This window comes from Eupeodes corollae, chromosome 2, assembly GCF_945859685.1.
Source record: "Eupeodes corollae chromosome 2, idEupCoro1.1, whole genome shotgun sequence".
Taxonomy (NCBI): domain Eukaryota; kingdom Metazoa; phylum Arthropoda; class Insecta; order Diptera; family Syrphidae; genus Eupeodes; species Eupeodes corollae.
Genome location: NC_079148.1, coordinates 105508603 through 106085318, shown reverse-complemented (window position 1 = coordinate 106085318; position 576716 = coordinate 105508603). Strand labels below are relative to the sequence as shown.

Genomic DNA, 576716 nt, shown 5'->3' with positions numbered 1-576716 from the left:
TCTTCCCTTTATAGCTTAGCATTAAAATCGCCCAGGACCATTTTAATATCGTAGCTAGGACACTGCTCATATGTCTAGGAGCTCGAAGAACATATCTTTGGTGTTGTCGTCTTTCTCTTCTGTGGGGGCATGCGCACATATCAGGCTAATGTTGCCGACATTAGCCTTGATGCGTATGGTCATGAGGCGCTCTTTGATGCACCTATAGCTCAAGACTTCTTGCCTAAGTCTGGCTCCAATAACGAAGCCGCATCCAAATAAGCGCTATTGATTTTCGTGGTAGCAGTCACCATAGTAAATATCGCAGTTTTTCATCCTCTTTTTGCCCGGCCCATCCCATCGTATTTCCTGGATGGCGGTGATATCTGCTTTATATCGGTCTAGGGCCTCCGCTAATTCTTCGGCCGCACGTGGTCTGTTAAGGGACCTAACATTACACGTACAGATCCGAAGTTCGTTGTCCTTTATTCGTTTGCGTTGGTTGTCAACAGTAAATCCGTCCGTATCCGAAGCTTGTTGGTGCTTCGCAACTATGAAACCTTTTACGTGGCCAGGAAGTCACCCCGACGGCACAGTCTCCAACCTGGAGGGCCAGATCCTTAGTATAACTCCAAGGACGGGGAGCATGATAAACCCACTCCTTACAGGCGTGGGCTCCGAATATGTCGAAGAAGCACTATAAGGTGTTCACTAAATAGTTTAACCTTACTGGAACTGTAGACGCCACCGTTGATTCCATCTCGAGAATTCGTCCGCTGTTGTCTGGATAGGGAGAGGTGCCTTTGTGGAAACACCTCCCCCCCTCTCTCATTTGCTGCCCCCAACAGCTTTCCACTGGAGTTAGAATCCAAACTCCAGTTGAGGTACTAGGCACCCGAAGTTCACCGCGGGGAGGTTAGAGTAGGAGTTGGTAGACAGAGGTGGGTTTTGAGAAAAACCTGTGGACTCTTGTGTCCTCTTGAATGCACATGTCTACCATTTGAACATCGAAAATCACAATAACAATTTCTTAAAATTTGGTAAGAAGGTGAAAGGGGAAACTATCTTTTTTCAATCTTACCTAATATTTAATAATAAACATCCCTAATATTTTTTTTCAAAAAACACTAACATTAATCTGCTGTACGACTTTTTGGATATAGATCGTAAAACCACCACTTTGTTGAGCTAATCTTTGGTGATAGAATCATCTCAATAAAACGAATTGGAAGTGGATGAAGAGCCAAGTCGTTTGCGTGATTTGATACCTTTATTGGACTGCCTTTTGTAGGAGAAACGTAAAATATTTAAATTAAAGCCAACATTTGACAAGCTTGACGAAATGAGACCGGTTATGCAGGTTGGACCTGCAGGATAGCGTTCAATTTATTAGACTTTGTTTATAAAACCTTTAAATGTCATGAAATTCTTGAGCTAATAAAGCAAAAATTTGTGTCTTTCTTTTGAATTTGTTGCGATTAAAATCAAAACCCAATACGAATAAGAGTACAAGTAAATCATTCCTTAAATCTATGTATTTACATATCTATTAGTAAAGGCGTGTTTAATATATTTTGGAGATGTCACAAAGTGTCAAAGATAAGGTTTACGTCCATCGAGTTATGTAAATTAACTGTCGATAAAACTAGGCGTGTCATTATTATTATGATTTATCCAACTAATAAATCTATCCTGTATGATTTTTTGACATAAATTAAAATATTTCGATTGGCATTCATACTTATTACTTGACTTTTTCATAATATTAAATGTTCGATGAACCTATGTATATAGAATGTACAACTCTTTTTTATGTATATTTGCTTGTATATGTATTTAAATGGTATTTCATCATTTCATTTTGAAAACTGACTAAAATAAAATCACAAGTGTTGGGTCATATTCACTACTTATATAGTTTGTCACTTTTTTTGTATTATTTTGATGTTCCATTTCATTGCACGAAACTTACTCTCCTGAAAGGTATTGACTTATTCATCAAGTAATTAGCATTTGAAAAGAGTTCGATTTAAAGGCCCGTTCACATGAAGATAGGCTTTAATATAAGTGATATATTTTAGTTTGAAGAAAACATAGAGCTTTAAAAATATGGCCTTTTTGATTTACTTACAGAACTAAGTAAAAACTTTTATAAATGCAAAACAAAAATCACAATATTTATAATTTTTTTAAAAACTTTGTAGGAGTAAATAATTAAAAAATAAAGTTAAAACATTTTAAAATTACTCAAATTGATATAAGAAAAAAAAGACGTATGGTTTTCAATCTGGCAATTCTTTTTGTGCGTTGGTCTTTTTAACAGTTGATTTTTGATCAGTTTGGTTTTCTATTTCGTAATGAATTGACTTAAGCATCTTGCACATGAACTACGAACTGCGAACTGTGGATGTTCGCATATTTAGACTTTTCTTTCACTAGAGCTTTATTTCTATTCGCAGACAGCAACGAATTGTCAATTTATAATTACCTTTTTGAACAAACAAATCAAGAGTGGTATAATTTTGAAGTTAAGTTCAGCGCGAATAATTTATTCGTTGCAGTGTGGATGGTATGTGGAACGCGAATAGAGTTTGACAGTTCGTAGCAACCACACTGCAATTCGTTACTACCGAATTGTTTTTACAAAATTGTCTTGGTTTAGACATCAAAATGCGAATATTGGGTTCATATAATTTAAATGTTTTTTTTGGTTTGAAATTGACTTTTTGAAATGTGTTAAATCACGTTTGTTCTTCCATTCGTTCATTCGTTGTTCACTCTCTTTGCACAACGTTTCCTGCAAACTTATTACAAAACATTGACGTAAAATAACAATAAATATTGAAGAAATCTTTTGATAAGCTCAATATATCAAGTCGGCGTGTAGTGGACCTGGACCTCCAATCCAAAAACTGTGGAAAATTGGCCCACTTAAGCACTATTCACATGAGCACGACCAACAATTGAACGAATATTCGTCGATTTTGACATTTCTTTCACATGAGAGTTTTTAATTCGTAGCGAATGAAGTTTGACTTTGACAATTATTGTGCCACAGCCGAACACCATTCACCATTGAAACCAAAACAGGAATGATTTGTTTAGGTTAAGTAAGCGATTATTTTATTCGTTGCGAGTGTGAATAATGTGGAAAGGTCAAGGTCTCGAGAGGTCTTGAAAGGTCAAGGTCTAGAGAAGTCAACGTTAGAGGTCTTGAAATGTCAAGGTCTAGAGAAGTCTTCAAAGGTTAAGGTCTTGAAAGGTCAAGGTCTAGAAGTCTTGAAAGGTCAGGGTCTAGAAAGGTTTTGAAAGGTCAAGGTCTAGAGAGGTCTTCAAAGGGCAAATTCTAGAAAGGTCTTGAAATGTCAATTACTTGGAAGATCAAGATCTAGAAAGGTCTTAAAAGGTCAAGATCTAGAGGTTAGAAAGGTCTGAAAGGTCTTGAACTATCAAGGGAGATCTAGAGAGGTCTTAAAATGTCAAGGTATAGGAATGTCTGTAAGTTTCAAGTGAAAAATCAAGGCAGGTCTAAAATATAAAATATCAAAGAAGGTCTGGAAAATCGAGGCAGGTCTGTACATTTCAAGGGAGGTCTAGAAAAATCAAGGGAGTTCTGGAAATATCAATGGAGTTCTAGAAATATCAAAAGGGGTCTAGAAAAATTAATGAAGGTATGTAAATATGAAGGGACGTCTGGAGATTTCAATGGAGGTCTGGAAATATCAAGGGAGGTCTGAAGATCTAAAATAAGTACAAATTTTATTTTAATTTTAGAGAAATTCTTAATTTTGAATTTAACTATCATTTTTTTTTCATTAAATCAAGTTAAGTCTAAAAGGAAACATTAATTTTAATTTTTTTTTCCTTGAAAAGGATTTTTTTTACAATCCCCTTTTCCCTAAAAACACAAAAAGCTATAACACTATCTTTAGCCATTTGTCCGTTTTTTTAAACAATGAATATGAGGGTGGGGAGGATTGTAGGTTCTTACATTTTTTTTACTTTTTTGGTTTAATACATTAATTTTACAAAATGAAAATAACGTTGTCTTAAATAACCATTATTTTGTCAAATCGTGTGATAGTCAACGTTTTAAGTACTGACGCTGTGAAATTTGACGGTGCGTTGACATAGAAAGTTTAATTTTTGTATAACGTCAGAGAGTCAATGCGTTGGCCCTTTAAGTTGACCATTTAATTCTAGCTTAAGTCATGGCTTAACTGGAATGATACAACGACTTAAGTCCTTACAATTCTGATTAATACATACCAACCTACCCTCATTAATACTTACTTTTCTACATACCCACCCACTACCAACTTTACAACGGCCCGGATGACTGTCACTCTCAGCGCTGATGAGCTACAACTCAATCGAATTAAAGAATTGATGGTGGAAATGACTTAACTAACCTTTTTTGAATATCGGAGGGATCTGTTAAAACTAATTTTTAAAATTTCAAAATATCGTGACCATTTGGCTAAAAACTCAACATACACTGTCATATAGTTTCGCAACCACATTATATGTGATTCTGGGCTTCTGGCTATTCGATAAACTTAAGGCGCCATTTTGAATTGATAGAGGAGATAGATAACGAAACGAAGAGCGAATAAAATGCCATGTTTTGAACATTGGAAATAGTGTCCATCAGGGAGGCTATTTATCGGATTTTTAAATATTTGTTAGGGTTGGCTCTAAGATCAAAACGTAAGATCTTCATTACAGCTGGCTCCACGCTTCAAATAGTGTCAAAAATATCAGAAAAGTCGAGCAACGACTTTTTTCTCTTCATCTCTACATCATAATCAAAAAATGTTCTTCGTAGAACTCAAAACTAATTTCAATATTTAGATGTGTATTCTGTTCACTTAAAAAAAGAAAAGCAAAGGTCATGGTATAGAGCTTCATTTATGTCTTCTCAACACTTTCTAAAAAGTACCAGAAGTTTTTAACGGAGCAAAATATTAAGGGTGAATGATGGAATTTAAAAAAAAAACTTCTGGGTGGTTCATGAAAATTACCATTTTGTATATTATTAATAAACGGTGTTTTTTTAAGAGCTTGAGAACTTTTAAAAAAAAAAAAACGCATAAAATTTACAAAATCTCATCGATTCTTTATTTGAAACGTTAGATTGGTCCATGACATTTACTTTTTAAAGATAATTTCATTTAAATGTTGACCGCGGCTGCGTCTTAGGTGGTCCATTCGGAAAGTCCAATTTTGGGTACCTTTTTCGAGCATTTCGGCCGGAATAGCCCGAATTTCTTCGGAAATGTTGTCTTCCAAAGCTGGAATAGTTGCTGGCTTATTTGTGTAGACTTTAGACTTGACGTAGCCCCACAAAAAATAGTCTAAAGGTCCTTGAGATGAATTGTTCTCCGAAGTTTTCCCTCAAAATGGCCATAGAATCGCGAGCTGTGTGGCATGTAGCGCCATCTTGTTGAAACCACATGTCAACCAAGTTCAGTTCTTCAATTTTTGGCAACAAAAAGTTTGTTAGCATTGAACGATAGCGATCGCCATTCACCGTAACGTTGCGTACAAACCACACCAAACAGTGCATTTTTCGGGATGCATGGGCAGTTCTTGAACGGCTTCTGGTTGCTCTTCACTCCAAGTGCGGCAATTTTGCTTATTTACGTAGCCATTCAACCAGAAATGAGCCTCATCGCTGAACAAAATTTGTCGATAAAAAAGCGGATTTTCTGCCAACTTTTCTAGGGCCCATTCACTGAAAATTCGACGTTGTGGCAGATCGTTCGGCTTCAGTTCTTGCACGAGCTGTATTTTATACGGTTTTACACCAAGATCTTTGCGTAAAATCTTCCATGTGGTCGAATAACACAAACCCAATTGCTGCGAACGGCGACGAATCGACATTTCACGGTCTTCAGCAACACTCTCAGAAACAGACGCAATATTCTCTTCTGTACGCACTGTACGCATTCGTGTGGTTGGTTTAATGTCCAATAAAGTAAACTGAGTGCGAAACTTGGTCACAATCGCATTAATTGTTTGCTCACTTGGTCGATTATGTAGACCATAAGTCGGACGTAAAGCGCGAAACACATTTCGAACCGAACACTGATTTTGGTAATAAAATTCAATGATTTGCAAGCGTTGCTCGTTAGTAAGTCTATTCATGATTAAATGTCAAAGCATACTGAGCATCTTTCTCTGTGACACCATGTCTGAAATCCCGCGTGATCTGTCAAATACTAATGCATGAAAATCCTAACCTCAAAAAAATCACCCTTTACCTTCGGCATTTTCAGCTTTTAGTAAATGACCAAAGAAAGCATTTCTTGTATGACGATATAATGGAATGGAAATGGAGATTATATCAAACGATTTTGTAGTATTTTGCTTCCGAGAAGTTATTTTTTGTATAAATATAACTTAAAACTACTAGTGAACAACATCGTTATTATTAATGCCTTTAAAAAAGCTCATGTAAGAAAACTTTTTTAAAATCAGTTCTGAATTTTCTATACCCATTGAATTTGTTCCCTCGCTGTTCGTTTATCCTCGTGTGTACGATGCTTTAGTCTGAATTGATTATTTCCAAATTTTCATTTTGTGACTTCACTCCAGAAATGATTTCTTTTTCGATTTTGTTTTATCTGATGAATACAAAATTGCATACAAAATTTGTCTCCTCGAGATGAAATCTCGAACCTCTAACAATTGACTTTTTGCAATACAGAAGCGCAGTGGCTTTGGCAAGAAGTTGATTTACATGGCGCTACTCTACAATTATTTCAGTGACTATCCCTTTGTTGCATCTTGTACCTCTCTATTGGGTGTTTCAAAGTTAAAAATGTTGCAATTTCGTTTAACGAATTGTATTTGAAGTAGGTACATACGTTGCATTGTGTATGCAATTCTAAAAGAAATTATAAACATTTACAAATAAAATATCCTTTTAACCGTCTTATAGTTAAACAATTGCGCACGTGTGAAGGCCATTAAAAACATTAAAGTCAAATTCTCTTTATTATAACGATTAAATATTCCTAATGCACTTTGATTTAAACTGAAACAAAAAAAAATAAATTTTAAATCATTTTGAACCTCTTTATTCAGCACAGATATCTGATGTTCTTATTTAGTGCAATAAAAACGATATAAAGCAAATCAGCAAATCAATCTTTTGTGCAAAACGTTAGTTTAAATTATTTGTTTTTTTTTAATAAAATTTATTTGCTGTGAATTAATCGAGGTATTTTATAAAAAAGAAAAAAACTGTACCTTTCAATGATTTATTCAATGTTTTGATTAATCTGAGAAAATAATAATTCACATAAATAAGTATCACGCAGATATGTGCCTAAGTATTTTTTAACGGCGAAGCATATTTGCAAGTCTAAAACTCTACTAAGCTACAAGTGTTTTCAAAAACAAAACAACAACTCTATAAAACAAAAATAAATTTGTAGTAATATAAACTATAGAACATTCCAATATGTTCTTCTAGGTGCATTAGGGAGGTTCAAATAAATTTTACAATATTAAATCGATGAACCCGAAAGAGATTGTTTTAACGCATGCAGACATATTTAATTAGTAGAACCCGTGGAATGATAGTTAGTGTGTTGTACTGCCATCCGAGTAGTGTTGGCTTCGTTCCCCGCCTGTGCCGCCTTAAAAGTTTTTTTTCACGGGTACTGCCTCTTGCGAGCAATTGACAAATACTCCAAGAGTAACTCTTGTCATGAAAAAGTGCTTTCTCAAATAAGCCGTTCGGATTCGGCGTAAAACTGTAGGTCCCCTCCAACCCTGATAGCATTACTCGCACACAGGAATGGTTGAGAGTCACTAGGCCCTAGTTCTCAACGTTTTTTTTTTTGTTTTTTTTAGAGATATTTTATTAGAATAATAATAATATTGGTTCTTCTTTTTATAACAAGTCTATCGAAAATGCTGACTTAGCATATCTCGATCACGAAAATCCACGTCATCCAATTGCTCAATGCTCATCATATTTCAAGGTAAACATGAGCTTTCCCGCTTTCATCTCCCATAAAATATGTAAAGGTATTCAATTGTTTGTATCAATTTAAGTACATTGTTATCCACTTTAAGTCATGGGGGCATTCAGCCCAGGGACACAAAACCAGACTTTATTTTAGGCCTTATGTGTCGATTGAGTGGGGCATACAGGTTGTCGTTTGGGTTTTAAGACCCACAGAAATTAGACCCTTGTGTGAGGTTGCAAAGTTTTGTTTTGGGTGTTATGTCCCATTTTTATTAACAAAATATCGAATAAATACAAATTTGGGCAAAAGTGCTTACTTACTTAAGGTGGCGTTACAGTCCGGTGTGAACTAGGGCCTCACCTAACAAACTTCTCCATCCAGCTCGGTCCCTAGCTAGATGTCTCCAGTTTCGCTGCTCCAAGTTGGGTGAGGTCACTTTCCACTTGTGCGTGCCACCTGATCCGCAGTCTTTCTCTACTGCGCTGTCCTGTGGGTGTGGATTCGAAGACTCCGGGCTCGAGCATTGGTTTCAATGCGCTCTACGTGACCCAGCCATCTTAGTCGTTGGACTTTTACCCTTCTGGCTAAATCTACGTCGCTGTACAGCCCGTACAGCTCATCTAAGAACTTTTCTCTCAAACTGACCCAAGGTGCTTTCATCCGCTTTTGTCATAGTCCATGTATAGCAGGATGGGGAAGATAGGGGTCTTATATAGCGACACTTTGGTCCCTCGAGAGAGGACTTTACCACTCATTTGCTTTCTTAGCAACAAGAAACAGCGGTTAGCAAGAGTTATTTTTCGTTTGATATCAGCTAGTGTTGTTTTCTGCGTTCGTAGCGGAGCCTAGGTAGACAAAGTCCTTGACTACGTCAAACTTACGTTTGTCAATGGTGACATTTTGACCAAGAAGTCGGTGTTGTATGTCCTTTCTTGACGACAGCATATGTACTGTTTTTTGACTTCATTAACCGTTAAACCCATTTTTGCCGCCTCTGCCTCAATACTCACAAAAGACATCACGCTGAGTTCTTCTGATTATGTCAATGTCATCAGCTAGTAATTGGACAGACTTTTGAAAGATAGTGCCTCTAGTGTTGACGTGTGAGCTCGTACTATTCAAGCACAATATTAAAAAAATCGCATGATAGCGCATCACCTTGTCTAAAACCTTTTTTGACATCGAAAAGTTCTGTTAAGTTGTTTCCAACCTTTATGGAGCAGCGTGAATTCTCCATGGTTATCCTGCACAAATGGACGAGTTTGGCAGGGATGCATATACAGCTATACAGCTCGTCCCTGTAGATGCTGTCATATGCGGTCTTGAAATTGATTAAAAGATGGTGGGTGTCGATTTGGTGTTCTTGAGTTTTTTCCAGGATCTGCCGTAATATGAATATTTGATCGACTGTGGACTTTCCTGGTCTAAAACCACACTTATAAGGACCTATCAGGTTGTTGACGATGGGCTTTGGACGTTCACATACTACGGCAGAGAAGATTTTTTACTCGATGTTAAGTAGACTGATTCCTCAATAGTTGGTGCAGTTTAGAGGGTATCCTTTTTTTAGGATCGGGCAAAGAATACTGAGGTTCCATTCATCGGGCATGCTTTCTTCCGACCTTATCTTACAGATAAGTTGTAGCATGCTTCTAACCAATACCAACTTTTTTCCAGCTGCTTTAAAGAGCTCGGCTTTCAAGCCATTCGCTCCAGCGCCTTTATTAGACTTTAGCGTAGATATTGCAATCTTTACTTCGTCTAAGTCGAAAGAACGGGATTGTTGGCTTTCGGCGTCTATGTTGAATGGAGCATCATCCTGCCTGACAGCGGAATATCCTCAGCATTGACTGCAGTTCCACTATGATGTTTCTTTCGTCTTTGCAGCCTTCTGTTCTAGGTTTATGTACCTGAATTTCGTTTCACCTGTTCATAAAACTTTCGAACTTCATTCCTGTTTTGTAACCTCTTAACATCTTCGACCACACGCTTCTCATGCCCTCTCTTTTTCCTTCTGAGAAGTTGGTGTTCCTCTCGCCTCTTCTGCTCATGTTGTTTGGCTGCATTTGCCTGTCGACATTCCTCATTAAACCAGGGGTTCTTTGTTGGTGGTTTCTTGAAACCCAGCACATCACAGGCGGCTTCTCTGATTGCATCTTGGCACTGTTGCCACTGGTTTTCGATACATTGTGTTGGCGGCAGAGAACTTGGAGAGAGGTTAGTTGTAACTCGGTCGGAAAAGGATTTGGCGATCTCTGGTGATTGTAGCCGTTCGACGTTGTACCTTCTCCCAGTACCTCCCTGTTTTACCTTGGCTCTGGAAACCTGAAGTGCTAACTTGGCTACAACGAAGTAGTTGTCCGAATCGATGTTAGCTCCTCGAAAAGTTGATGCTGTAAGCGTGTCTAGCGTCGATTACAATATGGTCAATCTAGTATACGGTATATTAATCTGGAGAACTCCAAGTTCCTATGTGTATGTTGAGGTGTGGAAAACGCGTACTGGCTACCATGACGTTTCACCCCGTAGCAAAATCTATGAGCCTGAATCCGTTGTCAGAAGTGTTCTCGTGCAGGCTGTTTTTCCCGATTATTCCACCAAAGATGTCTTCCCTTCCAAGCTTGGTATTAAAATCGCCCAGAACAATTTTAATATCGTAGCTAGGACACTGCTCGTATGTTTTGTCTAAGAGCTCAAAGAACATATCTTTGGTGTTGTCAACTTTCTCTTCTGTGGGGAGTGCACGCATATCAGGCTAATGTTGTCGAATTTAGCCTTGATGCGTATGGTCATGAGGCGCTCATTGATGCACCTATAGCTCAAGTCTTCTTGCCTAAGTCTGGCTCCAATGACGACGCCGCATCCAAATAAGCGCTGTTGGTTTTCGTGGTAGCAGTCACCATAGTAAATATCACAGTTTTTCATCCTCTTTTTGCCCGGCCCATCCCATCATATTTTCTGGATGGCGGTGATGTCTGCCTTATAGTAGTCTAGGGCCTCCGCTAATTCTTCGGCCGCACGTGGTCTGTTAAGGGACCTAACATTCCACGTGCATATCCGAAGTTCGTTGTCCTCAATTCGTTTGCGTAGGTTGTCAACAGTAAATCTGTTCCTATCCGAGGCTTATTGGTGATTCACAACTATGAAGTTTTTACGTGGCCAGGAAGTCACCCCGACGCGACGGCACAACCTCCCAACCTTGAGGGCCAGATCCTAAGTATAACTCTAAGGATGAGGAGCCGGATAAAGGTCTGGGCTCCGAATAATTCGAAGAAGCAAGGTGTTCACTAAGTAGTTCAACTTTTACTGGAACTGTAGACGCCACCGTTGATTCCATCTCGGGAATTCCTTCATTGCCGTCTGGATAAGGAGAGGTGCCTTAGTCGAAAGCGAAACTCCTCTCCAACCTCTCTCTCTCTCTCTCTCTCTCTCTCTCTCTGTCTCTCTCTCTCTCTATCACGTGGAGGTGAAAGTAGGAGTTTATAGAAAGAGATGGGTTTTGAGAAAAAACTGTGGACGCTTGTGTGCTATTGAATGCACATGTCTACCATTTGATCATCAATTTGGGCGTCCGTAATATTTTATGTTAAACTATACATATATTGTGTAGTACCCGTGGCATGAAGGTTAGTGCGTTGGACTGTCATGCAAGGGGTCTAGGGTTCAATCCCTGCCTGTGCCACCTTAATTTAAAAAAATTAATTTTCGTGGGTACTGCCTCTTGCGAGGAATTGACAAATCCTTCAAGAGTAATTCTTGTCATGAAAAAGTGCTTTCTCAAACTAGCCGTTCGGATTCGGCCTTAAATTGTAGGTCCCTTCCATTCCTGACAACAGTACTCGCACACAGGAATGGTTGAGAGTTGTAAGTCACTATGCCCTGGTTCGCAACGGACTGTTGCGCCACCCCATTTGATTTGATACATATATTGTCTTACCTTTCAAACATTCAAATAAAATTTCAATATCAGCTCTAACAATTTAATCCACAAGTACAACATGTGATAACACAACGAAAAACAGCTTCTCCGAAAGTTTATGCATATTTCTATTCCTTAAAGACATTACATTTAGAAATATTGTTCCGAATTTGCATTTTAATTTCATAAAGGTAAAAATACTGCGGAATTTTTCAAGGAAGAAAATATTTCAAAAAAAATAAATAAGTTCTGAAAGCATTTCAATTGTTAAAAATACACAACAGCGAAGGCTACTTGGGATAGAAAAACGAATCCATCTTATGCCTTTTTTTGAATAACTTTGTATAAACAATAATTGATTTTAATGAAATCAATTATGTTGTCGTATTTGCAACTGTTACTGCAATATTAGATAAAACCACTCAAATACAAATTACTACAAACGTAGAATTTTAGGAAACACGAGATAACTATTTTTTTGTTTTAGAATACACACATAATGTATCTTATTAAAAACTTAATAAAAAACTATTGTAAGTAAATCACATTAAATAAATACATAATTCTAATTCATTCCTTAAAGACATATTACAGTCTGTCAAGTAAGAGCGTGGTCGTGTTAATTTATAAAAAAAAAATATTTTATGAAACTTTCATATTTATATATACATTGTACACATTACAAACAATGATGCAATTTCTTCAATAATGTTTCCAGTCACCACCGACGGGGTCATTAATTGCCAGGCATCTCCGAGGCATGTTTTCTACTAATTTGACGGCGTATTGTAGTTTCAAGGATCTCCAGATCCGACGAATGGCGTAAGACAACTGCTTCAAAATGTTTGTCACATGTTTTTCAGTCAACAGAGGCTTCTTAATTGTGTTGCGCCATGGCGTATAACGTTTTCATTCAAAAGATCAACGACAACTGAACCTTTGTTGATAATACATCAACGACAAAGCTTCCCTCTATCGGCTCGCTAAGGAATTAGTGCGAAATCTTTCATTTACTGTGGGTAACGCTCTTACTTGACAGACTGTAAATAAAGTAAAACGTAAAATAAATAAACTCTCACATTCCAAAAACAATTAAAAAAGTAGTAAACACATCTACAAAAATAAAATCACACCTCATTTTAGCAACGAGCTTTAGCATTTAGGACTTTCCCTAAAGGAATTTTTTCGCTCTCAAGAAGTATGGATTCGTGTCTCGCAACCTCCATTATTGTAGGACGGACGGGATTTTGTTGAAGGTTTCGTGTGTGCTGCTTTTGATGTTGACCTAGAGATGATCTAGATTAAAATTTGGTTTGGGACTGCATTTCCAGAATTTTAAAGGCGCTGATGGCTCAAATGTCGAACAATTTTCGACCTGGGCTTCTTCATCATAGATCTGGCACATTAATTTAAAATAGGGTCATGTCATGCGTCCTCAGCTACATGGAATCAAATTTCAAAGAAACCAACATTGTTGAACAAGTTTGTTTTTCTCAAAAATTTGAATGTGCGGGTGTGATCCCTCTTTATAAAAAAGAACATAAAACAAATATGGTGTAATGAGTGAGGCTCGATATCTAAAATATGGAGTACCTCAGGGCTCCGTACTCGGCCCGTTGTTTTTTTCTAGTTTATATGTACTCTCTCTTTAGGTTATATTTGAATGGCCTTCCTACGGCTTTTGCGGATGATATATAGTTTACCTACCAGTCAAACTCAAAACATAATTGTAACATTCAAGTTGAAGAAGATCTTGAAATTATAAGAACGTGGTTCTCTGTTGATAAGTTAATCCTTAGTGAAAAAAAAACTAAAATAATGTCTTGCTCTTTTTCCGATTCTTGTTTCAAAGTTGATTCAGTGTACAATTTTAAATATCTAGGAGTTACTATTCATTTTAACCTTAACTCAAAAGTTCATATTTGCATTATAAAAAATTATTTGATGCCCATTACTAGAAAAAAGTACCTGTTAAAACCATTTTGCTCAAAAAGAGTAGAGCTGCACACTCTAAAACAAAATAAACAAGATGTTTTATCTAACTGGGGTAGTTTATATGCTAGTACTTAAAGACCCTTGTTGATTGGTTAAACAAATCTTATTAGAATCATTTGCAACTCAAATTGTTCAACTGAAAGTTGGTCCTTATTCAAGGATTTGGGAATTCTACCTTTGAGACCCCTTTACATTTTTAAAGTACTGAAAGAATTTGTCAAAAAAAGTGGTAAAGCACAGATAATATGCATCTTGTCAATATACCCACTGCTCATAAAACTCATTTCTCTAACTATACTGTCGTAGTACTCAAGTCACTAAATAACTTACCAACATCTATCGGAACATCTCAAAACTTAAACTTTCTTTTTTGAAAAAGTAAAAGACTGACTTTTCACAATTGACCTAAATTGTACTGAGTATCTACTTTTGATCATATTTCCTTTTCTCTTAATTTATAAGTAAATGTTCTAATTCTAATTCTTTTTCTTTTTTGTATGTAATCTTTTAAATAAAAAAAGTAACTTATTTGATCACTTGGCTTAAACAATTTAGTATTTTTACAGCACTGATTGTCACCCCACATCAGTTTTTAATTCATGTATATATTTAAATTTGCCAAGTATCATCGTCCTATCCTCGCACTGAAATCGTTGTTACGGGCGATTTCAATGTACACAATTCTTCATGGCTTCGAAATTCGGGCCAGTCAACACCAGAAGGAGTGTGTGCTGAGATATTCGCTCAGTTAAACCACCTTACTCATCTGGTCAACGAGCCCACTCGAATATCGGACGTGGTAGGTCCAGCAGAAAACACTCTTGACTTGTTTCTTAATTCTGAGCCTGGTAAGTAGACTCTTAGTGTTCTATCTCCTCTAGGCACATCTGACCATTGTGTCATATCAGCAAATTTCTCGTGTAAAAACTCTCCAGGTAAAGAAAGAGCTCCTAAGAGAACCGTTTGGCAATACGAGAAAGCCAACTGGGACGGTCTCAATAATTATTTTAGGATCTTTAACTGGTCACTATGCTTCCTCGATAGTGAAGTTGACGCCAGCGCTGATATGATCACAAGTTTGATTCTCCTGGGAATGAGAACTTTTATCCCGAATAGGGTTAAAAGCATCAGAGGTTATTAGGGTCAAGAAGGTAAGTTTCCGTTGTTTTAAAGCCAATCCAACTGAGGAAAACCGGAATAAGTTCAAGCAAGCCAGGAAGGCCTGCAACGCCCATATTCGACGGACCAAATTTTTACATGACCAAAAATTAAGGCAAAAATACTGCAATGTCCCAAAGGCAGTACAAAATTTTGGTCATTTGTAAAAAATATGAGGAATTCTTCCTCTTCCTCGGTTCCACGCTCGTTGTGAATGGCACTCCATTTGTTAGCTCTTTAGATAAAGCAAAACTCTTTGCTAGGCAGTTCGCCGCCAATTCAACGCTGCCAGTGAGTGTTATGACTCCGCCTGTACTTGAGCGAGTTAATGAATCTATGGGGCAAATCTTTTTTTGCACTCGTGCATACATAATTTTGCTGGTCCGGATGGAATCCCCGCTATTGTTCTGAAGAGGTGTTCTTCAACGCTGGCGAAACCACTGCGTAAGCTTTTTCATCTTTCCTACTCCTCAGGTCTAGTTCCGAGCGGATGGAGAACTGCATTTGTCCAGCCTATTCCCAAAAAAGGCGAATCTTCCTCACCCTCTAATTACCGACCGATTGCACTTACGTTCCTCCTTTCCAAGGTCATGGAAACGCTGATTAATTATCAGCTCAAGAAATATCTCGAAGATCGAAAGCTTCTTAATGACCGACAATACGGCTTTTGTAGCAATAGGTCCATTAGTGATCTCATGGTTCATCTCAACGAACAGTGGAACAAATCTTTACATAGTTTTGGAGAAAGTAAGATTATTGCACTTGATATTTCAAAAGCATTTGATAGGGTTTGGCATCAGGCTCTCTTATCGAAAATGCGTGCTTTCGGTTTTCATGAATCCCTCCTTCATTGGATTAGTAATTACCTTTCGAATCTTTCAAAAGAAGTGGTATTGGATGGATTCAAGTCTGAAAACCATAAAATAAATGCTGGTGGGCCCCAGAGCTCTGTTTTATTTCCAACACTCTTTCTCATTTTTATTATTTATTATTCTCGTTTTCAGATTCACACCCCTCTTCTTCGGATGTGGAACTGCAACGACAAATTATGATAAGGTCATTAAATTCCGACCTAAACAGCATTGTACAATTGGGAATAAGAAACCGCGTGGAATTTAATGCTTCGAAAACGCAATGCTGTCTTGTATCGTTAAAGCGAAGCATACCCCCCTTGCCATTATTCATAAATGGCACTTGCCTCGAGGAAGCTGAACATCTCGATATTCTCGGTATGTGTATCACCGACCACCTTTTGTGGAACGATCACATACGCGATGTCGCCAAAAATGCCGCAAGATGTTTGGGTTTTCTTAAGCGATGCAAACATTTTTTTCCCCTTCTGATCTGGCTGTTACAAGATTTATATACGTCCAAAGCTTGAGTATAACTCCCTTATCTCGGCTTATGCTCCCGCAACTTACTTAAGCCTATTGGATAGTATTGAACGTAGAGCATTTAGATTGATTGCGGTGATATTACCATCATAAGATCATTTACGTAACTTGAACATCGTCGAAATGTTTCTTTTTTCACCCTCTTTTACCGTTATTTTAATAGTTTATGCTCTAGAAAAATAGCCAGCTGCATTCCTCCCCTTAAACAGTTCAATCGTAATACTCGTGCTTCTAGGAATGCTCATCAGTATACCCTCGAGCCCAGCTTCGGTCGTACTGTCAAGTACAGAGATTCGTTCTTTAGCCGTACTATGCGAATGTGGAATGCCTTGACATTGCGAATGTGGAATGTCTTTCCCAGCTATTTCAATATTCAGGAATTCAAAACCAATGTGCACCGACACCTCCTTTCAACCCCTCTCTCCCTTTCCTAGTGCTCACACTGTGTCTACATAATAAGGGTAATTATCCCTTTGAGTGTGCGCTTATTATAAAAAAAATCATTTAACACCAGCTTTACAGCTTTATTTATTGTAAAATTTTAATAAACATTTCTAAATTGAAAATGAATGATAAAATGTATTTCTAAATTCTAATTCTAATTCTAAACAATCCAATCGGACATTTTTCGTAGTTACCAATACTTTTGAACAAATTTTCTGGCCTACTTTCCGTTGTATCATCTTGTCCAATAAGACAATTTAATTAGACATTTTTATAAATTAATCTTATTCTACTTATATTACCAGAACAGTTTTCGTTACCAAAAAGTTTCTGCTCAATATTGTTTTTTGCAAGTTCCGGGTCTGTAAGAGAAGGACAAGTTTGGTAATAAATTAAATGATTCTTCTATTCACACAAATATTTTACCATATTCAAAATACGTTCATATATTTTTCCTGTATCAACAATGTCATATAAAATACAACCGTAATTAATTAAAAAATACAATTTTTAAAATAAATTATTTTATCACCTACAAATAACTTGTAAAGGATTTCCGTGAAATGATGTCTTAAAATTTTCGACGAGGATTACAAGGTCAATGATTCATTGATGATTTTTAGTCAATATTTATACCTACATATATCACTGTTAAATCTTGGAGTTATGACGAAGTTCATTGGGGACGTTCAAATTCAATTGTTGTGTCAGAAGCAATTGCTGCTGTGCAAGATCGGGTAATTTTGTTTTCGACTTGTACGAGTGATTTATAGAACTCTAGTGCAATAATATTTCTATGATGTATTTAGCACTACCCGAAGGGGTGATGGTTACTGCCACATGTCTTGGGTTCGATCTCCTGCAGTTTCATCTAAAGTTTTTTCACGGGTTCTGCCACTTGCGAGGAATTGACAAATCCTCAAAGAGTAATTCATGTCATAAAAACTGAAAGTTGCAGGTCACTAGACCCTAGATCTCAACGGGCTGTTGAGCCGCCTAATTTATTTATTTTATGTTTATTTAGCACTACCACAGGCTCTTCACGAGAAGATTTGGAAAAATTCTAATATTGTTCAAAATCGCTACTGACGAACGTTCAGAATATTATTATTAAGAAACTATGAAAAGTTCCCAAAAATACCAAATGAGATCATAAAGTTTTTCAATTTATTCTGTTATTTCTTTGAAGTTCTCAAGATTAAAATTTTAAATTTGTAAACTCTAGAAATCCATCGAACTAAAAAAATCAATAAGTATTAAAGTTAAACTTTTTAATATCGAAACTTGGTGTTCGGACTAAATAGTGACAAATAGAGGAAATATTGCAAAATCCAGAAAACTCGTATTTGGAAATGTTTCTATTATGAAATAGAAACTAATTCTTTTGAAAAGAAATTTCTTATTACCACAAACCACATGTTAACTTTATTTCGAAAATTTCATCATGTAAAAACAGTGAGAAAATAAACTTTTTTTGGGTTTTAACAAAATTTGATAAAAACGAATACTATTCAAATCAGTATAAATAAAAAAAACCGTACATTTTTTTAAATAAATATGAACTAAAACAACTACCCAGACGAAATTTCTATGACGAAAATAATTAAGAAGTTGTAAGCGAAAAAAATTCAATTTTCGAAATCATGAAACAACATTTTTAAACTGAAATGCTTTTAGAAACAAACTAGCCTAGACACAATAATAGAAAAACCTGTATTTTTGAAACTTTAATGTTTAACCGCTGTAAATTTTAACGCTTTTACTTGTAGAAAAATAGTTCTCAAAAGTTTTTGTAATATAATAATCTATAAAGTCAAAAGTTACAGCCTAAAACAGATATTGTCGAAAAAAATAACTTAATAACTTTTGATAATTTGATAATTAGACACTGTGTGGTCCTTCGAGCAGATTTGCAGATTTGCAGATTTCCCATGTTAGGGACAGACAACAGACTAATGCTGGGCAGAGACAGAGGCCCGTATAAGCATTTACGAGTCAGGGTTTCAGTTTATGAGGGGCTGGATAAGTTCCTCCTCTAGAATGACAGACAATGAGACATATTTAGGCACTGAAATAAAGCTCACATGGGATTTTTGTCACTTTTTAATAACAATGTCTTCGTGTCTATACTAATTTTCATCAATTTTTCGAACTATTCATATGTTTGGACTAGACTAGACTTGTCAAATTTCTTTAAATTTTAAAAACAACGCTTTAAAACGCTCTATTTTATCCAGAATTTTGTATTTATTTGTTTTTTGCATACATTTGAGTGGCAAAGAAAAAACTAGAATGTTGAATTCTTATTTATTAAACGATCTTCTAAACACGAACACTACTTCTGTGATAATCTCTTAAATTATTTATAATCGGTGTTCAGTACAGCGCATGCTTTTTATTCCAATTTTTTTATTCTCATAGTGAAATCTATGATGAATCGTTGGTTCTCTTAAGTAAATATAAAAACGATCCTAACCTATGCACCATTCATACATTCAGTGTTGCTGATGTTGTACTCTAAATTAAAACACTGTATTGATAAGAACAAATCAAAAGACTTGCAAAGAAACCAACTAGAAAAGAATTGTTTTAAATGAATTTAAATAATATAGAACCTAGATGTAATAAATTGTTATTATTTATTTAAGAAAAAAATGGTATCAACTGAAGAATTTTTAATCTTAAAAACAACTTTTCTTGGATAAAAGCTACGTTCATTTATGTTAAGATTAAGAATTAAAACAGGAATATGCTACTGTTCAAACTACATACATCTATGATTCCTTTTCATATACAAAATAAATCGAAAAAAGTGGATAACATTTAATTCGATTTTATTTTTTGTATACTAATGAAAACTTTACTTCAATCATTTGGGGAATTTAAAAAAAATCAATCAATGTCTTAAACATTAAAATCATGGGTGAGTTCAAAAATGCAACTAGTTGCACAAGGCATGCCGACAAAATTCATGCAATGCATTTATGAACAGAAAAACTTCTGCAAGAATGCGGCAGATATACAATATTTAAAACCAGTTCATAAATGTCATCAAAGTAGCCGCCTATAAAAAAAGTGTGCCAAAAATAATTAAGTTTTTTCTTTGAGTTACGCTGGTTTTTGTTTTTGTGTGACTTAGCAAAATTCTTCAAAATGTCCAATAAAAATGTTTTATTAAGACTTATTTTAAATGTTTTGAATGGAACATTCATTCATTCATTTTAATGAAGTATAAATATTATATTTCAACTTATTAATAACAAATCATTTTTGTTTTTTGCCAAAAATTTAATAAACATTGAATTATTTTACCTACTCAACTTGTTCTGAAATTTTCCTGCAGAGCGGAAATAGAAAGAAAATGACTGCAGTTTTGATCGCATTTCAGCTGTCAGACTTTTTTTTGAACAGAATTACCGACTGCAGTAATGCAGTGTATTTACAGTTATGAACGCAAATCTTGCATTACTGCTGCATTTTTACATTAATGAACTTACCCCATGTGTACTCACTTTCCAAATTCGATTTCTAGAACAATTGGTTAGCTTATAGAGCTAATACGAGAATACTCAGAAAGAATGATTGCCCTTCTCCATTCTTTTTCTTCAATAAAATATCGAGGCCATGTTTTGAAAATGAAAACAAATAAAAAAATTAAAACTGTTTTTTGAAAAACATTGAACTGTATTTCAAATTTAAAGACGTCCTTATTTGTCTAAAGTCAACAAAAAATTTAATTAAAACTTATGTTGTACATATATTACAAAAATACACTCGGGCGCATACGCACTATTCCTATATCACTAAATGTTCTAAGCAATTTTCATTTATTTTTTGTAAACGTTTCTTCAATTATGCATTCTAATTTATCCAGTTTTAATTGAAGTCCAAAGATATTTACTTTTCCCATTTGGAACCGATTGGCAGTCTTTAAATAAATTATTACTGTCGAAAGATGATATGAAAAATTCAAGACTTCAAACTACTATTCATGTAACGGGTTATCCATTTTGGGGTTTGAAAAGTATAGGGCTGGAATTTGACAAACCAAGTTAAACCCTACTACAAAATTTGTGGTTCTGCCACAGCGACATATCGTGCTGAGGAGGTTATGGTTTACTCAATCGTTCAAATACGTAAGCAGTTGGCAAAATTGTGAAGAAAATTGGAGAGACTGGATTGGTTAGAGATATTGTAAGGCCTGTGCATAATCTTTTCGCTCGTAACACTAAAAATAACCCGAATGTGTCGATTCAGGAATTAAGACTGTCTTACGGCACATTATTGCGTATTTTGCATTTGGATCTACACCTACATCCATAACAAGTCCAGCTCACACAACAACTGACCATTTACAACGTAGTAGATATGTACGTCGAATGGGTGCTTGAACAACAGGCGGTGGAAGGCAATTTTTGGGCTAAATTTTCTTCAGCGTAAGTAAAGCAAGTAAATGAAGAGAGGCCATTACAACCACAAAAAGCCACTGTTTCGTATAATCTTTGGTCCGGTTCTCTTTGGTTCGCGGTGAACAATAAACAATATAAAACATTTAATATTAATTAAACTTGTTTTAGCCTGATATTCGGCACCGACTCCCGTTGCAATGTCCTTATTTTTCTTCGTAAACTCGATGAGAGCTTAAAATTGATCTCGATTGTTTTTATCATTCCTTGAATGAATTTTAAAATTTTAAATTTTACTATGCATTGTGGATATATTATAAGAAAATTAAAATAAAGCTAGCTCACATTTTTACATAATTCCAATAAAGAAAGAATCCACGAAATCAAACAATCAATAATACAGTGAATACTCTTTCGACTGTCAATCCGCCAAAAAAAATCTGTCGGATTTCAACTCACCACCATACTTTATGGCATTTTAAATTCGCCTTCGAATTTTTTAATTGGTCGAATTCAAAACGAAAAAGGCGGGAGGCCAAAAACAATAATTGAAAAATGGCAAACTCGCTAGCAAAACGATTCGCCGCGAATCCCATAGTCAGGCCCCTTAGTTTTTCGAAAACGACCATGAAACGACTGTCACCGTCAATTCGAAACGTTATGGTATCCGATAACCGACTTTTTTTGCCTGCTATTGAAGAATACGACTTGGACAATATGTGGTTTCAACAAGACAAGACAAGACACATCTCCTGGCCGCGGAATATCTCTTCGTTGCAATATCAACTGGCCACGAAGATCATGCGACTTGACACCGCTGGACATTTTTTGTGTGAATAAACCTTTAACTCTTGAGCACTTTAAAACCAACATTCGTCAAGTTATGGCTGAAATACCGCCCAATGTGTGTCAAAAAGTAGTCTAAAATTACCTCAAAAGAATCGATGCTTGCAACAATTCGCATGGTGGCCATTTAAGTGATAATTTCAATGTTGAAACTTTATAACAAAAAAGAAATATCATAAAAAATATTTAATATTTGTTTTATTTACGTTTACTTTTGAAACCTCGAAATGGATAACCCTGTATTGTGGCGGAAATGGGTGATTTACAATTTCATGTAAAAAAAGTACCCACTTATCATCACATTTCTTATAATCTATTAAAATCGTACCTCTCCAAAAATTAATCATCTACACTGCTTGAAAAGTATGTCATTCATTTCCCTTTCCTACAATAATAATAACAATTGTTTTTAGTACTTCTACACTATGGCAATACTTTACCGGCAAATTATATATTTTTTTGTTTCAAGGTCACTTAAATCAGCACCTCACTCTCTTCTTTATTTTTAATTCAAAAATAGTTAATCGATAGTATTAGTCGAAGTGTGCAGTGAATTAGTACAAACTGTCATTCTTCTTATTTATTAAAACTGCTTTTGGTTTTATTTTTATATGATAATTAATTAGTGTAATTTACAATAAAATGAAAATGAACTCATCTTTAATAATTGTAAACAAAATGCATCAGATGTCTGTGCGCGGTTTTAACCCAATTCGATGTTTATCGACTTCGAAAGTTCTTCCACAAAAAGAAGAGTATGTTTATTTTAAGTTAGAAGAATTACTACAAACATTACATGATGTTTTATAATGTTGTGCAGTTGACATTTTAATTTTTACTTAGTCTGGTTAAATAATTGTATTTCATGTGATTTTGTATGTTTTTTTATTGTTTGTATTTATTTAACCTACTAATAGAAATTATAAAATTGCAATATGTTTATCTCTAAGAAATTCCTAGAAATTTGACTTTTGTTCAGCAAATATTTATCGTTATCAATGCAGTGTTGCCGCGGCATAGCAACTCCTATCGAAATTCCTACGTTATAACTTTTGTTTTGAAACTGAATATATACAAGCAATCTATACTAAGACTTCGGATACCTAAAGATACAAATTCCTTGTAATCATTGCTGGCATTTAAATCAAAAATAAACAAAAAGTTGTGTTGTTTCTTTTAAATAAACTAAAACTTAAATGTTTATTGTTATCTTTTAAGGTGCAAAGTACTAGTTGTAGGCGCTGGTAGTGGAGGTTGTGCCATGGCGGCAAAACTGTCTTCAAAGTTGGAAAAAGGGAAAGTGTTCGTACTTGAACCAGCGGATGTAAACAAAAATTATATCAAACTTAAAAGCCAAAACTAAAAAAACTTTTATATTTAGAAACACTACTATCAACCTATGTTTACTTTGATCGGAGGTGGCATGAAACGTTTAGAACAGTCCTATCGTTCGATGTGTGATGTCCTTCCAAAGAATGCTAAATGGATTAAGGAAAAGGCGATAGAATTCGATCCTAATTCAAATTCGGTAACAACATCATCTGGACGAAAAATCACCTACGATGTATTAATTGTAGGAACTGGCTTACAATTGAACTACAATAAGGTTTGTTATAACTATAAGTTGAAGAGATTTTTACACAGATGGGTAAAAAACAAAAGAAGGGGTTGGTGGAGGTGTGTACTCTGAACGACTGAAATTAAGTCTCTTATTCCGCCTTTCCAATCATTGTAGCGTGTTCCAGGCGGAACTTTTGGCGATTAATGAAGTCTTGTCTTGGCTCAAAGAAAACGTGATATCAACATCTGATATCCGTATTTTCTCTGATAGCCAGGACGCTATCAAATCTCTGGACTCTGTCTCTACAAACTCTATAACAGTCCATAACTGTCGATCATCTCTAATGGAGATAGCGCAACAGTTAAATATTCACCTTTGCTGAGTGCCAGGCCATAGAGACATTACAGTTGTAAGGCAGATGAACTCGCCAGGAAAGGTACAGTACAGCCCATGCTACCACGTTTGGCAAGTACTGGCATACCAATCGCTACTTGTAAACTGCTGCTAATGCAAGACGCTGTGAGGAGGGCAGGCACCAGATGGAACAACATCACCACGTGTCAAGTCACAAAAAACATCTGGCCAACACTGGATTTAAAACGTTCAAGGTGCATGCTCTCCCTAAGCAGATCGCATATAAGCTCGATAATAGGTGTCATAACCGGACACTGTCTAATAGGAAAGCACGCCACGAGACTAGGCGTATTCTCAAATGTCTTTTGCAGAAGCTGTATGGACGAGGAAGAGGAAGAAACGGTTCTTCATCTTCTCTGCACATGCCCTGCTCTAGCTCGAAAACGTAAGAATTACCTAGGAGAATACTTCTTTAACGATCTAAACGATCTAAATCATATCGGTATAATCACTCAAGCTGGTTCCATTGAGCTTAGGAGGAAGCCTCAAGATTCATGTGGTATCACAATGGGCCATTAAGCTGGCCTAAGTGTGTCCGCTTCCATCTTGGACAGCCACTATAACCTTACCTTACCATAAGTTGAAGAACTTAATTTAGAACAAAATTCTATTTAAAAATTATTATTCTATGTAGATTCCTGGCCTCGAAGAAGCTCTTTCAATACCAGATGGAAATGTTTGTTCTATATACTCACCAAAGTACGTAGATAAAACTTACGAAGCCCTACAGAGAATAGAAGACGGCAATGCAATTTTCACATTTCCAGCATCGCCTGTTAAATGTCCTGGAGCGCCGCAAAAGATAGTTTACATAGCAGAGCATTACTTTAGAAGGGTAAGTTTGTTTTGTAAGAAGTCGATGAAAGCCTACAAGTTGTGTTGATGACTCCGTCGATAAATGTCTCAAATTGATTTAATTTATTTACTATGTTCTCCTTCGATGGATGGGGGGCTTCATTTTTTTTTGCATCACCACTTTCAGGCAAATAAACGAAACAAAATCAATGTCATTTACAATACTGCCTTGCCAGTACTGTTTGGAGTGAAGTACTATGCTGACGCATTGTGGCCAATTTGTAAGGAACGCAATATCAATGTGAATCTTTGTAGAAACCTCATTGAGGTGCGTCCTAAGGAAAATGTTGCAGTTTTTCAAAACTTAGAAAAACCTGAAGAAATCTTTGAGGAAAAGGTAACACTCAACCAATATTCCTATTTCAAACTATATAAATATGAACTTTCAGTATTCTATGCTTCATGCCGTACCGCCCATGAGTGCTCCTGACGAGTTGGCAGCATGTTCCGAATTGGTAAACGAAGCTGGTTTTGTAAACGTTGATAAGAACACAATGCAGCATGTTAAACATAAGAATGTATTTGCTATTGGAGATAGCTCAGCATCTCCGAATTCCAAGACAGCTGCAGCTGCAGGTACACAAACATTTTTAAATATAATACAAAAATAGAGTAATTTTTTGATTTTCTTAGCTGCTCAATCACCCGTTGTGTATGAAAATGTATTAGCTTATCTAAATGGTAAGGAACTGAAGGGTTCTTATGATGGTTACGCATCCTGCCCTCTTGTGACTGGCTATAATCGAGCTATCTTGGCCGAGTTTGACTATAATTTAAATCCCTTGGAAACGTTCCCAGTTCCTCAAAACAAAGAACGCTATACAATGTTTTTCATGAAGAAGGAATTGATGCCTTCGCTCTATTGGCATATGATGCTTAAAGGCTATTGGAATGGACCAGCTTTAATGAGGAACGCATTATCTGTTTTTAAATTCGGGACAAAATAGATCGATCGTGAACTTTTATCAAAGCAGTATAAATATAATTTTAGGATCTAACTTTGTTGACGCCAGTTTTTAAAAAAAATCAAACAAAAAAACTTCAATTTTAACATAAACTTTTTTTTATAATTCAGGTCATGTGGTTCTTATAATTATTAACATATTCAATTCATTAAAAAAAATATATATGTATCGAGGAGGAAACGTAAATTATTAATTAAGTTAGTAAAAAAAAAAAACAGAATAGAATTTTACGGTAAGTTAATAGTCCGTTCACCAGAGGTTCCATCTTAAAATACTGTAATACAATTACATGATACGCCAAAAAGAAGAACAGACATAAGATATAAAAGATCAATAAATTATAGGGATTATACGAAAAACATCTCATATCTTGGATCGCTTACTGGTGTGCCCCTCGATGCCGACTGTGCATCGCGATGAAACTTCGTGTGGTTGCATACTGGTTTCGGCGGCCAGATTGCTTGGTCTCTTCCTATGGGGTGATGGTATCGGGGATTTTTGCTTTAGGCACTCCACGTCGTCAAACACAACCTGTGCTCCTCCGGCACAAGTTGGAATCACATTACCCTTATAGAGTTTCGTTTCGACTTCCCCATCGGTATCGGCTTGTTGCGAAACAAGGCAATATTTTGTCGGCTTGCCAGTGAGGTCCTTCACATCGGGAAGCTTATTGATCGATTTGCGGTTTGGTAAGTACGGTTGCAGAATTGTGCCCAGAGGCACTGGATTAGCGGCTCGATGCTCTAGCCATTTTTCACCAGCCGAACGGGATCGGCGATGTCGATTGTTAGCCACTGGAACACCCTGAAACGATCAAATTCAAGTTGGACTTTTGTCTCACTCGAACAAAAAAAAAATAAAAGGACCAACAACATACCTTGAAAGTTTTTGGAGTAGCATTTGTCTCCACACTCCTAGTTGAAATTGTCGGTGCTTGAGACCGTTGCGGTGGCACTGAATTGACTTCACTTAAATTCTCCGAACTATGAGAACGTATCAGGCCAGGAATGTCATCAGATTTGATAATATTCGATACCAATCGCAGTTTCTCATCCTTGATACGCATTCGCTCTTGAAGTTTTTGGCGCTGTTCTCGCAACTTAATCTCTAATTCGCGATTTTTCTTATCCGCTTCGACAGCCATTTTTGAATTGAATTTCTTTTTTTGTTTTTCCTTCTCTTGCTCTTTTTGCGAGAGAAGATTTTGATTTTCTGAAAGTTTTCTTTGTAACTCATCGAGCTGACGTTCTCGATTGCTTAATTTATTATTAAGAATATCGATAGAACTTTCATGGACACGAAGTTTATTCTCGAGTGCTACAACACGCTCACGTTCGCTATTGTAGACCGCTTTGATTGATGCCAATTCTGTTTTCAAAGAGAGATTTTCCTTCTCAACTTGCACCAAATTTATTCTGAAGTTATCACCTAAAATATTGAGAGATTTTTGTGTCTTTTTTAATTTGAAATAATGTTTTTTTAAAGTCAATTAAGCAATGCAAATATGTATGTGCTGGGTTTACTTAAATGTTGTGAAGTTAGCATATACTCTTTTTTATAATTTTCGAAAAGAAAAACTAAATGATAATAACGTCTTTTTTAATGGCACAAGCTTTTATTCGGGAGGTTAAGTGACGCTGGTTATTGATGAACATCGGGGATAAAATTTAGGACTCAAGCATTCAGTTAAGTGTGCAGAGCCAATTTATATGATTTTTAAATATAATGTGCAATGGGGTTTTGAGTAATAATAATACAATTTTAAATGGAGGTTTAATGCGGCAGTTTACATCTGTTATTAATGCAGGGGTAATTGGTTTACTATACCTATTATGTTGTATGCCTTCGGTTTTATTCTTAAACATCTCTCTTCTGGAACAAACTGCAGATGTTTCAATAATTTCTTTTTTTAAATAACCTATCAGATAGTGTTAAAAATATTGTTTTATTGTAATAAATTAAATTCCTCTTATTAGTTTTATTTACATATTTATTGATTTATTAACCATCAGTGTTTATTTTACATTAATAATTTCCCTTTTAGAAGTCAAGAACTAAATAAATATAAAACCAGTTTCTATTCCATGCTATTCCAGCTACTTTTTACTAATACGAGGCTTGTTCTTTATATTTTTAAAGGCTTACAATGATAAGACAATTGTATGACATCCTAAGTAACAATTTTTCCAAATTTTTACCTTAAGCTTCCCTCGATTTTAAAAAAGCCTTAGCTACTTCGCATGAGAGACCTCTAAATGTACGGATTAGATTAGATTTTTAATTCTTTATGTCGGGTTAATACTAAGAAACAACCATCATATTTCCATTATTAAAAAGAATTAACGTTAGTACTCTTTGAAAGAGTGTTAAAATATATGGCTTCAAACGTGAACGTACCTATTTACATATAAATACTAATACAATAATAAATTTGTTAATATTTAAGGTAGCCCGTATATTTCGGTATTGACGTCCATGAACATTGTTGTCGCATCGGTGCTATAAAATTGGGTTTGAGAACCAAACGTTCATTCAAACTTGTCAATGCATTCTTGATCTTTGCTTAGTTCTATTTGTCTATTTTTTCAACTTTTTGTACGCAAAATAAATCGAAAACCAAAACAAGTTATTGTATCGTCGTTGATGATTTCTATTTACGTCTCTGTTCCTCTCTCTCCTTCCTCCTAATACTATACTATTTATATTTTGACAAAATGAAAACTTGTCTTATCTCTTAACCGAAGCGATTCTATCAGTTAAATAATTCAAAAAGAAAATCCAATGGTTTTCCATCTATCTCCAATTAAAAAAAAAAACTTCATCTGCTGAACCCGGAGTAAATGTTAAAACCTTTGAAGACTTTTTTTAAGTCGGTTTTATAGCAAATCTGTTTGTGATCTTCGTTGAGAATATTTTTAGTATTTGTCAGGTAGTCCACAAACTTCGTTTGTTAGGCTTGATATTTTTGTTTCGTCGTTCAGGGGAAAGACGACTTAAAGATCTCTTTCTTCCTGGTCCTGTCGGCATTCAAGTTATTTATCAAAAAAAATGTGCTAAGGCCCTACTAACGCGAGCCTCTTATAATTCTGTCTAAACACTCTCTTTCGCAAGCAGTTTTTCCTAGTTTATAGAAAAACTATTTTATTTTCCCCAATTCAAAACGGGCAATAAGGACGAAATCTATAACTATCATTCTTCCACTCTATTAACCTAACTTAATTTGATTCAATAACTCTTCATGCTTTCGATAAGATCTTTTAGCAAATTACACTACCGGTCAGACAGACGGCAACGCCATTGTCTTATTATTATTTTATTTTATTAATGTCGTTGAAACTTATATTGTAAGAACTAATTTATTATAAATAAAATATTTGAATCTTGAATCACTACCGGTCAAAAGTTTGAGACCACCTTCAAAGGGTTGCTTTATTTTTACCTGCATTTTTAACTTAGACCATTCATAAAAGGTTCAAATGAAAAAACCCCAGATATTAATCCTTTTCTGTAAATTATGAGGAATTTTGTGAAAAAACGTAAAAAATAACCAGTATTGGGTTTTTGACTTCTATTTGGATTTCCCATAGTTTTTTTATTTTTACGACTTTTTACATTCAATTATTTTATGACTGGGGTAATATTAAAGAGTAAAAACATGTAAAATTTGAATACCTACATATTCAGGATTTTGTATATAATGTTCGGTTTGATCCAATTTAAAATGTATTCGAGACTGTGATCTTCTCCAGTAAACAAAGTGCGCATCATGGGAAACGTTAAGGAATTAACTATTGAAACTCGATCTACGATTATGACTCTTATTGAAGAAGGCTATTCGCAAAGAGAAATCACCACAAAACTAAAGATATCCAAAGGAGCAGTTCACAGGACCATACAGCGTTACTATAGTACCGGCGGTTTTAAGGATAAACCGAGGTCAGGACGACCTAGAGTTACGACGAAAACCGAAGATCTGCATATCATCATAGGAATAAAACAGCACCAGAAATACGCGCCGAGATCAATGAAATCCGGGAAGAACCATTATCTGTATCACCGATACAACGAAGGCTAAGGCATGTTGGACTTTTTGCGTTGCAGTGCAGAAACTATTTCTACGACCCCAAAACTAGATCAAACGGTTGGATTGGGCCAAAACCCATAAGGATTGGACAGATGAAGACTTCAACAGAGTCTTATGGAGCGATGAGTCCAAGTTTGAGATATTTGGCTCAAATCGCATAGTGTACGTCAGGCGAAGTGCTGAACAGATGATGCTACCAGACTGTTTGGTCCCAACTGTTAAGCATGGAGACGGTTCAGTAATAGTGTGGGGATGTTTTTCCTTCGATGGAGAAGGAGATCTAACACGTGTGATCGTAAGAATGGATAAAGAAGTCTATAAAACGATATTGGAAGACCACGTTTTGGTATCTGGACTCCGATTAATCGGTGAAGGTTTTGTATTCCAGCAAGACAATGACCCGAAACACAATTCAAAACTTTGCCGGAGATATATGAAACAAAAAGAAGATGAGGAAATTCTAAAAGTAATGGTATGGTCACCGCAGTCTCGATATTAACCCCATTGAGCTCTTATCGGAAGACATTGACAGAAATGTCCGGAATCACCACATAAAATCGGAATCTGCTCTTTGGGAAACTCTACAAAATTGCTGGAATAATATTCCACAAGAAAAAATACAAAACCTTGTAAGAAGATTGCCCAGAATTGTAAAAAAAATTATTGAATTTAAAGGAGGGTTTCTTAATAAAAACTCAATTTAGAGCTTTTATTGGTTTTTTAAATAAATAATTTATATTTAGTACAAAACTAGTTTATATTTTTCTATCATTTACAACTAGACATGCTCTTCACTTTTTTCACGTATTAACTTGTTTCCTAAAACTTCAGTTTAGGGGTTAAAACTCGATATTTCTCAATTTTCAGAGGGGGTCTCAAACTTTTGACCGGTAGTGTATTTATATTAAACTACTAACAATAGATGGGGCCCTATTTATAATCTAATTATGTACATCTATGCCACCTCAGGTCTTCCTCGCAGCAGTCAACTGTGGCCTCTTTTGATTTTCCGTTCCATTAAAGATGTTGAAAGCATTATTTATTTCTTTAAACTATACCGATGACATGAAATTATGAAACTTATATCTACTCCAATTAATTCTTACCTACTTCCAAAACACTTAAATTTTGTTTACAAGAAAAATTTCGTCGAACACAATGTCTCTAAATGTCAGCACGCAAACTTTGTCACTAAATCGCCTGCTCTGACTCTCTCGTAATTCTTACTCTTGCAAAGTTCCTGTCCCTCTAATTTTTTGATTTTATTCTTTCTTAGGTTTTACTAAGTTCTGCTTCTCCTATTTCAGTTTTATGTTATAGAATACTTTCACTAGTTGGTTTGAGTTTAAGCTATCTCATTATTGTTATTATTATTCATGAACTGAGCAAAATAAATAAATTAAAAAGAGGGTGGGATGCGACCCACATGATTACTCTCCATCCCGTCTGTCGATTTGTATTTCTTAAAATTTGGTAGGTTTTCGTGTTTTGTTGATGTCATGTTTCGATGGTATGGCATGCTAGTGCTGTCTGTTCCGGTTTTTTTAGGCGAATGTCTGATTTATGGTTAGCCATTCTTTGTCGAAGTTGTTTAGTTGTGCCAATGTAACAGAGATTGCATGGTTCGTCCGGTTTTCCTTTGCAGTTTATTTTGTAAACTACGTCTGAGCGGCGATCTTTGTCCGTTTTCGTCTTTAGAAAGCTATTGTCAATGAGTATTTGTGTGACTTTTTTCTCATTGGCGGAGTGGTATTTTGGGTCACTCAACGCAAAGACTTTATTTATAAGATTGGATGCTGTGTTCTAACCATAAATCAAACATTCGGCTAAAAAACCCGGAAAAGACAGCACTAACATGCCACACCATCGAAACAGGACATCAACCAGATTTTGAAGGAGTCCAAATTCTTGCAACGGAGAAACATACATCCAAACGCTATACATTAGAAACACTTCACATGATAAATAACAAAAAAAATATGAACCGCAAACAAGACACTGAAAACATATCCGCCGTTTACTGTTCCTTAGTTTCAGACACAAATACTTCAACAGTTTACATTTAACAGTTGACAAGTCTTCAAATCGGAAGCGCTTTAAATGTTATTTGTTTTAATTGTTTAAATTGTTTTTTAATGTTTTTGTAATATTCCAATCAATGTAAATTATACTTGTACGCTTTACATAATATTCGTATGTATTAAATTTATCATTTTTGTGAATAATGACATCCACTAAAGAAGACGGCAATCACCGTCGAAACGTTGGGAAAAATCAGATGAAAACTTTTTTCATTTAATCATCAAAAAGATCAACAAAGCCGATGAGTATCACCACTTCAATAGTTCTCAAATCAAACATAAACATCACATTGGCTAAAATTATAAATCATTGAAATTAATTTGAGAGATATCGAGAACCTAACATCAATTTTTACCAAATTTGCGTACAATTTTTTGTATATTTTATTTTTTTTTAATAAAAAACCGGACTGTTGGATTTTTATAAAAAAAATTACTGAATATCGAAAACAATATATGTATAATTTAAAATTTAATTCAAGTCTCTAGCGTCATTGATTCGTGAGATATTTAGGTTTAACCTAAATTTTCACCTTTTTTTAAACTGCTATGGTAAAAAAACCACCACGCAATTTCTTGAGAGCCCTTTCTACATCTTTCTGCAATATTATTTGTACAACTAAATTTAATTGATGTTAACATCTCTTCTGGTTTTTGAGCTATGGACAACGAAAAAAACGTCGCGAACGTACGAACGACGCTAGCGACATTCAAGGTCGAGAAATGTCAAAATTTTCAATTCGACAAATCGGACCCATTACAATAACTTCCTATGGGAAGTTAATAAATAAATAGCTCCTGTAATTTTGATTTTTCCACAGGGTGGGACATCTAGCTGTTTCTTTTTAAAGCATATTTTTTTACACTAATAGCTTTTACCGCGGAACGAAATGAGTCGCTTTGCGCTTAAATAACGTTTAAAAAAAATATTGCAAAATTATTACCGTTAACCGTAAACCGTTAGCTACAGCCAGAAACCATCAACAAGGTCTTGAAAAATTTGAATGACAGAATGAGCTACTGCGAAGCCATCTGAGGCAGCCACTTGAACCACAATCACCCTTATTGTATTAGGCGTTTTATTTGAATGACAAATTGGTATTGCGAAAGGCGTTATAGTAGCGTTATGCTACTTGATATTTGGCATTAAGTGGAGTCTAAATTTTTGATCGACAAATGTCACTCTCATCGCTATTGTGGCTGTAGTTTTATTTTCCTTTTATGACTAGAAAAACGCCTCTTTCTTTCGACGGTAAATTTTCAAACGCCTTGTGAAAAATTAAATAAAAGGGCAAGTTTTTCCAATGTTTGAATGTTAATTATTTTCTTTTTACTAAAGGGTGAAAGTAACGAATTTAGAACAAATGAAATAATGGAATTAAATCATTCTTTGGCAACAAACTTTAGAAGAGGCGCACCCTTAACAACAAAAAAAACGGGATCTGTTGCAAATGCCCTCATTTTAATGGAGCCACAGGTTAGAACGGTAAAGGAGTGGCGAAAAGTATGGTTCGATGCCAAGTTTAACGTAAAACTATGTTTCGTTCAAACCAAAATATTTAATAGAAACCGACAACATTATATCCGGTCTCAGTTGAATGACATTGTTGACCCGGAGGGTAACGTTTTTGGGGGTTCTAGACTAAATCCATCTTTGGTAACGATATGCACACCCACCAAAATAGAAACTCCTCAAACACTTGTCATATCAATTTAGGAACTGATAACTATATCTGTACAAAGTACATTACAAATCTGGAAATATAACAAAATAGAATGATTTGTCCAATGAATCATCCTACTCGTATGTATGTATATACTTGAAGGTATTTTCAACGAATTTGGTAAACGCAAAGGATTTAATATCGATCTTATTCTTATTCTTTCTCTGAATGAGTTTAGTGTGTTTACTATCGTCTAATCTATCCTCCTCATAGCTCACGTTAGAGGCGTTATTCAACAAAATAAACAGTCCAATGCTATTTATTTGTGCCTTTTTTTATAATTTCACTAAAAAATGTATTTAAATTTAAAAATTGAATTTATTCTCTCGACTATCAATCTCTCATAATCAGCTGTTTATGTGGAATTTGTGTGTATTGCAAATAATAGGGTTTAAGCAACGCAATACCAACTCTTAAACGCCAAGAAAGTGGTTCGACTCAAAAGGTGACAATTGTGGTTTAAGAAAAACGCCTAATACAGTAAGTGTGATTGTTCCATAGCAATTTTTGCTTGTAGAACAAAAACTATGTTAAACTACTCTCTAAATTATTCTTTAATATTTGTATTGTACTTAAGGCAACCAAAAATTGATGCCATGGAAATGGAAATGGTTATTTTGAATTTAAAAAAAAAAACAACATTTCAATAAACTTACATCGATTCTCCAGATCCGCACATAGAATCTTTCTTTTCTCAATACGGTGCATAAGATATTGCATAAGTTCTTGAACAGCTGAATCACCTTCGGGACTATCAATTTTATAATCGGGAAATCCCGGTCCTAGGGTGTAGACTAAGCCAAGATCAATTTCAAGTTTCTTTGCATCTGTATGACCCAAGTCATTCAGATTATTAACTGCAATCTTAAATATCTTATTAGCCTTCCTGCGACCGGGTGTCAGTCCATAATCCGGTTTCATCGGAATGGCTCTGGCTATTTGAACTTCTTGTGTCATTTCAGCGAATTTCATTACTTGCTATGGTTATTTAAACGGTTAATTAATAAAAATAGTTTTCATTAGAAAAAGTACAACTTACTGAATTCTCATCAAAGTCCTCTGCTCGTGGATTGACACAAACAATCATACACACTTGACCTTCGCCATCAAAGTAATTCTTAAATAGATGAGTTATTTTTGAATCTCTGTATGGAATTTTCTTCTGATTGGAGGTAGTTTGGTTTTCTCTCAAGTATTCTAAGCATGTCCTTAGAGTCATGAGGGAGTTATTTATGTTTCCTGCCTCTCGCAAGCGTTGTCCTGTGTTTTTAGTGCGCGACGATCGCTCGCTTCCAGCCAAATCGACCAACGACAGCTGACTCACGGTGATTGTTCGCTTGTCCTGGATCACAGTTTCACCTTGACTATCTGTAGGTGCCTGCACCAATCTAACATTGAATACCGAATGACTCCGACTGGACTCGGCATTGAGGACTGTATGTCCCATGCGTTTGCGCTTTTGGCCAGTCTGGAAGGCTTCGATTGCTTCATCAACGGACTTTATTTCTATTTCTGTTACTCCATGCACAAACATATTATGATTGGCATCCTCACGGATTATTTTACTTTGTAATGTTCTAAAAAAAGAAAAAAATTGCATTAAAAGAAAAAGAAATAAATTAAGAAGGATGAGAAGAAGTTTGTATAAAATCGGTTAAATCGTACTTTTGAATTCCGCCTTCATCTAGCAAATCGTAGACGCTGTTGTTGTACACCTCGATATAGGTGACAAAGACAGCAAACATGTTGTCCTCATCGAGGCCATTGAGTGGTCTCGGCTCTGTAGAGGCTTGTGATGCAATTTCCGGATCAGAATCCTTGCGTTTTCCCTTGGCAAACCGCATATTCATCTCGGCGGCCCTCTCCAGCATAGCGTCGGCATCGGAGAGAATTTCAAAGCCATTCAGCCGGTCCGGCTTGAAGATGTATTTCTTGGCTTGAAAGTCCGATATGGTACGGAATAGTGTATCCAAGCACCGTGGCATTATTCCTCGTTGACGAGTGTCACCGGTCATTGTGTATGTTTTCCCGCTTCCCGTCACACCGTATGTGAACAACAAACTATTCTTACCACGAATCAAGTTCTCCACCAGCGGCTGAGCAACCCCTGAGAAGACATCGCGCTGAGATGACGTTGGCTCGAATACGTGTTTGAATATGTACTGGGTCTCCTTTTGGGTGGTTTGTTTGTGGTTCAATGTGAATTCGGGCGGCGTTAGGACGATTGTGGTGGGATTTTTCACGCGGATGCATGAAAGATCTGCGTCCGATTGGAGTGGTCGAACTCTGCAAAATACATTTACTGGGTCCTTTTGTTTTTCCGAAGAATGCGGTCGGATTTGTGGCGTTCTTGGTACTCGAACTGGTGTCCTTGCTCTAGAAAGTAAGATATTAGTAGAAGTAAAAGGAATTTAGGTGCAGTTTTTTAACTCACGTATTTCTCATCATTTTGTTTAAATGTGCAATAAGTTTAAGGACAAAGGTAAAGAAATATTAAGGGAAATCTTTTTAGTTTATATTTTAATGCATTTAGTTTGTGCTGCAGTGCTCAATATCAATTCAGTTATTTTGAAATTACGAATTTTCGAATAGCCAATTCGAGTTTGACATACCGCCATTTTCGAATTTGTAGTTTTCTTACAGTAGAAGTTCACAAAAGGTTAATGTTTAAGGGTCTGTATATACTGTTGTTTTTTTCCATTTTCCAGCTTAAAAGCGTTGTTAAACAGAATTATACATTATTAAGAAAAAATTGTTGCAATTTGTTAAATAAATATTAGATATGAACAAAATTATTAGAGAAAGTGATAAGTTTGCATTTGAAGGCCAAGTCAATTTATTACTGAAACTGAGTTAAATTCCGATACTATTTTCGATATTCTGTAAACTTTAAACTTTATGTTGTCTTAAAGAAGAGTATATCTCAATTAAAAGTTTTATTTTGATATTAAAGAAACGAGTCATATTAAAAATAAATTGATAGATTTTTATTTCATTGCAAGCTGAAAATATGTGGTACCAGCGGCGTGATGGTTAGTACGTAGGAAACCATATTTCCTTTATGGTGTATAGCGTGCCGTCTACTAAAAAATAAACGTTGTGCACATCAATATCTTCTTATTCCTTTCATGCAAAATCTGTAGCGCAATAATTGCACCTTAATAGTTCCACAAAACTCATTTTTAATAGTTAAGGTCCAATCACATCATCGAAATCTTAAGGATGGAGATGATTTAAAATAACTATTCTTGGATTTTCCGATCCTCAAATGTAACGATACAAGTATGTTATGCATCCATATTAACGAAGCTAAGTAGTTACTGAACTTTTTCTATTTTTAGAAACGTCGTAGCTTTTCTTTTCAAAAACGTGAGCTTCGAAAGTGACACATGTCCAAATAGGGGCTTTTAAGTGAATGGATGTAATGCGAAAAAGTGTAGAAAATTTTGAAAAAAAGTATTTTTTGATGAATTTCAACTTCCCAATTTTTTGTTGAGGCCTTTTTTGGGAGTGTTAAGGACCTATAAATAAAGTTCCTTAATATTTTTCCTGAACTATATACATAGGTAGCACTAGATACGTAGAATTAATATCTAACCTCATCTTTTATTTTATAATAATGACCAATATTTTATCAGATATTTAAATATTGCAAAATAAGAGTGTATTTATAAGTTCAATTACCCTCATCTGTTATTTACAAAAATCGGATATAAACATAATGATGGACCATGGCGAAAGGAAAGGGTCTGAGAAAGGTTATTAAATTCTAATTCGTATAATATAGGGTTGCCTAATTACATCTTGACAAAGCTCAGGGTTACTTACTTACTTACTTAGGTCCTCAGAACTGTTAAGTCCGTTTGGAACCCCTTAAGGGGAATAGGGCCTCTACTACGCCATCGTATACGGTTTCCGGATATGTGTTTCAGCTTCCTCCAACTCTTACCTAGTGACGCTGATTCAGCCTCGACTATCGTGCGCCATGTGCTTCCACTGCATTGCTTGGCCTGCAATTCAGTCGTTACCTTTTCGAAGCGTATGTATGTCTAACACATTGCAACTTACGTCTTCGTATTATAGATTCTATAGGTTCCTGACCTGTCCTTCTATGAAGGACCCCATTTGAAATATGGTTTGGCCAGAAAATCCTTAGGATATTACAAAGATATCTATTGACGAAGGTTTGCAGCTTTCTTGTTATGGCTGAAGTAACCTTCCAAGTGCTGCACCCATAAAGAAGCACAGATTCGAGATTTGTGCGAAACAGTCGTAGCTTTGTTCTTAAGCTGATAGAGTTATTCCTCCAAATTTTTGACAGCATACCGAACGCCGCTTTTGCTTTGCCGATGCAGCAGATGACGTCTTGTTCGGTTCCGCCTTTGATGGAAACGATGCTTCCAAGATATTGAAAGCTGTCCACTTTTTCCACCGGTTGCGAGAAAATATTTATTTGAGAGGATGGTCGGGTTCCGAGGCTGATCATTTTTGTTTTTCCGGAATTCATCTTTCATTCGATCTCATCTTTACTGGAAGGTGCGGTGCGGACTCGGAGATTAGTTTCTTCAAGCGCTTCAGAAGGCATCGGCTGCACTTTGTCTGCAAACACTCGGTTTAAAACCGAAGAAAAGTGTTCTTTCCACCCATTGACTTGCTCATCCACCGAACTTATCACAGTAACTTCTTTCACCAGGTGGCTCATCCTTCGAACTTATCACAGTAACATCTTTCACTTGGTGTTACTTTGAACTGTGTGTACCGGTCAGCTCTTTAGTTGTTCTGTAAACGGTCCTGCTGTCGCACCTGTTTGCAGCATCTTCTGCTTTTCATGCGATACAAGGACTCCAAAACGTTTCTTTCTTCCTCTTGTGCAGCAGTTATTCGAGCCCTTAACTGTTTGCGTTCGTTGATCCTTGCCCAAGATTCTTCTGAAAGCCAATTGTTGTTGCTTAATTTTTTCCGACCGACTATTCTGTCAGCACCTGAAATGAAAACAATTTTCACATCATTTCAATGGTGTTCGATGTCGTCATGGCGTTGTAGAAGTCAATGAACCTCTCACCATTATCATTGCAATTGCCGACTCCGTGAGCACCCATCACATGCCTTAGCCCGTTCTTGTTACTGCCAACCTTAGCATTGAGGTCTACCATAACGAAAATTATATCTCCGCGGGGAGTGTTGTTGTAGGCAGATCCTAGTTGACTAAAAAAGCATTCTTTTTCTTCATCAGATGCGAGCTCCATCGGTGCTTATAATGGTGACGGGTCGTACTTTACTCTGAAACCTAGCTTTGATAAGCCTTTTCTCCAAGGGGCTCCCACGAAATAAGGCTTCTGGTTGTCGTTTTTGTAAGGAGTAACCGAACTCCAGCTTCTCGATCGTTTCCTAAATCATGACCAGAGTAGAGCAGTACAGTGTTACGTGTCGGTGACTTGTATTTGCCCGATATCACTTCGCTGAACCCTAAGATATCTATCCTGTACCGCATAAATTCTGTCTAATTGGAGGAATCTGGCATTGTGCGGACCTTCACTTCCGTCGTCCAGAAAATCTTGCAATTTTTGCTGACTTATGTATATTGGGATACACAAATCATTGGCCGGTTGCAACCACGAGGAGGTAAAGCAAGAACTTCGACATGGTAAAAAAGTTGCATTGCTGGCCTAAACCAAGTTTAGGAAATCACCAACTACTCGATCTGCCATGCAGCAGGCACCCAAAACTCAGGGTTGCCTGCATTTAAAGTTTCAAGTCTTTGGAAAATGTAGAAAATTGATGTCTTTTGTTATTTAGTCAGTTAATGGTTTAAATAAAAGGTTATTATACAAAAGAAAAAGTTGGCTCAACCCAGGGGCCTGCTTATGAGGTTAGCGGCGGATTATTTTCAATTTGACCCTTCAAATTCGACTCGAGTCGTATTTCCTTATTAACGAATTCGCGGCGAACCGAAGATAGTTATTCCTACATTCCAGTGATTTGACACATTTTGTTTGACTTTTACTTCCTTTATTCCAGTGATTTGACACATGCATGCATTTAAGATGTAAAGCCTTTGGTAAGGCTCAATTAGTTAACTTTATCTGTTAAGTCGGTTTTGGATTCATATGAAAGGGTATTGAATTCTCTTTTCAAACGTAGGTATAGACATTGGTCAATGTCAAAGAAGAGCTAAGGGTAGATATTCATTCTGCGTATCTTAGTCTAAAAGTAGTGATTCTGGAATATTGAAGAAGTACTCCGAAAGAAAATAATGTGCCCTATAAATGCACGTAAAGATGTTTAATAAAGGGTGTCCCAAAATTAACGCAAACTTTGAATTTGCCGCCATTTGTGCAGTGAACTGTTGGCAACCCTGAAAAAAAGCATATGGTCGGAATAGTGTTTTAACGGCTCAACTTTCCATTACCGCAGCACGAATTTCGACTCGCGGTTTTTTTTATTCGATAGATATGTGCAAATAAATAATAACTATAGCAATTTTAGAGCGAGGAAACATTTATTTCTATTTTTAATTAATTTTTAAAGTTCACTTTTTTCCGTACAAAACACTCAAAAATGGTTGATTTTGACATTTCTTCCCTGTTTTTTGTTCAGTGTTGCCATACTTGTTTTTTTTTTCTTGGTAATTTCTTTTATTTTAGTGCTCAAATGGAAAAGTACTTTGCATATACCCAAACTCGCACCCACCCCAAATCCTATAGTGACCCCAAGCAGGGGGGTTGCAGCATGCCCCCCCTTACATACCTAGCTGTTAGTACGCCGTGCTATCAATTAAAAAAAGCTTGTTTTAGGCTCAAAAAATGCAATACAAAAAAAGTAGGGTTAAGTCCGAAAAAGAAAATATTTTTTTTTATGACTTTAAGTTGTTTCCTCGCCCTAATATTTAAAACATGTTCTATTGAGACCCCTATCTAACTGTAAAAAAAATCAGAAGGAAATTCGTGCTGCGGTAATGGAAAGTTGCCCCGTTTTAACTTCGTCAACTGTGAAGAGATTAATTGAAAAATTCATGGAGACAGGATCCGTTGGAGACGCCAAACACACTGTTCGTCCAAAAACAAGCCGTTCAAATGTGATTGTCGAAAAAAAAATGCATCCACAACGCGTGACTGTATGGTGTGGATTTTGGGCTGGAGGCATAATTGGGCCATATTTTTTTTGAAAATGATGCTGGTCAAGCAGTGACTGTTACTGGTGCTCGATATCGCGACATGATTACACAGTTCTTTCTGCCAAAATTGGATGATATTGATGTGTCCAATATGTGGTTTCAACAAGACAGTGCCACATGCTATACAGCGCGTGAAACAATTCAATTACTGCATGAGACATTTCCAGGTCGTGTACTCTCTCGTTTCGGTGATCGAAATTGGCCTCCTAGATCGTGTGATTTAACACCATTAGACTTCTTTTTATGGGGTTATTTGAAATCACAAGTCTATGTCAACAAGCCCACAACCACCCGTGCATTAAAGGAGGAGATTCAACGCTGCATCAACGAAATTCAGCCACATTTATGCAGAATGGTCATGGAAAATTTCAACAAAAGAGTGCGCATGTGCATGCAAAGCCGTGGAAGCCATTTGTCAGATGTGTTATTCCATACATAACCCTATCCTATGTACTTTACGAGTCAATAAAAATATAACTATTAAAAGACTAAAAACGGCGTTTTCTATTTAATTAAAATCTTGCGTTAATTTTGGGACACCCTTTATTATAATAAATACCCGATCTGTTTTATGAATTTAAAGATTCCGTTTGGTGGATTTTTTTTTCTTCCAATACCCTCAAATTCTGGGGGAAACTTTAGCATTACCAGTTTTCCTGTATTAATCCGACAAAAGCCTTTTCTTAAAATCGATTATTTCAACCAATCAGTGACTTACTTACATTAAATGGAGCTAAAAATTCTTTTTATTTCAAAAGAAGACAAACATTTAAAAATATGATATTTTGTTTTGTATTTGTTTATTACTCATTACTTGAAATTTGTTGTGTTGTTATTTTAGTTTTTAAAATTGTATTAAAAGAAATTTAATTGTTAATAATTATTTTCTTTCCATATTTTGTTTTTGTTGTTTATTTATAATTTGTTTGTTTTCATTTTTTTTTTTTCATTTATAAATTCTCTTTTATTTATTTTTTTTTTTGGCCAACTATAAAATTCAATTAAAAACATTTTTTAAGACTAAACAAAACGAAATAAAATGAATAATGTGTGAAAATTGTTAAAACATAAAATATTAAAATAAAGTGTTCCTAAAAACACAAATAACTAAAACAAAAATGTATTTCATTTATTTAATTTATGGAAATAAAAGTGTGTTGTTTTATGTAGTAATATTACAATGATTTTTGTTTTTTTGTTTGTTTACTTTTAATTGACTAACCATGAAATTAAAAAATAAAGTTGATTTTCTCATTTTATCAAACATCCTTTCCATAAGTTTTGTTTTTGTTTTATAATTATTTAATTTTATAATATGAAGGTGTATTGTTATTTTGTTTTTGTTTTTTTTTTATATAATTATGTTATGAAATAACCTAAAACTGATAATAATTAAAATAGTTACTATCAAATCAGTCTATAATTAAATATTAGAATTATCATATTTATATTTTACATTACTAAAAATTAATGCGAATCTTTTATTTTATATGTATACTTTTTTTTGTATTTTGTTAAGTTATGTTTTTTCATGTTTTTCTTTTTTCTTTTAATTTTTTTCCATGGCAATTCTGTGGCATATTATGTTTATACTTTCTTATGCATTTATATATTTTAATAACAATATATATGTTTATATTTTTACCAGCGGTTTTTTTTTTTGTTGTATTTTTATGTTTGTAGTTTTATTATAATTACTTTCTAATACTAGTGAAAAGATTAAAAAAAGACTCGGATTAACAGTATTATGTTTTGTTTATTTGTTGTTTTGCTATACACTTTGTGTTTTTTTAATGAAACAAAATATAGAATATAGGCGAATTAACCAAAAAATTAAACCACAAAATATAAACAAAAACCTGCATTTTGATCAAATAAATAAAAAGAAATATATTAATATTTGATCAACAAATTAAATATAACAAATATAAATTAACAGATTTTTTTTCTTTTTTTCTTTTGTAAAGTTTGGAAAAAAGAGTATCATCTAACGAAAACGAACGAAGGGAGGAAGCGCCACCAATTAAAATTTAATAACATAACAATTGTTTCTTTTTTTTCTTATTTGTGTAAATTAAATATATAAGGAAAATATATTTCAATTTTTCCATTTAAAAAGAAATGAAATAATATAGTTTGGGTTTAAGTGACCATTCTTTATGTAATCATAATTTTATTCTAGAAAAAAAAACTTTAAAAAATTATCTAAGAAAACAATAATATCGTTTTTCATTTGTTTGTTTGTTTCGTGGAAAAAAAAAAAAAAGTAAGGGGTTCTTTTCTTCGATGTATGTACCACAAAATTATAATAAACTATGAGTAGAAAGAAGTTTTATTGTTTGTACTTGATTCAGAGTTTTGTAAGACAAATAAAATTTGCATAGCATTGATTTCATTTTCTTTTAATTCAATTTTATGTCTGTTATACTCTTTTGTTACCCACTTGGTTATGATAAAGTCGAGAGGTTGCAATTTGTTTAGCTTTTCAATAAGAAATAAACAATTAAAATTCGTTTCGTCTATTTAAGATAATAGAGACTAAACATGAGTAAAGGAATAGGACTACAAAAAATAGGTTAAGTTAAACTGAATGTTGTGAACCTGTTAAAGAAAAACGGTTCCATACGGTTAGCAACTTTAGTTATATTTTTTTTTAATTTTTCTGTGTCTAAAAACAAAGCGAATTGCTAGTAAATATTGCCAACAGTCATCACAAACAATAAAGTAAAGTTTAAAATTGTTTAAATAACTGAAACACCACAACGGTGTTGAAACGAATAGTACTAAAGCTTAAAAACTGTGTAATTGAATGGAAGCCTTTCTTTTGATTATTTTAAACATCAAATGACAAAAAACAACAAACGATTGTTAAGAGCATTCTTTTAATAGGCTTTCCGCAAAATCCTTGTTTAAAAACACGCATACTCTAACTTAATCAAACATGAGCTAAAGTTTTATTTCTGAGTTAATTAAATTGTAATAAATTTACTTTAACCAAACTAAAATTAATATTTGATGTTTTTAAATTAATAAAATAGGTAAATAAATTCCCGGAAAAACTTATTAAAACCAATTATTCTTTGCACTTTGTATTGTTTATTTAATTCGAAGTTATCATAGACTCAGTGTGGCAGTACTTGTATATATGTTTTACAGACAAAAACAAAACAAACAATTTTCAATCCAATCAATCCGGAAAATCCTGAATTAAAATACATATTTGTTTAGGGACACAAACTACATCACAAGTCGCTTCTCTTCTTTAACCCACACTCACATTTTGTTTCTCTAACACATTTCAAAAACGATATTAAGTAACAAATTCAATTCGATTACAATAAAATTATGATTAATTAAAAAAATATACATACACATTATAATAGAAACAAAGATAATTTAATAGAACAAAAAAAAAGTTAATTACAAAAAGGAAACCTACAAATAAGTGTGAAACTTAATTAAGAGTTTTTTTTTGTTTTAAAGTAATATTAATAATAATTATAAAGCTTTGATGCGATCTGTGTGTAATTTTCTACAAACAAAATTTAATTAAATACGAAATTAAAAAAAAGATGGTTCTAAGCACTAGACAGACATACGGTTTTGTGTTTGTTTGATTTTGTTTTTTTTTTTTTTTGTATATTATAAAAACAAGTAAGGACTTTAGTAACTAGAGTTCTACTGGGAGGCTGTCAACGAACCAACAAATGAACGTAACAAATATAAAATAAAAAAATACGCATTACATTTTCACGTTGCTGCTGCTGCTACTACCGCCGACCGCCGCCCTAATAAAGCATTAGATACCAGTTCTACCGTATTTTTGTTTGTTTGTTTTTGTTATTGTGTTTGTTTGCATAATTTAAGGTTTGTTTTCTTTTCATTTTTTTTACAACACAGGTATACAATAATAATTAAGTCTCAATTTGTTACGTTCTTGAATAATTTTAGTTTGTTATGTTACTTTTTTGCTGTTTGCCTTTTGCGAACTTTAAAAAAAAAACACATTCTTTTTGCAAAAGAACTGCTGTGCGGTATTGGATTATATGCGCGACATTACTTTTACTTAACACTCTTATGAACATTTTACGCAGGCACCTTCAACATCAAAATCTAAGACCATTAACTTGGTTTCCTCTGTGCCATTGCGTGAGCCAACTGCACAAATTAATTTCGTATCATTTGCTCTGAAAAAAAAGGAATAATAAAGTTTAAAAATTAGTTTTTAGGTTCGATTTTTGTGAAAGTAAATAATGTTTGTAACTTACCGTATACGCCACACAACACCACCAGATCCGCCAGAGTCTAATGCAACGAGATTTCTTATGAATTCACCAGTTTTGACATCCCATAGTTTTACAGTGCCATCATCTGAACTTGTGATCACAAATCTTGAATTGAATTGAAGACAAGTCACTGCCGACTGATGTTTATTTGGACCTGTTTAAACAGAAAATAAATACAAAATTTATATTTAATGAAGGTTTCAAGTGTTTAGATAGTAATTTTAATAAAGAAAATTGAACTTTTTTTTGAAAGAAACACTCACAGACAAAATAACCCAACCGTCTGCATTTAAGGCACCCTATCTCTTAAGATTCACTATGATTTCTGACTATTTGTTGTTTTGTAAATTCTAAAACATTTAAAACTGTGTCAATAAACTTAGCAGGCTCTTTATAACTATTAGGCGATTCTCGGAAAAAAAAAGCCGTCGCGTCGATGGATTTCAACTCCAAATGATCGCTTTGTAGTCGGGAACATACCTGGTTCTCAAGCTGAAACATGTCTTTTGGTTCTCAAACTGAAGCATGTCTTTTTGAGGTGAGCAATGTTAGTCTGAGTGATCCCATCAACATCAGAAGCAGGTTTGCATAATTAAATATCAGAGCTTTCCGACCAGTTAGAGATATCGCCACAAAATGGCTCCACAAACAAATACATTGTTTATCTTGGAGAGTCAATAATAGTTTGGAGAGGCATTAGCTATAGAGAGAGATAGAGGCAGTGGGAATGGTGAGATATGTGTACGTAGAAAACGTTTGCCAAAATCATGTGATAAAATTATCACCATTTTTTATTAATCCACACCACCACTACAAAATTTTTGTAACTACTTTACTGAGGTCACAATTGCAGTTTTGCCATTGCCTTCACGCTCTATTGAGCATATTGGACACAAAAATTTGGAGAACATATGCCCTTCCACTTTAGGAGAGCTTAAGACAGTTCCAAGAGAAGAGTGGTAAAATATCTTTTAGTAAGATTTTTAGGGCATAAACTGACGGATTTTCAATGCGATTGGATTCGTTTTAATCATTTAACTAAATTTCTAATAACAAACAGTTAAATAAAAAGTTATCAAAATTTTTTTTTTTGTGTTAATTCTTTAACGAATATCAAATTTTGCTTTCAACATTATTTACACGTAATGTGGTCTAAACTACTTGGCTTCTTTAAATTTACAGAAATACGAAGTGGCCAGTTAAACGCGCCTGCGAGTTTATTTTGTGTGTAGTTTATTGTTATGAAATTTTTTATGGAATGACCATGGATCGTCAAGCCAAAAATCGCCTTTTTTTCTGTTGCTACTGTGTTTTTGGCGTTTGCTTTAAAAACTCATAAATGTCCTTAAAAATTTAATCTTTTAAAATAATTATTTTTTAATGTCTTGAATCATTCACATCCCTCACTATGTTTTTTACTCAAAAAGATCAGGACGTAAGCTCTTGGGATTAACGAAAACAAGAAGCGAGCACACGACATATTTTATTTGACCTTCACCAGATTAGAACGCTTGAGCTCAAAAACCACAATAAAACAATTTTTTTAAATTTACCTGAAAGTGTCTGCAAACATTGGCCATTAGTGATATCCCAGACTTTGACTGTTGAATCGGCATTACCCGATACAAGGATATTCTGTCGCAACTCCATGCCGGATGTTAGACTTTGATGTCCCATAAGCGTATGTTTACAATTGCCAGTTTCTACATCCCATACGCGAATCGATGTGTCCAAAGATCCAGATACAACATGAATTCCATCAAACTATACAAAAAATAACACAAAATAAAGAATTTATAAATAAATTTAAAAAAAAAAAAAAAAAACAATTATAAACTTACTTGTAACGAATATACGCGGTTCGTATGACCTTGTAACGTATGAAGACATTCCTGACGTTCTGGGTGCCAAATTTTCACCATATAATCATAGGCACCGGAAACAATAAGTTTCCCATCATATTGCACACATCGAACAGCGGCTAAATGTCCAACTAGAACATGCAAACAATTGCCACGTTCAATGTCCCAAACACGTAGTGTTGCATCCCGTGAGCCACTTACAACTCTAAAAAAATAAAAGAAATTTATTAATTATACGAATACGGTTTGGTAATTAGTTTTTTTTTTCTTACTTTTTGCCATGTAGATGCATACACCGCACAGTTGAGGTGTGTCCCAACAGTGTGTGCACACACTCTCCCGTTTCCATATCCCAAACCTTCAACGTTCTGTCCGTACTGCCAGAAATAATTATATTGCCAGACATTTGGGATGACCAAACTCCTCCGGTGTGACCCACCAATGTGCGCAGACACTGTTTCGAAAAGAAAGAAAATCAATCAAACACAAGTCAAGAATAAAATTGCATTCATTTTCTTACCCTTCCGGTGACAGCAGACCAAACTTTAAGTGTATTATCATCTGATCCAGAGACAATTCGATTTCCTGAGAATTGCAAGCAAGTTATGACGTGATCGTCGTGACCTTTCAGAACTTTGGGTTCTCGAATGGGACGCGAACGCCAATTCATTTCGATGATGTGTTGGCGCATGTAGGCCGCCTTCCATGGCGATGCAATTGGAGGCATGTTGCCAGCGCGGCCACGTTTCGGGCGATCTGTCTTCGGCTCAATCAGTATTTGTGCTTTGCGACATTTTTCCTTCCACAAAAGGTTATCATCGCACAGGAATCTCCAGCTGCGACACGTCTGCGCTGCTCTAAGCAGATCCGTTGGATCTAAATAGGCTAGAACTTGCAGCGCTAGTTCGCGTGGCAGCAGAGAAATGAAGTCTCTCTGGAATTGCGGTTCGATAACTTTCATCATATGACGAACTTGTGTCGGCTCGCAATGTTCAATCAGTCTATCGACGGCTAGTAGCCGCTCAGCGTGCGACCATCGCTGGAATTGCACTAGCCAATCTTGAAGCTCTGGCGGGGGATTATCTCTTGTGGGAATCAAAGACCTAGGAGTACGTCGTCCCAATGGGGTTGAGGGACTCGGAATCAGCATGAGTGTTTGCGAGCTGCGAGGCGTTGAAGAATAATCATATGCAATACGCTTCCGTCCGCTGTCGCTCAAAAAGTGATCAGCATCTAGAAGACGACTTTCGTTGAATTTCCGTTTTCGTTGAAGGCCCGTGAATTCAGGGGACATGCTATGCTCATGCGAAAGAGTGTCCTCAGAAATCGAAACCATCTGTATGTAGCTCGAGAGCTCAACATCCTTCGACAGGGCATCCTCCGAAAGCAAGTCAGACGTATCGCGCTTTTCTCGCTGATTGGAAAAACTATCCTTATGGCATGTGCACACCTCGTCGTCGGATCCCTCATCGCAATCGGCCCAAGTTTCCTCATCGAATTCGTTATCCAATGGCAAAGCATGATCAAGATACGGAAACTCTGTCACTCGCCGTCCTTCGTGGTTCAGTTGCTGGTTGGATTCTTCTTGTTGGAAATTTGAATGACTGTTGCTGTTTATGGCGAAAAGAGGTGAAGCTGCAGGTACCAATTTATCCTCGACTGCTGCATTTCCAGAACCAGACACAGATACCGTTGCAAGATCGTCGCATTGCAAATTACTCGTGTTATCTTTTCTCAGAGAATTGCGTAGATATTTTAAGGCCGAGTACTGACAACGTGCTGAGGAGGATGTGGTTGCAATATCATCTTCATTTATACACTCGCCACCAAGCTTCTGCTGCAGCGTATTGATTGTTTCAATAGCTTTCTTGAGGATCTCTTCTTCAGAACTAAGGCATACTATTGGTTGTGTCTGTTTGGATGCACGCGACAGGGAATGACTGGATGAGGTATTGAACGAATGCTCGGACAAGCTTTCATTTGAATTTGGATTCGATAAGATCTCAACAAGCTTCTTGGCGGGATTATCATGGAGTGTTGTTCGCAAATTTAGCGGCGATGAGGACGAATCGGTGCCTGCTGACGAAGCTGATTCCGGACCAGGGTTGCATGATTCTGGATCATGTTGGTGTTGTACTTTATGGTGATAATTATCATTTGTCGTTGAACTATTGTTGCAGCTTTCTGACTGATCCTTGCTTTCAGTTGGATTCTGTTCTTGACTCTCTTCTTCTCCATTTGTAACCGTGCTTTCTGGATGATTTAGGCTAGTGGTAAGATTTATCTTGGCAGTTGATTTGGTTAATCTGCTTTTGTAATGCCTGCTACTGGTCGGTGTTGTTGAATGGTCTTTGTAGGTGCACTAAAAACATTATAAATTACAACACATTAATGTTATGTTTAAACTTATTTAAATTAAACTAAAAAAGAGACAGCAGAAAACACTTACCTTACTATCTGATGAAACTACTCGCTGTTGCTGGTTATTAGCATTTTGCGCATTTAGTTGAACTAATTCTAATTTAAGTCTATCATTCTTTGCTAACGAACTAGATTTTAAAATAATTCCACCGGTGAGTCTTTGTTCATCCTCAAAGTCTCGACGTTCAATGGCGTCCATTGATTGCACATCATTGTCCGCGACATCTGCTCCAATCCCAACTTCAACCCCCACCCCAACATCATTTATTTCATTCTTAACTTTATTACCAAATGGATGGTAGTCAATGCTGATGTTTTTGAAACGTAGTGCCATACTTCCACTTGCGGCTGGATGCGCATCCATATTATCAACATTGCCACCTTCATACTGAGATTCACCATAGAAATCGCACAATCCGCCTCCGACTCCAATTCCTACTGTACTTCTGCCACTTTTCGAATTACCCGCATCATCGTCATCATCGATGATACCATCGGCATTCATGACAGATTTCAGCAAGTCATTGAGTATTCCTTCCTTTTTTAAAATTCCACTAATATTGCTGCTATTATTACTACTTAAACATTCTGCGGTCTTACTAATGCTAATATTTCTATGGATTGCTAGAGGGTTACTATCGTTGCTGCTGTTAGTACTGCTGGTGCTGTTGTTCCGCTCGTCATCGCAGCAATCCTCTGAAGACATGAGGAACTCATCGCTAAGTCTTTTTGGTTTGGCCTTTTCGTAATCATGACTGTTAACGCTAACTATTTGCTCATCGATAACTGGCGTCTCGAGGTAAATGCCCACCACTCCAACTCCACCAGTGCTCGCTGTCATCGTTGTATCTTGGCATAATCGCCGATTATGATCTTGTATCACTTGGACTACATTCGTAGATGATGGTGGCGCGACGACGGTTTTATCGTCATCGTTTTTGCTGTTGCGGTTGTGGCGCTGCAAATCAACAATGGGTGTGGTTATATCATCACTTGAACCCGATCGGCTATCATCTTCGTCTTTGAACAGCGCCATATTCTCAGCGGCAGGAGTCGACATAGATATGCTGCAACCTCGACCTTCACCATCTTCGGTTAGATTTTCATAGCTTTTGTAGATTTTCTTATCACTTAATTTGTTATTGTGTTTTGTCTGCAGCTGAAGCTGTAAATCTTTGGACGACATTTGCGGCGATCTTGAGTTAGAAGAGAGCGCCCCAATTGTTTTGGATTTATCCGCCAATATATTTTCTGGTAATGGTGATGGTACTGATGGTGATGGGGATGCTGCCGTCAGTGAATTGATGATCCTCGAATGGCAAGCAGTTGACTCAATATCAGCAGACTGAACACATGTTTTTTCCATAATATACGTAAAAGGAGAGGTGTGTGTTTAAATCTGTAACCAAAAATCAAAGCAATGACGGTTACTTTTTGTTTGTAAAAATACGAGTTTTTTGCTTTTAGTTTTTTTTTTCTTATTTTTGCAAACAAAAGGAGGAATTTTTCAAACCTCCTGCTGCTGCTGTTGTAAGTTGGTGTCCCACACAAGAAACACGACTGACTAGAGAAGAGATAACTCCTCTTGCAGGCCGATTTTCTTTTTTACTTTAAAAAGAAGACGATACAGTATTGTAATTTGATACTGAGTGTGCACAAAGGAGTTTACGCAAAAAACAAATACGAAGAAGTTACTGAGGAGCAGAGACTACCACTACAGGAAATTGTATATATTCTCTCTACCTACCTACCTACCACCAACCAGCACCACTGGATTGTCGGTAAGAATCTGTGGCTCACAAAACATTCACACATAAATCTTCTTGTCATTATTGCCTCTCTACTTCATGCTTCCCTTTCCTCCTCTTCTAGATAGATAATGAATAGTTGCCGAAACCATAATGTAAAGAATATATACATCTCAAAAAAAAAAAAAAAAGATTCAACACTCTCTCATCTCATCGAACATCTTTTGGTTTTTAACCCCTGAAGTCATTCCCTTCTACCTGGGAATTTTCAAAAAGATCATCCCTCCTTCTTACAAGTTCATTTCGTCTGGCCTGGCCTGCTCTGGTCTGGGTTCGCTGAGCTGCGATGCGATGCGCTGGCTGAGCTGATGCGCATACTTACACTATGACTTCACTATATACCTATAAAATCTTTGCCTGAGAAACCAACTAACCGATCGATCCAACGAACGACCCAAACCCGACACAGCCACACACAGGAAAGTGAAAAGAAATGCAAAAAAAATTATCATTCTTCATGGGGTCATTCATTTGCAGGTAATTGATTTGATCGAAAATTTTCAAAAATGCATTAGCATTTGTCGAGAGAGACCCTCTTTATGTTTTTTTTTTTTTTTAACTTTTTATTTGATGAAGTGGCAAATTTTTTCAATAGATACGAGAAATTAGGGGCAACAAACGTTTGCGATGCATTTTCCCATGAAATTTAGTGGAACCTTTAGTGTGCTGTGCTGGATGGATGGTAAAATTCCAAAGTCGTAGGTCTCTTGGGAAATTTGATTTAAATGCATTGGTATTTGTAATCCGATTTGTGATCAGGTGCACGGAAGAAGGAGTGAGAGAAGAGGATTTACATGATGTCATGAGAAACCGGGTTTTTTTTTTGAATGTTTTGAGCGCATTGTAATAGTTTAGTGGGCGTAAGAATAATTAAGTGAACTATACTCGTGACAGGTAGGTAAAGTGTTGAAGAAGGTGTTTAATGACTTACTGATTTTTGCAATACCTTTAAGTATTTCCAAGTACCTATTTATTTTAATCAAGCCTCTTCAATCGGTTTCAGTCATAAAATTTTAAATTATAAACTCTAAAAAAAACTTAAACATTTTTTATAATCACAGCATGAGATTAAAACTGGTTTGGAAATGTATTGGTGTAGCTGAATAAGCTAGACAAGCACAACAATGTCTAATATTAGGTAAATTTAATGCCAAATTCACCAAAGACACAGATATCGGGGACATTAACTATTAGAAAATAAAACTAAGTAAGTCTCTCAATGCAACTAGTTTAAAGGGCACCTTTTGAATAAGTATTTTTATCTAGTCTTTTAGGGGGCGTTACTTCAGTACAATAAAAATCTGTAAAGTCGGTCTTTCGTAAAGGATTTTTAACTTGCTTTTGATGATTTTCTGAATATTTTTTTCTGGTTGCTTAGTATAAACCTCAACATTTATTCACCTATTTCTAAGTTACGTATTTCAGACATCCATTTATTCTCTCTTGAAACAAAAGTAGTTTAATGATCAAGATAAACATTATAAGTCTTAAAAAAAAAAACTATGAGAAAGAGCAGAAAGAGATACGCTTGACGCTACAATATTAAAAAAGAGGGTCCGATACAATACTTTTTCTTTTAAATTAATTTTCTCTGTGGCATAAGGCTACGCAGTTTTCAGTTTTAAACATTATTATTTTTCTTGGCACAATTTTGAACCATAATTTCTAACTTTAGAGTACATGAATGCGTTCAGTCAGATATACTGTAATTTTCTGTTTCTTTCTTTCTACTCAAAACTTGAACCTTCAATACTCGAACAACTTTACGCCTTTTTTCAATACTGATCGTTACCATCTGATACTCACACGATACGTACACACAAGTGAAAGAGAAACAAAACAAAAAAAATATCTTAACAGGTGAACCACCGACCGGAAATTACAATTAAAGTGTATTGACTGTTGGTATCCGCATCAAATTTGTCACGATGTTCTTCTACGTGACATTCACATCGATTTTAGAATGAAATGAATAACAACAAAACAAAAAATCGATTTCAAAATTTAATGGTAAGGGTCTAAAAATAAGTTTAACTCATGCGTAATACAACAAACCAAGGAGTTTCTTGTTTTATGATCAAGTAGCGCATATCCGCACCGCGTGCATTGCAACGCTTTGAATACGTTGCATGAGATTTATATTGGTAAAAATATGGATGGTGCGATCTATATATTGCCCTTTAGAGCCGTACATGATTGACCTTGTAGTCAATCCCAGTAAGAATATGAAAATATGTAAAATAATAGAAAGTCAATTCAGGTTCTAATAAAACACAAGATTTTAAAATGCTGGGTTCTAACTATGATATGGTACCTTAGAATAATTATCTCAACATCCTTTCAAACCAAACATCTCTCAGTATTTGGAAAGAGGAAAGGTTTCTGATCATTACCTTTTTTTTGGTTTTGCATAATGTTAAGTGATTTCATATCGTGTTGCTTAATTCAATAACCCTTTTAAGAAAAAGTAATTGCTAGATATTACGGAAGGGGGAAGACGGAAATTTTGTTTTAATGTCATTCTCGATGCAAGTTTGATGGGTCCTACAGATTTTCACACGGCGCATGAATAGATTTGAACTGTCATAACTTAGTTTTCAAAGGCTGTAGATTATAAAATGGATGTCAATTTCACAGTGACAACACTATTTTATTGAATTAAGGAAGATGGAGTGTTTTTTTATTATTTTAATGTCACTTGAACTTTTGTAAGGAATTGAAGTACTGGATATAAGTTCACGTTGATACGCAGGCGTCTAAGGAATTTCTTTGCTCCAGAAAACAAATCGAAAACATCTACCGTGAGCCCTTCATGTTACATAACGAAGTTAGGGAATTTTAATTCTTGGTATCAGAAGGTTGGGGCTACAAAGCATTTTACGGTTTGGCTTCCTGAAATGACACATTATCAAGATCAAGCATTTTCTTTTCTAGCAATCCCTCCAGGACTCTGCAGACCCTCATTTCAAGTATGATAATCCACAACTTAGGAGCAAATGTAGTAATGCTGCAATGAGTTTATAAAAACTTTAAAAAAAAAGTCAGGAAATAAGATATAAATTTAAATCTTATTGAGTTTTTAGATCTATACATTTGGCTTTATGTGTCAAAAAAGAAGTACAAACTAAGGGTGATTTTTTAGCTATTATCTTTTTGGCAACACTGGTTTAAACAGCTGATGCACGTTTCGTGTTTTGTTTCACTGTCAAACATCTTTAGTTTGGTCTATAAATTAACCATGAATCGTCTTACAAAATGCGTGCACTGTTAAGAAAGTTCATCCCTTTTTCCATTGTATGGTCAGTTTAATCGACCCAATGAAGCGGCTATTAGGGGCTATTGTGACTAAATTTCGCACCAAATTTACATTGTTGGACATAAAACCATCAACACGCTTACGTAGAGTGCGTATGGAGTGAGTACTGAAGCAAATATTGCAGTTGTATCGGCAGGGTTAAAGATGACCATCAATTATCGATTCGCAGCAATTGGGCCTCTGTTACTCAACAACGTAAACAAATTTGCGGAAGGATTTAAGTGTGATGCCTTTCAAAATACAGCTGGTGCCAGAATTAAAGCCGAACGACTTACTGCAAAGTACATTTTTGGTAAATGAGCTCTTGGAAAGTTGGCTTAAGATCCACGTTTTTACCGAAAATTGTGTTCAACGACGAAGCTCATTTTTGTCTCAATTTGTACGTAAATAAGCAAAGTTGTCGATTTTGGAGTGAACATCAGTCAGAAGCATTGTAAGAGCTACCAATGCATCTAAAACAAGTCACAGTTTGGTGCGGTTTATGGGCTGGTGGCATCATTGGACCGTACTTCTTCAAAGATGATGCGATTCGTAACGTAACTGTGAATGGTGAGCGCTACCGTGAGATGATATCCAACTTTTTCTGCCCAAAATGCAAGAGCTTGACTTGCATGACAAGTGGTTTCAACTAGACTGTGTCACATCCCACACAGCATGCGCCACAATGGACTCATTGAGAGGCAAGTCCGGTGAACATTTTATTTCACGTTCGGGACCGGTCAATTGGCCACCTAGATTGTGCGATTTAACGCCTTTGGACTATTTTCTGTGGGGCTATGTTAAAGCTCATGTCTATGCTTCCAAGCCCGTTTCAATTGACGTATTTGAAGACAACATTTAAGCATTTATTCGTGAGATACCGGCCGAAATGTTTAAAAGAGTGTGAGAAAATTCGACTAAGCTGATGTGTTTTTATGTGTTTTTTTTTTAAACTTTCCTATAGCTTTTAAAAAATAACCCTCTAAATGTCCGTGGATGGATAATGCGATGGATTAAACTTAATTATGCCCTTGAGCGCATTTCGACTTTTAGATATTAGCTGGGGACATAGCGGAGCAATTGAGCACTGAACTGGTTTTAATGTTGTTTCTTTTTTTGTTAAATAAAATGTTATCCATGAGCAAGTTAGGAACTTAAGAGCTCATGGCTCGGCAAACAAACAAAGCAACAAAGTTGCTTTTTGATAACAACTTTTTTCAATGCGGCTAAAAGACAAATTGCATTTGATTACTTATGCCATTTTTTAAACAAAGAAGATTTGTCATTGGAAAAGTTACCAATGTGGAGAATTATTTATAATTGCAATTATTCTCCAATAAAAACAATTCAAAAACATAATAAACAAATTAAAAAAAAAAAAAACAGATGTAAAAAATCAATAATTGGTAAGCATTTTCCTAAAATAAAACATTAAGATTTTAATTAAGTAAAATAGATTTATTTTTATTTATGGCAACGCTCCGAAATCCCCAACCGGGCATCTTAAAACCAAGCAGCAAGGTGTAGTCAGTAAAAACTGAAAATTCTCTTTTACGGATGGGTCCAAAACCTCAGAGAATATAACCTTAGCAATCACAAATGAAGACGAAACCTTTTGGATTACTTCCTAAAAACCGCATCAATTTTACCTGCTGAAGCCTTTTTCATTTTTACTGAAATTCAAGAGGCTTTAAAAGAATGAAATAAGCAGATTATATGTACAGATAGTCTCTCTGCGATCAAAGCTGTCAAAATGCACAACATCCGCTCCTTATTGGTAGATTCAAACCATCACATAAAACTAATGTGGACCCCTGGACACCTTGGCATCGGTTGCAATGAGCTTGCGGATAAAGCCGCCAGGCTTGTAAGCAAGTCACCAAACTACCTCTATAATATTTACACCAAGAATGGCAAACAAGAAAAAGAATGGAGAATATACAATAACTACTATGCGCGGGTGGATCCAACGATCCCTACAAACGACTCCGACTTGGCCATACGTCTGCCACCCACCTCCACCTCCTCAAAAAAGAACCTCCTCCTATTTGTCCTACCTACAATACTACATCTGACCTCCAACACCTGCTCCAAAACTGCAACAGAACAAGGCCAATCAAAGAAATATTCTAAATGGAAACGAATTCATCCAAACGCTGAGATACCCAAGTTTGCCAAATATAATTAAGATCAATGATATTCTCTTAGGCGGTAGGCCTTTGCAGCCAGAAGCTCAATAATTTTATATTAGCATGTAATTTATTACTTGTTTAATAAATATATAATAATAATAAAATCCTACATCTACCCAAAAATATTGCTCAATGAGACATTTGGCGCAAACTTTCAGTAGGTATTTGCAAATATTCACCATCCTTGTCTTAGGAAACATTTTTCAAGTTCCCTATATTGCAATGGAGTTAGTAAAAAGAGAAGTACAAGTAAGTATCTTTTCTATATAAAACACATTCAACCCTTAATTCTTTCATTTTAGTCTAATCGCTATAATAGAATATAAAGGGGAGGTTTGAATTCTTTACTATAGCCAAAAATGGGGTCTTTTAGAAAGTATGAACACCAAGGAAAAGACTATTTTACTCGGATACAAAGAAGCTCAACCCTTAAGTTATAGATCTTAACTATGTGAGCAGAAAAATCGCTTATTTTTTAAGCATTTCATTTAAGTTTAATACTGTAGCAACATTTCAAACAAAGTTTGTCTTGTGGTTTAGAAAGTTTGAATGCGTGGAAAGAATTATTTCTTTTTTTTCTGGGTTTAGTAAAAGATCTAGACACGGGTGGCTCTATGAAGTACAATCTTAGTTCTTAGTTCTTCAAACTTTCGTCAGTAGTTTGAATTCAAATTGTATACAAATTGTCCTTGGCTGTGAATATTACTTTGTTGTTTCACAAAAACAAAAGAATCAATATGAAATGTTTGTTTTTGTAACTTTGAACAAACCTAACTCGAGCATCTCGAATGACTTTTGTTTTTGTGATGATTTAAATTATACAATCAATAAAAATACAACAAATCCATTTGGATTTACACGTACCTACTTAGTATATCGAAAAATTATTTAATAACAACGAGTCATCCGAAACAAATAATAGACAATAAAGAATATATTTTTTCAATTCAACAGAAAGAAATCAAACTCGAAGTGTTCACAAAATAACAAACAAATAAAATAGGTACACCTTTGCCCTTGGTGTGCAGTGTTCACTTTCCATTGCAACGAAAAATGTTTAGATGTACAAACAACAACAAAATTCTGTCTGTCGCATTGATTCCATATCCAAACCGAACCCACGTTCGTCATGGACAAAATTCAATTAAAAAATAGCAGAGGTGGTTAGGTGGGTCCTCGTGTTTTCTTGTTGTATTTTTGTCACTGGCCTGACCGTGAGATCTTGATTAAAGTTCTCGCTTCGTCGTATTTTTTTTCTTGTACCCTATCTCACTTATTAAACCTCGATTGTGCCAAAATTTATGTAACTTTTGGGTACACAATACAACAACAAATTGAAAAAAACACACTTTTTAGATAAGGAAAAAAACAATACGGTCACTTTGTTTAGCTAGTGGAGCTCCAGAACTCAATGGACAACAGATGTTGCCTTCGTCTTATATTCTTCGTTCTTGAGGATCAAAAACTATATAAAAAAAATTACAAAGAAATAGAAATTTTCTTTTCTTCTGAAAATGAAAAGGTTAAGCACGCGATTTTTTTTTTCTTTTTTTTTAGATTGAGGTGTGCTGCGCCCACTTAAACGCTAAATGGATGATGAACAGAACTGAAGACGGAGAAGAAAACACTTGCCCAGCTAAAAAACTATACAAACGTTGAACGTAGGATGCAGTATATTCTCGGTGGATTCGTCTAATAATTAAATTACACATTGGAATAAAACTTAAACCAATTATACACGAATATTGTATATAATTTAATTACAAATTAAACTTTTCGCCTCGTTGATGATAGAAAGAAAAATTATGCACACACAGCACAACACACATGATTTTCATTCAGATTCAGAGGAATGCAGCAGCAGCAGCAGAAGTAGAAGCAGAAGCAGAAGCACAAGGCACAAGTAGCACCAATAGAAGAGCTTTGGTTGGTAAAATTTTAAGTTTTCGTTTTCACTTAATTTAATTTTTGATTTGTTGCAATGCTTAAGATAAAATGCACTTTGTAAAATTTCCAAATTTACAACAAATGCTATGAAGTTGCATTTGCAAGGAACGTTTTCTTTTTCTTTTCTTTTTTTTCATTTTTGAAGAATTCTTCTTTTGTTAATTCTCTGGTAATGCCTTCCCTTTCTTATGAAAAGCAGAAGCAAGAACTTTTATTTTATATTGTAACCTCGACGGCAATTTTTTTTTTTGGGAGATTCTCAAGTTAATTTTGTGGATTTACCTTTTTCGTTTTTGAATTATTGAATGGTTTATTGTTCAATCATGACAATGTGGTTTATGTTTTTGTAAAATTTTGTTAACTTACACTCGCGTGATTGAAATTAATTGAGTTTAAATATTTTTCTTTATCAACGCAACCGAACGAGATGTAAAATATATTTAACCAGCCATTTACAAAAAAAACCAGAGCCAGACAGTAGGTAGTAGGAGATGGAAACTTGTTTTTTGGTTTTAGTACACACAACAATGGTGGGTATGTCATTGCCATGAAGTTTTCAGTTGGTTTTTTAATTGTCTTAAGGGTGTACGTGCATTTTGACGTGCTGAAGTGATTTATTTGTCGGTAATGCAGTTTTAAGTAATTTGGGTGCTGTTTATGCTGGATGCGCATGTGGCTGTGTTTTGTTTCTGCAAAAGGTAAACGATTTATATGTTTTAGTAAAATATAGAAAATAAAAATATGATATGAAGACCGTCACATGTTTAATTGTTTAGCATTTGGCAAAAAATACATCAGAAAATTGAAGGGAGATAGTACCAACACTCGATTTTATTTTTCTTAAAAATTGGAGGTTTATGTTATATAATTTTTATAAGCACATACAGCCAAATTAATACAAAAAAAACCTTTATTCTGCGAGTTTACTAAACCAGGGAATAAGAGTTAAGCTGCGAGTTGAAATGTTCAATAAATTAAACCAAAATGTCCGATGAAAAGTAAAGTGACGTTTATCAAAAATCCCTTAAGAAAATCTACTACAATAAATACGATTCCTGTTGGGTTGTTTGAAATTTCACAAAGTTAGGTAGACTTGGATTTTTTCGAATAGATTTTGACAGAAAATTATGATAATTAGTAAACGCATCTGGGAATTGTCTTGATTATTTGTTTTTGTCAAGATTATTATAATTTTTTAATTGTTTGTATTGTGTCTCTGTTTTCTGGTTCGCTTTTATTTATTTAAATGAATAATAAAAAGGAATATGTCCATCTCTTGTGTCCCCATATAGGTCATCTTCAACAACCGCAATAAATTGTCTTATATTTTCTTTTACAAACTTTGCACTGGACATACCTTGTTTAATATTTTTCTTTTTCGGTTGATGGCTGATTATCCAATAAGTTGAAATAGTTTAAAAACTTGTCAAACCAAACACATGTTTACAAAATTAAATAAGCAATATTAATTTTTTTTTATTTCGAATACAAATGACATATTTGGATCTAATACACCTTCTTTGGTGGTTTAACTTAGTAAACGTCACTTAGTGGGAATTTTTTTTATTCATAACATTTTGAATTTAGTTCATGGAGTAAGACCAAACCCTTCACTATTGGACGTTTATTATTTTGGCTGTAAGACTTTAGTTATGACTTTTTGTGTTTTATTATAATAAGATAAAATCATTTACATTATCCCATCAATTTAACTCACTTTCTCTCATCAAAAACGAAGTTTCTCCTTCCTCTCCTTTTATTTAAAAACATATCAGATATCACCAAAAAAACAACACATTACGAATAGCAAAATGCTTGTAAATGTTCTCTAGCAGGCGATTTATGTAGTAAAACTGCAAAATTTTGAAAATCTCTAGGTCATTCATCAACTTACTAAAATTGCATGTTCCACTCGATTATTAAACATATCACCAGCATGGTGATTTGTTGAAGCCAATTACTTATGACGATGTAGATCCAAGAAATAAAATTTCATAAAGCTATCTCTATTTTTTTTATGTTAGTTTACTTTTCAAACATTTTCCTCCACTTGTCTTAAAACTACATATCACACTTCCTTACCATTAACCATACAAAAAAGCCATCTATCCAGCAGAATAAAACTAAATGTTGGGTTTTAAAACTTAGCCAGATTAAAGCCGGGAACCCAAATTATTGGGTTGTTATGTGTTAGAAGAAAACACATATGGATCATTTTTCATAATAAAACACAGCTATTATATACAATGTGATGTTTTTCGTTTTCGGTGAGTACATAGTCTAAATGTGATATAACATAAATTAATCACTACTTACTGGATTCATTTGATTTCGAAAACAGTTTGGCTTCACTTTTTTAGAACAACCCAATTAAACTACGTTATTCCTACGTTACATTACTACCTGTCAAAAATGTCATTACGTTTTTCGTCTATTTTGGTTGGTCTTTTAATAGTATTCCGTTGGTAAGATGCAGAATAGATAAAGCTACCACAAATTGAAAACCACCAACCAACCGTTTATCTTGGCTCTGATTCAATTGTCTAGTGTATTTCTATAGGTAGTTGTTTAAATTATTGTCGTAGAACCACAGTAAAATACAAAATTTTCGTAAGTATAAATTTAGCATCGGCCCGGGTATATAGAGGTTAATAATCCTATTGTGCGTAAGTCCCTCTTAATCATCAAAAATACATAACTAGCTGCACAGAAAAGAAGTGAAGAATAATAATGGAAATATTAGATGATTATTTTGAAAAAGGATTCGTCCTTGTCGTTGCTGATCTTCTCAGTATGATAACAGTAGCTTCTTGTTTGTTTATCAAAGTTCCTCAAATCAAAACAATCAATGAAAACAAATCATCTCAAGGTAAGATTTTTGTATACCTAGTTTTAAACTGTCATTAAGTTCTTCCTTATTCATTATCCATCATGATAACAATTATCTACATAAACATAACAGTATAAAACATTATGAAATCTTACAGGAATCAGTGTATTCGGATTATGCCTTGAATTGTATAGCTACTCTGTGATGATGGCATACAATTATAGAAGTGGCTATGATTTCCTCTCTTATATGGAATACCCGATCTTGTTACTCCAGGAATATGTCCTTGTCTATTATGTTTTCAAGTATCAAAATCTTTTAGGAAGAAAAACACTTATTGTCACTGTTCTCTACTCGATATTAGCTTACTTAGTTTATTTGAAATTAATGCCGTTGGTGGTGTTGGCCTTTTTGGTGGTAAGTTTGTATCTACTGTGCTTTAACACAAAAACCAATTTTATTTTCTATACCATGTCAAATATTTACACAGTTTGTCATTTATTCGTCAGTTATTTTTGTTCATTACACATTCTATCGCCTATCTGTATTTTTGGGAAGTAATCGAATTGTGTTGGCTTAACGGTAGCTTTGTTCTATGTCTCATAAATCATTGTCTATCACTGCTATCTTTGTGCTTATCTAATAATTTACTTCAAATGCAATTGAGTTTTGTTTTGTTTTTGTAGATATGTCTATCAAGTTATAAACTAAATTAAGACGGCTTATTCAAGTTTTTTGTTAGAACGTATATTAGCTTCATACTTTAAGAATATGTTTTTAAATGTTTAAATTTCAATACCTATGCTTTATTATAAAATTGCTTTTCATATTCACAGTTTCTAAAACATTTCCATATTTTTCTTCAAATTCTCAAACACATCTCATTTGAATCCATTGTGCTACAAGTGATTATCGCTATTTCCAATACTCATTATAGAGCTACTATAGGAAAATCACACGAGTTATACAAAAAGTGATACACATTTTTTTTATTCAGTGTAGTTTTTTAACATTTAATATTATTAATTTATATACAACATACAAAAATGGCAAGAACTTTTAAATAAAACAAAATAAATTAGTTTTTATTCACTGAGTAGTGGGCATTGCCTCCCCTAACATCTATCAAAGCTTTAATTCGCCTCGGCATACCTTGAAAAAGGTTTCTAACGATCGCGTCGTTCGAATTATCCCACTCCTCAATCTGACCACTTAGTGTTTTGGGAAGAGCAGGGCGCTTCCTTATCACTTTTTCGAGCAGATTACAAATATGTTCGATGGTATTCACGTCCGGGATCATTGAAAGGCCAAGCCATCACATCGATCTCGTGATATTTTCACTAATAAATGGTGCGAAAGAAACCACACATTCTTCTATAATGTTAGCGATTTAATAATTGGAGTTCATAGATCATTCCACTGCCTACAACATGACGTAACCTCCTCAGAAATTTACCGCTGGGTAACTGTTGTCGAATTGTATCTCCTTCCTTTTACTTCCATCTGGTGAGCATAGACAAAACCTGGACTTATCAATGAAGAGAGCTATACCCTTATCGACCTCGGTTCAATCTTGTTGAAGGTCCCATCATTTAGTGTTCATTCGGACCAAGTTAATGGCCCAAACATAATGAAGTGCAATGTAAAGTAACAAATTAATAAGTCAGTGTTTAACTTTGAGCTCAAAAGTTTGGAGTTTAAAAAAACATACTTGTAAAAGAACACTGGGCGCATTCAAAAAGCTAGTGACTACGTAGTCAAAATTGAACTAGCTTTGTGAATGCAACATTGCAATACAAAGCTAGCCATTCCGAAACTGTCATATTAATGACAAATAGAAATATATAAAATACGAACAATTTGTGTTTTCAGAACTATATATTGCTTTTTTTTATTTTTAAATTCAATAAAACTAAATGGGATATGGGAGATATAATAAGATAGATTTAAATATCGAAAGATTCATTTCATTTTGAATTCTTGTGCCCTAACCGAGCAGCTGATGTGAAACGTCAAAACCAGTAGCCGAAATTTGTACACTACGTCGGAATGGATGCAGGCCAAGGCAAGACATAGCCAGGATTGTTGCGGTTTGTACCGCACATTGGCCTATAGGAGTTCATGCAGAGAAGTTGGGTATCTCTTACAACACCTTTTGCCGTAGTTGTAGTGACCGAAGAGAAAGTGAAACGATAATCCATTTCCTCTGCAAATTTCCTGCTTTGGCAAACACTAGAATAAAATACTCTGGAAAAACATTCTTTCACGAACTTGATGAGCTATCTGAGCAAAGATTAGAGACCTAATCTTTTTTCTCAATGCGACGAAATGACTCTAACATAATGGCTCTATAAATCTATCCCTTTCAATCAAAGGTCAAACGAGTTTTTAGTATCAAAACGGCGCACTACGGCGCTAATTGGATCTCAGGCTAGGTTGCCTTTAAATCGCCATTTCTACCTACCTACCTACGTCGGAATGGAAATTTCAACTACTTTTGTAGTAAGATTTATCCAATCAGACTCCCTTGACTACGTAGCCACGAGGTTTGTGAATGCGACCACTGCATCGTCTTGATTTTTTGATTGAGGTTGCCGGAATTTTAAACAGATCTTGTCAGTTAATTTTTGTTCGTTTATTAAAATATTTTTAAAAATGTTCAGAATACGCAACGATAAAATAATCTTCTCCAAAAATATTCATCCAATAATTTCGCATTTTAATTCATCACTAATTTCTTCCTTTTCTTTCAGTTTCTATTAAGCTTATCTTGTAACACTAAATTCAATGTATGTAAAAGTTTAACAATCGATCCTTGTATAAAAAGTTTTAAAAATAAAAGTAAAATTTTCTTACATTTTCTAATATTCGTCTTCAGAATCAAAAGCGTTTCTGGATGCATTTTTTTTTACTAACAAACCTTTTTAGTAATGGATTTCTTGAAGTTCTTCAGACATTATGTATTCCTAGTAAAATGTTTATGTACAAGCTTTGTTGTCATTTTAAAAGTGAAAATAAGGAACAATGAATTGTGTAGCATTTTCAACAGAAAGTATGGCGACAATTTTAGGTAAAAAGAGAAAGAACATTGTGGAGATGACCTTCTGATATAGTGTGTTTTTTAGACGTGTGGATCGGAGTTGGTCTTTTTAACAGCTTAAACTTGATTTATGCTCAATCTGGATTACCACTTAATAATAAATAGACTAAGGTCTCAACAAGGTTTGCAAAATATGTAAACATGGGTCGTGCCACGCATCAATTTATTATCATTATCTTACTTCGTCGTAGACCTGTGACGTGGCCTTAAACATCTGGTGAACTATTTTGTGTGGGGTCATGTGAAATCACTTGTCTACGTATATAATCCCGAGACAATTCAAGCCTTGAAAGAAATAATAAATAAATAAATTGGGTGGCGCAACAGTCCGTTGTGAACCAGGGCCTAGTGAATTACAACTCTCAACCATTCCTGTGTGCGAGTACTGTTGTCAGGAATGTAAGGGACCTACAGTTTTAGGCCGAATCCGAACGGCTAGTTTGAGAAAGCACCTTTCATGACAAGAATTACTCTTGAAGGAAAATTATTTTTTTTTTTAAATTAAGGTGGCACGGCAGGGATTGAACCCAAGACCCCTTGCATGACAGTCCAACGCACTAACCATCATACCACGGGTACTACTACCTTGAAAGAAATACTGCTTCAAAATGACCAGCAAAACAGCAAAAAAGTAGTCGAAAATGCCCGGTGGCCACTTGGTCACTTATTTTTATAATGAAGGTTAATTCTTGGCTAAAAAAAACACCTTTTACAATGGCCGCATTCAAGTGCTGGATAGTATGTCCTGTATAAGTAAGTTTTTAGATTCCGTATTGAACGAGTTGAGAGATTTTGAATTTAATCCCGTTCAAGCTCGTTTGCTTTTCTTTCTATCTTCTGGGATTGAACACAACCAATGCTTTTAATGCATTACCAAAATGAATGTCCTCTAATTCAGAAACCATCAGATCAAACTGTTTGTTATACTAATTTAGACCATAGCGAACCAACATTCACATCAAAAGGGTAGATGTCGAAATGATATACTTAAAAGTGACATATGTCGAAATAAAAAAATGTCAAACTGACAGACTTTGACACTGACTTTTAGTTAAGAAATCCTGTCATTCTCTTCAATAACATTGGGCAGGTTCAGGCATTATAAGGGACTTCATTTGCAGTCAACTTCATTCTTTGAACGTAAATTTTGACCAAGGCAACTAGTTAGTTTTTCAAGTGTCATTAATTTTAAATTCAGAACTTTACTTCCCAAACTTAAGTTCATACTACAAAAAGTACCAACAAAATTATTGTCTTTAAAGCACTCCTCAGGCAAGCTACAAATCCATCACGATTTATATTTTGTATTGTAAGGAAATATTAGTAATTTGTTTTCCAAATTGAGAAGGAACCCTTTTACAAAAACCATGAAATGGAATGGAGTTCTACAGAAAATAAATAAATCGTAGAGTAATAAAGTTCAGTTTTCAGTTGATTGAAAAAACATGATCAACTGTCATTTTATTACAAATAGACTTGACTTAACATTTAAGGATATTTTTCCTGACTAACTTTATATTGACGTTGCCTTAATGTAATGTAATGTTATTTTTTTTGGCAGCTTGCCTAGCAGATACTAGAAACTTGCCTAACTTTCAAGTCCCTTATGTCGTCTGAACCTACCCATTAACTTTTATGGTTTTATGATTCAAATTGCTTAACCTCAAGTTGGCACCAAAAACTACATGCATAGCTAAACTAACAAAAACTTTTTTTCTAAAATAAATTATTAAATTGTTGTTTTTTTTTTTGTATTTAGAAAATCCCGATTTTTCAAATTTTTTTCTCAAAATTAATGAATTTCCTTTTGCACGGCTGAGCTTATTTTGCACAACAACAATTGATAAGAAGATAACGACACTTTTATCAATTTGTAATTCAAAAATTAAATAATTTTCCACTTTCTTTTAGCCCTTCTGTACTCCGATTGGAGCCACCAGTAAAGTCTTACAACTAGTGGCTATATTAAGATCAAAAGATTCACGATCGGTTAGTTTGACAACGTGGGGGCTTTCGGCATTCACTAATCTGAGTAAGTTACCTACTGTCTCTGAACCCATAAGACTTCAATTTAATGTCATTTTCTGTTCCAGCTCGAGTGTATACGGTGTTTGTCCAATCGGCCGATCCCATGTTGCTAGCTAACTTCATGATATCAGTGTTTTTGAGCTCCTCAGTATTTGTGGCAGCTTACGTTTACAAAAAGCCAAAAACAACTTAAACACAAGAATTAGGCGAAAAAATTCTATTCCTTCGAAATAATTTTTTAATTTATTTAACTTAATTTATTTTCGCATGCAAAAGTTGTTTACATAGAAAAAAAGCTCAAATATGTTTTCGATGTTTATAGTAATTGTTAAATACTAATTTAAAAACTAAAAAAAGACAAATTTTAATTCTATTTTATTCTTATAAATAAAAATAAAAGATTAGCACTGCAGCTACTACAATAGCAGCTGCACTGCCAATCAGCAATTTCATTTGATTGTTGTTTGTTTTTACTTCTTGTGCAATAACTTTACGTTCTCTTGGTTTTCGTTTACCAAATCTCTTTTCAAATTGTTCCAATTCAATGCGATTGCGTTCCTCTTCGGCAAGTCTTTGTTTTTCTGCTTCTTCGCGTTTGATTTTTTCCGATTCGGCTTTGATGACTTGACACACATCATCACACGGTATGAAAGTGTCTTTCGATCGGGATTTCTCACATGTGACTTCCATTTTGATGCGCCTGCATTCGCAATAGATTTTCACCTTCTTACGACAACTTTGTGGATTTGGACAGGGCCCTGAATGACATTCAGCTGAACAACGATGATCACATGGGTACTTAAAATAGAGTAAATTATAAGACTTTGGGAAGATACACTTGTTAAGGTAAAGAGTTTTACATTTTTAATGCAACGATTTCCACAACTCTTCAATTTTTCTTGACGTTCTTCAATGTCCATGGTAGTTGAATAATATTCAGAACACTTATAATAAACCTGCGTTAGGCCACAATGACAGTTTGCTTTGATTTGTGCAAGACATGGGTCGCATGGGGGTGGATGACAAGATTTCTTGCAACGATGAACACATCCTGGAGGTCGTTTAACTTCACATCCTTCTATGCATGATCCACAGCTTTCTTGCTCCTAATCAAACAAATAAACAAAATTGGTAATATTAAAAGTTTATTACTCTCATTATGAGTTTGATTGAACTTTGATACTTACGTTTTTATCATCGGGATCGGTTACATTGTGACAAACGAGTGCGCACTTATGGTTGCCACATTTCAAATTGCGACCACAAAGACGTTGACATGATGTTGGCTTAGAATTCCAACATGGCCATTCGGCTATCTCATGGCCACCAATACAGGCAACCATAACCTTCTTCTCACATTTTGGATGTGGCATTTGTTTAATTTCATACTGCCAGACAAAAAAAACAATAATTTTGCGTTTAAATCAATACAAAATAAAAACTTACATTATCGAATTTATACTCAAATATATTGTTAGGGTTATTTTTGAGAGGAATCTTAACAGCAGCATGACAACGAGCTGAACACAAGTGTTCACAATTGGTGGTGTCATTCTTCAATCCACACACTTGACTGCATGATGGACAATCACCTTTGTGACATTTATGTTTATTTTGGTGATGACATTTAGAAGGAACTCTAAATAAGAAAAAAGAAATTTAAATAAAATTGAATTGGAGGCAACATTACTTTACCTGCAAGGTTCCATACAATTAGGACGAGCTCTACGCTCTCTACCACAGGGCACCGTAATGCAAGTACTTCCACATCTACATTTAACTTGAGATTGTAACTTACAAGGATAACACGGACCATCGTGACAAACTGAACTGCATTTGTGCTTTTTACAAGACAACAATTTTCCGCATACCTTATCACACGGTGGACATTGATCATCACAGCACTAAGTTGTTTAAATTCAGCTTATAACTCAATGAAAAATATTTAAACAAAAAGTAAACCAACCTTTTTATTACAAGCATGTTTTCCACAGTCTCGGATCTTCTTGCATTTTGTTTCACAACTGAATGCCTTCCAACAAGGTAACTCTTTTTCGTGCATACCACAGCGACATGTTTTTTTCGTCACAATTAAGCACTGAAATAAAAATTCAAATTTTTTAAGAATTCAATTTTTAAAAAATTAATAAAAAGTTCGAATATATTAAGTTTTTCTTCTAGGGTTGTTAAAAATATGCGACTGCTTACTTAAATGTAGCGACCCTATATTTAAGTTTTTAGAAAGTATTTTTCATTCAATACCAATGTTAACCCTGAACTCTATAAGCTAAATTGTGATCGAGAAATTGTTGCAGAAATGGTTTTTGTTTCCCTTGAAAACTTGTTAGGATTTTTTTTTATTGAGGAGCAAAGGATCTTTTAGTCTTCCCTTGGGGTTGTTTTGCTTGGTTTTCACAGCTGTGTTTTTGGCTCTCTTGCAATCAACTTGAGAGATCTGCTTATTATTCTGGCTTTTTCCCTCAAAGATTTTCCATCACATCGTAGACTAAAATGACAACTTTCTTTTGTAGGGAACAATGCTTACCTAATTTTACTTCCTAAATTGAAGTGTTTTTTAAAAGTTAAAAAAATATTAAAAACTACTAAGGTCTGCGGCGACATTCTGTATCGCACACGCGAAGAATCGTTTTCGTGTGTGCGAAAGATTTAATGTAACTTAAAAAACGAAAGTTTTTGTTCGCACATGCGAAACGAAATAAACTATAGCGTATTCTTTTACATTTCTCTTCTTATATGGTTAAGTTTCAATTTTGTTCTTTCAAAAAAGATTTTAATAAATTAAAAAATTAGACGATACGCGGATATTTTGCACTTTTACCCGACATTGAAGAAGAACATAAGGATTCGGAGTTACTGAACTTGCAGAGTTTAAAAATAAATCTGAGAGATAGTTATTTTATACTCATTTATACTTTGTCAGATCAATGGTATATTTTAATTACGAGTATATTGAAAATTATAGATTTATTTAACGATTTCGGTTAGAGAATATACCCATAAAAATAAGGGTCGAGAGTCACATATTTTTATGCTTTGCTCTACTTTATAGGTATCAAGCGAGTTCTTAACATCGCTGGAAAACTAAATTTTCACGTAATAGATGAAATGGGGGATCATGACGAAATCTAGAATGTCAAAAATCTCGAATGCCGAAAATCTCGAAAATAAAAAAAAATTATCTAGAACGCAAAAATCTCGAATCCACAAAAATCCAGAATTAACAAAAATCTCGAAAGACTCTATCTAGAAAAAAATCTCGAAAAAAAATATAAATTCGAGATTTTTTTTTTGTATTTTTAACAGTTAAAAGTCAATAAAACACAAACACATCAGTTTACCCAATATTTTATTTTCTGAGCAAGAAAAAAAATTTTTGCAAACAATAACAAAAGTGCATTTGTGTAGCAATGTGCAATTATATGATTAATAACTTTACTTGTCAACTTTAAGTTTGTTAAGAAGCAGTAAGTTATCCAGAATGTATGTTCGAATTTTTGAGGCAATGTTTAAAATTCGCGCGAATTTTGAACATTGCCTCAAAAATTCAAACATACATTCTGGATTTTTGCATTCGAGATTTTTTTTTTTTCTAGATTTTGGCATTTAGAGATTTTATTTTCTAGATTTTTGTTTTCGAGATTTTTTCCATTCTAGATTTTTGTTTTCGAGATTTTCATATTCGAGATTTTTACTTTCTAGATAATTAATTTCTAGATATCGTGGTAGACCCATGAAATGGTCATCGAAACAAAAGAAAAATTTATTTATTTTCATAACCATAAATAATACGTTATATTTAAAATACATATAAAAGTCAAAATGGTATTGTATCAAAAAACGAACTACGGGCTAAATCATATTCTTAAGGCTCATTGTTTTTTATAGCAACTTTAAGTTCGTGATCTCTAATAAATAGTTTTCTTTTTTTTGATGAGTATGGCTGTCTGAAGCTTACTTAGAAGAAAATAAATTATTTTGTAAAATTGAAAACACACATTTCTTTCAAAACAAATAATTCTAATACAATCCGTCACAATAATAGTGATGAGTCTTTTTAATTTATTAAATTTTACTCCTGTCGGAAATGAATGGTTTCTTAATATTTATGTTGTTTTACTAAACAATCACCGAAATTTAAGTTAAAATTCTTATCAAATAACCAAAGTGCCTTTTATCTTAGTTTGTCCTCATTTTTTATCTTAAATCACCTACTCGCTTACTTAATTTTTATCGGTTTGCTCAAGTTCCACTATGATGTTTCCACTTTCGTCTTTGCAGCCTTCGATTCTAGGTTTATGTATCTGAATTTCATTTCACCTGTTCATACAACTCTCGAACTTCATTCCTGTTTTTAACCTCTTAACATGTTCGACCGCTCGCTTCTCATGCCCTTTCTTTTTCCTTCTGAGAAGTCGTTGTTCTTCTTGCCTCTTCTGCTCATAGAGCTCATGAGAAGCTCTCGTCCTATTATGCATTTCCGCTTTGCGTGCCTGTTGTTTGGCTGCATTTGCCTGTCTCATTCCTCATCAAACCAGACGTTCCTTGTTGGTGGTTTCTTGAAACCCAGTACATCAGAGGCGGCTTCTCTGATTGCATCTTGGCAATGTTGCCACTGGTTTTCGATACATTGTGTTGACGGAAGAGAACTTCGAGAGAGGTTACTTGTAACTCGGGAGGAAAAGGTTTTAACGATCTCCTGCGATTGTAGCCGTTCGACGTTGTACCTTCTGCCAGCATATCCCTGTTTTGCCTTGGGCCTGGAAACCCGAAGTGCTACGTTGGCTAGAAAGAGGTAGTGGTCCGAATCGATGTTAGCTTCTCGGAAAGTTCGGACATCCATGATTATGGAAGCGTGTCTGGCGTCGATCGCAATATGGTCAATCTGGTTGACGGTAGATTGATCTGGAGAACTCTAAGTTCCTTTGTGGATGTTGATGTGTCGAAAATGTGTACTGGCTACCATTACATTGCAAAATCTATGAGCCTGAAGCCGTTGTCGGGATTGTTGTCGTGCAGGCTTTTTTTTCCGATTATTCCACCAAAGATGTCTTCCCATACTGTCTTGGCATTAAAATTGCCCAGGACAATTTTAATATCGTAGCTAAGACACTGCTGGCTCCAATGAAAAAGCCGCATCCAAATAAGCGCTGTTGGTTTTCGCGGTAGCAAGCACCAAAGTAAATGTCGCAGTTTTTTATCCTCTTTTTGCCAGATGCTTAGTATAACTCCAAGGACGGGGAGCCAGATAAAACCGCTCCCTTTAGGCCTGGGCTACAAATAAGTCGTAGAAGCCCTATAAGGTATTCACTAAGTAGTTCAAACTTTTGATTCCATCTCGGGAATTCCTCCGCTTCCGTCTGGATAAGGAGAGGTGCCTAAGTGGAAACACCTCTACCCCTATCTCTTTTTTCTAGGAATGTCCATCAATTTCCTTGAAGCATAAGAAATCGTGCTGTGAAGACCATCTATTCGTTCTTAAGCGGTACTTCGCGAATGTGAAATGTCTTTCCCTTTCATTGCAATATTCAACAACCAATGTACACCCTTAACTCCTTTAAAATATGTCCCTCTTTTATAAAATAAAAATAGGATCTTCGACACTATGTACACATAAACAACTGCTAAAGTTAACGGTTAAAACAAATAATAGCTTACCAAGCTGCAATCGCCTTTATGACAACGTTGGGTACAATAGTGTTTTCCACACGAGAGCAACTTGTAGCAAGTGTCTTCACAAGTATCGATGGGTTCGTTGCAAGGTGCTGTTTTCCTCTAGAATAAATTAAAAAATACCTTTCATCTAGAAAACATTAACTTACTTTATATCTTTAGCTAGAACTTACAGTTTTTCCACATGGACAAGATCTTGGAAGGCTAAGTGGACAATCGCCGCATGGTCCATCATGGCAGACTTGTTTACAACTATGAATACCGCAACTATATTTTTTGTTGCACACCTTAACGAAACAAATATCGCAATTATTATTTCTGTATTTCTAAAATAAAAAGTAAATCTTTACCTTCTTACATTGCCAGATTCTCTGGGAGCAGTTTTTCGTGGCTTCTTCATTGCCGCAAACGCATTTCTGACGACTAGACTTGCTGCAAGGGGGACATTGTTTAGCCGAATGACAAACTTGATCACATTTGTGTTTGCCACAAGGAAGAACCTGCAAACATTTCCGATCGCATGTCCAGGTTTTTTGGAAGCAACGAAGTGTTTTCGGTGGGGATTTTCCACATTTGCAACTTGAAAATATACTCTGAGCACAGGGAGGACATGGACCTTAAATTCAAAATTGAAAATAAATAATTTATAAATTCATCTTCCCCTGAAAAGAAAGAACTAAAAAAGACTCACCAGGATGACAGAGAAGCATACACATGTGACCGCATTCAGGTTGTAATGGTTTGCCACAAGTCTCTCCACAAGAATGTGGAACTATCCATTCTTGATTCACAGGATTAACTTCTTTTCCACAAAAGCACTCATATTGAGTTGGTCTATCTTGGGGTTGATAGTCCCGTCGACACTGTGGACAACACCACTTCACAGCTTTTACCTTTTTCGGAATGAATTCACCCAAATTATTGTAATATCCTTGCTCTTCGGTGCCCTTGTCTTTAAGTAATGCAATACTATCGTTTGCCCATCGCTTTACGCAATTCAAATGGAACACACAATAGCAAAACTTGCAAGACCAAATTGCATCCATTCTCTTCACCGAACCAATGCAAATTAGGCATATTGCAGATCCTGATTGTAAAACATTTTCCAAAAAAGCTGCAGTCTTTTGCAGTTGATCATTACCACCAGTATAGTTTTTGTATAATTTTTCTATAAAGCAAACACATTGAGTTAGAAATGCTGCTGGGATCAGAACGAGATTGGTACCTACCCAAGATTTTTCCACCATCGAGTTCTTCTTCATCAGAACTGGACTCATAGTTTTCTGTAATTTTCTTAGCCATTTCCATATTTTTATTTTGAATATCTTTGAATTTTTTTGATTGTTGTTGAGACTTATTGGAGTTTTCTGGTTTTCTATTATTTGTGCTGGAAGGGACATTTTTTGGTTTGTTTGCTTTGGAAATGTTAGAAGCCATTATGTTAGTATTTTAACTATTGCTGTTATTTGTTGGAGCAATTTTCTTTTAATAAAGAAAAATAATATTTTTGTTTATATTTTTTTTAAGAAAGAACAAAAATTCTCTAAAGACACCGGGCCGCGGGACTGTGCTAAAATTTGTTACGTGTATTTGACGTTGACAACTCACACTTTCGTTTCGTAGCATGCTGTTGTAATAAGTGATGCCAAAAAGATGTTTCTTTTTTATGGGTGCATTGTTTTCCTTTATTTTAATACCACCTGGGTATATTAAATTTTAAGTATAAGGTTTTTCAATTAGGGCGGGTGGAGTTGAAATGCAATGGAATGGCGTTTGCTGTGTGGCATGAAGCGCCGTCCTGCTGGAACCACATGTCTTCCAGGTCAAATTTGGTTCAATGTGGGCCATTAGAAATTAGTTATCATTGTTATGCTCGATGTTGGCGGTGACAACGTCGTTTTAAATAAAGTACAGACCAATCATGCTGAGGGCCCTAAAATCCACACCAAACGGTAACTTTTCAAGGGTGCATTATCAGCTGGTGAACCTCGCGCAGGTTAGTGTCGTCTCATTTACGACAATTTCGATCGATAAAACTAAAGATGATTTTTCGGCCAAAATTGGGGTTCTCTTCCAAACGATTCGAAGTCCAGTCAGCGAACAAACGGCGTTGCTATGGTTATGAACTTTGAGCTTCTGGATCAGTTGGATCGTGTAAGGGTGTAAGTCCAAGTCCCGGATGCAAAATTCGCCAAGTTAAAGTCTGAGAAAGGCCGAGTTCTTGTGCACGTCGAGGAATAGACTGCCTTGGGTTCTGCTTTACACTTTTACGGACCGGCTTTACAATTTAACGGGTGTTGGCTGATTGTTTACTGAACTGGTCGTCTCAAATTTGGCCACCAAACATTGAAGAGTCGACTGTGAAGGTCCACATCGTCTACAGTAAAATAGGTGCAATGCGTGCAACAATTGCGATAACGACCACTCATTTTGATAATAAAGTTTTATCATTTGAAGGTGCAGTTCAATCGTGTAACTTGCCATGATGATTTGGCAAAAGCAACTGAATAATAAACAAAAAGATTTGACTGATGTCACGAAAAGAAAAAAAACCTTTATTATTGTGGAACAGTTCTTTTTTAAAATTTTAAAATACGCCACCGTAGGAGCAAAGGGGCAATGGGTGTTTTATAAAAAAAGGTAAAGTCAAGAAACTGCACTAGATAATGAAAAGGTGTCGCTCACGTAGAGTCCCATAATTATACTTTTATAGGTTTTATTGCTGGCAATAGCTAATTTGGGAAAGAGGAAAAGAGCTGGCTGAAGACTTATGTTGTTCAGGGTCCATATCCATCCCTTATTATTCAACGTTTAGGAAACCATATTTAAATAAGATTTTGGATCCCATGCAGTTAGTATATATATTTTTGGGGAAAGTTAAAATGTTCAAACATCCGATAAAAAGCCATTGACATGCTAAATATGAATTTCTCGTCGATTCCATCCTTTTTAAAAGTGAATCTACCTTTTAAGCTATGCTTCCCTATTGTAGCATTGGTGGAGAAAGTAATCTTTGATTTAAAATGCCATCTATTGTTTCTAGGTCTCATCAAGTTTTTTTTTTCAAAGAAAGTAAGGTCATCTATTATAACACAGTTAAATAAAAATAAAAATAAATAAACAAAATACAGTAGCGTTAATGGAAAGGAGACATCCGTTTACCCACTAAATATGGAGTACTAGTGGCCAATTTCACGTTGGTGTCATCTATTTCCTACCGCTAGTAGTCCTTTTGTAGGTTCCAATAACATAAAACCCTTAGAATTGTTTTATTTGCATTTTATAGTTTAACATTTTTATTCTACAAAATTAATCTAGCCAAATCACTCAATGTAAGCATTCCCTTACTTTGTTTACTATTTCGTTTCTTCGAACTCGGCCCGCTGAATTGCAGTTTTAATTCATAGCGATAATGCAGTGCTGTCAAAATCAATTTCTGACAGTCAATGTCATTTGTTTTTGGAAAAGGGAAAGCAAAAAATAGATAGGTGCCGTAGAAGTGAAGGTTGGTGTGGTGGTTTGCTGCGAAAGATCGAACATAAAAATAAATACATTTTTCAGAGAAAAACAATTTTAACAAAATCTTCTGCACACAAAACTGACACAAAATGACTATTTTACGTTATATTTTTGCACCTAAACTGTTCATGGAATATGGAATGGGTTCACTTCAGGTATTTCTTTGCACAAAATACAAATTCATTGGCAAATTTCCTTAGAAAAATTCTTATTAATTTTCATAGAAAATGTACGAACCTGGTGGCTTGGAAAAGTTCGGAGATCAAATTCTATCTACCGTAAGTATTTCCTATCGATTGGCTCAATATTTAAATCGCATTTGTATAAATATCTTTGTGTTTCGTAATATTTAGTATTTTTTGTATGTCTTATACTAATCGTGCACGCACAATTTCACATCTTAAATTAGCTATCCATGATGTGGAATATTGGATATTATTCATCACCACTTATCGTCACATTCCTATATCGACGCGGCTACCTTGTCGCCGATTCGATTTCTTCTCTGGCTAAGTTCACAACTAGTATTGGTATCATTGTAGTTTTGTCCATGTGCATGCGCGGCATTGGAAGGTCACAATCACGATCGTACAATAAACTTGTCAAGGCACTAGAACAAGCAAGATCTTCAAATAATTCGGAAGAAGCTAAAAAGTCATTGAGGCTATTTGATTTTGACTTTAAATACTGGAGCGTTGATTTTGATGTTCTTAATCTTCAATAGTATGCTTAAGATATTCTATATTTTCATCTATTTGGTAATCACTTATGTTTTTTATACTGCAGTGAAGATGGAAAGAAAATTTCACCAACGTCGTCTTCAAAGAGAACTCCTCGTCAGAAGCCTTTTTGGTTCTCGTCGTTGCCATGTGAAATTGCTGCTTATATTGCGATTCATACATTTGGCATCAGGATGATATATCCTGGTTCAGTTAAACTTCTGCAAAGCTATTTGAGTAAGGATCTTCTTAAATTGTGATTGAAAATTGTTTTAAATAGTTCAAATGTATTTTTTTTAGGGCCAATGTTAGTTGCTGGTCGTGCAAAGCTTATCGAGGAAGAACATGGAATGCGTTATAAAGTTAAAACCGTGGATAGAAACGACATTGATACAGTGTTCGTGGATAACCGTAATAAGAGTATCAATGGAAAAACAATTGTGATATGCTCAGAAGGTAGGTAAAGTCGGTCAAAGGTCTCAGCTTAAAGTTCTTTTTAAAAAAAATAGCATGGTTTAAAAAGACACTTGCAACATAAATCTGCATTTAATTCCTTTATTACCCTTCCCCTTCCCAATTTCTGACTGTATCCTTGAAAGGACAATGCATCCATAAGGATCCGATTGAGTAGTTTTCTACTATTGCTGATGCATCACCCATATTGTTGAAAAGATTTCTTTTTATATTGTGCGCACACTAAAGGGGTTATGAATACCCTTATAATGATTGAACACAGTGCGAGCAATTAGGAAAGAAGGATAGGATAAGGAAGGAGAAATCGATGCACACTAGTTTTGAATGTCTGCACATTGTAATGAGTGGGAAATATTGAGCCTGGTAAAGCATTCCACGTTCGAGCAGTGCGGCTAAAGAAAGAATCTCTGTACTTAACAGTAGGTTTCAAATTGGGCTCAAAGGTAAACTGATGGGCATTGCTAGCAGTAAGGGTATTACGGTTGAATTGTTAAAGAAGAGGAATGCAACTGGCTATTTCGCTAGAGCATTGTTTATAAAAATAACGATAAAACAATGACAGGCATGAGACCTTGCCACGGTGTTCAAGAGAAGCAAATGTCTCGGTAAGAGAACGATCTCCAATCATTTTTAGAGCCCTTTTTTCAATTCTATCCAGAAGACTCAAGTACGTTATTAGAGCACCAGCCCAAATATGAGAGTTATACTCAAGTTTTGGACGAATAAAAGCTTTGTAAATTATAGCCAGATCAGAAGGGGTAAAAAACTTCTTGCATCGTCGGAGAAAACCTAAACACTTAGAAGCACTTTTAGCGCTGTCAAATATGTGATCACTTCACGACATGTGGTTTGTTGTTCAGTCTCCTCGATGCAAGTACCACTCATGGAAAGTGGCATTGGGGGAGGGTTACGCTTTTGCGACAGTAGACAGCATTGAGTTTTCGAAGCATTAAATTCTACACTGTTTTTGTTTCCCCATTGAACAATGCTGTCAAGATCAGAATTTAATGAGCTTATCATAAGCTGCCGTTGGTAGTTCACATCCGAAAAACAAGGATGAGAATCTAGATACGAATATCAAAAACTGAGCGAAACAATTTAGTCCGTTTGAAGTTTCAAACAAAATATCATTTATAAAAATAAGGAAGGGCGTCGGAGACAAAACAGAGCCCTGGGGCACACCAGCGTTTATTTTATGAATATCAGATTTGAACCCGTGCAATACTACTTGAATTGAACGGTCCGAAAGGTAATTTCTAATCCAACAAAGAAGAGATTTATCGATACCAAAATCACGCATTTTCGATAATCAAGTGCAATAATCTTACTTTCTCCAAAACGATGTAAGGATTTGTTCCACTGTTCGGTGAGATAAACTATGAGATCACCAGTGGACCTATTGCAACGAAAACCATACTGCCGGTCATTAAGAAGCTTCCGTTCTTCAAGATATTTCTTAAGCTGAAGATTTTCTAATGCCAAAAATTCTATTATTTATATAAATTTATTTTTAGGAAACGCTGGGTTCTATGAAATTGGTATAATGTCAACACCATTGTCACTCAAATACTCAGTTTTGGGATGGAATCATCCTGGCTTTGAAGGCAGTACTGTATGTTGAGATTAAAACAACAAATATAACTATTCAGTTATTGAAAATTTTGCTGTGTATTTTCTAGGGCCAACCTTTTCCTGATCAAGACAAAAACGCAATTGATGCTGTTGTTCAATTTGCTATCCATAAATTAGGATTCGCTGTTGAAAATATACTATTTTTTGGCTGGAGTATTGGTGGATATAGTTCAATTTACGCTGCATCCCAATATCCTGAGATTAAAGGAATTGTAAGTATACAGAATGAAGTTAAAGTTTCCTAAACGTGGATATTTAAAAAGTGAACAATTTTATGAACATCAACATCATTTGTAAAGATTTTAGATGCTACTTTTGATGATGTGCTACATCTAGCAACACCACGTATGCCTGCTAGTCTTTCGGGTATTGTAAGACTTGCCATTCGAGAATATGTTAATTTGCACAACTCCGAAATGCTAATGGACTACGGAGGCCCAGTTTTACTTATTCGTCGAACTGAAGATGAAATAATTGCTGAGTAAGTATAATTATTTATAATGTATGGAAAAAAAAATTAAATAAAATATTTTATTTTTAGAGACAACCGTATCGAAACAAATCGGGGAAATTATTTGCTTCTCAATTTATTAAAATATCGCTATCCCAACATATTTCAATCCCTACAAATAACCAGAATAAAGAATTTACTCACAAAACCCATTGATTCAAATGCCAATGGTTTGTATTTTATAATTTAATTGATTGTTATTGTATTTATGTATTTTTTTTTTTGAATTTTTTAGCAAGTAATGATGATCTTTGCATGAGTCGTTTAATAACCTATGCTTCTGATAAGGGAAAAACTTTCCCTATGGCCATTGGTGAAGATTACAATGCTGAAGTCCGTACACAAATGGCTGAGTTTTTGGTAAGTCTGCGACTATTTTATTTTATAAACTTTTTTTATAATGTTTCTTTTGATTTTTAAGTTAAAAAAGCATTTCCGAGATTACAAATCAACACATTGTACTCCTCTTCCTGATGATTACTTTACCATTCCATGGGACATACCTACTGAAAATGGGTTTGTCTTTACTTAAACTGTATGCTGTCCAAAAAAAAAAACAACAACAACAAACAAAACATATTGAACTTACAAAATTAAAATTTAAATGGGCTGGATAAAAATATATAAAAAAAAGTGTTACTTTGAGCACTTTACAAAAATGATTATTTATTTAGATATACAAACATACATATATAGAACAAAAAAAAAACAACCTGAAATAAAACAAAATAATTATTAAAAAAATCAAATGTATGCCTTTTGTTTATGAATCATTTGTAGGCAACATGAAACCGCTTATATATTTTATTATAATTCATGGTGCAATAGGAAGTGCTTATAGTTTTATTGATTTATCATACTTCAGTACGTATGTTTCTAATTTAGTCGATGACAAAGGTGATGACTGGCCAGAATCTGTAAGTACCTAATACGTAAAATAGTTTTAATGTCATCTTACTTTTTTTTCTCAATACCATGAACATTGTTAGAGGATTCCAAAAGAAATGTGTGATGAAAATCAAATTATGCTGCAGCTTGCTAAAATTTATATTATTAGTCCTGAACGAGTTCTTATACTTTTAACCAGTGATTCTTTGCAAGAGACTTGTAAGGATATATCTAAAGCAATGGTAAAAATCAACAAAACCCAATCAGGATGCATACCATTGAGTTCAGAAAATTTGTACATGAAACTTTTGAAAACACTTAAATTCTTCGATGCAAGCTTTTGTCAGAGCGATAGTCGTTTGAAAAAAAGTAAAAAGTTTTTAATTTAATTTTTATCATACTCGTTATATGAGAAACATTTTTATTATTTTTGTTAGAAATAAACCAGATTGGAGATTGTCTATCAGAACTACGTGAAGAATTTCTTGATTGTGAGGGATCACCGGACTGGTATGAAAATATGAATGATACGATTCGTTGTCAGTAAGTATTCCAGCAGGCCATATTTCCCTCATGCCACTGTTGACACCTTTGATATCTGATCCCATATTACGAATAAAGAAACGAGAGGCAAAAATCAAATCCAACGAGAATGCATACACACATTTTTTGGCGATTAACAGACTTAAAACAATAAAGTTCCAAACACATTTGTAAAAAGAGGCTGGGATGGGACCCACACTGATAATTTCCCTTCCCGTCTGTCGATTTGTCTTCCTTAAAAGTTTGTAGGTTTTCGTGTTGGGTTTAAAAAGCTTCAATTATTCTTAAAAATTTCAAAATTACCAACAAAATTTTACATATAAGGAAATGGTTTAGTTTGAAAATCTAGTTTGTTAAATAGATTTTTAGTCGAAAACAAGTTTTTTAACCATTTTTAGTAGCATTTCTTTAATTTTTATAAATTGGATAAATGAAATTTATTTGAGAAATATGAAGAACCGAACGTCAATTTTTACCAAATTTGAGTACTATTTTTGTAGATTTTATTTTTTTATGAAGAAACGGACTGTTGGATTTTTATAAAAAAAAACTACTGATTATCGAAGACAATATTTTCTGTGAAATGAAAAAAAGTTTCAAGACAATATTTTAAATTTTTGAAAAGCTATTTGAGTCGAAAGGAAATTTTTACCAAGTTTTAGTATTGTTTTTTTTTGTTAGATTTTTCTCAAAATTTTAATGAATGTTGACAACAATATTTTTTAAAAGATAAAAGTTGTTTAAAACCAATATCTTAAAGTCATGCCTTTTTTTAAACTGCTATGGTACAAAAAAACATCCACGCAATTTTCTTGATAGCCCTTTCTGCATTATTATTTGAAGTCGATATCTCTACTGGTTCTTGAGCTATGGACGACGAAAAAACGTCGCGAAGGTATGGGAGTGCGGGCATACGAACGTACTTACCCACGCACACACAGACATCTTTCTAAAAATCTTTTATTTCGACTCTAGGGACCTTGAAACGTCGAGAAATGTCAAAATGTTCAATTTGACAAATCAGACCCATTACAATAACTTCCTATGGAAAGTTAAAAATATATCAATATCGTAAAACGTAAACGAAACGAGAGATAATTGACTTTTGTTTCGACAACAAATTACGAATGGATTTTTTGTACCTATGGTAATATTAACAAAAGTTAATAAGTAAGTAATTCATTTATTTACAATAATTTACAAAATTGAATACAATTTTTTGAATTTAGATGCTATAGCTAAGCCGTCAGCCAGGTTGACAAAAAAAAATAAGAATATTTAAATTTATGTATGTTTTGAATTTAATAGTATTCTGTTATTAATAACTACTTGTAATATCTTTCAAAAATGTACTTAATATTTTCCAATCATGCTCGTCAAGGATGTTTATGGTCTCTTGTAGGGTCAAGGACATCCATTTAGTTGAGAACTTCATATCTTGCTTTTAAGATTAGGAATATTTCTTCATAACTCAGTGAATCCTTGAAATAAAGCTGAGCTGACTGTAGATTAATCTACTGAATGAAGCATGAGCTTCTTCTATCAGTGAATGCCTCATTATATCCTAATTTTTCTCTATGATGCTGTATATTTGTACTTTCACATGGTTTACATTGCTGAAATCATCATCCAATCTTACTCGACCCTCATTGCCAACAGATTGCCATCTTGCAAACCACCAGTCCTTGTTTCTCAGCTCATATAAAAGAAGTTTTTTCGAAAGCCTTGTGCTCTGATAGTTGCTGGACAATTTGGTGATGTAGTCAGCTTGAGACTTCAGAGTGCTTGTTAGAAGTTTTGGAAGTCCTGTTTCCAAATATATGGCATAACTAGGCGTATTCAGAGGTAGGTTGTAATGTTTCTCTAAAAAATTTTTCGATTTCTTCATATTCTTCTGATCCTCAAACCTGAGCAGCATTCAAGAGAGTAGATTTTACTACTGAATTAAATATTTTGTATTTTGTTGATAAATTAATTTGTTTGTTACAGAAGATATTTTTCCATGTTAAATTTATCAAACTTTGTGGGCTTTGCGCTTTCTCCGATAAATTAATTTTAAAATTTAATGTTAGATTCAATTTGAAGCACAGAGATTTTATCTCTTTTGCTCCAGTTGCGACCCATTATATTTCCAGCTTCTTCTATTATAAGCGCTTTGTGTACGGGCAAATACCATAATTGTGTTGTCTTGATAGAAAGTCCCCATCTGTTACAATATGCATATAACCGATTGATCATCAATTGTAAACCTTCGGGTGATTCAAAGTATAACGAGGTCATCGGCGTATAGTAGGTGGAGCTAGCTATTATCCCCCTGGAAGTTCATCCGCAACATCATTTATAAATAACGAGAACAAAAGAGCGCTAAGTGGACATCCTTGTTTGACTCCTGTGCTAGGGCTAAACCATTCTGAAAAGCTCATTCCATCCCAAACAGCAGCCTTCGTACCCGTGTACATCTCTCTAATCACTTTCATGAACTTTGTAGATATACCAATTTGTGTTAGCTTATAAATAAGAGCATTCCTATTGATTAGGTCAAATGCAGCTTTAAAGTCGACGAAAAATGCGAAGACCTTTTTGTTACGTGCTTGAAACGCTTTTACTATAGATGATAGTGCAGATCAGATAAAATATTGTTCTGTTCGATCCATATTTCTATCCTTACAACTAGTATACTGCAAAATATTTTTGCAATAACATTCATGAATGAAATTTTTCTGTAATTTTCGGGAGAGTCTGAGTGAGCCTTTTTTAGGTATAGGGAAAATGACGGATTTTTTGAACGATGAAGGCATTTCAGCATTCATAAAGTTTATATTGAAAGTAACTTTTAAATGGAGTACCCGTGGCATGATGGTTAGTGCGTTGGACTGTCATGCAATGGGTCTTGGGTTCAATCCCTGCCTGTGCCACCTTAATTTAAAAAAAATAATTTTCGCGGGTACTGCCTCTTGCGAGGAATTGACAATTCCTTCAAGAGTAATTCTTGTCATGAAAAAGTGCTTTCTCAAACTAGCCGTTCGGATTCGGCATAAAATTGTAGGTCCCCTCCATTCCTGACAACATTACTCGCACACAGGAATGGTTGAGAGTTGTAAGTCACTAGGCCCTGGTTCACAACGGACTGTTGCGCCACCCCATTTGATTTGAACTTTTAAATGGTTGAAACATTTTTGAAAAATTCGTAAGGAATTCCATCTTCACCAGGTGCTTTGCTGTTTTTTTGCTTTGTTTAATGCAGCTCCAATTTCAATGTATTTATCTAATATTTGGTCAGTGATTAAAGGATCAGCAGTGAAAGTTGTAAAGCTGGAATCGTTGGAGAGAAGAAGCTTAAAGTGAGTGGAAAGGGTTTCTGTAGAAATACCCGCACCTATTATATAGTTGGCCCCGTTTTCTTTCGCTATTTTCCCGAAGTCTTTTGGGTTGAAAAATTAATAACATTACTCTGTATTTGTATTCTACTGGAAGACCCACATGGACACAAAATGTATATGGTTTCTTAATTAAAGCGAAGAGTTGTTTTTGCAACAACATCCATTAAGATTCATTCCGAAACAAGAAGTCTCTTACCCCGTCTGACCTGGCTTTCATATCTGGCCAGATGTTCCAGCAAACCACTTGAGTTTTTTGGACAGAATTCGAAAGAAAGCATTAAAAATGCAATATTTCATATCTAAACATAAGTAAAATATCTTATACCTAACGAACTTCATGAGACTGGAGATTCTGTTCGTTATATTTGGCGCATCGTTGTAACCAATTTTCAATTTTTTGGGAAGGGAAATGATCATTTTAAATCTATGAATTTTTTTAACTTCGTTAAAAACGATGTATTGAAAATTATCTAAGTAAAACAGTTCGTTTTAAATAATATGTACTTTTAAATATATATACTTGAGTCCATTTTCAGATGTTTTGTAAAGTGCTGGGATTCTTTCTTTAGAAAGACAACACAAATGCAGATAGCATAACCCAGCATTGCAATGAGCAGACATCCAAACTAAAGTGTGTCGGTATAATTCTAACCCAATCCTCGCACTCTGTTAAATCATTATAAATTATAATGCTTCTTTTAAGCCCTCATAAGTGCGTGCAAATTTTGTTGTTTCTTCGTTTTAGCTTACAGAATGTCACCCCAGCTTCCCACCAATGGATTATCTTTACTTATATGCTCTCCTGCTTATTCAATAATCTTTTCGTATCATTTTCCTTTCAAGCTATGTTAATATTTTTTACCAAATTTGTTTGAAAAAGAAACCGTTTCTCATCTAATGTATGTCCTTCCTAATCACATCTAGCGTTCTTAACGATATTACCAACTGCATCTATGTGAGAACTGCAATGTTATGTGGTTTAGAGCCAGCTGCTGTAATTCGAGGATTCACCAGTGAACTTTTACAGCAAGCCTTCCCGTATAAAGTGAAGCTAATAATTTTGTTCTTAATTTTATGATTTAATTTATTTTATTTTTTAAATTTATAGGCAAAGTGTAAGGTATCAAGATCGTTACCCAAGGTTCAGGATCCCATGCTAGCGTCATCCGGCCGAAACCAACTAAATTTAATTATTAGTTGTACGCTATTTATTCTTAGCATTAAAAAGATATTAAATATGTTTTTTTGGCTTTAATTTTAAAATCTGTGTTTTAACCATTTTCATTTTTCCTAATCTAATTTTAATAATCATATATTTATAATAAATGTATTTGAACAAAGAACATACTTTTGTTTGTTTTGTTTTATATATTTTTTTTGGATCCTCCAAAGCCAGAGAAACCCATAATGGCAGCAATATCACCTGGCATATCTGCACTGAAGTCTTCTTCAGCTTTTCGTTTTCTATCTTTTCTCTTCTCTTTTTTGTGTTCCTTGTAGCGTTCTTCTTCTTCTTTGGCTTCTCGCAATCTTTTCTCGAGTTCGTAATCTTTTTTCTTTTCTTCCATTTTTTTCTTATTTTGCTGAAAACGCTCCTTAACCTGATCAACTGTGCTGCGTTCGACCTTCATCGACATTCCCAAATTACGTTGATGTTTTTTGCCATTGATGTGATCCAAGAAATTGATGGAATCCTTAACAACACAGTCACAAACATTGCAATAATAACCACCTGATTGGGAGGTTGGTGTGTTCTTGTTGATAACAACGCTCTTGCCCAATTTACTATCTAAATCGACTTTGTAGTCACGTCGCTTGAGATTCTCCCTCTGTACAGGTTCTGAAAATTACCAAGATAGTTTATATTGCAGTTTGTTGTATTTTGGAGTCGTTTTTATAATTACCTTCTTCGCTGGGGTCTTTTACTGTTTTTAAGCGTTCCTGGGCTAGTTTTTGATACTCGGCCTTGTCCCATTTTCGCCTATGGTCATCTGGGCGCAGTGACATTGTGTAAGACTTATTTATGCTACAGAATCAGATTGATTACAGAAATAAGAACAAAAACTTGGTATTAATTCAAAGTAAAATGGAATATGCATTAATTTTTGTCACAACAGAATAATTTCTTTTTGTTTTCTATCTGAAAATCTCTCCTAAGAAGGACAAGCAGAAGTGTCATTAGTGAATTGTTTTTTTGACAGATGCATTGAAGCTTCAGAAATAGAGTTGCCTTCATTTAATTCTCGAAAAAGGTGCGTTTGTTTAATTTACTAATTAATTGACCTTAAGGTTGTTACAGAAGAATTTTGTTAGAATCTTTGATTGGTTGGTACTGTAGTGTATTTTTAAAATGTGCGGCGTTGGATTTATAATCTTAGAATAAAAATATTAAGACAACGTGTCAAATCTGAAGATTTGGTAATTAATATTAAGACTTTTTATTGAAATTTTTCTGAATCTAGTTAGTTTAGTTAGTTTTAATTGACTCTTTATTTCATTTTAAGTACAAAGTAACAATTTGTTATATATTCAACAAAAGCTTATCTTAAGTCACAATGGTTTGGCTTATGGCCGTCTACCAGACTGACATTTTGAAATATACAAACAATATTTATAGTGGCAATGGTTAAAACAAAATTATAGCAAATAACAATGTTAGGTATCTAGAAATCTTCGTTTACTATACAATTTCTATATCGAAGCGCAGCAACAACATACGAGTAAAGTGCATCCCATCCAACGGATCCGTTTAGTATGTCAAGCAGCTCAGTATCATTCACACTTTGTTTACCGAAGTGTCTGATCCTAAACTCATTTAAAATTGGACAAATTGCGATGAAATGCTTTATGTCTTCACGTTCGTTGCGATTGCACAGAATGCAGAGTATTTGCAGGTCAGGACGGTGGAGAATAAAATTGGGAGGGAGAAGTTCTCCTCGTGTTTTGAAGATAATACTAATCTTATGTAATTGGTTCGAGTTGAGGAAATATGTATTGAGTCTATTGTCAAAAATCAACCGACTGTAGTAGCTTCTAAAGGTTGACTCTCGTGCCTCGGATAAGTATCTGTCATAGAGCGCTTTTCCAAATCGTTCTAATAATGCTTTGAACTTTTCCTGGAGCAAAACGAGTTGTTCATTTTGATTTACCGTTAGCGTTGAGTTACGGAAAGCCGCAAGATTTCTCCACTCTGTTGGCATACTTCCTGATGTTCTAATGGTGTTTTTCAGTATGATTTTTGGCAATCTCTCATCTGACATTTCGAAAATTTTAACGATGTAGTTAAAATGTAGGTATAATGTTTCCATAAACATTGGAGCGACTCCTGTCTCAAGATACAGCATGTAGTTTGGTGTATTATTTGGAAGACAAAATATTCTTTTGATGAAGTATCGGAGGCATTTTTCAACTAGTTCGAAAGAGTTGTATCCCCATACCTGGGAGCCATATAGAAGGATAGCTGACGCTGTAGATCGAAAAAGTTTTTGCTTAGCACTATGCTCAATACATCTATTTTTGAAACAGCGTTCCCAAACTGCTGAAATTCCACGCTTTGCTTATTTCAATTTTCCTTCTAGATGTTTTTTCATGTTAAGATTCGAAGTAAATAAAACCCCGAGGTATTTATATTCTCGCACTATTTCTACCGTTTCCCCATTATAAGACCACTTTTCATTTCTAGCATTTCTGCCACCACCACCTCTGAATATCATTACCTTCGATTTCGATAAGTTGACTTGTAGGTTCCAACATTTGCAGTAGTCCTTCAATTTGTTCATCATAAGTTGCAAGCCATCTACTCTTTCCGAGAAGAAAACTATATCATCTGCATACATTAGGGCTGGTATTTTGATTCCTCCAAACGAGATACCACCGCCAACAGCATCTGTTATGTCGTTTATATATAAGACAAAAAGCAAAGCACTTAGGATACATCCTTGTTTGAGTCCCATTTCTGTTCTAAATTCATCGGAGATAGATTTTCCGTCCCAAACATAAGCTGTGTTGTTGGTGTACAGTGCTCTTAGCGTATTTATTATTTTGCTTGACAAACCAATCGTGGATAACTTATAGAAGAGGTGATCACGGGTGACGGAGTCAAAGGCTGCACGGAAATCAACGAAAAACACATACAGTTTTTTCTTGTTCTGAAGATAATAGTCAACTATGTTGTATAGTGAAAATATATGGTCGATCGTTGAGTAGCTCCTCCTGAAGCCGGCCTGGAACTCTGACAAAATTCTTTTTCTTCGAACCCAATCCGACAATCTATTTTCAATAATCCCAGCAAACAGTTTTGCGATGGTGTTTAAGAAAGCAATTCCCCTATAATTAGCTGGATCTTCAGCGTTTCCTTTCTTGAAGAGTGGGAAAATAATGGACTTCTTGAATTCATCAGGAATTATTGAGTTTTGGAAGATTCGGTTAAATTCATTTGTTAGTAGGGCAATGTACTCATCAGTGGCATTTTTGTAGAATTCATACGGAATTCGGTCATCTCCTGGTGCTTTGTTTGATTTGCAGTTTTCAATGATATTTTTAATTTCAGGTATCGAAAAAGGTGCATCATGGAAGTCGTCTATCACAAGTGGGGCCGCGTACAGGAACAGAGGAGAAAATAATGTTGTATTAAGGAGGGACTTAAAGTGATCCTGAAGACTTTGTGCATCCAAATTAAGAGAGATGATATTCGTTGATTCATTTAATGTTTTAACAGCTTTCCAGAACTGAACAGAGTTGCTAGCTTTATTTATAGCCATTACTGCCTTTTGTTCAAAAGATGATTTTTTGGCGCGACAAATTCTTTTGTATTGGGTGTTTGCATCAGCATAGAGTTTTCTGAAGATCGGTAGGTTGTGAGATCGGAAGAGCTTCAGGAAACTGAAAGACGTCTCCCTAGCTTTTGTGCACTCCGAGTCGAACCACTTCTGAATCTTAACTCTTTTCAAAGTATTCACTTGGGAAACAATGACAGCTACGATTCTAAACAAAGAAAACATTTTTTCTATTAAATCAAAATCTCATACATTGACGGGTTTGACGACAGTTATCGATGGAAGACTATGAAAATAGATTCTTAGGGGCTATAGTAAAATTCATCAGTAAACAGAAACAATAGGAATATCAAATGTTTTACTGGTGAGAGTTTATAGCATTAACTGTTAATTAACGTCATTAAATTTTACGTACCAAGTAACTTTGAGCTTTGGGCCTCCTTTTTGCTGTTGATTTTCATCGGTCATTGTTTTACTGATGTCAACGTAACAGTAAAAATTGGAACATGCAACTTTTAGTTTCGAAACTGTTTAGTTTCTAATCAACTGTTTTCATTTTTAATCAAAGGGAAACACCGTCAAATATCGATTCATAAATTTGTCCAGGTCGATTTTAATAATAGCTATAACTAGCCCCTACGGTGCCAGTTATAGCTATAATAACTTAATATCGAAAACAAACATTGGAATTTTTTAACAAGATGTTTATAGCTATCCTTAAAAATGTCGGTCATTTTAAGAAAATGTTCTGATAGAAATCCACCGACAATTTTTTACTGAGAGAAATCTGTCATTGGAATTGTGTGAAATTGGAACACAAATCAGTGGAATGATTCGTTTCACTTTTAAACATAAAGATATCAGCTTATCAGGAAAATACATTTCCGTCCGGAAAATAGAAAAATATATTTTTAAAGAAAATGCGCAATTAAACCTTTTTTCACAAAAACAATTCTTTGTGTGATTTCCGATCGATCAGTGTATAATTTTCATTTTTAATCAAAGCAAAAAACCTTCAAATATTGATTCTAAAATTTGTCCGGATCTTCATCAGTGAACGAACAAACAAGACGAATTTGAAATGTTGTACTGATGAGTGTTAATAGCAATCGGTTAACTTACGTCATTAAATTGTATGTACCCAGTAACCTGGAGCTTTTCGCGTTTTTGAAATCAAAGGACAAAATTGTACTGACAGAGATCTGTCATTGAAACTTATCAAAAGGAAACACAGTCAAACATCCATTCAAAAAATTTTCCGGATTGATTTCAATGATAGTTATAACTGGCCCCTTAAAGGAATAAAATTATGCTGGCATTTAATCAGCTAGCTGTCATCGCTAAAATTCTTAAGACATATTTATGAAATAAATAGGCAGGATCAAACAACTTAAGGGACTTCATTTGCAGATAACTTAATTCTTTAAATGAACGATTTGACCAAAGCAACTTGTTAGTTTTTCAAGTGTCATGAATTTCAAATTCAAAGTAAAACTACAAAAAACTTTATTTTCTACAAAACACTCCTTTCAGCAAGCTACAAGTCCATCATGATTTGTATTTCGTATTGTAAGGAAATATTACTTATTTCTTTTTCAAATTGACTATGAACCCTTCTACAAAAAATTTTAAATGGAGTTTTGCAGGAAATAAAAAAATCATAGGGTAATAAAGTTCAGCTTTCAGTTGAATGAAATAATATGATCAACTGTCATTTTGACAGAAGTAGAATTGACTTAATAGCTTTCCATTAAAGTTGCCTTAATTGGAAGGTAATTTTTTGGCAGCTGGCCAATGAGATATTAGAAACTTGCCTTACTTTCAAGTCCCTTATGTCGTCTGAACCTGCCCATACATACAATCTTTAGTACTCTTAGGGAATATTTGTTTTTAGAAGATTGAATTACAAATCAAAAACAAATTGAAACTATAACAGTGTTTATGCAATTACGATATCGTTCGAAAAATAATGATTTTCAAATATATAAATAAATTGCAAGCAAACCACAAAAAGGGAAAAATCAACATTTTGGTGGATACATTTAAACACATATATGTACAAGTACATAGATACCAGATGGACCAGAGCAGCTAGATTTATGTTAAACTGTGCTACCGCGACTAATACTATCGTTTCTCGATTCTAAAACTAACTGAAAATTTAATTTAAATTTCGTACATGTAAAAAGATCTTTCATGTTTTAATACATTCTGAAAATTATGTCCCTATGCTAATAATCCTTTAATTAACAAAGTCGTAAAAATGCTGAAGAATACTTCCCCATGTAAAATATTTGCATCATGGAAATTAACAGTTAGCGTATAATTGTCTAGGCTTTTAACGTATCTTAATTAACTTTGCTTTTTTTTAGTATAACCTTTATTTGTCATAAGAATATATTGTTTATAAAAAAATTTATTGTAAATAATGCGGCCCTGGAGTTGGAACATTCTTCAATGGAGAATCGAAATCAGCTTCAGGTGGTTCGACAACCGGTGTTTCCAACATTGTACTTCCGATCCGTTCTTGTAGCGACTCATACAATTTGTGTACGTTTTCATTATGGGCTGTGGTCGGCTGCATAGCTTTCACTAAAGTAGCCAGGCGGCCTGCAGGCAACTTGCTGTGGATGTACCTAAAGTTTAAAAAAAAAATTTAATTATTAGACTTTATACGATATATTCTATAATCTGATTCCTTACCAAAGTAACTTAAGCATATGTCTGGTAACGTTATCTCTAGTCAGACCAGCGAAAAGAAACTCATCGAAAAGTGTTGTGCAAAAGTCTTCAGTTGTGAACTCTTCCGACATCGGAACCAAAAGTGCAATCTGAAAATAAAAATAATTAATTCTTTATCAAATCGTCCTGGATTAACGAAACCAATAAAACACTTACCAATGAATGTAAAAATGGGTCTTCATAGGCTCTATCATCTTTGCACGCCGACAAAATAGCTAACACCCGCAAAACGCCCATTCGATCTTTCTGCCGTGCTGTGTGTAGCGTATAATACATAGCTAATATTGCTGCTACTGAGCTTTCTTGTATATAAGCCTCAACAGCATCTGGAGCTGGGCCGGAATGTTCGATTGTAGTCAATGCGCTCTCTCTTTCATCTGGTGGGAGTTTAGCATGCAAGCTACGACATTGATCATCCACCATTAGAGACATCAGCGCCGGCAGAAACTTAGTCACAACTTGACTGTCAAGTTTGGGTTCCTTGAAATCCTGGGAGTCGATCATAACCCAGGCACTCAAACCAAGTGCTAACATACGCAAAAGTAAAATAAGAATAGTGTTGTCTCGCGGAAGGCCTTCATTGTTGATGAGGTGTTGCAGGATCTTAATAGCAGATGTTGCAAGGAAGTTAATTGCATATGGATCGCAGAGGGTCATTGAAAGATCACCCAAAACTTGTTCTTGACCGCGTTTTATATTGTCCAGAAATCCTTGTAGTTCCCGCGAACGTTTAATGTCTACGTTTTTCTCTCGAATGCAAGCATCCAAACACCACGTAAACTTATGACATGGATCTACAGATATTATATCTTGGACCTCTAGATCATGCAGAGCCATCAACAGCTCAGCGCGAAGCGTACAATAATGAACATTGCGAGTACGCAGAAAAAGAGTTCGAAGAAACTGCAGGACCATATCGTACAGTTTTACACTAGTTCCTATCATATTGGCTAGTTTCTGGACAACTTCTCCTTGCCGTCGTAGTTTTGGTGATGGATGGAAGAATAGGTTATTAAGATTTGTGTGATCGAAAAGTACGTGTTCTTTTTCTCGTATGTATTGCGAAAGAAGCGGCGAGACTTCGTCACCAAACAACGACTGGTTATCTCTCCAAATTTGCCGTTTAACCTCTGTGTCTGTGTCCGAGTACAGCTCTCGGTCACGAACTAAAATTCTCAAATACTTATCATCGATATGAGTTGTGTTCCTTAGAATTGACATAACCACGGGACGCAGAGCTTTGACCCGTACTACAGGAAAACTCTTAACAAGCAATTCTTTAAGTTTTTTGTCCCTTTCGCGGGAATCTTTTTGTCCGAGTTCATTGATTCGTCCGATAAGTTTTTCTCGTAGTTCCTAAAAGCAAAACTTATTTTAAAGAAAAAGAAAAAAAACAAAAAGGGTTCTTACCTCCATGAGAGACGTGTGGAAGTCAAGTCGGCGGACACCGTGCAAATCGAGAAGAGGCAGCATTGGCCGTAATGAGGGCAGCAGTACACCATTTTCTAACTAAAATACATGAGAATTGAAAGGTTCTTAATCAAAGAATAGAATTTCATGTGATTTTGAAGTTAAAATTGGAATTATTATGGTTTCACCGCCGTGAAATAAAAACTTTCCTAAACTCTTACCTGGAAACTTTCTATTGCTTTCAAAGGATCTGTGCAGGATGTTAGAGCTTCACGTAGAAACGCCTGGCCTGGTATATTGACCTCTTCCAATCCTGTTCCAGGAAATTTTGGTGGAGTAGTCATATTTAAGAATTCTTTACAGAATATTAAACGAATTAAAGTATTTGCTTCACGTTTTGTTTTTAGTTATTTTTATTTGTAATTTGTATATTTTCTGTTTTTACTTGCTAGCTAATCAAAAACTTATAAACGTCAAACAAAATGAAGCCGAAAAAAGAAAACAAAAATTAAGCTGAACACACAATGAACGAGGTTTTAAATAGACGTAGACCGTTTTTTTTTTTTTTTCAAATTCATTTTTATTTATTCAATCTTAAACCTATCTTAAAGCTAGACAAAAATTCATAAAACTAGCCTAATTATCCATAACTTACAACTAACTTAATGGTCCCATACGGACACTCTAAGCTAAACTATAACACTAATTACTAATGCCTTTCGGCCTTAAGACGTAGACCGTACAACTATATTATATTCACTTTTTAGGCCGGATTAATTGCTGGCACATTTTTGACTAGGAAGAAAAACACTTACGTTACCATATTAGTGACATTTGGTTTTATATTATAATTGATGTATGTATCAATTATTTTAGAAAGGCTAGGCGCGCACATGCAACTTATACGAGAGTCCGCGCACATGCAGAAACCATTCGGTCGCCCATTCGAGCATCTTTTTAGTTTGTGTTTTAACACAAACTAAACGATCACCTCAAACCAATTAATTAGTTTGTGTCACAAGGAATTATAGGTAACTGCGCGCACATTCAACTAAATCGTTGAATAATTTTCTTTAAGTGCAAGAGAGAAAAAAATGTAGTCAATGTTTTCCTTTCACAAAAAATTCTGAGGAGTTTTCTCTTTCATACATTGATTGTGAAAATGTATTAGTTGCTTAAACCCATACAAAATGTCTGTATCCTACTATGATACACGCAACTGCGCGCACATGCAACTAAATAGTTTCTTTGGTATGCATGTATTAGTGCATTTTAGTCCAATGATTCTTTAAAGTGCGACGAGGTTAGTATAATACTTCCAAACGCGCAGAATAATATATCCTTCTCGTAAGTTTGTTTTTATTATTCAATTTGCTACTTTTTAAACGTCAAATGTATTTATGTACTGAAAGGTGGTGGTTATTATTATTTGTAACTCAAAACAAAACATATTTTTTATTTTTTTTTATTTTCAGATTATTATGTACTTCAATCATATCGAAGTGCGTCATCGTAGGAATAAATGGAATAAAGCACAATTATTTCAAATAAAATTTCGCTTCTCACAAATGGGAATGTCAAGAGTAAAACAACACTGTCGCCGTCGAATGCTATTAACCAGACTGCAAGTGGAAATGTATAAAATAAAGAGTAACATAAACTGCAACGGAAAAGTAGCCACAAGAGCTGCAGTATCAGGAAGAGGAGGATTCTATGATAATCTTAATCGGAGCAAATCTTCATTCGAAGAGGATTTAAAAAATTGAATTGGGTCCGTTCTAGTTCAAAAAGTTTAAGGCTGTAACAACTAACCGCTTAAGCAAAATGAGAAGTCTGCACAATCTCTCTGAAATAAAGTTAAACCATATGCTTGTATCTCTTATTTAAACCTTATGTCATTTAGTGGCAACTGTATTTTCAATTCAAAACAAAATAGTGGGCGTAACTGTCATTCAAAAAAGAAAAACACTAAAAAAAACTTGCCTTTATTTGAAATACAGCCTGAAGCATTTACAAGAATCAAAAGTTGAGAGACATTTTCTGACTGCAAATGTAGCCTTAAAATGAAGTATTATCTTTGACTGACCAACAATCAGCAGTTGCAGCTACACCATTCTGTTAAGCAATTAATCCATTTTTCGAAAAAATCGAACAAACCGCAAACATATGTTTACCTGTGTCAAAAATCCAAAGTCAAACAATTTGATTTTGAACGTTTCGAGTGAAATTTTTGCGGGAATTCAAATCCTGTTGCTGTTTTATTTATTCCTATCATCTATCCTATTTGTTCGTTTGTTCTAATATGTCTTCACAAATCTCTCGACTTGAAATAGAATATAAAGACCATTCTGAAAAGTTCCTTATAACAACACAAAACTATCAGAAGCAATTCTCGCATCTCTACGCCTACCGGCTGAATGAATGCACTAAACTTCTAACACCAAAGGTTCTAGCAAAATGGGGCACAGAGTATCCTATTAAGAAACTCTGTGAACTTCGCGAGGATGTCTCCGAAAAATGCATCTTAATCGGTACTTTGTTTAAGCACCAAGCATTCAAGCCTAGTATTTTGAGAGAAATTTCGGAGGAGAATCAACTGGCACCACAACCTCAGCGGCAACACTACGCGAATGCAGAAGATAAACTTATTTTGGAAGATGAACTGCAAAGAGTTCGTCTATTTGGAGAAATTGATGTGCGTTTCATGGCCACTGGAGTGGTTTGTGCAGTTCTCGGCACAATTGAAGACGATGGAAAGTTTGTGGTGGACGAAACAATATTTCTAGAAAGTGGACCCCAGCGTACTTTGGGTGCACTTCCTAAACCAGCCAGTATTGTGCTTATATCAGGCTTGAATCAGATCCATTGTCACGAGTTCAGTGATTCGCTTAATATGTTCCAGCAATGGCTAGCCGGAAACATCGACCCAAGGACAAAGCATTGTGTTCGTCTGATAATAGCCGGGAACTCAGTGCGCTCTTGTGCGGAAAAGAAACAATTTGGTTTGCAAATGAAGTCCAGTGAGTCAAATGATACAGTTCTTGCTGTAAAGAACTTGGATAAATACTTCGCCAGCTGGTCACAATCTATTTACATCGATCTGATGCCAGGAGAGTTCGATCCTGCTACATTCATGCTGCCGCAGCAACCCTTCCATCGATGCATGTTCGCCGAAGCTGCTAGGAACTCATCTTTTCACAGTGTCTCCAACCCGTATGCCTGTGAGATTGGTGATCGTTTGGTGGTTGGTACTTCAGGCCAAAACGTAAGAGATCTATTGCGAAATACAAACCTTGACGACCCACTGGAAGCCCTACGTTCCACTTTGCGATGGGGCCACATTTCACCCACATCACCAGACACCTTGGCATGCTATCCTTTCGTTGAAAACGATCCATTTATCATAACCGAGTGCCCGTCAGTGTATTTTGTGGCTAATTGCGATGAGTTCAAGACCGACATGCATACTGGAAGCGATGGCCAGAAGACCCGCTTAGTATGTGTCCCGGAATTTTCAAAAACCCAAAGCGTAGCTGTTGTCGATTTGAATTCGTTGGATTGTAGAAGTGTTTCCTTTAAAGTTATCGAATAAAAATGCTTAAATTTTCTGTTGTATAGATATATTTTTTTATTTTATAATGGCGGGTTAAATAAATGCTAGTGGATTACTGGACCCAGGGGCTCACCCCTTATGGTACTGAAATCCAGTCTCGAGTCAATTGCTTCATCTATTTGTCCGATCACTGCAATGTTATCGCCTCGAATAATGTGCAGGCCCAAGACAATTTGTTCGATGCCGGCTGTTGTTGAGAAGACACGTTCATGGGAATCATCTAAAATTATATTAATTGTCTGATCAAATCCTTTGAGTGTTCCTATAAAGTTCCTTCCATCTGCAGTAATTATCGATACTGTATGATTAACGTAAGCTTCCAAACCTGAAGCCATTATTTTGTTTTGAAAAACGTTTACTGGTGTTTCAAGTTAAAAGATTAATTATTTTTGGCACAACATTTGTGTCTTGTTTGACACTTGGGGGGAAAAACAGTGACAGAAAAATTCACTGGTTATGGGAATTTTATTGGAAGTACTTCTAAAGATCTGTTTGTTTGATAGTGATTGTAAGAGATCTAATGGAATGACAAACAATTTTGTTTTCTTCAAATTAATTTTTATTGCAAGAGATTCATAAAGACTCTAACTGGCTGAACAGAATGGTGTAGCTGTAGCTGTTTCCTGTAGCACTGTCAAAGTTAAAAGATACGAAAATACTATACATCGACACAATGAGAAGCTGTAGCTGTAGCTGCAGTGCAAGTTGACTCAACTTTAACTTTTGGCGGCGGTACAAGCTACTTTTGAGATGACAGATGGGGAAAACCCATTTCATTCTTTGACTTTTCACTTTTTTTTGGGAGCGTTCAATGCATTTGAGAATTTTGTCTGGTTTGGAACTTTCATACAAATTCAAGTCAAACATAAATTTTATATGCGTTGAACATGCCCGAATAAATTTCCTGCGCTACACCATTGTGGGCGACCTTTGCTACATTAGTGAGCGTTTTTATTGACAGCTTATACTACAGCGATTTTTTTAGCTACAGCTGCATCTCATTCTGTTCAAGGTGTAAGGCTAGGAGCGCACATGCAACTTTTGGTTTCGAAACTGTTTGGTTTCTACGCTGAGCGCTATAGACTTATACGAGAATCCGTGCACATGCAGAAACCAATCTGTCGCCCATTCGATCAACTTTTTAGTTTGTGATTTAACACGAACTTAGTTTGTGTCACAATGAATAATAGGTAACTACGCGGAAATTCAACTTAATCGTTGAATAATTTTCTTTAAGTGCAAGAGAGAAAAAGTTCAGTCAATTTTTTTCTGAGAGAAGAGAACCACCGTACATCTCATTTTCACTTGTTCTTTTTTTCATACATTGATTGCGAAAATTTATTAGTTGCTTAAACCCATACAAAATGTCTGTATCCTTCTATGATAGACGTAACTGCACCCACATTCAACTAAATAGTTTCTTTGGTATGCATGGATTAATGCATTTCAGCCGAATGATTTTTAAAGTGTGAAGAGGTTAGTAGGATACTGCCAGATGCGCAGAATAACATATCTTTCTCATAAGTTTGTTTTCATAATTCAATTTGGTACTTTTTAAACTTCAAAAAGCGGTGGTAAATCTCATTTGTATCTCATAACAAAACATATTTTTTAATTTTTTTTTATTTTCAGATTATTATGTACTTCAATGATATCGAAGTGCGTCATCATTTAAAAAAATGTAATACAGCCTAATTTTGCCTCTCACAAATGGGAATGTCAAGAGTAAAACAAAGCTGTCACCGTCGCTGTCGAATGCTATTACCAAGACTTCAAATGGAAATATATACAATAAAGAGTAGCATAAACAACACTTCAACGGAAAAACAGCCACAGGAGCAGCAGTATCAGGAGCAAATAGTCATTCGAAGAGGTTCCTCTGCACACAGCCTGAATGATATCTTGGCTTTTACCTGCTCATGATATTGGTCTGCATCAATCAGTTGATGTGTGCCCCAAAAGTAGCTAAAGAAATAATTTGAGAGGTAAGATGACGATTTGAATCGATTTGAAATCCACGAACTGACTGAAATTCGATTTGTTTTCAGGGCTATGTTACGCCTTACGATCCCTTCGAGAGCTTCTATTCACTGAAATGAGAGGCAATAGGTAGGTTAACAAGAAAGGGATTTAGGATTTAGGATTGAGGATAGGTTAGGACGATTCAATGGCCACCCCATACGGGTATAGGAGTTGGGATAGAATGTCCACTACGAAGGCGATGGCATTCTCGCGATGCTCGGCTAAGTTCGCCGGATGAGGGGGGATCTTAGCTTCATAGATGGACCTCACCTCTTTCCAAAACTAAAATTTCATGCAATTACTAAAAAAACTTAAACTATCCCAAAACATAACAATACCAAATAAATCTAAAAAAACGAAAACTTATACGACTTGCACACTACAACCAAAACACGACTTCAAAACTAGCACTACAAGTAAAGAACACCAAACACAGGATAACCTACACACCGCCACCAGACACAGAACTATCGACACACTAATCAGTTTTAGTTTTGACATTACTGCCATGATAAACATGTCAGGCTTGAATTAGACTGCAAAACCAATATGAATATAATTTTTTGAATTTTAAACATATTTTCTATTTATAACAAAAACTTTTAAGGGTCATCCTTTAGTCTCTTACTACACTATCGACTTTCCACTGCACTACTTTCAAACGATTCATTTAATTGGAAAACTGGAAGCCACGTACGGTTGCCAGTCATTGTGTTCATTTTGCACAAATGTCAATATCGAAATTTTAATTTTGTCGGTGTCTGCTGCAACATTTTTCCTTTAAAAAATAAAAGAAAGAAATTCCAATTAAGCATTTTCCTTAGATTTTTTTGTATAAACAAGAAGTTAATTTAAAACAAGAAAACAATTCAATAATGGCTGTTCGTGTTATAAATGATGAAACTCATTTCCAAGCTGAGCTAGCTGCTGCAGGAATTCGTTTAGTTGTAGTCGATTTCACTGCAAGTTGGTAGGAAAGAATGAAACAAAAGAATTTTTGATTGAGAAATCTTTGTAAACATTATTCCGATTATTTCTTAAGGTGTGGACCATGTCAGACAATTGCTCCATTATTCGAACAATTGCCTACAAAATACCCCAAAGCCATATTCCTAAAGGTCGATGTAGACAAGTGTCAAGATACCGCTGCCGCCCAGGGAGTTTCTGCCATGCCAACCTTCATCTTCTACAGAAATCGAGTAAGTTCGCCTTTCCATATGAATTTAAAAATGCGTGACTCAGTAAGGAATTTTAAATTGTAGACAAAAATCGATAGAATGCAAGGTGCTGATATCAACGGACTAGAGGCCAAAATTTTTCAGCACATCGGATCTGGGTCTGCAGATGATGCTGGTGAAGATTATGGCCAGGGCTTGGTAAGCTTAAAAAGACTTTCTTATTTTCCTTGATCTGGTATTTAATCTTCATTGTACTTAGATGGAACTGAACACTTTTATATCGAAGCAACAATGTGAATGTCTCAACGAATCCGACGACCATCCAATGCTACATTGCTTTGAGACAAGCGGTGGCTACCTGCAGTCGGACTGCGATGAACAGTTGATTATTTCGGTGACGTTCAATCAGGTGGTTAAAATTCATTCCTTGAAATTCAAAGCGCCACCTCATTTGGGTCCGAAGGAGATCAAACTCTTCATCAACCAACCTCGCACTGTGGACTTTGATATGGCTGAATCTTGTTCTTCGGTTCAGGATCTAACGTAAGCTGGAAGTGTTAGTTGTAATTTCTCAAACGAACATCAACTCTTCCTCTCTCCCATAGATTGAGTCCTAAGGACCTGGAAGGAACGCCGGTCAATCTACGATATGTGAAGTTCCAAAACGTTCAGAACATTCAAATCTTTGTGCGCAACAACCAATCTGGTGGAGAAATCACTCAAATCGATTCGCTGGGCTTCATTGGCTCACCTCTGATGACAACAAAGATGAGCGACTTCAAACGTGTTATCGGCAAGAAGGGAGAAAGTCATTAAAACTACCAGTTGCATTGTCCCACATCTCGGGTTGCACCCAATTATTTATTTGTATTGTTCAAACCTCTTTTTTTATATATATAAAAAAAAACAAAAGCAAAGCAAATGAAACTAAACTAATTGACAAATCAAAATTTACGCCTTTGTCTGCTTCAATTCGGTTGTTATCATTGTCCAGGCCTTCTCTGCTTGTTTCTGGGTATAATCGGGACTCCATTCGGATGAAAATACTACATTTGATTTCTTGACCACAGTGTGGTTGTCTACCTGATTGGCTATCCGCTTGCGGGCCTCTTCTTCTGATAAATTATTTCGTTCGACAACACGGCGAACTGCCTCCTCCGGGGAGACGATCATCGACCAGACTTCATGACATTCAGTGTCCCAACCGGCTTTCAAGAGAATTGCAGCTTCCACTACTACAATCTTTGTGCCGCTACTTTCATAAGCCAACTTTATGCGTCGTTTAACTTCGACTAGAAGTTCTGGCCAAACAATTGAATTCAATTTTTCCAACTCATCCGGATGCGAAAAAACTATTGAACCAAGTTTGACACGATCTATTGTTTTGTCGTTGGCGATAATTTCATTTCCAAAGTGCTCGACTATCTTCTCATAGCACAGCTGCCCAGGTTCGTAGATTTCGTGGGCGATTTTATCACAATCCATAACGTAAGCGCCGAGTGCGTGTAAGCGTTGAGCCATTTTGCTCTTACCCGAAGCAATTCCACCAGTTAGACCAATGATGTACGGTTCACGCGGAAGATGTTCCCTTGGCTAAAAATACAATTGAAAGATTTTATAGATCAGTTTTAAGAGTTAAATTTTTGTAGTGCTGAAATCGTAACTCAATCTCTATTTTGAAAAGGAGGATTGTGGAAGTTAGCTGGAAATCTTGTCCATAATATGCAATTACCTACTTCTTACCTTCTTTGGTTTGATTCTGGTTCCAAGAAGATCTATTCTCGTATTACTTGAGCTGATTTTAAGTTCCTTCACTCCATCATCGCTGTAATCCTCGACCATATCAATGCAGAATATATCCAATTTCTTGAGACCCTTTTCTGCCCGAAGTTCATTGACCTTATGCCCACCACGAAGTGTTTCTGCACTAACCACAATCATATCCATATCGGGATCACTTTTTGTCGGGCCAAATGGATCGGATATGGGAACAATATCGTATTGTAGTGTCGAATCGATTTCGAGAAGGAAGTTTTTCAAATCCTCGATCCTCTTCTCGACTGGGAGTATTAGTTCTGGAAGTCTTTTTGCTAATAACACCGAATGATAAAGTCGAGTCAAGTTTAAAACAGTTTAGGTACACTTACTCTTGAGCATATTTTCATCAGTTACTCCAATCACCAATCTCTTGCATGCCCTTAAAACTGCTGCTGTCAAGAATATCTTATGTCCGACGTGTATTCGGTCGAATGTTCCGCCCAAAACTACGGTATCGTACATCTTAGTCTCTTTGTCGTGATTTTGTTGTTCGGCAACATCCGAGGCTGACTCTTCGGTTAGGAATATCGTTTCGCTTGGAATGCTAAAATTTGCCCTCACAGAATCGCATATTTCTGGGAATCTTCCGTCGGAGAATAACATGTCGATCTTTTGTTTTCCAATGTTGGTTAGCTGGGTTTTAAGAGGAGTTATCAAGATTTTTAAATTAATTTGTGGTGTGCCAGTAAGACCCTCGGAATAGATGCGAGAGATAATTTTGGTCCATGACGGAACAGGTTGTATTTTGCTTGATGGGATGTTAAGATGAATGTATAAATTGTTAACGTATTTTTGAATTGCATTCAATGACTTCTGAATGCGTTTGACATTGGAAACAATTAGAAGTCCGGTCGAAGTCATAGTTTTTTTAATTGCTATTTGTTATCAAATATTTTTACAACATTACTCTGCACTTTAGCAAAAATCGGACTTTGAAGAATGCACTTGAAGTTACATGGGTGACAGAGAGTGACGTTTGTTATCAGAGGAACGGATGTGTTCATTGATTCGAATTTAAGGTGATGGGGTAAGAATTATGCATTAAACGCAATGGTGGGAAACTCTCGTCACAGGCAATGGTTAAAGTTTCGCCGAAAGTTTCCTAAGTATTTGGTTTACCTTTTGGAAATTGAAGATTTCAGCAAATTGATGTGGTATTCATGCCGCGTTAAAAACCATGGGTATTGTAGAAAAAAACAAGTCCTACAGAATTTGTTAAAAATTAATCTCTTTCAATTTGTAAGCTTATGTTTCATTGGTCGTACTCACAAAACTAGTGGCTTCGTAGTTAAGGGATTCTGATTGGCTAAATATAACTACAAAAGTAGTTGAAATTTCTCCCTCCAGCTCCAAGGTTAGTGCACTCTGGTTCTGACGTTTTACAATCAGCTACTCGGTAAGGACACAAGAATTTAAAATGAAATTAATTTTTCGATATTTAAATACAAAAATGAATCAATTATTTTATGTCTTCTATTTGATTTAATTGAATTTAAAAAGAAAAAAAAAGTATTTAAAGTTCAGAAAACACAATTGTTTCTTATTTTATAAATTTGTATTTGTCATTAATATGACAGTTTCGGATTGACTAGCTTTGTAGTGCAATATTGCATTCACAAAGCTAGTTAAATTTTGACTACGTAGTCACTAGCTTTGTGAATGCGCCCATTAGTAAATTACAATGCCTCTAAGCACTATTAAGAAACTTTTGGAGAAATTTGATTATTTTCAGAATTTGGAGAAGATTAGATTAGATTATAAAAACCCTTATTCATTTACTACATTCTAAAGATTTACAATTTTGGTATTAACCTATAAGCCTCGGTAAAAAATCATTAACAATTAAAGGTTTGACGTATGTCAACAAAAAGTTTTCTCCAAATTCGGAGAATAGTTTTCGGTATGGGCAAATTAATAAGGAAATTCGGACAAAATTTTCAGAATTTGGAAAAGTACAAATAAAAAGTAATTACCAATTAAAGTTCAGTTGACTTGGGAAGTTCTTTCTTGAAATGTCGATATTTCAAAATCTAGGCAGCTTCAAATTTGGACAATGTTTATAGGTTTAGATAAATTATTGAGAAAATACGGAATTTAATTTTGAAGAGCACCGATAAGAATTTATGAATAATGTAGCTGATAATTTAAACAAATTATAACATTAAAAAATCTACAAATGCAAACAGTACTTGTTTACTTAATATTATGTAATAACATAATAAAACAAATTTAAAAACATCTGTCCCAATTTTCAATTACGAACCTTCTTCAAATTGTGAAAATGGTTATCAGAATTTCTCCAAATATTTTCCAAGTTATTTACATCAAAATAAATTGACATTCCCGACTTAGTGCTACTTACCTAATGACAGTTGTAATGTCTGTTATTTCTTGGCCAACGTTAATGAACATTCAGACCGAGATTGAGACAACTAAATTGTCTATCAACAATTCGAATCTCTACAAAAATGTCCGAAATCTGCAGAAAAGTTTTGAAGTTTAAGATATAAATAGAACCCTTTCCCAAAATATTGAGTGGGTAGTTTTGTATGCCTGATTGGAACTTTTTTTTGAGAATCAAAGTTACGTGAACATCAAAACGAATGAATTCTAGCAAAGCATAGCATTCCGTAGTGAAATATAAATAATCATATGCGGAGGTCTAAAAGTTTAATTATTTGATTTTTTAAAAGACAGTTTTTACAAATTTGGTAGTGCAGGATAATAGTTGTTCTGAGTTGAAGTTAAATTTTACATCGAAAAAATGTGTGTAAAAAAGCTTCATGAGTATGCCAAAATTCAAAATTCAAGTTTGTTTTCATTCTACTGATAGGACCAGCTTTTCTTTGAAAATATTTTCAAAATTGCTCACAAAAGATGTTTGAAATATCTAAGAATAAAACTAGTACCAATTGAGGTTTACGAATTATTCCCATCAATTTGGTAAAATTGAAAATTAACGAAAAATTTTAAATAATAATTTTTTGTTACACATATCGTTGAAATTTATCACTCATAGATATTTTTTCAGAAACTAATTACAACATTAAAGGTCGTTAAAAATAAATATTATTCTAGCCTTTTAATTTTTAAAATAAACTTCTTTTTATGGAACAAACTTCATCATTGTATACAAAACCTACAGTTCTTTCATCGGGAGACTCCATAAGCCAGCATCTAGTGGCTACGATGACATTTTAGCTCGAACAGTTTTTTTTAACTTAACCTTGCTTAAGTAGTATAAAACCCAAAATGTCGCTATCGTGCTAATACTAAAAGTTTTAGTACAAATACGTCATTTTAAGATTTTTACTTAACAGCGTGATTACATTGATTTTGAGATTCTAAAAAAAATCCAAAATTTGTCCCTAATTCAATTTTAAAACGTTAATTGGTGCGTGATGAGATGTCAAAATCAGTCAGATTAAGAGTCCAATGTGTACATCGTCGAGTTGTTAAAATCAATTGCAATACTTCTATAGGCTTTTCACACCAAACCTAACATTGACACGTTTTCATTTGACATTTAAATTTGTTTAACACCGGTTGTCAAATTATTTGTGAAAATAACATTAATTCTAATTGATTCAAATTGATTTTAACGTAACACTATCTCGGCTAGAAAAAAGAGTTTCAACTGAAGTTCTGGAAACGGGTGGAATGGGCTCACGACAGGAACCAACAAGAACTACAAGCTCACTTGGCTGCAGCTATCCTCTTAGTTTACTTCAACCGTCCAAACAATTCACTAAGGAGAAGCTAATTCTGTAGAAAATATATTATAGAATCAACAACAAACTAAACTGTTACAATAAAAATAAATTTTATTTAAATCATTATCTTCTTCTTTCACAACAAATTCAACCTAAAATGCTGAGCTTATGGCTACTGCTTCTGTTGGCCAAATGTACGTTCAGAATCGCCATATATTGTGGTCATACGAGCAACTTGTAGGCGGGGTTGAGAATATTCTGAACGATTTCGTGTAGGTCCTTATGGCCGGAGCAGAAAAGATCAAATCCTAGTCCCAGACTCGTACCAAAATCAAATTCATCCAGAGCGATCGCTGAAGCTTGTCCAAAGGACTGATGATCTTCTTGATGTTGGGATCACTGTTCATCTAGGGGCGATAGCTCAATGTTGTGGTTTTATTTACTGGAACAACGATTCCCACATTGTGGGATGTTTTGGAGGAAATTTTCCTTGTCTGCTGCTACATAGCCTCCACCAGAGATTTTCTTTCATACTTATTCTCCTCCACAAATGAACTGATCGCCTTTCTCATATCTCCCAAACCCTTGTAATTGAACGGAGTTACCGGAAAGTCTTTTTCCAGGTAGTAACCTAAAGCGTCCAACATATTTGTGGCGACGAGTTCGAAGAGGCATCCCTTGGAAACGTTATTACAAGCTATGTGCAAGTCTTCCTCGTCCTTGGGCTCGTCACGCCAGTGGGATTATTGAATTCCGGTTCCTCGCTTAACAATGAGCGTTTGAAACTCTGGACGATCGTAAAAGAACCGCCATAGTCACCGGGCTTTTTCTTATTCTATACTTTTTTTGTTGCCACTCATCTCCCCCAAAGTTTTCTTTTTTCTCTCTTTCATATTCTGTAAATTAAAAAAAGCAATAATTCTTATTTTGTAAGTAAATTGTATACATAAACCAAATTTATTTCAAAATGAAATATTTGTTTTGACAGCAGTCATCAGCTGTTTTGTTTACATTAATTTTAGCGCTGAATGTTTCGAAAGGTTTGTTTGTTTAGTTTAATTTGAATGAATTGCTACTAGTTTTCGAGAGGTTTTATATAAAACTTGTGGTTTACCAAAAATTTATTGGAAAAATTAAGTTTTCGATGTAGGTTTTCGGCCAAAACCGATAATTTCGCGAAAACCGAGTTTTGGACTTGATGTGAAAGCCTAGTACATATCTTTTTATACAAAATTAAGTTCTGACATCGATTCTAAAAGCAATTTTCCACCAATTGTGACATTATTCAAAATAATAAAATTACTTAATTTAATAGGGCTCTTACTTTTTTAGGGAATAATTTACTGAAGTGTATAGTCAAGAAGTTAATTTGTGAATTTATTAATCAATTGCAATTATTACAGTGACACACTCGCAACATAACTAATTAATATGTTTAGCTTTTGTGATCTATTCTTATCCGAACGTCTGTGAGATTAAATTAGATGAATCTAGACTGATACAAGAATCTAAAATCATAACTAACTTAAACTAACGCAATTTAAATATTTCTGCATTCTAATTAACGAAATAAAAAACAAAAAAAACATTTTTTACTTATCTTATGAAAAGAAATGTTTGCGAAAAATTAAACCGAATCCACACAAATTCTTTACATTCAATTGGACAGAAGTATAAATATTTAACACCTGGCAAATAATTAGTATAGTTAAAACTTAAGGGTGTGTACATTTTAAGGTTTGGTATATTCCCAAAACTTTGTATGCTCCCTTTTTAAGTGTTTACAATTGATTTATGGCATCAAGACACGAACCTGCAACATGAAATTCATTATAGCAACTTTATTCAAAACAACCACAAGAGTGTTCCTAGTTCCTATACTTCAACTTACTCCAGAACCCAATATAAAAGTCTATCTGGGCTTGAGTACGCATGCTTCATTGGGCAATCCCTTAAAATGAATTTCCTGAAAACAAAAATTAAAAAAAAAAAAAACAACATGCACTCGAACTCGAATTCTATATTAAAATGGAAAAATGTGGTTTCGCTTTCGCGCACCATAGCGCTCTGTTATCATCGTCTTCGAAATTCTCATTCGGCAAAATTCGTATAAATAATACTCAAAAAACACCGAAACGAACAATAAAACAATTAATCCAAGTAAAGGGGAAACCGCGCAATTTACTTCCTCGCGGTGAGCAATTCTTCGGCATGATGTGCCCCTAAATACAATTCTCTATAGTCTATAAGGCTATACCTCCCTCTGTTTTTACAATTTCATGTACAAGTACCTTTCAGCTCTCGCTCGGAAGTCAATACAAGATACAACATAGGTAGGTACGTGAACGTGATATCGAGCTGGGAACCTGTGAGCTGAATGGAGAAGACAGAAGTCAGAAGAGAGCGAGCATAAAAGTTTATTCCCTTCTTCGAGAACGCATATGAGGTACAGAACAAGAACACAACGGCCACAACGGTAAATGTATGTATTTCGAAACGAATCAAATTCAGTTCATTCGTGGATTTTCGAAAAAATACATTCGGCGAAATGGTGCGGTGGTTCGCTTTTGTTTTTTACAGTCAGACAATTCAATTTCGGGGTTGAATTTTTCGATGTCTTGATGTCTTTATTGCTGCCTAGCCTATTCAAAGCATTTAAGAAAAAAGAAAACAAAATAATAAAAAAAGAAAAGAAAACAATCTCAAGTGAATGGAATTATAGAGTTGTCTTTCATGTCTCGCACAATTTGCGACCGGAAGTTGCTCATACGCAAAGAGTGTAGTACCTCTACTATTTAACTTAATTTACGCGCAGTTTTTTTCTTTGCAGACGATGGGTCGTCCTCGTCTTCGTCCGTCATCGTCATCGTCGTAGTCGTTGTCGTCCTCGTCCTAGTCGTCGTCGTCAGCTGCAAATCGTCTCACAAAAAAACAAGTCGGTTTAAAGAAATTTACCATAATACATCCATTCGGGAAAAAAGAAAATAAATAACGTTCGATTGATTTTATATATCGTAGGAGTGCGCATAAAATAGCAACTTCGCATAAATAAAGTTTGTAATCGCATCGGGATTTGCGTCAACACTTTGATTGCAAATACAACAAAATTAAGTTCGGAGTAAATACACCTAAACGAATAAGGTACATCATATTGACTCGGAGGGTCTATTTCTCGGTTGGGTTGGTTATAGTGGGGTCTGGCTCTGGGGGTTGTTATAGGATAAAGTGGTGAATTGAGTGAATGTCTGGGCTCTGTGGTCTCTAGGCTCTGGATGCCTCAAGTTAAATGTTTAATTTAAATAAAATAAAATAAATTGCATACTTTTTGGATTACTCATCACAAACATTTTGATAGAGGATATTTTACGATTGAGATTAAAATTTTGCATCATTCTTTCACGTAGGTACGTATCTTAAAGATTGATTAAAGAATTTTTATTTTTTCCGTTTTGAATATGTTTTTTTTTTCTCTTATTACCCCCTAAACCCAACAACTCCGTGATGTGATGTATTTAGATATCACCCTTGTTTCTGCAAGGACATGCGTAGCGTATGCACGGAATGAAATAAAGTGTATACAATCATCTCTTTTCAACTGCTATTGGCGTATATAGTGCTTATCTTTTTCACACAGTCTATTTGTTTGCGCAATAACCAACTCTTACAACAGCAATAACAACAATATAGAAATCCTTTGCACCTTCTTCTCTTCGGCGCTTCTTCCCTTCAGGATAATTCTTTATTTCTGGTTTAGATACTTTGATAGACTTCGTATTATTTATAAGTATTCATCTTCTTTTTTATCGGAGCTGAGGGGTTGATAGATAAAAGTCGGTATACTTTTTTTTTTTGGAAATTCTTAAGAAACAAGGATGAAGGATTACTTGCCTTAGGGGGCTATACATACCAATCTATTCAATGAATCTAAGGTCTAGCTATACTATCAAGGGTGAGGTCACAGGATGTTATTATAAATTATAATAAATTTGTCCCATTAAAAAACCTGAATTCAAATATTGTACCAAATAATTAAGTGAGCAAAATGAGAAGAGTGTTTAATGTTATTTAACAATGCCATTAGTCAGCACAAACAATATCAAGAAATAGACATAAACATTAAACAATGTGGAAATATAAAAATAAAGGAAAGTCGATCGATGTAAAAAGGTTTGAAAACACTACATTAACAAGGTGGTGGAATTAGAATTGGAATGGCGTTGGACATGGACACAGTGAAGAAATTATTAAAGCCATGTTGGTGTTGTTTTTGTTAGAGACATCAGGAGGCAAAAGGCAGAAAGGGCTGATGTAAAAGAGTGTAGAGACATGCGACGACTCGCAACGTGACGGATTGGGCATTTTGGTGAATGGAAATGGAAATGGATATATTATACATATATTTGTTTGGCTGTATGTGTTTCTGTGACTTAGCTTAAAAAGTCAGAGCATTGGAATGCAAAAGGAATTCTGCACTAACAGGTTGGTGGCATCATGAAAAAGGAAGAAATTATGAATGTTTCTATAGAAGAAAGTAAATCAACATAACGTTAGACTGAACGCATTTAAGAGCTTGGTTCTTCTTGGCAGTTACTGTTATCCACCTACCACGACGATTTCTGGGCAACATTCCAAAAAAGTTTAAATAAAAACCCCAAATCGCTATATCTGAGAAAATTTACAGTCTGTTCTGGTGTTTTCCTGCAGTCAATATCGATTGGATAATATATAAAATGTGGAAAAGGGTACTTTTTATCGGTGGATACATATATACAGAGTCGTATAAAATAAATGTGTACCTATATATATTATCTACTTAAGTTTGTTGCTTTAATTAGAAGAGATGTCCTTCAAACCACTTGTTTTATGAATTCTTACAAGTTGTTTGCCTAAGGCCAAGTCCAATTCGTTACTTTTTGTAGTGTCATTAAATTGCAGAGATGTTGCTTTTACAAATAAACCAACAAGTAATTAAATACGTAATTGAATTAAAGTTTAAATAAATAATTGTTTATATATCTTTAATGGGTGTGGATAATTATTTTCGCATAACTGACACCGATATTAAAATAAATGACTTACTCTTTGACGAATTTAATTGAAGTATATGAAGTCATAAATCTGACGGCTATTTGAGCGAAGCTCTTTTTTAAAAGGAAATTTTATTAGAAAAAAGTGTGTTGAAGCATCCTTAAGCAAAATGCTAATAGTGTTTGACTTGAAAAGAAGAAGGAGAAGCGATTCAATAAAAGGCGAGATGAATAAAGATCTCAAATATTATCTTGACACTTTCTAAATATGTCAATTTTGATGGATTCACGATTTAGTTAATATAAAGTTTCTTCAGAAGTTTGGTTTCTCACTAAAAAAATTAATTAAGAAAAAGCGTTAAACAATTAATAACAATTAATGGACTTAATGCTGCGTTAGAAAGTTAAATTTTGTTGAACTGATCAATTATCTTCTAATAGATGACTTATAAAAGCTGACAGAGCTCAACTTTCAATCTTCAATCCTGAGTCCTATTGACTTTCGTTTAACTCTGGATAATAAATTATCTTTCAATGAAATTTTAAAGTGGATGTCACAACATTAATGAGGTTCGTAAATGTTACCAAAAGGTAAAAAAAACCTCCCAAGGGTACCAGCAACGAATCGAAACCTGTAAAGACGATCAGGGGAACATCGTAGTAAGACCGCAGTCTATGCTGAGAATATGGAAAGATCACTTCTCCAAATTATATAACGGCGATGACGAACCGAATTCCGCTGTAAGGGAGATAGAACCACTCAACCTCGGCGACGCAGGTCAACAATTCCGCCTACCCGACCTTGACGAAGTGAAGATAGCTATATCTAAACTTAAGTCAAACAGAGCTGCTCGAGCTGAAGGCATCGCTGCCGAACTATTCAAAGCAGCAGACGATGACATGGTACGGAACATGCACCAGCTCATCTGCAAAATATGGTCGGAAGAAAGCATGCCCGATGAGTAGAATCTCAGCATAGTGTGCCCGATACATAAGAAAGGAGACCCTCTCAACTGCGCCAACTACAGAGGCATCCGTCTCCTTAACATTGCGTATAAGATCCTCTCTGCCGTATTATGTGAATGTCTGAAGCCATTCGTCAACAACCTAATTGGTCCTTATCAGTGTGGCTTCAGACCAGGAAAGTCCACTATCGACCAAATATTCACACTACGGCAGATCTTGGAAAAAACCCAGGAGCTTCAAATCGATACCCACCACCTCTTTATCGATTTTAAAGCCGCGTATGACAGCATCTATAGGGAAGAGCTCTACAGAGCAATGTCTAGTTTTGGCATCCCTGTCAAACTTATCAGTTTGTGCAGAATGACGATGGAGAATGCACGCTGCTCTATCAAGGTCGGAAAAGATCTTACCGATGCATTTGATGTCAAAAAAGGTTTTAGACAAGGCGATGCACTGTCATGCAACTTCTTCAACATCGTTCTGGAAAGAATTGTGCAAAACTCAACCGTCAACACTAGAGGCACAATCTTCCAAAGATCCATCCAATTACTCGGATACGCAGATGATATTGACATAATTGGAAGATCAAAGCGTGATGTCAGTGGAGCGTTTTTGACCATTGCGACGGAAGCGAAGAAGATGGGTTTAGTGGTCAATGAGGGCACTGAACGACGACGTCTTGGACAAAACGTCACCATGAACAGCTATAACTTTGTGGTAGTTAAGGACTTTGTCTACCTAAGCACCGCTATTAATGCAGACAACGACACCAGCGCTGAAATAAAACGAAGAATAACTCTTGCAAATCGCTGCTTCTTTGGACTTAGAAGGCAATTGAGAAATAAAGTTCTCTGTCGAGCATGTAAAATCACCATCTATAAGACACTCATCATCCCGGTTCTCATTTATGGTGCTGAGGCCTGGACCCTGCCAAAGAAAGATGAGAGCCTGGACCCTGTCAAAGAAAGATGAGAGCGTCTTAGGATGCTTCGAGAGAAAAATTCTTTGGGTGATTTTTGGTCCCGTACGCATAGGTGGAGAATGGAGGAGAAGATATAACGACGAACTGTACGGGCTGTACAGCAACACTGACCTAGTTAGGAGAAATAAAATCGAACGGCTTAGATGGCTAGGTCATGTAGAGCGGATGGACATCAACGCTCCAGCCCAGAAGGTCTTCGAATCCAATCCCGAGGGACGGCGCAGTAGAGGAAGATGGCGACTCAGGTGGCGCACGCAGGTGGGAGAGGACCTCAACCAACTTGGCGTGCGAAACTGGAGACAGCTAGCTAGGGACCGAGCTGGCTGGAGACGCTTGTTGGTTGAGGCCCAGGTCTGCCCGGACTGTAGCGCAACCTTAAGTAAGTAAGTAAGTTAAAAAAAGATAAACATTTTGGTTAACCCTAAATATCTCACGAAGCAATTACGCTAGAGACTTGAATTAAATTTAATATTAAATATTGTAACGTGATACCAAACCAGTATATTTTTTGATAAAAATCCAATTAATTTATAAATCAAAAAAACTGACAAAAATGTGTCATCTCGAAAACCTTACGAATGAAAAATGATCTTATCTCGAAAACAATTTTGTGCAACGAAAAATAACGTTTTTAACATCTGGTAAAATTTTGAGAAAAATCGAATTGCCATTTTTTTATAAAAAATAAAAACCAAAAAAAAACATTACTCAAAGTTGGCAGAAATTGAATTTCAACTCAAATATTTGTTTAAAAACTTAAGATCATGGCTTCAAACTTAGTTTTTCTTTCAAGAAATATTGTTTTTAACGTTCGGTAGAATTTTGAGAAGCATCAAATTGACATTTTTTTTTACAAAAAATAACAACTTTAAAGAAAATTTAACAAAAGTTAGTAAAAATTGATTATCGGCTCAAATATCATTTCAAAAATTTGAGATATTGACTTTAATCTACTTTTATATTTTAACAAATACTGTTGTCAACATTTAGTAAAATTTTGAGAAAAATCGAATTGATAGTTTTGTTATAAAAACTTAAAAGAAAATTTTATAAAAGTTGGTAAAAATTGATTTTCGACTCAAATATCTTTTCAAAACTTTTAACGTTTAAAAAATATTGTTGTTAACATTCAGTAAAATTTTGAGAAAAATCGAACAAAATTTACAAAAAACTAAAAACCTAAACAAAATTTTACAGAAGTTGGTAAAAATTGATTTTCGACTCAAATATCTTTTTCAAAAATTTGAGTTATGGCTTCCAACTGATTTTAACTAAGAAGAAATTATGTTTTCAACATTCGGAAAAAATTTGAAAACAATCAAATTGACAATTTTCTTACAAAAAATTAAAGTTGGTAAAAATTGATTTTCGACTTAAATATCTTTTCAGAACTTTGCGATATTGGCTTAAAAATCCTTTTGTCTTTTAAAAAATATTGTTGTGAACATTTAGTAAAATTTTTAAAGAATCTAATTGACAGTTTTTTTACAAAAAATAAAACCTAAAAAGAAAACAATACTAAAACTTGCTAAAAATTTACTTTCGACACAAATAGCTTTAAAAAATTTAAAAATATTGTCTTCAAACTTTGTTTATTTCACAGAAAATATTGTTTTAGATATTCAGTAGTTTTTTTATACAAATCCAACAGTCCGTCTTTTCTTAAAAAAATAAAACCTACAAAAAAACAGTACGCAAATTTGGTAAAAATTGCTGTTCAGTTCTTAAACATCAAATTAATTTCTTTTATCCAATTTGTAAAAATTTAAGAAATGCTACTCGAAAATTTGTTTTCGATTAAAAATCTATTTTAAAAAACTGGATTTTGAAACTAAACTGTTTTTTGATATGAAAAATATTGTTGGTAATTTTAAAATTTTAAAGAATAATTCAACTAACAGCTTACATATATACTTTAAGGTTTTTGTAGTATGGAATTTTGGTTGGAATTTGTTGTCATCTTAAGCTCGGACAATTTCTTATGTGTAAATGCTATAAAAATATGTTCGTGCAGCAATGGCTTTTTTAACGTATAGTAAGTAAGGGGTTTGAGTTTAAACCTAATTTTAGGTAAAATTCATTCCATCTAGGAACACACCCGTGAGATTAAATAAAAAAGCAATCTTGCTATAACGCTCTATAATATATCCGAAGACATTATGGCATTTTTATATTCGATGATATATTTTGTAAAGCTATAGCTTAAATACATGACACCAATGATTTATATTATTGTATTACTTTCTTAAATAAAACAAATAATAATAAACATAAGAATAAGACGTTCTTCTTTTTCTTCTAACTAATTATATGAACTCATGCAATTATACGTTCCACACAACATGATTTATTAAGAATTCGTATTATATTACTTTATAGATATCCTGATAAAAATAAAAAAATACTCTGTTTGAATAATATCCAAAGTATATCTGAATCTATATTAAATAAACGTGTACAAAAACACAAAAGCCCAATGTTTGATTTTGTTGAGAGATTGATTTTTTATTATTGTAAGGGAACATTTATTCTTCCACATAATAATTATCGTGAACAAAAATATAGTGATAAAATATATATTTGTCACTATACCACACCCAAAGTGTGGTAATGTGTTTATCTATTTATTCAATGTGCGAAAAAAGTGATTGATAAATATATGTATGTATAATGATGGTGCAAGGAGGTATCATTCAATAAAAAGATAAATTGATTAATCATTTATCATCAGTTAGAGTGATTATGTTTTATCAATGGGGATCATATTATAGAATGGAGCTGTTATTGAGTTGTTACATTTCATTTAACTGTTGATTTCTTACACTTGATTTGTTTTTATTATAATTTGTAATAAAACATAATATAAAAACACGAATAAACAATATAAAACATACCTATTTGATATCATCAGATGTGTTTTAGTGGTCTATTATAGAGTTTACATACTCTTGTCTTGTCTTTTAAAATCTTATTCAATGAAAACTAAGAAGACAAAACAAATCCAAGTCTTCAGTCTTAAGTTAGGAGGAAAAATACACTTTTTTTTAAATCCAGTCTAAAAATCGATTGTAAAAATATACTTAAATCCTTCTTTTGATTACATTGGAAATTAAGCGTTTCAATACTGAAACATAAGTCTTATTCTTGCCAAGATTCTTAGATACGGAGTTCTTTTCTTAATAACACAAACAAAAGAAAACAATTTTTTGATTTAGCCTTATAATCTGTTTAAAAAGTCAGTATGGGTATCATTTAGGTTAGGTAAGGTTAAAGTGGCTGTCCATGGCCAGCTTATAATGGCCCTTTGTGATACCACATGAATCTTGAGGCTTTTCCTAAGCTCAATGAAATCAGTTTGAGTCCCTTATGAAACGTGAGAGGCTGATTATACCGATATGATTTAGATCGTTAAAGAAGAATTCTCCTAGGTAATTCTTGCGTTTTTGAGCCAGACCAGGGCAAGTACAGAGAAAGGGAATAACTGTTTCCTCCTCTTCTTCGTCCATACAGCTTCTGCAAAAATGATTTGGGAATACTCAAAGTCGCAGTGTCGGGTTATGACTTCTACTGATCATCTCCGCGATACCAGCAGGTTCAATTGGAATCCAAATGGGGGCTCTAGGTCTGCTAGGAACGTCTTCCATAGCGACAACCTCGAGCTTTGCACCTGGCCAAACTTCACCTAACCAGCTGACAGCGAGCTTGTATAAGTCACAAGACCTCTGGTCGCCACAAACCATAAGTTGGACATGGCCTTGATGCCAACCTCCATCGCTTATGAAAGGAAGTGGTTCTGGAAGCTCCCTCAAAATGTTTAAAAAGCCACCCGAGAGCTTAACCTTGACCAACTGCAAACGATTAGCCGATATTGTGCCATCATCATCGCTCCTGTCAATGACCGCAATCACGACTTTGCCCTTCGCGACGTCACTGAAACTGGATTGTTTCTTGATGAGATTGAGGGGAGTGCTGGTGTTGTGCACCCGATGCAGTTTTGGTGTCAGCCCCCTCAAGAGAACTTTCTCTTTTAGACGTAGAGTCCTTACTGGTCTTAGCCCATTCGACGCTAGCGGTTTGCTGCGGTGTCCCTTCAGCCCCCGATGATGCACCAGAGGCTTTTAGGATTTTCGCCGCTTGCCGCCTTTGTCTATAAATACTTTTTGAGAGTTTCCCTTTCCATTTCTGGATGTACTCTCATTAGTAGTGGTAGGGCCATTTTTCCCAACCCCGCCAGTACTGAAATTAGGTATCGCTACCTTCATATTCTCGTTGCTACCAACAGCAGAGGAGAGTCCATGGTTAGCCACTGCTCCCTTCTCGGTGTTGGCCGCAGGAGATACGGCAACAGGCTTTGACGCCAAACTGCCACCCGGTCCTGAAGAGATACCGGTCTCATCGTTTTTTTTCATTTTTGTTTTTTTTTTGTTTTTGTACATCTTTGGTCCCACGAGATGCTTAGAAAAGAGGTCTGTCTGAACAGAGATTCGCGTGTACAGATAGGGCTAGTTAATCCGGAGGTCGCACAGGTATCCAGATACTCCGTTAGAGACTAGGCTATTTTTGAATTGGTCCCCCAGCCAGGCTGATCATCGGCACGGGTCGTTTAACACCTTAAATCCAGCCCAATAAAGATGAGAAGTGGTTGGAGAGGAAGAGATAGGGTGAGGAGTCAGTTGATGTTAAATCATCATTCGGATATGTAAGGAAAAGATTAGGATTCGGTAACAGCAATTCAGCTATGTTACCTAGAGTGAGAAGGAGCATAGGAGATAGGAGCGCTGCTAGCTTTTTCGCCATTAAAACGTGGGAGGTGGGATGGGAGTTGGTAACATAAACGTAGGCTGGTATGCCTTGTTTATGTGGGAATGGGTGATGATTCTGGGAAGGTAGAGGGTTAAGAACGTCCTTTAGTATAAGGACTCATCTGGAGAAAATTCTCGAGAATCATTGTCCTTACTCACCTTCTACAATTTGACAAGTTCGACGTTCGGAGTAGAACTATTTGAGAAAATACGGATATCAGATGTTGATATCAGGACAAGACTTTTTTCATCGCCAAAACTTCCACTTAGAACACGCAACAATGGTTATCAACTAAAATAACAAACACTGCACTGGTGTGCTAGCTTTTCTAGGACGGTTTTCTTAGTTTCAAAATTTCTCAATACTGCCCATAACTATTTTTATTAAACTTTGTATCTATAGAGCAATTCACAAAAGGCTTCTTCTGAGGGTTTTGTCATAGAAATCCAAAAATAGAAAAAGAGCTTTGGTTTATTTTTGACTCATTCATTTTAGTGCCGTTGCCTTCGTGTATGAAGGTTTATTTCACCCGAGTTATTATCTTCGTTTTTATATAGTTGTTGTTGCTTTACTTGGCTATCTGATAATGAAGTAGCATAAAGATCGTCAGGTAATAAGACATTAAATACTTTGCCAAATTATAAAGCACAGCGAGAAATGACAAAGTGTTGCAACATTATTTTTTGTATGCAGGCACAAAAACCTATGCGTTAATTGGCCAAAACATTTCTATATAATAATGCGCTCTTTTTACAGAAATTACCAGTGTTTTGTTGACATTCTATAAATAGTATAGTATAAAATTCCCAAAAAATCCATCGGCAGTAGCCAGATTTTTGTATTTAAAAATTGGTACAACTGAAACAAGACCTGTTAGAATAATAAAAATAAAAAAACACAAATAGGAGAAAGTTTTGTGAAAATCAAAAGTTAAAATTTTACTTCAGCAATTTCCAAATCCCTCTTAAATCTTAAATCTTCTTGTGCAGTGAAAGAATCTAAAAGATTTATTTAATTTAAACTGAGATAAACCTTTCGTGGAAACATTACTTTGTTTTCTCTTACAAAATAAGTCCAGTAGGTCCATTTTCATTAATAAAACTTAATAACATCAACAGTAACAGATTGATTTTTTCCCCAATGGAAAACACGAGATTCCAAATGCACAACTACTCAACGAACACAGCCATCGAGATACAAATGCAATATCAATCGTACCAACATTTAAGAACGAAATCACATAAGGTCCATTAGAGACTCGTATAAATGTTAAAAACCCATCCGTAGTAAGATTCTGCTTTAACTTTTATCGGTAGTATTCATACTGCGGATATTGTTTTTGTTATTCGTGTAAAATCTTACTATACTATACCAACAAAACACGGGTATTGGTAGATTTTCCAACAAAAGACGGGTATTATCATTGAATTTTTCTTCTGCATGTGTTATACTCTATTCAGAATCTCCAAAAATGACATCATTGATTTCCTTCATTTCTGCTGATTAATGAAGATATATATTGTTGATCTGGAAGACCTGCGAGATATGAAAAAAGCCTGGTGACGTGTAATTTTTGGCCAATTTTGCATTTCTGGTTTGATTTTCCAAGACTAGACTAGATGAAATCTTACATAAATATCTACCTTTTTCATGGCCATTTGCTTAATGGTTTTATATACTGTGCTTTCAACTCCAACATCTTGTGCTACACCGAACTAAAATCCAGGTTTACTCAGCTATCCGAGTTCAGTGCACCTTCTCTAAGCTTTATTGATACCTCTTAAGAAAATAATAAGCAAGGCACTGTACATTTTCTCTCATATCTTTATATTTTTGTTGCTTCAACTATAACATTCTAAAGAGCGATTTTTTAGCTATTATCTTTTTGTCAACACTGCTGACGCACGTTTCGTGCTTTGTTTCACTGTCAAACATTTTCAGTTTGGTCCATGAATCGTCTTACAAACGAACAACGCTTGCAAATTATTGAATTTTATTATCAAAATGCGTACTCTGTTAAGAAAGTTCATCGCGCGCTTCTTCCATTTTATGGTCAGTTTAATCGACTCACTGACGCGGCTATAGTAAATAAATTTCGCACCAAATTTACATTGTTGGACATTAAACCACCAACACGCTTACGTAGAGTGCGAACTGAAGAAAATATCGCCGAACGACCTACTGCAACGTAAAATTTTTGGATGAATGGGGTCTTGGAAAGTTGGCCAAAGATCCACTTTTTACCGATTTCAGCGACGAAGCTCATTTTTGTCTCTAAATACGAAAATAATTAGAATTATCGATTTTGGTGTGAATATCAGCCAGAAGCATTGCAAGAGCTACCAATGCATCCAGAAAACAGGGCTGGTGGCATCATTGGACCGTACTTCTTCAAAGATGATGCGAATCTTTACGTAACTGTGAATTGTGTGAGCGCTACCGTGAGATGATATCCAACTTTTTTGTTGCCCAAAATGAAAGAGCACATGTGGTTTCAACTAGACGGTGCCACATGCCACACAACACGCGCAACAATGCTGTTCGATGAGTTCGGTGAACAATTTATTTCACGTTCGTGATTGGTCGCCTTGATCGTTCGATTTAATGCCTTTAGACTATTTTTTGTGAGGCTATGTTAAAGCTTTTGTCTATACAGACAAGCCCGCTTCAATTGACGTATTGAAAGACAACATTGTAGCATTTATTTGTACCATACCGGACAAAATGTTGGAAAGGAAATGCTAAAATTGGACTAGGCGGATAGACCATTTGAGGCGCAGTCAAGGTCAAAATTTGCATGAAATAATCTTCAAAGATAATATTATTATATTAATTATATGGACCGTTCTATCGATTCGAATAAAGATTTCACGCATTTTTGTGAATGTTATGTGTTTTTTTTTGAAAAAAATTTCTATAGTTTTGAAAACATCACCCTTTAGCTTAAGCTATTATTAATCAGCTTAAGCTGGAAAATAAGCTAAAGTCAAATGAAGCCAGCTTAAGCCATTTTCAAATAGCTTTTACTAGAATATATATTTTTAGTTTCAAGCTCAAACTTGTTTTTGATCACACAAAACCTAGTTTGAAATTAAAAGTCCAAGTTATATTTTAAGCTTTTTTTAATTCTCAAGATCCATTGTAAAGCAGTTTTTTATTTTACAACTTAAAATAAGATTAATTAATAACAACGATTTTTTTTAATAAAATAAGATATTGACAATATTTAACTCAGAATTAAAATTACAAAAGAGTATAATATGCATAATGGCTCTTTCGATACCTTTAAAACCTGATTTGATTTAGTGATTCAAAATTGGTAGTAATGCATTTGTTGCCGTCAAGAATACACCGAAAAACAATAAAAACATTTTAAATTAAACTGTTCTTTTATCAAATTTATCTCCATGCTATAAAAAATTTTTAAACAACTCTTATACCGACGTGTTTATGAAAACACCCATTAAAGAATCTGAGTGAAAGTGGTTACTTTAACCAAATCAAGTTTTTAAAATTACCTCAAGGGTCATACCAAGAATTATTCGGAATTAATTGTCATTGAGTTATTTAAATTGTTCCTTATTGGTGCGTCCACATGGAACAATTTTCAGGTAAGGTTTTTGTTACCAATAAAATTTCATATTTATACTAAAATTAAAAATGGTGTTCTGGGCGTATACGTACTTTTTTCTTTTATTAATTTCTGTAACGAGATTTCTCATTTTTGTTTTAAATTTCTTCCGTTTCCACACCAGTTAATAATGTTAAATGAATTGGATATACTATTTCGGAAAAAAGTATTGGCATCTTTTTTAAAAGTCTTACTTCGAATGATAAAAAGTTTATTTTATTTTGGACACCAAAAACTGGTTCAATAGTGTTTTTTTTTAATATCTCATATAATTAAAAACTTTTGGCAAATGTTTTTACCCTAGAAAGATTAAGTCTTGGGCACATATTCAAAGAAATTGGATTATTTCTCATCTGCTACCTCGCTTTCTCACCCTTCTGGTTATATTATTGTCTATTATTTTATGTGCATAGATAGAGCCAAATCGCTCTAAATACAATGGGGACATGGAAGTAAGAAAAAAAAGAAACGTTCCTGATTCCAGGCAAGTTCCATTTTTTATGGATAACATTTTGTTTCTAGTTGGACTTGGATAGGGTTGGATAGCTGCACAGAGGCACACATAACATAATGCAATACACTGTAGCTCTCTTCTCGGTTCATTTAAGCGTGCCTGTGGTTGAAAATGCTTAGGGCTGCATTAGCCTTTATACGAGTCTATATGGTACAGATGGATTGGGGTTGATTGCACTTGCAAATGAAACAGACAACCGACCCAACACGAACTGGGTGATGATGTGGAGAAATAGCAAAGAAAATCAAACAAAAAGAAAACAAAATAAAAAAAGAACATGCCTGAATTGTGGTCGGGGGAAGAACGTGTAAGGTTTCACCTTGTCTGACAGCAGCCGGTGCACACTTCATAGTGTTGTGTCAAGTGGCAAGTGGATGTATTTCTCTGCATACTATATCAATTGGATGGCCTGCTGAATATTGTTCTCGTGATTGCGGTATTGTTCTTCGAGATGCTGCAACAGTAGTTAATGTAGTTTATACTCCTAGAAGAAGATCAAAGCATGCGTGATAATTTAATAACATATATGGCCCCATAGCTAGTTCGAGGGTTGGGGTGTGTGTATAGATTGTCGTCAAAATCATTGACCCAGGAACTGACAGTTCAAAAGTCTCCACGGTTAGGCTGCTTGCCACTGCTTGTAATATTGAATTTCAAAAATCGAATTAAATCACCACTCGATGGATGGATGATGTCTTCCTCTTTATAAACTTATTCTGGTGTAAAATCGCCTTTATATGTACAACAGACTTGGGTCACCTTATATTATTAACGAGCCCTAAGTACAATGAACTCAATGGTTGACAGTTGGCATGACTGCTTTTGCCTCTTCCTTTGCTACTACCACTGACACTCCTGCCACCCGTGCCACTGCCACTGCCACTCTTTCATACTTTATTTCTTGCTGATGCATTCGATTACGTAAGAATAAAAAATGGGGTTTTGCGTGCCAACCCCTCCTAGGTCGTCAAGTACATACATTATAACGGCAACGGAACAAGCTACAGACCCATCTCCATTTCCATCTCCAGTGACTAAGTGCATAAGAAGACTTAACCATTGGAGCAGTCTTTTATAGGTGTACCGTGCACCGTGCACCGAACACCATCATGCACACGACAATTGCTAAAGAAAAGTAAACAGGAAAGAAGGAGAATCTGTTTGTACTGCGAGTTCCGTGACATGCAAATATGTATCAGCCGTTGAGCAAATACACAGGATTTCAAAGGATAGTCAAGACGAGTGGATGTACAGATTAATGATTTGTTCTTTAGATGGCTTGCGATGATGGTTATGGTGACGGCGATGGCGATGGTGAGGGGCTTGATGTGCTTTGCGTGTTATCCTTTCATATATGTATATTTTAGAGCAGGATAGGTTGTAGTTAATATATGTACAAATGTATGACTGCTGATGGACAGGACAACACACCATATCAGTAGCAACACCTGTTGTAGAAGTGAACTTTGCAGGAGTAAAGCGTAAATTATGTAAAATGCTGTGTGTCGGTATAGTTATCAGTAACTTTGTATATGAATGAATTGCGTGGCTAATCTACGCAAAGTTGTGTATTTGTGTTAAGAGCTTTAATTGAAAGAATACCTTCAAATAGAAATTTTAATTTAAAAATAACTTGAAACGTATACATTTTTTATTACACATCATGTTACAAAGGTATTACCTTTTTTCGAAATTAATCGAGTGTGGAAGTGAGATCATTTATTTTTGCTCTTGATATTTTTGAATTTCAAGAAAGTCGTATTCTAGAATTTGTCTTTAGTCTGCAGGATAGGACTCACGATTCAAATGTTACTCAACTGTTTGAGATCCTAAAACAGTACGTGGCTGTATGGTAGAATTTTTAAAAAAAACCCTGTTTATCTTTTTTAAGTCTTTATTGACTAAGAGAAGTATATGAAATATTTCAAACATGGGATCAGTAGCTGTCTAATTCCAATGTTTTTAACACTTGAATTTTTAGAAAACTTCAAAAAATAAGACTGACGTGATCAAATTACACAATATCGGAGGACGGTTTACATAAACTCTTAAATAAATTGACCATGTCCTTAAATAGCACGTAAATATAAATTCATTCAATTCAAACTAAATAAAGTTTGTAATAATCAATTTATTGCGCTCACTGTTGATGGTTGTGGTGCCGTTCTCAAAGAAATATGAACCTACGACCAAGGGCGGATCCAGACTTTTATTCAGAGGGGGAGGGGGGTCGTGCATCCAAAGCAAATTCAAAAGTATTTGATATTTATTTATTTCATACATATTTATTATATTATTTATTTCGTACATATGTCAACTGTACATCAAGTTAAACTTATAAATGGTTTAGGATATAAAAAGTGTGAGAACAACATTAAAAACTATACATTAAAAATGGACTAAAATTAAGAATTACAAATATTAGAACGCAAAAAAAAACAAAACACATGTTAATTAAAAGTTATCTAAATCAAGACGCAAGGAAAATAAAATTGAAAATGATTAATTTAAAAGTATGTTCAGTTCAAACTCGAGAACTATTCAAAACAAATTCCTTGAAACTTTCTGTTTTCGATTCTAGACCACATGTGACTGGGAAGTTTGTTCCACAGTCTAACAGCATGAACGAAAAATTGCCTGCTCGATGTCATACACGTAAAGGTGGAGGAGCGCAACAAAATGAAACGGCTAGGAACACAAAAATTAAGTCTGTTACATAGATAACTTGGAGTCTTTTTAACAATCAATTTGAAAAGTAAAATACAACAACGATATTTGAAGAAAGGTACCAGATCGCAATTTAAAAGCTGACGAGCTTCAAATGAGACATGATGGAACCTACGTAGGTTATAAACAAACCGAGCTATTGCATTAAATGCAACCATTAGTTTGTGAGCTGATTGAGAATCAAACCTCATAAAAACTAATATATAATTGGACATCATCTTCATAGATATAAAAACTGACAGGAAGACAAAACAGAGGGGAGATCATTAATGAACAATGAAAACAGTAAAGGTCCAAGGATTGATCCTTTAGGAACACCATTATTAACAGGGAGGAACGGGGACATTCTACCATTATTGGACACGACTTGCATACGATTGGTCAAATATGAGTAAATAAGTTTTTTAGTTGTGTCCGAGAAGCTAAATAGGGTCATCAATTTATCACAGAGAAGAATATGGTTTACACAAAAGAATATGATTTAAAAAGTCAAGTAAGGGTATCACAGTTGTAAATTTATTGTGTAAAGCATGTCTTATGTCATCAGATACGTTGAGTAAAGCAACTATGTCCAGACCGAAATCCAGGTTGCAAAGGATTCAATAATTGCTTGTCTTCAGAAAGATAGGATAGTTATCGGTCTATATTCCTTCTTCTTTCCTTATTTTAGGATGGGGATGATTTTCGATGTCTTCCATAGGATAGGATATGTAGATGTCATTATAATGATGTTGAATATGTGCGTTATGTGGGGAAGTTATGTGGAGAAGGCGGTAGTAGTATTATTCTCTGCCCGTCTAGAAGACATTTCACTGAATCAGGTTTGTGTAGTAGAGAATTTGACATTCAAATATTCTAAATCAATATTATCATTACAAGATTGAACATCTTTTCTCAAACCAATTTTCTTAACTTCCTTCCAAAAAAACTTTGATCCGATCGAGGAGCATTTCTGAACAACAAAATCGTTTCCAACGTTGATATGAGACATCTCTGGCCTTACTAGCATTAAGTATATCCGCAGAGAACCAAGGACAACTTCGAGACTTCCTTTCAAAAAAACTTTGATCCGATCGAGGAGCATTTTTGAACAACAAAACCGTCTCCAACGTCGATATGAGACATCTCTGGCCTTACTAGCATTAAGTATATCCGCAGAGAGCCAATGACAACTTCGAGATTTCATATGACACGTTTTTAATGTAACATGTTTGTTAAAAAGATCTTTAATCACTGATGTAAAGTATTCAATTTGGTAGTTTACGTTAGATGTGGTGTAAATTGAATGAAAATCTATCGACATACATTCGTTAAATAAGTTTTCAACATTAATATTACGAAAATCACGATGCTGGAAAGAATGGTGCGATTTTTTGTATCGAAATTTAAGTCAAGTGTTGAAAGTATAAGGTCATGATATGTAAACATTTAACAACAATTTAGATTTATTTAATTTTTTGGGATCTTTCGTATTCAACAGAAAATCAATTTTAAAGACTGGATCGTCAGAACTTGAAATTTTTTTTTCATAAAGCCAGTTTAAAAATATTTCCTATATTTTAAGATTTAAAAATATACCTGCAAAATAAGTTTTTCTCAAGACCATTTAATTTCTCAAAAACTCCAGATTAACTTTTTTTTCGAAAATCATTTTAATTTTTAAATTTAGTCTTAAAAATATTTTTGGTAAGCTCTAAATAAAGTGGTTATAAATATGCAGTTAAATTTCGTTAGCAAAATATTGACTCTTTTCTGAGTTATCGAGTTTTCTAAACAAAATTAATATTAATCATCATCAATTTGATGATCATGGAAAAGAACTTGCACAAAAAGAAATCGGTCCATTAGTTCTTGAGAAAACTTAAAAACAAAATAAAGGTTATGAGGGGTACCCTTTTGGGACAATGCCAAAATATGTTTTTCTTGTAGATAGAATTAAGAATACAAAATCGGCTGAAAACCTAATTTCAGTCAACACAATTGTTTGTGCTGTAGGGGCCACGACATATAGACAGGTGAACGGAATCGGGGTATCCAGTTTTTTGACTTCTCTACCATTGTAATGTGAAGATTGATTAAAAGTTCTAATTCGAAATTGTTTACTAATGCAAAACTTTCTATACAGTTCGTATATGTCGCAAGTAAAAATCACTTCAATGATCCCTATGTGTGTCAAAAAATTTAATATTAAAATGAAGGCTAGTTTTATGAATTTAAAGGCAACTTAATATCAAATTGACGATCTTTTATACAAGGATTCTTCCCAAGAACCTGAATATTTTTTTTTTCTTGAAAACAAATTGTATGAAAATAATTTAAAGCATTGTTAAAGCTTCTTAAAATTCTTAATTTTAGCTGTTTTTGACAGCAAACCACTTCTTGGTGAATGTCATTAGATGGTTAACAAATTTTGAGATAAAATCTTTACTTACACTATATAATTATATCATTGAATAATGACTCAATGCTTCTTTACTTAATTAACTCTATGACCCACCTCCCATCCTCCATTGCCTGTGACGAAGCTAACCCAAAATCTAACTCTAACATTATTTTTTTTCGAAAAGAATTAGACGCATTAGGATCCAGTATTATTGCAAATTCAATATATCAATAATATCACTGAAAATAGTTATTTGTTAATATTGGTACATAAGATGAATCATCCTCTTCTAAAGTTTTTTAACCTTCTGCAAGATCAAAAAAAGGTCATAAATTTCTTCTTTCAAAGGATTTATCAACAAGGTTAAAAAAGAAAAATAATTTGTGGACAGAAATAAAAGTGATAAATATCTAAAAGCATTTAAGTCGACTTAAGAGTCTTTTTCCTTTGACCACAGAAATATTAGTGTCAGTTTTCAACTGCTCTAACAATCACATTTCGGCACCTTTGTTCAGTTTTGTTGGTTTAGATTTGTTTGGAAAACGGAAACAAGTTGACTGTGTCTTCACAGACTTCAGAAAGGCCTTTGATAAATTGTGCCATACAAAATTTACTTCCAAACTTAAATCCCAAGGCTTTAACGATAAATTTGTTAGTTGGGTTTCGTTGTACTTATATAATAGATCATACAGCGTAGTTTTTAGAAATAAGCGATCATCATATTTTTATACCAACTCTAGTGTACCACAAGGTAGCCACTTAGGATCTTTACTGTTTATTTTGTACGTTAACGATTACCTTCTATTATAAAACACTCATCTGTTTTAATTTACGCTGATCACATTAAAATTTTCAAACGTATGGCTCATTTGAAAACTGTTTACTCCTAAAAGATGATCTAAATAGTTTTCGCGAATGGTGTTTTATAAATAAGCTTTTACTAAACATAGACAAAAGTAAATAAATGTGTTTTACACGCAAACAAAATGGTTTGACTTTCAATTATCAATTAGACTCTTCTTACTTGACTAAACTCTCTACTTTCTCTGACCTAGGTATTATTCTTGACTCAAAATGAACTTTTACAAATCATTATGACAATATCATTAAAAAGCAAATAAGACACTAGGAAATAAAACATGATTTTCGCGACCCTTATATTCTTAAACTTCTTTATATAACATTTGTAAGACCAATATTGGAATATGGCTGCATAACAGAATAGAAGAAGTACAAAGAAGATTCATGCGATTCTGCCTCCGTTTCTTTCCATGGACCAAAAGGCTCGAACTTCCACCGTACAATCATGGGCTCGCGCTCATAAATCTTAAATCGTTTTCTAAACACAGAGAATAATATATATTATATAAAATTAATCAATGGGTCAGTTATATCACCATCAATTTTGGAACAAATAAACTTTATTTATAGCCGTACAAGTATTAGAAGACAAGTTCCTTTAAGTCCTATATCAACCAGATCGAACTATGGTAAAAACAGTCTTACTTTTTATGATGATGATGTTAAAAGTAAAACATCTAAAGTAATTTTTTTCAATACTTCAGTTTAGAATTTTTGCAAATTGCTTGAAGCATTGTAAAACTATAAATCTAAGAATAAATGTAATATTAGTCTATAATTCTAACGTTAGTTTGTTTAACGAATTCAATAAACCAAACCAAACCAGACTTTAATATGATCGTTAACCTTAAGCTTCAGGGTCAGTCGAATTTCATACTCTTAAAACTGTCGTCTGCAAAATGACAGGTTTTTCTAACTCGAATTCAGCTGGAAATACTCACTCATAGAAAAGTACATATTATCCGTCCTTAGTGATTTGAAAAAAAGGACAACTAATCTGACAACTGTAGTCTTTCAAAGTTCAGAAATTCCAGTTTAAATACCTTTAACTACTAGGTTCCTAAACGGTTGTTGTTGTTTTTAATGTCTTATTTTATCTCAAAAAGTTCAACTATATCAAAAGCTTATTAAAGCTTACCACACAGAACAATTGAACTAAGGTAAGGACGACTTTTTACCTGAAGCAATTTTATTTTCAAATTATGAACTGATGGATGCCATCAAAATGTCATTCGTTTTGGCTTTACAATACTAAATGTCTAGGTTTTTCTGCTATCTTTGATGCTTAATTTATTCAAAAAGCAATCCAAACTTATTTTGTTTTTCATTCTTTCTAGGCTGATGCTGTTACAACTGCTAATGCTACCACGTGGATATTGTGGGGGCAAAACAACAAGAAGATACGTTTTTAATATCCGGTGCCAAAGTACACATAAATGTTAGGTGCACAAATAAAAATGTTTATATTTGTAAAGAAGAAAAAATCAACCTTTAAGCTTTTAGCTAAAAAATTCTAAAGTAAAATCGATTTTTGTTTTGTAATAAATTGTTTTTTTAAACAAAAAGTCCATAACAAAAAAAAAACAGTCGCAAGACATTCGGTTACATTCCATTTAACAAAATTCAAAGTAAGAAATCTTAAAAAAAAAAAAAACTAAACTAAAAACTAAAAGAAAACATCACACATAATTTAAAATAATATCATTATGGGCTGTGGACAAAGTAAAATACATCTTTACCCAAGAAAATCGAAGAGCAAGGCAAATGGAAAGAAAAGTGGCCACGGTAAGTACCCCTATAAAAAGTATAGTTTACGTCTGGCGTCTTGTGCATACATTTAATAGAGTTAAAATTCTAAGTCTTTCAACAATTAAATTGTGTTGGCGAACCAAGAAGCCATGTATAAAACATATTTAAATTTTGTTGTTGAAAAATGTATCAAAACAAAATAAGTTAATAATCAGCAATACGAGTATAATGGTGATTTCTTTTACGTATTTTAATTTTTGCATCGTTATCGTTTTTTGTTTATATTATATTTTTTATCGAAAGTTAAATTAAAATTAACTGCGAATGATTGATTTTGTGTGTTTGATGGGAATTGAGCTATGGGCAGGCTTTATGACCAACAGGCCATTGCCGCCACTGCCAACAAATAACAATGACTTATATTATTTATAGAAAAACCAAATTGCTACATAATTTTGATTTATTGCTTCAAAAATTGATTGCTGGCTGGCGGGTGTATGATTTTGAAAACGATTTCGGTTCTTTTGTGTATTCGAGTTTGAATTTGTTCTGGAAAATAAAAAAATTGTTAAATAAATGGAAAAATCAACAAAAACTTCAAGACTTATATTTTGAATATAGGAGTTTCTGGCTTTATTTAAATAAGGGTTTCTTGTTATTTTAAGAATATTCTACAAAGTATATATTTAGTAAGCTAGTTATGGCTATCATTGGCTTTATCATTAAAAATTTTGTTTGAAATTTGAAAGTGATTAAGAGAGTCAAATTTGTAGTGTTTGGTTTCAACATGAAGCTGATCAGTTGCAGCTTTTTTCCACTGAAAAAATACATTATTTTTTTTACACTTCAGAATTTTCAGAAAGTAGTAAGCTTATAGCAAGCGTCAAACTACGATCAGAGGCTCATAATAAGTGCATGTGTTAGTACAATTATAGCCTAACACACGCACAAAATACGAAACAAAATTAGCATTTAACTATTACAGAACAAAAAATAAAATGAGAACGTTTACGATAGTTGAGCACTGGTTCTAAACAATGATTTTAATCCCACCTTATTTAAATTTAAATCTATCGATGAACAGTTTAAGTTATATAAAATGCTCATTCGACTTAAGGCTTCATTCTTCCCATAGTTAGTTCTATGGAAGTCGATTTGTATAAAATCAAATGTGCGCAGGTGATAAGTTCAGCCCGGTAATTCAATTGTATACAAGTTAGCAAATAAGGTGCATCAATTTCACCATTAATGAGTTGATGAAAAAATACTAAGTCATTATTAACACGCCTTTGATGGAGAGATTGGAGGCAGATCGCAAAGCGAATGAAATTATGTTGAATTGATTCAATACGTTTTCTATGAATTTCGTAATAGGGAGTCCATACCTGCGAAGCATATTCAAGATGAGGACGAACATGGCAATTATACAAAGAAAGGGTAACATAGGGATCATTGAACTCCTTTGCCCAGCGTTTTATAAAACCAAGCATAGAACTTGCCTTATTAACAATAACATTAATGTGATGTGTAAACTCTAAGTTGGAACAGAAATGTACACCTAAATCTTTAAATGTGGAGACACGACAGAGTTTTTACTGTGATATACAGCAGTCAAATACGTTACTGATTAGTTTTTTAGTGAAAATTATCGTCTGGCATTTTAAAGGGTTGAGTGACAGGCTATTTTTCCAACACCAAAATGTAAAACTATCGGCTTGTAAAAGAATATGATCATGGGTTTACTTTATTATTTTGAATATCGTATATATCGTCAGCAAAAATGAGAAGTTCACTTGAGCGTAGACATGACGACACATCGTTAATAGACAGGATGAACAGAAAAGGGCCAAGATGGCTTCCCTGGGGAACACCAGATTGAGCAACAAAAGGTTCAGAATGACAATTTCTAAATTTTACCTGGTAGAATCTGTTTTCAAGGTATTAATTCAAGAAAAATGGTGGAAAACCAAGAGCCTTAAGCTCAAATAAAATAATTCCGTGGCTAAGTTGGTCAAAAGCTTTAGAAAAGTCTGTATATACACAATCAACTTCATTACCTTGTTCTAAAGCGTTTGAATATATGTTTGAGAATGTGAGGAGATTAGTAACGGTCGATCTTTTTTTCACAAAACTGTTATTTTTACTAAAATATGCTACACTTTCACAAACAACTTGTTCAAATACTTTAGGAATGCAAGAAAGGTTTGCAATGGGCCTGTAGTTGCTTATATCCGACTTGTTACTTTTCTTGAAAATTGGTGTTAGAAATGACTTCTTTCATATGCTGGGAAATTTGTCTGTTTTTAGAGAAAGTTTGAATAAGAACGTAAGGGGTTCAACTAAATCATTACTGCACTTTTTTAGTATTATCGGGGGAATACCATCGGGACCGGCTGAGCAGTCATCACTCAACGCGGATAAAAGATTAAGGTCCGTATTCTGAAGCTACAGCTAGTTTGCGAAAAGGAGTGAAGATTATGAAAATATACTTCATCAACTTCTTCAGGGATATTAACAAAAGACTCACGGAAATTTGTTGCGAAAGCGTTACAGATATAAACAGTTTTATCTAACGAAAGGTTCTTGTAAGTGAAGTTAACTGAAAAGCCATCTGATTTTTTCTTTGAGTTTACAAAATTCCAAAATTGTTTAGGATTCTCTTTCAAAGAGGTCCCATATCAGTTACATAACAAGCATATAGAAAATTAGAAAGAGACTTAAATTGGTTAAAGAGTTCAACATAAAAAGAACTCTTTCAGTTAATTCTTAATTTTTCAATGATGAAATCGTCTTCAATAAACGCCTGATTGATGATTTCACATTTTTGAACAAAATCGTTCCATTTTATTTGCATTTCCACCTGTCAGTTTTACTTTCAATGATCAACTTTAATCTCAAATGCTTGATTCCAATCATGAAATGTCAATGAAGGCTATAACAAATCTTTCCAACAATTTCAATGACTTGTTTGAATAATAAAAACCAATGGTAGCTTCAGGTAAAGTTAGAAGTTATCTCTGTTTTTCCTTATGTTTTTTTTTAGTGGTCTAAACCTGTGTTATTTTAAAACTATTTTAGATACTTTAAACGTAAAAAAGTCCAGTGGTGTCAAATCCCATGATCTTGGTGGCCAGTTGATATCGCCATGACTAGAAATTATACACGGACAGAAATGTCTCTTGCAATAAAACCATATTTGCTCGAGTTGTGTGGCATGTGGCACCGTCTTGTTGAAACCCCATATTCTTTAAGTCAATAACAATAACGTTATGAATTGACGGTGACGGTCGTTCCATTGTCGATTTCGAAGAAGTTAAGTCCAATCACATCTCCCAAACAGTGACTTTTTTGGAGGTAATGGCTTCTCTTCAATTACTTGATGATTCTCAGAGCCCCAAATATGACAATTTTGTTTATTAACATAACCACCGGGTAGGAAATGTGCTTTGTCGTTGAAGAAAATTTTGTTCGAAAAATCGCCGTCCAACGCCTGTTGTTTAAACATCCATTCGACGTATCTACGACGTTTTGAATGGTCAGCTGGCTTCAGTTGTTGTGTGAGCTTGACTTGCTATGAAAGAAGGTTTAGATCCAAATGCAAAATACGCCTTAATGTACATAATTCCTCAGAACGAAGAGGAATCGACACATTCGGGTCTTTGGCAACACTTTCACTTACAGCAGAGAAATTTTCAGTGGTACAAGCGGAACGAGGATGCACAGGCCTATGAATATCTGTAACCAATTCAGTCTCTTCAAATTTCTTCACAATTTTGCCAATTGCTTGTGTAGTTGGACGATTATGTAAACCATAATCTTCTCTTAAAGTGCGATATGTGGCTGTGGCAGAATTACTATTTTTGTAGTAAGTTTTAACAATTTTGTGCGTTGTGCGATAATTAAGCGATCCATTTTCGTAACAAAATGTCAGACTTTTAAGTGACAACAAAATTGGTTTAACAACTTAGTTTAACAGATTTCGAATTCCAGCCCTATACTTTTTAAGCCGCAAAATGGACAACTCGTTACAATTTGTATATCAAAATAAGCTTTCCGGACATAATAGTAGCAATTTTGAAATTGTTGAGACATAGAGGCCGGGCATTATTTTCATTGCTTAAGTTGACTTAATGCAAAACGTAACTTTAATAGGGAACACTTTTGAAATCACCCTGAATATATTAGTATGAACATCATACGAACTTATAATATTCCTGTAGAATAGTTGAGTCTTTCAATTTTTACACAAAAATAATAAAAGAGTTTTCTCAAGATTTTAGGATTTATTTCACAGTTCAGTGATTTTTGTAATGATGTGTGAAAAAAATGAATGCAAGAGGAAGGAAAATTGAAGACCCACAAGTCATTAAGTTTTTCACCCAATTAATAATTGTCATAAAATTTAAAACTCAAAAGAGTAAATAAGTCGGGAAATTAAAAAAAAGACACAATTTAACACTCAATGTGATTTTAAATGTTGACCGAAAGGTTAATCACCTTATCGCGACAGTTAAGTGGCTCTCATATGAGCTGTGAAATCTCTTCTAGCAAATAAAAAAGTGTTTACAAGTACGTACTTACGTGTGTGTTGAGTTTTCGGCACATTTAAAAATAATAAAGGGTTCTACATAAACTTACAAACACTGCCTTAGATTTGTTTAAAAATGGCAATGTTATGTATATAGGGTTTTCCAATAAGAGGTTTAAATTTCATAACAAAACACGAATATTTTTTAAGGAGATGTCAATGGATGTTTATTTCATTGCAAAGGGGAAGGTATGCCATCAACAATGACAAATATCCCCTTCATTAAAATTTCTTTGACTAGTTTGCTTTTTACATGTTTCTTGGGGTATAGAATACCATTTCCTCTGAACAGCATCTCACAGTTGGTTCCCATTTGTAAAATATCGGCCTTCTGATTTTCTCTTAAGCTCATTCCACAAGTTCTCAATCGGGTTGAGTTCTGGGGATTGACTTGGTCATGAAACAATAGAGACCTCTTTCTCTCGACACCAATCTCGCACAAGACCCGCCGTATGTTTCGGATCATTATCTTGCTGAAATTTCGATCGGAGAGGCATATTCTCTTCGGCTAATGGGAGCATAACATCTTTTAAAATATCCCTATACACCCGTATTTGGCCTGGATGTTATTGATAAAGAATATAGGCCCCACACCATACCAGCCTCAAACCATAATATTACCTCCAAAGTGTTTAATAGTTTTTTTGGTATAGCGTGGGTGATAGTCCTTTCCATTTATTTGTCGGACATTACGCCCCGAATCCGATGAGAATAAATTAATTTTTGTTCCGTCACTCCAGAGTATATTACGCCATTTCTTAGCTCCTCCAGGTGCACTCTAACTTCTATGGCTTTAGGCAAATTCTTTCCGTGACCTTATATTATTCGCTCTTAGTAAGGGGACTTTTCTGGCTAATCTTTCTAGTAGATTGAAGTTCTGAAGTTTTCTGCGAATTGTGCGTGCACTGACTTCGTTATTTATTTTAGCGCCTATAGTCCTTGATGAAGCAAAAGAGTTTGATTTTGCTAAAAAGATCAGTAGTTGTTCATGTTTTCTTCTGCTTTCCCCGATTTTCGCGCAATGATATGGCCTTGAGAACATTTGTTACGAAACTCTGAGATCTTTCTAGGGCTCCTCTATAAATTTATACGTTTTACCTTCATTCCTTAATTGCAAAACTATTCTTTTTTCTTCCTGTGCAAGTTTCTGCCCATATTAAAACTCTTATACATACATATATAAAAAACTTATGTGTATAGATAAAAAAATAGTTTTAAACAAGTTACCTTAAAAGTTAGTACCCTCTTTGAAATAAATAAGATATGAAGTTTGAATTAATTTGATGGGCACCTATTTTCATGGCCAACTTCTTAAACTCTCCAAATCTTAATGCAGAAAAATTAAAAGAATAGACCATCATACCACAAACAGAATGCAATTTGCTCAACGTCAATGTAAAGAGAATAATCGTTTTTTCTTAAAACAAAACTTTTTGTAATGTTAGCGATAAAAAATAAAATGCACGACTGGGTCGCACGAACTTGCTCCTGTATACAAAAAGTCTGTTTAAAAAAGTACTTATATAAGATTTTAAAATATACCTGTAAAATAAGTTTGTCTTCAAAGATATTAATGCGATTTGATTTGTCAAAAAAACCCGCAATTCATCCCAAGACACAACTTATCGTAGGACATTTCATCCCGTAAGTGAAATATACTTGTAAGCGTACTTAACGAAAACAATTGTTTATGTATTCAACTATTTCGTTCAATTGGATAGCATTATTTTAATTTCATATTAGAAGAACCAGGATGGAAAGTAAATTATCTGAAGATAAGAAAGAGGAAGAATATGTATGTTTGTAAAGCGATCACCTATTGGTTGTGTAGTTAGGTAGTTGTCTAAAACGAAAATAGAATAGTTCACTTGGCGTGCTCAGCTTTATGCAGATAGATAGATAGTGACATGTTTATGATGATAGTGAAAGAATGTTATTGGTAGGTAGAAGGTACCTACTACAATCTAATCACATTCTTTCTTTCCTACAAATTTTCAGCGCAAACATGGAGTTATTACGTTTATTTCATTTTATTTTGTTCGTTGAAGTACAAGAAATTGCTATTCATGTTTTGGTTACAGTCAGGCTCTTATAGGTTTTGGATTTTAGTTATGAAGTGACACGTAAGCAGTAGTTGTAGAGGTTGTACGTTTCTTTAACTAGTACTAAGTATTTATTCTTTTATATAGGCGGGAGCAACTAAAATATGTGTTAAACAAAGTTATTCTTAAAGAATAATATTTTAAAATCATATATACAAAAGTACCAAGACACTAATTCTTTATAGCCACTTTTAAATAGATATGTTAATAAACATATCATATTCGTTAATCCGATGCAGTGGCGCTACATGGCCATAGTTGGTATTTACAATAGTTAAACATACATAAATATGTACCAAATACATTAATTTGGATAAAAGATAGGAATGTAATTAAAATTTTGTCAAAATAATTTACTTTAAATATAGTTAAAATAATAAAAAAAATATATTTCAAGATTCAAAATTTTACCTGAAAAATAAGTTTGTCTTTATTTTTAAAATTTGTTTTTTGAAAATCGTTAGAGTGTTTTTTTTTATATTAATATTTTATATATACAATTTTTCAATTTTGTTCTAAAAATATTTTTGATATGCAGTTGTTTAGTGATTGTAAATGTACGCTTTACATTTGAATTTTGAAAAAACTGTTGACCCGTTTTTGAGATATCGAATTTTGAAAAAAAAAAATATTTTTTTAAAAATCCAAACAAATACAAATTTCACTTTTGATAATCAAATATTGTTAAGGCAATATAAAAGCTTATCCAGAAAGAAAATTATTTAAATCGATTTATAAATTGCTGAGAAAATTAAAAAAACAAAATAACGGTTGTATGAACGGTACCATTCCTGAGCAATACAAAAATAAAAAATAAATTTTCAGAGTAAATTAAAAAAAATCTATCGGTTTGTTTTTGAGAAAATTTGAATTTTCGTTTTTTGACCAAAAAAATGTATGGGGCCCACTGTTAGTTTTGATCTTAAAAAAAATGAAAAAACGCTTAAAGCGAATCTGCTCAAAACCTTAACTTCCAAGTTTGAACTCAATCGACCCAATGATTTAGGCTGTAGGAGTGTGGACAGACAGACAAAATCGACCGGACGGAATCGCGGGACCCACTTTTTTCGACTTCTCTAACATCGTAATATCATGTTTGATTAAAATCTCGAGTTTTAAATTTTGCACGAATGCAAAACTTGACCTATAGTTCCTATATGTCGCAAGTAAAAACTGTTATTTTACAGCAAAGTCAACAGTGGTGACAGTTTTTGACCAGCTGTGTATATTTTATAGGTTCCCAATATAATCAGTCTTTTAAACTATATTTTAATTCCCATGGGAGGTTACTGTAATGGGTTCGATTTTACGAACTGAACATTTTGACATTTTTCGACGTTTCAAGGTGAATAGAATCGAAATAAAAGATTTTTAGAGAGATGTCTGTGCGGGCGTGTGTACGTACGTTCGTACGACCGTACGTTAGCGACATTTTTTGTCGCCCATAGCTCAAGAACTAGATTTCAAATAAATTTTGTTTTACAGATAATAATGCAGAATGATGCGAAAAGTGCTCTCACAGTTTAAAAAAAGGTGAACATGTTGGTTAACCCTAAATATCTCACGAACCAATAATGCTAGAGACTTGAATTAAATTTACTATTATATATTGTAGCGTGATATCAAACAAGTATATTTTTCGAAAATTTTACGAATAAAAAATGATTTTATAACCAACATAATTTTTTACAACAAAAGTAACGTTTTTAACATCCGGTAAAATTTTAAGAAAAATTGAATTAATAGTTTTTTTTTCTACAAAAATAAAAAACCTAAAAAAACATTAAAAATTGTATTTGGACTCAAATATCTCTTCAAAAATTTGGCATTATGGCTTCCAACTTATTTTACCTTATAAGAAATATTGTTTTCAACATTCCGTAAAATTTTAGAAAAATGAAATTGACAGTTATTTTACAAAAAATAAAAACCTACAAAAAATTAATAAAAGTTAGTAAAAACTGATTTACTCTTAAATAACTTTTCAAAACTTTGAGACGTTTAAATTAATTTTATTTAAAAAAAATTGTTTACAATATTTAGTAACATTGTTAGAAAAATTGAATTTACAATTTTTTTACAAAAAATAAAAACCAAAAACAATTAATAAAATTTCGTAAAAATTGATTTTCGACTCAAATAAGAGTAATTTGTTTATACAAATCTAACAATCAGTTTTTTCACAAAAAAATAAATTCTACAAGAATAATAGTACGCAAAATTTGTAAAAATTGATTTTCGGTTCTCGATAGTATAATTTATCTTATTTGTAATTGTTTATATAAGAAATAAAAACCTTTAAGAAATGCTACTAAAATTGGTTAACGACTAAAAATCTCCTTAACAAAATAGATTTTGAAATCAAACTATTTCATCAAATGCAAAATATTGTTGGCTATTTTAAAATTTTTAAAAATAATGCAACTGACAATTTGTTTAACCCAACACGAAAACCTACAAACTTTTATCAGTGTGTGTCGCATCCCAGTCTCTTTTTAAATTTAAATATTCAAACTCCTGACTTTTTTATTTTCTGTCAATTTAACTGTTTGTTTCAATTTTTTAGGGCAGACAACACTTTTTTCATTAATTTTAGGACACCTTTTAACTGTATATAGATACTATGTTTAGATTTTTGGACACCTTTTAGTTATAGAACGATACTCTCTATAGATATACTCCTGAGAGCAAAAATAGAAAAAATCAATACTTTCAACCCCACCTCTTGGTTGCAAATGCAATGTAATTTTGTGCAAAGTGTGTTTAGTGCAATTTTGAGTTGACAACATATTTTATGCATATAGTATGTATGTGTTTTTAACTGCGGTATTTTGATAAAATTTCTCTTGAAATACCACAAGTTACACTGTTAATATGAAAAAGGTATGACGTAGGTGTGTGTGTGTGTAGGTCTATCCATTTACAAAGCCCTTGAGGTTGTTTTCAGAAAGTGATTAATTTGCCAGGTGGTCAATGCCTAAAGTCTAAGATATTTTTAACTATATATTTTAATACTCATACACATATGTCTATAGATATGTATATACTAAAAACGAAAACATTTTGTTATGATTCACATTTTGTCTGTCCCTTTTTTTTACATTTAATTAAGAAAATGAACGCCATTAAATCCATTCTGAAAGTCTCTCTCACTAATCATCGTCATCATCATCATGAAAAAAGCGAAGAAAACATTTCTTTTTTTATTGAATTCGAAGTGCGTATCGTAGATGAATAATTTGAAACAAAATTGTCTTTGACTCCCTCATTTCTCATAATTTTAAGCTCTAAAAATAAGTACTTCCTTGTTTCGATTTTATACTTTTCATACATAAATTGAGTACGAGTATACTTAAACTCATATAATTTACTTTGTACTCCGTCCTACCTACAGGTTAAGTGTATCCCGAAATAGATCTGAAAATATACACTGTCCTTTTAACCAGAAATATATACGAGTTTCTAAAAATAGATTTTTTATTTAACTTAATTTAAAATATACTCCTAGGTGGCGAATTTGTTATGACTTGTGAATAATTTGATTTGTGTAAATGTAGGTATGGAATATATCTAAATTTATAACAACAACTTTCTCTCAATTTTTGCAAGGGAAAAAGATTAATGTTTAGTAAACATGAATATATGTATAGACAGGTGTACCTTTCCTGTAAAGGTAGGCATAATAATAAGCATCAATGATAACGTCTCTGTATACCTACATATTCTATATTCTGATGTATACATGCCTATTTCTCACTGGTGGTGATCCACCCTTATCTACTGTAAATCAATTTGCTAGAGCAATTAATTTAAACAGGTAATATCTTATATCTACTCGTACGTACGAGTATATCTATTTATCTTTCTATGTAGGTCGCGAGATTGAATCGAATGAATAAGGGTTAGTAGCTATGCATTAGCTTGTGCGGTGACTATTTCAATCTAATAAATTAAGCCCGTTCCTTAAAGTTAAAATATCCATTTAGAATAGCATGTTGATTTCAAAGTTTATTTCTAGCCCATTCACTTGCCATTTAAACTTATTGGTTGTGTTTGCGCATGTTATTATGGAAAGGTTAAAATATTTAATTTCGTTAGCCATTAAAGCAAAAAAAAGGACTTTTGGATTATTTCATTCTCCAGACTTTGTTCACCTTTTAATTTACTTTTGTAATTGATTTTTCCTCGATTACTGTAGGCTTGATATAAATGAACATGAACATGATTTTCGATAATTTTTAACCTTGGAAAGTATTATTAATTAGATTGCGATCAAATCAACAAATCATTACGATTGATGGTGAAATTGAAAAATTGGGAAAATGTATGACGTACAAACAATAAGTTAAATCTTAATGGAGAAAATGGTTTATAGACTTCTTAAGCTTTTTTAAAGATTTATTGAAGTAATTTTTTTTTAAATTTTTGTAAAATAACAGTTCCTCGTCACCATAATATGGTCATATTGCGACTGAAACTTGCTAAGGAGTATTTTGACTCTTACCATGAAAAGTGTACCCCAAAATGTGTGCTTTCTAAATAAGATACAAAATTAGAAATCCCTTCTCTATTCCTACCAAAAACATATCGTATTTTAGTTATTTATTTATATTAATAGATACATGGATTTATTAATTATTTCCTGTTTTATGTATACATTGGTTTTTGACATAGATCTTAAAGAAATGACTTCGCCGTGTGCCAGATTGACATCTGGCTCGAATAAATTTCAGCCGAGAGACCCAATTTTCAACCAGTTTTTATTGAATGGAGTGACTTTTAAGCCGTATGTCAGCAATAAAGCACCGAATATTCTATTTCAAGGAGTCAATTGTCTCATGCATATATGCTTAGACAAGTGACTTCACAAATAATCTAGCTACATAAATAATCTAGCAGTAGTAAGTCGAACGATCTTGGAGGCCTAGCCACCGGCCCACAACGCGAGATAATAGCTAAAAGTGTCTTTCAGTAAATTGATGCTGCACGCGAACTGAACCTTTTTTGGTTATACATTTTCCAGATTTGAAAACGATATTAAGTCGCACGGTTATTCATTATAAACTGGCAAACCAAACTGAGCATAATGGCTGAAACACAAACACGCTTCAGCTTCGGCTTCTAGAATGGCACTTCTGTCATAAGCAGCTGTTATTTTTTCCCAAAATAAAAAAATATTAGTTTTGAAATCGCGGAAGAGGCTTACACAGCCTATAATAACAAATGGGAATTTTGTTTGTTGAATTTTACAGCAAATTTTAACTAGAGCTTCCCTTTGGAGTCACATTACCTAAAATTACGTTATGTCCTTACAATTATCAAATGAAACGTAAGATCGAAGCTTCATTTTGATAGCATGCATTGAATTCCTATGGCTGAACTCGTAAACGTCAGGCGAAGCAGAGGCTGAAGCGTGTTTGTGTTTCAGCTATAAACCAAGTGACAGCTGTCACAAAGACCAACTCAGAAAAAAGTATTGTACACTTTTACAAAAACACCCATTATGTGATGTACAAAGTGTATTGGTAAATCAAATTTGATAAGCCTGCGTCTATAATGTTAATTCTGTAGATTGACGGTTTTTAAAATATTTTCAAAAACAATTTTTTCAGATCCTCTTGAAAAATTGGACATCTTACGCCTTTTTTTATTAAAAACAGATTTGGACTAATAGTGCATCCTTGTCTTAATCCTATTTTCAAACGAGCCCGAAGCGTAACTATAACTTCTGTTTCCTAAACAAATGCTATATAAATACAGAACCTTTCGAGTTTTAAGACTCAATCGAGCGTTATGAAGCTTTAAAATATATATTTGTATTGGGAAGTCGAATGATTTTCTAAGTTCTTCAAGAGCTTTTTAAGACTTTCCATACCATTTGCAGACCAAATATTCTGACTAAATTAAGACGATATTAACTGTTTTAAAGAACAAAAGTGTTATAAGAGCCAGTTAGATCTCTTTTTCGTCACTTGGGCACATGTTTTTCTACAATATTTAACTTTTTTTCTGGCGAATCACGTCTTTCATTATATTCTGTGCAGCTTATGTATGTAATATGAAATTTGGAAATATCTCGTAGAAGTTTTATTCTAAACAATATATATGTAATATATATATAAATATACATATGTACTGTACATGTGTGGCTTTCAAATATAAATTAATGTAACCGGGACTTATGATACGGAGTTTTTGGGTCACTATACACTACAGTATACATATGTATATGTTAAAATTTCTCGCTAGCGAAAAATAATTTAGAAGAAACCTTTTTCACCTCAAAATTTAATCTAAACTGTAATAAAATATAAATGTTACTCTTAATATTTGTAGTCTTTTTATTTATTTATGTATTCGTCTTTAAAGTTACACACTCCATTTAGACTAATAATTATGACACATAGTATAGAAATAAAATACATATGATACAAACAAAATACATAATTTACTTATAGCATAATAACAAATTTACAAATTTATGTTTCAAAACATTTCTATTAATATTAAAATCAATTGCAAATTCATATTCATTAAAACCCATACAAGCTTTTGTAATAAGATTATACCTAGCCTAGCTAGTACTCTGGTAAGGAACATTTTAAAAAAAACACAGTCACGAGATAACAAAACTGGACAGTCATTATTAAAATTCAAGACATCAAAAGCAAAAAAGTATAGAGTTTAATTATTATCTTCTCTGAGCAGAGGTTTTAGATCAATTTAAATACACCTCGTTTCATAAGATGGAACATTTGAATAACCAAATATTTTTCGTAAGGCCAACTTTGTAAAACTTTTTTGAACTTTTTCTATACGTATAGGGGTCTTCGATATCTTTTGAATTTCGAAAAACAAACCCTAGTATAGAGTTTGCTTTTGATATCGCATTGTCTATGTGATCTGAGAAATTCATTTTCTTATGGCTATCAAGTCTTTGTAAAATGTCGTTTTTAAGTTTATAATTATAATATAATTGACTGTGATTTCTAGAAAATGTCACAACGCTACATTTCTTATTGTAAAAATATAGCCCATTGATAAAACACCATTTATGTGAATTTATGGAACTGAATATTTTCAAATCGTTAGCAAATAGAAGACATTTAGAAAAAGTAAGATGCAATGGTAAGTCGTTAATAAAAATGATAAAAAGAAGTGGTCCAAGGTGACTACCTTGAGGAACACCAGAAAAATTTACAATTTCCTTAGACAAGGTATTATCAATTTTACCACCTGTTTTTACCTACTAAATAGCTCTTTAGCCACATTAGTAGCCAAGAGTGAAATCTTTATATATATCCCTAGTTCCTTTTTTATTGAACACTATGTTCAACGCGGCCGAAAGCTTTTGAAAAATCAGTGTAAATAGTGTCGACTTGAGAACGCATTTCCATCTGTGATAGACACAAATTTTAAAATATTGATAAATTTGTAGTAGTGGATCTACCTTTTAAAACATCATGTTGGTAAACTGAAATGTTATTGTGAATAAGATTATACAATTTGTTTTTATACTACAGCTTCGAAAACCTTAGGAACTAACTGCAATTGGTCTATAATTTTCAATCGAACTTTTTGTACCTGATTTATGAAGGGGAGTACTTCCATTCATCTAAGAACTCATCATTAATTAAAGAAAGGTTAAATATTATACAAAGTAGTGTAAATATTATACAAAGCAAGTATATTAGCACAAGTTTTTAAAAGAACTTTTTTAGAAAAACATTTTCAGGAGATAAAAGCACTTGTAAGGCATTGTCTATAGATAACTGCAAATTACCAAGTTCAACCATGGGGTCTGAATTTATAGTGTTAGCATAGTCTAATTTGAGATTACCAAAATTAGATTGAAAAAACGACGCGAAGTTATTGCAAATTATATTAATATCATCGGACAACACATTATAAATCATGCTAGATGGAATCCCAGTTGAGTTTCTTTTCGTGTTAATAAATGATCAAAAACTCTTAGGGTTATTCTTAATATTCGATTCAAGCGACGAGATGCATTGCTTGTATAAATTTTGTTTAAGAATTCATACTCCCTTCTAATTTGTTTGAACTGTTTATTTAAATGAATTGAAGATTTTTTTATTAAGTTTATTCATGACCAGTCTTGATATACTTTTGTTGAACAAAATAGGTTTATCTTAACTTTTAAATAAAGTTTTTATAGCAACGTAAGAAGAAACCGCTGAATCTTAAATGTTCCGAAACAGAATAAAAGTTTGCTTAGTATTTTTACTGCTTAAGATATGTTGCCGATCTACTGTCTTTAAATAAGTTGTTATGGAATCATATGACGTTTTTCTTTTTTAGTTCAGAGCTGAGCACTAAGCAGAGTCTGAGCGAACAGAGTAGAGTTCTGAGCAGAGTATGTTCAGAGCTCTGTGATTTAATTATGAAACAACTTGAGCACTAAACTGTCATTATTTGAAATGTCGTCTGTTTGAAAGCGTTCAAAATTTTCCTTGATCAAATTAATTCAAAAAACAGTCATAGCGACACCTGAAATAAATTTGATTCATAAAATTGTTATATGCAATTAGTTTTTTCTAAATTATGTTTCCTTCTGCATTAGAGCGACAGGCCTCTTCCTCAATTTTTATTGTTTTGACGATGATTTTTATAATTTCCTGGCTTTCAAATATCAAATTGTTTGTGTTCAGCATTTTACTCCGTTTACTCTGTTTTTTTATTCTGAGCTCATAGAGCGCGCTCTGTACTTGTTCAGAACTAAAAAAGAAACACGAATTTAAAGCTCTGAACGATCAGAACACAAAAAGAAACACACTTATTTTTTTGACAGTTCGAGCTCTGCTCTGAACTAAAAAAGAAAAACGCCAATAATCAGCTTTTTTAAAATCATACAATTCTGAATTATTTTTCGATTTATATTCATTCAAAATGGAAACATTAAAAACTATTTCAACTGCATTGTAATGAATGCTATTTTCTAACATTTTATAAAATAGTTCATTACATTGAGTTTCGATGCAATTTTCAATAAAAATTTAATCCAAAATACGACCAATAGAATAAAAAAATATTGTTGAGTTGATACATATTTAAGGCTGATAAACTATAAATAACATTATATTCATAATCTTTGACAACATTATAAGGAAGCAATTGCTCTTCATCATCTCAGAATTTCCAATCAATAATTACTAATTAGTTTTTGTCATTGTTAAGAATAATATCGATTTGATATTTGAACGGTGCTTGCAGAAAGTTGAATTTTTATTCTTAAAGTAGACTTTATCGGGAATCAAATCATGAAAATACATGCTTATGAGCCTGAAACTTAACAGTGTGGGCATGAGCCACAAATAGTCAAAGCCTTAAATAAATGGCTCCCTAAAATTACGCCATAGGAAATTACGCCAAAAATTGTTTTGGAAAAAAAGCCCAAACAATTTTGGCGTAAAAAAATAGGAAAAAGCGCCCAAAAACAAAAAGGAAAATACGCCAAAAAGTGTGCAAATTACGCCAAACTTTTGGAAAAAGAGCCAAAATACTAAAATGGAAAAAACGCCCTAAAAAATAAGAACTTTTTGGTGTAATTTCCAAATTAGTTTTGGAAATTAAGCCTTTAAAGAATGAACAGAGCTTTTCCTGGCTTAATTTCCAAAATTAATTTGGAATTAAAGCCCAAAAAGTCTATAAAAGAATCTGACGTAACATGGAGCGGCGCGGTGCAACCCGCGTTTGGCGTAATTTCCTATGGCGTAATTTCAGGGAGCCAAATAAATATGTTTTAGAAGTCTCTCATGTGGAATTTAAAAAAAAAAAAACATTCAAAATTGGTTAAAATGTTCATATAAAAAAATCCTTTTTTGTTTTAAACAATTAAACTGACATAATTATTGTTATTGTTAGGTAGAAAAATAGAAGAATAACCTTAAAAAAAAACGTTTGTTTCGTAAAACAAACTAAAATGTAATCAAGTCAAATTTCATTAATTAATTATACTCTGTCGAAAAACAAATTTATTTTGGTCTCACTTTTTTTAAACTAGCTTTAAAATTCGACTATGGTGTCATTTGTTTTTTTAAATTAAAAAAGAGGCTGGGATGCGACCCACACTGATAACTTCCCATCCCGTCTGTCGGTTTGTCTTGCTTTTATGATTTTTATGAAAAAACCGGACTGTTGGATTTTTATATACAAATTACTGAATACCGAAAACAATATTTTCTGTGAAATAAAATAAGTTTGAAGCCAATATTTTTAATTTTTGAAAAGCTATTTGAGTCGAAAGTAATTTTTTACCAAGTTTTAGTATTGTTTTTTTTTAGAGTTTTATTTTTTGTAATGTTGAAAACAATATTTCGTATAAGATAAAATTAGTTTGAAGCCAATATTTACAATTTTTGAAAAGATATATGAGCCTAAAATCAATTTTTACGAACTTTTATACATTTTTGTTTTAGGTTTTTATTTTTTGTAAAAAAACTGTCAATCATTTTTTACCAACTTTTGTTAATTTTTTTTCGGTTTTTATTTGTTTGTAAAAAAAACTGTCAATTTGATTTTTTTCAAAATTTTACTAAATGTTGACAACAATATTTGTTGAAAGATAAAAGTAAATTAAAGCCAATATCTCAAAGTTTTGAAAAGATATTTGAATCGAAAATCAATTTTTAACAACTTTTATTATTTATTTTTAGGTTTTTATTTTTTGTAAAAAAACTGTTAATTTGATTTTTCTCAACATTTTTCAGAATGTTGAAAACTATATTTCTTATAAGATAAAATAATTTTGAAGCCTAAAACTTCAAGTTTTGGAAAGATATTTGAATCGGTATTCAACTTTTACCAACTTTGAGTAATGTTTTTTTTAGATTTTTATTTTTTGTAAGAAAACTGTCAATTCGATTTTTCTCAAAATTTTATCAGATGTCAAAAACATTATTCTTCGTTGCACAAAATTGTTATTGGAGATGAAATCATATTTTAGTCGGAAAATCAAATTAATTAATAATTAATTAAATTTTTGATTTATAAAAAAAAAACGTTAAATGGATTTTTTTTTTCAAAAAATATATTTCTTTGATATCACGTTACAATATATTATATACAAGTTAATTCAAGTCTCTAGCGTTTTTGGTTCGTAAGATATTTACCTTTTTTTCAAACTGCTATGGTAAAAAACCACCCACGCAATTTTCTTGAGAGCCCTTTCTGCATCTTTCTTGTATAACAACATTTATTTGCAATCGATATCTCTCCTGGTTCTTGAGCTATGGACAACGATAAATCGTCGCGAAAGTACGGACGTGCGAACGTACGTACACACGCACGCAAAGACATCTTTCTAAAAAGCTATTATTTCGACTCTAGGGACCTTGAAACGTCGAGAAATGTCAAAATTTTCAATTTGACAAATCGGACCCATTACAATAACTTCCTATGGGAAGCTAATAATAGTAAATAAATAAAGCCGTAATATTTTGCATGAAAACCACAATGGAACGAAATAAAATGTCTATGGGAGATAATGCGCCATCCTAATAAAAATTGCCATGTGAAAAATATGGTTACCTATTTTATATTATGTATATGCATTTCAAATACATAGAATTCTTCCATGCAACATCTAGAAACTTCGCACTTCTGATTCCACATGCCATAAAAAACCTCAAGAAGGTGGTACCGCGTCTTAGCGTTAGGAGCAAATGCTCATGCATGCTGATCTTAGCAAATTAAATATGTAATTTAAACAGTTTAGCACTGGAAATGATGGAATAAATATTTAAATCATGGATAATAGCTCCATTTACTATAATTTTTCCGCTGAAATATTTACCAAAGAGTTTCCACTTTTCCTATGTTCGCTTTAAAAATTCAGTAATCGAGCTTATTTTTGTTCGCCATAAAATGAACCACATTTTACTACACTCATACATGTAAGCATCATAGCGATTATGCTCAAATTACTTTCACCTCAAAGACAACAACGACCGGCGGCGGCAGCGGCGGCAAAGACGACGACGAATGGCGGCGTTGATGGGGGCACCCGGATATTCATTCTATATAGTGTTACACCACACACATTTTATATAAAGACAAAAAAACAGTGTATAGATTTTGGCAATATCGATTTTCTTAGGGTTTTCACTTTACCACCACACCGAACCACTGCGCTACCGGTGGTGGTGGTAGTGCTGTTTTCTTGGTTGGCGCTGTCCAACTTAAGGAGGCAACAAGCCTTGGAAGGAAATGAGTTTCCTTATACATACATACATACAAACCATAAATTGGAAATTGAATAGATAGAGAGTATATTCAACAATTCTCTGCAAATGTGGTGGGCGTTGTTTCGTCTGCCGTCGACTTTATACCCAAAGACCCCCATCAACCCAAACCAGACAGGATTTCATTCCTTTGCCATTTATTTTTGGTATCTCTTGTCTCCATCGCATTTAAAGTTAACTCCCCAATTTTAGAACGATATAAATTCTTTGGCTTTTATTAAAGTATAGTGGCTGAGATATTTTGTCAATAGGAAAATATTTTAAGTCATTTTATAAGAAAGTGTTTTATATAAATAAACAAATATTTTGTGTGGAAAGGAAACAAAAAAAAAACATTGTGGAATTTGTGTTAATGTATCTACAAGTTGTTGTAAGAAAAGTTATACCGATGGTGACGATTCCCTTTAAATAGTGTTCGCATAGTTTAAAATTAAATTTATTATAGGTACACAATATAGTTGATGAAAATGATTTATAATAAGATTGAATATAAAATTCCAATAAAATGTTATCGAATAAAACTTAAGTATGTTACATTTCCTAGGTACTTAAATTTTTCCAATGTTAAGAATAAGTTCAAATTCTTATAACTTGTGCTTTAAACATTTTAAATACCAATACTGACACTTGTACTTGTACATATTTTTATTCCACCCTTTTTTCTCCTAAAATACTTTTATTAATTTGGATTTATTATATTTATATTTATTGTATCTACTTGTACTCAACCATTGAATCTGTGATAGTTGTGGTTTTTTGTCTCGATGGTAGAAAACCATTTTATGGTTTCAAGTTGGTAGAGCTGTTTGACACCTGTCAGAAATGCAAAAAGGACTTTTAAAAAAATTTTATCATTTTGATTGACCCATAATATCTTACGAAGCATTAACCAATTAAATTTTATATGTACGGGGTCCGGCAAAAAGATCTCCCATATTTTAAAAAGCAATGACAAATAAATAAACAGTTTAGCAGACAAATTTTATTGAATTTTTTAAATTAAAAACTATGCCATTTTACATTAAATATAATAATAACTTAGTTTTAAACTTTACTATTTAAATATAAAAAGCTTTAAATACAAACGTCTAAAAATACGGGATTTTTTTTTGCCGGACCCTGTATAATGTGACGTGATACCAAATTAGTATAATTTAGAAATAATTCAACTAATGTTTTTTTTGAATCAATACAATTTAAAAAAAAATGTTTCACCTTGAATATTTTACGAATCAAAAATAATTTACATCAAAAATAGTTTTATGCAACGATAATTAACGATATCTCATGAATGGAATTACGTTCTAAATTTAAAGTGATTTTATTCTGCGCCAAATTTTGTTGTTAACGTTATTCAACTTTACAGTTTTAGACAAATGGACGGTATGGGAAGTTGTGGGTCGCTTCTTTTTAGCTTAATTTTTGAAACTGATATGAAATGTTCATGAAAGAGTTCGTACTATTATATAAATCTATTTATTATAGATATAAAAAAAGGTTCTACCACGATATCTAGAAATTAATTATCTAGAAAGTAAAAATCTCGAATATGAAAATCTCGAAAACAAAAATCTAGAATGGTAAAAGTCTCGAAAACAAAAATCTAGAAAATAAAATCTCGAAATGCCAAAATCTAGAAAAAAAAATCTCGAATGCAAAAATCCAGAATGCATGTTTGAATTTTTGAGGCTAATTTTAAACATTGCCTCAAAGCCAGGAATGCCTCCAAAAATTACGGAAAAAATACTGCAATGTCCCAAATGCCGTGCAATTTGTTGGTCATTTGTAAAAAACATTGGGAATTCTTCCTCTTCCTCGGTTCCTACTTACTTACTTAAAATTGCGCTTCAGTTCTGTGTGAACTAGGGACTCACCCAATATACTTCTCCATCTAGCTCGGTCCTTAGCTAGCTTAGCTGTCTCCAGTTTCGCATTCCAAGTTGGGTGAGGTTTTCCTCAACTGCGCTGTCCTGTGGGTTTAGATTCGAAGACTCTCCAGGTCGGAGCATTGGTTTCCATGCGCTCTACATGACCCAGCCATCTTAGTCGTTGAGCTTTTACCCTTCTGGCTAAGGGTAAGTCCCTGTACAGCCCGTACAGCTCGTCGTTCCATCTTCTCCTCCACTACCCTTCTATGCATATGGGACCGTAGATCACACGAAGCACTCTTCTCTCGAAAGGACTAATGGTGCTCCCATTCGCTTTTGTCATAGTCCATGCTTCTGCACCGTAGCAGGACGGGGATGATAAGGGTCTTATATAGCGACACTTTGGTCCCTCGAGAGAGGACTTTACCACTCAATTGCTTTCTTAGCCCAAAGAAACAGGGGCTAGAAAGAGTTATTCTTCATTTGAAAAATTTTAAAATGTTTGGTAATTTGTAAAAAAACATAAGGAATTCTTCCTCTTACTCGGTTTCTACGCTCGTTGTAACTTACACTGCTTTTGTTAGCTCTTTAGAGAAAGCTAATCTCTTTGCCAAGCAGTTCGCAGGCAATTCTACGCTGCCAGTGAGTGTTATGACTCTTAATACACATAAATCCACTGTTCCGGATATTATCCCCGCTATTATTCTGAAGAGGTGTTCTTTAACGCTGGCAAAACCACTGCGTAAGCTTTTTCACCTACCCTACTTCTCAGATCTCGTTCCAAACGGATGGAAAAGTGCATTTGTCCAGCCCATCCACAAAAAAGGCGAATCTTCCTCACCCTCTAATTACCACTTATGTCCCTTTCTTCCAAGGTCATGGAACAGCTGATTATTATCAGCTTAATAAATATCTTAAAGATCGAAAGCTTCTTAATGACAGTCAGTACGGCTTTCGCACCAATAGGTCTGGTGATCTTATGGTTCATCTCACTGAACTGTGAATCAAATCTTTACATCGCTTGAGAGAAAGTAAGATTGCACTTGGGATTTCAAAAGCATTTCATAGGGTTTGGCATTAGGCTCTCTTATCGGAAATGAGTGTTTTCGGTTTTCATGAATCACTTCTTCATTGGATTAGTACTTACCTTTCGGATCATTCAATAAAAGTTTTGGATGGATAGTCTGAAAACCACAAAAAAATGCTGATGTGCCCCAGGGCTCTATTCTATCTCCAACACTCTTTCTCATTTTTATTAATGATCTCCTGTCTGCAACTTCTAACCCAATGCATTGTTTCGCTGAGGATAGTACTCTTAGCTTGTCATATTTGTTTTTAGACTCACATTTCTCTTCTTCGGATGTGGAACTGCAACGACAAAATATGATAAGCTCATTAAATTCCGACTGAAACAGCATTGTACAATGGGAAATAAAAAACGGCTTGGAATTAGATGCTTCGCAAAACCCTTGTATAATTAAAGCGAGATACACCTCCTTGCCATTATCCATGAAGGGCACTTGAATCAATGAGACTGAACATCTCGGTATTCACGGTATGTGTGTCACCAGCCCCCTCTTGTGGAAGATATTTGGGTTTCCTTAGGCAATGCAAATGTTTCACATCTTCTGATCTGACTGTTATCTACAAGACTTATGTATATTCGTAGAACGTTTAAGTATAACTCCCATCTCTGGGCTGGTGTTCCTGCAACTTGCTTAAGCTTCTTGGATAGTATTGAACGTAGAGCACTTAAATTGATAGGTGATAATATCATCATAAGTTCATTTACTTCGCTTGAACATCGTCTTAAGGTTTCTTGTCTGACACATTTTCCTGTTATTTTAACGGTTTATGTTCTAGTGAAATAGCCAGCTGCATTCCCCCCCCTTTTAAACAGTTCAACCGTAATACTCGTGCTTCTAGGAATGCTTATTAGTATACCCTCGAGCCCAACTTTGGCCGTACTGTTAAATGCAGAGATTCGTTCTTTAGCCGTACTATACTAATGCCTTAACACACTCTGTTTTTTCAGTCATTGCAATATTCAAGAATTCAAAACCAATGTGCACAAACATCACCTTTCAAATCCCCTGTCCTCTTCCTAGTGCTCACACTGTGCCTCTGCATAATAAGGGTAGTAATATTCCCTCGAGTGTGGGCTAATAATAATAAAAAAAAACTTACCTGCTTCAAAATGTTTTTCTTGGTGAATAACTATCTAAAGTTTTGCTTTTGTTCATAAATAAAGAAATAACTAAATCTATTAACCTAATTTAAATATGAACAGAGTCGAAAAGTTTCTCTTAAGAACTATAGGTCAATTTGTATCCCATATAAATATTTAAATACATAAGAGAATCTGTTGCTTGTATAACGGCTTAGAGCCAATTATTATAAAATCCAGCATTAAAAAAGTAATCTTTCAAAAAGAAAAACTCACTTTATCAAAACTTCAAGAGAAACTATTTTTGTTTCCAATATTATTGTTATACGTTATAAATGTATAGTACTTAGAAAGTTTAAATCTGTTCACATAAATTGCACAAAACGAACTCATGAATAATGATAGACATTATATATTCCTTATCATGTACATATGTTCTTACATATGTGTACAGTAAAATATTTATCCTTGTTCTAAAGACCATATAGAAAACTTATACCGGCAAAATGATGTCAGATATATAATAATGTTTCTCAACAAAATTGTAAAACTTCTTACCCAGAATTTCTTCGAGTATTTGTGTTGTCTTTTGAAAATGAGCTTGTACTTTTAGTACAACAAAAACAATGAATGTTAGTTTTAATAAGTTTATAGGTATATCGTGGCGTTGGGCTCCTTAGGAAAATTTCTTATGAATGCTGAAAACTATGCAACTTTTTCTTTTAAGACCTGCGGGGCTTCAACATTCAGAAAGTGTTGATTTGTTTAACATTTCACTGAAGAATTTTATTTTGAAAAGTTGAAAACAAAACATGTACATAGACAACAAAAAATATGTAGGTTTTGACCCAGTATACAAAAAATGTAAATAATTATAGTGAGCAAAGCAATCATATGAATTATAAGTATATCATTTATTTCAAAGAAGCTCTTTTGAAAGTTTTTTAAACTAAAATGTTTTTTATTTCTTTTAAAAAGCCTATTTTTTAAGCAGCTTTCACTTTTAAAGCTGTCTTTTTTGTACCTTTGACTAGTAAAAACCACGCCTTACTAATTGAAATTGTTAAAATTCACCACACAAATTGTGTACATTTTTGTAGTCCAAGTTTGCAAGACTTAAGCATTTTTGTGTTGTCGTGAGGCACTTTGTCGAAACAGTGGAACAATTTGCATTCTTGTTATAATTAAGTGATGTGAAGAATGGAAGCCATGTGCTTTGATCAATGACATCATAGATTTTTGTGCTGTAGTTGTAGTGTTAGCGAAACCCCTGGTTTCTTCAGAATTTCACAAACGACATTATATGTACTGTATTCTGCATTTTGACTTTGGTCTTAAGAGTTTAAGAAATAAAGTCGTTTGATCAGCAGCAGCATCAAGTAAATGATCAGGACTTACTTTGACAAATAATTTTTATTGATAGGGTCTATTTTCATCTCGGAGTCTACATACTTTAATACTTGTAAGCAAAAATGTCACATTTAAGATTTGTTAAATCCAAATATGTTTTTTTAAAAGCCTCTTCAACTTCAACGTATCACTGTTTTGGTAAGACATGGCGGACGATATGATTAGGCCTTATTCATGTAAAATGTCATGAAAAACTATTGTCCTGTAACCAGTTTGTAATCCTTTTCAATTAGCACACCTTCCTGTTTACAGTGATATGTGCAATTGTCGAATTGATTTATTATTTCCTCTTAAAAAATACTTGTTTGTTTTAATACCAAAGTGAAAGCTCTTATTGGAAAACCTTGTAAATATATGATTGTTCAATAGAAATACACTTCAAATAAATTGCATGACTGGATCGTTCGAACTAGCTCATGTATCTAAGGAGTCTGTATATAAATACTTTCTGTATTTTAAGATTTGAAAATATACCTGCAAAAAAAAGCTTGTTGTCGAAAATTTAAACTCTAAATGATTTCTCAAAAACCCTTTATTTTCCAAAATTTGTATTTTAAAATCGTTAGAGCATTTGTTTTTTAAATAAATTTGTATATAATTACTTAATTTTTCAATTTTAGTTTAAAAGTATTTTACGTATGCAGTTATTTAGAGCTTATTAATCAAACGTTTTACATTTCAATTCCTTAAACAAATGATTAACTATTTTAAAGTTATAGTATTTCAAAATATATTTTAAAAAGTAAAAATGAGAACAATGACATTTTTGATCATGAAATATTAATGAGACAATAAAAGAGCTTGTGCAGAAAACGTTTTTGAAATCGGTTGATGGTTCTATGGGGAGTACATTTCTGAAGCAGTCAACAAATATTTAATTATATTGAAATAAGCCAAATTAAGTTACAAAAAATTAGCAAAAGTTAAGTGTTTTTGATAATGCTGGAATTTTCGATTTTTGACCAAAAAATTGTATAGGTAATATTGTAATTTTAAGTCTTAAAATTGAAATGAAAAAAGGTACTTAAAGTGTATCCGCTCCATACCTTTGTTTCTAGTCAATGGAACCAATAGTTTGGGCTGCCAGGACAGACAGACGGACTTTTATCGACTTTTCCAACATGAGTCATGTTTTATTAAAATCTCGTGTTCGAAATGTTTTACAAAGGCAAAACTTGCCATTTAGTTCCGCAAAATTGATAAGCTGCTGAATGCTTGTATGCGCTAAAATAAAAATGCCACCTTATCCTTGTTTCTGCTTTAAAATTCATAATTATTGAGGATGGCCTAAAGACATTATTAAAAAAAATTAAGTTTTAAGTCACATTTGTTTTCTATTTTTTAATGTTTGCTTTTAAAATTTGTATATGTATCAATGGTATTGTGTGTTTAAATAGTGAAAAGATCCAATTTTCGATGACTTTGGAGAATAAATATGGATGAATTTGTACGATTGTATCGATTATGTTCTTTTTGAGGTTCACGGTTTGCTGCTTATTCACATAGACCTGCGACTAAGGAAATCCCTAAAATCTACATAAAACAGTAACTTTCACCTACCCATTCATACAAAAATGAGCTAGTATCTAAAGATGAATTTCCGACCATAATTGGAATCAATTTTCAACTGCTCCAAAATCCAATTAGCAAAAACACGACTCGGCGTAGGATTTTTTCGTGGGTTAATTTTTGTAAGCTACCTACACGGAATGGACTGGCTCGGTTTTTGTTATTTTCTCAAAATTTAAAAGCTATCTTTAGGCTAGACAAAAATTCTTAAAAAAGTAGATTATATTTCAAAAACTTAAAAAGTATCTTACGGTCCTTATGCGGGTGCTCTGAGTAAATCCATTATCATTAACTACTGCCTTTCGACCTAAGAATAATTTTAATACTAAACAAGAAAACTAAAAAAATAAACTTGGTATTTTTATTATTATTTTTTATTTTATATATGTAAAAGTTAAAACTAAATAAAAAAAATAACTCAAACCCATTATAGAGCTACTTAAAACTAACCAAAACCAATAATACTACTTAAAAATACTTAAAAACTAGAACAGCCACAGTGAGCTTTTTTTGATTTATTTTGTTTGTGTTTTTTGTGTTTTTTTTATAATTTTTTTTGGTGCCACCTTGACTGTCCCTAACCTAATCCTTAAACCTATGTAAGCCGGCCAAGACCAAACGCCCCAGACAACTTTAAATGGCATTCTCAATTTGAAGCCACCAAAACTGGTTCTCCCGCCTCCCGCCGTCCCTATCGGAAACAGTCCTACTGATACCAAGGCACTCGGCTCCGTCCAGTGTGAGAACGTCTCGACTGTCAAGGAGTCTGATAAAACCAGATGCCAAGGTACTTCACTACACTTTTATTCGATAATGGCTGCCGATTTGGTCCAACGATCACTAGATTTTTTCCATTTTTTTTCTCGTATCCTTACAGCGGAACAAAATAGTTTGGCATTTATGAATGTGGATTTTCAACTTCCAGTCATCGCAATATTGCTGAATCTTGTCGAAATCACCCTGCAAAAGTGTCTTTATAACCTCAATTTTTGGGGCAAATGCTGAATAAGATCAGCGAGCTAACCGCTCTCTGTTGAAGACCATTATTAATATCATAGATTTTATTTTGGTAGATGTTACATTACCAATTTTGACAATAAACCGTCTACCATTAAGCATGTCATAAGGAATATACATTAGTAGTTTGCCTATGCAAAGTCTGTTTAACTTTAGGTACAGAAACAGACCCTCTAACCATACGGTATCGAAGGTCTTCTCCAATTCAACCAGACAAGCACCCGTATATTGTCTTTTAGATTTGTTCCACTGGATATCAGAAACAAGCTTAGACGCAGCATGAATAGTGTCATGTCGCGCCTTAAAGCCGAAGTGATTATCCGGAATTATTTTATTGTTTTCAGCCCACTTGGACAGAGCTCTATTTATAACTTTCTCGAATACCTTACTGATACCCGGCAGCAGACTTATCGACCTGAGATTCGCCGGATTGGAGTTGTCCTTTCCCTTTTTCGGGAGAGGATGTACCACAGCTGTTTTCCAGCTTGTTAAACAAAGTGGTAGCTTCCTGAGGTAAATGTCGTAGTACAATGTTGGATATACCATCGTCACCTGCTGACTTCTTTTTCTTTAATGAATCGAAGATGTGCAGGAGCTCTATCTTCGTGACAAATAGGGCATTAGTCAAGTTTTGCCCGGTAATAATGGCATTTGCCAAGTTTTCGTCATTGAACCTGGTAAAATCGAGGTTCTCGGATCGCCACTGCGTTATGTCGTTACACAGGTAGAAGTGGTGCTGCAGGGCTCTATTCTCCAGGACGTGATTAGGGCGATTGCTACGATTCACCTTGTACCCTTGCTGGAAAGCAGCCCCTACGGCATCTGCTTTCTCCTGTGGATATTCGACAACAAAGAAGTCATCGTCCAAGACGGGAGTCTCCTGGATCTATTCCTGCTGTCAGAAGTACGTCTCTGTTCTCTTTCGTTCTCTGAAGCTTGAGACAAGGAAGGTCGTTCTGATCATTCCTCCTAAAGATCTTGTTAATTTGCGTAACATATTCGGGTCACTAGAATCAACCAAACTTTGAATAGTCGACTTGAAAGGACTACCTTGTACCCCAAACAAATCGAGCGTTGCCCATTTTGGTAATAAAGTTTTATTATTTCCACATATTGCTCGACGCTGTTACTTGCCATGATTATAGTCTTTAGTGATTGATTAAAAGAAAATATTTTTACATACATATTTTTCGTCATTTATGTATGCATATATTTTTCAGTTAAAAAGGTATCAACAGAAAAATGTGAAAGTCTAATTATTGGGAAAGTGTTCGTCTTCACTTCGATATTCTTGGAAGGGCATCGGATATCCTACAAAAAAAAATATTAATCTCGAAGACTTGAAATATTTAAGACAAAACGAATACAAATCAAAAATGAAGATAGTATGCACTTGCACAAGCTTCTGATATAATTGCACCAATCCTTGAGGCAATTTTTACCAGCTGTCTTTACCTGGTCCATGTTCCCTCGGCATGGAGGGAAGTTAAAGTTGTTTTTATAAATACCTAAAGCAGGTAAATGCTCCCAAGTCAATCCTAAAGATTTACGACCTATAAGTCTATCATCATTCCTTCTTAAGACCCTGGAAAGATTGGTTGATATCCATTTAAGGGCACGTATCGATACAAGACTTCTGTCTTCGTCTCAACATGCCTACTGTAAGGGTAAATCGGTGGAAACAGCGTTACACACTTTAGTATGCACCATCGAATATTCCCTCCATCATAAAGAGTTCACTATGGTTGCTTTCCTTGACATCGAAGGTGCCTTTAACAACGTGGACACATCTGCAATCACTCTGCACTGACATCTCTAAATGTAGAGAGTTCGCTTCGGGAGTTAATTCATTTAATGCTTACTAGCAGAATAATTAATTCAAAACTGGGCAACTCTTCTAGTAGACGATTCGTTAGTAGAGGGACACCGCAAGGTGGTGTTCTATCCCCTCTCCTCTGGAACCTAGTGGTGAATGAAATCCTAACTAGTCTGGATGCGGAGGGTTTCAGAGTGATAGCCTATGCGGACGACGTTGCTATAGCAGTTTCAGGAAAGCATCTTAATATCCTAAAAGAACTCTTACAAAATGCCTTGGACAGACTAATACTTTGGGCTGATCGGTGTGGGCTGGGTGTTAACCCACACAAAACCGATCTGGTCTTATTTTCGAGGAGATACAAAATTCCATTTGTCAACCCTCCTTACATTAAAGGAATCCAATTAAAATTCTCAGACGAGGCCAAATACCTAGGTCTTGTCTTAGACAAAAAACTAAATTGGAAACGCAACGTACAGAAAAGAGTCAAAAAAGCTACTGTAGCTCTCTTTTCTTGCAAAAAAGCTATTGGTAATATATGGGGTTTACAACCCAGAATCACGCATTGGCTATACGCATCGGTAATCAGACCGATTTTAACGTACGGTGTAGCAGTATGGTGGACTGCTTTAGAGAAAGGTATAAACAGGGATAAGTTAAATAAAGTCCAACGTTCAGCCTGCCTATGTATAAGCGGATAGCTTCGCACAACCCCGTCTGCGGCACTGGACACCTTGCTTTACCTTACACATCTTGACATATTTAGTAAACAAATAGCTGCAAGCTCTGCTATTCGCCTCATTGCTTCGTTGCAGTGGACTAACAACAACATTGGCCACTCCGTAATTCTAAGGTACTTAGAATCAATTCCAAAGCACACAGACTACACCATCCCCCAACTACAATTCGACAGGAATTTCCAGATTTCTATACCTACCAGATCTTTTTGGGAGAATAGAACATTCTTGGAGGATGAGTCAATCCACTTTTACACAGATGGCTCAAAGACCAAAGAAGGGGTTGGTGGTGGTGTGTACTCTGAACGACTGAAATTAAGTGTCTCATTCCGCCTTCCCAATCATTGTAGCGTGTTCCAGGCGGAGCTTTTGGCGATTAAGGAAGTCTTGTCTTGGCTCAAAGAAAACGTGATATCAACATCTGATATCCGTATTTTCTCCGACAGCCAGGCCGCTATCAAATCCCTGGACTCAGTCTCTACAAACTCTATAACAGTCCATAACTGTCGATCATCTCTAATGGAGATGGCGCAACAGTTTAATATTCACCTTTGCTGGGTGCCGGGCCATAGAGACATTCCAGGTAACTGTAAGGCAGATAAACTCGCCAGGAACGTTACAGTACAGCCCATTCTACCACGTTTGGCAAGTACTGGCATACCAATCGCTAATTGTAAACTGCTACTAATGCAAGACGCTGTGAGGAGGGCAGGCACCAGGTGGACCAACATCACCACGTGTCAAGCCACAAAAAACAACGTTCAAGGTGCTTGCTCTTTCTAAGCAGATCGCATGTAAGCTCGATAATAGGTGTCATAACCGGACACTGTCAAATAGGAAAGCACGCCACGAGACTAGGCGTATTCTCAAATGACTTTTGCAGAAGCTGTATGGACGAGGAAGAGGAAGAAACGGTTCTTCATCTTCTCTGCACATGCCCTGCTCTAGCTCGAAAACGCAAGAATTACCTAGGAGGATTCTTCTTTAACGATCTAAACGATCTAAATCATATCGGTATAATCAGCCTCTCACGTTTCGTAAGGGACTCTAACTGGTTCCATTGAGCTTAGGAGGAAGGCTCAAGATTCATGTGGTATCACAATGGGCTATTAAACTGGCCTAAGTGTGTCCGTTTCCATCTTGGACAGCCACTATAACCTAACCTAACCTATGCACTTGCGTTTTTTAAAGGTCTAAAACATAGACGACAGTTTTTACTACTCATTCTAAATGAAAGTCTTGCCATTGATTTGACCCAGTCCATGGTACATATTAAAAATTAAAAATAACATGACATGGTTCACTGGGCGTGTACTTAATATTTTCTTTTTTTATAATTTATACTTTATACACATGCACACAGGCGAACAATGTCTCACGGGCAAATAGTTGTCAATAATTTAAAGTTTATCGATCCAAGTTTACTTACATTTATAAGGGTTCTATAAGGATTTATGATTTATTGAGATTATATCCCACTGTATGCATATGTACATGCGTATATTTTCATGTAAGCACATTCCACTTTGACTTATTGTTGCTAAAATTAATATGTGGAAAATTGGCTTCATCTGCACATAAAAAAGTTCAACAAATAACACAATCGTTCAGGATAGAATTACTTATACATATTTTACCTATTTTGAACTTGTAAATATTTTCGAAATGGGGAGTTGTATGATTCTAGTCAACAACAAGAAGCTAAGAGGTTTTCATAATTATATCAAAGAACATATACATATAAGATGATTATGAATACATAGATATACAATATATCTATATACATGACTATTCCAATTAGAAGGAAAAAAAAGAAATACTCGTATACTTTACTTACCCTCAATTTTAAAATCTACCTGTAGACCGTTTACTTCGCCAAAAATAAAAAGGCATTCAAAAATTTGGTTTCAAATGTGTGACGTATGTAAATACGTAGTTATTACATATACATATGAATGTACAGCGCATGTGGTAATTTTTAATCTTTATTTGCTTTCGATTCGATGAGAAAAGAATGTGTTCAAGGATAAAAGAACAGATATTGTATAATGACTACATATGTATGTACACCTACCTGAACTAAAACATTTGGCTTAGAATTAGGACGTTTTCATACATACATATATGAAGAACGTATAGATACATAAAATACCATCTTTTGGATTGTTTATTTACACTTTGTATCCATATTTTACAAAGATTTATAGAGGATTTATTTCTTTTATATCAACAAATTCTTTTTTTTTTTGTTTTTTATTCATTATGGCTTGTTTATTCTAATTTATTTGATTGTCTGACACATAAATTCTATGCTTTCTGTCATTTTTGAAATTATTTACTTAAATAAATAAAAATTAAAAAATAAAATAATTAAATATGCAAACACAAAAAAAATCCCCAAAAATACAACTCAAAAAGCATTAAAATAAATAAATTGTATTTTTATGATGTTATATTTTGAAAAAGGGGCAATTTTTTCATAATTTTATGATCATATAAAAATAATTTATATTTTTCTGTTTGCAATTAGGTACAAATTTAAATTCAAAAAATATAAGTATGACATTGTTGAAGAGAGACGAATATTGTTTTTGAACGACAATTTCTTTCAACAAATCCATCCGCAACAATTAACACCTCAAAAATTTGAACTTAACATGTTGGTTATGGTTGATGGTGTATTTTGGGATTTTCAATTTAGGAAAATTTGGATAAAATATACGAGCAAATCACACCATAAAGAAGTCGTGAAAAATGCGTAAAATGTTTAATTGGTGGCGTTAAATAAACAGGAACCATGCCTGCCGTGCCTCGCATCGTCGTTGTCGTTGGTCGGGGCGGTGGCGCTGTTAGCCATTTCGTTTTTCCAAAATGCAATCTTTTTTTGAATTGAAAAGAGGAACAACAAACAATTTATTATGCCGGATAGACCGTTTTATGGCCAAAGATGTTAACAGCTCCGAGTGCGATATTCCTCATGACTTGCCTATAGCTCTGGAACTTATAAAAATAAATAAATCTGAATTAAATTCTCATATATACGAATTTCTCGTAAACTCGCATATTTTATACACAAATCTATAAATAGAATTATTCTATTTAGCCGCACTATACTCACTAGGTTAAATCTTAAAGAGTATAACCAATAAATAAGTGTGCGTTATGTTTACATGCTGATTTCTCGAATCCTAAGAAGTGTGGCGAATAAAAAAAAATCTCCCAAATGAAGAAAAATAGAAAATAAAATCAATAATATGATTACTCTGGGATAAATTTATTGATGTGCGTATTTTGTGCTCCAAGCTCCAATATATGAAGGGATTACTGTGCTAAAGGATGCTAAACCAATATATACATATATGTTTGTTTGTATGTGCACAAAAATGTATATATGGGTAAAGCCCTTTTCGTCATTGTTGAGATTCAATGGGCGTTTGACATGATTGACAGGATTTCTCGTCCTGGCTCTGAATCATAGAGAAAGTTAATTTTATCCAAAAAATGTCATGCATATAGAGGTTTGGTTATAAAGTGCCTTTTGAAGGGAAATAATTTAAGGTTTATCGGATTTCTTTTGGGCGAATAAGAACATGTAAATCTTTTTCTATAACCTTTTACTTGTAGGAGGCTTATAGGTTCTTTTAACCTATAGTTGAATAATGGTTACATATGTTTTCATGTAATGTATAATATATACGTTTCTTATTCTTTATCTTATAAAAAACTCTTAGAGCATAATGATTAGTCGGATTGTTTTGATTACGAAAATGACAGTAACTATGTTTTTAACTTCCCGTAGGAAGTTATTGTAATAGGTCCGATTTGTCGAACTGAATATTTTTACATTTATCGACGTTTCAAGGTCCCTAGAGTTGAAAGAAAAGATTTTTGTCTGTGTGTTCGTGTGTACGTACGTCCGTACGTTCGCGACAATTTGTTTGTCGTGTATAGCTCAAGAACCAGAAGAGATATCGACTTCAAATAAATTTTGTTACACAGATAATAAGAAAGAAAGTTCCATGCAAAGTCCCTTTTTCATCGTTCGTTTTCGTTTCACAGCTGCAAAAGCGACGAAGCTTCTAACCAAATTCCTTTTGTAACCAAATACACATAAAAGAAGAAAAAACATGTCACTCCGATTGATTGCTCTCGCTTCAATGCGACAGGCAGCTGCCGCCGCCGCCGTCCCAAAGAACGCCCAAATCGAAAGCGTCGCATCCATTCACACCTTGGACAAAATCGGCAAACGTGAGATTGTCGGCTACGGCTGGAACAGTTCAGCTAACTACCGTGACCGTGTCGACTACCCAATGCCCGCCATCCGTTTCAGGGAACCAACCAATGAAATTTTGTGTCTGCGTGCCAAGGAACAGCAAGATTGGAAGAAACTGTCCATTGAAGAGAAGCGTGCCCTCTACCGTGCTTCTTTCTGCCAGACTTTCGCTGAATTGAAAGCCGGTACTGGTGAGTGGAAGATGCACCTTAGTTTCGGTCTTATCGCTGCTTCCATCGGTATCTGGGTGTGTATCATGATGAACTTGTTTGTCTACGATGAACTGCCAATTACATTCGATGAGGAACACCAAAAGGCCCAACTGAAGCGTATGCTCGATTTTGAAATAAACCCTGTCACTGGTCTCGCCTCCAAATGGGATTACGAAAAGAAGCAATGGAAGTAAATCAATAAACGATTGTGTATTTATGTAATCTTAAATGAAGTTTAGGAATAAATAGAAATTAAACCGAAAAAAAATTTAAAAAAAAGAAAAGATGCAGAAAAAGCTCTCAAGAAAATTGAGTAGGTGTTTTTTTTTTACCATACCCAGTTTTAAAAATGGAAAAATCGAATTGACAGTTTTTTTACAAAAAATAAAAACCTAAAAAAATTAATAAAAGTTAGTAAAAATTATTTTACTGTAAAATAACTTTTCAAAAATTTGAGATAATTGTTTTAAACTAATTTTTTCTTATAAGAAATATTGTCTGCAACATTCGGTAAAATTTTGAGAAAAATCGAACTGACAGTTTTTCTTACAAAAAATAAAAAGTTAAAAGAAAATTAAAAAAAAGTTTTTAAAAATTGGTTTTCGACAAAAATATCTTTTCAAAAACTTGAGATTATGGCTTAAAACGTATTTAACCTTATAAAGAATATTGTTTTCAACATTCGAAAAAATTTGAGAAAAATCGAATTGACAGTTTTTTTACCAAAAAAAAATAAAAAGTTACAAGAAAATTTAACAGAAGTTGGTAAGAATTGATTTTCGACTCAACTACTCGTGTCTTTTTAAAAATTGAGATTATAGCTTCCAACTAATGTTAACTTATAAGAAATATTGTTTTCAACATTATGAGAAATTTTGGGAAAATCGAATTGACTTTTTTTTACAGGAAATAAAAACCTAAAAAAAAAACAATACTTAAACTTTGTAAAAATTTACTTTCGACTCAAATAGCATTTTAAAAATTAAAAATATTGTCTTCAATTTTTTATTTCACAGAAAATATTGTTTGCGATACTCAGCAGTTTTTTTTTTATAAAAATCCAATAATCCGTTTTTTCATAAAAAATTAAATCTATAAATAATCCAATTTGTAAAAATTTAAAAAATGTTTTCGACTAAAAATCTATTTATTTAATATTTAAATATTGTTGGTAATTTTAAAATTTTTAAGAATAATTCAACTGACAACTTTTATAACCCAACACGAAAACCTACAAACTTTTAAGAAAGACAAATCGACAGACGGGATGGGAAGTTATCAGTGTGGGTCGCATTCCAGCATCTTTGTTGCTTTGAGATTGTATTCGTTATTTATTTTCATATGGCATTTGAAGCCTTAGGTACCCTTTTGGAAAAATAAGCAGAATCAGACAATATAGGAGACAAGTTCGATTTGCAATTTAAATGTGATCTAAATTTGGTTCTTAATACTTAAATAAGAATTTATTTTTAATCGAACAGAGAAAATTATATGCTGACATTAAGCTTATCATATATTTTAACCTTAAAGTCTTGAAAACTTAAATTTGTATGGATTCAAGATATGTTGTGGAGAATTCGTAAAATTTCGAAATGCTTAATTTTTATGATTCATTTAAGACTTTTACTTATTTTAAGAAACTTAACAATTTTTAAGTAAACGGCATTAACAGTTGACAATTCTTCACATTTCTCTGACAAATCTGACAGAGAAATATTGGCTGCGTTCAATCTCAGATAGATAGGGTATCCGGATTCTTTTTGTTAGTGACTTACGTGTAAAATAACAGCTGATCAAAAACAGCTGAGATGTCAAAAAAGGAATCCAATGGTATCCAGGAATTTCTGGAAAGCTGATTCAACACATTGTTGAATTTCAAGAAAATTGATTTCAGCTTTTTGTATTTGTTGGTAAAGAAAAAGGTACAAAATTTTAGTTGAAGTTGTATTTTAGGATGTTCTGTACATAATAGACGATTAAAAAGCTATTTGCCACCATATTTATGAAGGTAATTATGATCAATTTTTTTTAAACTTCAAAATTGACTTATTTTGTTCTCGTTTTGTAGATGACCAATCCGACGAATCATCTGAATTATCCATTAAACCTTTTATCTTACTACAATTTTGACTTCGAAGCTTAAATGTTTCTCTGCTTTTTGTAGACAGCTTAAAGTTGTTTTTATTTTTTGACAGCTATCTCAATATAGCTATCCAACTCGTTCAACAAGGTATCTATAAATCCACCTACCTAAGATACCCTATCCAACACGAGATTGAACGCAGCCATTGTATTACATAAAACATTGACAGGTGTAAGAAGAATACTGTAAAAAAATTCGTCCGTTTTCATATGATGAAGCATTTGTAATGACATTTTTTTCATTGTTAAACTGGCCTACACTTACTGAAAAATTTGCCTTAAAATGTGTTATGATCGAAAAATAATGAAATATGGAACAAAACCTTGGCATTTTATTTTGCTTTAATGTTTATCGTTTCTTGCGCAATTTATTCGATGTTACGAGTATAAAGGGTGATTGTTTAGATATTTTCTTCTTGGCAACACTGGTTTAAACAGCTGACCCAAGTTTCGTGTTTTGTTTCACTGCGAAATATCTTTAGTTTTGTCTATAATTTAACCATGAATCGTCTTATAAACGAACAACGCTTGCATATTATTGAACTTTATTATCAAAATACGTGCTCTGTTAAGAAAGTTCATCGCGCGCTTCTTCCATTTTATGGTCAGTTTAATTGACCCACTGAAGCGGCTACTCGGGCTATTGTGACTAAATTTCGCACCAAATTTACATTGTTGGTCATTAAACCACCAATACGCTTACGTAGATTGGAAACTGGAGAAAATATCGCAGCTGTATCGGCCAGTGTTAATGATGACCATCAATAATCGTTTTTTCGCCGTTCGCAGCATTGTTACTATACAACGTGGAAAATTTTGCATAAGGATTTAGGTGTGATGCCTTTCAAAATATAGCTGGTGAAAGAAATGAGGCCGAACGACCTACTGCAACGTAAAATTTTTGGGGAATGAGCTCTGGGAAAGTTGGCCGAAGATCCACTTTTTACCGAAAACTGGTATTCAGCTAAGAAGCTCATTTTTGTATTAATGGGTACGTAAATAAGCATAATTGTCAATTTTGGAGTGAATATCAGCCAGCTACCAATGCATCCAGAAAAAGTGACAGTTTGGTGCTGTTTCATCAACTTTTTTTGCCTAAAATGCAAGAGCTTGACTTGCATGACATGTGGTTTCAACTAGACGGCGATACATGCCACACTTATTGAGAGGAGAGTTCAGTGAACATTTAATTTCACGTTCTTTATGTGTTTTTTTAACATTCCTATAACTTTTAAAAAATCACCCTTTATTGAACAGAACGCTCGTACTCTTTCAATTTTAAAATATTACAGGTTACAGAATAGAGTTTTATTATTATTAAATGTCGTAATTATTAATTTAATAGTTTTGTTTTTCATTTCTTAAAAGAATACTTAGTACAAATGTGTTGGAAAATTTCTGACAGTTGTGCAAAAATACTTGACAGTTCAATGTCATGGCAATTTCTTTATGAAACGAAAAGATAACAACTGTCGGGTATTTTTCTACACTTCTACAACATTGTCGAATTGTTTATGAAACAGATTTTGACAATTGTCAAGTTGAAAAATTATCAAATTGATACCTGCTAAACAAAACATTCGATTGTATCATGAGCTGTATGGTATGGTATTGCATCCATACGCCTTCAATTTTATTTAAAAAAAAAAGTTCGCACCCACCGTTGAATTGAAAATTAATTGAGTATCTTACAACCAAATATTTGTGTACAACAAGCGCTGGGTGTTGTTGTTTCATTTCAGCCAAAAAAAAAATGTATCAATAAAACAAACCGTTTTGGGCTACAACACTGTCCAAGTTGTAAAGTGACTCATTTAGTTGAGCGATTCAATGATATTGATCTTAAGTCAAGATTTTAAGCTGGAAACTGCTAATATTGTCAAAAACAACCTATGCTTTATAAATTAACCACTAAATGACTTACCATGTCACTACGTATTAGCGTTTTCCTAGCAGCATTCATATGAGCGCGACCAACGAACGACACTTGAATTACAAAATGTGAGTTTATATAAGTTTAAAGACATATTTCCACACAAATTCTTAAAAAAACGATAGCAATATAGTTTCTATTTGATTTATGATGCATACTTTTACTTTTCAATATCATATATTAATAAATTTAAGAAAACAAATATATTCGTCGCGAAAAAAATTGAAGTTGATACGAACTGTCAAACTTTATTCGCGTTCCACATTATCCACACTCCCAACGAATAAATAATCGCGCGTACTTAACCTAAAAAAATCATTCTTGTTTTGGTTTCAGTGGTCAAAGCCAAACTTTATTCGCGACGAATTAAAAACTCTCATGTGAAAGAAATGTCAAAAGAAATGGTTCATTCGTTGGTCGTTGGTCTTGCTCATGTGAATAATGCTTTAAACTCTATTCGCGTTTCACATACCATCCGCACTGCAACGAATAAATTGTTCGCGCTAAACTTAACCTCAAAATTATACCACTCTTGTTTTGTTTGTTGAAAAGGGTAATTATAAATTGACAATTCGTTGCTGTCTGTGAATAGAAATAAAGCTCATGTGAAAGAAAAGTCAAAATATGCAAACATTCACAGTACGCAGTTCGTAGCTCATGTGCAAGAGCTTTAAATAGGTCAAACTTGTGGTACCAAAGAATTTGTGAAAAATTATTGGCATTTCACAAATGTTTTGATGACAAACACTCCTAGGGAATCTTTACTCACGGTAGCTCCAAAATTAAGTGAATTTTAAAACCCTATCTGCACGTCTTGGTGAACAAAATACATGCAACTAATTGAAGGTCTAAGTACTTACCGTTGATATATGTCTCTGTGTCCATAGGGTTAGAAATCTTTCTCTCTCTCTAACGTACATTCAGTAATTTTGACTTTTTTTAAAACACTGGAAAGTTTTTACTTTAGCTATAACGTTTTTTTGTTGAAACTTTTTAGCCAAAACGTAACGTTGCTGCAAAACTTCTCAGCGTCTACAATATTTGTTTTTCTTGATGATGGAAACATACACAAATATTGTGTGTCTGGAAAGTATAGACACGTTGACAGTTCTTTTGTTCCCAGTAAAAGTTCCATAAAAGTATTTTTGTTTTATGAAGAAATTATCATTTCTAACTTGAATTCTATTCATAACTTCAAAACTCAAATTCTTCATCTATTCACTGAAATGCTTGATGTGATTTCTTGAAAGTTGATTTTTCGCTAATCCTTTATTTGCAAATTGAATTACTTTAGGTTTGAACCCTTAAGTCAAGTGAAGCAGTTCATTGAATTTCTCCAAATTCTAGATTGGTTTATCTTTATATCTATGGATATTCAAACAATCCAATTGAAATTCAATTTGGATCTACTGAGTTTTACAAACTGAATTTATTCTAAATACATCAGCTTATCAGAAACTTGTACGTGTAAACAACCATCAACATACAAATCTCGTTGATTTTGAAACCAATTATTTTTTGAAGAATAATTTTGAATGAGAGACAGACAGGTGGTTAAATTCCCATTAATCGTGAAATTCAAAATACAAAATAAATTGTGTAGGAAGGGAATATTATATTTTATATTGCCGATACATTTTGTTTACACATGTTATATTTCGTGTAGGCGTATAGATATCAACAGATATACATAAATATACGCTATAAATCCTTCATAATGAAATAAAGAAAAGAATAAAGTATTCATGGATATTATTATTACTGGTGAGGTGGGTTGACTTTATGACCTTTGATATTGAGTATCTATATTTTTTTTAATTTTTTGAAATAATTTTTAACAATCCAATAATCCATGAGGAATATTAAGTGTGATGATTAATTAATTAATGTTGACAATCAATGTCCTATTTTGCCATGATCCGAAGTCCGAAGCAACAAACTTCTAGGAAACTGCTGATGAATAACTCATTGTAGGTAAAGCTTGAAAATACTTAATTGATTTCAATTCTTTCATTACTTAAAAAATTATAAAAATTGAAATTCAATTATAAAAATTACTTTTCAACAAACCATGTTTGATAAATAATGTGCGCGTCTTCTATTTCAAACTTTTCTTTTACTAGGTTAGGTACCTATACACTTTATAGGGGTATGTACCTCCATCTACACCACCTCCATACATACTTTAACTTTTCTTTTATTTTGTAAAATTTATTGATTTTTTTGTTGTATTTTCATCCCAGCATCATATTCTTTTATTTCTTTTACAGTTGATACAGATACAGATGCTGACGAAGAAGAAGGCCACGTTGAAGAAGGTGAAAGTGAACTCAACAGAGACCGAAACGATAGGACTGAAGATCTACTTGACCAAGGGGACGATGTAAGAGATTCTTCCGACCAACCCAATGGAGAAATATCGGTTTCACTGCTACGAGCAAAAAACTTATCTCTTTTACAAAGCCAGTGAGTATTTATACCTTCAAGTATACAGAAATTGTAGCCGTATAAGAATCCTTTATACAAATGATATGTACGTTTTTAACAACGCTTTCCCTTTTTCAAGGGAAATCTCTTCAAGTCAACAGAACTTTTTTCGAATGCTTGATAAAAAAATCGATGAAGTGAGTACAATAAGTTTCAAATATTGTAAAATGTTCACAATGAAAACTTTTTTCCATTTCTTTACGTTAAACAATCAAAATGTTTACAGGGTCCTGATTACGACTCAGCTAGTGAAACCGAAATAGCACTGGAAGAGGCGAGACTAAACGCTTTAGTTCAGCATTGGGAATCGGCCAGTTTAACTGCATCGATGTGTTCATCAGCGAGCCGCTCATTGCAAACTACACCTGTAAGGCAAGTGCCAACAAGGCAACCACCACCTCTTGTAAGGACACTTGTCCAGAATTCCATGCCACAGCAGCCGTTAAGCGCTGACCTTCTACCTCATGGTGCAACTGCACCCCAGCAAGGACTGGTTATGGTAGGGCCACCACCAAATGTGATAGCCCAACAACAAGTGCAACCCGGAATGCCTCCCAATCAGCAATTGAACCAAATTATAGGTATTGGAGGAATTGTGATGGCAGGTGTTCCACAATCGCAGTCACAAATGATGGCCAAGGTAAATCTCAGTCCAAAGCGTGTTGATCCTCGTGCTATGATGCAATTGAACCAAAATGCTCTGCAACAAGCATATGCTATACCACCGTCGCCGCAACAAGCAGCCATGAGTACGGGCCGCCCACCGCGTTCACCTCAAGTTTCGGTAGGACCAAGTCCAGTTGGCGGCCTTGCCACTCACATGCACATGGCCTACTACGGACAACCACAGCCAACGCAGTCAACTTACTTTGGAGAAGTACTTCATCCTATGCAGGTAAAATTTCTAAAAATAAAATTGGTATAACTTTTTATTCATTAAAATCTGATTTTTATTATGTGCAAAAGGTACCTCAAGCACCCCCTGAATACCGATTTCCACCTGCGATTAGTGTTCAACGTCTAGCACCTCAGGTGCAACGACAGCTGCGCGAAACACAGGAATTAATAAAAGACTCTTGCCCGCAACTCTATGCGGCTGGTTATGGAAGCCCGGGTCCCCCAATGCGTAGTCAGCCTAGAAATGCAGCAAGGAGGCCCACCCTGGAGACACAATTTTCCCAGGAGTTATCGTGATATCTAGATTATTAGTTCAAATTGTAAAAAAAAAATACCAAAAATTCAACAGTTATCCATTTCATTCATCCCTTAACCCTGATATAAGTTCTTTTTTTTTCAAAACTTTAAGCGTACATCTGTAGACGATTAAAGACATAATTTTACCGTAATTGTATAATGTACGTAGGTACCTAACATAATTCTTGTATTTTTCTTTTTGTAATTTATTTAAGAAAACAAAACAATACACAATTTTTTGGGGGTAAGGGTGTGTGTAGTTTTAAAGTAAGCAAACAAAAAATGGCCTAATTTTAAGTAAGATAATAGGGTAAATAATAAACAAAAAGAAACCAAAAAAATACAAAACAAGGAAATAAAATAACAGGGTTGAGTCCACACTACATTTTTAAAGTATGAATAATTTTGTTGATTTTAAATATTTATATAAATGTATACATGATGAGCATAAGTTGAAATTCCATATTAGAGGGAGGTAACTGTAAGATAACCTATCCTACTTTCCATTTTTGACATTTTTTACCCATCTCATCAGGGATTTCTATATAAAGACAGCAAAAATCATAGACAGTTTCGTATAGGTAGAGTCTTAGAATTTCAAACTTTTCAAAAGCCAGATGGAATAGATTCATATAAAAGGTGTAATCCTGCGGTGACCTTCTGAACAAAACGAATGTGAGGTTATAATGCAAAGCGTGGAGCAATATTTATGAACCTTTAAGTAGAAGAAGAATTTTAATTTCCATGAATCAAATGTTCGTGAAGCTGACTTTGATAAATGTTAATGTATCACCAACATCCAGATTCTCCGAAGTTTTACCTAAAAAAACTAATGTATATGATGGTCATGCACCAATGACAATGGGCAGGTTCAGGCAACATAAGGGACTTCATTCGCAGTCAACTTCTTTCAACTTTGAACGTAAATTTTGACCAAGGCAACTAGTTAGTTTTCCAAGTGACATGAATGTCAAATTCAGAACATAACTTCACAAACCTCTTCTTTAAGTTCATAGTACAAGAACTACCGAACACATTATTGTCTACAAAACACTCCTCAGACAAGCTACAAGTCCATTACGATTTGTCTTTTGTACTATAAAGAAATATATCTTATTTATTTTTTAAATTGACAAGGAACCCTTTTACAGAAAACAAATAAATTATAGAGTAGTAAAGCTCAGCTTCCACTTGAATGAAAAAACATGATCAGTTGTCATTTTGACATAAGTTGACTTGACTTGATAGTTGGCGAGATTTTTCTTGACTTACTTTCCAGACAACTTTCCAATAAAGTTGCCTTAATTGGAAGGCATTTTTTTGGCAGCTGGCTAATCAGATAATTCTTTCAAGTCCCGTATGTCACCTGAACCTGCCCAAATTTTTAAGTTGACAAAGTGAGACCCCTTCAATATAACATGTTAATCAAAATCGAAGTTTTGAATCCATAACGCTGCTAAACAACATTTTTTATGAGCCCTTATAATTTTTGTTTAAATTTTATGATTCCATCCGATCCGTATAAATCTGCAAGACACGTTAATTGTTCAAAATCTTTTTAAAAATTCTGACTGAATAAAAAACGTATCTAATATTTTCTTCTTCTTCAGGCTTTCAAAATTTATAATATGGCTAGAAAAAATCTTAACATATCGTTTTGGAAATGAAAAATAATGAACCTATCATACTTTGACGAAAGACCAACATATTGACAAGACATAGATTGACACATATCAAAAATAGCTACAGATTGACATACACTTTTGTTTTACTTGATTCCTAAATGTCAGACAGTGCCTCTTGTCAAAAGATGTACGTTCTTATAAAAGTGAAAATGAACCATGTGCCAATCGGCATGCAGACTATTTGGCTATGTGCCCAATAAGCTCTTTCATTGTTGATGAATAACTCGTATAACAAAAATATCACAAATTTTAGACTGATTTTGCCTTGAAACACATTTTAGAAACACGTCATACATCAAACGATGTTTTTCGTACAAACTTGTAAAAAGGAGGAGCTTAACAGTGTAAAGCTTAGCATATACAGATCGTTTATAATAGTCTTTACAAATAATCTTGTACAATATTCATCAATAGGTAGGTTCGGCCAACATAAGGGACTTTTTTTGCAGTCAACTTCATTTTTTGAACGTAAATTTTGACCAAGGCAAGTGTCATTAATTTCAAATTCAGAACTTTACTTCGCAAACCTCTACTTTAAGTTCATAGTACAAAAAGTACCAACAAAATGATTGTCTTCAAAACACTCCTCAGGCAAGCTACAAGTCCATCAAGATTTGTATTTTGTATTGTAAACAAATATAAGTTATTTCTTTTCCAAATTGACAAGGAATCCTTTTACAGAAAAAAAGTTGTGCAGAAAATAAATAAATCATAGAGTAATAAAGTTCAGCTTTCAGTTGAATAAAAAAACATTATCAACTGTCATTTTGATAGAAGTAGACTTGACTTGATAGTAAGGAAGATTTTTCTTGATTTAAAGCCCTACTATAATAGACTTAACCGAAAGTAAGCTAGTGTCAAAACAGAACGAAAAGTTATGAGAATTTATTGTCAAAACAAAAAGTAACCATAATGAATTCAAGTAACTTAAGCAAATGTCAAACGAAATGGGTTTCAAATTTGACATTTGCTTAAGTTCGAGCAAGTTAGCGAAATTTAACGAAAAAAAAGTGGCATATAAGGCTTCGTTATTGGTTTGTTCCCTTAAGCTGGATTAAGCTCGGTTAAGTCTATTATAGTTGAGGCTTAACTTTCCAGTCTACTTTCCATATAAGTTGCCTTGATTGGAAGGTAATTTTTTGGCAGCTGGCCAATCAGATACTAGAAACTTGCCTAACTTTCAAGTGCCTTATGTCGACTGAACCTGCCCAATGTCTCTCATGACATGAAATATATAGTAGTGCACATGGAGTTTAAAATGATATTTTGAATTCTTCAACATAGCAAAAACGGTTTGTGGTAAGACATTCCAAATCCCAGTACGGCTGAAGAACAAATCACTGTATTTCACGGCTTAGGTCAAGGGTTAACTGATGGACATTCTTAGAAGCGCGAGTATCACTGTTTAAGGGAGTTAAATTACAAATTAAAAATTAACTTAAATAATTCATGAAATTTTATGATACAAATCGAAGGAGAGTCAAATTTTCAAAAGAATTCATTCTTTTATGAATGGAGTATGTTATGACTGCAATTGAAAGATTATGTTCACTTAATTTACATTGAGATTGAGACTGTCAAACTTTTGCAATTATTAGACTCCAATAAATTATTTGCTTAAAATAATTATTGTATTCATTTAAAGTTGTTAAGTTGTACAGATGTGTGATTGTTTATGATTGCGAGAACTTGAAAGCAAAACATTTGAAATATTTAACCAGCCTTATCAGGAATTCCATCGTAATCGAAAAAAGCTATTAGCAAACACGTTCGTAGTGAAAAATCACATACAAATTTGAATTACAAACAGATTTTGTGAAACGCTTTTTCGAAAATCGCAAAAGTTTCCGATTACTATGGATTTCGTGGTAGGCCTGAATAATTCTCAATATTAAACATTTACATTTCGGTCTCACTTTTCACATTGTATCATTTTATGGAGTTTCCTTCGAAAGTTCCTATTTGAAACAAATGGTTAACTTTTTAAAAAAAAATTCGATAGAAAATAGAAAGAAAAGAACAAATCTCCGCAAACACCACTTGGTAAAAATAGTCAAACAAAAGTGCAAAGAAAATGCTCCGAAGACCAAATTAAGGTACGAAATATATTTTTGTTTAGAATTTTAATAAATTTCAACTCAAAATGGTTCGTTATTATTTTTTTTAGTCTTATCTTTTTTCATTAAATTCCTATTTAATTACACAATCCGATAAGAATGTATTCGGAGTGATACGAGTAAATAAGCTGTGTAATTTATTTATTAAGTGTTCTTATTTGAATACAAAAAGCTTCCTTCTCGTTAGCCCCCTCGGTTTTATTCATATGCATTTGAATTGTATTTAGATACATTAATATCAATTTTAAATGAAATAAATACTTTTCAAATATGATAATATCTGAGCAGGTTCATTTACCTGCATTTCATGCGAAGTCATTTATTCATTTCATTCCGTAACACTTTAATTCAAAATATGTCTTTATGTTATGATATTCATAACCCGAAAACAACTAAGTTAGGATCGGAAACCTTCAATCCATCCATTTTATTAGAACTATTTTTTACATGCCAGTAGTACCCGTGATGGTTAGTGCGTAGGACTGTCATGCCAGAGTTCTTGGATTCAATTCCTGTCTGTGCCATCTAAAGCTTTTCTACGGGTACTGCCTCTTGACAAATCCTTGAAGAGCAATTCTTGTCATGAAAAATGCTTGCTCAAATTAGCCGTTCGGATTTGACACAAAACTGTAGGTCCATTCCATCCCTGGCAACATTACTCGCACACAGGAATAGTTGAGAGTTGCAAGTCACTAGGCCCTAGTTCTCAACGGACTAATGCGCCACCTAATTTATTTTATTATGGTTTACTCACCGACTAACGAAATACACAAACAAAATAAACTGACTTTATAACGAAACATACGTTTTTTAACTATTTGATGATCGCTTACTTAAACTAAAAAATACAAACAAACAGGATTCACCCAATATTTACAATCATGACCCCCCAAATTTTGATCAGTAGCAAATTGTAGCGAATTATTTGTATCGCATGTCGTGATAGATAAATGCATTTGATATGAATGTATGATTTTTTTTAGATTAAACATTGAAGTGTAAAATATCTAAGTGTCATTTTTGATCATAATTCATTCAAAGTAGATTAATGGAACTCGGTAAACGTTAATAGAAACCAAATCAACCTACCTATTTCAATACCTTTTTTGATAAGAGAAAAAAGAAGTTGCCGTCAACATTGTACGTTACTTCTTTAAGTTCATTCCATTCATACAAAAAATACAAAATTATTTTTCTTTATTTGTTTGTAGTTCGAAACCAATAACAAGAAACCAACAAATTTACAATAAAACCAATAAAACCAAAATAAAAAAAGAAAAAGTAAAAGTAAAAACAACCAACCGATAGTTAACTAATTTTTTATACAAATTGTGTAGTATTTTCTATGAAAAGTTTTAACGTATATTGATAATTTTTTCTTGACTGTTAGTAACCCAAATGTGACCATTTTTATTATTATAATATTTGTTTTATATATTATGGTAAAAAAAAAAAACAAAATACTTAAAAGTAAAAAATATTGTATTATCTTGCTTTTAATTCTAGTCATGCGGTTCTAAGTGAAAACAAAAAACAAACAAAAACAAAAATAAAAGAAAAGAAAAAGAAATGTTTGAATAAACAATGAAAGCATTTATTAAATAATATTTATTCAAAAAATAAAAAAACTATTACAAAACACATTTAAGGCCTAGTCAAACATTACAAAGAAAAATATAAACATACGCTCATGGTGCGAAATATTTTATTTTGTTGAGCTAAACTTTAAGGACATTTATGTCCTGTTTCTGTTTGTACTGTAGTGGATTTTTAAGATATTAGGAGGTATTGATTATTAGTTATTTATTTATTAATTTATTTTTATTATTATTATTAAAAAAAATATAAAAACTGTAGCTATATTGTATGTGAATAATGAACAAAGAACACCGTCCGTGTTAGCAGAACATATAAACTGAGTAGAGTCACCTAGGACTTCTATATTATAGCAAAAAAACTGAGACTTTTCGCATTTTGTAAGAACCCTACATTCCTTTTATTTTTGAAATATCACAACAACAATAAAAACTATAACAACAACAAAAAATAAAATATGGATGTATGCCAAAAAAATAAAAAAGTCTTCAGATTATAATACTATTCCAAAATTGTTGCCAAAATACACTTTTTTATCAGAATTATATCTACAAATCCGTGTTACTAAATGTTAGGTGAATCTAAATAAATAATTCTGAATTTCAATTTAATTAAAAATGATTAAAAAAAGAAAACTAAAAGTTGTCCCCTTCCCATCCATCCCGCCATCAAATTATAAGGAATGAAAAAATTATTAGACTAGATTTTAAGAAAAAAAACAAAATAAATTATTGAAAAAAAACTAAAACAAAAAATTAAATTAAGAGTCTGTTCCAGATAAGAAAATATATATGAACCGAAAAATAAAGTAATAAATATAAAAGGATTTTGAATGCAATTTGGAATTATGTGGGGCTTACCAATGTTAAAACAAAAAATAAAAATTCATATAAGCTCATAAAAAAATATAAAATTTAATTTATAAATAAAATAAATAAATATATATATATTACATTTAATGTTCATAGATCAAAATAATAAATTACAATTACAAATGAATGCATACAATATTTATATTATTTGCTTTATGATTTATGTTTAAAAGCGAAAGCAAACACAACTTCGATTTAAGATGTACTATATTTTAATGTAAACAATAACAACAAAGGTGTTAAATTATTTTTTAATTTGTTTTTTATTATTTTTGTAAAAATTATTTAAAAATGAAAAAAGAAATAAACTGACATGAGAAAAAATGTGTCTATGTTCCTTTTATATGTTGTAAGCAAAGGGCTTCAAGTTAACGTTTGTTAGTTATTTGAGTTGTAGAAGAAATAAAATTATGTTTAGTAAAAATAATAATTATAATACTGGTCCGCAAAACGATAAGATTTCATTTTTCCAATAGGTTTTGATGGCCTTAATTTAGACCAAATGTCAATATTATTACTATTATTATGTATTGCGTCAGGTTTTTAAGATCTAAGTTTTTTAAATTCGAAAAAAACACGTATATCAGGCTTCTTGAGGCTGTCTAAATTTATGAAGAAGCTTTTTTCTCAATAAAATGCAAATCTATAATCTTTTCCTTAATATTCAGTTGAAATACTTATAATATTTTATATAACATTCGAAAAATCTTCATAAGTTGTTAGATTTCACCAACCTGAACTCTAAAGCAGTTCCCAACACAAAAAGGTACGACAGTTTGAAAGTATGCTTTGTTCTTTTAACGAAACTGTTGTCTAAGCAATTCTATTAAATCAAGTTTTTGATATATATTTAAATATATAAAATTAATTTTGAAAACGGGTATTTTTAAATATAAAGTTTAGATTCGAAACCAGCACTAACAATTAAATCCAAAACGTATTTTTCAAAACTATGAAAGTATCAAATTCAAGGCTTACTCAAAACTTCATATAGACTCATAACAAATGAGAGTTTTCAAAAACTTTATATATTCACGATCCGGTGCAATCAAAAAGTGCATATTGCGAATTTTTATTTTCGTGAACACACCTTTCCTAGTCTATAGCCAGTGGAGGCCCCAGCCAAACTTGCGCCCTGTGCAAGATTGGTATAAAGCTCCCCTATTTTATATTTTCACACATAAACTGATAGACAAGCATAAGCCTTTCCCACATTACCCAGGAGGTAGACTTTCAGTTCGTTTTTTTATTGAGGTATCCCAAGTAACCCTAAACCATAAGCTAAAACGCAGCGAAGAAATGAGCAGATGGGAAATGTTTAAACTTGGAAACTTAATTTTCTGGCGTTACATTTCCAATTTAAGAAATGAGATCATCAAAAGTCTAAAGAATTTAATAATTTCTTTTCAATGGACATTATAGATAAGCCTGCCAATCCCTCTTCAGTCATGGTTGTCTTAAAATAATTTTTAATAATTTTAAATTTAAAAAAAACTACTTTCTCCTGAAATACCGGGGCTGGGATTGTATTAAGGATTTGGAGAGCAATTACCAAATTCAGGTTTGAACTAAAAATAAAATTTAACACATCTTAACTTGAGGTTTGTTGTGTAACAAGCGGGGATATTACGGTTAACTCTTGAAACAATTCTTCTCCATCTAAATCTTTAAAACTACCTAATGTTAAAACATTCTGAAAATTAAGGCATGAAGCACGTACATTTTTATTTTTTAAACATTCGCTTATGTTACTTAAAAATGAAAACTTGAAAACTTGAAAACTATACGTATCAAGCTGTTTAAACCTTTCTGTAATTGGATGAATGGCTTGAACAAGTAATTTGAAAAAAAAAATCTACTTTAAATCTTTGTTTCGGTTGTTATATAGTTTCAGGACATTCATCAGCATAAAATCTTTTTTTCCGTTGAGATCACAATGATGAAGCTTCAGGAAATTTGGTATTTCCCTAGGGAACTAGCAATACGTTCGGTTAATTGAACATACCTACGGATGGACTTTACAAATATTTACAAGTCTTATTTATATAAACGGTGATTTTTAAAGAGCTTTCAAATCAAATGGGGTGGCGCAACAGTCCGTTGTGAACCAGGGCCTAGTGACTTACAACTCTCAACCATTCCTGTGTGCGAGTACTGTTGTCAGGAATGGAAGGGACCTACAATTTTGGGCCGAATCCGAACGGCTAGTTTTGAGAAAGCACTTTTTCATGACAAGAATTACTCTTGAAGGATTTGTCAATTTTTCGCAAGAGGCAGTACCCGCGAAAATTATTTTTTTTAAATTAAGGTGGCACAGGCAGGGATTGAACCCAGACCCCTTGCATGACAGTCCAACGCACTAACCATCATGCTACGGGTACTACAGAGCTTTAGAACTTTAAAAAAAAAAAAACGCATAAAATTTGCAAAATCTCATCGATTCTTTATTTGAAACGTTAGATTGGTCCATGACATTTACTTTTTAAAGATAATTTCATTTAAATGTTGACCGCGGCTGCGTCTTAGGTGGTCCATTCGGAAAGTCCAATTTTGGGTAACTTTTTCGAGCATTTCGGCCGGAATAGCCCGAATTTCTTCGGAAATGTTGTCTTCCAAAGCTGGAATAGTTGCTGGCTTATTTGTGTAGACTTTAGACTTGACGTAGCCCCACAAAAAATAGTCTAAAGGCGTCAAATCGCATGATCTTGGTGGCCAACTTACCGGTCCATTCCTTGAGATGAATTGTTCTCCGAAGTTTTCCCTCAAAATGGCCATAGAATCGCGAGCTGTGTGGCATGTAGCGCCATCTTGTTGAAACCACATGTCAACCAAGTTCAGTTCTTCCATTTTTGGCAACAAAAAGTTTGTTAGCATTAAATGATAGCGATCGCCATTCACCGTAACGTTGCGTCCAACAGCATCTTTGAAAAAATACGGTCCAATGATTCCACCAGCGTACAAACCACACCAAACAGTGCATTTTTCGGGATGCATGGGCAGTTCTTGAACGGCTTCTGGTTGCTCTTCACTCCAAATGCGGCAATTTTGCTTATTTACGTAGCCATTCAACCAGAAATGAGCCTCATCGCTGAACAAAATTTGTCGATAAAAAAGCGGATTTTCTGCCAACTTTTCTAGGGCCCATTCACTGAAAATTCGACGTTCGTCGTTAGTAAGTCTATTCATGATGAAATGTCAAAGCATACTGAGCATCTTTCTCTTTGACACCATGTCTGAAATCCCGCGTGATCTGTCAAATACTAATGCATGAAAATCCTAACCTCAAAAAAATCACCCTTTATTTTCTAAATAAATAAATATACAATTCAAACATTTTATTTCCTAAAGATTCTGCGATGTTTTTTGCCTCTAGATTTAATATTTCTATAAGGGCTTTATGTGTTTCTTCTAAATGTGTTTGTAAAGTCCTCAATTATTCTAACCTGCTCTTCCATCTAGTCTCAGAAAGGGGTTTCGAAGTAAGATTTTGATTTTTTTTATAAATATCCTTCCTCGTTACGGAACAAACATTGAATTGTATCGAAAAAGTAACATGCTCTTGGTTCCAGGGTTCCAATGCGTTTCTGAACACCCGCTTCTTTTCTTTTATATTCGATCCATTATCCTAACTTTGGGTTCGACAGCTACTTATTAAAATTCCATGTTATTCAAGCCTGTCAACTAAGTCAGTCACATTCCGGTCTTGTCTTGTCACAAAATACGTCACTTCTATTAAGTAACCTACAAAGGGAAAAAACAATTGAAGCAATCTGCATTCTGTACCGGACTAGATAGATATTAGCCCTTACAAGATTAACTTAAAAAAAAACTGCCTGCGCTACAACGATTCGAATCCACATAGAATCATTATTCTTTAATTTTTACACTATGCTCCTTTCCCTTCCTATAAAATATGTCATCACCTGTAAGGAGGCACTTAAATCTTACACAGATACAGTGAGCAATAAGAAAACCTACACGCTCTATCCATATTTTTGTTTATATATCTCCCATGTTGCTGTCCAGCCCTGTCTATAGCAAAACCAGAGTAAATGGCTGCGTTCAATCTAGTGTTGAATAGGGTATCTTGGATAGGTAAATTTTTAAATACCTTGTTGAACGATTAGGTTAGCTATATTAAAATAGCTGTCAAAAAATAAAAACAACTTTTAGCTGTTCAAAAAAAGCAAAGAAACATTTGAGCTTCATAGTCAAAATTGTTGTAACTGAACTGATTCGTCGGACTTGTGCCTCGTTGAGATAAATTTCAGCCATCATCTTAAAGTATGGCCAATTTATTCGCCCTCGACCAATAGACGTTTTCTTGTTATTGTCTATGATAATGTTGTAGCGCTTTTTCATATTTCTTAATTTTATTCTAATTGCCTCTCATCAAAAATTGACCAGTGTTCTTAAAGAACTTTTGCAATTTTTTGAAAAATGGTTCTTCGCTGGGTTTTTGGGTCTCGGAGCTGGTCCTTTCTCTTTCTGCACTCCTTCAAGAAGAACAGAATGGATTTATGTTCCCAACATTAAAAAAGGGAATAGAGTAGTTCTTCTTTGGGGGTTTGAATAATCTGAGAGAATAACTTGCCTTTCCTTGCATCGACCTTATTTGCTTGTAGCTTCACAGCTCCACAGAAGCTGTCCGCTTCTGTCTGCTTTTATACACTTCAGAATACATAAAAACAAAGAAGTTAGATTTATTTACATATTTCCACAAGATTAATATATATTTACCTGTATTTTGTTCTACCTCTGGAAAAGGACGAGGTTCTTCAACTTCAGAATGCTGGACACTAGACTGGAGTTAGTAAGACCTAGCAAATTGGTCATCTTCAAAACGAGAACAAAATAAGTCAATTTTGAAGTTTCAAAAAATAGATCATAATTACCTTCTAAATTTCGAATGCAAATAGCTTCTTCATCGTCTATTTTGTACAGAACATCCTCAAATACAACTTCAACTAACATTTTCTACCTTTTTCTTGAAATTCAACCATGTGTTGAATCAGCTGTTTTGTCAGATACCTACATACCCCACAAATTTTTGGATACCTTTGGATTTCTTTTTTGGCATCTCAGTTGTTTTTGATGAGCTGTCATTTTACACGCATAACACTAGCAAAAAGGTATCCGGATACCCTATTTGTCTGAGATTGAACGCAGCCAGTATATCAAAATTAGTTTGAAACTGACATTTGTCATGGCAAACAAAAAAAAATTAAAATATTGCCACACTGTCAACTACACCAGACAAATTTTACACCGTTGTATTTTTCTGTTGTAATAGTTCTAGGGTATTGCATAAGTGCAAAAGTGTAGTCTGTATATTTTGTTGTTTTACTTCAAGAAAATGTTACACTTTTACATTTTGCAACGATACAAGACCATTGGTATCGAATCGTGAATACCCCTTATGTAAGATTCTTAAATGATTTAAATTGTATCTAAAAAAGAAAGATTTGTACTTTGTATAATCATTTTACAATCTATTGTGAAAAGATATTTTGAGTTTTACCTTAGCCTTAAAACACCGTTTTTTGTATTTGTTTTAAGTACTTTTAAAGGGGTATATTTTAAAATCCTGATGTGAAAGAAACATTTAAAGGCTAAATTCGAATGCAGGACATCCTAATCATTTTAAAAAGTATTGTTTTGTTTGTGAGTCAGAATAAAATACCTAATTTTGCTGATTAGGTGTTATTATAACTTTCCAACTATGTTATATAGTTTTGTTTTAAATTATAATTATTCTTTTAACGCCATCTCAGATTTCTTTGCCTCAATATTTATCTTCGACTACAAAGTGTTGCAAGTGTAACACAAGCCTTACACATCTGCTTTGCTTTTTAAATTTTGTTTTTGTTCTGTGCGTTTTTTTACGCCATTTTTTTTTAAATGTCATTTAAATTGCGTTTTAATTGTGAGGGCCATAAAGTCATTTTCAATATTTTTCTTATATTTTTAAAATTGTAAAGCGTTTTTACAATGTAAAGAATTTTATACACATATCTTCTATCATATATTTTTTTCTTTTTTGGTTGTCCTAAAATATTAGGATAAATATATAGGAAGTAAAAAGAATTGCCACTGGTGTATTCTCTCCCACTTTCAGGTTTTTATAGGTACATATATCTGCCTCCCTTTACTTTTCATTTGACATCTCTCGCTTGGATGTCTTTTATTTTATTTTCTATTGTAGCTGTGCACGTGCTAGGTAAGTTTTATTTTAAGATAAGTAAAAAGTAAGACATTTATGAAAGAAATAACTTATTTTTTTAACATAAATTACATTAATTGCATGCGTTTATTTTGTATATAAGTGCTCAGGTAGAGAAAACAACTACTGGAGCGGTTTTGACACATCTCATCCTTTTCACAAAAGGTTGGACAATTCCCGACCAGTACCCATCCTGCCGAAAACACCCTAAAATTCCATTTGAGGTGAACTCTCTCAAATTCCCCATCGGTGAATACATGTCCAAGTAATTTAAGACAAAGACCCTTAAACAAAAGAATATTTAAGTTATTTTTATTTCAGCGACAGCAAAAAACTACCCTCCAGAAATTTGGAATGGATAAGATGGATTACATTTACGTACTTCATTCGATCCCGATTTTTTCCAACACAAGGAATGTAATGTGGCTTCATCGAAAGTGATCAATAGTAAAGATTCTCTATGCACAACAACCTGACGCGAGATATAAAAATTAATCTGTTCACTTCAACTTAATGCCAGCAATCTATTTTCACAAAATAAACACACAAAACTTAAATTAAGTGCCAGAAGTTTTACTTTATATCCGCTTAAGTTACAGAAGGTCTAGTAGCTTTGAGGAACAGATAAGATCAATACGATTTTTTCTACTTCCAGTCCATATCCTTTCTGTCATGTCGATGCGTTTTTAATTGTTATCAAAAAGGATTCATTTATTTCTTATAATAAGTTTAGATGCAACATCTGCTAAAAAAATCCAGGCTTACAACCATTTCCTTCCAAGAGTATTGGCAAAAATGGACACATGACATTTTTACATACTAAACATCACACCACGAGTGAAAAAGGAGTAAATAAAATCAGCGTTTTAATTCAAATTGTGAGGTTTGCATAATTTCTTTTAAGCGTCATTTTTATTTTGCAAAGATCTGCAGACTTCGCGTATATGGTAAAGCTCCTAATAGGAAACTAAGTTTCCAGCAACTTAAAATTGCAACTCTGACCTCTGTGAGTTGTTTGCCAAGCAAGTCAAATTAAAAAAATATATAAAATATGGAAAGGTCAAAATAGTTATTCCACTGTGTGAATTTAATGATAAAGTAGGGGTATTCATGTAACGTCATAAATGTCCGCTTTAAAGAAAAACATAATTTCCCATAAATGTTAAATACTTTTTGTTTGTTTATTTATCAATATTCAAAATAAGACAAATTAAAAGCGTGATTTTCTTGAGAAAAGTGGAATTTACCAGTTTCCTGAGAATTTGTTTTTTTTTGTGGTATTGACAGACGCAATGAAACTAAAACTAATTCGCTAATCTTTCTGACATAGCAATCATTTAAGATTTGCATTTCTCTTCATCCTTTAGAAATCGAATCATACAAATTCTGTTTTTAGATTCCTGAAAGCAAAAGTGAGATATTTTGCTTATATTTCTGAGAAAATTGCAATCTCTTAGATCTTAGAAATATAAACTGGCCAAATGTTCCTTCTTAAAATGCTGGAAATGGCAATACTGTTTATTTGACATTTAATATACACTGATGACCAAATGTCAAGCCGTTAGCCGAATTTTGACAGAACTTCTAAACAATTTGTTAAAATTTTTATTTATTTGTTGTAAATTTGTGTGTTTATACCGAAAATAAGAAAAACAAAAACAAATAATATTATAAATAAAGTTATTTCTTTAAGAAGGACAAAGTTTCCAAAATCAATGTTTCCATTTTTTCCCTCTTTGCGACCACCAATTGCAAATCACATTTGGTTTGAACTGGATGCTCCCGTTAACGAAGAAGCTGAAATTCTTCAATACGAAAGGGATCAACATAAATGGGTGAGCTATTCTTTTGGATTTACATATATGCACTGTGTGTTTATATATTTTGTTCTGTAACTTATTCCCAAAACAACTTCAAATTTTTGCAGATAAATTCTATCTCAAATGCTGCTGCTGATATTCACCCTTTGGGTAAGGTACAATCTTTGCCTGGACCAGAGACAGACGATGAGGACGGTAAGCAACAAATATTCATTAATTTTACAATCTTATGCAATTTTTTGAATTCCTTTAAATTTATTTGAAAAAAATAAAATATAGCAAATGATGAAAGTGATGACTCCGATAGTCATGACGATGATGATGACGATACCAATGATCGAGTTATACCAACTCAACCAGAACGGTCGGCGCTTGGGCTATATTCCCCTGGTGATGATGTTCCCATGAACGAGGAAGGAACATCTACACAAAATACTTAATTTTGTTTTATTTGTGTGTAGTTCTTTGTATGGAAATCATATTTTTAAGTTATAAACTATCATGTACCGTATTAAATAAAATGAGCATAAGGACAAGGAATTTTTGTCAAATTATTATACCGGTGTAAATACTGTTAAATGAGTGTCAAATAAAGGAGAAATATGTGTAAATCTTTTGGAGCAATCATAGACGCAACCTAATCTATAGAGAGTCAAGTCTTTCCGCCTTTATTTCACTGTGAAAATTCGGACTCCTTTCAGAATCAAAATGGTAAGTGAATCGAACATTTTATTTAAAGCTAACTCAAATTTCGAGTTCAATAAAGCAAAACTTCTTCAGAAAAATGTCGACTTTTGAAATTTGTTTACAAAAAACGTATGTACGCATATATATATGCATAACAAAAAGTAGAGGAAAGCAGATATGTATATACCGAAACCAAAAGTGGGAGAGAATACATCAGTGGTAACTTCTTACTTCCTATAAAATACTAACTTTTAAAAAGTACAGTGCTGCAGGAAGTCTTCAAGAATGTGTAATAAAATAAATCAGAATAAAAAAATCGGGTAAATAAAGGTTTCTATAATAAGGTTTTATAGTTTGTTTCTAAAGTCTTAAAATGATATTTGAAAGGTACTTATAATTCTTTATATAATCAGAAAACTATCTCGCATGACTTCTTTTTGTTCATCATTTATTTTTAAATTCAATTTGTTTTATTATATTGCTTTTATTTTGACATTGAAAAAGCTGATATTTTTACCTTAAGATTAATGTAAGCTATATTTTTACCTTTTTATTTACAATATACACAGAGAGTTGGTTTATTAATTGTTTAAAATCTCATTTCTTCATTCGTACGTCGGTCGTTGGTCGCTTTCATGTGAATAGTCTTAAACATAGTTACAAAACTTAAAAATAAAGAAGATATACAAAGCTTTTGTTACACTTTTGACGTTGTTGCAGCAATGATGCATAAGAAGATGCCATAATAAAGATGAAAATGTTGGCATTCAATATAATCTTGACTTCTAAATTTTCTATAATGCAGAAATTATGTTCTGTATATTTATAACAAACATTAATTTTGTACCTAGCATAACTTTTTGCAGAATCAAATATTTAATTTAAGTCGGTTCAAACGTTCTATTATTTACTGTTTATAAGGAAGGCCTTCATAGTTTATTTCATTGAATTAATTCAACATTAATTTGTATGCTTAAGTGTTTTCAATAAGAGTAGGTTTCATGAAAGACATATGGAGTGTCTTTCGGTTTCATGGCTTCAGCTTCGTCTGTGTTTTGATGGGCCTTCTTCGAGGTTGCTTTGAATGACATTTCTAAAATGGCACTTCTATCACTAGTAGCTGTTATTTTTTCTCCAAAATTTGTTTTGATTTTTCGTACAGTAAAAATTGTGAATTTTAAAATCGAAAAAATTAAGTTTATCACGGAAGTAGCTTACACAGCCTATAATAACCAATGGGAATTCCTCCAAAAGCAAATGTATTTTGTTTGTTGACTATTTGGTACAGCTGCAAATTTGAACTAGAGCTTCCGTTTTGAGTCACATTACGTTCTTTTCCTTACGATTGGCAAACGAAACTTGAGGTCAAAGTTGCTTCATTGTGATAGCATTCATTGAAATCCTATGGCTGAACTCCTTAGCGCCAAGCGAAGCCGAAGCTGAAAGGTGTTTGTATCTCAACAATCATTTAGGCCACTTTTTGAGCAGCTGTCATTTTCTGTCACTGATGGATTTTACAAGTAAAAACTTAACCCAAAGACACTCCACATAAAGAACGGAATCTAAAGTGCGCTTTATACTCGCTTGTATACTGATTAATCAGTAATAAGTTTATTTTTAAGGTTATTTTACGCAATGTATTTAAGGTAGCTATAGCTGTCTCCCAAAGTAGGTACTTCTCCAATATTACTTCATTTTTCTTTTAACATATAAATTTAAACAAATTATAAAGAATAAGAAAGGCAAATTATTTATTTTTATAAGTTAAAATTATATAATTAAAAATTTTAAACAACATGATATTTTAGTGACCCATTTGTTTGTGTTATTGTTATCAACAAATGCAACAAAATTGTCCATTTTAGGTCAGGTAAGCACTTTACAATTCATTATCCGTATTTTAGTACTTTTTGAACACTTTCATGAATTTCTCATCAATTTGTGGTGAATTTACTTTAGCAGTGGTGAATTGATATTAGAAATTGACGTTTCAGTTTGTTGGCAAATCAAAATGACCGATATATACAAAAACACTTTAATATTTATTAGTTTTAGATTTTGATGTAGAGTACCTTTCGGTTCGGCCTTTACTATTCCTAAGGTAAAGATGGAACGATACACTTGTCAACAACGAATTGAAGTTATTAAAATTCACTACAAAAATTTTTCAAATTTTGATGTCACAGTTCGTAAGGCGAGGGAGCTTTTTGGTCGTCGTGAAGCACCTTCTCGTCAGGAAATAGTGAAAGTAGTGAAAAAATTTGAGCTGTTGGGACATGTTAGGGATGATATAAACAATGGAAACCACGAACAATCATTGCCGGGACAAGCAACAGATGATGAGGACGATGGTAAGCATTTAACTTTTGTACACGATCAAATTTATTACTTAAATTAATTTTGGTTACAAACAAATTAGCAAATGATGAAAGCAATGATGACGAGAATGACGATACGAATGAAAAATGAATAGTCGGAACTTGTGCTATAGTAGAAATCCTGTGGTGATGATGTTCCCTTTGATGGAGAAGGGACATTCAACACAAAGTTTTTTTATTTAGTTCTTTTTTGTGAACTTTTTGTATTACTAGGTTAATTTTAGAATTAAGAATTAGAAATACATTTTATTCATTAATTTTCATTCTACAACTAAAAATAATAAAATTATTATAATAAATATGTATGTATATAAATCAAAAAAGAAGTTTTACTGTAGTACATCCAAGTAATTAGTAGTTTAGTGATTTCCTTTTAATAAAACGTTCCATTTTCATAACAACACCAAAGTTCCAAATTTCAAAAATTACTTTCCACAACTTCATATCAGTATTCGCAAATGTACATAATGTACAGGAGACTTTGTTGCTTGATAAATCGCAATTTCCACATTTAGTTGCGTTCTTACGGAGTAAGTAAGTAAGTAATTTATTTAACAATATTTAAATAAATACATTAAAATTTGTTTTTGAATTTAAAAGCTTTGGCTTTTTGGCTTCATTGGTTTACTTTGTTTTAAATTTCAGTTTAAATATACATACCTATATTGTTTTTTACAAATGTACATAATATATACATATACATACATATATACGAGGGGCGTTCAATATATTCTCGGTATCGATATGAAGGAAAATGCGAATTCAATTTAAATTGTTTTTATTTTTCAATATAATCTCCCCTAACATCAATGCATTTGTTACATCTTGAGATAAGCTTTTTTAAAAAATAAGTTACCTCTTTCCCTGCAAAATACCCATTTGTTGCCGACTTGAGTTCTTCATCATCCGAAAATCTTTTTCCACGAAGACATTTTTTCAAATCCGGAAACAGGAAGTAATCACTAGGGGCAAGGTCTGGTCTTCAAAACCACAATCTCGCACAGCAGCTTTGGAAACTCGCGCCGTGTTAACAGGAGCGTTGTCATGAGGAAGCAACACACCCGCTGCGAGTTTACCCCGTCTTTTCTTTTTTATTTCCTCCCACAAATTATGCAAAGTGGAAGCGTAGTATTTGGCGTTGATGGTTTCACCTTTTTTTTGTACTCAATGAGTAAGATTCCCTTTGAGTCCCAAAAAACTGTGGCCATGAGCTTCCCGGCAGACGGAGTGACTTTGAACTTCTTCGGGGGGTCTGTTCCTTTTTTATGCCACTGCATGGACTCTTGTTTGCTTTCAGGGTCATAGTGTTGAACCCATGTTTCGTCCCCAGTAACAATCCGATGCATAACAGCGTTTGCGTTCTCACTACACATTTCCAAAAGCTCTCTACAGCATGCGATTCTCACTTTCTTCTCAGGCGCTGTGAGCATTCGTGGCACCCACCTTCCACTGACCTTTGAAAGGTTAAGATGGTCATGAAGGATGGTGTGAATGATACCAGTCGAAGTCTTGGTGATCTCTGCCATCATTTTCACCTTTATTCGGGCATCCTCGAGAACAAGTTTTTCGACTTCTTTGGTAAACTGCCACCATTTCTTCATGAATAGTTTTTTGACTTTTTCCTTGCTTACTGAGAAATTTAATTACAGCGCGATGCTCAATTTTCACCATCATCTTCTCAGTTGCCATTATGATTCTGTTTAAATAGAGATTTAACGGTAAATAATAATCACATTTATATGAAATTTTACATGAATGCACTAAAATAATAGTATTACTTGATAAATAAGTCAATTTATATATATAACCACAGCTTCACCCCGATACCGGGAATATATTAAACGCCCCTCTTATATTAATCTGTACCATTCTTGCAGAGCGTATAATGCTAGACTTAAAATGGCTTTGCGTTTATCTCACGTTTATTCGATAGGTCGACATTAGTTGTTGACATGTTCACCAAACTAAATTGAAAGGTACAGAATTACTCGATAGTAAGAAGCGTTACTATTATTGTGAATACAATACAATATTTGATATGAAACAAAAATTCAGCTTGAATTCCGTTTTATTATGAAGCCCCTATTTGGATAGTCAGTTGCCGATTTTTAATACAAACCTTCTCAACATTCAATTTTTCCAAGAGCTTGACAACAACCAAGAAAATAAATAAAGAAAAACTCTTAAATTCATTATTTTAGAACTACATTAGTCATTTTTATTGTTTTTTCCTTTAAACTTACTTATACAATATTACAAGAGGTTCACACAATTTATACTCTAGTGTAATTAGCTGAACTATAAAACAAAACTTAAAATTTATTACAAAACTAATTTATAATTTTAAAGTTCAGAAAAGTTTAATTTTATGTATGCATTGTTTTTATAGTTGCATTAGTTTTTGTTTGTACAATATTCCAAAACACAATATGGGAATACGATTTTTTAACTTTTACTTTTGTTTAAAACAAACTCCAGCTATAGATGTTTTTTAATTTTTTAAAAATATTCGCTTATACATAATGTTTATTTTTTTTGTTATACTACACAAATTGTGTGGGTTGGATTGTGGTATGGTGTTTGTTTAGATTTTAAATTTAAAAATGATATTTATATATATATTTATTTATATATAAAGAGTGCATAATCTTTAAGTTTTTCGTTTTGTTTTTTTTTATTTAGCGACGATCGCGAGAATCTGATCGGCTTCGTCTGTCACGTGAAAAACTCCTTGAACGACTCCTCGAGCGTCTTGGTGAACGAGATCTGTAAATTTATTTAGAAAACAAAACGAAATTAAATAAAGCAAATCGAAAGAAAGAGAGAGCAAGTGCATATACAATACATAGAGAAAACTGTGGAAAAACAAATTAGCTATTTTTTCGCATCCTTTTTCGAAAAGGACAATTTTATTCATCAATAAATTATGTAAGGTTTTTTTTATAAAGAAAACAAAATAATCAACTTTTTTTTATCTAATATCGAAACAAAATGATATAGTATAAAAAATAAACAACAAACCACTAAAATGATGCAGGTGTGTGGTTCTTTTTTGGTCTTTGGTCTTTTTGATTCTTTGCAGAAATTGACTGAAACAACTGACGATGATGAGTTGACTTTGACTTGACTTAGGTAGTTTTGCGAGTTGAGCTGAGAACGCGACGATCAAACGATGATTGTGTGGTGTTTGTGTTGAACAACGCCGGCGGTTGTTGTATATATGCATACATATATATAAAATTAGCGGAAGAAGGAAGATGATTCAAGAAGGCGACGTTTAATTGTTGCTCAATTTGGTTCAATTCAATTGAAGAGAAGAAGCTTTCGCCGCGCGTCAGAGGATAAGAAAAAGTTCGTGATGTTTCAGTTTCGGATTCGGGTTGTTGGTTTTCTTGTTTTTTTTTTTACCGCGACGCATCATCAGGGAGTGTTGTTGATGATTGGATGCAGAGGTGCATAGGTGTGGACTGTGGAGAAGCAGAGGTGAGGAGAAACGGCTGTTTTCGACGCGGCGGGAAGTGTAACATGACGACGACGACGACGACGACCAAAAAGTCCCCCAAATTTATATCTCTAAGTCAGTCCGTAGGCGAAGGGTAACTAGCAGTGGTGGTGGCTGTGGTGATTGATTGACTGATTGGTTGGCTGATAGATGTGTGTTCGTTTTTTGTGATGGTGGATGAACTAGAATAAGATGTCAAGAAGAACAGCGAGCAGGGGTCCAGCACTCTCGTTTGCAAAACAAAATTCAAATTAATAATTTCAAAGAAAAAACAACAACAACAAATGTGACTTATGGATGACTTATGCTGCTTTAGTGGGATGTGTTGGATAGCTGATCGATCAACCGCCTAATTTGTTCTGTTGTGGCTGGGTGGAGTGGAGACATTTCTATAGATGTTGTCTGTCCACCGCACAAAATTGCTGACCCACGCAACGCACTAAGCTACGACGTTGCTCATAAAGAGGAAAGTAGTTTTAGTTTGTCTACACGTGATGTGCTGAAGAAAGTGCGCAACCGGTAGTTATCGACTTTTGTTTGTTTTGTTAGCTTATATATCACGCGCCTGTTGTTGTTCTTGAAGGGTTGTTTGGGAGTCTGTAAGGATGTGGGAATCAGATGGATCATACTTGAAGATTTGTCGCCTTTGATGCGCAAATATTGTCTTGTCGACCTTAACTTATCGTTTCCTCCGATGTTTTTTTATTTGTTTTTGTTTTATACAAAACATTTCTACACATTGGCAATTATATTTATATGAGAGCGAATCTCTATTCTATATTCATGGAGGAAACAATCGTTCAATGGGCATTAGCGACGTCGGGGATGATGGTGATTTCATCCCCGAAAAAGTAGCTTCACTACCACAGCAGCCTAGAAGTAGACACAATTTGGTGCTGAAACTAGCAGAAGAATTGATGACTTTGGTGATGGCAGTAGATGTATCTTTGTTGTGATTGTAGAAGTAGTAGTAGTTGGAGTTGCTGTTGGAGTAGGAGCAGTTATTCGTGAAGATGTTGTAGTAGGAGGAGGAAGTAGTAGTAGTAGTAGTAGAACTAGTAGACTTTGCCCTGAAAATGATTACCATATGCGGCGTTTTAATTTTACTTTATCAACAAAAAAAAAATTATAATATGTTTACTTTTTAATTGAAATAAACATACACAAGTGTTTGTTTGTATTTTGTTTGTAAATATACGCACACGGAAAAAAAATGTTATCATCATTTTGCGATTAAACAACAACAAAGAAAGAAAAAGTCGACAAAAATGGTAAACACAAAAATGATATACATAATTGTCATGTTATAAATTATATAAATATTATATACATACATATAGTGGTCTTAAGATATAAACGTTAAAAACAAAAGTAACCAACTCTGATGCACAAACAAATAAATCGAGAACTCTTTTTAAAGGTTATTCACTATGCCTAAGACTCAAGTCATATAGATCTAATTCTTTGCTCTTAATTTCAGTAAATTTAGTTCCAAGTTCTAGGAATTTCATTTTTGTATATGAGATTTTTAATAACTTTGACTTAACTCACCAAAAATTTTGATGAAAGGAGCCTAAATGAAAAATTGTAAAGCTTCCTTCATTTTATATTATGCAACATCTTGGAAATATAGGGTTTTTTTTGGCGCACCGTGGCCGCCACTTTGTTTTGGTGACATATGTCAAATCTTTTGTTTATTATTCAGTTGTTTATGCCAAATCATTATGGCAAGTTACACAATTGAACAGCACGTTGAAATGATAAAACTTTATTATCAAAATTAGTGTTGCAAACGTTGCGCGCATCGCGCCCATTTTACGGTAGACTTGGTGAACCTTCACAATCGACTCTTCAACGTTTGGTGGCCAAATTTAAGACGACCGGATCAGTAAACAATCAGCCAACACCCGTCCGTTTAAAGAAACCAAAGGTTCGGCCGAGAACATAGCCGTGGTTCGTGGAAGTGTACACCAGAACCATAGGCAGTCTATTAGTCGCCGTGCACAAGAAGACGGCCTTTCGCGGGCTTCATATTTGCGAATTTTGATTCGGGACTTGGGCCTTTACGCGTAAGATCCTACTGACCCAGGAGCTGAAAGATCATGACCATAGACAACCGTTTGTTTGCTGACTATGCTTTGAATTGTTTGGAAGAGGACCTTAATTTTGGGCGATATATAATCTTTAGTGACGAGGCTCATTTTTGGATGAATGGTTAACAAAATTGCCGTATATGGGACGACACCAACCCACGCGAGGTTCACCAAGTGGAAATGCATCCTCAAAAAGTTAGCGTTTGGTGTGGATTATGGGCCGGAGGCGTAATTGGTCTGTACTTTTTTGAAAACGACGTTAGTGAGGTGGCCACCATCAACAGCGAGACCTACATAACGATACCTTATTTCTCATGGCCCAAATTGAACCATATGGACCTTGACGAGTGTGTTTCCAGTAGGACGGCGCTACGTGCCACACATGAACCCTATATTTGACATTCTGTTGGAATGCTTAATGTGCACCGAAATCTATTAAGGGATATCATTCTCGAACTTATTGGCGTATAGATTTTTTGACCACAAATAGACAAAATAGTAGCGAAAGTGAGATGGACTTTTCAGAAGAAGACAACGATGATTACATTCCCGATTTAAAAACAGAAACTAGCAGTAGGACTTATAAAGGATTTTAGGGTAAATGAGACCAGGTTTGAGCCAGAAGTAGAACCTGAAGAAGCAATAGTATCTGATGTTCTTCCAAAGTCTCAAAAAAAGCAAAGAAAGAACCAACCCAAATAGAAAAAACGAAAGGCTGCCTTGTTAGAGCACAAGGTAAGGAATATATTTCTCAAAAAGCTGAAGTAATGAAGGAAAAAATTGTCAATAATGGAAACTTGTGTGAACATAGCAAAAATTGTCGCTATCAATGTTCAAAAAATATCGATTTGAGTGTAAAAAAGAAATGCTTTCTGGGTTTTATAAGTTAGATGTTAATGCGAATGCGTGTTGTGTAGTAGCATTTAAATGATATCTTCAAAACAAAGGTTCACATTAATCGTGCTGAAAAAAAAAGGTCGGGTGTGTCAGTTTGCTCTTTCTTCTCTTTTCCAAATAAGTTTAAGAAAATTGAGAATAATACAGCAAAAGCTCAGATCTGGAAAGTCTGTTCGCTCACCGGACAAAAGAGGAAAACACCTTGTTCGGGTAAATAAAGTTCAGGACAAAGTGAGGGTCACATATGCGAACACATAGGGGGTTTCCTGCGGAAGAGTCGCATTATTCCAGAAATAAAAACCCATTCAAAAAATATTTCTCCCCTCTTCTGAGCGTGTCCAAAATGCACAAGTTGTATATTGAAAAATGTGACCTTAATAACAAAGAACATTGTTTTTTTTGTAAAGGAAACATTTTACAGAAATATTTTTGTCTCGAACTTTAATCTTTCTTTTAGGCAGCCACGTAGTGATACATGCAGCACTTGTGATGCGGGAAACAACACTGCAAAGCATCGATTAAGCTACTTAATGAGAAGAATGTTGTGTATTTAACTGTTAACTTGCAACAAACAATGCTCATGCCGAGACTCGCAATATCGAAGGCATTTTATTTGTGGAAGATGTGATTCTACAACTTAGGAGTTCATTCTTAACGTCAAACGCAGAATAAGAGACTTCGGCAGAATTGAAAATGTATTGCGAAAACATTTTACACCGCAGATCAGTACCGAGACTCCATAAGAACTGCTAATACAAAAAACCGTTGTTATTGACATGCAAAATAATTTTCGTTCATTGAGTGATTTTCAATATAAACTTAACGTGCTCCAATTTAGGGAATGAAATGTGTTTCCCCCATCTGTCATTTCAAATGTAGCTTGTAACGCCGCCAAAAGTTAGAGTTAAGTCAACTTGCGCTGCAGCTACAGCTTCTCATTGTGTCGATGTATAGTATTTTCGTATCTTTTAACTTTGACAGTGCTACAGACAACAGACAGCTACACCATTCTGTTCAGCCAGTAAACCAAAAAATGGAACGAACTTTCTACAGAAAAATATTAAAAACTTACAAGAAGAACAAGTTAATTCATTTTAGACGATTCGTTAGTAGAGGGACACCGCAAGGTGGTGTCCTATCCCCTCTCCACTGGTCCCTAGTGGTGAATGAAATCCTAACTAGTCTGGATGCGGAGGGTTTCAGAGTGATAGCCTATGCGGACGACGTTGCTAAAGCAGTTTCAGGAAAGCATCTTAACATCCTAAAAGAACTCTTACAAAATGGCTTGGACAGACTAATACTTTGGGCTGATCGGTGTGGACTGGGTGTTAACCCACACAAAACCGATCTGGTCTTATTTTCGAGGAGATAAAAAATTCCGTTTGTCAACCCTCCTTATATTAAAGGAATCCAATTAAAGTTCTCAAACGAGGCTAAATACGTGGGTCTTGTCTTAGACAAAAAAAAACTAAATTGGAAACGCAACGTACAGGAAAGAGTCAAAAAAGCTACTGTAGCTCTCTTTTCTTGCAAAAAAGCTATTGGTAATAAATGGGGCTTATAACCCAGAATCACGCATTGGCTATACACATCGGTAATCAGACCGATTTTAACGTACGATGTGGCAGTATCGTGGACTGCTTTAGAGAAAGGTATAAACAGGGATAAGTTAAATAAAGTCCAACGTTCAGCCTGCCTATGTATAAGCGGATCGCTTCGCACGACCCCGTTTGCAGCACTGGAAACCTTGCTCTACCTTACACCTCTTGACATATTTAGCAAACAAATATGTAGCTGCAAGCTCTGCTATTCGCCTCAATGCTTCGTTGCAGTGGACTAACAACATTGGCCACTCCGTAATTCTAAGGTACTTAGAATCAATTCCAAAGCACACAGACTACACCATCCCCCAACTACAATTTGATAGAAACTTCCAGATTTCTATACCTACCAGATCTTTTTGGGAGAATAGGACATTCTTGGAGGATGTGTCAATCCATTTTTATACAGATAAGTCAAAAAACAAAAGGAAGGGGTTGGTGGAGGTCTGTACTCTGAACGACTGAAATGAAGTCTCTCATTCCGCCTTCCCAATCATTGTAGAGTGTTCTAGGCGGAACTTTTGGCGATAAAAGAATTCTTGTCTTGGCTCAAAGAAAACGTGATATCAACATCTGATATCCGTTTTTTCTCCGACAGCCAGGCCACTATCAAATCTCTGGACTTTGCCTCTACAAACTCTATAACAGTCCATAACTGTCGAGCATCTCTAATGGAGATGGCGCAACAGTTTATTATTCACCTTTGCTGGGTGCCGGGCCATAAAGACATTCCAGGTAACTGTAAGGCAGATGAACTCGCCAGGAACGGTACAGTACAACCGGACAGTGTCGAATAGGAAAGCACGCCACGAGACTAGGCGTATTCTCAAATGACTTTTGCAGAAGCTGTATGGACGAGGAAGAAACGGTTCTTCATCTTCTCTGCACATGCCTTGCTCTAGCTCGAAAACGCAAGAATGACCTAGGAGAATTCTTCTTTAACGATCTAAATCATATCGGTATAATCAGCCTCTCACGTTTCGTAAGGACTCAAGCTGGTTCCATTGAGCTTAGGATGAAGCCTCAAGATTCATGTGGTATTACAATGGGCCATTAAACTGGCCTAAGTGTGTCTGTTTCCATCTTGGACAGCCACTATAACCTAACCTAACCTACAACAAGAACAGATGAAATTTGTTCCTCACAGCAATGGTTTTATTCTCATGCTATTTCAGCAGGTCCTCGAGAAGGTAAAAATATGTCAATATGTCACTTAACAACCTTTTATTTTTTAATCAATTAAATCAAAACCAATTCCTGGATAAAGGTGTTATGAGCGAAAAAACGTATCTCAAAAACGATTTGCGATGAATAAAAAATATGTAAAACCTAAAGTAAACTATACTTCCCTGAGTTTTATTGGCTTTAAATTATAAAACAAAATTTGTAGACTATAAACTTTAAATACTGTTAACTAAAACGTTTGAAAACGTTTCTTAAGTATGAAAATTCTGGCTGTGATAAAGGAAAGTTTAGATGAGCTTTATTTCTTCTTGAAAACCAAATGTCTAAAAAATCACTCCCGATTTCACCGAACCAGATCTAGTTTTATCCGAAAATATTGAACTGAATGGGGGTTGAATGTTATTTTCGCACGCATTAACTTTGACAGCGCTGCAAGCTAGTCGCTATTTTAGCTCCATTTTGATTATTTTAATATCATGTTATCTCAACGTCATTATTTGGTTTTCAATTAAGACTGACACTAGTGAATAATTTCAATCATTCTTTCGAAAATAGCGAGCTATCAAGAAAGATTACCAATTTTTTACCTCTGAAAACATGTACCTAATAAGTATCTTCTCTCTTTCGAGTTGAGTTATGAAAACCAAAATGGATTATGCTTAATATGAATTTCTTGGCATAGGCTTTTTTAAGAATTACAATAACACATTTTCAGAGTTGGTCACATCAAAATATATATATATTAAAATGAGTATAAAAATAATAACAAAAGAAATAACTTTTATTAGTAAATTTAAAATAGATAAAAAACAAATCATACCTGTATCGACCACCTCGGCCACCACCACCGCCGCCGCCGCCACCACCACCGGCACTACCACCACCTCGCCGGCGATCATCTCGCCGCGACCGGCCAGACGACATTTCTACACGAATTCTAGTTCCACAGCATCGTCTATATATAGATACAAAAGAAAAAAAAATTGTATTAATTCTACGTCTTGATAGAGAGTTAAGTTGAATTCGATTTTAGACTTACGTTCCGTCTAATCCTCGAGTTGCGTCTTCAGCGTCACGCCTGTCTTCAAATTCAACAAAAGCAAATCCTGGTGGATTTCGAGCAACCCATACATTTCTCAAAGGCCCGTATTTGCTAAAGGCATTTTCAATTTCATACTTGGACGCTGATGAGCCCAAATTCCCGACATAGACCTTACAGGCCAAGTCCCATTCCCGATACCGTGGCATTTCTGTATCAATTTTAGCTGTTTTCTTCTGAAATTAGAAATTTTATTTTATCACCATTACATAAAATCTTTATAAAAGTATTTTCTTTTTTTAATTGAACTTGGGGCAAATTCAAGATGGCGCCGAAATGGCACAGAAAAGAGAAAAAGATTTGCGACTTAGAAACTAGAAGAAAAATGGGTGTGGTGGTGCGAAAACTTGTAACTTATAGAAAATTTACAAAATAGTTTCTATAGTCATGTGAAATTAATTAAAAGTTAATTAATATTTCAATTGAGTACAAGAAACAGGAAACCCCTTTTAGCTACAGTATTACAAATTGCAGTAAAATTTAAAGGAAAGAGCTACAGTAATAAATTAAAATGTATTTTTACTTACAAGGACCGCCAACGAAAGAAAAATATATTATTTATTTTGTAAAGAATTTTTGTCGCTGGATAAAATGCAGCAGCAAAATTTGAACTTTTATGTACACTTCCACACTTCTTCGACGCAAAAATCAAATTGAAGTGAAAAATGGCGGCGAGGAAATTTTTCGTAGCCGCAGCGAAGCGGCATCGATTTTTAGAAAAAATTCCCTCATCTCGAGTCAAATTCGCTGTCAGAAGAATTAAGTGCTGCCAATAATATTATTTAATCCATTGGATACGTTCGGTTTCCTTAGGTGTTGTTCACATTTGTTAGTAAAAGTCCCTATTTGTATTGTTGATGGTTACATCTTTGCATATGCATCTATTTATGTACGTCCACCGTAGCGTAAAGTGAAGATTATAGTGAAAATGTAAATTATCATTTTTATTATAACATCTTTGACTACAGCATTGCCATAGACAGCAGCATTGCAGTTTTGAATACGTTTTAATTTTTGATTGCGTTTGTACTTGATGTGTACAAACAACAAATAATTCGCAATAATTACGACAACAAAATAATTGAATATATTTAAAATCTTCAATGCATCATATGCCAAATATGGCAACATTTCATTTTTCACAATAATTGAAAATCTTAAAATCAAACGAGAATTATTAAATTCAAAATACCTACAACATTAAAGTATGCATATTTAATTTGATTGATTTGATTTGATTTAATTTGAAAGTATTTTTTTTGATTTTCTTAAGATTTGTTTAAGTTTTTGTTATGTTTTTTGATTTTATTAAGATTTGTCTAAGTTTTTGTTATGTTTTTTTTTTATTTGCAATTTAATGAAGGCTTCTGGCAACATTGCACTGTTAAAAAAGTTATTGTATTTTAGAGGAAGTAAAAAAGTGCTACCATTGTACTTTATTTGACACCTTTGGGATTCCTGCAGATCCATTTATATATAAAAATCTGCACATGATAGTAATGCTATATATTTTTTGTCAGCCATTTTTAATTCACCAATTTTGGTAGTTTTATTTATTTTTAACAGACTTTAAATCATCAACATGTCACCATGGCTTATAACTATTTATCTTGAACGTCGTTTGGAACTTAAGTTTTCTACTTAAATTGGTTTGTTCAAATTACTGAAACAAAAATTTCGATTTATACAATTTTGTATGTACTTTTTTTACAGTATAAAGCAAAACTTAAAACCAAGAGTAACAAATTATGTTTATAACAATTTTTGTTTAACTTCAAGAATATAACAGTATTTTGAGTGTAACGAGTTACATTCCTTTTTACGACAAATTCTTCACAGGCATTTTATAAATAAATAATAAACACCCCTAAGTAAAAATTGAGGAGATATGAAGCATTGTTACAATCTTTTGTTGAAATGATTATTTTTTTCGTTAATTTGTACCCTTAGAGAAATCGTAAATTTTCTGTTACTTATACGTATTTTATTTTTACGATTTTTTTACCAAATCACTTACCGCTAGTCGATTGCCAAACAAACGCTTTCTCTTGTTTTCAAAGAAACTACGGGCTACTATTATTATCAAGTTTGAAAAAACAAACAGAATACAATAATGAAGTTTAAAAATGTTCTCCATACTTCCTTTGACCCTACGGAAAGGCTATAATAAAGTTAAGGAATAGACGACAAAGCTAAGTTGGATACTAGCAGTCAATATGTAAATGTATGTATTCATATACATTTCTAAGAGAAAAAGCTGACAAATCGCTTCTGTGGTAATATTTATTTATATTTCAAGTCATTGTAGCCAAGAAGAAATTCTTTATGAAATCTAGGTTTACTTATTATTTCCAAATAAACAATTTTTCAGTCTCAGACTTAAGTTTGAATGCGTGTCAGATTAGTTTTTATGTTTTTGCACTTTTAAATTAAAGTTTTCTCAGTAATACCACTGAATATGATTGAACTCGATCTAAGATCCTTGAAATCATATACTGCTGTTTTTGATTTATAGCTTTTAATTTCTTGGAAAAGAATTCAGCTTTACTATAACGCGTTTATGTTTTAATGAACATTTTCAAGTCTGTGGGGGCGCAGCTAGCTCAAATAAATTCCAGACCAGAAGCCTAATTTTTTAACACTTTTTGCATTGATTGTATGACAACAATAAAGCGCCAACTATTCTCTTTCAAGGTTTTAGTCGTAATAGAAAAGCTATTTCACACAATTTCACAAAAATAATTCAGCGGTGTTGCTGCAAGCACAAAAATCTGGAATCTCAGCCAAGTATAAATATCGAAAACAACTTAAATTTGTTTAATTTGACTCGATTTTATTTTCTTCAAAATATAACATTAAGAATATTTCTTTAAAATATTACAAAAAACTTACAATTGGTCACGCGATTAACAAAAAATACAAATTCCATATTGCTCTTAGCAACTAAACCAAATTCGTTTTTGAAATATAAATTTAAAAATGTGGTAGAGATCATGCGCACCAAATTGTCTATAATTGTTTTTCTTTTTCGTTAGAAAGGGAAGTTAGAAAGGGAGACAATTATTCTTATCACATGCCAATAATTAGAATGTTTCTATTCAGAAGTTTTATTTTTAAAATAAGACTCGATGATAGGCGGTATTAAATCACACGATCTTGGACGCCACGTCATAGTCCAACAGTAAATTAATGGAAACCTCAATCTTTCCGTAATTGATGATACCATAGCAATATCGATACCAACATCTTGTAGGATGAACAATAACAGGGTTTCTACTCCTCGTGACAAGTGGTTTGACAGAGACTGCTCACAAGCAAGGAAAAAATCATTTGCTTGGTTAAAGCTTGTAAGGAAGTACCCTCAAAACCCCTTTCTAAAGCGTGAATATTTGTCCGCTAACAAAACTTTAAAAGCCTTGCTTAAGTCTAAGCGTCAAGCATACTTTGAGAACATTGCACACGATCTTTCAAGTTGCAGGAACGCGTCACAGTTTTGGAGCAAAGTACGCCTTATAAACAACAACAGTCAATTACCGCGACCTTGCCTACCGATCGAGCCGAAGGATTTATGCGAACATTTCAAAAACCTCACAAAGGACAAGTTTACTACGAGCTTCCAATTTGCTATCCCTTTTCAGGCGGATGACGCCTTGGACGCCCCTTCTGTATCTTAGAGGTAAAGGCAGTTTTGGATGAACTGAAATGTAACAAAGCTCCAGGATCCAACGGTATACCGCCGGAAGTTTACAAATTCAGCACACCCTCATTCATCGAACACTTTACTCTAGCGCTTAACCAGGCTTACGAAGACGGTTGCATACCTACTTATTTTAAGGATTCTATCGTCACTCCCATATTCAAGAAAGGTGACAGTACTGATCCTGCAAACTATAGAGGAATATCCTTGCTGAACACTTCAATGAAAATTCTGACAAGGCTTTTATACAAAAGACTCTACGGTTGGGTTCAAGCAAATCATCTCCTTGGTGAGTCTCAAGCCGGGTTCCGCAAGAACTACTCAACGATAGACCAAATCTACAGACTCACATCCGTTGCGGACATCTTCATTAAAGATAAAAAGAAGCTGTATGCCTTCTTTATAGATTTTAAAGCTGCCTTCGACACCATCGACAGAAAAGCTCTAATGCTTAAACTTTACAACAAAGGTGTTTCAACAAAGTTTGGACGCATTTTGGAAAAATTTTATGAATCTACAACATCTGCAATCTCTTTCAACAATGATATAGCGGAATCATACGAAGTGGAAGTAGGAGTAAGACAAGGTTGCAACTTAAGCCCTCTTTTGTTTGCACTCTTCATAGACGACATGGAGGACGATCTACAGGGTGGAGCAAAAGTTACAGCAAATCTTCTAGTGAAATCCTTAAAATTCGCCGATGACATTGTTATATTTGCTGAAACGCCTGAAAGTCTCCAGTTGATGATAAACAGAATAGCTGCATACTGCTACAAATGGAGGCTTCAGGTAAACCTTAGCAAATCCAAGGTTATGATCTTTCGTAACGGTGGAGGCCCAAACTGTCGCAACGAAAAGTGGAGATTTGATAGCAAGGAAATCGAAGTAGTAAGTGACTACAACTACCTAGGAGTAAAGATATCAAGAAATCTGAATCTGAGAAACCACATTGTAGAGAAACTAGCCAAATCAAAAAATGCACTAAATGCAACGTGGAAGTCCATTATGCACAACAAAGACGTTCATTTCAATTCAAAGTTCCGAATTTTTGAAACAACGGCGAAGGCAGTTATGTGCTACGCCGCACAAGTATGGGGTCACAAAGAATTCAGTGAGGTGGAATATCTTTTGAGATATTTTCTAAAGAGAACTTTGAGGCTTCCAAACAGTACTCCAAATCACATTCTCATGCTCGAGACGGGTCTTCCTCCTCTATTCATTTCGACACTTAAAATGCAAGTAGACTACATAATAAAGACGTTAACCATGAACGAGAACAGGCTGCCCAAAAAAATAACTATGGTCATTTTAAGAAGGAAGTCATCTTGGTTCGAGAGCTGGAGTAGCTTAGCTACTCTTTGTGACCGTCAGCTAACTCTAAACGAAAATAGGTCAGATCAATGGAAAGCTGAACTTTATGATCTCATTAGTGCAGTTGATGTGAAGAAAAGAGAGGAATTCATTACAAAAGCTAGAGAGTCGACAAGCAGACGTATTTACGCAATGCTCGATTACAATCTTGCAACCAGAAGTTATTTCAAGGAAGAGTACTCATCCGACCTCATGTCACTGGTTTTAAAAACAAGAGGAGAGTTGCTGCCACTCAACTTTATGCCGCATAGAGAAGAACGCTCGGAAATCTGCAATTTGTGCAACCAAGGAGAAAGGGAAAACATCTACCACTTCCTTTGCAGATGCCCGATCTTAATGGAATCTCGGAGGAGTGTTTTTGGGAAGAGTTTACTGAGTGAAGATGAAATGATAACCATTCTCAATGGAGCTGATTAGAAAGTCCTGTTTCAATTTGTCAAGCTTGCTCTTTCATACAGAAAAAAAATTACAGATGAACTTTTTTAAATGCAAAAAAAAATTACTTAAAATCTACTTTAAAGTTTATATTGTCAACTTGCAGACGGCTTAGGCCATGCTCTAAAAATGTTAGTTTATTATTATATATATATATAATCTGCATAAGACTTAAAGAAAAACAAAACATTTGTTAATCTAATCTAATCTAATTAATGGATTCTTTCCTTCGAGCAAAGGAGAATATTATTTTGGTAATAAATTTGCACTATTTCAGAAGTAACTCTATTCATTATTAAAGGTCAAACTAGACTGAGCAAAAATCAATTAATATCTGTCAAAAAGATTAACTCCTTTAAAGGTATTGCCAAATTTAAAATTATTGTTAATTTCCTTTAACTCAGAAATACAAACGTATTTTTATAGTTTCATTTTTTATGTTAGAAATAACGTCTTCTTTATATATTTGAATCAGAATTGATATTTTGTTTGTCTCATTGCCAAAAACCATATCATCACAATATTTTTAATTAAAATTGGCAGCACTTTTTTTAAAAATATATTTACTTGAGAGGTGGCACTAATGTAATTTTATAAATAAAAGACGGATATCCGGTGTGTTTTAAATTTAAAAAAAATAAAGCATTGAAACAGTTTATCGGTTTAATAATATCTTGTGTATAAATATAATTACGTACAATCAAATTTTTTTCAAGATGGAACCTACAAAAATATTTGTTTTCACAATCATAATAGAATTATCGACATTTTAAAATCAATTTATCCAAGTTAATGTGCGAAAGTCAAAGAAATGAAAAGTGGGGTCGATGTGAGTTTAAGTTGATTCAACTGCTTACAGCTGCTGTATTATAGGTACGTGCGTTGTTTTAATTTTAATATAAAGGTTCTTTAGATCATTTTTTTTAATTAAACAAAAGTACTTACACTTTATATTGTAGTTGTAGTGTAAGTTAAAATAATAATGAAAAAACACTATTATATGAATATAAACACAAACATATAAGTTTCACACAAGTTCATTTTCAAAACGAGTACCTATAGCGAGTACGAGTAGATTAACCAATTGTATCTTAATGTATGTGAAGCCATCAGCTAGTATAGAAGTTGTCCATGTGTGCATCTAATTTACTTTCGTTTCATTCGGCTACAAGCAACGAGTTCCTTGGCATTAGAAAAAGTATATTCAATGCCTCTGCTGCTGCTCTAAACTTATGTTGGCCTCTGTAGCGCTGGATGTATCTATCTACCTATCTAATGCTTTTGTGTTGCATTTTCTGCTTGCATATTTCTGCATTTATTTATTTATATTTATGTATATATATAGTATATACGTTCTGCTTAGGTATCTACTCGTAGATACCTATAGACTTATTTTTGTGTGTTTTTGTGCTTCCTTGCAGTTGATGGAACGAGATGCATTAGGTTGGAAAGTGGTATATTAGGTATAACAAATGCACGACCCGATGGGGCCTATGCAATGCAGCACAGATTTATAACTTTATATACGAGTATAACCCAACTTCAGCATAAGAAGTATGAAGAGAAAGAACCCTTAAAGTAAGGAGTGATATGTTGTTATATTATGATAGAGTTTTGCTGCTTAGGAGCAGGTATAGGATACCTTTAAAAATTAGAAAAAAAACAAACTTTGTATTCCTTGTTAGAATTCTGAAAGTTTTTATATCTAAGATATCACCTTAAGAAAATCAGGCTTGTCTTCTGCGTTCCTCTACTCTATGGCTACATACAGTTGGGTAGTTCTAGGTAGGTACATAGGTAGGTACTTGTCATTACTTTTAGAATAACAATTGTTTCTGACTTTTAGCTATTTTTAAACCTGTTTTCAGGTAAATATTTATAAAGATGTATTAGTATGTAACTTGTTAAGAGTCATAAATGTCAAAATCCTACAAAATTAAATACAAAAATTAAACCATTCGTATTTGATAGAAATAATCACAAATTTAATTCTTGTAGATATTGTTGTTTCTCATTCAATATTTTATTAACTTCCTATAGTAAGTTATTGTTATCGGTCCGATTTGTCGAATTGAAAATTCGTTGCGTAATAGTTCGTGCATTGGACTGTCATGACAGAGGTCTTGGGTTCAAACCCTGCCTGTGCCGTGTAAAGTTTTCTTTTCACGGGTACTGCCTCTTGCTAGGAATTGACAAATTCTCATTCTTGTCATAAAAAGTGCTTTCTCAAATTAGCCCTTGGGATTCGGCTTTAAACAGTATACCGACTTCACCCACCAACACCTGCTCAAAAAAGAAGCCCCGACCACTTGCCCCAGCTGTCACAACTCTACAACCATCACCCATTTGCTTAGTCCATGTTTCTTATCAGGACAACCTCAACAACACAACGACAACTACCTTAACATTTTGGAACTTCTTAAGGAACCGAAGCAAAGCAATATTTCAAAACTAAAAGATATATTCAATAACCTTAAAATTTCTATTTAACTTAATTTTTAAAACTAGAGCCGAAAGCCTTTGCTGCTGTTTGCACTTAGCCTATATATTATAAGCAATTTTTGTTTTCAATTGTATATTGATATTTTAATAAATAAATAAATAAATATTTTTCTATAAATATAACCTCGATCCTCAAAAATTTCATTGCCAAAAAGTTTCGGGAGTGAGAACGTTCAATTTGAAATTAAAAAATATGATTTCATACCTTGTAAGAAACGTTTTAAAAAATGTGAGCAAAATTAGCTTACAGAAAAAAAACTGAGAGAGAAGAAATGGCAATAGATAAAGGGGAATATGATCTTATTTTAAAATATTATTTGAGCTCTTGGAAATTTTAAAATTCAAATAATTTGTTTTTTAATATGAGCATATTTTCTTTTTAAAGTTCAAGTATTATTTTTTTTTATTTATTTGTTTATTTATTTATTTATTTGGTGGTTTGGTAATTTATTTGCTTGATTTCAGAAATAAACTATTCAGCTAGTTTTAAGTAAAATTGATTATGCTTTGCCTATTTACGGCTCCTGTCCAAAGTCAACAAAGAATATAATTGCACCAACACATCACCAAGCTGCTAGGAAAAGTCTTGGGGCTTATCCAACCACTCCAATCAAAAATATTCTCGCTGAAACTGGACTTCCACCAATAGAAGAGCGGTACCTTGAAGCTATTGCAAAACTCAACGTAAAGTTCCTACTCCAAAATGGCTCAGTGGTAGACAGAGATGTCTGCAAAGTTATCTCGCACAAACGCACTAAAAGGATACCATCCGCAATACACCACGCACTTGAGTCTAGAAATAAAGTCAACTTAGCCTTAACCAAAACAGCCAAATATACAGCAGTACAACCACCATGGTCTCTCCAAAAGGAATCTGTCATTCTCGATCTACAAGAACTCCGAAAAAATAGCACTTGTAACACCGTCTTTAAGGCACGTTTCATGAAAATCCAAAGTGGTCTTAAAAGTAAAGGCTGGAACTTTATGTATACAGATGGCTCTAAAACGGATTCAAGCACTGGTTTTGCAGTTGTAGCCCAAGATGGCTCCCTTATCACGCAAGGGATTTTACCTAACATTGCCTCCATATACACAACCGAAGCTCTAGCTATTATAGAAGCTGTTAAGAACAGTCTATTAAGAAAGGGGAAATGGGCTATCTGCTCTGATAGTTTGTCAGTACTACTGTCAATAGTCAATCCTACAAACGACACTGACATTATAGCAAAAATCCGGGATACACTTTAAGAAGCCAAAAATAAAGTGAAGCTCATCTGGACTCCAGGTCATGCAGGAATTGTAGGTAATGAGCTGGCAGATGCTGCAGCTAATGCTGTACTTAAAGCTCCAACCTACACATTCAACACCTTTAGCCTATATTATTAATAGCAATTTTCTTTTTCAATTGTATATTGATATTTTAATAAATAAATAAATAAATAAAATTATTATATAAATTGACGTGATACCAAACTTCTATAGTTTTAAACTAATTTTATCTTACCGAACATATTATTTTTAAAATGTTTTAAATTATTTCATTGCATGCAAAATTTTGTTACCACCAAAAAAAATGTTCTTAAAAAAATCCACTCGGAATTTTTTTTTAATGAAATACAAAATTTAAAAAAATGCAGCTAAAATTGATAAAAATTACTTTTCGACTCAAAATGTCGGGAACAAAACAGATATTGAAATCAAACTTGTTTTATGATATAAAAACATTGTTGTTAACTTTTAGTGAAATTAAATTGAAAACTCTTTTTTATAAAACACGAAAACTTTTAACTTATCAATCAAGAAGAAGAAAACAAGTTAACTTTTAAATTTAAATTGACAATTTTTTTTATAGAACACGAAAACACTATTTCAATTTGACGTTTGGTACGAGATTCGTTCCCAATTTAAAGAAATTATTGTCGTTAAGGGTCGCCACAATTTTATTTCCAAAATAATTTTGTGCAATAAAAAATAACATTTTTGACATCTGTTAAAATTTTGAGAAAAATCGAATCGACATAAAAAATAGAAGCTAAAAAAACAATACTTAAAGTTGGTAAAAATTGATGTTCGACTCAAATATCTTTTCAAAAATTAAAAAAATTGGCTTCGAACTAATTTAATCTCACAGAAAATATTGTTTTAGACATTCGGTAATTTTGTTTTAGAAAAATCCAACAATTTTTTGTAAAAAATTAAAATCAACAACAAGTAGTACGGTTCTCGATATCTCGAGAATAGTAGAAGATATTGAATTTTATATATTTATTAAAATGAATCCTGTAAGCTGATTAAATAAAAAACATCCAAAATATAGCCTAAATGTTGCTCAAAATTTGAAATGGGCAAAAAAACTATATTTGTTTTCAAAAGTTCTCCCCAATAAAATTAAAAACTGGACTAAATGAAATGTAATGTACAATAATGGGAATAACACTGCTGCAAAATAAATATTTAAAAAGAAAAAGCCACTTATTCATCAATCTTGAGATTTGTTTTGATCTCATTCAGATAATTTTTAGGCTAAAAGTGAGGACTAAACACCACCTGATTAGGGAGTTGGAACGTTCGGTTATGTTTTTGAGTTTGTTGAAAATGTTAAACAAAACTCGGAAAACGAACTCTGAATGGAAATTTCAATCTAATAAAGCACTGAATGAAAACCGTTTCGGTCGAAATGTGTATCCATCAGTGGCGTCTTTAGGCATGGGCCGGGCCCAGAGCCACGCAATTATCCAAAAATCCACAAACTCAAAGTGATTGAATTTATACAAGAATTATATAGAGAAAAAATAAGTTTAGAAGACAGTAACTGAAAAACAAGCTTCATTTACTCTCCGTTTCGTTGAAATTCTCCACCTCATAATCTTAAACTTCTGGCAACATGAATTCTTAATCATACACCTGCACACGCTGTAAACACTATTTTAACAACTCTGTTTTCGTTCTACTATACAGTTGTGCACAAGTGTTGACAGTACACCCTTTGACTTTTGTAATTCGGTATGTGTTCCCATCGTAAAGGTCTTAATATTTGGCTGACACAATCCTGACATTCTGGAAAATCATGATAATTCAATAGAGGATTGTAGAACACAATGCGTCCAATATGTCGGGAATATATTCTTGTTTGCAAGCAATATTAGAGGAGAAGTGCGAATTTTCTACCTTTGTACCTTGTGCACCACATTCTCTTAACTTAGTAGGCCTCCATGTGGCTGGCTGCAGGAGGCAACAAGTTTCTTGCAAGGGGTTTAAAAAATATACAACTTCTTTCTGCTTTTACCCATCGCTGGAAAAAATTAAATGAATGTTTAGGTTCACATAGAGTTCTTAAAGCCTTTCTGAAACAAGATTGTCTGTACAAGCTAATGCAGTTAACGCGTTATAAGCAAATTACTGAAGCCTTGACAGCTGTCTCTAGAGATCTAGAGCAAGCTCCACATAGAAAAAGCGAAGCTCTAGGCCTGTCTAAGAAAATGTCAAAACTGTTCCTTAACAGAAATTTGGAGCACATTATTAGAAGGAATTCATAAAACCAGCAAGAGCCTTCAAAAAAAAATAATAACGATTGACGTTGCTGCTATTTTACTTTGGCAGTAACGTTCTTTAATAAATGATCTAAGGGAGAATTTTGATAAATTTGAAGCTTGTTCAAAAATTCAGAATTCGGATGCTAATATAGCGTCGGGGTGACTTCCTGGCCACGTAAAAGCTTTCATAGTTGCGAAGCAACAACAAGCATCGGATACGGATGGATTTACTGTTGACAACCAACGCAAACGAATAAAGGACAACGAACTTCGGATATGCACGTGGAATGTTAGGTCCCTTAACAGACCACGTGCGGCCGAAGAATTAGCGGAGGACCTAGAACGATATAAAGCAGATATCACCGCCATCCAGGAAATACGATGCGATATCTACTATGGTGACTGCTACAACGAAAACCAACAGCGCTAATTTGGATGCGGCTTTGTCATTGGAGCCAGACTTAGGCATGAAGTCTTGAGCTGTAGGTGCATCAATGAGCGCCTCATGACCGTACGCATCACGGCTAAATTCGGCAACATAACCTGATATGCGCGCAAGCCCCCACAGAAGAGAAAGACGACAACACCAAAGATATGTTCTTCGAGCTCCTAGACAAAACATATGAGCAGTGCCCTAGCTACGATATTAAAATAGTCCTGGGCGATTTTAATGCCAAGCTAGGAAGGGAAGAGATCTTTGGTGGAATAATCGGGAAGAACAGTCTGCACGACAACACTTCCGACAATGGATTCAGGCTCATAGATTTTGCTGCGGGACGAAACGCCATGGTAGCCAGTACGCGTTTTCCACACCTTAACATCCACAAAGGAACTTGGACCTCTCCAGATCAATCTACCGTCAACCAGATTGACCATATTGCGATCGACGCCAGACACGCTTCCAGAATCATGGATGTCCGAACTTTCCGAGAAGCTAACATCGATTCGGACACTACCTCTTTCTAGCCAAGGTAGCACTTCGGGTTTCCAGACCCAAGGCAAAACAGGGATATGCTGGCAGAAGGTACAACGTCGAACGGCTACAAACGCCGGAGATCGCCAAATCCTTTTCCGACCGAGTTACAAGTAACCTCTCTCGAAAATCTCTGCCGCCAACACAATGTATCGAAAACCAGTGGCAACATTGCCAAGATGCAATCAGTGAAGCCGCCTCTGATGATGCCAATGGGTTTCAAACAGCCACCAACAAGGAACTCCTGGTTTCATGAGGAATGTCGGCCGGCAAATTCAGCCAAACAACAGGCACGCAAAGCGCTGCTGCATAAAAGGAGCTCATGAGCTCTATTGGCAGAAGAGGCGAGAGAAACGCCGATTTCTCATAAGGAAAAAGAATGAGAAGCGTGCGGTCGAAGATGTTGAGAGGTTTAAAAGCAGGAATAAAGTTCGAAAGTTTTATGAACAGGTGAAACGGTACATAAACCTAGAACCGAAGGCTGCAAAGACGAAAGTGGAAACATCATAGTGGAACCGCAGTCAATGCTGAGGATATGGAAGGACCACTTCTGCTGACTGTATAACGGCGACAAAGAACTGAATTCCGCTGTCAGGCAGGATGATCCATTCAATATAGACGACGAAAGCCAACAATCCCGTCCTCCCGACTTAGACGAAGTAAAGATTGCCATATCTAAGTTGAAGTTTAATAAAGCCACTGGAGCGGATGGCTTGAATGCCGAGCTCTTTAAAGCAGCTGGGGATAAGTTGGTTAGGAGCATGCACCAACTTATCTGTAAGATATGGTCGGAAGAAAACATGCCCGATGAATGGAACCTCAGTATTGTTTGCCCGATCCTGAAAAAAGGAGACCCTCTAAACTGCACCAACTATAGAGGAATCAGTCTACTTAACATCGCCTATAAAATCTTCTCTGCCGTAATATGTGAACTTCTAAAGCCCATCGTCAACAACCTGATAGGTCCTTATCAATGTGGTTTTATACCAGGAAAGTCCACAGTTGATCAAATATTCACATTACGGCAGATCCTGGAAAAAACCCAAAAACACCACATCGACACCCACCATCTTTTCATCGATTTCAAGGCCGCATATGACAGCATCAATAGGGACGAGCTGTATAGAGCCATGTCTAGTTTTGGTATCCCTGTCAAACTCGTCCGTTTATGCAGGATGACCATGGAGAATCCACGCTGCTCCATAAAGTTTGGAAACAACTTAACAGAACCTTTCGATGTCAAAAAAGGTTTTAGACAAGGTGATGCGCTGTTATGTGATTTTTTTAACATCGTGCTTGAAAGAATAGTGCAGAGCTCACACGTCAACACTAGAGGCACTATCTTTCAAAAGTCTGTCCAATTACTGACATATGCTGATGACATTGACATAATCGGAAGAACTCAGCGTGATGTCAATGGGGCTTTTGTGAGTATTGAGGCAGAGGCGGAAAAAATGGGTTTAACGGTTAATGAGGCCAAAACAAAGTACATGCTGTTGTCAAGAAAGGACATACAACACTGACGTCTTGGTCAAAACGTCACCATCGACAGACGTAACTTTGAGGTAGTGAAGGATTTCGTCTACCTGGGCTTCGCTGTAAACGCAGAAAACAACACCAGCGCTAAGATCAAACGCAGAATAACTTTTGCTAACCGCTGTTTCTTTGGACTAAGAAAGCAATTGAGTGGACCAAAGTGTTGCTATATAAGACCCTTATCATCCCGGTTCTGCTATACGGTGCAGAAGCATGGACTATGACAAAAGCGGATGAAAGCACCTTGGGTCGCTTCGGGAGAAAAGTTCTTCGTGTGATCTACGGTCCCGTATGTATCGAAGATGATTGGAGGAGAAGATGGAAAGACGAGCTGTACGGGCTGTACAGCGATGTGGACTTAGTCAGAAGGGTAAAAGTCCAACGACTAAGATGGCTGGGTTACGTAGAGCGCATGGAAACAAATGCTCCGGCCCGGAAAGTCTTCGAATGCACATCCACAGGACAGCGCAGTAGAGGAAGACCGCGGATCAGGTGGCGCGCACAAGTGGAAGGAGACCTCACCCAATTTGGAGCGCGAAACTGGAGACATCTAGCTAGGGACCGAGCTAGATGGAGAAGTTTGTTGGGTGAGGCCCTAGTTCACACAGGACTGTAGCGCCACCTTAAATAAGTAAAAGTATTTTTATTATGTATGAATAAATTAATTGTATATTTTTATTTATATTTTATTTTTATATATTTTTCATATTAATTATATTTTAAGTAGAATGACCAATGAAGCCGATGGAATGTTTCTCGGTAACGGTCAAAATTATTATTCTGGAAGAGTCAATGTATATCTTTGAGGGTACCAGAATACCCGGATAACTTGCCGTTTCAATTAAAATGATATTTTAAATAGAAGATAACAGCTTAAGCTCAAGACCATAATTGAAACACCAACCCGATTTTCCTTAAAATATCCAGGATCAAAGTCCTTGGGTTCGAGGTTTACTCAGGCGAAAAAATCTTTGATGATCTCCGATATATAAACTTTATGAAGGTTAAGCATACCATAACAGATATCGAAGTATAGGGATACCTTCGACAGCTCGAAGAGAAAATATGCATTTATAAAAGTTCATTGAACATCAGCGCATTATAAAGATTTAAACTTCCCTATATAAACATACATATACATTTAGATACTGAAGTGATGTGTCTAAGCTTATAAATATATTATAAACAAAATATAGTAGATAGAAATACCAGAGCTACGCTTTTGTGTTGAGATTTTCTTTATAATTGAATTCTAGACCCAGGAAGTTAATTCCAAGTCTATTCAAAGGGTAAGAAAAATCTATCAACAAGTAGTATCATTTTTGTTCCTCATCATCATCGTCATCATCATCTTTGCAGTTCTGATGTACTGGTGTTGTGCTTAGCTGAGCTCTGCGATACGATGATGATGGGCTGGATGCCGGCCGCGCCGCCGTTGAAGTACCAGCGCAGCGGGCTGGTTTTTCTTATTTCCATAATAAAAGCCAACACATTGAACACACACAAAATCACAGCATAGAGCGCAGCAGAATTCCTTTGGCGCGCATGCCAAAGATCACTCTGCGAAGCCGAATCCTATATAGCAGCTTCAAGTGGCCCAACGATGAAAAATGTGCATCTTTTCTAATTCATCTGTCCGCTCAGCCATCAGAGATGCAGATCCCCCTCTTCTTTTGATGGCCGTGCCCTTGCCTAAAGGAGATTTTGCTCTTGCTGCCAGTTTCCATCAAATGGTCATTTTCAGGCTGATTATTTTCCATCTTCTATTAGAAACAGCGCCACCTCGCGCACATTACCTTTCAAAAGGCCAGTACAGTGTGTACGTCGTAGTCGGTGAAGCTCTGCTCTGCCCTGCCATCAGAGTGCCGGGAAATCAAATCAAAAATTATTACGATCTGGGTGGAGCTAGCTGGGAGAGGGGGACATTTACGTGTCCCGGTGGTGCGGTCTGCGCGCGTTGCAGCCAAGATGTAACTTTATTATGTTCTGCAAAATTACAAACACCAAGTAACAAACACTATGCACCACCCTACCACCCCTTGCAACGTGCTTGGTGCAACACTCTTGAAATGATAGGGTCCCATATGGGCGCATGGAGCATGGAGCGCTGAACCAAGGCGAATGGAGTTGCCCCGCGTCGCGAAGACGAGCGACGACGTTCGTCATCGACGTGTGTGAGCTTTCTTCTTGTTGCTTTTCGCGAGCCTGTTGTTGTTGCTGCTGCTTTCTTTGTGACGCGCCATTCAATCGTCCGTATACCGGTACACGGGGGGCCAAAGGGGGAGACTTGCTAAAAGTTGTGTGTCTGTGATGTGCAACTGCAACAGCAACATCAACAGAAACAACAACAACATCATGCACAACGAGCGCCTTGTGTCACGTGTTCGTTGGTGTGTGTAGGGCATCGCGTTCGTTCACCTCCTAACTGGCCATTGGCCGATGTAATGCATCTCTCTACTCTTGGTCGTTTTTACATTTTCTGTTGTCTTCGGCTGCGCCCGCACTCCATGTACGTGTACAGGACAGGAAAACCGCCTAAAGTCGATTTGTTACTTTTGTTGCTTTTGTTGCTGGTAGTGTTGTTGCTTTACTTGTTACTGCAATGCAATTGCTCATCGGTTTATCTGTTATTTTACTTTTGTTTGCTGTTCGCCGTATTTTGATGTTCTTTTAATTTTTGTTTTTGCAGATTTTCACTTCAAATTTTATTTTTCGCATCGCACATTTTTTTGCTCTCTTTTTGTTGTTTTGTGTGATTCAATTTTTATTATTTTCGTGGTTGTTATTGTTGTGATTGTTGTTGTTTTAAAAGGCATCAACATGAGGCAAAAGCAATGTGCGATGTTGATGTCGATGTTGATGGCGATATAGGTACCTAATGCGTAACTAGTGTGCACTTGGAGCTTGGACTTTCAAAAAGATCTTGCATCTAATATTTTGAAATTTATTATTCAACCTTCCTACGGCGACGTACATATGAACATAGATTAAGATACTTTTCTGGATATTAGTATTTGATTTTACATATGTATTTATTTTATGGCTATGACTTATTTTTATGAGTGTTAAGTAGGCAGAGCGAGGGTAAGTGAATGGATTTTTGATTTAAGAAAGCTCTTTTTGTCATACCTATTAAGAAGCTGCAATGTTGAGCATTAATTACACGAAAAATAGAATGGACGAATAGTTTAAGAAATAGGAACATAGTTCAAAAATCCATGTTAAGAATTTAACTTATATTTATTTAATATCAATTAGAGTTTACAATCTCAAATAGACTAACGAAATTCTTAAAATATATGTGATACCGGGAAAAAATACTATATCAGTTTTCAAAACAGATTTTTGACATTTAACGTAACGTTATTCACTTATCCTTTGCTACTTTTACATAGTTTTACTAAATATTAAAGTTATCAACAAACAATATTAACAAAGTCTAACAATATTCATCTTAAAAGTACTAATGATCGTGAAATGAAGAACAATAACAATATACATACCTGGCACAGGACTGATGCCATAGGACTGACGAAAAAGACGAAATTTTTGAATATACAGTTGTGTTCAAAAAAATAGGAGTGATAAATTTTTAAAGATAAAATAACAATTTAATAGTTAACTAAGTTATTTTTATTTACTTTTTCTTTTGTACAAGGTAGGAAATTCGGTCATTTGTTAAATATGCTTATTAACTATTTTGCTTTAAAGAAATAAGATAGTAAAAACATACATTTTCTTAAAATTAGTCAGTAAGGAACTGTTCAAAATAATAGGAGAATTTCATTTCAAGTATAAAAAAGGAAGCAAATAATCAAACTTAACATTATTTTTTCAGTACTTTGTTGAAAAACCTTTGTTTTTTATGATTGCCGCACATCTACGCGGCATTGAGTTGACTAGGGTCCGACAGCGCTCAATTGGTATTTGATGCCATGCTTCCTGAACTGCGTCCCACAATTGCCGCGAATTCGAAGGTCTCCGCTGGGAAGCACCCTTTTTGATATTTGCCCATAAATTTTCTATGGGATTAAGGTCAGGCGACTGAGCTGGCCACTGCATAACCTCAACCCCATTGACGCGAAACAGTTAATATATTTTCTAACAATCGCCTTCTTATAGTTAAACTACTAACTGAAAAAGATACTTAAACAAAACCCAAACCAAAACCGAAATGTGGCTATCTTTACAGACAGTCAGGCAGCTGTCAAAGCCATTAACTCGGCCATATCCTCATCTAAATTGGTCTAGCAATGTTGCGATGAGCTTGCGAGCCTGAATATTAACCTCGGTGTCACCCTGATCTGGGTTCCGGGCCATAGTGGTATCGTGGGAAATGAACGGGCTGACGAGCTAGCCAGGCAAGGATCGGCCCTTCATAGCTCACTTGCGGAAATGGTTATCATTCCTCTTGTTGCTATGAAGAGTAAAATCTTTTCTATCTACCAAACTGAATCAAACCGAAGGTGGAGCAATTTACCCAACTGCATTATATATAGAAAGATATGGCCCACCTATAACAAAACCCGTACAAACGATCTTCTATGCAGGCCAAGGCAAGCCATAGCCAGGATTGTTGCGGTTTGTACCGGATATTGGCCTATAGGAGTTCATGCAAACAAGTTGGGTATCTCTTACAACACCTTTTGCTGTAGTTGTAGTGACCAAAGAGAAAGTGAAACCATAATCCATTTCCTCTGCAAATGTCCTGCTTGGCAAACACCAGAATGAAATGCTTTGGAAAAGCATTCTTTCAAGAACTCGATGAGCTATCTGAGACAAAGATTAGATACCTAATCTTTTTTCTCAATGCGACAAAATGGCTCTAACATAATCGCTATGAAGCTTCTCTATCAATCTATCCCTTTCAATCAAAGGTCAAACGAGTTTTTGGTATCAAAACGGCGGCGCACTACAGCGCTAATTGGATCTCAGGCTAGGTTGCCTTGAGATCGCCATTTCTACCTACCTACCTAACTGACAGTCCGAGATCTTCTGGGAGGAAGCAAAGGGAGCTTTTCGATTGAACCGAGCGATGCGACGATCCTACGTTACAGTTGTTTTTCGCTTCCTACCTCGGGTTTCGGATTTTTCTTTGTATTTCATGGCATTAGTGATCATCTGGTCAGAGCATCCTAACAGCAACTTAATTTCTTTCTATTGTTGCCTTCATTTAGAAGTTTTTTAATTAATTGATGCTTTTCGTTGGTGCAATGCCTTCCACAGCCCACTAAATAATCAAATGTGTGGAAATAAACGATATTTCAACTTTTAAATATTCCTAGTTCCATTTTCATACTTACTTTAATTTTTTTTAGAATTTTTTTTATTTTATTGCTTTTAAAATGTGAAATCTTACCCACACTCCTATTTTAATGAACAGCCCAATAGGTAGTAAAAAACACTTAAATTGTGGTTATGAATGCAAATGTGCATGAATTGCAAACCAATTCATTGTGTTATCATACTCAAGGTGCCGTTATATTTACCGGAAGAGAAATGAGTTGTTCACCACTAAACACATGTTAAAAAAAAAACAACTTAGACAAATTTTGTAAGAGCACTCCTATTTTTTTTGAACACAGCTGTAATCAGCACCAATTTTTTTTTCGGCGTAGCGAAATCGCATAGTCACCTCCTCGCGGTGCCCGCTGGATACCCAACTAACGACGGGCGTTGGATCCATTGGATATATGAGCTGAGTCACCTGAGTTATCTTTTCAGGAACTAGGAGCAAAAGAATGGAAATATCGCTCTGAATGCACCAGCTCACTATTAAATCCAAGAGCGTCTGACACATATTGTGCGGCACACTGGTCAGCGTCTGTACCCTGTGGGGCGGCTGAATATAAACTATGGATAGAAGTAACTAACCTATTTATGGTACGAACACTAAGTTAAAAAAATTATGGCAATGAACAAAACGACTAGATTAAATACCCCAGGTGGCACTCTAGTGAAACTTGTAAATCCACTCTCTTTCGAGGTCGGTCCTATGGATTGTGGGGAGGACCAATTACTTACTTACTTACTTAAGGTGGCGCTACAGTCCGGGGCCGACCTGGGCCTCAACCAACATGCGTCTCCAGCCAGCTCGGTCCCTAGCTAGCTGTCTCCAGTTTTGCACGCCAAGTTGGTTGAGGTCCTCTCCCACCTGGGTGCGCCACCTGAGTCGCGGTATTCCTCTACTGCGCCGCCGTCCCTCGGGATTGGATTCGAAGACTTTCCGGGCTGGAGCGTTGATGTCCATCCGCTCTACATGACCTAGCCACCTAAGCCGATGGACTTTGATTCTGCTAACTAGGTCAGTGTCGCTGTACAAACCGTACAGTTCGTCGTTATATCTTCTCCTCCATTCTCCATCTATGCGTACGGGACCAAAAATCACCCGAAGAATTTTTCTCTCGAAGCATCCTAAGACGCTCTCATTTTTCTTTGACAGGGTCCAGGCCTTAGCGCCATAAATGGGAACCGGGATGATGAGTGTCTTATAGATGGTGATTTTAGATGCTCAAAAGAGGACGTTACTGCTCAATTGCCTTCTAAGTTCAAAGAAGCAGCGATTTGCAAGAGTTATTCTTCCTTTGATTTCAGCGCTGGTGTCCTTGTCTGGGTTTATAGCGGTGCCTAGGTAGACGAAGTCCTTAACTACCTCAAAGTTATAGCTGTCCATGGTGATGTTTTATGCAAGACGTCGTCGTTCAGTGTCCTTTTTTGATGACAGCATATACTTGGTCTTGCCCTCATTGACCACTAAACCCATCTTCTTCGCTTCCGTCGCAATGCTCAAAAACGCTCCACTGACACCACGCTTTGATCTTCCAATTATGTCAATATCATCTGTGTATCCGAGTAATTGGATGGACCTTTGGAAGATTGTGCCTCTAGTATTGACGGTTGAGTTTTGCACAATTCTTTCCAGAACGATGTTAAGGAAATTGCATGACAGTGCATCGCCTTGTCCAAAACCTTTTTTGACATCAAATGTATTGGTGAGATCTTTTCCGACCTTGGTAGACCAGCGTGCATTCTCCGTCGCCATTCTATACAAACGGATAAGTTTGACAGGGATCCCAAAACTATACATTGCTCTGTAAAGCTTTTTTCTATGGATGCTGTCTTGCGCGGCTTTAAAATCGATAAAGAGTTGGTAGGTATCGATTTGAACCTTCTGAGTTTTTTCCAAGATCTGCCGTAGTGTAAAAATTTGATCTATAGTGGACTTTCCTGGACTGAAGCCACACTGATAAGATTGTTGACGAACGGCTTCAGACGTTCACATAATACGGCAGAGAGGATCTTATATGCAATTTTAAATAGACTGATGCCTCTGAAGTTGGTGCAATTTAGAGGGTCTCCTTTTTTATGAATCGGTCACACTATGCAGAGATTCCACTCATCGGGCATGCTTTCTTCCGATCATATTTTGCAGATGAGTTGGTGCATGCTCCCTACCAAGTCACCGTCTGCTCCTTGGTAGAGGTCTGGTAGGAGGAATTGTTGATCTGCGTCGCATAGTTTGAGTGGTTCTATCTCCCTTACAGTAGAATTCGGTTCACCATCGCTGTTATATAATTTGGAGAAGTGGTCTTTCCATATTTAAACAAACTGTAGTTCTACTACGATGTTCCCCTGATCGTCCTTACAGGCTTCAGTTCGTGGCTGGTACCCTTGGCAGGTTTTTTTACCTTTTGGAACAAATTTACGAACCTCATTCCTGTTGTGACATCCCTCTATCTCCTCGACCGCGAGCTTCTCATGTTCTATTTTTTCCATCTAAGAAGCCTCTTCTGCTCGTAGAGCTCGCGAGCAGCTCTGGTCCTTCTGTATAGCGCCGTTTTGTATGCCTGTTGTTTCGCTGCGTTCGCTTGTCGGCATTAGCCGTCAAACCAGGGGCTTCACTGTGGTGGCTGTGTGAAACCTAGTACTTCAGAGGCGGCATTTCTGATGGCTGCAAGGTAATGTTGCCACTGGTTTTCAATGCTTAATGCAGGCAGCATACACTCCTTAGGAGGTTGTTAGAGACTCGATCGGAAAAGGACATGACATTCTCTTGTGATTGTAGCTGTCTAACTTCGAAACTTCTCACATTACTTCCTTGTTTTGGTTTGGATCGGGATATCCGTATGCGTACCTTGGCTACAACGAGGTACAGGTCCAAGTCAATGTTGGTCCCTCGGAATGTTCGGACATCCTGTATACTGGGGAAGTGTCGTGCTTCGATCGCAATGTGATCAATCTGGTGGACAGTTGATTGATCAGGAGATTTCCATGTCTCCTTGTGGATATTAAGATGTGTGAACTGCGTACTAGCTACCAGAACGTCTCGCTCCTCACTGACATAGATCAGCCTGAATTAGGTGGTGTCATGCAGGTTTGTATCTCCCGATTGTTCCACCAAAAATGTCTTCTCTTTCTAGCTTGGCGTTAAAACCTCCTAAGCCAATTTTAATGCTGTAGCCAGGGCACTGCTCATATATGTCTTGTCCAAGAGCTCTTCATGTTTCCCCTCTGTTATGGCATGTGCACATATTAGGCTTATGTTGGCGAATTTAGCCTTGATGCGGATTGTCGTGATGCGCTCGCTCAAAATGTTGAAACTCAAGACTTTTTGCCTGAGTCTAGTTCCAACAAAAAAAAGCATGACATTAAATAATATTTCTATTTATCTATTCACTAATAGGTTATCCACCTAATCTTTCACTGCATTATGTTATGTGAACTCAATTATTTTCAAGTTTCTAAACGATTACTTTAAAACGCACTTAATAAATAGTACGTATACGCCTAGGAGCAACACAATAAACTAACTTTTATTAGTAAATTAAATGATGACCATCGATTTATTTAATTGTACAGTTATCCAAAATATACAAAAAGATACTTCATTTACTACATAAGGCCAAGCCTAGAAGCTTTTCATAATGAGTATTTAATTAAAAATACAAAACAAAACGACTGTTAAAACGTTTTAGGGTTTAGGGCAACATTGAGGCTAAACATTTAAATTGTACAAAATAAAAATCATAAATTGGTTACGAAATATTGACTTATCCAATAAGCATACAAATTGAAAATATAAGTTTTCTTACCATTGCACATCTTTTATGGTTAGCACAAACACACGCCTTAAATAACAAATGTTTAAAAGGTCTATTGAAAATTAATTCGTTGAAGGTTACTCGAAACCCTAAATTATACTTGAAGGTCATTCCTATCATAAAATATGTATTATATTCTCCTCAATAATACCAACAACACCGGGGAGAAGACGAAAACGATATTGCATTAAATGAGAAGTATCGAGTTTGCACTTTCTTCTCGCTATAAAACAGAACTCACTTTCTTCAGCATAATAATAATCATATATGCTGCCGCTCATGCTGAACCTGACACATGAACGGATTGCCAATGTTACGTAATTTAATTCGAATTGGCTTTCAGAATCCAAAAAACCTTAAAGCCTTCATAGCAGCGTATAGAAGCAGCAGCAGCAGGCAGCCGCAGCACTCATGGAATTCCTTATGTGCAGATATGTACACACATTACAGAGCATACGGGTATACCGTCAACAAACGAGTCTTGTCATTGTTGCCTCTGTACCTCTGTGGCTCTGAGGCCTGATGTGGCTCCCTCTCTTCTTCATGCAAGACGTTGAACTCTGAAAAATATTAATCGCAAGGCAACTATCATCGTCGATTGTGTCTCCCTTGTCTTTGATTTTATAATGTTTCTTGCTTTATCCAACTCCAGATTTATCACGGAAGCAACACACCAATATGTGCAATTTTTAGGAGGATGGTTTTTGGCGCAGCGTGACGCGGCGCGCGTAGTGAGTTGGACTACTTGATTCACCGTGTACCTTTAAACACGGTCGAAAATGTAGAGTTTTTATCATAAATATTTACATTTGGTTTTTTGTTTTATTTATTGAGCGATCCTCGCGCAGTAATATGATGTAATCGGGACCAAAGACACTCCATATAAAGACCGGAATCTTTCGTACGTTTCACCCTCCAACAGCCATTTGCTTACATTGTTGTATTTGTAATTTTGACATTAGGTCCATGAATACTGCGAAATCCAACAAGAATTGGATGCGGTGTTCTTACTTGTTTTGACAGATGTTGTTGTTTTTTTTTTATTAAATTGCTGTGGTGAGTATTTTAGATTTGATGTTATGTGGGATGTGTTTTAAATGTTCTTAATTCAGGTGATGTCACACTTTTATGTGTTTTTTTATATTTTTTTAAAATTTTTTAAAAAGATAATTTTTGGAACGTATAATTTGACTTAGATCAGAACTATTCATATTACATTTAAAATTTAAAAAAAAACAATGTTTTATATTTTTGCTAATATTTGTTCAAGTTTTTTTTACATAATACAACAAATGTCTTGTTCAGGTGCCGCCCCCTTAAGAATGACAATTATAGGTAGGTTTTATATAAAGAGTGATTTTTTAAAAGCTATAGGAAAGTTTAAAAAAAAACACATTCAATTCAGAAAAATGCATGGAATATTTATTCGAATCGATAGTACGGTCCATATAATTTAATGTTTGAAGATTATTTTATGCAAATGTTTACCTTGACTGCTCCTCAAATGGTCTATGGTCTGTTTAGACATGAGCTATAGCTCCACAAAAAATAGTCTAAAGGCGTCAAATCGCACTCATCTAGGCGGCCAATTCGGCCAAATCGCTCCCTAACGTGAAATAAAATGTTCACCGAACTCGCCTCTCAATAAGTCCATTCTAGAGCGTGCTGTGAGGCATGTGGCACCGTCTTGTTGAAACGACATGTCATGCAAGTTAAGCTTTTGCGTTTTGGGCAAAAAAAGTTGGATATCATCTCACGGTAGCGCTGACCATTCGCAGCTACATTACGATTCGCATTATCTTTGAAGAAGTACGGTCCAATAATGCCAGCAGCCCATGAACCGCACCAAGCTGTCACTTTTTGATGCATTGGTAGCTCTTACAATGGTAACTCTTACATTGGTAGCTCTTACAATGCTATATTCACTCCAAAATCGACAATTCTGCTTATTTAAGTACCCATTGAGGCAAAAATGAGCTTCGTCGCTGAACACAATTTTTCGCGCGATGAACTTTCTTAACAGAGCACGCATTTTGATAATGAAATTCAATAATTTGTAAGCGTTGTTCGTTTGTAAGACGATTCATGGTTAAATTATAGACCAAACTGAAGATGTTTGACAGTAAAAAAAAAACACGAAACGTGCGTCAGCTGTTTAAACCAGTGTTGAAAAAAGGATAATGGCTAAAAAATCACTCTTTACAAATATTTCACCTACTAAAGGATGTAGGTTTGGTTTAGTGAAACAAATTTTATTTAATTTTAAAACGATATCTCTTGTTTATTAGTCCCAACAAGCATTTTTGTTTTCAAAGGTAAGCTAATATTATAGAGATTACCAAAATAAAACAAATACAAAAAATATTTTCCAAAAATTCCTCAATATTTCCGATAAACCTGCAAAAGTCTAGTAACGTTAAAGAATAAATGACAGTTTCATAAATTTCTCATCAATTCGTGGTGAATTGACTTTAGCAGTGGGGAATTGATATAAGCATAGTGGTTGCCTGAAAATTTACGTTTCAGTTTGTAGACAAACCAAAATAACAGATGGTTTCAGGTCTTTATAAAGAATCTCTTTTATCGGGACTTTTTCTTTTGTTTTTGGTGTTCCGTATTCATTTTTATTCATTATTGTATTTTTATGATGCTTCTATTCACCTCAATGACATCGGTCCATACACCAAGTTACCTCACTTTTGTTCTGTTTCCGTTGCGTTCTTCTTATCCCAAATGTGGTTTTGAGCAACAGGTTGTTTCATGGGGACGTTCTGTTTTTCGATTCGAAATGTCATATATTCTCAAAATCATGTTATGAACGAATGGTGACCCAATTCTAGAGAGTAATATGTGCCTTTTTGATCCAAATATTTACTAATAAACTTAGCAAAACTATACATTATTAGCGCACACTCAAAGGGTGTTGTATACCTTTAATATGCCAAAGACACATTAGGCAGGTTCAGAAAACAAAAGGGACTTACTACGCAGTCAACTGCATTCTTTGAACGTACATATTGAATAGCGCAACTAGTTAGTTAGTTAAGAGTCATAAGCCATAACTATCGGAACTTTAATTCACTAACCTCTAGCTTCAGCTGATAGTACAAAAACTACCATAAACATAATTGTCTACAACAACTTCTCAGCAAGCTATAAGTCATTCCCGATTTGTATTAAAAAAATACATTAATTATTTCTTTTCCAATTACACAAAGAATCCTTTTACAGAAAACATTAAACGAAGTTGTTCAGAAAATAAATAAATCACAGACTAATAAAGTTCAGCTTTGCGTTTAATAAAAAAATGATCAGCTGTTATTTTGACATAAGTAGACTTGGCTAGGTAGGTAGAAATGGCGATCTCAAGCAACAAGTATTGGGCTTGAGTATCACGATTAAATTGTTCAAGTGAAGAATTCACCAGAACAAAGTCCGTTTAAATAACGAACGTTTGAATGAGGTAATTAATTAAGGTGACAATAAGACCAATCATTTTAAAAACTCTTCTTTAAATATTGTTCAAGAGGGTTAAGTAAGTTTTTGACACACCAGCTCCAGAGATTGGTGTTATATTCAAGTTTTGAACGTATACAGGTTTTTTAGTTTGTAGCCATTTTGATTGATGCAAGTTCCACTCATAGATAGTGACAACAAAGGGTTTTTAAATCTTTTATTTCCACGATATTTATTATTTCAAATTAAGCAATACTATGTAGGTCGGAATTTGATGACCTTATCATATTTTGTGTTTGCAGTTCTATATCAAAAAACTAGGGATGGAAGCTTGGTTACGAATATTAAAAGCTAAGAGTGCTATCGTCAGCGAAAGAATTAACTGAATCAAAAGATGCAGAGAGGAGATCATTTAAAAAATGATGAAAAGTGTTGGATATAAAACGGAACCCTGGGGCACACCAGCATTTATATTTTTGGATCTTATGCTTAAATCCGTCCAAAATAAGATGCATTGACAAATTTGAAAGAAAATTTCTAACTCAACCAGTATTCGTCGATACCAAAAGCACACATTCTTTTTCGATAAAAGAGCAAGATAACAGGCTTTTTCAAGTACCTTTAAAATATTAAGTACAATCATATTACTTTCTCCAAAACTATATTTATCTGCAGATTAATTTCATCTATAGGGTCCAAACATACTGCAATATCTGGGACCTTAAAATAAACTCAGAGAAAAAAAAGATAATGATATTTGAGGCACGGAGTTGTAGAAGGTTGAGAGAGGAAAGGTGGTTCCTTAACAACCAACCTATTGAAATAGTACAAGAATTCAAATATCTGGGAGTGTTGATGTCTGCTAACGTAGCTTCAATAAGCATGTTTAGCGTAAGTCTAAAGAAGCTAAAGTTGAACTCAACATAATGTGGTCAAATTTCTTCTCAAACAAAAACATAGACTTAGGATCTAAATACCGAGTTTTCCAAGCAACCATTAACACTTGCTTGTCATACGGTATTCAAGTTTTTGGTCACACCTATTTTGAAGAATTTGAGTTGATACAACGCCTCTTTTTCAAAAGATTATTTCAGAGACTGGAATTGCGCCGCAGATTTTCTAACAAGAATAATGAGTAAATCAAGCTCGATTCTTCACACATCTATCATACAGCTTCTTTTCCGAACAGAAGCATCATTATTTAAGGAATGGACTCAACTTGCCCGGTTCATAATGTTTCTCTTGAACTGATTAACTTTAACATAGATAACTGGCAAGATATCTTTTCGAATGTTATCGCAAAAGTTGATGAAAATATATATCTTCAACATCTAAATAGAGCATTATCATCGTCAACAAGAAAAATTCATAGAAATCTAAGCTACTCCTTATATGTACATTTATTAGAGCAAGGGTTGAAATATTGAAACTTATAATATATAATATAATATAGTTCATATTCCGAATCAGTCAGATCTACCTCTCCTTTGCATTTATTGTAACAGAAATGAGCGTGACGATATTTACCATTTCATAGCTATTTGTCCGATACTACAAGAAATTCGAAGAATTTATTTTCAATATAGTGTCCTCTCTAGAGACCAAATGTTTGGTGTAATGAATGGATCCGTTGGGTGGACAAATCTCTTCATGTTCTGTGACCATGTTTGAGCGAATGTAAAACAACAAATTATATTTTTTATAACAAGAAATCCAATGAAAACCTAGCAACTATTTATTTTATTAAAGCAATTGTTATTTTCTGGCAGACGGCAAACTTGCCATGTTCATATATTATTTTTAAAAAATAATGTTTTTTTATATGAAATAAAGGAATAATAATTTTAAAAAACTACAGATTTTTTCTACTGTCAATCAGAAGCTTTTTTTCTCAAGATATTTATCATATTAGTAGTACCCGTGGCATGATGGTTAGTGCGTTGGACTGTCATGCAAGGGGTCTTGGGTTCAACTACTGCCTGTGCCACCTTAATTTAAAAAATTAATTTTCGCGGGTACTGAATCTTGCGAGGAATTGACAATTCCTTCAAGAGTAATTCTTGTCATGAAAAAGTGCTTTCTCAAATTAGCCGTTCGGATTCGGCCTAAAATTGTAGGTCCCTTCCATTCCTGACAACAGTACTCGCACACAGGAATGGTTGCGAGTTGTAAGTCACTATGCCCTGGTTCACAACGGACTGTTGCGCCACCCAATTTATTTATTTATTTATTTATCAATTGGGGTGGGTTTAAACACCAGAAGCTTACCTCTTTCTCCTTGATAACCTTTTTAGCAGTTAAAATGGAACCATGACTTAGCCTAGTATTTGATATTCTAAACTCTATTCGGTATAAAGGTTTTCAATCCCAGATTAATCACTATACCGAGGAAGTTATAGTCCCTTAAACAAAATGATTGAGACAAACAAAAATCAGTTCGCTTTCTCGTGCTGTCAAACGATTTATCTAACTGCATTTGTTTATGCCAAGCGATTTTGAAAACTGAAGGAGGTTTTAAAAATTTTAAGCGTAGTAATGACGTTCTTAGATTTTACTTGTCAAATGTAAAAATATGACATTCTCAAAATTGACAGTTGTTCAAATAGTGAACCATTAAAAATGAAACCTCTTATTTGAAAATGGAGGACTATTTAGTTAACATTTTTCCGTATTGAAGTTCTAAACTATACGGAAAAGAGCTTATTGGATTAATTTATAATAATTTGCATGTTTAATTTCCCATCCATGACGTGGAACAGAGTATAATAAAGCTTTAGAGGAAGCAGATTTTAAGTTCTGTTAATTAAACCTCCGATCACCAGATTTTTCTTTAAATTTTGAATATAAAGTTACGAGGGCAAGAATTTTTAGCTTCAACTACGATTTGAGCTTTAAATTTTCATACTCCAATAATTCGGAGTGACGAATCCTTAACAATAAAACATTTGGATCATGTGAAAAAGTATTTTTTTTATAGCTTCTTCTTAATTGTATTATGATTTTTCATATCTTTAACTCGATACAAATATTTTAACAAAATTAAAGGTTAATTCAGAGACTTGATTGTTTGTTTCTTTTTATTTTTTTGAAGAATTAATGACACATTTCAATTTTACCAACAGAGAATCAGCGTGATGCGTTGTTCGTGTAACTCAAATGATGCATTGTATTTGCCCTAAAGGATAATGTTTCAAGTATCAATTTGTAAATTTTTATCATCATCACACCCACAAAACAATATTTTACGTCTCACCTCGACCGACGACGACAACGTCCACAAACGGCTGTAAAAAAGGAGTGTTTTTTTTTTTTTGTGAAACAACTCAAAAACGGAAGCAACACGGGATGAGATGACAGATGAAAAATTTCATTCACAAAATCGTGACAAACACCTTAAATCTTTGTGATAAGCCCATCAGAGAAAAGCAATTCATTTAAGTAGGTACTACTGCCACCATCATCGCTCAGCGACACAGGCACATTTGCACAGGCACCACCGGCTTCTTAACCGCCTACCTATAATACAGCTTTTCTGCTACAAGTAGAATTCATACACGAGGCAATTGGCTTTATGTTGTTCTATATGTTGCATGCTTCTAGTTATATGATAAATGCACGTTACACCTTTTATGAATGATATCTCCTTGCAACCATGTTATAGCTAGTAGAGTAGACAGGCACAACAAAAAAGGAAACGATTACAATAGGATACTACGAAATACACATATTCGAAAGACATATTGTTAGGGAAATGATAATTCCCTATCCCTACAGCAACAACTACAACAACAGTACGACAAAAGGAAGAAAATCTGAATGAACAAAACAACAAAAATAAAAATATTAAAAACAAAACCTTTAAGTGTGACATGTTGTGTCGTTAACCACGTCAGGATTGTAGCCGAAGAGTTCTGGGAATCTGAAGGCTTTAACTGAGCCACAACGATGTCACTATATGAAGATACTTTTTTGTTCTTTATACAGAGAAAGTGTTTTTATTGTCTCTGTCTCTATTAAAGGGAGGGAATCTGCATTTAAATATTGATTTTCTGGGAATTGTTTATTAAAAAGAGTTTAAGTTATGTTTTTGTTATATTTTGCATATGCATACGAAACGGAATTCTCACATAAACTTCACAAAAAAAAACTTGACATTACACTGCCTTCAAAATTTTCAACCATTTTCATGGTTTAATTGCACAAAATGTTACTGTTTCAAAACTAATCAATTCATCAAAACCAAATAGATGATTTCAAAAGTGCAGACAAGTTTTAAAAAGTTGTAAGGTTGTGACTTAAACCAACATAGGTTATCTTAAGACCAAGGAGATTGGACTGAGCAGAAGATGAGAGGGTACAAAGTAGATGTGCAATGACTTCAGTTGATTGTTGATTGTTGATTTGGTGGTAAAGTCAAAATTTGTCAAAGTTTGAACTTTTAGTTTTGACTTAAATTACTTTAAAAGGACTACAGTTGACTCCCATACTTCAAGCAAAAATCTTTAAAATTTGTTTAAACAACAATTACAATTACAATTACAATAACAATTACAATTACAATTACAATTACAATTACAATTACAATTACAATTACAATTACAATTACAATTACAATTACAATTACAATTACAATTACAATTACAATTACAATTACAATTACAATTACAATTACAATTACAATTACAATTACAATTACAATTACAATTACAATTACAATTACAATTACAATTACAATTACAATTACAATTACAATTACAATTACAATTACAATTACAATTACAATTACAATTACAATTACAATTACAATTACAATTACAATTACAATTACAATTACAATTACAATTACAATTACAATTACAATTACAATTACAATTACAATTACAATTACAATTACAATTACAATTACAATTACAATTACAATTACAATTACAATTACAATTACAATTACAATTACAATTACAATTACAATTACAATTACAATTACAATTACAATTACAATTACAATTACAATTACAATTACAATTACAATTACAATTACAATTACTATTACAATTCGAAAAAAAAAACAATTCAGATTGAAAAATTCCTCTCATTTTATACGAAAAAGGAATGTTGCGGAAGTTGATCAAAAGCCACATTGCATCTCATTGAAAATGTATTTATAAACAAGTTGCTAGCAATACAAAGACCTTCAGATTCAGTTTTAGCTTTAGCCATAAGCAGCAGCAGCCGTAGCAGAACTACCTCCACCATCATCTATATGAGTGTGCTTCGCTTTTCGCAGAGAAACTTTCCTATGAATGCAATGCAACCCAGCTGTGGTGCACTTCACTCTTGAACGATGAAGGTGACGGTGCTCCATGTTGTCTACGTCTATTATCTTCCAAGAGAAAAGCAGCCCCATATGCATGGCACATTGCACAGGCACATTGCACAGCGGCAGGCACAGCCACATAACATCACAGAGGCCCTGATGGGCCTAGGTATCGGGTGGTGGGTACAGAAAAATGCAAGACGTCTTTGTGTATGGAGGAGACGTTGAAATCGGGTTGTCCCCGACCCTTTATAATGCAGAAAACACCCACCACCTCCGCACACGAGAAGAGAGAGCGGTTTGTTTTTCTGTGTATCTGGGAATTATAGTGAGATGTTTTTTGATGTGACTTTTTGGTTGGATCTTGGATGGATGGGAACGTTAGTGGCAGCGGTGCGGTGGTAGAGACTTTCATTAGTTGGCTCATTGCAGTTGTAGTTGGAGAGAGAGGCTGCACAGCCTATCGTGGTGCTTCGTCGTCATCGGTTCGGTGGAACGCTTGGGTGCAGGGAAGACTGACAAGAGCCAACTCTCGGCGGTCGCGATGATGACGGTGACGTTGTCGACAACGACGGTCTTTGCCTCGATGTGGTGTTGGTGCTAGTGCATATAGTGTGCCTATGCTGTGCATTGTAGTGCTCGGCGGATGGGCATTTTACGTCTTGAATTTGTGCATCCAGCAGCGCCAGCATTTGTTGTTGGCTCTGAGCTGGCTCTGGCTCTGCCTATGCCTGTTTGAGCGATTATTTTGTTGGGGGTTTCTTTTTTACTCGTTTGCTTTGGCATCACATTCACATCATCCCGATGAATCCATTGCCCTATAGAGTGTCACAAAAGTTTGTTGTCCTATATTCCTGGCGTTTATGTGGTCATTGGCGTTTGTCGACGTAGTCGTTGTCGTTGTCGTTATCGTTGCCGATGTAGTGTGTTCTTGTGCCGAGCCTGAGCCTTCGTCGTCTTCGCCGTCGTCTTCGTCGTCGACAGTGACGACTGCGACGGAGGTGGCTGGCTGGCGGGCGGTTGCCTGCTTCTTCTGCCCTAGCGACGAAAACGAAAAATGTGTTGTTCGTTGAAGTGATGGCGACGAGCAACGTAGTGCGGCACGGCTGAGGTGGAGGTTCATTTTGTCCGGCAACGACTTTTGTATGCACTCCTCGGGCTCCACTTAGAATAAAACAGCAATGGTTTGGCCATGGCATAGGCGGAGAGGTGAAGGCGGTTGGCGAGGCAGTGGCAGCGTGGCGGAGGAGGTGGTGGCACGGCGCGGCGGCGGCGGTAACAGCCAGGGCTATTGGCATACTAATAGATGCGTTGCTAAACCTGGCGTAGATACTTTTGCCGGTTGGTCTATTTATGTGGATATGTACCTACGACGACGACGCTTTAATGGGGTGGTTGTTGGGTTGTTGGGCTGTTGGTTGCTGGATGTGCATCATGTATAGATATTGTACCTACATTAAAGGGCCTATTGTACTATGGTTGAATAGTTTTGGCGTACATATATGTAGGTAGCATATTGCTTTACTGTTTACTCCTCGAACTATGGTTGCCGTTGCTAGTTCTTTTTAGATTCAGTTTGTTTTTTGTGTGTTCTTCTCTTTTTTTAGGACTTTTTCTTGTTCCTATATTTCTATTATTTTCGTTGCTTTTTGCTTTTCTATTTTTTCGTGTGCTGTTGTATATAGGACTAATGCATCACTCTTGAAAGAGACTTTTTGAGTACCTACATTACGTACGCCCGTACATAGATAAACATTGTATATCTTGTGTGTGTTTGTGTATGTGCGATTGTGTGTGTTGTATTTAAGTTTGTATAGAGTTTTGTGTTAGAAGTTAGAAGGAATTTTAATTAATTTCGCTGTGGGATTTTGCTTTAAGAGAAATTAGTTAACTATCGCAAGATTGAAGTTTTCTATTTTTTCCGTTTTGGTTTCTATTTTTCGATTAATCTGCTTGCGGAATAGATAAAATGTTAAATGAGAAATGTTTTGATTTTGTTTTTTTTTTTTCTTTGTATACGTAGATATCTAAACATGCAATTCTACCTTAAAGCTATTTTAATTCTTATTTGTAGCACATTTAAAGTCAATGAACAAAAAAAGAGGCTGGAATGCAACTCACGCTGATAACTTTACACTCTCACAATTCTGTCAATATTTCTAAAAGTTTAAAAAAAATATTAATAAAAACATTTAATTTGAGATAAAAACAAGTTTGAGGTTAAAATGTTTCTTTGCTCTTAAGATACTTGAGTAGAAAATCATTGTCTATGAGTTTTTAGTTGTGAAAAAGGTTGTCAATTGGACTTTTCTTAAAAATGAACTTAAAGTTAACAGCAATATTTTGCTTACGATAAATTAGGTTTAATTTCAATATCTTTTTTTCTTCAGAAAATATTTTAATGGAAAATCATTTTTTAAAGGTTTTATTTTTAATGCAAATAATTCCGATTGCATTTTTCAATAATCTATATCTTGTTGATAAAAATTTTCTTATATAGAATGAAATAAATTCGAAGTCAATACTTTAATTTGTTCTTAAGGGACCCGATTTTTAAAAAGAATTATTTAAAAAAAAAAATGGCAGCTGTTTTTTTCTAAAAGTTTTAATAAATCCTAAAAGCAACGTTTTGCATAAAATAATTAGTTTGAAGCCAGTATCTTTAATTGTTGACAAGATATTCGATTCGAAAATATAATTTTACAATCTTTTAGAAGTGTTTTTTTGTTTTAATTTTTTGATACAAAAAGAAATTGTTTTGTTAAATATTTTTTGAATAAATACCAATTTGGTATCACGTCAGAATGTATAGGGTTTTTAAATTAGCGGGGGTAGATTTTGGCACTCCGTGGCAGTCATTTTGTTTGGTGACATCTGTCAAATCTTTTGTTTATTATTCAGTTGTTGGTGCCAAATCATCATAGCAAGTTACACGAATGTTTAAATTATAAAATTTTATTATCAAAATGAATGTTCGCGTATTGCGTCCATTTTACGTTAGACGTGGTGGCTCAAATCTAAAACGACCGACCGGTTCAGTAAATAACCAGTTTACACCCGTACTGTCAAGGAATGCAAGATCGGCCGATAACATCTACGCGGCCCTTAAAGGTGTACAGCAGAACCTTAGGCTCGTTTCACATTACACGGTTTTGGCCGTACGCAAAAAACCGTACGGTGACATTTTGTTAGAAGCGCGAAGAAGAGCATATCAAAATCAAATGGGGTGGCGCAACAGTCCGTCGTGAACCAGGGCCTAGTGACTTACAACTCTCAACCATCCCTGTGTGCGAGTACTGTTGTCAGGAATGGAAGGGACCTAAAATTTTAGGCCGAATCCGAACGGCTAGTTTTGAGAAATCACTTTTTCATGACAAGAATTACTCTTGAAGGATTTGTCAATTCGTCGCAAGAGACAGTACCCGTGAAAATTATTTTTTTTTTTTAAATTAAGGTGGCACAGGCAGGGATTGAACCCAAGACCCCTTGCATGACAGTCCAACGCACTAATCATCATGCCACGGGTACTACTCTTCAACATTTAGTGGCCAAATTTAAGACGACCGACCGGTTCAGTAAATAATCAGCCAAAACTCGTACGGTCAAGGAATGCAAGATTGGCCGAGAACCGGTCCTTAAAAGTGTACAGCAGAACCTTAGGCTCGTTTCACATTACACGGTTTTGACCGTACGGTGAAAAACCGCACGATGATATTTTGTTAGAAGCGCGAAGAAGAGCATATACGCTTTCATATTATACGGTCACGACAAAATACCGGCGCCGCGCCGTATAGCAACCGTCTAACGCCACTACAGTATACGGCATTCGGACAACGCGCTAAGCTAAGTGGCGTACGTGACGAAATGCATGTTTTCACATCATACAATTTTATTCACGAGGCAGAGTTCGAAATAAACCTATGAAAAAGTATACTAAGCACGGGAACCCTGCATATATCGTGTTTTACCGTACGGTTAAAACCGTATAATGTGTAATTAACAATTTATCCGGTTTATGCCGTCCGGTTTTTTTTCCCGTACGGTCAAAACCGTGTTGTGTGAAACGAGCCTTACTGTTTGGTGTGGATTTTTGGTCGGTGGCGTAATTGATCCGTACTTTTTTGAACGTTAGTGGGTCGGTCACCGTCAACAGGGAAAGCTACATAACGTTGACAACTAATTTCTTATAACCCAAATTGAGCCATATGGACCTAGACGACATGTGCTTCCAGCAGGACGGAGCTACGTGCAACACAGCAAACGCCACGACATCTACACACAACATCTACCCGCCCTTATTAAAAACCCTATATAAAGAAATAGATAAATTTATTGATAAAGAAAAAAACTCATAATCTTGGCTTTTTTTCTTAGCCCATGTGCTTTTCGTATTCTGAAGTTGATATTTTTTAAACTAAAAATAAAAATAAAGAAATCAAAAAGCTTTTTCATTGAAAATTTTGAATCAAAGAAAAGCTTTGCCATTGAGAAATTTGATGAGTAAGTCCCTGAAATTACTTCTATTTCATTCAAAAGTTTTAACATATACAAATTTGAATGAAGGGCTATTTTTTATAAACTAAAAAGGCTTATTCAAAGCCATTGTTAACTTCCTACATTAGGCATTCATGCAACTTTCGAAATATATCTATGTAGTATGTAGTGTAGGTGTCTCCTGTATCCACAGTAATTTTATCCATAATTTTAAACTTCCCATACTTGTTGATGTTGGAAGTTGTTGTTAACGGTTCAATTTGTAGAATTGAAATACTGTTTACAGTTCTCAATCAGACGAGATATCGACTTCAAATAAAATGTTTAAAGAAATTACTTCCAAAAAAAATTAATGGGTGTTTTTTAAATATACCAATTTATAAAAATGTGAACAATTTGGTTGTTCCCAAATATCTCTCGAATAAATAACTCTAACGACTTCAATTAAATGTGTCCAATGCGAAATTCGCCAAGTTGAAGCCTGCGAAAGGATGAGTTAGACTGCCTCTGGTTCTGCTATACACTTTCACGGACCACGGAGATGTTCTCGGCAGATCTTGCTTTAATTGAACGTACGGGAGTTGGCTAATTATTTACTGAACCGGTCGTCTTAAATTTGGCCACCAAATGTTGAAGTGTCGACTGTGAAAGGTACCCACGTCTACCTTAAAATGATGATGATGATTGGCATAAGCAACTGGAATAATACACACAAAATTTGACAGATGTCACAAATTGGCGGTGTGCCAAAATCTAAACGCATACATTTAAAAACCCTATACAACAAAAGGTGGGCAAAATTCAAGTCCCACATTTATTTATTTATTTTTTAAAATTCCCATTAACTATGAATGGTTTGTTCGATCAAATTCTTGTCTCAACTGGTTTTATTATACATTTTGTTACTGATGTTGATGTTTTAGGCTTTAGTTTAAGGATCACTGAGATGATATTGGCCTATTGGTACTTTATAAAAAAATCCAAAGTTGTCAAATCGCAGCTCAAAGTCAACTGAAAAGACAAATTAGAAATATAATTTATTTTGCCTCATGCAATGTAAAAAAAAGGAATTTTGTATTTTGACCGATCTAGATTAAGAATAAATTGATTTTTTTCCCATGGAAAACCCCATTAGTGGAGAACACATCAATTGTTGCACAAACTCTGTGGCAAAAACATCAACTGTCAATTGGACTTTGTAATCCAATAATCCGAGATCTTTGTGCTCATCCGCCTAGTGCGTGAAACGGTGAGCTGCTGAGATTGATGGCGAGATGATGTTCGTGAATTGTGAACAATGACCATCGGTGTTGTCCACTATGATAACATAAGCTACATCTCGAAAACGGTTTGTTAGAAATATCGAATAGCAGGCTACTTAATTTCAGCCAAAATCTAATCCAAAAAACTGGTTTGAAAATATGATGTTTTAATATTTCTGTGAAACTATATCATAATAGACTTTTTGTAAAGACTTCAAATGAAAAAATGTTGTTAGTGTTTGAAAGCCTATGATTTAAAAAAAAGTTGTGTTTTAAAACGGATGGTACTAGAATATATTTTTTCAGAGAAGTTGTTTGTAACTTTAAAGATTGCAAACAATTTGTAAACGATTAAAGTATTAAAGGCCAATATTGTCTCAGTAACCTATGAGTCCGAAATTAATAACAAGGTTCTCAAATAATAAAGTGGAGTGACTAGAAATAAATCATCAGAGCATCCAAAGGCTTTAATTTAATTTTCTTCATTTGATTGCATTTTTAGAATGAAACCACGAGTTGGCCCACCTTTTATGATCAATAACAATAAATAGTGGAATATAGTATCTCCTATACTTCTTACTCAGAAAATTTTATTAAGAAGCTCGCAATAATTTGAAAAAAAAAACAGAAAATTTAGTTACAAAAAGGTTAAAAACATTAAAATAGAAACTTGTTTATTAGACATCACGTTGATATTCTTAAATAAACTCAAAGGCAAACGGTTGTATTTTGATCAAAACTTTTATTTTCTTGACTATTAGGACCCTATTTCAAAAAACATTTTTCAATTCGCAACTTTGCATTTTACTTTCCAAATTACTTTTCACCAAACTCAAATTTGCAAATTGCAAAGTCTTTTCTGAAATGTGAAAAGTTTTGTTATTTTGTAAAAAATGTGTTCTTTTTGTTTCACCAAACAATGAACTTCGACAATAATATATAAAATTATGTAAAATTTAAAAAAAAATACTTAGAACATAGGCTATTTTTTTTTGCTGAATTTACCAAATAAAATAATTTAAATTTTAGGGTTAACGCGTTGATTTATCTCAATTCCAAAAATGTCTGATTTTGAATGTTTTTTTTTTTATAAATCGACATTATAGCGATCCTTAAATTAAATTTGGCAGTTTAAAGTAAAATAAAAATGTTTGTTTTAAAAATCTTTTAAAAACGAAGAAGTTACTACCTCGGGTTGAGGTTTTATGCCTTGACAGGATTGGATACTTTTTTTTATAGTCTCAGGGTTTAGTTTTAAGGAGAATAGATATCGAACATTATTTTTTTTACAAAAGAGAGTTCTCGAGTGTTGAAATTGTAATGGATGAATTACCTTTTGATACATACACCTGTAAATGTGTTTTATAAACACAATCTAAGATTTATTCTCCATCTTTTCAAAATACGAACCAATTGCATATTTTGAGTATATCTAAGAAATTATGTTTGGCGCCACTGAAAAATATGGTGAATCTTTGCTTAAGGATTTTGATTTTGGGAATAATTCAGAACAAAGTTAGGTTGTGTTTATTTTTTTATTCAACAAAAACATAAGAAATTAATACTATCTACATATGTTTTTTTTTTAAATAAGAAATACATTTTGAATTCATGGTGTTTAATAAACAAATGAAACAAATAATTTAGCATAGAACATAGTATAATATAAATTTTAAAAATTAAATTTTGTCAACTTTTGAACGCCTTGTGTTTCATTCTTAACTTCTTTTATGTTTCCAAAAAATGTAATATCTCAATTTGTTTCATTCACAAGGCAATTGTTTCAAATCATATTCATCCCAATGCCAAGTTTTTTCAATAATAATGTTTTGAATTGATAGTTCGGTGGACTAACAGCTGAGTATGTAACCCCCATGCTTGGAATCACTATAGGATTTGGGGTGGGTGCGAGTTTGCGTATATGCCAAGTACTTTTTGCATTTAGCACTAAAATCAAAGAAACAAGAAAAAATCAAGTGTGGTAACACTGAACAAAAACTGAATAAATGTCAAAACCAACCATTTTTGCGTGTGTTGTATGTGAAACGTGAACTTCAAAAAATAATTTAAAATAGAAATAAATGTTTCCTCGCTCTAAAATTGCTACAATTATTATCTATCAAAAAAATCCTAAGTTTTTTATCCCTACCATGCACTTGAGGCGATGCCAAGTTTCAACAATATTTTGCGTGCGAGGACAATTGGTTTTGAACCAGTAGTAAAGTTTTGAAAAGTTGTTATCTTCTGAACTTTTGCTAAGCTCCAAAAAATAAACTCAAATGATGAAACCAAACATGTATTGGCGGAATTAGAAAAAATTATGTGTGGGGAGTTCGTTTGTGTATTATCGGCATAAGGATTTAGAACCTGGGGATTTTATTTTTTGTGATTTTGTACCTGGGGATATTGGTTTTGGGTATTTTTTAAAGTGTGGGGATTATGTTTTCGGAGATTTTGAACTTGGGCATTATATCGGTATCCCTAATATAAAATATACTTAAAATCTAAAAACCTAAACCAGACTGTTTAAAAATATTAATTTGCAATTTATGCTTTTTATATTATCATTAGGTGAATAAATACAAGAGTGAAATTTCTTATAGATTGCAAATAATTGATTTAAAAGGCTATGCACATTGTACCCTATAGTTTGATTTGTTTCTGGAGTCCTATACTTGAACGACTAAAACTAAAGTTTAAACTACCAAGAACTGTTGGTGATGAAATTTGTCCGTTTATTATTCCAATAATAAAATAAAACTACAAGTACATCCTATGGTTTGTGAATAAGGCGGTAATGTTAAAATATCATGAAACCACGGAAGGGATCGTAGATAAAAATCTTATCTGAATGGCTCCGAGTCTTGTGGCGTGTACGGCGGCGCGGCGTAGTAAGGTGATCGTACTAAACAAGCATATTCCAGGGCTGGTCGCACGAATAAAAAGTAATTTTAAAACCAGAGATCCAAAATAACCGTTGACCTTTATTTTTAATCGGTTTCTCACTGAGATTTATTTAATTCGCTAATTTCATTTTGGTCTTGGTCTGTGATTTATTTTTAAAAATTAATTTTTTAGGTCTCTGTGTGAGATTTATCATTTAAGTTCGCAAATATCTCTTATCTGTTGACTTATTTAACTAAAAATAAATGTAAATGGTTAACCTTAAACCTTTCCCGTAGGAAATAAATCAAAAATGGTTAAAATGATAAATTATATGATTTTCTTTATTTTGCAAGTAAAAAAAAATTATTCTTAATTACTAAGCCTAACTAAAAAGGATGTTAGTGTCCAATGGCAAACGAGTGTAGACCGAATCAAAGGGTGTTGATAAATGACTAAATAAACATTTCTTAGAAATTCTAAACAAAGAACTTTCTAACGGGTAAAGTAAATTAAAAATCTCCAAATGAGATTTATTATTTTCTCTCAGCAATAAGTGGTCACCGGTTAACCAAAATCTAAAAAAAATAGAAGTTTCTCTCTCAGAAACCGAAAAAAAATTTAGTTATTAAATGATCATTTTTGTAAATCTCAACAAGTGAGAGTAATTTAAGAGACCTTTCAAAAGGTTGAGATTTACTTTTGATCTCTGTTTAAAACATATGGATCACGGAAATCTCTTAAGAAGACACAGCATAGATTTGCTTTTTTTACTATGAAGTTAATAATATGTATGTTCATTTTAGTTTAGAATCTAAGACAACACCCAAGTCAAAAAATAAACATAAACTCTACTTAATGGACAAAAATCCAACATGTTGCTAAAAACGGTTGGAACTTTTTTCCGTGTAAAACTCGTGGTTTTACATTTGTCAACATTTAAAACAAGACGATTATTATTGCACCATTCCTTGAATAATATTAAGACTTCTTGCAAGAGAAGACAGTCAGATGTAGAGTTATTTTTTTTTAATTTTAATGTCATCAGCATATATTAGGACAGTCGAATTTTGTATGATCGAAACCAAGTCATATATAAATAAAACAAATAGAATTGGACCAAGGTGACTACCCTATGGGACACCAGATTTAACAACAAATGAACTTGAACACTCATTACTCAATTTAACACTATATCGTCTGTCTTGCAAATATGAGGAGATCCAGTCGTTAAAACCTTGCTGTGATAGTTTTAAAAGTAATGTTTTATGACACAATCTACTTGTTCACGTTTTCCAAAAACATCTAAACAAGAGGACGTACAGTGAAACAGATTAGTAAGAATTGAACGGTTTTTAACGATACCATACTGGTTATCACAGATTATTGAATTATCGTGAAAAAAAGGACGCTACATACGATTGACTTAAACAGTTTGGGTATCATAGATAGTTTAGAAATAGGTCGGTAGTTCATTATTTCGTTTTTAGGGCCTTTTTTGTGTACTGGTATTATGAATTAGCTCTTCCAGATAAAAGGAAACAGCGAGTTACTTAAAAACGTGTTGAAAAGAACACATAACGTGCGTGCTAAGTACGCAACACATTTCTTAAAAATGGGTGATAGTACACCGTCGTCGGGACCAGGACTAAAACAATCGTCAAGTTGTAGGATACTTTTAAGGATAGTATCTTTACATATAACGAAATTGATAGAATTTAAGTGGGGGAAATTTAAAATAGTGGTAGATGTGTTGTTGCAAATTTTTCCAACGTAATACCGACCCGACGGATTGAATATAATTCCGATTGTTTTTAAACAATATTGGATTTCAGAATCCAATATTGTCGAAGATCGAACGTGAATTAAAATTATTTCGATAAGAAAAAAAAATCAAAAAAAAAAGCGGTAAACGCGTAACGTAATATCAGGAAATTAATAATTCGACTCGAAGGTCAAAAGGACGAATTTGAAACAAATGAACACCAGAAAAAGCAATATTCTTAGAAACACTATACTTAGCTTCTTTTTGACTTCCTCCAACGGCTATCGTAATCCTTCCTCACTTTTCTCCACGGCAGAACAAAACAAAATCTTTAAGTCAATTGAAATTTAAAGAAAAAAAAAACTATTGTAGGAAAATTACTTTGTGTAGGTCTTTTCAAAAAAATTCCTTTACACAATTTTTCTTTCGTCGAAAGAATTTGGGTGCAATTCAAAAAGTGGCCATCATCATGGCGAGCTTGACCCTTCCGGCTACTTGCCCTCAGGAAATCCTCTCGGACCTTTTGCGTGGTGATCGACCTGTCTCGGTCCCGCAACTTCCTCCATCCATAAGATTGGGGTGTGCGACCGAGAAGCCAGATATCTTTCATCGCACGCGATCTCTTTAAAGAGGTGATGCGACCACCCAGTAGCTCAATGAGTGAGTTCAGCTCTTCACTTTCGAACCCATTCCAGTCAAGACTTTCTCGAAAAATCGTGTGGAATTCCTCGGATTACCGAGTACCTACACGCGCTAGATTTTGGTTGAGGAAAAACTACTTATGTCGTATTGAAGGAAGTCGGTAGCCAAGCCTATAATTAAAATAAAAGTTGTCAAGATATCCTTGGAGTGATTTTTTTATCGGTAATACTTTATGATGGGCCCTCGGCCATACTAAGTTAATGTTGGTGTGACTTTACTACACACATTGTTGGGCATGGGTATCGTCTTTGTGCCTTGATGATCTTGTTCAACTAATATGTGGGTCAACAGTCGTACAGGTCGTTGTTGTGGAATCCTTTCGCACACTTTGGTGATACCTGTTAAATTTGCTTTCCCAAAATGGTAGGAGAGCAGGTCACTGGTTGATGGTCCAGTTTTCTACTAGACTCTTCTAGAATTTTGGGGCCGCAGTAAGAAATTGTCAAGGGTGGTTAGCAACAAGGGAGGTGAAACTTGTTGTGGTAAAATTTACCGCAACAGTGTTAGGAAAACTAATAGTATTATAACCTACAAAAGCATCTTTGAAGTAGTTTTTAAACATGTTCGTAATTATTCTCGCCTCATTACTATTTGATGTCGAATCAGTCATTGAGTTAAGATACCCTTATGCTTTCTTCTTACGATTAACGAATTTCCAAAAACTGCCAGGATTATTTTTGAGGTTCAATTCAATTTTCCCAATTTAGTCATCATATAGGATGTTAGAGTGGTCAGTGAAAAGTTGTTTTATTATAATGAACGTCCTATAATCATCATTAGTTCTTGTTTGATTATACTTTATCCAAGCCTTGTTCCTTTCGTTTTTTAAGTTCTTAACTTGAGACTCAAACCATGGTGGAACAATCAAATTATTTCGAGTCTTTTTAAATTGAATTGTCTTATCGCCAATATTTAAGTTACAAAATAAGTGATCCCAATTGATCGTACATAATAAGTTAAAAAGGTTTTCAAAATTACACCTACTAAAGTTGTATTCCAGTTTGTTGTTATTAGATAGCATATGAGGTGAAGCCATGTTTAAATTAAGTGCTATGTCTTATACAAGATGATAGCATTTGTTTTAATTGTTTATAAAACTTTTAACAAATCAAAGTAAATTACCAAGCATTTAAATTTAGTTTTACTCCAAAACAGAACTTAAACCTATTTATTAAACTTATATTAGTTTTCAAAATTGTTTCAGGGTTAAATTAAATAATTTTCCCAATTTAACCAGTTTTATAAAGGTTTTAGGCATTCAGTTTAGAAATCTCCAGCAAAAATATTCAATGAAATGAATGCATAATGTTAAGCATATTTTGCAAAATTTTAAACATTTATAATATACAAAATTTTAAATAAAATTAACATTATATCGATGTTAACAGAACATAAATAACAACATTTTATTGATTTTTCATTTAATCATGTTATTTGATACGCATGATGGTCAAAAATATAATATTTGAAATTAACATTAGTATAAAGTTTTCAATGCAGCACATAACTTGACGGTCAATATTTTTGAATTCTGATGACATTTAACGTCAAGAATTTTGTATTCAGTTTTAAAAACAATGCGTATTTTAACATAATTATATTCTTATTCGTCTGCAAATAACCCCGAAAGAATAATGAATTGAAATGCATCAAATCAACAAATCTTCTTGTCCAATTGATTTCCTTGTTTCGAAAAATGGTCCGACTTCGTATAGCTTTGAATTGTATGACTGTTGTTGGGTTTTAAGTAAAATAGCTTCAGTTTGTATAAAGACACATTTATAATAAGATACATTTTTTAAAGCTATGATTCAATACAAATGCTTTTGTTTCACCGAATTTAGAAGCATTATACAAACAAATCTTCTGCTGAACACGCATCTTCTCTATACCAAACAGCCTTCAAGATATTATATAGCTTCTCGCAAAACTCCAAAAAATATAACCAACAGATACAAAATTAAAACAATAATTCCATTTTTCTATTTTTGTTTTAGCATCTAACAGATGTTTATTTGTGTTTCTTTTTTTAATTATTGTTATCTTTATTTTTTCAAGCAAAAATGCTCAAAGCACAAACCTTGACCTAGTTACTAAAAACGAGTATAATAGGTAGGTATTAATATTTGGGACGTCACAAAAAAACTTAAACTTTAAAAAATTCAAAAAAAAGCTTTCCTGTTCGTTCTCAAAAGTTGTGAATCACTTATAGGCTGTATAAATTTTGCAGAAGAAACACAAACACACACACACAAGAAACTTACGCATATTTTATGCGTATACCAAAACTTAGATAAGCATTATAATCAACTTTTGGGATAAATTAAATGCGTATAAAAGTTTCGCAAAACAAAGCATAATTGTGTTTATTGAATAATATAATCAGTCAGCCATCAAGAGAGATACCCTTAAATGTGAGTAGACTAGACCGTTAGTGTTATATGCATAGGTATAGTTGTTATAGGCTTTAGAGTTGCCACTTGCTTCATACCTTGTTAATAAGCTCCTTGGCTTTGCCCCAAGGTCAGCCCAAGCTAACAACGATTATATCAGACAAACCGTCATTCAAAATTAAAAAAAAAAACAACAAAAAACGTGCAAATGACGACAATGATATTCCAACAGAGTCACACCACAAAAATAGTCCGGCATTAATTTTAGAACCCCCTTGCCCCCCTCACTTCACATGAGGCCCCCTTCTCTCATATGATGAAGTTATAGTAAAAGAGCTTAGAGCCAAAAAAAAGTGAAAGTCAGCTACAAGCCAACCAACGCGCACCGCCGCGGTTTTTGTATGCTTGCTTAAGCTTTGCTTGATAGATAGCCAAAACATTTGGCAAGAGCTTCAAGTTCGTGTTGTACATTGGGGCACGATATCCCTAATGAATGACCAAAAAACAAAAAAAATCTTTTTTAAATTCTGGGCGAAATCTGTAGTTTAAGAGTCATAAGTAAGAATTTATTGTTTTATAAAAGTTTTTAAGAAGTCATAATCTTGGTCATTTTGACAACTGGATACTAAACATTTTTGTTGAGCAACGTTAAAAAGTCGAATAAGACGTATGATTTGAATTTTGTTCGGAGAACCTAACAATACACTTTTAGGATTTTATTCTGACAGATATGGATTCGCCACAAAATTTTGTAGGACTAATAAGAAATGGAAAACATAGACAAAAAACAAAAACTATTATACAAAGTTGATACGTTAGCTGTTCATATAAACACACAAATATTTAAATTAGAAAAAATTGGTTGAAGAAAAATTTGTGTTAAAGTTGAAATAGAGTGACGTTATAGTGTTTTGTATTAGGTAAGATTAAATAAAATTTTATTCAACAGATATTTCGTTGTTTACATTTTCTTTTTAGTATTTTCTAATTACTCACTTTAGAGAACTTAGCTTTTGAAATATAAAAATGCTGAACGCTTAAATTGACTAATAAATTATTACTTTTAATTTTGTTAAAACAAATTTTAAGAATCCTTCACTCATGATTTTCTACCGGTTTGAGGTCGCTTTGGACATTCACCCAGAAAGTGTCCAACATCTTCCTTTTTATTTAAGTAGCTGAAATGCAAATAACTGCCAAATCGTTTCGGTGAGGTATGAAATAAAGCCGCAACCTCTCTCGTCTTATAATACAAATTTTCCTGATGGCTTCCAATGTGAAATTCGGTGCAAAGTACGAGTAATTCCGTACATGGAAATTATATTTCAACTTTGAATAAAATGTTCTTTCTGTTGATTTGATGCTCTCGCACTTTCTTTAAAAACATATCTTTCGTTCTCATCAGTAAGCTGTAAAATATAATGTCTTCAGTTCCTGGTGATTCGTCGTATGATCACATCTACTAAGTATCAGACGTAATAAGTGTAAGAATGAATACTTCGAAAACTGCTTTCGAAACTCGAAAAAGTTTTTCTTGCAAGGACAGTTGACGACATGCAGCTTATGATAAACAGAAAGGTATTCTAAAAGTTGCAACCTATCTATCAACCCGGACAAATCGAATATGATGATCTTAAGACGAAATAGAGGCAGACACTCACAAATAAAGAAGTGGGAGTTTCCAGGAAAGGACATTGAAATTGTAAAGGAGTACACATATTTCAGAGTATTGATTTCATTGAACTCTAACTTAAAAAAAACATCTTCAAGTCAAACAAGCAGATGCTAAGCGAGCTATTTGTTCGGTTTGGAAGCACTTGCTTGTGGATTCCGACCCTACGATTTATTTCAACTACATAATGCGATTTTTAGCATGAATGAGCAGAGAATACTTAATTTCTATTGGAGGGGGATGTGTTCAAAAATAGAAGCAACTGGTGTTGGAATGTGGAGTTAACTTGGTGCTTACAGCTCAAGAGCACGTGGAATCCCTAAAACCAAAGCTAGAAGAATTGCTGAAGAAAATGGGAAACAGAATGTACCAAAAATTCATGGAGGAAGCGGATTTTGTTTTTGTTTTTCATATACTTTTCTACTGTACTACGGATAGGTGTCAAAACAAAAACAAGAAATACTGTATGGATCATAAGACTGTATTTAAAATACTGTATCTCAAAAAATGTATTTCAAAATACTATATGTACAAAATACTGTATGATCAAAACACTGCATCTCAAAATTCTTTATTTCATAATGCTGTTAAGAAGCCTAGAAAAATAAAAATCGTTTTGATAATGTAAAAAAGTGCGCACTTTTTAGAATGAAAACTATTTTTTAGCCTCATTTACAGCTTTTTCAAGTACAAAATTTTGAAAACAGAATACTTTTTTTTTTAAGAAATTATCAACATAATTTTTCATAAGCATAATGTTCTTATATACTTCCCTTGAACAATTATATATAATAATTCATAAGACAGTATTTTAAATTTAAAGTATTTTGAAATACAGAATATTAACCACACAGTATTATGACTATATAGTCAAGGGCGGATCCAGACTTTTAATCAGGGGGGTCACACACTTAGATGACTTTTTGCTCACCGCTTAAAAATTTAAATAACATAATGTGTATCTTGACTTTACATTTACAGATTTTAATAGCTAAAGTGACAACTTTAGGGTTTTTTTTAGTGTGGAGGGTTTTTGGTGCATTTCACGCATGATAATGTAAGATTTTTTTTTAAAACGTAGCTTTTTTTTTTTAAAATGAAATATACTTTTCTTGTGTCCATTTCTATTAATGCGAAGAACGCTAAAAAAAATCAAGAGAGAAGATCTGATATGAAGAACTGTCGAGCTTTTTTTTGACGTAGTTTTTATTCTGGCTCGATTTTCAAGAGTCTATTATTACTATCGCTTTCAGTCTGCTTACTCGTATTTTGACCTTAAAGGAGTCAACAAAACTTAAAAATTATATTGAGAAAATTGCCTGGTTCTTGAATTTGAGGATATAGGTGCATTTAAGTACATACTTTTCTAAAGAGATTTAAAGCTTTTATATCAATAAATATGAAACGGTTATTATGTTTTTCAATTAGTCATTACTTAATTAAAAGTGTCACTTTTGTTGTTTTTGAGACATTTCTACTATAGAAATTCTAGTTTTAATCTCAGTTTTAGAGCATTCAAAGCAAATTCACTTCAAAAGTAAATCTATTTATTATTATTTTTTTTTATTATTATTATTTCTTTCTTCATCAATGGATACATAATCTGTTGACTGCAATTAAATTATAATTTATCATTATACATCATTCAAAAAGTTTAAAGTTTTGAAGGTCGACTTCACTATGAATTAAATTAAAAAGAGACAAATTACGAGTTATGGGTTCATTAAGTCTATAGTTCGTCCTGTGACTAGAAATCAAAAAGAGAATGTCCCTATTTCTTAGATGTCTCTCAGGAACATAAAAAGATGTAAGAGCTAGTAAGTCCGGAGATTTTATTTTACAACTGAGTATGTTCTTGATAAAAAGAACCCAAAGGGTTTCTCTACGGCTTTTTTAAGATTTTAAAGCTATCAGTGCGCACCTAGAGCCATAATTGGGAAAACCATCTGACCACCTGAAATTCTTTAAAGCAAACCGCGTGAATCTTCTTTGAATATTTTCGATCCTGTCTGAGGAATTTTGATAAAAAGGAGACCAAACAACACAACAGTATTCCAGTATGGGTAATATTAAAGGTACGTAAATCGTTTTCAGAGTATAACTATCTTTAAATACCCCCGTGTTTCGTTTTAAAAAACCTAGCAAAGAATTCGCTTTTGAAATAATAAAATGTATGTATTCAGAAAAAGAAAACATAGTGTCAAAAATATAACACCAAGGTCCTTTATTTCACTCACGGTTGAAAGACTTTCATTGCCAAGACTGTAACTGAACAGCACTTTAGGTGTTGTACGAGAAACTCTAAATATTTTATATTTAGAGATAATATATAAGCTCGAGATGATTATATTTAAAAAAAAACCAGAATGGAGCGATTTATTAAAAATAATTTTTAGACCTTTACAAAACGAAACAGCACATGCCGATATCAAAAGAGGAGGAATCAAATCTTCTCTAGCTTTTATATTATCATCAAGAGAAACTAAGCCTTCAAATGCCTCTTGATCAGATATAGAAAACACATTAAAATCAACTTGAGAACTAATATCATTATACAGGTTTTCACTATTAGGTATAATATCTATATTATAATTCGCTTGAAAAAACTTAGCAAAAGATTGCATGTAGCTTCAGTACAAGCTCCATAGAGCTAGGAAAAATCAAAAAATCAAATTCCCGTCGCAGTTGCATAAAACGAATTCTATCTTCAGATTTGCCTGTTACCTTACATCTCTTTAAAGCCTTGTTTTTTATATTTTCTAAATTCTTAAGTCTTTTATTGAACCAGGGAGATTTAAAAGACGATCTCTTTCGAACTACCGGAACGAACTTCTGAACACCCTCTAACAAAAGTGTTTTAAAGATGGTATACATCTGATTTAAAGATTTATCTGCAAATAGTTGCTCCCAATTAATGGTATTAAAATAATTATTTAGCGAAATGAAGTCAGCTAAATTAAATATAAAACATTTATTTGTAATAACGGGTTCAAAATTATAAAGTTCAAATACAACCATAATGGCTTTATGATGAATTTGATTTCTTACTAAAAGAAAGTCTGATTCAAAGACCATAAATTTAAGATCCTTAATAATAAATACAAGATCGAGAAACCTATTTAAAATATTTTTTACATGATTAATTTGGATTAATCCTAACGAGGAAAAGTTATCAACTAATTCAACTTCCACATCCCTAGAAAAATTAAAAGGGACAAAGGATTTGCTCATCTTCTAGATAACGCCAATCAATGTCACCAAGATTAAAGTCACCGAAGATACATATTTAATTTTTTAAGATCTTTTTTATTCAACAGAAAATCAGTTTTGAAAGAAATAAAATGCACGACTAGGTCGCTAGAACTTGCTAATGTCTTCCAAAAAGTCTGTTTAAAAATATTTCCTATATTTCATGATTTAAAAATTTAAACTTATTTTTTTTTCGAAAACCATTTTAAATTTTGTCTTTAAAATATTTTTTGTAAGCACTAAATAAAATGCTTATTGACATATATTTTAAATTTAAATTTCGTTATCGAAGTTTTTAAACAAAATTAATATTTTTTTTTAAATAAAAAAAATGTCATGAAATGAGCTTGCACAGAAAAAGAAGATTATTGAAATCGGTTCATTAGTTCTTGAGAAACCTTAAAAAAATCAAAGTTTTATTAGGATCATACCAAAATATGTTTCTCTTGTAGAAAGAAGCCAAGTAAAGAATTCAAAATTTAGAGAAAGTTTTAAAAAAATTACCCATTTTTAAAGAACCTTCCAAAGAACCTGAATATTTGCTCTTTTTCTTAGAAAAAATTTTTATGAAAATAATTTAAAGCATGACCCAAGTTTTATCAAATTCTAAATTGAGTGAAAATAAAAATTTGAGTTGTTTTTGACAGAAACCACTTTTTGGTCAATGTCGTTAAATTACTAACAAATCGTTAAATGAAATCTTTACTTATACAACTTGACTGTATAAACTTTATGGCTCATATGACCCCTTCGGGATCGTCCAATGCTCAAAAGTTGATGAATTTGTGGTGTGTTTTTGGAATATTGCTGAATATTCGATTCATATTATGTTCTTGGTCCAGTCTTCAGTTAAAATTAGTGCTTTTAGCAACAAAGTTTAAGAAAGTAAAATACAAATTTAGTTTTCATATAAAATAAAAATAAATAATTCAAAATATAATTGGGGTCAATTAACGCAATGCAATTAGTTTTGAATTAAAGGGAATTTCTTCGAAAAAAACAGGTTAAAGGGGTTTGTAGGGGTCATGGGATCAGCCATTTCATACAGTATCGTAAAGTATCATACACAATTTTGACCATACAGTATTTTAAGGGGGAGACATGAATTTTAGGTAATTTTTGAACTGCTTTAGAAAAACGCAAGCAAAAATTTTACCATACATTTTTTTATACATTATTTATTCACATAACAAGCATACAAAAAAAATAAAAAGTAAAAAAAAATAAAAATTCCGTTAGTTATCAGCTGATGGATTGGTGCGTCTCAAAAATTTGGTGCGTGACCATACCCACGATATTAACTCTCCTAGAAATCTGAAATCAAAAACTAGAAAATATTATGAATCTACAATAATGTCGCAATGTCTGGAACTACGGAAAAGTTACAAACATTTTTTTTTACAAAATGGCGACTGACTAAAAAAAAAAATTTACGACTCTTTTGAACATTCTTCGATTTGTTAAAAATAGTAAAAATGAAAATTTGGGGATGGCCGTAGTTCCGGACGTAGACAAGTCCCTAAAGAAGACTCTCTTAAGATTTCAAGTAGATCGGTTCGGCAGAACCTGAGAAATCGTGGGTATCAGATTCAAACAGACAGTTCTGAGAAAAACGCGTTTAAAATTATGTCTTTTGTTCTATTAGTTGCAGCCCAACCGATTTGGATGGCTGCTCAGCAAAATACTTATTTCTCCGAAAATAATTTGAATTTGGGAAAATCCTCTCGTAGACATATTCTTAAATAGTTAAACTATAAAAATATGAAAAAAAATCGATTTTTTTATTTCTAGACCAGAATACAACCTTAAAATACAGCCTTTCGACCCGCTCCCATTATTGGCAACATTAGGAGTATCAAAGACCTGGCTTAAATACTAAATAAATAATGGAATGATATTTTCTAACTTTTTAGTCATTTTGTCCCACTGTGCAACTAGAGTATAAGCGGAATTGAACAAATTCATGTTGGTATATCTTTAAAACCACAGATATTATTGTGTCTAAATATATATTTTTTTCAATTTTTCAACGATGCTGGCTTTTTGCAAAGTGGTAGGTCAAGATATTTTTGGATGCCATGTCGCGGCTTGACTCAATTTCACAATTTTGGAATGGAAACTAGGCAACCAATGGCAAAGACATCGTCGTCGTCGTAGTCGACTATGGACTGCACGCTATCTCCGAAGCCGAGTGACTCTGACGACCAACGACGACTAGCGACGGGTGTGTGTTATGGCTTGCTTTTGGAGTTGTCTCTATGAATTTGCGAATCATTTAATCAGACGCAGGTGATTTTGTGATTTTGTTGGCAAGTTCATATATGTTTGATTTGCCCTTCAATGATCTTGATGTGGAAGTTGTATCTTAATCTTTTTTCTCTCACCAATTTTTGTTGTTGATTTTTGGTTGAATTGCTACACCAAAATGAGTTTTTCAATGGCCAAGGTTAAAATTATTGACTGATGGAGTACCAGTTTGGAGGTCCAATTTTATGTTATTATGTGTTTCTTCTATCGTTATAACAAATAACAAATAAAACAACAAAAATTATGAAGGTTTGGTGTGAGAGATAGCAGCTATTGTGCACCTTTATGTATAATAATGAATTAAGCGGGTGATCTTAAGGCGATTCAAGAAATAATCAGAAAATAGGAAAGATTTTTGTGGTTTAATTCATTAAAGATACATTCATATGTTTATTTTGTATAGTATAGTTTAGCTTGTGGGTATTTGTTTCTTTTTTTTGTTTTTGTTGTTTTCAAATTTTGACTTTGTGCAAATTAATTGTTTTTTTCTGTTAGATGATGATGATGATGAGAAACCTTCGCAGTGACAGTAAATGCTCATATACCAATTTTATGATAATGTCAAGAGATATCTACAACATTTACATTGAAGATACAGTTTTTATGCTGAAATAATAATTATCTAAGTTAATTTAATCAATATGGAGGGTTTGAAATTATAAAAATTTCTATACATATTTGCAATTGCTACATCTTGCTTATCAGATTTGAGATGTGTACGGCTTCAGCGTCGAGTATTTCTGTGATTATATAAATTGTGGTTCTTTAAATAAATGCAAATTTATAAAGTTTTATATCATAGCTCCATTGATGAAATTGAATTGACGAAATCATAATTTTAACGAATATAATCAGTAAGGTATTAATCAAATTTGTTTTTTACCGACTTGAGAGACTAAAGAGGATGTATTTTAACTTTAAATGTGAATCACTTGAAAATGAAAAACATTCTTTTAGAGTAAGGTCCGATAACTAAATCAGTCTATCAGATGCAGGCCATACAAAACTCTTTTCACTTAATTGGCTAAGGCGCCCAACCCTAAAACGATAAATAATGACATACGTGTATTTCTTTGAACTACAATAATTGTGGGTTTTGTTTATAACAATTGAGATCAAATGTAAACGACAGAGACAAAGACTTCTTCACTGACCATCACTCTATTTGAGGTGACCTTTCCGTCTAAGAATGCAGACAATAAAATTTGGGTACGTTTTTTAAGCTTAGAAAATTTAAAGCTTAAGAATTACAAAATAATCCTGGAAAACTATACAAAACGATTGACCGAAGTGATTTTAACAAATTGATTTAACTTTTATTGCGGAAAGTGAAACATATTAATTCAAAACTGTCTGAAATATTTAACCTGGATATGTGGGTAAATATTTGTCTGATTTTAAATGTTTCTATTCCTCAAAAACTGTAAATCTAGTGTTTGTGTTGGGAATATTTTCCATGTAAATTAAACGAACTTCAGTTCAGTTTCGTTTTATTTGTAGCGCAATTGTTATATTATTTTTAATTTGACAAACAATTTAAAAGATTTAGAAAAACGAAATGCCTTTAAAACTATAACATAATAACAAATTTTTAATGAGATTTTAAGAAAAGAAAATTGATAAATAAATTAATTTAAAACACTGAAATAAAAAAAACCCTCATATAAAACTTAAAAAACTAATATTGTACATAAACCCAAAATATTAGGAAATGACTTCTTATTGTAAGTTTTGAATGAGATCATTTTCTGAAAAAGAACATCTCTCGAAAAAGTTGTCTTGTAGTTTGTTAACAGTGGATTTAATATGATTTACATTAGCTCTTTTGTGGAGTCTTATAGCAACGAGGCAAATTAAGTATTGGTTTAAGGAATTTATTTTGACATACATATATGTAATGTTTTAATGTGAGTCCCTGCGCAATCGAACCATATTGGTGCTTCATAAGTGAGGACTGGCTGAAATATACTTTTACAAATTAATATTTTATTATGTATGCTTAGAAGAGACTTCCTATTGATAAACCAATACAGAATTTTGAAAAGTAAGTTTTTTATCAAGTATACTGCAAAGATATTTACAATTTTCGAAAAATACAATATTGGTGGCATTAATATTGAGTGTGTTTTGTGTGTTTACAACGTACTTTTATCTACAGGTAAATGTGCTAAACAATTTTAAAAGCAACTCAAATATACAAATTTTTTTTTATCTGTATATATTATTCCTTGAACTGTTAGGTTAGGATTGACGGGATGATACAACGGTAGACCGAAAAACATATCACTCGAATCACTGTGGATCCACCGTGTTTCCTAGGGTAGGTTAACGATTTGGTAAGGAAGGCAAAGGAAAGTTAATGAGGACTGATTTTTGCGAAATATTTAAGCGTCCTTAGGTGGCAAATATCGTCATTCTTCTTTTTGCAAGGGTTGGGAATTTTCTGAGAAAGTGGAAGTTGTCCTTTTCCGTCTTCTCGTCTTCGTCTTCAAGATTTAGTGAATAAAATAATTTACTCGATCTATCGGCTTATAGACCATAGCAACAAAGTTTTGATTCGCTCTTGGCCAATTTGTCTGATTTTTTCATTCCTTCAAAGTCAAATTGCAGTGAGCCCCAACAAAGGGTAACTGTATCGATGACTCTGAATGACCGTAGCTCCCTTCGGCACTGTTTAACCACATTTTGACTATGTGATAGTGGCCTATATGGGTTTGATTGCTGCTTGACTGCCAAAAAAATTTCCTTTTGTTTACCAAAGTGTCGTAAGAAAAGTTTTTAGGTGCTTTAGAAACCGCGAGTACTTCTGCTTAAAAGACACTGTAATATTCCGGGAGGTTAACTAATAATTCTAGGGGTTAATACTAATACTCTTGGAGAATTTGTCAATTCCTTGCAGGAGGCAATACCCGTGAAAAAACTTTAGATGGTATTGGCAGGGATCGAAATCAAGACCTCTTTCTAGGGGATAGGATTGTATAAAAAGATAACCTACCCTCTCTTCCGTTATGGAACCATCCGTAAAAACCAATAGATGATTTTTTTTATTATGGATTTGTTTTCTATCCATTCTTCTTCTTAGGTAGCAATTTCTATAAAGGTTATTGGGTTGAGATCTATGTTGGGCTTAAATGATCTGTTTGAGTTAAGGTCAATTTCGAGTTTTTTTTATAAGTCTATTACCGAAAGCATATTTTGTACACTGTATTGGACGTAGTACGCTTTTGGCCGCCAGTTCTTTTACAAAAATATTAAGAGAAGCTAGCGACAGAAATGGGTTGCAATTGGTGTGTGTAGTCCTCATGGTACTAGTAGTACATATACATGCTATTTTTTTAATCTTTGTAATATGTATAAAATTAGTGATATGATAAACTTATAGTTTTATAGATGAGCATCATATGATAGATCACAGATTTTTTGTTAAATATTGTTTTATTTTGAGTAAAATAATGGTTTGGGCTTTCTTGAATTTGACTTCTGAGTATAATACTAATTATTATTAACTTCTAATACGATACTAATGCAATCGGTCAGATTTGTCAAATTTAAAATGTTGACTATTATTGACGTTTCAAGGTCCCTACAGTCGAAATTAAAGATTTTTAGAAAGATGTCTGGAAGATGTCGACTTCAAATAAATTTTGTTATACAGATAATAATCCAGACAGATGCAGAAAGGGCTCTTAAGAAAATTGCGTGTGTGGTTTTTTTACTATAGCAGTTTAAAAAAAAGATTAACATTTTGGTTAACCCTAAATATTTCACGAACTAATGACGCTAGAGACTTGAATTAAAAATTATATTATATATTGTAATGTGATACCAAACTAATATATTTTTGGAAAAAAATCCAATTGAGGTTTTGTTTTTATAAATCAAAAAAAAAAATTAAAAAAAAAAAATAGTCACGCCGAAAATTTTACGAACAAAAAATGATTTTATCTCCAAAACAATTGTGTACAACGAAAAATAACGTTTTAACTGGTAAAATGTTGAGAAAAATCGAATTGACAGTTTTTCGATATACAAAATTAAAACCTAAAAAAACATTACTCAAAGTTGGTAAAAATTGAATTTCGACTCAAATATCTTTTCAAAAATTTGAGATTATGGCTGCGAACTTATTTTAACTTATAAGAAATATTGTTTTAAACATTCAGAACAATTTTTAGAAAAATCGAATTTACAGTTTTTTTTACAAAAAATAAAAACATGAACAAAAAAATTAATAGAAGTTAGTAAAAATTGACTCAAATATTTTTTCAAAACTTTGAGATATTGGCTTTAAGCTAATTTTATCTTTTAAAAAAATATTGTTTTCAACATTTTGTAAAATTTTGCGAAAAATCGAATTGACGGTTTCTTTTACAAAAAAAACCTAACAAAAAACAATACAAAAACTTGGTAAAATTTTACTATGGACATTAAAATAAATATGTATTGTATATACATAGTTAAAAAAAAAATTGTCTATGTGATTTAACTCCAATACGCTGATTTTTTGGCCTTTAAAATACTTTGAGCAGATTTGGATGTTGTCCTGCTGGAGAACACATTTGAGAGGCATGTTCTTGTCTGCATAACGCAGCATCGTATGTTTCATGATATTCACATTCATATTTCATTAAAGTTTACACTCATTTAAATGTTTTGGTCCAACTCAATACCAAGAAAATTTACCCCAAAGTATGATACTGCCTCCACCATTCTTGCCCAATTTTTGGTATTAAGTTCTTTGAAAGGAATCCTTCTAGCGGTTTTCGGCCATCACTTCAATTTTGGCACACTCACATCAAAATGATTTTGGTGACGTTATATTTTTTTCCTTATAACGAACCATTCTTGTGATCCTTCTGTGCAAGTCAGCTTCAACAAATCTTCTACGAAAAGTTTTGGAAGTTATTGGAAGGTGTAGTTTGTTATTTATCTCCCTCCAAGACTTGTTAGCTTCTTATTTTGAGGCTCAAATGATCTTTTAGACTTCACTTCGGGTTGTTTTGATTAGTTTTCCCAGCTATTTTTTGGCTTACAGCGGTCAAATTGCTTTTGCAATCAACTTGAGGGATCTGCTCATTATTTTGGCTATTTCTCTCAAAGATTTTCCCTCACTTCGTAGAACTGAAATGACAGCTTTTTCTTCTAGGGAACAATGCTCACAGCGACCCATGTTTTCCTTAGAATTAATTTTAATATTATTAAAATAATTTAAATTTAATTGCTAAAGTGAACTTATTGTTTTATAAAAAGTAAAACAAAATGTTAAAAACTAATATTTTTGACACTAGTTAAATATTACGGCCTGTGTACCAACGTGTTTCTTTTTTAATGTCCATCAAAAACACAATGTTAACTAAGAAACGTTTCATTTTCAAACAATAAAATATCAAAAAAAAAAACAGGCTGGGATGCGACCCACACTGATAACTTCCCATCCCGTCTGTCGATTTGTCTTGCTTAAAAGTTTGTCTACCAATTTTTACCAAATTTGCGTACTATTTTTTGTAAATTTTATTTTTTATAAAAAAACGGACTGTTAGATGCTTATATAAAAATTACTGAATATCGAAAACAATATTTTCTGTGAAATAAGACAAGTTTGAAGCCAATATTTTAAATTTTTGGAAAGCTATTTGAGTCGAAAGTAAATTATTTATTTTTTGTAAAAAACTGTCCATTCGATTTTTTTCAAAATTGTATCGAATGTTGAAAGCAATATTTCTCATTAGATAAAATTAATTTAAAGCCAATATTTCAAATTTTTGAAAAGATATTTGAGTCGAAAATCAATTTTTACTAATTTTTATTAATTTTGTTTAGGTTTTTTTTTTGTTAAAAAACTGTCAATTCGATTTTTCTCAACATTTTTCAGAATATTGGAAACAATATTTCTTATAAGATAAAATAAGTTGAAGCCTAAATTTCAAGTTTTTGAAAAGATATTTGAATCGATATTTAATTTTTACGAACTTTGAGTAATGTTTTTTTAGATTTTTATTTTTTATAAAAAAACTGTCAATTCGATTTTTCTCAAAATTTTATCAGATGTCAAAAACATTATTTTTCGTTGCACAAAATTGTTTTGGAGATGAAATCATATTTTAGTCGTAAAATTTTGAAGGTGACAATTTTTTTTTGTTCAGTTTTTTTGATTAATAAAAAAAATTGTTAAATGGATTTTTTTCAAAAAATATACTTCTCTGATATCACGTTACAATATGTTATATAGAATTTAATTCAAGTCTCTAGCGTTTTTGGTTCGTAAAATATTTAAGGTTAACCAAAATTTTCAATTTTTTTGAAACTGCTATGGTTAAAAAACCAATTTTCCTGAGAGCCCTTTCTGCATCTTTCTGCCTTATTATCTGTATAACAAAATTTATTTTAAATCGATATCTCTTCTGGTTCTTGAGCTTTGGACGACATAATAAACGTCGCGTACACACGCTCTCAAATACACCTTTCTAAAAATCTTTTATTTCGACTCTAAGGACCTTGAAACGTCGAGAAATGTCAAAATTTTCAATTTGAAAAATCGGACCCATTACAATAATTTCCTATGGGAAGTTAAAAACCATTTTATTTTGCATAAGAATCTTTTTTTTTTAACTGCTTCTAATGGCTGTTGTTGTTTAAATTTGGTTTTACTCTTAGTAAATGTCTCTGTGTCTATTTTAATGTCCATATCTGTATGTCCATTTTGGTACACCGAGGCGTATACGCACTTTTTCTTTTAATTTAAAAGAATGTTCACTCGAAAGTTCACCAAATCTTTCAGTTTGACAGACATAGTCCCTAAAAAATATCTGTGAAAGTGAATAAGATACTTTAAAAAAATGTCAATTTTCATTAAAAGACACAGTTGGAATACAATTTTACTAAAACTTCAAATTAACCTATCAAAGATTGTTATACATGGAATCCCTTTGAATAATTCGATCTAAATTACTAATTACTAATTTCCCCCCTTTCCTTACACAAGACAAATCAGTGAAGGTACATACATAGGTCTTTTCTAAAAATTAAAAAAAGGTTAAAAACCGCTCTAAATTATTCAAATTGACTTCTTAAAAGAAAATTCATTCCTGAAAGTATAAAACCTCAACAATACACCCACCAAATGTTTCGTTCAGCAGTAAAATCGAGTGAATGGGAATTCCAAACCACTTTCATCGCTCAAGTTCGCTGACGAAAAGAAAATATAAAAATGAAAAACGAAAAGAGAGAAACAAAAGTTATTTGCACATAAATAGCAATAATTTGTTATACAATATTAACCAACAACAACAAAACACTCTTTTTCTTACTTCATTTTCTTCCCCTTTTTTAACAACAACAACAAATAAAAAGTTAAAAAAAAAAAGTAAAAACAAAAACAATCACATCCATAGCAATTACTTCGCTTAGCAGTCCCGTCCGCGTATAAAGTGTGTGTTGTGTGCATCCTATAGAGATGCATCTGTACAGTACAAGTACAGAGGCTTGCTTTAGCAACCATCCAACCAACCAACGAAACAACTAACTAAACAGCAAAAACAACAACCGCAATATGAAAAGGGAAGGAAGAATCAGCAGCCAAAGACAAGCAACAAAAAACATATACACCAACCAACCATAGGTTAGTAGCCGATCAAATAAACAAACGAACGAACTTTGCAGAAGTTAAAGACCTCTCGCCAGTCGCCAAATGTATATAAAAATCTGTTGTCGTCGATGATGATGATGATGATGATGATGACGACGACGACACGAACGACCGAGCGGTAGATGAGGTGGCTCAGGCAAGCTGACGCGATATTAGGTATTTTCAGTTTTCTCGGTTCTGAATCTGATTGTTGCCTTTTCGTCTTTCCATTTCAATGCAACATGATGCTGCAACAAATAAGAGAACATCGATAATCCCCCTTTCAAACACCAAACTTGATGCAATAAATTCATGCAAAACACTGCTAAAGCTAATGCTAAACCAAAACTAATGCACTCTCTGTTAACTATACGAATCGCCAAATGCCTCCCAACGTCCCACAACAGTCTCACTGAGCTACGGAGCTAAAGCTTTTGAGTCGAATGAGAAAGTAAAGCAAAACTAAACAGAAACTTTTCCGAACCATTGCAGAGCACAGCAATTTTCCTCATTTTCCATCATCCTCATCCCACTTTACTGCTTAGTAGTGGCCATATTCCCATTCCCACCATTCCATTGGGGAGCACCACACCGACACCAGCTCATCAAATGAACTTTTTAAGAGAGTAGCGGAATTATCTATCGCTTTATCTAAGACCCACAGTGATTTTTCGCAAAATGTGTTCGATATGCGATGTTGTCGTCATCGTCGTCATCGTATAGTGAAACGGAGAGGTGGTGGTAAGGTAGTGTCCGTACCGTACTACGCTCATTTTCACATAATCTCTTCATACGTGTGTGAGCTGTGAGCAACGAGCAGCGAGCTCTGGCATATTCACTGACTCGCTACGACTACGGGCTACGTACAACGAACGTCCAAACGAAACGATTTGTAAATGAATACGATGATAGCTGCTGCTGCTCTGCCTCTGCTGCTGTTGTAGCTGTTCATGTTCTTCAACTACGCTTTGTACAGCGAACTTAAAATTTGTACATTTTAAGCTTCAGTCAGACAGTGACTTTTGCAACAAACGGTTCGGCGTGAGCTTGCGGGCAACATTTTTTTCTTCGTTTATTTTCTTCGTTGAATTTTGTTGAGTTTTCTCGCATTGGATTTTTATATACATCACATATAATCTGTTTTTTATTTCATCAAAACAAACAACAAAATAAAAACAAACAAAATTTAATAAAACAAAAAACGCGAATATTAAACGTTTTTGGTGAAACAGTTATTTCGGTGTTCGTTCGCAAAAAAATTGAGCGAGCGAGCGAGCGGGCGGGTCGCTCTTCTTATATCTATCGTAATTGCCATCGGGCGAAGGACGAGATTTTGTTCGACCGACCGAACTACCGAACGAACGATCGAACGTTTGATTTGAAACAAACGTTTAGAGTGGTTTTAAAAGTGATTTTTAACGGACTTTTTTCTTTTGTATATATTTTTGGCACAAGGAAGTGTGTTTATTTTTGGCGCCAAACAACAGAATACAGAAAAATAAAATTAAAGATTAATTAAATAAAATAAATAATAAAACAAAAAGAATATAAAACAAAACCTAGTGAATGTCAATGGCAACATTCAAGTGATTCAAGGCTTATTTTTTAATCAACATTTTGGTTGTCATTGAACTACATTATCCGAATAATAAAAAAAATCGAAAAATCGAAATCGTGCGTCGTCGTGTGATTTGTGACAATATTAACGGTAATTATTATTGATTTTGTGACAGCTCTCTTTTTTGTATATGGTAAAAAACAAAAATGTCGTCTTCCGGAGGATAATTATTGTTTAAAACTGGAAGAATTGTTATCGATGTTTTAATATTTTTGATTTTTTGAATATATTCAACATTTTCGTTGTATGAAATGATAATGCATCAAGGCTGATGTCAAATAAAGTGTAAATTACCAAAAAAGTGTTGTATAAATAAAAATTAAAATCATAAGAAATAAAAAGAAAAAAAAAACAAAACCCCACTTGAGGGAGGGGGGAAAAATAAAATAAAATAAAATAAAATAAAATAACCCAGGAAAGTTTTGTTTTCACTTTCATTGGTTTTTTTTTGTTAAATAAGTTTTGTGGCGTTTGAATTGCAATTTTTAAGTTCAAAGTGAAACAGTGAACAAATTTTATGAAATATCAGAAATAGTTTACTTTTTTCCTCTGTGTGTTTCATTAAACGCAAAAACAATTGCGTTGAAATAAAATTTTATATATTTACTGTGGATTATTCGTATCGTGCGTCGTTGGCGTCGTGCGGGGATTATTTTTGTTCTCACATATAGAACATCTCGTTTTTAAAAATTTATGATTTTATCATAAGTTTAGAGTGCATTTTTTTGAGAAAAACAAATAACGGAGGATTTATTTGAAGGATTACTCTTTTATTTGACATTATTTGGATTATAAACATTTTGTGGATATATATTTTGTTGGTGTTCATAGAGGTAAGTTTTTGTTTTCTCAAAATTGGAAATTATTACCTGGCAATGCTTTTTTTTACTTCACAATATATTTTAAATGTTTTTAAAACGTTTTTGAATGATAATTCATTCATATATGTATAAAGATAAGAAAAAAGTACAAAATACTTAAAAACTTGATGCGTAAATGATATAATATCTATTATGAGGAAAAATATGTTTCTCACATTTCGACGCCATATTGTTTTGAGTGAATTAAATACACGTCATAACTCAAAAAAGTAATTTTCCTACGATCTTAAAAAAAATCCATGAATTTTGACTAAACTAAAATATTATTGTAAGATTTTCATACACTTTTGCTTCAAAGCTACTGTAGAGTTTTTGGGTACCTAGAATAACATAAAAAGTAAAATTTAATTTTGTTTGTCACAAGAGTAGTTAAACAAGAAACCAAATATAAGAAATTTGAATTTTTTGATCTTTTTTAGTTTAGAAATACTAAGGTAAATATGTGATCAATTTAAATGTTTTAGTTCTTGAGTTCAGTGCTCTCCTCCAAAAATTTAATCAAATCAATTTTGATTAATTACAGTAAGTAATTTTTAAATATTGTATCTCTCAGATTTTTAAAAATTAATTTCCGTAGTAGGATTAAGCTTAGCAAAACATTGACAGTTTTAAAATTTAAATTATAAAACACCCCAAAGGCTCCAATGACTCTCAAAAACTTTGAACTTTTTTTGTAAATATAATAAAAAACAACTTAAAAAAAAGTACATCTGTTTTAATTTTAGTAATTTCAATGTAAAATGCCAACCACTTTTAAAAACAGTTGGCAGCACTTTTTTAGGGAATATAGCTACCATACTTAAATACAAAATCTATGCGAGCTTTTGCTTTTTGAGTTATAATTTAATTTGTCAAATTTGATTATATATTTGATTTCATTGAAATAAGTATTTTTACTGAAAACCGTTAGATGGAAAGTCCGTTTTTATCATCTTTTAGTTATGATAAGGTCCTAAATGTTTATGTATTTCCATTAAGTAACATAAAGAAATGGATGCCAATACTTTTTTTTATGTAACTTAATCTAAAATCGAAAATGTTGGGTTTTTAAAACAGAAGACAGAATTATTGTAGTAAATTGGTAAACATTCAAACTTTTTGTTACTAGTCTTTTATTTACTCATCTGTTTTATTTTAATTTGCGTTATAAAGTCAAGACAAGTTGTCACATTCAATTACGTTTACCTAAGTTTGTATAATAAACAAACATTTTAAAGGTTTTTAATTTGAATGATTTTAGTTGGTAGTTGTTCTTGTTAAGGAAAAATATATAAAAAATTACCTATTTCGTACCTTTTTATTTATCAGCTATTTAAATAATAATCAATAACTTACAACATAATTTAAGTTTTAAATTTTAACGATGACAACATGTGAAGTGGCCTTAAACAAAATGGTTTCCTGAAGCATTTGAAAAGTGATCAAACTAAATTCACTTTTAAGCAAAACTAAGATATTATTTATATTTCGTTTGCTTGGAGGTAAAAGCCACTGAGCAACAAATTTTTCAGGAGAGCAAAAATTAGAAAATGATAAACCTTTTAAAATTTCCACTCAATTCCTTTTTTTAAACTAATTTTAAATTATTTTCCCTTTTTGTAAATTAACACTTCAATCATACGATTTATTTTAGTATATTTGAATGGAGTTGAGTATTCTACCAGAAGGGGGTATGATTTTTGCAAAAAGCATGATACATATGTAGATGTCAATTTTACTTTGAAATTAAGTAAGTTAAAATGTACAAGACCAACGTCAAGACATTGCTATACCTAAACAGTAATGACAACTTATATGCATTTGTCAAATAAATATTTTAAATGTCACAAAAAGCACCAAAATAATTCACATTTAATGTTTTTAATAACTACTAAGATCGAACTAGTAGCAAAACGGTTAGAGAAGATGTTTATTTTTTTTTTAACTTTAACTTTTTTAAAAAGTTTTTTAATTGAAAAATCAATATAATTATTAGGTCCTTTGAGAATTAGAGCCTAATGAAACTCTCAACCATTCCAATGTGTAAGTACTGTTGTTAGGGATGGAGGGGACCTACATTTTCAAACAGAATCCGAACGGCGAATTTAAGAAAGTTATTTTCATGATATGAATTACTCTTTGAGGATTTCTTAATTCCTGGCAGGCGCAGGCAGGGTTTCAACCCAAGACCTCTGACCTGACAGTCCAACGCACTATCTATCATGCCTGGGATACTACAACAAATAAACTACAATGTGTGAAATTAGGAAAGTAAAGATATGATTTGAATTTAGATACATGCACACTGGTTTGATAGTGATGGTTAGTTAGGTCCCTACCTAAGACATCTGAAGTCTTAATTCACGGGTACTGCCTTTTAAGAGGAATTGACAAATTCTCCAAGAGTTATTCTTGTCATGAAAAGTAAATTCTCAAATTTGCCATTCGGATTCGGCATAAAATTGTAGGTCCCCTCCATCCCTGACAACAGTACTCGGAATGGTTAAGAGTTGTAAGTCACTAGGCCTTATTCTCAATTCTATGTAACCACTTGGGCTCCACGGTTAACTTTTAGTATTCCCAGAATTACGGGTGTTATGCAACCTTATTTATATGAATACCAAGGAAAATTATGACAGACATTATGCGATCCTCGAAAGGTGACATTTTGTTTTGTTTTGTAAAATAAAAGTTTTGTATGAAACAGCGGTAAAGGCCTATAAGCTTTCAATGGCAAATCTCATGCTTATGAGAAACATTTAAACCTCAAAACCACTAGAAGGAGTTATTCGAATATTTAATAAATTCTTTAACAAATTTAAAACCCTTTTAAAAAATGATACTAACCTACAGTCAAATCAACAGTGACATTACGATGGTAGAAAAGTTAAAAATAGTGGGTCCCGCGATTCCGCCTGTCCGCAGCCTAAACCATTGGGTTTAGTCACTTCACACTTGAAAGTTGGGTCAAAAATTTAAATTTACTCAAATGTAGAATTTTATGAAATTTTCTCTAATTTTTTTTCTTAACTTCGGTTCTTTGAATAAAAAAAATTGAACCATATTTCCGTACCTTAATTTTCTCGGGAATTCATGAATTAATTTCAATAATTCTTTACTTGCACAAGTTTTTTTTACTGTCGCAATGATATTATTTCATGATCAAAAATTCAACATTTGTTTTGGATTTTTAAATATAAATATCAATTGTTTTTTCAAAATTCGATATTTCAAAAACGGCTCAACAGCTTTTTACGAAAATCAAATGTAAAATTTATATTAAGTTAGGTTAAGTTAAAGTGGCTGTCTGAGATGGAAACGGACACACTTAGGCCAGTTTAAGGGCCCATTGTGATACCACATGAATCTTGAGGCTTCCTCCTAAGCTCAATAAAACCAGTTTGAGTCCCTTACAAAACGCGAGAGGCTAATTATGCTGATATGATTTAGATCGTTTACAGCATTAAAGAAGAATTCTCCTATGTAATTCTTGAGTTTTTGAGCCATAGCTGGGCATGTATAGAGAAGATGAAGAATTGTTTCCTCCTCGTCCATACAACTTCTGCAAAAGTCATTTGGGAATACGCCTAGTCGTTTTGCGTGCTTTCCTATTAGACAACGTCCGGTTATGACACCTATTATCGAGCTTATATGCGATCTGCGTACAGATAGCAAGCACCTTGAACGTTTTAAAACTAGTGTTGACCAGATGTTTTTTGTGACCTGACACGTGGTGATGTTGCTCCACCTGGGGCTTGCCTTCTTCATAGAGTTTAGCAGAGTTGTAAAGACTGCAGTCTTTTGGGTAATGCATTCAATTAAGGCTCAGTTAATTAACTAATTCTTTGAATGTAAGTTAATACTGCGACTGGGAAATTTAACTGCAAGAAAAACAGTCAGCAATCAGTACATATTTTTTGACTTGGCAGTTAAAAAAAGCAGTTAATTGACTAAAAGTTAATTAACTGCAGTTATTTTAACTGGTTTTAGTCAGTAGAAATTCTTTTGTACTGGTATATTAGAAGTTTTAGTCAGTAAGTCTTTTTACTGCAGTTAATTAACTTTAAGGCAACTCATTTTTTTTTTTAGTATTTTGACTAAGATACTACAGGGATTTTGAAAATAATATGAAATATGTATGAGGTACCTATTCAGTGAGGTAACAATGCTGTCTGGCTCATAACAATGAGGTTTGCTATAGAATGTATGACAAATCTGAACAACATTTTTAAAGGCGTTTTCAAAACGCATGAATATTCAAACTTTTTGAGTATACTCTCAAACAACGTACTCTTTATATAAAGACTAAAAAAAAGTTAATTGACTTAAAGTTAATTCACTGCAGTCAAAAGACTTACTGAACAAAAAATTCTAATACCCCAGTACAAAGAAATTTCTATGGACTAAAAAGACTAAAACCAGTTAAAATAACTGCAGTTAATTAACTTCTAGTCAATTAACTGCTTTTTTAACTGCCAAGTCAGAAAGTAAGTACTAACTGCTGACTGTTTAGTTACAGTTAAAGTACTTTTGTAAGTTAAAAGAAAATCTTATTGGTGACTTAACTGCAGTCCCAAAAAGACTGCAGTTTATACAGCTCTGGAGTTTAGCAACAGTTTACAAGTAGCGATTGGTATGCAAGTATGAGCCAAACGTGGTAGGATGGGCTGCACTGTACCATTCCTGGCGAATTCACCTGCCTTACAGTTACCGAGAATGTCTCTATGGCCTGGCACCCAGCAAAGGTGAATATTATACTGTTGTGCCATCTCCATTAGAGACCATCGACTGTTATAAACTTTGTAGAGACAGAGTCCAGTGATTTGATAGCAGCCCGACTATCTGACAAAATACGGATATCAGATGTTAATATCACGTTTTCTTTAAGCCAGGATAAGACTTCTTTTATCGCCAAAAGTTCCGTATGGAACACGCTACAATGATTGGGACTTAATTTCAGTCGTTCAGAGTTTTTTTATTAACAAAAATTTTATGAATAAAAATTAATTTAAAAAAAAAACGATCTAAAAATTTTCAATGCAAATTAAGAAAAGTTAAGGATTTTTTGAGAAATCAAATGGCATTTAAATTTTTGAAGGCAAATTTGTTTTGCTGCTACATCAATGAATCTTGAATTATAAGTAGGTACTATTTTTTTTTAAACAGAATCTTTGGATACAGGAGCAGGTTCGTGTATTTTTGTTTTTCATATTTTTGAATTTCTGAACTTAATTTTGTATGTTATTTTATTAAAGATAAATTATTATCAAAAATTTAGCTCCCTACATGTTAAGGTACCAAGATATACTCTTAAGTCAAACCACTATTTTTGTCCACACTACGTAAGGAAAAATACCCCAGATACTCATGGTTTTCTTCCATAGATAGGACTTTGGTCCACCCTGTATATTTAAATAAAATTTAATTTTGGAATGTATGTGATATTTTTAAATAAATCAGAAATTGCTAATATAATGATTTATATTATTCCTGGAAAAAAACTACAAAATACTTTTCAGGTTTTACCGAATTCATGTGACTTCCCAAAAGATAACACCAATAAAATTTCTAAAACCTAACTTGAATTATTTTGTACTTTTTCTGATAATTCATATCAAACAAAAGTGTACCCCCCACACGTGAAATATTTTATATATCATTCATTTTGCGACACACTCGTCAGCATTCACCCTAATCTTCAATAAAAATCCTCGACAATAAACTTGCAACATTAATTATTAATTTTGCCTTGTTTTAAATTGAATACATTGCTTAAAACAATAAATTGCATGAAATCATTTTCTTCTTCTACATAATATAGGTGCATTCAAAAATCAGGGTACTAGAACGATGTCAGTGGTGTAAATAAAGTTTCAGACTTAAATAATGCAACCAAAAAGTAACAACAACAAAAAATTATAAATAAATGGGAACAGTTCTTCATAGTCCAAACTTTCATGTCAATCAAAATTTGATGACTTTACTCGAATTTAGAAACAAAATAAAATTAAAAAATAAAAGCAACAAATTCGAGCTTCGTCGCGCGTCCACCAGGGGTTCACTATCAAATTTCGATGAATTCAAATCGATGACATATAAAATAGGTTAAATTATTATTATTATTAAATAGTGTGCCAAAAAAAAGTTTGGTACCAATAAAAAATTAAAGTAGCACAGGCCGAATTTTTTTAAATTTTGGTTATAATTTTTTATAGATGTATTGTATTTTATTTGTTTTATGTATATACATATGTACATATATATAATTTGATTAATATTTGTATTTGCTTTTGTTTTACTAACACAGCAGTTCAGTTCTCAAGGTTACCTGATATGATAGTTTACGTTTAATCTGATTGATACTTTATTTAAATTATTTCTTTTTTTTTGTTTCTTTCTTGTTATGTTTTTATTTTTATTTTTTTGTGTGTTTTTTTGTTTTATTTTTTGATTTGTTGGTCGTCGGAATACCTATGATATATTTTGTTTTCTAAATTCGTAATACCTACATACATAATTGAGATTTCGAAGGTTAGAAATGTGGAGGAATTTTAAAGGTGTTTTATTTAATCACTTAAGCTGCTGTTAAACATTTAATTTTGAGGAGATTTTCATATATATTTTTAAAGTATAATAATATTTATATTATTATTAATAAATTTTGTAACCTTCATTGATATAATGATGGTGGGGTATTTAAATATTTAAAACAAAAAAGACACGACAAATTGACTTTTACCATCGCCATCATTATCATCATCGTAATAATAATAATAAGAATAATAATAATTGGGGTAATATTTTAACGTATTTTATTGTTTGTATGAAAATAAATTCACGAATCATGGAAGTGCAAAGTCAAGGTAGAATTTTTAACTGATTTCAGGGATTTTACTTGATGAGGATGGTTGGTTTCTGTTTGTGGAATGTTGTTAATTGTTGTTTTTTTTTTAAGTTGTTGCTTTCTTTTTATTAGTGACAAAGATGCGAAGGAATTTAATTGTGTTTGAGGACCAAATAAAGCTAAATATAAACATTTTCAGATTGTTTAATTGTTGTCCAGATCATGATAACTTTTTTTTCGAACCAGTTTTGAAAACACAAATTAAGCTACACACTCGGAAGAGTATAAAAGTGAAGTATTGTAATTTTATAAACCTGCAACCGATCTTTAGCTAAGCCATCTGTTTTTTGGCCACCAGTTGTCAAAACCAAAACTTTAAGGAACCCCATCTAAAAAATTACAGTAAAACTTCTTTATAACGAACTTCCTTGTTACGTAATTCTCTGTATAGCAAAGCTATTTTGCTATTAGAGAAGTCATCGACGATTGAAAAAGTTAAAAGGGGAAAAAAGGATGTTGCAGAACAATTTGGCGTATCGTTTTGTACATTGTCGACAATTTTAAAGAATGAATGCAAAATATTAAAGTTTGCCAAAGAAAGTCCAAACAGAAGCCAAAAACAAAAAAATAAGAAAAACTAAATGTAATGCGGTAATGTGGATAAAGCAATGTAAAGGTAGAAATGGCGATCTCAAGGCAACCTAGCCTGAGATCCATTTAGCGCTGTAGTGCGCCGTTTTGATACCAAATAAAAAGCAATGTAAAAATGGGTGCAGATAAACAGGAAAAGAATTTTACCACTCTCGGGCTCTATTATCAAACAAAAATATAATTTGTTTTCTAAATATTTGGGACAGCATAATTTTAAACGCAGTACATGGCTGGTTAAATATATAACACGGTAAGCTACTAAATTACTACACAACGTTTTGTTTTTGATTAAAAAAAAAAACAAATCTATATGTGGGGAAGGGATGATGATAGATGATAGATAGTGTGTCAAAATTGGATTAAAAATACGCTTAATAATTTACTGGATGGATACAGCCCTGAGAATGTTTTTAACGTGGACGAATTGAGTCTTTATTTTAAATGTCTTCCTCAAAAAACACTTGATTTAAAAAAAAAAAGAAGAAAAGTGTCACGGAAGTGGAAGAAAAGCAAGGAGAGAGTCACCTTAATGGTTGGATCAAATATGGCAGATGATGAAAAATTAAAGCTTTTAGTGGTTGGGAAAAGTACAAGAAGCAATTTTTTGTTCCCTTGAAGGTTCCTTTTAAAGAAGTTTTACTGTACGTAAATAAAACGATAGATATTATATACCAATTACCAGACGCAAGTGTGAACATAGGTGTAATTGCTGGTTTTTATAAAGTATTGCATTTTTGTTTTGGGGTTTTAAAAAGAAGGAAAACTCATAAAACTTAATGTGATGTCCCAAAATTTAGCTTTTTTTTTTGAGCACGAATCAAGTGACGGCTGTAAAAAAAGACCAACTCACAAAAGTATTACCAGATTAAAAACCACAAGTCTTTAAAACACCCGCCTTCTTAATAGTATTTGCAAAAAGGACGTATTCTGTCCTTTTTCAATTGACGTTTCATTATTTTATTTTGATTTCACTTGATGGTCGGAAATAGTCAAAATTAGTCACATTTCATTATTTGTAAATCTTTTCTTACAAACATAAAACATCTAATCAAAACCATTTAAAGAAACTATCCCTCACAATATTGTCCTATTAAAAATTATCCAAATGTTGAATTGTAACCTCATTAATTATTTATTAAACAAATAAATCGTTCTGCCTAAATACATTTTTTTTGTATTTTACAAGGTTGTCTGAAACATACATTGAAATGAGTAGGTATGCACAAATTAGAAAAATTGGAATAATTTAAGTAAAAAGCACGCAAATTAAATCTGGTGCGTGCCTTACTAACAAATTTTAATGAACTGGATTTTTTGTTTAGGTTTTTTTATGTATTTGTATATGTTTCGATTAGAATCAGGTGCGTAGATATTAATAAGAGTTAGAAAATTTGTGTTGATGTTATTGTTATTGTACAATTAATTTGCTAGGCACTTTAACCTAACCTAAGGTACTTCATTTTATGCAAGATTTACTTAAAGTAAATATATTGAAAGCTTTAAAATATATAAGAACAAATTGATTCTGAAAATACAATACAAATATAATTCAAAGCTATTTTTGAGAAGTAAATAAATCATAATCAGTTTATTCAAAGTAAAGTTTCGTTAAACTTTAAATTCAGACTTAAAAACTGAACCAAATGAATAAGAAATACCATTTTTTATAAATAAATAAAGAACGAAAAAGAAGTAAAACTAATAAACAAAATTGAAAAATTGATCTTTAGTAAACCCGCTTAAGAAAAACACCCATTATCTAAAATAATTCCGATTGGAATCAACCAATTTCTTTTGAAACCAGTTTGCCTGAAGCATATTTTCAGTAAAAGTTTATATAAAGTTTTCTAGTAAGACATTTCATTAAAAATTTATAGCTTGCTAATTGGGCAGCTGTCACTTTTGAAGTGGTCTTATTTTAATATTTGATAAGTAAGAACTTAAAACTACCCCATTACAAAATTTGTTACACAAGCAAAGAAACAAACGCAGTTATGAGATAAAAGTTGCCAGAATATGTTATTTCTCAATCACACGAAATATTGTGATTTAGTATTTTTAGACATTTTTATTACGGTGCACGTGAAAAATAAGTCTTATAATAATTTTCCATGTAATTGCATTAAAACCTTTAAAATGGAATTTTTGAAGATATCGAGCTTCAATTGTTGGAATTGGCAATGAAAAGGGTATGCGTATGGTGCCACATCAATTTCTATTAATTCTCTTCATAAATTAAATTAATCTCTCGCTTATTTCATTTTTAAAAACTAAATAAAAGCTTCTTATTGGAAACACCCCTGTATTTTGCATTTCTTAAGTGAACAAAATTCAACCAAATAAAACTTATTAAGTATTTGCTTAACTATTTCTTTTCTTCTTTTTTATCACCCTTAAACATTTTTTAATCACTTCATGAAATTTAAATACTTGAATAGGTTTAGAAAGCATTATTCTATGTTAAGTCCCACTTAATAGAATTTTTAAATTCGCTTGAATGAATTTTTGATGATGTTTAACTTAAGCGGGTTTAGCTCAAAAGATCGCTTAGATCAATTTTTCTCTCTTCAATCAGAATTAGTTCCTACATCATTGCAAATAATTTCATAAAATGTCTACTTGGTGGTCGAAAATTTGGTTCACACTTAAACCGTTTGAACATTAAAAAACTCTCAAAATCATTGCTTACGTAGTTTACCTCTAAACCAAACACATGCCACAATAAACATTTAATTCAAAAATATTTTATGTGCGTTCAATGTCTACCGGATTTGTTTTGTATTCTAGGCAGTCCCCTTTTAAAGAGAAATCTTACAAGCTACCACCCTGTCATAAAAACCTACCCAAGTCAAACATAAGAATTTTAAAATTTCATGGCTATTTATATAAAATATAAATAAATGCATTTGTGTAATAAAGAAAACTATGACGAATCAATTGTGTGTAAGAATATATTAAATCAATTAATAACATTACTCTATGACTGTGGGACTTGTTGTTGTTTTTTTTTTTCAATTTTTTTAATGAATTTTATTCATTATAAATTTATATTTAATCACTAATCAGTAAACAACCCTCAAGCGTTATTTTATTTTCTTCCATAAAAATGGAAGAAAAAAAAAACAAAACCTTGCAAAAGAATTGCTTTTATTTCCGCCTTTTTGCAATGACTTATGACTACTTTATTTATACCATGTTTGTATGTATGTTATGTGTGCAAAGTTTTGTTCTCTATGGAATTATGATTCAAAAACTATAATGCAAATGTCCTCATATAATTAACCTTGCAAATTATAGAGATTAAGATGCTTTTTTGAAAAATTTAACAACAAATTAGAGATTAAATTTTGCTTTGCCTATAAATTGCATTCGATTCTGGTTGGATACAATGCTTCTTTTGGTACCAGAAGCCAATTTCCGGTTTGTTTGTTTACCTTCAAAGAAATCCCTCAGAAAGAAAAAGAATAAGTTCAAAAATGTTGCTATTGTATTATAGTATGGAATATGACATAAAAGGTGGCGCTGTGAATGATTTATTAATGAATTCCATATTTATGGAGCAAAATGACAAATTTTTTTCACTAACTGACGATTCATGTTGGCTTAGTATTAAAAAGGTCAAAACTTACAAAAAGAAGATTTGTACAACAATTTTTTATGTTAAGTCAAATCACGCACATTTTGATCTCTTTAAAATTGACGATACAAAAATTGTACACTTGGGCGTATACGTAATTTTTAATTATTTTTTTTGCAGGTCAACAAAGAAACATCAAGGCTTTTTTTTACAAAAATTAAGTATACTAAAAATCTAAATTGTGTCAATTTGTTTATAAAAAAAGATGTAAAAGATTTTACAATACCTGTAACTGCTGGTAAAAAAAACCTTAGTGTTAAGTCTTTTAATGCATCTCCCTAAAAAATAGTCATATTAAATATAAAAATAATATTTCAAAGATCAGTTTTGTCATGATTTGGAAAAGAGGCTGGGATGCGACCCACACTGATAATTTTCCATTCCGTCTGCCGATTTGTCTTGATTAAAAGTTTGTAGGTTTTCGGGTTGGGTTAAAAAAGTTGTCAGTTGAATTATTCTTACAATTTTAAAATTACCAACAATATTTTTCATTTAAAGAAATATTTTAGTTTGAAAATCTAGTTTTGTTAAATAGATTTTTAGTCAAAACAAATTTTTAATTTATTTAAGAGATATCATTAACCTAACATTTGCGTACTATTTTGTTTAGATTTTATTTTTTTATGAAAAAAATCGAACTGTTTTATTTTTATAAAAAAAACTACTGAATATCGAAAAAAAATTTCTGTGGAATAAAAAGAGTTTGAAGACAATATTTTTAATTTTTAAAAAATTTTTCAGTCGTAAGTAAATTTTTACCAAGTTTTAGTATTGTTTTTTTGTAAGGTTTTAATTTTTTATAAAAAAAAACAGTCAATAAGATTTTCCTCAAAATTTTACTGAATGTTGAAAACAATATTTGTTAATAGATAAAAGTGGTTTAAAGCCAATATCTCGAAGTTTTGAAAAGATATTTGAGTCAAAAATCAATTTTAAAAAAACTTTTATTAATTTTTTGTTTAGGTTTTTATTTTTTGTAAAAAAACTCTTAATTCGGTTGTTCTCAAAATTTTGTCGAATGTTGAAAGCAATATTTCTTGAGAGTTGAAATTAAGTCGAAGCCGTAATCTTAAATTTTCAAAAGGTACTTTAGTCGAAAATATATTTTTATTAACTTTTGTTAAATTTTCTTTCAGGTTTTTATTTTTTGTAAGAAGCTGTCAATTTGATTTTTCTCAAATTTTTTCGAATGTTGAAAATAATATTTTTTATAAGTTAAAATTAGTTGAAAGCCATAATCTCAAATTGAAAGATATTTAAGTCGAAATTCAATTTTTATCAACTTTGAGTAATGTTGTTTTAGGCTTTTATTTTTTATAGAAAAACTGTCAATTGGATTTTTTTCAAAATTTTACCAGATGTTAAAAACTTTATTTTTCGTGGCACAAAATTGTTTGGGAGATAAAATCATTTTGTATTCGTAAAATGTTCGAGTTGACAATTTTTTTTCAGTTTTTTTGATTTATAATATGATATGGTAAAGAAATCACCAACACAACTTATTTGAGATCCCTTTCTGCCTTTTTATCTGTATAGCAAAATTTATTTGAAGTCGAACTTTCCGAACGTACGTTCACATGAAAATCTTTTATTTCGAATCTAGGGACATTGAAACGTCGAGAAATGTCAAAATTTTCAACTGACAAATCGGATTGATTACAATAACTTCCTATAGGAATTTAATAAAATGATGTTAAAATCTTATGACTTTTGTTATATGTTTAAATTTAAAGTTCTCAAACCAAGTAAAACTTAAAAACTCTAAAACAAAAATTTCAAATTCAAGATTACGTCTAAAAATTTTGTATTATTTTGTTTTTCTGAATTCCTAGAATTACTCATACGCAGACATTTTTGAGGGTTGTAAGTCACTGGACCCTGGTTCTTCATCTGTTGAATCGCCACAAAATATATTTAATTTAAACAAATTATAAAGTTAACAAAATTGGTTATAAACTTAAGAAGAAGAACCGGTGCTTCAATGTTTTTTTAACTTTTTCTTCGCTATTTTCATAGCTCAATATTTACTCTCGAAAAAGTTTTCATATTTTACGTGGATCTTTAAAACTTCAACTAAAACTACGAGCGATTTAAGGATTTTTTATTTACAATTTTTATACAAAAACGAATTGACTTTAATTATCGTTTGTATCCACTAAATCGATAATATAAGAAATGTACACTAGGGCGTATACGTACTTTTTAAAGTTTGAACAATTTTCCAAGTTCATTGAATTAGGTGTTCAAATTATTGGATTTTGAAATATTCTGTGATTTTTTGATTAAATGTAGGAAGAGTTTGTTATTTTTTGTATATCTAACGTTTTCAAACAAAAAAAAGATAAAAAAGAGAACGATGAATAAAGTTTTACTCGAATGTAAATGCTTTTTGTATTTTTCAGCTTACAATTGTGGTTCAGGTATTATAGTTCTTCATTTAACTCTGTTCATGAAAATCCCACACCCAATGACTTGAACTCTCATCTTACATATCTCATTAGAAAAGACGACTTCAAATGCATTCTTTTGAACGTACTACACATACACCCTTCCCCCTTAACCCTGAAGCAAAAATCAAGAAAACAAATCTAACAATCTCTTAAAATTAAATACATACCTAATTCATTGGATATCATATTATCAGTCATGTTTGCTTCTCCCTCTGTGCACATTAACATTAACCTACCTACATTTCCCAAATTTGCATCCTCTTCTACCATAATTTTCATATCTTTTACATTCACTCATAACAATCGAATGCACTTTCTCCAAAGTCAAAAATATATATACGTAGATAAAAGTTATATTTTATTTAGTGTTTTTGTTTTGTTGCAACAAACAAAAAAAAATACAACCATTGAAGTTGCAAGCTGTGCGCACAATGAACTTAACCTAGCCGCCAACTATACCAACATTATCTGTATCTATATCTACCTTTAGCTACCACACCAATCACCACACTCAGGCGCAAGCAGCTTTAACAAAATCGTGAACTATTGCGCCTGAATAGAAAAATAGAAGGATCCTGATTCGAGTTTTATATATATTATGCCCGCAAGGCAACCAGCTCCAGTGCTAGCGTTTGAACAAAAAGCAAATACAATAACAACAAATAATGAAAAACAAAGACTCAGGCCATTGGTAAGGTAGGTAAAAAGATACTGAGTCTTTGGTATTATTTTTTGTATTTTTTTCGACGAACTCAAGTCCAGCTTCTAATGCACCGACACCGACATAGATATCCAATAAGAGCAACAACAAAAAGAAATACACCCTCTACGTGATGCTATAGCTGAGCCTTAATGCACGATCAGTAAATGGGCTGATGTATATTGAAGCACTCTGGCTGCCAAATATCACAAAGTGCAGGGGCGAGGGAATAATATGGACTCTATGCGAGCGGGCGCGATTCAATAGGTTCCCCCGAAAGTGCATCCATGTCATATATACTCCCCACGATGAAAATTTCTCTTATGGAGTATAGCAGCATATGGATTTGGTGGTCTAGGGGTCTGGGACTAGGTAGGTTTTATATTAGATTTGGTTTTGGAGTCTCTAATGGGAGCTATATTGCAGCATTAGACGAAATTATATTACTCTTGTTGGGTGGAAAGATTGATTTGCGGGATGGAGATGGTGGCGGTTAGGTCGCCAATTCGACGATGAAGCGACGCAACGTTGTTGTTGTTTGTTGGTGGTGAAGGCAGAGTGAGGCTTCGCGCGGCGGCAACGAATAGACAGAAATTGCAAATTATTGCAAAAGGTACACGAACCACCAAACAAAAGTTGACGCGCTAACAAAAGTGAACTCAAGTGAAAGAGAAACTTTTTCTTGTCTTCGAGTCTTCGTGACAGCAATTTTCATCAGTTTGAGCAGCTCAATGCCTTTGGTGAGGTTTCGGTTTTTTTTGGACGAGCGACGACAAAAGGCGGTGCGGCACAGTAGAGTGTTAGCATAGCCTTAGATATTTTTTATTTTTATTTTTGTTTGTTTTGTTTTTGCTTATTTTTGGTGGGTTTTTGACTTTTACATTTTTAAGCTGAAAGTAGTGTTAAATGTATGCAACATGCAAGTTCAAGGCCGTGAATCATAGTCAATATGTAGATACTTAAGACGAAAGTAGATATATAGACATATACGTGAAGTATGTGAGTTAAACTAGTCTTTCTGGTTTGAATTAACTTTTTCTTAAAACACAAGATTTATGTAGGTATGTGGGCAGAGTTGGAAGGGTTAGGATTTATAACGATAATAAAATAGTACTAATGAAGAGTGAAGACTTTGAAAAAAGATATTCTTTTTTTTTGATTTGGTTTTGGATAATGGATTGGTACCTTGATCTTTTTAGGTATACTTAATGTGGATGTTTAGGACTCTTTTCTCTTTTCTATCCATGAATTTCTGACGTTAACTTAATGTTAGTAGTATCAACTTGCTTATGAAGGGAAAGTGGTGTATAGACACTCTTTAATTGAGTAAACTACTACACAAAAGTTAGATTTGAGACTAGGTCTTGCAGAAATTGTGGATTCTTGTTGCAAGTGTGTTTTAATCATTTACAATTTTTTTCTAAGCTTTCTCATAAATATTAAACGACGTAGATAAAGACAGTTTTGACGGATTTCTAAATTAGAAAATTTTGTATTTTTAAGAAAAGTTGAAAAATTTAACGTAGAATTTGAGTACTTATAACATCATAAGGTTATTTTCTGTCTGTTCAAATCTGTGTGAATATTTAAAAAAAAGCAAAATAACCAATAAAATTTGACATGTCATTTTTTGAAAATGTGTTCTGTGTTCCGCTGCCACATGTTATTCTGATCATTGACAATGTTGAGACACATGAGGTTACTAGAATAGATATTTTTATTTGTTGATACTTATATTTCTTTTGTTAGAAATATACTCTTTAATATTTCCATATTCCAGAGCAAAACATTGATTAATTTTTGTTTTGAAAAAGATATGTTTGAATTGATTTTAAAGTATTCTTTACGTTAGGCCACACAATAAAGTATTTGCTTGTGAGAGCTATACACATTCACAATACAGGGCTTATTTCAAACATAAATAAGAACTCTACCACAAATTGAACTTTATAAAATCAAAAAAATGGGTATTTGACCTTGCATTCAATAGGATATTTCTGACTTTTGGATTACTTTTTAATGATGTTGGCTTTATTAATAATCCAAGTTTTCAACCTAGAGCGAACAACGCGATTTTTTGGTTTATTAGATTTTTGTCAATACAATAATTTTCTACGGTTTTCAGAATACAACTAAAAAACGTTCTTTACGCAATAATACTAAAATAACAAAAATAGACAATTTGCCATAACGCATAGCATAACTTTAGAGATTAAATTAAATTAGGTGGCACAACAGTCCATTGAAAACTAGGGCCTAGTGACTTACTACTCTCAACCATCCTTTTTTAACCCAAGACCTCTGGCAGGACAGTCCAACGCAATTTTTTTAAATTAATTTGTATTAATTTATTCTTAAAACTATCTTGAAGCTAGACAAAAATTCATAAAACCTTATCAACCATAACTTACAACTAACTTACGGACGCTGTAATGAAGCCACCAAAACTGGTTCTCCTGCTTCACCCTATCGGTACGGTCCCGTACGGTCACAGCCCGCCTTGTGCCACGAGCGACGCACGTCCTGATTGTACAGAAGTCGCCTATCCACGGTTAGTCGTCTGACGTGGTAGATTAGCGGAACTCCCAATCTATCCTGTTTCAGACAGCATCTGTCGAAAAAGAGGAATGCTTCTGGTGGAATAAAGCCGCTCAAGCGTGCACTCTCAAAATACTCGTCGTTCGGATAAAACGCCTCCAAAGTTTAATTGTTGGTCGAAGACATAGCTCTTGCAATGTGACCTTGAACGAGTTTTATCACGAAATTGTCAATTCTGTTGATTCGAGACCCGTTGCATAGGACCTTGTTAGAACAGTAATGCACGTAAGAAGATTCGGCTGTTCGATATAAGCCGGTAAAGCACCCGAACACACGAAACTTCTCCATCTGGGAAGGGGCAACGTTGAACCACACAGGACAACCATAAACGATCATCGGCCTTATGACGGCCATGTAGCAAATTACCTTCACTCTGGGGTCAAGCCGACTGCTGTAAAACAGCCGTTCCGTCAGAGCGAAGGCTCCTCTGGCCCTGGTCAGAGCAGCATTTATGTGTCTGTCGAAATATAAACACTGATCTAACCAGATACAGCACCACGGGTACTACTCAACTCTGGAAGTAAGAAAAGAAAATATGGTGTAGGATGGGGGTTCTATATCCCCATTGTTAGGAGAGATGGGTGATAGTTCTGAAAATTGAGTTGATATAAAAAATCAAAGATTGAAAATCCATGGCAACACCTTCATTTTTTCTACAAGCCAGAAATCCATTCTTGCAAAAAAAAATTGGTTTTGCCCATAGTAAAATTGTTTTAAATCTCAAAGTTAAAAACAACAGATAAATTATTTAAACAAAAAAATTGTTTTTTAATTTTGCATGTCATTGAGTACTATTTTTTGTTTAAGTAATCGATGATTTTGTGAATAAAGTGATTGGGCATCGAAAAGCCAAATCAAAAAATATATTCTAGTCTTTTGAGAAATTATTAAACAATTCGATTCTTTGAACATAAGGAGCAGTTTCCGTAACTCCGATAGATCCAAATTTGTTTTTAGACGTTAATGAAGTTTGCGTTATAAATCAAATAATCCGGGTTTTCGACCTTGAAGTTTGAATGCAACATTACAGCAAATCGACAAAACAAAGAAAATCTATAGTTTTTTTTCGAGCTAAATGATTTTCCTTTATTTTCAACACAATAACGCCCCTTTGTACCCAATAAAATCCTAAATACATTTCATAAGTCACTTGACTAATAAAACTTGACTATAAACAACAAGTATAGTTTGTGAGATCAGTTTTAGACATATACAATTTTCGATAGTTGCAAAAATTAAAAACTAAATAATGTTCAACTCACAGTTATTTCTTAGTTTCTTCTACAGTTTTCTAAAAATCTAGTTTTCTAAGAATCGAAATGCAATAACTCTGTGCCATTTTATCCGGACTTCAAAAAAACATATCGTCGGTCCTTATTAGGAATTAGTGTTCATAGTTCCCAATTTATTTCTACGAAAGGATTTTATCAACATTTCTGGTAACAGCCAATACATGGCCATGGTCAGTATTTCACTTATTGTGAATACACTTTGCGGAAGTGGATTTGGGTGTTCCACAATTCGTTATTGTTAATTGGATTTTCGAACATGCAAATGGATGTTCTGTATTTCGCTTTGTTCCGTTTTTTAAACGCATTCAAATCACATTTTTTATTTCTGTGAATTGATCTCTGATAGCCTCGTTCTGCTAGGAATCGGAGGGTTGCAGCAAGTTTTTGAATGGAAGGAATTGATGAATTATTTCCCTTATAACATATAAAAAACACTTTAAAGGGGAAATCAAGAATTTACTTTATTTATCAGAGCAATTGTACATAATTTTCACACATACTGGGCAACAGCCTAGTCACTGATAAAACTTCGGTTCCCATCGATCACCGATATCAAGCATCAGTGAGCGTGGTTAGTAGACAATTGGTGGACCGTTTCGTAACCTGCCGCGTGTTGTTGTCATGTATTCTTTCTGTCTGTTGTTCTTTCCATTTTGTCCTTCTGTATTGTGTTGTTATCACCTTACAAAGTCTAGTCGCTCAAGTTACTGTACATTTATGTGCTGAGTAGTGTGTAATGTAATGTAAAGTAATTTTTACACACTGAGATTGTGCCAGGTAAATCCAATATATTTGAATTGTTTCACAAAATTCTTCTTGAATTCAGCTTCCTTTTTCACTTAAAATTGCTAATAATATTGCATTCATCTTCAAAAAAGCCAATGTGTTACTTCAGAAACAAAAAAGAAATTAATGATCCTTCAGTTCGGATTTCGGATATTTCGAAATCGATCGACTTGACGAACATGCAATTTCATTTCACATGAAACTAAACGGTGATTTCAATTAACTTTCGATCGAAATTCGGAACATGGGCAGTAGTGTTGTTTTCAACGAAAAACATACAACTTGAACACACTTCTTATAAGCTAAAAGGGCACGTAACAAACTTAAGACTTTTTAAGATCTGGAAGCTTCTTCGACTTCTTTCCAATTGAAGCAAATTAAATATTTTTAATTAAAAATACCGTAATTAAGCTTAAAATTTAAATTATTTATTGGGAAAAATCGCTAAGATGGTCCAATTTTCTGAAAAAATCACTATTTTAACAATTTATTCAATAAAACTAGACGTCCGTACCCCTAAAAGAACTCAAGGAACTTGTTTAAATCACAAGTTTTGACACTAACCACGCAGCTTGTTGTTTTTATTTATATAAAAGTTTCTACAGAAATGGTTCACATGTTATGCAACTCAAAAAAGTCCGTCGTTTGTCGGCTTGGGTTTCTATTTCTAAGTGGGCATAAGACACTGATCCTATTTTGGTGCATGAAGCTCTCCACCAAAATTCACTTTTTTTCCTTATACTCCAATACAGGTTAACTTTTCTTGTTGCAGAAATGCTGAAAGAAAAGTTTAAAAAAAACGGTTATCACAGTTGTTTTTTATCAACGAATCAATTGACATAATATTTTTCTTAATTTTTTTTCTCAAACACATTAAATATTATTAATATAAATAAACAAATCACTGGAACAAAGTTTTATTGTTTTTGATCTTTTGATTTTTGTCTAACAATGCAGCTGTGTTAATAAACTTATTAATTAATTGGTATCTAAAATTATTTGCAATTATTTGATCTTGTGAAAAACAAAAAAACTACCAAGTTTATGCATTTTATTTCCTTAGTCAGAAAAAGCAGTTTTATTTTAAACATTAAATTCAATTAATGTCCTTGATGAAGACTAAAATAGCTTTCATGATAAATATCTATTAGAGGTTTTTACTTACGTATGTTTATAAAGATAAAGAATTAATCATTTCAATGACATAACTATATACATAAATAAGTTGGTAAAATAATAAAACTTATGTATCATACGTAGATACATTTAATCCAGCACAAAAATACAAATCAACCTCCGCAAATTCGCACTTTATATTATTATTATATAGTTTCCACATGCTTGCCATATGTCTCGTCATGCGTTGTCGCCACCACCATCACCATTCACCACCACCAACATCGTCATCGTCATATCTTTTAAGTTAAATAGCAAATAAAATAAACTATTAAAAACCCTCGCACTGATTTGTCACCTGATTCTCATTGCTTAAACATTTAATTTATTGACATTGGTAATTCATTACATCATGTTTTATAACTATTACTGGACATACATAATATAAATAATTTCAAACAGTCACCAGATAAATCAATACAATAAATTTCATTCCTATAATTGAATTTGTGATTAAAAATTATACTCATCATCATCATATCTATACATAATTTTATTTCTAAATGAGAAATTCATTATCAAAACATAAATTGACAAATATTTTTGAAAATAAGTAAGAAGGTATAAGCATATGAAGGTATTGCAGAAAAATCGCGTGTCTACAAATTAGTAATCACCTTGACCTTTTTTTCAAAATTTAAATTAAAATGTCTTGTGTTGATATTCAAAAATAAATTCAAAATCGCAAAATTTATACATAAACTGACCTAGTTTGGCAAACTAATAAAAACCTATCATCTTAATGGCCAACCACCACACATCACATCACATTTTTGATGTGAAATACAAATATAAATATGTAGCTAGCTCCTATTAAAATTCAAATCTCAAAATATAAAAGATAAACCTTTCCTCTTTATGATGATCTCGTCATCTCATCATCTCATCATTATCATCTGCCATTCTCAACTAGAAAAATGCTGAAAATTTTTGCATACAAAATCTGGAGAGCGCCTTATTTTTGTTTTCTTGGCCATCATCAAACTTATTTGATAGTTAAAATATCTAAAACCACAGACAACAATAACAAATTTATAAACAAAATAAATACAAAACACATGGTTTTTTTCACAAAAATGTGTGACATAATCAACGTCGTCGTAGTCGTCGTCGCACACCAAAAGTAGGTCACCTAATTTTTATTTGTGACTATCTATACCTACATATAGATACACAATCACGTTTGATACAACAAAATTCGCCAAGAGATACAATCAAGCTTGCGATTTGAACTGTTTACGATTTTGGTGTTTTATATTTTGTGCAATTCCGAGTGCTGAAAGTTTTTTTTGTTTTCTTTTTAATTGTTTAAATAAATAAAAAAGTATTTTTTTCCTTCTAAGAAAACACTGATTACAAGTGTATCTTATCTTTTTTGAAATCCTATTTTTAAAATAAAGAAAACAAAAACGAGATACAAAATGCGGCAAAGTGTCCTTGAATTAAGTTGCTACCGCAACAAATATGCAACGAAAAACGAGACTTCATAATAATCTTAGAAGGCAAAAAGTATCTAAAATCATTTCTTACAATTTATAAGAACAAAAAAATAGCACCCTCTTCACCCCCCAAGATCTTACGCTTATTGTAGAAAACGACTATGACTACGACGACGATTTCGTTGACGTTAAAGTCGAATCTGTCGCTGTGGCTGAGCTGCCGCCACCAACGACTACGACGACAATGATTTGAAAAAATAAAAAATAAAATTTGCAATGTTGCACTTGTGTAAATGTGCGGGGCGAACTTTCTCACGGTCAAATGTATTGATTGTTTGTTGTGTAGTATAAAAGTCGCTAGTGTGTAACTATATATACAAATAATATACACGACCTAGACATTGGCCATGATAATCACTCTAGAACGGGAAAATGCGCTGTTATTTGTGAAAATGCTTACAAGTGAGCTTTTTTTTTCAAAAAACACACAAATCATTGAATGTTTTCTCGGTATACAAAACGAGCATTATACATTTGATTAATCATATATAATATTTTGCAATATCTACGTAAACATATATTACATAAAATTCTACACACTAAGCTTAAGCACTTCATATACGATACGAACGACTTACCGGCACCGCACCAGTAAAGTGCGCTCTCCTATTCACGCAGCAGCGCAGCAGCTTTTGAACGTACACATAAATTTACTCGAAGGTCAGACTATATCGTCGTTCCTAATCACAGGGTTGTACTTATCTACATTTTTATACTGAGTATTTATTTTAGAAAAGCTCACAATTAGTTTTTTTTTCCTTTTTTTTTGTTTCTTACCAAATTGCAGTGAAGAGAAACAAATGAAAACAAAAATGTTGAATTTATTTCTCGAAACGCATAAGTTTGAATTTGAAAACTCCCACGTTAAATGTATCCCGTTTTTTCGTCTATTGGAATTGCTATGGTTGGAAATTCCACTATTCACTTAGTTTTTGATCTGAGTATTAGTGATTGCGTGCACCTTACCAATATGGTTGCCACCTAAAAAGATACAAGTGTACACACTCCTATTTTAATTTGTTTATTAACTTCCCAAAGGATGTTATTTTAATTGATCCGATTTGTCGAATCGTTTGATACCAAACAAATATATTTTTGGAAAAAAAATACAAAAATGACGTTTTTAACATCTGGAAACATTTTGAGAAAAATCGAATTCACGGTTTTTTTTCCAAACATCAGAAACCTAAGTAAATATTTTCAAAAAAGTGGTAAAAATTGATTTTCGACTAAAATATCTTTTTAAAAATAAAAAATATTGGATTCAAACTAATTTTATCTTATAAAAAATATTGTTTTCAACTGGGTAAACATTTACTTTCGACTCAAATATATGTATGTTCAAAAATTAAAAATATTGACTTCAAAATTATGTCATTCATCCAATTTGTATTTGTTTACATAAGAAATACTACTTTTTATGAAATGGTACTAAAATTGTTAAAAAATTGTTTTTCGATTAAAAATCTCGTTAAGAAAAATAGACTTCGAAATAAAACTATTTCATCATATGCAAAATATTGTTGGTAATTTAAAAATTTTTAATAAAAATTCAACTGACAACTTTTTTTAACAAAATACGAAAACCTACAAACATTTTAAGCAAGACAAATCGACAGAGAGGATAGGAATTCATCAAAGTGGGTCGCATCCTAACCTCTTTTTTATATTTTTATTTTTTTCAAAATTTCTTATTGGGATTTTTAAACATGGGCGACAAATTTCGTACCCGGAATTCTTATAAAACTCAAAGTTCAAAGTTCTTTGATAAGTTCTGATTTTATCTTTGCAAACTCAACTTCAGTTTATGTTATTCATAGACAATTTAAAACCATTTTAAAACGATAGCCTGGAGTCTTAAAAAAACATGACGGTAACTATGTTTAAGCTGCTTTTAAATTTATAAAACGTCAAAAATAAACAAACTGATTAAGAAAATTACGTTTCGAGAAATTTTATTTGAAAATCTAAAAACAAAAGTTAAAACGTCAAATGACTTAAGTATATACATACATATCAATATTTTCATATTTGGCTGTTAGAAAGCTACCAACCAACAAAAAACGAATGATCTACGAAACCCTTTAAAAATAAAAGATATTGATTCGAGAAAAAAAAAATACTGTCAAGTTTATGATTGACGTTCTAAATATTGATGTTCGAAATTCAATGAAATGTTTTCCAATATCATCTGTGCGCTTTAAAGTCTTAACAGCACCAACTCGACTTACATACAATTTCTGAACCAACAGCATAAAAAATCATTTAAAGGATTTCAAAGATTTTGGCTCTCTAGCTAAAGCACTTTATTTTGTTTCCCTCTTCAATCTATTTGTTGTAGATTTATGTAAAATTGTACTAGAATTGTAGTAGAATATACTTCCTTAAAACTGTTTCTAACTAAACAGAGCTGCCAAATTCTTTATGAATAGCAGCTGTTTCTAACCTAGATGTTAAATGTAGACTCCAGTTTAAATAGACTCGGGTTTAAAAAATGACTACAAATATGCTCCAATGTTATCAAAGGATAGAGGAACTGTCATTTTTACTGGAAGCATTTCTGAATTCATCCGCATAACCAATCATATTCAAGCAGCAACAAATTTCAATTGACTTTTGACAGTTGATTAGAATGTTAACTGTCAAATATGTTCTGGTTCACCATTTAAAATTGTCAATTTTGAATGATGTTTTTCTTGCTTGTTTTTGATTTTTAAAGTGACTTAATTCTGGTGATTGAATTTCACGTTTCATCATTTTATCTCGGTTTCGATAATTTTTCTTAAATCTTCAAATGTCACTTTCTTATTCCAACTGTCAAACGAGAGCGAGATAAAATGTCAAAATTATACACCAAAAGTGAGGATTAATTTATATTTTTTTTGTCATTAACATTAAACAGCTGTCTCTTTCTTTTTTCAAGCTGTCAAACAAGAACGAAATAAAATGATTAAAGTAGGATTGATTGAGGATTAGTTTATTTCTTGTCATTAAAATCAAACAGCTGACCAAGTTGTACTTATAAATACTTTTTTCCAATAGACAATTTTGAAGCGACTAATTTTGAATGTTTATCATTGTACCTTAATTTGTTAAAAAAGAAACTTAATAACTGCTTTACTTCCATTTCACTGTTTAATCATTCAGTGGGATCAGAAACATTGTAAAACGTCAAAATTAGGCGCATAGCTTTTAAATGTGTCAATAGACACACAAGTAATAGAATTCGATTCTGATATTTTAATATTATGAAGTTATGTTTCCTAAATGTTACATCCAAATAAAATTTAAGGACACTATTTGATAATAATAAAGATAAGAAAATTGTGTAACAATTTTGAGTGAGATAAAATGAAATAATGTCAAATTGATATCTCTCTTGAAGTATGTATGTGAAATGTGAACACCTTTTTTGGTTGTTTCTTTATCATTAATTTAAATATAATATTTGTTGGAACAATAAACGTTCATATTGCGTATTGTAACTTCGGGAGCGTACGATATGATTCATATATTACTTGCTACATAAACTCGATATTCAAATCAAATTTGACATTCCGATTAGAGAAGTCCAAAAAAGTGTGTGCCCTGATTCCGTCCACCTGTCCTCAGCCCTACAGCCAAAACCATTGAGTTGATTCATTTCAAACTTGGAAGTAAAGGTCTTAAGTAGATTCGCGTTAGGCGTATTTTTCATGATAAACGTCCTTAAATTTCTTCATCAAAAATCGAAAATTCAAATTTACTAAAAAATGATAGATTTTTATTAAATTTTCTCTAAACTTTTTTTTTCTTAATTTAGCTTCTTTTAATACAAAAAATATTTTGAATTGTTTCAGAAGGGCACTTTTATTTAAAGGGTTTAATTTCCCGTCCCCAAAGCCAATAAAAGTATAAAATTTGACGTCTTGTGTTTAGCTTTCGATGAGAATTAAAAAATGACCTCAAGTCAGCAAACTAAAATCAAATCCATTTAATTTTTCAAAATTTCAAATCCCGAACAAAGTGGTAACCATACTAATTATAATAATATTGATGATGATCGGTGGGTGACATTGGGTTTAAAACAAAAAAAGCTTTTTTACAAAATAGTGTTATAAAACTTTTCCATACGCTACGCACGACGAAAACAGTCATACTCTCATACATTATAATATAAATAAAATACATTTTCAAGATACAAAATGAATAAGTTGTTGTCCATAATAATTTGATGGGTGGCGCAGTGATGTGGGGGAGGTGTAATATTTTACACGATTTTTGTGTACTTACTATGTACATTGTACAATGGATTTTAGTGCTGTTTGCCCCGATAACGGGTATAAAATATTATACGAGATACGACAAACAAAAAGCTCTCCCTCAATGTAGTGTTCGTGTGCCCATTTTTTTAGCTCAATGTCGAGCAACCCTGGCCTGCTATTGAAGTTCAGCTTACGTGTATATAATATAAACATTGTCATATAGATATATTATATACGACAATCGACAACGACTAGGACGTCGCGTTCGTAAGCGTCGCGTCGGCGTTTGTCGTTCGTCGTTGCCGCTAAATGTGCGGTGAGACGAGCCCAAAGCTGACTGCCATTGTCGACGTAGACGACGTCGTCGTCGTCGTCGTGAGCGACATTGCAAACTCTCGAGAGCGAGCGGCAGCAGCAATAGCAGCGAGATAAGTAACGATTGTATACTTGTTGGAGGCCGGTTCGGTGCTGATTTTTGTTGTTGCAATTGCCTTTTTTGAGAGTGTGTATATGTATGTATGTATTTTCTTAATTAAAATAGTTAAAATAAAAATACAATTATGTACAATAAACAGTTCTTGATTACAAGGATAGAGATAGTAGTAGAGCACTTAACACACAATAGTTAGCTAGGTAGGTTGGTTTGAGGGATTTTGTGTAGCTCTACATTTGAATTTGAATTGCTGATAAGTTTTGTAGGCATTTTATTTGAAATGAACTTGTAGGAAGTTATTGACAAAATCTTGCCCTTATTTTATGTCTCTGATATCAAAATAATAAATATCTCTACAAAATGCTACAAAAACTTACCACGAATAAAAATGAAGGTGTAACTAAATGTATAGATAAGTATTATAGTCAGGGTTGGCTCTTTATTTTGGCCCTCACGGTTTATTACCAATTTTGTGTCCTAATGCTTATAAGCTTTTTAGACATTGATTGTTTGATTTGTTGTTGTTTTTTCTTGTTTGACATTTTATGCGCCCTCCAAGCTTATTTTGTGTGCATCGATCGGCTGCGACATTAAACTTGAAGCGAGGTTATTTCAATTGCATTTTATACATAGTTTGATTTGTTGTATGTAGCTTTAAGTTTTTTTAGTAGGTAGTAGATACACAACACATGTGCTGCAGTAAATCCTTGAGCTTGAGGTAATTTCATCATATTTGAAATTTTTAGAAATAGAAAGAATACAATCCAAAAAAAATGGCGGGTGGTTATTTAATTTTTTTAGAAAATAGTATATTTGAAAAATACACTAAATGCGAAGATAAATAAATTGATGTTATCTTTGTTGTTTTTTTTGTTTGTCTAGTCGCACTTAATTATTTATAGTTTTTTAATAAAATTTTGTATACTTGGTGGAATACGCACGAGTTTGCAAAATGTTTTTGGCATTTATTTTTATGCGTTGCGAATTGTTGTGTGCGCGAAAAATGTCAAGAAGATTAATATTCAATGTCAGATGAGGAAACGTCATAACTAAGTCATTTTGGTTCAAATAGAAATCTTAATTGACATGATCAGATTCTTGGAATAATTTATAGGCTCTGTGGTTTATTGAACATGTGTATAAATATTTATGGGACTTAGGCTTAATGAATTAAATTAGTAATTTTTAATTTGATTTAGATACATATCTTTGCAATTACCTTTGATTTACAAATAAATCCAAATCTTTTACAATGTGGGCCGAATTTTTAACCAAAATGTAGGTAGGTTTCGTCTATCCTAATTTTCAAGACTTTGCTTCCGGAATGAAGCTGGGCTTAAGTGCTTGAATCGTTTGAAAATTATTGATATATAATCAGTCGTTTGTGGTATCCTTTGTCCAATGATACCACGATTCCCCAATCCGTGAAACACTGGCACACTCTGTGGTTGCATAGACGTATGGATATTTTTAGATGATGATTATGGTTTGCTGCTCAAAATCTGCGAACCGAAAATAATAACAGATATTTATGAATCTGCAATTACAGTGCCAATTAAATTTTTATAAACAATTTCAGGAAATGTTCGTCATTTGAATCTCAAACTCATGGCAGAAGTTGCATTCTCGAATCATAAGTGTTGTCCATTAGCATAACAGTTTTACGAGCACAATTTACACTGTTCAAGCTCCATTTCGAATTAAGTTTTTAATATTTTCTAACGTGGTTTAAGTTTCTTTTATTCTTCGCAGGAATGATATATACTTTTTGTCAAAAATTTTAGCGGCAAAAAGTTGTCAATGTCAATATGTGATTCAAAAAGACACCAATTTTGGATTTCAAATTCTATTAGAATTCTGGCCAAAATACTAGAGATTAAGCCGTTTGGATTCGGCTTAAAACTGTAGGTCCCCTCCATCCCTGACAATACTACTCGCGCATAGGACTGGTTGAGAGATGTAAGTCACAAGACTCTAGTTTTTTTACAATACAAAAATTGCACAACTCAATACTGAAAAATGTCTATTTAAAATAAAATTTAAATTTAAAATTACTAAGAAAAGAGCTCTATATATCAAAGACGTAAGTAATTATTCCGGATGAAACAGCTCCTAAAGTTAAAAAAAGTGTTATAACACATAACTTTAAAAATGAAATAATTTCTTAATATAAATTCAACAAAATTAAATAAATAAATCCAAACTTTAAGAATCGGTACGATTGATATTGCATTCGTTTCTCGATGGCAGTGTTCGTTGAGTAGTTGTGCATTTGGAATCATGTGTTTTCCATTGGCGAAAAAAATCAATCTTCTGCTGTTGCTATTATTTAGTTTTTTTTAATGAAAATGGACTTACTTGGGTTCTTTTGCAAGAATAGAAAAAATAATTAAGTTTTGCTGTATTTCCACTAAAGGTTTATCTCAGTTTAGAATGAATAAATCTTTTTAGTGTTCCCACCGCACAAGAAGATTTAAAAACGATTAAGTTTGACAGCACTTTCTAAAATGCAAATAGTGTTTCGATTTTTCTTATGAAGTGCAAGCGAAATAATGAAGAACTGAATAGTTCAGCACCATATAAGAATATGCTACCTACTCCATGTACTATATTTTTTGTACATAAATAGGCAAATAAACGGACCATATCTTTAAAACCAACTCCTCCACATAGGTTTTTTTTCAGAAATTTTGACTCGACTCCGATCGCCGACCGGAATTAAGTCAAATATCATTTCAACTCGAATCAGTTATATAAAGAATTGAGACAAGCTTCAAGCTCGCTTTAATACCACATGTTTATGTAGTAGTCTGCGAACAAACCCCCTTTTGAGATTTTTATTGTATGTCAAAGCTGTAATTGTTAAATAAACCTTTTTTATGGAATCTCAATTTTCAGATGTTTTCTTACCATTCCTTCTTGAAAATTGTCCATTTTATTAGTTTTAGTTAGTTTTTTTTTGCTGAAGTTAATTTCAACTTTTGATTTTCACAAAACCTTCTTCTATTTGCGTGTTTTTTAATTATTATTCTGACAGATCTTCTTTTAGTTGTACCAATTCCTAAATAAAAAATTTGGCAACTGCCGATGCGTTTTCTTGGGAATTTTCTACTATACTATTTATAGGATGCCAAAAAAACAAGGGTATTTAAGAATAACGTTTTTGACATTTAACACTGACTGCTAAAAGTTGCTAAAAATGATTTTTGACTCAAATATCTTGGAAACAATTAAAGATATTGTTTTAAACTAATTTTGTCTTATTAAAAACCTGTGCTTTTTCAACATTTGGTATAGAAAACAATTAATTTTTACAAACATTGATAATGTACAAAAAATACTTTACAAAATGTTTAAAATAGATTTTTTACGCTACCAATTTTTATCATTTTATAAATCCGAACAAAATGTCCAAAAATGCTACTAAAAAAGGCAAATTTTAGTTCATTATTAAAATATTTCGTAAACAAAAACATATTGAAATCAAACTTGTTTTTATCATATGTTAAATATTAATATTAACTTTCAAATAATATTTAAGAAAAATACAATTGGAAACTTTTTTTTTACAAACAACCAGAACCTACAAAAACAACTAAAAACTGATAAAAAATGGTTTTCGATTGAAGTGTCTTGAGAACAAGTAAATATGTTGACATCCTCTTAAGAGTGAATAAAAATTGGCTTAGCCATGTTGGGTAAAAGCCCGCTTTTCTAACTCCCTTTGCTAAAAACCCGATATTTAAAAAATCAATCCAAATTGAGAAATGAGTCCTTTCACCTCGAATAAGTACTTCAAATGGTAGATAAGAAGCATTAATTTACATATTTAAAAAAACAACATTTTATTTGCTAAATATTAAGCAATTTACTTATTTATTCCAAAATTTTAAACCTATTTTTTCGTTTTGCTTACCAGTAAATTTCTAATTGCTTTTTAATAAAAGACGAGCATCCAAACATGTCTATAAAGTGACATTTCGTCAAAATAAACAGAGCAATTACTTAAACGGACCTTAAATTGGAATTCCCAACTGTTGACTAAAAAATTCAAACACTGCTCTTATGAGAATAATTGTAGAAATATCATATGAATTTAGCAATTTGTTAAAAGTTAAAGAAACCATTCGGTAATTTTAACTTTAGTATATTATTAAGAGATAGTAAGATTGTAAATACGTTTAAAATAAGTTAAATCATCTCTTAAGCTTAATAAATTGTTAAAAATGGCTTTAACATTTTACTAAATCTATTAAAATTTTGAGTACCTAATTGTTTCTGATGCGTGTTTAAAATCTCAAGAGCTGAATTTAGATGAAAGAAATTTAATATTCTTTTGAAAACCATTGTGTGTTCGTTTTTCTAGCTAAAATAAGATAAACGAAACTATACAATTTGATTATTATTCAAAATAATTAATTTTAGAGTGCAATGAATTATTGAAAGGGCAATTGAAATCATTTCCGGAACTATCTCTAAACCTATTTTTGTTTTTGAAATATGCGTGCTTCCTGAGCAAGCTAAAAGAAAGTAAAAACTTATTTCCGTATGTAATTAAAAACAAAAAAATATATGTTCATATATACAAAAAACCAAAAGTAATAATAACACATCGACACATAATAATTATGTGAAATTAAAATTGCTTATAGAAAAATAGAAAATGCAGAAAAAAAAATGTATAAACAAAAAACAATTTCCCCGTCGAAAAGTAAAAACGTAAAAAAAACAACAATATACTCAACAAAAGTTAATCTCACACGAAACGACGATTGCAACATTAATGCAATTTTATAATCAGCTGAAATATTTAATAAACCGCCGGGGCGATGAGCATCTGCAAATTCAGAAAATAAAAATTCATTCAGAAAAACTCACCGCTCCACTCGATAAAACTTCCTTCCGCATTTCGCTTTCTATCATCTAATCATCGCATTGCATTCCTTTTGTTTCTATTTTCACTTCATCATGAATCTAGCAACAACATCAACAGACAACACAAATAGATATATCTCAACATGCTATTGAAAACATTATTCAAAAACTCGATTTCATATTATTATTATGTGGAATTATAATCAAAGCGTGCATAATATAAAAATTATAAAATCGAAAAGAATATCGTCTATCGCATTTAAAATTACGACGACGAACAATTTTAAATCACTTTTATTATCTTTCTTTTTGATTTCCTTTTAAGAACAGAACAGCAACAACAACAACAAGAACAGAGCAACATATACCATCAACCAAAATACCATGCAACACCAGAAAAGAGTAGAATTTTTTCGTTGTTTAGCAACATTCTTAGATTTTGAGTGGCAACGACCTCAGCCGACCTAGCTCAACATGCATTCTTCTAATATTCGCGCACCACCGAGCGTATATCTACGCCATACCGCATAACGTAACATAGTCATAGTCATAGCCTTATAGTCAAAGCCAAAGCCAACCAGCTACCAGCTACGAGCCAGCCAAACATACACCAGCCGGCTGCGGCAAATCGTTTCAAACACCAGACACACCACCGACCGCACCACTTTGCCATTCCTCTTCCTGTGTTTCAGGCTGTTTGGCTGACTGGCTGTCAGTATGGCTGCATGGCTGCACAGCACCAGTTTTCATTTTTATTAGATGAAACAGACAACAATTTTCCTTGTGTTTTCTGCAAACAACAGTCTCTGTTAGAATTTAACATGTTTCTTGTCCACACTGTACAACAAAAAAATAAAAAAACACCAACAAGTTGTAACTTTTTTTAGGGTTGTTGTTGTTGTTTATTCTTTTTCTTCTCATTCTCATTGAAGCGAAAGTTCAATGAAATATCGTGTATACACAAAAAATGGAAATGTTTACAAGAACAAATGAAGTTTTGTTGATAGAGAAGAATAGAGAAATAGAATTAAGACATTTTTATGATAGTTGGTTTGCGACTTGGGATTAATATTAGATACAATTTTTCTTACTTTTTTTTAACCCTGTTCTTATTTGAAAAGTTTTTAAAGAAAAGTGATGAAAGGAAAATATGTTGAAAATGTTAATAGAAAACAAGAGAAGAACAATTCTATTGAGGGTTATTGTTTTTATAGAGAAAAACATATTTTGACCTTACGTGGAGTTGATTTTATGGAAATAAAAGCAAATTTTTCTAAAGTAAGCGACATAATCCCACACCCACAAATAGTTGAATGGCGTGAAATCGCATGATCTTTAAGGCCACGCCACACTAATAAATCAAGTCAATAAATTCAATTCAATAAACTGATTGTTGTTTTGCGTAGCGAACCGTTTTTATAAAATTGCACAATTTACAAACGGTCTTCTGAAGTAATTCAAGTCAATAATCAAGTGACAGCTGTCAAAAAGACTAACTCCGAAAAAAGTATTGCCGGATTATAACCACATGCCAAAACGAATGATAACACTGCTCTTCTATAAATATTGTATTTTTGCAAAGTTTTTATTTTTAATTCTCCATCTAGGATCACAGATTTTGATATTTAAATATTTAATATTAAATATTTGTCACGCTTACAGAAAAATGGTAACACGTTTTTGAAATGGAGAAATTGATGTCAGAAGATTTTTTTGGCATTTATAAATAGTATAGTAGAAATTTATAAGAAAACCCATCGGCAGTAGCCAGATTTTTGTATTTAAAAATTAGTACAACTAAAAGAAAACCTGTCAAAATAATAATACAAAACAAATCTCAAATAGAAGGAAGTTTTGTGAAAGTCAAAAGTTAAAACTAACTTCAGCAAAAAAAGGAACTAAAACTAATAAAATGGACAATTTTTAAGAGAAATGGTAAGAATATGGAAATTTAGATTCTATAAAAAAAAGTTTATTTAAAAAAAAAAACTTCAAGAAAAGAGTTTGTTCGTAGACAAATAAAGTCCAGTCAAAATTTGTGAAGAAAAACCCGTGTGGAGGAGTTGTTTTTACAGAAAATTCTTATATGGCGCTAAACTATTCAGTTCTTTATTGTTTAACACGAATCAAACTATCTCACTTCATAAGAAACAGCGAAACACCATTTACATTTTAGAATGTGCTGTCAAACTTTATCATTTTTAAATCTTCTTGTGCGGTGGAAACGCCATTAAGATTTATTTAATTTAAACTAAGATAAACCTTTTGTGGAAGCATAGCAAAACTTAAGCATCTTTTCTTTTGTTGTCTTCTGCAAAATAAGCCCAGTTAGTCTATTTTCATTAACAAAACTAAACAATAGCAACAGTAACACATTGATTTTTTCCCCAATGGAAAGAAAACACATGATTCCAAATGCACAACTACTCAACGAACACAGCCATCGAGATACAAATGCAATATCAATCGTGCCAACATTTGAGAACGAAATCACATAAGATCCATTCAAAAGTCGTATAAATGTCAAAAACCCATCCGTAGTAAGATTCTACCTTAACATTTATCCATAGTATTCGTACTGCGGATACTGTTTTTGTTATTCATGTAAAATCCTACTATACTATTGATAGATTTTTCAACAAAACACGGGTAATCTCTTTCTTTTGTGTTGAAAACCTTCGATAATGTCATAATATGTTGTTAATTTTTACAAATGCTGTAAAATGTGTTGATGTGTAGGGTCTTTCATTTCTCGGTTTCAAGAGCTTAATAAAACGCACCACATGGTACAATATTGATGAAAATTGTGTTGCTAATGCACGTTTGGACTTTTTTGCAAAACAAAAAACAAACAGTATCTTTCAAAGGAAGATGCTAGATGCGATATATGTATTTAGCCTTATTTTGACATTCTCTTTAGTGTGAAAGTTATTCGAATTCCTATGTTGCGTATTTTAACTTTTTTAACAATTCGAAAGTTCATTCTTATTCGAAAATAAAGCAAATTTTGACTTTCTAATCCTTCGAAACAAATGTCATTTATTTGGCGTTTAGATTTTAATTAGAAAAACATCTACATAAGTTCTGTGTTTTATTTTTGCAAAAATAAAGAAAATAGACAATATTTTTTTAATGGTTGCAGTCGAATTCAAATTTGAATATTGAAAATATTATTTTAATAAAACAACAAAAGGAAGTTCCTAAAAAAACAGATGAAAGAAAATCAAAAAATCGAGAGAGGTTTTCTAATAAAACGAATTGATATTGATCGTTTTTGGTAGGATTTTTACCAGAAAATGAAATCTCTATTTTATTTGGTTGAATGGACAAAGATGCGCGTTTTTGAATTTCAGTAGTAAACTCATCAATTACTTATTTGAGACGCTTTGGTTGATGAATGAATGAAACTGAAAAAAGATAAATGTTAACGTGGGAAGAAATTTGGTAAAGTTATACATAAATAACTTTAGTAACCTGGAATTGTCCATCTCCAACTGATTTGATGTATCCATAATTCTTCTTTTATTTATGTTGCTTTGAATGTTCATAAATAAAACAATTGTCATTTCTGAAAAACAGTTGTGACGACTGGTTACTTTTTTTATCCTGTTGACAGTTGGGAAGTGTGAACAGGTGTGATTCAAATAAAGAGGCTTTAAAAGTTGCATTTTGTTGGTAATGAATTTGTGTCAAAAGCAAATCGAAAAATAAGTAAAATAAAATTTCTTTAATTTTAAACGTGCTGAGTTAGCTACACAATATTTTTTGAAGCTTTTTTTTACTTTTCATATCAAATTTTCATATTAAATTTATGTTCCCAAATTTAAAGTATCATTAATGGTTTTTTTAAATAATTACAATCACTATTCCTTAGAACTTTATTAATTTAATTTTTCTTAAGTTAAGGTAGTTTTTATATTCTATCCAATTGTTTCAATATAATTGAAATTCTGTGGAACGATTTTAGTGACACTAAATACAATCGAAACATCGAACAGTTGACACCGAAATTCCAGTTCATTCCGGTTCACTTAATTTATTTATTCAACGATGAACATTATCCGTTAGAATGTCAAAATGCAGAAAGTTCATTCTAATGAATTCATTAGAATTTCAGAATAAGCGTGATTTACTTTAAAACTATTTTCGTCACATATTTTGAGTGGAATATTGGCCATAACTTAAGTAATGTTGATTTTTAAAACTTCCAGAGAGCCAAAACCAACCAATCATTCGACCATACTGGGAAATCATTAAATTCGGGTCGTCAGCAACACTTGCACTTCAAGAAAGAATACTTTAAATAAGAAAGCATTACCTCCATGTATAAGCTTTATAACATCAGTAAGGCGTCCGCTTTCTGTAAATGTCTTCAAAATATTACCGATTGCTTGTGAAGTCGAAAAAAAAGTAGTTTTTTTTGAATCACCACTTTTTTTAGTGAGTTACAACAATTCTAAAGCATTGTTCGATTGTGCTTACTAATATTATGACACTTCAAATGACAGCTGATTTGGACAGGTGCAAAATGACAGTGCTACCAAGTTGACCTTTTATTATTTTTTTGTTTATTTGGATTGTGATTCGCAGATGGTATGACTTTTGTTCGAAGCTCTAAATTCTTAATGTGCAAAATCAAAAGATTTGGATGACTTTGTTTTCAATCTTAAATTAACAATTTTAAAATTTAATAAAAGATAAATTATTTAACATCGTATTAAGACGAAACTTTTTTAAGAATCTTATAAATCGAATTTGTAACAAACATAAATTATTTTGTTTGTATGTTTACGAACAGCCAAAGGTTTGGGACGTCCTAAAATATTGTTAACAAGCTTAAATTTTTAAGTTTTCACGGAATTATTAAACGAAATTGTGTGTGTATAGGTTGTAAAACAAACATAATTGTTTATATTTTCTTAATTTTTTATATTTAAACAATTTAATTTAAAATGCATGTTAGCGATCTCAATGAATTTATATTATCAATTAGAAATACGTTTTTTGCTAATGTTATTCTAGAATCCTAAAGCTACTGTATTATTATAACATGCTGAAGAAGAATATTGGAATGGACTTTTGGAGAGAACTATTAATTTTATGTTCCTTCATCTTTAAATTACACGAATATTAATTGAAAAGCAAAAAACATGTTTGTATATTTTAATGTTTGTATAACTCCATCTACTAAGATTAAACTCATAGGCTGTTTAAAACTGATCTTAAAAAATTAAAAATATTTTGAACTAGCGGCCCGTCCCGCTTCGCACGGGTTGACAAAAATAGTAACATAAAGGACCATTAATCACTACGTTGGCTGTGGTACTTGTATTTGTGAAAAGCACTCTTTCCTTAAGTCGATAACAAATATGGAAAAACTTTGTCCCTGGGACAAACATTATTTGAACGGCCGGTACATAAGTAATTCTGAAGCAGTATGGAGGATATTAGAGTTGTACCTATTTATGTCTACCCGTGCGAAGCTGGGACAGGCCGCTAGTACTACATATAGCCTATGTTACTCAGTGATAATGTAATGAAAAAAGAATTATTAAAATCGGTCCAGTACTTTTTGAGTTTATTCGTTACATACAAAAATACAAATCTTTTCTCTTTATAATATTAGTCATCATCATCATCTTCCTCATTTTCATTTGCTCACATTAAACATAAATATTAAATTCGTTAAAAGATATAATATAACCCAATGCAACAAATCACAAATGTATAAAAATTCATAAGAGAAAAGTGACAGCTTTAAGAAAAGATGGATAGGTTTGATTTTTCCGGGAAGTTTCAAGACATTGTATTTTTCTTGTTTCTGTTTGCATGTATTTTCTTTTTTCTTACCCATGCAAAGGTAATTCTCATTGCAGATGCAGAAAGAAATACTTGAAGTATTGTTTTGTGCTTAAAATTATTTATTTAAAAGGTAAGCTTAAGTAGTCAAAGTAAATTTTGTACTTCATTATTATTTTTTTGTAAGACAAATGTGGTTTTACCAAATATATTTATTGGGTATCTTAGTTACTCTAACTAACATTGTTTAAAAAAAAAACAATAGCTTTGTTGCATTAAATCTTTCACGTCAAAATTTTATTAACTGAACCGATTAAAAAAATGATAAAAAAGTAAGTATACGCCTTAGTGTACTTTTATTATACTCCGACCAAAACATTAGATTACCTCACATCTTATACTAAACACTTCTTTTAGTGCCTATAAAAAGATAATACAATAAAAGGAAATATCATAAGCAAGAAAGCTTTATTCTACAGAATGGCAAAATAATTAACACCTTTTTTTAATGAATTTAAAAAAAATCAAATCAATGTACTATCTGTCACTTGTCATTTTATAAACCAAAATGAAAAAAAAAAAACGACCAAGTTCTACCTACACTGTGTTATGTCTTCACCTATTTTTATCTGAAAAGAGGAAACCCTATTATCAATAAATCATCTTGACAAAACATACATATTCGACACTGACCACTACTCTATGTACTTTGTTTTTATTTTTAATCTTACTGTCACGTTTTGTAAAAAAAAACAAAAATAAATAAAAGTAATCATTAAATAAAATTTGAAATCAAAAGATGTGCTTAATCAAGGTTACCAAAATATATTTACTTACGAGTAAAGGTCTATATTGTAACTACCCACAACATTAACAAAAAAAATTATAAAAGAAAAACATTGAACATAAAAGCTTCTACGTGATTTAACTTTATTTATCACTTTGCACAAATAGATTTAAGACTTGATGTGTCCGAATTCAATATCACGTACTATATTTACAGATTTCCTAGAAAACAAAAATTAAATTAGGTTATCAAAAATTTTAATATATTTTTTTGTTAATTGGAAAATTATTAAAATATTCTTTTATTGTGCTAAGTCTTAAAATGTATTTATATCTCAGATTTGTATTCTTTTGTTATATTTTCAGTTCAAATCCAATAAAATAGTTTATAAGCAGATTAATTGATTGTTTTTAATGAATCACCGTTAATCACGTTTTTTCTTTTTGATAATTATAATATATGAATGGTTTATCACTTATCAATGATCAAATCATAAAATTGACTTTGAACTACATACAGCTCGTTGTTCGAGTTAAGGTCTCTTGTTTTTTTTGTGAATAGCCTTAGTGATAAACAAATATTCGACAAGTCACTATTTTTGAGTTGAATTTTTGAATTGTAAGGTACACCAACATTGTCTTAGAGTGAATCATGATATTTTGTTTGATTAAAGGTAAAAACAAGTTACTTAAATTTAACTTGTTCGATATGAATTGCAGGAATTTATGGTATTTTTAGTTTGAGTTTGGAATGGCTTGGCATTGAAAAATTAAGGACTTGGTATTTATTATTACACTATTAGATAATGAAAAATGAACAAATATAAATATTTTTTTTTAAATTCTTATAGATTTTCGAGCGGTTTATTGTTTTTATTATTACTTTAGGAATTTTACAAACTTCATAAATAATAACAGAGGACTTTTGAATATAAGAACAACATTACTATCCTGAAAAATATATGTAGGACTTAACTTCCCATGAGAAGTTATTGTAATCGGTCCGATTTTTTGAATTGAAGATTTTGACATTTCTCGACGTTTTAAGGTCCCTAGAGTCGAAATAAAAGATTTTTAGAAAGATGTCTATGGGTCGTGGTGTGTACGTTGTTTCGTACGTTTCGTACGTTCGCGAAGTTTTGTTTGTCGTCCATAGCTCAAGAACCAGAAGAGATATCGACATCAATTAAATTTTGTTTTACAGAAAATAATGCAGAAAGATAAAGGACCCTCAAAAAATTTGCGTTTATGGTTTTTTTACCATAGCAATTTAAAACAAAGGTAAACATTTTGGTTAGCCCTACATATTCACGAATTAATAACGCTGGGGGCTTTGTATTTATGTTATATATTGTAACGGGATACCAAACAAATATATTTTTGGAAAAAAATCCAATAAACAGTAAACCAAAAAAACTGAAACAAATTTGTCACCTCTAAAATTTAACGAACAAAACATGATTCAATCTCTAAAACAATTTTGTGCAACGAAGAATAACGTTTTTAACATCTGGTAACATTTTGAGAAAAATCGAATTGACAGTTTTTTTTTTATAAAATATAAAAACCTAAACAAAGTATCACTCAAAGTTGGTAAAATTTGATTTTCGACACAAATATAAGAAGAGATTATGCCTTAACCTAATTTTATCTTATAAGAAATATTGTTGTCAGCATTCGGACAAATTTTGAGAAAAATTGAATTGACAATTTTTTTACAAAAAAATAAAAATCTGAAAAAAATTAAGAAAAGTTTTTTAAAAATTGATTTTCGACTAAAATATCTTTTCAAAATTTTGAGATAGAGGCTTCAAATAAGGTTTATTTAATAAAAAATATTTTTTTAAATATTCGATAAAATTTTGGGAAAAATCGAATTGACAATTTTCTTACGAAAAATAAAAAACCTAAAAGAAAACAATTCTAAAACTTGGTAAAAATGTACTGACGATTTAACAATTTTTTTTTAAAAACTAAAAATATTGACTTCAAACTTATTTTATATCACAGAAAATATTGTTTTCGACATTCAGTAAATTTGTATAAAACTATTAGTCCGTTTTTTATAAAAAAAAAATCCACACAAATATTTCGCAAAATTTGGTAAAAATTGATTTTCGATTCTCGATATATCGTAAACAATAGAAGATATTGACTTCAAATTAATTTTACTCATCCAATTTTTATTTGTTTGTATAAGAAATAAAAGCTTTTAAGAAATGCTACTTAAATTGGTAAAAATTGGTTTTCGACTAAAAATCTCATTAACCAAAATATATTTGGAAATTAAAGTATTTCATCATATGCAAAATATTGTTGTTAGTTTTTTATTTTTTTTTTATAATAATTCAACTCACAACTTTTTCAACACAACACGAAAACCTAGAAACTTTTATGCAAGACAAATCGACAGACGGAATGGGAAGTTATCAGTGTGGGCTCTTCCCAGCCTCTTTTTTGAAAAAAGTCATTAAACAGCAACATCATAAAGTACCATAGAATTTTCAGAAAAAAAGTCTGAATTCCTGAAAAAACATTTCAATATTTTGGACCAATATTTAGAAAATTGTTCTAGGTAAAAAAGTACACCTGACTAATAGATTATATTTTTATTCCTCAATGTTTTAAAAAACACAACAAAATGTAACGAACAAATCTCAAAACATTGGACTCGACAACATTTTTATTCTTTTTCTTTTATTGCCCGTTCAAAAACTGTAGGTGCGAAAAATTCAAAATTGCTGATACAATAAAAACGTACATATATTCTCAGCAGGTTGATTTACGAAAAGCAGGAAAATAAAAAAGAAATTACTGTTCGTTACTAGTTTGGAAATAATCATTTTGTTTTTAATCTAATAATGTAGAAAAATACTTTTCTATAAACAAAACAATTTATTTTATTTCAAAACTGAACTATTTTGACCTATATCTTAGATGCGTTAATTGATTTTACTCACCTTTTTTCCCCAAAGCAAAATCCCTCAAACAATTAGTCGATAGAAATTATTTAATTTTATTTCATGAAAGTCTTTAATATTCAGTTCGTTCGACTTAAGTTAGAGTATTTGTTTCTTGCTAAAAATGTTTCTAAAAAGTTGTATTTAAAGAAAGTTATTGAAAACCCAAAATGAACATAGTTCTATACAAATAAAACTAAACATTCGTTCAGGAGTGAAAATGAAATATTTCTGTATAAGAAATAATATTTTAAAGTTAAGAAAATTTTTTGTCAATAGATATTTTATTGTGAGATAATGCTTACTTTCTCAATAATTTCTGCACGTCATTAGATTGTTTGTTTTTTATCAGTTCCGTATGTTTAGTTTTAGTCAGTTAAAGACTTTGATACAAATTGAGGAAGTACATGCGACCTATTCAAGGAATTTGTTGTATTACTTAATGTTTATGTGGTACTTTGTGGCAAAAAGATGATAATAATTGTTTTAGGCATCATGTTTTCTAATTTCAAAGTATTGAACAAAAATAGATTTTCATTTTAAATTTATGAGTTCAAAAACAAAAATAAATAAAATGACAACATGCGAGCATACAAATGTTTTGAAACTGTTTGTAATGACAGTTTTCTTAGTTCATTGGGGGCAATGAACCATATATTTTAAGAGACTGAAAATATTATTTAAAAATATAATAATATGTATTTTGAATCATAAAAAAGAATTGTCATAGTCTAATTTTACTTGCAAAATAATATATTATTATTTTTAAATGTAGACATAACAAATCAATCAAAATAATTTATGAATAGTCATTTTTATTCTTTCTTGTAGAAGAAATGATTTAGTGAGAAGTCGTTTAAGAAGTCGTTAAATATAAATATGTATTTGAACATTGCTAATTGTTTGAAAAAATGCAAAATTAGAAGAAAAACTTTCGAAATAAAGTTGTTTAAGGAGAAGCTGATACCAGAGGTCATGGGTTCAATCTCTGACTGTGCCACCTTAAGATTTTTTTGAATTTCACGGGTACTGACTCTTGAGAGGAATTGACAAATATTCAAAATCTTGTAGTTTTTGTCATGAAACGTACTCAAATTAGCCGTTCAGATTGAGTGTAAAACTGTAGGTCACCTCTATCCCAGAAATGACTCACACAGGGGAATGTTTGAGAGTTGTAAGACACAAGGCCCTGGTTCTCTATGGACTTTTGCGCCATTTAATTTATTTTATGTTTCAACCACATATGTACTATTTATTTAAACCTTAGCTAAGTAAATATTACTTTAAGACTTGGGATCACCTTCTATTCAGCCTTAATGAGATAATTAAAACGGATCCGTGAAATAACTCCCGGAGAAATAACGCCCTAAATAAAAACGAAATAAATTCCCAAAAAGTCATGAATAAGTCCCAAAAAAAAGATTGAAATAAGTCTCCAACTTTAAGAATCGTGTCTTACCATTTTATTTTATAACAAAAGTGAAATAAAGCAAATTTTCAAAAATTGGTCATATTCCAATTCGACAAAGTGAAATAAAGACAAATTATTTTAGGAAATAAGATGGACTTATTTTACCAAAGAGAAATCACCCATTATTACGGTGAGTAAAACAGTGAGTTATGTGCCTCCTGCTTTAGCCAACCTCGCAACTAACCCAAATTTTATAGTGTGCCAAACGAAGGGGTTGCATTCCCCTCCCCCACTACGTACCTCACATTAAACCTAATGCTGTCTACAAACTATTGAAAATAAAATAAAACCAATTTGGGCTTATTTTACCTTGTCATAGTGAAGCAAGAATAGCTCCTAAAATTTGGACTTATCGGACTTCCCAAAATTTGAAAATATATTTTATAGTTGAATTTGGGGACTTATTCCATCATGAAAAACTCCCAAAATTAATAATGAAATTGGTCCCCAAAAAAGCATGAATGAAATAACTCCCTTGAATTTTGTTTGGGTTGTTATGTCTTGAGGAGCTGTTGCACGCAGCCTAAGTTTCTTGAAAATATAAAAAAAATATACAAAAAAAACCTTGGTCTACCTCTTAAGAAAGTTAAAAAAGACGTTTTGGAAAAGTTTTTGAAATACAGTACAGGGTCATGCATTTTTCGGTATCAAAAGTAAACTTAAATAAAACATATATACCATTTTTTTTCATAATATTTCTTTTGTATTATAAAGTTAAAACGTTGACATTATGTCTCAAACACTTCATAATTTAGGGCCCATAAAAACATATTCGCTAGAGTTGTGTGGCAGGTGACGGTGCGTCTTGTTGAAACCACATTCTTTCCAAGTTGCATTTATTTTTTCAATAGCAGACAAAAAAAAGTCGGTTATCATATCACCACAACACTCCGAATTGACGGTGACAGTCATTCCATCCTCGTTTTCGAAGAATTAAGGTCCAATCACACCTCCGGAACAAAAGGGATAATCAAATAGTGACTTTTTGAGGATGTAAAGACCTCTCTTCAATAACTTGAAAATTCTCAGAAGCCCAAATACGAAAATTTTGTTCGAAAATCGCCGTCCACCGCCTGTAGTTCATCAAGTACCCATTCGACGTATCTAAGACGTTGTAAATGGTCTGCTGGCTTCAGTTGTTCTATGAGCCAAACTTTATATGGATGTTGGAGTCGAACTCCTGTCAAACGCCTGAGTTATTAGCCAACTCACAAAATTTCCCTCATTTGAATTCAATTAGTCTTTGGATCTCTGAAGATGAAAGCGTTCGCAAAGCTTCAGAACTTGACGTTTTTTATAGCCCTGGTCCAGATGGTGTACCTTCTTATATTTTGAAAAAATGCGCATCCTATTTATCCTCTTCATATTCTTTTTAATGAATTGCTCAAATATTCCCGAAATTTGGAAGAGTTCTTAAATAACAACGATACACGAAAAGAGTAGTAAAAATTATCGTCCCATTGCAAAACTGTCCGTCATCCCTAAGTTTTTTGAGTCTATTATTTGTAAAGTCATATCGTTTCATTGTTAATCTATAATTTGTGACAGTCAACATGGTTTTGTTCAAAATACGTCAACAGTTAATAACCTCTTTCATTTCAGTTCTTTTTGTTTAGATTCGTTTGAAAAATGCAAACAAGTTGACTGTGTCTTCACAGACTTTAGTAAGGGCTTTGATAAATTGTGCCATAAAACATTAACTTCCAAAGTTAGTTAGGCTTCGTCATACTTATATAATAGATCATACAGCGTAGTTTTTAGTCATCATATTTTATACCAATTCTGGCGTACCATTAGGTAGCCACTTAGGACCTTTACTGTTTATTTTGTACGTTAACGACATCCCTTCTATTATAAAACACTCATCTGTTATAATTTACTCTGATGACATTAAAATTTTCAAACGTATCGACTCACTTGACGACTGTTTACTCCTACAAGATGATCTAAATAGTTTTTGCGAATGGTGTTTTATAAATAGCTTTTACTAAACATAGACAAATGTAAATCAATGTGTTTTACACGCAAACAAAATGTTATAAGTTTCAATTAGACTTTTCTTATTTGACTAAACTCTTTTTATTTGTGGTTGTAAAGACCTCTTTTTAATTTCTTGAGGATTCTCAGAACCTCAAATGCGACAGTTGGGTTTATTGAGAAAATTTTGTTTGAAAACCGTTGTCCACCGCCTGTAGTTCAAGCACCCATTCTACGTATCTAAGACGTTGTAAATGGTCAGCTTGCTTCAGTTGCTCTATAAGCTGGAGTAGTAGGAGTAGATCCATATGCAAAATACGCCATGATGTGCCGTAAGGCAGTCGTAATTACTGAGAACGACGAGGAATCGACACATTCGGGTCTTCGGCAACAGTTTCACTTACAGCAGCGATATTGTCAGTGGTATGAGCGAAACGATAATGCACAGGTCTTACAATATTTGTAACCAATCTAGTCTCCTCAAATTTCTTCACAATTTTGCCATAATCTCTTTTGAAAGCACGATATGTGGCTGTGGCAACATCACCATTTGTAGTTTTTAAAACTTTGTATGAATTGCAAAAAAGAAATAAAAATAATAAAAGCTCTTTTTTTGAAATTTGACAGTAGGTATTTAAGTGATCACTAGGTTTACTTAGATGCCACTGTTAATGCTTACTCCTACAAATTTTAGATAGCTCTGAGTTTCCAAATTGTCTACTATTCTAAAAAACTTTTTGCAAATCTTGATGTTATTTGAATTCGATACCTTGGATTAAAATTCTAGAGACCTTGTGTCGAGAAAAATCAAAACGCTTATCTCTATAAAAAAGCTAAATTCTTGGCTACAGCATTAATAAATATGCAACTTATTTCTTCTTGAAAACTACATGTTTTTAACTATCACCCTTTATGTGTTGGCATCTCAAAGATAAGTCCAATTAGGTAAATCTACTATCAACTAATAATACACTAGTCATTCAGAGACCAAATATAAAAACATGAGATTAGAACCAAAGTGAAGGTTATAGTTTTTTTTTTTATAATCAAATGATTAAAATAAAGACTTTCAAATTCTAAATATCAATCGAATTCTTTTAACAAATCTTGGTGTTTACCATGACATAGAATATCAACATTTAAAGGGTCACCTTTTACATGCTTACATATAAACAAAGTACTTACATACAAAATTTATACATCGTCTTTAAAATTAATTAATAATCATAACTGATTAAAATCTAATTTATGCTTAAGAAACCAAAGCAATGACTTAATTAACAAACGTCACGTTAACACTTTTCATCATAAAATCAACAAAATTTTTGTTTTTAATTATGAAACATAATCAAAATCATATAAATCAAAATTTTTCAATAATTAAATATTCATAAAAAAAAATTATGATGAAAAATAACGTGAATCCCTTGAAAAGTCACACCGTGATTTATTACAACCGTAGTGGGCTAAGTTCATATTCTTTTTGTTTGAAAAAAAACGTATTACACACAAAACTCTCCCACCTCCCCCCTTCCCCTCATTTCCTTAATCCAATATAAGTTTAAAAATAGCACGAGACTTGTTAGGAATAACTTAATAATAACCAACAAAATAATACAGTGGGACAACAAGAAGTTGTCAAAATATTACTATTTTTGCTTATTTCAAATTTAAAAAATCCTTGGAAAAGTCAAAATTATGCTAGATAGGCTCGATATTTGTACCATTCATATAAATCACAGCGAAACACAGAATATAATAATAAATCTATATTGATAAAATATTTAAAAAAAAAAAAAAATAGAAAATACCAGCGATGTGGTCTACTGTGGTGTGTGATAACATAAAAACGTAAGCTCACAACTCCAAAACTATGACTCCAAAGTAGCAGATATATCTTTTTCGGGTTGATTCCAAAAAGAAAAAAAGAACTGAAGCCACCACAACAATGAAACCCAACAAAACCAAAACCATTAAAAAAAACTTAACCGAGACATTGAAACAGGTGGAACATAACGTGGATCAGACTCTTTATAGAGGAGACCCTGTGCCTGTATACAGGTTGCGCATAATTCGGCGGTTTTCTGTGATAAGCTTGGCGATGGAAAGGAAAACTGTGAGAGACGAAATCAACGCGGCGGCAGGCAGGTACATATGAGTAGCAGAAGTTCACCATACCTGCTATATACCTGGCCTAGTAGTTTATAAACAAAAATAACACAATCGATGAACAGAAAAAAAAAACAAAACAAATAAATGAGGCCAAGGTAGCGTACCTTGAGAAGCTACGAACGACTATACGACTGGAAACTTAATTTTTCGTTGATGACCTCGACAGCTAGTGCGCGATCGCAACTTATTTAATCACCGAAAAAATATACTATACATGTATACAAGATTTTTAAAAAAAATATTTCGGTGATTGATGTTGCATGGCATGGCTACCGGCCACGGTTAGGTTTTTGTTTTTAACTTTTTGGGAACTCTTTTTTTTTGTATTAATAGAGATTATTCGTAGATACTTAATTAGAATAATATATATCTGGTTTAATGTTTTATTGTTGTTTGTTTTTTGAGAGACGTGCGTCGTATTGTTACTATTTTTTTTTCAAGTTCAATCCATTAATTTAAAAGAATGTGTGTTGGGAAGAACCTTCTTATAATTGTTACATTTTATAGCTTTACATCCATTAATAAGTCTAGTAAAATATTTGAATGGTGTTCTTGAGGCTGCTTTGAAACCTTCCTCAGAAAAATCAAGATAAGCTGATTTGTTATCAACTTCTGTGGGTATGAGAAGGTTAGCCCAGTTATGTTGACCATAAATTGAATTTTTAAACTGTTGTCAAAGTATTGATTGCAATTTTGATAAATTCATACCTTTATGAGCTAATTGATAATTTTCTGTAGAAAGAAAGATTTTTTAAAATCCAAATTTTAATCCATCACATTATCAAATACAAATAACTTCTTAAAATATCGGGTTATCCATTTTAGGGTTTCAAAAGTATATGGCTAGAATTCGACATCTGTCAAACGAAGTTTTTAAACCAATTTTTTTTCTTAAGTTGAAAATTTGACATTTACGAAAATGGACAGTACCAAATTGTTAAAACCTACTACAAAAATGGTGATTCTGCCACAGCCACACATTTTGATTAAAGAAGAGGTTATGATTTATATAATCTCCAACAACGCAACTGATTGACAAAATTGAGAAGAAATTTTAAGAGAGTGGATATGTTAATAAACAAAACTGACGTATTTGAGGTTCTGAAAATCCTCAAGAAATTGAAGGGAGGCCATTACATTTACAAAAAATTACTGTTTGGTGCGCTCTTTGGTCTGGAGATGTGATTGGACCTTAGTTCTTTTAAAACGACGATGGAACGACTGTCACCGTCATTTCGGAGCATTATGGTCTTGGTCGTATGATAACTGATTTTTTTGCCTGCTATTGAAGAATACGACTTGGGGAATATGTGGTTTCAACAAGACCGTGCCACATGCCACACAACTCGACCAAATATGGCGTTATTGCAAGAGCAAGTAGTTTGAAGCTTGCTTTAAGCTAACTACTTTCTGAGATTCTGGAGAGTAAAAAAAAAACATTTTCTGGCCTAATAATTTCTTGTCATGGCGATATCAAGAGACCATCAAGATCATGCAATTTTAAAACCGCTGGCCTTTTTTGTGGAACTACGCGAAATACCTTTAACTCTTGAGCACTTAAAAACGGAAATGTGTCAAGTTTTGACTGAGATACCGCCCAATATGTGTACAATAAGAATCGATAGCGTGGTGGTCATTTAAATGATGTAATGCAAAATGAGTGAAAAAGATGAAGAAGCTTCTAGAATCAAGAGTTTACGAGTTTGCTAAATGAGATGGTGCCACTGTCTTATTTAATAATCACCACAATTTTTTTTTCTAAACGTTAAAACTTTAAGCTGACTATAACGTCATGTTTGTTCCTTTTTTCAATTTTATACAATTCAACCTACAAATATATATAACTTAGTCGTATACCAAATGCGTTTTAATTGCTTTCAACAATTTATAATTATAAACATTTTTTATAAATGTCACTGCAGAAAATCTATTTAACGTGCAAGACCAGCAGGATGAGTGCAAAATACATACATATACAAGATGTTTGGCCAGTTTTGCAATAATGAAAATTGTAATTGGACGAACGACCGACGCAACGGGACGACTGAAAATCTTTTTCAAACCGCCATCGTCATCATGATCATAATCATCCCGCCACACACAAAATATAGTTTATAATGTGGAGATCTTGCCTGTGGCCTACTTAGAATGTACGAAGAGTAATTATAAAATTAAAATCTAAAAATATCACATCTTTGACATCGGTAAAATAACCAACAACAAGATAAATAACTATGTGAAGTGAAAAAGTTTTTTTTATTCCTGAAATTTGTGTTCAGCTTTTAAGACCCAAAAAAAAAATCATCAAAAAAATTGTATTGTTTTTTTTTCTAATTAAATATTTATAAAGGATTTTTATAATTTTGAAAAAGTAACTTTGATTATAGACCAAAGATGTTGTTATTTTCCACAACAATTGTATCCTTTTAGGTATGAATTGATATTTTTTAATATTATTTTGCAGACACTTCATCTTGGGCTTTTAGTTTCTGTATTGAGGGTTCTCGTGAATTACTGGAACCCTAATTTCCGATATCAATACCTTCCTTGTAAGATTAAAGATATTATTTATGATATCATTTTTTAAAAATTTGAAAAGTTTTAGAGGCAATTCTATTCACTATAGCCTTTTGTATCTCGATCTTGCATGTGTATCTATATGTATTTTAAAAAAGTAGGCTTTAAGTTATCATGGGTATATTGATATGTTAAAAAATATTTCAGTTGTGAATGCAATTTTTAAACCGCACACATAAAAATGTATGACAAAAATGTTACGTATACGCCCCACCGTCCTTAACATTTTATTCGCCTTATCGAAATAAGCTTTAATGGGATAAATACTAATGTATTAGAACTTTAAAAATACGTCTTTTGCAGGCTAAAAGTTTGACGTCTTTGATAAGTACATTTGTATATAAATTTTGTTGGGTATACAGTAAATCTAAAGTCCTAGATTTTAACTCCATCTTTGAATAATCTTTCTGACAAGGTACACATCAAAATAAACAAATGCGTACCAACAACTTCTTTTCTAGAATGTTGTCCAAATCATAAATCATTACCATCAAAATATTTTTAATATCCTCCTCACTGTAATACCCGTGGCATGACGGTTAGTGCGTTGGACTTTTTTTTTGTTTATTTTTTTTACGTGGATTGGACTGTCATGCCTGAGGTCTTGGGTTTAATCCCTGCTAAATTTTTTTTACGTATACTGCCTTCTGAGCGAAATTGACAAATACTCCAAGAGTAATTCTTGACATGAAAAGTGCTTTCTCAAATTAGCCATTCGGGCTCGGCTTAAAACTGTAGGTCCCTTCTATCCCTGCCAACATTACTCGCACACAGAAATGGTTGAGAATTGTAAGTCACTAGGCCCTATCCATTCACTTCGGCTCAAAATGTTTTTACCTTAAATATTGCCTTAAGATGGTCAAAAAACGAATCGTAAGCTGTCTGAACACGTAACTTGCCCGTAATTTAGTCCACTAACAAACAATGGATTTTTCAGCGTCACGAGGATATTGTATTTTTTAAGTCGGATCTTCCTTTCGAAAAAATGGCCAAGCGAAAATATTTCATTGGATTTTCGTCTAGTGAATTCGAAAGCGAGCCATTGTGTGGTCGAAATTAAGTTTGAAACGTTGTTTTTCAACCATTCTTGGTTCATTCGCGCTTTGTGAGACTGTGTACTGTGTAGAGTCTTGTTGAAAAATGTAAGGTCCGCCACCGAAATGTTTCTCTATACACGGCTTGAAAGAAGAATCAAAAATATTATACCTTATATGAAATGTCGCCTTTATTTTTAAGTCAGCCTCAATGTAAACAATATGAGACCGCCCATCCGCCGTCAAAGCGGTCAAAACCCTTATTTGTGACAGGTGCTCTTTCCTCTTGATTAACTGGTGACTTAAATTCTCGTATGAACGGTTTGAATTTACAAATTTCTCTCCTAACTAACTCCTTTGCCCTCTCAAGTCTAACTTGTTGCTGCTCCAGTGTAAAACCATGCAAGATGATTCTTCTTGCAGACAATATTTAGAAACAGCTGAAGTCACTGTGAACGATATCAAAACTGTCGAAAACTCGTTACCCAATATTTTCAAAAACTGACACATCGAAATAGCTTTTAAACTCAAACCATAAGTCTCTGAAACCCTAATCTTTTTGAAATGTTGTATTTTTGGTCGTTAGGTTTTTTCGAACATTTGTCTTTCAATATTTTGTTCTTCAAAAACTCTTTTTTTGTTTATTTTTATAGTTATGTATTAGAATCAAATCCTGTATCCGAAAATCAATAACGTCGGCTTAATTTTAAGCTAAGACTTGGTGATTTGTGTTGTAATTGTAATTTTCCTCGGAGTTTTTCCCATAGGAAGTTATTGTAATGGGTGCGATTTGTCAAATTGAAAATTTTGAAATTTCTCGACGTTTCAAGGTCCCTAGAGTCGAAATAAAAGGTGTTTAGAAAGATGTCTGTGCGTGCGTGTGTATGTACGTTCGTACGTCCGTACGTCTATATGTCCGTATGTCCGTATGTCCGTACGTTCGCGACATTTTTTTCGTTTTCCATAGCTCAAGAACTAGAAGAGATATCGAATTCAAATAATTTTTGTTATACAAAGAATAAAGCAGAAAGATGCAGAAAGGGCTCTCAAGAAAATTGTGTGGGCGGTTTTTTTACCATAGCAGTTTTAAAAAAAGATGAACATTTTGGTTAACCCTGAGTATCTTACGAACCAAAAACGCTAGACACTTGCATTCAATTTAAAATTATACATTGTAGCGCGATCCCAAACAAGTTTATTCTTTGATAAAAAAAAAAAAAAACAAATTAACGGATTTTTTATAAATCAAAGAAACTTTTAAAAAAATGTGCCACCTCGAAAATTTTACGCGTACAAAATGATTTTATCTTACAAGACAATTTTTTGACACGAAAAAATACAGTTTTAAACATCTGGTAACATTTTGAGACAAATCCAATTGACAGTTTTTTTTACAAAAAATAAAAACCTAAACATACAAATTAATAAAAGTTGGTAAAAATTCATTTTCCACTCAAATATCTTTTCAAAAATTTGAGATATTGGCTTTAAACTACTTCTATCATTTAAAAAATACAAAAAAAATAAAAGCTAACAAAACAACAATACTTAAATTTGGTAAAAATTTATTTACGACTCAAAGAGCTTTTAAAAATTGTCTTCAAACTCTTTTTATTTTACAGAAAATATTGTTTTCGATATTCAGTACTTTTTTTTTATAAAAATCCAACAGTTCGTTTTTTTTTCATAAAAAAATAGTACGCAAATTTGGTAAAAATTCTTTTCGGTTCTTGAAATCTCTTAAATTATTTTTATTCACCCGATTTGTACAAATTTAAAAAATGATACTAAAATTGGTAAACATTTGTTTTCGACTAAAAATCTATTTAACAAAACTAGATTTTCAAACTAAACTATTTCTTTTTATGAAAAATATTGTTGGTATTAGAATTTGTAAGAATAATTCAACTGACAACTTTTTTAACCCAACACGAAAGCCAGCTTTTAAGCAAAACAAATCGACAGACGGAATTGGAAGTTATCAGTCTGGGTCGCATCCCAGCCTCTTTTTGTAGTCATGTTTAAGAATTAAATTATGCTCCTTCCAAAAATAAATAACGTCCGCTGAATTTTAAACTACGATTAATATTATTTAATTCTACTTCGCCTTTGGTGATTTGTGAAGCAATTGTAATTTTCCTTAAAGTTTTTCTCAACAAAATTTGGAAACGTTTTTTTTTCTTTTCAAGTTCAACTCGTACAAATTGAAATACGAACTAATGTCTGTATTATTGATATAAAATAATTCAAAATGACTATTTTCATATTATTCAGATTGCCAATTTTCAAAAATGGACAAAAGTCCACTATTACCCCAAATATCTCAAAAAAATGGAGTGGTAAAAGGATTTTGTTTTCAATTTATATTTAAAACATCAAAAGGTTTAAAAAAATGCACCATTTTTTCTTTCTTCGTAAATAAGAACTTAAAAATTATGCAAAATTTATTTATAGAAGCTTTTTTTTTTAGAAAAAAAAAGACAGATCAATCATTTTTCGTAATTATCTTTCAAAATTTAAATTTCAGGCTAATCAAAAGAGCCAACTATAATTTAAATAGTTTTGACTTATAAAAGTAATTTTAACTTAAAATTCCTGCGTTATATAACACTTTACAATCTTCCTACAATTCTCTTCTTACCAAAAACATTACAAATAAAATCCCTCCTGCACTTAACCAAATCACCAACCCAACCATACTCTCGACTGTCGAGTTCTTGACCAAAGTAACGAAGGAGAGATAAAAATATGATGTTTTATTTTTTTAGTTTTGTTGAGTTCGTATTTATTTTCGTATAAGCGATGACTCCGAATAAGAAATTGCAAAAATCAAGTTGAACCGGTCTCTGTGGATCAGAACGTGAATAGGTGTCAAGGAGAAAGAAATGTTCCTTATCGCCATCAATGTTCCAAACAAACACGGAAGTGTTGCCATAGAAATAACATCTATACATGTTGCTGAAAAATAAAGAAAACCAAAAGATTTGTTGCTCTTGCAGTTGTTGATGATAGCTGTTAGGTCAATAAGCTTTATCCTCTCTTTCGTTCTCTCTGTATGTCTCTCGCTGGTTCTCTGGATTTTCAAAGAATGTTATGGTTTAAGAGAATTTCAAGGGAAAAATAACAAAATAATCTTGTTGTTTTTTTGTGCAGAATGTATCTTTGCAGAAGTGAGAAGGAATTCTTTTGAAAGTTAAAGAAAATCAAAAAAATGAAAATAAAAGTATAGTTGAACAAAAAGGAAAGCAAACAACAACAACACAACTTCAAGTTGAAGATACGAAAATAAGAAAGAAATGAAAAACAAAAAAAAATGATGTTAAAAGAAAATTGCAATAAAAACAATTTGAAAGAGAGCGAGAGCAGTAACAAGAGATTTGTATTGAAATAATCTGTTTCTATTTTGCTGCCTCCTTGTCTTCCTCTTCTTCTTCTATCGGTTTGGTCGTGGTTGTATTGTATTTGTACGTTGTTGTCGTCATCATCGTCATCTTCTGTACAACACTTTAACTAAACAGACGGACAATGTGGTCGTTCGTCGGTCGTTGGGCTCTGTTGTCGGTCTCGGGGTGGTGCTCTGCTCTACCTTCATCAGCTTCAGCTTGAGCTTCAGCTTCACTCATGTTTTAGCAACAACAAATTTTTTTGCAAATTTTGTTGTGTTGTTGCTTCTCTTGTTGCAATGCAACAGCAACAGCAACTGGCAACTTCTGTGCTGCTCTGCTGCTGATTTTTGTTGCACGATAATGATAATGATGTTGAGTTGATGATGACGAAGAAACGTAACGAATCAAACACAATAATGATGATAGCAGCAATGTGTGTTTCCCAAGGAAGGTCTTTCACCCGAACTCGGTCATTGGCGTACATTTGCCACCACTCCAGTGGCTTTGAAACTGTGAAACGCATTCAAGAGATGAATGCACTTTTAGTGCATTTAGCGCGAGAAATTTATTTATTCCCTTCTTTTTTATTTTTTTTATTCTTCTATGTTGTCTTTTGATGAAGAGTTTGTGTGTTATTTTGTTGTTGTTATTAATTCTAAACGAGGCAATTATTTATAAATTCTCACTTGTGATTAAAAATTAATAAATGACTTGACTAGGTATGGACCAATTTTTAAATCACAGAACGAGAGAGAGAGAGAATTTCTTTAATTAAGTGTACCTATGGGTACCTTTACCTGAGTTAAGTTGAGATTTTTTAATCATATTTTCTCAGGTGTTCTATTTTTAATCGAAAATCGATTTTTGGCAAAATCTTTATTTAGAAATTACTTGATTTTATTTTTTCTCTGGTTTTACTGTAGGTATGTTATACATATGAAGGCAGGTATGTTTTTTTTATTTGGTTGTGGAAATTCTTGCCGCAACCGCCCTCAAGTTCAATGATTGTTGGGATTTTTGTTTTAATTTTTTGAGATTTTTGTTTTTGTTTTTATTTTTGTTTTATTCATTGAAGCTTGAGGTTAACGATAAATCGTTAGCACGGCCGAATATTGTTGTAGGTATAGGTCATCGACTGCAGCATGCCACTTCATCTGTTTTTTTCTTTTTGTTGTTGTTTTTTTTTTTAATTTTTTTTTGGTTGTGAATTGAATTTTATTTATTTTTGTAAAGAGTACAGATAAGGTGTGTGTGGGTAGGTAGGTGTATCATTTTGGTTGTGTACTAATCGTAAGGTTTTGTGTTATCAGAGGGAATTCAGAAATTAAAAAAAATAAATGTGTAGAAATATTATGACGATTGATGAGTTCTTTTGTTTTAGTTATGTACTTTTTTAGCTTAATGAGTTTATATGCAAAGTACATACCTATAGACACACTTAGTGAGGTAATAAAAAATGTTGCGTTAAAAATTAAAATTGTAGGTTGTAGGTATTATAAATTTTGGTAACGACTTCAAGTGTAATCTTATTGTGATGATTCAGTTTAATGGAAATAGATGCGATTCAAGGGCAGTAATGGGTTCATTAATACTGGTCAGTATGGTTCTAGTCATGGAACCTAAAATATATTTATTGAGCGATAAATTGTGGACACAAATTTACACAATTAAAGAAGATAAGAAATATCGTTATTTTACTTGTATAAGTTTTGTTCTAAACAACTTTTCATGTATTGACAACCATATTAAAAACTAAAAACTGTTGCTCTAAATAAATAAGTTTGCGTTTTGAGAAAACTGCATATGTAAGTTTGCTATTCAAACTATTTTTAGCTGGACATATATTTAGCACATTTTAGTCCTAACCCATTTTTTTTATCCGTTTAGTTGAACAATAGTGCACTTTTCAAGGTAATCCGGTATTTGTTAATACCAACTTATTAAATAAATCAAAATGTACTTATGTAAATAGTCATGGCGGGGAGAGTTCAATAAATTTGTCTGTTAGCTTGTTTTTAAATAAAGTCGATACTATGCACAGTTTTTGAAAAAAGTCAAAATTGGTGCAAAAAAAAGTAAAAAAAAAGGGTTAAAGTGTAATTTTTCAATACTTCAAGATTAATTACTATTGTTTTTATTTCAGAATTTATTGCTCTTATTTGTTTTTGATCAAAAACTGAAAACTAGATGATTTTATATTTTTTTGTTTTTGAGAAAATTGAAAATTACAAAAACAAAATATTTCAATTAAATTACTTTTTCCTTGCTTAAGTATTAACGTAGGCTTATTTTGATAGTAATAATCGAATAAGGATTAAGATATATTCATCTTGCACGCACTCCAACTTGCACCCACCCCAAATCCTATAGTGTAGGGGGGTTGCAGGGGGGCGCATGGCCTCCCTTAGGCATCTCACTGTTTGCATCGTAAAGTCAATTAAAGCAATTCATTTAGCATAACCCAGAATGCACGACGCGGAGGTAGAATTGCATTGAATTCCACGTTCCAGTCAGTTAGTCTTTAAGTAAGTCAGGAGTTAGTAAAAAATAGTCAAGTCAATTTTCAATGTGTTGAAGGTATGTAAGTCTCGTCAGTGAATTCATCGTCCGTACTAGTGTCACTGTGGAGTTCGTTAAGTTCGTCATTGATGGTCAAGAGCCGAAGTTGTTTTGGCGGTAACACATCTTCTTGGTGTTCACTGTGAACGTCGAGGGGGACGAAGTGCTTTAGTTGCAAACCCACACTTTCTTTTCCATCAATCAATCATCTTGCACCCACCGAACCTTGCTCCCTTCTTACCTTGCACGCACTTCAACTTGCACCCACCACAAATCCTATAGTGTATCGAAGCAGGGGGTTGCAGGGGTAGAGATCCCACTGCTGCATATCACGAAACTCGCACCTACCATTGTTACTATCTTAATAAGACCAGTCAAGCAAAAAAAAAAAAAATTAAATTAAAACAGTAGTTGTGGTTATTTTCAATTTTCTCAAAATCTGAAAGACATAAAATCATCTAGTTTTCAATTTTTGATCAAACACAAATAAGAGCAATAAATTCTGAAATAAAAACAGCGGTAAATAATCTTGAAGTATTGAAAAATTACACTTTAACCCCTTTTTTTGCACAAATTTTGACTTTAAAACTATTTTTTTCAGAAACTATGCATAGTTTTGACTTGATTTAAAAACAAGCTAATAGACAAAAATGTTGGCTTTAAAAAAAGGTATAAAACTTAATTGTAAGTATTACCGTTATTTTTTAATTATTTGTTTTCCATTTAATGTACATATTTTTTTAAATTGCCCCTACCGCCTAAACGGGGGGAGATAGACCCCTCGCATAGAAAAAAATGCTTGTATTAAGCCCCTCTACCAAAAAACTGTTATTATATCTTGTCGCCAAAGTTATCGTACTCGTGCCGTCATGGCAAAAGGACAATGGATCTCAGAAGATAAACGAAAAATAATTTTGCAGATGAAAGACAAGGGAAGGACAGTTTCTGACATATCCAAGCTTTTGAAGTGTTCCAGAAAAATGGTTTACAACGCGTTTCGAGTTTTACACTCGTTTCAAAAAAAAAAATTTGAAAGCCAGATTAGAGTTTGGAAAAAAAAATTTGAGTTTTGGAGCGACGAATCCAAATTCTATCGGTTTGGTTCAGATGGCAAAAAGTATGTATGGCGTCCAGAGAATATGCAACACAATCCTCGATATACTGTTAAAACGGTAAAACATGGTGTTTGGAATGCTATGGTCGGGGCTGCATTTTCTTATAGTAAAAATTGACACAAAAACAGGGCAACATGTGGTCAAAAGTATTCTGGTACACCATATGATTCCATTTTCAGAACAAAATGATAGTGCCCCTAAGCACACATCACAACTTGTGAAGAATTGCTTAGAGGTCAATAAAATTAACGTTCTAAAATGGCAAGCCAATCACCCGATCTTAACCCTATCGAAAATGTGTGGAATTGAAAAAATAAAGCCGATAAATGTGCAAGAATTATAGCAGTTCATTCAAGATGCATGGTATGGCAACGATGTGTGGCTTTGGTTGAAAGTTTGACTAGAAGAATCAGTGTAGTCATAAAAAACAAAGGGTTCCCTACCAAATACTGAATCCTCGATAGTAATAAGTTGCATACATTAAAAGTTATCCATCTAAAACTTAAAGTGTGCTAAACAAATATCCAAGTAAAAGAAGTTGTTTAAAAAATTTGTTGAATTTCTTTTTTTACACGTATAACTTGTAAAATGTTCTGTTTGGTTAAAAAAAAAAAACAAACATATATATGTTTGTATATCCCATCGTATTGCATATAAATAAAATAAGCTGGCAGCTTTCAGTTTAACAAAAGCTTTTAAATACAAGATTTTTCATTTCATCAAAAAAGTGTGCTAATAATTGGGTGGTTTTTTCAAAAACTATGCATAGTTTTGACTTGATTTAAAAAAAAAGCTAATAGACAAAAGTGTTGCCTTTAGATAAATGTGTAAAACTTAGTTGTAATTATTACCATTTTTTTTAATTTTTTTTGTCCATTTAACGTACATATTTTTAAACGTTAGGAGATAGAACCCCCTCCCATAGTTAAAAATGCTTGTTTTAACTGTTGTAAGAAATCCGTTATAAAATCTTGTTCCCTGAGTTATCGTATTCTTGCTCTCGAACTTGCTCCCGTTTGAAAATAGTCTGTTGAAAAATAGGACCTATAATTTAAGATTTAAAAATATACATGCAAAATAAGCTTAAGCGCCACTTGATATCCTAAAACAAAAACACAATTTTTTAAAATTTTCTTTGAAAATCGTTAGAGTTTTTTTTTTAAATTAATTTTGTATCCCTACCTACATACATACAAGGTATAAAATTTTTCAAATTTTGTTTAAATATATTTTTAGTATGCAGTGTACTAGAACATTTTTGATCATCAAATATTTTTTAGACAATAAAAGAACTTGAGCAGAAAAAATGATTGAAATGATTTTTTTTAATTCAATGAAGGCGAATTAACATTAAAATTTTAGAGAAAATTTAATAAAAAATCTATCGGTTCGTTTTTGTGAAACTCTTTATTCTTTTTATTCTTGGCCCAATAATGAGGACTACTGTAATTTTTAGTTAAAAACAATGATAAAATGCCTAACTCTAATCTTTTTAAAACCTTAATTTCCATGTCTAAACTCAATCGACCCAATGGTTTGGGCTGCTGTTGTTAGGGTTTTTTTTCAAATGCTCTACAATAGTAATGTCATGTTTGATAAAATGTCGAGAACTATATTTTTTACGAATGCAATACTTGACATATTTTGGAATTAATTACAACATTTTGTGTAAGATACAAAAAGTTTGAAGCCTCTTTTTTTTTGTTAAGATACTTGACTCGAAAACCGTTTTGTTCCAGTTTTTACTGATTTTGTAAATTTTTTTTTGTAAAAAAGTTGTCAATTTTATGTTTCTAAAAAGTTAACTAAGAGTCAACAACAATATTTTAAATACGATAAAAAAATATTTACTTCAATATCTGTTTTTGTTCTGGAATTTTGTCAACACAATTTCATTTTTAGAAAGTTTTTATTTCTTTTAAAAAATTAATTTTAAATTAATGTCGCAATGTTTTATGCCTTTTGTTGTTTAAGTTCCACACTGTGTTGAAGTTACTTACTGCTTGTAAATTATTAATAAATAAATGCCAATAAAATTTTTCTAAGAAAATTCAAAAACATTATTTTGTATAGAATGAAATAATTTTGAAGTCAATTTCTTCATTTTTTCTCGAGATATTTAAATCGAAAATCAATGTTTTTTTACGATTTTTTTGTTTGTATAAAATTACCAATTCGATTTCGATTTTACCAAAAATTATTGCAGATGTCATAGACATCAATGCATTAATTTATTTAAAAATATATAATAAATAATAGGACCTATTTTAATTTTGGCTTTTTACTGCTCTTTAAAGTTTTTTGGGTACGGTATCAAAGTATAGGTAACATCATTCGTTTACTAATCAAGAAAATCACAATGTTTTTATCTAAAGAGTTTTTGAAAAGTTAATGTTTTTTGGAGAAGTTTTCTTTTTTTACTCCTGCTGGAAAATGATGTTTTTCTTATAACTGGTTAAAAATTGTTCGAATGGAAAAATTTAATGTTCAAAATGAAAATACAAAATTTTTCTACAAAAAGTTGCACTTACAATTTACCCGTGTTTTTCGTTTTCTTTTAAGTTTTAGACGTTGAATGAAAGCCATCAACAATTTTATTTGGAAACTATATATATATACATATATATATTCTTTTACTAAAAAGACTGTCGAATCAAAATCAGAGTAATAAGAAAAAAAAAAACAATATTTCTATTGCTTTTTCCAGATAGTTATCTCATATTTTTTGGCTAATTTAACCAACATTCCATGAAACTGATAACAGCACAGCATCTGACTTTGATATTTAAATTGAAAAACTCTCAAAATGGTACCTCGCATAAAACCTGTATTTTGTTTTTAAAATTTCTCAGGAACTCATCAACCGATTTCAATAATGTTTGTCTGCACAAACTTTTATTTTGTCTTAATAATATTGTGTGATAAAAATGTAAACATTTTTCTTTGGGTTTTAATTTTTTTTTTCAAAATTCGATTTTTCGAAAGTGGTTCAATATTTTGTACAAAAATCAAAAATAAAATGTATATTAATTAAACAAAAATTAAAAAATTGTTTATATACAAAAGTAATTTAAAAAAACCCGCTCTAATGATTTTCAAAAAAAAATTAAAGTTTTGTTTGAGAAATTAATTGTCATTTCCATTTTCTGAAGACAAACTTAGTGCGACCCAGTCGTACATTCTATTTCTCTATATTTTGTGTGTTAAGTAATTTTATAATATATTTTAGTGAGTTTAAAACTTTTACTCATTTTGTAGTAGTATTAAATAAATATAAACACAATTCTTATCCGATTTTTAAATTCTACATGCTCTGAAATATCATGGTGTATAAAATAGATACATTCAAACATACGTGGAAAAATCGAAAGTAAAATTTAATAATACGTAATTCAAAAACCCAACTTAAATAACACTTTTGCATTACCCAAATTTTAAGTTTCTTTTTTTAATGATTGTATTTTTGTTAAGAGGGATAATACTTGTAAACAATTTATTTACTATCAAAATAAAAGTTATGTCTTTTTAACCAAATTGATACAATGATGGAAAAATACCATAAAATTGTTTTCATTACATTAAACAATGAATATAAACAAAATAAATGTATAACTTAATGGGGCGTTTGAGTCATAGGCTTTTGTTTGTTTGTTTTATTTTTTTAGTAAAGTTTAACTTCTGCTGATTCACATCTGACCTCTCTTTACCGCTTTCACACACTTGAACTTCTCTCAAGTTTATTGAGACTGAAATGCATGTATTCAATAGCCCCATTCAAATGTGTGTAATAAAAGTATTTGAACGCCTTAACTCCCTTTTTCTAGTGCGGGTGCATAAGAGATTGTTTTATAATTTTGTTATGATAATTTCTTGAAATACTCTCATAAAAATTATAAAATTGAGTTTAACAACTTGGACTTTTACTGGTTTTGTCATAAAATATATACATATCTACCTATTGTGACATGTAAAATAAATTAATTTTATTTGATGGAATGAACACAATTTTTGTTGAAGAATTAGTATTTTCGTAAGTTAACAATGCAGTGTATGAAGTTTATTTCTATCGGTCAAATTTGCTTGAAAAAAAAGGACTTGACAACCTGTCCAATCGGAGAACATCGAACGTAACTTCAAATGGTCCATCGATCGACTTCAATCTTTGAGTAAGCTTGATTTTGTATGAATGTAAGTAAAGACTGTCACGCAAAATACGCCATATTGTAGTCAGGGAATCCTAAAATTTTGAGAACTAACTGATTTGGATTGTTTGGTATGGAGGCTTGAACAGAGATGATATTTTCCCAACTTAGATCATCCTGTTGTCTTTCTAACCCGGCAAAATTAATCAATGAATATGAAGATTCCAGGTTTTGTGCTAAACTAGTTATTGTCTGTTTACTACGGCTATAATACGCGGTCACAGAATTTTGGTGGACATTTTTTAATATATTTCATTGCTTAATGAAAAAATTGACAATGAAAATGTTTAAAGATAAGTCAAGGGGTGCGTTCACAAATTAAATTCAATATTGTCAGGTCCCTATTAAAAAACCCGTCAAAATAGAAATGTGTTTTTGGAAGAGCAAAGTGAAAAATTTTGTGTTTATAATTTCTAATTTTTATAATTTCAATACTTAATAGGATTTAAAATAAAGTTGTTCTTAAAATATGCATAAGGATCCAAACTTATACAAATGTTAAGATTATAATTTCCAAGCCATTAAAAATCAAAAATCATAACTTTGGCTTCTTCATTTCGTAATTTTAGATTTCCAACAGCAACTCTTTTATCAAAGACAAAATCACTTGAGTCTCCTTACCCTCATCTCTCTTTTTAAAAAAATCAACAGAGAAATTAAATTAACAATAAAAAAGTCTGCAACATATCTGACAGAAAAAGACAAGTTCTCATTTTTAATCATCAACAGTTTACTACATCAAATAAATAAACCGTCATCTAGAATACTTAAAAAACTTTACACTCTATTCAAAATAACATTGTTAATATTTAAGTTGGCGCAGACACCTATCTTTCTCTGGATGTCCTTGGTTAATTTTATTTGTATCTTTTTATTTTTTAAATTTGTTACGGAAGCTGTGTAGACTCGTATATTTTTTGTTTTGTTTGTTAAACTCAAGATTCTATGAATTAAATGCGATGTTTAACCTTATTTTAAGGCAACAAAATCCCGTCAATGGTGTGGTCTTCATTGTCGACACCATGACGACGACGGTGAAGCCACAACCACGACGACGAGACGTAGTAAAACAATATTTTTTTAATGATTGTTTTGAGCAGTGTTTGTCTCCAATTTCAATTGAAATCTAGTTCAGATATTATAGAATTTTGTGTGTAGGGGGCTGGTCTATTAAATAATAAGAAAAAAAATAATAATAATTTAAACTAACTATTTGTTTATGTTTTAAGTTGAATGGTCAAGTATTTGATTTAAGATTGCATAATCAGTTCTGTACACTTAGGCGTATACGTGCTTTATTTTAATTTTTGTATGTAATTTTCACAACTTTGTCCGAAATGATTTTATCATTTTCCCAATATTAAATATGACCAAAAGATAAAGAAACAGAAGAACAGCTAAGTTTCTAGACATTTTAAAATTAAATGATTCCTAGTATCAATAGAAAAACACTATTTTCCTGCGGTTCAAACAACTTGCAATTTCTTAAATGTTGGTTGACATCCCAACAACGGTTGAAATAGTTTAACTGAAAGGTCACAAATGTACAATATAATAAAACAAAACATTAAGCAACACAAATATTGACCACGAAATTGTCTTCAAATGTCAGCTTAAACTTTGAAATTTAAAAAGAAAAGACATAGACATAAAAGCATAAATTAAATTTTTGCTTGCCCATATCAAAACACATTTTGTTGTTCTTGAAACAACAAATAACAAAAAATATGAGTAAATTTATGCAACCTGAACAACAGACTTTTGGTTTTTTTTTTATTCACTTAGTCATTTATTTATCAGACATAGCAAATTTGTCTGAAGGCCAAACTATATAAACAGTGTAGATTAGTGGCAAGTGCGCCAATGATTGTTTATAATATTATTTAAAAGAAAACAAAAAAAACATTTAGAATTTTTTCTTGATCATATTATATAAATTTATAAGACATTTTTATAAGAAAATTTGTTTGTTTTATTTTCAAAGAATTTTATCTGCAACAAAACACACATTTCCTAGAAATACAAAATTACAAGTAATACTTTTGTGACTTGGCTAATGGAAAATCTTTAGTGACATTAAGAAAAACATTAAAAATAACTAAGTGTATAAAATTCATTTTTAAAACAATAATGAATGTCCTTCGATTACTTCTAGTTACTGTCATTGCTGAGTCTATGAGTCTCCAGTGCAGGTTTGACAACCGACAGAGAGGAGAATTTCATAGTTTGACAGATAAATTATAAAGAACTTTATATAAAATGCGCACTTTACTTATTTTATTCGATGAATCATCTAAAAAAATAGTCACAATTTATTTACGAACGACAATAGATAGTCGTGAATTATAGTACGAGACTTTTGATTATTTTTTGGTCAATATTTTATCTAGAAAATCTTAAGTCAAATTTGAATCCTGAAAATCTGAAAGTTGAAACACTCAAAACATTATATGAAATGAACAAAATGTCTGAAATATATTTAGGTATTTTTTTTATGAAGAAGCTTTGACTTTTAATCGTTGATCGTGTATCTAACTTATTTTTGGTGATCATGAGGTTACTGAATTTGAATTTTGGGAAATTTTGTATGAAACAAAAAGTACATTTTTGCTCTTTATACATTTTTTGAATTACATATTAAAATTTCCTTTACCTTAAAGAATTTAAAAAATTAAAATATCAACATTTTTGACCGGATGTATATAAATTTAGAATCTTTATTTTGCATAAGTTCCAACATTAACTATTTGACTATAATTTTGTGTGTCCATTGCGGAAGTAAATGTGCACATAATGACCAATGTCATCTTGCAATTAATCCACCCCAGCTCCTCCCATATAGCCAACAATTAGTAACAACTAACAATCGATATTACACAAAAGAAAAAACAAAAACAAAACTAAATAAAATAACTTATTGGAAATAACTTGTTGTTGAAAATAATAATTACACTTAACAAGCTTATTGGGGACTTTTGTTTTTATTTTTTATTTATTTTACCTGGAGGTAATATTGCAAAATATTGTTGAATAAAATAAATTCTTAACATAAGTTGATTCTATAAAATAATAAAATATATTAATGATTATTTTTTCTTTTCAGGTATGGAACATTTTTTATAAAAATTAAAAATTCAATGTTGTGTAAGTTTTTGCAATTTTATTTGTTTTTGTTTCTAACATTTATACTGAACCATTTTTTAGGACTTCAGGTTCTTTGGTGAAAACAAAATTAAAATATTTTGTATTTAAACATAATAAATACAGTTTCGGATATTCTTGATATATACTGTATAAAAATTATGCCTATAAAATGGTACTACATTTCCCTTTTGATATTTCTGTTTTTTTTTTTTTATATTTAATTATTCCTCATAGCTGCGTCGGTTTTGATCAAACTTTTAGTTTAAACATTTTTTTAAATTTATTTTTAAATGTAAAGAGTTGGGACGAAAATGATTACAAAAAATTCAATTACAATTATTTGTAATTGAAGAGTTTCAATTACTAGTTACACGTAGTTTAAAAAAAAACATCAATTACTTGCAATTTAATTACATGAATTGCAAACAGAAGCAGAAATGATTACCTTTATAGTAACCCTTAAATAAAAATGTAATTACATATTAATATAATTATATTATATTGCAATAACTTAATAATTTTCATATGTTGCTTTTAATTAATAAAATAATTGGAAAATCAATTACCATAGCGTTAATTTTAAAGTGCAAAGTGCTTTCCCTTATAAATAAACACATTACAATTTTCAATTTTGATATGTAATTGTAAATCCAATTTTTCAATTGTAGTTTAATTGAAAGTTGTCATTAATTACGAAAAGTAATCATTATTTTCCAACTAAAAAAAAGAAAGGGTTGCTGGAGGTGCGTTTTGAACGGCTGAAATAAAGTTTCTCATTCCGCCTTCACAATCATTGTAGCGCGTTCAAGGCGGAACTTTTGACAATAAAAGAAGTCTTGTCCTCAACATCTGATATCCGTATTTTCCCAGATAGTCAGGCCGCTATTAAATCTCTGAACTATGTCGCTACAAACTCTATAAAAGTTCATAACTGTCGATCATTTCTAGTGAAGATGGAACAACAGTTTAATATTCATCTTTGCTAGGTGCCTGGCCATAGAGACATTCCAGGAAACTGTAAGGCAGATAAACACGCCAGAAATAGTACAGTACAACCCATTCTATCACTTTTGGCCAACCGCTACATAGAAACTATTGCCAATGTAGGACGATTTGAAGAAGGCAAACACCAGATGGAATAACTTCGCCACGTGTCAGGTTTCAAAAAACATCTTCCCTACACTAGATCAAGGTTCTTGCTGTCTCTAAGCAGATCGAATATAAGCTCAATAATAATATGTGTCATTACCGGGCACTGTCTAATAGGACTCATGCCAAGGGCCTATGCGTGACTTTTGCAGGAGCTGTATGGATGAGGAAAAGAAAGCCTCAAAATTCATGTGGTATCACAACGGGCCATTAAACCTACGTTTGTCCTACTCCATCAGGGACACCTAAACTACCTAACCTATGATTCTAAAAACGATATTATTAACTTTTTATAAAAGTACTTATCTAAGGGAGTTTGTGTTTTTTAGGTTTTCAGAAATTTGATTTAGCCTTCAGCCTGAAGCGACTGAACGATGAGTCGCTGAGCGACAAATATTAGCGGTGGGTGGCCATTTACTAAACGACACGTCGCTTAGTGATTATTTGGAAAAATGCCATCGCAGTTCGTCATAGTTTACTAAAGGGTGATTTTTTTGAGGTTAGGATTTTCATGCATTAGTATTTGACAGATCACGCTGGATTTCAGACATGGTGTCAAAGAGAAAGATGCTCAGTATGCTTTGACATTTCATCATGAATAGACTTACTAACGAGCAACGCTTGCAAATCATTGAATTTTATTACCAATATCAGTGTTCGGTTCGAAATGTGTTTTGCGCTTTACGTCCGATTTATGGTCTACATAATCGACCAAATGAGCAAACAATTAATGCGATTGTGACCAAGTTTCGCACTCAGTTTACTTTATTGGACATTAAACCAACCACACGAATGCGTACAGTGCGTACAGAAGAGAATATTGCGTCTGTTTCTGAGAGTGTTGCTGAAGACCGTGAAATGTCGATTCGTCGCCGTTCGCAGCAATTGGGTTTGTGTTATTCGACCACATGGAAGATTTTACGCAAAGATCTTGGTGTAAAACCGTATAAAATACAGCTCGTGCAAGAACTGAAGCCGAACGATCTGCCACAACGTCGAATTTTCAGTGAATGGGCCCTAGAAAAGTTGGCAGAAAATCCACTTTTTTATCGACAAATTTTGTTCAGCGATTAGGCTCATTTCTGGTTGAATGGCTACGTAAATAAGCAAAATTGCCGCATTTGGAGTGAAGAACAACCAGAAGCCGTTCAAGAACTGCCCATGCATCCCGAAAAATGCACTGTTTTGTGTGGTTTGTACGCTGGTGGAATCATTGGACCGTATTTTTTCAAAGATGCTGTTGGACGCAACGTTACGGTGAATGGGGATCGCTATCATTCAATGCTAACAAACTTTTTGTTGCCAAAAATGGAAGAACTGAACTTGGTTGACATGTGGTTTCAACAAGATGGCGCTCCATGCCACACAGCTCGCGATTATATGGCCATTTTGAGGGAAAACTTCGGAGAACAATTCATCTCAAGGAATGGACCGGTAAGTTGGCCACCAAGATCATGCGATTTGACGCCTTTAGACTATTTTTTGTGGGGCTACGTCAAGTCTAAAGTCTACACAAATAAGCCAGCAACTATTCCCGCTTTGGAAGACAACATTTCCGAAGAAATTCGGGCTATTCCGGCCGAAATGCTCGAAAAAGGTACATTAAATTGGACTTTCCGAATGGACCACCTAAGACGCAGCCGCGGTCAACATTTAAATGAAATTATCTTCAAAAAGTAAATGTCATGGACCAATCTAACGTTTTAAATAAAGAATCGGTGAGATTCTTTAAAAAAAGTTCTCAAGCTCTTAAAAAATCATCGTTTAGTTGAAAGTCAGGTTTAAATTTATAGATCTGTAATAAGAACGAGAATCCGTAGATTTGCTTTACACCCCATAAATCGTGAAAGAGAAAATTATGGCGAATTTAATAATTTATATATAAATCTTCGCAGATTTCTAGATCGAAATTGGCAATATTGATGTATTTCAGTACCATCTTTGGATCTGCTGTTGGAAAAAGTTATACCAAATCACTTTTGAAGCTGCAATATTTTGAACTTTAAAAAGTAAAAACTACGCGATTACAGGTCTTACGGCATTACTGATCTTAATACAATCAAATTTTCATTACCGTGATATTTCTTGAAGATGTAATAACTATTGGTCACCTATTTAACACCTTTAGACATTTTTATAGACCACCTGAAATGTAGGGTCTATGCCAATGCTCTACAATCGATTGAGGGCCTTAAAGATGGAATTTCTAAAGTATTAAGTTATCACCGCGAATGTGCGGACGATTTGCTAATTTTGCTCATATAATAGAGAAACACATATGCATTTGCTAAATATAGTAGGTTTGATTAAAAGACGAAGCCAGCCAAAAATCGACGAAACCTTCTCGTCTGTAATTTGTTTTTATACATTTCTTTCTCATCTGTTTACGTCTCATGCCTGTGTCTTACATTACTTATGATTTCTTCATTAACTTTATCTAGCCTACACATGCAGACGTGTTACAGCCCATAGAAAATTAAGCCTATTTTAACATTGTCATATAATCAAGTTCTGAATGAGACCCACAAGTTCTAAAATCACCCTCTTCCTGAACAAGAAATTTAATAACTCTTTTTCAAAGAATTTTTAAAAGATCTTAGTGCTTGAAAACGGCAATTGAACGTTTCTTTGAATTTAATTTGTCATTTCATACTCCCAGTGGTTGCTCCTTTTGGGGCTGCTATTCGGAGATCATTAAAAATACGGTATTGTAGGTTTTACAGACTATTCTTAGAAAAGCTTACCATTTTTAAGAAATGATGATATGTAAAACAAAATATAGGCTGTCCAAAAAGACAAGACTGATTAGTCCCCTTAACTAATATTATTTCCACATGAATCAAATGTTTCTTTTTCATATATTTTTCTCCTAAAATATCTTTTTTTTCCGGTGAACAAAAGCCAGCAAAACTGTGGAAATGACGTTCTGTTAAGCATTGATTTTTTTATTAAATAATTTCCAAGTTCTTTTTGTTTAAATATCAATTTCAAATAAATCAATGTCATTTTTTTTGTATTGTATTAAAACAATAGAATTTGCACTGATCTCAATACGCCCCTTTGGTATTCATTAAAACTGTAGTTATATTTCATAAATTATGACGTTACAATAGAAACATAAATCAATCAAACCTTAAACACCTTGCTTTTATAGCTCCATCAAGGAATATTTATATATACAAATATTCAAAGGTGTATTTATGACTGATGATGGAGATTCTATTCAGATAACAAATAGATCTAATAAAAAATATTTAAAAATAGATTTGTATTTTGTTTTGTGCATTTATATTTAAAAACAAATATTTTATGACTGCAATAAATTTAAATACCACCCACGAAATACTTCAAACATAACACCTTTATAATGTCTATTGTTCCCATCTTGCTTTCTTAAATTAATTTTAATGTCTTATACTAGATTATTGAACTTAAGATAAGAGGAATAAAGTTTAAAATGGTGTGAAAACTAACCTTCTAAATCATAGAAATAAAAAATAGAGGGAGGTCAAACGATATAATTTGGCATTGATAGTTTTGTAGGCAAGGCTTAGATAAAGCAATCTAAACCTATGCAGTGTCTTTTTATTCGTTCTTTTAAAAAATTGGTCTCAAAAGACTTTTAACAGTAATAAATTATTTAAAATGTTGATCAAGTGAAACTACCGAAGTTTTTGAGTTTTCTGAGCTGCAAGCTTTAGAACAAAGATTTGACATCTTCATTTTGGTGTTGATCCGACATAGAGTTTGCGGATATTTTTCAAAACCAAATTAAAAATGTTGTTGCTTTGTTCATTGTTAGATAAATTTAAGCACAAATATGATGTCAGTTCTTCCACAACTTCCAACAAGACATTTTCAGAGTCGTATAAAACTCTTAACCTAGCTTCAAGGCTCATTAAGTTTCTTAAGATCTTATCTTAAAACAAAGAAAAAACAAAACAAAATCTCTACCACACTCCAAAACGCATCCATGAATGTGTATAGTAGTATTATATCTGACCCCAAACAATAACACTGACCCTCATCAAGTTTAAAATCAACGCCATATATGCATTGCATAATAAAATAAAGCCATCAAAATATTACTTCCGGAATAAATAGCAATACAACTTTGAGCCAATCACATCAACTATCATAAAAATACTTAAAAAAAAACAAACGAATGCAATCAACTTGAAAATAATAAAAAAACAACCACTGATCGATTAGAAAAACCGATCGATGAAATAAATCGCCTCAATTGCAACCCTGAACGATTCAACTAATACACCCTTAGAGGATGACAGACAAGCAATACGTGTGTTTTGTTGCTTATGCGACGACTACGATAGGAGCTTTTACATCTGTAAATCAACTCACAATAATCATAGATACTTCTACTTTAAGTCAAAAGTTAAAAACAGTGTTTTATGTGAATAGAAAATATGTGAGTTATGGTTCCTGCCCCAAAATTGTTTCATAAAAATGTCAATTGCTAGCGAAGCTTCTTAATCAATGTGAACACGAGGTCTTAAATACCACCCTCACAACTATTTTTTTTTATTTAACGCCCTTATTTTCTCAAAGCTTTGTAAAACTATTCATGGTGTAAACAAAAGCGCGTCAAAAATAACGTGAAAACCCGCAAGTGCTAAACATCACCTTGCAGTCATCATATTATAATGTAAGAGGGAGGGAAAATCACATTTACCTATACACACGCTAAAAACACTTGAAATACAAATTTAAAACAAATAAACAACAAAAATTATAATAATAGTACAAAATAGTGAAAAAAATAATAATAAACAAAAAAAAACACTTATAATAATAACAAGTTGTGTCTGCGTGTGCGTGCATTTGTTTATTGTTTAGCCATGACAATCCGAGAAGGTCATCATGCTCGTAATAGACTACTATAACTATAACAATAACACTATATTTTTATCATCGTCAAGTGTAAATACAGACGCAGATATTATAAGCTTTTACACTTAACAAAAAAAAACGTCAAAAAGTTAAAATAGTTTAAGGATTGCTTCGGCCAATACGACATTTAAAACAAATTTTTAAAAAAGCCGAACATAGAACTAATTAAGGTTTACATTTTTCGCTATTTTTTAAATTTAAATATTGGCATTTGGCAACAAAGGACAAATTTGGCAGCTGGCTGTTTAAGGTGCTTACAATATTGAAAAAGTTGAAACTTATAAAAAGTTTGATTTCCACGATGATAGATTATAAATTTGATGAACAGGATTTTTAAAAATTCCTAAACCGAATAAGATAAATTATTATAAATTTAAAGAACAATACTAAAAGAAAAGAGGGCTTAAAAATAGGAGTCGGGCACATTAGTTTTGAATTTCTGAGTGGAAAGACAAAGTATGGTAAGACATTTGACATTCGCGTAGTACGGCTAAAGAACAATTCTCTATACTTAACAGTACGGCCAAAGTTGGGCTATACTGAAGAGCATTCCTAGAAGCGCGAGTATAACAGTTAAACTGTTTGAGGGAAGGAATTCAATTAACTATTTCTCTAGACCAGAAATAACGTCAAAAAAGAGCGAGACAAGACATTTTACGACGATGCTCAAGCGAAAAGAACCAATGATGATATTATCACCAATCAATTTAAACGCTCTACGTTCAATACTGTCCAAGAGGCTTGAGTAAGTTGCAAGAGCACCAGCCTAGAGATGGGAGTTATACTTCTGTTTTGGATGAATATAAGTCTTTTAAATAACAGCCAAATCAGAAGGGGAGACAAATTTCTTGCATTGTCTAAGAAAACTAAGTATTGGATTAGAAGTTGCAGATAGGAGATCTATAATAAAAATGAGGAAGAATGTTGGAGATATAACAGAGCCTTGGGGCACACCAACATTTATTTTGTGGTTTTCAGACTTATATTGAACGATCCGAAAGGTTATTACGAATGCAATGAAAGAGGGATTCATAAATTTGGACATCTTCGGCTGGCTTGCTGATAGTCTTATCTGGAGATCAATTGTTTAACGACTTTCTTCAACATTATGTGGTCGTAAATCGAGAATAACACTGTGAATGTTGTTTTCGAAGCGATCAATTGTTTCGGGCTTATGGGCGTAGACTAGTAACTTTACATATTCCCACGGATAATAGTCAAGTAGCGTTAAGTCCCACTATCTTAAAGGCCAATTCGTGGTTCTGTAACGCGGTTACTAACTATCTATTTCGTTACTAAAGGTTTTGTTCTATAAATAAATGCTTCCTAATTGTGTTACATTTTGCGCACCGCTATCTTGTTTTAACCACAGCTCCTGCGCATGATGGTTGTTAAATTGCTGAACGAAAAAATTAGTAATTATGTCGTTCTTGAGGGTAACGATCATTTTAAGCATCGTTTTTAAGGATTTGCGAACAATTTATTCCGTCAACTCTTAAAAAACCACAAACGGTCAGTTTTTGTGGATATAACAGTGTTTCAAGTTCAACATACACTCCAGAATTATTGTCAATTTTTTGTATTGACGTATCCAACGTTTTTAAATTAAAAAGTAGCTTCATAGCTAAAAACGTATCTCCAACAGGCCAAACCAAATTTAAATTAAATCACTTGAGAGTGATAAATTAAAATATGTAGTTAAAATAGTGTTGCCAACTCATAGTTATGTAGCTCTGAGAAAACTTCCTTTATAGAAAACTTAAGTGACAGATGACACTTGACTTTATTTATTGAACTGTCAGTTGTGGTAATTTTTAATGAATTGTACTCGTACTAACAGATAGATTAGATACAAACTCATATAAAAATACTGATCTTTAAAAAAACTTTTTTGTTTCAACTTGAAGTCCAAACATTTTCGAATTCTGTGAATAAATTTATCGCACCAAGAAGTCTAAATTTCATAGGGAGATTTTCTTCAGTGTAGTGATATTTTTCACCGTTTTGTGGAAAAAGCTTTAAATTAAAGGTTTGCTAGTGCATCGTATGAGTGTTCATGTATTTATGCAGATGTAGTGTGTCACTGTCAACACCAAGATCCAAATAGTTTTTGAGCTTTTCTATGCGGAAAAGTCACAAATTGCGTTGACGCCAACAACACTGTGCGATGATGGTCGGTGCGGTAGTTTGGCATTGCGAGAGGAAGAAAAGATGGGGTGCTGCATATGATCAAATCCAACTATAGCTATGATACACATACCTTACCTACTAAATGCGTTGTATACGCGCGTCTTATTATTATTATTAGTCGAATATAGTAGTTGTATATCGGGACTATTATGGTTCTAGCGTAAACGTGTTGATAGTGGTTTCTCGAGAGGCGGTTGTAATTTATTCCCCTGAGCCAGAGCTGAGACGACAACGAAATTACTTGTAGCGAAGGTCAAAATTCTAGGCACGATCGCTTGGAGTGGCAGTGCATTGCTAACGCTAGGTGATGGTCGATTCGATGGTGATGTCGGCTGTTGGGACGATATAGACGCGGCTGTCGTTTGCTTTGTTTGTTTTTATTTTGAATTTGCATTTGATGATGTTTTTTTTTGTTTGTTTTGTTTTTAGAATGTTTATTTAGCTGCCCATCGTTATACTACTTTTAATAGATATATAGCTACTCTTGGTGTGAACTTGGATCTCTATCAAATACACTTCAGTGCAGACACAAACCGAAAAACAACAAAAAAAATAACTATAAAAACGTCAGAATGGAAATTGATATGGTTTAGGTTGTTTTTGTTTTGTATTTGTTGTTGTTCTTGTGTCGCTCATTTGTTATAAAATAATATTGTATTATGCTTTCGACGCGGGATTCTTCAATTGAATTTAATTCTGATGGCATTGAGGTGAACTTGGAATTGGTGTAAATTATCTATTCTTGAAAAATCTTATAAATATACATAAATGTCGAGGAAAGCTTTGGAGGTGATTATAATTTGATACCAGGGGTGTATTTGATAAATGTTAGTCTGTAAACTAGACAATTTAAGGGAATGTGAGCTTGGGACAGTTTTGCTATATAAATTAACTTAACATTAACAATAATTTAGGTGACTAATTATATAAATCTAAGGTAACTCTTTTTAAGGAAAAACCAGTAAAATATCCTAGACAAAATGGTACAATTTTGGAGATTTTCGTTTAGATGTCCTTAACACTTCTTAAAAAATTTGAATGGAGCAATAAGTTAAGCTCTCTCAGAATTATTTCAAATTAAATTGTATCTTATTTTCCTGAACTACGCAATAAATCTTGCCAGTTTTGAACTTGAAATAAAAGAATTGTTTAATACATAAAAGCACTTTAATAAAAAGTGAAAAATTACGGGACTTCCTATATATAAGTTTTCCTAGGGAATTGAGGTTCGTTACTAAAATTAAGACAATTTAGTTTTTGTCATTATTCTTTCCGAAATTCTTATGGAAAAACCTTTATTTCATTAAAATAATAATTACAACTTTCCTAAATAGACGCCCTTCCTTTTTATACGCCCTTGAAGTTGACGCAAGATGAGTAACCCTTTACTCCCCTCCTGTACCTTATTTCTATACACTTATTTTTCGTCTAAGAATGTGGTATATATTTTCAACATATTTTATTATTGAATGCAATGAAATGACCTTATACTATTCTTCTTTTTGTTTAAACTTTTTCTCTCAGGTATAGAAATAAGATGTGTCTTAATTCATTAGTTCTTTTATTGTTTCATGGTCTATAAGTTTTTTTATTACTTCTTCTTTTTAACTTTTATGGGGAGTTGTTGGCCGTGAAAACTAAAGCTTGCTTATCAGAATTTTGATTATTTTGTTTTTATAGTCAGAATTATGTGTACAGTGTACACATGCATTATAATCAAACTTCTACGAGTATAACTTAAAAACAAAAATAAAATGAACTTGAAAAATTTAAACAAATAAAGTTTTAAGATAAATGAAATAAAATTATTTATTCTTATCTTTAAAACCTTGAAAAATTAAAAGTTTTTAGAAGAACATATTTATTTATCTAGGTTTTTTGTTTAAAAAAGAATTAAATGCAAAAAATATGTGTATTTAATTTATAAAATTTAAAGTTAGTGGAGCTTGCTTTCTAAAAAATGATAATAATTAATAATTAAAAATCAAAAATTGTTTTATGTAGGTAACTATTTTCTTTAAATTTAATCATTTTAGGGGATAATGGTTTAAAAATTCTGATAAAAAACTTATTGCTTCTGATTATATGGAACTAGGTCAAGACATTATCTTTAAAGAAATCATAATATTTATAAAAATTAGCCTGCATTTTCGGATTAAATTCTTTTTTACTATCTGATATTCATTTCAATGCTATGTAAAAAATAAAAATAATTTGGGTGGCGCAACAATCCTTTGAAAACTAAGGATTAGTGACTTACAACTCTGAACCATTCCTAATTGCGAGTACAGTTGTCAATGCTATATGTATAAGAATATTTAGATTTTACTCTCAAGATGAATGTTTTATAAACTTATGTTGAGACAACTGTTTAGATATTTCAGTGAATATTAAGCATGATACAAATATTTCTGCTATAAATTGTCTAATTTAATCGCAAAGCTCCAATAGTCATGTGATAGCTTTCAGAAAAACAAGTAAAATTAGATTAAAAACTGAAACAAAAATATTTGTTTATCAACACTACCAACTTCTAAAAATTATACCATAAAATACAGCTTAATCTGTGGGTGTAATTGTTTTATTTTCGAAGATTTTCAAGCCATTGGAATTATTGAAATAAATTTAAAGCTAGTTTTTATAAATTCAATATGGTTCCGTAAGATTTATTAAAATTATTATATTTGCAAAAATTTCGGATTTTGGAATTATAAGTGGTCTCCATCTCCCAAAATCATAATGTTACGGTTTGAGTTTTTGTTTCGTCTATCATACAAAATTGAAAGCCATTATCAGGAAAGCAAAAATCTATAAGGAATAAAGAATAATAATAATAAATACGTTCATTTTGAGATCAATAAAATATTCGCCAGCGCGAATCAATTAACTTAAAATAAAAGATTTATTAAATTTGAAAGAGTAGTTCCCGTGGCGTGATGGTTAGTGCGTAGGGCTGCCATGCTAGAGGTCTTGGGTTTAGTCCTTGCCTGTGCCATCTAATGTTTTTTGTACGGGTACTGCTTTCTTGTCATGAAAAGTTCTTTCGCAAATTAGCCGTTCGGATTCGGCTTAAAACTGTAGGTCCCCTGGCCAACATTACTCTCACACATGAATGGTTTAGAGTTGTAAGTCACTAGAGCCTAGTTTTCAACGGATTATTACGCCAACTAATTTATAAAGTTGAAACAAAAATTATAGGATTATTTTATAAGGGTAAAAAAGAAAAGAAAGAGATGAGTCTAAGTATTGGAAAGTTTACAATACAACTTTGGCTTATGTTTCCTTTTAATTACTTTAATTATTATTTTTAGTTTTTTTACTTTAATAAAATTAAATATTTTTGAATGCATTTTGAGTAAATTTTAACAATTTTTTTTTTGAGAAAATAAATTATTTTAATTCTTTTAAAAGATTAAAACAAAATCTAAAATTTGTTTGCGATATTTTCTTTCGAGCTTTTTGATTATTCGAGATTTTTGTGCGTTTAAAATTTTTGAATTTAGGATTATTGTCTTTTGGTATAAAGGCATAATCCCGAAGGTAAGAAACCTTTGAATATAGAGTTTTTTCAATGGTAATGCAAAGTTATGTTTTAAAAAGCGTATTCGAATTATATTTTATAGATTTTATTGAATTTAAATTTTTAAATAATAAATAAATCTAACTGTAATCTTATTAAGTTCCATTGAATATAAAACTAAGTTCTAAATTTTACTATCACTCCTTATAAAATTTAAATCGATGACAATTTAAAATTGGAATTCTGAAATTCACTTTAATCGATTCCAATCTATTTTAATTTTTTTTTAAGTTAAAGTTAAGTAAATTTCCGTGTACATATCAATTTTTACGATTTTCAAGGGATTTGAATTCGTCCAGATTATTTGATGTTATATAAATTCCATAAGAGAAAATTGTGATTTCTAAAACTTAACTAATTTTTTTAAATACACTTGATTCCTGGAAAATTTCAGCTACTGTATCATTTTTGAGGGAACAGACAAAGGATTCATCTCTTTGCAAAGGATTCATGTGTTTTCCATTGTGAAAAAAATCAATCCGTTACTGTTGATATTCTTTAGTTTTGTCAATGAAAATAGACTAACTGGGCTTATGTTGCAAGAGAAAACAATAGAAAAGATAATTAAGTTTTGCTATGTTTCCACCAAAGGTTTATCTCAGATAAGATTAAATAAATCTCTTTGGTGTTGCCACTGAACAAGAAGATTTAAAATTGATTAAGTTTAACAGCACTATCTAAAATGGAAATAGTGTTTCAATGTTTGTTAATGTAGTAGTCTACGAACAAATCCTCTACTTGAAGTATTTATTCTATGTCAAATTGTTTCGCTAAAGCTCTAAAATCGATTATTACCTTACACAGACGTATTTTCTAGATTTTGATTAACTATGAAAAATCAGCTTACACGATTTCATCCTTGGTCTGAATTTCGCTATTTTTTTTGGAATTTTTTGATAAATTATTCTGGCAAATATTCAACTTTCAAATATAAAACCTGGACTACTTCGGTTCGTTCTTTTGGCAGTTTCTCACTGTACTATGTATGAAATACCAAAAAACGCGGCTTTTTTTACATTACGGAAAAAGGATTTTTACTTAAAACAACACAGTTAATTAAAGGTTATTTAAAGTTGATGTATAAATTTAACTTTTTGAAATCTTGGAAGAATTCTAAAAACTAAATTTGAATAACTGGAACAATTCTTTTCCTTTACTGACAAAAAGTTTAAATTGATAATTTTTAGGATCGTTTGCCATCGATTTTTTGTTTTTGTTGTTCTCTATAGAAAATTACTAATGAGCTGTGTAAATCCAGCATTTTTATATAAATAAGTTAAGAAAACTTTATATTAGTTACTTCAATTTAGCCTGATAATTAAGCATTTTTAGAAAAAGGTGATGTAGAAATAAATTTTTTTTGGCAATGGAAGTAATAATTTGTTTTCATTAATTGGACACTCAATTTCGAATCTCTTTTCTAATTCCCTAATTTACCGATAATAAAGGGATTTATTTTTTTTAAGTCAATACTTTTCAATAACAATACTTTTTATTAACGCTCCTGAGAAAATTAACCGGTCCTTAATGATCATTTTGAATGTTAACTATCCATTGCTATTGTTAAAGTCTGAATTAAAGGAATCTAAGCATTAAACAGTAAATTAAGCAATATTTTGTATAAGTTTAAAACTCAGATTTTGAAATAATGTAGTCTCCTTCTTCTTCTGTTTTTTTTAAATTTGTTTTTAACAGTCTTAAAACCAATGACTTAAAGTTACAAAGTTTATGTTTAAAAATAACTATTGAAAAAAGTTAAACAAATTAACTTTGATTCATCATCAAAAGACTATCTACATATCTACATTTTTTCTTTCAACAAAATATGTTAACTCTTTAAGAATTGTTACCATTATTGTTATGACACTTTTCATAAAACATAAATAGTAACTGTTAAGATAAGTTATTCATATTTACCGGTCCTTATTAAAATAATATATTATATTTTGTTTGTAATTTACAACTAACTATAAATTGACAAACAATTAACTTGATTGAAATAGGCGAGACAGGTGAGTAATCTACATTTTTTATTGTTGTTGTTATTATTGTTCAATGGTGTGGGCCGATCTACAATAACAAGAGAAACAATGCGATTACCTAAGAATACAAAAATGACTCGAGGGAATTAAAAAAAGTGCAATGTTCTATGGTGTCTTTGATATTTCTGTCTCGAGACAACAATAATTATTTTATGCAAATATGCAAATTAATGTGGAACCATATATTCGACTATAGTGTAAAATTAACATATAGCAGTTGTCTCATTAGAATTACATTTAATTAATGCGCACTTTATGAGATATTTTTTTTAGAAAATACTAGTTACAAGAATAAATTGATTTCTCTTATTTGTTTATTGTTAATTGCTGGAATGAAATAATATATCACTGAATTGTCATTCAACTCAAACCATTGTAATACTGATGATTTCATAAACCGCAACGTCTATAAAAGAAGTTCTTAAGATGCCGCCTTCAGAATTTATATAAAATAAAAGTATTTGTATTTGTTTCTTTAAAATAAATGAGTTTTGAAGTTTCTCTTAAACTCTACAAAATATTTGTTTCCATCAACTCTAAATATTGAAAAAGTTAAAGAAATATGTATCTTACGTCTGTTAGAAGTTTAATTTTATTCTTCTTCGTATTTAGCAATTTCAAACAACATTTAAAGAATCAAGACTATAAAATTCCTCTTTCGGAAGATAACTTTTTACAAGTTTGAATACAGGTGGCGTTGGAAAAAGTGTGAACTGCAAATGAAGTTAATAGGGACAGACATTCTTTCAAACGCAAAAAAAAGTCTTCCTGAAAAACAAAATACCAAGAATTTCAATTCAACTGCATGCATTTTAAAATGATAATGTATAGCAACAGCGTTGTTCTTCATTCTATCCAATCCTTCAGAATTCTGATACTCGAAGGTACTAGTTTTAATTGCCTCGTGTTTCGTGTCGTGTAGAACATATTGGAATGTTGATGCAGCACACATGCAATCCGTTCTTCTATCATGATAAAATATATTATCTTTTTCTTCTAAGATTTAATCCTTTGTGGTGATTAACAAGTAGTATATTTTCTTTGCATCTCGTTATATGAAAAAAGGTATTATAGAACATTAGCAAAAGTAGTTTAATTAATTCCACTAGCCAGCATTCCGTGAACAATAGTAAATTGAGGTGAGGTACATTCAACACTGCGTGTGACTTACCACCGCCGCCGCCTTCTGTTGCTGATCTCTTATTGGTGCTGCTAATGTTAAACTAACTAACTTAGAACTGAATCAGAATGGAAATTGGATGGATGGCTAGAAATGAGTTTGTTAGGTTACTGGGTGCTAATATGCAGCTGGGGTGGTATAAGCGAATTGAATGTGACCACAATCGCACTTTAATTAACCTATAAATCTTTCTTCGGATTGTCACATTTATTATCCATGACAATAACTTAAACGCGTGCAGAACTTAAATAAGAAAGAATCGATACCTTGCGATACTTACTGCGCTTACTCTATGACAGATCATTATGGTGACAAGAATATTTATTTTATGAACACATATATTGGCCATTGGAAATATGTACTTACCCGAGTATTATGGCCGATTGACAGGATTGCGCGAAGTACTTTACCTACCCGTTGGCAATGATGTGGTGTGTTGTCACTTTGTAATTGGAATTAATTTGTTGAACTTGATATTTTCAATTTCAATTTCAATGTGGAACCGGATCAATATTATGTTTGTTCTTTTATTTATTCGTCTTGTAAGTAATAATAATTAGACTTTGATATAGTTTGTCGAACTAGACTTATCCGTGGTAACTGATGACAGTTTAGATGATAGATAAGGAAGTTTATGCTTTATGGTGTGTATAGAAGCAATTTAATAGGTATTGTAGTTGTGATTGATCAAAATTGATATAAATCTAGTTTTGATTTGACAGAGTTGTTGACAGCTACAGTTTGAGCAAAATTTTATATTTATATATCTTTTTTTTTTAGGTTTTGAAGGAGAGACTGACTTTCAAACGGATGTTTTTTTAGACGTGGGCTTTTTACTCTTAATACACTTTTTTTGAGTTATTGTTTTTGACAGCTGTCACTTGATTTATGCTCTCTTTGGATTGCCGTTTTATATTTTATTGACTTATTCATTGAACAACGTTGCAAATCGTCGGGAACGTGGCGGTTCAGAAAATACAGCCAACGAAACAATTATTTTTTTGAAGGAAGCTCTTCGTGAGGTCATTATCTCGCGTAGTGACCCTGTGGCGTGATTTCAAAGATTGTGCTATTTTACAACGACTATTTGTTTTGGGGTTAGATAGAGTCCCTTTTCTACGCAGGAAAGCCCGAGTGGAAACTTTAAAGGTGCGTTATTGCTGACATACAAAAGTGGTTGAAAAATGGGACTTTCTGTTGAAATTTATTCTAGCCAACAGCTTCGTCCAATTTCCCTAAATCATTTTGAAAACATATTAGAAAACCCCTATCTTTGTCATAAAGCTTAATTCTTGGCTATTATATTAAATTATATGAGTTTAACTTCTTCATAAAAACTACAGGTCTGGAAAATTACCTTTTATATTGATTTTGATTCAAAAAAAAAACTGCTAGTTGAATTTTTTCAACATTTTTTTTTTTTTTTGAAAAATATTCTAACTGAAAAATGCTAAAAGTCCTCAATAGCAAACATTTCTGTCCCTTTAAAAAAAAAGTTTTCAAAAATAACTTTAAAGTGGGCAAAAATCGACTCAAATTATTTCCCAATGTGGTTTTCTTTGAATCCTATTTCACTTGGATTCGTGGAAACAGTAAGTTCAACTCAACCTTGGGCCTATTCCCACATCTTTTTCAAAGTGGTTGATGATTGGTTACTGGCTTTCCTAGACAAAATAACTCAACAGTAAAATCTTGGACACTGTTAAGGATCCTTGAACTTCACTTTAAGATCCTGAAATGTGATTCGCTTATACAATAAATATTGTCATCTTAGTGAAAACACATTCTGGAGTCAAAATGTTTAAGTTCTGAACATGAATTCCTGACAAACAACTTACAAAAGCACATATTTGCACAATTACATACAAAAACAAATACGCAATTAACTCTTAGTTTAACAAAAAAAAAAAACAATATTTGTACTTTTACGGGATTTTACCTTTGAAACGGAAAAAAATTCTTTCTTTACTTTGATTCTTTAAATTTTAAATAAATATGTTTATATTGCTTCAGAAGAGTTCCACCTACCACCCCACCCCCCATAACCACTTTTTTATTTTAAATTATCTTTTTAACTAAAGAACCGATTTAAATAATACTTTTTTGAAAAAGTCCTTTTTTTCTTAATAATATTTGATAAACAAGAATATCTGTTTTTTCAGATATTTTAAAAATATTCCAAGTTTGTTTTTGTATCAAAATTCTGTATCTAAAAAACAGGTCAACATTCTTAATAAAATTCCAATAAGTAATAAATAAGTATATACTAGAAATATTTCGAAAATAAAATTTAAAAGAATCAAAAAGAGGCTGGGAGGCGACCCACATTGATAACTTCCCATACTATCTGTCTATTTGTCTTGCTTAAAAGTTAGTAGAATCGTGTGTTTTGTTGTCGCTTGAATTATTCTTAAAAACTTAAAAATCAACAATCATTATTATTTTGCATATAATAAAAAATTTGATTTAAAATCTATTTTTGTTAACGAGTTTTTAGTCGAAAACCAATTTTTACCAATTTTAGCAGCAATTCTTAAAAGTTTTTATTTCTTGTATACAAAAATACAAATTGTATGAATGAACAATAGTTCAAAGTCAATTTCTATTATTCACGAGACATCAAAAACTGAACGTCAATTTTTATAAAATTGGCGTATTATTTTTTTTAGATTTAATTTTTTAAGGAAAAAACGGACTGTTGGATTTTTATAAAAAAAATGTTTAATGTCGACAAAAATATTTTATTTGAGACAAAATTTGTTTGAAGCCAATATTTTTAATTTCTGAAAAGAAATTTGAGTCCAAATAAAATTTTTAGCAGGTTTTAATAATGTTTTTTTAGGTTTTTATTTTTTATAAAAATAAACTGTCTATTCGATTATTTTTTACCAGATGTCAAAAACTTTATTCTTCATTGCAAATAATTATTTGGAGATTAAATCATTTCTTGTTCGTTATCTATTCGAGGTGACAAATATTTTTTTCAGTTTTTTTTTGGTTTATAAAAAAATACCGTTAATTGGATATTTTTCCAAAAATATACCAGTTTAGTATCACGTTACAATATATAATTTAAAATGTAATTTAAGTCTCTAGCGTTAATGGTTTGTGAGATATTTTGGGCTAACCAAAATTTTCCACTTTTTTTAAAACTAGTATGGCATAAAATCCCACCCACTCAATTTTTGTGACAGTCCTTTCTTCATCTTTCTGCATTATTATTTGTATATCAACAGTTATTTAAAGTCGATATTTCTAGTAGTTCTTGAGATATGGACGACGAAAAAAAATCGCGAGCGTAAATCTTCTATTTTGACTCTAGGGACCTTGAAACCCCGAGAAATGTCAAAGTTTTCAATTTGAAAAATCGGACCGATTACAATAACTTTCTATGGAAAGTTAAAAACTGTATGTATACAAATTAGTTAATGGAAAGTTCTAATGATTTTCGAAAAAAATAATAATAAAGTATTGCCTTTTTGAGAAATTGAATGGTATTTAAATGCATGAAAATAAATTTATGTTTAAATTTTAAAATATATTTATTATTTTTCCATAGACTTTTGATAAGGAAAAAAGTCGAAGCGACCCAGTTGTGTATTTTGTTTTATTACCATTTAAGTTTTTTTAATCAAAGAAGGACTTAGAAGCTTACATTTTTAGGCGGCAATGCTTATTTGGTTTTATATCCCACGTGGAAGAAAAGTTTCTGAAATAGTGTTCTTATTGTAACTCAGGTCCAAGATAACTTTCCTCCAAATCATTGGCTTAAAATAAAAAAGCACAACTATTTAAACAAAGCATTATTTAAGAATATTATTTATTATTTTTATGGCATAATACAAAAAAAAAACTTGAACTTTCGGCAACATTCTTTGGATCGCACAAATTCCATTCATGTTCATTAACGTATGATTCAATATAAATTTCTGATGCTAAAATTATAAAAGTATTTCAACTTAAAATTTAATCCTTGCATTTAAGCATTTTGTGCCTTTATGTTGTTGCTTATTAGGGTGGATCAAACAGATTTCTGTAATTATCAAACAAAAATTCAGCCCTGAATAGATAACATTGTGTAGTTAAAAAATATTATTCATACATGTTGCTCCTAGTTTTTACTTATAAACCAATCTTTGTCGTTTCTAGAAAACAGCCTAATCTAACACTGAAAATAATAGTGTCGTTCTTAAGAAAAGTATAAAATGTACTTAAAAATTGTTGTATTTTTCATTTCTTGGAATTCAATATTCCCTGCTCTGAGAGACCATTATAAAGAAGCGATTTAACTGGGGTTATTTACTTATACATTTTTTGGACCACCTTAAAATGCATACAACCAACACATACATACATTTGCATTATATTAAGGTACACAAAATCAAAAAAACCTGATGCACAAAAAAACCTTGATCGATGTATTGGGGAACAACATACTCACGCGGTGCAATAAAATATTTTTACTTGCTGCGTGCTTTCTTGTCAAATAATAATAATAATGAAATGTGTGCTTTATACTGATGGTTGGACGGATTGAGGCAGTGCAATATGGTGTGGTGGGCGGACCATGCCATACCGCATCGTGCCATGGCGGCAAATATTATTTATGAATATATGAAAGTTTTGACCTTCAATTTATGAAAGTTTTGTGCGAGGGGAGAAATTGTAGATTTTTTGCAATTTACGTCTTATCATAAACATGGAAGGCGTCAACAAGAAGTAATGATTATTATGCTATAAATGTACATTTTAATTTTTTGTATTTTCTTTAAGTTGTATACAATAGAAAGGTAATACATATTTGTATGTGTATGCACTTGAAAATTAAAAATCATGCACACGCATTTATATATGTGTGTTAAAAATTACCATTGATGCGATATTCAAGGGTGTTCGCATTTAACTTTGAAAAAGTTATAACTTTAAGTAAAACGTCCCACACTCAAAACCAATAAATTTTTGAAACATGCTTCAAATATGTTGAATGTAAATAATACCCATAATATCGATAGTTTTTCTCTTAATTATCTTAAAAGATAAAAGATAAATTGTATCGTTGTTCCCAAACTTTTAGAAGTTTCGTTACTGAAAATTTAACATCCATTGATTCCTTTTTAGAAATACTCTACTTTTTTAATTTAAATTCTAATTTCTTATTGGGAAACTGCTATATTTTGGAATTGAAATGTTGTATTTACAAGTTGGGCGCTCAAAAGTTTCTTTTTTTTTTTTAAATTAAGATCTATTGGTAAGAGCAAACATTTCCGATTTCCAATTAATGCATTAATTATGAAGTTCAAGTGACTTCCTCGGTTGGCTTCGCACTAGCACATTCTGTCATTAAAATTCTTCAAGACCTTGCTTATGTTTGGGCTGTAGCTTACGGATAATCGATATAACAATCGGTCCTCAAGATTCCAATAAAAATTTTCCAAAGAAGTTAAATTTGCAACTCTCAAATTGACATAGCAAAAAAGGTTTTTAAATCGTTTTTGGCATGCAATCTTACATGAACCAGAGGACGTCAAAATTCATGTCATCAAAACAAGTCGGTTAAAATAACGTCCACCGATGACTGAAACGTTGCTTTCAGAATCATTTTTAGGGAAAATGATCACACAGCTCCACAATGCTACAACAACGTGCTTATTTTCCAATCCACGGATACGGAAATATATTTTGTTTTTAAAGTAGGCGCCGCGCCGCCGAGGTGAAAATACTCTCAGTGAGAAAAAACTATTTTGCTTCCAAAAACTTTCTCCTATTTAAGAGTATTTAACTTTTAAAACGATAACGAAGCAGATGATAGTGCACCTTCAGTTTCAAAGCCAATTCAATCAATATTTGATTGGTAACCCATTGACGGTTCAAAAGATTTAATTATTTTAAGGTTGGTTTCAATAATTTTCTTATGTAATCGCTCAGAATGGATCTTCTATTGAAAGGTTTTAGTTATACTTCAAGTGAGTTTTATAAAAAATGAAATGGGAAGAGATTTATTCAAAGCTCAAGAAAAAAAGTATACAGGTCAAAATGCAACAATAATTTAAGGAATCTTTCGTAGGTGGGTTCCGAAGTAACTTTATGAAAACGTTAGGGGGATTTTCCCATTCGTTATATCTCAAAATATATTTTTGAATAAAATAAAAGAACACTAAAAATATGTTTATTTGAGAAATGAAAATAAGGGTGTAATTTGAAGGCTTAAGTAAAATAATTTAAGTTTGCCATAGGTGTTGATAGTATGAACACACTGAACAGTCATGGAAATTTTGGTTAAATTATCTTGAATGATTTGGTTTTATGAAAAGGACCAAACGTGTACCAAAACTGTCTTATACAAACAAAAAATCGATTTAATTAATTTATTTTTTTCACGAATAATTTTTTTTTCAACAAAATTCCATAATGGTTCCAGCATAAATCACTATTTTAAACAATTTTATCGTTGTGAAAAAGTTGGATAACTCAATTACATAATTTAACTACTATTTGCTTAAAATTCTAGTTTTAAAATTCTATAATCCGAAATTTTATAATTAAAAATTTGTTAACTTGAAAATCTGGATTAAAAAGCTCTAAAATCACAAATTCTGTATCAACAGTTTCTTTTAGTATGAACAATGAACAAACATATTATAAATATTTGTATTTCCAGATTTTGTTTAATTCAATCGTTTACTGTTTTCGAGAAAATTTGAAAAAATCGTAGACTTGAACAATTATTCAAATTTCAATTAATTTAGGCTCTGAAGTTTTAAAATAGACGCTTGATTCTTCCGGACGCCAAAACTGGATCGATTTATTTTAACAAAAGCAAAAGGTACACCATTTATTAAGCAAGGAACTAGTAAAAATAAAAGTTAGGTTTTGAAGAATAGAGAATCCTTTGAAAAAGGGAACATATCAAATAATTTTGTGATACCGATGATTTCGATGTTGTACATCAAAAAAAGTATTTTTGTTATCTTTTTATGACGAAATTAATATTATTTTTTTAGTTCAAAAAATGTTCGACATACTTAAAAATATGACCATTCCAAAGTATGAGTAATTCAAAAACCTTTCGAGCCCCATGTTTCGATATTTAATGGTTCAATTAATGATATTTATTCGAGGTTTAAATATATTTTGTGTAACATTTGCCATTCAAAAGTTACAGTCTAAAAACAAGAGTTTTTGGCAAAAAACCTTAATAATTTCTATGCTCACGTGGGATTTTTGATTTTTGGAGTTATTTTGTCAAGATATTCTCAGTGCTTGTATCAATTTTCATCGTTAAACGAATTATTTCTAGATTTGATGAATTTTATGTCTATTAAGAGCGACCCAAAACTTGTCTTTCGATTTTTGTTTACCTAGTTCTTTCTACAGCTAAGGTACCCTTATTATTTCAAGATTGCAAGGAGGAATACATTTCTTTTTGTTTAAAATTGTGTGTGCTTAAAATACAAATCAGCTTTACACTAGAAATAATGCTTGTTTGTCCCCCAAATTGTGTATGATGGCGTATACCACAGTCACCGTCACTCAAATCTATAACAACAATAAACGCAAAAACTACGAAGCAGAAATGAGCGGTTGTTTTCGCTTATAATATCGCGCCTGCTGCCTACAGTCATACTTTATACTCTATCTCTAATGATTATTATAAAAGCTTCTATCCTTGAAAAATGTATTTCCTGAAAACACATACAAACGCCATAGCTTGCTTCTTACGCGCTTACCGCTTACCGATCGCTGCTCTCTGCTGACTGGCAGCGGCCGTAAGATGGTCTTGAGAATTTTGTTGTGTATTTTTGTTTTGGTATTTGTGTGTGGCGGTGTTTTATGGATCTAAAAAGGCGAGAGAATAGAAGCGCATCGAGAAGTAGGGTGTAGAATATAATTTCTGTTGTTTTGTTTTTGTTTCTTATATAGTCGCACAACTAAACACACACACGCATGTGTGTCTTTATAAAAAAAAGTCGACGGTAGATGGCGCGGCGGTGGGATGGTATGGCGGTACAAGGTGAATTGGTTGTTTTTAATCGATTTGGCGGGTATTGAGTGATTAATTAAAATGTAACATAGCTAGATTCAAAGTTAAATAGGTAGGATTATGGTATTTGGCTTTTTTGTTTGTTTTTGAAGTGATTGTGTCGTTGTGTCAACTAAGCCAACAACAAAAACAAGAAGACGTGACGAATGACAATGCCAACAGGAATCATACGTTTTTTCTATAACAATTAAAATAAAAATTCAATTGGAACTTTTTTGCTTTCAACAAATTGTAACAGGTTATTGTAATGCAAGATCAGGCCTTATCACTACAATAAAGCTTATTCTCTACTTGAAGTCACACTCCATATTTTTTGATTAATTTTAAGATTTGACAGTACAAAACTTTGTTATGAATTTTCTTCTGGCTAAAGACTAAATTGATCTTAAAATTCATGGTTTCCGGTTTTAAAAATCCATAACTCTTTGTTTGATACACTTACTCTTTTATTTTATGGATATGTGTACCTTATTTACGTAGTGTAAATAGTTTATAATAAAAGTTAACCTGTTATTTATATTTTTTTACTCCAAAAGGTGAGATTTTGAACTTAGAACTTAAACTCTCATTTCACTTGAGCAATACTAAGAAAAGTTCTAGTGCTATTATTTTTATACGGTTAAAGTAGCATTTTTTTTAATATACTGAATCGAATATTACCTTAAGGGATTAATCTGCTTAAACTTACCAATTTTGAGAAATAGTTTGTTCCTTATAATGGTTTAATTAATACCTTTTTTGACTCAATATTTATACATTCATTTATGCATAAATAAATATAAATCTAATCGTAACATTATGCACATTTTATATTCTATTTATAAAAATACAAATTATATTTTAACATATATTTTATAATTTTGATCACAACTCTGTTTTTTTCTGTGTATATGTTTGCAAACTTCCGGAAAGAAATTATAAATTCTCATTTTATTTCCGGAAGTAAAAATAAAATAACTTGTTTTAATTTTTAAATTTAAATTAGTGAATGTGTAAATCTACTAACTGTTGACTGTCAATGCATATCAAGTTTTCTATAAACTAATCAAAATAGAAGTAAGGTCAAAAATTGCTCTAAAAATATAAATTGATTTAATTTTTTTTCTAAATTAATTCTTATATATTTTCTTTTACTGAGTGTTTTATTACTAAGAGAACCCATAATAATTTAAGACCATTTTTTTAGGTTTTTCTTATATTTTGTTTATAATGCATACGTAATAACATCAGATAAGCTCTTTGAAAATCATAAATCATTGAAGTCTTACTATGTTGTTGTCTTGAAAAGTAAAAGACTACTGCATAAAAAGCGACCTTCGACACCTTCAAAATTTAGCCTTGTTGGGAGATTCAACTAAGGATTAATAGTGTTGATAGATACCAAAGCTTGTTAATTTTATCTTTTTAACAATTTGATTGGTAAAGGCTTGATTTCAATATTTATCAACTATCAATTCTCTGTTACAAAAAAGTAAGAATTTAAGTCAAAAAATACAATGTTTAAACTTTTAGTTTTCTTTTTTTTTCAACTATCAGCATATTTCTAGGGTTACTTCCAAACATAGACACTTATTATTTAAACTTCGTTCCTTTTATTATTATTAAAAAACTAAAAATTGTTAAAGATTGGTTTTTGACTTAAATATTTTTTAATAATAAGAGACGACTTCAAAATTATTTAACATTTGAAGAAAAATTAAATTGAATAAGCAAACATTTTTTTCCAACAAACTTCAATTTCGGTTTTTGAAATTATTTAAATAACAAGCTTTGAATTTTGCAAACTGCAAACATGACATTACGATGGTAGAAAAGTCAAAAAAAAGTTGGTCCTCCGATTTCGCCCGTTTGTCTTTCCTCGCCCTACAGCCTAAACCATTGGGGCGATTGAGTTCAAACTTAAAACTTAAGGTTTTATACAAGTTCACATTAGACGTATTTTAATTTCTTTAAAGATCAAAAACAACTGTTGTCCCCATACAAATTTTTCGGTTAAACATCGAAAATTCGAATTTGATTGCTAACGAACTGAAAGAATTTTATAAAATTTTGTTCCTTAAAAACATTTTTGTATTTTTAGTTTTTATTTTGTTCTTAAATTTTCTTTTTCAGAACTTATGAACCGATTTTGTTTTTAAATTTTTCTTCTACGCAAGCTAAAGAAATTTTGACAACAGTTTTGTTTGATTTAAAAAAAAAATGACTTCTAAAATTCGATATATCGAAAACGGCTAAACATTACTTTTCGGTGTAGAACCTAGTTTTCAACAAAATTCTGACTAGTCTCGTTTTGGAGGGTTTTATAATGATTGATTTTTCGGATGAAGTTGGTGTTTCAGTTCAAGGGAAGCATCTTATTACGCCAAAAAGAACTCTTACAAACCGCTATAAAAAAACTTATAAAATAACCTGAAAGGTGTGGATTATATGGCCTACCCACACAAAACTGATTTAGTTCTTTACTTCAGAAAACATAAGATTCTCAATGTTGACCCTCCTTTTATCAAAAGTATCCAATTAAAGTTTACAAATGAAGCTGAATATTTGGGCCTCATTGTAGAAAAAAAAAGAATGTATTAATTAAAAAAAAAATAAAAAAAACTAATATAGCTCTCTTTTCGTGCAAAAAAGCTAATGTTAGTTAATGGGGCTTGCAACCCCTAAAATAGTAATAGGTTACACAAATCGGATATAAGATTATTTCTATTGTATGGTCTGGTAGTTTGATGGGCAGAATTTAACGAATATGTAAACCGTGACAAACTAAAAGAAAGTCACGTTCAGCTTGCTTATTTCTAAGCGAATCGCTTCGTCCGATCCCATCTGCCACACTCTACTCCATCTGAAACCTCTAAATTTACTTAGCATACAAAAAACTCCAAGCATTGATATTCGCTTCAAAGCTTCATCACGTTTTACTTATAACAGCTTTTGCCAGCCAGTTATTCTTAGTTATTTACAATCCAATCCAAAAGACACAGATTTACACCATCCCAACTACAGTTCGACAGAAAGTTCCAGATGTCTATGTCTTTGAGATTTTTCTGGGAGAATCGACTTTCCTGAAAGAAAAATCATTCCAATTGAAGTAAAAACTAATGTGGGAGCTGGTTGAGGCGTGTACTCTAAATGACTAGAATTCTTCTAACTTCATCCTTCCAATCACTGCAGCATGTTCGTGGCAGAACTTTTGGCAATATAGAAGAAATCTTGTTCTAGCTTAAATAAAAGGTGATATCAACATCTTGTATCCGGATTTTCAAATACAGTCAGGCTGCCAATAAATCCTCGGACTCTTTCTCTACAAACTCTTTAACAGTTCATAACTGCCGATAATATTTAAAACAGATAGCACAACAGTTTTAGACATTCCAGGAAAACTGTAAACCGGATGAATTCCGCACCATTCTACCACGTTTGGGAAATGCTTGCATACCAATAGCTGCATGTAAGCTTTAGCTTAAACAAAAAGTTATAAAGAAAACAACATCAGGTGGAATAACATTTTATAATGGTCTTAAATACAGTAACAAAATTTGTAACTCTTATTGGTCTCAAGGTTGATGCGATATCAAAATAAACCAACAACTTGTCTAAATGAGTCCTACCCCATCACGAACAGCTACCTTTACCTTACCTAACCTATGTTTCAAATCATTAATTTAAACATTACTTATTTATTTGAATAAAAAATGAAAGAGGTTATGAAGAATACAGATTAATATTGAATTGAAAAACATAAACACTTGAAAAACTCCTTAGTTTTAAAAATATTCCATACTGTAGATTTATTTAAATATTTAAAAATATGAACTCACTTATATCTAAATATATAATATACTTTGTAAAATAAATTATTTTAATTTATATCTTTCATTTCTTATCTTTACAGAAAAATCCAACATCTTAGTGCAATTAACTGCCACAACAATTGAAAGTTAAACAAATAAACCATAATGTTCAACATAATTAGAATATTCAAATTAAACATTAACTTTCTTTAGATGTTGAATAAAATAAATACATCTCCGCTCCACAGAAAAAGAAGATTTAATCACATGGGTTGAATGACTGGAAAAATGTAAAAAAAAAACAAACACTAGCAAAAATGCAACCAACACTGCCAAAATCAATGACAATATCAATCGATAAGGTAAATTATAAAATAAAATAATAAATAAAACAAAAAAAAAAAACACTTAACATTTCCATGTTTCTTAAAATGTATTTAAAACAATTGATTGAATTATACTACACTATGTTTATATTTTTTTATCGGACATCAAACACCTTCATTAAATAAATGATAATTTAATTATAATTAATCCTTGAATAAAAATTAAAATGAAATAAAATAAAACAACAAAACTTGAATAAATTTTCCTATTTTTCTGAGCAAACAATTATTTTTTTTTATTTTTCTATCCAATTACATTTTATTTTTAATGAGTTCTGAGCTCAAATGTATATATTATTTTTTGTGTTTAATTAAAATTCGATTGATGCCGGAAAACTCGGAATCTGTTAAATTATTGTTGCTTAAATACCTGACCGGCCGGCGCAGTATTGCAGTGCATGCAGGGCCAGGGAGCGCGTGAGTTATGGCAGAAAGTTGTTCTTGAATCGATGAATATCAATTGTTTGTGACGAATATTTTATTCTTTACTGTAATGGTTGTAATTTGATTATTAGTTTTTTTTTCCGTAAATCAAATTAAATTGTAGGTGGTGCTAGAATGAGGGTAGCATTAGTTGACATAGTCAAGGGCTCTCATCTTGAGGTGGCTCTATTTGAAATTTATTCTATTATTTATCGATAACACAACAAAATTACATTTTTTCCTGTCCCACAAACAAAACAATACTTTTTTCAATCACATCAGGTTTTTAAAATATATGCACCTTAAAATTCAAAAACGGTATTTTTAAAGCTAAGTTAAAAGTCAAAATATCTCTTAACTTTAAATTTGATGATGTTTTTTGCAAAGTATACATTTTTTTTAATACAATCTAAAACAATTTAAATCATTTTAGTACCTTACTAAGTTATTGAAAATTCTCATTAGTTATGAATGAATCTTTATTTGACTCCATAAAGTTTGAACAAACTTCAAGGTTCTTTAGTACTTTCATAATTTCAAAAAATTAAAAGTTTTGGGCTATATTTTTAGTGCTGATTAATCTAAACTTTAATTCTAACTATTTTCTCAAGTTTTAAAATCAAATTATTTCTATATTTTTAAATTATTTTCAAAAACTTGCTTTTAAAGAATAATTTGGATAACAATTCAACAAAACTTATTTTCAAACCATTTAAGCCTAAATGTAACAACTTATGAAAATTTTTGGAATGTTATATAAAATAAAGCAAATATTTCAACTGAATATTGAACAAAGATTATACAATTATAGATTTGGAAAAACCTCACGTCTTTCTTGAAAAAAAGCTACTTCATAAATTTAAAGCTTTAAATACCTGTTTTTTTTTTTCAAATTTTTAAAAGTCTCAAAAACCTGACGTGATACATTAATTTTGGAGCTAGATTTCAATTAAGGCTATCAAACTCCATTGGAAAAATGTATTGCCAAAACTTTGTGCATTAAGGAAATTAGTTGACCAAATTTCATTGGAAGGTAAAAATTAGGTTGAAAGTTTTGAGAGCTCCGGAATTACTTTAAAAATAACTTATTCTATTCAATTTCTTTTATTTTTCTTATTACTAAGTTTATGTAAGTTCATTCATCATCTTTATAATATTAATTAAAGCTCTTATGCTTATTAATAAACACATTTAAGCAATCATTTAAATACAAATATTTTTATGGGCTTAATCTAAAAATAGGCCCTTTAGTTTTTTTTATCTTCATCATTATTATCAAGGGCCTTAATACTGTCAAGCTACCTCAATGTAATGAACATTATTGGTATGCATAATAATTATCGCAATTTATTGTAACGAATTAATTTAAATTTTTAAAACAAGATCGTGTCGAGACATCGAGTTATATTTATCTATCTATATTATCTTTATTTATACGTAGAACTACGTTTATATGAAGTAAGGGCAAAACGAACAGATTGGAGAGCTATTGACATTGATTTGTTCAGATTGAGATACAAATACTCAGAATTTTTTTGTTTTGTTTTGTTTCATTTCAGCTCATGTCAGTTTGATTGCATGTTGACATTTTAAATAGCTTTATTGTAAATGAATAGTAAAATTAATTAAACTCTTGTTTTGTTGGGAGGGTACCTCTATATATGAGTTATCATAATTCATATTGCTACTGTGCATATTAATTGATTCTTGTAAAGGTACTTTGTTTCTATGTTCATTTGATTTAATTGCATATTTGCTCATAAATGAAGTTGGTTATAGCTATGCTTATTATTTCAATTGGTAGCAACCTGCTAGAATTATGTTCCCCTTTTGTTGATGTTAGTAATAAATAATTATTAAAAGGAGTATTGATAAAATCTGAACATTTTAACTTTTGTATTTTTTATATAATATCCGTATTATGCCTTAGAATACATTTATAAAAATCGACAAGCTATAAAAACACAAATGTTATGTATGTATGGTGAGTAGGAATAATATATTTTTTAATTCAATATTAACTTAGTTTAACATAAGACTTTTAAAATTTCGGACAAAACATCCGAAAGTGATAACCTAAAAGAAAAAATGTCAAACGAAAAAAAAAATAAAATAGTAGATTGTTTTACTAATTCGTAAGGTATTTGGGGTCAACAAAATTTGTAAATATAATAAAAAAAACCACTAACTTCCTGCATAACATAATATTATAATCTGCAGAACAAAGTTTTGTCCATATATCAGCTAGTTCTTGAAATATGGCCGACGAAAAAAGATATCCCGAACATACGGACTTATGAAACTTACGTTAGATTCCAGTGACCTTGAACTGTCGAAGAATCGCAAAATTTACAATTTGACAAATATGATGCATTGCTATAACTTTCTACGGGAGTTAAAAAATATTTCTTTTTGTGCACGTACAGTCAAAAACAATGTTTATGTTCAATTCTTTTATGATAAAGAACGATTTCATCAGCTTCAATAAAAACTCTTTGGGTCACACTTCAAAAAACGATTTTTTCTTGAAAATATTTAGTATTCATTTTTTAAAAATAAGTTAATTTGTTTTTTTTTTTTAACTTCCCATAGGAAGTTATTGTAATCGGTCCGATTTGTCGAATTGAAAATGTTGGCAATCCTCGACGTTTCAAGGTCCCTAGCGTTGAAATAAAAGTTTTTTTTTTACAGATTTCCGTACGTTCGCGAAGTTTTTTTTCGTCGCCCATAGCTCAAGAACCAGTAGTATCGACTTCAAACAAATTCTGTTATATAGATAATAATGCAGAAATTGTTCTCAAGAAAATTGAGTTTTTATTTTATTATAGCAATTTAAAAAACAGGTGAAATATTGGTTTACCTAAAATATCTTACGAACCAATAATGCTAAAGACTTAAATTAAATTGTATATTATTACATTTTTTGTTTTTAAAAAAACCGCTTATTTAATTGTTTTTAAAAAATATACCAGTTAAGTATTACGTTACAATATATAATATACATTTTAATTCAAGTCGCTAGCATTATTGTTTCGTGATAATTTTGGGTAAATCTCTCAAATTAATTGTATCTTATAAAAAATATTGTTTTCAAAATTCAGTCAAATTTAAATAAAAATTGAATTGACAATTTTCTTACAAAAAATAAAAACCTAAACAAAATATTGCTAAAAGTTTGTAAAAATTGACATCCGACTCAAATATCTTTTCAAAAATCAGAAAAATGGCTTCAAACTAATTTTAACTCACAGAAAATATTGTTTCCGACATTCTATAATTTTGTATACAAAACCAACAGTTTTTATAAAAAAAAATACGCAAAAATAGTACGGTTCTCGATGTTTCGTGAATTATAGAAGATATTGACTTAATTTGTATTTGTTTATAAGAAATTAAAATTGTTGAGAAACGCTACTAAAATCGGTATTAAATGGTTTTCGAATAAAAATCTCGTTAACCAAAATAGATTTTGAAATCAAGCTTTTTTATCCTATAGAAAATACAAATATTTCAACTGAGGACTTTTGAACAAAACTCAATAACCTGCAAACCTTTAAAGCAAGACAAATCAAGAGACGGGATGGGAAGCTATCAGTGTGGGTCGACACCCAGTCGCTTTTTTAATTTAGTTTTTGGATGCGCGTTAATAATTAAATTGATATGTTTTTAAAAGCTTTAAAACAAAAATTGATCTAAGTTTTTTTTTGTTTCTTTTGATTAAATATTTAAGTTTCTTTAAAAAATCAGATGCCTTTAATTTTAACCATGGTTCTTGTCAAGAACGTTTTCTTATTTAAAAAAAATGGTTTTCTATATAAAGTTGGAAAAAAAAATTTAAAACTATTGACGTAAAATTTTAAATGTTTTATAGTAAAATGTTGAAGCCATTTTTACCAATGTATCTAATTTTAAACAATGTAACATCTTACTATCTCTTAAAAATTAGCTTTAGTTAAAATCACGCAATGACTTCTTTTACTTTCAACAGTTTGCTAAACACTTAGAACATATGTACAATTAGTCTTATAAAAGCAGTAGATGAATTTCCAGTCAACAGTTGGAAACTTCAATTAATAGGTCCGTTTAAGCGGTTTTGATTTGTTTATTTTAACGAATATTGACTTTTCAGACATGTTTAGATGTTTTTTTTTTAATAAAAGGCAAAGTTTTAAAATTTTGTGCTCCCTCAGTAAATTGCTAAATATTTAGCAAATTGCTACCTATTAAATTGTTAAGGCCTTAACAGTAGGTTGTTTACAATTTTGAAAGTTTTATCTTCGTTTGCAAAAGTTGAAAATTCGGAGTTAGGGTAAATTTGCAAAAACAAAGATTCAAAAACCAATTATCAAATTATGACTTATAAAGTGAAATTTTTTTTTAAATAATTAAAAAGGTCCCAATAGTACTGCAAATACAGAGGCTATAATGTCAAATTAGATCAATACATCTTAAAAATAGATGGTTTCGGCTTGTAGCTCACGGATTTTGATGATATTAAGCTCAAGTACTTGTATAGTTTGCTAAAAGAAAAGTTGTATTTGACCAAAATATCGTTCTTAGATTCAACGTAAAATGCTGTGAAATTTCACTCAAAACCATTTCCATTCAGCGGTGGTGCCAAAATAATGTAGACATAAAAAAAAAAGAAAACTAGTGGGCAAACTCTGTATATTTAAGGATCCTTTAGTAAAAATAATAAAGTGAAAAGATGCTAGTTTTTTTCCATTTTTGTCTTCATTTTTCAGTTCTTCTTTTTTGATAAAAGTCAGAATCAATTCTACCTTCGTCGAAATAAATAAAATAGGACATTAGGCAACAGCAGCTCTTTAAAATTTCTATTGCCACATAAGGTACTTTTACGGTTGAATTGTCACGTTCTCTTCAAACACTACATATATCAATTCGTAGAAATACAGTCAACTCCGCTTATTTGCAACATGAAAAATTCAAACATTTTTTGCAATTAAGTGAATTTTTCATACAAACAAAGTTCGGCAATAAACAAAACAAATTTTAACTACTACTGTTGATATGATTCGTACGATGAGAATGAAATCATTATAAAATATATGAATGCGTTCAGTATTTAACTTACTGTTTTAGAAAATATTAATTATTTGGTGAAATAAAACGCTTTCAAATAAAGAGGTTTTCAAAGTATGTAATCGAAGTACAACAACGAAAAAAAAAACATATTTATTTAAGAATTAAATTAAGACCGAAAATATTTCACAGTGTAGTTTTGACGTCTTTGGAGGACTGCAATCAGCAGATTAACTGTCTAAGAACACTAAACAAAATACAACTAAAAGTTGGTAAAAATAAATGTTTGACAAAATATCTCGGGAACAAAAATACATAGATGTTGAAATCAAACTTATTTAACCATTTAAAAAATTTTGTTGTTAACTTTAAGTTACAAAAGACGAAAACCGACAAAAACATCTAAAAACTGATTATCAATGGTTTTCGAACCAAGTGTCTGAGCACGAAGAAAGATAATAACTTTAAACAATTTTGTTTCATATGCGAAACATTGTCATCAATATTTTGGAAAACTTTTATAAAAATTAACTATATTTTCGAAGATTAACATCAATTCGATGAATTAAACTGCTAAGCCAAGGAGATTAACTTAAAGAATTAATTTTCTGGATAATATTGCGAGTGCTTGTTTAGTTTTCAAAAGTTCCATTGTTCTTCTTAAAACAAACAAAAAAACACAAGCTTTTTTAAAAAATTCTTCAAACTGCATTATCAAATGTGGAATATTTTACCAAACTATTATGAATTGAACCCGACCCAAAGTTTCATAATTTTTCTTATTTTCTTAAACTACTCTTTAATAAAATACTCCAAGCCCTAAATTCCTCAATTTAAAGGTTTCGGTTTTATCATTGAGTTATTCAATGAGTAAACAAAACTCTCAGTACGTGAAAAATGCTTCAAACCTTGCAGAAATGAAAAGATATCTACCTTTCTGAAGTCACGTGTAATTCGTATAAAAACATTTCCCATTAAAAAAAAAATCATCGTCTTCACGATTTATTACATAAAACTTAAACAACCAAAATATAAATTTGATTTGTTAATGAACTCAAGGTTGACCATCAAAAAATCCAATGTTAAAAGTATTATGAGTGAGTATATTATGAATAACACTGGTTTAAGCTAAATGGCTACGCCATGCCATGCTCTTGGCCGTCAATTTCGGTTTTCAATGATACAAAAATAAAAGGTTCACATTCAATTTGAATCGAAAGTTATTTTTTTTTCGTTGGTATTGTGATGTCTCATAAATGGTTTATTATTTTTTGTTTTATTTAATTGTTAAGCAAAGTCTCCATAATCCATTACTTTCTTCGACCTTGGCCGAAATGGTTTGTCAAAAAAAAAAAATGAGAAACAAATTGTTAATTCAGCTCATGTCAATGGTCTGATATCAAGTTTTGGTTCATCGAACTCTATCTCAAGCTAGCAATCATCTCGGATTACATTTTTTTATGTTTTTCTTACACTAATTATGCATTTGCGGTGTTAATTGCTGCACAGAAACAACAACAATAATAACAACAACAACTTGATATGCTGCAAGATCTTTCCGTGGTTGGCAGTTCAATAACTCTTGCTGCCAATATGGCTGAAGAATGGGGAAAAACAAGCCCGGAGACTTTGCCAATGTTGTGCTACCGCGCACAGCACTTTTATATAATATCGCGCATGCGATTGCCATAACATCAGCTATAACCGTATCCCGTGAACTGCGTTCCGTCCCGAAAACAGGCAGCCAATGCAGAAAACAACTACTGCTGACTATTGCCGGCCGCGCCGCCGTTCTTCGTCTTCGTCGTCATCATCGCAAACAAAGGTAATTTAGGTGATTTCGGTTTCAGTTTTTTCCATTTCTCTTCTAACGGATTTAACGCTGCTGGTTGTGGCATTGCAGCAGTGAAAGTCATTTTCCTAGTTCGTTAACATTGAACTACGTGCACCGTTGCGCCGACCGCGATTGCCTGCTTCGCCATCGCTGCCACAACCACCGACCGCCGCCGCTGCCGTCACTGTCACTTTGTACACCACAAATCCAACCGCTGGCGCTGCTGCGCTGCTCTGCGCCACCGCCGCTTACTCACTTAGCGCTTCTATCGTATAGAAGAAGAAAGCAAAAACGACAAAACAACAAACAAATAAAAAGTGAAGTGAATTCCTTGCTGTTGCAACTTGCAACTGCAATTTACCACAACATTTTAGCAAACAAGTTTATTACGCTCGGGTAATCAAAAGTCTTTCTTCGGCCATTTTTCTTTTCTATGCCTTTTCGATATCATCAGATACCGTTAACCACTATATGGATGTCGCGATGTGCATCAGACTATGATTGTTTTTAGATAGATAGTTTTTTTTTTACATTTTTGTTGCTGTTTTACTTTTCAAGATTTCGGAGACGACATCGACGGTGCACATAAATTTGTTATGCCATCGAGTTTTTTTGATATGTCAGCTCAGCTGGTTAAACCATCTGATATAAAACAACAACAACAACAAAATGGATAGGGAAGAGAGTTAAGAGAATTTGCATGTTAAAGTCTTTAGTGGCTCGTATTTTTTTTGTTTCTTTGGCGCAGTCAAAAAACTTTGATTAGAGTTCGAATTATTGGACAGGGAAGATAGGCACAGAGATTATGATTATGGCTTTGGGTAAGTTGGGACTTCAAATCATGTTTTTGACTTAAGATTGATGGTTGTGATCTTATAGACGTTATAAAACAACTACATGTTTGTGATATGATTGAAAGACACGATCTATCGATGGAGGTATTCAAAAACGATTTGTAATGATTTGATTGGTAATTGAAAAAGTAAATAACTAAAAGGCTATTTTTAAGGAGCTAGTTTCGAAGAAAATGCATGCAAAGGCTTTAAAGCTATATTACTTACATATGTATATCAGATTTAAAGCTATTATGGATTTATTATTATTTAACAATTTATATAGGTATTGTTAAACAATGACAATAAAATACTGCATATGTAACTTTAAAATCATCAGTATACCCTATAGTCCAACTTCGTTCGAACTTTCAAGTACAGAGATTCGTTCTTTACCCGTGCTTTACGAGCGACGCTGTGTCTTTCCCAGTCATTGCAAAATTCATCAATTTAGATCCAATGTGCAACTACATCTCCTTTAAAATTCTTTTTTTCCTTTCCTAATGCTTACACTGTGTCTTGACATAATAAAAATATCAAAAATCCACTTGAGTGTGATCTGATGTTAAATAGAAAATTAATAATTTAATTGAAGAATTGCAGGCTTCTTTAACAACATTGTACTTCGTCGGTACTGTTGGAGTAATCCCAGGTTTGTGGATTTCTCTTCAGTCTTTACAATAAGGCATTCCATAAAACGACGACGTTACACATTATTGTGCATACAAACTTTGATCCTAAGGCTTTTAAATTGCAGTTAGTACAAGAACTTAATCCGGTCAATCACAAGTATTGCTGATTAGGTTCTGGAAAAAAAATAATCTGGATATTCACTGCAAATCACCTTTACTGAAAAGAGCCATTTTCACTACGAATTGCGAATTGGTCATAGAAAAGTTCAGAAAGAGAATATGGTTCTGCAACCGTAACTATGTCGGTTATTTTGGCTATCATCGTTGCTATTGTCAATGGCATAACTTTCGCTTTGCAATGGAATAGAAAACAATTGATTTCTCTTAAAAATACTTGTTTATATCACAATGAAACTTCTTATTGGAAAATTTTCAATTCTTTTGAAGAGGTAAGAATCTTTTATATCCTCTTCTTAAAGGAAGATTATCCCTAGTTTCTTCCTCAGTAAAATTATGAGATATATATAGATGCCATCAAAATGTTGTTTTGATTCTTATGCCTACCGGGGCGCCAGCCAGCGTTGCTTCCCAAAACTTTCAATTTTCTAATTACTCTAATTTAACAATCAAACGGATTGATTTAGCTTGTTTTGAAGAAAGATTTGAGAATAAATGTTGTGTTTATGTCTGATAGAATTTACACCCTGTGGTACACTAAGGCATATGAGTACTTTTTAAAAGGAATTTTATAAGTTAAATACACTTATTAAATTTAGGTGTTCATTAATGTTTAAGTTAGTGCTTAGGACTATCATAGATATCTTGGGCTCAACTCCTTACCGTTTGGGATATTATCAAATACTTCTACAGTAATTCTTGTCATGAAAAGTGCTTTCTCAATATAGCCGTTCTAACTCGGCCCTAATTCTCTAAGAACCATTGCACCACATAGTTTTCTATTTTAAAATTAATATTTGAAGCTCTATTTGTTTTTGTAAACGAAATCTATACTCGCTTTGAACAAGTATCTAATTTACCACAATTTTTAAAATTATAAACTACTGAGAAGAAGAATTTTTGGGAAGTATTCATTTGGCTAAAAAAGTCACAAAAACTGTTTATTTTGTCCTTAGCTATTAGCTATTATTTTATTTGTGCATATTTCATTTCATATAAATTAAGACTTCAAGAAATTCATTAAAAAATTCCTTTTTTTTGAAAATTACCTGAATTCGAAATTCTACCGATGTTTTAATTATTCTCATTGTCAAAATTACTTTTCCTCTTCGAATCAGTTGGATGTTTATACATGCAATGATTCCTTACCGTGTTAGAGATAAATTAAGATTGTGTTGTTAAAATAAATATTAAACTTTATATTTTCAATCTCTTCAGCACCATAGAAACTTCTTCCACATCATCATGAAACTCAAACAATTGATTTTTAGAAACGTAATCCTAGTTCTATTAATAAGGATTTGAAGAGAGAATTTTCTTTTTTTCTATAAACTTACTTAAGTATTAATCTTGCAACATGAAAATTATATTTAAAAATAACCATCAGTTGAAATTTTATGACATCATCCAATAGTCTTTTATAAAATTCAATAAACTTTGATATGATAAAAAACCCAACACAAGTCTTTCCATCATTACAAAAAGATTAACCGTCGATTTGTCATTTGCTTTAAAAAAATAAATTCCAAAAAAAGTGTAAACGGCAAATTTATTGCATTTGATTTTTAAAATTCATCTCTGAATTCCGGCAACAACAACATTCAATGAGCAAACAAAAATTTGTTATAGCGCCTGCACGTCCACAGATGAGGCCAATGATTTAATACTTTCGGAGAAAGTTTTACAGCCAGCCCAACACGCTTAGCAGCAGCAGCAATAGCAGCAGCTACAAAAACAAAACGAAAAATATATATATATAAGTACAACCAGTTAGAGGTCGTACCGTTTGCATGGCATGCAACTCCGGCCCGGCCAATTGGCCACAAAGCCTAACCGCCATTTCCCACTTCCCGTTGGTCTCAGGTTGCGCGGATCATTGCCTTTTGTGCGCGATCAAAGTCGAGATAAAAAAGCAAAGTTGCATCGCGCACAAATTTGCTAAAATAAAAAAAATTAAACAACAAACCTGTTGGAGCGCAATAGCAGCATTAGAAGAGTGTATTTCCATTATAATCCAGTACCAAGTCGACAGGCCCGCCATCTCCAATACCACCACATCCACTATTTCTCCTTCACTCTAATGCTATATCTAATGTCAAAGCCATGGAATCTCATCTTTCATGTTTGCCAACTTCCTACCTTACCTACGCCACCGCCATCGCCATTAGAGTCTCAGTCTAGGAGTACAGAGTACAGAGCAGCGTGTGGTGATGGTGATGGTGGTTATGGGGTTCCAAGGAGATTTTCAACTTTTTTGCACACAAAAGTCTTAGATAAATAATAAATTTTCTATACACATCTCAATGACAATAAAAAGGCCTACGTTGCTTTGGTTTGAACAATGTATGAATTTCTTGGTCAATGCAACAACAAAGGATAGGAACAACGCAATCGACACAAAGATTGAATAAAAAAGAATTCATTAGAATTTATTCGTTGGCGCAGATGGCATTGTGCCATAAGCTAGCAGGAAAATATCGTTAGAATATGTTGCGTATACGACCGGGTGACTCATACACAATAATCAAATCATATAAGCAACTTCGAGTGATGACTTCCCATAAAATGTACTCGTAGTGAACAACTTTTTTACGATCATACAATAGAGCTCAATGCGATGATCTCTTTTGAATGCAAAGTTTTCAAGTAGCTCCTAAGTATCTAAGCATTAGAGAGGAATTTCTATGGTTACCAACAGCAGTCATTACATTAGATTCTAAAGAATTTCATATGGAATATATGGTCCTGAAGTCTGCTTTATTTTGATCTCGTTTTTGTTGTGTTACTCTATGCGTAAAATGCAGTAATGATTTCGGTGCACATTGGTTTTAAAGCTTTGATCATAAAAATGGAAGGGGAAAAACAGAGTTGGCAAAGGTATTCCACATTCTCTATGTGCGATTTAAGAAGGAATCTCTATACTTGACAGTTAGCCCGAAATTGAGCTCAATACCATTCCTGGAAGTGCTAGTACTATGGATGAATCTTTTAAGGGATGGAATGCAACTGGCTAATTTGTTTAATATCGAAAGAACAACGAAAGGCATGGAACATTGCGGCGGTGTTCTAGCGATGTAAAGGTTTTGATATAGTTCTATCGCCTATCATTTTTAAAGCACCTTTTTTGAATTCTATCCAAGAGATTGAAACTTGTAACAGGGGCCCATATATGCGAATTATATTTAAGCTTTGGGCGCATGAAGACTTTGTAAATTACAGGAGGGGTGAAACATTTCTTACACCGTCAGAGAAATCCTAAGTACCTTTCAGCATTTTTGGCAATATCAAATATGTGATCATTCCATAAATGGTATTTTGTGATACACATACCTAGTACTGACAGTTGATATGTTTCCTGGATGCTAGTGCCACTCATAGATAGCAGCATCGGTTTTTTTTACTCTTTAACGACAGGAGACAGCATTGAGTTTTCGAAGAATTCGAAGCATTCTACACGGTTTTTGATTCTCCCTTGGACAATGCTGTCAAGATCAAAATTGAATGAGCTTATCATACGCTGCAAGACAAGGATTTGAATCTAGAAACGAATATGAAAAGCTGAGGGTATGGTCGTCGTCGAAACAGTTCAGTGGATTAAAAGTAGCAGACAAAAGATCATTTATAATTATAAGAAAAAGATTCGGAGAAAAAACGAAGCCCTGGGGGACACAAGTGTTCAAAACAGCGTAAAAAGTCTCATGAAATGTCGTCAAAGTTTAACTTCGCGAAAACGGCTATTTATGAATTTCTCTTCTTCCATAAGTCCAAAGGTTCTTACACTTTTACCAATTTGTTTAAATATTTGTGTCAAACCTTTTCCATTTCAAAATCTGTATTGTAGACTTGAAGAAGAATCAAAAAATTTAGGAATAGAACTTGATTTCGATGATAACAACACAGCGGGCTTGTTTGCAGCGATCGATTTATTGGAACTTGTTAGCTTAAACCAACGTCTTAACGTAGCTCCAAAAAATAATCTTGAATTGTTAAACCGCACAGAAGAGGCGATCAATTGACTGGCCCATTACTTGAGATAACACTCCTATAAAACTTACTCTTTAATAAATAAATTGTAAGATGTGCTATGTGACACCATGCTGTTAGAACTGCATGTGGTCAAAGTCTATATAATTCAATTCGGGCCGAAAATAATTGGTAATCATGGCACGCTAAAGCTATAGTCATGTACTTTAACGTGACCTAATAACGCTCCGGCAAGTAAACATCACCAAAAGTGATATTTTGTGGATGACGAAGAATATTTTGCTTACTAACGAACGAACCCATCGAGCCATTAATGAGCTTCGTCACTGAAGATGGTTTTGTGAAGAAATTCAACATCTTGGCACATCTTCTCTAGAGTCTAATCGGAGCACGTATAAACCTCACTTCAAATGGTTTAAAGGCTTGAGCCAGATTGATCTTGAATGGGTATAAACCAAGATCCTTATTATTATATATGTAATAATGTAGTCTAAGTAACGCCCAATTCTTGAGAACGCCTTGGAATTGACTGATTTGGATTATTTGCTATTTTCAGAAGCCGTTGTTTCACGGACGACGACGAGAATTATTAAAAATTGGCATTGAATGCTCGAGGATTAGTAAAAAGGGATAAGTTCACAAATTAAATTAAGAGTTATCAAGTCCCTTTTGAGAAAACCCAATATTTCCAAAACCTCATGGTTTACAGCTTTGTGTCCATATAATAAAATAATGTATCAGGGCTAAGCTTTCCACCGACATATGTATATCTAAACTGTGAGCAATAGGTAGAACAAAATGCCCATTTTCCTTTTGTATTGTACTTCATGGGACTAACAACAGATGGTGCCCTTTTTTGTAAGCTCTGCTTCATGCTGTAGAGAATTAAGGATGGCCATTTTTTCATCCAAGTTGGCAATAGTATTTCTAAGCTAGATAAAGGAAACAAAGTGTTCATGGTTTTCATTTTCAATTCCGAGACCATAACCATCCACCATGTGTGCAGTGCAGTGCAGTGCAAGTTTCTTGTATAGCAGCAAAGCCAGTTCAGTAAGTTGGTTGGGTATAGCGAAGCGAAACATCGGTGATCGGTCGGTCAATGGCATGGACACTGTTGATTGCCGTTTCCATTACCGCACGCTTCCTGCAACCTTGCGCTAACAAAACCTCGACCGAGCTTGAACGTTGCGCTACGCTGGCTGGTCGCTTTTTGCTCTGGGTGCGTGCGTCGCTCGTCGAGAGCACACACCAACACCATGAGTGAAAAAAAGACTTTCAGTTGCCACAGCTGTTGGGAGTTATTGTGAGTTTCCATATAGTGATGTGGAACGTAATCTCCACAACTTTTTTTAACCAACGAAACTATACTCTTTGCAGAAATGACGTTGATGACGACACACTCAAGCGATTTTATGGTGACGGTTGTGCTATCAGTCGTACTAAGCGACCATTTGCAGTTGTGCGACTACTTCACGGTTTTGTAATAAAAACCAAGTGCATCTGTTGCGCATGCTACGCTATACAAATAAAACAAACCAAAAATAAGAAACATTTTCACTTTTATTTTTCATGATTTTTTTGCCATTGGTATTAGCACTGGACTTTTTTAGAAATATGTAATTAGACTTCTTTTTTAGGAATTTAAGTAAAAAAAAAAGCGTGCCACTGGTTTTTTGGCTTGAATGTTTATTACTTAATATGCTACGAAAAATGTAAATTACTTTTGTTTTGTTAAATAGGAAACACTTATTCAGGAGTGTCATTAAAGAAAATTGATATTATGTGAATTTAAGGACCGGCATTTTGGAAAGTAAAAGAATGTTCCGTACATATTTGGTATTTTTATTATAGGGACCAAGCAATGTAACAATGTTTTTATTATTTCCTATTAAAATAATTTCACTTGATATACATTTTTAAAGTTTCTTGATCTCGATATTTTTTTGTATTTGTTTATAAGATGAAGGTCCAAAAAAGGTCCTGACCTGACGGTTTTAACCAACGATTAGCAATTTTTTAGAAAGTTTTCCTATTTCTATTTTCTCCCCATTCCTCTCTAAACCCACATATCATATATTGAACATTTTATGCAAATTGGATTAAGTAATAAAGTTATAAAGAGTAAATACAGATTGTGACACTTTAGATAGTAAAGTAATTAACTTTAAAGCTTAGGAAAGGAAAATCAACTTTTGTAATTGTTTTTGAATATATTGTGGTGGTCTTCTAAAATAAAAAATGATTCATTTTTTTTTTAAATAGATAAATGTTATCTTAAATGTTTTTATTTTTGCCTTTCGACCGAAACTTTTTTTGAAAAAATCTTCTTTTTTCTTTGGTACTAAGCGGTGTGTCATAGCAAATAAAAAACAAAAATTATAGTTTTGTACCATACAAATTTTTCAGAAATCGTCAAGCTATTAAAAAGAGCAAAAAAAAGTAGATACAATTTTTCTACTGGTGGGAAACTTCAAAATGTTTTCCATGTACATTTTTGGAGAAGCAATCGGTGGAGTACCATCAGCTACCTTAAACACGGTCATGGTCATTGCCTCCTGTTGTGTCATCGCTATAGTAGGTCGTCAATGCGATGAACAACAACCTTAAAGCATTTTTCAAACAAAGTCCGAAATATCAAAATATTAGCATAACTATAGTTTTTATTAATGAATACATTTCAAAGTCCGACAGCATCTTGAGAATTTTTTCCCATAAAATGCAAACTTATTCGTGAATTTGTTCACATATGTTCTTGAACCACTGAAAAAGTTCTTTCTCCAATAATAATTTAAGCTAAACATCAATTATAACGGTTTCATTGAATTTTGTATAAAAATTTGGAAATTTTGAAGGTTTGAATTTTAATTTATCGGAATCATGTTCTATTTAGCTACCTGAAGATTCGGAGGAATAGCACTTTGACATTTTGTACATAAATGCTCAAACTCAAACTATTAAATTATTTTAATATTTTTGCAGCTTGTACATAAATACAATTTGTTTGTATGTCCTTGAAAAGTCTACCCTTATTAGTATTTTTCACTCATTTCATTCATTCAGAGTCAGAAGATAACAAATACGTCTACGAATAGGAAAGTTGAAAGAGTAATTTGACAAAAAACTGAATGGAAAACGTTTCATAGAAGAAAGATTCAAGAAAGTTAATATAGGTTAATATAGGCTGTTAGTAATAAATGGGTGTTGTAATCTCGAATTACTCATTGGTTACATACATCGGTAGTAGTACCCGTGGCATGATGGTTAGTGGATTGGACTGTCATGCTAGAGGTCTTGGGTTTTTTTAAGAGGACTGCCTCTTGCGAGGAATTGACAAATTCTCCTAGATTAATTCTTGTCATGAAAAGTGCTTTCTCAAATTTGTCGTTCGGAATCGGCTTAAAACTGTAGGTCCCCTCCATCCCTGACAACAGTACTCGCACACAAGAATGGTTGAGAGTTGTAAGTCACTAGGCCCTAGTTCTAAACGGACTGTTGCGTCACCCAATTTTTGTATTTAGTTTTTATATACATCGGTAATCAGACCGATTTTCTTATACGGTGTGACAATATGGTATACTGATTAAGATAAACGTGTTAACCGCGCCAAACTAGGCAAAGTACAACGTTCTGCTTGGTTATGTACAGGCCAATTGATTCGCACTTCCCCATATGCGACACTGGACACCATACTCTATCTAATAACCTCTAGATATTCTTAGCAAACAAATAGCTGCAAACTCTGTTATTCGTCTTAGTGCTTTGTCACAGTGACACTCCGTTATTCTTAATTATTTAAAATCAATTCCAAAGCAGCACCATCCCCCAGCTACAATTCTATATTAACTTCCAGATTGCTATACCTTCCGGATCTATCTCGGAGGATAGGAAGATGAGTCAATCCACTTTTATGAAGACGGAAATGTAATCTAACTTGTTATTTAATAAGATATTAATTAAGCTGTAATTTACGAAGTTTTCAAGCTCTACGAATTTTTATTTCTGAAACATTCTTTCATCACCAATACCTCAGCAAATAATGCAAACTTATGTCAAACTATAAAATAGCTTTTGAAAATGTAAGCAATGTAAAGCCTCTTATTCTAAAAAACAAATACAAATTATTACATTAAGTATTTAATGATTTTGTCGAATCCGTAAGCTAGTTAGTCAAAGTTATATCCTCAGTGACGATACAAAATATTTTTACAATTAAAGAAATCCGAACATCGTGTTGACGGAAAGCCTGTAATTTTAGCTGGAACCTTGACGATTAACTGAACTAAACCGTCTTAGTGAGACAACGTTTTGGTCAAAGTGTCAAAAATATCGCTGTCGTTCCGATCTTATAATTGCGTATTTTGCGAAACCATCTAGATTTTGCACCCATACAAGTTCAAGCTGCCTCAAGAATTGAAGGCGTTAAACCATTTGAACCGAAGTACGTTTTAATTGGGAAAGTTGTCAAGTCCTTATTGGAAACTCCTTTTGAAATGCCATCAGTAAAACTTCTAGTTATGGGTTTTCAATTCTTTTATTACTTCTTTTTCTCCTTAAATTCCCTTTCAACGCCTAACACCTTGAGCATTGTAATGTGCACATTAATTTGACTTACATATACGATAGCGGCTTTGGCTATAGGTATAATAAGATCATATGAACAAGAACTCGTTAGAAAACGTCCAAAATAATGATTATGGTGCTTTAAGTAATGTAAATTAACCTTATTACACAACTTTAGTCAAAATCAATCCTTCATATAAGTATTCGTCAATTTTGGATAAATAACATGTTTTTATTGACTCGTTTTCCCTTCTACAGCGATGGAATATCCTATAAGAAGATGTTGACTTTAAGGTCAAGACCGGTTTGTAGTTCGTTAATTTTTCAAAAACGAAGGAACAAATTCGTAATCAAGTTCATCTTAAAGTTCAGTTAATGGTTTAGTGAGAAAATTAACTACATTTCGTTCCTCGCGCACCCACTTTAACAATCCCACATCATGTACTGTAAATATATGTACATACTACATACATATATACATATGTACAAAAATGTATAATAACAACAATAATAATTTTTCTTATTGTTATTATTTATAATGCACATTTGAATTATTTAATTCGAGTCTAACGTGTGTGTGATTATCCGTATCCATGTTATTTTTGTGCAGATACAATCCACTGGCTGATCGCGGGTGTTGGATTCCCAATTCGCACAATAACAACAGGCTCCATTGTCTGTCTGCCCTGAGATTTGAGAATTAAGACTGGGTATACCAGGGAGAGATGATGATGTGCTATTCCATGGTGTGTGGTTATTGTTAATGTACTGTGCCTACTATATGCGCTGAATCTGACGCTGAGTTTGCGGTTGTTGCACCTGGATGTGATGCGAAGCAAAATGCGAGGAAGTAATGCAACAGCATTGAAATTGTATGTAGTTTGCAATACGTCGTCGCTGTCGCCGCCGTCACCATCAACATCATCGTCATCGTCGTAGTAGTACCGTACGTGGTGGAATTAAAAGTTGGTATCAGAAGGTGATCACCGATTACACTCTCACTTGGTATTTTTGTAAGTGATAGGAACTAGGCGTAATTATTTTAATAATTATTACAAACATAATCTAAGTCTCGTGTTACATTACAACGCTAACGCTAACGCATAGTCAATTGTTTGTTGAACATACAAAGTACAATTAGATATAAAATTGTACAGTAGCTGAACGGCGGCAGCGGTGTACGCCCGTGAATGCACTTTCGCTTTTTTCGTGGATGTCTATAGAAAGGTATGCACTGCTAGAGAGAGGCAGTCACACATATTAATTTCTTAATTATACACGTTACCAGCGATGATTTGGGAAGTGTGGAGAGCTTTTTTAGTGGATCGTTAGAGACTGTTAATTATTATCATGCTGCATTAAGTAAATACTAACATGGCGAAAAAGAAGAATTTACACCTCGTGGGTTTATGATTAATCAAACATGTTTTTGTATTTTTTATTAAAACGGTCCCTCAATCTAGAGAGAACATGCCAAAGCGTTGGTCCAAAAATACCAGATTCTTTTGTTAACATATTTATTTATTATTAAAAATAACATTTTTTTGTATTGTTCTTTGAGAAAAAATCATCCAAATGGTCACCAGCGCAGCTCTACGGCTACAGCACCATAACCTTTTCATGAATTTTTAAGGACCAATTCGAATATTTGCAGCTGTATGTCGTTCATAACTTTAGGAATTCAATCCTTAAAATCTTGAATTGGTTGTATACCTTATTTTTGGCTCAAAAGAAACAAGTCTAAAGGAGGAAATTGGCCTCGGTGGCCAATTGTGATCACTTCTGCTAGAAATAAAGCGGTCAGGAAACTTTTCGTGCAACATTGTCATTGTATCGTTGCTTGCAAGATAGATAGCGCGCGACTTCGTCTATAGCAATATATTCCAATAATTACAACCTTATTGAGAATGGACAGGGTTTTTAAGAAATATTCTCTCATTTTCCGAGCCCCAAATCCGAGGGGAAACTGTGTCTTATTACTGAATTTGATGAAAATCTGGAATACTTGAATGCATTTCAAGCTTTCTACAAAAACTCTAGAAGCCTTAAAACCAAAATCTTAATACTAAATACGAAGTGATTCTGTTTCAGTGTATTTTGGGTCAGTTCTTACTTGTCAAAAATCAAAAGATAAGAATTTTAAAAATGACAACTTCCCAAATAGCTGTTCAAAATGATATCTCTTATTAGAAAAACATGCACTATATATAGGGGCCAAAGCACCCCAAAAGGGGTTTGCATGGTGTATTCTTGGATTAATTATTATTTTTTACCATTACAAATTTAATTTCATCATTTGTTCAATGTTTTGTAAGATAAACAGCTGATATTGGGACCAAATATTTACAAGTTCTTGAGATGATCGTAATAATTCTTTACAATGACAAAATTCTATTTTCAAATAAGGGGTTCCAAACAATATTGTTCAACTCTAAAATTTGCTTTTAAAACTATTTCGAACTTTTGGTGTGTGGATTTAATTTCCCATCAAATTCAAATTGTTGGAAGAAAAGTACCACAGCTTTTTCGGCCATTCTAAGTGATGACCATGAATTATCGATTCTGCACCTTTCGCAACATTTGGCCCTTCGTTACTCCGCTAATTGGAAAGTTTTGCAAAAGATCTTAGGTTTAAAGCCTTTCAAAATACAGTTCGTGCAAGAATTGAAGCCGAACGATCCACCACAACTCCGAATTTTTGGTGTATTTGGTCTTGAAAATTTGGCCAAAAATCCACTTTTTTATCAAAAAATCGTTTGGTTTGTTTTACAGGCAGACCGTTTTCTTTAAGGATAATACGAATCGAATCTGTGAATGGTTACATTCTATTTTTTCGCAAAATGGAAGACCTTGGCATATGGTTTTAACAAGACGTTTTGGAGCGTCACTCGTCCGAATTCTCGTATAAAATAAAACATTCACTCTTAGCTCTAATAAAATTTCAAGATACAATGGGTCATATTCATAGTTTCTTGATAAGTTCTGATTTTGTCTTTGCTAAATTGAACTTCAATTTCTGTAATTCATAGACAATTTAAACACATTTTAAAACGATGATCTGGAGTCTAAAAGTAAACAAGACGGAACCTATGTTTAAGCTGTTTCTAAGTCTAAACAAACTGATTTAGTAAATTAAATTAGGAGACATTTTATTTGAACATTAAAAAACAAATATTAAAATGTCAAAGGACTTTAGCATATATCAATATTGTGATATTTAGCTTTATATTAGAGTGCTACCAACTAACAAAAAACCAAAGCTCTACTTTACCCGATTGGACCCCTTTAAAATATACCGCGTTTACGATTAGAATTGAATCCGAATTGAATCAGGATTTAGCGCCGTATAGACCTGGATCGGATTGAAATAGGATTCGAGTAATCTAATCCACTGAAAGAGGTGAATCGAATCGAAAATTTGTTTGTAAATCTGAATCGGGAAATCGAGTTATTGGTGTGTGACGTTTTGCCTCTGACTTTTTTACCTCTTGTTTTTTCTAAGCAAAAATACTCCATTTAAATGGATTTAATGTTGAAAGCATTGTTATAAAATTTGAAATTTATTCACGTAGCAGTACGCACACAAATAACACCCAAATGTCATTTTGATTCCATTTGAATTCGATTCCTCGATTCAGTGCCACTATATACCTGTATCGAAATTTCAATTCGATTCGATTCCTCGATCTCCTCTTGTAATCAGGGTATAGATGGAGACAACGACTGCGTTCAATCTCGTGTTTGATAGGGTATCTTGGATAGGTGGATTTTTAGACACCTTGTTGAACGAGTTGGATAGCTGTATTGAAATAGCTTACAAAAAAATAAAATCAACTTTCAGCTGTTCACAAAAAGCAGAGAAACATTTTAGCTTCGAAGTCAAAATAGATCATAATTACTTTCTAAACTTCGGAGGCAAAAAGCTTCTTCATCGTCTATTATGTACAAAACATCCTCAAATACAACTTCAACTTACATTTAGTATCCTTTTGTTTACCAAAAAAAAAAAAACAAAAAGCTGAAATCATTTTTCTTGAAATTCCACCATGTGTTGAATCAGCTGCTCTGTCAGATACCTACATAGTACATACCCCAGAAATTCTTGGATACCTTTTTTGACATCTCAGCTGTTATTTTACACGTAAAATACTAACAAAAAGGTATCCCGATACCCCATCTGTCTGAGATTGAACGCAGCCGATTTGATTGAAAGTTATCGATTTGAGAAAAAAAACTGTCAAGTTTATGATTGACTTTTAGATCGAAATTCAATGAAATGCGTGCTAATATTTGTGCCAGCCCGACTTCATAAAATTTCTCAACCAACAGCAAACAATATTTCAAAGATCTTGGCTCTCCAGCTAACGCAATTTATTTTTTACCCTCTACAAGCCACTTTGTACAGGTTTAAGTGAAATTTTTCAAAATTGTAGTAGAATATGCCCTAAACCTTTTTCTAACTAAAAAAGTTAATTAAGAAAACTATGTTTTTAGCGTAGTACTTTTTTTTGTTGTGTTATACAGAAAACCACATATATTGTATATTTGTACGTTAACACACAAATTAACTTAGTGTATTGACATTGGGCAGTTTCAGACAACGTAAGAGAATTAATTTGCAACTGCATTCTTTGAACGCAAATTTTGAACAAGACAGCTAGTTACTTTTTTCTAGTGTCATACATTTCAAACTCAGAACTTAACTTCACTAACTTCTAGCTTCAGTTCATCGTACAAAAACTACCAAAAACAATGGTCGCATTCACAAAGCTAGTGGCTACGTAGTCAAGGGATTCTGATTGGCTTAATCTAACTACAAAAGTATGTATGTAGTTGAAATTTCCCCTCCGACGTAAAGTAAAAAAGTTTTGACATTTCACAATCCGAGCAGCTGATAAAGAAGTAAGGAAATAAGAATTCAAAGTGAAATGAATCTTTTGGAATTTAAATACAAATACAAATCAATCATATCTTCTGTTTGGTTTTATTGAATTTAAAAAGAAAAAAAAACTACTTAAAGTTCTGAAAACACAAATATATCCTATTTTATATATTTATATTTTTCATTAATATGACAGTTAGGGATTGACTAGCTTTGTAGTGCAATTTTGCATTCACGTAGCCACTAGCTTTGTGAATGCACCCAATATTGTCTTCAAAACACTCCTCAGGCAAGCTACATGTCAATCAACATTTGTATTTTGTATTGTAAAAATATATTACTTATTTCTTTTCCAATTTGACAAGGAACCCTTTTCCAAAAAAAAAAACATTAAATAAAATTGATCAGAAAGTAAAAAAATCATAGAGAAATAAAGTTCAACTTTCAGTTGAATGAAAAAAACATGGCTTGCTGTCATTTTGACATAAGCTGGTTTGACTTAATAGGTAGGGAGATTTTTATTTACTAACATTCCAGTCAACTTTCCATTAAAGTTGCCTTAATTGGAAAGTATTTTTTTGGCAGCTAGCCAATCAGAAATTTGCATTATTTTCAAGTCCTTTATGTCGCCTGAACCTGCCCATTTACGGGACACGAAAAATCTCGTTGGCAAGATTTTTAAATACTTGAAGCCCCTCTGACGTTTAATGTTATTTGTGCCTTGTTTTTCTTTTTATTTCCATTCACTTTAAAAAATCCCAATTTGTCAAAACTACATAACTCACCAATCAAAAAGAATTATGTTTAAAACAAATCCTTTTGGTTCTTTTTAAAAAACGTCATTATTGAAACACAAAAATTGCGTATTTTTCACTTAAATTTATTAAAATTTAACAAAATCTATTGGCAAGAGTACGATAACTTGGGTGCCAAAAATGGATATCGTTATTTCGTTAGGGGGTCAAAAACAAGCATATTTTGCAATATAAACACTTGGACCAAACACTAAATGGATCTATGTCTTTTAGCATATAATATAATTCAAAAATATAGAAACATCAAAAATACTTTTTTTTACATAAATGTAATTTTGTTTTTGTGTTTATGTAATCCTTTTTACATAAATATAGTGCTAGAGAGCAAAGGATCTCCCTTGCCATAGAGAAAAATACTATTATCAACTTTTGCCGCCCAGACTATTGTACTCATTCCAAACTATTCAATACTTTGAATCTCAGATTTCTTTCCTTCCACTTTCCCAACAATAACAACAACAATCTCATCTCCCCGAATAAAAAGGTTCGGAATACTCCGGCTCAATTCAACATTCTTTCTGTTTAAACTTTTGACACTAGCCACAGGCAATGTTATTCCTAAGCGCCTAAGTCGTTCACTGCAATCCGAGGGTGTTCCTAAAATATAAAAAAAACTTCATACAGTCTCACAGCACACAAACCAACAATTCATTCTTACCACAAAACTTATTCTCATCATACTTGTACTTCCTTCTCTTCCAAGTTTCATGAACATCTCTCAGTAAAATATTCCAATGTTTGTCGAAGCTTATTATAAAGCCTGTAATTGTACCCCGGACTCCGTGCTCTGATCGTGTGTGGATTTTTATTTGACGCCCATCACGCATACAGTCGCGTAAAGCAGCCAATGGTCCCTCCATGGTTTCGATTAGCCTGGTCAGACTTCTTGTGTTCTTCTTTCTTGGTCCACTAGATTTAATTGCCACTTAAAGAAAACGTTTTTAGTCAATTTATGGATAGCAAATATTTTTCATATAAAACTCACTTTGATGTGGCAAGAAACGTCTGCCACTAGTAGAAGGCTGTGGCTCCGTTGCCGTTGGAGCAACATTCTTACTGGGCTCTTTTGTGTTATCTTTTGGCTTTAAAGACAAACCATATAGACCTTTTTTGGTGTATTCTATCTCCAAAGCAGCAAAGTTTTGGTAAATAATCTGTGCTTTCCTGTTTGTTAACTTGATATCAGTATTTGCATAGAGAGCTTGGAATGGATCGAATTCATCGCTGGTTATATCCAATTCTGGTGGCAGTGATTGCTCTGAAACATCTTTGTGCGATTTAGAAGAGGACGGTTTATCACTCATGGTTTATTTTGCCAATAAATAACTTAACTCATTTAGAAAACGTTTAAAAATTGTTCTGATTTCGCTGAGAAAAATAAACAAACCTGTTGAAAGATTGAGAAATGTCAGATTGACATTGACAGAAGCCGGTATTTCTTGCTGTCATTTAGAAATGAATGAGTTCAGTAAACAAAACACCTAAATGCATGCAATGCTTATTATCTATTAAAGCTTTTTCGAAATAAATTCCAAATTGTTTCGTTGATTTGAATTTTCTTTTAACTTTCCTTTAAAAATAGAAATCTAAGTAAAATAAAATTAAAGAAATTTTAATTATAAAACACAATAAATAACCATTTTATCTTTTGTTTTTAATTTTCAGACTTAATGAAGTAAAACATCAAAAGAATTAAATCAACATCAAATAACTTTACCTATGTGTTCAATGAAATTTATTGTGTCTGATTTTCATTTAAAACTTTACGCCAAATTCACTCTTAGAAAGACTATTTATCTCTATCAGCCAGATAGTTTATTGCTGGTTAAAAAGATGTCACCATTTTGTACCTATTCGAAACACATACGTCCTTTTTATATAAAAATTTTTAATCTAAGAATATTTACTAGTGAATCTTAAAACAACAAAAAATTAAATCAATCCAGTTTAACGGAAATTCAAAATTTTTAAAACAAAGCAAAACAAAACCAATTATAAAGTGCAGAGTAGAAGCTTTTTTTTATTTTACTTCTACTTGGCAATAATTAAATCAACAACAAAAGCTTTTCTTGGAGAGTTCGAAAAGTGCCTATGAAAAAGACGTTTAGTGCGTACAGAAACCATTAAAAAAAAACAAACAGGAAGTGCCTTTGTCTACAAAGCAACAGAAATTTATCAACTTTTAGAAGAAAAGACTGAGAAACACAATAAATACAAAAAAAAACAATAAAATTGGGAGAAAAATAGAGCAAACAAAAAGCATCATCACGTTACCAACAACAAATACCACTGTCGGAAGTGGGAGTGGTGGAGAGTTGTCTTCGCAACCGGGGACACAAACCAATACGCTGGCACTGGCGACAGGCATTCGGAGTGGCTCTGCCTTATCGGCGATGCCATTTATCGATGACGCATTATTATGGTGTCCCGATAACGATGGTCGAATGGTTGGAGGCTTAGATATTGCCACTTGTCTTCAGGTTTGTGGAAAATTTTAAATTTGTCGATGAATTTATATAATTTCGATGTTTTTATTTGTAGGATGCTTCAACCGGAAATGGAAATTCAAATCAAAATACAGATTTGAACGACGGAAGTTGTGAATTGAATTCCCTGGATCCGCTCTGTAATGACTCGTCTGAGGAATTATTTCGACAATTGTCTGAGAGTAATTTTGAAATCGAAAGCTTACTCTCAGACTTGGCGACAGTGGAAGTGAAGGTTTGCCTTTTTGAAATTTTAAATTTTCTTTCTTTTGGCAACACGATTCATTTTTCATTTCTTTTTCTGTTTTGTTTAAAGCAGGAGGAAAATAACAATAATTTGACAGTTCAACAACAGCAACAACAACAAGGCATCAGCAATAATGGGCCAACAAATTTTATGCCCGGTGATAATTCAATGCAATCTAATATTAGTAATAATTTCATGCAACAACAAAGTGTTGCCTTAGCGAATAGTATAGCTGTGACAGCAGCAGAAACCGCTCTGTTGGCGTTGGCTGCATCAGTGACAGCGTGTTCATCGTCTAATATTTCCGCTCAGCATCAGCAACATCAGAATCAACGGAGCTATAATGGGCCGGGTAGCAATAATAGCAATCGATTTTCGATTGCAGCGAATCCATTACTGGCGGAGAAACTTCTATCGCCAAATACGAATAGTTTAAATGATTTGGATAGTCTGACGATTGGGAGCAGAAATGGAAGACCGCCGGAACTTAAAGGTTAGTACATAATATTGAATTAAAAAATAGAGCTTTTGTTTTTTTTTCTTTTTTGGAGAATCAATATAAATTCTAGGGGGTAGGTATATTTAAAGTTCTATTATCTTCTATTTTTAAAAGTTTTAAGTGCCCTGTTATGTTTTATGTCGCGTGTTGAATTTGACTTTTTGTAGAATTTAAAAAAAATATTTTTTTTTCGTATTCAGATATAAAGTTTGATTTTGGAAATTTTGAAATTTTAAAAACACAATATCTCACGTTTTTTTAGGTTGAATGTTTAGAGTATTTCTTAGAAACTTTTTTGAATGAAATACATTTCGTTAAATGGAATAAGGACTTTTTAAAAGTTCACAAATTGTGTGGCGGTAATGTTTACAAACAATTTCTTGCATTTATTCTATGTAATCGTACTTTATGAATGCTATCCGATTGGTCCTCTTTCTTGTATCACATTTTCAAGCACACATGGTTTATTTTGCTTATGTTTATAAATGATTCTTAGCATAGAACAGATATTTAATGTACAACCACAAATATGTAGGCACAAAATCCCAGGTAAATTTCTTGAGTTCCAAATGTTTGTCCCAAAAAGTAATGAGTTACACTCGCTGTATGGCATTTAAAATATCCATTGGGTGCCATTGTGCACTCTATAAGTTTGAAAGAGATATCCTATTTTAGAATTATATTTTTACAGTTTCAAACGTTTAGAGAAGGTCTCTTGTCTCCTATTCTATAATTTTCAAAATTTAAACTTACTATTTTAACATCTCCGATTTCTGTTAATAAACTGTGGTTCAACCAAAAATAAATATAAAATTGGCTTTTTATAGAATTTTCATTAAGAGATTTCAATTAAACAATGGATGTTTAATTCACTGTAAAGAAAAGAGTACGCCGTTAATAATAACAAACTATAGGCAATATAGTACGGTTGCAGAATATCCTTTTTATGAATTTTTCCACAAACAATTTGAATATTTGCGGCTGGATGTCCTCGTACACTTTCAAGATTTCATTTCCGAATCCATTGTGTAGCATTTTCATAGACCTTGTCTTTTACGTAGCCTCCAAAAAAAGCCTATGGGTTTCTGTAGTCAATTACGATCACTTCTTCAATAAATAAAAAGGTCAGAAAACTTTTGTTGCAAACTTGAGATTTTTTCAAACATGTGTGGAACTTGTTAAAAGGAAACTTTGTACAATAATCACAGATTGGTAAGACACTCCACTGTAACAGTAACACCAGCCGCATTTTCAAATATCGTGGTTTTTAATATGAGCGCTACAAAAGTTTTTTTTTTAGATAAAACAACAAAGGTTTTGGATATCAATGAAATTTATTCCTATGAAAGTATGTTTAATGCCATTATGTTTTAGACTCGATTTCTTTTGCATGGCCACAACGGCCACGCTTGCAGAAGTCCAGACGCTACACCTAATCTTCGACGGGCTTCAAGCATAAATCGGCCGATACAGCTGCAATTTCACTTTCGATATTCGTGCGAAGTTTATCAATCGTCACTGGCTTGTTGGCATAGACCATAGAATTGACGTAGCCCTACAGGAAATAGTCTAACGGCGTCAAATCGCATTACCGAAGAGGCCAAGCGAATGGACCATTTCGTGAGATAACACGCTCTCCAAACTTGGTTTTCAATAAATTTATTCTGACATTAACTGTGTGGCTTGTGGCGCCACCCTGTTGAAACCACATGTCCTCCAAGTCCATATCATCCCATTGGGGCCAATGATGACTCAACAACACCGCTTATTTTGTTTATTGACGAATCCGTTCAGCTAGAAATCAGCCCCATTGCTGAAGGTGATTTTTTGATGAAAATCCGAATCATTTTCAAGTTGTTATACAGCCCAGTTCACGAACATACGACGCTTCTGGTGGCCAACGGCTTCAGTTCTGGCGTCAATTTAATCGTGTAAAAATGCAGGCCAAAATAAGTTTGCAAAATTCGCCACAACGACGTCACAGAGATGCCCAACGCTTGAGAACGACCTGCGAGAGACACATTTGGGCTTTCTGCAACTGAAGCATTCTATTCTGGAGGCTACGGGCACTTCTTTCTGTCACTGTCCACTCGACGCTCAATTGTTGATCTACTAGAACGATTATGACGACTTTGAATTGGACGTAGCGCTTTTAACGTTGAATTACTCCAAATTGCGGTAGTAACTTTGAATAATTTTTATTCGTTGTTGCAAACCTTAATGAAGAGAAATGTCAAAAGAGTGGCAAGAAATACTACGTCGTTTGCTGTCCCTGTAGCTCTATTTTTGTAGAGTCCCTGTTGAAAAAACTGTATTTAAACACAAACACCCTTCAGCTTCGGCTTCGCGTTAACGTCAACGACTTCAGCCAAAGGAATTCAATGCATGCTATCACAATGAAGCTTCGACCTTACGTTTCATTTGACAATCGTAAGGAAATAACGTAATGTTACGTAATGTGACTAGAAACGGAAGCTCTAATTCAAATTTGCTGAATATTTGTTTTGTCTGACAGCTCCACAGCTGTTAAAAAGTCAACAAACAAAAAAATTATTAGCTATTCAAAACTCATAATTTTTTTATTTTGATTTTTTTATAACAGCTGCTAATGACAGAAGTGCCATTTTAGAAATGTCATATTGATAGTGTCATTCAAAGCAACCTCGAAGCAGGCCCAACGTAACGCAGACTAAGCCGAAACTGAAGCTTGTTTGTGTTTTAACCATAATGTCCAATAACACAACCAAACAGTAACACGTCGTAGTTAGACAGGCTTTTTAACTATCTTTCTTCGAATGTTCCGAATTTCAAATACAAAAATTGTACTTATAGATGTAGCCTTGCTGGCACTGCGAATGATTTTTCAATGAAAATCGGTTTATTTTGATGCATTTCCAAGGCATAAATAGTGAAAATACGAATGCGCTGGTGACGACCGACTAGTGTTCTTGTGTTAGCTGGACTTTTAAAGCCTTTACATTAAAGTTAGGATAGGCTTAGATAACTGCTGGCTAAAAAACCAACAATTTTTTACCAGTATTTAGTCCATTGTGATACAACATGGACCTTAGTGTCTTCCCAAATCGTTAAACCATTTGGACCTAAACTTTAAATGTTTAAGACCGTAAATTTCGGAATTTATCAAAAAACTGGGATCATTATAAAAGAAATCTTTTTATTCTGCAGTCTTCGTCCGTCTATGTGGACAAGACATGAACATATGAGGTTTGAAACTGCCTCTTCCTTCCCTTCATCTATGCAAAAATCATTTCCAGGAGCTCCAAGACCAAAAGCATACCTTTATTAAAGATTTTAAACCTCTCCGCCAAAATTCAGCTTTGCCTAGTTTTTATGGTTATTTTATCTTGATCATCTTTTTATCTTATCCAGTATTAAAATTATATGAGTTCACAATAAAATAAACCGATTTTAATTCTTAAATCTACATTAACATAACAAGTCATAAAAGAAAAGGCACTAGTATCACTTTTCTTAAAACTCGAAGTGCATAGTATCACAGTATTTGCGATTGTTATTCACAAATTTGATCGTCCAAATAATGACGCATCTCAATATTTCTCGGAAAACACCTAGCTATGTGAATCGTGACAAAATTACACTCAAAGTCACAGCTTTGTTCATTCAGTTGTTTGAAGTTTCCGCTACTTAAATGACCTCACCTGCTAAATGCACGATAGCTTGAAATTAGATCCAGATTTCCGTTTTTTTGTGTAAAATTTTAAAACTGAAAAATTTACAAACCAAGGAAAAGATCAAAGAACTTTTATAAAGAAATAGAAGTAAAGGGAAAAAGTAATCGGAAACAACTCGAGTTGAAACGAAAGTTTCATCTGACTTAGTGTAGTATTTAAGGTGCAAATTTTTTCTGAGAGCCCGCGGTCCTGTTGTCACTTAAATCCCTTTTAATGCCCAACTTACAATAAATAATATAAGATACGTTAATTAGATCGACATGTCCCAATTCTACTTAAAAATGTTCTGTAATTGAAGCCCTCAATAATTCGTATAGGGTACTTGAAAATATATTGGCCATATTATTCGAGAATCTAAACCATAAATAAAACCCAATCATTTTATTAGAGCCAACAGTAACACCCGATCAACATATTTACGGCGGCGGCGGCCGGCGATGGTTACTGACCCTTTATTGAGTGTAGAGTAGTGTAAAGTGTATTTTGACGCAGCAGCGTTCATTGTTTTGTTTTGGTATATGGTTTGATCATGGCACCAAGTAATGGCTACGGCATGTTGGCTGACAGTTCGAAATTCGATGAGTAAAAACGTTGGTTTCGAATTTCTCCATTTCAATTGAATGCGGGAACACATCACATAAATTTGACTTTGTTTTCATGTTTCACATAACAGAGACGGGAAGTCAACATTTTTTGTTTGTGTGTGCTGAAACTCCAAAGGTTTTTTACTTACCCACAAACGTACAGACAAGTAGATACATAGTCATAGTTTGTGGTTCGTATACTAAGTGATGACGATAATCTCTTCATCATCGTGATAATGATACCCTTAGAGACTAGTTTGAGGAGCACATATGTTATGGTAATGTGCAAGGCGGTAATTGTTAAGGATTTAAAGTTGACGCCCACCAACAATGATTTGGAAAATTAGAAACAAGAACTAAAATTTGTCGCTTCATAGCAGGATGAAGATTTTGAAAATGAAATTTGAAACATTGGATGATGTGGCTTTGTCTGTGGTCATCAGTTGGTTTGTTACACACGTTCCAATATTATTTTATGTCAATTAGAAAAACATTAGGAATAGTAAAAAGATTTATTAGTTTTTCTTAGAGAGATTAATCATTTTAACCAACAACTAGCTGTGATATTAAACAAAAATACAAGATGTGTTAAAATTCTAATAATCTTGTCAAAATGTATTTAAAAAATATGTTAAAAATGGGTAGTTTTTTACCACTAGGTATATACTATAGTTTACGAGAAGTTATGTTTTAGTTCAAAATATGTATGAACTGGCTTTGTTCTTCAGAACAGAAATATTTTCCAAAATGTATTTTATAATACGTACATAAAAAGACGATTTTCTTGAACCTCATTTGATTTAGAGTTGTCACTTGAAAAACCATAAATATCAGCACTTTAAAACCAAGACAAAACTTCTTTTATATTGCTTAAAGTTCCAATTTTACACATCTTTTAAGGGTCCTGGCTTTGTCATCATCTTTTTTCCACTGTTCCTGTGATTTGTTAATACTTTTGTGTTTGAAAAAATTGTCAACTTTAACAAAATGTTCAAGTTCAATAATCGATACGAACTATTGTAGTAGCATGATCTTCTTTTTTACATATGTCAAAACTGTTTTAATTTAATTTTGTAACTTTTATCAGCAAACGTAAACAAAGTTTTACTAATTTTGTAAATCAATATTGACGTAATGTGTGAACTTAAAATTTTATTGAAGTCCCAACAATTGTTTGTATGGAAGATCAATCAAATTTCTCACTTTCATCTTAGATTGCTTTGTCCGCATCTTGATCTGTAAATAAAAAACCTTTTTATAGATATCTCTGATAAATATTATGAACGCAAAAACGTTTAAACCTTAAATACTTCCACAAAGAATATGGAATATGATTCCAAGGTCCTTGTGACATTAGAATGTATCGAAATGTTCCTTCTTAAATGAACTGTCGGGAAATGTTTAGGAATTCAAAAGCAATGTTCACAGACTCCTCCTTTTACTTACTATTTTTTTTTTGAAAATTGAAAAAATCGCATTTTTATATTTGAAGTCATAGAAATCGCGTTCATCTTTTCCCTATTTACTGAGAGATTTAAGTAGGTTAGTAGGGTGTGACCCTCGTCTTTTAATAAATTTGTATTTATAACATTTATCATCTTGAGGCTTAATTGTAGCCAGGAGTAAATTATCATCCTTATTAACATCTTCGAAAAGATGTTTGGATCATTATCAAATAACATCAGAAAAGAGATGATATTTCTTCTTAGTGTCTTTGACCATTAGTCATCACTGTTAAATTTTAGCCAACTTTTTTATTCAAAGCCAATTAAGTGAATCTTTGAAAAAGATTTTTTTCTACTCCTTAACATTCGTCAAATCTTTTTTTTTACCTCATGGACCTATCAATCCTATTCACAATATTTCAACTTCTTAGCTAAAAGAATGAAATCAGAATTTATCGGATATAAAATGTTTCTCGAAATTTTCCCATCACCAACGAATTTTAAAAATATCAATTATTCTTCGGAGTATAAATAAGGACGTTTATTTATTGAAATGGGAACCTCCAGAATTTTTCAAATGATATACTTTCGGTATTATTCACCTAATTTTTCATGTTTCTGAAAGTTGGACAAAAAAACTGAAAGGGGCACTTAATTAACATTTTTCTTTCACTTTATTAATTTCTCAACAATTTTGTTTTAACTCCTGAAATTATGTACAGCTGTGCCTGTGAATACGAAAAAAAGCAGTAGTCTTATAAAAATTGAAATTAGAATCAAATTTAGTTTTTTCTAAGTTAAAAAAAATCACTGCCTTTTCTACCTTTCCGTTGTTTCTTAATACCTTACAGTTGTGATAAATTAGAATTTTAAATGTTGTTCAATATTTCTTTAATTTGTAATCGAATTCTCGTATCCATCACTGGTAAATAATAGTATAAGTTTATAAATGATATGTAATGCATTTCACCAAAAACAAAATGTTCATCTCTTCAAATTAAAAATTCAAATAAGACAAAAACTTGTGTCAAAATTTAGACAGGGATTTTCCATAGCCCCAGATTCAATTTACTTTGATGTTTTTTTTTAAATTGTTATTAGAATGAAAAAAAATCATGGTGAGAAGATAATAAACAATCAGTTCAGTTCTGTGAAATCCTTATTAACTTTCCCTTTTGAAATTTTTCGACGTTTCGAAGTTCCTAGAACGTAAGTTGAAGGTTCTAAGAGAAATATGTGTGTGTGCGGGACACCTTTGTTCGTCGTCAAATCAAATCTCAAGAACCAGCAGAGTAACTTTGACTTCAAATAAATGTAGTTTCAGAAATTAAAACATCAAAAGATGCAGAAAGGATTTTAAACAAAATAGAGGGTGTCTTTTTTACATTAAATAAATAAATAAGGTGACGCAACAGCCCTTTGAGAACTAGGGCTTAGTGACTTATAACTCTCAACCATTCCTGTGTGTGAGTAATGTTGTCAAGAATGGAAGGGACCTACAGTTTTTAGCCGTATTCAAACGGCTAATTTGAGAAAGCACTTTTCATGACAAGAATTACTCATGGAGAATTTGTCAATTCCTCGCAAGAGGCAGTACCCGTGAAAAAACTTTGGATGGCACAGACAAAGATTGAAAACAAGACGACTTTATTTAAATTTCATATTATATGTACACTTCGTGTCACATGGAAAGGGACAAGCTTTTTTCGTTTTTTATTTGACGTTATATAACCCTTAAGTTTTTTTTCTAAAAACACAAATGTTGAATGAATGAGGTATGTATTAAGTTTGTATTGGAAAAAATATGTTGGATTAAGTTGATAAATACAAGTTTTAAGGAGGTATCCCCGAAAAAGATCATAGAAAGTACCTGTTTACCTCATTTCTTGGGATATTAGTACGAGTATTAATTTGATAGAATCAAGAAGTATGGATAGACGTAAGGGTCTAACCAAAGAGAAAATAGGCCAAATTCAAACTTACCGATATCTCGGCAAAACCATCCGTTTTATAGCCAGAAAAATTAGAAGAATTTCAAAAGGTGTATACAACTCCTCAAGCATACAGAGAAGTATGGAAAACACCCAGAAGAAGATTCAACAAAGCCACATCATTTCAGGAAAGGTGGGCGATAGTGGGAGCTGCTTAAGTTTCAAGGCAGGCAATTGCTAAATGGTAGTAGACCGACTGTTGCTTTTGCCACACAGAAGGCGGACCATGAACGACACCAACAAAATTAAGAAAACAACACCATTTAATGCTACACTCATGAGCCAACTCCTTAATTTTGCAACAAATTACATCAGGTGGAATTAAGCTTGCTATTTCCATGATTAAAAAAGGAAGAATTCTATTTTGAAAAAGCACAACAAAGGAGGTGGTGTAATGGCATAGGAAGTAATCAAAGTGAAACTGGATTTTCAAAGCTCTAAAATGACGGTAATCACTTACAAATCGATTTTGGAACGAGCTTTTCTGTAGTTTTCTGAATTACAACAAGATAATGCACCAATGCATACCGCACGGACAACAAAAGCCTGGATTCAGGGCCAAAACTTGAAGTTATTATCATGGCCACATGACCTGAACATCATGAAAAACGTGTGGGGATGACTTTCAAGGAAAGTCTACGAAGTAAGACGGTCATAGCAAAAAACCGAAGAGATTAGTGAAGCCATAAAAGGGCCCTGGGCCTAAATTTTGCTCAATTATCTGACAGCACTCTATAATTCCATATACCCAGGGCTACTTAAAGTAATTCAGAAACCAGGAGGCAGCACACGTTACTAAAAATTATTTTAATCCATTCAATAGAACCAATATTAACCTGAACCATAAGATTTTTTGTTATTACTTAAAAGGGTCCAACAGTTAAATTTAGATCTTGTCCCTATCCATGTGACACAAAAACAGGTACTTTTTATGCCCTTCTTCGGAAAAACCGTCATAAAACTTGTATATATCAACTTTATCCAACATTTTGTATGCAATACAAACTCCATACTCATTCATTCCACATTTAGGTTTTTCCAAAAAACCTAAGGGTTTGAAAAATAACGTCAAATAAAAAAGCTTGTTCCTATTCATGTGACACGAAGTGTACATTGTGACTAAATAAGTTTAGATCCTGAATACAATCAATTAACAATTCTTTTTGTAAATCAAAAAATCTATATCTGTCATCTCGAATACCTTACGAAAGAAATCATACTACATGCATAATAATTTTTATTTATCGAAAAACAACCTGAAACGTGGTCAAATTTTAAAATCTAAAAATTAGTGCCAAATTTTTTCAAATAACAGATTTTCAATTCGAATATCCAAAAAATCCAATTGACACTTTTTTGCCAAAAACATAAAAACATACCAGAAATGATACTAAAAATTGGTCCAATTTAGTTTTCGACTCTATTAATACTGACTTCAATATTAAATATTGATTTCTTTTCTCGAATGTATCTCGACAGAAAGCAAACAAAAAATGTGCCCGTTTCAAAAAATACCTCATCCAATCTTCAAGTAGCTTACTTTCTTAATTGGTACTTTTCGAAATCTTGTTCCTCTTAATTTTGAAATATGTTATTTAGTATTGGTTGACATCAATCCAAACCTCGCTAACTTCTATCTCTTTAAAAAATCAAAACAAACAACTTAACACCTTATTAAAGCTTTAATACCTTGATAGTTCTGTGTTAAGATTCAGGTCATTGTCAAAGAAGATTGGAATTGAAATATGTTTGTTTATTTTACTTTTTTACCCATGGAGTTAGAACGACCTGAACTTAATTTATTCAAAAATAAGCCTTACCTCGTTACAACCATACCTCTATGTATAGTATATACGAGTACTTTCAACAATTTGTGTCCCATAATAAACTTTAATGCCTAGGTCCTTATGCTGTTTTCTTTTATTTTTACAACAAGTAACCTTTCTTGACCTCTTGTTATATTTAAATATCCACCCAATCGCCTAACTACTATATAACGCCCGAAAAACAAAAATCTACCTTATGTAAAAGCCCATAAAAAAACGTGCTGTGTTACACTTGTTATATTGTCTGTATAACTCTCGAAAACAGCTAACTGCCATGCGCAGATTGTATTCGAAGATAAGCTTAAACAAAATACTTAACTGGGCCGTAACACACCTCTCGCGCGCTTATCAAAAGCGCGCAACATGAGCTTAAATTCAGTAATTATAATCTCTTAATTAACGCCATCGGCATGTTAAGACAATGCATCTAACTTGGCATATCAAAAATATGTATATAAGCCTCTGGTATACCAATGTACATAAATGGTTTAAATATGCGCAAGTTCGGCTAACAAAAATACACCACCACAAATCATGATCAGGCGGATCGATGGAGTCGCACGGCGAGCAGCGATCAACAAAATGCGCGCGTTAAAAAAAATAAAGGAAGAAACAGACTCCACCAGATCTGAGCTCTCATAAAGACTGCCTTATCGATTGATAGGTGAGTAATGAAAAGTTGGTATCGAAAGTATCGATATCCAACAACGACGACCAAGACGCAAGAACGGCAAAAACGAAAACCGAACCGAAACTGAAACTGAAACCGAACAGCCCCGGAATATGGAGGAAAGGTGCATTGCGCGGGGCGTTTAAAGTCGCTTAAGACCAATTTAAGGTGTATTTGACCTAAATTGCCCCGTCACGTTCCGGTATTGCAGAAATTCATTAAAAGGTGAACACACATCCAAGTGACACAACAGCCAAAGCCAGCCAAAGTCAGCCAAAGCACACCAAAGTCTACCAGCGGATCAGAAGCAGCAGCGAACAACGATATCGATTTTTGACGGAGAGGGAAGTCCACAGAGAGAGAGAGGGCTTTGTTACAGGTGTATACTTGCGCTAATCGCTGTTTAATTTTCAAAGCTCAGCTTTTTTCGTGAGTACAGGGGCAGAGAGAAGCGAGACGGTGAGGCATTTTAAATGTCTGCGTGCTTCCACATCCGATATCCCACCGCGATTCTCTCGATCAGCAATCGACAACGTCGTCGGCAACGTCGGTCGGTCGACGAAGAAACCACAATGGGCCGTGCTCAATTTCGAGGCTATTGATCGCGCGTACTTGATGTCGATGTCGATTTCGATGGATACTTTTTCCCACTGCACCGCTGCGGCCGGCCGATTTGGCATGTCATGCTCATGATGCGGTTTTGGCCGCAAAATAAAATCAAACTCTGCACTCGCGCAAAGTCTTTTGGCAGCTAAGTGAATAAAACTTTGGCCCAGTACACAATGCGCTGCTTATATTGACGACGATGAAGCGTAGTATGAAACGCAGCGACAGCTCTCGATGGATAAGTCATTAATGTTGTTCTTCTTTTTTGTGAATTATGAAAGGAGATGACGTGTCGTGGTAGCCTCTTTGCGAGAGGTTAAGATGATGCCTCTAATGATTTCATGAATAAAATCAAGAATAAACCTCGTAATTGCGCGTCGCGTCGGCGCAGCATCGACAGCGGCGGCGGCTATATCGACGTCTATGTCGATGGCTGGACGACGTTTGGTATGGGGCTATTAAATTGAGTCTAGCAATACCTAAACTCTTCAATTGAACACACGTACTGAATCTGAATCCAATGAGATAATATAATTACATTGTTCAGTGTATACGATGAGATGATGATGATGATAATGATGATGGCGATATGGACGCAGCGGCAACCGACAACGAAGACGACGACGTCGACGTTCGACGACTTGAGTTTCTTGCGCGTTTGTGTTCATTGACAGTTAAGCACATTCAGCCATATTCTCTTTGAAATCTGACAAATGCATTCATCATCGCAATTCGTGGGAAATACATAATGATAAACGGTTACGCAATGTGAAATCGCAAGAATTATAAAGGAAACAGCAGGTGTGCTTTGGGGGCATATGTAGTATATACGTAGGTCTATATTTGTTTGGTTTCAATAATTTTCTATTTGAACTATGGGGCGTAATTTTAATATTTTTTTGGCTAGAGTCACATGTACATCGAATTTTATCGTCAATTGTGTTTTTCTATCTTCTTTATGAGACTCATATGTGAGAAACTGAGAAGAGAACGTTTGGATGTTGATGATTGAGATTGTTAAAATGTCATTAAAAATTACCGGAATCATTAATATTGTATACTGAACAACGTCTTTATTATTATTATTTTTCACAGCCATAACATAAGTGTCACATGAAATTGTGTTTGTTTTGGAATTTTAGTAAAAAAAAATATAACTAAGTTTAAACTTTTTGTATAAGAAATATTCAGAAGTGTTTAAGCCAGAATTCAGAAGTAGGCAAGCAAGAGATCAATTTATCAAATTTGTATGAAGTGCAGATGATTTTGACCACAAATGCTTGAAGTTTTTTTATATATAAAAATAGGTAATTTGTTTTTGAAAAAGTAGCAACATTCATTAGGGACACAAAAGTTTTAACTTAGTTTCTTGTTACATATGAAAGCTAAGTTCTAAATAAAAGTTTACCTTAAAACTAAATAAAAAAAAATTGAAAAAATGAAGCTGGAATGCGACCCACACTGATAACTTCCCATACCATCTGTCGATTTGTCTTGCTTAAAAGTATGTAGGTCTTCGTGTTGGGTTAAGAAAGGTGTCAGTTGAATTGTTTAAAACAAATTTAAAATGACCAACAATATTTTTCATACAAAGAAATAGTTTTGTTTGAAAACCCATTTTTAGTCGAAAACAAGTTTTTACTAATTTTATTAGCATTTCTTAATTTTTAACAAATTGGATGAATGAAATTAATTTGAGAGATATCAAGAACATTTACCAAATTTGCGTACTATTTCTTGTAGATTTTATTTTTTTTATAAAAAAACGGACTGTTGGATTTTTATAAAAAAAACTACTGAATATCGAAGACAATATTTCCTAAGAAGTAAAAAAGTTTGGAGACAACTTTTGTTTTTATTTTTGAAAAGCTTTTTAATTCTAAAGTAAATTGTTACCAAGTTTATTATTATTTTTTTTAAAAAAATTGTCAATTAGGAATTAGATTTTTCTCAAAATGTTACTGAATGTTGACAACAATATTTTTTAAAGTATAAAAATAGTTTAAAGAGTTTTAAAAAGATATTTGAGTCGAAACTCAATTTTTACCAACTTTGAGTAATGTTTTTATTTTTTATAAAAAAGAAAATTACCAGATGTTAAAAACGTTATTTTTTTGCACAAAATTGTTTTGAAAATGATATCATTTGTATTCGTAAAATTTTCTAAGTGACACTTTTTTTCAGGACCTTGAAACGTTTCTATTTGACATATCGGACTCACTACAATAACGTCCTATTGGAAGTTAATAATGCTACCAGCAGTTTTTGTCTGCCCTAAATTTACAATTATTGAGAAAGGTTCACATATTGTTTCTCATTAAAAGCGGGTCGATTTTAAAATTTAAGTAGCTCGTTTGCAATCGAAATGTCCAGTTTTCTTTGACTTTGGTGCATAAATCAGGTTGAGTTTGACCGATGGTATCGTTTATGTTGTGTTTGAGGGCCATGGTGTATTGCAGTTTATACGCATAGACCTGCCACATAAGAAAGTCTTACAAGAAAAAGTCTAGAGGGGTCAAATCACACGACCTTGGTAGCCAGTTCTCGGTGCGTGATAATCATGCCATGAAACTGTAGCGATTGTGTCTTAAGTTTATCATATCATCCCATTTAGGCCATATAAAGTTGGTAATCTTCGATCTTTAGAGATAGCCGTTAACGGTTATAGCCTGGCCCGCATCATTTTCCAAGAAGTACGAACCGATTACGCTTCCAGCCCAAAATCTACAACAAAAGTTTTGTCATTTGCGCTTGTTGATTGACCGAACCCGTGGCATGATGGTTAATGCGTAGGAATTTCATTAAAAAGCTCTTGGATTTAATCCTTAAGTTTTTTCAAAGGCACTGCCTCTTACTAGGAATTGACAAATATTCCAAAAATAATGTTGATCGACGCTGTGAATTCAAATAATGATTAGTTTTTAGTGACTTATTATAAAAAAAAGATATCTTCACAGAAAGTAATAGAAACAATATATGCTGTAAAAATTTTGTTTATAATTTTAGAGATTCCTTTCATCATTGCCTATTTTCCTTATACTCGCACTGTGTTCGTAATCGTGTTAAGGGTATTAATACCACATTGAGTGCCTGTACTTCATTACAAAAAAGAGGAATAGTACCTTTTTATATACTTAATTCGAAAATTTTAAATTTGATTTGAACCATAGCTTAGAGCCTTGAAGTGTTATAACTTTTTTATAGTAAAAGTTCTAAAAAAAACTCATTCAAGGGTTGAATTTTTCAAAAACGACCAATTTGACCTGTGTAAGGTGACAGTCACTTGTGATTTCTAAAGATCGATCACAATTATTGTTGCGATATGACGTTACCAACAGTGTTTTGTTTTTCATTCAAACAAAAATTCACTATGGATGGAGTCTTACACAGACTAAAGGCTTGATTGTCAAAAAATTCCACTCCAGATCATGCTTTTCTAAGTTATGCATTTTTTGAATGAAAATTTCTTAGATTTTATTAAAAAAAAATTCAACTTAAAGCTTTAAGTTTATACACCTCAAAAAAGGTTTTTCGAAATTTCTTAAATCTAATTTAACAAAATCCTTTAAGATGAAATATGTATATCCAAATCACTTAATAGTTCTTGAGCAATTCAAAAACCGTTAAAAAAGTAACTGCTGACAGTTTATTAGTTTTCAAGAACTTCACCATCAAACCCAGTACATTTGATCCAGTCGTGATTAAATGGGAAACATCTGTCATTTTAAAGAATTGCTTCGATATCAATACCTTGAAATTCAAGTTCCTTTTTCGTTCATTATTGATTTTAAACCAAAATTTAAACTTTGTCTGCTAAAACTTACGATTTTTTGGTTACCAAATTTACTTTCATACGAGGCTAAGATTGTAGCTGCAGATCTTTTGAAATGAAAAAAAATTGAGTTTATTTTCTGAAAATTGTGTTTATATTGATTTGAAATTTTCATAGTACTTACACATGAGTTGTTGTATGTTTAAAAATCAGGCCTTGACCCTTAAAGAGGTATTTATTAAAGAATTCTTCAATTCCGCAGTTAATAGTAATGATGTAGATCCTTAAAATATATGTATGATATAAAAACAAACGACACGTTCAACTTTAAGTTTTACAAAATAAAAAATGCAAAGAAAAAGATGAAAACATTTTTTTTGAAACAACGATTATATCTCAAAAATATCTTCAATTTTATTCGCAAATGCTTTGCAAACAATCTTAAACATTGCCCAAACTCGATTGCAATCACCTACGTTTAAAAGATTAATATTGTTCTTCTACCGTTTCTGTTTCTAAAACAATTTCAAAACAACTATATTTCTATTTTTATCGGCAGCTTATTTAGCTTTGAAATCTAAAAATGTTTGAATATTTTTATAACATCAGCATTTTATTTTTTTTTGTCAAATGCTTCCCGATCTTAATTATGACCACGACATTGCATGTGCACGTCTCAGTTTATTGTCAAAATATTGTCAAATTTGTGCCAATGTGTAAATTCTCTAAGCATCAAACATAATTTTGTTGCGTGTGATTGCATGTTTGTTTTATGGCATGCGTCGCGACGCGTTTTGTCAATGGACACCTTTATAACATTTTAAATAAATAAATCTTAAACGATGTCAAACCAACGAGATCCGTTTTAAATTGTTCTCATTTTTATTTTTGTTAAGTTACATATTTTATTTTATTTTATTTATACAACCAGCAGCAAAGCAACGCAACGCAACAAACGCAGCATATACGAGTAAAGTATAGAAATACTAAAACGCGAAAAAAATAAAATATTTCAAAATCGCTATCCGCGTTTAGGTCAGGGTTATCATGTCTCTTTATTAGATCTATTCCATTTGCACGAGCACACACTCTGCGTTTCTGTTGTTGGTTTTTGTTGTTGTCGATCAGCCTCCACTAAACACCACCGCGCTTCCACCTTCATGACTTCCACTTCCTCACCCTCTCTCTTGTCATTGCCGTACATACATGATTGGTTAATAGAATGCAATTTTGTCGCGTATACGCACATGAACCCGCAGCAGCATTCAATGTTGTTTTGTTTTTTTTTCTATTTGTGCGTTATGTCGATGCTCGTTGCAATGACAGCCAGGGATGCCAACATTACATAAATTGAATTAGTCAATTTGAAATTTAGCACATTACTTTATATTTAAAACAATCACATAAGAAGATCTATTTGTTTAAAAACCCATACAGCTTATCTATTAAACATCAAATTGATGTACCGGGGCGTATGTGGAACATTTTTTGTTTTCTACGAATCAATTTATCTTTTTTGGATAATGTTTTCAGCTTCTAATTAACCTTCCTGATTAACTTGACGACTGGATTGCATAGGCAACCTTCAGCAGTTGCTCGATCTTCGCAATTATAAAAACTAGCATGGCCTTAGATTTATGGTCACCCTGTATAACATTGAGTTAATTAGTGAAAAACTGTTTAAATTTGCAACTAATTCGTATGTGGACTATTTTTGTATTGTTTTTTCGAATTTTAACGATAAATCAAAAACAATAAAATATTTACGTTCGTTGGCTTTATCTCATGGCAACTCTATGACCACCGATATTTTATGCGTCGTCGTGGACGTCTTGCTAAAATTGCAGCAGCGCAAAGCTAGTGTGGTCGTCAATGCCTACACGTATTACACTCGTAAGAACCATTAGAGAGTGATTGGCCAAAAAGCCAGGTTCTACCCGTTTAACCTGCAGCCATATAGGAGTATGCTAGTTGATCAACGATCATTATTATACCCTATGACAACGACGAACGATCGACGACTATGGCTTTGCGGCGCGAAAATAAAATGCGTATGTCGTTGGCGTCTTAAGAGTGTACACTATACGGTCTATGAAATGCATGCGTTCATTGCATTTTTTTTTTTTTTTGGAATGCTTTAATCCGCAAAAGACCCATAAGACGGTTTTTTTCGTTTTTGTGATTTTATGCTTGAAGGTACAAATCAGCTATAGAACGGAACTTGCTTGGCTTAAATGAAAAGCAAAAGTTGTTCCTTTGGCATGACATGAATATTATATTTGCTGGCTCATTAAACATTTACTTCTTCGTTCTTGCTGTGTCCCCTTTTGAAGGAGATGGACTCTGCAAGCAACGACCATTGGTTGAAGTAGGAGTGTAAGACGCATGAAGTCGTTGTCGTTGGCGTGCCACTGCGTGCCGTATGGCAAGTTGCGAACCGCATTCCATGTTGCGAATTGAATTTGAATATAATCCTAACTTCTATCTGCTGCATATTCGTATATATTTGTGTTCTATGTCTCTTAAAACACTTAAACTCAAAGTTTGCAATTGAATTTGCGTGATTTTTGATTTTGGATATACTCGTATTAAGCTGGGTGTCCTGATGCCTTGCAGCGTATATAATAGCAAATCACAAACAACCGGATAAAGAACTGGAAAAACACTTACGGAAATGGAAATTCGTGTTGAGTACACACACGAAAACCACCATCTTGAGTTTTGTTTTTAGTGGTATGGCTATACATTGACTTTTCTTTGCCGACTCACGCTAAGGCATATCTGACGGAACAAGAAACCGCAATCAAAGCTGTGATTGAGAAGATAAGCGATTTGTGGGAAAAGGAAAATTATTGTGGTCTAGCAAGTAAATGGGGTAGATGTAAGTGTAGTCTTACTTTCAATTTTAAAAACGTTGAAATGCGAAAAACTATTTGCACACATACGAACACTAGGTGCTAAGATTTTTTAAAATCTTAATTGATTAATGCAATGTTTTTTTTTGTTACTTTTTCCAAAAGACCTAAAGCTTCCTAGCTTTATGCATATCAATGCAATTTAGTTAATTTCTTTTTAAAAGAACAGGATGTTTTGTTTTTGTATTTGAATTTCAAGAACAATTTTTCAATTTATTTAAATGTTTCAGCTTGAAGCAATAATTTTCTAGTTTTTCTGCCTGAAGTACTTGTTTTCGTTTTATATTGTTAGACTATTTTATTTCGATGCTCCTAATATTTATTTATTTTTTTATTAATTAAGACCTAGACTCGTATCGCAAAAAAAAAAAAACGTTCGTGCGATGAAGTCATCTTGACGATCTTTTTCTCCAGAGGAAGCAATAATCAAAACGTTTTTTAGCAAGAGACAATAAACTGTCGTTTTAGTGGAAAAAATATAGTTTTATACAAGAGCAATCTATGTATGATATTTTTTGGGTTTCACCTTCAAAGTTATGTAAACACTGAACTTTAAAATACAAAAATAAAGTACGGAGTTTTCTATACAATTTTTTTAAATATAAAACTCCTTTTTCAAGGAAATTATGTTTATATTTGTATCAAGTTCTTACGTAGTCGTGCTATAAATTCTGTTACAAAACTTCAAGACCTTGTTGCCAAAACATTCACCTAAAATAAATTGGTTATCTTATCTTTTTAAATATTTGCATTAGAAAGTAAAGAATAAATGTAATTTTTTTTGAGTTTCGCTATTTTTAGCATATACTGAGCCGCTAAAGAAAATGGAATCGCTATAATTCCTAGTATTGGTAAGGAATAAGTTCTGGCGAAAATTTCTCGTTTTGAAAACCGCTAGGAAAAGCAAAATTTTTGGAAAGTGGGTTCTTCTCCAATTTCCTATATCTTCAATGGAAGATGACTAGCCTAAAAAGTAGTTGTTCTCGCGTTGCCCACATTTGAATGCTTATGAAAGCAGTTCGAGAACGAATAAAACTAAAATCACTTCGGAAGAGAAAGATAATGTCCACAGAATTGGATTTATTCACCAGATCCATTTCAATACCGATTAAAGAGTATCTACATATACAAAACTTTCGACCTTCTACAGATTATATTTTAACACCTGAACTCCAAAAAGTTATCGTGAGAAGAGTCAAAGGGCTTTTACTGTGGCAACGGAAGAAATGAGCATGAAACATTTTTTTTGTATTGAAAAGATTTTTAACGTTGGAGAAGTTTAAAACAAAGAAAACGATACAATTTAGGAGACTTCGTCATATCAAACTAAAACTATCATTCCACGAGTCATAAATAACTATCACCACCCTTCTGCAACGATTTGATTAAAAGTCTCACTCCAAAATGCCACATAACGTAAATGGAAAACGGAAGATTTCTCACAAGAATGTTTAAACTCTTTAGATAGAATCATCGAAAGCAATGTCAAAAATATCAACAGAAACAGAACGTACCACAAAGTTTGATGGCCATAACGTTTAATGCCTTTCATTAAAGCTAAGGTCAGTCATTTCGAGTAAAACTGTATTTTTAATTGAACTTATATTATGACAAAATAAATAAAACAATAAAACAACGAATAGAAAATATTATATAATTCTTATCATATGGCATTTTATACTTATAACAGAACTTTTGGCACGACTACGTATACACAAATTTTTCAAAATAGGTTATCAATAGATTGTTTTATATTTCAATTCAAGCAACGACATTATTTGACTTTTTTAGATAGGAAGTATTTCGATACTAAAGACATTGAAAATTTAGCATAACGATTTAACAATTATTTACTTAAGCACACTAACATTGGTTATCCAAATCTTGGTTAAGGAAGTTTGTGTTTACCGAAATCCAATACATGTTTTATTATTTGTAGATTTTAAAAATACAAGCACAACAATTTTACTTTAAGAGTACGAGTGTTTTTGTTCTAAATTATAGAAACGTTTTTGGAAATTCGAAACGTAGTTTTCATTCTGACTTATTGTTTGATTTTTAAAAATTTTGGTTGGACTCAAATGTCTGGCAATCGAATAAGGGAATTAACTCTACTTTCGTATGAGTACTTTGCAGACAGGACACTTAACAATGAGCTTCAAACTACAGCTAGTTTTTAGAGACTCAGTTCAATTCAAAATTTATATTTGTTTATTTTCTAATCTGGAAAATTCTTTTTCATAATAACTTTTCAGTACTGTTCCCAAAAATTGCACAAAAACAAAAAAAAAACAGAAAGTTCTTCATATTTAAATTCTGGGGTGCAATTTCGGTAGAAAATGGTAAATAAGAAATATACATTACAGGGGCTTAAGAAATATGCACTACTTTTTCGAATTTATATTAAATTTTACCAACAAATAATTATGAATTAATTTCAAATTTATTTTTTCGGATTTAAATTGGACTTGAACGAATTCCACTTTTCTTTTAAGTGAATTAAGTTTCCACTGAGTGGGAACAAATTTACTTAGTTATATCCTTGTAGCAAAATGATAATCCTGAAATCTGGTTACATTTGTCAATTTTTTTTACAAACATTAAAAATATGCAAGAGAACATATCTTAATACTAAATTCAATCTTATTTCTCTTCATACAAGATATTGTCGTTATAATTTGGTAAACTTTTACCAAAAAATACTACATCATAGGTTTACCGTCTCGAAAAGAAAACCTCTTAAACTTCAATTTGTATCCATATCTCTGTTAACCATGTTGGAACATATTAAGATGGTCATCTTGTTTTGAAGAGCCTAGTCTATTTTTGAATGAAAAATATTAACAGTCATGCACACAATTTTCCTTAATTCAGAGTTCAGTATTTCGCAGTTTTGGATCTTTAATTAAACTTGTCTTAGGCCACCACAATTGGTGAAGGCGCTTCAAAACTTTCCTTTAAACCAAAACAAACATTTTAAATTATTCAATTTTTACACTTTCGATATTCTTAAGTACTGAAAAAAGTTACAAATTGGAAAACAAAATTAAACCTTTCAATTGATCGCCTCACCTCAACCCAGAAATTTTGACGTGTTTAATTTCAAAGTTGGGAAATTCTTACAACATGAAGAATAAATTCCGACTAAATGTCATCTAATGACAAATATTTAAAATCCAAATAAATATAACTTTCGAATCAAAAACTACTTAAATCAAGATTAATTTATTTCCCTTAAATACTGTTCCACTAAATTCTCCATATTTATATCATATACCTGTGCGTGTGGTTCAAAATAAATAAAACACATTACTCCAAACTTCCCATTACAAATCGATGGCAAACGTGCAAATTAATTAAGTAATATGCGATTTCCACAATAAAATTGAAAAACAAACTTTATATAGGCCTCTGTGTTGTGATGTGAGCTGGAGAAGTCTTTAAACCTAACCAAGTGGCAAAATTCACAAAACGAAATATAAAAACAAAATTTAAAATAACCACAAATTGTGGTTGGGGTCTTGTGAAAATATAGTTCGAGGTTTTTATGCGGTCGTACTTTTTAAACAATATCGATCTGAGCCACCACCGCATCGGCAGCCAGCCAGTCAACCACTTTAAATGAATAAAATAATCAAAAGGTGGATATAGAGCGAGAGAGAGAGTCTTGCCCCGGTTGGTCTTGATGTCAAACAAAATCAGAAATTCTTGGATTTGTATTTCCTTCTGGCGGAATTACCTAATGGATAGCTAAGTTGGGCGTAAGGAAGTGTTTATTTTGTTGACTTTATCCAATGTTTAGATTAATTGATATTGATGTCCATTTTGGCTAAAAAGTTCCACCTTCAGTTTATAAGTGTTTTGAGAAGTTTTGGCTTGGGATTTGATTGATTAGAATAAATTGGAACGACATTTACATTCATGACGTGGGAAGATTTATTTTTAGGTTGTATTTATCAGGTACGTTATTCGATGTGTCTTTGTTTCCAGAGTTTAAGGTCCCTCAACTTGGTACTTCTTAGAGATTCAATCTTAAGTTCATGGAATTGATTTTTTGTATCTCCAATTTTCATTCCATCGATAAACCACCATCAGCAATCGATATCAGAAATTGGAAGAGTTGGAAGTGAATTAACACGAATATTCATCACACAGTTTAATTGGTGCCAGATTGCATGGATCGTTATCATTGAGAATATCGTGTGGTACCTGTTTGACACACGACTGGCAGCCAGTGTCAACATTTGTGTATCTTGTTTGTATATCTGTGGATTGTGGTGCGGTTGGGTTTCCCTCGATGTTGATGCGTTCGAATTCGCGTAAGCATTGCGCTGCCTGTTGCTGAGGTATTGTTTTATTCGCTTGGATTGATTGCTGCCACATTCAGTAAAACAAAAACAAAAAAGAAACTTAAGTCTTTTGGCTTTCTTGGTTGATTTGTTAGTTTTTGTTGTGTGGTCTTTACAGCGTGAGGGTCACAGAAAATACGTCAGTTTTTTATAAATATTTCTTGTTGTTGGTTGCCAACAACTCCATACTGTCACTGTTTTGCATTTACATGCAGCGAATTTTGCAGCGTGATATTATCTGTAGCAGCAAAACGCGAGGCAGACAAATTTAGGTCGATTTTGTCTTTGAGAGATTAGTTTTATGGAAGTTGGTAACACACCCTTTAAAGAGGTTTGATATTGTTGCCTTCGCTGGTGCGTGTTCCGCAAAAAGTATATTAAAATAAAATTATGAATATTCTGTAGCTAGCAATGAAATTGCAAACATTGTATAGTTTTGTCTTAGCAAGTTATAGGCTTTGGACTTTATTTGTTTTCGATTTTCCGGTATTTGTTATTATTCATGTTCATTTGTTAAATATTAAGTTACAAAATGTTAACTTTTTCAACGTCTCGTTAAGAAAGGTTTCATTCACTAACTCTTCTTCCTTTGATGAGTTGAAAAATCTTGCATTTCGATATTTCAGCTAGGATTGGTCCAAGAGGTTTAATTTACTATCCAATGGTTTATTGCTAAGAATTTTTTTTATAAAACTAAGACTTTAACATTTAGAACCGCTTTAAAAGAAATTAATAAGATTTTGTTAAGCTTCCAAATTTTAATGATAGTTGTGACAAAAACGACACTTGGCGATACTAGTAATATAACCTACGTTAACAGTTTGACTTTTTCGATCATTAATATTCAAAGTCCTTTAAAATTATTTAAATAATATTTAATTTTTTTAATTTTCAATCCGGGTTAATTTTGAATTGCCAGATATTTTGACAGCTGTATCCTCATGGTTTGACATTTAACAAGTAAAAAGGGTATTATTAGTGAACAATTGACAGCGAAAGCTAAAGTGGATCGTCGAAAACCACCTTCGGTTTTGATGGTAGTGGATATTCTTGCATATCAGGTTTATTTATTTTTGTGTGTTAAGGTTAAGAACAAACGCCCTGTACCTATTGCAAAAAGTCGTAAATTAAACTGAAAGAGGAGAAATGTTTGTTAATGAAAAGAGATTTAATTTTAAATACTGTTGCACTTACAGCATGAAGACTCAAAAGGTCTTAAGGCTCTTAAAATTAAGTTACACAAGGACTCAAGCTAGTCGATTACACTGGTTGTCAAAATAACGCTTCATCATGTCCCTTTAAAAATGGTGAAAATAACCAAAAACGCTGATCTTAAAGCTGTGTTAAAAATCAAAATATCTACCTACAAGAAATTGTATGTGGATTTTTTAAAGTACAAGTCTTTCTCTTCTAGACACAATTTTTACAAACTTACTTTCATAATTTTGAAAAACACGTTTTTGGAATTGATTTTTAGCGCTGATATCGAATCCAAACTTTAGCTATTTGCTCAAGTTTTAAAAATTCCATTTACAGTTTTTAATATTTATTGTGGCCATTTTTTTTGGTGACTCTGTCAAGTCATTTGTTTATTATTTAGTTACCATTTTGCGGTAGAAGTGGTGGCCCTTCACCGTCGACTTTGCAACGTTTGGTGGCAAAATTTAAGCCGACTGTCAAGGAACGCAAGATCGACCCAGAACATCGCCGTGATCCGTGAAAGTGTACAGCAGAACCTGAGGCAGTCTATTCAGCAGAACTCGGTCTTTCAGGGCCCTTAACTTGGCGAATTTTGCGTTCGGACTTGGGCCTACACCCGTACAAAATCCAAGTGACCCAGGAGTTCAAAGTTCCTGACCATAGACAACGTCGTTTGTTCGCTGACTGGCCTCGAACCGTTTGGAAAAGGAGCCAAATGTTGGCAGAAAAGTCATGTTTAGTGCCGAGGGGCTTTTTTGGATGAATGGCTGTGTTAACAAGCAAAATTGCAGTATGTGCCGTTTGGTGTAGATTTTGGGCCGGTGCAGCGACGTAATTGGTCCGTACTTTTTTTGAAAACGACGTTAGTAATTCGGTCAACGTCAATAGCGAGCGCTACATAACGACGACAACAAATTTCTTATGGCCCAAATTAAACTATATGGACCTAGACGACATGAGGTTCCAACAGGACTGCGCTACATGCCACATAGCAAACATCTACACACAAAATCTACCCGCCTTTATTGAAGAACCCTATATTTTGAAAACATGATATAATAGAATTGTTTCGACAATAAATTCTTTAAAAAAGCATAACTTACTTTCAAACCGTTTTGACTTTTTATTTCTGTCTTCAGTTTTATTATAAATGGCTTAAAATTTCTTTTAGATTTTTGAAAAACAGGTAAAATTTAACAAATTATGAAGTTTTTTCGAATATTATATGAAATTATAGAAAAATTTTATAGAATTGAAAAACCGATTTTATTGAAAAAAAAATTGACTTGATAAGTTTCAATAACCTCAAAAAGCTTTGTACACGTGACTTATACGTATTTTAAAAAGCAATATCTCAAAAACATGACGTGATATATTAATTTTGAAGTTGGATTTAAATTAAGGTCATCAAAATGCATTGGAAAAGTGGACTTTTTTGAGAATAGGAAAACCTCGATATTTTGCTGATTGCATCCTTTAAATTCATCAAAATAACCCGGATCTTATAATCGGCCTTCACTGATAACATTTTTCAATTTATTCCAAAAATTTCAATCATAAAAGAAACATGACAAAAATTGACTCTCGAATAATGGAATCAATTCAAAATAAGCATAGGAACATCAATTTTTCCATGAATGTGCTCTTTGTTTAGTATCCTTGAAGTTAGAAGTGCTTAGCAGGTAGAAGACCATATTAGGAGTAGGATCACAGTACAGTTGTGGTAAACCGCATCTCAATGATTTTGTTTGTCACTTAATTTTGGGAGATGGTATTTTTTTTGTATTATCGACTTTCTTTGACAGCCCGCTTTAAAGTGAACTCTTCCTTGTTTAATGTCACTTATTGTCTTGTCACAAAACATTATCTTTCAGACAATCAGTAGTTGCATCATAAGTGGCAAGAAATCAATACAAAGGTTTTGTTAAGTGATGTTCAAAAATAAAAAAAGAAGAGAGCACCATGAGAAAGGAACAGCTCATGATGATGGTACATGGATTTAATTATGCATTATGTGATATACCTGCCTTACCACAACCAAGAATCCTACTTTCCAAACAAGGAACTCATGGTGAATAGGTATATTTTAAGTGGTAGTATAGTTTGTAAACCAGATGTTGTCTTTTTGTAACCTTATCATTCTTTCATAACATTGGGACACTGCATAAAAAGGATAATTGGTGAATCGATGAAAATATTGCTACTACCTGCTTCTCGAACATAAGAGTTAAAAGTATAAAGTGAAGACATAAATTAGAGGCTTTTATCATGATGTTTTTTATCCAGAAGTTAATGAATTAAAAATATCTAATGCTCTTAAAACATTGAAATATTTAAAATCAATATCATAACCATATTCAAAGTGAAAATAAACTCCAGTTCATTATGCAACTGTATGCTTTTTTCTTTAAGGTATCATTTTTTTCACAACTCAAAAAAAAAACTCAAAAATTTACTCGTCTGAACAAAATCATAATAATTAAAATACATAATTTAATTTTATGTCTTCCTTTTCCGCAAGTCATCATCATGAACAACAGCAGCAAAAAAAATCACTTTTCATCCTTCTGTATATATATTTTCGTCAAATTGACGACATGACACACCACAATATGTATAAGGAGTGAAAGATCATTAAAACGAGACTAAACACGGAATGACAATTAGTATTTTTCAACTACAAGACTACAACAACAAAAATGGAAGACTAAAAATATATCCTTTTTGGTTTTATTACTTCTTGTGGTTGTTTTTTGTGGGCAAATGTATTTTTTGATAATTCCCTGGCTTCTTTTTAAATATATTTTAAAGGTTAAATATATGTACACTTATTCAAATTGAATATGTATCGGGGTTCGAAAAACACCCTCGTTTCAAAATCACACTAAAATCGTTACAAAAATGAATGCCATTGTTTTTGACAATTTAAGATAGTAAATTACATCAAAACTCTTAAGTTCACTTTTGGAATACTAGACCAAATTCATTGTGTGTGTGGAAAAAAAGACTTGCTCAAAACTGTCTTATATTCTAATCTCAGGTGTTTTTTAAATTCAAATTAAATACTAATTTATATTCAAAACCAGAACTCCTTTAGTAGTTTATACAGAAGAACAAATATCATAAAGTTAGACACATTCAATCATCATTAATGCAAGCTTGCAACGGAATTGAGATTTTTCGGTCAAGGGATTCCGATTCCGATAGTTTGTGGAAATTTATAGTGTTTCATGTTTCTAAGTTTAAATATATAGATATAGGGGCAAAACTTTAAGACTCAGAGCCGTGTATAAAGTTATTCTTCAGTTGAGTGACAGCGGTCATGAATTGCAAAAATATATACTAAATAAAATACGCCATCAAAATGCGTAGGTTGTTTAGCATAAACGTGTTGCATATTAAATCTACATAAAGCAAGCACCAGTGTTTCTATTGTTTTGTTTGTAGGTTTATTTGTTCGTACCTGCTGATTTAGAAAAAATAAAATAAAAATTAGATGCAGTTTGACACACGTCTACCGTTGTAATCTAAATGTTTATGTTTTAAACCAAAAAAGTGTTTAAATTAGCGTTAAAGGTGTTTTGTTTCCTTTCATAATTAAATGCATCAATGTATGCTTTGAGATAGCTTAACATAAATTCAAAAACAATTAAAATTAAATTCAATGCAAAGATTATATTTTAAACCACTAAACCTGACGGAAGTAATATAAATACAAGGCAAAGAAATACACAACAAATATTGATTGATATACATTTTTTGGCGACAAACGTTATGAAGACAAACCTTAGAATCGAAATGACTCATTTTATTACTTGAACATGCCCTGTAAACTTAAGTTTCATAAGGTCATGAAATTATGTTGCAGTAGTAAATGATTTAATGCTAATTAATCATTTTAAGAAAGCGTTTCATGGACGCTTCGGTAATGCGCTAGAAAATTGGGGTGTTACTAATTTTATTTTTATTTTGTTTATCTTAATCTTAAACGAACATGAAAATCCTTGTTTAAAACGATTAGAAATAAATATATGTACAAAAAAGTACATACAAATAAAGCACAAAACTAACCGGTGATTTTTTAAGAGCTTGAGAACTTTTGAAAAAAAAAACGCATAAAATTTGCAAAATCTCACTGATTCTTTATTTGAAACGTTAGATTGGTCCATGACATTTACTTTTTGAAGATTATTTCATTTAAATGTTGACCGCGGCTGCGTCTTAGGTGGTCCATTCGGAAAGTCCAATTTTGGGTAACTTTTTCGAGCATTTCGGCCGGAATAGCCCGAATTTCTTCGGAAATGTTGTCTTCCAAAGCTGGAATAGTTGCTGGCTTATTTGTGTAGACTTTAGACTTGACGTAGGCCCACAAAAAATAGTCTAAAGGCGTCAAATCGCATGATCTTGGTGGCCAACTTACCGGTCCATTCCTTGAGATGAATTGTTCTCCGAAGTTTTCCCTCAAAATGGCCATAGAATCGCGAGCTGGGTGGCATGTAGCGCCATCTTGTTGAAACCACATGTCAACCAAGTTCAGTTCTTCCATTTTTGGCAACAAAAAGTTTGTTAGCATTGAACGATAGCGATCGCCATTCACCGTAACGTTGCGTCCAACAGCATCTTTGAAAAAATACGGTCCAATGATTCCACCAGCGTACAAACCACACCAAACAGTGCATTTTTCGGGATGCATGGGCAGTTCTTGAACGGCTTCTGGTTGCTCTTCACTCCAAATGCGGCGATTTTGCTTATTTACGTAGCCATTCAACCAGAAATGAGCCTCATCGCTGAACAAAATTTGTCGATAAAAAAGCGGATTTTCTGCCAACTTTTCTAGGGCCCATTCACTGAAAATTCGACGTTGTGGCAGATCGTTCGGCTCAGTTCTTGCACGAGCTGTATTTTATACGGTTTTACACCAAGATCTTTGCATGTGGTCGAATAACACAAACCCAATTGCTGCGAACGGCGACGAATCGACATTTCACGGTCTTCAGCAACACTCTCAGAAACAGACGCAATATTCTCTTCTACGTAAAGCGCGAAACACATTTCGAACCGAACACTGATTTTGGTAATAAAATTCAATGATTTGCAAGCGTTGCTCGTTAGTAAGTCTATTCATGATGAAATGTCAAAGCATGCTGAGCATCTTTCTCTTTGACACCATGTCTGAAATCCCGCGTGATCTGTCAAATACTAATGCATGAAAATCCTAACCTCAAAAAAATAACCCTTTAGAAATGTTCTGCTCTTATTGAGTGTTTAACCAATTTTACTAAATTCCTTCTTCCGTTTTTTGTATGTTTCCAATTCTTGGTTTTCGATAGTCAACGAATCTAATTGACATACGTAAATCTTTTCGAAAATTGGTGGTTTTGGTGATTTTGATGAAGCTTTGAAAAGTTCTGAACAGCACTTTTGCTAAGAGGCAGTTTTTTCATTGTTTTGCAATAGAAACGTCAGATGTGCATGTTGGTTTCTCGATTCGCATCCTTGTCGTTCGGATGTGGAACTTGAACTGCAGCGTATGATAAGCTTATTAAATTCTGATCTTGACAGCATTGTTCAATGGCGATTTACGAACGAATTACGAACGGTGTAGAACTTAATGCTTCTAAAACTCTATGTGGTCTAATGTCGTTAAAGCGTAACCCACCCAAAATGCTGCTATCCATGAGTGGCACATGCCTCTAGGAAACTTATCAACTTTCAGTACTCGGTATGTGTATCATAGACCACCTCTTATAGAATGATCACATATTCTATATTACTGCTAGGTGCTCAGGATCTTGCTGTAATTTACAAATCCTTTATTCATCCAAAACTTGAACTCTTATATTATTTGGGCAGGTGCCCCTTAAACAAGTTTAAGTCTTTTGGGTAGGATACAAAAAAAAACTTTAAAAATGAAAGCTGATAGAACTATAACCGAAACAATTTCCTCACTCGAACACCGCCGCAATATTTCATTCCTTTTGTAGTTCTTCCGATAATTTTACAAAATAGTATTTCCAAACAATTCAGTCGTATTACTCGCACTTTAATGGATGCTCATCAGTTTACCCTTGCGCTCAATTTCGGGCTTACTGCTGGAGATCCTTTTTTTAAACCACACATTGAGAATGTGGATTGCTTCACCGAACTCTGTTTTGCCTCCATTTTAATATTCAAAGCTTTAAGACCAATATGCACCGGTATCTCCTTTTAAATCCTTCCCTATTTTATATTTGTACCGCTCGCACTGTTGATGATAAAGTATTAATAATAAGCTCTTGAGTGTCTGTAAACTTAAAAACTAAATTCCAAGCGATTACGATAGTTCCTAACTAAGTATTTCCATTTATTCTTGACCTGAGACCATATGTAAGATGGAAACTCCATGTTTTCATTCTGCGGGAAAGCTTCTTCCACGTTTGCTTTTTTGTGCGGAACTTTCTATCAAGTGGTGGACGATGTTCTTCGTGTAAGTCGAGGAAGAATCTATCCGATTGAGTTCATCATTTTGATTTTACCGTTTTTACCACAGGTGAAGTCTTTTTCAGATTAGTTTTGCTATACAGTTTAGAACTATCATCAAAAATAGTTGTTTTAGATTTCAAAGGTAATCGCTTCATTTGAAGGTTGCCTCTTTGAATGTTTATTTCATGTCAACTTGTTCTGGCTCAACTTCTTGTTCCTTTTTCTTCTTATCAATGTACTTCTTTCTGACACTGTTAAACTTGTACTCTATCTGCTCGAGGGTGAAGTTCGAAGTTCCGATTAGAAATGTTGTTGGTGAAAACGTGAAGCATATGCAACTGAGACTTTATTTATGTTTCTTCCACACCAAACGCAAGTCAATTCTTTGATATTAATCTTAAACGGTGTTGAATAGGAAATTTCTCTAAGGAGTTCTTGAAGTAGTTCCGATTCCGGGTAAAGTTTTCAGAATTAGTTCGTTAAAAAAGGAACTAAAGTTTTTCGATTGAGTACGTTTGTTTATGTGCACCAGTGACAAGATATGTGAACTATTTTTGAACACAGACACATTGTGAAAAGTTTAATGAATTATTAGGATCTTATTGATTTATAAACTGCGAAAAGACGATATTTTGTTTCTCTGACTTGATTTATTCTTTAATTTCGCACACAAATTATATTATTAAAATAATGATTTTTGGTAAATAAAATGTGTATTAATTTAAAAAACCGTCATTAATAAGACTTTCAAACGTCAGAACAGTTTGGAGAATTGTGTGTATTCTGAAAATTCTAACACAGTAAAAATACAAATTGGGAAACCTTTTACAGTTCAGTGATCCCAAAAATTATAAAATCAGTTCGAGATCTCATCGAACATAGAAATCAATTGACATTACAAAATCGATTTTACGATAAAATCAACTTAAAAGTCACACTTCCGTTCTATCTATTTTGTATTGCTTTTAATACTTTGTTTTCTATGCGATTCAATAGATTTCTATACAAACATGATGTTTTTTGAACGACAATTTAAAGTCTTCGGTATGATTCAAAACTTAAGGGAAAGAAAGACCGGGTGACAAATCAAAAAGCACCTTCGTCCATACGAATAGCTCATTAAGTCCTAACGTCTATCCTGTTTAAAGCCTAAAAAACATTACCCTATTCAATGATGATAATGATTATCATCAGAATCATGATCGGTAGCACTGTAAAAAGTGTACAGACACTTTGATTGATAGCAAAGGATGCATCCGAATGACATTACTCTAATTGGTATACAGGAGCCATAACATAACAAAAGAATAGGCCAGACCCATTAGGCGACACTATTTGAGTCACTTAATGTACCTTCATACAGAGGATACTTGGAGCTGGAGACAGATCAAAAACCATTGATAACCGAAGCGATGGTGGCGCGGCGGATTTTGATACCGAATTTTAAATGACCGTGACCCCTTCCGCTAGAAAAATCTCTTCTTCAATTATCATCCAATCGCGGACGATAGTGTGAAGAAGTAGAATCTTTGTTGTGGACTTGAGGTCCGCGATCCACTGCCGCGCCGCCGCGCCGTTGTCGTCACAGTGTCGTCATCCGCTATAGCAATCCAGGCTTGAATGTTCTATAACCTTGTACCTAGCAGAGACACCATGAATATTTCTATAAATTTATTGTGGGCTTGTGTGAAGGGGCGCGTGTCTGGAATAAGGAATCATTCATGAACAAAAATAAAAGAGTTATTCCCTTTCGTTAGTTTTTTTAGGATTACCTGCTTCTGCCTCTGCTTCTGTGTATTCAGGTTCAGGTAGGATATACTTCAGGAGAATATAATACCTAATAGGAGTTTATTCCTTTTGTCTTTTTGTTTGTTTTCGTTTTAACTATTTTTGTTTGTCGTTGCTGACAGTTTCCTGAATTGTTTATTCACTTGTTATCCTGAATATATTTTATTTAAATATTTTCGTTTGTTTATTTTTTTCTTCTATAAATCTATTAATATCCCATTTTTTCTTCTTCTTTTCATTTCAGGTAAGGACACAATGTTTTATTCTTTTTTCCTCATACAAAAGTATTGTTGTTGAAGAAAAAGGTAACATTTTTATCTAATTGTGTAAAGATAGTATGTAAGAGGAAGGGGGCGAGGTAGAGTTTCAATTGCATAGAAATTAATGTGTATAGACATTTAAATAGAAAATGTGTAAAAAAGTATTTATACGCATAATTTTAGAGAACCGGAAGAATTCTAGAAATATTTGCATGGTCTTTGGAATTTTGTGTTTTAATTTTTTAAAGTTCAATACACTCTTTTTCTGGAAAAATATACTTATTCAAAAAATTCTTACATCATCTGATGACTTGAACATATTTTTATGTTGTGTATAAATGTGTTTTAGTTTTTTTTTCTTTTTTATTAAGTCATAACTTAGATAATTTCATAAGATATAAATAAAGAACTCGTTATTTTGTTTTATTTTTTTTAAATAGGAAACAAAGTAAGTTAAAACAATGCAATTTAAAAGTAATTGGAGGAGGTGTTTGAAAATTAAATATTTACGATGTAAAAACACTCAACTATTTAAGAAGTGAACTCTAGTTAATATTTTTATTATTTCCTTATTTATAAATTACTCGTAAGCTCTATTTGGTTTTGATAGCTCTGTTTCCTGCAAAAAAATCTTGAAATTAAATGAGTCACTTAATACTTAAAAAAACATTGTGAAATTCGTAATACATATTTCCGAAGTGATTACTATTTTATATATCTATATAAAGTTTTGACCAAAATGAAACACGAAAAGTTCTTGAAACTGGTTATAAGTCAACGGTGGGCATTACAGAGCCGACTTTTTATATAAATATTTGAAGATATAGATTTGGATGGACTGGTTCCTCAAGGATGCCACTATCGATCGCAACGTATTCGGGAATCGTGTTATTAGCGGCCTTGTAGATGTCATTTGACCACCATATAGAGCCGTGATTCGAGGACTTTTTTTGTGTTGAACCGTGAAGGACCAATGCCAACAATAGACATAAAAGTGCTACCAACCCGTTTGAAATATACTGCTGTACATATGAAGACAGAAAACGAATTGTGATGATCGGTGGAAATTTAAGCAAGTCAGTTCTTTGAGAAATTAAAGACTCCAAAACTTGAAGAAGTATGTATGCTATTCTGCTACCTTATCGATTTTATTGAAAAAAAAGCAATCGGAACATGAATTTGTAAATGATACTGAACGGCAATCCCTCAAATATCTTGGACCAATAGCAGAATCTGTTGTTAACATGGAAGAAGAAATATGCCAGCAGCTTCTTACTCTATTCCTTCTCAATAGCTGTCTTACAAGACTATAGTCTCTCTGGTCCTGCTAAAACAGGATAAGAAGCTCACGGACTTAGAAAAAACACAGTTACGAACTCTTGATAGAGAATATTTGATTTCTAAGAAATACTGTTGGTGGCTTAGTATGCGGAAAAGGGCTATTCTGTAATCATCACAATCACATAAGCTTTGCGAAAACTACAATAAAGAAGAGATGACAATACTTAAACCCTGTGTGTGTAATCCTAAGTCATTTGATTTACACGGACATTTCTTTGTATTATATGTTCGAAGACAATGACTTGGCACACCTTGTACTGCGCAATTATAAGAAAGTTAAGTTTGGATTCTAGTTTTCATGCCAATTACAGTTCATTCATGTCATCACGAGATCCAACAAATTACAACATTAGCCGTTCGAATTTGGCTTGAAACTATAGGTCCACCATCACTGACAACAGTACTCGCACGCAGGAATGGTTGAAAGTTGTAAGTTACGAAGCCGTAGTTCTCAACGTTCGCGCCACCTTATTTATTTTTATAAATTGTAAAACACACTTTTTGGTTCGGGTTTTGAACTGTTGTTATTGGTATATAGTTTTTTGAGAACAATGTTGACTGCATTTCAGCCTCTCACGTTTTGTAGGGACTCAAACTGGTTCCATTGAGCTTAGGACGAAGCCTCAAGATTCATGTGGTATCACAATGGGCCATTAAACTGGCCTAGGTGTGTCCGTTTCCATCTTGGACAGTCACTTTCACCTAACTTGACTACACTTTCAGCGCCAATATTAGGCGTTTTCTCGTTATTTATTGGCTGATTTGAGCACATATAGTTTGGACTTTCAAACATAAGGAACATAACTTGAGCCACCACAATGATAGTTTTGATTGAATGATTTTCCAAACATATGATGGTTATCTCATATGGGTGATCACCGATATAGACCAATTTGACACCTTTGTATAATTTGTATTGTGGAATTTTTTGAATCGCATGATTTATGCCAAAAAAGGGTCACTGTCTTGAAAATAATTTAATTAATGCTTTGAGTAAAAATCAGCCTGGTTTATACGCCAGCGGTATTAAAAGTTTAACTTTCGTTTCCTCGCCCTTATCCTTCTGTACTCAAGTCAATGATGTTTCAAGACACAATCCACGGGTTATAACTCAACTCTTTTTGGACTCCTTTTTTAAGTGCTTTGATACTTGCAAATGTGATTCTTCAAGCTGTGATAAACTTGAAGTAATAGCCTAAGACTTCAATCTCTCTTTACTTAGTTGACTAATGTAAAATTTAATATTGATACCAAAAACATTCAAAAAAAAAATCAAATGGGGTGGCGCAACAGTCCGTTGTGAACCAGGGCCTAGTGACTTACAACTCTTAACCATTCCTGTGTGCGAGTACTGTTGTCAGGAATGGAAGGGACCTACCATTTAAGGCCGAATCCGAACGGCTAGTTTGAGAAAGCACTTTTTCATGACAAGAATTACTCTTGAAGGATTTGTCAATTCCTCGCAAGAGGCAGTACCCGCGAAAATTAATTTTTTAAATTAAGCTGTCACAGGCAGGGATTGAACCCAAGACCCCTTGCATGACAGTCCAACGCACTAACCATCATGCCACGGGTACTACGATACCAAAAACATTGCAAAGCTTAAATTTAATTCGGATGATAATTGTACGGATATACCAACTACTTTTTTGAAAAATTGTACAACTTATTTGTCGTTTCCTTTGTTCAATCTTTTGAATTTGTCAGTATCTTCTTGCATATTTCCATCCATTTGGAAAAGTTCCTTACATAAAAAAAATAAGACGAAGTAAAAATAATAGGCCTATTCTAGATTATCTTAACTCTTTGTGTCTATTATTAGCATTCTACTAATACTTTTTAATGGAATTAGCTGAAAGCTGTATTGACTCATTTAAAAGAAAAAAAAAAACAGTTGGATTGTATTTTAACTGACTTCAGTTAGGCGTTTGACAAAGTCTTACTTTGTACTTTTCAATAATTGCAAATCAAAATCACTCTGGAGTTCCACAAGGTAGTCATGTAAGCCCTATCCTCTTTATTTTTTTAGAAACGACTCACCGTCTGTGTATAAGCACTCTTAGTGCATAATTCATGAGGACGATGTAACAATTTTTAAAACTCTTTGAAACACTATAAGTTTTGAAGAATTGCAATTTTAACTTAGTGTGTTCGTAACTTTCTACCTCTAAACGTTGATAAATAAGAAAAACTACGAGCTTTACAAAAAAACTTATTGTACTTGATTTTAATTTATTTATGTGGACAGAAAAATTATTTTTCGTCATCGGTGTATTATTTGATAAAAAAAACTGACATTTTCACATTACATAAGCTCAATAACTATTAAACTAATTAAATTCATAGTTGGATTAGAAGCCATGCTACTTTTTATTACATCTGTTAAACCAATTTTCTAATATGCTTGTTAGATCTTGGAACTACATTATGCTTCTCAAAAATCTTATGCTTGCAAAAAAGGTTCTTGAGATTTGCGCTGGGTTATTCTAATACTTAAACCTTTCATCTCTAAAAATTTTTGATACGCCGAGTTTTGGGAGCATACATTCTTATTTATGTTTTGTGATAATTATTGTTAAATTAATAAATCTTTGTTACTTCTATCTTGTGTCAACTTTAGCTGTTTTGCTGTTAAAAAGGTTGAAATTGAATTTTATCAACTATCAGTTAAAAGTTAAGACCTATACTATGAATGAGTTTTGTCCTTATCGAATTATTTGAAGGCAAATTAGTAACAATATTGTTACAAGGAATAAATCAAATGAAAATGTTATCATTGTTAAAGGCATAAATGCCCATAAAACTAAAATCAACACTTCGTCTCATGTTAACCTTCAATACATGTATACAAACATCTTCAGGATTAAAGCCAACTTGTTTTTTTTTTTAGTTTATCTTAAAACTGAAACCAATGTCAAAATGATGAAAAAACCCCCAACAAATTAATTAAAAATCATACATTCTCGTATTCGTCCAATGTATAATTTGTTGATGTAGGTCCGTTTATAAAAACTTCAATTATAAACATCTCATCAAACTATTTCCTTGCAAATTATTATCATTGTAACCTTACAGTTATTATGAATCAATTAAAAAACAAAACACACACATACAAATTTTAAGCGGGTTCGTCAATCGCTACAATGTCAAACATTTAAATAATAAACAACAACAATACAAAATAGAAAAACAGACACATTATTATCTCCTGTATATATCACGAAGCGCACAATTCATCGCGTTTAACATGATTTTAATTTCTAATATCATCATCGTTCGTTGTAGTGGTAAAAATGTAGTATGCATGTGTATGTGTACTCATAGTCGTCGGAAAAATTGAGTTCATGGCTGTTTGTACTCGCTCACATTTGCATTTCTAATTGAAAGTGCAACGACGAAAAAAAAAATTGGCAACGTTTACGAGCTTATAGCTCAGCTGCTTTTGCTATGCTCATTTAAGCGAGTGGGGGTAGTCTGTGAACTGCGCCTGCCACTGCCACTGCGAGACTCATACAAATAGTTCTACACAGCCAAACAGCGAAGCATCTATTAAATTATCATTATTATTTTCATAGAAACTCACGCACAGTCAGACGCTAGCTTTGCCTAAGCTATAAGTGCCTAATGCCTACTTAATGCTTTGCTTTGTAGGGAAAAGAGGTTTCCCCGTTTGGCTCTCACGCATTTACTCGTTACTTCATCCAAACTTCCCTAAATGGTCTGTCACCTAGGTTAGGTATGTATGTAAGGCTGTAGGCATATAAATAGTTGGCGCGTTGCCCCATACCCTTCCATTGACAATCTGTTTGGGTTTCTGCGTTTCTGTATCCTTCATTAGAGCAGTTTGTTCTGGAAGTTCCTATTAAATTTCGACACCCACCCACTCGTCGATGTTTCCTGAGCCAGAACCAACACCAGAGCCACCCCCTCTTGGCAGAACCGAAAAGTAGAAAGCAGAAATAACTGCCGTTAGAGAGCTTAATATATGTTTGTACGTATAGACTATAGAGTACCTACATACATATTGTTGTGGATGTGGAAAGTCTGTCTACCCGAGGACATGCGACGAACAACAACGGCAAAGTCGTCGTCATGTGGAATGGAACAATTTCCTCCTAAAAAAAGTGTTTTTTTTATTTATTACTTTCTACCCCTGAATTCAAGTTCAAGGTCAGTCATACTGTGCACATGTACAGCCTGCCAAGGCGAAAAACAAGGATTTCCTTTGAACCCACGAATCCAACCGTTTCATTATCCTTACACACAAACATACACACACACGGACACACATACAAACAAGCACAGGCAAAAATATGAGTTCCCAGAATCGATTTGATATTGTCTGTCGCGGGGCTTTGCACGCAAAAGGATATACGCAGAAGTTTAAAGTACAGCTTGTCCTCTTCGTCGAAGCTTCCTCGCTCTCGCTTTCGGTTTAGTTTATCGAATCGTTGGCAGGAGTTTCTACATAAAAAAATATCTATAGATGGTGCGGTTCTTGGTCGTTCACAAAGAGTTCATTTCACAAGGATTTACATTCGCCCATCATTCAGGGGGTGGTTATAGGTGGAAATGGAGATGGAAGACGACAGGACGATACTGCGTGCGTGTGACAAGGCAATATCCTTTCAGCCTTGAACAGTTACTTTGTAGCCCAAAATGTATTGACCTGGCGCGCTGCGCTATAGACAGCCAGCTTGCTAAAGTTGCCTACGTTATGTTTTTTATTTTAGGTAAAATTACAATTTTTCTTTTTATTTGCCAGGAAACATTACCCTCATTCCATGAGAAGGGCAGTTGGGCGCCATCGCCGGCGGCGGCGTTGATAAATATGGTTGTGCGATGTCTGTTTCCATGGAATCCTTTTTATATCTCAGTTGATGTATGTACATTATTGTACAAACATATAGTTGCTGTGTTGTTATTGTTGTTTTGTATTGTCGGTTTATTATGGTTTGCATATAAAGGAAGAAGGGGAGAGAGTTTTGGGGTGTATGATGTACATTTTCTTCCATTCCTGGGCCAGACAGTCAATATAAGTATTTTTTTTATAGATAACGGAGAGAGTGGTGGTGTGTAGACTCTGTCATTATATTTTGACGAAATCGATATGAGTGATTTTGAATGACATGTAGAGTACCTATATATGTATGACGTATGAAGATGAAAATTATGATGAAAATTATGATTGCGTGAATCTGGACATGCTTGATTAATGTGACAGATGAACCGCTAAGTTAGGTAAATTATTTATTTTTAGATTAGTCAGCAGACTAAAAAAATAAGAGAGTGTGAAAATCCATATTTGGAGGTCATAAGAATCTTATGGCATTTTGACAGTTATGACGACTTTCAGTTGTAAAATAAATGACATATTGAAAGAATTATTGGCACTTCTTTGTTTTGACATATTAAACAACTGTAGAGGTTTTGAAAGTTTAATGCGTTGCAAAAATTAAATCCGAAAACTTATCCGTAATTGAGAAATTTTAGAAATAATTTTATTAAAAGAAGCTACTTACTTTTATTTGATCTTCAAAAGGTACAGTGGGCGTATACTCACTTTTTATTATTATTTAGAAAACAAACCTCAACTTATTAAAATAAATTTGTTTCCTGTAAGAAGTTTTTAGCAATAGCTGTTTGGATAGCTGCTTCATTTGAAGCTTTCATTGTTTGAGATTTGACAAAAAAACAATTTTAACATTTTCAATAAAAACAGTGATCTACACTGAAAACTTCCCATTCTGTATGTCGATTAGTCTTTCTTTAAAGGTTTGTAGGTTTTGTTAAAAAAGTTGTCAGTTGAATTATTCTAAAAAATTGCATTTGATGAAATAGTTTGATTTCAAAATCAGTTTTTTTTTTAACGAGATTTTTTGTTGAAAACCTGAATGTCGAAAACAATATTTTGTGTGAGATAAAATTAGTTCAAAGCTGATATTTTTAATTTTTGAAAAGATATTTTAGTAGAAATTAAATTTTTTTACCAAGTTCTACTATTGTTTATTTTTTTGGGCTTTTTTTTGTAAGAAAACTGTCAATTCGATTTTTCTCAAAATTTAACCGAATGTTAAAATGAATATTTCTAATAAGATAAAATTTGGTTAAAGCCATAATCTCAAATTTTTGATATGATATTTGGGTTAAAAATCAATTTTTATCAACTTTTAGTGATGTTTTTTTGGGTTTTTTTTTTAGAAAAAAATGTCAATTCGATTTTTCTCAGAAGTTATCAGACGTCAAAAACATTATTCTTCGTTGCATACAATTATTTTGGAGATAAAATCATTTTTTGTTATGAAAATATTCGAGGGGACCATTATTTTTTTTTTTTCAATTTTTTTTATTTATAAAAAAAAACGTTAGTTGGATTTTTTTTTCGAAAAGTAAATTTTGTTGGTATTACAATTACAATATGTTTATAATAAATAAATTCTCCGTACAGCATCTTACTTTCTGTTCATTCTGAGATGAAATATTTATTATAACAATATATTAAAAAAAGTATTTTGAAAATCACCATCACAATTTTTTTTTAAATTTGGTAAAAAGGTGAATGTGGAAACTAACTTTTTACTATGTTACCACTTAAAAAAAACACTAAAATTATGCTTCTGTACGGTGACTTTTTGGACTATGCGTACTTCGGGTTAACCAAAATGTTCACCTTAAATTATGGAAAAAAAACACCCACTCAATTTTCTTTAGAGTCCTATCTGCATTTTATCTGTATACAAACATTTATTTGGAGTCGATATCTCCACTGGATCATTTAAGGCATCTTCTCCGCCGGCAATATTAAAATTGGTGAACATATGTGATCTGTTTGAACAAGTTAGTAATTTCAATCCAAATCAAAACCCTGTGCGTCGCTCAAAAGCAACTAAGAATACTGCTATTGTAGACAGTAGTGCTTTTGATTAGATTTTCCATCTATACACTCAAGTCTACTTCAGTTTATCGGCTCATACCTAGTTGGCAGAGTACAAGAAGTGAAAACAGGGGAATATACTTCAAGGCCTATTAGATGTACTTCAGGTGTCCCTCAAGGTAGTCATCTTGGTCCTTTGCTGTTTATAGTATTTATTGATGATATTGTCAACCATATTAATTTTAGCCTATGTTTAAAACTCCCTAGCGAGGCAAAGCCTTCTAGATCTGTAGATGCTTAAATCTCGAAGAACTATTCTTGATGTAATTTTTGTGCGTGATATTGTGTGCTACCATTTTAAATGCCCTACCTTACTGTCTTTAATTTTTGGTTATGCTCCTACAAGACCGTTGAGGGAAAGACAACTTCTTTTCCAACCTAGACATAGAGCTAACTACGGAATGAATGAACAAACTTCAAGGTCAGTTAAGGAGATCAATCAAATAAATAGACATCTTGATCTTTCATTTTCCAGAATAAAATTCAAAAATTATTTATTGCACTTATTTATAAGACTGTAATTTCATTATTATTTAATTTTAACTCTATTTACATAAATTATTCTAAAGTAAGTTGTAAGTAAAGTGGAGCTTGATACTTGTAGGTGAAATAAATAAATAAATAAAATTCACTATTTGGTGCTGTTTTTGAGCTTGTGAATTGGAAAAATTACGAAAAATTTTACATACGAGTAAAAAGTAATACTTAGTCAATGCAAATATTTTAAACATGAGAACTTTCCATATTACCGTTTTTTGAGTACGTGGTGAACTTACCATTTCCTTTGACCATTTGTAAAAAAACAACATATTGTCGATTGGAAAATGTTATGGGCGCTATGCTGCACTTACCAATCATCCTAAAAAAACCCTTTGACCTCAAATAAATTTATGGATTTTGTTGCTTCTTAATGCTAATGCCAAATAATAAATCTGTTTTAAATTTAATTAAGATAACATTGAAAGGTGGTTTCCATAATATTTTATCTGTTGAACATACAAAAAAAAACATAATTTTATAAAAAGGACTATTAAGTTTTAAAAGATAGTCCAATTTGTTTGTTGTCATATTGTACGCGTACTAAAGGATTATGAATACCCTTACATTGATTAAACACATTGCGAGCAATTAGAAAAGGCGGATAGGATTAGAAAGGAGAAACCAATGCACATTTGTTTTGAATATCTGCACATTGTAAAGTGTGGGAAAGCCAGATAAAGCATTACACATTCGTGTAGTGCTGCTACCCCTGAACCCCTGTAGTTAACAGTACGTCCGAAATTGAGCTCAAGGGTGAAGTGATGGGCATTCCTTGCAGATTAGTTTTGACATTAAAAACTATCCTGAAATCATGTATCATATGTTTTGGATGTATTAAAGTGAATATTTCAATTTGTTTTATCTGCACCTGTCCCTATTAACCCCTCTCGCAAAGCAATTTTACGAAAATCTAATTGGGCGATTTTGGGAAACTTTTGAACTGTTGCTAATGGTGTCATCATTCGTCGATTTAGTCATACAAAATTTCATGAATTAATCATTTGGGTCTTTGACTCTATCTTTCCCATTAGTGGACTTGTCTGTTTTACCCTCTACTATAAGAATTCACTGTGTCAAGGTAATGCATGCTTTATAGACAAATATCATTTACTTCAGAAATATTCAAAAGAATACTTTTCGGAACTCCACTGTCCTGTTATCAAACTACCAAAACCTCCATTTTTTTCGTGTTAGTTATTATAATACGTGCATCCATTAGAGGGCTGTTGCACGAAGGAAAGTTGAATTCTCTATTATTTTGTTTGATTCCACGTTGGGCGCCACTTTGGATTTTAGTATTCCTTCCCATTCTTGGTTTTCTTCCTCAGTGTAAAATAGTGCTCGTTTCTTTGTTATAAAATTAGGTAACTAACCATAATAATGCGTCACACTATTTTTCAAAAAATCATTTCATATACAAAATATCCAAAAAAAGAAAATCATTTATTCTCTTTTAAAGGAAATCAAGTTATTCTAAGCTCAGCACACCATCACTGCATACGTTTTCGTTCTATATGTTGTTGTGTAATATTAGGTATATTTATTGCACAGGTTAAAACCTTTAAACGGAATGAAGCCAAGAACCTATTAAGGACAAATCGCACACACAGTGGCCAACAACTTTATAAACTGCTGAATGCCATCATAATTATATTGCCGTAAATAAATATCGTCGTTGTCGCTCGTTCACTCGCTCGCTTCGCTATCGTTGTTAAACGTTGAGTATTAGACAAAATAGTTGAGCACAAACACCCAAATGTCACTTGCGTATGTCAAATGAATGTTTGTTGTTGGCAGCAATTCATAAAAAAAAGTAAAGTCAAAAATTAAAAAAAATCAGCTGCAACATTGTGTATAAAGCATCGAACATGAAACGCATGTGGGAAAGGGATAGTAAATAGTTGTAAGCTTAAACGAACACACTTAAAGTTTATTTGTTGTTGTTGATGTTGTTGTTGTTGGTTTTGTTGTAATGTGCATGGACTAATTGATGTCAAGGCGCACTGCTTAATTTATACTCTCGCACAAATGCCACATTTAAATTGCATGAAGCGGCAGCGATTGTCACTGTCGTCGTCGTCGTAGCAGTCGTTCTCGTTGTCATATAGTTGTACCAACGCACAGTGCAGCAAACAGCGCTAGATAAACGTGAACGCACTTAAATGTGCGACCGTCATGAGAATATGTTTTAGCAGTAGATGGCGGTGGTGGCGGCGGTGATAGCGGTAGAGGCTGCAACAAGCAGTGGTCGCCTTCTTCTTCCTCTTCAGCGGTATCAATGCAGTGGTTATATGTATAGTTGGTCTTCATGGCCTAGCATAGGTTTTGCATTGAACGAATATCAGTGTCAAAGTGCTGCAGCTACTGTCAGTGTAGTGTATCTGGCAGAACTTTTACTTAGACTCTATAGCATTAGCTTTAGCTCTAGCTCTAGTTTTAACCGTACGGCAGCAACAGCGATGTGTTGAAGAGATTTGCATCTGCGACCCTGGCTAACAACATCACCACCACCACCACCAACAATACCTATAAACTCATACGAACTCCTTCAGGGAACTTGCGTGACACCACCTCGAAACTAGGCCTATAGTGTTCTTAAAAGTCGTTGTTATGCATAACTCGGCCTAGTTGTGAGAGTTGGACATGGACATTGGACATTAGACATTGGATATTGGACAACTCCCTTTTTCTTCAGCTAGGCGCGAATAATAATAATAATAATGGAAGCAAAATAAAATAAAATATTCGGCAATGCAGTCCGCCCGGATCAGACCTGGCCTGACTTGGGATCAGGGTGGGTAATTAGAGTGCAACAACTACTTCAGTGTAAGCTTCTCAAGGACGAATGCTAGCGGTGGTGATGGTTGCGCTTATAGTTGGGCCTATAACAAACAACAGCCTAACACACACTCTTTACCTAAACGATATTGAGGCTAGATAAAATGGAAAGAAACAAATTTACATTTTGCATACGTAGAAACACATTTGGAATGTTTATTTTGACCAAAGATTTTTAGAGTTCTATGTATTATATATGTACTGTACATGTAATGAATATAGCCTTCACATTACGCCCCGTAGGCTTTTTTGTAATGCAAAGGCATAGGCATAGTAGGCCTATTTGACGATGCAGCTGTAGTAAATGCAAGCAGTTAAAGAAAAATATGAATGTCGCTACAGATTTGGGATGCCTTGAAAATCAAATGCAATAAAAAGACAAATGCGATACAGTTTAATTTTCAATTCATACGAGTATCGAGCAAAAAATCAAGGCTGACCACAAAGATAACTAATTAAGATAAATTAAAGATATTTAATTATTTTTCTTTTATGTTATGATATGATAATTTATTCATATCTTTAAAAAAAATATTTATAAAAATGGTCAAAGCCAAGTCAGAGGTTTATTGATCGTAACCTATTTTATGTCATCCATCAAAAACATAGAAACTGGCATTTTGAGAATTTTGAACGAGCTTTTTCAATCACAAAATATCTCCAGCTATATGACGTTCGATTTTGAAATATCTCTACTAAAATACAATATGCTCATTTTTAATTGGTATGAGCGATTATTGATACCAACATTCCAGCTTTAATCAATATTCTGTAAATGTAAAGAACGGTTCCTTGTTTGATTCTGTTTTTTGCTTGCCCACAACTTTACCCTAAAACTTGAAGAAATTTCCTCGAATCTTCTTACTTGTGATATAAAATAGGAATTCAAAATTAATACATTATTTAGTATTTTTTTTTTTTCGTTTTCATATTTTGAAATTTTAAACGTATTGCATCTTAAAGTTTTCATAATCTGTGTTTTTTTTTTTTAAATAAGTAAATTTGTTTCATAGAATGTCTGTATTTTTAGAAAGATTCAGAAACATTCAGGTTTTTATTGATATGAAACCGAAATATTGCCAGCTAATCGTGTAACTAATATTTTTATGTTGATTCATATATTGACGCAAACGATGAATGTTTTGAAACAGTGAGTTTTAAAAAGCTCCAAATACATAGATGCGGAACCGAAAATCAAATGAGAAACGTCATATAAAAAAGGCTTAATTAAGTTAAAGATTCTTAAACATTTTTATTTGTTTGACTAAAAAAGATTTGTAACATTCACGAAGATTCTTGGCCAGTTTCATAGCTTAACAAATTCATGAAACCTTCTTTACAATGTTGCATTGTTTTTGTCAGTTTTTCAGGGTATAAAACATCTTTTTTCTAAATATTTCATTTCTAATCTTTATTATGTTTTAAAACATTAGATTTTTGAGTTGGTGGTATAATCAAAACGTTCAAACTTGTATGTTGAGGTGCTATGATTTGGAAATCAGCATTCTGGCAGATTTTTTGCAACCAAGGCTAGGACAGAAAAGTAAAAAACGATAATTTGTACGATGTATGCTTCGTTGTCATTACTACGTCACAGATGTTTTAATTAACTTTAAAAAAGAAGAATATTGTATTCCAAGCGGCCATTTTGTATTGTAGACATCTGTCAAATATTTTGTTTATTATTCAGTTGTTTATCCCAAATCATCATGGCAAGTTACCAATTGAACAGCACATTCAAATGATAAAACTTAATTATCAAAATGAGTGTTTGTTAAAGCAAACTTTGCGCGTATTGCGCCCATTTTAAAGTAGATATGATGGCCCTTCACCATTGGTGACCAAAGTTAAGACCACCGGTTCAGTCAACTCCCATACGTTCAATGAACCCATGATCGGCTGAGAACATCGCTGCCGGTCTGTGAAAGTTTACAAAAGAACCCGAGGCAGTTTATTCCCCGCTGTGAACAAGAACACATTTTTTGCAGACTTCAACTTGACGAATTTTGCGTCGGGACTATGGCCTACATCGGTACAAGATCAAACTGACCCAGGAGCGCAAAGTTCATAACCATAGACAATGCCGGCGTATGTTCACTGATTGGGCTTCGAATAGTTTGGAAGAAGACACCAGTTTTGGCCGAAAAATCATCTTTAGTGACGAAGCGCATTTTTTGAATGAATGGCTGTGTTAAGAAGCAAAATTGCCGACACCAACCCACGTGAGGTTCACAAGTTATCATGCACCCTTAAAAAGTTACCTTTTGGTGTAGATTTTGGGCCGGTGCGGTGACGTAATTGGTTCGTACTGTTTTTGAAAACGACGTTAGTGAGGCCGTCGCAGTCAACAGCGAGCGCTACATAAAGATGATAACTAATTTCTTATGGGCCAAATTGAACCATACGGACCTAGACGACATGTTTTTCCAGCACGACGGCGGCGCTGTGTGCCACTCAGCTAACGCCACGACATCAACACACAACATCAACCCAACCTTATTAAAAAACTTTTTCCACAACCGTGATCCATTCACTTGAGCTCCCAAAAACTCCGGGCGACCTGTTCTAAGCAATTCTTCAAGCAAAGGCATGATCTTTCCTGCTGTCTTTTGCCATAAATCGTACCGAAAAGGACTTACCGGTCCGGTTCTTTTTCACTCATTCGTGATATGTGCCCTTTGTTGCTATATCAGCTTCGCTGTAAATTTTATTTAACTCATCATTATGCCTTCTCCAGAATTGTTTGATCCTTAGATTTTAAAATAAATACTTAATAAGAGATAGAACCCAAGATCTCTGGCATGATAATCCAACGCACTTTTTTTTTAAATTTAGTTTTATTAATTCATTCTTAAACCTATCTAGCTAAACAACAATTCATAAAACTAGCCTACGGACACTCTAAGTTAAAGTTTAACACTTAATACTAATGCCTTTCGGCCCTAAGATCTATTTTAAATCAATTAAATTGTATCCTTTTTTATTTTTGCTTCAAACAACTTAAAATAAGGTCCTTATTATAAAACTAAGATCTTACTTAAACAACCTCTTCTACCTATAAACTACTTACAACTAGAACAATCACAGCAGCAAATCTAACTATCTAAGGTTTTTTTTTTATTCCATGTCTTTTTTGAATTTTTTTTTGTGCCACCATCGCTATTCTACTTAAAACTAAACCCTAAAACAATAAAACAAGTATGTAAGCCAGCCAAGGCTTAAAACCCCATCCCGACTTACCACTATCAAGTGCCGATTGAAGACACCAAAAACTGGTTCTCCTGCTTCACTCTATCAGTTCAGTCCCGTTCGGACTCAGCCCTATTGAACCGATATGGCGCTCTGCTCCGCATTGTGCCTCAACGTCCTGGTTGTACAGGAGTTTCATCGTCTGACGAAATAGAAGCACATAATTCTAGAACACTTAAATCCTTGGCAGAAAAGTTTGGTCCTTTTTCTAAGAAAAAAACACAGAGCTTTTGGACGTAATTTCTTCTGGTGCAATTTGCACTCTGTTTTAAATGTTAGTGTTACTACAATGGAGTGTAATTGTTTAGCTTGGTTTTAACCGAGCAGACCGACATATAACCAAAGAAACAGAATTGTATTTTACCTTTTATCCAGAGCCGTATCGAGCATTCATTATAAAGGAAAGAGCTATTATTCCTAGTTACAAAAACTTACATTACCCGTGTTTTGTTGGAAAATCTATCAATAGTATAGTAGGATTTTACACGAATAACAAGAGCAATATCCGCAGTATGAATACTACCGATAAAGGTTAAAGTAGAATCTTACTACGGAAGGGTTTTTAACATTTATAGGAGTTTCGAATGTATCATATGTGATTTCGTTCTCAAATGATGGTACGATTGATATTGCATTTGTATATCGATGGCTGTGTTCGTTGAGTGGTTGTGCATTTGGAATCATGCGTTTTTCATTTCCAAATGATGACTCAACTCCGATCCCCGACGGGAATCGAGTCAAATCATCAAGCTCATTTCAACTCGATTCAGGTATATAAAGAATTGAGGCTATCTTCAAGATCGCTTCTACACCACATGTCTAGGAACAAACTGCGTCCTTGAAGCAATTGCTAAATGAACTTTTTTTTTATAGAATCTCAATTTCCAGATGTTTTCTATCCATTTCTTCTTGAGAATTGTCCACTTTATTAGTTTCAGTTAGTTTTTGTTGCTGAAGTTAATTTTAACTTCTGATTTTCACAAAACTTTCTTCTATTTGGTTATTTTATTATTAATCTGACAGGTCTTCTTTCAGTTGTACCAATTTTTAAATACAAACATCTGGCCGATGGGATTTCTTTTGAATTATCTACTATACTATTTATAGAATACCAAAAAAACACGGGTATTGGTATAAAATGTTGAAATGAAAGTGGAATTAAAATGAAGTCCTTAAGGCAAAAGTACAAGACTACATTTTTAGTGGCTATTAAAAGTTTGACTTAAAAATTTAAGATGTAGTAACTATCAGTTCCAAATTATGTATATAATTTATTTCTAATTTGGATTTCCCATTTCTTAAAAAAAATATAAGTTTTTCAACTTTATTAGTTTTTTTGGTGACAAAAAAAATAGTCTCGAACGCTTATTCACAAATTCAGCCAATTTTCGAAACTATCTATAAACTAGTTTATATCTTATAGCTTGATATTTTCAACATCCCTTTTTTAACTTTTGAGTCTCATAACTTATTATGTAGACACTCTGTCACAACTGTTGTTAGGGTCGTTTATTAATCCAATACATTTTCAGCTTACGTTTTTACCATAAACCAAAATGCCTACCCTAGCCTACTCGTATTTCTTCCAAAAGTTGAATGACAATTTACAATAATTGCGCACCTCCAGACGGAAAACATCATTACCCTCAGAATTAGGTTCACAAAAAATATACGCATCGTCGATTGCTGATGTTGATGGTTTTGGTCTTGATGTGGATTCCTACATACCTATGCCTATGTATATATTCTTCCAAAAATCTGGGTGAAATGAACCTTTACACTCGTAGCCTTGAAAACATTTTCCTCCTTGCAGACTAACAAAAAAAATTCCCACATCTACGTAACTTTTGAGAGCAGCCTGAAAAATCTTTCATTTTCTATTAGTGATGGGATGGTGGTTTGGTCTTCTCTTTTTTTAGTACCGAGTTTACGATTTTTATTTTATGTTGGTAGGTTAGGTAAAGGTATAGATTTATATAGTTCTATGTAGAAAAAAATGTATTATACCGACCGACCGACCGACGACGCGAGAGTGACACAATATACACACAACAGACAAAATAATCATATCAAAATCTGAAAATAATATTGATTCTTTTTGGTGTTGCTAGTCGTTCATACAGGCAGCTCCTCTCCGACGAAAATTTTTCAAGTTCATGGCCAAATGAAAGTTTCAAATATTTTCAAGAAAACAACGCCTACCTACGTAGTACCTACATATTGGTAGGTACAATTTTCTTTCACACGCAGAAGCATGAGAAAGTGCGACTGTCAAAGAAGTCTTTTCTCTCCCATACCATCCCCCACCTACCCTAAGACAGAGATTGTGTGGATGTTGTGTACGAGTACGTTCTCTTAAAAATATTCCAGACTGGCGTTGTCCTTTCTGGAGTAAATAAACTTGTGTCCTTGAAAACTGTTCTCCCCATTATGCTTTTCCTTATTACCCTAGTGGGTTTTGGGTTTCGAGACTAAATTTTTAGTCTACGAGTTTGGTAGGTATAGACATACAGAAACAGACTTTTCATTCGGCACTAGGATTATTGAACAAAGGAGCCGTCTTCTTCGTTTCTATAAGAGCATTCAAATCTATCTATATTATATGTTCGCACTTGTATAGACGAGGCATAAAAATATCCCGAGCTCGACGCGTACCTATGTAGGTACGACCGACGGTATACGCATACAATCTGAGAGCAAATATGAATTACGAACTGGTGGTGAGACGACGCGACGACGACGACGCATGCCGCCACCCGTCGCCAACGCCGCCGCGAGACTAGGGTTTGAGAGCGGCACTTGGAAAAAAGGACGACAACCTTTCGTAGGGTGGTGTTGGCTGTCGGCTGTCGACTTAGGGTTTGAAAGTTTCTGCCTGTGTATCATTATACTTCGTCGGGCTTATCGCAGGAGAGAACCCCATATACTCGCACTCGTATATCCTCTTTTACGCAAAGAAAAGAAAAATATTTATTTTTGTGTGTCTGGAAAAAGTAATGACCTATCTTTTACCGGCTGAGGGGTTGAGGTAGGCTTCAAGGTCACGGTAAAATGAAATTTTTGTGTTTGTCGGTGCGGTATGCTACACAGCCAAAAGCCAATATATATTTTTACCCTCCTAGACTATGTGAGTTGAATGAGAATGATGAAAAGATGGCTAACGTTTGAAAGGATAAAGTCTCTTTGGCTTATACACGAAGTCAATTTAAATCCCCGCGACGACGACGAAGACGAGGAGTTGGAAAAAATATATCCTAGAAAGTTAGAAATAATGTAAATGGGTTGGAAAATGGAAACTTTATCAAGTAAAGGTTGTTTTTCAATGCTTCCCAATAGCTAGGCCAAAAAGTCAGCTAGACAGACAGACAAATAATTCCGGAGAGGATAACCTTTTTTAATTTAATTTTGTTTTTAAGTTTTTTTGTACAAAAAGGGAGTCTAGGATGTTTTAATTTTTTAAAAACATATGAATGGGTAAAGGATTTAGTCCAAACAATTTGTGTTCTTTGAAAATGGAAAAAATGCTTGGCTAGGTCATTTCCAATTTTTAAGTTGTTTTTTTAATTTTTAATTGAGAAATCTTTTTTTCGAAATTATTAGATTTATTTCTTACACTCAAGTGCAAAAAAATAGTACCCATACATAATTATAAGTCTACATTGCGCATTAAAATTGTATATTCCAGATATTAAGTTTTAAAAATCAATCCCAAATATTTTCGAAATTTGGCTAATTTCAAGCTCTAAAAAGTAAAGCATAATTTTTCCAAGATTTGAGAAAGCTTTAATTGCAGAATCTATACAAATTTTTAAAGACTCTTGAAAAAAGAATCGTTGTAGAAAAGCTTACGCATTTAAATAATAAAATTTGTTTTAAAAATAGAAAAATCGTATAAAAATTGGCAGTTATTAAGGCAGCATTAAAGCAGTCATAAATGTAAGAGTAGTACTCGTGGTGTGTTTGTTCAGTTCCAGCAAAGCTGGTTCACAAAAGTAATCACTACAAACATTAAGTAAAAAGTGTTCTGACAGTGTCATTGTTTGTTACCATAAGAAAAGTAGAAATTTGATTAAGACAACAAGTACAAAATCAGTCTAAGAACATCTACAATTTACACATTTGAACTCAGAAAGCTTTCGAATCAGAAGAGTTTGAAATATTTTCTAAATTTCAAAAAAAAGGGGGCTCGACAACTTCTGGGTCCACATAGACGTCTATCAAAATCATATTTTATCAAAAAATTTTACTTCTGCAACTATAAATCAAAAGAACTTACTTTCACGCTAAAAATGTTCAAGCAGCTCTTAGACTGCCTATTATTCACTCCAGTTCTGAAATAATCAATTTCGATCCAACTTTCGAGTTTAATTTGACAAAAATAAAGTACATCGACAGCTAACAATATCGGTTCTAACGTTTTCTTACTTAAAATTAGAAGTTATTGTAATCACTTCGATTTCAGGAATTTAAAACAAAATTCTAGACTTTTAAAAGCTCCTAAAATCTAAATCAATTTCAGTTTGTGCTTTTGTACGTACGTTCTTTGGCTTAGGATATCTTTCTTGGTCCCAAAAAATATATCAAACCAACATCATTAGCAGCTTCAATTGAAATTAAGATAATAAATTGTAAAGTTTTACTAATTTGGTAAGAATTCTTTGAAATTTCAACTTACGCTTTTTACTATACACTACCGGCCAATATAATAGGTTCGCAGCTTTAACGAGAAAAAAGGCTTTTTTCTACAGAATAGAGCCTTGAAAAAATCTTTTGTATTCTGAAATCATGTCTCATTATCAATCTTTTTATAAGAAAGAGACAAATTATAATATGTCCTAACGGTAAATTGCAAGCACACTATGAAATGCAATTGGAAAAAGGGAATTTCCCATCGGTCAATAGAATAGGTTCATCTTTAAACTTAGTTCTGGTTCAGAATTTGTAAAGATAAGTGCGTGAAATTTTTACAAAGTGAAGTTTAATTATTCAAAATACAATTTTAAGAAAAAATGGGACGAGCACAGTGCGTTAATTCGGAAGAAAAAATTAAAATCAAACTATACGCAGAACAAAGTTTAAGTCCGCGTTGCAAACAAAATATAAAAAATAAAGAAAACTATGGAAAGAATATAAAAGGACTCCCAAAAGCTACGCCACCTGCTGAAAGGAGATCGATTGCTCGACGGGCATCTAATTCTTGTCAGTCAGCTCCTTAAATAAAGACATCATATGGAACAACAGCAAGCATTTCCATTGTTAAGAGAGTGAATGGGAGTGCCCCAAACATCAAGTGCATGAAACTGAAGAAGAAGCATCCGTTTGTCGTTTTCACGGATGAAAAAAAAATGTAATCTCGATGGCTCGGAAGGATTTAATTATTATTACCATGATCTACGAAATGAAAAATTATTTTTGCTGCGTCTAGCCATGAAGATGGTTTTATGAGTTGGGCTGGAATTTCCATCATCACGAAAAACAAACCAAAAGCATTCTTGAAAGGGCTTTTCCGAAATTCAGTGTTTGAAATGTTTGGACACATTAAATGGACTTTTCAGCAGTATACATATCGCCAGAGTTGTAAAAGCCTAGATAAACCAACAAAATGTTAAATTGTTGGAATGGCCTCCCTACTCACCAAGCCTAAATATTATTGTGATTGCTTGGGGATGGCTCGTCCGTGAAGTCTACAAGTCTGTGCAACAATTTTAAGACACAAAAGCACTAACAACCGCAATAAAACAAGCTTGGACAAACATTTCTTTAAATTATTTTAAAAAAATGTATGATTTCATGCCAAACAAAATTTTTGAGGAAACGCTAATTAAAGGAGGTCGATTCATTACTATATTAATAAAAAAAAATGGCAAGCTTCAAAAGAAATTGTTTTTGTTTTAATTTTTCCTTCATTTTCTCTATATTTTCCCAATTAATACACGTGAACCTATTCTATTGACCGATCAAAATATCAATTTATTGGAATACATTTTAGGAAACGTTTCAAATTCAACGTAATTATTGTTTTCGGTTTAACTCCTTCTTATAAATGGGTAAGGAGATATACATACTTTGAAAATTCATCGACAAATATATGCATGCAAAACTATTTTGAAGAAAAAATGGTTCCTCTTTATTGGAAATGGTGTGAACCTATTGTATTGACCGGCAGTGTATATCAAAAAAACTGAAAAAAAATATATTTTTCACCACGAATATTTTGCAAACAAAAAATGATACTACCTCCAGAATAATAGTACACATTTAAGAATAACGTTTTTTAAATCTGGTAAAATTTTTAAAGAATTCAAACCTAAAAGAAAATACCACTAAAATTTGATAAAAATTGAAAATATTGACCTCAAAACAATAATTTTATCTTAAAAAAAAAAAAAAACATTTTTTAAACAAATAATCAAATTTGGAAAAATACATTCAACACTTTTTCAATAAAAAACATTTATTTTGAACTCCAATATCTTGAGATTAGATAGTCTTGAGTTCAAAATTATTTCATTCTATAGAAAACATTGTTTTGAATAAATGGTATTTTTTAAGAAATATCCAAATTGCATTTTTTGTATAAGAAATACAAATCTTCCAAAATATGCTATTAGACTAAAATATCTCGGAAACAAAATCAGATATTATAATCAAACTTTTTTGATTAAATGCAAAATATTGTTGTTAAGTTATTTAAAAAAAAATCTAATGACAGCTTTTTACCAATAGAAATCGAAAACACAAAATACAACTATAGATTGAAAAAACGACTTATGTAGGTATTTTGAGAACGAAAAAGGACTAGACGGGCACGAATGGAAACTTATCAGTGCAAGTCTCTTTTAATAATCTAATTTTAAAACTTAAATGCAAAAAACTTCATGTCACCTTATTGCTAAGACTAAAGTTGCACGACCTTCTTTTAGATTGTGCTACTATTATTACTAACGAATAGTTCTTGTCCCGAGATTTTCTCAGCGAATCACTCATTATTAAAACCGACTTTTAAGGATTGAGTGGAATAAAAAAAGGCAGTTAAACTAGCTCCACCGTTAAAATCTAATCTAAGAACCAATTAAATAAATTTGCATTCTTCCTTTGATTGCAAATGAATTTCTATAAAAAAAGGCTAAATTTTGTTAGAGCGCCAAAAAAATACTTTATTTATATCAAAGATTTGTTTGATGCTTTTGTGACTTCAGTGACCTAGTCAATATAGTCTAGACCAGTTTATATTTTTTCGAATAACCATGTAAAACTTTGAATTTAACTACATAAACACTATAAAAGAAAGCAAGGTTGGGATGCTTGGTATTTATTGTCCCCTCTTAGCATTAATTAAAATTTCCTTTGACTTCAAAAGTCTAATTTTTTCTTGAGGGAGTTTAAAATATCAAAGCTAAAGTTAAGTATAAAGGAAAATTTAAAATAAAATGTTGTGCTCCTTTCTGTCTACTAAAATGTATGTTTAGTCAATTCAACTATAAATCGTTTACTTGCAACAAAAAAAAAATACGAAAATTGAATTACTCCAAAGACCTTATTCTAAGCTTAAATTATATCCAGACTTTCAAAAATGAAAAAAATACGAACTTTGAATAAATTCCTAAAGTTATTTACAATTCAATTAAAAACAAATTTTGTAAAGGATTTCTTGTTCAGTCAAGTAAAGAAAACTTGTCTGTCTGCTGCGTTTTCTATTTGTGATTTTATGGTATAGTTAAGTGGCCAGGGACATCTATATTTTTACAAGGATTCGGGATTACTTTGCTTTGAGATAATATTATTATGTATTTGAGATTATTAGCAAATAACTTATCCATAAAAATAACAATTAGAACGCCTTTCACAAATAAATTCGGTTCTCTATAAGTCGAATTTACTTTTGACGTTAAACTTAGTTCGGTAATGATTTTAATCTTAGAAAAATGAGGTTTAGAATGTAAAATATGACGTAATTTAACAATAGATAAGAGTTTCTTACACCTATAAATCATTATTTCAGAAATTACTCCAAACTTTGTTAACAAACAAATCTTCATAAGCAAATCTGACTCTTTTACTAGAAATGTTTTGTTTATTTTGTTCCATTAATATTTTGCCATTTCTTCCATTTACGAAACGTGTTTTTAAAAAGCGAAAAAATTAATATTTGCAAAATTTTAAGTATACTTTGTTTGTTGATAAAAACATAACAATTAAAAAAAAAGGTGGTGTAAACTTGTTACTTGTGTTGTGCATATCGGTGCTTGGATACACGCGGAAATGGTTCGAAATAATGTTTTTCAGAATGCTGTGTGGTACTGTTTGGTCATAATTCTGTATGTGTTAAATTCTGTGTCCTTACAAAGTGTTGTAAAGTTCTGTTTTTTAACAATTTTTAGAAAAAGTTAGTTAAGAATATTTTTGATAAATAACAGTCAAACAAATTTAGTCTGTGTAACGTGATTGTCAAATTGAAAGCTAAAAAAAGTGATAGTCTTTGTTCAACAAATATGAAGTTTTTGTATCAAAGTAAATAGATTTTGTCAGTTACCTTTTTTTCCTTAGATAATAAATCATTCTTGATCTTTCAACATTTGTAAAAAACAAGAAAATAAAGAATATAACTTTTTTAATAAATGTAATAGGAACCACTTAAGTCTTACTATGGCAACAATGAGTTTGACATGAATTGAATATTTGAAATTTAATCAATCGAAATGAGTTGAATCATCTTACACAGAAGAAAGCTCGGTGCTAGTCAATTTAACTATTAAAAATATGACAATCTCTTGGTTTTTTTCTTGAAAATCAGAACAAATTTAATACGGACAAATTTAAAACAATTATTTATGTTCATTCATTTAAAATTTGAAAACTAGCACAACTTTGTAGAAACACAAGAATTGCATACATTTTTAAGGAACAATATTGCTACACGTAACTGTCTTAAAACATTTAACTAAAGCAAGGCTCGTAAGAACTTGTTCTTTAAAATATTTCGTTTCAATAATTCTGTACAACACGATTTTTCAGTTATATACTTATAACAGCGTTTTGAAATGCAGAATTTGGAAATACAGAAATCATTCCTACCGAATTTTGACCATACAGAATTTTGTTGATGCAGAATTTCAAAATACACTATTAAATTTTTGAATATTAAGACAAAGAATTTTTCACACAAAATTCTGGCTTTTTCCTTACGAAAAAGTATCAATTTTGTTGTAAAAATTTTGGTAGAAAATAAAATGGTGAGATAACAATAATTAGAGCTAGGGAAATTTCTACTTGGAGGGATTGTAATTTAGAGGAAGTTGAAGTCAAGCATTCCCGACAAAGAGGACGAATAAGAACTTGTACTTACCGACAATATTATTGTATAGATTCTTTTGGACGTGGTACTCACAGCCAAAAACTTCGTTTCTTTTTTTGACAATCTAATCAGAAAATATACAAATTAAGGAAATATTACTGAAGTAAAAGAAATGCTTTAGGGTTATCCACTTTGTTGTTTCAAGAGTAAACGTAAAAATAACAAATATAAAGTATATTATTGATATTTCTTGTTTATTTTAAAGTTTGAACGTTGAAGTTATATGTGAAATACTACATCATTTAAATGATTACCATGCGCATTGTTTTAAGCATCGACTCTTTTGAGGTAATTGAGGTAAAATCGACCACTGTTTTGACACATACTTGGCGGAATCTCAGCCATAACTTGACAATTTTTGGTTTTCAGTATAAACACGGTCTTTTGCGTAGCCCCACAAAAAAAGTCCAGCTGTGTCAAATTGCATGATATACGTCCCCAGTTGATAACGTCACGACGAGAAATTACGAAGCCAGGAAATGTCTCCTGCAATAAAGCCTTATTTCCTTGAGTTATGTGGCATGTGGCAACGTCTTGTTGAAACAACATGTTCTCCAAGTAATATTATTTAGCAAAAAAATAAAGTAGGCTATCATATGACCATAACGCTCCGAAGTCGTTTTTGAAGAATTAAGGTCCAATCATACCTCCAGACCAAACAGTGACTTTGTGGATGAAATGGCCTCTCTTCAACTACTTCAGGATTTTCAAAACCATAAATACGACAATTTGGTTTATTAACATACCCACCGAGTGAGGAGCTTCGTCCTTGAAGAAAATTTTGTTCCAAAAATCGTCGTCGACCACCTTTTGTTCCAGCACCCCTTTGACACATCTACAATGTTGTGAATAGTCAGCTGGCTTCAGTTGTTGTATACCGTAAGACAGTCCTAATTCCTGAGAACGACGGGGATTCGACACAATCAGGTCTTCGGCAACACTTTCTCTTACAATATATATATTTTCAGTGGTACGAGGAAAACGATGATGCAGCAGGCCTTAGAATAGCTCCAACCAATCCAGTCTTTTCAAACTTCTTCACAATTTTGACAATAGCTTGCGTAGTTGGACAATTATGTTAACCATTATCTTTACTTAAAGCACGATATGAAGCTATGGCAAGATCACAATTTTGGTAGTAGGTTTTAACATTTTCGTAAATGTCAGGCTTTGAACTGAAAAAAAAAAAACAAATAGGTTTAACAAACTTAGTTTGACAGAAGTCAAATTTCAGCCCTATACTTTTGTAACCGTAAAATGAATAACCCATTACCGTCTTAGTATAATAATATAAGCAACAGTAGAAGTCAAAGTCTTGTTTAAAAATTAGTTGAAGACATCATTTTTCAATACATTTGCAAACGATGATCTTATCGATTAGATTAGTCTCTCTTGCGAAGACTCTTTTACATGTTTCATTGTTTTACTAAGGTAGAAAGAAACGGTGGCGTTTTAAATAAAGAATTGAGAATTTATAGAATGAAGGTGAAATAAAATATCGAGGCGTCAACATCAGTTAGGTTTTGTGCAAACAGATTGACAAGCCAAACCTTTTTATGTAGAAACGAATTTGTTCATTACAATTTTATCATTTTTACATTGTCATATTTTTGACAATTTTTCTGACATAATTATGAAATTGTCCAATTTTTAAAAATGTGTGCAGAAATGTATGCTGAAAATAAGGTGATTTTAATTTTAGAACAGAATTTTAAACAGTTCGAAATGTATGCATTTTAATTTATTGTCTAAAATGCTCGCTTTTAAAGTAGACACCCTGTACTCTTGGATTTATTGGCATGCGTTTGCAAAAATATTTGTATTCCGACTGGTTGACTGTAGAGCAAGGTAAAAATTGATTAGAATCTTATCGATTATTATCGATATCAAAATCAAACTTCAAGTCATTTGGAATTCCAACAAGAAATGCTATAAATTTGTGGACCAAACAACAAGCAATCACTGGCCGACTATTCGGGTAGGTACCGTTGAAAGTTTAGGTCTATATGGAAGTCTTAAGACCACATAGAAAAATACCTTTGTAGGATTATTTTAATTTTTGTTGTTGTTGTTCTTGTTATTTCGTGTGTGTTCTTTCTAAATGCGGTAGAGTCTTGTCGTTTGTTTTTTTTTTGTTCGGTATTATTTGTTTTCATTTCAATTGGACACCTTTACCTTCGACAATTTTACACTCGGCAAGAACATTTTAACGCATGCCATAAGCGGGCAACATTTTGAGCCTCTCACAAGCTTAGTTCTACATACTTGTACTATTCCCATATGGAAGCGCTTTTATATAATCACTAAGTTCAGTTGCTGCCGCTCGCTATAACGCTGGTTGTTGTCAGTATCGCTATCGCTATCGCGGTCGCTGATGATGCTGGTGGTGCTACCTTGCTGTTGCTATTGAGGTCTTTGAAACATTTTGAACTTTTAAGAAGTTAGTTCTTGACCAGAATTTCAACGCCTTGTAGTCGATTCTATCTAAAGCAACTGCGAGAGACAAAAAGACAACAACAAACTGTTTTTGTGGCAAGAACCTATGATGTGTATACGGATTGGTTGGATGTGGCTGCCGCTGCGGGAATAGAAAGGTTGTTGCACATAGGCTGGCACATAGGTTGGCTGAGGTGCCGCAGCATGACTTTTGCAGGCTTGAAGTTGATTAATTTCGTCGGTCTCTTTCGGTGGTAGTAAGTCAGTTTTTCGATCGATATGAGGTGAGCAGTCATTTATTCTATGTTTGTTTTTTGTTTTCTTGCATCTTTTGTTTAAACGATTTCGATAGGTATTGTTGTTACTTCAATAAAAGCAGCAGCGTGCTTCTCCACCTCTTTGGGTTGCACTCGGTCTGATTTTCTGGGTGCGTTTCAAGGTTGACAAAGCACTTTGTGTTGCATGTTGCTTTTCTTGCTATTGTAGAGCAACAATAAATTCTCTATTTTGAAGAATTTGTAAAATTGTTGACAGAATTTGATTTAACGTTTTTCCATCAAATTACATTTAAATTGCTAACATCAGAGAGGCAGAGTTTCACTTTGGCTTAGCTAAAAATTTAAAGGGGGTGACTTAAATGGAGTGGATTGTGTAGGCATGTACCAAGTTTGTAAGCATATTCCTTATTTGGTTTTAAATCTGAAGCTTACAATTTTTTGACAGCAATATCAAAATTAGACAAGACAAAGCAAACAATTTTTAAGTGTTCCTTATTTGGAGAGTAAAGTTGGCCATCAATACTAATAACACAAAGCGGTAGTATTTACTTGTCGGAATTTTTGTAAATTTACAGAAACTTGAAATTTAGCTTAGTTTTCTTAGTTGATTCTGTTTAAATATTATGAAAGATTATGATCTCACAAGCAACAAGTCAACCAAATTATTTGCTCTTCTTCCACTTTTTGGAGATTTAACTCTTAAAGTATAAATTAAATAAAACCAAAATGTTACTTCATACAAATGGAAACATATCTAAGATTCCAGAAGAAATCATTTTGGAACGACCAACTTTAATAAGAACATCTAAAGCTTATCTATCTAAAATCAGATTTTGACACCCTAGAATCAATTCCTCACAGTTCCTCCGTACGTTCGGAGTATCTACATTTTTTGTAGGTCGTATCTTAAAAACCGGAAAAGATATCAACTTCAAATAAATCTTGTTTTACATATAATAACATCATAAGATGCAAAAACTACTGTCAATCAAATTAAGTTTGTGTGTGTTTTTTTTAAATTATAGTATTGTCAAAAAAGTGGCGAATTCGGTTGATCCCAAATATCTCTCGAACCAATAAAGCTACTGACTCCAATTAATTTTAATATTGTATATTTATTATTGTAAAATTGATAACCGTTAAAGATATTGTCTTCAAACTAATTTCGTATTATGAAAATATAATTTTTAACATTTTGTAGAATTTAAAATAAAAAGTTATAGAAAATAAAAATCTACAAAAAATAATACACAAAATTGGTAAAACTGATTTTCGACTCACATATCTCGAGAATGAAAGATGGTGTTGACTTCAAAATTATTTCAAAAATCATTGTGTAATTTTGTTTAGAAAAATCCAATCAGCTTTTTTTTAACCTACAAAAACAAATAAAGACTTATGAAAATGAGTATCAGCTCAAGTGTCTTGAAAAAAAAAGAAGATATTGACTTCCAAATTTTTTATCCTACGCAAAATTTTGATACTAATATATAATACAACTTTTAGAAGCATCGACCAACCGCCCAATGCGAGAAGGGTGCCACTTCCAGCAACATACTTGGAGGTAAAGACACCATAATATTTAAGCGCTACACGATGGACCATGTCTTAAATGTTTGTTATTGATGGAAGAATTTGGAAAAAAATGTATATGGTGACATAAGTACCAAAGAATGATCCCTATTAAAAATATGCCCCATCGACGCCGTTTTCATCAGAATATTATCAATCCAAATATTCTGTCAAATGTATGTTTTTGAATGATATTCTTAATAACTGAACCTGAATCTCATTGGGAATCATTCCATTTAAGTTTTTAAACAAAACAATTCTTTAAAGAATGGTCCCTGATATATTATACAACTAACAATATTTTTTTTTAATTAAAAAAATATTCAACATTAATATTAAAATTAAATAGATACACTTAATATTTGTTGGTTTACACAAGTGTTCAAGACATAATTACTAAAAATTTGGCTAATTTCCAATTATTTTGGTCATTTCCGTAGTTTTGAGTTTTTGAAAAGTCAACTACCCATTTTTTACACTCGAAGAACATTGGGTCATATGCAAACAGATGAGTCCAAGCTCTTTGCTCACTTTTCTGAGAACTTTCTTAGAGTGGTATGCAAAAAAAATATAGTGACCAAAATCGATCTCAAGCTGTAAGTTCGAACTCAAAGTGTTGAGATCGATTTTTTGAGAAAGTTCTAGTTTTGATATGCAAAAAGATGAACAAACGCTCGATTGCATGAGATCGATCTCACAAACTGTCGAGGATGGGTTTTCTCTTACTCAGTTGATAAACAACTATCAAAATGGACGAGTTTCTGAATAATTTTGTAACAAATCGTGTTTGTAAAAAAAAGAAGATGTCCAATTATTGAAGATTTTCGAAAATAGTATAGATTTCGCGAAACAGGTGTGCAATTATTGACAGATGAGTTTTTGTGCCCAACCCTGGTGCTTTAACTCATCAAGAAAAAATGAAGATTTTTCTGCGTTATGTAGTGGATCCTGGGTTTCAAATCGGTGTTGGTGAAGACATTGGTGTCAATCAATCAACGATATCTAGGGTGGTACAGCAAGTCGCAAAAAAATTTTGCACCCGTGCAATTGATTGGATCATATTCCCACACACTTCTAAAGAAAAAAAAGAAGCGCAAAGGTTATGGAGCAGTAAGAATAAGTTTCCTTACCCCATTGGTGCCCTGGATTGTACACATGTGCGTATAAGGAAACCACCCTATCACCACGAGGAGTACGTCAACCGAAAACGAAACTACCCAATTTATTAATTTGATTTATTGTTAATTATCGAAGTGGCATTTAATACTGTTTTATTTTCTAACAATAATGCCACTACTTATTTCAAAATTTGTATTTACATTTTAGTCTTATTGAACTTGATGTATCTAAACTTATTATAAGAAATAAATTAATTTTTAAACCTGAATTAACTTAATAAATGTACAGGCTAAGTGCAACGCGGATGAAAAATGTACAAGCATTGAAGTTTGCTGGCCAATATTAGTCCACGGCTCCCGTAGTTTGAAAAATACTAACGAGCAAGTAAGGAAACTTTGTTTAGTTTCAGTTCTTTTACTATAATGCACTAAGATTCTCATAAATAATTACTCTTTCGTTTTTGCCTTCAGAAGACATTTTTCCTTCTTGAATCGACTGACCGCACAAATCTATTGTTTTAACTAGTGCAAGTGCATACAAAGAGCTTTGACATCGTTCTCATATCACTAAGTCCGACCTGTAGGGAGTCAACTCGTTTTTTTTAATTTGAAACTGAGTCCGAGTCTGAGTCTGCTCGATCGATCTCACATGCGAGTTCAAGCTCATCAGCTCTAACTCTGAAAGCTTCCTCATCTTTTAGCATATGACCCATTGTCTCAAAACAGTAAACGGGCCTTCACAAAATATGTTTGCTATATAAATTTGTTTTTGAGAAAGAATGCCGAATGCAACAATTGCAAGCTTTTTAAATATTATTATTCTCTGAAAAGGGTGCATACTTGTATGTTCTTATCTTAATGTGTCTTTTCCTGTGAATATGTAATATGTGTTTCATTGCAATTTTAAGGCAGGTTCTAACCAAATTCTCAGCCCATGATAACTTAAACAATCCAATTCAAATTCAATTTAAAGAGCATTAACGTTAAATTAAAACCTAAAAAGTCTTATTGTTTTCAATCAGAATTAACATTTTTAAACAACTTTTTATTACATTAGTTTTGAGAAGTTTCAAAAGCGAATTAAAAAACGGTACTTATTATACTCCTTATATAATTTAAGTTATTCCCCATAAATAGAATCCACGAAAACTTTTAGAAAGAAGTTCTCTTTTAAATTAATTTTGGTACATTTCTTCAAAAAGTTACGCCTTAAATTCTTTTCTTCACCCAACATAACCTTCACCCAAGGACATTCCTGGAAAATCCTAGACCCAATAAGTCAGTATACTATAAAATACCATTTGAACCCGTCCTTAAATCCATATTAATACATATACTTCTGTGTCGCCTAGAGGGAAATAATAACGTTTAAGAGTATCGCTTGCCTTTGCAAAACAGTAAAACTTGTCTACCAGTTTACTGGGCAATTTTTCCCTATACCATTTAACAATGCTTGTGCTGCATCATCCACAAAACCACCCTCATGTCATAAACATTACCACTTAAGCTGTGTATTGCAGCTGAGTACTAGCGCGATAAGCTGAAAGCAGACAATATCATCCAAACAGTAGTAGACTGCCTGCCTCTGCCTCTGACTCATTCTCTGGATGCGTTTGCACAAAGTGCTCGATGTTTCCATCACGTAAAATGGAATTGCACTGATCTGAGGCTATCAGACTTCAGACTCCCTCCAGCCAAATGCCATAATCCAATAGTTACCGTGCACGCCAAACTCCCAACCAGAACCACCACCCCTTCTACGAGTTGAATAAGCGCCATATAGATAGGGATAGGTACTCTTCGAAAACAATGCAAAATGAATGCCACTCCATGTGGAACAAATGAAAACGAAAACGGAACTATTTAGGGGGTGGTTGGCCGCCGCCGCACAGCCACCACGTCGACCGAATGAACGTAACGTAGCGTAGGAGGATTCTTTACTATTTCCGAATCTGAAAGTGAAAGTTTAGCCCTACTCCCCATCTATACTCTCAGCCAACCGACCGGCAACGATGTTAATGTGCGCCGAGTGGGAGGGGGGGGGGGGGGGGTGTTGGATAAGTTGAACGCTTGTTTTTATGCCATTGTGCAATCCATGCGCTTTTTTTATTTCTTTTTGGAATTTACTGTATTGCTATGTGGCGTGGGAGCTGTGTTTCTATGGCAGGGAAGCACAACAGACACCGCAAACACTCTTCCTTCTACTTCTCGTTCTCGTTTTAGTCCAGAGTTTTCTGGTTCATGGTGCTTCGTGTGATGTGATGGTAGGTGACATCGTTACATATAAAAATATTCCAGGGATGTGTTATCAGCTCCTTGGCAGAATTCAATCTCTGCTGATGCATCTTGATGCTCTTGGCACGGGGATCGTTTTCGTTTCAGTTGAATGGGGATTTCTGTGAAATTGCCCAGGACCAGGACTCATCTAGTCTATATAGATACAGGATAATGTGTCTGCATAGGTATATACGAATAAGAGGATAGGAGTGCTGAGTTTATGGATTGTGAGCAGGGGTAGAAAAACTCATTAAATTTTGGTGCTGCTGATGCAATATTTGGGTGGTGCTGGTGAATGCTTTCGAACATTGAATTATGCAGAATTCTTGTGATATTTTTATTATTTTTGGTCCTGGTGGGAGCAAACAACTCATTTGATTTTTATATCTTTCTCTCTTTCTCTTTGACTGGCTCTCCTACTGATGATTTTATTGCTTAACACAGGCGTGGGAGCTTAAACAAATATACACAAACACGCACACTCATATACTAGAGAAGACAAAACATTTCGTTGGAAAGGATATCGGTTAAGATAATTTATGTTTCCATGGAATTCTTAAGAATAATAAAAAAAACTTTAGCAATTTAAGCAAAATATAGAAATGGATTCTTTATTTGGTTTATTGTTTCTTTTTTCAAAAATTAAAAAAAAAATCCAATGAAAAGGAAAGTTAAAGCCAACATTCAATGTAGGAAAAGGTGCTGCTTAGATGATCATTTGTTTAAGGATAGGATAGCCTTTTGCGAGAATTTTTAATTACATCAAGTTTTGGTTTCTATAAATTGATTTGAAAATTCCTTGTCATAGAAATGAAAAAAACTGTGCTTCGAAAATTAATACACAATTAAAGTTATATTTTGAAAGGTCCTTTTAGATTTTCTAGTCACGAATGTGACATTTTAATGACACTTAAAAACTTTTGTAGACCTCAAAAATTTTAATTTATTCTTAAGAAACTACAAATTCTCAAAATTTTGATATTTCTCGACGTTTCGAAGTCCCTCTCGAAATCAATGATTTTAACAGAAATGTATGTGTTTTGATATTAAACGGTACATATTGATTTGAAAAAAATGTTGATCTAGAGTAACATGAAATGTTGTAGAAATTTGTAAAAAAAAAACTAAAAAATTCTATTGATTCCAAATATCAGTCGAATCAGAAATGCTATTGACTTTAATCAAATCTTATTTTTCACATCATGGCGTTAAATACAATTGGTAAAAAAATAATTGTTTAGAAAAATAAAAAAACTGAGAACCAAACTATGTGTCACCTCGAATATCTTAAATACAGCATTCCCTGCAGAATTGTGCTTTAGGAAAAAGCAGTCTTACCATTTTTAGACAAAAAGCTACTTAAAAAAGGAAGGCTCGCAACTTATTGCAATTTAAATAGAATATTTTATTACATTCCTTAGAAAAATAAAATTGAAAATTTATTAATTTCATATAACTACAAAAACAATCTTAAAGTTAAATTTTTTATTGCATTCTTTTTAAAGTATTTTAAATTAAAATTTGGCTTATAACATAAGATATTGTTTTCAAATTTGTATAGGGACTGTTTGAAATTTATCTTTTTTGATATTTCTTTCAACTAAATGGTCTTAAAAATATTTTTATAAAGACCCCAACATCTGTTTTCTTAGGATTACCTTTGCTTTAATTGAGAAACAAGGTTTTATAAAATTATATAAATTTCAAAAATCCATAAAAATTCCTTAATTTTTTCACATTAGTGCATAAAAAGAATTATACAATTTTACTACCACCCTAGTATTGATCCTTAGTAGAATTTTTATGATATCCAGAGAGGGTTTCCATTTCAGAAACTATAGCTTTAGATGTTTGACTGTGTATTCGGAGAAACAATTTCCTGTGAAATTTTCAACCGAGGATATGCCTCAAAGCTAAACCATTAAATGTTTTTACAAGGTAAAGCGAATACAAACAAATAGCAAAGCATTGCTTTGAGTAAATAAAATAGAACAATTCTTCATAAAAAGTAAGAGGACCAAAAATACTAGGAATTAGTTTTTCAATCTGAAATTCTTAATATTTTAATGTTAATTTATGCCCTCAAAGTAGTTTTTTTTTAAATTTTATACACTTGTGCAAAAAGTTCTTTTCCAGTGTAGCCTTCTTTGTTTCGGTTTCTACCTCCCCTATCGATTTAGTTTTTAGAAAATGGCTTCTTAAAAGTTAAGCAAATAATTATCGGTATAACACTCAGTGATTGCTCAACAATATTAGTGGAATTTTTGATGAAATACGAATATGAAATGAATGAATAATTATCGAGTGAGAAAATCAAATGTTTTTGGCACTAATCAAAATTTTACTTTTACTACACATCCTGCCGATATTCCAACAATTTCAATAAGGTCTTGAACACTTAATCGAGTTGTGTGATTTTCACTTTAAGAAGCTTAAAAAAGAACGTGCATTTCAAACTCTTATAAATATATTCACGAACAAAAAAAGAACCTTTGCTCAGAAATAAAGACTTGTCTCTATCGGAGTCCCAAAAACATAAGCTATATTTAGCGAAACTGTGGTCCTTCGAGAGAGGGCTTTACTACTCAATTACTTTCTTAGCCCTAAGAGCCTATGTATACGAAGTCCTTGACTACCTCAAAGTTACGTCTGTCGATGGTGACGTTTTGACCGAGACGTCGGTCGGTGTTGTAAGTTCTTTCTTGACGACTGTGTATTTGTACTTTGTTTTGCCCTGATTAACCGTTAAACCAATTTTTCCCACCTCTGCCCTAATATTTACAAAAGCTCTATTGACATCACGCTGAGTTCTTCCGATTATGTCAATGTATTAGCAAATGCTAGTAACTGGACAGACTTTTAAAAGATAGTGCCTTTAGTGTTGATGTGAGAGATCTGCACTATTCTTTCAAGTTCGATGTTAAAAAAAATCGCATGATAGCACATCACCTTGTCTAAGACCTTTTTTGACATCGAAAGGTTCTGTTATGTTGTTTCCAACCTTTATGGAGCAGCGTGAATTCTCCATTTTCATCCCGCACAAACGGACGAGTTTGGCAGGGATGCCAAAACTAGACATGGCTCTATACAGCTCGTCAATGCAGATACTGTCATATGCGGCCTTGAAATCGATGAAAAGATGGTGGGTATCGATTTGATGTTCTATTTTCCAGGATCTGCCGTAATGTGAGTATTTGATCGACTGTGGAATTTCCTAGTCTAAAACCACACTGATAGGGACCTATCAGGTTGTTAACGATGGGCCTTAGACGTTTACATACTGCAACAAAGAAGATTTTATAGGCGATGTTAAGTAGACTGATTCCTCTATAGTTGGTACAGTTTAGAGGGTCTCCTTTTTTCAGGATCGGCAAACAATACTGAGGTTCCATTCATTGAGCATGCTTTCTTCCGACCATATCTTATAGATAAGTTGGTGCATGCTCCTAACCAACTTATCTCCAGCTGCTTTAAAAAGTTTGGCATTCAAGCCATTCTCTCAAGCGGCTTTATTAGAATTCAGCTTAGATATGTAAATCTTTACTTCGTCTAAGTCAAGAGGAAGGGATTGTTGGCTTTCGTCGTTAATTTTGAATAGATCTCCTGTCTGACAGCGGAATTCAATTCATCGTCGCCGTTATACAGTATACAGCAGCGGTCCTTCCACATCCTCAGCATTGACTGCGATTCAGCTATGATGTTTCCACTTTCGCCTTTGCAGCTTTCGGTTCTAGGTTAATGGACATGTGAACTTCGTTTCATTCCTGCTTTTGAACTCCCAACATCTTCGACCACACGCTGCTCATGCTTTCTCTTTTTTCTCGCGAAAAGTTGGTGTTCCTTTCCCCTCTTCTGCTCATAGATCTCATGAGCAGCTCTCGTCCTTCTATACTATATTTTATACAGGGTCCGGCAAAAAGATCTCCCAATGGCAATGACAAATATATAAACAATTTAACTGAAAAATTGTATTGAATTTTTTAAATTAAATATTATGCCATTTTACATTAACTAAAATAATCTTAGTTTAAAACATTACCATTTTATCTAAAAATAGCTTTATATATAAACGTCTAAAAATACGGGAGCTTTTTTTGCGGATCATGTACAAAGTTTTTAATTTTGTTCGAATTAAAAGGTTACACCAAAAGCAAAAGATAGGTGTCAAACCACTTTGGTAATTTCTTCTAAAACTTCTAAAGGATTTTAAACACATTTATACATGAAGCATTATTCATTCCTACATTAGACCAGTTTTAATCATAAGCCATTTCATTAATAAATAAATGAGAAAACTATCTAATTTCAGATGCAAAGTCTTAATAAGAATAAAACTCTATACAGCTAATATTAAAATAAATTATGAATGTAAATATGTTAATTTTTATTTTATTGTCTGTTCGTAGTAATTTTGAGTTGTTTTTTTTTAACTTCTCACTCATAGTTATCTTGTAAAATGTCGTGATGGTAATGGCATGTAATAAAACTACTGAACATTTATCTAATTAAAAACTTGTCTACGATTGCGACTGATGCATATTTTATATTGTACAGTGCGTAAAAGATTTAAAAAGTTTGCATGCATTTCATGGCTGAACTAAGTAAATTTCATATTAATATTTTAACACAAAAACAGTGCAATTGTAGCGAAAAACTGAAAATCAGATAAAAACATTTTTCATTCAGGATAAAATTATTTGAAATTACTTAAAACCCACACTGACGTTTCTAAATGATTGAGAAATATATTTTACAATAGTGTAAAAAGCAATTAGTCCTGCCGTAGTATATCCATTTAAATTGTAGATTTTAAGATATTAAATTATTTGTATAAACAATGTTCTCATATCAAACAATTATTTGCCTTTTTAATTCTATAATCAGAATAAATATGTGAAGCTTTAATTAAGTATTAAGTTCAAGGATCTACCGATACACATGTACATTGTCTTCAAAATAAAAATTAGTAAATAAAAGTTTGAAGTAAAGTAGGAAAGGGTCAGCCGTCTATCTTTTTTCAACTAATGCTTATTTCATGAATGATAACACTTAGCTCATGTCTGATTGGACAGATAATTAATTTTATCCTCCCGCTGAACGAAATTTTGTGTGTATACGCTTGAAAAACGTTGGGAAATATTGCGACATCACTTTGAAAATCATGGTAATGTTGCAGAATGTGTGCTAAAATTGCGTACGGATTATGGAAGAAGAGAAACACCGTCAGCTCCGTACGTTCGTTAGTGAAAGAAACTTGCATCCTCATCGATAAACCAAAGCGTTAAAAGCCAAAAACAGTACGTACACCCGAAAATCCAACGCCATCAACATAAATTCACCGTCGTTCTTTGCAAAATTTCGGAGACATCATTGAGACGAATTTTGCATAAAGACCTTAATATGATGCCATAAGAAATTAAATTGGTTCAGGAGTTGAAGCCAACTGGCCATCCAATGCGTTTTAGCTTCGCTGCGGAGCTGCGATCGACTTAGAGAAGATGCCGATTTTGCCAAAAAAAATAATATTTTAAGATGAAGCTCAGAAAACCCGCACGCATACATTGAAAAGCTGATACACCCAAAGCGAGTCACTGTTTGGATTTTGGTCCAGAGGCATAATTGGGCCATTTTTTTCAAAGCAAATCTCCGCAGAAAAAAATCAAATGGTGTCAAGTCGCATTATTTTGGGTCACTAGAACGTGAAAATACGCGACCAGGTAACTTCTCACGTAACAAAGCTATAGTTGGGAGTCTTGAATGTCTTATTGTGCCGTCTTGTTGGAAACATATATCGCCCAAGTCATAATCTTAAATTGCCGGTCATAGGGAGGTTTATGTAACTTCCAATTGCTGAGAACGCTAGTAGTCCCATTATTATTTCCATTGTCAATTGCATAGCGATTTTATAATGTTGTGTATCTTTAATTAACAGATGTCAAATGCCAGCGTTACCAACTTGAAGCCACTAAATGAATGAACAGATTCTGCTTTTAGATAGACCTCTGAAATAATTAGAAAAAAAACTAAAATTATATTAATATCTTCTAGATTTCACAAAATTAAAATAATAAATGTTTTTGTTAATTAGTTGTTAGGAAGCTTAAAACAACTTTTCATTATGAGGTACCTAAATGTAATGTTCTTTAAATAAATAAAAATGGACCACACATAAGAAGAGTCCTTTTTTCAATAAGTAAAATAATTCTTATATATTGCTTAATCCATAAAATAAAAATAAAACTAACCTATTTGTTCATCCTTGAAATTCAACTTTTATTCGTTCCATGGTCCATAAATAACTGGATAAGGATTAAGTCAATTAAGGGGTTATGTGCATTTATGTTATATTTTTGTTTTTACCACACTCCATCCTTTTATAATGTACATAATCTTGAATTAATATAAATATTTCATAACTTCTTTCCAAACTTAAAACAAAATTTTAGAACTTATATCTAGGTACACCTAGTCAGTTCATGTATATTGTACATTTCTCAAAAAGGACATTTTTACCGAAAATATTTAACTGTCTCCCTGATGATAACCCACATGTTTCCCTTGACACTTATATTTGCCAAAAAGGAAAAAAAATACGCATTCAAATCCCAAAATGATTCACTTTTATCTTCATCTCCCCCCTAAATACTGTCATTGTGTTTATCAACCTATACGTACCTATACTAAATACATATATCCTATCCTGAATCCTCATCATTGGGCTTAACTTTTCATGAAGACAATTGCGGCGGTGAATGCCCTTGACCTTGTGAATTTTCCACAAGGAGTCGTTTCCCCAGTTAAGTGTGTCTACCCATCATAGCCAAAGTCGTTGTCGCGACCACCAAACCAGCCTAACGTGCACAAATTTTATTAATATTAATTTTATTCTACATGAAAAACAACAACACCAACAACAACAAAAACTAAAGCACAACAGAAAAAAAGGAAAAACCAAACAAAGAACAAATAAAACGTGTATATGCGATCCGGAAAGCACAAATACATGCATAAGCACAAACGAGACGTCTGCTGTTCTAGAACCATAAAGTCCATCCAAAGTTCTTGGTCCCTCAAACCTTTTTTTCCTCTGATGGGTAGGAAAAACGCCCGATTTAGTGTTCCTGAACAAACTCAAACACTTTTCCGAGAAGAAAAAGCATAACACACAAACAAAGAGCTACGAATAAAAACTGTTACTCATTCATAACACCCTTTTTTCCAGCCCCCTAAGAGACCCGAAGCTTTTGACAGTTTCGATAGAGAAAAGTATATAAGAAGAGCCGCGAAGGATGGGTCTCGTCCTTTAGGACCTAGTCATATGCTTTAAACTTACGTATATATAAATTTTATGTTCCCTTTCTGTCTGGAAGTGAAAACTCATGACTCCTAAGTGACTATACACTTCATACTCCGTAGACAAGTTTTATATACAAATATAATCCAGCTGGTTGAGGAATGAGTATGGTAAATAACTGATTTTCTCCATAGAACAGTCACGACCGTTTGTGCTTTCTTGTACATGTTTGGGGAACCTTTGCAATATCAGTCGGATGAGGAGCTTTGCTTTGAACTTCTGAACATACCCTATAGAGTTTGAAATTTATTTGACTTTTAGGAAAGCTTTTCTCTGATGTTCCCATTCGAAAGGAAACAAGAAAAAAGGATGGCAAAAGGACTTTTCCATACCTTTCCGATGATGGTAAACTTTCAAAACGAGTGCGATAGGGTTTGAGTTTTGAAAGCTCCCGCTGTGTCTTTGTGGGCCGACAACTATATATGGATGAGTATATACTTACATACATATATGTACTTAGTATATCTGCTTTATGTGTCTTATTTTCCGGCGGGGTTTTTAACCTAACGTCCGACGCCGTCATTGAAAAAGTTGCTCAAAACAGTAATAGAGGCAACGAAACAGAAGCAAAAGCAGAAGCAGAAGTAGAAACAGAAGTAGAAACAGAAAAAGAAGCAAAGGAAGGATATACCGAGTTATACGAGTACCTACTTAGAAGATATTTTGACTCACATAAAGTCAAGCTACATTAAACATTATATTTACAAGAAATGAATATACAAAAGTTCTAAGTGGTTTGGTTGTTTTTTTCCTTTGTATTCTTCTTCATCATTTTCGATTGTTCCTTTTCTATTTATTTAGGTTTTTTGTTAAGAGCTTCTAGGGAAACAACATTTATAGAGATGTTTTGTTTTGTTTTATTTCTCAAACAAAAAAAGTCAAGTTAAAATTATCTATTTTAGATTCTGTAGAAAATACTTTAAAATTTGTTTATCTAAAATTAAATTAATCAAATTGAATTTGAATTTATACAAATTATCAAATAATTTAAAGTCACTTGGTTTTTTTTGTAATGAACCTAGAATAATAATATGAAAACGACCTTATAGCTCAAGGCTTTAGTTAGTTGGTAGAGAGAGATATACAACCCCTTAGGGAAGCTGGTCTAAGAACATTCGAGATAGCTTTTGGTATTTTGTATATTTTTTATAATTTGATGTTACGAATTTAAAATAATAATTTTTACATTAAAAATGAAAATCATGCAGTAAAACAAACTCGTACTTAAATACAAAAAAGAAAATTCCTTGGTTCTAGTATTGTTCATGACGTGGGGAGTTTTTCTTGCAGACAACAAAATACCTCTAATATGAAAATTAGTGCAAAGGGTACACAAAGTTAGAAACTTATAAACGGGAAGAGAGTTGCAAATATAGACAAGTACCGAAGAAATAAACGAATATTTTGTGTTCAGGCAAAAAAACATGAAAGCGCGCTACCGAATATTTAATAGTTCAGTAGTGCTGTACTCCCGATCTAAATGAGGCGTTTGGTAACCTGTCAATAATATTTTAATTTAAGTCTGATGAAGTTAATAAACCTGTTTCCGAATAGTTCAAGACACTAGGCCGGTTATGAATAGAAGTAAAGGGCTAGCTCGGTTGTAAAATACGTTGAATAGAAAGTTTTTCCAACAAACTAAGATCGCAAGTTCTTTAAACATCATATTTATGCTTTATTTCATAATGTTGTGTGAACGCCTGAGCTCGCTGGAGGATAAAAAAGCACACTGCTAAAAACGTTTAACAATTTAACATCGTTGTTCTGTAACTTAACATTTTTTTCAGAAACTCGTTCGGCATTAAATTAGTCAAAAGAATTAAAGCTTCATTTTAATTGCTTCGAGAAAAAAATCATAAGAAGGACAATATTAAATTGTATATGCCGATTTTTAGACTTTTCATTCGTGCCCATCTTTCGAAATTTCTAAAAGTCTTACAAAATATTAAGAACATTTTGTTTATAAGGTACAAATTTTTGAAGTCAATTTTTGTCCTTGTTCTTAAGACATTTGAGTTTTTTATCAGCATTTTTGTAAGTTGTAAAAAAAAATCTAAAATGGACTTTTCAAAAAAGATGGCAAGTTAAACACAATATTTTACATTTGATAAAATAAGTTTGATTTTAATGTTTAAGTGCTAATTTTTCTTAAGGATCTTTATTATTCATCGTTGCATTGAAAATTTTGGAGGTTATTTGTTGCAACCGATAGAAAAAACACTACAACCAAGGTTTTTAGTATCACAAATGGTTTGCCACAGTGCACTGTGTCGGCACCCCACTTGTTTAGCTTATATGTTTCTGACGTAATAACTGAAATCGATGACTCGATAGCGTTTGCGAACGATACCCCTTTATATGCAAGTGGATCAAAAATTGCAGATATTCAAACAAAACTGCAAAGAAAATTTGATAAGTTGCAATCACTTGGAGTGGAAGCTTAAAATAAACAACACTTAGTGTGAAACCATACTGTCCCGCAGCCCAATAAGACGCGAAAATGCAGATTTAAGACGAAATTGGAAAAACCTAAAAATAATAAATTCGGAGGGTCTCCCCATCGAACCAAAGACTGTTGTGAAGTACATGGGTGTTTATTTGGAAAAATTTGTATACTATCAAGATCACGTAAGCAATCTATTGCAAAAAGCAAGAGCGGCATTTATGTCGTTTAAACGCCCTTTCATTTCCAATTATCACAGATCCGATGTGAAGATTATTTGCTATCAAGCATTTATACGTCAAATTCTGACTCACTCGAGTGCAGTATGGTGGAATATCAATCCGTCGTATATGGAAAAGCTTCGCATGTTCGAGAGAAAATGTCTTAGAACTTGCATGCAAATGTACAGAAGCTCACATTCTGACTTTCGGCATTACGTTTCGAACAAGAAAATTTTGGATGCTTCCGGTGTGTCCAGAATTGACAATGTCATTCTGAACCTTGTGAGGAATCATTTTGAGAGGTCGGCAAACGTTATTGAGAATCTTGTATCTGAGTTATTCTATTTTAACCCCGAATACATCAAAAACACACTTACGAGTGGATTTTCTGAGGCTTTCTTGTTCCTGGGTGCACTTGTCTATTTGTTCCACTCAATTACCGTACCGATAGTAAAAAGAATACTATATGAACCTTCTGAATTAGTAAGTAAAAATACGGACCTAAGGTACTGCATAAGTATACCTCAAAGAGATGAACAAAATTTCGATCGTTATAATCGCGAAAGATATTGGGTTCTTGACTGTGTCGTTGCAGACGCGTAGTCCCTTTTACCATAACGTTCTGATATATGGTTTCTGATCAGTCGAGAAGGCAAGCTAGATAATTGAAAAAAATTGTCGATCGTGTTTATATCTCGAAAGGTTAGAGATCATATACCAGGACACCTTCTAGGTTAGTTACTTTTTTTAAGTATTTTTAAGAATTAGTTTTAAGACAAAAATTAAAAAATTAAGATTTCAAAATGTTTTTTTAAATCCCATTTTCCATAGTTAACAACAATACGAATGTAAATAATAATTAATTATACTAAAAATGAAATTTTAATTAGTATGTATAAGGGAAATCGATAAAGGTACTGAGAACTCTATGTCACGTACTAATAATTTAAAAGAAAAAAATAATGTAATAGTTTTTAAGTTAATCTAACTAAGATACGAATTGTTAGACTTTATGGGAACACAAATAAACAATAAATAATTGACAAAAAAGGAGGGTATGTCGTTTTTTTTAATTTATATATATTTATTAAAGTCTCTAGCATTATTAGTTCCTAAGATATTTGCGGTCAAATTTGTCAATTCTATTTAATTTCTATGTAGTAAAAGGACACGCACACACCTCTCTTAAAATGTTTGATTTAGATTCTAAGGACGTCAAGAAATGTCAACATTTTAAAATAGACTAATCTAAAAAAGTTAATTAAAAATTTAACGTACTTTTAAGGCGCCAACAAATTAAATCTTTAGTGACTGCGATGGATATGAGTCATTTTTAATTTATTTGTAGGGTTTTTTCACGTTCGTACTTAGAACCTTTTTTTTTATTTGATAGCACAAAATATGCATTTTTCATACTTGCATTTTCACATGACATAGATAAAAATTTTCTCAAGGATCTTATTAAGACATCTGCTATACACTTACGATCATGTTATTAAGTGTCTTCAGAATTTGTTTTTCCGGTAAAACTAAATTTAAGTTTACTTTTAAAATTTCGATGTCGTTTGGTCAAATTTCTAAAAAAGTTTAAACCCTTTGTAAACTAGTTTGCCAAATCTCTTTTTCACTAGATAAGAAACAAGATGATACATAATACTAACATCCAAGACGCGATCGAGACTAACTGATAATTTTCGTCCAGTAAGTCTTGATGGGTTTAATAATCTCAGCACACGATATATTTAAATCCAAAAATATATTCATTCATTTCAAGTGATAAAATGTACAATCTCAGATTTCACCGTACAACACGAATGTGAAATGCTAACCACACACTTTCTCTTTCGCTATAATTTCAGTATTTAGAAATTCAAACCCAATGTGCAATGACAATTCCTTCCAGACCAGAAATTCTTTTTCTAATGCTAGTCTTTGGCATAAAGAGGGTTCTTAAAACCCCTTGACTGTGCGCTCATTTAAAAAATGAAAGTTACATGAAACAAGAACACAAGTTATATTCTTAAATACCGAAATCGATTTTAATACAGAAACTTAATTATGATTTTGACGAGGCTCAGAGGAGACAAGCTAAAGTTTTGACTCGTTGCCAGCCCTAGACAGATCAAAATGACAAAAAAAATGGAATTCATATTGAGAAAATTTATAAGAACTGAAGCTTGCTCCTCGTATTGACATTAAAATGTTGCTAAGCCATAGATACTTTTTGGCGAACACTTTCCAAAAAACAATGTCGACAAAAGGCTGAACTCTTATTCACATCTAAGAAACTAATAATATTCCACAACTTGTGTAAACATTCCAAAACTATTGCATACAACACTTAAAGTTAAAGAAAATTAAATACTCAAGTAAATCATTAATTTTTAATAACTATACCAAAATAATAAATTAATAACAATCAAATCTATTTCCAGTCATCTCTAACAATTCCAATTTTCAACTTATTTCTATAGAAGTTCCTTTGATCACATGCTCGAGTCATATTGATTGCTACTTTTCTAATATAAAATATACAAATTCAAATAAACCTCCTATGGAGAAAAGGTTATAAGAAAAAAATAAAAGATTTTCCACAACCAGATCCATCATTCAAATATATACAAATATAAAATAAAATATCTATCTTTATAATCTTAATATACCTTTGAGTATAAAAAAAATAATATTCCTTCCTTAAGATAGATGCTGCATATGTTCTTAAATAACCAACAAACGTTTTTGGTTTTATAACCATCATCCATATTCTATCTTCTATCTTTAGATACTTTTCGTTAGAATTTTGTATAATACTCTTCCATTTTTGTACTTGAAAACACACATTCCTAAGAAATTTCTTTGCTCAAATACCAACGTGACAAATTATATAAATGCTTAAAGTTCCTTCTATTTCCAAACGTTCTGAGTCATTTGAATTGGTTTTCTTTTTTTTGTTTTTAAGTAAAAATTGCACACTGTTTTTTCGTTGTATTTAACACTGTTCGAACTAAATATTTTATCTTTTTCTGTAATATGAACGAAACATAAAAAGCATCTAAAAATATATTTATAAACATGTATTTAATAGTGTATTGAAATAATTTCTGTGTTTTGATAAGATTTATGAAAAAAAAACTAAATCCCAATCAAATGACATGGAGTGTTAATATCCTTATTTTGCCTCATCCGTATCCGACCGGTAGTATATTGAATTAGGGGCTGGGACCTGGTGTTGTGCATATTATTCCCTTCTGCAACGTTATAACGATTTTATTTATATGCATCCACAAGGATATCCCCGATGGCTGCTCACACCCACTGCACCAGGTTATCCATTTCAACTAGGATATACTCGTAGCTTCTGGTTTTACAACACAGGACGCGGGTGGGTCTTATTCCTGTTCTCTGTTCAGTGTTTTGTAGTAAAAGTCCAAGGAGCTTCCGTATATCTACTTTACTTTGTTTCCCCTCTTATTTGTACCTACATATGTACATATATAAAAGAGGGCAACGAATGCATTTAAATGAAATGACATTCAGCTCAATCCAGTAAAGGTCGAATCCATAAACAACTACAGAAAGAGGATATATGCAACTTCCTTTTTCCTTATGCCAAGCTTCTTCGTCCTGCGGGTTAATTTCTAATTAAATGCGCTTAAAATATTTAATTGGTGGGACTTTTGTTTTGAACTTGTTTTTATAATTTTTGATGAAGACAGCTAAATTTTCATTACTTAAGCGTAGTTAATTTTTTTAGATTTCTTCAGTACACAAATAGAATTTAAAATGTGAATTCTTCTTATGGAAACTCATTTGATACATGTTTAGTTCATGTTATAAATTTCTGACAGTTTAAGGTAGGTTGAACATCTAAACTTGGATTGCCTTGAAATAATACCAATCTTGAAGCAGAAGCAGAAGAATACACGTTTTGTGGGTTATACACTTCTTCGCAGTCATATGTATCTCCATTGGATTTTCATTCCCTGGAAAACTTACATAACCAAATGGTATTTTTGTATATTTTTCTGAAACATATGATTACATGATTTTTGAAAACAAGGTACGTTTTTAGTTCCTTATTCAATAGAAAAACAAAGAAACAAACAGAAAATAAACGTTAATATTAAAAGATATTTCATGAGAATTTAAGTGATAATACTTAGAAAACACACATCCGCTCGCAGCTGGATTGAAGGTTTGTTTTTTAAGTATGAAATCAATAAAATGTATTTGTTATAGAAAACGTTTTTACTTTGAACATATAATGCGAGTATTAAAGAAGTTCTGTATAAGATCTAGGTAATGCAAATAAATATATAAATAGGTCTTATTGCTATTATTCTTAGAATTTAAAGAAAAATGGTTGCCTTTAAGCATTACGCTCTGGATTTTTTCTTTGCTGTGATTTTTGACAAAGAAAGTGTTGTTTTGAAAAATAAGTGTTAAATGCAGAATAGTTTATCAATCTAGAAATTAAATATCATTTTTGTAGCTCTTAAAAACTCCAGAGAAAATGACTTTACTAAAAGATAAAAAAAATCTAAATGCTTAAAAAACAAGAAGAATTTCTAATATACTTACTTACTTAAGATGGCGCTCACCGAACAAACTTCTCCATCTAGCTCGGTCCCTAGGTAGATGTCTCCAGTTTCAAGCTCCGAGTTGGGCTAGGTCACTTTCCACTTGTGCACTCCACCTGAACCACGGTCTTCCTCTACTGCGCTGTCCTGTGGGTGTGAATTCGAAGACTTTCTGGGCCGGAGCATTGATTTCCATGCCATTTTGACCCAGCCATCTTAGTCGTTGGACTTTTACCCTTCTGGCTAAGACTACGTCACTGTACTGCCGTACAGCTCATCGTTCCATCTTCTCCTCCATTCCCCTTCGATGCTTACGGGAAAGTAGATCACACTAAGAAGTTTTTCTCTCGAAACGACCCAAGGTGCTTTTATCCGCTTTTGTCATAGTCAATGCTTTTGCACCGTATAGCAGGATGGGATGATAAGGGTCTTATGTAGCGACAGTTTGGTCCTTCAAGAGAGGACTTTGCCACTCGATTGCTTTCTTAGCCCAAAGAAACAGCGGTTAGCAAGAGTTATTCTTCGTTTGATCAGGATTTCTAATTTATCCTACCAAATATCTAAAAGGTAATATCAGTTTAAAATATTAATTCCCAGATTCTTAAATGAAATTTATTTTCTGCGACTTCGAAACAGTTTTCAATTAAGGGGTTGTAAAAGCTCACTTAGAAAGTTGTCACTTTAGTCACTTTAGAAACTGTTATCTTTTGAAATTTTCCATGTAAAATTTAAGTCAATACACGCTTCAACAACGGATTAAAATTGTTAAAATTCTCTACAAACAAAGTGGACATTTTGTAGTCAGAGTTCGGAGATCTAAAGCACATTACGGTTGTCGTGAAGCACCTTCTCGGCTGGCAAGTGTGTACTTGCTGAAAAATATAAGAGTGGCTGAAGAAACACCGAAAATGTTTTGCTGCTGTTTTTCATGATGTTGGCAAAAAACAAGATTTGTTTATTCGTCGATTTGTGAAATTATTCATTCCACAAACAACAATAAACTTTATATTGCAAAAGGACTCAAGTCTTAGCTCTTCAATAAAAACAAGAACTCCAGCCTATCGATTACCAACAGCGTCGTCTATCCCCTGACTGAATCTTTTAAATGCATGCAACCAGTTCTCCGTCAAAAAATAATCTTCATTGATGAGGAGCATTTCAAAATTGGCTTCGAAAATAATCCAAGAATGATTGTTTAAAAACCTCCTAATCCTCAACGTGTTACTGTTTACTGCATATCTATGACTGGTGGTGTGATTGGATCTTAAAAAAAATTAGAATGGGGCAGCTGATATGATGAAATGATTAATGATTTTGTATTGCCGGAAGGTATTTGTGTAGACGATATAGACTGGCAACTCTTCCTGGCCGTGTTATTTTCCGAAAAATTGATCACAATTAACTACTGGAGTCTTATTATTTAACGCGTTTAGGCTTTTTTCTTTGAGGCCAAATGAAAAATCAGGTATACGCTCCACAGACCACAATACATTCAAGACCTTTAATATGGAATTTGTGAAGTTCCATATAGAGGACACACAGCCGTAGTTGTTACACTTGATCATTTTAAATTTTGTAAAAATGATATCTTTCGAAGTCATAATAAATAGTGATGGTCATTTTCCACCTTAGAATGAAACAAACATCCAATTGTTTCTCTTACAAAATATGAGTGCATAGTATCAAAATTAAACCTCTTATTGGAAAACAATGTGCAAGGCAAAAATACATAAAAAAGCTGTCTTAAATCTCAACTTTGAATTATTGTGCATATTTATACAAGGGTTCAACTTTCCAATCTTTACTCTTCTTTTTCCACTTTATATTGGAATAATACTTCAAACCATTTTTTAAAATTATTACAAACCTCAGACAATTCAAAGCCTTTTTAAAATTATCATAAGTCTCACACATTTACTTATGAAATCTTAAATTCGTTGCGAAACAATACAAAATTGAAATTTAATTTTTTTTCTTTTTTTAAATACCTTCATCTCAAAACCATTTATAATACTTTGTTAACAAAAATGTGTTTTTTCTCTTTGCAGGTATGGCTCATATTTTGAAAAAATATTTCACTACACAAACTTTGATACAAATAATTTAAAAAAAATATTCATTGGTAGGTAAAATAAAATAATATTAAAAAGTTCACAGATTGAAGAAAAATATTGATGACATTTTCAATAGTACCAAATTATTTTAACTTTCTTAAAGATGTTTTATTACAAAAATCAAATACTGCATTTTCAAAATTCCCAAATAGTTTTTTTATAATTAAAACTATGCAATAAGAACTCACTATTAAAAAATTATCATTAAAACCGATCAATCCATCAATAAAAAAAAATTGAAAATCAATATAAATTCTGATAATAATGGCATTAGATTTACTTCCGACAAAATGTTGGCTATACCAATACAATGGTATACAAAGTTTGCGTCAATATAGTTAGAGCTGAGATAATGAAGATTTTTCATTTTCTTAAATTGTTGGTTTTCTTTAAAAATCAAAACATTGAATAGAAAGTTATGAGTTTTAGAATTTTATAGTAAAATGTACAATATACAATAATACACTTCATTCACTTTAAACCAATTAGTTCTTCTTTAATAATTTACTTTTAAGCAAAAAATGGTTCAGTTCAAAACATTCGTAACTAAAAATGAAAGTATTCAATTAAAATATTAGGATAGTTGTGCTGAGTCTTCAAAACATCAAACTGTGGTTTTTACAACTGTAGAGGTGCCTATACAAACAATTTCAAAATGGCACAAAATAATTTGTATTTAGATATTTTTCCAAAGAAAGGGAATGATTACTTAAACTGCTTCCGTCATTTTTTTGCCCACTAGGTTCAATACAAATTTAATTGAATAAACATAAAATAAACAGAAGCAGAATACATCGAATATTACAACTTTTAATTTCTATTTGTCAAAAAATATGTTCTTAACTACTAGATACACATACAAGTAGTAAAAATATTTCCGAAATTAAGAAAACAGAAAAAACAGGCGTATCAAATTAAATTAAATAAATGTACAATATCTACAGAGGTACCTTACTCCAATACTGCCAAATGCTTGAAACAACTTTAAACTAAAGGTTTTAAAGGAAAGAACACATGAAAAATAAATTAGGAGAAGTACAGATTTTAGATTTTAAATTTAAGATCCGTTTGAACACATGCTATTCAGGTAAAGTGTTGTTAAAAAAAAAGAAATACTTAACTTACCTACAAATTTCGTGACCTTCAAATTTACAAAAGTTACAGAAGTGGTTAAAAAAAAATGTTGTATTACATATTCAGCGAACTCAAAGTCATTCCAAAATACTCTAAAATGTATACTGTCTTAAATATACTAGATAATGTTCGGGATTAGGAAGAACTTTGACTCATGAGCTGATGGTTTAAAATCCATCTAAAAGCATTACAACTATAAGCTTCCCCTAAAGTGGATTATAAATTATGAAAGACAAATCATTTGCCAACGTTTCATACATCGGTCCTGATTAAACAGTGGTTTTAATGTGATAACAGCCTACACTTACCATCGGATGAAAAAAAAAAGGAAACACCAACAAAAACATTTCAGGATAAAACCTACTTTTAGTTCCATCTCTAATTCACGAAATAACCATGGACTTTAAATGTTTGTTTCTAAAAATTACTTAAATTAGTCGATTTTTAATAATTTTGTTAAAGGTAGGTTAAAAGTCAAGCCAAGTGTAAAATTTAACTGATTCACATTATTTACAAATAAAGACAGTTAAAAGTTTAAAAACAAAGCTAAAATACTTGAAATAAAGAACAGGTTACCATTAATAGAATTTTTTTCTAGAAAACAAAAAATAAAAAATAATTTATTCGATCAGTAGAACTTTAAGTGTTGATGTAAAACAAAAAAACAATTTGAATATCAATATTTATGTTTATTCATTTGAGGGCTTTTGGTATGCTATGCTGGCTTGATTATGGAAAATTAATTCTATCGGCGAAGCTTTTAACATTACATGACATGCTCAATTCAATCACATATCAAAAAAACAAACCATGGCGCGTGCTGACAAGCGCATTTGGAACTTAAATTAATAACAAAAGAAAATATACTATACCCATGGACGCATAAACGGATCAGTAGAAAATACAAGAAAATTGTAGAAATCGAATGTATTTGTTATTCGTTTTCCATTTGTCAATGCGCACGCGTATAATGCAACATTGCATTGCGGCCCCATCAAACAAATCACTCAAAACGTATCTAAGGGCCCTGCCGCCATACAGCCACCGCCCACACGTAGCGCACGACAAAAATTGAAAGCGCGACATCGGCCAACGGGAACGACCGACGACGACGGTGAAAAAGAAGAAGTGAACATGGTGTAGTGGCGGTCCGGTAAGTGACCTGTGGCCGGTCGGTTGATCGGTTGGTCGACGGCGGTAGTAGCACGCGGCGGCATGTATTGTACATGTTCTTTCATTTAACAGTCCAACAAGAACAACACGGGACAACTATTTCGTATATTTCTACACTTCCACCCAGGATATGTGCGTCTGGACACTTGTCTCACAATTGGGCATCACGATAGTGATGGTCTAGGCGGTCGTCGTTCTCGGTCGGTGCGTAGCCGTTTAGTCCCTACGAAACTTTTCGTGCGGCACAGTACACACAGTGCACACCTCGCACACAAAATCGTCCTTCACCGGAATATTTAATTAGAAGTTGGACATTGTTCATAAATGTTTATCTCTGGGGAACATGTCACCATCATCATCAGGCATCAGGACCTATAGGGTTCGGTTTGGTTCGTGTCGTGTCTGCCATCATCTAGTGCTATAGTCATGTGTATGCCAAAGATGCGTGCAAGAAATGATGAAACATTTTATCATCCGTCACACCCTAGCCCCAAAAAGCTTTGAATTCAATTTAAGATACAAGATACCTCCAACCGAATGACCGACGTCGTTGTCGATGTCGACCAACGAGACGACGGAATAGACATAAGCATTATTTAGTCGGGGGTCAATGGTCGCGCGTTTTTATTTCGTTAGATCCAAGCGCTCGTTTAATCCCACACCACCACCGGATAAAGAGTGTTATGGATTTTGTTGTTATTTGTTTCTTTATCGAATCAAGTTTGATGAAATTAATACGAAATCAAAACAAAATTTGAACAAAAAATAAAACTGGAATTTATCCAAAAAGTGCACGTTTGATGACACGACTTATCGGAGCGCCCGCCGATGCTTATGGTGGAGAAATGTGAATATTAACTTTTTTATAGAAAACCTTGAAGGGTTAATGACTTGGTATTACACTCTCTTTCATTTATTAAATTTTAATCCACCAAATTATTGGTCAAAAGTTAAAGCTTCTGTGTTGTTGTTTTCATTGTGCGATTAGACAAACCACAGAAGGTCGAATGTGGTGTAAAGGTTGGTGAGAGGGTGAGAGAAAAAAATAAGATAGATTCAGCTATTTAAAGTTTTTATTAATAAATCAGAGTTGGTGAAAATTTCATAATATATGACGTTTATTTATGTTTTTGTTTATTAAAATTGACCAATAACTTGATTAATTTATGTTTTTTTATGTTGTTATAAGGAACGGAATATTGTGATATAATAAGTCATAAAGCTGATGACTTGAAGTTTTTGCCGATTTGTTTCAGGGGCATTCGCTGTTTTTTAATATTTTTTAAAATATTTTAACTGTTACTTTGTTTCATATTTCAAATTTTATTAGATTTACAAATAGCTCTGCATTTATTTATTTTTCTTAAGATGATGTTGTAAATTGTTTTTACTTGATCATAAGGTCAAACAATGAGCCGATGGTATCAAAAACTTTAAATCAAAACTATTGTAAAGGTGAAAAAATCCAAAAACAGCATGATTCCATGACAATTATACCACACCTGGAAACTCAAACTGTTGTCACTGATAATGACGAAGTATTTTAAATAAAACACCACATTTTAACATTTACTTTCTCTTATCAATTTGAAGAATGTTATTAAAAATTTAGAGCTTGTGTTTCGAACATTCCATTGAAACCTTTGAAAATTATTTCATTCTGTCAAAAAACAACGTTCAGACAGAGACTATAAATGACAGCCAATTTAATAAAACTTTTTCTGAAAATAGGAAAATATTTTCAAAAAACTCGAATCGATTTCTTAAAAGCAGATAATATTCTGTAAGTTTTCTTCTCTTAACAATAAAAGTATATGACTTAATTAATTAGTAAGTAGGATTTCAACATTAATTATTAAAAGAGATTAGTTTTCTTTGCTTTATACCAAGCTTTAGCTCTAATCACGAATAAATACTTTGGTAAGCTATTTAAAAACATAGTCGCCATGTTCCGAATTCAATTCACAGAAATAAAAAATGTAATTTTAATGCGTTAAAAAAATGGAACGAACCGAAATACAGAGCATCCATTTGCCTGTTTGAAATCCAATTCACAATAACGAATTGTGGAACACCCAAATTCACTTTCGCAAAGTGTATTCACAATAAGTGAAATCTAGAACATGGGCAAGTATGCAAGGAGCATAGAGTAATGTTTAAGTCGTTAATCCTTTGTCCTATCGAAAAATACTATAAGTTTTACAGATAGGTGAAAATGTCAATTCTACTTTGACATTTCTGATTCAAACAGATTGTCTGTTCCTAACAATTTAGAGCAATATTTTTCAGAAATGTTCCTCTATTTTTAAGAAATATAAAACAAGGTTGATATTCATCACAAAAAAACAGATTCGCTCAAGGAAAAAGGTATATTACATAAATAATATGCCAAAAAATAATTGTTTCTGAAACAAAAAAGTAAACCCTTTTTTCATGACGTCAAAACACATATTTTTATAAAAATTTTTCAAATTTTATTGAATTAAATGATCATACAGCATTTGGAATCACAATATAAAAATGTGAAGGAGAATGTATGTATGTTATCAATGATCATGATACCAAAATTTAATTTTCAATACAAAAACCTAAACCAGGTTTATAAGTTTTAGCAATAAGTACTAAAAATTATGTGTATTTAGTATTCATGTTTTTTAAAAGGTTATCACATTTTCTATCTTTCCAATATAACTCAAAAAATATGAGCTCAAATTTTATTAAAGAACTAACATATATCCTAGTGGAAAAGCAAAGTAGGCAAAGTGTACGGATTTTAGAAAATAAAGGGATTTGAAAGAGGACTTGACAACTTTTGAAAAATTACAAAAACTTTACTTTCAGCTCAAAGTGAAATCAGAACTGCGAGTTCGTTTTGGCCTGAACGGCTGTTATTTCTCTTTTCAAATGTCAGCAGCTTGATGACTTGTAAGTTGTACTGTGTGGTTACTACATGTGTTCTAAAGCCATGTCTTCGGCCAAAAAATAATCCTTAATAATATTGTGATAACGCTGACAATTCCAAGTATCATGACGATCGTTATCGTCGAAGAAAAAACTACTCCAAACAGATATTTTTTGTGGATGAATTAGTGATTAATGAATCAAATGTTTAGCGTGAACGAAATGTCAAAATTATTAGAACTGACTTTTTACTGTCATACATTTTTACATCAATATAATTTTTTAGCAGAAGCTTTTGTCGAAATTTGTTTTCATAGTTTCAGAATAATTTTCCTCTGTTAATAAAAAAAAAGCTCTTTTACAGATGTTAAAAGTCACTTTCAAAGCTAGTCTATTGTTTAGTTTATGTCTAACAATTAAAAGTTTAAAGGCATCTATAAAGATCACACTTATTTCCCAACCTTAAAAAAAAACATTCTAAACAAAACGTGCAACACCTTAATCGCCAATCGCGATTGAGGAAGCTCTCGCACATAATTTCGTTGTAAACAATCTGTTATCGCCATAATACTATTTGTTAGTCATATAATTTATTAAGCGTGACGTGCGCTATGACCCAGTTTTTTGTCAAAAGAAAATACCAGCAACTACCAAAAAAAAAACATATCAACAAATAAATAAATAAATGAAAAATGAATGAAAATAACCAAAAAGGCTGTGAGAAGTGAGGCTGTTATAATACGAGTAAAAATAAATTGCTTAAAGTTCGCGCTAAAATTTCTTGTTTTTGCCTTGCCACTTGCCACTCTTTTTCCAGACACTATAGGAGTCGACCGAGACAAACGACCGACGACGAACGACGAACGACGACGACAACAGTAGTCTCGTAAATTCTCCAATAACATTGTTGTCTCAACAGAAGTTTGCGATAAAAATCACTTCACGACAGCAGGTGATAATGCGAGCGCGCAGTAAGTTGACACATGTCACTTTATTCGAAATCGAATTTTCAATACCTTCAAATTACTTACCTATAGTTTTGTATTATTTGTCCTCTGTGTGCTGCTACTGCTGCTGAAGCTGGAACCGGAGCTGGAGCTGGTACTGTTGTTTTACAACAATTATCTGAATGTGGTAACTGACAGATTTAGATAATCTTGTATTCTGACAGAGATACTGACACTCAGCTGACCAATTGTCCGAATTGAGTTGAATAATATATTGTTTTTTCTTCGTTTAGTTTTAATTTATTTCCATTTCCACCTCAATTCGAGATTCCGATCATCGAAATGAAAATGCGAATTTTCTCGAATTAAGCAATTTCCATCAATCGACATGCAGATGTATGCATGCAATATTATGTGTGGCATGGCAGCATCAACATCAACTTCAACATCAGCCATAGTAGCAAGCAACAGAAACACATCCACTTAGAGAAAAAATGCACAAAAACCCATTAAGAGGAAGTCAACCAAAGATGGAGGAATGGAAGTCTTTGGGGCTTTGGAGCAGTGGGAAAACCAACCGAACTAAAATAGCAATGGCCCGTCAAGCTCCTTCCTCCGTGCGTTAGTTGTCTTTGGTCGTGGTCTACGGTGGAGCGGTGCAGCCGGCGCGGCGCAGGTCTTCGTCTTCGTCTTTGGGTTGCCTCACAAGGTACAAGGTATACACGAGTAGATGGAAGATGAAGAAGAAAGAAAAACCAACCAGACCATGTCTTCTTTTTCTGTGTTTATTATTATTTTTTTTGTCTAAATGTTTGATGCTGGTTTTGTTCCGATACACACACTCTATTCCGCCAAACTGGAAATAATGTCAGCGGAGTAGTGCCACTGCCACAGCAGAGACTCGACTTGAACCGAGATATAAACAGGAAAAGATTCTGCAATAAAATGCCAAACGAACCAAATGTCAGTCAGTAAGACAATCTGACAGACAGACAGACGGATTCGTCGGGTCGGTCGGTTAGATAGATAGGTTTAGGTTGTTAGGTTTGCAAATGTGCAACCAGAGATCTCGTACTCGTCTCTCGAGGGGATTCTAGTGATTTAGAAGATTTTTAGTTCCCCTTTTTCATCACAGAGTTGGTTTAGCAAAGATTTCACCATTGCTGCCGTTACCACCGTTGCCACCGCCGCCGCCGCACCGTTGTTGTATTCCGTTGGTACTTGAGGCTCGAGGGTATAGAAGCAACCATTTCCAGTTTAAGACATTTCCTCTTTCATAGGTTATCCATGAAGAGGACCAACGACCAACGATGTGGAAGACGGGACAACTATACGGATGTGGCAGCCACCGAAGAAGAGAAACGGGCTCCCGGAGAAGATCTTGCCATCCCCATACATATATATATATGTATGTACGACGAACAGCGGTGGCTGATAGTGCGGTACGGCGGTACGGTGGTGGCGTGCAATTTGAATAAACGCCAATCTGCGTGGGGTGCGGAGAACTTCATACAAGAGAGATCGTTGTTGGCTGGCTGAAGCTGAGGCTGAGGCTGACTGGCTTATTCTATAATGGCTTAGCTTAGAGCGAAAACTGAAGGTTGGTTCTTCAGTGCTTTTATTTATTTTTGTTTTCTATTATTTGATGTCGGATCTCGGATGGCATGTGTTGCAGTACATAGGTGCATTGTGTCGGGTTGCACCATCGATTTTGTAATAGACAACAACTATCGGTGTTGGAATTGGAAGTAAAAGATTCGTTCTCTTTGTATAAGAAGTACCCTACACTTCTATGTGCATAGGTACATATAGTGGTGCAATTTTTATAGTCTTTATAGCTTCCAACCAAGTACATATCGTATATATTCCTATGCTTTTGTGATGAAAACTGTGCGGATTTCGGAAGACTTTGTTTTGTTCCTTAGTTGTTTTTTTAGGTAGGTAGGTAGGTACGAGTATACCTTAGTACTATTGCGGCTTTGGTTCTTTCGTATTGCATGAACCTACTACATGCCAACATCTTGAAATTGATGATCGCTTTTTTTATGATGATCAGTTTCTTAATTCATCCGCATGGAGTTTTGGCTTTTGTCTTGAGTTTTCATCACAGAAGTTGTTTATGAAAATATCTGCATGCAGATTTCGAGAGAAGTATCAGGTTCGGGAAAATGTTTATTCCACAAAGCAAAAAAAGGATAGCAAGAAAAGACTAATGTTCAGGAATAATCATATTGGGGAAGTTGTGAAAAGGAGATTTTGTAAGACAACAATAGAATTAATTTTAGAGAACATCATATTGTTAATAGACTTGCTTGATTAGGCAATTTTGGATAGATTCTTCAATTGCATTCAGATATCGATCAATAATACTGAATCTTTGTGATAATAAAACGGGCAGAAAATTTAATTCGAAAAATTGCAAGATCTGTAACTTTCATGCTTTTTGGAAAAAGTTATCATAAAAAGCTATACTCAACTCTTCAGCCAACTATTCTAACTAATCTGATCTTGTTTTTTTCGTCAACGTTATTTCGAAAATGTCCCTCTGTTATAGGTTTTCAATTGTGTTTGATTGGCCAAAAAAACTTTATAAACGTGAATTTGACTTTATATGCTTTTGTAGTTTTGACACTTTGTCAAATTTTGCGTTAAAATTGATGATTAAAAGATTATTTTTATAGCTTTAGATCGATTACTCTTTTCGTAATCTGTTTGATATTTTAACAAGAAGTTAAAAAGTAAGGTGGTTATCAATAAAATGTTAACAAATCTGACTTAAACTATGGAATAAGTTTGTTTAATTTAAAAAAATAAACGCAAATTGTTTGTTTGACATAATAAGAACTTAGAGATTCATCTCCGGGAAAAAGGGTTAGCTAATGTAAACATAAATTTTATTTATTTGACAGGGAAAGATAAATACAAAATAAAACAAAATCTTAATAACTTTATTCAACTATACTGAATATATTTGTTTTCTAAGTTAAAACAACATTTTCATCGAATAAGACCATTAAAAAGTTAAATGTTAAAAACTGTATTGTTCATCATTTAAATATAACCTGCAAACACCTACTGTTGAAGATCAATACGATTAAGCCTTTTTTCCTAATTTTCAATATTTAAAATTTTCATTCTATGACCCATTTAACATTTCACATATTGAGGATAGTTTTTCTGAATGAATAACACATGTTCAATCGACGTAAATTATAAATGAGACAAAAATACAGTGATCTTAGGTGGAGACCAAAGCAAACATCCAAATTTGTGTGTAACTGTGTACAGCATTTTTAAACGGAAAACGGTATATTCTAATTCCAATAAAAAGGATTTTATCTTTTTTTACAGATTATAGTTTATCAAAAAAATCAAATTAAATTCATTTTTCGGGCCTCGATGTACCAAAACTTACATTATTTCGTGTAATTTTTGGAAAACAAAAGTTTGGTTTATTAACAGAAAGACAAGAAACTCAAAAAAAATCTATGATTTTTTCCAGCTTTTTATTGTCCTTTTTAAATCATAATCATAAATAAAGAAGCCAAAATCTTAGTCGATTCTTTCGAATTCAACAAAATTATTCGTTCTTGTTGATTCTCACTCCTTAAAGTTGTCTTTTTCTTTCATTTTTTTTCAACGATCAAGAAGAGAAAATCAAAGCCAAAGTCTGAGTTAAATAATTGGCTCTAACCGTGCACAACAAAAGAAATAATAATAGCAATTGCAAAGAGGAAATAACTGTTATTTTATCTCTACAAAAATAAATAAACAAACCAGCACTTTATGTACCCGATGCTATTACTACAGGTTAATCAAGAGTTCGCTCATTGCCTACAACTCGTATAAACAAAACAGAAACCAAAAAGAAAATCTTTCTCGATATCTTATAAAACTCTTAAAAAGCAAATGAAAGGAAAGGAAAATACTATGCAAAAAGAAAAAGGAGAAAGGAAAACAAATTTCTATATGTACGCGCATTTTGACGCCAAAAGAAAATCGCGCGATCGCGCACTAACTGCACAAAAAAATGAAAAGAAAAAAGAAATCGAGAGGAAAATCTATTGTATATGTGCATCAACACACAACTTTCCCTTCCAACCGCTATTTTGCCTGACTGCCTGCGCCTTCCTGCCACCGCCGCCGATGCCGTGGTCATAATGTTATATGCCGAATGCCGGCAGGGGGAGCTTCGATCTTCTATTATATAGTATTTAGCTATATGGCTGGTTGCACTGGTGCAGCTTGCCGCAGCAGCAGCGATTGGAAAACTATTCGTGCAGTCACTTGACGGAAAGCGAAATTTTCCCGAGATTGCCATTGCTCCATAAATAATCGCCACATGGCGTGATGCAAACAACAACGTTTTGCTACCGCTGCTGGCTGATTGCTGCCTTAAAGACTATATATACAGAGCATGCCGCTCTTCATCATCAGGCCTGGCGTGGCCTAGCTTGGCATGGCAAGGCATCATGGATGAAAATGAAATGCATCCATTGGTGGTGTGCGGTGAAATGGACAGTATACAGTATACTGAGTATACTGGATGCGGGGTGGTGGGATTTTGCATTAAAAACGTGTTGCATGCACTCTCGCATATAGCAGTGAGATAAGTGAAAAGTTGGCTTGCGGTATTTATTTTTAACTATATTATTTTCGTTTTCAAAGGCGAAGCACACAAAAAACAAAAACGAATGCAAAAACCAAAACGGGACACATAAACCTTGACTCTGATCCTAAAAATGTGGAACGCGCGCGGTGACTGCTTTGAATAAAAGTAGGAGTAGCTATCTCTCTGCTTGCATTTGAATAACCACACATTGCATTTTGCAGATTGTGTGGCTGACTGCGCGTATATAAGAATTTGATTGATGCACGCATAATCAATGCGTTGTTCTTTTTCTTTTACATTTTATTTTTAGTTTCTAGAAACAACCGCACCACAACAAACAAATTCGTTCATTATCTGCTGACCTTCAAAATTTGTTTTCGAAAATTTCTGCGAATTTCATGATCAATTGAACTGATAACTTATGATTTTTAATATGTCAGTGCGAATTACATTAAACTCAATTTTACACTCGGTGCAAAATATTACGTAATTTTTTGGATGGCAGATTTTTGTTTCAGGATGTTCTTAAAATAAATCCAAAATATATACTGACAAACTATTTTTGTCTATTGTAGTTGACTTGATCTTTCATTCTTGTGAAATCTTTAAAACGATATTTTTTGTAGAAAAAAATGAAAATTAAAAACAGACCAGTATTATGTACAGTTGATCAACCAATCAAAATATTGGAATATGAAAGTAAAATATTACTAGTAACGTCTTCTCAAATCTAACAGAAGTTTTGTTCAATCTAAAAACTCAACAATAATTTCTTTAAGCTGTTATACTGTTTAAGGAAAATGTCCTTTCATTACTACCATTAATATGGATTAGAAACGTTGGTTCTGCATAAAAACTTCAACCCCCTCACGTTTGAGAAAGAAGTCTTTCGAGGTACAATTCATAATGGAAGCTTCTTCGGAAGTATGCATCAGGAAGGACGTTTACGAAAAAACTTTAACCATCAATCAGTCTTCCTCTAAAAAGGGATCATAACAAGAATGTAGGAAGATAGACATCGGTGAACGAAAGAATAAGTTGAAGAAATAGTTTTGGCCAATACGCTTGAAGGCTTGCCTGAAAGATTTCACATCACTTGGAAGCCAGCACCGAACTTCGATTATTGAACTGATGATGATGATGATAATCCGTGAAAGACTAGAACATTTTTGAAACAAAATAATAAAGGTTCATTTTAGGCTACGAAAGGTTAAATTCAGCATGTTTTTCAATTTAATCAAATTTGTACGCTTGCTTATTATCTGAAGATTTCACAGTGTATTGGGTTTACAACTTTGTAGTTTCTTCAAGAATTCTTGCAACTAATTTCAATTTTTTAAATCGGGCATGATTTGTGCTTTTTCCCGTTTTACCTAAACATGAGTTAATAATGTTTTCTTATTTGTTGTATCAGAATTGGAGATAGAACTCAATTATTGTAGCTGTATGATCAAATTTTCCTTTTTCCAGAATTATACTTCAACCAATTATTCCACTCATAAAAGCAAAACAAAATGTGCTGCCAATTCTTCGGCGTTAACTCTATCCCAGTGCTTCCAATGCCAAGTTCATGGTAAACATATAACATATATATTTCCACATGGATACCCCTGATGTCTTAAGCTAAGGATTGCTATTTTTACTACCAATCGAGCGTGTAAAAGAAAACAAAAAGCAACACCAAGTAAAAGCATGCACTAAGCAAAAAACAATCACTTCCTTTCTTTGGAATTGATTATGACGGACGAGTTGAGTGTGTTCGATGCATAGAATGCTATGTAGGTAGGTACCTACATACGTCGTCGTCGGTCGTCGTTATCCGTAGCCTTAGGTTTAGGTACTCCTATCCTAGCTATGGATTGCATGGGCATCTAGAAGGATATAGAGGTACTTGCTCCGAGGAGAACATCTCTTTCTGCATAGAAAAACCAGAAAACAACGCAACCGGTTTTGTTGAGAACTAACTAGAAGGTATGAAGGAAGTAGACGACGAGAATTGAATTGGAAATTCAGCGGAAAGAACAAGTTGAAATCTGAAGAAAAAAAAAATCCAAAAACTAAAAAAAGATTATTGCAACAAACGCCAAACAAAGTCCATCATCAGCCACAAGTCCCAGCATAAAGATACACACATAATGTGCCGAAGTTAAAAGCGGATACAAAATAAACGAAACACTTGCCATTCTAGAAAGATGAGAGAGACTCCCAGGGAAGCAAAAATAACAGGCAAAACAATCTCCTCTAAAACTAGTTGAGCTCTTAGGCTTATGGGCCTACCCCCATATTGTATACCCCCCATTCCTCCATTCCCATCTGACCATCACCGCATCACGCGCACCTTCAGCAGCATAAGCATACACGACACGACTGTGACTGTGATTAGGGCCGGAACTCACCACAGAGCTATGATGGTGCAACACAATATTGATTAGGGTCTACTTCGAGAAGCGCTTGTTACCAGAAGACGTTATATAGCAGCAACTCGCCAAAACCTCTTCTCAATGCCTGAAGCCCGAGAGAGTGCAAAAAACAAGCAAAGCACACAAAACTTCCACAGCTAGAAGCTGAAGCACACCAGAAGCATTGCCAAAATGCACGAAAACGTACAAAACAAATATGGAAAAACAGAAACAACCGATAGAGCGTCGTTGCTTCGGTCGGCTAAGCTGTAAGACGTAAGAGTATAGAAACGCAAGCGAATTCACTCTAAGAAAGAAAGATGAAAAACCACCGTCAAATCAGTAGAAAATGAGCAGCAACACAATAAAAATAAATAAAAATAACACTGGGATGATCATCATCCCTATGTTTGACGGAGATGGTGGAGCACAGAGAGCTCCCCAGAGTGCACCGAACTAATTCAAGGCTGCATACCACACGCCAATGATATAAACACATACATGCATAATAATAGTACATAAACAAAGCATGAACGAACAATTGGACAGACGGACGAAAAGACGGACAGAAGGACGGTGGCGGCAGAAGCGGCGATGGCGATGGAGCGACGACGACGAACGCGTAAATGCAGTTCTATTGGTGGCGCATGCTCTTCTCTAGCGCGGTTATCGTTGGCATGATGATGTTGATCATCACCATCTTACCCCACATCGCTGTGTTGTGTTGAGCTGCGCTACGCTCTGTGCCGTGCGTTGTAGTTGTCGTTTTTGACGTCGACGTCGACAGTGCTTTGTGTTTACTTTCCTTCTCGTCTATACTATCATCTTCGCATTGCAATGAGCTGGAGCTATGCTGTGCTGCTAAGCTGGAGATTCTGTAGTGGAAGCTCTTTTCTATAAAAATACAGCTCTGTTGATAGCATAGATAGCATAAATAAAGACAGAGATGTTATATTGAGTATTTAAGACTCTCTTGTTGTTATCTTTTAGATGTATTTTAATATTTATTTTTAAATTATTTATTCATTTTAATTATTATATTTTTAAACTTATGTTATATTCCCACGTTAACTTAAAAATATTTCGATTCGGTTTTTCAATTTTTTTTAAAACTGCTTGGTATTTTAATTTGTCGTCTTAAGTTAAAAAAATATTAGTGTTTCCAAGCATTGTTTAATTATTCTATGACCATTTTTAATATTCCACAGACTTTTATTAAAAGCAACATTTTTAAAGTGCTTAAAACTGGTAGAAATTGTATTCAAAAATATTTGTCCTTAAAACTTTATTCTTATGATTGAAGCGTTTGGATTAAGAAAAGAGTAAACGACATTTGCAACATTTCGAGATATAAGGACCCAAATTTTTTTGTTCAGAATATTTTCGTATTTCAATCTCAAAAATGCTGATAAAGTGACTTTAAGTTTTCGCCAAGCATCCTCATTTATTGAAAAATATCTCCTTAATCCAAACGCTTCAATTTCAAGTTCATTTTCTTTTTCTAAGTAGTTTCTTAAAACTATTTAAGAAAATGAATAACATTTTTTTCAAAGTCCTAATAAATATTTTTTTTTCGAAAATAAGGCAAAATGATTGATTTACTTCAAGAAACTTCACTATTTTATAAAATAGACTGTTTGTGAATAATTTTCTTAAAACGTTAACACAATGATCGATGAAAAAGAAACAAGACTAAATAGATTTGGATGAATTTAAAATTTTGTACAGAGCCAGTATTCTAGCAGTTACAACTTGTAAGCATTTTTGTGACGTACATATGTATGTTAAATATATAGTGTTTCCAATAAAATTCGACTCATATTTATGCAAAGGTGGAAGAAACAACTAATCTTTGCAAAAATTAAGCAAAATATTGTATTTCAGGACCATACATTATAATTCAGTATTTCGAATTTGTTATATTGGGTTTTAAAAATTTACCAAGTTAAATCAACTTTCTGCTTTTATGTTATTTCTAAATGTATTTTACTATTTATATATTTATTTAAAATTTATATTAGTATTTAAGTCATTTTGTTTTCACACCTTTATTTAAAATTGCTGTGATCTTTTTTTCAAATTTTAAGATATTGATGATAAATTCGATTTTTTCTTAAAACTGCTTGTTATTTTAATTTGCAATTTAAAGTTTGAAAAAAAAAGAATGATGCTACTTCTAAACTACTTCATTAGACTTTGTAAACATGCTCAAAGTGTTTCCAAATTGTATACATTTTGTTTGATAATAGTTTCAATTTCTTGATAATATTTTTTTTTTCATATTTCCAAAAAGCCATACAAAGAAGACTGGGCATTTTAATATACCTAATACCCAAAAATGAGCTATATATCATTCGAAAGCTTAGCTCTTGGTCCGGCTCGAAGGACCAGGTTAGTTGGTTGTGTTTGTGATTAGCTGCTTGTTATTTAGACAGCATTCAACAAAATATGAAAGATTTCAATAAGAGAAAAATTAATAGTAATAGTTTAAAATTTTGTGACATGATGACAACTTTTTTCTTGGAATAGAGTACAAAAATAGAAGTACAAACAGTAGAAAACTATGACGCCTTTTAAAGTTTTTTTCTAATATAATAATTTCAAATTTTTCCCAATGAACATTAACAACAACAACAACAACAACATAAAATCATAAATTGTTTTCAAAAGCCAAGTATAATTATTAAAAAAAGTAAAAAAACTTCACTACTTTATAAAATGGACCGTTTGCGAATTAGTTTTTTTTAAATGTTGCTGGAAATAAATTTGGTTGAATCTTAAAAGATGTACAGAACCAGTATTCTAGCAGTTACAAATTTTAGCAGTTACTACTAATTCCAATAAAATTCGAGTTATATTTATACATAGGCAGTAAACTTTTAAAAGCATTTTTTCATTCGTGGCCATTAATTATATTTTAATACTTCGATTTTGATTTATAAAAAATATGAAATATTATGTATTCCACTCAATTTTTTAAATGTGATCAGATTAAATTCTTCATTGTATGAAATGGGTATTTTTAAAAAATATTTAAAATTACATTCATTAGAATAAGGGCCTAGTGACTTACAATTCCCGTGTTCGAGCAATGTTGCTTGGGATAAAAAGTATCTACAGTTTTTTAGCTGAGTCCGAACGATACATTTGAGAAAAGATTGTCAATTAATTGCAAGAGTACAGGTACAGGTAAGCATTGAACATTATTGAACCCAAGAGCTCTGGCAAGACAGTCCTACGCACAGTTTCTTATTAGCAAAACGCAAAAAAATCTAAATTTTATATTAGCTAGTTAAGATAAATATTTAGAAAATTACTATATCTAGTACAATACTAAGCCCTCTAAAGAAAAGTGTATTTAAAATCTTTCGCTAACGTGTTTTTTTATTTTCAACATCAAAGTTTTAGGTAAATATTAATTTGTGTAACATCACTGACTTATTGAAAAAGCTAGTAAAAGGCTGTTGGAGCTAGCTGGAAGAAGACTCTCAGTCGTCTTCTTTCTTATTCGTAGTCATCTTTGTTTCTACTGTTGCTTCTGGTACTGTGTAGTGAGTGTCGACATTGCTACGATCGCTAATCTATTTAGACATGCAGTCGACGTGACGTTTGAGGGGTAGGCATACCGTAGATGTATGGTATTGGCGGCAACATCGTCGTCGTCGATCGCTCGTCGTCGTCGTCTTCGAAGTCGTTGAAGTCAACATCGACGGACATCTACTTCGCTACGAATATGTACGAGTATGTCCAGGCCCACCACTCTTGATGCAGTTTTTCCAATGCAAGCAGTAGAAACTCCTTTGAAGTCAGATGTCAGATTCACGATCATTTGTTTTAATCATTTTATTTTCTCGTTTATATTTATTTTTCCATTTCACTGTACTTATACTTATTCTTCCTCTTCGTTTATGTTGTATATTATTTTCCTTAGTTTTGTGTTCTTTATTTTTTTTAGTTTGTATAATTTTCTTCTTTTTAAAAAAGCAAGTGTAAATTAATTATATATGAAAAACAGTGTTAAGTATACACATGCGGAGGTTTGTTTCTAGATACATATTTGTCAGAGTGTAATTTCATACCTCAACAAGTTGTACTGGCTCTTGCTGGATTGTATAAAAGCTATCTTGTAATTATATACATATGTGACGTTCTTCCTCTTCCTCAATGCATTTGAATTTATATTCATAGAGTAGTTGAGTAATTAGTTTTATTTAGTTTCGTCGGAATTTGTTTTATCTCAGATAGCTGTAGAAGGTTGTAGATAGATATTTTTTTGATGATAATTTTATCATCAGAAATAATTTTTTATAAGCAAGGTTATGATTCCTTGGACGATAATACATAGTGAGCTTTTGAACTTTATTATTTTGTTAACCATTTTGTGGGTAGAAGAAATGATGCAATCCCTTTTCCCAGGGTTTTATCTTTGTTCCATTCCAGAGCAAACTCAATCTTACAAGTATAGATATAATCCGTGTATTTTTGAAAAAGCGTTCCACAATACAGAGGAAGTTTATTTGAAAAATACAATATCGTCAGAAGAGTCACTGCCGAAAAAAGGCAAAGTGAAATCCTGCTGTGGATAAACATTTTTATTCGAGTACCGAATTCAATTTTCGAGTTTTCTTTCTTTGATGTTTGTACGTCGAAAATTATTTTAAATTAGAAGTTAAAAAAAAAATCACTAGAACGATTCCTTGAAAATATTCGGAGGACAACAGGAGGCATAAATAAGCATTTGAGCTGCATTATTTTAGAAACTTGAATTGATCCATAAGTTTATTGCCATAACATCGCTGTATTACTATTTATATTGAAATGGACTTATACGGAATTAGTTTAAGCTTTTATTACGATTGCCTATGGTGTTATCTTCCCTGTTCATCCTACTTCCCGGAATCATAAAAATCGTAATTATTGAAAAGTTAAATATCTCCTCCTGAACCTTGTCGTTTTGATATAATGGCTACCGTAAAGGTTAACTTTGAATTGTTTATTTCTAGTTTTTAAACTTTCTTAATGGGATTATTAGATTTGCCGTATACACATATAATTTGCTTTATATTTTCAAACCCTTACTGCGCGTTTCAAATTTCTATTGACTTTTCGAAATTCAGAAAAGTCGATTTTTCAATTTTTATCAACTAACAATTCAAAGTTTATGCTATGGTGATAAGGTTTTATCTGAACAGCTGTAAATTTTAAATCCATCATTTTTTGACATCTAAAAATCAAACCATTACTAAAAATGAAACCATACATGTTTTAAGAACGATTCAAATTTTGTAAAATTCCCTATAAAAATGGTAAAAATTTTGTAAGTTAACACATTTATACTTTTTCTTTAGATTGACTTGAAATAATAAATCATAAATAATTTAATTCTTGTGACATACACCGCAAATGTTCGAATTGGTCAATGAAAATGAGTTTTTAGATAAATGGAAATACTCTACAATAACTACCCTTCATATATCAGATACAAACAGTTCGGTTGAAAATTAGAGAACAATTACAAAACTCCAGTTGATTCCTAAGGTTTTCGAAGCTGTAGTAAAATACAAATTATATAATCTTATTCACAATAACATTTCAGTTTACCAACATGGTTTCTTAAACGGTAAATCCACTACTACAAATTTATCAATATTGTCAAATTTTTGTCTATCATAGATGGAAATGCGTTTTCAACACTATTTACACAGATTTTTAAAAGGCTTTCGACAGCGTTTAACATAGCGTTCTCTTAAAAGAACTAGAGATATATGGATCCCACATCTTTTATTATCTTTTATTTTCTATTTATTAGGTAGAAAACAGGTTTTAAAAATTGTTAATGCCTTGTCTAAGGAAATTATGAAATTTTCAGGTGTTCCTCAAGGTAGTCACCCTGGACCACTTCTTTTTATCATTTTTTTGTAACGATTTCCATTACATCTTACTTTTTCTAAATGTCTTCTATTTGCTGACGATTTAAAAATATTCAGTTCCATAAATTTACTAAACGATGCAAAAAAGTACAAATTGATTTAAATAATTTAATTAAATGGTGTTATATCAATGTTGTGACATTTTCTATAAATCACAGTCCATTATACTATATTTATAAACTTGAAAGCGACATTTTACAAAGACTTGAAAGCCATACGGATTTAGGCTTAATCTTCGATTCTAAAATAAATTTCTCAAATCACATAGACCATGTGATCTCAAAAGCAAACTCTATGCTAGGGTATGTTTTTCGAAAATCCAAAGATTTCGAAGACCCCTATACGTTAAAATCTCTTTATTTTAGTCTCGTCCGATCACATTTAGAATATTGTATTGTTCTATGGAGCCCCTTTACCGCGTCTAGCATTTGTGGTAGTTCAAAAAAGGTTCACAAGGTTTGCCTTACGAAAAATATGGTTATTCAAATGTTCCATCTTTTGAGTCGAGGTGTACTTTAATTGATCTAAAACCTCTTGCTCAGAGAGGACAATTTAAACTCAATACTTTTTGCTTTTAATGTCTTGAATTTTAATATTGACTTATCTATCTTTTTTATTTATGTACCTTTTAGAAACTTGCGCCCTCGTGACTGTGATTTTTTACATGTTCCTTACAACTAGCTATGCTTAGTATAATCCTATCACAAGAGCTTGTATGGATTTTAATGAAAATGATTTTGCAATGGATTTTAATGTTTATAGAAATATTTTGAAACATAAATTAGTACATTTTTCATAATGCTATAAGTAAATTATGTATTTTATTTTTATGTTATGTATCATAATTATTAGTCTAACTAGAGTTTGTAACTTTTAAGACCAATAAATAAATAAATAAACACCAGTTAAATCATAATTGTTTTTGAGCTAACTCTGAATAATTTGAACTGATGCTTTGAATAGTTTTGTGTGCTTTTTCACGGATGTATGTTCTCAATTGTGACCAGCTTAACTTCGATATTTAGGTCGTTGATCCTTTTTCTTCGAAGATGCATGTGGTGCTGCATCTGTATATACAAATTTTTGCTACGAAAGAAAGCCTCTTTAAAAGTACACAAGATTTTGTGTATCGAATTGCTATATCTTGATCGACGCTTAACTTTCAAGACCTAAAACTGCCTATCAGACAACTAATTAAATCAATATCAAATTGCATTTTGTAGGAAGCAATGGCTGCCCAGTCCTGCGACGAATTTTAAAGGAAAGCGATGTAAAAACCCACATCCATCTTCTAAGTTAAACCGTCTTTTGGATTTTAAAAACTATGTTTAATTTTTGAGCTAACTATCTATGATTATTTGACTTTAAGTATTAAATATTTCCAAAAATAAGTAAACATTTAAATGGAATCGTTGGGCCCCATTTAACTTTTTCCCCAAATTTTGTTGTTTAAACAATATTGTTATATAAATGCCACTGTCATTTGCAACTTAAATGCATTTCGATTTATCTTACACACTTTTTTGTATCAAAAAAAAAAAAAAAACAAAACAAAATAATTAAAATCAAACACTAACCTTGTTTCTATCTGCATAGAAGGAACGTTCTTCGTGTTTTTTTTGTTTGTACCTCTTGTTAATAAAATCTAAAACAACTGCGTAAATAAATTTGACAAATTAAGAAATAAAACAAAACTTAGCGAACAACAATTTTAATACGAAACCCAATTCCATTTAAAATTTTTTTTCAAATGCCAATCTATCTCCATATGTTACTTTTCTATGCACTAAAGATCCTTCAAAACTCCATAATAGCTCTTAAGATAGAACTTCAATTTGTTCTATGTACTAATAAAAATGTGTAGAGTGGTGCGGTTGCAATGCGGTCGGTTGGTTGGTTAGTCGATCTATACATAAATATCGATCGCACCATTGCTTATATGTTATATATACGGGTTCAAAGCACTTTCGCGGACAACGCATATTTGACCGCATAATGTCATTGCGATTAATTGTAACGCATTCATCCATTATATCAACGTCGCTCGTCGTTGGGTCGTTTGGTTGGCGTCGAACCGCGAACAAATGCTTACCACTGCAACTAAATAGCATTTGATGTTGGCTTTTCTCCGGTGGAGCTGCAGCTGAAGTTGAAACTGACGCTGAAGTTAAAACTGAAGCTGATGAGGTGCCAGAGGGTGTGACACTGCAAGCGGTCGGCCACTCACGCCAAATCGGTAATCAATTAAGAGTCCATTTTAAAAGTCAGAAACTATTAACTTTCATTAAGAGTACGGCTGGCAGCACCCGCCCGCTCGCCTCTGCTGAGGCGATTGTGACGAACGCAACGACGAGAGTTCGATGACGACGACGACGGACTTCAGACGTCCGGTGAAGTGGCTGGGAAAAAGCCTTCGGTCATCCCCCCCACAGGAAAGCCCCTCTATACAGCACATATTCGACCAACAACCGCCGCCGTCAAGATTTTGTTCTCTATTTTCATTATAATGCTCAACGCGCTTTCATTGTACATAGTCGTCGTATTCGCAGCGTATACAAGCTTGACAGCGCTAGTTGGTGTATTTGCTTGACGCGCGGCTAATTGTGGAATAGATGATATCCTTGTCCTAAAAATTTCCGTTTTTGCTTTTCTCGTCTCTGTTTAAACGTTCTGATGGGTGGTGGTGCTGTTGGTGTTGTTGGTGGAAGGAGAGGGACAGGAAGGTGCATTGCGGCTTTCAGTATCCATACACATTCAAAAACTCCCATTCTAAATGATTGAGTGCAAAGCGCGTATAGTTGGCGTTCTCTATGCGTTCTAGAGTGTTCTTTCGCTTTTGTTTTATTTTATTTTTTTTTGTCGACGTTTTTCTGTATTTTATTCTCTCGCATTTACACTATGAGATTCACACATTCACATATGATTGCAGTTGCATGTGCTGATCTGTGCATTGAATATACAAAAAGCAAAATCTAATCTAGAAAATTACCTCCAAGCTCATATTCGCATGCTGGGTAAGGGTAGGGGTAGGGGTTGGTGTAGGGTATAGAAGTTTTATAGTATTATATAGTTTTGTTCCCATGAACGCAGTCAGTGAGCTTTCAGCAGTTTTCCTTGGACGAAAAACTTTGAAATAATAAGTTCAATTGCTTGATCGTTGATTTAAGCTGTTTGCACCAACAAACTACAACACCGACGACAACAACTACGACGATGCCGACACACCAGCACCAGCAGCGTCTGATACAATAAAATTATTATTGCATGTTATACACACATTATTTGACGCACTTCGTTTGGAATGTGCGAAATCCTGGTTTGGAGGTGGAGCATATAGCCCGCTACCGCTGCTCCGCCGCCATCGCCACCGCCACCATCGTAACGCGATCGAGAATTAATTTATTATATTATGAAGTCATGTTTGTTTTATAAAGAAAATTATTGTCTGTTGGGGTAGGTTATGTTCTAGCACAAACTGAATTAAGTAGACAAACAGTATTAGCATGAAGGCAGTTCAATTTGTTCAGTATTAGTTGGTTTATATTGCGTAATATTTTTTCTGAGAAGTTGCGGCGCTGGATGGGATATAAATACAATTTAAATATTTAAAATTTTATCTACAAAAAAGAAGTAATATCCTTTAAAATATAAGTTCCACTGAACAAGTTACAGGAGATAAACTTGAGCGCACTATAATATGAACTGCAACTTGGTGTTAAAGTTCGAAACATTTGATATGTAAAAGTTACAAATGAAAGCATAAATTCGCTACAAATCTTGTCTTATTACCTAAAGGGTGTTAAGAGAAGCATTTCAATAATGATTTCAAACCCGTAGATTCTATAAAACCATTTAAATCACCATTTTTCTCAGTAGATTTTAAATGAACTAAAACAAATATATTACAGTTCACCAAATAGTATCTACTAAATAGTAAATAATTAAGGAGTAGTATTTAAAAACCTACAAATTCTAACAGAATAGTATTCATAAACCTTACGTAAAGCATTTTTAGGTTGCTTAGAGTCTGCATACAAATGTAATAGATTTCTGTGTTGGGTACTTTTTTGAATAAGATTTGATTTGATCTTGCTATTGATCTCTCGATATACAATAGTTCAAAATGCGTTATTTCAGTTTTCATGAATACCTGCTTTATTGAATTAGTAATTACCTTTCGGATCGTTCAATACAAGTAGTATAAGATGGATTCAAGTCTGAAAACCATAAAATGAATGCTGGTGTGCCCCAGGGCTCTATTCTGTCTCCAACACTCTTTCTCATTTTTATTAATGATCTCCTGTCTGCAACATATAATCCAATACATTGTTTCGCTGACAATAGTACTCTTAGCTTTTCATATTCGTTTTCAGAATCACATCCTTCTTCTTCGGATGTTGAACTGCAACGACAAACTATGATATGCTCATTAAATTCCTACCTAAACAGTATTGTTCATTGGGGATTCAAAAGCCGCGTAAAATTTAATGCTGCGAAAACCCAATGCTGTCTTGTATCGTTAAAGCGAGATATACCCCCATTGCCACTATCCATGAATGGCACTTGCATCAATGAGACTGAACACCTCTTGTGGAACGATCACATACAAGATGTCACCAAAAATGCTGCAAGGTGTTTGGGTTTCCTTAAGGGAGGCAAGAAATATTTCCTCCCTTCTGATCTACCTGTTATCTACAAGACGTTTTTTTCTTAACGTTTCCTGTCTGACCCCTTTTTACCGTTATTTTAACGGTTTATGCCCTAGTGAAATAGCCAGCTGCATTCCTCCCCTTAAACAGTTCAACCGTAATACTCGCACTTCTAAGAATGCCCATCAGTATACCCTCGATCACAACTTCGGCCGTACTGTCAAATACAGAGGTTCGTTCTTTACTACACGAATGTGGAATGTCTTACCACACTCTGTCTTTCCTTGTCATTGCAATATTCAGGAATTCAAAACCAATGTGCACCGACATCTCCTTTTAAACCCTCTCTTCTCTTCCTAGTGCTCACACTGCACTGTGCCCCTGCATAATAAGGGTAGTAAGTCACCCTCTCAATTTTGACAGAAAGAAACCTCTTAAAACTCTTGCTTTCTGAAAATAATAGGACACTTCACATGTTTCTGCTGCACCTTTGAATTGTTGATAATTTCACATCACTTCAATTATTTTTGAAATGTTTTTCAATTATGAAAACTGGTTCGTGTCTCATTTAACTTTCAAGTGTGTACAATTTTATAAGTGTCAAAAGCATTAAAATCATTTAATTTAAATAATTTGGTGCATGCCTAAACTAGCCTTACTGATTTTTAAACAGGACGAAAACCTAAAAAAAAGATATAATCTTAATTAAAAAAACAATCCCAAGAACATTTGTTTTAAAAAATTGAACTCAATCTTGATTTGCGCTAACTTTAACCACAAACTTTCATTGGATTTGACTACGACGGCAAGGCGCAAGGGTAAAAAGAAGATGTGCACTTAGGCGTATACGTACTTTTTTAAAATATTGAATTTAATACAAAATTTCATACTATTTATAATAGCTCTTAATTTTGTATGTGGTGATTTTTACGGAAAGACTTATTGATACTAAAAACTTTTATCAACTTTAAGTGTAAAGGTACCTTATGACTTAAACGTCAATGTCGGAATATACTTTCTTCGTAGTAAAATAAAAATATAAAGAACTAGCTTTTACCCCTCACATTTTTTTTTTGGATAGTAGTATGAATAAACCTGAGCTGTACTTTTTTGTACGTATGTTTCAATTGTGCCGAGATGGGATGAGGCCATATTAAATGTGATTGTCAAAGGTTAGATTAGGTTAGGTTAAGGTTAATACATTTTAAGAAGAAGATAGGTTAATGCAATACATTTTTAAAAACGACTTTTTTGTTTTCCTTTCCCTGGTCAGAACGTGAAGATTTTGTGGGTTTGAGACTCGTGAGCACTCTGCATATAATTGTCCCTAGAAAAAACAGTTATTTTTCCAAATTTACACCTGCAACTTTCAGCGTTTGCCCTGAGCTTTATTTATTGTTATTGAAAATGCTGCGTTCAGATGAAACTGCACTCTTTTAAACTGAGACTGCAAATCGGTTGGAAATATCGTTTTGCTTTGCCTTTCATAATTATAGCTTTTATAATATTTTGTCCTAGGTGAGTAATCTGTAGACATGTACCATTAAATAGCTTCAGTGCGTCAAGATTTCTCATTAACAGAACTGGAATACCAACCTTCAATATCAGCTTATGAGAAGGCACTCATTCCAAAGAATCAAAGTATTAAAAAACTCTATGGGGTATTCTATCGCGTGTGACCCCGGCCCGCGCACTCACCTCGTGCCTCAGCCGAAACAAAATTATTAGAAGTAGAAGACAAACCCAGTGAATTATTTGTTGTACCTATATGGCTCGTGTTTGGCGATGAAAGGTTGAGCATAGCAAAGTTAAGGTTTAAAATTATTATTTGTGGAACTTGGTGGGAGCCACAGTTTGAGTCTAACGTTGAGGGCTTGATGCATGTGGCTCGCGAAGTCCGTGTTAATATACTTGTATGATAAGTTAAGCATGTTCGACAACTTATTTCATAATATTTTATCCAAATATTATTCAAATCTTTGGTAATTTAGGAATGAAAGCGATCAGATTGCGTTATTTTCCCGGCGTCAAAAGTAACTAATGTCCTTTCTAAAGTCTCAAACTATCTCCTTACCAAATTTCATTTAAATCTGTAAATAAAATATCTAAATACCGAATTTCATGAAAATTGGCTCAGTAGTTTAGGCGTGATTGAGTAACAGACAGACAGATATATTCACTTTCGCATTTATAATATTAGTATGGATGTTTTCAAAAATGCAATTAAAAAAAAGCTTACTTCTAGTTATTAAAACCTAAACATATTTTTGTCAGTTTTGGATTGATTATTTAAAATTTCATTTTTTGTAAAAAGAGTTTTCGATTGAACTTTTCTAAAACTTTTTTTTAAAGGTTTTTATTTCTTATAAAAACGCCGATTTGATTTTTTTTTGAAAATTACTTATTTTAATAAGAAAATTTTATATGGAATGAAATAATTTTGAAGTTAATTCCTCTATTCACCCTCGAGGTATTCAAGTCGAAAATCAGTTTTTTACCAACTGTTTGTAATAATTTTTGTTGATTTTTGTGTTTTCTAAAAATAAACAGTCAATTGAATTTTCTTAAAAATAATTAAATGATTAAAACCATTTTTGCATCTGTTTATGTTTATATTTGTGAAACAAAATTTGTTTGAAGTCGATTCCAAATCTAAGGAAGTAAATGCGTACACACCCACTCCCTGTAAGAACATTTGATTAAAAACGTCAGGTAATATAAAAAACGAACCGATTTGAAAACTTCCCATAAGGAATTAAATTCCGAATTTATGATAAAAAATGTAAGAATGGATCATCTTCCGTGATGATATGTGACTTCCTAGTTACATATAGGATGCATTTGTATATCAGATGACAAGTCACAATAAAATGATAATAAAAACCATAAAATAGAAAAACTATTAAATTAACTCATATAAAATAAATTTAAGCTTCAAATTCCAGAATTCAAAAATCTTTTGACCCATATTTCGATATGGTATCAAATCCATCATATCCTCTGAATAAAACTAGATCCGTATAAAATAATTTTCCATTGACATTTTTAGATAAAAACTACTTCCCTAACCTTTACCCTATATTCTATAAAGTTTTAAGATTATGTATGCAAATTAAAATATTAACATTTATTTCTAAACTTCATTGTTTAAGTGACTTTAATGTGCTTTACAGATATCCTATTGGAGCTTTCAACTATTCATGTTAGGTTCTATCAGGTTTTGTTGGCTTTAGAAATATAAATTGTTACTTTTTCAATTGACATTTAAATGGGAAGATTGTTTGATTATAAAATTTCAAAAGAACAAAACCACCATAATCACATCGATTGACACTTTACTTAAGAATCATTATATTACATATGCACATATATAATCAAAACATACCTAACCTATACCTACCTTCAATAAACACAAGATACGACCCTGTTGCGATCATACAATATTCTCTCTTTGTATAATAGATAGATAGATTCAATCCGCAAAATAATTGCAATTAATTTATAAAATATATACAAGTACACATATGAACAAAAATACAGAGACGACAAAATAAAAACGATTCAAATAAAAATGTTACCGACATGTGTGTGTGGCCTAGACCTAGAAAAGGAAAACTCGGTTTATTTTATTTTTTCTTCACTTTATTGTTTGTTATTTTTCTCTCGCGCGTTGAATTAAAATGATATCAGCGAGCAAGCAGCACTTCAGTTTTTAGCAAGTAAATAGTTGCAGGGCGGTGGGGTTGGGAAGCATGATGAGGCTCCCAGCTGCTGCTGCATGCACTTCTCTTCGAACGCGCTCCACAATTGTTTGTAACGACATCGACAACGACGACGACGCTGCTGACGACAAACATTACACATACGAATATACATCTTGTTTATGGCGCTGTTGCGGTGATCATACAAACATTTGAGACATTTAATATTTTATCTAACTTGATTGTTTATGTATATAACTTATTTTATAGATAATAATATGAAATTATATCATGATATATTAGATAAAATATAAAGATAGCGTATAAATTGTTAGTGGGGTAGGATAAAAGTCGTAATATTTGTACCTGTGCGGTGAATATATCTTTTGGAAAGTCACGTGACTTGATAAAAAGAAAATATCATTAATTGAGCGATACAAAAATATCCTCAAATTTGTGGAGAACTAATTTTTGATAAAAATAATAATCAATGATCAAAAATCTTCTCCTATTTTGAAAGCTCGATTATACTCGATCATAACTATACAAATTTTAATAAGAGGTTCAGAGCAATAACCATCATAAATTCATTAAAAATGATTCCAAAAAAAGTGAGAGTAAAAATTCTTTAATATGCAAACATTAAATTTATTAAATTGGGTTGGATAAATCCTGCCTATGTAGGATGATATTATTGATTACGTTGTCTTTGAGGACGGCAGTGTATAACGGCTAATTCGCATAGACCTGCGATTTAACAAAGTTCCAAAAGAAAAAGTATAAAGGGGTCAAATCACATAATCTTCATAGCCAATTTAAGTCGCCACGGTGCGAGAAAACCATACCATGAAAATCCTCGCTCAGAATATCGATTATGTCTTGAGCTGTGTAATACGTTGCGTTAATATTGAAACCATATTTTTTCGGTTTTCATTGTTCTGATTGTTCACTGAACCGGTGTACTCGATTTTGAGCATCACACGTTGAATAGTCGAATTGAAAGGACCACGATGTACCCCATCAAAAGGGCTCAACGCGCTACTCGAAAACATCCGTGTTGATAAGAAAGTTTTAACATTTGTACGTGTTGCTCAATGTTGTCATTTTCCATGATGATTTCTCCTTTTGACTGATCAAAAAAAAGAAGAGATTTTTACAGAAATTGAAGCAAACAATTTAGCCTCCACGAGCTGTCAAAACGACCTCGTTCCTTTTATAAAAATGAAACAATCAACCCCAAAGCGCAAACAGGAAGGAATGACCAAAACCATTAATCTTCGATAACATTGATTACAAGTATTAGATTTTTCTTGGGAGTGAGTTGGAATGAGTTTTTGTTTCTGGTATGAGATGTATCTAAGGGACGCTGAAGAATGGATTGAGTAGACGCAAACCAGGGAACAAAACATCCCATACAGTTCATTTTCTTATTTACCTCATCCTAGGAAACATAAGAAAGAACTCATTTAAAAAAATTAAATTTATTGGGAAACTTACTTATCAAAAGAATTGGTTTGTACATTCGATAAGTTAAATCATTTCTTTTGACAAATTATTTTCCCAATACCTCACATTTTTATTACAATAAAAAGTCGACTTTTTCAACAAATAAAAAATGCTTACACAAAAAAAATTAAGTTTGCATAGGCAACAGAAAAATGTCTTTATTTTGAGTGATTGGCGCCCAACGTGAGATTGATACACATGTAACTTCAAATAATTAATTTTACACATGTATTTCTAAAACTTGTTAGTTTCTTTCATAATTTTCAATTTTTACCAATTTTATTTATAATCCATAATTATCACGATGTTAAGGTTTTCCAAGCGGTTAGTCCCATTTTGTATATGTAAGTCCTTATAATTGAAGCTAAGATTAGTTTAGGTTTTATTTCAAACGAAATAAACCTGCTCTAGACAGGACATTCGATGTTAAATACATAAACTAATCTTACCCCGTCTACGAGTATCATTCAGGGTGTTTGATCTGAGCCTTGTCGGTAATTTAAGTTCTGGACCAAAAATCAGGTGTTTTATTGTAATTTATGGAAATCCTTTCTAAAATTTAGTTAAAAATTTTCATCGCTGAGTTTAAATAGAGATATGATTTATGACAGCCTAAAACTTAATGTAGCAGCTTTGGAAGTCTAATTTGGAGTGTACCAAAACCAAAAAGATGCATAAAGAAAAATATTCGTATGGTATGCGTTTTTACTGAAAAATGTGCTTATTGTTGTTCCTTCCAGGATTATCCATTTTGCTGTTTCAAAAATTAACATAAAACGCATATACAGTATTTATTTTTCATGATATTTCTTTTTTATTGAACATTATGTGCGAAACACTACATCATTTAAATGATCGCCATGCGAATTGTTGCAAGCATTGATTCTTTTGATGTAATTTTCGACAACTTTTTGACACAGATTGGGCGGAAGGTTAGGACACACTTAGGCCAGTTTAATGTCCCTTTGTGATAATGAATCATGAATGAATCTTGAAGCTTCCTCCTTAGCTCAATGGAACCAGTTTGAGTCCCTTACGAAACGTGAGAGTTTGAATATGCTGATATGATTTAGTTCGTTAAAGAAGAATCGACATGACGAGAAGTTACGCGGCCAGGAAAAGCCATACTCGATCAAGTTGTATGGCATATGACACAGCCTTGTTTAAATTAATAGCAAGCAAAAAAATTCGGTTATCACATGAACATAATGCCACGAATTGTCGGTGACAGTCGTTTAATTGTTGTGTTCCAAGAAGTAAGGTTCAATCGTAAATCTGTTTATATGGACACAGCTGTTAATTCTGCAAATGACATCAGCGCAGAAATCAAACGCAGAATTACCCTTGCTAATCGCTGTTTCTTTGGCCTAAGTAAGCAGTTGAGGAATAAGGCTCTATCGCGAAGTACCAAGGACTAACTGTACAAAACTTTAATCATCCCAGTCTTGCTGTATAGTGTAGAAGCATGGACCCTCTCCCAGGCGGATGAAGGATCTCTTAGTATCTTGGAGAGGAAGTTTCTGCGTACGATCTGTGGTCCGGTATGTGTCGACAGGCAAAGTAACATCTGCCGGAGAAGATCTAACCAGGAGTTATAGGAGCTGTATAGCGACTAGCCAAAAAACTGTTCAAAAAACTGCGTGTACAACGCTTAAGATGGCTAGGGCATGTCGAACAAATGAACATTGAAGCTCCAGTCCGTAAGGTTTTCAACGACAAGCCTAAGGAAACAAGAAGCAGAGGCAGGCCTCATCTCCGGTGGAGTGATCAAGTTGAGGCCGACGCACGTCAACTTGGAATTCGTAACTGGAGGCAGCAAGCAAGAGATCGAGTAAGCTGGCGAAAGTTATTACTTGAGGCCAAGAAGCACAATGCGCTGTAGCGATAACTAAAGTAAAGTAAGTAAGTAGAGGTTCAATCGCACCTCCGGAGCAAAGAACACAGAAAACAGTGACTTGGATGTAATGGCCTTTCTTCCATACCTTGAGGATTCTCAGAACCCCAAATACGACACCGAGCGAGAAATGTGCTTCGCCATTGAAGAAAATTTTGTTCGAAAAATCACCGTCCACCGGTTGTTGTTCAAGCACCCATTTGACGTATCTGGCTTAAGTTGTTGTGTGAGCTGGAATTAATTTGGATGTAAGTGTAAATCCAAATGCAAAATATGCCATAATGTGCTTTAACAGTCGTAATTCCTGAGAACGACGAGGAATCGACACAATCGGGTCTTGGGCAACACTTTCACTTACAGCAGAGATATTTTCAGAGGTCCGAAGTAAACGATGATGCACAGGCCTTACAATATCGGTAACCAATCCAGTCTCTTCAAATTTCTTCACAATCTTGCCAATTACTTGCGGAGTTGGACTATTTTGTAAACAATAATCTCCTCTGAAAGCACGATATGTAGCCGTGGCAGGTTTTAACAATTTGTATGCGTTGTGCGATAGTTAAGCGAGGCATGTCAGACTTTCAGCTGAAAAAAAAATGGTTTAACAACTTAGTTTGACAGATGTAAAATTTGACCCTTTTCTTTATCTATAACTTAACAGGTTTAAAAAAAAAAAACGTTTTTCTGCCAAAGACACAAAGTGCCAAATAGAGCCTGAAAGCATGTATAGGTTCACACTTATTTTAAATTCTTGAAAATTGCAGTGAAAGGGGAGACAGAATGTGGTAATGTATTTAACATTCGCTTAGAACGTCGTGAATATTAATTTACATCCAAGAATTTCGAGTGGTTCAATTTCCTTGATGAAACAGTGGCAAAGGTTAAAAAATTACGTGTCCGGCATAATCTTGATATTTACAATGTGAATTAAAAAATACAACAGCTTTCAATATGTCAAATTTCGATATCAGTTTTTCTTAAAAGATAAACTTTACTTACAAAAACTTTTCAATCCTAAATTTAATTATGAACAAACATATTCTGGGAAAGCAAATCTGTTTACTTTGATTATTTCTAGGATTTGGAATTTTCAATGTTATGTCCATGGAATAATTAAAATGGTTACACATAACAACATGTAATGCAGGTATCAACAACCTCTACGAGAACTAAAAAATGTTTTCAGTTTAGTTCTCTAACTTTTGTATTTATTCTTAAAACTTTATTTTAGTGTCAACTACCTCCATTAAGTAAAAATTCAGATATTCATTTTGTTTTAAAGGTATCGTCGATTTGTTCACAGCTTAATGGATGATGTTCTCAAGATTTTTATATTTATATCTTGAACTAAAAATTAAAGTTCGAACCTAGATGATAAATTTAAGTTGATTTTCCCTCAAATAAATGGGGTTACATTATAATGTTCATACTTAAATGTTTATAAGCATTTTAACTCTCTCAAAAACCTTGTAAGCAAAACTTCTATATATCGGGTGATTTTTTTGAGGTTAGGATTTTAATGCATTAGTATTTGAAAGATCACACGGGATTTCAGACATGGTGTCAAAGAAAAAGATGTTCAGTATGCTTTGACATTTCATCATGAATAGACTTACTATCGAGCAACGCTTGCAAATCATTGAATTTTATTACCAAAATCAGTGTTCGGTTCGAAATGTGTTTCGCGCGAAATGTGTTTCAGCGATGAGGCTCATTTCTGGTTGAATGGCTACGTAAATAAGCAAAATTGCCGCATTTGGAGTGAAGAACAACCAGAAGCCGTTCAAGAACTGCCCATGCATCCCGAAAAATGCACTGTTTGGTGTGGTTTGTACGCTGGTGGAATCATTGGACCGTATTTTTTCAAAGATGCTGTTGGACGCAACGTTACGGTGAATGGCGATCGCTATCGTTCAATGCTAACAAACTTTTTGTTGCCAAAAATGGAAGAACTGAACTTGGTTGACATGTGGTTTCAACAAGATGGCGCTACATGCCACACTGCTCGCGATTCTATGGCCATTTTGAGGGAAAACTTCGGAGAACAATTCATCTCAAGGAATTAACCGGTAAGTTGGCCACCAAGATCATGCGATTTGACGCCTTTAGACTATTTTTTGTGGGGCTACGTCAAGTTTAAAGTCTACACAAATAAGCCAGCAACAATTCCAGCTTTGGAAGACAACATTTCCGAAGAAATTCGGGCTATTCCGCCAGAAATGCTCGAAAAAGTTACCCAAAATTGGACTTTCCGAATGGACCACCTAAGACGCAGCCGCGGTCAACATTCAAATGAAATTATCTTCAAAAAGTAAATGTCATGGACCAATCTAACGTTTCAAATAAAGAATCGATGAGATTTTGCAAATTTTATGCGTTTTTTTTTTAAAAAGTTCTCAAGCTCTTAAAAACTTTATGTGCTTTAAACAAGTCCAGTTTTTCTACAAAATATTACAATATTTCAAGATTTCAAAAAATCCTATTAATCATATAAATGAAGTATGTAATTTATGTCATTAATAATAAATCCTATAAACAACAAAATATTTAAAAACAAGTTAACTACTTGTACACCTACCTGACAATATTCGCAAAAAAAATAACAATTTCTTTTTCTTTCTCCATTTCTTTTCAGGTAAGTTTATAATTACTTAATTGTGGGTACCCCATTAACTACCCCCGCTGGCTATGTTAACAATTTGTGGACTTTTCTGGCTATATTGTAAGTAGTTAGTTATACACACTACCAACAACAACAACAGCAACAAAAAAAGAGAAAAATTTAGATTAATTCACCAATTTCGTTTTCTATAAAATATTACCTAGTCTTGGAAACTTGGAATTGAATTCGAAATAACAACAAGAAGAAAATGTGAAAAATCCAAATGCACTTTCCCTCTTAGTTTCGCTTTCCTTGACTTCTTGACGTGTTTTCTCTGCAATTGCGCGCGCGTTCGCAACATACACAAAAACAAACCTAATAACATTTTTTTCGCTTCACTGTGCAACATTGTTAGATAAAATAAAATAAAATTAAAAAATACCTTGTCGAGGAAAATTTCTTCCATTTCCATCGATCAGCAATTATTTTTATTTGCTACCAACTTGGAGTAGATTGAGTGCATTTTCCAACACCCATCATCATCAACCGGCCGTTGCTGCTGTAGCGGCCAAGACGGACGGGCTCGAGCTATATGATGGTACCTATGTACCTACTGGAGGGGATTAAGTAAGTCTGGGTTACTCAAGTGCGGTTTTTATCAGCAACCGCTTCTTTTTCTAATGCTATAAAGATTGATATTAGATGATGATGATGATGTTGATGGTGCTTGTCTGATGCCATGAGATAATTCCCATGATGGAAAGTTGAATTAATTAATGAAAAGCGAAACCAAAACCTGAGTCTGAGTTGGCGTGTTTTATTTTTTGTTGTGTGCACAATTGCAAAACGCACTGTATATTGAGATCAATCCTGTCATCATCTGGTTTTCTGTTCTCTGTTCCATACCTCTCTTGGTCGGAACGAAATTGGAGTCGGAGCCACCACCTTCATCCACCATCATCATCATCATCATCTTATAGAAACACCACATCTTTAACATTGTTGTTTCTTCGCATTTCTCATTTTACCATCAAAGACGGACCGGGGGGAAAAGGCGAGGGAGGGGGAGGAGAGAGAGAAGAAAAAGAAGAAGGAGAAAAAACAAAAATATGATCGAAGACGTGATGTATCCAGCTGTAAACATTGCAATGATGATCATCACATGCTGGAATGATGATGACATGCAATTGCTGCTCCACCAGCCATTCCACTCCAGAAACCAACTGAACTGCATCTTGCCATCTTTGTTTTGTCTTTTGATTTTTCTTTTTCATTTTCCTTTTTCTTTTGCTTCTCGTAATTTCTTTGGTCTTGGTTTTTCTTTGTGGATGTCGGTCTCGGTCGTCATGGCCGCATCTTTTATGAAATAGTTAATGATTGTAATGTTGCACATTAGATTTTGTTTATAAACAAAAATGTTGATAAGATTTAAGTTTAAAGGAAAACTATGATTTCATGAGTTGTTATTGAAAAAGGGTGTTATTTCCAAGAGCTTTTCTCTCAAATTAATTGATTCTATTAAATTTCATCTAAAAAAAATTAAGTTGTTTAAATATGGTTGATTTGTTTAGATACATCGTTATAACATTTTTTTAAACAAAATGTATTTTTTTCAAATTTTTAACCTCATTTCTCTGACTATTAAGAAAGAAGACCATTTTTGTGTTAGCCAGTTTTTAGACCCCCATTTTATTATTGACAAGTTGGCGGAGTGGAGTGCGGTGAAGACGATTGCTTGATGCTCCCCGAACTCGGACAACAATGCAGAAACAGCAGCAAAAACACACATACAGCAAATAAAACAAACAAAAAAGAAAACAGGTTACAAAGAAAGTAGAAGCGAAAGCAGAAGCAAAAATCTTATACACGCGATCAGCGCCCGTGAAAATGCATGTACGAGATTTTTGTTTCTATAAAATGCTGCAGCCACAACAGCGCAACATTATTATAAACGAGGATCACAAGTTATAGTCATATGAATATAAACATATGTATATGCATTCATGGTAGTAGGTATATAATGAAATTGCCAATGTGTTATAAACGTACACGGAATTTGCGGATTAAAAAACTTGCTGCATGGCCTTAAGCACCATCGTCATCTCATGCTCCGTTCCAGCTCCAATGCAACATGTTCAATATCAAACCAAAGATGGGTAGGTTAGGTATACTCGGCTTAATATTAAACTTGATGTATATGTCTATAGTATAAAGTGGCCGTGTTCATGAACAAAAAACAAAAACGCTTTCATTTTTATCCGGAACAATAGAGTTTGCCATTTTTTTTTTTTAATTTTTATTTTATTGAGAATTTTCTTTCACAAAAAGGTTAAGGTAGAATGGAAGCATACATTGTCTAAATTATATAAACTTTATATTCATTTATGGTTGAACAGAGGGAAGTTTTGAGTTAAATTGGCTTTTAATTATTTAGGTTACATTTGATTCGTTCTTTTAAGAAAACTCAATTTTAATTTAATTGTTCTTTTGAATATTACTCACACAGAACGAAAAAAGTTATACTATTGACTATTTTGGTAGTCAAATTGAGATTTTAGTAAGCAATATTTAGCCTATTACTGCGGTAGTTAATAGGACATTTTTTGGATATCAATTTTGGATCCCAAATTCTTTTGCAGCTTGGTAGTCAACATGACAACTGTAGTAGTCAATATGACAACTTTAGTTGAAGGAAATCAAATCCACAGTTGTTATATTGACCAACGTGGTTGTCAATACGACAGTTGCGGTCGTCAATATGACAATTGCGGTAGTCAATATTACAATTTGTTCTGAAAACCGTATTTTAATTTGACTACCGAATAGTCAATATAACTGTTCTCGATAGTCAATATGATAACGAAATTGTCATTTTGGCTACCGAGGTTGTTCCATCGATAACTTTTGTTGTCATATTGACTAAATGAAATTGACAATCGAATATTATTCTATTGACTATCCAGTAGCCAATATTTTAAAATAAGGTTGTCATATTGACTATTTTGGTAGGGAATGCGACAATTTGCCCAAATTTCAAGTTAACTATGGATGATTGTTAATATGACAACTTTTTTCTGTACAATTTATAACAAAATTATAAATTATAAGTATTAAGAATTATTAAGAATTATTAACCTTATTTAAGCATTTGAGTCTAGTGATAAACCAACCAAAACACGTTTTTAACTTTTTTTTTAAATTTTACAGAATCAGTGTAAAAATGCTCAACACTTATACTAGGGTTTCATTCTTAAAAATTACTAATTTTTCCGACCAAAGAAAAGATAAAAGTCGTTAACGAATGAAAATGTATGCAGGATAGTTAACAATTGTCAAACTTTCATAGAAATTTCGAACTGTCAAAAATAAAACAAAATTGTTTTGAACAATTGCAAATCGTGTTTTTGTTTTGTTTCTAACTTGCCTGTAAATCGAAATCAGATTAAGCCATAAATTAACCTTTTTTAGAATTTGTTGGTAACAAAAACATCAGTTGCGCATTTTTAAAGTTATTAAAGGTTCAAACTACAATCGCACCGTGCTATTTGGTGTTAAAACTATCAAAGACATTGAGGGACACTGTGGCGTATAAGCCTTTTTTTTAAGTTTAAGAAGATATAAATTAAAACCTGATTCAAATAAAGGTAGACTAAAAGGGTATTACAATAGGAGGAATAAAGATATACATAGCTTATGTTAAGATGGCTTTTGACGGGAAAAACCAACACACTTAGACCAATAGTTGGTCCGTTGTGATACCACATGGATCTTAAGACCTACCTTACATATTAACCCAGTAGAAGCTAGCTATGAAGCGTTTTTAGATAATGGATGTTGCAATTTCTTAAATCGCTGGGATTAATGTAGTAAAAGTCTCCAAGGTGTAGTCTTCATCTTTGTGATAGGGCAGGACATGACATTGAAAGAGAGACACTGTCTTCTTTATCCATGATTCGTTTGAGCTCCAAGTTAGAAAGCATGTCTATCCAATAAACAGTGTCTTAATCTACCAACCGAAATAAGTTGTTTCGAGATTAGCATCAAGGTTTGGCGAAATTAATTTGGTGAGCCTAAAAGCGGTTGTATTACACCATCTGTGGTTTGCTTTTTGTACAGTATCATGCTTTAGTAAAGTTTACAAGTAGATAGTGGTATACTGATATTGGATTTGTTACACTTCTAAGGTAAAGTTTTTCCATTTTTGCAAGTTCGTCAGCTTTGATATTTCCTGAAATATCTCTATGACCTGGAACCCAAATATGGTGAAAGTTGAACTGCTCTGCTACCTCCATGGCTGATTGGAAGTTTCGGGCTGTTAGCGAGTTTATTGTGACAGAGTGCAATGATTTTATGGCATCTTGGCATTCTAAAAAGATGCGTATATTGGTATTCGACATAACGTTTTTCTGAGCCAAGAAAAGGCGTCTTTCCCTGGAATACAGTGATTGGGAAATGAGAGTTATAAATTTAGTCCGTCGGAGTACCAACCTCCACCAACCATGTCAATGGTTTTTGATCCATCTGTATAAACGTTAATTGACCTAGAAGCTCTAGACTCTTCGAAGTTTTTGTTTAAATGTGGATGAAGAGCCATGTTAGCGACTTTACTAGGTAAATATCTGAATGAGTTCCGAATAAAAGTCATGCCATTATTAAAAATGGAACGATTTACGCCTCAAACAATTCACTACACAATTTTAAAATTCACTTGAAAAATGGTAATTTTAGTGTAATTTAGTAATTTTTAACACTAAAGCTTTTTTTTGGGTCATCATGAAGTACCTGAACTGAACTGGTCTAAAAATTTCTAAAAATTTGAGCTGTTAAGAGATCTTATTGCACTAAAAAATCGAAATATGCATGGTATGCCTCGTTCTAGAATAACTAAACTAAGCTGGATGAACACTTAGGTTTGTCGATTCTTAGTTGGTCTTGGAATCGGGCATACCGCCAACAAAATTACATTGAATATTGATTAAAGCGTTAAGTCTTAATACTTTCAAAGTTCAGTTAACACAAGAACTCAAGCCGGTTAATCACTAGAAACGTTGATACCTTGAAAAAAAAAATTAATTGTGTAGCGCAACAGTCCTTTGAGAAATAGGGCCCAGTGACTTACAACTCTCAATCATTCATGTGTGCATATACTGTTCTCAGGGATGGAAGAGACCTACTGTTTTAAGCCGAATCAGAACGGCAAATTTGAGAAAAAACTTTTTGAATGAGAACTTGTCAATTCCTCGCAGGAGTCAGTACCTCTGGCATGACAGTCCAACACACTAACCATCGTGTTACGGGTACTACCACACGGGTACCTTGAAATGCATTACAATTATCTGGATTTTCATCTGAATTATTAAGGCGCATTTTAACTTATAAGGCTACGTTCATGAAAAGAATGATCGATATTTTATGGCCCAAATTAGGAGATATTGATGAGAAACAATCCAAATTAGGAGATATTGATGAGAAACAATCGCAATATTTCAAGACAATTTTGTTGACTGAGTTATCTTCGAAGAAGTCATCACATTTGAACACAGATAACTGGTGATATATCACTTCCAAACTACTTTCTTGAATCATGTGAAAGATAAGATCTAAAGATAGAATTCGTTAAGTTATAGAAAGGAAACAATTGGAAATATGCGAAATAGACACAAAATATATCATAGTGATTGGCTATGAAATAAACATTCTTTGATTTCTTAAAAACACATCCATTTTTTTATCCTCTTATTAAATCTAAAAAATGTGATGGAAATTCTGTAAGTTCCTTAGATTTCCATTTCAAGAATCTACGGAAATAAAATCTAAAACACAATCTAACAGAGTATGAGTTTTGACCATCATTAGTTGCAAAATAACACTTACATAATTTTTGTATTCAGTTCACTTCATTACATACTTACTTCCCAGCCCAGTAGTAGTTCTTTTTTCCCCTTCTTCTAGATCAGTATCTTTTTTTATTGAAGTACAAAAAATACAAAACTAAAAAAGAAGCAAAAACTAAAACTAGATACCAGGTTAAAAAGGATATTTCCTATCCCGAACACAACCACTTGCCTCTTTTTCAATAGTATGGTAGATATAGTATTTTCTTTTCATACTATGTTTCGTTTTTCGAGCTTAACCACATAGCTTGAAAGTTATAGGTAGAGATATTTACATTCATAGATACATTTATGCTTGCAAAGTCGAGAAAGACTATGCGCGTCCACTAATGATGTTGCCTTGTCTGGTGAAAATGAGGTCGTTGCATTTTCTTTTTTTTTTTGCAAAAACACTGATGCCATCCGCCAAGTTCCACTTCACTTTTCCCATTTGTATAATTTATAATCTTAATGTAACATTAAATTGTGGAAAATATGAAGAATGAGTTTTTTTTTTCTATCGAATTCAATTTTCTTTTCCACGATGTACGCTTCTTTGGTTGAAAAGAGATAAAGAAAAATATATGAGAGAGAGGAGAAGGGTTATGTGTTAAGTGTATATATGGATGAATTCACTTTCATTGGAAATTATGTTGGTTTTCTTGTTTATTTTCCACCTGTTTTCCTGATCTGCGTGTTTTTCTAGTATTTTCTATTTTTTTTGCTTAAATTTTGCGAGCGAACAAGTGCGCGTTGAAATAAAATCGAAAGTTTTATTTTTACTTTTGTTAAGTAAAAGAAAAAAAGAAAATTTAAAAAAAAAATAGATATATAAATATTTATATAATAAAAATTGATTACAATATAAAGAAATTAAAAACAATTTCCCATAGATGACAACGAAATACATATTAATGGACCGGTGTTTTATATTTTGTCAAAGTTCAAAGATGTCGATGTGACTTACAGATTTAAAAAATTTAGTTTTTTCAACACATTTTTTTCATCCATTTGATTTATTTATATTTTCAACTAACTTACAATATTTTTAGTTTAACGCATTGTAATTTTTTCGGTTCTTAATAGTTAACGCCGTTTTGTCGTCATTTTATTTTGTAATATGAAACAAATTACATATACGCCCGAGTGCATCACTTTGATAAAAATAGTTTTTTAAATAATATTATCAGTTAAAAAAAGAACAATTCATTTCATTTTTTTTCAAAGAGTCCTTAATTCCTGCAGACCTAAATATTTACACATCCCCAGAGACAATTGATGATATCGCACGACTTAGGAGGCTAATTCACTGAAGCAAAACGTGAAATTAAGTGCTCACCAAAATGATTTCTTAACAAATCAATCGTTTTTGTATTTCTCGAAGTTTCGTTTTTGTTTATTTAACCGAATTCACCGAGACCATAAACTTGAATTTCTGGAAACACATAGCCAGTTAACATGGTGCTTTTGCAATCTGATTTGCCAAGAAATTTGGATAAAATGGTAGCTCTTGGTACCTTTCGGGTTTGTCATCAACACAAATACTACAAGTTTTTTTACAAACGTATTTTTTTAAACTGAAATAGGTTTCCACACCGAGTAAAATTTGACTATAAAACAGTGGATTTTTATTGAGTTTTTTAAATCTTTTTTTTTTAATTGTTTAATTGTGTTTGTGTTTTAAAGTCTAACAATTTGTATCTTAGTTAAATAAACTTAAAACTCGTTCACTTAATATACGATGCAAATTCCATTCGCTTTTATTACTTAAACAAAAGTGCTAAAAACAACGAAGAATCTATTCGTCGTGATCTTCTCGTACACTCTCAGCTATACAACTTCTATAGTTACTATACAACGTGGTCTGACTGCGCGAGTATCATGCCCGTATTTTAACTGCAACTTAAACGTCAAAATTTTAAGTTTCTCTTATCCTCACAGCACGCTGGTTTTTCTAAAAACGGAAAATTTTACATTTACATTTTTTTTGGGGTGTGAGTCTTTAAATGATACCTTGCCAAACGATAAATGACAAATCTGTATGTCAAAAAAAGCAGAATCACACGATACAATATATCGAGCCCTTCCCGCCAATTTATCGTAATCGCAATAATAAATTGCATCGTAAACGACAAATCAAAAGCTTACTGCTGGTCCGTGATAAAACTTTTACCCATAGTCAATATTAAAAATTATCAATTATGCTTGAGTTAAGACATGACAATAGCCTTCAAGGCTCTATGTGGTAATATCATGTTCTAATAATTAAGTTGTCTTTTTTGTTGAAAATGTCGCTTACGATAAAATGGGGTGAGGGCACGATTTGTCTAACTATAATCTCAGCTCTATCTTCATGAGGTTAACATCAGTTTCCAAAAACAGAAACATATTCTATTTTTTAGCGCTAATTATTTTGCAGAGACCTAACTGATTAAATCCGATTTTAAAGGTGAAAATTGTCAAACATACCATTTACTTACACTCCCTATCGTAAGAAAATAAGAAGTTAGAAAGTGGTCACCAACCAGCAATTATTCAAGATTAAATTAATATTGAACAAATTAAAGTCAATAAAACAAAAGTACTTTTTCTTTAAAAAATGGAAACTGTCTTCTTTCGATATCCAATATAAAACGTAAAAAATAATGGTTAAGGCATTAAAACATAGCTAGGTGCTCCAAAACACAACCAAATATGTTATCATTAGCTCCAGTTGAATAACTTTGAACGATATTTTGATTTTTTAAAACTGGATGTAGTCCCTGTTGTAGTTGTTTTTGCAAATGGGTACAGGTAACATGCTAATGAGGTGCTACAATTTATCGGTACAAATTTGACACCTGGTTAAAAATTTAAAAAGCAACATTTGTTTTTAATATCTTTAATTTTTTTCAATATTAAATGGAGTGCACTTTTAGCCTTCTAACTTTATTAATTTTGACTGAGAACAAGATTTTTTAAGACTTTTTTTTTAAATTTTAGAAGTAAAAAAGAAGGTAGGAAGAAGGATATTGATACAGTTTTTGGCTTATTTTACTAGACTAAGTATTGTTCTTTTTTTGTTAATAACCTGTCAATTGGTTCACACTAAAAACTTTAGGGATGTAAAAAGCGTGACATTTCGTGGTGTATCATTTCTTGATTTAAAAATATTCGAGCTGAAGAATTTTTACTGAACAAAAGTATCAGTTAATTTTTTAAATATTAGTTCTGTACATTTTTAAATTACCTTTTTGAAAATGTTGGAATTATTTCCATGAAAAATACCTTTTTTAATAAGAACAATCATAGTGATTCAAATGGCTTCATTGACTGTCTTTAAAATAGCGCATTCTGTCATTTAATTATTTTAACAAGTTCTAAAGATAACTTATGCCCTTGAATCGTTTCAAGATTGTTTGTACAACATCGATTTTCAAAAAATCCAAATGATCAAGTCGCAAGCCCAGGCCTTAAAGAGGGCTTATAATACCATTCAGAATGGGCTGTGTGACAAAGTGCGCTACTGCTTAAGAGAGTAACAAAAAATGTGGTTAAAACGTTAATCACTAGTTGCACAATTTTGCTCAAGCTTACGTACAATAAATTGGCGTTCAAAAAAGCACTATTTGGACTTCTAAGTACTCACTTTCGAAACAAGTGTTCAATATTTTCCAACGTTTTTTAACATTTCTTTTAAGAAGGTATAATACTAAATTTCTGTTTTAAGATTTTTAGTGGATTTAAAAAAGAAGCACTAGATGTTCCACACTACATAAAACTCTAAAGTCGATATCTCTGCTCGTCTTTAAGATAAAGTCAAAAAGTATCCCGATGCGACAAAGTTAGCAAACAGAAATTTCTCTATAAACAAAGCGGGCTCAGATTTTGAGAATTTTGAAATGTTGGTGAGTGTAGAAATTTTTAATTTGACAAATCAGATCGATTACAATCCTGTAAATTTCTAAAAATCATTCAAATGTTTGACCGAAAAAAATTTGTTCTTATCTTCGTAAATCAATGTTTAAATACAATGTAAGCTTTTTTTCAAAAATGTTACAAAAAAGAATATTTGAAAAAAAATCCCTTAATTTATTTCCAATCTAATGCAAAACTACCGATTACGCTCTTGCGCTGCGTTGGTTACCAAATGTCAAAAAATATCAACCCATATTGCTTTGATAAATCAACAATATAAACCATAAAACTATGTTTCAATTCAATTTTAGAGCAAAAAATATCCACTCTGGCGTACACTCAACCTTTTTGCTGTCATTTTGATCATTAACCTATACGCCAAATCAAATCAAATAAATATATGCAGCATCTGAATGTTCAAAATTAAGAATTACATAATTTTATGTAAATTTAATCACATGAAGATCACGCTTTCTCTTTAAAAGATTTACATTATTTGAACTTAAAAGCCGATGAAATATTTTGCGAATTAATTTGCTTTTTTTTTCAAAACATTTCCCTTATGATTTTAAATCAAAAATTATGTATTATTATAAGTAAACAATATTTTTGCGGGAGGCGTGTCGCTACATATTTTACAATAATGCCAAAATATATTTACTACATAAACAAAAACTCCCTGTTTTATCCTTTAAATACAAAAAAAAACACCATAATTGTTGGTGTTCCATTTCATTTTAAACGTTGTATAAATTATGATTCAAAACGAGTTTATTTTTCCATAATAACGGTCATAATTGTGAATCAACAGAAACCAGGGCACCATTATACCCTCCCGATATTACATTTTTCGTTTTAATTTCCTGCCTTTACTCCTATGTAGACACTTAAAGGTACGATGATGGTTATGACGATGATGATTAATCTACCACCAAACCAAAAAAAAACCTACCTGCATACATATATTCCAAAAACTTATTATGCAATACCCAAGCTTGTAAATAATTCTCCAACTTATAAAGAATCCTCACAACAGTCAGATTCACCATCATATCGCCCGTTCATGATATAAAAGAAGATCGAATCAAAAGTTAAAAAAAAAAACTACAATCGATCGAAAAAATTCCATACACGGTTTCATTTCCTCGATGATGACACAATTAACCTGTTATTGAGAGCTAAAGTAAACACACACCGTATTTAGTTTATCGCACGCACTTCAACAATCCAACGCTGATTACACCTTACGCGATCGAGCAATTGCACAACATTTCCCTAAAGGGCTGAAATACATTTAACAACCGTACACAAAATAAGCGCTTATATATTGAACTTACTCACGTTTACCTACCTACTCAAGACCTCTACATATTGCCAAAAGACTTACAACAACTGGTTTTGGAATTCGGAGGTTTCCGCACCAACCACAAATTCCAAAGTAAAAAAATAACAAAAATATCAACAAAAGTATTTTTTATTATCATCTTTAGCAATTATTGTATTTTATTTCCTCTTTTATTTTTTAAAATGTTGGTTGTTTATTTTTGAGTTTCAGTTTAAAAATAATTTTGTAGGACGATTAGAGTAGGTATATGTTTAACATGTGTGGCTCTATTATTTTTGTTATCTTATCAACAATACCATCTTCAATATTTGGATGATATCACATAGAATGATCGTTATGGACATTAAAATGTCTTAACAATCAAGCAGAAGTTGCTTCAAAATAAATTGGCCTAGAAATAAATCAACAACACCACCACCTAAACGACCCACCGAAAACTTAACTTATTTACTTAATCCCAATTCGGTTCCCCTTTTATCGCAGAGCGGACTCGGATTGGGGACGAACCTTTTTGATAAGGCGCTTTGAATGGGTTGCATAATGTAAGCAGGTTTACAAAACAAAAAATTAAAAAAAAAAAAAAACAAACACACGATGTAAGAATTCAAAAAAAAAATGCACTGAAAGAAAATATGGTTTTTATAGTATTTTAGGTTTTCATTTTAATTTTTGGAAACTTTCTGACTTCATTCTGATTTCTAATCCAGTTAAAAAAATTATATTTTTGAATCAACTGATTATGAAGTTTTACTAAATATTTGTACCGATAATATTAAAATTTTATTTATTTTTCAACCGTCAACATTTTAAAATCAAACAAACTTGTGATATAAATTTTACCAAGATTTCAGCTTTATTTTAAAAACTAACTAACTAACTCACTAGCTCTACATAACAGCGATAGATCTACAAGAGAGGTAGCAAAAGACATTGGGCACTAGAGGGTAATATAAACTCCAAAAATGTTGAAGAAACCAGAGGGCGTTCGTCTAAAATGACTGCAAGAGACAAAGCTACGTTGCTGAGAAAAGCTAAAACGAATCCGTGTATGCCCTTAAAAGATCTGCAGCGAGAAATACGAACGTCAGTTAGTTCTAGAACTGTTCGTCGTATCTTGCAGTATGCTGGCCTTCATGCACGATATCCAAGGAAGGTGCCCTTACTAAGCAAAATACACACCCAGAAGCGGATCTATTTTGCAAAAAAGATGACCATATTCAGGCCAAGAAGCAGTGATAGAATGTGTTTTGGAGCTACGAAACGAAAATAAATTTATTCGTAATTGATGGAAAACAGTTTGTTCGTCGTCCAAAGTGCGAGGCCTACAATCCCCGGTACACAAAACCAACCGTGAAGCATAAAGGCGGCAGCATAATGTTATGGGGTTGTTTTTCTTGGTGGGGCGTTGGTCCAATATTCGTTATAGATGGCATAATGACAAAGGAGTCGTATGTGGCCATACTGCAAAATATTATGCTTCGGTGGGCTGACGAAAATATGCCCCTTAAATGGGGTTTCCTGAAAGACAACAACCCTAAGCATAAGGCAAAATCAACAAAGCTCTGGTGTCAGCAAAACAAATTGGACATAATGGAGTGGTCTCTCAATCAGCGGATCTAAATCCTATTGAAAACATCTGGAATGAACTGAAGATTGAGGTTAGTAAGCATAACCCTACCGACAAAGCGGACCTATGGAGAACTGTCCAAGAAGTGTGGTATTCGATTCGATTCGAAAAGTGCAAGAAGTTGGTAGACTATGCCAAGTCGAATGGATGCAGTGTTGAAAAATGAAGATTTTTCAACGAAATATTAAATATTCATTGCTAATAAATAAAAAAAATGCATTGGTTATTAAATTGTGTTGTTTTTTGTTTAATTAATCAAGTGTTGCTATTATTATGACCAACTTGTTGGGAAGCCTAAAGTAAATCGAATACGAAATTTTGCACACCTCTTTTAGTTTAAAAATTTATATAAAATAGATGAAGAACATACTTACCTACTTTGCTTACTGTAAGTACTACACACAATATTAGTAAAAATTAAAGAGTTTTTTTTATTATTTTGGCTATAGTGTATACAAAGTCGAATATATTTTTTTGATAAAAATATGCTCTAAGTTTTAAAAAGGTGGTGGTGACGTTTACTCCTTCCTAAAATCCACAAACCAAAATCTGCAAAAGAAAAACCATTTTGCCACAATGTTCGTCTCAATTGGGAATTTGCCTTGCAGATTTATGCCATGTAGATTTTTTCTTTAGGAAGTTAAGTTTTTTATCTGCAGATTTTGTCCAATTAGAATTATTCAGAATTTATCTCGAAACACAAAAATGTTTACAAAAGGGTTTTTGATTGTATAATATCGTTCTCATTAATATCGAATTGTTAATTAAGCTGAACTTGCTTTTTTATACAGAATGTTTTTGACTTCCTGCTCCGAGTAATATTTTCATTTCAGAAAATTTAAATGTTTAATACTTGATACAATTTTAAATGCACACAATTCTTGATTTTTGACTCTTCTTTTAGCTTCTCCTGGAAACTCTAGTATTGAGATAATTGAGAAAAAACAAACATCCAATGTTATTGAGACAGTAGCGAATTCCCCAGATTCAAATATCTTGATGACTTGTGAAATCAAACGATATAAAATAAAAAAGGCGACTGGAAAAGCTTCAAGGCAAAATATTCTGTACGGAATTGCTTTAATAGTTCAAGCCGCTTGAACTAATTTTCAAAATTCATGCTTTGAAAATATATTTTCTGTAAGCAAACTGTTTTCTAAGAAATAATTTTTTACAAAAATGTAATTTGAAATTTTTGTTTTTAATCAAATTTAATGTTTCTATTTAAAGCTTATCCAAAAGGTTCTATGAATATCATTGCAAATTTGTATGAGACTCTGTCTAGTCATTATTGAAAATGTTATTCTTTCAACCAAAATAAACTTTTAACAAATTGAGGAAGATTGTAGGGTGTGAACCACTTTAAAATTTTACTAATATATTATTGATCTTGGCGTACTAGGAAACTCATACAACCAGCTTCTTATAGACCTACATTGAAAATCGAGAGGAATTGTTTTCAGGATTTTACATATCGATCAATTGTATAACTTTGAATATTTTCCGAAATAACTTCAAGTGAAATTAAAGCAGCTGATATGACACATCAGCCAAAAAACAATTTTTCAGATTATTGAATGTATACATTGAATTTCTTGTGTTTTTCATTAATTATACATCTAGGTTAGGTTAAAGTGACTGTCCATGATGGAAACGGACACACTTAGGCTAGTTTAATGGCCCATTGTGAAACCACATGAATCTTGAGGCTTCCTCCTAAGCTCAATGGAACCTGTTTGAGTGCCTTACGAAACGTGAGAGGCTGATTGTGCTGATATGATTAAGATCGTTTAGATCGTTAAAGAAGAATTCTCCTAGAACAGGGCATGTACAGAGAAGGTGAAGAACTATTTCCTCCTCTTCCTCGTCCATACAGCTTCTGGAAAAGTCATTTGAGAATATGTCTAGTCACATGGCGTGCTTTCCTATTAAACAGTGTCTGGTTATGACACCTATTATCGAGCTTATATGCGATCTGCTTAGAGATAGCAAGCACCTTGAAGGCTTTAAATCTTGTGTTGGCTAGATATTTTTTTGTGACCTGTCCGTGTTGTTGTTGTTCCACCTGGTATTTGCCTTCTCCATAACGTCCTGCATTGGTAATAGTTTACAAGTAGCGATTGGTATGCCAACATTTGCCAAACATGGTAGAATGGGCTGTACTGTACCGTTCCTGGCGAGTTCATCGGTCTTACAGTTACCTGTCTCAATATCACCAGGCCAGGCACCCAACAAAGGTGAATATTAAACTGTTGTGCTATCTCCATTAGAGATGATTTACAGTTATGGACTGTTATAGAGTTTGTATAGACAGAGTCCAGAGATTTTATAGTGGCCTGACTATCTGAGAAAATACAGTTATCAGATGTTTTTATCACGTTTTCTTTAAGCCAGGACAAATTTCTTTTATCGCCAAAAGGTCCGCCTGGAACACTCCTGTGCAACTTGAAAGAGTGGGAATATTTTTTTCATTTTGTGGGACAATGTGCGATATTGAGAGAAATAAGAAGAAATCATAAACCTTTTACAGGAAATAGATGTCACAAAGTTATATACATATTTCAAAATACCACTTAAATATAGACATCAAATTTTAAATGAAGCGTTTTAAACTTTAACTGAACTTTGTTTTTTAATCTATATAAAGCTATAATTTATAATTTCAGGCAGATGACAATACCGTGCATCATACTGATTACAAATTATTATTAAAATGTATTTTTAAATAAATTCAAACTTATCTATTCTAATTTAAGTTACTTCTGTTTCAAAGCGATTTTTTTCCGTCGATTTGAAATCCTTTAAAATCGGAATGTAGAAAACAGAAATTCATCATTTCGGAACTCCAATTTTTGTTTTGAGTGAAAGTGAAAATCTAGAACCTAGCTGATAGTTACATACCACAAATCCACCAATTTATAACTGTGATTCTTTGTGACCATGTCCATTTTTATCACTATTCTATAACGGCTCGCCGATGTTTTAACACTGCCATTTTGAATTTGGTTCCTTATTATGTATTGGGTTTGGATAACATGCCATTATTTTTGTGTTTGAGCAACACCGCCATTTAAAAAAAAATAATGGAAAGAATCAAGGTGTGTTGCAGTGATGAAAAAGTAATACAATCCGCCCAAAAAATATTCACTTCACATTTTTATTTTAAGTTAAACTAACTCCACCCATAAGATATTCAAAATTAAAACAACATTTAAAAACAGAATATGTCCTCACAGGCTTCACTACAGTCAAGCACGCAATTGAAAATTGAATCAATTGATCTATCAACATGACTTATCTTGAGTTTTCGAAAAATGTGTATTACAGGAAAAATCGTAATCGAATCGTTTATACAACTAAGAAGTTTTCTTTCAGTGTAAACTCTCACAGATCGAAAAAGTATTTCATGAATAAAATTACAAAATCGAAATCGAAAAGTTATACTTCCGATTTTTTTGTATTTCTCTCTGTGAACCTCACCGATCTATAGGTAAACACAAATAGCATAACACTTGCATCATGTGACATGCATCGTCACAATATCATGCAATTGGCTTACAATATGGGTTTTACTTTTGATAACAAAGGGCCTAATAAAATAATTCAATATCGACACACCTAATGACTCTTCGATATAGTTCAAGTGGGTCTTAATTGATCTCAATTATTATTTAAGCCGGTCGTCATAGGTGAGGTTGATGGCGGCAACGTTGTTGTCGCTGTCGCTGTTGCTTTGGAACGTGCCACAAACATAAACATTAGGCTACTTCACGGCCCACTGCACTGCATGGATATACTGAGCTGTCAACTATGTTTATAACTGCTGCTACATGGTCTATAGTTTAATGTTTGTTATTCGGGCTTAAAGTGAGTCATTGACATTGGTTTTCATGTTGCACACACTTTGCACGGTCATTGCAACAGTATCAAAATATAGATTCCTATGTTTTTGTGTAATTTTGACTGAATGTGAATTTTTATTTCTCGGTTTTAAGTGGAAAAAGTGACGCCACATGAAACTTTGTTATATTTTAACAAAAATATGAAGTCGTGCTATTTTGGGGTTTGGTCAGTTATTAAATTGGACCTTGTACTTCGTGGCAATATTTAAAGGAGTTGTTTTTTTTTTTCAAATTATGATGAAAATTTGTTAAAGAAGCAAGTTTAGTTTCAGGATTAACCACAAACATGTGGTTTGATTTGCATTTCACATTAAAAAATAATCTCCATGAATTAAGACGGATTTTCAAAGCATATTATCAGAACTATGGCTGATATGGTCCTAAAATTATGGCATTCAGCAATCTTGGTACAGATTACATTTTTGTTTTTTAAATCTTATGTTTTTACTGATGCAAACATAATAAAATCTACCGCAAGATTAACACCCTCGTCTTAAACCACACACTAAGCTTTTACTTATGCGGAAATTATGGTGTCAAGTTTTATAAATTTGTATTTAAACAAAAAAACAACTAACTTATTTCCTGTATAAATGTATAATTCAAAGTTTTGTTTTGGCATCTGCAGTACTCAAGAAAAGTTTCAGGGCTTACAAAATTATCAAGAATAATGCAGTCAAAGCTATTTTAAAACACCTTCAATGTTTAGATGATTTAAAGTAACTTGATGAACTTACTTTTTTGTCCATAACTGATGATATTCTTCTATCATGTTTTGTATTTGATTTAGATCTTCAAAAGAAAAATATAATCTATTCCCCTCGCATTAAAGCTATTTAACAAAGAATACCCAATATGTTAACTTCGTTTTGTTGCGCCTTGAGACTAAGATCGGTATCGATGCTGATTTTGAATATGGTCTTCTAATGGACCACATACTTTTTCTTCCACTACTTAACACCTTCAGCATAATTGACAACTGTCAGTTTTATGAGATTAAGGATCCCATTTAAGACGAAGACAACAACATCGTGAAAAATGAGAATATGTCGAAAGGAGTATACTAAATTTGTCGGATATAAATCAATTTGCAAATCAGAATCTGAATTTGAAAATCCATACCATTTTATCCATGTCCTTTTTTTGTTTAAGGGAAAAACTTTCAAAGCTATTAGACGCAAGTTTCCAGTGATCTTATTGACTAAAGCCTTTTCTTACATTAATTGCCTACATTCCAGTTACAAGTTTGAAGAAATTAATGTTTCGAGTAGACATGTCAAATGTGGGAATTTTTTAAGAAGATAAGTAGCACTGAGAACAAACAATATGTTCTCCTCTCACTAATCCTCATAAAATTTTAAGAGTTTTCACTTTTTCCAAGCGTGCATTACGCATTTAACTTATTAGTTTTCAGTATTTCTTTAGGTTCCTAAACTAACTTTTGCTTTGCTAATATTGTGTTATTCTATGTTAAATTCGAACTAATTGGAAATTTCCGAAATATCAAAAGTAATTCGTTATAACAGTTAAAGCAACCGCTAAGCAGTGGTGTTAAAACTTCTTGACTTCCACAATTTTTAAACAAAACACCAACCAATTCTTAGCATGGAAAAGATTCCTGTAAAATGCCTTCAAAATTTACTCAACAACACATCCATATCGTCGGTTTATTCTTTTTGCTGAAAATATTGAAAGAAACAAAGCACAGAAGGTACTGTGAAATAAAACAAGTTAAAAAAGAACAAGTTTCAAAAAATTGCGTTATTGCACTTAAAAAAAGGAGAACAAGTCACATTCAAAGCAGTTACTCAAATACTCATATTGCACTTTAACGAAGTGAAGATCAAATTATTTTGAAAAATAACATTAACTTATTTCATTGAAATTTAAAGCACCTAAAAGGACAATGCTTTTGCTTTTTCCAAGATCAATCTTGCGTAGAATTTCGAGAGGTGCTATGAGCTCTATGAACAGAAGTGGCTAGAGGAACCCCGACTTCTCAGAAGGAAAAAGAGAGCCTAAGAAGCGTGCGGTCAAAGATGTTGAGATGTTAAAAAGCAGGAATGAAGTTCGAAAATTTGATGTGCAGGTGAAATGGAATTTACAAGTCCATAAACCTAGAACCGAAGGCTGCAAAGACGAAAGCGCAAAAATCATAGTGGAATCGCAGTCAATGCTGAGGATGAAGAATCGAATTCCGCTGTCAGGCACGATGATCTATTCAACATAGACGACGAAAGCCAACAATCCCGCCCTCCCGACTTAGACGAAGTAAAGATTGCCATATCTAACCCATATCTGGCTTGAATGCCAAGTTCTTCAAAGCAGCTGAAGATAATTTGGTCAGGAGCATACACCAACTTATCTGTAAGATATGGTCGGAAGAAACCATACCTCAGTATTGTTTGCCCGGTTCTAAAAAAATTAGGCCCTCTAAACTGAAACAACTATAGAGGAATTAGTCTACTTCACATCGATTACAAAATCTTCTCTGTGAACAATCTTATAGGTTCTTATGAGTGTGGTTTTAGACAAATATTTACATAACGGCAGATCCTGGAAAAACCCCAAGAACACCAAATCCACACCCACCCATATGAAAGCATCTACAGGGACGGGCTGTATAGAGCCATGTATAGTTTTGGCATCCCTGCCAAACTCGTCCGTTTGTGCAAGATGACCATGGAGAATTCATGTTGCTTCATAAAGGTAGACAAGGTGATGCGATTTTTTTTTAACATCGAACTTGAATCAATAGTGCAGAGCTCTCACGTCAACACTAGAGGCACTATCTTTCAAAAGTCTGTCCAATTAATAGCATATGCTGATGACATTGACATAATCCGAAGAACTCAGCGTGATGCCAATGGGGCTTTTGTGAGTATTGAGGCAGAGGCGGCAAAAATGGGTTAAACGGTTAATGAGAGCAAAACAAAGTACATGCTTTCGTCAAGAAAGAAACTACAACACCGACGTTTTGATCAAAACGTCACCATCGACAGACGTAACTTGAGGTAGTCAAGGACTTAGTCTACCTAGGATCCGCTGTAAATGCAGAAAACAAGCTGAGATCAAACGAAGAATAACTCTTGCTACCCGCTGTTTCTTTGGGCTAAGAAAGCAAATGAGTTGCAAAACCCTCTCCCGAGTGACCAAAGTGTCGCTATATAACACCCTCATCATCCCCGTCCTGCTATAAGGTGCAGAAGCATGGACTATGACAAAAGCGGATGAAAGCACCTTGGGTAGTTTCGAGAGAAAAGTTCTTCGTGCGATCTACGCTCCCGTATGCATAGAAGAGGAGTGCAGTAGAAGATGGAATGACGAGCTGTACAAGCTGCATGGCACGGAAAGTCTTTGAATCTACACCAACAGGACAGTGCAGTAGAGGACATCGCAGTAGAGGAAGACCGCGAATCAGGCAGAGCGCACAAATGGAAAGTGACCTCATCCAACTTGGAGCACGAAACTGAAGACATCTAGCTAGTGACCGAGCTAGATGGAGAAGTTTGTTGGGCGAGGCCCTAGTTCATATAGGAATGTGGTGCCGCCACCTTAAATAAGTAAGTAGTTAGGTAGATAGAAATGGCGATCTAAAGCAACCTAGCCTGAGATCCAATTAGCGCTGTAGTGCGCTGTTTTGATACCTTTGATTGAAAGGGATAGATTTATAGAGAAGCTCCATAGCGCTTATGTTAGAGAAATTTTGTCGCATTGAGAATAAAGATTAGGTCTCTAATCTTTGTCTCAGATAGCTTATCAAGTTCGTGAAAGAATGCTTTTCCAAAGTATTTCATTCTAGTGTTTGCCAAAGCAGGACATTTGCAGAGGAAATGGATTATCGTTAAACTTTCTCTTTGGTCACTACGACTGCGGCAAAAAAGTGTTGTAAGAGATACCCAACTTCTCCGCATGAGCTCTCCTATAGGCCAATGTCCGGTACAAACCGCAACAATCCTGGCTATGTCTTGCCTTGGCCTGCATAAAAGATCGTTTGTACGGGTTTTATTATAGGTGGGTCATATCTTCCTAGATATAATGCAGTTGGGTAGATTGCTCCACCTTCGGTTTGATTCAGTTTGATAGATAGAAAAGATTTTACCCTTCATAGCACCAAGAGGAATGAACCATTTCCGCAAGTGAGCTATGAAGGGCCGATCCTTGCCTGGCTAGCTCGTCAGCCCGTTCATTTCTCACGATACCACTATGGCCCGGAACCCAGATCAGGTTAATATTCAGGCTCGCAAGCTCATCGCGATATTGCTGGACCAATTTAGATGAGGATATGGCCGAGTTAATGGCTTTGACAGCTGCCTGACTGTCTGTAAAGATAGCCGCATTTCGGTTTTGGTTTGGGTTTTGTTTAAGTATCTTACATGCCTCCCTTATTGCCAGCAGTTCAGCCTAAAAAACGCTAGCAAAGTCAGGAAGCCTAAAGGATTTGGCTACATTTAGGAACTCAGAAAAGATCCCAGATCTCCATCTTTGAGCCGTCAGTAAAGATGGTTGTGTCGAAACGTATCGACACGATATCATCCTCCCAATCTTCTCTTGATGGGAAAATAATCTTAAAACCCTTACCAAGTAAAACAAAATTTTCAAACATACTTAAAAGCAGAAAAACCATAAAAACAACTTATTTAAATTTTGTTTTGTATTTGACAATTTCTATTAAAAAGATCAACTTAGAGGACTCATTTATCAAAAAATATTTTCCAATTTGTTGTTTTTTAAATTTAAATTCTTCAATTCAAATCCAGAATACATATCATTCTATTATTTGGAGAAAACTTATAATGGTCCACTGTGGCGTATACGTAATTATTCTTTCATTATAAATTGTTCACTCCTTTCAATTCATGAAAATTCGTTCGTTTGATTATTAAAGAATAGAAGAACCTTCTACTTTTTCGATATCTGTCTTATTTATCAAGAGTTTATAAAGTAGTTAATGTTTTTATTCTCTATCCTATCCTAGCTTAAAGTTAATGCGACTTTGCAACTCAGTCTCATCCAAAATTTGATTTGATGAATCATCATTATTTTTACTTCCAATTTTTTGATCAACTTTATTAAACGATCTTTCTTTCATTTTTTTTTCTTTCTTTTTTTTTCTGTTTACTTTCTTTTCTTTCTATTTCCTGAAAACCTTAAACCGAAAAAACCCATCGAGTCACATTTATGTATGTTTAAACTGCTAGCTCAACCAAACAGCATCCAATATGTACCTACCTACATAATATCTCGAATAAGGCCAGAGAATCAAGCCAGCCATACGGACATGATAAATCTTTTACCCATTCATCAACATGGTAAGGTAAAGTTAGGTATTGCATAGGTAGAGTAGAGGACTAGCACTAGGTAAGGTATCCCCAGGTTAGGCTGTATCACAAAAACCATGAGAATGTTGCCCTACTTGCACCAGTCCATTAAAAACATCCACAAAAATGTTGCTAACAAAAACAAAACAAAACAAAAGTGCGAGAAGGTATAAAGCTCTGGATATAGTTTAGTTTAGATATCTCCAACAACAACAACCTACCACTAAAATAGGTATCCGTAGGTTTATATATAAATAAAATAGAGCCTAAAGACTGGTTGGATATGTGTGCACACTGCACACACACAACAATAAAAGCCGACATTGTTTTTATGTGCATTTGCAAAAAAGTATTGCGAATTGAAAATGAGAGTTTATACTCAAAAAGATGGAAGGAAAGGGAAGCAAAAGGGAAGATGATGATGGTTTGATTTCTTTTTCTCCGTCGTCGCTCGTCTGTTTTGTTATTCTTTCTTCTATTCCCTCCGCCTCCCGCTGTGATGATCAACTCGCTAAACAGCCCCTTAACATCACATTCACATAGAAGTGTGGTGAAAAACCGAATGGAGGAAGAGGAAAAACTTCGACTTCATGATGTGGAAGGTCATTTTTCAACCCTCTTTAAGGGTTTTGTCTTGTGATAGGCGCACAAGGCAGTAAGTAAGGCATAGGGCGGAGACAGGGAAAGAGAGTGTAGGTATATAAAGGGAACCGATACCGATACCCATACCAAAACTGAAACGAAAAAACAGGTAACGAAAACGCAAATGAAAAAATGTTGCACTTTTTTGTATCTCAGCTCGGTGCTCGCTCTCAATAGCAACACTTTTTGCACAGGCGCTCGCGCTTGTTGCTGCAATGGTATGTTGTTTCGTTTTAGATTCATTTTTGTTTCTTTTTGCATTTGCAACTGTGTATGAGGCTAAAAGAATCATGGCAAAAGAAGGCATCCAAAGAGTGTGTAGAGCTGTGGTATGGCGGCGTGAAGGGAAAACAAAAAGAAAACAAGAATGAAAAAGCCAAAAAGCATAGGAAAACAGTCAAAAATAGCAACAACTCTTGGGGGAGACACAGACGACGCGACGATGAACGACGAAAGACAAACGATAAACGACGAACGAACGACTATGATGACGGTAGACGGTGTAGACAGACCCCATACTCACCAAAAGAAAAATAATACCTACCTACTGTTTAGACTATACAGCTTCTACGGGTTGCTGTTTCATCATTCCGACTCGAATACGGGACGGGTCAAGACGCGTTACGTTTTCTAATATTATTACTGGGTCGTGTTTTTATTTTTTAATTTAATTTTTTTAAATTAAATTTAGAAAATAGAATAATTTCTATAAGAATTTAAAAAGAAAAAAACAAATTTTCCCAACTCGGAACTTGAAACTCATTGGAGGAAAATAAAACAGAGTTTTTTCTTTAATTTTATTAAACCACAAGTGCAACAAAAGTGTTCAAATCTATAAATTAAAACTTTTTTTTTCTCAAGAAGTGCAAATAAATTCTACCTCAAATCGGAAACTGCAATCAACATACAAATACATTCATACCTAAATAAATCAAAACCTTTATAATTTTTTAATAAATCATAAAAAAGCAACAGGAGAAGAACAAAAAAAACGAACATAAAAAAAGCAATTGTAATAAAAAAAAACAAAAAAAAAGTTGTCTGGCCGTTGCAATTCACAAAAATCAAAGCTTTTTCAACCCTTTCTCACCACCAGACCTATCTACACCTACCTACCTACCATTAGTAAAGTTACAAACTAAAACCACCCACCCTTGCTCTGTAAAATATTGACTCTTCCCGTTCCCGGTAAAACCAAACCATAAACTGTTGTTGGTGTACCGTCTGTTTCATTTTTGTCTTTTGATTTGAGTCGAATTGAAACTGAGAGCCTAGTGCAATAATACCTAATAATTTATGAACTGTGCTGTGCGCTCTATCAACATTGTATATAACTGCTATGGTGAATAATAAATTATACCAAATGTTTCTACGCACACAGCTTTTTGTTGATTAATTCTCCTGCATTTGCGAGTAATTGAAACGGAAAGTGAAAAATTCTTATCCCCATGCGTGTTTGTTAGACGCATAATTTCGACAGTTACACCGATAACGTTACCGATACTTAAACAATTGGAATATTCAACAAAACTTAAGATATTCACCACACCCGACTGCAACTTGTTGTTTAGACGGAGGAATATAAATTATACATTTCTGTTCTGTTGGATACGCAAAACCAATACACACAACTAAGAGAGTATATACATATGTGGTGAAGATGAAGAATATAGGAAGGAAGAACTGACAGAAAGAGAGAGAGAGAGCAATACAAAGGAAGCCGGAGCCGGCCTCTTTGAAAAAAGGCACTGTTGTGCCTCGCTGTAGTCGAGTTAGTGATTCAACCCCTACACACAAACACAAGACAAAATTTCAATTGTGTGTGTAAGAGAGAGAGAGAGAGAGAAAGGAAGAGTGTGTGAGTGTAAGTGAAGTGTGCTACGGTGTTGGCCACCGCGCTGCGCTGCGATACGTATTGCTATTGCTATTGCACCGTAGATACTCACAGAGACTGTCTTCGGTTTAGCTCAATCGTTCGTTTGCCATTCGTACGTTCGCTCTGTCATTTGCCGCACCGTCCGTCATCATCAACATCATTGCCGCTTTGTTTTTATATGTCTACTCGTCTCGTCGGCGTCATCATCGTCGCCGTTTTTCGTAGAGTTTCAGACATACACACAACCAAAAATAAAAAAACTGAAGCGATATTTTGTGTTTGTTGAAATTTTTTGACAGTAGCAAGTTTAAACACAAGATTCTGATTTTTAGTGTCGCTGATACTGTGATAGATACATGACGTTTCATAAAGTTAAATTTATATGGCCGCGCGTATCGACAGTGAGCGTATAGAATAACGTGAATTAATATCCGCCGGACGTTTTTAAAAAATAAATATAAGTTTTTTTTTATTTAAACAAAAAAATCAGTTTCCTCTCTCAAACAGAAACAGAAAAATATTTTATCAACAATAATTATTTTTGACGTTAATGACAGCTATTAATTCTTCATAATACCAATTTTAAACATAAATGACAGAAAAGGTGCAAATTTCCGGTTAAGTGCAAGTTTTTTTGTTCAAAATAATTTTTACCAATCAACAAAATTAAAATTGTACAAAACAAAAAATAAGTTATTACCTCAAACAAAAATTTAAACAAAAAATCTATTACAAAAAAAAACCTCAACTCAGGTTCTGTTTTACAAATTATTTAAACAACCAGAAACAAAAAATAAAATATATATTTTATATAGTTAAATATAAAAATAAAAAAAACTTAAAAATGCGTATGTTTTAAGAAACAAACAAATATTTAAACGTCAAACTTAATGTACAAATTGTGTCGCTTTAAAATGTTGCTAGTGTAAATGTATGACATTACAATTTAACTGTAACAAAACACAGACTATATTCCCAGGATAACGGGCAACACAAACAAAAAAAAAAACAAAAAATTGTTACCATGATAATGTTACAACATTTGACAGCCGCGAATCCGCACACCTTTGTCGGTGGCGGAGGTGGTGGTGATGTTACAACAACAATGACTGCCTCAACAACAGCAATCTCATCATCATCGAAGAGCATCGGCTCAATATCATCGTCCTTATCATCATCACCGTCACCACCAACCATCGTTCATCATCATAGACGTTCAGAGTCGATGAGCCCTATGAGCTCACCTCAACGGCAATGTCATAGTAATATTCCTGCCTCACCGTCATCGGAACACTCAAGTTCATCACCTCAGCCGATGACAATTGTGGAAGACGATCCACCGGCTGAAGAGGGTGAAAAGCTGACCTGCATCAAGAGTTGTAGTGAGCGCGTTGAAAAACCCTCAATCCAACAGAGGGCCGAAGTGATCGTTGAGCGAAGAAGATCTGCGAGTCCGGCTGAGCCGAATATACTCCAGAGGCACCAGGAATTCGTTATGCTCTACAATCACCTGCGACAGTGTAAAACCCCACCAACGGTGGCTACGTCAACGACAATATCGCCATCACCATCTCCGGAATCACGACCCTCTACAGCGGGATCACCGGCCACGATCATTAAGGGAAACTATCAGTTTCAACAGGCCCGCCGCAGTGTCATCACTACCAGCGGCGACGAGGAAGAAGATCAGCGTGCCAAAAACTTCCGTTCCAGTCGTCATCCGTCCTTCACCGATGATTCGGACGATTGTGATCGTAAGGACGATCCTAACTGTCTTACCATGAGACAAGTCAGCATAGAGGACCACGATGAGGAGGAGGAAGACGAGGAAGACCGTCCTCTGGATTTGTCCCTTAGCACTGCTCTAAGTCGGAGAAGAGCCCGCACCTATTCAGGCGGCACAGACGACTCCGATGATTCTGGAGCCGGAGCTGTCGACGGGGACTTGAATCCTCTGAAAAGTGACGAGGGCAGAGCTGCTTACAAAAAGAATCTTATGAAGCGATATTGTGAGTACAAATTTACCCTTACTATACTTATGTATGTAACTCTTTTTTTCCCGTTATTTATATTTTGTGTGTAAGACCCTCAATTAAGTAAAAAAAATAAAAACACGACGAAGGCTTTGTCAAAAAAGCAAAACAAAACCTAACCTAGTTTTCAATCACAATGGATAAAATATCCCGTTGAGATCAATCAATCGATTGGAATTCTCTCACATCATTAAAAAGTCACTGACTGACATAATTTTCCACCATTTAAATTTTCCCTTGCCAATATCCTAACCCCCAGCCCAGCATCTCACCTATCCTGACTTCTTTACAAAGGACAAACATATTTGTGCTGGGTAATCAGCGTTCATTTTCTCGATATAACACAAAGATACTCATGTTGCGGTATGTAGAACATACCGGAAGGGCAAATAGCTAACATACATTTTCAGCAAAGAAAATAAAAAAAAGAAAACTAAACTAAACTAAACTGAACTGAACTGAACTAAAACCAAACGGGGTAGCTAGGCCATCAGCAGTAGCAGCAACAGCAACAGAAGCAGCAGCATATCAAATGAGAGGGTGAAAAACTAGGTCAGAAGAGAATTTTTCCAAAGGGATGAAATTGACTACAAAAAAAAATATGAAATATACTAAAAAACTGGAAAACACATGCACTACTCTGCATAAACATATAATCAAAAAAAATTAAAGAAAAACTGTAAAGAAAATGAGAAAAGGCACAAGCGACTGAACAACTAATTGACGTGAGAGATTTTCCTCTAAAAGGGAAGTTGGTTGGTTGGTTTGTGTACGTACGTACCTCTCATCACATACATACATTTGAACATTTTTTTTTTATATATGAAAATGGAAAAATATACAAGTTTTGAGGAAAAATCTAGGCTATGAGGGCAAAAGTCACCCGGCAATTGAAAGCCAACAAATGACATAAATTACGCTTAAGAAGAGTGATAATGAATTTCAAATTAAATTAATATACAAGAAATAAAAAAGGTGGTTTTTTATGTGTAGTGTGTGTGGTGCTTTATTCAGCAACGAGCTGAATTGCTTTGAATTTTTAATTAAAGAGCTTTGATGCAAATAATAATTTTGTTTGTCAGTAGGTACTTTTTCGTTTCTTTGAGTTAGAGAAGGTTCTCTGTTAAAAGTAAATATATGATTCAAAATTTCAATATTTTAAAACCTTCGTCAAAAAAAAAATGGAAGGATAAGAATTCGCCAAAAAGTGTAACATGTAAAGTCAAATTCACTGTTTAGATAGTCTCTCATCTAATTTTATGCAAGGACTTTAAAAACAATATTTAATTGACTCCTTAACATTATTGTAATCATTTAATTCTTAGAACCCTGTGTATCCAAACAAGAACCAAGTACTTGGTTGAATACTGATGAAGTCTTTGATTATTTATACAGCAGGATCTAATCCTTATATTATTATCGCTTTTTGCACTAAATTGGGATTCTTGTGTAATGACATTTAAATAGTTCAGTTGCTTTTTAAATGTATTTAAGTTAACTGGCGCCCAATGTGGGAACTTTAATGTTGAAAATTCAGCCATTCAGCTGCTTTGGAGATTCAATCCAACTTGGTTTTACAAAATGTATCATAATTCTATTAAAATGTTCTCAAAGGTTGTTAAATTCCTTGAAGATATTTCATTCCATTCCTTTTTTAACTCCAAAAATCACACAAACTTCAAAATTCATCAAATCAATGCTGTTGTTGTTCATTTTTAGGAAATTTTTGACACTTACATTTTGAAAGTTTATACTAAAATATTTATCTATGAATAAGATGAATCAATGAATACGAGGAGATAGAAAAGTTTCACAAAGGTGAACTAACTATGCCTTGTATCTGGAAACAGGACTTCCAAAAATATTTACAAGCACGCTTAAATTACAAGCAGACTACATTTTAAATGTTTTATCCCATCATGATGACCGACTGACAAAACGAATGGCACTTTATGACCTAAGAAACGAGAACTGGTGGATGTCGATATGGAAAGTTCTGGAAAACGCGTTTGGAGGAACAATATCGCTGAATTCATCAAATTTGAATCATGCTAAAGAGGTTTTCTACAAAATCATACAAAGCTATACAAATTTGGAACCCGATGCTCAGGATTCTTTACTCACAACTGAACCTGAATCTTATGGAATCAAACTACTTTAATGATTCACTGAATTACAGTCAAATATCCTTAATACTAAAAACAGGATGTAAACGGCAGTTTTAATCAGTTTTGCACGCTATGTCATTTGTTAGCAAAAGAAGCTTGCTTCCACTTCATAAGTATATGTCCCGTTTTTTCTGCCTACAGAAATGCAATCTTTCGAAAAAAAAATCTCTGACGCTGCAAGAAACAGTAGAAGTGTTAAGTAATTTTGAATGGTATCCACTCTGTTCCTTTTTGAAAACCATTTACACAAATAAATAAAATAAATTGGCAGGCGCAACAGTCCGTTGAGAACTAGGACCTAGTGACTTACAACTCTCAACTATTCCTGTGTGCGAGTAATGTTGTGAGGAATAGAGAGGACCTACAGTTTTATATGCCGAATCCGAACGGCTAATTTGAGAAAGCACTTTTTCATGACAAGAATTGCTCTTGGAGAATTTGTCAATTCTTCGCAAGAGGCACTACCCGTGAAAAGACATTACATGACATAGGCAGGGATCGAACCCAAGACCTCTGGCATGACAGTACAACGCACTAACCATCATGCCACCGGTACTACCATTTTTACATATACGATGTTAATTATAACCGAATTTGTTTGAAAAACCTCAAATTTCGAAGAATCAAAGATTTTGGAGCTTGTTTCTTATTTTTTTAAGATAAATTAGATTTGAAGGCACTTTCTGAAGAATAAACCAATTTCAAGTAAATAACTTCATCAGAAAACACCACTTTAAAATCCTAGAAACTAAATTAATTCTAAACTGGCGCCCAACGCCAAGCTTTTATTTTTTTTAATATTTATTTTTCGTGAACATTTAATGGAAAAAATAGAATTTAAATTCATTTACTTCCCTTGGACTTTAATTTATTAGACGCAAAATCTATTTTTTGACGTTCAATTACCACAAAATCGAAAAAATTCAGAGAAATTTGAAATAAAATAAAACGTTTTAAATAGAAGACCTCTTAAAATCACACTTTCCATACATACATATATGTAAATTCTCAAGGTAACCCATTTCCTTAAATACCATTCCACCTGTCATATTTTATTGCTTTTACAAGCATAGAAAATTGTCGATTCTTCCGGACACTTTCACAATTAATTAGCCCTTACTTGAGTATCTGCCAAATAAAATCTTTATTTTTGAACTTGAAATGTTTAAATAAATTTACGTCGACAAGCCCTTCCACTTGTTTGTTTCAAATCACAAAAAAAAAAAAAAAACAAAATAAAACAAACAACAACAATATACTGGCAACAGCATCAAAGTAAATCAAAAGTTCTTGCCCTACTTTCGAAAAAAAAAAAAAAATAGTTAAGTATTTTTACAAAATTTTGTCGCACAATGTCAGTCCGGAATTAATTTGAATTTTCCATCACATTTCTTTTCTGTGTGAAAAACTCTTTTTTCCCCACGTGAAAAAATATATAAAAAAAAACCAAAGGCTATTGATGGAAAGGGTGAAGAGTGGGTGACCGAGAGGGGGTTGGGGATGGGCAAGAGACATCGAAAGAGGAAGGTAGGAGGTATGTATAGTTTATGTATCCCAAATCCCAAAAGGAACATAAAACAAGATGTAGTGCGATAGGTACCTATTTTTATAAGTAGATATGTGTTCATTATCCACTGACCCAGTTAATGTGTAGGATGACATTCATATATGTCTGTATGTATATTTCTATACGAAATAACTAAGGGAGAATATAAACATGACATTATACCACACCCCCAACCATCCGCCCTTCATATGGTCATATAGTTTGTAGGTGCCATAGGACCTGCACCGTAATGGTGAGTATACGAATATATGTATAATTGAAAGTCCTTCTTCTGCTCCTGCTCCAACTTCTTCTTCCGGAATTAAAAACGAATAATTTTTCGGAACAGCCATCAGCAGAAAAACAGCCACAGAAACAGCAACGAAAAATCAAATTTCACTCTATAAAGTAGTATACTATGGCAGTGCTTCCACTTCCACTTGCTATCTGTCAGATTGTGGTATGACGTTTAAATTGCGAGAGTGTCGTAGTCGGACGTTTCTCTCTATGCCTTGCGTGCGTGTGCGTATAATGATTTCCTAACCCACCTCAACAAATTTATTGATTTTTTTTCTTCTCGTTTATAGCTTTTTTTTGTTATTTTTGTTTTTGTTTTTTTGGTAACCCAAAAGCACGTACATATACCTACATAAATATAATACATAGCAAGTATTTATACGATAATGTGTTCCGTCTGTCATCGCGTCACTCTTTCGAAGTGAATAGTTGCGTATAACGTTGTTGTTTTTGTTATTGTTGATGATATCTATACACTTTAGATATTTCAATTACGTAAACGAAAATGAATTTAGCTCACCAAAAACCGTTAGTTTATTATTTTATCTATTCAATTCTTTCTTTGTTTCCTTTTTTGTATTATTTTATTAAAAATATAACAAAAAATAAAACAACTATTGAACAATTTCGCAATTCAGCGCATAAACAAAAAAAAAAAACATAAATTTAGCCCATAGCGATCTGTGCGAAACTATCTATTAAACAACTTATCTGGTTACCTCAGCTGTCACATTTCACTTTCTTTTCAAAATTTCAAATTGGCGCAGCTCTATAGGTTAGGTTAAGTTTTTTTGTTGTTATTATTCCATTTTGCATAATAGTTTGTTATAACATTTCTTGTGGTGCTATTACATCAGTCTTATATGGGCTACATTTGAATGTTTCTTTTTTTGTTTAGTAATTTAGTGAACCTTTCTGATAGAATTGTCACATTTGACAGTTGGAAGTTTACTGTTTGTTATTTTTTATTCGAATGTCAAAGATGCATTGGGTTATTGAGGTTCTCATCTGCATATGATTTTTATTTTTGTTATGTTTTTGATAAAGCATCATCATTTATTATTCAAATCTCAAAAGAGAAAGTATAGATAGGTTAATAATGTCGCCCGCCGTGTGTTGTATGGGGAACGATTATGTATAAATGAGAATCGTGTGTAATATTATGGCAAGTGGAAGTGACCTTGGTGAATTTCAGGAAATGATAATAATCCATCCATACCTTCTTCCATCATCTTATGAATAATAAAATAGATTGTATATACATTTATTTGTATCTCTATCGCATGACACATGTTCCAACTGGGAATATTATGTAAGATCCTTTTTAACACACGCTTATACCTCATACCTATGAATGTCTTCAAAATGAAAATGGTAGATAATTATGCGATGGTGGTGTGTATTATGGTGTTGCCGAAAATGAAGAAAAAAAGAAATGAACATTATGTTTATATACAAACAGAGTTATATCTATGTATAAAAGGATACCTCCTTGTATACATATAATTTAGGTGTCTATACTTTTTGTTTACTCCTTCCTAGACAATAATATAGCCAAGCGGAAGTGGAAAAAGCTATATGGCATCATACAATAACAAGGAAAGGGTAGCCGCGTGCCGGCCCAATCAAGGACAAACATCAGCTGATGATGATGGGGATTCTTTAGGATGTAGAGCAACTTTTAACCTCACTTTTTTTGTGTTGTTATTGTATATACTGTGTATTGTTGTTGGCTCTGACTATAGCTTAGAAAATTTCATTTTCACATTGTTTCTCTTGTTGATGATGGTTTGATGAAGATTATATACAAGAAATAGGCCGAAGGATATAAATTCTTTCTGTGGGTTGATGACTTATGTACATTGAGAAATTAAATATAAAAGAAAGCTTGAGCTTTTTTGGTAAAAGAAAGTAAAAGTTTTTGCTCTAGGTCTGGTTAGGTATATACAATATTTTTCAATATGTACTTTACAAAGAAAGTATATATTTATATTATAGAGTGGAAAGGTCTTCCTGTCTGTTGGGAATGTTAAGTTATGTGGTCTTCAAGGACTTATTTCTATTTATGCCTTCGAGGTTGATGGGCGATGAAAACACGAGGATGTGGTTTATGTGAAAGGCTGTTTAGTGTATAGTCATAGGATGATTTAGATTTTGTTGGTCTATTTTGTTCTTCTGCTTCTTTTTCATTTTTTTTTATAAGGTGGGAAATATTTCATGAAATAGGACGTTTTTTTTCATTTATAATATATACCAATAAAATTTAGGTAGCTATACGTTTTATGGTCAAATTGTATTGAGGTCATTATCAATCAATCTTAATTTGGTTGGTTGTCTTTTTTTTTAAGGTTTAGTATGACAGCAATCAAACAATTTCAAATGAGTAATGATAAATTTATGATGAAAACATATGTAAAGAAAAAATAAAAACTGAAACGAGTGGCACGTGTATGACAAATGGAAATGTGTAAAATTTGTATTGTTCTTTAAATAAAAAGTTGAAACATATGATACATAAAAGGCTTTTGCCTTAAAGGAGAGTTTTAGACGGCAAAATTGACAAAAATATGTGTCAAATACTGGGACATAGATTTGTATAGATGACAAAGAGACAAACTTTTAAAGAGACAAACTTGAGATGGTTTGCTGGAAATTTCACGACCTTGTAAACTTTTTTTTCAATACATTGTGTACTCAAAAGAGAAATACAAAAAAGGTCTAGAATCTGGCCTCAAACTGCAATTGTTTCAGCTTTATAGCCTCTTAGTCATATTGAGCTTTTTTAGACTCCATAAAAGATGGCTTTGGGTGTTAAATTTAATTAAAATTTTGAAGTATGTAGACACTTTGTAAGTACGAAAATCATTAAAATCTGAATGTATAAGAGAAAAACTTAAACTTCCCTCACCGAGACATTTGCTTCTCTTGAACACCGCCCCAAAGTATCATGCCTGTCATTGTTTTATCGTTACTTTCATAACCAATTCTCTATTGAAATAGCCAGTTGCATTCCTCCCTTTCAACAATTCAACCGTAATACCCGTACTGCTAGGAATGCCCATCAGTTTACACTAGAGCCCGATTTCGGACGTACTGGTAAGTACAGAGATTCTTTCTTTAGCCGCACTTCACGAATGTGGAATGCTTTACCAGGCTCAATATTTCCCACTCATAACGATGTTCAGACATTCAAAACCAATGTGCATCGGTTTCTCCTTTCTAATCCTATGCTCCTTTCCTAAGTGTTCACACTGTGTTTAATCATTATAAGGGTGTTCATAACCCCTTTAGTGTGCTCATAATATAAAAAAAAACAGATAAAATGAGTGTATTTATGCACAAATTGCCCTTTTCTCAAAGTTTATTTTTGTTACTGATATTTAAGAAGGTGCTAAGCATTGGTGGCTATTTTGTGTACATAGTTTTCTTTTGTATATTACAGAGCTTTTTCGTACACTCAATAATTCTATGGAAATAATTGGTTAAGTCTACCCCATCCAAAAACAAAAAAGGGTCAGTTTCGTGTTGGGGGCCATTTTTGTATTTGCTTTTAAATTAAATAATTTTTCGTTGTGTAAATGGTTTAATTTTTGAGGTAATATCCTGAATTTCACATAAAATAGCTATTAAATTAATAATATTGTGAAAAGTCAATATGAAGAAAATCAGCAACGCGTAGAGTTCTCTTTTCGCAAAGAGCCATTTCCTACTAGACAAACATTTGTAGTAGTTTGTTATTTTTGTTTGATACGTAACGCCTTTTTTAAGGTAAACTTTGCTTTAATTCTTGCAACTTAATTGATAAAATACAAAAAAAATAATGTATTGCATAAATTGGCGCCCAACGTGAAACTTTGGACCTCTTCAAAATCTATACCCTGTTAGAAAAACAGACAAAAATTCAAATTTCATGTGACATTCTTATGGACGTAATGCACATATTTCCGGTTTCATATAAGAAGTTTTAAGTTGTGTCTAGTCTATTCCGGTAAAAAAAAAAAACTGCATAATAAGCAATAAAAGACATCATCTGACTAGATATAACTCTTAAATTCAATAGCAACGCACACAACACACAAATTTCCGCCAAGCGACGACACATATAATTTATATACATAATGATCTTCATTTTATTCGTCATCATCATCCTCAACAACAAGCTCCAAAAAAGAAAGCACAAAGTCGTCGATATAAAGAAATGACACTTACTTTAGGAGGCTGACGCCGCCGTTCGTCTCTGCCGCTGCCGCTGCCGCCTCCGCCACTACCGTCACTGCCAAAACCAAAAGAGAATTATGTATACACCAATACAAATATTCGAACAAACAATATCTACCTAAAGATACGGACGAAAAAAAAAGAATATATTAATCGAGAACGAAATAAAAAACTAAATAAAACAAAATTGGGCAACAATTCACCCAAAAAAAGAAACAACAAATAAGACAGCATGCGTGTTTGCTCGCCGTTTAGTATACGTTATCCAAAAGACCTTGAACTTGAGACGAAATATTTGAACAAAATAAAAACAAAAATAAAAAAACACAGAACGAGCCAGAAATTCAACCAAAAACAGAAGAAACAATAAGAAAAAAAAAAACAAAAAGAAAGAATAAAACAATTTCTTCATACAATAAAAAAAACAGAGTGGAGCGGGCTCCAATATAATTTATATAAAGAAAAAGAACTTTTCGTTTGCGTCTCTTTTCTGTCTCAATACAAAAATACTGAATGTATAGTGGAATATCTGTTTTCTGTCAGCTTTCAGTAATTCTTCTTCCTGTGTTGTTGAGTCTTTTCCTTTATTTTTAATTACGAGTATTTCGGCGTTTATTATTAGGTTGGTAGTACACTCAGTTTCTGTCTCCTCTTTTCTTTTTTTTTTGGTTGTTGGTGAAAAGGGAAGGAAGGAAAAAGCCTCGGAGTGTGTAACGAATTAATTTTTATTTTTATTTCGATGTCTTTTTGCTTCTGCCAGAATTCAGAGATGCAATTTGGAAGGAAATGCAAATCACAACCATTCACACTACATTACCGATTGACTGTGATGGGCTCTCACCTTTATAAAAAAGAAAAAAAAAAAACGCAATAATTACAACTCAAAACACGAAATGCATTTTAAAATCGGTAAGGTAGGTCATGGTCGATAAAACTACTGCGTGTGTTGGTCATATGGTTTGACAGTTGTTGTTTTTATTTTTATTTTTTTACAAACAGTTACCTATAAAGGCACTTATAAGTTTGTGTTATTAGAAATTGTGTACTTCTCGCGCATACCGCACCGCGCTAAGGCAATCATTTATAGGTTGTACTATACAAGCTTGTATTTGAATTGATGTAGTAAAAAGATAATATGCCTTCACTTAGTTTGCGTTGGAAGTTTAGTTTGTAATAAAACGGGGGGTTTCTATGTTTATATCGACAAAAAGTTATCACTATTTATTGAACACTTGAGTTATTTTTGCGAGTTTTAGTTGAGGAATGATAATTGTGAAGTATTTGCCTGTGCGAAAGTTTGAATAATTAATAAAACAATATTACTTCGAGAATACGAAGGTAACCTGACCTTAAATGCCACCGAAAGTCCAGCGAACAGAACTAAGATATTTTAAGAATAAGTCATATATAATTTATACTTGATTGTGACAGTTAATACGAACTATTTAAGGGTACGTTAACAGGATCAGACAAAGTACTCAAATTCTTAAAGTCGAGTTAAAATCATGTTGATTTTTAGTTCAAAAAACACATTATAAATCAAGCTAATAATAATTCTACAATACCTTGGCGGATATATCCCGTTTATTTAGCAGAACTGTCAGAATATTAAAGTGAACAGAACTAACGTTAGGATTCTTTTAAATTGACTTTTGGTTGGGCTAAACTTCTGACAATCAAATACTAAATTTCAAACAGGTATATTGCAATTTCTGGTGAATTCCGGTAATTTTGTATCAAAACTGTCAAAAGTAATCAAACAGTACTAAACCAGAACACTGATATGTTTGTTTTTAATATGAATGAAATAGTAATGTCATCAAGTTCATCATTTTTTCTGAACCAAATACAACTACAATTTTGAAGAATTTTTAACTAATTTGGTAAATCAGCGAGATAACAATTGTAATTGACTAATGATCGAATGTCAGTCCAATGAATACTCAGTAAGAAACAATGCAAAATCTTATCTTAAATTTTGTCTTGTGAATCATAACAAGATGCTACTGAATTCCCCATCATTTATATTTATTTAAAAACCAGATCAAAAAACAAAAAGCCCAAAAGATTTAATCACTATTAACAAAACAGTCTAACATTTCATTTCGTTAAAAAGTGACAGCTCAATATTTATTCACCATATTTTCTATTATAAAATCGTCAGTTATTATGAAGTCAAAAAATCAAATACAATGACCTACTAAATGAGAGGCTTGAATAACTCAGAGACTCTATTAGTCAGTCAGTACTGAGTTTGTGTAGAGTTATTTTGTATGGTTGCGGGTATACGACGTCATAAAATTTTACACTGGCAGTTCTATTGTTTTTCAAAAAAAAAAAAAAAACACATTATATTTTTGATTGAAAGATTATGACATAAATGTCAGAGCGCAAATAGGTAGGTAGGTAGATAGGTAAGTCTTCCGTGTCTTTGTTTCTATTTTTTGTTTTTTTCATTTTAAATTTTGTTGCGTAAACGCATTTCTCAAACTGAAAACAACAAAAAAAATGAACGAACCATCAAATAAAATTGGCAACATAAAAATTAACGAAAACATATTTCATAGAAATTTAAAATTCATTTCATACGCTGCTGGCCGATACCTCGGGAATATGTAGTTATAGATAGACCAAGTTACCTTCTGCTAGAGCACGTTCCGGTATTACAATATCAGCAGAGCTTTCGTCGTAGTTTTCGGAATGACCTTTGGAAATTTTGTTTCTTGTTGATTTTTATTTTTTTTTAATTGTTTTTTGTTTATACTCTTGACCATATTTCAATGTTGTTGCTATTTTTTTGCTTGCTAATGCGAGTTTTAGTTTTTTTTTTTTTTGTTTCTGTTTGTGTTCTTCGTTTTGTTTTCATTGATCTGACACTGACATTTGTAACATGACCTACCCGTGGCGGCGCAGTGAACTAAAAGTGCACTTCATGACTTTTGACGGTTAATTACTTTATAACCATCATCAGCAAATTCCCTAAATGGGCATTACTAAAACTGAAAACAAATTGGAAATTACAAGCACTTCTGTTTATTTAGGGGCAACATATAAAAACGAACAGAACAAAAAGTAAATCAAAATATCACACCTATCTGTCATTTATATGATGGTGCAATTGACAGCTCATTTATTTTACCAGAATAACAGTTATAGCGCTCGATAACCTTGCGGTGTATTTCATTGGAAATTAAATTTTAAGAAGAGAAAAAATGTGTTTAATAATAAAATAATAAAACAAAACAAGAAAACAAAACAAACATTATCATCACTTTATTGAATCGCGCTATTCGTTTATAAGCTGGCTATGCTATACCCGCTGCCGTCTGTCGCTTCGCACCATGACTCAGTGAAGGAAATGACCTTTAAAAATGATGTAGTAACTTTAGTTTTATTTATGGCAGACTTATAATATCTACGATATCGTCCTCCGGAAATTGTGTCAGTTTTATTTTTGTTTTTGTTCCCAGTTTTATTTATTTTGATTTTTTCTTGATTTTTATCTCAAGGTTAAAAAGAATTATAAAAAGAATGCAATTCCAAAGGAGTTAACATTATAAAATTAAAAGATACAGAAGTAGATTATATTGTAATATGATAGTAATTTGACATTTCTGTCAAAGTTTTAAATAAAAGCATGTGTAACAACTCTGTTATCTGTTGACTTATTCGTTCGACTTGGCCCTCTATTTTTCAACTTATGCCAAACGGTAGATCTTTGTAGTTCTATATTTATTTTGCTCTTGATGGAATATTATATAATAATACTTAAAACAACAATCTTTTCGATTTCCTTAAAATGTAAATACAACCTTAAGGTTGAGTCAAAGAACTTTTAAATAGTTTTTGTACTAGAGTTCTTGATTTTAATGGCTGAAACACATACACGCTTCAGCTTCGGCTTCGTCTGCATTACGTTACGCCTGCTTCGAGGTTGCTTTAATGACATTTCTATTATTTCATCCCTCCAAAGAGCAAATATTTTGTTTGTTGACATTTTTTTACAGCTGATGAGCTGTCAGACAAAGCAAATGTTCAGATAATGGAACTAGAGATTCCGTTTGGAGTCACATTACGTTACATTACGTTCTTTTCCGTATGATTGTCAAACGAAACGTGAGGTCGAAGCTTCATTTTGATAGCATACATTGAATTCCTATGGCTGAACTCGTAAACGTCAGGCGAAGCCGAAGCTAAAGCGTGTTAGTGTTTCAGCCATAAAAGGCATTTAATATCGTACTTGATCACTGCGATGAAACTAACATTTGATGAGGTTTTTGATAAAAAAGTGACATTTGGCGTTATACTTGAAATATTTTGTTAGACGTGTCAGTTGAGTTGTCAAATGAAATGTCTTTCTCAAATAGTCGCTAATCAGTGTCGAAAATATCTCCACCAAACGTCAAACTTTAAGAAAGGAAAATTCGTATTCAAAATACAACATTTCTATCAAAAAAATAGTGAATGACAAAATAGTTATTTAAATGTCTATCAAAAATAGATTTTCTGATTTGCTCCTGACCGGAAGTTGTTGATGGAATCCTTTTTAAACAACACCAAAAGGACAATCACAAAAATTCAGCTCCAACTCTCTCATTCTTTTTTTCATTTCAAAAACTATGCAAACACTCAATGAATTCTAATTAGACAATCAAAGCGGATATCAAGATGTCAATCCGGAAGACGAGTTGTCATACCTTACCTGCTCTGCTGATGATGATTCAACCAGACTGCATTATGTCCAGGAGTGTGTGTGCTCATGTTTAACTTCTTTGAGATTACAGCAAATTATATTTTGAAACTCTGTTTCTCATTACTATTTTATGATTATTTTTCTAAATAAAAAATCATAAAAATTATAATTTTATTCGAAATACAAAAAATATGTATAGATGTGTTCTTGTTCAGTGAGTTAAGGCGCTTAGCATAGACCAACACGTCACTCTTTCTCTTCCAGGCAGTCTTTGATTCATATACTTATACCTACCTTAATAATATGAGGGTATTCTTTCAGCTATCATCCAGATTAATTAATGCGTGGCACGTTGCGTTAAAGTTACGCATTAATTAACAACCGAATGAACACGTTCTTTTTTTTGGTGGGGTGGGGGGAATATATAGAAATATGAATATGCCGATCTATACATCACACAGTAGAGTTTATGTCTTCCTTCTAACGAGAAGAAGAAAAATCGATAGTGAAAAACTTAATCAAGAAAACCAAAACCAAACAAAAATAAAGCGGATGAAAAAAGAAAATTGCACGTCATCTCCGTTCACGTTACGACGACTACGAACGAGCCAAACGAGTCAAGTATAAAATCTTTTTTTGCGTTCCTTTTCTTAACCTAAATTTTCACTTATTTATTGCCATTTATAACCGCGCTTACCGTTATTGCACTGATGGTGTATAATATCCATCCGAAAGGGAAGTGTGCAGCGCCGCATGCAATTCACGTTGTAAGGTTCCATTCAGTTGGCCAAGAAAAGCGCCATATTCATTTGCTTTTCATTTTTCGAGCGTTTTTGCGGTAATTTTTTTCTTTTTTTTTGCAATTTACCACTGCCTCTTGCGTTGCATCGTTGTTGCCGTCTTGGTTTGTTTGTTGGTTTTCCAATCACGGCAATGGCAAGGAAAAGTGAATGAATGGATGACTGAAAAGCGAACGGATGAGAAGTGAAATCATCGTTGCGTCGTCGTCGTCGTTGTGCAGTTTATAGTGTTATATCTTTTTGTGATGCATCATAACTACATTACCTACGTATATGAACATCTCAGAAAAAAAAAGAGAGGAGACTCGGTTACCTACAACGGATGCTGAACGGATCACACAACACTCAACTGTCAGTTGTTTTGTTATTGTGTGAATGCGTCATGTTTTGAACATTTTCACTGAAATTCGCGAAAAAATGGTATGTTTCTTTTTATTTTTGTGTTCATGGTAAAGTACCAACCTCTATATCTACCTTTGGTGTTGGTTTGGTGTGGTGAGCTGCCAAGTTTTACAGCGGATATAAGGTGAAGAAAAAAAAAAAAAAAAAAAACATAAAAATGACATCGACGAGCTTGTGTTCGGAAATATATACATATTTAGGTCAATGAAATTGAAAGTACGTGTTGTCGTTATTAATTTTTGGAAGTTGTTGTCATCTACCTTATTTTGTTTAACCTATATTATAGCTAAGGTATGCATTGAATATGTTGTGTATTGATACTAAATTAACGAAGCTTCTAAATTTATGTCAAAATTAATATTAATCAAAGCAATACAAAAAAACACACTTAAAACTTACAAAACATTCACATAATTCACCTGTATCTTAACTTAAATACACGTGTAAACAGAAATAGGAAAATTGCATTATGTAACTCTTGTAGCTTTTCAGAATATCAAATTGAATCGAACCAGATGTCAGTAGCTGTCCTACTCGATTTGATCGTTTTTTACTTATTTATATACACATTTTTATATTATCGATAAAAGTAGAGATTTTCAATAGAAAAACAAAAATTAGATATATTATATTATGAAGATTAACATTGTCAATATATAAAATATAACAAGTACCTATGTCTACATATGTATATATATTTTGAGTAAGCAAACGGATGTTATATTTACTAGAAAAGTTCTATAAATATAAAAATATAGAAAGGGTTGATAGAGATATTATGTGAATAAAATACAAAACTAAAAGATAGGTATGTCAATTTATTAAGTGTGGGTTGATAATAAATACACCTGTCGATGTCGGTTGGATTTAGTTTACTTAGTGGGAAAAAATGTCATATCCGCATTGGGATGTGGTGTTTTACTTTTTCCCTTAGTATTTTTAATATTAAACACCTATTAAACGTGTTTCACAGGAAATTGCATAAAGAAATATGGATTCTTACTCATTTTTCAGACTTAATGTGGAATTATTAGGTAATAATTTGACATTGGAAATAATTTTGTTAAAAGCTGAGAATTGTAAATCGTTAACATTAAATTTCAGTACCATTTTAATTAAACTGTCCAAGATTTGTTATTTTCAAAGATTTAGACATGGTTCTTCTATTAAAAACAATAGCTTCAAAATTAGAGCTGTCTATATCAGTTCGTTCTTTACGATTGAACTTAAAAAGAACCAATTGTACAATTACCAAATTAAATCGTTCAAAAATTTGCCAAATTCTACACAAGTTACTCTTTTTAAAAAGTTTGTGTATCAGTGCCATTTTTACTGTAATTTCACTTCATCTTTAACTTCCCTATTTGGGAAGCTTGTCTATTACTTCTACTTTGACAGTCATTTTAGAATAGTTTCAGATTGACAAGTCATGTTGATAAATAACCGGAATGGATTTGCAGTTCTATTTCTAACTCAATAAAATTTCTCATCTTCACTTTTACACAGACAAACTTGTTCCAAAAAACTTATTTTTCACTATTTTGGAGGAAAAGAATTCAATTCAATGTCTTTTCAACGAAGAACAACATTTTTTGAAATTTCTGGAAATGTGCTATTTTAATTTTAAAAATCTTTCCTCATCCCTACCCCCGCCCCCTCGATAAAAGTTTAATTTCGTGGACAAAAAAAGGAAACATAAAGAATCGCCACCATAAGCGATTTGAAGTATTTTACTTCTAGAGATTGTAAAAAAAAATATGCGGTGACATTTACATGAGTTTTGGTAATTCAATGGAAACGTCAAAAAATCCCATAAACCCATAATTTCCCATTCTAAAAAGGAACAATCGAAGATAACAGTGAGAGAGTCTTTTTAGCTCATTGTATTTTAAAATCTAAACTCTTTAAAAGACTGTAAAAAAAGATTTGGTGACAGCTATGTATGTACATGAAATTTGGTAATTTAATGGAAACGTCAAAAAAAATTCTGGTAATAATTTCCCATTTTAAAAGGTAACAATATAATAGGACAGAGAAAGATTGAAGATGACAGCTATGTGCATGAGATTTGGGAATTTAATGGAAACGTCAAAAAAGTTCCAGCTAATAATTTTCCATTTTAAAAGGGAAGAAACGAAAACAACAGAGAAAGATTGAAGAAAGTCTTTTCTTCTTCATTGTTATATAAAATCTAAAGACTTCAAAAGACTGTTAAAAAAATGATCCGATGACAGCTATGAACATGAAATTTGGTAATTTAATAGAAACGTCAAACAAACAATCCTGTTTATAATTTCCCATTTTAAAAGAGAAAAATCGAAGATAACAGAGAAAGATCGAAGAAAGTCTTTTCTTCTTTATTGTATTATAAATTCTAAACACTTTAAAAGGCTGTAAAAAAGGATTCGATGACAGCTATGAACATGAAATTTGGTAATTTAATAGAAACGTGAAACAAACAATCCTCTTAATAATTTCCCATTTTAAAAGGGAACAATCTAAGATAACATTGAAATATTGAAGAGAGTCTTTTCCTCTTTATTGTATTTTTAAATCCAATCACTTCAAAAGACTGTAAAAAAGGATCCGTTCACAGCTATGTACATGACATTTGGTAATTTAATGGAAACGTCAAAAAAGTTCCATTTAATAATTTTCCATTTTGTAAAAGGGATTAAACGAAGACAACAGAGAAAGATTGAAGAGAGTCTCTTCCTCTTCATTGTACTTTGAAATCATATCACTTCAAAAGACTGCAAAAAAAAAAGATCTTGTGACAGCTATGTACATGAGATTTGGTAATTCAATGGAAACGTCAAAAAAGTTCCAGCTAATAATTTCCCATTTTAAAAGGGAACAAACGCAAACAACAGAGAGATTGAAGAGGAGAAGTTTTTTCTCCGTCATTGTATATATTTTAAAATCTAAACAGATCTAAAACATTTTCGAATTCAAGTAGATACACTGCCTTATCTGTCATTTAAATGTCATTTATTTGTTTAAAAAAATAATAAATGGTGTTAAATTTAAAATAATTAATGTACTTAGCTTCTAAATCACCTGATGTACATGTGTTTGTTATAATTTATTTTATAACTAACCTCTACCTGTATACATAAAGTATCTATTACCTACCTCAATAATAAACAAAAACAATCAAAAAAATTGACAGCTAATTGAAGTTATAGCTAGAAATAAATAATTGACAGCAAACAAGAAACTTTATCACTTTATTGCAAAAATAAAATAAAAATATATACAACAATATCATTACTCAACCCTTTTGCGCACATAGTGTTGGAATATACCACCCCCTCTTTTTTTGGGTTAACAACAACGATTAATATCACCAAGCCAAGTTAAAATGATTAAAAATTGAGAAGCGCGCCCGCCCGATAAAACAACAACTACAACAATGCAAAAACAAAAACTAGGTCTAGGTTTTTTTTCTTCCTTCTATACACATTTCTATCTATACACTCTCCTCGTGTTTGTCGTTGTCGGTCGGTAAGTCGGTCGGTCGATCGTTTGGTCGGTTGATCGGTCGCGTTGTCGGCACTGCAGCGCGTCGGTCGTTAATTTCGATCCGTTCGATCATTATTGTTGATAAATACTTAGGAGGAAAGGCAGGCAGGTTCACATCATTCAAATTGTTGTTTATGTATGATTCAACACAAAAATAAATCGCATAGCTCTTGATGTTGTTGTTTTTTTAATGAAATTATATAAAAATAAAAATAAAAACCAAAATCTGAACGGATACTACTTAATCTATTACACAGGCTACACACGGCATTTTTGGTAATGCGGTAGCTATAAAAAATAAATTTTATTCAACAAACGGTTGGGTTTTAATTTATTTTTTTGTGTTAATACTCTCCTCACGATTCTTCCTCGAATAGGTACGAGTCGAGTGTAGCCCATTTTTGTTTGTTAATTTAAACTTTTTTTTTATGTTATTTTCGTTTTCTTTTTGAATATGAGTCAGGGTCAATTATGCACGTGAAATGAGGAGAAAAATATCCGACAAATTAAAATTCATTTTACAAGTGCGCCCAACATAATTATCATCACCCAACCCCCATTCCACCCCCCCTCCTCCTCCCTCCCTTCACAACATCACACTCTACGACTCTACGAGTTCCATAAAAAGCAAGCAGCAGGATAGAAAGTAAAAGTTGAGGCACTTCTAGAATGCAGCTCAACAAAGCAATACAAACATCATTATAAGTCATCATACCTTGTTCATGCAACGTAAAGCTGCACATCCGTACATATACACACACACACAACATAAAATGAAATGCCAAAAGAAAATAGCAAATAATTTTTCTAACGTTTATACTTTTTTTTTTCTTTTTTGCTGTTTTCTACAAAGACCATTAGATGCATCAATTTGTTGCACATTGGACTTAGAGAGACAGCGAAAATTGTAGAAGATAGGAACATTCTGTATGTGTGTGTGTACCTATACTTTAAGAGTAAAAGCGGACGCTCCTCACTCGGAAAATGATAGAGCCTGCTACGGCTGCCACTGCCATCCCATCACTATTCACTACCGCTGCTGCCTGGCGCTTCTGGCTGCAGCGCTGTTGCTGCCGCTTATGTCGTACATTGTGCTATAAGCTTATTAAATTGCAGTTGCATACGCTCCAATGCACTTCACGAACGAAAGAGATAGAAAGAGAAATCAGGTCAAGGCTTAGTGTATCGTCGCTAGTCGTTGTTGTCGTTGTCGTTGTCGTTCTCGTCGTCGTCGTCGTATTTGTCGTTGTTCACTGTTGTCGTCATTTAGTTTTGCACGCTATGCCTTATGCCACGCTATGAGAGATGTCAGATGCATGTATAGTATAGTTGAGTGCATCAACTTGGTAAGAGATGTTTATGTAGGTGCCCATATACTCAACTCTATCGCTTTTCCTCCTCTTCTTCCGTCTAACTCACACGAACGCAAGGAAAAACAACAACAACAAAATTGGCGTTAACATCGTTAGAAGATAACTTAGTTTTTCCGGCCAATACATTCATACAAAAATAGACAAAAAAAAAGAAAAAACTATTCAAATGTCAGTAGGCAAACAAGATGGAGTAGAAAATCCAGTGCGACTCCAAGTGGCGGAAATACAAATCACTTTTAATGGAGGGCAAATGCATCTCAGCAGCATCTCAAGCAGTAACAAACTGTATGCAAAAAAAAAGGAAAGAAAATAAACAGAAACGGTATAAAATCTATAGAGATACGCTCTTATAACAAAAAAGTCAAACTAAAACTGGTACAGGGTGCCGGCGAAAGTGGTGCACACTTGATATTTTTTTTTTCTTTCTTTCTTATTTATGTACCCCCAAGACTTCTAGGAGGCCTTAGAAGAATTAGGCCGGAGGAAGAGTGAACGAAGTTTATTCAAATGAAGCGCCTAGTTTTTATATAGTTTTGTCTCCTTTTTCTATGTTTTTGCTTGTGCATATTTTCACTTTCACTTCCGTTGATTTTGCAGTGTGGTGAAGTTTGAATGTGTGTGTGGTGAAAAACTATAAAACGTCAAAATGAGAGGAATGACTTTCATTGAGTGGAATAATTATATTTCTACATATCTATATAGAAGCTTTTCTATGGCTCTGGCGGGCATACATTATGTGTGCGCGTCTATGGCTAGAAATGTAATACTTTTTTTCTACACTGTATACATTACTTGTTTTATTATTTTTATTTGAATTTCTAGAACCTATATCTAGAGAGATATTTAATTGAAGGAATGCAACGCGCGCACTAGTATGGTTTCTATGGGTATTTAAAATTAAAATATATAATTCTCTTGCAACACACAACATTTCTATAGATATACATAAATTTTACCGGTGTGCGATGGATGGTGGCGCTGATGGTTACTCATGTATACAATGTTTATAGGCTTTTTTTTCTGCTGCTAGACACATTGTTGTGGGTTGGTTTTTGTTGTAGTTTTTATTTTTCTGAATAAACTGAGAGTAGGTGTAGATATAAATTTGTCGATTAGCTGAGTATACAAACCAAACTATAAATTCATTTACTTGCACTATTGACTTGGCCTATTTACCTCTTTTTGAAAAAAAGCCGGATTTTTCTTCATTTTGATATTATTGTTGTTGTTTATTTAAATGAAGTGATAAATCTGTTAATGGTTTATTGTTCTTCTATGTTTTATTGTAGGTGTTTTACTATAAATTAGGTTTGTGTGTCGTTTTATATAGGGAAATGACATTTAATTGACATGACAGCAGGAGAAAAATTGCTTAATCGATAGGTTAAAATTGGATATAATGTCTAATTATGGATCATCAGTTAAGACGATATGAATTAAGATGTAAATAACTGCATATGAAATGACGTTTTGCATGAAAACGAACAATTTTGTACTTTTTGACATTTGTGTCACATTGTGTTGGGATAATTGAAATGATAGTTTCAATGACTTTGTTATGAGAACTTTTAAAAAGATGATGCACACGTTGATAATAATAACAAAAGTGGTTTGCACTTAAGAACGTCAGAAGTGACAAACTTTATTTTGATGAAACTGACAGATGAAGAGTAAATTGAAGTTGGTTTTAAAATTTAACTAAAAACAATTTTAAGCTATAAGATAAATTTCTTTCCATAAAAAAACAATACATTTTAAAATAGCAACAAATGTCAATTGCTTCAAAGTTAAAGACTTGTATTTGTATATTTGCTATAAATTTCCAATAATATTCTTTAAAAAGTCATATGCACATCATGAAATGTCATAACACACTGATAAAAAACACAAAGTATCTGTCAGATTGACATAATACTATGAAAAAGCAGTACTAATGTAGTTATATCGGCTGAATCCATTTCTAAAAAAGCAATATTTATGATAAAATAAATAAATTGGGTGGCGGAACAGTCCGTTTGGAAACTAGGGCCTAGTGACTGACAACTCTCAACCATTCCTGTGTGCGAGTACTGTTGTCAGGGATGAAAGGAACATTTATGATAAATGATAAAATATTCTGGTCACAAATCTACTCTAAATGAATTTCACCAAAATGAAAACTTTGACACTTTATAAAAAAGAATTTTTAGTGCTGAAATATCAAAACAGTGTATCTAAACTTTTTTTGAGAATACTAGTGTTCTTTTCCAAAAAGATATATTTAAATGTCAGTGTAGATACTGAATGAGCACCAATCATCTGACAGCTGTCAAAACAGTATATTTAAACTGTTTTTGCCAATACTAATGTTCTTTTCTAAAAAGCCATATTAAAATGTTAATATAGATATTGAATGAGCAACAATCATCTGACAGCTGTCAAATGAAGCATTATCGCTAGATTACTTTACTTCAGCTGAATACATTCATAGAATGGACTAATATTGGATCCAGGAATGAAAAATATTCATAGGATTGTCGAATTTCAATCACCTTTTTTTAATTGAGCTTCAAAGCACATCTGTACCTTTATTAAATCAAAAACGTCTATTCTTCATTCGTATCTTTCCATCTGTGTACATCCCTAAAAGTCAAAGTTGCTTGCTTAATAGTTCATCTTCTTTTACAAGAAGGTGTGGTGAGTACATAAAGGTGCATAAGGTAAGGTACTTTTAAAACAAAGACATTTTATTTCACACTACAGTTGTTCGCACCCCCTTATAAAATTTAGCTCCATATAACATAAAAACATGCGCCGGTATATGTATCTGTATCGTAATACCTTGTCTAGCCGTATCGATCTGCTGCGCTTGTGACAAATAAACATATGTATCTATATATGTACGTACTAGATACAATATTCGCCTTATGCTAATTGAAGTGCATTTTGAAGTTTTTAGTAGGTTAGGTATGGGGAAAAAGGAGTTTTGACATTCCACTTTATTTTCTTTTTTTTTGTAATGTTTTTACTCTTTGAGTTTTAAGGGTGGGGCCTCACCAAAAACGGTTAGAAATCAATTTCAATCCAAGAATAAATCAAAAAGCTCTACATCTATACACATATATAAATCTCTAAGAATCTGAAAGAGAAAAATATATTGAAACATTCATTCAATGCATCCATTTGCCTTATATTTTCTAGCACACAAACTGAACTGTATGTGATGTGTATTGCGTAAGTCTCACGCACTTTATAACTATAATACGCCTGCTGGCTGAATGGCTTTACTGGCTGGCTGGCTGGCTGGCTGTTTGGTTAGTTCATTGAGGCTAACTGTATAGCTGCTGGTCTGGCACTGGCATGTGTGCAGCACTTAGTGCGGTAACATTCCTTGGAGCAAATCTGTAGAATGTTGGTCGACCATTTGAAAGTACAATTTTTTAAGGCTTTGGCTTGGCATACAAGTCTTGATGTGTGGCGCGGTGTTTCGCCATCATCAACCAAACTTAATAATAGCTGTATTTGCCACAGCAATTCTGCACACCTTATTCTTTTTTTTATTTGATTATTTGAAGCGGATATATATAGGTTAGCTTAAAAAAAAAAACAACAAATTAAGTTGAAAGAGGTGCTTTTTATACGCAGAGCAGATATTATGCGTTGTGAAACTTTGTAGGCTCTTTTCACACACATATAAAGCCTTTTAAGAGTTAATTGCAGATATGTCTTTAGGGCATTGATTTTGTGTGTGAATAATAAACTTCTTGCCTTTGTGACTTTAATAAACAACTTTTTGTCGTCGTCATAAATATATAATTTAAGTGTATCAACATTTCTTATAATTCGTTTTTTTTTTTTCTTTTCAGTAGATACTGAAATTCCAATTATAAAACAATCGCCAAGCCCACCACCTACATCACTTCATCATCTGCAACAACAACAACAACAGCAACAACAACAAGCTCAGGCACAGCAACATCAGTCATCGTTATCAGCTGTAGCAGCAGCAGCAGCCGCTGCGGCGGCTGCCCTGCACATAAAATCAGAGCATAACACTGCCTTATCGCCACAACACCAGCAACAGCAACAACAGCAGCAGCAACAACAACAACAGCAACATCAAACGCAATCGCAACACAACGGTCCATCAGCTCTGCAACAACAGCAGCAACAATCAGCGACGACAACGCAACACAGGCCATTGTTGCATAATTTGTTAAGTGGAGCGCCGATTCATAGTACACCGTACCATAGAAATTATTGCACCTCCAGTACAGGTCAGTTGATTTTATATCATTATACATATATTAATGTTTATTTTTATGGGTCCTTGGTGTTCACCCTTTTCCTTAATCATTAATATTTACGCTATGGGTATTGTTTTTAGAACTTTTTTACCATTTTATAACATTTTTACTTACATACATGTATAAAATAGACTCGCTTTTCGCATCTTGAAAAACAGCTCTAACGTCGGCATAAAAACGTTTTTACACTGTAAAACATTTATCACACAAAAATGTAGTTTTAACTTCTATTAGTTTCATAATGTATTTTGTATTCCGCTAATTTAAGCCCAAACAATGCGTGGACACATTTATTGAATTTATTAAAAAGGCTTGAATTGGGCGCCATTTAAATTTGAACAATTTTGTAGTGTTTTTCAGAAAAACTTTTTTTCAAAATGAATAGGTTTTTCAAAGCTTCTGGAATATAACTGTCAAAAATTAAAACTGTTTATTCCCCCGATACCAATGACAGCTAATCATGAAACACATTTTTCAACGGAAATTTTATCTCATTTTTGAACGATGATCAAACCCAACCAAAATGGTTTCCAAACATTACTCTTAATCTAATGTTACTTTTATTTTTGAATTTGTATCTAACCTCTTGACATTACTGTTGCATAATTTTGACAGCTTTCATTAAATTTGCAATTCTCAATGTTTGACAGTTCAATAAGTGGCATTTAGCTGAGAACACTGTACTTTGACAGTTCAAAAATGTTATCTCATGATGCTTTACTCGCATGAGACGATGCTCAGACTTCAAGCGGTTTATTATAACGTTTCATTCTCTTATCGTCCAATCATTTAAATTGCTGTTTCTTTCGAAATAGAAAATGAACGAAAAATGTCGTGCTAAAACGTCAAAATAAAGTACCTAACTAAAGAGAACGCCACCATTAGTAATGTTATTTTAACTGTCACCAAAATTGAAGAACTATTCCTTGACTTCAATAAAACTTTGATATATGGTTTTAAAGTTTAAGGTGAAATATGAACTAGATGAAATGAATCAATTGAATTAAATTCGATATTGACGTTTCTAAGTTTCGATTCGACTCCGAGAAGGTATAAATGCCTTAATTTTATGCGTGTTTAAAATGTCAATATGAAAAGTCAAAATGAGGTAACTTAAGGGAACGCCACCACTCCAATGTTTTTTTAACTGTCACCAAAATTGAAGAACTATTCTTTGACTTCAATGAACATTTGATAACGTGGTTTTAACGTTTGAAGAAGAGTATGAACTACATCAAATCAACGAATCTAATTAAATAAGATATTGACGTTTCAAAGTTTAGATTGATGTCTTAATTTGAATGTCTAAAATTGCATTCAACTCATGGAAGGTCTAAATGCCGTAATTTTATTAATTTCGTAAGAAAAATTAATAATTCGTCCAAAATTTGCAATTCCTAGGGCTTAAGAGGTATTGCGAGGTTTTTTTACTTGCAAGATATTTTAAGGACTTCGAGATATTTTTTGTATTAAAGAATATAAGAGCTTTTATTTTGTAGATATATTTTATCCGCAAAAACCTTGCTTCTATTGTTTATTATTTAGGAGATATCAGGGCTTATGGATTGATTGTATTTACAGCGATATTCATTATATTACGAGGTATTAGAAATTATTAGTTAACATTTTATTTTTCTGAGTTCCAGTAGTTGTCTTATTTAAAAATAATCACACTTTTGAGAAAAAAATCAAGTTTAATGACATTTTTCTCTATTTTGTATTTGTATAACTACATGACTACCAGTTATACCGACTTTAGTCCTCATTTTACAAAAGAAATATGAACCTGAACCTAAGGTACACGCACAAATTTTAGGACATTAACGGTGACAAAACCTCAACGCCCCGCGCTAAAACTCGAATTCAATTGTATAATTTTTTTTTGTCTTGCGAAATCTTAGTTTTTTTCGTTTTCTAAACAGCATCAAAATCTTTTATGAAAAGTTTATTATAAAAATAAAATAACAAAAAAAAAAATAAACTCAATATAAAAGGATTTATTCCCTCAGAACCCTTGAGTATAAGAAAAAAATTATAGTAAAGTAAGTAAGTGGTCACCTCAATATAAGAATACAACCTTGACCGGTGTCTATTGTTTGTCATTCTTTTAATATATACAGCTACAAGACCTAAGGAACCGTTAATACTAAAAAGGGTTTACTTCTTCTTCTTCTTCTTCATTTTTTTATTAATAGATCTAGAAAATTGTATATCAAGAAAAATGACTATCTCAAATTCCATCTTTATATAAAATCACCTTCCTGTTTCTATTATACTCGTGTAGAAATACGCGTAGATTTCTTAAATATTATGCGCAACGCATCCTTCCTGAAAATCCTTTTTTTCAGATTTTTTTATCTTCTCCTTCATTTTATTCTATTCAAATAAAACTGACCGTTGGTCAAGCGATGAATCAATTATCCTTGACGAGGTTTTCTCTTCCTTTCCTGATAGTTTTTTTTTTTGTTTGATATCAAACACATTTAATTCCCCCATCATATAAACCTACCTACTATTTGATCGTCGTCCTTATAAACAAGGAAAAGGATCTTCGTGTGCATAAATTAACGATTGCGGAACATGATGATCTTTATTCCCGAAGAACTAAAGAAAAAAATAGAAGAAAAATCACACATTTAATCGTAAGACGAAGAATAAGAAGGGTTGAATCCTAAATACCTCTTGGAGGAGATAGAGGTCTTATAACAAAAAAAAAAAAGAAGAAACGAAGATGTATGGATGTATATTTACCTTCCGCATGATATTAAAAAAATAAAATAATAATAAAAGGAATACTGGACACCCGGCTATTGTGTGTGAGAATATATCTTTGGCTGTCGCTTCCTTCTTTTCATCAACTCGCCCCTTTTGTTTTCACAAAGAATATCCCTTTTCTTTGCGCAAACTGACCAGTGTCCACGCATGAAGAGGTATCAAATCGATTCTCTAACTCTTTTTTTGTGTCTCCTTTTTGCTTTGCATTAGGGATTAAATTAAGAAGGTTTGATGAAACCTTTTTTTCTAAATATTCCTTTCAACTTTCAACCACTACCCCAAATGTCAATATAACTTATTACCCGCCAACTGGTCGGTCTACTGTGGCTGTTTGACAATTTTTCATATCAAACATTCATTAGAACGTTGTCCTTAATTTTTGCGCTGCTCGGCCTTTATCATCAGCTTCGACTTCAGCATCATCATCATCCTCATTGCCTAACATCTGCTCATTCTCTTATAAATCTAATTCAATCCTTTCCCTTTTACACAAAAATATTGCGTACAATAGACACATGCTATAAATGTGGATGACTATGCAAACATCCTTTTTTTTCTTATAAAATATTTTTGGTAAGTTTTCGTCACATTTTGCAATGAATTTTCGCAGATGCAATCCTAATCAAGGACAATGTTTCTTATCTGACGTGAGTGGCGTACTGTGTACGTTATTCTTTGCGTCGTAATCGATCTGTCAAAAAATATAATAGTGACTTAATTGTCATATGCGTAACACCCTCAATACGTATATGCAACTGTGTTGTCCCATAATTCCATAATGTAGTGCAAGAAAAACACCAAGGTTAAGTAATCTGACAGACAAACATCTGCATACCTCCATGACATGGGGTTAGGAATACCCATTCATAAGCATCATCTTGCCCAAATTAACCCGCTGAATCGGTGAATAAATAAATACAATTCACTCTCCAAAAATGACAATAGAAAATCATTTCCATTGATGATAATATTGACAGTTCACTCTTTGTGTGTTTATTCAGTCGGACCGGACGGTGTGGTAAAAGAGTTACTCCAATGTCAGATGATATAAATTTGACAATTGCTGAGTGATGATGGTGATGACTCAGACTTGTGCAACTCTTTTTGAAGGGTTGCTTTTTTTCTAACGCAATTTATTTTGCATGTGCATGTGCGTGGGAGGGGAATAAAAGGGTCCCGCACATGTGTTCCGTTCATATTATTTGTACAAAAATGTATTCCATCAGCAAGTAGATTTGGAGAAAATTGATTATATTACGTTAACGTGAAATAACAATTGATATTTTATTCTATTCACGCAAAAAGTATTTCTATACATATTTAGTTGAGGGTATTTCATAGTACTGAATGAAATGCGACAACCAATGCAACATGACACAGCAGAAGACCGGAGGAGGCGACCCTTAAGCGGTCAATGAATGGCTATTGTTTGATGATCGTAAGGCGAGAATATTGGCTCGTATATTGTTCAAGTACTTGATGTGGATAATCCTTATTCTATATTATTTGTTTGTATATATCTACCTGACTAATGTGCATGTGTGTGATATGAAATGTTTAACTATCAATGAAGTCCTTTATTTTGTATAGTTTAAGTTTTAAACAAAACAATGAATACAAGTACTTATACGCATAACTACTTTTTCGGCTTACCTCGATTTCAAAAAGCTGATAATCCAATTTCACAGTTATTTGGATATTTCCTTTTTTTTGCATATACAAACGGTTTAATTTTGCACATACAAAAAATATCGGGACTGTTGTTTTGGTAGAATAAGGGAGGTATATTAATAATAAGTATTCAATAGATTTTCATGCATATAATTAAATGCTATAAATATAAGAATGATGGTAATTGGTAATATAAACGCACCTTTTTTCATGACAAATGGTTATAAACGAGTATTGTTTGTAAATTTGTCAATTTTGATTATGCACAAATGTCACTTTTGACGTATCATTGTTAAGATTGTTCTTATTGAAAAACCGACACTTCACATAACATGGGTAAAAGTCAAAATCCAAAATTTAACAATATTTACCAGATAATATTTAAAACATTTACAAACAATTTTATTTTTGAATTTGTATTAAACCTCTTGGTATTACTGTTCCAATGTTCTGACAGCTTTCATTAAATTCACAATTCTCAATATCTGACAGTTCAAGAGATGATATTTAGCTGAGAACACTCTACGTTGAAAGTTCAAAAATGTTGTCTCATGATGCTTTACTTGCATTTAATAGAAGATGCTCAAACTTCAAGTGGTTAATTATAATGTTTCATTTTTTATCTTCCTTCCATTCATTTTAATTACTATTTCTTTCGAATCTTTAAAATGGAGGAAAAATGTCATGATAAAACATCAAAATGAGGGTACTAAAAAGAACGCCACCATTTGCAATGTTATTTTAACTGTCACCAACATTAAAGAACTATTCTTTGACTTCAAAGAAACTTTCATTTAACGTGGTTTTGACGTTTAAGGTGAAGTATAAACTAGATCAAATCAATGAATTGAATTAAATAATAGATTGACGTTTTTTAAGTTTCGATACAACTCCCAGAAGGTTTAAATGCCTTAATTGTATGCATGTTTAAAATGTCATGATGAAACGTCAAAATTATGTAACTAAAGAGAACGCCACCATTTGTAATGTTATTTTAACTGTCATCAAAATTGAAGAACTATTCTTCGACTTCAATAAAACTTTCATAACGTGGTTTTGACGTTTAAGGTAAAGTATGAACTAGATCAAATCAATGATATTGACCTTTCTAAGTTCAGATTAATGTTTGAAATTGCATTTAACTTCCAGAGGGTCTAAAAGCCTTATTTTATGCAAGTTCGCAATAAAATCCTAAGAAAAATTAATAATTTGTCAAACATTTTCAGTTCCTAGGGCTTAAGACGTATTGGGAGGTTTTTTTTACTTGCAAGATATTTTTAGGAATTCAGGATATTTTTGGTATTCAAGAATAAAAGAACTTTTATTTTGTAAGAATATTTTATCCGCAAAATCCTTGCTTCTATTATTTATTATTTAGGAGATATCAGGGCTTATGGACTAATTTAATTTATAGCGATATTCATTATATTACGAGGTATTAGAAATTATTAGCTGACATTTTATTTTTCTGAGTTCCATAATATTCTTTTGGCATTAAAAAGAGAGGGTAAAATATCTTGTCTCGAAGGTTCCTGCTTTTACATCTAAAAAATGTTAAAACTTAAGCTGGGATATTTATTTTTCAACGTTCATTTAATTTTTTTTTTTAAACTTTTGAAACATAGATTTAGACTGTTTATGTTTTTTGAACTTATTTCGTTAACTTATGTTCGACTTTTTTATCAACAAAAACTTATATTTTTCATCAAATTTTAGCGAATAAATAAAATAAGCATGAAAAATGGTGAAAATTTGAATCCAATTTTAAGTGGGGCACAAGAGATAATTTAAATTTTCTTTAATGTACAAATTTTGTAACTTGTCTCTACTATTTTAAAGTTTCTAGATTATACAAACTCCAACTCCTTAAAACATTAAGAACTGAAGGCACTTGAATATCCTACTAATTTCTAGTCATTTTTAAGTATACATACCTTAAAACTTAATGGCAGTGTTTATCAAGGGCCTTTAAGTATTCATTTATAGTAAGCTATTAATTTCTAGGCCTTATCTCTCCTTTTCGATTCTCCGATTAATAGGAGGTATACGTTAAAACATTAGTTTAACATTAAGTCATTAGTTTTTGAAGCCCCTTTAGACGTTTTCGAAACACAGAAAATCCGAAAAGTTATTATATCTTGATAAATTGATTAAATTTTCCACAAATTAAACTTCTTTTTCTCGTATTGAATACAAACATCAAAAACCAATTTTTCATCTCAAAACTTTTCCCACGATCTCTTTGAATAGATTTTTACCTATGCATACACATTTCAACAAAAATTCGCATAATTATCATAGAAAATAGAAAATTCACTTAAATTTTGCAAATAGAAAAATTGAAAAAAACCCTTTTGGACAATGAAAATTATAAAATTGTTTTCCCTTTCACCTTCACCTACGCGATCTGAGAAGAAATCCTTTCCTTTCGATTTATGTGTATACCTTTAAGCAGATGTTTTTCTTTAAGTGTCCCTTTGACAGTCAAAAATGATGAAGAATTAACTTTCACAGGACCTTTAAATGACACTCACATGCAGATGTCAATTTTTATAGTTTCAATAAACCAAATAACAACATTCCCGCGTCATCTTAAGGTTTTGGTAACCTAATTAGATGATCAGTTGTATTGATATTTTTTTTTCGTTTTTTCGCAAAACATTTATTGTTGTTGTCCCGCAAAAACCCCCGTCTCAATGTTTTGATTTAAGGACACTTATGCGGTTCTCATATCCGTGCGTGTCTGCTTGTGTATACTTGAAATCCTTTATTGTGTAGCCTCCATATTTCATGACATACCTTAACCTACCTATTCCACTCGAAAAGACAGTTTTTTTTTTCACCTGTAGATATCAAACAAGAATATAAGAATCAAGCCGCTTTTTGTTGTTAGATGCGAATGCGAGCACTTTTGATGAAATACTTATTTGGGTCCCCTAAAATGATAATAATATGTTTGGAACGGTTTACTCAGCGTTTTCGGTTTGTGAGTGTTTTGACGAGACAATATGTCTGGGAATGTTTTTTTTTTTTTTTGCTGTGAAGGTATTCAGTTTTTATATTTTTTTTTTTAAGTAAAAGACAGGAGTCCTTGAACCTCGGTGTATAGTTTTTTGTTTACCTTTTTCTTTGTTATCGAACAAGGACCTTGCCTTTTATGGGTTTGTGGAGCGAAATTTAATTCGAGTTTCGATAGCAAGTCATAATAAAAAAGATCGAGGAGGAAAACCTCGAGTTCGAAGCAAATATAATAATTACAAAACGGTTTATTGCGGGAGGCCTGAATAATGAAAAAAAAATAAGTATGTTTTAAATTTCATTGCACTATGGCGCGTAATATTCCTGCTGTGCGCTTACATTACACACAAACAAAAATAAAATTGAATAGAAGCTATGTGAACGTTGAGGATATAAAAACCTTGAATGAAGGGATTCAATAACCTTTTTGATTGAAACAGGTATGGAATTTAATTTTGAAGAATTGAAAAAAACCGTCAATGCATCCCGTTTTGGCATTGTTTAAATATCCTTTAAGGTTTTAATATATGTATGTACATGAAAAAAGGGGGAACTAAATGTATTGATGTCTTGAAAAAAGCAAAAGAAAGATGAAAGTCTTAGTTTATCCTAACTAAAGAAAAAAGAAAAGTAAAACGAGGTCATTTATGAAGGATTACGAATGTGATTATTATATAAGAAGACGTCTACTCTTTTTATAAGTTGCTTTTGTTTATGTTCCTAAGATAGTAATAAAATGTATCTTCTTTATTATAAAGTATCTATATATAATATATAACTGAATCCTTTTCTATTAATAGCAACACATGTTTTTTGTTGTTTTCTCGTTTGCTTTATTCTTCCCTTTCAGGATCATTTCCACCCAGTCCAGCTGATAGCGGTGTTTCAGATGTAGATAGCTCGAGTTCTGGTGGCCAACCATGCAGCGAAGAGTTAAAGGCACGCTTGGGTATGCCACCACATTGTCCACCTCAAGGACATGTACCAAATGGTACATTTTTACATCCAAATTTCTATCACAATTCGCCGCCTCTACGGAATATTTGGAATCGTGGAGTTGGATGTAAGTATCTTATTTTTTTTGTTTTTATGAAAAATCATTTTTTTTGAAATGTTTCTTTTGACACAAGCATTGACATTAAATTTTGCCAAATTTTTTGTTGATGGGCCATTTAAAATGACGTATTTATGCCTCATGACTTTCATTTACTATCAAACAAAAATCTTTCTATATTTATCGAATCATCAAAATATCAACTTTGTAATACTTAAGTCCATTATGCGCTTTTTTGAACCGACTTAAGTCATCTGATTAGGCGTAGTTTTGACTGAGAACTTTAAGAATTGGATTTTAAGTTCTTTGAACTCTCACCCGTTTTTTTGGCATTCTCCAAATAGTATAGTAGAAAATTCCCAAAAAAAACTCATCGGCAGTAGCCATATTTTTGTATTTAAAAATTGGTGCAACTGAAAGAAGAACTGTCAGAATAATAACAAAAAACACAAAGAAGAAAGTTTCAGCAAAAAAAAAAAACTAACTAAAACTAATAAAATTTATAATTTTTAAGAAGATTATGAAAACATCTGAAAATTCAGATTCTATAAAAAAGTTAATTTAACAATTGCTTCAAGAAGGGGGTTTGTTCGTAGACTACTACATTAACATATGTTATTGAAGCTAACTTAAGGCTTACCTCAATTCTTAACATATTTGAATCGAGTTGCAATGAGCTTGATTTGACTCAATTCTGGTTTTCGAGTCGAGTCAAAATTTATGAAGAAAAACCTGTGGGGAGGAGTTGGTTTTACAGATAATGCATTATGGTCCGTTTATTTGCATGTTTGTGTACAAAAGTATGGTTTTGTTTTAATCAAATAAAAAAAATGCACATGGAGTAGAAAGCGTATTCTTAAACTTAATCTTTTCTATTATTTTCTATTGCAAAATAAGCTCAGTTAGTCCATTGTCATTAACAATACTAAATAATATCAACAGTAACAAATTGATTTTTTTGCCCAATGGAAAACACACATGATTCCAAATGCACAACTACTCAACGAACACAGCCATCGAGATACAAATGCAATATCAATCGTACCAACATTTGAGAACGAAATCACATAAGATCCATTCGAGACTCGTATAAATGTCAAAAACCCATCCGCAGTAAGATTCTACTTTAACTTTTATCGGTAGTGTTCATACCGCGGATGATGTTTTTGTTTTTCGTGTTAAATCCTACTTTACTATTGATAGATTTTTTAACAAAACACGGGTAATAGTGGTTTAGTACATATTGCTTCTATTTTGTCTATTTAACGATTTATGAATACATATCAGAATAAAGGTTCTTGTAACTTCCATAAATCTTATAGACATTTATTATGCATTTAAGATTTTATAAAGTTTTCCAATACGAGGTGTCATTTTGAATGCTAGCTAGTTGTCACTTTTAACATTTGACAAGTGTAAAATACGCCATTACTAAAAAGGACCGAAAAACGCTTCAAGAACGTATTGAAGTTATCACTTTTTGACAGTTTTCAATATTTTGCAGACACAGTTCGCAGTTTATAGTATTGTAAGACCTCTTTATTTCTCGAAGAGTTGACCTTAAATTTCCACCGATGTCTTCTAATTTAAAACTTGAAGGTCCATAATAGTGTTCTTCTATCGATTCAAGACGAAAAATATTTAATAATTTCTCTTAAGAAATGCAACTTTTATTTTATATCAACATTTTATGGATAGGCCATTGATTGATATGTAATACATACAACTTATAACATATTTAATTAAGTTGAAAACAAAGTTTTATTAAAAGGTTTGAAATACATTTTAAGGCTTATTCCTTAACGACCTCTTAATATTTATAATGATTACTAAGATAAAAACGTTTTCTCTGAAAAAAATCCTTGTTTTTCATTTCCAAAAATGAATTTTCCAAAAATCTGTTCTCAAATGGATGTTCATACATACCCAATTTTATTAACAGCAGTATTCAAAAAACAAACTCTCACATAAAACGAAACAAGAAAATCGTATTTTGGTTTTGACATTTTAACCAATTTATTGCTTTTCTCGTGCAAATTACGAGTAACACGCGAATTTTCAAAATATTTATTTAATTACCGTGGCTTCCGCCTCCTAAAGACACAACCACAAGTCACAAAATGAAAAAAATATAATATAGTATATTTCTATTTATATTTTGGATTTCTCCAAAAGTTTAATTTTATTGATGAGAATTAACATACATAAACGTTTGTAGGTACATGAGTTTGTATACCTTTCTTCGTTGTGTTTTAAAAATAATTTTCAAATCATTTTGGTTTGTTATGATTTTTAAATAATATTTTTTTCATTTTATTTTTAATTTTTAAATACTTAGAAATAACAACTTAAGTAAAATGTTGTGCTGTTTTGTTTCAAATTAACTTGTATTTTATAAAAATGAGTCGTCATTTAATTTTATATTTTGGATTTGTGGAATAAGTAGGTGTTCACACTAGTTCCGCAATATCCTCAAATATTTAACTCGTGTTTATATATTTACATTCTATTTGGGTATAAAAAATATGATGAAGTTTAAACGTGCAAATATTTTTTTTAATTTTATTTTTGTATTTTCAAGATAATTTAGTGCTTTGACTCGAAAGAAATGACACTTTGAGTGGCTTTAATGTGATATCCATTGGTATCATCTTATTTATGTTTGTTAACAAAAAAAACAACAAAAAACACATTCATTTCAGTTAAGTGGTTTTGTGGCTAATCACAAGCTTTTTTTCAAAATGACAACCATTTGGGAGCTTTTTCCGCATGAGATTTTCATACGTTTGTGTGTCAATAATACTTGTCATCTTTGTGTTTACAAAGAGCAACTCAATGAATTGGTATTGAACTTGAATTTTTCTTTTCATTTATATGCATATTTATTTATAAATAGATAAATTATTCATATAACTTGAAATCAATCGCAAATAGATTTGAAAAGAAAAAATTGACAATTGTCATCATACCTTTCCCATTTGACATTTCTGTCAAATAAAAAGTGACATAATTATGATCTTGAATATATTTCATCACGATTTTCCCATTTGACATATCTGTCAAATAAAAAGTGACATAATTATAATCTTGAATATATTGACATTTATAATTGTGTATCATGAAAAATCAAACAAAACTACAAAACTGTCAGATGACACTTATATTTATGTCAAAGTCAACTACGATATTATTACAAAAAAAACCTTTATTTTGCTGAAGTGCACAATGGACTTTGGATCCACGAGATTATTTTTGATTTTGACAGTGCTTTCACAGTTTAAATTGAAATTCAGAATTTCTGTCAAAAAACTAATTTTTTTTGACAACTTAAGTTTTGTTTTCATTCAAAGTTTTGTATTGCCTGTAAAAATATATATAATTAAACTCGTCTAAAAGGTATGTTTGTTTAGTTTTTTTTTAAAGAGTTGTCACTAAATAAAAGTACTCTAATAAGAGGAGTTAAGAAAATAGTTTTGTTTGCAATTTGTTCATAAGTGTATTTGAAACTTTAAACCTCATGAAAACACATGAACTTAACCTTTTTTTGACAACTTAAGTTTTGTTTTCACCAAAAGTTATATAAATATTTGAACTCGTCTAAAAGGTATGTTTGTTTAGTCTTTTTTGGAAGAATTATCACGAAATAAAAGTACTCTGAGACGAAGAGTTAAGGAATTAGTTTTATTTTCAATTAGTTCATAAGTGTATTTGAAACTTTAAAACGTTCTGAAAAAAGTTTACAGAATGGAGTTCACACATCCAAAAAAGATATTTTAAACGAAGCTCTCCTAATATTGCCGCAGAGTTACGGGAATCACATAATCCAATTAAATAATTTGAAATATTGCCTGAAATTCAATATCACTGTCTATCCATTTCCTACATTATTTTTATAGCAGAGAAGCAAACGCATTGTGTAATATTTCCGTCAATTAATTGATTGTACCCACCTATATTGAGTGTCATCAAAATACCTACCTGTTTCGCTTTGTTTATTAAAAAAAAAGAAAATGTTAAGGAAATAACCAATTCAATTTTGCAAAAAAAAAACATAAAAAGACAATACACTTTATTGTTTTCTATAGAATTGCATTCGCTTAAAGTTTTTATATTCACTTCAAGACGTATATAGAGTTTAAATTCTTAGAAATACAAAAGAATATTAATTCATACTTAAACAAGTCTTAATAAGTTGGAAAGCAGTTATTATTATTATTTATGAAGCTTGGAATGTTTGCTTAAGATTAAAAAAAAAATGATTTTTATATTCAATGCAATCAATTACAGAAATATGTATAGATTCAATTCTGAACCTGAAGTTTTCCCTTTAGCTGTCAAAATCTATACTTGATCATGCGATGGCCAACATTTGTAGAATACTTGAGCCATTTTGTTAGTATAAACGTATTTACTGCAAAAAATAAAATGTTGCAAAATAAACATGCGATTTTTTGCCAGTTGTGTAAGCCCAGCATAAAATCGAAAGAAATCATAAATGAATTTATTGACACAAATGTCAGCAAAAATAAACAAATTAAGCAAATCGTTCAAGAAGTCTAGTTTCCGTCGTGAATTTTACTTCCGGCAATTAATGACTATATATAAACTTCAACACAATAGAATGTAGTTTATTTTTGTATTTCGATCAAAACAAAATAATTTGACAAAAAAAATCCATTTAAGCTCTTTCTTATTTGTGAATATTTTGTGCTTCTATGAACTACAAGAAATTGGAGTAAAGGAAGTTTTATTTTAAACGAATATACAAAAAATATGTTTGGCATTTAAGTCGATTCAAAGTATGCTTTTCCCTTATCCAGAAGTAGGTTTGTACCTACGTATGTACATTGCTAAATTTTGCTCGTGTGGTTTCAAAAATATACAAACCTACTACAGTTTAAGATAAAACCAATTTCTGTGGTTTATTCTTAGTGCCAAGATAAGATTTCAATATGATCTGTAGATTTAGGTTTCAACATTAAAATACGACTTTAAAATTTTGCTGGACAAATAATAAATACAAACAATCATTTCGCTATTTATTATGCTTACAAATTTACTCTGAGTTTGTTGTGCTTAAACTTAAGGTACATATATACATGAAATTTGGAAAAATTTCAATATTGTCTTAACTGGCGCCCAACAAAATAATTTAAATAGCTAAAATATCGATTAAATGTAGAGTTTGTGGTAACTTTCTTAAAGCAACTACCAAATTCAAATAGTATTACTTTGCTCTTCTGTTGTTGCCGACAGGTGACACCTTTTTAAAACGTCATTTAGAGCTTAACTTAATATTATCTTAACTGGCGCCCGACAAAACAATTTCAATAGCAAAAATTTTTATTAAATATCGCGTTTGTAGTAACTTTCTTAAAGCAACTACCAAATTCCAGTTACTTTTTTCTTCTGTTGTTCCCGACAGATGGCGCTTTTTTAAAATGTTGTTTAGAGCTTATCTTAATCAATTCTAACAAGTAGTATCTCTATTATGTTGCACTATTTACAGTACTATAAATATCTACCTGTTCAAGTAATAGTGATCTTTCAAAATTACGACATATTTAAACCTTTTTTCTTAAGTGGCGCCCAACAATATGTTTTAGTTTTATCGAATTCGTTTATTTTATTTCACATTTCCAAATGAAATACACAACTATGTGCATACCAACCTGTTCTTTTATAACTACCCTTCTTGTAAATCAAGTAAAAAGCACACAAATACGATTTACCTACCTATAATATCTTCATCTTCTTCTTTGTAAAATTTCTTCATGTTCATTTTTCTACTTCTCTACGGAAATCGCTTCGAGAAAACCCTATGAAGCTATAACCTCTTCTTATACCTCCTACTGTCCTTAAGTATAGTAGAGAAGTTCTCCCTTGCACCAAAGAAGACGCATTCCACAATAAACTCCACTAGGATCACACAAACATAACAACAACAACAACAAAAATAAATAAGTAAATAAAAACAATAAAACCTACAAACAACATTGCTGCGGGCTTCTGCATTCAGCTTTAACAACAAACACACAAGCACTAAGTAAACTTCGTTCATTTTTACTTAACTTTTTTTTTTTTTTTATTTTTAATAAAAGACTTCTAAACGCAAGCGAAAGCAAAGCGAAGAAATGATATGTGAATTATAAGAAACACAACCAGAGAAAAAGAACAATAAAATAAAAAGAAAACATATAAGAAGCAAAGAGCAACCAAGACCATACGAGAACATACAATAAAAGAAAAAAAAAAAAGAATTTATCAAGCAACAAGCAAAGCAAAATGAAAGAATAAAAAAGAAAAAAAGTTAGCAAATAAATTCGTGGTCATCGACACATCGCCTTTGCACAAATTCTGAAGGTCACAACTACACGGAAATGTGCGAGCTCGGAAACGTCGTCGTCTTCGTCGTCGTCGTTGCCGTTGCCGTTGCCGTCACAATGTTCTTTCCGTGCAGCAGCAGGCAACAGCAACATCACAACAGCAGCAGTGGCGGTGGCGGTGGCGATGGTGATGGCGGTGAGTGAGTTCTGAGTTCTCCCCATCATCCATACAAGCTTACTCACTCCCATCCCATCAACATGTCCCCCAGCTACATTTTTGCCCACAAAATGTCTCAGCCATTCAGCACAACACTCAACCATCGCATCGTCTCCGCCACCACCACCGCTCCACTGCTCCACCGACCGCACCGCGTCAAGTCACATATTTTATATTCTATTTTAGTGTAAACACTCTTCTAACCAGATATAATACAATATAAGTAGAAATACATACATACATAATATCTACACATGTGTGGAGTATATATTTTGATTTTTGCTTTTTTTTGTTATCTTAACATTTCGCGCATCATTATAAAAACAAACGGTATTTATAGACCCCCTCTGTGGATGTTGTTGGAACAACCAAAAGTCATTAAAACAAAAAAAAAGGAAAAAGCAGGAAAAGGGTGGAGAACTGAAATTTGGATATTTCCACTAATTTTTTAAGTTAAATTACTTCCTAAGTTTTATCAACATAGGAACATACATAACGTTTCTAACTTAATTTTTAAAAAAATTGACGTTAGATAAAAGATATGTCAACAGGACTTTCCTCTTTGAATTCGCCATTTTGTTGAATTTGACATTTGCTGATCTATGTTGGTATATGTCATATCGTTGACAGATCATGTAAGGCTAGCAGCAGCGTATTCCAGACTAAACTTGTTAAATGATAAATTTATGACTTACAATATGAAAGTTCTGTCAATCTAAAAAAAGTGTCAGTTTTGACACTTAAAGTTTCACTAAGTGAATGCGTTTTCGTAGTCCTAATGACGCGCTGTTTCTTTGTCTCATTCGATTTGCAGTCCATGTACAAGATGTCAAAAAAATTCTTCAAGTCGTCTTCCTAAACTGATCACTGATTCTTGTAAAACGGACTGTCTAAAATATACATCAGAATGCAAAGATGTCACAAAAACTGTTCCATATACGAATGGAACAACTTAGATGGCGCTCGATCTGTTTGCTTTCTATGAAGATGAGATCCGAATTTTGAAGGTTCTAGTTGTTTTCTAAGACACTTCACCGAAGCATGTTTAGCGAAAATTATTGTAGGTTATGAGGGAAATGTTCTACATGTCAGATTTCACTTAAACAAAAACTTTAAATTTTAAACGACTTTATTCTGCAATTGTAGAAATAATAATAATAATTCCAAGCCCACATCTTTACACCTTAAATTGAATAAATAGGTATACTAATTTATATAAAACCAACAACAATAAGGAAAACAGATGCAACAACAATTATTTTATTAACTCAATACGGAATAATGGGTATTTCCTGAAATGAATACTTGGCCCCGATCTTTATAGACAATAATATTATATTACCCCCTTTACCATTCGATTTTCAATGCACCTGTAGCCACCCGCTGCTCTGCTGCTGCTGTTGCTGTCGCATGAACCATTTAATAATCCAACAACGCAACAATACGAAATATCTATACTTATAGATGTAAAAACCGTCAACAAAAAGCTTACAATAAAATAAAATAAAAACTGCTACAGGAAATGTTGCACCTACACTCATGACGACGACGACGACGAAGTCGACGACGATTATACAAAACTACTGTATAGCTGGTTGTTGAATTGTGTCAAGGTGAATTTAAAGCAAAATGTAAATAAATATAAATTACCACAGTAACAACAGCAGCGCCAGAAACAAACAACAAAAACAACAACAATATCAGCAACAGCACATCAAAAATTAAATTGAATACTGTTCGATTCAATACAGGGACAGTTTACAAATGTACATTTTATACAAACATAACAACCATAGTTGTATATTTAAATGTAATGATAATGATAAACTCCACACGCAACCAATTGATGACATTTGTAAACAATCTGTCACTATTGAGTACTCTGTATCTGATGTACTGATGTGTATGTACCATTAAGAATCAGAAGAAAAAATAAAACAACAGCAAGACAAAAAAAGATCAAATATTTTTGTTTTGTTTTCGAACTAAAAATCAAAAAAAAAAAAGAACAATCAACATCATCTCTCTGACACGAATAATTAAAACAACACAAACTTACCTACCTCGTTTAATTAAATACTTCATTATTTTCGATCTGTCAGTTCTTTTGAGCTTCAGAAAGTAGCGCAACACGACAACGATGACAGGAATTCAAATTGAATTATTGTTTATAATGTTGACCATGCTCGATTTGACTTACGTAAGATAAGTTTTATTTTTTTTTATTTTGTAATGCGCGCGCAGTGTATACAATGTATACAAAGAACAAATCGATGGGTGTGTTTTGTTTGTCTGTGTGTGTTGGTTTTGTAATTTACACTGTTGATTATTTTTACATGACAATTTGCAATCAGAATCAGAATTCACAACAAACAGACACACTGGCATACAAATATACTTATGCATATCGTCGCTGTCAGTCGTCGTGCAGTGCTAAAAAGTCACTTCGACGAGTTCTAAATGATCTGTCAGAATAATTTACTCACTTGCATAAGTGCTGCCCTCTGCTTTTTTCCTAATGACAATACTTATATCTATTTGGGTTATTTTTTTTAATGACGTGAAGTGTGAAATCGAAAGTTTGTTGTTATCGAAAGAGAATAGTTTTAAGTTTTTTTCATGCAGGTGATCGTCGATCGATCAATGAGGAATTTCTCGACACACACATTTTTGGTTTGTTTATTTACAAACGTCAAATTGCTTTGAAGTATATGACGTATTTTTTCATTCATGTTAATTCGTTAAACATATTAAGTATGTTTTAAAACTGGATGTATTTAGTTTGAAAAATTGCATATGTCAATCTCATACAATTTTTAAGTGTCAAACTTCACATTTCTTCTAAGTAGGGATAGAATGTTTCGTATAGAACCCACTTAAAATATGATTATGATCTATATTATTGTAGTAGTAATATCAATCAACTTACAATCAAGTAAAACACAAGAAAAAATTAAGGCCTCTATAACACTACTTGACAAAAAACATTTAAGCACTTATCTAATGACAGAATGATGTAATACAACTGAGTTCAACTTATTAATAACAAATCATTATATTTTATAAATATTCAATTATTTTACCTACTCATCTTGTTCTGACATTTTCCTGCAGAAACGGCAACAGAAATAAAAAAAACTGCAGGTTTGATCGCATTTCAGTTGTCAGACTGTTTTTTGAACAGAGTTACCGACTGCAGTAATGCAGTGTATTTACATTCATGAACGCAAATCTTGCATTACTGCTGCATTCTTACATTAATGAACTCACCCATACTGATTATCAAATAAAATGTATGAGTTCTTTTTCTTATCGAATAGGTACATTTTTGTTCTAATAATTTCGCTTGACAATTATTTCAACATCAAACTTATCCCATTTAAAAATCATAATTTGTGAGTTTTTTTTGTTGTTAATAAATTGTACTCATATTAAATTGTTGTTATACAGAACCACAAAATGAGAATGAGTTCTTCTTCTTTGCCCGGCATATAATGCATTTATAAATAAATCCACCATGACCTTCTATCGAACGATCACCCTAGAAATCCACTGACACCACAAATCTGCTGGCTGCACATCACATTTGCTATTTTTTTTGTATTTTTGCTACACTTTCTGATGGCTAAACATACGTCTGCATGTATATGTAAAGACATGAATGTATTCGTTGGAATATGCGCTAGGTATAGGAACACCAACATAAAAAAGAAGAGAGAACAGAATGTGACACAAAGTACAACTAATCGCACTTTTTTTTAGTAGTATTATAAGCACAAAAAAATGTTAAGTCACTTTAAAGGTTCCATGCAAATAAAGAGTGTCAAAAATCAATTATCTTTCTTTGAAAAACTGTCATTACCTATTAGTAGGACTTCTGCGTTAGAAGCTGCATACACTTAAATGTCAAATCGGCGATAAATTATTAGATTAAGATAGTACACTTCTAAAATTTGACTTTTCGTTCAGTTTTCATTGAATATTCTTGCCTTTCCTAAGGATGACTTTACATCGTCAATTATCTAAATAAATCTGACAGCTAATTATTTATTTGTCTGTTTGACAGATCTACTTTTCGTTAAGTTGAATCATTTGAATTGAATGATGTTTTCGTTAAGTATAGATTTATTACTTCAAAGAAACGTGAAATTTGACAGATCTTTCCAATTATTGATGTCACTTCAGTTTTTTTACAGAAAACAGGTGATAAATAAATTCACCACTAAACTTTAAAAGAAAAATCAAATAACCGTCCCTAAATACAAATAAAACAAAGAATTTTATTATAATCTACTTATACAAAAACAAACACAAAAGAATACACAGAGTAGAAGAAAAAAATGCAACATTCATCTCTGTCTGTGCATAACCTAGCCACCCCCTTTGCTCTAAATAGCCCACAATTACAGACTTATTGTGCCACTGCCACTAACATCATGGGACGCCAATTTTAATGGGGATGCTTTTCGAAGCAGCTATAGAGATAGGATAGATGATAGTATTCGTAGGTTTAGGTATGGTAGAAGTTGTTTAGTTCCTGATGTTGAGGAGGGGGTGAAAGGGGGAGACACAGGGAAATAAACCTGCCTATGGCTACTATTAGATCTTCTCTTTCCTATTTTGTCTTTCGCAATATCCATTTCCTCTTTTATGACTTTTGTCTGTTGCTATTTTTTTTGTTTTGCTTTAACTTGGGCCGGTTTTGCCGTGGGGGTCGTGTACATATTTGACGTTGGGTGCTGGGTGCACCATGCACTGTGCACCGTGCACCATCGCACATCGGGGTGTTCCTTTTTGGTTAAGTATTCGCGTACTATGTGCCCCCATTCCCAAGATCTTCTCTGAAGCCGAACAATCGCGAAAACAGAAAATGCAAAAACACAACTTGAAGTATACTATATACGAGAAGCAGAAGGTATATGAGACTATGCTAACTTCAAGCCATGTTGTTGTCTAGATTATTCAATGTGTATGTGTGACTTTAAGAAAATAAGAGTGAGTCTTATTTCCTCTTCATAGAAGTTAAATAAAATATACTTTGAAATTTGCTTTGGCATGCTATTCGTGGCTGGCTTTTGTACCTATCTACCTATCTACCTACCTACCTATCTACCTAGTACTTGCCTCCTTTTTTCCTCAGTTTCAGATTTATCTTCACCTCACCCTAAGCCTGTTGTTATTTTTATGTAAGAAGTAAGCAGTAAGAAGCAGAAGAGGTGCAATTTTTGTTTTCTGTTTCCTCTTTTTACCTCCTTTCTCCCTCTCTCTCCCTCTGACATTCTTTCACTCTCTGAAGTCTGAATTGCTATTTGTTTTTGAATTTTGCATATGTTTTCTTCATTTTTTATATATATGTACATCAGTGGTATGTAAAAACATATGTATTCCTGGTTTAATGGTTTTTAATCTGTGCTGTGGTAGGTATTTGAAGCATTTTGACAGAACAGAATGTACCTGCCTACTCTCATCCGTATATTTTTTTGAAATGTCATAAAATGTCATAATTTTGTTTTTGCTCTTCCATTGGTCGAACGACTACGATGACGATGACTTTAGCTACGAACAAAAAGATGACATAAGGGTGCGGTAACTTACTTACCTCGTACCTAATTACTACTTCTTGCTTCTTGTTACCTCCTCCCTATTGTATTCTCATTCTATTTCCTATTAACACAATCAAACTAACTTTTAACACACACATAGACCATTGCAATTATAGTATAAATGGAGGTAAAGGAGGTAGGTATAGCAAATGCCTATCTTTCTCTATTTATGCACCTACCTATCTTAACTTACCTTACCTACCTTGCCTAGCCTACCCGTACCCGTACTCGTACTCGTACTCGTTACTTGTACCCGCTCTATGTGGATCAATTTATTGTATCTATGTATCAATTTAGTTGAAGGGCATCTAGTTGCATTGACCCCTTTTTCGCTCTATCTATCTCGGCTGTTTGCGCAGGTTTCTCTTTCTAATTAAATTACTTTCTCCTCTAGGATATTTCAACACACATATAAATATGAATGAAAATAAGAACCAACAACAAAAATTTGTTGTTATACAGTGTGGATTGTGGAGTGTGTAGATGCAATTTCATGTATTTGTGCAACATGCATTGCAGTTGTATATTTTTTCCTCTCTCTTTGACTGACTGACAAATATATTCGTATTTTGTATACCTACCTCTATCTACCTCGACAGTATGCGGAATCTATAAATAGAGAATGTTTCTACCATAAAAATGGTGAAGTGCATATTTTAGGTGGGGTGGTGTGGTGGGATAGGATGGGAGGACGCCATTTGCGATGTGTTTTAATTTTTGTATTTTTTTTTAAACAACGCAACGAGAAGCCAGCCATCGCACATCATTATCATCACCATCATCATTTTCATGCGATTATATTTTTATTTTGTTTTGTTTTATTTCAATCTGTGTATAAATTTTATAGGTGGAATTTTCTTTTGCGTGCGATCAGTTACTATTTAACTTTTAGCTGCAAGTAAACAATTAAAATTGTTGAATTCACAATGAGGTGCAGAATGTTCTATATTTACATACATATATACATACGTGTAGATGAGGTGTTTTTCTGTGGTGGAGAATGTATTGTATTTCCTGTTACCGGATGGTATAATTAATTTGGTCGAACTATTTTGCTCTGATTTTCCTTTCAACTGACAGATGGTGATTATTTAAACGATTTTGTTTTTTAAATAAATTCTTGGGTTAATTATTAGATTGAGACATCAGTCCTGCAATTTTGAAATATTTTTTGTCTGTAGCCTGTATTTATGCACACACTTGGTGATAATGAAACTTCAAATGTCAAAATTTTAGTGTGAGTTTGGTTGTTGATCGATTTGACAGTTGAACATCTAGTGTAAGAAAATGGGCAGGTTCAAGAAACGTAAAGGACTGAATTCTTTGAACGTGCATTTTGCCAAGGCAACTAGGATATTGTTCAAGTGTCAAGCTTTCAGTTGAATTGAAAAAACATAATTAACTGTCATTTAGACAGAAGTAGATTAGACTTGATAGGGAGATTTTTCTTGACTAACTTTCCAGTCAACTATCCATTGCATTGAATTGAAAGGTAATTTTTTAGCAGCTATCCAATCAGATACATGAAACTTACCTTACTTTCAAGTCACTTAGGTCGTCTAAACCTGCCAAATGTTCTTTCAACTTAAGTAAACAAAATACACCTACATATGAAGACTTGGCTTCTATTTTGACCCGGCTTGAAATCAAAGCTTTTGAGTAATACAAATGCCTGCCCAGTGCTTGAAAACCCTTTTGCTTGAAAATACCAAGTAACAGAATTTCTTAGTTTTCGCCGAAAGAACTAAGCTAATAAAAGGTTATTAAAGGGCTTCTTAAGAAATACTTGTCAATCAAAATACTTAATAACTTCTTGCGGTAAAATGCAGAAGAAATTTCTTCTATAAATTGAAGTTTGGAACAAAGCACATACAAAACAAGGATGTACTGACCAGAGGTACTTGTAGTACTTAAGTTCTACTGAAGTTCCTAACACTCGGTAATAGTATCCAAATTTCAAATTGGTACCTATTTATCTACAGCCAGGCTACTAAAGTACAAGTACTTGTGCTTGAGTATAAAAGTCCTGAAAAACTTGAGTATTTTTTAAGCCTCTTTCAAACCTGTTTACTTAACCTTTAATGTTTTCATTTGAATTTCTTATTAATTTCACAAATAATGTTCTTATTTCGTCTTTTCAACCTATCCTTCGGAAATTATTAATAAACGTTAATCTTTAAAAATAAATTCTTCAAGACAAATAATAATTTTGACAGCTGAATCATAGTTCTGCAATTGCAACTAAGTCTATCTGTCTAAGGGTTAATCATTAATTTGTTTGACATCTTAGTTGAAAACCGAATTCAATCCGTGCTTAGACTGCTTAATCAATAGAAAATTCCGTATTTCTAAATCAAAAGTTTGATTCCGGTATCACGGAAGTTTGTGATCGATAAGAATTGCGGTCTTTCGCAATATAATAAACACACGTCCGTATGTACATATATGTATGTTTATAAATCAGAACAAAAAGATCTGAAGATCTGACAGCGAATGCAAGTTGTTATATTGACAGATGACAGTTCTTAAGGACGTGTTCAGAAATGTAATCCTCTAGAAAGCTGTCAGATGTAGTAGAACCCAAGAAACATATTAAATTGTCATCACGCCATCTGCCGCTTAAACAATATTACTTGCCTTCATCTAATTGTAGAAAAATTGTATTTATAATTTCTGTAAGATTGTTTTTGTTCGTCGGAGTGCACACTTATTATAAATTCAATCTATAAGCCCAAAAATGTCAAAGATTGTTTTTTAAAATGTACAAAGTCGTATGTGAAGCTAAATATATAATCTCAAACTTTTCCATTGTACAAAAAAAAAGAAAAAAAAAACAACATCATGAAAATTGTAAATATAGCTTAGCAGTAATTCCTCATCTTCCTAAATGTTATCTTATTTAATATTCAAACGTCAATAATTATTAAAAAAAACTCCTATTAAAAATGCATATTAATTCACATCAATATGATAAGCATCCATAAATATATATCAAATAATTTAAAATAATCAACAACAAAATGAAAAAGAACAAACAAATGAAATTCGGGTGGTAGGTTGATATAAACATGCATATCTACATATATACCGACTGCAAAAATGCAAATAAATAAAAATCTGATTCACTCATTAGGTACATATATCTCGCTGTTAAATAAATACTATCCTATACCTATTCTATAATGCATATGTTCCTAAATATGTGTTTTTTCGATGAACTTTTCAAACTAGAATTCAAGGACAAAACATCAAAGTTTCATTGACACCAAACGAAATTCACCTCTCTTCTCACCACATCATCTCCACCACCCCTAATGCCGACGACGCAAACGAAAACAAATTTTATTTTTTTTATAATTGAAGAAAGCAGCAAAAAAGCGGTTTAAAATTCCCAAAAAAATAAACAAAACAAAACAAAAGCAACTTCAACCCACATACCTACAGACATACAGACATATGTATATGCAAATCATTTTATAAAAAGGCATAATCTTCATCATCAGCTCAATATAGGTACCTTCATACATACATATATATGTAGTACGCAAGCAAGCGATCATTTTGCTGCTGCTGTTGCTCCTATCATCCCGCCAACACCTCCTTTTTATGTTTTCCATTTCACTTATCAAATTCAAACCAACAACAAGTTTAGAGAAAATAATACAAAATAAAATTCACACAAAAAAAAAACAAACAATTTATATAAAAATTCTCAACACAAATTTAGCATCCCTCTCACTGATAATAAAGAATCAAAAATGCGCCACATGTGTGCATATATGCAGCACTCGCCCGCGCGCATATAAATCGCTGCTGATTCAAACCAAAACCAACACACACTAATGGTGTCGATGTCATTTTTGACTCTTTATTTCTTTTTTTTTATTCTTTTGCTCACGAATTCTAATTCGGTTTGCATTCAATTAAGAAGCAAAATTTAATGTCAAAAATGCGCGTCAAGAAAAATATGCACATCTATACTCTCTGTAATATGTCAATTGAGATGCAGTTACTTAAACGTTTCTTTTTTTTGTATTTACAGTGCCAGACAATTATTACCTTCCCATGCCATCTGGCGGTGGTTCGGGTAACGGAAGTAATGGTGGGGTTGGCGGTGGGGGTGGTAATGCCGGCGGCGGTGGAGGAGGTGGTGGTGGCACTACAAACGGCTACGCGAGCTCACCACACTTCACCACACCTTCCCCGCCACGTACCAACAATGGTGCCCCGCCATCGCATCATTCCATCCAGCATCACCAGCAACAGCAACACGCGCCACACCTCCAACACCACCCGCATCATCACCATCATCATCCACATTCCGCAGCCGGAAATAGCGCAGCAGCAGCTGGCATCGCCGGACCAAATTTGGGCTTACATCCACAAAGTGTAATCCAACCAGCGACATCTAGTGTGAACTATGATCTCTCCTACATGTTAGAGCTAGGCTTTCCACCACGAAAACTCAAGAAACCACGCAAGCCGAAGATCGAAATGGGCGTCAAGAGACGCAGCCGAGAAGGTTCCACCACATATCTGTGGGAGTTCCTCCTCAAGCTCCTCCAAGATCGTGAATACTGTCCGCGTTTCATCAAATGGACCAACAGGGAGAAGGGCGTTTTTAAGTTGGTCGATTCCAAGGCTGTCTCACGTCTGTGGGGCATGCACAAAAACAAACCAGACATGAACTACGAAACAATGGGTCGTGCGTTAAGGTACTACTATCAGCGAGGTATCCTGGCGAAAGTCGATGGCCAGCGGCTAGTCTATCAGTTTGTCGATGTGCCAAAGGACATTATCGAAATCGATTGTAACGGTGTGTAGACATAAGGAATGTGATGCGTGGAGGCTTATAAGAACAATACTAATACACATACATATTATATATAATTTGTACAAATATTAAAAAAAAAAATGTGTATCGTAATAAAAAACAAAAAAAAACAACAAACATTTCGAATTTAGAACAAAATTTTCAGTGGAATTCTTTCCAAAAACAAAAACAACAACAAATGAATAAAATTTTAAATTTAAAATTAAAATTAAATTACTTTAGGTCAAATCTAGTTAAATAAAAAAAATTGTTAAAACAAAAATAACTTATTTTTCAAAAAATACAACAACAAAAAAACTGTAAATTGTCTTATTTATAAATTAATTAAAAAAACAAAAACAAAAAAAACCTATATATAAATGAGTTGCTCTTTTTTGTAATATTTTATTTTATTTTTTATTTTTATAAGAAACAAAAGAAACTGCTGGACATATTTTTAGTTATTGTTTTATTATTTTTATAATCAAATTTCTCTTTGTTAATTATTATTAAGTGAAAAATTATACAATATAAACACATAAATATAATATTATTTTTCTTAGTTTTGAATTTGTTAGATTTCTTACCTATATAAGTTCCAACTCTCGTGTAATATTAAACAAACATATTTACATATACACACATAATCTTCGTTAAAAAAAATAGATAGATACTTGATATTCCTCTTTTTTAAGTTTATTATCTAATTTAAACAAAAAAATAATATAAATGCAATTGAAAAACCTTAAGCCCAAACAAATAAACCATAATAATGTAAAAATCTTAACAATTTGACCACCAACCAAGGATCACTGCCTAATTTGTATTTTCATTATTTTTTATTGTTTTCTCTTTCTTTTCTTCTATTCGTGAAAGTTAAGAAAAGTAGAACTGTACAGAATTTTCTTTTTTTTTTTAGATAACAACAAAAAATATATAATGATCTAACGTTATTGTAAATTTTGTTAATTATTTTTTCTCGTTTTTATTTTTAATTATTATTATTATTATTATTATTTTATGTATAGATTATTGTCTTTGTAGATTATTATTTTTTAAGATTTTACTAAAGAAAGAAAAATGTATTTGCTTTAGTTCGTTTTCTTTTTATTTTTTGATAAATAATATTTGTTTAATATTAATATAATTTTTTTATGATGATACTTATATTTTTTTTCTTTTCTCTGTGTATAGTTATTGTATAAAGAACAAACAAAACAAAATTGTATAGTTAATTATTATATTATTTTTAATTATTTTTATTTCTGTATACCAATTCTTAAATATATTACATTTAAAAAAAATATATTTTATTTTTTTTTTCTAGGAATAAATATTTTTAAATTAAAAAAATAATAATAAATTTGTTTGTTTTTCATTTTTGTTTCGTTATGATTTTTGGATGTTTTCGTTGTGATTACAGAGGCGATTGCATGGTTCTTGATTTTAGTGAAATATCTTAATTTTGATGGTGAAGATGCTTTTATTTTTGGTTGGATTTTGTGATGATGGAAGTTAAAGATATATTTAAAAATATTATTCAAATAGAAAAGAAAATTAGTTAAAATCTCAAAAAAGTTATAAGTACGAGTAAAAACTCAATTCGACGAAACTAACAAATGAAACAGCCAATTTAGTTAAAATTGCAATACGGTTTTTTTCCGTTAAGTTTAGGGCAAATATTTCTGAATATACTCGTACCTACACATATGCAATGATAACTAATTAATTGAATTGTTATTTTTACCGACTTTAAGCTCATATTCAAACAAACGCTTTTAGCTTTTTGATTTACAACAGTATTGACTTATTTACTGAATGTCAACGTGTATTTAAGGAAAGAAAATTATTTAAAATTTTAATAAGTTAGAAGTAAAAACTCAATTCGAATTGCAAAACGGTTTTTTCGTCAAGTTTAGGCCTACACGTATGCAATGACAACTATGTAATTCACTGAACTTCAAGTTCAATTTTTTTACCGACTTTAAATTCATATTTAAATATTTAGCGTTTTGAATACAACATTTTACTAAATTTCAACATGTATTTAAATGTACATAGAATGTTCATGTTTCCTTGGGTGTTATTTGGTATTTGTTTTCATATAAAGAATTTTACTCTTACGAAATGTATTAGGAAATTCCATTTCAAAACTTCACTTTTTTTCACTTCAATCATTGTCAATTACAAGAAATGTTAAATTGAAAACATTTGATCTAATTATTCAATTTAATATAAAAATATATTTTATTCAATACCATCAACCCTCTTGAAAGCCTTTAATGATAAAACAAAAACACTGTAAATAAAAATATAAAAAATTTCTGAAAAAAGTGAATTAATATGTTATACTATTTGGTGTATTGTATTGTATACAATGAGGTGTTTTGAGAAGCTTTTGATGTTATTCTAAGCAAATGTTGACTTTATACATTTATTCCTGAAACGAGTGTTTCTATGGAGTATGAATAATTAACTCTGTTTTCTGAATTAACTTTTTTCTTACAAAAATACATCAACTTTTTAAAGTGCAACAACCAATAAGCTTAGGTTCAGCAAATAAATGTTCTTATTTATGAAGAAAAGAAAATATCATGTGTGCTAGAATTCTCTTAAATTTTTACAAATGTTTAAAAAGAAAAATTACTTCGGGGCCTGATTATGAGGTTCCCGGCGGATCGTTTTCAATTCGACCTTTCAAATTCGACTCGCGTCGTATTTCCTTATTAACGAATTCGAGGCGAAGATAAAATAATTCTTCCTATATTCCAGTGATTTGTCACTTTTGGTTTGAATTTTTCTTCCTATTTTCCAGTGATTTTACAGCTTTCCACAAATTTTGTTTTGTTTTGATTGAATTTGTGAAATTTGCGGTGATTTATTCAAAAATTTATATTTTATTGTGGATTGTGTATAAATTATAAGAAATTAAAATAAAGCTCAAACTCACATTTTTATATAATTACAACCAAGAAAGAATCACGAAGTCGAACAGTGAATAATAAAAACACCCTTTCCCATGTGAATCCGCCAAAAAGCTGTCGGATTTCAACTCGCCAACAAACATTATGACTTTTAAAAATCAACTTCGAATTCGTTTATCGGTCAAAAATTAGAAGTTGAAAGCGAAAGCAATAATGTCAAAAATGTCAAACTCTCTACCAAAACGATTCGACAAGAATCCCATTATCAGGGGTGGAATCGGCTTAGGTGATAGTTTATACTCCGTCTGTGTAAGATGATTCAAATTAATTCATTTCGATTAAACAATTTCAGATTCAAATTTTAAAAATTCATTGGTTCCTTTGGTGAAATTTTAAATTGATTACTATAAAATATCTAAACAAAAGTATGAAATTGCCTCGGTTTGAATAAAATTCTTGCTTCTCTTGCTTTTTTCGAATGTCATAAGCTTTTTCGGTCTTAGGAACGTGTTTTTGTAACGAAACAAAGTGAACGAAGAAAAGTTTCTAGTCGTTTCAGTAAGCGTCTGGTAACTATTTTCGGAATAAACATATTTTTGTTTGAAAATGACTATCACATTTATTTTTGTTGTGACAGCATTTTTATGTATCAATTTGACTATCACCTTATGTGGATCAAATTTGATCATTTTAATATTTAATATATCACCTTAGCCGATTTCATTCCAGGCCCCAGAATTTCGATTACAGTTGCCCTCAGTATAGTGCTGTTATTTGTTCTTGTAGAGCAAACTGTCCTATCGTTTAAAAACAATTATAAATTGACGGATAGTCTACACAATCCTCCTAATACCTTAAAAACTTTATAACTTTAAATAAAATCCAAGAACCAAACTGATTTTTTAAACAAAAATAGTACACATACGCCTAGGTGACCAATATATGAAAATAAGCTTCGTTAGCTTAACATGGTTGAAAAATGATGAATTTTGAAAGTAATGCGTAATGCCTAGTATAAAAGAATAGAATATTTAAATCCTGTTTCTGATGTATTTTTTTCAAGGAAATTCTAAGTGAGCTTTATGCAATTAATTTGTTTTCAAAACCAACCAGCTTTCAATTTAAAGATCTTAAATAATTTAGTAAGTCCAGAAAATTGGAAATTTTTCATTTTAAAATTTTAAAGTGTACGATTTGGTAGAGTTTTGCAAATAAATTAAACTCATAATGAATTGAAATATTTGGGGATGTGAGTAAAAAAGGATTTAACCAACATTTCAATGAAATTATGTGTTCATTATGATTGAACACATCAGAGCCTAATTTAGACTTTGGTATTTTTCAATTTAGTGTATTCAAAATAAAATTATTGCATATTCTTAGGTTATTCATAAATGTCTTTTTTTTAAATATTTGCTGTTCATTTCGATGTGTTGTGCTGTGTGTATAGACATCGGCATTAAAATAGAAAAATGCATTATTAAAATTAATTTCAACAAAATTGCCGAAAGAACGGATTTTCCTACTTTAAATTCATACTTTGGTGTTCTAAATTTTAACTCCTTGAAACGAGTCTTTAGTTCGATCGTTGAAAAATCTTTAAAAAAAAGTTCGCATACGCCAAATTAAAACTTATCAGACAAAATAGTCAATTACGTGAAGAGAAATAAAAGTGACTACTTAATAAATTCAATAAATTAAATGTTATTGAATTTTCCATATAGTTTTAGATTTACAAAGTTTGCATTCAAAAACCAAAAAATAAAATCTCCTTGAATGTTTAAACAAATATTTGAAAAAAATAACTTTGAAAATGAATTAAAAACTCAAGTTCGAATACGACATATTGTTAAATTATCGAAACTCAATTTTTAATTATTGATTTTTGAGAAACTTTTATTATTTTTTCATTCAAATTTTTACAGATTGTTTGTAAATTCGTATGTTTTTGTATTAATAATTTGCCCAGCAATTTTATAGTTACATATATTCAAAAAACCAACTCGCCAACAACAAAACGTTTTAAAAAACAAAATTAATATTTAAAAAAAAAAACATATTTATTTCTGATTTGTTCTATTTTCAACACAAATAAAAATTATTCTAACAAGACCTTGTTGACATTAAAGAAAAATAATTTCTACGAGTATATAAAAATAATTAATACATGCATAAGATTATGTAAAAAGTATAAATTTTAATAACAAATAAATCCTCAGAAAGGTTTCAAAAAAAAAAAAACAAACAAACAAAAAATTACAAATTTCAAATTGTACAGTCCCCTTTTTAAGGAATATATTTTTATTTGAATTCAATACAAAACAAAATAAATAATGTACAACGAAAAGAAAGAAAATTTTAAATATTATAAGAAACCATCTCTAGACAATGTTAAATAAAAAATTCAATTAAATATAAAACTAAATTAAAAATAGAAAAATTAAATTAAAAAATAAAAATTATTCTGTTTTCTTTTCTTTTAATTTATTATTTTTAAATTTAAAAATTTTAATCTATACATAATTAAGTTTTATCATATCAAAAAACAAAAACAAAAATATTTTATATTAAAAATCCAAATTTTTAACAAAACAAAAAGAATTTTAGGGAAAGGCTGCAAAGATGTGTGAATAATGAAACGTTCTGTGATTGTAAGCAAAATATAAAAAGATTGCTTCGTTTGATTTAATTCAAACAATATTTTGGTTAAAGAATTTGTTTTAAGTTTTTTTTCCAAACAAAACAAAAATACCCGTTTTCTCAACAACCAAAAAAAAGAAATTTTAAATAAAATAAAATATCTTAACTTATATTTTTTGTATGATGTAAAGACTGTTTCGGATTTTTAAGAAACACAATGCTTTTTGAATAGGAAAATTTAAGAAACGATTTATTTGACTCAAAATTTTAATAACTAGAAAATAACCTATTGGCTAAATATAAAAGAAATTAATGTTTAAGCGTGAATTTAAATTATATAAGGTGTACAACTTTCAACAAAAGAACACAAAACGAAAATTAATAAAAACAAGATTGATAAATGTCTTACATATATTATATTCTATATGCCCTATTGTATAAATTACATTTACATTGTAAACTTTATAGATTATATTGGAGTGTTTTAAATTTTAAAATTAAAATTTTGTTTTTAATCTTGAAATTTCATATTTATGTTAAATATAAAAAAAATATCTATACAAGTTTATGGAAATACAAACATTATTTAAACAAAAAAATACCCTTTTCGGAGATAAAAAACAAAACAACATTTGGACCTCATTAATTAAATCGTCAAATTGCATATTATATGTAAAAAGAAAAAAAAAACAAAATATTTATATATATTTATCCAAACCAAATAACAAATCTTTGAACAAAAATACAAATATTTTTATTGCATGTGTAAAGTATAAAGTATAAATTCACCGCATCAACATTTGTGCGCTATCAATATTTACCAGACTATTACTGCCGATTTTTCCATAGCAAACACTTATTGCGTGTTTGTTATTCAGAAAATAAAAATTACAAAATTAATAAAATACAAATTTTATACATAAAATTAAGTACACAAAGTTTCAAAAATAACAAACAAAAAATACAAAACAAAACAAAAACCGAATATACAAAAATTCACACAGCCTTTATTACAAAAATAAAATAAAAAAAAAAACACCAAAATAACAAAATATATAAAATTTTAAAACATAACCTAACTTAAGGTTGTTAATTTAATTAATTTTATATATCTATAAAAACAAAATTCAATAGAACAAAAAAAAATCTCACATCACAAAACAATTAGACAAACAAATTAAATATTTCATCCAACGTATTTTGAAATTCACAAACATTTTTAGAATTAAGATTATGAGTATGTATTTGAAAATTCCATATATAAAAATGTTAAACAAAAAATAAAGTAATACAATGTTAAATTAAATATTAAATTCAAAATTAAATTTAAATTAATGGGGACAATGGAAAAAAAAATGTGGATATATATGAAAAGTTCGGCTGTGGCGCAGAGTAAGATAATAAAATTTATGAGAAGATATAGAATAGTTTATGAAAATTGGTAAAAAACAAATTGGCAGTGACAAGAGAACTCCGGTGATATAAACATTCATTGAATTTAATGGAATTTTAATATTGTATAATCATTATTTTTAAGTTTTACTTATTATAAAAATATACTATAATATCAAGTGTAGAAAACACAACAGCAAAAATTAATTAATTTGAAACATGCAACTACCTCCTTAAAAATGCCTTTAATCCTAAACCAACTACATTATCGACAAAATTCATTTAACAGGCCACATGACATGACTTTTAATAAATTGGTGTAAACGAACCTTAAGCCTAGTTGCTCCCTATACCGTGAGTCGGTAATAGAGTAAAACTTACAATATGAATTCGAAAAAAATAGCATTTCGCAAATATGTTTTTCGAGTCACTAATGGCTGAATCACAAACACGATTCAGCTCCGGATTCGTCTGCGTTACAGTGGGCCTGCTTCGATGAATGACATTTCTATTATTTCATCCATCCAAAGAATAAATATTTAGTTTGTTGACATTTTTACAGCTGTTGAGCTGTCAGACAAAGCAAATGTTCAGATAATTGAACTAGAGCTTAAGTTTGGAGTTGCAGTACGTTACATTACGTTCTTATCCTTAAGAGGTTGTAGTTTCATCGTTATAGCATACATTGAATTCCTATGGCTGGACTCGTAAACGTCAGGTGAAGCCGAAGCTAAAGCGTGTTTGTGATTCAGCCATAAAAGATGTGACTATCTGTCAAAATTGCCAAAATGTCTAAATTATAAAAAAGTTTATTTCAGTTACTTAGTAATGTTCTCAGTTCTCTGAAACGTCAATTAGGTAGTTTCGTAATAATAGACTATTTAAACTAATGTTTTCTTTTTCGTATACAAATTAAAACGGCTGGGATCCCTTTTTCTAAATTCAACATCCACTTTAAAAGTGTCAGTACTACATCCAAATCAATGCGAAACATTTCTTGACTTCAACGATGATGTGCAGTTTTTCAAAACTATTAGCATGTCCTCTCGTAAGCATACGTTTTCCCAAACGTCAAAGAACATACATGCATTTAAATAAAAAAGTATATTGCATTATAATAGTTTGACAGCTAATTTTTTAAGGACCGGAAACTGTTTCGAAGTAACTGAGTTTGAGGCAAATGATGAGTTTAAAAATAAGTCCATCAGTTTACTTAAATTTTTGGAAGATTAACTTTACAAGTTACAGAAATGTCAAGTTTAAGTATTGTCAAATTACTAAATGGTGTCCATGGGATGTTATCAATATAGATTTTGACAAGCACGACATAAGTTATTAAAAACCTTTCGATTTTCTAGTTTTCCGTTCCACTTTGACACTTCAACACAAGATTATAGTTGTTTCTTCAGTAGTTAAAAAAATAG

At 32.8% G+C, this 576716-nt stretch overlaps 19 protein-coding genes and 1 long non-coding RNA gene across 26 annotated transcripts; 11 read left to right on the top strand and 9 right to left on the bottom strand.

Annotated features, from left to right (window-relative positions):
• The first annotated feature begins 22576 nt into the window (after window positions 1-22576).
• On the top strand, window positions 22577-26001 carry LOC129946931 (sulfide:quinone oxidoreductase, mitochondrial). Its single transcript, XM_056057312.1, has 7 exons — window positions 22577-22881; window positions 23345-23450; window positions 23508-23732; window positions 24736-24936; window positions 25084-25293; window positions 25346-25532; window positions 25590-26001. Exons 1-7 carry the CDS (start codon window positions 22769-22771, stop codon window positions 25901-25903), a joined length of 1356 nt encoding a protein of 451 aa, XP_055913287.1. The 5' UTR covers window positions 22577-22768; the 3' UTR covers window positions 25904-26001.
• On the bottom strand, window positions 25978-36385 carry LOC129946930 (kinesin-like protein KIF23). The gene is made up of 6 exons (XM_056057311.1): window positions 36245-36385; window positions 35476-36186; window positions 34850-35387; window positions 34467-34788; window positions 26799-27349; window positions 25978-26725 (listed from the first exon to the last, which is right to left on the bottom strand). The coding sequence occupies exons 1-6, from the start codon at window positions 36256-36258 to the stop codon at window positions 26285-26287; spliced, it is 2577 nt and encodes an 858-aa protein (XP_055913286.1). The 5' UTR covers window positions 36259-36385; the 3' UTR covers window positions 25978-26284.
• A 5897-nt stretch (window positions 36386-42282) lies between these two features.
• Window positions 42283-59278, bottom strand: LOC129944999 (F-box/WD repeat-containing protein 7). Its single transcript, XM_056054656.1, has 8 exons — window positions 59078-59278; window positions 49582-50952; window positions 47653-49494; window positions 47405-47586; window positions 47112-47337; window positions 46824-47034; window positions 45253-45424; window positions 42283-45171 (listed from the first exon to the last, which is right to left on the bottom strand). Exons 2-8 carry the CDS (start codon window positions 50917-50919, stop codon window positions 45060-45062), a joined length of 4083 nt encoding a protein of 1360 aa, XP_055910631.1. The 5' UTR covers window positions 50920-50952; window positions 59078-59278; the 3' UTR covers window positions 42283-45059.
• A 1957-nt stretch (window positions 59279-61235) lies between these two features.
• On the top strand, window positions 61236-67205 carry LOC129945011 (solute carrier family 66 member 3). Of its 2 annotated transcripts, none has more exons than XM_056054673.1 (5): window positions 61236-61355; window positions 61411-61664; window positions 61783-62042; window positions 66637-66757; window positions 66819-67205. In XM_056054673.1, exons 2-5 carry the CDS (start codon window positions 61526-61528, stop codon window positions 66944-66946), a joined length of 648 nt encoding a protein of 215 aa, XP_055910648.1. In that variant the 5' UTR covers window positions 61236-61355; window positions 61411-61525; the 3' UTR covers window positions 66947-67205. The 2 variants fall into 2 exon arrangements, with proteins under 2 accessions (XP_055910648.1, XP_055910649.1); XM_056054674.1 differs by having other exon boundaries at window positions 61251-61355; window positions 61422-61664.
• On the bottom strand, window positions 66985-74017 carry LOC129945000 (NF-X1-type zinc finger protein NFXL1). The gene is made up of 11 exons (XM_056054658.1): window positions 73674-74017; window positions 73136-73612; window positions 72795-73060; window positions 72618-72731; window positions 72430-72546; window positions 68720-68851; window positions 68449-68657; window positions 68200-68392; window positions 67941-68141; window positions 67614-67859; window positions 66985-67551 (listed from the first exon to the last, which is right to left on the bottom strand). The coding sequence occupies exons 1-11, from the start codon at window positions 73879-73881 to the stop codon at window positions 67135-67137; spliced, it is 2580 nt and encodes an 859-aa protein (XP_055910633.1). The 5' UTR covers window positions 73882-74017; the 3' UTR covers window positions 66985-67134.
• Window positions 74018-75912: 1895 nt separating this feature from the next.
• On the top strand, window positions 75913-79862 carry LOC129945003 (phosphatidylserine lipase ABHD16A). Its single transcript, XM_056054664.1, has 11 exons — window positions 75913-76118; window positions 76188-76241; window positions 76373-76686; window positions 76750-76919; window positions 76983-77138; window positions 78671-78768; window positions 78836-79000; window positions 79088-79269; window positions 79330-79469; window positions 79535-79659; window positions 79721-79862. The coding sequence occupies exons 1-11, from the start codon at window positions 76053-76055 to the stop codon at window positions 79829-79831; spliced, it is 1581 nt and encodes a 526-aa protein (XP_055910639.1). The 5' UTR covers window positions 75913-76052; the 3' UTR covers window positions 79832-79862.
• Window positions 79863-80022: 160 nt separating this feature from the next.
• LOC129945009 (uncharacterized) lies at window positions 80023-85455 on the top strand. Of its 2 annotated transcripts, none has more exons than XM_056054671.1 (5): window positions 80023-80216; window positions 80289-80556; window positions 80625-80730; window positions 85035-85148; window positions 85219-85455. In XM_056054671.1, the coding sequence occupies exons 1-5, from the start codon at window positions 80052-80054 to the stop codon at window positions 85268-85270; spliced, it is 705 nt and encodes a 234-aa protein (XP_055910646.1). In that variant the 5' UTR covers window positions 80023-80051; the 3' UTR covers window positions 85271-85455. The 2 variants fall into 2 exon arrangements, with proteins under 2 accessions (XP_055910646.1, XP_055910645.1); XM_056054670.1 differs by having other exon boundaries at window positions 85035-85155.
• Window positions 85347-86296, bottom strand: LOC129945013 (zinc finger matrin-type protein 2). Its single transcript, XM_056054677.1, has 2 exons — window positions 86015-86296; window positions 85347-85950 (listed from the first exon to the last, which is right to left on the bottom strand). The coding sequence occupies exons 1-2, from the start codon at window positions 86115-86117 to the stop codon at window positions 85475-85477; spliced, it is 579 nt and encodes a 192-aa protein (XP_055910652.1). The 5' UTR covers window positions 86118-86296; the 3' UTR covers window positions 85347-85474.
• A 4912-nt stretch (window positions 86297-91208) lies between these two features.
• LOC129945002 (negative elongation factor B) lies at window positions 91209-93522 on the bottom strand. The gene is made up of 5 exons (XM_056054663.1): window positions 93259-93522; window positions 93038-93136; window positions 91784-92983; window positions 91589-91716; window positions 91209-91521 (listed from the first exon to the last, which is right to left on the bottom strand). The coding sequence occupies exons 1-5, from the start codon at window positions 93379-93381 to the stop codon at window positions 91302-91304; spliced, it is 1770 nt and encodes a 589-aa protein (XP_055910638.1). The 5' UTR covers window positions 93382-93522; the 3' UTR covers window positions 91209-91301.
• Window positions 93523-95232: 1710 nt separating this feature from the next.
• On the top strand, window positions 95233-96654 carry LOC129945006 (DNA polymerase delta subunit 2). The gene has a single exon (XM_056054666.1). It carries the CDS (start codon window positions 95340-95342, stop codon window positions 96627-96629), a length of 1290 nt encoding a protein of 429 aa, XP_055910641.1. The 5' UTR covers window positions 95233-95339; the 3' UTR covers window positions 96630-96654.
• LOC129945017 (U6 snRNA-associated Sm-like protein LSm8) lies at window positions 96641-97093 on the bottom strand. The gene has a single exon (XM_056054680.1). The coding sequence runs from the start codon at window positions 96983-96985 to the stop codon at window positions 96695-96697; it is 291 nt and encodes a 96-aa protein (XP_055910655.1). The 5' UTR covers window positions 96986-97093; the 3' UTR covers window positions 96641-96694.
• A 2294-nt stretch (window positions 97094-99387) lies between these two features.
• LOC129945008 (thioredoxin-like protein 1) lies at window positions 99388-100804 on the top strand. Its single transcript, XM_056054668.1, has 5 exons — window positions 99388-99642; window positions 99715-99871; window positions 99935-100048; window positions 100110-100393; window positions 100456-100804. Exons 1-5 carry the CDS (start codon window positions 99548-99550, stop codon window positions 100664-100666), a joined length of 861 nt encoding a protein of 286 aa, XP_055910643.1. The 5' UTR covers window positions 99388-99547; the 3' UTR covers window positions 100667-100804.
• LOC129945004 (bifunctional coenzyme A synthase) lies at window positions 100676-102653 on the bottom strand. Its single transcript, XM_056054665.1, has 3 exons — window positions 101998-102653; window positions 101594-101940; window positions 100676-101443 (listed from the first exon to the last, which is right to left on the bottom strand). Exons 1-3 carry the CDS (start codon window positions 102527-102529, stop codon window positions 100802-100804), a joined length of 1521 nt encoding a protein of 506 aa, XP_055910640.1. The 5' UTR covers window positions 102530-102653; the 3' UTR covers window positions 100676-100801.
• Window positions 102654-107699: 5046 nt separating this feature from the next.
• LOC129945007 (uncharacterized) lies at window positions 107700-176928 on the top strand. Its single transcript, XM_056054667.1, has 6 exons — window positions 107700-108522; window positions 128613-129060; window positions 169392-169587; window positions 169688-169745; window positions 169835-170503; window positions 170575-176928. Exons 2-6 carry the CDS (start codon window positions 128982-128984, stop codon window positions 170800-170802), a joined length of 1230 nt encoding a protein of 409 aa, XP_055910642.1. The 5' UTR covers window positions 107700-108522; window positions 128613-128981; the 3' UTR covers window positions 170803-176928.
• LOC129945015 (cytochrome c oxidase subunit 4 isoform 1, mitochondrial-like) lies at window positions 162567-163314 on the top strand. The gene has a single exon (XM_056054678.1). The coding sequence runs from the start codon at window positions 162689-162691 to the stop codon at window positions 163238-163240; it is 552 nt and encodes a 183-aa protein (XP_055910653.1). The 5' UTR covers window positions 162567-162688; the 3' UTR covers window positions 163241-163314.
• Window positions 176929-184852: 7924 nt separating the features above from the next.
• LOC129945016 (anaphase-promoting complex subunit 15B) lies at window positions 184853-185655 on the top strand. Its single transcript, XM_056054679.1, has 3 exons — window positions 184853-185130; window positions 185223-185310; window positions 185395-185655. The coding sequence occupies exons 1-3, from the start codon at window positions 185011-185013 to the stop codon at window positions 185553-185555; spliced, it is 369 nt and encodes a 122-aa protein (XP_055910654.1). The 5' UTR covers window positions 184853-185010; the 3' UTR covers window positions 185556-185655.
• Window positions 185656-190368: 4713 nt separating this feature from the next.
• Window positions 190369-199243, bottom strand: LOC129945012 (RNA-binding protein 1-like). Of its 2 annotated transcripts, XM_056054675.1 has the most exons (5): window positions 199085-199243; window positions 198498-198733; window positions 198279-198413; window positions 191202-192752; window positions 190369-190946 (listed from the first exon to the last, which is right to left on the bottom strand). In XM_056054675.1, exons 2-4 carry the CDS (start codon window positions 198704-198706, stop codon window positions 192464-192466), a joined length of 633 nt encoding a protein of 210 aa, XP_055910650.1. In that variant the 5' UTR covers window positions 198707-198733; window positions 199085-199243; the 3' UTR covers window positions 190369-190946; window positions 191202-192463. The 2 variants fall into 2 exon arrangements, with proteins under 2 accessions (XP_055910650.1, XP_055910651.1); XM_056054676.1 differs by lacking the exon at window positions 191202-192752.
• A 60210-nt stretch (window positions 199244-259453) lies between these two features.
• LOC129945018 (uncharacterized) lies at window positions 259454-371353 on the top strand. Its single transcript, XR_008781488.1, has 3 exons — window positions 259454-261277; window positions 352657-352917; window positions 371038-371353. It is a non-coding gene; the product is annotated as an uncharacterized LOC129945018 (long non-coding RNA).
• A 4831-nt stretch (window positions 371354-376184) lies between these two features.
• Window positions 376185-377521, bottom strand: LOC129945010 (U7 snRNA-associated Sm-like protein LSm11). The gene is made up of 3 exons (XM_056054672.1): window positions 377110-377521; window positions 376783-377049; window positions 376185-376721 (listed from the first exon to the last, which is right to left on the bottom strand). Exons 1-3 carry the CDS (start codon window positions 377426-377428, stop codon window positions 376525-376527), a joined length of 783 nt encoding a protein of 260 aa, XP_055910647.1. The 5' UTR covers window positions 377429-377521; the 3' UTR covers window positions 376185-376524.
• Window positions 377522-377809: 288 nt separating this feature from the next.
• Window positions 377810-569544, top strand: LOC129945001 (ecdysone-induced protein 74EF). Of its 4 annotated transcripts, none has more exons than XM_056054662.1 (6): window positions 377810-378604; window positions 378666-378845; window positions 378930-379350; window positions 542419-542829; window positions 551174-551386; window positions 567566-569538. In XM_056054662.1, exons 1-6 carry the CDS (start codon window positions 378518-378520, stop codon window positions 568345-568347), a joined length of 2094 nt encoding a protein of 697 aa, XP_055910637.1. In that variant the 5' UTR covers window positions 377810-378517; the 3' UTR covers window positions 568348-569538. The 4 variants fall into 4 exon arrangements, with proteins under 4 accessions (XP_055910637.1, XP_055910636.1, XP_055910635.1 ...); XM_056054661.1 differs by having other exon boundaries at window positions 378927-379350; window positions 542422-542829; XM_056054660.1 differs by lacking the exons at window positions 377810-378604; window positions 378666-378845; window positions 378930-379350 and adding an exon at window positions 516356-519527 and having other exon boundaries at window positions 542422-542829; window positions 567566-569544.
• Window positions 569545-576716: the final 7172 nt, after the last annotated feature.

What these genes read in the sequence shown, in the direction of transcription:
- LOC129946931 (XM_056057312.1), top strand. Translation starts at nt 22,769, where the DNA reads ATGAAAATGAACTCATCTTTAATAATTGTAAACAAAATGCATCAGATG. An exon ending in CAGAGCATTACTTTAGAAGG is followed by an intron (nt 24,937 to 25,083) that starts GTAAGTTTGTTT and finishes CACCACTTTCAG; the next exon opens with GCAAATAAACGAAACAAAAT. An exon ending in CAAGACAGCTGCAGCTGCAG is followed by an intron (nt 25,533 to 25,589) that starts GTACACAAACAT and finishes TGATTTTCTTAG; the next exon opens with CTGCTCAATCACCCGTTGTG.
- LOC129946930 (XM_056057311.1), bottom strand. An exon ending in TGCGGATCTGGAGAATCGAT is followed by an intron (nt 27,350 to 34,466) that starts GTAAGTTTATTG and finishes TCAATATTTTAG; the next exon opens with GTGATAACTTCAGAATAAAT. An exon ending in CTACTCCAAAAACTTTCAAG is followed by an intron (nt 26,726 to 26,798) that starts GTATGTTGTTGG and finishes TGATCGTTTCAG; the next exon opens with GGTGTTCCAGTGGCTAACAA.
- LOC129944999 (XM_056054656.1), bottom strand. Translation starts at nt 50,919, where the DNA reads ATGGAAAAAACATGTGTTCAGTCTGCTGATATTGAGTCAACTGCTTGC. An exon ending in GGTCTGCTGTCACCGGAAGG is followed by an intron (nt 47,587 to 47,652) that starts GTAAGAAAATGA and finishes TTTTCGAAACAG; the next exon opens with TGTCTGCGCACATTGGTGGG. An exon ending in GGTGTTGTGTGGCGTATACG is followed by an intron (nt 45,172 to 45,252) that starts GTAAGTTACAAA and finishes CTTTTTTTTCAG; the next exon opens with AGCAAATGATACGAAATTAA.
- LOC129945011 (XM_056054673.1), top strand. Translation starts at nt 61,526, where the DNA reads ATGGAAATATTAGATGATTATTTTGAAAAAGGATTCGTCCTTGTCGTT. An exon ending in TGAAAACAAATCATCTCAAG is followed by an intron (nt 61,665 to 61,782) that starts GTAAGATTTTTG and finishes GAAATCTTACAG; the next exon opens with GAATCAGTGTATTCGGATTA. An exon ending in TTCGGCATTCACTAATCTGA is followed by an intron (nt 66,758 to 66,818) that starts GTAAGTTACCTA and finishes TTTCTGTTCCAG; the next exon opens with CTCGAGTGTATACGGTGTTT.
- LOC129945000 (XM_056054658.1), bottom strand. Translation starts at nt 73,881, where the DNA reads ATGGCTTCTAACATTTCCAAAGCAAACAAACCAAAAAATGTCCCTTCC. An exon ending in GAATCTGGCAATGTAAGAAG is followed by an intron (nt 72,732 to 72,794) that starts GTAAAGATTTAC and finishes TGTTTCGTTAAG; the next exon opens with GTGTGCAACAAAAAATATAG. An exon ending in AATTGTATGGAACCTTGCAG is followed by an intron (nt 68,393 to 68,448) that starts GTAAAGTAATGT and finishes TTTCTTATTTAG; the next exon opens with AGTTCCTTCTAAATGTCATC.
- LOC129945003 (XM_056054664.1), top strand. Translation starts at nt 76,053, where the DNA reads ATGACTATTTTACGTTATATTTTTGCACCTAAACTGTTCATGGAATAT. An exon ending in GAGATCAAATTCTATCTACC is followed by an intron (nt 76,242 to 76,372) that starts GTAAGTATTTCC and finishes ATCTTAAATTAG; the next exon opens with CTATCCATGATGTGGAATAT. An exon ending in CACAAATGGCTGAGTTTTTG is followed by an intron (nt 79,660 to 79,720) that starts GTAAGTCTGCGA and finishes TTGATTTTTAAG; the next exon opens with TTAAAAAAGCATTTCCGAGA.
- LOC129945009 (XM_056054670.1), top strand. Translation starts at nt 80,052, where the DNA reads ATGCCTTTTGTTTATGAATCATTTGTAGGCAACATGAAACCGCTTATA. An exon ending in GTGATGACTGGCCAGAATCT is followed by an intron (nt 80,217 to 80,288) that starts GTAAGTACCTAA and finishes GAACATTGTTAG; the next exon opens with AGGATTCCAAAAGAAATGTG. An exon ending in CGATAGTCGTTTGAAAAAAA is followed by an intron (nt 80,557 to 80,624) that starts GTAAAAAGTTTT and finishes TATTTTTGTTAG; the next exon opens with AAATAAACCAGATTGGAGAT.
- LOC129945013 (XM_056054677.1), bottom strand. Translation starts at nt 86,117, where the DNA reads ATGTCACTGCGCCCAGATGACCATAGGCGAAAATGGGACAAGGCCGAG. An exon ending in AAAAGACCCCAGCGAAGAAG is followed by an intron (nt 85,951 to 86,014) that starts GTAATTATAAAA and finishes GGTAATTTTCAG; the next exon opens with AACCTGTACAGAGGGAGAAT.
- LOC129945002 (XM_056054663.1), bottom strand. Translation starts at nt 93,381, where the DNA reads ATGACTACTCCACCAAAATTTCCTGGAACAGGATTGGAAGAGGTCAAT. An exon ending in AAGCAATAGAAAGTTTCCAG is followed by an intron (nt 93,137 to 93,258) that starts GTAAGAGTTTAG and finishes CATGTATTTTAG; the next exon opens with TTAGAAAATGGTGTACTGCT. An exon ending in TCCACACGTCTCTCATGGAG is followed by an intron (nt 92,984 to 93,037) that starts GTAAGAACCCTT and finishes TTTTGCTTTTAG; the next exon opens with GAACTACGAGAAAAACTTAT.
- LOC129945006 (XM_056054666.1), top strand. Translation starts at nt 95,340, where the DNA reads ATGTCTTCACAAATCTCTCGACTTGAAATAGAATATAAAGACCATTCT.
- LOC129945017 (XM_056054680.1), bottom strand. Translation starts at nt 96,985, where the DNA reads ATGGCTTCAGGTTTGGAAGCTTACGTTAATCATACAGTATCGATAATT.
- LOC129945008 (XM_056054668.1), top strand. Translation starts at nt 99,548, where the DNA reads ATGGCTGTTCGTGTTATAAATGATGAAACTCATTTCCAAGCTGAGCTA. An exon ending in GTCGATTTCACTGCAAGTTG is followed by an intron (nt 99,643 to 99,714) that starts GTAGGAAAGAAT and finishes TTATTTCTTAAG; the next exon opens with GTGTGGACCATGTCAGACAA. An exon ending in AAGATTATGGCCAGGGCTTG is followed by an intron (nt 100,049 to 100,109) that starts GTAAGCTTAAAA and finishes CATTGTACTTAG; the next exon opens with ATGGAACTGAACACTTTTAT.
- LOC129945004 (XM_056054665.1), bottom strand. Translation starts at nt 102,529, where the DNA reads ATGACTTCGACCGGACTTCTAATTGTTTCCAATGTCAAACGCATTCAG. An exon ending in TGATGAAAATATGCTCAAGA is followed by an intron (nt 101,941 to 101,997) that starts GTAAGTGTACCT and finishes CGGTGTTATTAG; the next exon opens with CAAAAAGACTTCCAGAACTA. An exon ending in CCAGAATCAAACCAAAGAAG is followed by an intron (nt 101,444 to 101,593) that starts GTAAGAAGTAGG and finishes TTGTATTTTTAG; the next exon opens with CCAAGGGAACATCTTCCGCG.
- LOC129945007 (XM_056054667.1), top strand. Translation starts at nt 128,982, where the DNA reads ATGGGCTGTGGACAAAGTAAAATACATCTTTACCCAAGAAAATCGAAG. An exon ending in TTATCTCTTTTACAAAGCCA is followed by an intron (nt 169,588 to 169,687) that starts GTGAGTATTTAT and finishes CCCTTTTTCAAG; the next exon opens with GGAAATCTCTTCAAGTCAAC. An exon ending in AAGTACTTCATCCTATGCAG is followed by an intron (nt 170,504 to 170,574) that starts GTAAAATTTCTA and finishes TATGTGCAAAAG; the next exon opens with GTACCTCAAGCACCCCCTGA.
- LOC129945015 (XM_056054678.1), top strand. Translation starts at nt 162,689, where the DNA reads ATGTCACTCCGATTGATTGCTCTCGCTTCAATGCGACAGGCAGCTGCC.
- LOC129945016 (XM_056054679.1), top strand. Translation starts at nt 185,011, where the DNA reads ATGTTTCCATTTTTTCCCTCTTTGCGACCACCAATTGCAAATCACATT. An exon ending in AAAGGGATCAACATAAATGG is followed by an intron (nt 185,131 to 185,222) that starts GTGAGCTATTCT and finishes AAATTTTTGCAG; the next exon opens with ATAAATTCTATCTCAAATGC. An exon ending in AGAGACAGACGATGAGGACG is followed by an intron (nt 185,311 to 185,394) that starts GTAAGCAACAAA and finishes AATAAAATATAG; the next exon opens with CAAATGATGAAAGTGATGAC.
- LOC129945012 (XM_056054675.1), bottom strand. Translation starts at nt 198,706, where the DNA reads ATGCCACGGTATCGGGAATGGGACTTGGCCTGTAAGGTCTATGTCGGG. An exon ending in ACTCGAGGATTAGACGGAAC is followed by an intron (nt 198,414 to 198,497) that starts GTAAGTCTAAAA and finishes ATCTATATATAG; the next exon opens with ACGATGCTGTGGAACTAGAA. An exon ending in GGCCGAGGTGGTCGATACAG is followed by an intron (nt 192,753 to 198,278) that starts GTATGATTTGTT and finishes AATCATTTTCAG; the next exon opens with GGCAAAGTCTACTAGTTCTA.
- LOC129945010 (XM_056054672.1), bottom strand. Translation starts at nt 377,428, where the DNA reads ATGAGTGATAAACCGTCCTCTTCTAAATCGCACAAAGATGTTTCAGAG. An exon ending in ACGTTTCTTGCCACATCAAA is followed by an intron (nt 377,050 to 377,109) that starts GTGAGTTTTATA and finishes GTTTTCTTTAAG; the next exon opens with TGGCAATTAAATCTAGTGGA. An exon ending in TGATGAGAATAAGTTTTGTG is followed by an intron (nt 376,722 to 376,782) that starts GTAAGAATGAAT and finishes TTTATATTTTAG; the next exon opens with GAACACCCTCGGATTGCAGT.
- LOC129945001 (XM_056054659.1), top strand. Translation starts at nt 518,543, where the DNA reads ATGATAATGTTACAACATTTGACAGCCGCGAATCCGCACACCTTTGTC. An exon ending in GAATCTTATGAAGCGATATT is followed by an intron (nt 519,528 to 542,418) that starts GTGAGTACAAAT and finishes TTTTCTTTTCAG; the next exon opens with TAGATACTGAAATTCCAATT. An exon ending in TTGGAATCGTGGAGTTGGAT is followed by an intron (nt 551,387 to 567,565) that starts GTAAGTATCTTA and finishes TTGTATTTACAG; the next exon opens with TGCCAGACAATTATTACCTT.